At 40.2% G+C, this 576,716-nt stretch overlaps 1 protein-coding gene and 1 long non-coding RNA gene across 2 annotated transcripts; one reads left to right on the top strand and one right to left on the bottom strand.

The window, feature by feature from the left end:
* Positions 1-545,339: 545,339 nt before the first annotated feature.
* On the top strand, positions 545,340-548,941 carry LOC132636295 (uncharacterized). Its single transcript, XR_009581172.1, has 2 exons — positions 545,340-546,020; positions 548,669-548,941. It is a non-coding gene; the product is annotated as an uncharacterized LOC132636295 (long non-coding RNA).
* Positions 548,942-549,951: 1,010 nt separating this feature from the next.
* On the bottom strand, positions 549,952-551,634 carry LOC132612862 (cytosolic sulfotransferase 12-like). The gene is made up of 2 exons (XM_060326943.1): positions 551,623-551,634; positions 549,952-551,576 (listed from the first exon to the last, which is right to left on the bottom strand). The coding sequence occupies exons 1-2, from the start codon at positions 551,632-551,634 to the stop codon at positions 550,572-550,574; spliced, it is 1,017 nt and encodes a 338-aa protein (XP_060182926.1). The 3' UTR covers positions 549,952-550,571.
* Between the last annotated feature and the right edge of the window lie 25,082 nt (positions 551,635-576,716).

Genomic DNA, 576,716 nt, shown 5'->3' with positions numbered 1-576,716 from the left:
AGGCTCCATTCTGGGCAGAACATACGGCCTAACATATGGCTATGTTTTATACGGTCCGTATGTTGGACCGTATATTACCTAGCTTTCCGAAATTCGTTCTCGTCGACTCGCTTGATCTCCAATCCTTATGGAACCTTCTTAACACTTCCTTAACACCTCATTAGCAATATAAGGGATATTATAAATCTTCTCCAAGACATCATTAAGTCATCTCTAACTCGTCACTCGTAAACCATTTCCGATACATAACGTATACCTTGCCTTTCTTGGCAAACTTTCTTCTCTTGCTTCGAATGTCTTTGAAATCTCAATTAGGGTCATCAAATGCTATTTCTTACTTATTGAAACATTGTATATTTCATGCCCTTCATTAGTCTATCCACTATACACTAACGGAAAAAATTTTCGAGGTGTAACATTCTTCCCCCATTTTAGAACGTTCGCCCTCGAATGTGAGTTCTCGAGAATTCTACGAAAATTTCGCCAGAGTTTCTCCTGTAATATGGCACTACCATCCTGAAATGCCTCACAGGGCCACAACATAATAGCAATAAAGTTTGGCCACACACGACCCGAAATCATAAAAAAAAACATACATACCTCATAATCTTGACATTTCATCTTGGATCTCTTCCGGGGGCTGAAATAAGTGCGGTTACTTAGACTTTATATTCTCTTCCGCCTCCCAAGTCATTTTTTTGGTTGTTGTTTCTCCATAAGACCTTAACTGAGTCTACTTCTTTTTTTCTAAGTCTCCATACTTGCCTATCTAGTATGGCAACAGGTACTTCTTCATAAGCCAACCTTTCTGTCACTTGAACATCATCCACTGGAACAATCCTTGTAGGATCTCCAACAAACTTACGGAGCATTGAGACATGGAAAAACGGATGTACTGATTCAAGATCTGAGGGTAAGTCCAATTCAAAGACTACTTGGCCCACCTTGCGGATAATCTCATAAGGTCCTATATATCGCGGATTCAACCTTTCTTTCTTACCAAATCTCATCACTCCTTTCATTGTTGACACCTTTAAGAATACCCAATCACCAACTTGAAATTCTAAGTCTCGTCGATGGTTGTCCGCATAAGATTTCTAGCGACTTTGGGCTGTCAACAATCGATCTCATATCACCTTGACCTTTTCTACTGCTTGTTGAATCAATTCACGGCCTATTAGCTGTACTTCTCCTACTTCAAACCACCCAATTGGGGATCTACACTTCCCTCCATATAAGGCTTTATACGGAGCCATCTGAATACTGGAATGGTAGTTGTTGTTGTATGCAAACTCAATAAGGGGTAAGTGGTCATCCCAACTACCACCGAAATCTAGAACACATGCTCTTAGCACATCCTCCAAGGTCTGAATGGTACGTTCGGCTTGTCCATCAGTCAGTGGATGGAATGTCGTGCTAAGCTTTACTTGAGTACCCAAACTTTCTTGGAAGGATTTCTAGAACTTAGTTGTAAATTGTGCCCCTTTGTCTGTGATAATAGATATTGTAACACCATGAAGTCTCACAATATCCTTGAGGTATAACCATGAATAATCTTCTACTGAGTATGTAGTTCTAACTGGAAGAAAATGGGCTGATTTCGTGAGTCTGTCCACAATCACCCACATGGAGTCATATTTACTTAGGGAATGAGGTAATACCACAAGAAAATCCATGTTGATCACTTCCCATTTCCAAGTAGGGATTTCCATTGCTTGCAATAACCCTTCTGTCTTTTGATGTTCGATTTTCACTTGCTGATAGTTTGGACATTGAGCTATAAATTCTGCTATGTTTCTTCATTCCATCCCACCAATACATTAACTTGAGGTTATGATACATTTTTGCACTTGGATGAATAGAATACCTAGAATAATGAGCTTCTTCTAGAATTTGACGTCGTAATTCAGCAACACTCGAAACACATAGCCTGCTTCGGTATCTAAGAACTCCATCTATAGAAGTTTCAAATGGAGACTTCACTTTTTCATGAAATGTGTCCCTATAGTGGCTCATCTGAGGATCTTCATATTGACTCTCTTTCACCTCCATGTCCAGGGATGAAACAGTTGGATCATTGATATCAATTCCTGCACTGCCTGAATCAATTAGACAAACTCCAAGGCTAGCTAGCTAGTGGAGCTCACCAATTAATTCCTCCTTCTCCAGAAGAGCTTCACATAGGCTACCCATTGATCTGCGGCTAAGCGCATCAGCTACTATATTTGCCTTCCCAGGGTGGTATAAAATACTCACATCATAATCTTTCAGTAGCTCTAACCACCGCCTCTGTCGTAGATTTAACTCCTTCGGCTTGAAAATATATTGAAGACTCTTGTGATCTGTATAGATATCAACATGAACACCATACAAGTAGTGTCTCCACATCTTTAGTGCATGAATAACTGCAGCCAATTCAAGGTCATGAGTCAGATAGTTCTTTTCATGTTTCCGCAGCTATCTCGAAGTATAAGCAATGAATTTACCATACTGCATCAATACACATCCTAACCCAATGCCAGAAGCATCACAATATACAACATAACCATCTGGCCCTTCTAGGAGTGTCAAGACTGGGGCTGAAGTTAATTTGTCCTTCAACCCTTTGACGCTACGTTCACAAGCATCATTCCACTGAAATTTAGATAACTTCTGGGTTAGCTTCGTCAATGGGGCTGAAATAGACGAAAATCCTTCTACGAATCTTCTATAGTAACTTGCCATCCCAAGAAAACTACGGACTTCCGTGGGTGTCATAGGCCTTGGCCAAGTTTTCACAGCTTTAATTTTCTGAGTATCCACTCGAATGCCATCATCTGAAATAACATGACCCAAAAATGTCACGGAATTCAGCCAAAACTCACATTTTAAAAATTTTGCATACAATTCTCGAGTTCGAAGAATTCAAAGAACAATACGTAAATGGTCTGCATGTTTTGATTCTATCCGAGAATATACCAAAATATCATCAATGAACACGATCACGAACAGATCTAAGAGTGGCCTGAATGCATTATTCATCAAATTCATGAACACTGCCAGAGCATTAGTTAACCCGAATGACATCACTCGGAATTCATAATGGTCATATCTCATTCGGAAGGCTGTTTTTGGAATATCTTCTTCTTTAACTCTCACTTGATGATAACCTGACCTTAGATCTATTTTGGAAAATCACTTGTCACCCTGTAATTGATCAAACAAATCATCAATCCTCGAAAGAGGGTATTTATTCTTGATCGTCTCCCTATTCAACTGCCTACAATCAATGCACATCGGTAAAGAACCAACTTTCTTGGGAACAAGTAGGACTGGTGCTCCCCAAGGTGATGAACTGGGCCTAATGAATCCTTTTTCAAGCAAATCTTTCAATTGTGCCTTTAGCTCTTTCAATTCGGCAGGAGCCATTCGGTAAGGCGGAATAGAAATAGGCTCGGTCTCTAGAAACACATCAATGGCAAAATCAATCTCTTTTTTCGGAGGAAGGACTGGGAGTTCATCTGGAAAAACATCCAGAAATTCATTCACTATTGGAACGGATTAGAAAGTTGGCGACTTTGCTTCGGTGTCATGAACTTGGACTAGATAATAAATATAGCCTTTAGCTATCTTGCCTTAAGGTAGGAAATAAACCTACCCCTTGGAGATGCTGTATTACCCTTCCATTCAAGCACGGGCTCTCCCGGAAATTGAAATTGAGCTACTTTCATTCGGAAATCAACATTAGCATAACATGAGGCCAACCAATCCATACCCATAATTATATCGAAATCTGGCATTTCCAGCTCAACTAAATTAACTTTACTCTGGCGGTCACATATCACGATTACACAATTTTTGTACACTTGTCTAGCTATCACGGGATCACCAACCGGAGTAGATACCTCAAAAGGTTTAATTGTCTCGGGTGTCACCCCAATACGATCAGCAACATACAGACTAATATAAGATAAGGTACAACCCGGATCTATCAATGCATATACATCATGGGAAATACGGATAATATACCTGTAACCACATCCGGGGAGGACTCAAGATCCTGTTATCCGGCTAAAGCATAGATACGGGGCTGGATAGCACCTGAACTAGGTGCTCCCCCTCTGCCTCTACCTCGGCTTGCTGGAATCTGGGGAGTCTGCCCTACCGGGCGCACAGAAGAAGAACCAGCCGCTGATCCTGTGGGTTGAACCCCAACTCTACCACTCATCGACGGGCAATCTCGCATCATATGCCCAACCTGGCCACAGGCGTAGCAAGCATCTGAACCTCGGCAACACTGACTAGAATGTAACTTACCGCACTGACTACATTGTGGTACTGGTGGTCTCTTCTGGCAATAATCACCCCCAAAATGAGAACCTGAGGATCTCGAACTCTGACCCTGCCCTGAATGAATGGAGCGGTCAAATCTCCTACCTGTAAATCATGAAGGTGCACTAGTCGTCGACTGGCTTGAGTGTCTAGGATACGATTTCCTCGATCCCCCTCTATAGTCGCTAGCTGCACCCATAGATCTGGCCCTCTTACTTTGCCCTCTATCAATGTCACGCTCACTCTTCTGTGGATGTTTTTGCTCTTCTATGTTCTGGGCATGGGCCTGAATGTGGGAAACATCAATCCCATCTTGGAATGAAGCCGTCAAGCAGTCCTTGACAAAATGTGGCCCTAAGCCACTCACAAATCTGTGCACTCTATCTCCCATGTCGGCCACCATAGTCGGAGCATATCTAGCCAATGAATTAAACTGGAGGTTATACTCCCGAGCACTCATATTTCCTTGTTTTAGATTTAAGAACCTATCTGCTCTAGCTCGGCGGACCTCGGGTGTTAAATAGTGACGGATGAAGGCATCTACAAATTCTTGCCAAACTGGAGGAGGTGAATTCTTTTTCCTTGAAGATATCCAATTATTATACCATAAGACCGCCACATCCCGGAGTCTATAAGATGCCAACTCCACAGATTCAGTCTAGGAGGCATGAATAATCTTCAATGTCGTCAACATTTCATCAATAAAAACCTGCAGGTCTTCATCCAGCTTTGACCCGAAAAACTCCGGAGGATTCAAACTCATGAAATCACGGGCTCTAATACTAATTGCCCTGTCACTTGAACCTGTACCCTGCCGCTGTGCCTGGGCGGCAGCTAACTGCGTCAATAGCTGAATAGCCTCGGTCATTTGTTGACCCGAAGTAACTGGGGGAGGAACTTGAGACATAGGAGCTAGAGCTGAAGCCCCATCTTGTTCTTCTAAATTAGGCGGAGTAGGAGGGGTATTAGATAGAGCCTCATTATGTGATTCACCCTCTTCTACATTAATTAACGGATCCCTTTCTACCCGCTTTTCTATCGTAGTCTTGCCCTTTTGGGCGACTATAGCTTTTCTCTTTACCAACATCTCTGAAATCATAGCACACTATTAGGGAACAGAAAATCTTATAACACGGCTCTATCACACGATCTCATAAGAAGAAGAATGGTCATTTTTCCTAAATGCCTTGTAGCCTCCTATTTATTAGTGCGGCGCGCAACACACCATAAACAAGACTCTACTAGACACGGCTCGTAGACACTTCCTAGGACTGAACGGCTCTGATACAACTTTTGTCACAACCCAACTAGGGGCCATGACGGGTACCCGGAGCTAACCACCGAGCACCACTCATGCTATTACTCATCATATTCATCCTGCGTTCATTCATTACTCTCGTGCTTATAATCATAAGAAAATCACTTTCATTTTGATACATATTTACCTTTATATACATAAGCCATTCGGCTATCAAAATAATATATATACAATAAGGACATCGTAAGACCATATTACCCACACGTTCGTATCTACGAGCCTCTACTAGAGTACTAGACATATGGACGGCACAGGACCCCGCCGTGCCCAAAATATATACACAAAATATAAAGCAATGGCACCTCCAAAACAATGGAGTGCTCTCAAAGTCTGCTGATAGCTCTTATTAATCCTTGTCTACCTGTGGGCATGAACACAACGTCCAAAGAAAAGGACGTCAGTACGAATATTGTACTGAGTATGTAAGGCATAAACAATAAAAATACATCAATAAAACAGGGGGATATCAAATGAAGAACAATTTGTAACTGGCTGACAATTTTAATAGAAATAATGTATGCTGACTTACTCCATAAATATCATCATCATATCATGTATGCATATATATATGTATAAGCTGCCCGACCATATAGGTACGGTGTGATCATCATTAGCCCGCGTCCAGGCCTCTCGCGTCCGGGGTAACCATCTCATGCCGCCCACTAGTGGTGTCTGCCTAAGCCATCTAGACATGGTGTATATGTTGCCCGCCTTAGCGGTGTCTGCCTGGCCATATAGGCGCGGCATAATGTCATCATCATGTACTTATCATAAAGCATGCATAAAAACTCAAGGATAACTATACTTTACCGGGGTGACATAAGGTCGTGAACCCCCGATTCCATTATGGAGCATTCATAAGCATTCTGCCTCACCTTAAAGGAATTAGCATATAAGGTAAGTGTATACAATAAACAACATCAATCGATCATAGTTAGAATCATTAGCTTTAGGATCTTTAAAATTAACTCATCATCATCACTATCATGCTCATGACATATCTTGTTTCTCTATCTCATGTGAAGCTCTTTATAGTGATAGGCTCATGATTGCCAGAATGTAAGAAAGTCATGGAAAAATAGGAGAATTCTCACATATAATGCTTATCTCATGTTCTTAATGTCATTTATAACATGCTTATAATCACAACATATCAAGAATCATGACTCATTTCAAACTACTGCCCAAAAATGCCACTATTCTCACATTCATGACCTATTTTCTATCTCCTTCTACCATCTAAGTCTTTGAACCTCTCAATACCTTAAACAACATGGAATGACCATAAAACTTACCTTGGACAGTGGGGGGATGAGCCTTGAGTGGAAATACTTCACTCGAGCCAAAACCCAAGTTCACTTCTAATGGGATTTCTTGCCTTGGATGCACTCTAATGAGTTTCTTACACTTGATTTTCTTGGTTTGATGAAGTTGATCATAAATTTCTCTTGAGTCCTTGTGGAAGAAGGATGGAGAGCTTTCTAGAGAGTTCTTGAAGTGGAGTGAGAAAATGAAATGAAATAAATGAGGTTGAGGTCCCTTATATCAATTTTAAAATCTGTCCTGGCTCGGTTTCACGGACCAACATGCGGTCCGTATCTTTTATACGGACCGTATGTCTGGCCGTATCTTTGGTCCAGTGAGGGCTGCCATTCTGGGCAGAACATACGGCCTAACATACGGCCAGTATGTTTTATACGGTCCATATGTTGGACCGTATATTGCCCAGCTTTTCAAAATTCGTTCTCGTCGACTCGTTTGATCTCCAATCCTTATGGAACCTTCTTAACACTTGTTTAACACCTCATTAGAAATATAAGGGATGTTATAACTCTTCTCCAAGACATCATTAAGTCATCACTAACTCATCACTCATAAATCGTTTCCGATACATAACGTATACCTTGCCTTTCTTGGCAAACTTTCTTCACTTGCCTCGAATGTCTTTGAAATCTCAATTAGGGCCATCAAATGCTATTTCTTACTTATTGAAATATTGTATACTTCGTTCCCTTCGTTATTCTATCCACTGTACATTAACGGAAAATTTTCCGAGGTGTAACAAAAAAATCCTTATATTATGGCTCTATCGCACGATCTTATGAAGAAAGAAGGTCATTCATTCCAAAAATGCCCGCAGCCTCCCGTTTATAAGCGTGGCGCGTAACACATTCATAAATAAGACTCTACTGGACACGGCTCGTAGACACACCCTAGCACAGAATTGTTCTAATATCACTTTTGTCACGACCTGACCGGAGGGCCATGACAGGCACCCGGTGCTAACCCAACCGGACACCTCTTATCGTACATCCACATTTATCCCTAGGTGGGCCACACAGCTAAATCATAATTTCTATCCGTCATTCATGCAAATATTAGTGGCAACGGTACATTCATAACATCATTAACAACTATACCCCCATCAATGTACATAAGCCGACGAGGCTATCAAGACATCTAACCATATAGAACTGTCTACGAGCCTCTAAGAAGAGTACGTAGTATCATATAGGCAGGACGGTACCCTGCCGTGCCCATGCATGTACACAAAAGAATAATACCAAAGCTGTAGCTCCGAATGAAATAGAGCTCCTCTAAGCAGTCCCTGAATAAGAAAGCTATGGATCAAGCCTGTGTCCCTGGCCACCTGCGGGCATGACGCAGCCTCCACAAATAAAAGGACGTCAGTACGAAGATTGTACTGAGCATGTAAAGCATAATCAACATAATAATAGGAGCATAAGAGACAACATAGGAAACAACTTAGGATGGGAGAATCGCGATATAGTAAAGCCATCATTATCATTACTTACTTACTTACTTACTTGTCTTACATAGGGACCTTCCATTTCTAAAGCGTGCTCGTGTACATACATACATATACATTTGTGTTCGTATTCATATTCGTATACATACCATACCCGACCATGAAGGTTCGGTGTTTCGCATACCCGGCTATGACAAGGCTCGGTGATTATACATACCAGTCCCTACCAATGCTCAGTGTCATCCGCACCCAACTGCAGTGGTGTGCGCACAACAGATATCATACCCAGCCATATAAGCTCGGTGTTACATAATAGCCATACATACTTAGACACGTATACATAAGAATCCATAAGTATCACCAACATCATTACTGTCACACCCTAACCTTACTAGGGTGTGATGGGCACCCGACCATCACTTAAGGCCGAGCGAAACCTCTGACCCTTAGTACACACATAATCTTGTCGGACTTTTAAATCAAATAGAATGAAATGCATAGTAATACTTTCGGAAATATTCTTTCCGTTATTCTCAAATCAAACCAAAGTCCATAATCGTATAGAATTTATATCATAACACAGGGTGACATATCGGCTGATGGAGCCGCTTACAAAACCGACATACTATACCCACGACTCTGTCTGCAAAGTCTCTAACTTCGAACAAAACATCATAGCATAATACTCTGATCTGCCAACCCTCCAGAGGCAAATGGAGCTTGCAAACTTCGCTGGAACAACTTCTGTAATGACTTCTACTAATCTGGGTGTACCTGCGCGACATGAAACGCAGCCCCCAAAGAAAGGGGGTCAGTACGGAAAATGTACTGAGCATGTAAGGCATGAATTACAGGAAACATAATCATAATCGACACAAGCAGTACAAACATAAGTACATTATTCAGAATACCAAACTACTTATTTTTCAGAACGCAGATCGTATCTGCCGATGTCATATGTCAGAAGAAGTACAGAGAGTAAGTAAATCATCCAGAATATCCAAATACTTGTTTTCCAAACACAAATCATATATGCCGAAGTCATATGCCAGAAGAAGTACAGAAGATAAGTGGCTTATCCAGATTATTAAAATGCTTACTCGAAACACAAATCATGCATGTCAGAAACGGTGTCCGGTCCTTTGCGGGACCCGGGGAACGTGGTCGCCACCCCGTCTTTGGCGCCACACACATCATACTCCAGAAGATTTACTCCGTAATCTCACACACATAACACATCATAGCATATACACGGTACCCAGGAACCGGACATATATACACGAGAATCCGGGAACCGAACACATCATACTCCATAACATATACACGGTAACCGAGGACCGGACACATATACACGGTACCCCAAAACCGGACACATCATACTCCGGAATTGTATATATGGAACCCGACCCTCAAGCAAGGGACTCGGCGAACCATACGCACGATACATACCAGGCCGGGACTTAGCGAAAGAGGTCATGACACATGCTCGAGCAGAGTAGTGAGAAACTATATGCATATAAATCAAGACTCGATAGATAAGTATACTTACCGACGTCTGAAGGCTCAGAAACAAGTTTCGGGTCAATCCGACTTATTATAACAAAGTTATGAGCGTTTGAAGTTTTACCACAGGATTCAAGCAATTGGAAACCATTTACGAAAGTTAGGAACATTAACACTTACAGAACTCTTCCGAAAGCATATCAAAAGTGAATAAGAATCATATACAAGCTCGGAATCAAGAGCAGAGTAACCCCAAGATGTATATCATACCTTAGTCGGCTCTAGGACATGCCAAAAGAAAGAAAGGGTAAGCCTTACATACCTGCTCCACGTCCTATTCGCTACACTTAATTGTCCAAGCTTGCTAGTCTACATACAAAAGAATTCACATAATCATTAGATTCATCGTCATTCACTTGCCTTAGTCTTTCAAATGAATTCACTTATATTCTATCGAAATTTCGGCAGCATTTCCCCTGTAAATGCAACATCCCCGAGAATCTAACTCGGCCAATTTAACAACAACAAACCCGAGATTACAACTTGGCCAAATTATCAACAATAATACCAACAATCATATCTCCAACTTCAACATTTGTTTTAAAATACATTCTAACATTAACAATTCTTTCTACACAATCCGACGACATTCCATTTTTATTCAACTCAATCACATATATTCAAGCTAGCACCAATGATCCCACATTCATGTATTTATCCGAAATCATTCTAACATGACTCAAGAACACTTTGAACAATTCACACAATATTCAAACAATCCAATTAACATACTACTCCACCCGAAACCTTCCAAATGCAACAAGAACCATAACAACACACTTCCTTCTTTCAAATTCAATTACAACAACCCAACTTACAATCTTCCAAATTCATGAAGTATATCAACAACCCATACATTAACAAATTTATTCTTACAAATATAAGAAATCATACTAATATCACATTAACTTCTTCAATAATCCACAAACGATTTCCACTTCATTTCAAACCATTAAATCTTCATTTAACATAATAGAATCCACAACACAACAATCCAAAAATACTAAATAAAATTAGTTCTCCACTCCCACACAACACAACATATGCACGGCTACAACTTCCACACCATAATTTCATAAATTTCGTGAATTTGCACACACTACTACATGCACCAATTATCCATAACATATGTAAAAGAAGATTGAACCTTACCTCTTCCACTTGACTTATCAATTCTTGGCTAAGGTTGGTGTTTTGCTCAAATGAGTGCTTTGCTTGCTCCAACAACCACTCCATGTTGTTAAGGACCTTCAACTTGCTTGGAATACTAGAAGAAATAATTTTTTTGGTCAACTTCTCAAGAGATGAATTTTTGGGGGTATGGACGAATACCCCTTGCTCTTCTTTCTTCTTTTTCTTTTTTTTTTCTTTTCCAAGGTTCTAGTGTTTTTGTGTAGAATATGACTAATATGTCATATATATATATATGCTCTCCTAATTCATCCATGTGGGCCAAGCCCACCCTACATTGGACGGCCACATGGCCAAAATGGTCCATTCAAGATATTTCTTGAATTGTTGTGAAATTCCCATTTTGCCCCTAGCCTTTCCACAATATTACCATGAACCATTTTGTGAATTTTCCGTTTTACCCTTAGCCTTTTTCAATATTTCCATACTAATAATATTCATAAATAATATTTATAACAACTTGTACATTAAAAAAAAATTAAAATGGTCTTGCCCTTAACTTACCACGACTATCTCGAAATATCCGAACGTACAAAATATGGGCTATAACATCCTCCCCCCCTTTAGAACATTCTTCCTCGAATGTTCAACTGACCTCATGGGGTGTCATAATACTTCGGGAGGGTCCTTTTTATAGTTGTCCTTTTTCTTCCTGCCCATTCCTTATCTCTCACTCTATTTCCTTTATAATCGAACTTCTTAGTCTTTAGATGAGCCCTCATTTCGTGTCATGGGTTTTCCAATCCATTGCGTCAATTCATTATCCTCGCCTTGCCTAGACCATCTGTTCTCTGTTACTGTTTCATCACAATGCCTTAATAGAGGCCATGTCTTTGGTATGCAAGCTTCACTTAACGATCCAATATGGCCACAGGCTGTTCCTTGCTCTCATTTAATCTACAGCATTGCAGTCTCGCTTATCATGCTATAAATATTCACCTGCCTTTGGTGTTCTCTTTCCTTCGCCCCCTGTTTCTTTATGTCTTTGTCACTGTTCCCTTTAATCTTTCATTCCAATTATTTATCCAAAAACGTATATATGTAATGTTTATCTACCATTTATTACCCTTCGCAGTGCAGTTACACTTATGGTAACTTATGATCCGAGTTCACTTATCTTCTTAGTTCGCGGCATCTTTGAGTTCTTGCTACAACTTTTTCTTTACTTCCTTCCCTCACATTTCTCGACACAAGTATACTTGTCCTTGGTGCCTTTGTATTGGTGCTGCGTTGTTTCTTTCATTCAAAATTTCCAAACTACCAATCATGGACTCTTTCGTTATAATAGTCGTTGTCGTCCAAAATATCCTTTGAAGATTATCATTTCCTCGATCATCCCTTATGCACTCGGCTTGTAGCCATTTTCTTGCTCTTTTTATTACTCTTTACAACACGTCATTACGTACTTAGGTACGGCGCCAAATTGGCCCGATGTGAGGAATTCAAATCATGGCATAATCATATCATAATTCATGTTGGCATGAAGTATTTTCTTAAGGTATCTTTCATCCTTTCCTTTCCTGTCGGCCTTATAGTACCCTCATTGTCAACTCGTTTTTATCTCTTTCATGTATTCTCTTGGTATGCCGATATGTTTTGAATTCTAGCCCCGAGCTATTACATTTCCTCCTTGGACTTGAGGCCTAATATAATATGTTCTCCCCCCCCCCTTTTAAGGGGCTCCATATATGCCAGCAGTCCTTTTGTGAAGTCTTCGTTTATAACTTACTCCTCGTCTTTCTTTCCAACTCTGTGCACAACATATCGAAACTTCTTACCATAAGTTTTTCTTTCATTTTGCACTTATATCATCATTCTTATCAATATTCCCATATCCTTCCATCCACTATTAATCCTTTCACTCATTTAGCCCACTTAGTCGTGATTCTTCTTAACCATGCCCTTGTGTTGCAACCGCGCATCCATATTTTTCGAGCGTCCACTACCTTTGCTCTTAGGACAAAATCCTTACAGTTTACACTCTCTCTATCCTCGCTCATCGAATCCTTTGACTATACTTATGGCATTATGACCGAGCGGTCTTCCATACACATTTTGATATTTCACTCCATTTTCTCTAAGATCAAGTCCTTCAGACCTCACATGAATTTTCGCTCCACACCTTAAATTTTCAAATCAACAGTGTCGACCCATTATCCTTGTTTTTCCTTGGTGCGTAATTGGGTTCCTACCGCTACCTCGTTAAGGTATCCTTCTTACGCCTATGGTTAGTGGCTTCCAATTGCCCTGTGCCTACACTCTTTCCTCTTCCTTTGACCGACCCATTTATATATTTTTCCTACTTTCATTCTTAACCCTCTTGGGTTTCTTCCTCTTTGAACACTCTTCTTCTTTTGCCATTTGTGGCATTGGCTTTGAAGTTCGCAAAATTTTTACTTTAAGCTCGCAAATCCGTTTCATTTCTAAGTCATCCTCTCAGGATAACACTTCTATATCCGAGGTAATCACATTAATGCGACTGCACATTTATCCCTTTATATACCAAATCCCCTAACATCGTCACAAGGCTTTATCATTCTTTCTCTTACTTCACATTCCTTGTCGTGGTCACTATTCCTTCAGTCCCAGTTATTGAAATTGGTTCTCGAGCCTCACACATTCCTCTTCTGTTCCATATTAACGCACTTTACCCTTTTCACGTGCCTATCTTTGAATCTTTACCCAAATAATCCCATGTTTTGCCGGTAGTTCCTCTCGGGGTTTTTCCCCACTAAGGTTCCTTACCTTTCATCTTTTTCCGACATTTTGATCTCTTTATCTTCCATCTACAGTCTTTCCTTATTTTCCAGATATCGTTGTGTTAAGACTTTTCCATTCTTAACCTGTAGCGAAAATAACATCAGCTTATTTTATAACACTTGCACTATTTATTTTTGCTGCCACTCGAACTTCGGTACCCTTACTTGGTTAATGCCTTCTTTACCGTAGCGCCAGTTGCTGGGACTCACATGTCCACCGATACAAGAACATGTGGGATATCCTACGCATTCATATATATACATATATAATTACTATCAACTAGCCCACAAAATACCTCCAAACGCCATTCAAGCCTATCCAAATTTCAGAACTGTGTTGCACCTTCTGTCTTTCCACCGGTCTGGCCTGCCTCGTCATATGTGACCTCTTATGGTCTCCAACCACCCCGTATACTCTAGTTTCCCTTAAGTTACTCTAACTTCTCATTTGTCCCTTATGTCTGGATATATAGAATTTGTTGCATACTTCCCAGGGGGTCACCCATCCTAAAATTGCTCTCACCTTAGCACGCTTAACCTCGAAACTTTGGTGGGATCCAGTGCCTTAATGCTGATATAATCGTGTCCGCTTCCTAGCATGACCTTTATTACATGATTTGGAGCGAGTCGAGGTCTTACAGATTCCGAGGCATTTTCGTAGCACGTCCTTCTCCTTTACAATTACTATTTTACCCTTTTCAATTCCCAGTGTTCACCTTTAACTTATATGCATAACTACCCTTCGTCCTAAATTCCCAGATTCCTGATGGTGGCGAATATACCTTCATCGCCGTTACTTTTGAGCAAAACAGTTGGTTATCAATCTGTTCGGATTTCCACTCACCATCCTTACATAATAATCTAAAGCAAAACTGGTTGTTGACTTTCTCTGAACCCTCCAACAGATCTTGCTCCTGTTAAGTCTCGAATGTTATCCATTTTAATCCTTCGGACTGTCAATCGTCTTTCTCACAGTTGTTCTTCAAACCACGCCGAATCCATAACCCTTCTGAAACAACTCATCCCACTTATTATCCTTTTATGATATTTCCTTTCCACGCCCTTCCTATTAGGTATTTCAGATCAATTAACCTGATTTTGAAAAATTCTGACCGGGTCTCCTCTACAAATTCTTACCATTCAAATCTGTGTGCAGCAAATACCAACAATACCTTACAGAACATACGGCTATATGACACATCCCAACCATCCAAAGCTTCCAGTTTCGGATAACAGAACAAGTATATCAAAACTTAACTTTATGACTTTTCCATATCATCACTTACCTTTTTCCGTCGTATGTAAGGCTTACATAAGGAATCTCATTTCCTATGACTTGGCTCTATCGCACGATCTATGACAGAAAGAAGGTCAACAATCCCTAGATGCCTTGTAGCCTCCTGTTTATAAATGTGGCGCGCTTCACATCATAAATAGGACTCTACCGGACACGACTTTGCAGACAACCCCTAGGACAACCTGCTCTGTTACCACTTTGTCACACCCTAACCTTACCAGGGTGTGATGGGCACCCGACCCTTACTTAGGGCCGAGCGAACCATCTGACCCTTAGTACACACATAATCTTGTCGGACTTTTAAATCAAATAGAATGAAATGCATAGTAATACTTTCAGAAATATTGTTTCCGTTATTCTCAAATCAAACCAAAGTCCATAATCGTATAGAATTTATATCATAACACAGGGTGACATATCGACTGATGGAGTCGCTTACAAAACCGACATACAATACCCACGACTCTGTCTGCAAAGTCTCTAACTTCGAACAAAACATCATAGCATAATACTCTGACCCGACAACCCTCCAGAGGCAAATGGAGCTTGCCAACTTCGCTGGAACATCTTCTGTAATGACTTCTACTCATCTGGGTGTACCTGCGCGGCATGAAACGCAGCCCTCGAAGAAAGGGGGTCAGTACGGAAAATGTACTGAGCATGTAAGGCATGAATTACAGGAAACAGAACCTTAATCGACACAAGCAGTACAAACATAAGTACATTATTCAGAATACCAAACTACTTATTTTTCAGAACGCAGATCGTATCTGCTGATGTCATATGTCAGAAGAAGTACAGAAAGTAAGTAAATCATCCAGAATATCCAAATACTTGTTTTCCAAACACAAATCATATATGCCGAAGTCATATGCCAGAAGAAGTACAGAAGATAAGTGGCTTATCCAGAATATCAAAATGCTTACTCGAAACACAAATCATGCATGTCAGAAACGGTGTTCGGTCCCTTGCGGGACCCGGGGAACGTGGTCGCCACCCCGTCTTTGGCGCCACACACATCATACTCCAGAAGATTTACTCCGTAATCTCCGTCACACAAAACACATCATAGCATATACACGGTACCCGGGAACCGGACATATATACACGAGAACCCGGGAACCGGACACATCATACTCCATAACATATACATGGTAACCGGGGACCGGACACATATACACGGTACCCCAGAACCGGACATATAATACTCCGGAATTGTATATATGGAACCCGGCCCTCAAGCAAGGGACTCGGTGAACCATACGTACGATACATACCAGGCCGGGACTCGGCGAAAGAGGTCATGACACATGCACGAGCAGAGTAGTGAGAAACTATATGCATATAAATCAAGACGGGATAGATAAGTATACTTACCGACGTCTGAAGGCTCAGAAACAAGTTTCGGGTCAATCCGACTTAGTATAACAAAGTTATGAGCGTTTGAAGTTTTACCACAGGATTCAAGCAATTGGAAACTATTTACGAAAGTTAGGAACATTAACACTTACAGAACTCTTTCGAAAGCATATCAAAAGTGAATAAGAATCATATACAAGCTCGGAATCAAGAGCAGAGTAACCCCAAGATGTATATCATACATTAGTCGGCTTTAGGACATGCCAAAAGAAAGAAAGGGTAAGCCTTACATACCTGCTCCACGTCCGATTAGCTACACTTAATTGTCCAAGCTTGCTAGTCTACATACAAAAGAATTCACATAATCATTAGATTCATCGTCATTCACTTGCCTTAGTCTTTCAAATGAATTCACTTATATTCTACCGAAATTTCGGCAACATTTCCCCTGTAAATGCAACATCCCCGAGAATCTAACTCGGCCAATTTAACAACAATAAACCCGAGAATTCAACTCGGCCAAATTATCAACAATAATACCAACAATCATATCTCAAACTTCAACAATTGTTTCAAAATACATTCTAACATTAACAATTCTTTCCACACAATCCGACGGCATTCCATTTTTATTCAACTCAATCACATATATTCAAGCTAGCACCAATGATCCCACATTCAAGTATTTATCCGAAATCATTCTAACATGACTCAAGAACACTTTGAACAATTCACACAATATTCAAACAATCCAATTAACATACTACTCCACCCGAAACCTTCCAAATGCAACAAGAACCATAACAACACACTTCCTTCTTTCAAATTCAATTACAACAACCCAACTTACAATCTTCCAAATTCATGAAGTATATCAACAACCCATACATTAACAAATTTATTCTTACAAATATAAGAAATCATACTAATATCACATTAACTTCTTCAATAATCCACAAACGATTTCCACTTCATTTCAAACCATTAAATCTTCATTTAACATCATAGAATCCACAACACAACAATCCAAAAATACTAAATAAAATTAGTTCTCCACTCCCACACAACACAACATATGCACGGCTACAACTTCCACACCATAATTTCAGGAATTTGATGAATTTCCACACACTACTACATGCACCAATTATCCATAACATATGTAAAAGAAGATTGAACCTTACCTCTTCCACTTGACTTATCAATTCTCGGCTAAGGTTGGTGTTTTGCTCAAATGAGTGCTTTGCTTGTTCCAACAACCACTCCATGTTGTTAAGGACATTCAACTTCCTTGGAATACTAGAAGAAATAATTTTTTTGGTCAACTTCTCAAGAGATGAATTTTTGGGGGTATGGCCGAATACCCCTTGCTCTTCTTTCTTCTTCTTCTTTTTTTATTCTTTTCCAAGGTTCTAGAGTTTTTGTGTAGAATATGACTAATATGTCATATATATATATATATGCTCTCCTAATTCATCCATGTGGGCCAAGCCCACCTTACATTGAACGGCCACATGGCAAAAATGGTCCATTCAAGATCTTTCTTGAATTATTGTGAAATTCTCATTTTGCCCTAGCCTTTCCACAATATTACCATGAACCATTTTGCGAATTTCCCTTTTTACCCTTAGCCTTTTTCAATATTTCCATACTAATAATATTCATAACAACTTGTACATTAAAAAAAATTTGAAAATGGTCTTGCCCTTAACTTACCACGACTATCTCGAAATATCCGAACGTACAAAATACGGGCTATAACAATTACCATCATCGTTTTCATTACGTCTATCCTTGGAGGATCAACTATCATACACGGGATGCAATGGAATCATGGAAGTATCGAGGATCATGAGCTTTAGTAACTTTAGAGATAGAACCCTTTGGAGGACATTATGGATCTCATGAAAGGATATATATACATAGCCAAGGAACCATGCCATATTGAAAGAAGGATTAGCCTTACATACCTCTTTGTCTTCTCAACTATCTAGCGTTCACCATTGAAGCTTGAATAATCTACATTTAGAAGGATTCATGTCGTGGTTAAGCCTTAATTATACTTTAAAATTCAAACTAGAATAATTCATAGTCTAATGAAAACTGGGCAGCATTTCCCCTATTTCGTCAACTTCCACCATATCACAAAATAACTCCCAACAACCACAATAACATCCATAATACACTCATAATATCCAATTCAAGTAATCATATTACACCAAGCCTTCAATATTCACCCCCATGTTCAACTCATACTAGCAACTTCATACCAATTTTAGCACATTTTCATGTAATGCTTCTTCATCACCATTATTACCTTCCATAACATTGTTACATCCATATCATACTAAGAATCATGACTCCATATAGATTACTACACACAAACATCATAAAAGCTACATTTAGACTTCATTTTCTACCTCCTTCGTTCACCCATGTTTTGCTACAACCAAACATTCTCAGCAACATGAAATAAGCATGAAAACTAACCATTTCATCCCATGGAAACAATCTTTGGAGCAGCTATCAAATTTGTGCAAAACCCTAGCTACAATGCCCAAGTTTTCTTGTAGTCTAGAAACCCTAAGAAACCTTCTAACGTATGAACACTTTGATTCTTGCCTCTTGATCTTTGTTTTATCTAGGATTGAGGTGGAATAAGTTTAGACAAGGGTTTTGAGCTCTAAATACTTGGAGAAGATGAAAAATGAAATAAAAGAACCAAGGGCAACTATTTATACAACAACTTAAAATCTGCCCGGCGGATGCTATACGGACACTTATACGATCCGTATAAGTGGCCGTGGTTCACCACCATGAAAAACATCGTCCTGCTGGGGGTTATACGGACCGTATAAAGTTATACAGACCGTATAAGTGGTCGTATAACTCCACTTCCCTGAAATGGTTTCCGTCATTTTGTTCGATCTCCAATCCTTATGAAACCTTCTTGACACTTGTTTAACACTTCATTACCAATCTAAGGAGAGTTACAACTCTTCTTTAAGACATCATTAAGTCAATCATTAGCTCGGCACTTTATGGAGCTTTTCCAGAACACCACATATGGTTTGCCCTTCTCAAAGAACCTTCTCCTCTTACTTCCAACATCTTCGAAATCATAACTAGGATCGTTAAATAACCTTTCTTACTTATAGAAATATTATATTCATCTCACCCTGCATTATTCTATCTATCATATGACGATTTGAAATTTTTTTGAGGTGTAACAACTCCGCCCGCTCCAGAGGATCATAGAGGAGCTCCAGCTATAGCACCTCAAGTTCCTCTACCAGATGCCTCAGGTTAGGAGATGAGAGAGTCTATTCAGTTATTGACCCAGCTAGTAGCCACTCAGGCCCAGCGTTAGGGTACAGGTCTTGGTGATAGGGTTGTTAGCGCTGGGGTTCGTGATTTTATTAATTTAGACCCTCCAAAATTCTCAGGGTCAAAGCCTGATGAGGAACCGCATAACTTTATCGATGGGATGTTGAGGACGTTGCGGGTGATGCATGATTCAGATACTGAGTCTCTAGAGTTATCCTCTTATAGATTACGGGATGTGGTCGTTGATTGGTATGATACCTGGATGTCTTCTAGAAGGGTTAATGCACCTTCATCCGTATGGCAAGAGTTTGTAGATGCCTTTCTTCGACATTATTTGCCGCCAGAAATTCGACAGACCAGAGCTGATAAGTTTATGAATCTTAGACAAAGGAATATGAGTGCGCAGGAGTATAGCCTTTGTTTTTATTCTGTCACGACCCAAACCGATGGCCATGACTAGTGCTCGAGCTGGACACTCGTATGCGAACCTGCTAGACATACTCATACTGAAACTAAGAACAATAAGGGAAATTTGAAAAGACAGGTTGTAAATCTATAATGCCATATATCATAATGAACCCGTCTCCTAAGGAGTCACAGTTAAGCTAACAGAACAAATATGAAAGCCGACAAGGCTGCCAATAATATACGCGAGAATATCCAAAACGTACTACATCCATATAATTGACCAGACCATATGTATATATATAACCCACATATGTCTACAAACCTCTAAGAGTATAACAAATTCTATGTCAAATTGATCAGAACCAAAATGGCTCAAGCTCCAGAACAATGGAGCTATCCAAGCAGCTGAGCAGAAGTCCTAAGCCGAAGGATCACCAAACTGAGAATCTGTACCTGCGGGCATGAAACGCAGAATGGAGAATTTGAAATGACTATAAGCACTAGCTAATTACTGATTGGAATGAATGGAATGTGGCTTTGGATAAATTGCTACATTAATTACAATACTCGAGTACCAACCATCAGATTAGATTTTGTACTATATATCGAGAGTTCTCATCGTCTCGTGATTGTGTTAGGGTTTCATACATGGGTAATCTAAGTTATAGATGATATAAAGGAACACATGAATATGGGGCAGTATAACAAATGTATTGGAAAAGAATCATATGAATTTGAAAATTGGAAATGGGGACATAGAGTGGAATATAAATAGATAATGATGTGAGTACATCCAAAAGGGGGGAAGCGGATGAGAGAAATGCAAGTGTAAGATGAAATTGTTATAACCCGTGTTTTGAACGTTTGGAAATTCCAAAGCCGTCGTGGAAAGTTAGGGGCGAGATCATTTTCAAAATTACTTCAATATACGAGTGGTCGAAGACATTATTTATGACTATTATTAGCATGGAAGTATTTTGAGAGGTTGAGGGCGAAAAAGGAAAATTTGCAAAATGGCCCATGGAAATATTGGAAAAGGCTAGGGGCAAAATGGTCATTTCACAAGTATTGGAAATTTGAAGAAAAATCTACAAAATAAAAAGAAGAGGAAAAGAGAAGAAAATTCTAGAAATGGAAAAAAAAAGGAAAAATCTAGAGAGGGGCATGTGCCCCTCACATGCCACTATATATATATATGTATAAGTCTTGAAAAAAAAACAAGACAATTCATTATTTGTCTCTAGAGGATTCAAGAAATAAAACAAGAAAGATGAAGGAAAAAAAAAGGGGGCCATATTCGGCCCTAGCCATGGAAAATTGGCTCCATGAAATCTTGCCCCAAAAATTATTTTCTTGTGGTATTCCTACTAATTCAAGGGCCCTCTACAACGTGGTGTAATTGTTTCGGAAGATAGGCCATCCGTTTCATTGTTTTCCGCACTTTGGTTGAGTAAAGAAGCTGGGAGGAAAAGGTAAGAATTAATCCTCTTTTATATGTTATAAAGGGTTTGTGTATGTTGTGGTATGTGGAAATGGAAGAGAAGCATGAAAACATGCATGTTGGAAGCTTGGATGTGTGTGTACACGTTGTGTAGGAAAAAAATGGAATAATTTTTATATGGTAATTTGATTGTTGTTGATAAGTATCCTATGACGAAAATGAGAACTTGATGATTCAAGTTGGAGTTGAGATTAGTGTGTGTAGCCGTGTGTGTGTGTGGTGTGTAGAAATGATGGATTAAGTGTATTTAGCATGATTATGTGTTGTTGTGATGTGCAAAAAAAATGGATGAAAATTATGGAATGTGTGTGTTGAAGGGCTGGCCGAAAATGGACTGTTTTGCATGTCAAAGAATGAACTAATTTTATTTAGTATGTTTGGGTTGTTGTGTTGTGGATTATGTGATGTAAATGAGAGCTCAATGATCTAAGATGGTGTCGTAATTGTTGCGGGCTGTTTTTGGAAGCCAATTTGAATCAAATGTAGCTTCTTGTAATCATGATAATAATGTTGTTAAAGTGTGGTTTGTTGGTGTAGTTTGTAAAGTTTGAAGAAAGAAATGTGTTGTGATGGTTCCTATGGAAGTTGGAAGATTTCGGGTTCCATGGTGCATTGTTAGGTTGTTTGAAAAAAATTGTGTCAATTGTTTAAAGCATTCGTGAATATTGTTTGAATGGTCTTGGATTAGTAATCGAATGCATAAACGTTGATATTAGTTCGAATATTGTGAACGTTGTCGGATTATGTAAAAAGAGCGTTTAATGTTAGAATGTATTCTTGAATTGATTATTGATGCCATAGCTTGGTTGTTGGTTGGGTTGTTGTTGAATTGGGCCGAGCCATATTCTCGGGGTTGGTACGTTTACAGGGGAGATGCTGCCGAAATTCCGGCAGAATATAAGTGAATGTGCCTGAAAGATTAGGGCAAGTATGTGACAATGAATCTAATGAATGGATGAATCCTCTTGAATGTAGATTAACAAGTTGGAGGCACAAGCGTAACTAGTTGGTCGCGGCGCAGGTATGTAAGGCTTACCCTTTCTTTCTTGGCATGTCTTAGAGCAACATAAGGTATGATACGATATGTACCTTGGGGAAATTCTACTCTTGAATTCTGAGTTTTGTCCCTAAAAAGTTCTGTATGCGTAAATGTCCAAAGCTTTATTTGATATGTTCTAAATGGAATTTGAAAGACAATTGGTATGATTAACATGTTGATTTCCAAACGATAGTACGATTAACTATTCCATTGAGTCTTTAATATACTTTGGTATGTACATATGATCCTAAGAGTTATATTTGATTTGGTCCATATGATATTCGAAAGAGATTTGTTTCTGAAGTCCTGTTTAATATGTTTTTGAGTCTGCCTACGATTCTGAGTCACTTCTGATATAAGTATGTCTGACATGATCGAGCCTATGATATGATCGAGTAACGAGATATGTATAAAGAATTGTGGTTCTAAAAGAGTTCTGTAAGATTTAATGTCTCCGACTTTCATGGAATATGTCTCTAAAAGGATTCTGTAAGGATGATAGCACGTTTGATGATTCCAGCGAGTCTTTGATATATTTGATACGTACGTATGATTTCAAGAGTTCTCTTTGGTATGATCCATAACCATGTCTAAAAGGTAGTTAACCTGATTACAACTTTGATTTTCCAAGAAGAGCTTCCGAAACGATTGTAGAGCGTTCTGTACTTCAAACGCTCGTAACTTTTGTATACTAATTCCGATTGACCCGAAACTTGTTTCTGAACCTTCATATGTCGATAAGTATGTTTGTATATAAGTATGTTGTATCTCGGGTCCTGACTTGTGTGCATATGGTTTCGCACTACTCTGTTCGTGCAAGTTTGATATGTCTATTCACTGAGCCCGGGCCAGGACATGTTCTCGTGCGTATTCTATTGCATTATTCACCGAGTCCCTTCCACTTGCGGGCCGGGACACGTTACATGTATATGATGTTATGATGATATGGGGATGGTGGCCAGGATGGCATATGATGTTTTATTCACCGAGACCCGCAAGGGAGGGCCGGGACACGTTATATGTACCTACCGAGTCCCTCAATAGAGGGCCGGGACACGTTATGCATACATGATATATGATCTACCGAGTCCCTCATTAAAGGACCGGGACACGTTATGTATATATACGATATATGATTCTGCTATGCATGATTCTACCCACCGAGTCCCTTAGAGAAGGGCCGGGACACGTTATATGTACATATGGTACGTGATGTTGATACGTCTGACCTTATTCACCGAGTCCCTTACTAAAGGGCCGGGACACGTCGCATATATACAGGTATGTATACGTATATGAATCAAGATTTGAGAGATACTACTTCGTTACCTAAAAGAAAACGTATTGATGATTTTATACAGTTTTACTGGTTCTGTAAAGTTTTCATTTCTGACTATGTTTCCTCGTTCCATATTTTATGCCTTACATACTCGGTACAATTTCCGTACTGACCCCCTCTTCTTCGGGGGCTGCGTTTCATGCCGCGCAGGTACTCCCAGATGAGATGAAGACATTATAGAAGATGTTCCAGCGAAGATGGAAAACTCCATTTGCTCCTGGAGGACTGCCGAGTCAGAAGTATATGTGATACGGATTCTGGTTAATGTTAGAGACTTTGCAGACAGAATCGTGGGTATGGTATGTCGGTTTAGTAAGCGGCTCCATCAGCCGATGTGTCGTTTGTATTACGTTATAAAGTCCGTATGATTACAGATTTGTTTGATTTGAAAGCTACAAAATATACATATTTCTGTAAGTTTTACTACGTATTATATTCTATTTGATTAAGAGTCCGGAAAAATTATGTACGAAATGAAAGTCTGTGGGTTCGCTCGGCTTCGGATGTGGGGCCGGGTGCCCATCACACCCTAGCGGAATTAGGGTGTGACAAAGTGGTATCAGAGAAGGTCTGTCCTAGGGGTTGTCTGCAAAGTCGTGTCCGGTAGAGTCCTGTTTATGATGTGAAACGCGCCACATTTATAAACAGGAGGCTACGGGGCATTTAGGGATTGTTGACCTTCCTTCTGTCATAGATCGTGCGATAGAGCCAAGCTATAGGAAATGAAATTTCTTATGTAAGCCTTACGTACAACGGAAAAGGTGAGTGGTGACATGGAAAGTCACAGGGGTAAGTACTGGTGTATTTGATCCGTTACCTAAAATTGGCAGTCCCGGATGGCCGGAATGTGGTGTAGCTGTGTGTTCCGCAAGGTGTTATTGGTATTTGCAGTGTACAGGAGGATGGTATAAGAAAAACAAGGTCGGATGGGGGATTCAGAAAGTTGACAATTAATTTTCCCACAAGTTACTATGTAAAAGCGGTGAATAAGGAGTTCGAACGGACTGATATCGGAGCAGCCATAAAATAATTGCAACGGAGGTGTATCTATGATCACCAGGGGCCTCGGAACCTAGGATGAAAAGTAGTTATACACGGAAGCGAAAGGTGAGCACTGAGGACCGAAAAGGGTAAAATGGTAATTATGGAAGAAAAGACGTACCACGAGGGTGTCCCGGGATCTGTAAGACCTCGATTAGTCCCGAATCATGTAGTAAAGGTCATGAGAGAAAGTGGACCCGAAAATACCAACATTAAGGCATCGGATTCCACTAAAGATTCGAGGTTAAGCGTGCTCAGGTGGGAGCAATTTCAGGATGGGTGACCCCCCTGGGAAGTAATTGGGAAAATTTTGCAAAATTAAAATTTAAGGGAACAAATGGAAAACTAGAGTAACCTGAGTGAGGCTATGGTGTATGGGGTGGTTGGAGACCATAAGAAGACGCAGAGAACGAGGCAGACCAGCTCGGTGAAGAGGCAAAAAGTGTGTCACAGCTCAGGAATTAGGATAGGCTTGAATAAAGTTTGGAAATATTTTGTGGGTTAATTGATAATAACTATATGTGTAGGTGTGGATGCATACATTATTCCATATTCGATGATATCAGTGGACATGTGTGTCCCAATAACCTATGCTACTGTAACGGAGACCTCAATCGAGTAAAGGGACACCGAAACCTGAATAGTAGTGAGAAAACAAATGGTGTAAATGTTATAAGGTAAGACGCTATTTTCACTATGGGTCAAGGACAAAAAGGTCTTAACAGCTCGGTATTTGAAAAAGAAGTGAGTGAGTACATGAGGAGTAAGGAAATCAAGATATCGAAAAAAAAGGTAAGAGACAAGAAAACCTCTGAGAGCAAATTTCCGGCGTGGTACGAGATTATCAGATAAAGGTTTAAATACAGGCATGGGGCGAGAATAAAGTACGATAATATGGAACAAAGGAGGAGTGTCTGAGGTTCGAGGATTAATTTCCATAAGTAGAGATGGAAGGGAATGAAAAGGTGAGCAAAACGACGACATAGGTAGGAAGTAAAGGGGGAGAAACTTGAGCTGGGGACGTTTCGATACGTTAGGTATAGAGTTAGAAAGAGAGACGAGGGGTGAAGAATATCTAAGAGATAAGAGTACTTGAAGATGGTGATATATGAGGAACCCCCCTTAAAGGGGGGGAGGCCATATTGGGCTTACAAGGAAGGATGAGGAGCGAAATGAGCACCAACACATGAGGTCAAAGACAAGTATGCCTGTATCGAGAGATACGAGAGGAAAGATTAAGGAGGAGTTGTGGTAAAGATCTAAAGGTATGGCTTTTGTTGAGATATGGTTACAAAATAGTAATAGAAAGGAGATGATCCAACGAAGACAAGTTGGCCCAGCATTTAGGAAACCCATGAGACAGAATAAGGACCCATATGAGGACGGAAAGGCTCGATTATGTGGAATGGGCATGGAGAAACGGTCAACTATGAAAGACACCCCCTCCCGAAGTGCTACGAGTCCCCATAAGGTCAGTTGAACATTCGAGGACGAATGTTCTAAAGGGGGGGGGGGGGGGAGGATGTTATAACCCGTGTTTTGAACGTTTGGAAATTCCAAAGCCGTCGTGGAAAGTTAGGGGCGAGATCATTTTCAAAATTACTTCAATATACGAGTGGTCGAAGACATTATTTATGACTATTATTAGTATGGAAGTATTTTGAGAGGTTGAGGGCGAAAAAGGAAAATTTGCTAAATGGCCCATGGAAATATTGGAAAAGGCTAGGGGCAAAATGGTCATTTCACAAGTATTGGAAATTTGAAGAAAAATCTAGAAAATAAAAAGAAGAGGAAAAGAGAAGAAAATTCTAGAAATGGAAAAAAAAAGGAAAAATCTAGAGAGGGGCATGTGCCCCTCACATGCCACTATATATATATATGTATAAGTCTTGAAAAAAAACAAGACAATTCATTATTTGTCTCTAGAGGATTCAAGAAATAACACAAGAAAGATGAAGGAAAAAAAAAGGGGGCCATATTCGGCCCTAGCCATGGAAAATTGGCTCCATGAAATCTTGCCCCAAAAATTATTTTCTTGGGGTATTCCTACTAATTCAAGGGCCCTCTACAACGTGGTGTAATTGTTTCGGAAGATAGGCCATCCGTTTCATTGTTTTCCGCACTTTGGTTGAGTAAAGAAGCTGGGAGGAAAAGGTAAGAATTAATCCTCTTTTATATGTTATAAAGGGTTTGTGTATGTTGTGGTATGTGGAAATGGAAGAGAAGCATGAAAACATGCATGTTGGAAGCTTGGATGTGTGTGTACACGTTGTGTAGGAAAAAAATGGAATAATTTTTATATGGTAATTTGATTGTTGTTGATAAGTATCCTATGACGAAAATGAGAACTTGATGATTCAAGTTGGAGTTGAGATTAGTGTGTGTAGCCGTGTGTGTGTGTGGTGTGTAGAAATGATGGATTAAGTGTATTTAGCATGATTATGTGTTGTTGTGATGTGCAAAAAAAATGGATGAAAATTATGGAATGTGTGTGTTGAAGGGCTGGCCGAAAATGGACTGTTTTGCATGTCAAAGAATGAACTAATTTTATTTAGTATGTTTGGGTTGTTGTGTTGTGGATTATGTGATGTAAATGAGAGCTCAATGATCTAAGATGGTGTCGTAATTGTTGCGGGCTGTTTTTGGAAGCCAATTTGAATCAAATGTAGCTTCTTGTAATCATGATAATAATGTTGTTAAAGTGTGGTTTGTTGGTGTAGTTTGTAAAGTTTGAAGAAAGAAATGTGTTGTGATGGTTCCTATGGAAGTTGGAAGATTTCGGGTTCCATGGTGCATTGTTGGGTTGTTTGAAAAAAATTGTGTCAATTGTTTAAAGCATTCGTGAATATTGTTTGAATGGTCTTGGATTAGTAATCGAATGCATAAACGTTGATATTAGTTCGAATATTGTGAACGTTGTCGGATTATGTAAAAAGAGCGTTTAATGTTAGAATGTATTCTTGAATTGATTATTGATGCCATAGCTTGGTTGTTGGTTGGGTTGTTGTTGAATTGGGCCGAGCCATATTCTCGGGGTTGGTACGTTTACAGGGGAGATGCTGCCGAAATTCCGGCAGAATATAAGTGAATGTGCCTGAAAGATTAGGGCAAGTATGTGACAATGAATCTAATGAATGGATGAATCCTCTTGAATGTAGATTAACAAGTTGGAGGCACAAGCGTAACTAGTTGGTCGCGGCGCAGGTATGTAAGGCTTACCCTTTCTTTCTTGGCATGTCTTAGAGCAACATAAGGTATGATACGATATGTACCTTGGGGAAATTCTACTCTTGAATTCTGAGTTTTGTCCCTAAAAAGTTCTGTATGCGTAAATGTCCAAAGCTTTATTTGATATGTTCTAAATGGAATTTGAAAGACAATTGGTATGATTAACATGTTGATTTCCAAACGATAGTACGATTAACTATTCCATTGAGTCTTTAATATACTTTGGTATGTACATATGATCCTAAGAGTTATATTTGATTTGGTCCATATGATATTCGAAAGAGATTTGTTTCTGAAGTCCTGTTTAATATGTTTTTGAGTCTGCCTACGATTCTGAGTCACTTCTGATATAAGTATGTCTGACATGATCGAGCCTATGATATGATCGAGTAACGAGATATGTATAAAGAATTGTGGTTCTAAAAGAGTTCTGTAAGATTTAATGTCTCCGACTTTCATGGAATATGTCTCTAAAAGGATTCTGTAAGGATGATAGCACGTTTGATGATTCCAGCGAGTCTTTGATATATTTGATACGTACGTATGATTTCAAGAGTTCTCTTTGGTATGATCCATAACCATGTCTAAAAGGTAGTTAACCTGATTACAGCTTTGATTTTCCAAGAAGAGCTTCCGAAACGATTGTAGAGCGTTCTGTACTTCAAACGCTCGTAACTTTTGTATACTAATTCCGATTGACCCGAAACTTGTTTCTGAACCTTCATATGTCGATAAGTATGTTTGTATATAAGTATGTTGTATCTCGGGTCCTGACTTGTGTGCATATGGTTTCGCACTACTCTGTTCGTGCAAGTTTGATATGTCTATTCACTTAGCCCGGGCCAGGACATGTTCTCGTGCGTATTCTATTGCATTATTCACCGAGTCCCTTTCACTTGCGGGCCGGGACACGTTACATGTATATGATGTTATGATGATATGGGGATGGTGGCCAGGATGGCATATGATGTTTTATTCACCGAGACCCGCAAGGGAGGGCCGGGACACGTTATATGTACCTACCGAGTCCCTCAATAGAGGGCCGGGACACGTTATGCATACATGATATATGATCTACCGAGTCCCTCATTAAAGGACCGGGTTCCATGGTGCATTGTTGGGTTGTTTGAAAAAAATTGTGTCAATTGTTTAAAGCATTCGTGAATATTGTTTGAATGGTCTTGGATTAGTAATCGAATGCATAAACGTTGATATTAGTTCGAATATTGTGAACGTTGTCGGATTATGTAAAAAGAGCGTTTAATGTTAGAATGTATTCTTGAATTGATTATTGATGCCATAGCTTGGTTGTTGGTTGGGTTGTTGTTGAATTGGGCCGAGCCATATTCTCGGGGTTGGTACGTTTACAGGGGAGATGCTGCCGAAATTCCGGCAGAATATAAGTGAATGTGCCTGAAAGATTAGGGCAAGTATGTGACAATGAATCTAATGAATGGATGAATCCTCTTGAATGTAGATTAACAAGTTGGAGGCACAAGCGTAACTAGTTGGTCGCGGCACAGGACCCCGCCATGCCCATACGTATGTACACAAAGCAATAGATACCAAAAGTTATAGCTCCGAATGAAATGGAGCTCCGCTATGTAGTCCTTGAGTAATAAAGATATGGATCAAGCCTGTCTCTGTGGCCACCTGCGAGCATGACGCAGCGTCCACAAACAAAAGGACGTCAGTACAAAAAATGTACTGAGTATGTAAAGCATAATCACCATCAATATAGAAGCATAAGAGACAACATGAGAAATAGCATAAGGTGGGAGGTAGTAGAACTATTGTCATAAACACTTACTTGCTTTTGATAGGGACCTTCCATTTCTAATGCGTGATTGTGTACATACATCCATATATGTATCTATATTCGTATCTATATTTATTTACATTCGATATCCATATCCATATTCATTTACATATTCATATTTATAGCATACCCGACCTTGAAGGATCGGTGTTTCACATACCTGGCCGTGGCAAAGCTCGGTAATTATACATACCTGGCCCTACAAAGGATCAGGGTTATCCGTACCCAACTGCAGTGGTGCGCGCGCAATACATATCATACCCGGCCATATAAGCTAGGTGTTACATAATAGTCATATATTGACACATATATATAAATTCCCATAAGCATCTTGGCATCATTGCTATCGTCGTTTCATTATATCTATCCTTAGAGGGTTATTCATCATATAAGGAGTTTAGTAGAATCGTAACATACTGAGAAGCATGAGCTATAGTAGTTTTTAAAGATAGAATCATTTGGAGGACATCATAGGCTCATAAAAGGATAGGTATATAGCCAAAGAACCATGCCTTATTGAAAGAAGGGTTAGCCTTACATACCTCTTTGTTTAGCTATTCTACCGCTTGGACGTTCTTCTTCAATGCTCACGTTTCTACCTTCATTAGAGTTATACTAACATTAGAAAATCGATAGCTTAGCATACTTGACTAAAGCTAGAGAAAATTGGGCAGCATCTCCTTTATTTATACAACTTCCTCCATATCATATGTCTACTCCCAAAAATCAATAATAACATTCACAACATCATAACAATAGTATTTATTCACCTACATTAACCATATTTCTCAATTCGCTTCCAATCATCCATATCCATGGTCATAGCACACTATTACGTTCACTCATATAAAATGTCTATCCCATGTTCCAATGTCATTTATAACGTAATCATAATCACAACATATCAAGACTCATGACTGAATCCAAGCTACTACTCACAAATAGCACTATTCTCACATTCATGTCCCATTTCTATCTCCTTCTACAATCCAAGTCTTTCAACCTCTCAATACCTCAAAAAACATGGAAAGACCATAAAACTTACCTTATATTGTGTAGGAACGAACCTTGAGTTGAGATACTTCACTTGAACCAAAACCCTAGTTCCACTTCCACTTGGATTTCTTGTCTTGGATAAACTTTAATGACTTTCTTACACTTGATTCTAGCCTTTTGATCTTTGTTTTTCTTGGATTTGAGTGGAATGTGCTTGGAGAATGGTTTTGAGCTCTCAATACTTGTAGAAGATGAAAAATTAAATAAAAGAACCCAAGGCATCTATTTATAGAAAAACTAAAAATCAGCCTGTCGGATACTATACAGACACTTATACGGTCCGTATAAGGTGCCGTGGTTCACCACCAAGAAAAAGGTCTCCCTGCTGGGAGTTATACGGACCCCTTATATGGACCGTATAAGGTTATACGGATCGTATAAGTGGTCGTATAACTCCATTTCTCTGAAATGGTTTCCGTCGTTTCGTTCATCTTCAATCCTTATGGAACCTTTTTAACACTTGTTTAACACTTCATCACAAACCTAAGGAGAGTTACAAATCTTCTTTAAGACGTCCTTAAGTCATCATTAATTCGGTACTCGTAAATCTTATCCAACACCTAACGTATGCCTTGCCTTCTCTTGGCAAACTTTCTTCTCTTACCTCGAATGTCTTTGAAATCTCAATTAGGGTCATCAAATTCTATTTCTTACTTATTGAAATATCGTATACTTCGTGCCCTCCGTTAGCCTATTCACTGTGCATCAACGGGGAATTCTTTGAGGTTTAACAGGTCGCTAGAGGCCAGACACTCATCACGACTCATCGGTTTGGGTCGTGACAGAAGTGGTATCAGAGCAGTTTCGTCCTAGGGTTATCTACAGACCGTGTCTAGTAGAGTCTTGTTTGTGGGTGTGTTGTGCACCACACCTATAAACAGGAGGCTATATGACATTTCAGATATTTTCATTCTTTCTCTCTTACATTGTGCGATAAACCCCTTTGCTAAGCATTCGCTTTCTAATAAATTGTTCTAATTTCAGCAATGCCTAGCAAGAAAGCTACAGCCACCCAGAAGGGCAAGAGAGCGGCCGGTAAGGACACTATCCGTACTCGGTAGGCCACGAGGGCCCAGGATGAGGTTCAGAGTGAGGGGCCGTCTGAGACATCGCATACCCCGCCTCCAGCACCTGCCCTAGTTCCACAGTCGGATGCACTGAGCCAGGATGTACGGGATGCTATACGGTTGTTGACCAGATAAGTAGCCGCCCAGGCACAGCGGCAGAGAGTTAGTGTTGACCCAGTAGACAGGGCTAGTAGTTCGAGGGTTAAGACCTTCCTTGGGTTAGGTCCTCCCGAGTTTTCTGTGGTAAAGCAAAATATGGGCCTCCAGGATTTACTTGATGGTATGCAGAGGACCTTGAGAGTTATGCATGCGGATGAGGTTCAGTCGGTGGAGTTGGCTTCATATAGACTCCGGGATATTTTGATATAGTGATATCGGACATGGGAGTTATCTATGGTAGAAAATGCCCCTCCAGCTGTGTGGCGAGAGTTCTCGAATGCTTTTCTTCGCCATTATCTACCTCCAGAGGTCTGACCGGCCCAAGCAGACATGTTCCTATGTATTGAGTAGGGCAGTATGTATGTGCAAGAGTGTTGTGTATACTTCGATTCCTTTGCTAGATATGCCCCAGCCATGGTGGTTGAGATGGAGGATAGAGTTCATCGCTTTGTGGCTGGCCTAGGGCCACACTTGATAGATGAGTGTACGAGTGCTGCATTATATCCAGGCATGGATATCTCCCGTATATAGGCGTATGCACAAAATTTGGAGGATCGTAAACGCCTGCGAAGAATGGAGCGCTAGCTTGAGCGGAGCCGTGGTAAGAGGGCTAGATCTTTTGATATGGTTGGTGAGTTCAAGGGAGGACCGAGACAGCAGCATTCTAGATATTCTTATCAGTCGGCAGGGAGTGCACCTTCGCTGTTTCCAAGTCCGAGGTTTGATTGGTCTTCTTTTTCCAGAGCGGGCTAGAGTTCTAGAGCGTCATGGTCTCAGTACCGACCATAGTCAGGCCAGATGAAGCCCCTTTTGCCGCGATGTACCCAGTGTGGAAAGTTACATGCAGGTCAGTGTCGGCTGGGCTTAGATGGTTTCTATACTTATGGGCAGTCAGGCCACAGGATGAGGGAGTGCCCGATGGGGGTTGGTACAGGTATGGTTCAGCCTATAGGGTATGTGGCTGGCTCTTCTTCTGCAGTGCGCCCTTTAGGGCAAGTTTTTCAGGCGCCAGCAGGCCGAGGTAAAGGGAGGAGTGGAGCATCTAGCTCGAGTGGTCCTCAGCATCGCGTGTATGTATTTGCTGATAGACAGGACCGCGAGACGTTTCCTGATGTTATTACAGGTATATTATCCGTTTCCTCCCATGATGTTTATGCACTGATTGACCCAGGTTCCACTTTATCATATGTTATACCCTTTATTACCGGCAAGTTTGGGATAGAGCCCAAGTTGATTAAATGTTTTGAGGTGTCTACGGCAGTTGGTGATCCGGTTATAGCTAGGCGAGTATACTTAGACTGTGTTGTTATAGTTTGTGACTGTCATATCGTAGCAGATCGGATTGCGTCAGATATGATTGATTTTGATGTTATTATGGGCATGCCAGCTGGCTTCTTGTTATGCTAATGTTGATTGTAGAGCAAAAATGGTTCGATTCCAGTTTCCAGGCGAGCCAATCCTAAAGTGGAAGGGCAATGTTGCTTCGCCTAGAGGTAGGTTTATTTCCTACCTTAAGGCAGAGAAAATGATCAGAAAAGGGTATATTTTTCACCTAGTTTGAGTTCAAGATGTGCAAGCAGAGTCGCCGACTCTTCAATCTTTTCCTGTGGTTAATGAGTTCCCAGAAGTGTTTCCAGATGAGCTTCCAGGCAATCCCCCAGAAAGGGAGATTGATTTTGCTATTGTTGATTTTACTATTAACCTATTGCCAGACTCTCAGCCAATATCTATCCCTCCTTATAGGATGACACCTGCAGAGTTGAAATAATTAAAGGAGCAGTTGAAAGATTTGCTCGAGAAGGGCTTTATTAGGCCTAGCACATCACTGTGGGGAGCGCCGGTGTTATTTGTAAGAAAGAAGGATGGCTCTTTGCGAATGTGTATTGATTATAAGAAATTGAATAAAGTTACTGTAAAGAATAAGTATCCGCTCCCCAGGATCGATGATTTATTCGATCAGTTACAAGGCACTAAATATTTCTCGAAGACAGACTTGAGATCAGGATATCACCAGGTCAGGGTCAAAGAAGAGGACATTCTGAAGACAACATTTCAGACTAGATACACCCACTATGAGTTTCGTGTTATGTCGTTCGGGATAACTAATTCCCCATCCGTATTCATGGATTTGATTAATCGTGTATTCAGGCCCATTCTAGATTTTTTTCGTAATTGTGTTCATAGATAATATTCTGGTTTATTCGCCGTCAGATGCTGATCATGCAGAACATCTACGGACAGTGCTTGGGATTCTTCGAGGGAAAGAGTGGTTGCCAAGTTTTCTAAGTGTGAGTTCTGGTTGAACTCTATGGCTTTTCCGGGTCACAATATTTCAGAAGAAGGCATTAGAGTGGATGCCCAAAAGATTGAGGCTGTGAAGAATTTGCCAAGGCCCACGGCACCAACAGAGATACATAGTTTCTTGGGCTTTGCAGGTTATTATAGAAGGTTTGTAGAACGATTTTCCTCTCTTTCAGCCCCATTGACTAAGTTGACCCAGATATCAGCTATGTTCCAATGGACAGATGCTTGTGAGTAGAGTTTTTAGATGTTGAAGGATAAGTTAACTTCAGCACCAGTTTTTACTCTTCGAGAAGGAGCAGAGGTGTCACACCCTGATTCCCCTAGGGTGTGATGGGCACCCGACCCCATATCCGGAGCCGAGCGAACCCACAGACTTTCATTCGTACAAAATCTTTCCGGACTCTTAAACTTCATAAAACACGATACATAGCAAATCTTACAGAAAATACACATATATTTTTTTTTCCTTAGCTTTCAAATCAAAAGGGGTCTGTAATTCCCACAGACGTCATAGCATAACACAGAACGACACATTGGCTGCTGGAGCCTCTTACTAAACTGACATACCACACCCACGACTCTGTCTGCAAAGTCTCTAACATCATACAGAATCCATAATGTATATGCTATGTCAAACTTTGACTCGGCAGTCCTCCAGGAGCAATTGGAGTTCGCCAGCAGTGAAATAGATTTTATAATGTCTCCATCTCGTCTGGGAGTACCTGCGCGGCATGAAACGCAGCCCCCGAAGAACAGGGGGTCAGTACGGATATGTACTGAGTATGTAAGGCATAAGTACAGAAAACGAAACCATGACTGATATAGACGGAACAACATACAAAAACTTATTCAGAAATATCAAACGCTTATCATTTTTCTTTTCCAGACACGAATCATACTTACTCATCTCGTATACCAGACAGATTACAGAACGTACAAATTGCTTGGATGACATCACATAGCAGACGGAATACAGAATGTACGGAAGGTCAGAATACTTACTTTCCCACATAAGTCATGCATATCAGAATCGGTTATCTTATCACATACGCGGCAACCCCGGGGACAAATAACACGCCGGGACAAGTACCATATCATACAGACGATAACCTCGGGGACAAATAACACTCCGAGGAACAGTCACATCATATCATATGCATGGTGGCCTCGGGGACAGATAACACGCCGAGGAACTGATGGACAGTGCCAATGAATGCGCACGATAACATAGGCACGTGCCTGCCACTCCTGCCTTTGGCGCCACAACACATCTATCTTCCAGAAGTTTTTCTCCGATCTCCGTCACACATCACAACATAACCACGGTACCCGGGGGTGGACATATAACACAGCACCCCGAGCCCGGACACATCATACTTCGTAACATAACCTCGGTAACCGGGGACGGACATATAACACAGTACCCCGGAACCGGACACATCATACTTCGGAATTCATATATGGAACCCGGCCCCCAACAGAGGACCCGGCGAACCATCCGCACAATACATACCGGCCCGGGACTCGGCGAAGGAAGTCATAACATATGCACGAGCAGAGTCGTGAAGAATCAAATGCGCATAACTCAAGCTCAATAAGTTAATCAAACGCATTCTCAGAATGTCCATACAGATCACTTATTACAGATTACTTATAGATTATTCAAACATATTCTCGGAATATCCATAACAGATTTCTTATTACAGAATACTTTATGTCAAATTACTTTTAACAGAATATTTCTATCAAAGTACTTATCGCTTTTACTCAATCAGAATACATGTTCCCAATTGCTTGCATCGGATTACCCATAACCGACTACTTATGTCCGAATACATATATCAAAAGGGTTATGACGGAATGCTTATAGACATGTGGGGGTCCAGAACGAGTTTCGGGTCAATCGGAGTTAGTATACAAAAGTTACGAGCGTTCGAAGTACAGAACGCTCTATAATCATTTCGGAAGCTTTTCTTGGAAAACCAAAGTCGTAATTAGGTTAACTACCTTTTAGACATGATTATGGATCAAACCAAATAGAACTCTTGGAATCATACGTACGTCGGAACACTTAAATCAGAATAAATATATCAAAAGGGTTATGCCAGGATACTTAATTCCACATATTTATATCGGAATGTTCAGATCAGAGTACCTACTTGTATCGGAATTTCTCATATCCGAACACTTATGCCAAATACTTACGTCAGAACATTTGTGTTGGCATGATTAGCCCAGAAGGTTTACATCAAAATACTTAGATCACGATTCGCCTATCAGGCTCATTTGACACTTAAGTTAGGGAAAACATACAGATCACAGACAGACTCAGAATTACAGAATGGAGTAACCTCAAGATACATATCATATCATATCCTACATGGCTCTAGGGCATGCCAAAAGAAAGAAAGGTAAGCCTCACATACCTGAGTGACGACCAACTAGTTGCGCTTACGCATCCAACTTGTTTGCTTACATGCAAGAGAGTTTATCCATCTTGTCAATCTACGTCCAAAAGGATTCATTCATTCGTTAGACTCGTTGTCACATACTTGTCTTAACCTTTCAAACACGTTTACTTATGTTCTGCAGGAATTTCGGTAGCATCTCCCCTGTAAATCTACCAATCCCGAGAATAAGGCTCGGCCCCAAATCAACAACAACCATCCGGGAATTTAACCCGGCCAAACCAACAAAGATACTAACAACACCAATAAGAGGTTCAAAACACATTTTTAACATTAGTGACTCTTTGCTATACAATTTGGCAATATTCCGTTTTTGCTCAAATCAACCGCATACGATCGAACTAACATCAATATTCGTACACTCAAGTGCTAATCCAAAACACTTAAACAAGATTCAAAAACACTTCGGACAACCCACAAAATGTTCAAACAATTCAAACAACGCACCATAGAATCCAAAATCTTCCAACTTCCATAGGAACCATCACAACACATTTCTTTCTCCAAAATTTCACAATCTATACCAAAAAACCATACTTTTACCACATTATTATCAAAATTACAAGAACTATATTTGGCTCACATTAGTTTCCACAACAAACCATAAACTACTATAATCTCAACTTTGAATCATTAAACTTCTTTTTGCGTTATAAAATCCACAACGACACAACTAATATACTAAAATTAATTCCTCCCTTCTCCAATAGACAACACCATACGGCCACATCAACTACATACACACCCACACGGCCTCAATAACCACATGCTTATTTTCATGCAACTTTCATTTATTTTTATGCATTACAACCACAAGTAACACATTACATGGAATTAATCCAATCTTTCCATATTACAACACACACCCACGGCTAGCCACACTACACACACATGTTTCATGAATTAAATCCTTTTCCACACACTTCAACATACACAAATCACCCATAACATAAGTAAAAGAGAATTGAACCATACCTTTCCATTCATCTTCCTCCATCACTTGGCTAAGCCATATTTTTGCAAGAATAAATACCCTACTTGCTTCAACAACTCCACCATGTTAAAAAACATCTTTCATATAGCAAGAAAACTAGAAGAACATAATCCTCCATGATCAAATTGGAGGGGCTGGTTTCGGCCAGCCCCCTTAGCCGAACCCTCACCTTTTTTTTTTTTTTTGTGTTTTATTTTTCTATTCTTGGTCTTGAATTGGAAAGATGATCAAATATATATATCCACATAATTCAATCATGTGAGGGGCACATGCCCCTTTCTAGAAATTTCTTATATTTTCTTGAAACTTTTCCTTCAATTAAAAGATGAATCAAGTCTTGTCTTGCACACTTTGACCCTTATGTTCTCCAACAAATGGCCAATGTGACCCTTTGAACTTTCATGAATTTTTTTGTGAAATTCCCGTTTCGTCCCTCGACTTTTCTCAATATGACCATTTTACCCCTAACCTTCCACATTATTTCCATTGATCATTTTGCAATTTCTCTTCTTGCCCTTAGCCTCTCACAATATTTTCATACTAATAATGGTCATAAATGATATTCTTAACGACTTGCGCATTAATGTAGTTTTTGAAAATGGTTTCATCCTTAACTTCCCACGACGACTTTGAAATATCCAAACGTTCAAAATACGGGCTATAACATCCTCCCCCCCGTTTAGAACATTCGTCCTCGAATGTTCAACTGACCTTATAGGGCTTTATAATATTTCGGGAGGGTCCGTCCTATAGCGCTTTTTTTCTTCATGCCCGTTCTTTATCCCTTATCTTATCCTCCTTGACCCTTTCACGCATCCTCGTTTCACGTCGTAGGTTTCTCTTTTTTTTTTTTCCAGTCGACGACATCATTCTCGTCGGCATTCCTACATCTTTCCGTTCGCCATTGATCCTTTCGCACATTTAGTTTGCTGTCTTACTTATAAATTTTCCTTAACCGTGCTCTTGCGTCACGTTCCTTATCGTGGCCGCTATTCCTTTGGCTCTACTTATTCAGATCGGTCTTCAACCCTCACACACTTTTCCTTTGTTCATGTTGCCACACTTGTTCTTTTTACGTACTTATACTTGCAATTTCACCTCAGATAATTCCGTGTGCTTCCAGTTATTCCCCTTTTTGGAAGTCTTGCCCATTCATGTTTCTTATCTTTCGCTCCTTTCGGAGATTTAATCTCTTTATTTCCCACCTGCATACTCACTTTCTTCTTCAAACATCATAGTGCTCAGACTGTTCCGTCCTTAACCTGTAGCGAAGGTAGCAACTCATCTCATAGTACTTGCACCATTTGTTCCCTTACTACTGGTCAGGTTTCTGATGCCTTCTTTCTGCCATAGCATAGATCGTTAGGGCACACGTGTCCACTGACACCTTCACACACGAGATATTACACATGCTCATACACACATACACACATAATCAATACCACTAATCCACAATACACTTCTAGACGCTGTTCAAGCCTATCCGAATTCCCAAGCTATGAGGTACTCTCGTCCCTTCACCGGGCTAATCTGTCCCGTTCTACGCATCTTATTAAGGTTTCCAGTCATCCTACATACTATAGTTTTCACTCAGAATATTCTGGATTTCCATTTGCCTTTTATATCAAAATATGTAGAATTTCTTGAAGACTTCCCAGGGGGTCACCCATCCCAGGATTGCTCCCACCTGAGCACGCTTAACTTTGAAACTTGGCTGGAATCCAATGCCTTAATGCCGATATTTTCGCGTCGACTTCCGCGCGTGACCTTTACTACATAATTTGAGGCTAATCGAGGTCTTACAGATCCCGGGACACCCTCGTAACATGTCTTTTCCTTCACAATTACCATTTTACCCTTTTTGGGCCTCAGAGCTCACCTTTCGCTTCCGCGTATAATTACTTTTCATCTTAGGTTCCCAAATTCCTGATAGTAACAGATGCTTCTTCGTTTCCCTTACTTCATAATTGTCCGGATATCCGTCCGTTCGAATTTCTTACTCACCGCTTTTACATAATAATCTGTAGCGAAATTAGTTGTCAACTTTCTGAATCCTTCATCCGACCTTGTTTTCCTTGTACAGAACAAATATTAGTAACGACTTATAGAACATACGGCTACATCACATTCTGGCCATCCGGAACTGCCAATTCCAGATAACAAGGCAAATACGTCAATACTGCCCCCGGTGACCTTCCATATCACCACTTACCTTTTGTGTCGTATGTGAGGCCCATATAAGAGATCTCATTTCCTATAGTTTGGCTCTATCGCACGATCTGAGACAGAAAGATGGTTAACAATTCCTAAATGCCCTGTAGCCTCCTGTTTATAAATGTGGCCGGCAACACACCATAAACAGGACTCTACTAGACACGACTTTGCAGACAACTCACGGACAGACCTTGCTCTGATACCACTCTGTCACACCCTGATTCCCCTAGGGTGTGATGGGCACCCGACCCCATATCCGGAGCCGAGCGAACCCACAGACTTTCATTCGTACAAAATCTTTCCGGACTCTTAAACTTCATAAAACACGATACATAGCAAATCTTACAGAAAATACACATATATTTTTTTTTCCTTAGCTTTCAAATCAAAAGGGGTCTGTAATGACCACAGACGTCATAGCATAACACAGAACGACACATTGGCTGCTGGAGCCTCTTACTAAACTGACATACCACACCCACGACTCTGTCTGCAAAGTCTCTAACATCATACAGAATCCATAATGTATATGCTATGTCAAACTTTGACTCGGCAGTCCTCCAGGAGCAATTGGAGTTCGCCAGCAGTGAAATAGCTTTTATAATGTCTCCATCTCGTCTGGGAGTACCTGCGCGGCATGAAACGCAGCCCCCGAAGAACAGGGGGTCAGTACGGATATGTACTGAGTATGTAAGGCATAAGTACAGAAAACGAAACCATGACTGATATAGACGGAACAACATACAAAAACTTATTCAGAAATATCAAACGCTTATCATTTTTCTTTTCCAGACACGAATCATACTTACTCATCTCGTATACCAGACAGATTACAGAACGTACAAATTGCTTGGATGACATCACATAGCAGACGAAATACAGAATGTACGGAAGGTCAGAATACTTACTTTCCCACATAAGTCATGCATATCAGAATCGGATATCGTATCACATACGCGGCAACCCCGGGGACAAATAACACGCCGGGACAAGTACCATATCATACAGACGATAACCTCGGGGACAAATAACACTCCGAGGAACAGTCACATCATATCATATGCATGGTGGCCTCGGGGACAGATAACACGCCGAGGAACTGATGGACAGTGCCAATGAATGCGCACGATAACATAGGCACGTGGCTGCCACTCCTGCCTTTGGCGCCACAACACATCTATCTTCCAGAAGTTTTTCTCCGATCTCCGTCACACATCACAACATAACCACGGTACCCGGGGGTGGACATATAACACAGCACCCCGAGCCCGGACACATCATACTTCGTAACATAACCTCGGTAACCGGGGACGGACATATAACACAGTACCCCGGAACCGGACACATCATACTTCGGAATTCATATATGGAACCCGGCCCCCAACAGAGGACCCGGCGAACCATCCGCACAATACATACCGGCCCGGGACTCGGCGAAGGAAGTCATAACATATGCACGAGCAGAGTCGTGAAGAATCAAATGCGCATAACTCAAGCTCAATAAGTTAATCAAACGCATTCTCAGAATGTCCATACAGATCACTTATTACAGATTACTTATAGATTATTCAAACATATTCTCGGAATATCCATAACAGATTTCTTATTACAGAATACTTTATGTCAAATTACTTTTAACAGAATATTTCTATCAAAGTACTTATCGCTTTTACTCAATCAGAATACATGTTCCCAATTGCTTGCATCGGATTACCCATAACCGACTACTTATGTCCGAATACATATATCAAAAGGGTTATGACGGAATGCTTATAGACATGTGGGGGTCCAGAATGAGTTTCGGGTCAATCGGAGTTAGTATACAAAAGTTACGAGCGTTCGAAGTACAGAACGCTCTATAATCATTTCGGAAGCTTTTCTTGGAAAACCAAAGCCGTAATTAGGTTAACTACCTTTTAGACATGATTATGGATCAAACCAAATAGAACTCTTGGAATCATACGTACGTCGGAACACTTAAATCAGAATAAATATATCAAAAGGGTTATGCCAGGATACTTAATTCCACATATTTATATCGGAATGTTCAGATCAGAGTACCTACTTGTATCAGAATTTCTCATATCGGAACACTTATGCCAAATACTTACGTCAGAACATTTGTGTTGGCATGATTAGCCCAGAAGGTTTACATCAAAATACTTAGATCACGATTCGCCTATCAGGCTCATTTGACACTTAAGTTAGGGAAAACATACAGATCACAGACAGACTCAGAATTACAGAATGGAGTAACCTCAAGATACATATCATATCATATCCTACATGGCTCTAGGGCATGCCAAAAGAAAGAAAGGTAAGCCTCACATACCTGAGTGACGACCAACTAGTTGCGCTTACGCATCCAACTTGTTTGCTTACATGCAAGAGAGTTTATCCATCTTGTCAATCTACGTCCAAAAGGATTCATTCATTCGTTAGACTCGTTGTCACATACTTGTCTTAACCTTTCAAACACGTTTACTTATGTTCTGCCGGAATTTCGGCAGCATCTCCCCTGTAAATCTACCAATCCCGAGAATAAGGCTCGGCCCCAAATCAACAACAACCATCCGGGAATTTAACCCGGCCAAACCAACAAAGATACTAACAACACCAATAAGAGGTTCAAAACACATTTTTAACATTAGTGACTCTTTGCTATACAATTTGGCAATATTCCGTTTTTGCTCAAATCAACCGCATACGATCGAACTAACATCAATATTCGTACACTCAAGTGCTAATCCAAAACACTTAAACAAGATTCAAAAACACTTCGGACAACCCACAAAATGTTCAAACAATTCAAACAACGCACCATAGAATCCAAAATCTTCCAACTTCTATAGGAACCATCCCAACACATTTCTTTCTCCAAAATTTCACAATCTATACCAACAAACCATACTTTTACCACATTATTATCAAAATTACAAGAACTATATTTGGCTCACATTAGTTTCCACAACAAACCATAAACTACTATAATCTCAACTTTGAATCATTAAACTTCTTTTTGCGTTATAAAATCCACAACGACACAACTAATATACTAAAATTAATTCCTCCCTTCTCCAATAGACAACACCATACGGCCACATCAACTACATACACACCCACACGGCCTCAATAACCACATGCTTATTTTCATGCAACTTTCATTTATTTTTATGCATTACAACCACAAGTAACATATTACATGGAATTAATCCAATCTTTCCATATTACAACACACACCCACGGCTAGCCACACTACACACACATGTTTCATGAATTAAATCCTTTTCCACACACTTCAACATACACAAATCACCCATAACATAAGTAAAAGAGAATTGAACCATACCTTTCCATTCATCTTCCTCCATCTCTTGGCTAAGCCATATTTTTGCAAGAATAAATACCCTACTTGCTTCAACAACTCCACCATGTTAAAAAGCATCTTTCATATAGCAAGAAAACTAGAAGAACATAATCCTCCATGATCAAATTGGAGGGGCTGGTTTCGGCCAGCCCCCTTAGCCGAACCCTCACCTTTTTTTTTTTTTTTGTGTTTTATTTTTCTATTCTTGGTCTTGAATTGGAAAGATGATCACATATATATATCCACATAATTCAATCATGTGAGGGGCACATGCCCCTTTCTAGAAATTTCTTATATTTTCTTGAAACTTTTCCTTCAATTAAAAGATGAATCAAGTCTTGTCTTGCACACTTTGACCCTTATGTTCTCCAACAAATGGCCAATGTGACCCTTTGAACTTTCATGAATTTTTTTGTGAAATTCCCGTTTCGTCCCTCGACTTTTCTCAATATGACCATTTTACCCCTAACCTTCCACATTATTTCCATTGATCATTTTGCAATTTCTCTTCTTGCCATTAGCCTCTCACAATATTTTCATACTAATAATGGTCATAAATGATATTCTTAACGACTTGCGCATTAATGTAGTTTTTGAAAATGGTTTCATCCTCAACTTCCCACGACGACTTTGAAATATCCAAACGTTCAAAATACGGGCTATAACAAGATGGTTGTGTGGTATATTATGGTGCTTTTGGTGTTGGATTGGGCTGTGTGTTGATGCAGTGCGGTAAGGTTGTTGCTTATGATTCTAGACAGTTGAAGAAGCACGAGAAGAATTATCCAAGCCATGATCTTGAGTTAGGGGTAGTGATTCATGCCTTGAAGATATGGAGGCACTACTTATACGGTGTCCATGTTGATATCTATACTGATCATAGGAGTCTCTAGTACATCTTTAAGCAGAAGGACTTGAACTTGCGTCAGAGGCGATGGTTAAAGTGGTTAAAAGACTATGATGTGGATATTCTGTACCACCCCGGGAAGGCTAACGTAATCACCGATGCCCTCAGTCGTAAATATATAGGTAGCGTGTCACACGTGCCGCCAGAGAGAAGAGAAATGGTTCGTGAGGTTCATCGATTAACTATCCTCGGAGTTCGATTGATAGATTCGGGGGATGCAAGAGTTATTGTTCAAGACACAGCGGCGTCATCCTTGGTAGTAGAGATAAAGGAGCATCAGTACAAGGATCCTGTTTTAGTTCATTACTGAGATACAACACCTTAGAAAGAAAAGATACCTTTTGTGATTACAGGTGATGGAGTACTCAGGTATCGAGGCAGATTATATGTCCCTAATGTTGCAGGGCTCTGTCAGCAGGTTATTGGGGAGGCACATTACTCTTGCTATTCTATTCATCCAGGCTCAACAAAGATGTACCATGATCTCAAAGAAGTTTATTGGTGGGATGGTATGAAAAGAGATATAGCAGAATTTGTTGCTCAGTGTCCAAATTGTCAGCAGGTCAAAATAGAGCACCAGAAGCCTGGAGGTCTGTTGCAGGTTATCGAAATTCTGACATGGAAGTGGGAGGTAATTAATATGGACTTTATTATAGGGTTTCCCCGTACACAGCAAAATTATGATTCGATATAGGTCATAGTTGATAGGCTTACAAAGTCAGCTTATTTTCTTCCTGTCAGAACTACTTATGTAGCTGAGGATTATGCAAAGATTTACCTTAAGGTGATTGTACGACTTTATGGTGTTCCTTCAGCCATTATTTCAGATAGGGGAGCACAGTTCACAGCCAAATTCTGGAAGTCTTTTCAGCAAGGATTGGGGACTCAGGTGAGTCTTAGTACTGCGTTTCACCCCCAGACAGATGGACAGGCAGAGCGTACTATACAGACCCTTAAGGATATGCTTAGAGCTTGTGTACTTGACTTTCAAGGCAATTGGGATGATCATTTGTCTCTTATGGTTTTTGCATATAACAACAGTTACTATTCCAGTATTTAGATGGCTCATTATGAGGCCTTATATAGGCGGAGATGTAGATCGCCCATAGGGTGGTTCGATGTCGGGGAGAATCAGTTGGTAGGCCCAGACATAATTCAGCATGTAGTTGATAAGGTGAAAGTGATTAGAGAGAGGTTGCTAATAGCTCAGAGTCGACAGAAATCATATGCGGATAATCGGCAACGTAAGCTAGAGTTCGAGATAGGCGATTGGGTGTTCTTGAAAGTTTCGCCTATGAAGATAGTGATAAGTTTTGGAAAGAAGGGTAAGTTGAGCCATGGATATATTGGACCATGTAAGATCATTCGTATAGTGGGCACAATGGCATATGAGCTAGAATTGCCTTCTGAGTTAGAGTCGGTACATCCAGTATTTTATGTATCTATGCTTCGTAAATGTATCGCAGATCCTTCAAGAGTGGTACCAGTTGATGGTATCCAGGTGACCGAGCATTTATTATACGAGGAAGTTCCAGTGGCTATATTGGACAGACAGGTCCGTCAGCTGCAGACCAAGGAGTATTGAGGATGTGACCTGGGAAGCAGAAGAGGCAATAAAGACTGAGTACCCACATTTGTTCCCAGCAGTACAGGAGGTTCGATCTGAGGCATCATTGCCCCCAAGTATTATATCATTTCAGTTATCGTGATTGGTCGTGTGAGGCCATTGTATTGTGTGTTATAGTATGTGGCCCTGTGTGGCATTATCTTGGGTTGTTGCGTGCAGGATCGATTGGTATAAGTACAGGGAAAACTCTGCTGAAATTTTTATAACCCAGCATTATTCGAACATTCGAGGATGAATGTTCCTAAGGGGGGAGAATGTTACACCTCTCGTGTTCGTGGTGGTAGAACCCATGATTTTCTAGTCGGGTATGCCCTTGGAATAGAGATTGGAGCCCGAGTTTGGGGGTAAGAAGTGCCTTACCTCGTGTAAGAGGGTACCAACAGATATTCCTGGCAATTTATAGAAGTTGAACAAATCGAATCGACGCGATCTGAACTAAATAAAAAAAAATCTGCAGAATACCAGTCAACGTCAACGGGTCGTCGACATGGTCGAAGGATCGTTGACACGTCGACGGGCCGTCGACCCACTCGTCGAACCGGACCGCTGTAGCCTTTTTAATTTCAAGTATAAATAGATGGTTCACGACCCTATTTCATATTTTTCCTTCTTTCCAAATCAGAAAACCCTAATATATTCTCTCGCATTATTTTCCATCATATTAAAGGAGATTTGACAAGACCCGGACCCCGTAAACCTGAGCTTGTGAAGGAGAAGGTTGCTTCTAGGGTTTCTTCAAGGTTAGGAAGCTTAGGGAGTTGAAGTTGAAGTGATTCTTGGGATTTTTTACCCCTCAAGGTATGTTAATCATTTCTACCCTTGTATTTGAGTTTATTATCAAGAGTTTTAGTGAACTAAGTAAAGAGACGGTATTTGTGGGACTGGTAAGTTGATGAAGGACGAGATGGTGACTTAAGGTTATTTTAAGAGATGATTGGCAATGTATTTAATTATATTTTGATATATATATATATATATATATGTGTGTGTGTGTGTGTGTGTGTTGTTATCGTGTTGTGGGTATTGTGGTTGATGTTCGATCGAATGAGAAGTTAAAGAGTTGTTAAGCTTATAAGGAAAATGTTGCCCATAAATTGTGAAGCTCTATTCTTGTTTAAAATGATTAGTAAGTGAGGTAAATAGCCTAATTATGCCCTATGTTATCTTAATTGTAGACTTGCAAGTTCGAGAGGTAGAACTTGTACGATTGAGTATACTTCAAGGTATGTTAAGGCCATTCTTTCCTTCTTTTGGCATGATCCTATGATATGATCCAACAAGCGAAGCGAGCTTCCATATTACTCTACTCCTAGTAGCATTAGAAGTACTTTAGTTTTTGATGTTCATGTACCCCGTTCATGGGTGATCCTTCTATTCATGGGTCCAGCCTTATGTAGCCAGCTCTGTGTATACAATTTATTCATGCATTACATTCATTATATATTTATGTACATTGACCCGTGACCAGTAGGCGCTATATACGCGAATATTAGATATATGTAAAGTATGAGAAGAGATATAGGCATTATACACGCATTACCACTATGACGATGATATTGATTATGGCCGCAGAGGTGTTATGTCCCGTGTTTTCGTATAATTGGAAATCGTGAAATAATTACGACTTGTGGATTATAAGGACATATTTTGATTTTAGTGAATATGACTATGTTGGTTATGGAATTATTAATGTTAAGACCTCGGGGTAGGCCGAGGATAAATTTGGAATTTCGGAAATTAGTTTCGGGAATCACAAATCGGGACTTTTCAAGAAGTGGGCCCAAGAAATAAAAAGATTACAATTGAAGCCCAAGCAAGAGAAGGGGCCGGCCAAGCCTATTTTTAAAAGGGTCATGTGCTATGCACATGACCCCAAATGGATATATACTAGGAAGTCTTAGCAATTCAAGAACAAAAATCAAAGAACTCACAAAAAAAGGGGTTTCGGCCGAAGTCCAAAGAGAAAAGAAGAGAAAAATTCCAAGCTTGTGTGGTGACTCAAAAATCTTGGTTTCTACATAATTGTGAAGTACTCAAGACCCTCTTCAACGGGGTATAATTAGTTTGGCACAAGAACGACGTTTTCGACAAGTCGGGTTTTCAAAGAAAGGTAAGAATTTTGCCCTTGATTGATATATAATTGATATGAATATGTTAAGGAGTGGGAGTAGATGGGAATCCCATAGTTTTGATGCAAATAGGAAGTCGTGGGTGTGTGTGTGTAGTGTGTATTAGCCGTGAGTTATGGAAGAAAGAAATGGGTTGAATTGATCTTGTTTAAGTTGGCATAATGTGTTGTTGTGACCCTTAGATCGTAATTGATTGATTGTTGAATTAAATTGGCGGTGGAAAACGAATTCGGATATTATCGGAAAGTGTATATCCTTGGTATTCTTATGTATATCAATGTATATTTTGGGGTGCTATAGACTTTAGATATGAATCTATAATGATATTGATGAATTCGGAATGAAACGACGTTAGTTAGAATGTTCGTCGTGAAATTTTGATATTTTGAAGAACTATGGAAACTAATTGATTTTGGTGCAATTTCGTGTATGTCTTAGGTTGTAATTGGAATGTGTTTGACTAATGTTGTATAGGTAAATTAATACAATTATGTGGATATAGAATTGGAGTTTTGAAAGTTTGAATGGAAGTTGCCAACTTAGATAACAAAGTAGAACTCTAAAGCTAGAATGGTGTGATTGTTGTTTATATTGTTTTGGTTGATGTGTGGGCTGTTGTGGTTGGTTAATTTGAGCCGAGCTACGCCTCGGGGATGTTAGATTTATAGGGGAAATGCTTCCGAAATTTCGGTAGGCAAATATGGAGTTAAAGGCATTTTGAGCCTAGGAATCTCAATTGGTAACTTTGACCATTTGCAGATTTTTGACGAAACGGGGCGGGACTTTTGGAAGGGCTTACGACGTCTGTGAGGTATGTAAAGCTTCCCAATTCTTTATTTGGCATATCTTAGTGTGTTAGTTGAATATGAGACCTTCCGGAGCATTTCTGCTCCTCGAAACCCGATCCACAGGAAAGTTACTATTCATTCAATTCGATTGAAGCCTAAAGGCTCCCTTTTGGCTAGAATGCCATTATTCGTCCGAAACCTATCGAAATGTGGTCGGGTAACCTAGAAATGATGATGTATGACCCTTGGCATATTACTGCTCGAAAAAGAATATGTTCGCCACCTCACTTCGACTCGAGGTGGGTCCGCTACCCCAAAATGCCCGATTTGCCCTTCGGGCCATCTTTGAGAATAGAGTTGAACGTACCACTTCTGATTTTTGGAACATCCTTCCACGGGGTATGTTTGGACTATTCGATGCACTAATCCAGGTTTTGAACTATATGGACCATTTTGGAATCGTTTTGCAAAATGAAACCTTATGTCGACTAAGTATTCGACTATTTTGTAATAGGATATGATTTATGAGTTTACTTTGTTTTGAAACACTATTTTGAAATACGATTTGCATTTGTTTGCTCACGACTCCGCTCGTGCCTTATTATGACTTCGTTCACCGGTTCTCGGGCCGGTTTTGATTCGTGCGCCTTATGACAATTCGGTCGTATGCTGTGTTACGGTTCCCGAGGCTTCGCCATAGGGCCGGGTTCCATTTGGAGTTATGCTGTGATATGGCTCGTGATGCGATACGCTCACCGATGATTATGATTATGTTCGGGGATGTACGGGGATTTGAAACCTTCTGGTGTTATGCTGTGTGTGGCGCCAGCGTCGGAGTGGCGACCACGTTCTTAAGCGTTTGCATGATTTTGTTTGCATAAAATACATGTATATGATTTCGATACAGATTTTGACATACCAGTTGTACCCCACTTTGACATTTGATTTGCTTTTGGTTTTGATCCATAATTCTGTACTCCGTGCTTTACATACTCAGTACATATTTCGTACTGACCCCCTTTCCTCGGGGGCTGCGTTTTATGTCCGCAGGTGCAGATATCGGTGATCCTCCGCAGTAGGCTTCACTTCTTGCTATTCCGGAGTACTCTTATTTGATCCGGAGTCCACTTTTGGTACAGACTCTTTCGCTTTGTATATATATTCGGTATATTTGACTATCTGGGTACGGCGGGGCCCTGTCTCGCCATATGTTTTTGTTTTGAGTTCGTAGAGGCCTGTAGTCATATATGTGGGGCGAGGGTCCTATGTGTTTATTGTCTGATTTTGCTTTCGGGTCTTAAAGCGGTCTGTTTGATATGATGGCCCCAAATGGCCCTTTTGTATATATTTGTATTTTGACCGGCGATGTCTATTCCGCCGCTTTGTTTGAGTTTGATTTGATATGACCGCTTAAGACATATTCTCGATATAAATTATGTTTGATATAACTTCTTGAAAATTCTGAAATAAGTTTGGATTCGGAAATGAATATGCGATTTGGTCTGGGTACCCAGGTAGGGTGCCAGTCGCGGCCCACGGGGCTGGGTCGTGACAAAAGTGGTATCAGAGCGGTTTGTCCTCGGAATGTCTACAGGCCGTGTCTCGTAGAGTCTTGTTTATCGATGTGTTGTGCACCACATCTATAAACGGGAAGCTACAGGGCATTTAGGATGTTACTTTCTTTGTAATCTTAGATCGTGCGATAGAGCTGTGCTATTAGGAGGATTTTGATCTGACTCGCCTTCGTGTTTGCAGTGATGCCTCCGAAGAAGGCAACGGCGGCCCAGAAGGGCAAGGCGAGGATTGGAGAGACTAGCCAGGCACAGCGAGCTACCCGGGCTCGTGTCTATGATTTGCCCGAGGATGTGCCTCATTCTGAGGGGTCTGCTACACCCCCACTAGTACAGCCTGGAGCAGGACCTTCAGCAGCTCCAGAGGTCCGTGTACCCGCACCTGAGACTCCAGCTCCGCAGCCAGGGGCGGAGGATAGGACCCTGAGGGAGGCTGTACAGCTGTTGACTACACTGGTAGCAGGACAGGCTCGCAGGCGCGGGCGGAGGGACGACGATGATGATGACAGGCGGGACAGCCTGAGAGTTCGGGAGTTTTTGCTATGTGGCCCTCCAGAGTTCTTCGGGTCTAAGCCCGACGAGGACCCCCACGACTTTATTCGGGGGATGCGACGCTCACTGGACTTGGTCAGGGCTTCAGAGACCGAGTCAGTTGAGCTGGCTTCGCACCGGCTTCGAGATGTGGCTACCCACTGGTACGAGACTTGGGAGCTGTCTAGAGGAGAGGGTGCCCCTCCAGCCACTTGGGATCAGTTTGTGACAGCATTCACCCGCCACTTTTTGCCCCCAGAGTTACGGCGGGCACGGGCTGATCGATTCTTACGTCTGCAGCAGAGGGGTCGGAGTGTTCGCGAGTATAACCTTGAGTTTGATTCTCTGGCCCGATATGCACCGGCCGTGGTAGCAGATATGTCCGATCGGATGCACAGATATGTTATGGGATTGGACCGGTATTTGTTTGATAGTTGTATGGCAGTGTCATTGCAGGCAGACATGGACATTTCCCGGCTTCAGGCCTATGCGATGGGTATGGAGGACCGTCGCAGATCTGATCCTGCTGGCAGAGATCGAGACAGGAGGTCGCCTAAGAGGGCTAGATCCGTGGGTTATTCAGGGGATTCTCGAGGCGGACAGCCTCAGCAGCAGCAGCAGTCTGACAGATATTTTCCTCCTTCCGGCCGGGGCACTCAGTCAGGTAGCCGGAGATTCGATAGTACAGGACCGTCTGGGGCCGGTCAGAGCTCCAGAGTGGCAGGTTCACAGGTACCCAGGGGTCCCAGCCAGGCCAGACCACCCAGGCCCCGTTGTCCTCATTGCGGGAAGTCTCATCCCGGGGAGTGTTACCGAGCGACTGGAGCTTGCTTTTCGTGTGGTGGTGAGGGCCACTTTATGAGAGACTGCCCTTTGGCCAGCGGTTCTGGTAGTGCTGCTCAGCAGACAGGGTCAGCCGCCGGTTCTTCTTCTGCTCCATCAGTTGCACGCCCTGGAGGGCGAGGTATTTCAGCACCGGCAGGACGCGGTCGAGGCCGCGGTGGCACTTCAGGTTCTAGCGGTCCCTCGAACCGCATATATGCTTTGGCCAGCCGCCAGGATCAGGAGGCTTCGCCAAACGTCGTCACATGTACATTGCTGGTTTTCTCCAGATCTGTATATGCATTGATTGACCCTGGTTCTACTTTATCGTACATTTCCCCGCTCGTTGCTAGTAAGATTGGGATAGTGTCTGAGCCTATAGAACCGTTTGAGGTAGCTACGCCAGTTGGGGATTTTATTATAGCGAGACAGATTTATAAGGATTGTTCTGTGACCATTTATGATCGTAGCACTAAGGCTGATTTGATAGAGTTAGACATGCTTGAGTTTGACGTCATTATGGGCATGGACTGGTTGTCTTCCTGTTATGCTAATGTCGACTGCCAGAAAAAGGTAGTCCGTTTTCAGTTTCCAGGAGAACCAGTCATAGAGTGGTTCGGATCTACAACATCGCCGAGGGGTAAGTTTATTTCATACCTCAAGGCTAAGAAGATGATCCAGAAGGGTTATATCTATCATTTGGTTCGTGTGCACGATACTGCCGCGGAGGTACCTACCCTTCAGTCTGTTCCGGTCGTCAGCGAGTTTCCAGATGTTTTTCCTGACGAGCTTTCTGGCCTTCCGCCTGAGCGGGAGATTGATTTTTCTATTGAGTTGATGCCGGATACGCAGCCTATATCTATTCCTCCGTACAGAATGGCACCAGCTGAGTTGAAGGAGCAGCTGAAAGATTTGCTGGATAAGGGCTTTATTAGACCCAGCACATCACCCTGGGGAGCGCCGGTGCTGTTTGTCAGAAAGAAAGACGGGTCATTGCGGATGTGTATCGACTACCGGCAGCTGAATAGGGTGACTGTTAAGAATAAATATCCCCTCCCCCGGATTGATGACTTGTTTGACCAGCTGCAGGGTGCTAGACACTTTTCAAAGATAGATCTGCGTTCTGGTTATCATCAGGTGCGAGTACGAGAGTCAGATATCCCGAAGACTGCTTTCAGGACTCGGTACGGGCATTATGAGTTCAGAGTTATGTCTTTCGGGCTGACTAATGCTCCAGCAGTATTTATGGATCTGATGAACCGGGTATTTCGGCCTTTCCTGGATATGTTTGTTATTGTGTTTATTGATGATATCCTGATTTACTCGCGATCAGTCGAGGAGCATTCAGATCATTTGAGGACGGTACTTGGCATCCTCCGTCAGCAGAAGTTATATGCTAAATTCTCTAAGTGTGGGTTCTGGTTGACTTCTGTGGCATTCTTGGGCCATATTGTCGGCGCAGATGGTATTCGGGTTGACACGCAGAAGATTGAGGCTGTGCAGAATTGGCCCAGGCCTACTACACCGACAGAGGTGCGTAGTTTTCTTGGATTGGCTGGGTATTACCGCAGGTTCGTGGAGGATTTCTTTTCTATTTCAGCACCACTGACGAGGCTTACCCAGAAAGCAGCAAAATTCCAGTGGACAGATGCTTGCGAGCGCAGCTTTCAGATGCTGAAGGAGAGATTGATTACAGCACCAGTTTTGGCTCTTCCAGAGGGATCTGACGGGTATGTTGTCTATTGTGACGCCTCTGGTATTGGGATAGGATGTGTATTGATGCAGCACGGTCGAGTCATAGCCTATGCTTCCCGGCAGCTCAGACCGCACGAGAAAAACTATCCCACTCATGATCTTGAGTTGGCCGCGGTGATTCATGCTCTGAAGATTTGGCGGCATTATTTATATGGGGTCCATGTTGATATCTATACGGACCATAAGAGTCTCCAGTATATTTTCAGACAGAAGGAACTAAATTTGCGGCAGCGGAGATGGCTTGAGTTACTAAAGGATTACGACGTTGATATTCTGTACCATCCGGGGAAAGCCAATGTGGTAGCTGATGCGCTTAGCCGCAAGTCCGTGGGCAGTCTGGCTGATGTTCCATCTGATAAGAGAGAATTGGTTCGTGATATTCATCAGCTGGCCAGCCTCGGAGTTCGTTTGGTGGATTCTGGAGATTCTGGGATTTCTGTTCGTCCAGTTGCTGAGTCATCTATTATTCAGGAGGTAAAGCAGCGCCAGTTTGAGGATCCTCTTTTGATTCAGTACAGAGATGTGGCCCTTAGTAAATCAAAGACTCAGTTTGAGATCTCGCCTGACGGAGTATTATTATATGACGGCAGATTCTGTGTACCGGACGTTGCGGGCTTACGGCGGCAGATTATGGGCGAGGCCCATAATGCACGGTATTCTGTTCATCCTGGTTCCACTAAAATGTATCGGGACCTCAGGTGTTTGTATTGGTGGGACGGCATGAAGAAAGATATTGCTGAGTTTGTTAGTCAGTGCCCGAACTGCCAGCAAGTTAAGATCGAGCATCAGAAGCCCAGTGGATTATTACAGGAGATGGAAATTCCAGCCTGGAAATGGGAGATGATTAATATGGATTTCGTTGTTGGACTACCGCGCACCCCACGCAGGTACGACTCTATCTGGGTTGTTGTTGACAGGCTAACGAAATCAGCCCATTTCCTTCCGGTTCGGACTACTTATTCGGCTGAGGACTATGCCAGATTGTATATCAGAGAGATAGTCAGACTTCACGGAGTCCCGATATCTATTATTACTGACCGAGGTACCCAGTTTACAGCAAATTTCTGGAGGTCATTTCAGGAGGGATTAGGGACTCAGGTGAGTCTCAGTACAGCTTTTCACCCTCAGTCCGACGGGCAGGCCGAGCGCACTATTCAGACGCTCGAAGATATGTTGCGGGCCTGCGTTATTGATTTCAGGGGCAGCTGGGATGATCATTTGCCGCTTATTGAGTTTGCCTATAATAACAGTTATCACTCCAGCATCCAGATGGCTCCGTACGAGGCCCTTTATGGCAGGAGATGCAGGTCTCCTATTGGCTGGTTTGACATGGGCGAGACTAAGTTGATTGGCCCAGACGTGATCCAGGAGGCTGTAGATAAGGTAAAGCTTATTCGAGAACGATTATTGGCTGCTCAGAGTCGACAGAAAGCTTATGCAGATAGACGACGTCGACCGTTAGAGTTCCGGATTGGCGACTGGGTATTCCTGAAGGTGTCGCCCATGAAGGGTGTCATGAGATTCGGTAGAAAGGGTAAGTTGAGCCCCCGGTACATTGGGTCGTATCAGATCGTGCGAAAGATAGGCGAGGTCGCCTATGAGCTAGACTTACCATCCGACTTGGAGGCCGTACACCCGGTGTTTCATGTGTCTATGTTGCGGAAATGCATTGGTGATCCTGCCAGGATATTTCCAGTTGACGACATTCAGGTGACGGAGCAGCTATCTTATGACGAGCAGCCAATATCTATTCTGGATCGTCAGGTGAGGAGATTGCGCACTAAAGAGGTGCCTTCGGTCAAGGTTCTGTGGCGCAATAACAATCGGGAAGAGATGACTTGGGAGGCGGAGGACGAGATGAAGAAGAGATTCCCCCATTTATTCCCTACGCCTCCTGTAATCTAGATTCTCGTATTTGTTGTATTAATGAACGGATGGACCATGTGTGCTATATATAAGAATGGTTTTCCCGTTATGTTTGTGAGCCTTCATAAGATTTGTTTAACATTCGGGGACGAATGTTCTTAAGGGGGGGAGAATGTTATGTCCCGTGTTTTCGTATAATTGGAAATCGTGAAATAATTACGACTTGTGGATTATAAGGACATATTTTGATTTTAGTGAATATGACTATGTTGGTTATGGAATTATTAATGTTAAGACCTCGGGGTAGGCCGAGGATAAATTTGGAATTTCGGAAATTAGTTTCGGGAATCACAAATCGGGACTTTTCAAGAAGTGGGCCCAAGAAATAAAAAGATTACAATTGAAGCCCAAGCAAGAGAAGGGGCCGGCCAAGCCCATTTTTAAAAGGGTCATGTGCTATGCACATGACCCCAAATGGATATATACTAGGAAGTCTTAGCAATTCAAGAACAAAAATCAAAGAACTCACAAAAAAAGGGGTTTCGGCCGAAGTCCAAAGAGAAAAGAAGAGAAAAATTCCAAGCTTGTGTGGTGACTCAAAAATCTTGGTTTCTACATAATTGTGAAGTACTCAAGACCCTCTTCAACGGGGTATAATTAGTTTGGCACAAGAACGACGTTTTCGACAAGTCGGGTTTTCAAAGAAAGGTAAGAATTTTGCCCTTGATTGATATATAATTGATATGAATATGTTAAGGAGTTGGAGTAGATGGGAATCCCATAGTTTTGATGCAAATAGGAAGTCGTGGGTGTGTGTGTGTAGTGTGTATTAGCCGTGAGTTATGGAAGAAAGAAATGGGTTGAATTGATCTTGTTTAAGTTGGCATAATGTGTTGTTGTGACCCTTAGATCGTAATTGATTGATTGTTGAATTAAATTGGCGGTGGAAAACGAATTCGGATATTATCGGAAAGTGTATATCCTTGGTATTCTTATGTATATCAATGTATATTTTGGGGTGCTATAGACTTTAGATATGAATCTATAATGATATTGATGAATTCGGAATGAAACGACGTTAGTTAGAATGTTCGTCGTGAAATTTTGATATTTTGAAGAACTATGGAAACTAATTGATTTTGGTGCAATTTCGTGTATGTCTTAGGTTGTAATTGGAATGTGTTTGACTAATGTTGTATAGGTAAATTAATACAATTATGTGGATATAGAATTGGAGTTTTGAAAGTTTGAATGGAAGTTGCCAACTTAGATAACAAAGTAGAACTCTAAAGCTAGAATGGTGTGATTGTTGTTTATATTGTTTTGGTTGATGTGTGGGCTGTTGTGGTTGGTTAATTTGAGCCGAGCTACGCCTCGGGGATGTTAGATTTATAGGGGAAATGCTGCCGAAATTTCGGTAGGCAAATATGGAGTTAAAGGCATTTTGAGCCTAGGAATCTCAATTGGTAACTTTGACCATTTGCAGATTTTTGACGAAACGGGGCGGGACTTTTGGAAGGGCTTACGACGTCTGTGAGGTATGTAAAGCTTCCCAATTCTTTATTTGGCATATCTTAGTGTGTTAGTTGAATATGAGACCTTCCGGAGCATTTCTGCTCCTCGAAACCCGATCCACAGGAAAGTTACTATTCATTCAATTCGATTGAAGCCTAAAGGCTCCCTTTTGGCTAGAATGCCATTATTCGTCCGAAACCTATCGAAATGTGGTCGGGTAACCTAGAAATGATGATGTATGACCCTTGGCATATTACTGCTCGAAAAAGAATATGTTCGCCACCTCACTTCGACTCGAGGTGGGTCCGCTACCCCAAAATGCCCGATTTGCCCTTCGGGCCATCTTTGAGAATAGAGTTGAACGTACCACTTCTGATTTTTGGAACATCCTTCCACGGGGTATGTTTGGACTATTCGATGCACTAATCCAGGTTTTGAACTATATGGACCATTTTGGAATCGTTTTGCAAAATGAAACCTTATGTCGACTAAGTATTCGACTATTTTGTAATAGGATATGATTTATGAGTTTACTTTGTTTTGAAACACTATTTTGAAATACGATTTGCATTTGTTTGCTCACGACTCCGCTCGTGCCTTATTATGACTTCGTTCACCGGTTCCCGGGCCGGTTTTGATTCGTGCGCCTTATGACAATTCGGTCGTATGCTGTGTTACGGTTCCCGAGGCTTCGCCATAGGGCCGGGTTCCATTTGGAGTTATGCTGTGATATGGCTCGTGATGCGATACGCTCACCGATGATTATGATTATGTTCGGGGATGTACGGAGATTTGAAACCTTCTGGTGTTATGCTGTGTGTGGCGCCAGCGTCGGAGTGGCGACCACGTTCTTAAGCGTTTGCATGATTTTGTTTGCATAAAATACATGTATATGATTTCGATACAGATTTTGACATACCAGTTGTACCCCACTTTGACATTTGATTTGCTTTTGGTTTTGATCCATAATTCTGTACTCCGTGCTTTACATACTCAGTACATATTTCGTACTGACCCCCTTTCCTCGGGGGCTGCGTTTTATGTCCGCAGGTGCAGATATCGGTGATCCTCCGCAGTAGGCTTCACTTCTTGCTATTCCGGAGTACTCTTATTTGATCCGGAGTCCACTTTTGGTACAGACTCTTTCGCTTTGTATATATATTCGGTATATTTGACTATCTGGGTACGGCGGGGCCCTGTCTCGCCATATGTTTTTGTTTTGAGTTCGTAGAGGCCTGTAGTCATATATGTGGGGCGAGGGTCCTATGTGTTTATTGTCTGATTTTGCTTTCGGGTCTTAAAGCGGTCTGTTTGATATGATGGCCCCAAATGGCCCTTTTGTATATATTTGTATTTTGACCGGCGATGTCTATTCCGCCGCTTTGTTTGAGTTTGATTTGATATGACCGCTTAAGACATATTCTCGATATAAATTATGTTTGATATAACTTCTTGAAAATTCTGAAATAAGTTTGGATTCGGAAATGAATATGCGATTTGGTCTGGGTACCCAGGTAGGGTGCCAGTCGCGGCCCACGGGGCTGGGTCGTGACAAGAGGAGTCGATATGACATGATAAGATGCCATAGAGGCTTTACAGGCGTTATATACGCACACACATCTGGGTTATATACGCACATATATTAGGCGTTATCTACACACACATATATAGATGCACAACTATCACTGATAGGCTTGAGCATGCATATTATGTGCCCATAGAGGCATTGTCAGTTATACTGGTTTATGCAGATTTAGGCAGATACTAGTTCATATGAGTACATGCAGTCAGTCATTTCAGTTTATGAGTTCAGAACTTATCCGTGGTTCTTATATATATATATATATATATATATATATATATATATATATATATATATATGTTGTTCTTGTGCCATACATACTCGGTACATTATCCATACTGACTCTCCGTTGCTCAGGCAGCTGCGTTCATGCTCGCAGGTACAGAGAGACAGACAGGCGGTTCAGCTCAGTAGGACCTCTAGATCTAGCAGTGGTCAGTACGCTCCATTTGATTCGGAGCTACAGTCAGTTTTGGTATGCTACCCTTTTGAGATGTGTATGCATATGGGTATGCCGGGGCCCTGTCTCGTCCTTTCTACAGCTTTTATTCCAGTAAAGGTCTGTAGACAGTTGTATGTAGTAGTCAGATGACGTAGCCTTGTCGGCTTCTATTCTTTTGTGTACAGTATATGTAGCAGCCTAGCTTGCTTGCACTGTTCTTCCGCATGTTGTGTATATATATGCAGATTGTATAGAGTTCCGATGTTTCCCTCTTATGAGATCAGTTTATGCCATTTGTGGGCCTTTGATGTTCAGTATGTTTCAGATAGAAGTTTAGGGGTGTTTGGTCGCTAGAGGTCAGACACTCGTCACGACTCATCGGTTTGGGTCATGACAGGATATCTCTTCCTTGTTAGCATATATATGTTCCTGTTGATCTCATGTGTGACCTTGTTCTGAGAAACAGTCCCTCCATGCCTTCTAGTATTCCTGCTTTTCAAAATTTTCCATAAAACCAATGCAGGAATTGCTTGATATAAAGGCTTCAATCTTGTAGCAATTTGAGAGTTCCACCAGCACAAGACTTCCTGCTTAACCTATAGGAAAGGGCCCAAGACACCTGTTGTAGTTGAAAAATAATGCCATATTGTAGTTGCAAAAGGGCCTGAAATAAAAATATAGTCCATGGTTTCCTGCTGATTCTGACAACACTAACATCTTGATACTATGCTGATTCTCATTCTCATCAACACTTCATCTATAGGTAACTTCCAATACCAAACTCTTCATAGGAAAAAGGAGATTTTGTGTGGCAAGCCTTTGATCCAGAATTTGTCACAAACAGTTGATATCTGCTTTTTTTTTTCTCAACTCCTCCCATGCACTTTTAACTGTAAAATTACCAGATCTTGTGAACATCCACCATGGCTTATCTATCTCATTTGTTCTCACAAAATGCCCCAGTTCCATTCTAACAAGATCAAAGATATCTGCTGGTAACACCTCTTGTAGGTTTGCATAGTTCCACTGACTTTCACTCATCAACTCTTCAAGCTCATCTCCTAAAACTTCATTCTGATAATGAATAGGTATCAGATCATGCCAAACACCTAGTTAAGACCAATTATCAAACTAGATTGAAGAAGATCCATTCTTGGGTTCCCACAAAATACCATGTTTCATTTCATCTCTAGCTTGCAACATCATCTTCCAAGTCTGAGATCCCCATTTCCACTGAACCACAATTGGCCTAAACCTTTTACAATATTTGTTCCATATGAAATTGGAGCACAGTGTACTGCTTGTCCTTAATCTCCACCAAAGTTTAGCAAACAATGATTTAGATATATCATGTAAAGATCTGAAGCCTAATCCTCCCTCATTCTTAGGATAACATACATTTTCCAATGTTGACCAGTGCTTACATCTTCATTCTTCCTTAGTTTGCCAAAAGAATCTATTAAATAACTTGTGCAGATCCTTAATGACACATTTTGGAGGCACCATATCAGACATTAGATAAATGGGGATGCTTTGTAAAACACTTGAAATCAATATAGCTTTCCCTCCAAATGACAGTAGTTTACCTCTTCAAGCCTGCAACCTATCCTTCACTTTCTTTATCATATCTTTATAGAACAACTTCTGCCTTCTAGCATGAAAGATAGGACATCCCAAATAAGTAAATGGGAAGTAACCGTTGTTTATACAAGTTATTTATTGTACCTCCTAATTCAACACATTAGCCACATTCTTATGCATATAAGAAAAGCTCTTGTCTGCATTAATTTTTTGTCCAAATTCTCTCTCATAATTATGAAAAATGGACATAATCATCTCCAAGGATGCTTTATCTGCAGATGCAAACATGATAGTATCATCTGCATAAGACAGATGATTCAAATTTGCACTCCACTTTGGCATACCATATCCTCTAAAACTATCATTTAGAAATAGTGAATTAAGAGCCATAGACAGTACCTCAGCAGCTAGAATAAAAAGATCAGGAGATAGAGGATCTCCCTGTTTGACCTCTCTTGTAGAATGGAAAAAACCAAAAGATTGTCCATTAATGAGAATGGAATACCAGTTATTAGCAATCAATCTCCATACCATGTGTACATACACTTCTGCAAATCCCATCTTTTTGAGAACTTGAACAAGGAACCTCCAAAAAAGTTTATCATAAGCCTTTGCCATATCCAGCTTAATGATGACATTAGCAGGTTTCCATCTTTTTCTGATATCAGCCACCAATTCTTGAGTAAGTAAAACATTTTCAATAATATTTCTACCTTTCACAAATCATGATTGATTTGGAGATACTAGATATGGCAGAATCACCTATAGCTTATCATGTAATAGTCTGGAAATAATCTTGTTTAGGAAATTGCTGAGGCTGATTGGCCTCAGGTCTGAGAAAGTGTTGATTATTTTTTTCTTAGGAGAGAGGACCAGGTTTGTATGAGTTACTGACTTTGGTAAAGTTTGTCCCTCATAAAAGCTACTGATCACATTATACACATCAGCACCAACTATATTCCAACACCTTTGATAAAAAAAAAACTCCATAAAAACCATCAGCTCCACAAGCACTATCAGCTGATAATGCAAAAACAACATTTTTCACCTCTTCAAGAGTTGGTTTAGCACATAAGAAGTTATTTTGATCCTCTGAGATTCTCTAAGGAATGTGATCCAGTAAATTTGAGTCAACTCCACCACTTTCCTGAGAAAATTGATTTTGATAGAATGAAATAGCTTAAGTAGCAATATCATCCAAATTGTCCGCCCATTCATCATCTGCATTTTGTATTCTTATAAGCAACAACCTCTTTTCTTCCTTTTACAAGACTATGAAAATATCTTGTATTCCTATCTCCATTTGAATGCCATTGGATGCTTGCTTTTTGTCTCCAAAACTCTTCCTCAAAATGTAGATACCTTTTGAATTCAACCTGTGCCCTCTGCAACACCATTCTATTCTCTTCTGATAGTTCTTCCTCAAACAATTGCTCCTTGATCTTCACAGTATCTTCTCTGATTGTCAACTGTTTGAACAAGTCTCCAAATGTTTCTTTACTCCACCTACACAAAGCATCCTTTAAGCTCTTCATTTTTAGCTTAAATGTAATGAATGGATCTCCTATAAACTCAGTTCTCTAATGCTGATTTGAATGACTCATGATCCAACCAGAATTTCAAAAATCTAAAATGCTTCTGAAACTGCTGAACCTGCTCTCCTGCTGAAAGTAAGAGTGGAGCATGGTCTGAACCTGTTCTTCACATATGCTCCATGCTAAAGTTAGTAAACAAGTCCTGATACTACTAATTAACTAGAATTCTGTCCAATCTTTTGAATATGCAATCTTGCCCAGCTCTTCCATTCCACCAAGTAAAAGGACTCCCTCTAAATTCTACTTCAGCTGGTTCACAAGAATTTACACAAAATGCAAAGTCTTCATATTTTGATGGATAAACAGGTAAACCACCTATTTTTTCTTCTTCATTAAAAATAACATTGAAATCCCCACCAACCATCCATGGTAAATTCATAGATCTTGCCAAGGAATATATATTATCCCACAACTCTAATCTCGCAGCAGAATCACACTTTGCATAAACCATTGTGGAGATTAGTTGCCTACCACACTCCTGAAATAAAATCTTAATAGTCACTTGTTGTTTAGGTCCATTAATACTTCCACATTAATTCCATCAGCAACAAAATACCAAATCTTGTTATTACAATTATGTTTAGCATACTGCATACCCAGTCTCCTCTTATATCTATCAATTTGCCTTGATTGTTGAAAAGGCTCCAATAAAGCTATGAGGACAAACTTATGATGGTTGTGTAGCATTTGAAATCTATGGAAAGCCTTCTGAGTATTAACTGATCTAATATTCCAAAAGAAGGACTTCATCATTGGAAATTAGATTTGTTAGTAACATTTCTCTTTGGAAGAATCCTAGTTGGTTGCACCTCCCCATCACCTTTGGATCCTGTTTGAGTCTTCGTACTTTTGATCTTAGCAGATCCAATTTCACCACCATTCTTGGTCTTCTTGCCCTTCTTAGACTTGTTGACTTCTTTGTGAATCAAATCAGCAGCTTTAGATATTTCATTCTTATGCTGCAATATATCTTCTTCTTCCATTCTGCTGAAGTCTGTATTCTTGCCTGATTGATTTTTCAAGAAATCTTCTTCATTAATTTTATCCATACTACTCATATCACGAGAAACTAAAGCATGCAATTCTTTAGTGGGAGATACTTTTTTAGTCACATGCATCATTTGATTATTTTCCTTCATCACCAGCATTTCAGCATCCTCCTTCAAGACATTGCTTTCTGTATCAGGTGGATAACAACCTTGAGAAAAGGCTTTATCAATTTAGCTGCCTTGTGAGTTCTCTACTGCATCATATGTTTTAATAATGCTCTCATTCTCTGCATCTACTGTTTCTTCATCTCTGGCATAGTCTACAATATGATCCTCATGAGTACTATTTTCCAGTTCTATGATCTCCTTTCCTTCATTGGCAACATGAACTTGTGAACTACATTCATCCATTACCACTGGATCATTACCATTTCTTCCCTCCCTTTCTCTTGATGTATGACTATATCTAGTCCTGAAGGTTCCATAACATCATATGCTGGCACCTGATCCTCATGGCAAATCGGTAGCATGTCACATGTTACTTCTTTTGCTATTGGCAATTGACTAATACATTTCTATTTCTCTTTGTCACCTGCGTCCTTTGTGATTTCAGCCTCATCAATACTATCCTTACATCCCAATGAGAAATATCTACAACTTCTTGAAGATCCTTTCCAATCTCCACCTCACTTGCCCCTGAGAGAGGTTTAATTGCCTCCTCTTCTATCACTGCAATTACAGTAAATGGAGAGCTCTCAGTAGCCCCTCCTCTTTTCTTCTGTTCATCAGTACCAGTTGGGGATCTTTTAGAAATGCTTGCCACTTGATTAAAGTTCTTTTCCAACCAATCCTAAGTGCTTAACTTAGGAGTTTGCACTACCTGATCCTCACCACCTTTCTGAATATCATTTTCCACATTGATATTAACCACTTATGTGCATTATTCACTTTGCTGGATTCTTCCTCCTCATTAATTATTGATAAGACCTCAAACTTGTTAGTGATGATCACTATATCTTGATTCTTTGTCATGCTACCATCATCACCATCATGATTACTGTCCTCGGCCTTGTTTTCCCCTCCATTTGAATCTACATAATTCTTTGATCCAGGATAAGTCACCACCTTGCCGCTAGATAACACCTTGGGAAGATACTGTTGAATAGGATTTTTCCATCCTCTATAACCTCTTCTATTCTCCTTCTTCCTTTGTTCTTATCTAGGCTCTTCTACCCTCTCCTTATCATCACCTTGAACCTGAACCTGAGCAGCATCTTTATTCCCTTGATCAACATTCTTATCAATATCTGGATGCAGGACTCGGCAGTCATCATTACAGTGACCTTGTAACATACATTCAGTACAGTACTTAGGGAGATGATTATATTGAATCTTCACTCTAACACTACGAATCTCCTTAGTATCTTCATCTTCTATATCCATCATCACATAGGAAAATCAGCTAACAAATCCACTTGCACTTTAACTAGCACAGTTTGGTCTAGTTTTGTTAACAGTGGCAAGATCCAATTGTAATGGCTTTCTAACAGCAGAAGCTAGTGAGAATAATGATTGTTTCACAAAAAACGTTGGACGAAGATTAGGGAACGAGATCCATGCCATAGCAGTCGTGGTTTCATCATTAATCTTAAAGTTTGAATCATCTATTAAAGGTCTCATCTGCTAAGAAAATCCATCCTTTGACTTGAGCCAAAAAGCACTCTTGGATGAAATAGTAATGAAATCTTCCAATCTAGTACATCGTATTAAAATATTCCTGTTTCTGACAAATCCAACCTGACACTTTCCTTTAGCACCACATTGAGTTGGAATGATGTTCTTCAACTCTTCCAATTCTAGCCACCCGTATGAGAATTTACCAATTATTGCATATTGTAGATTCTCTATCACTTCCATTCTAGCAACTTCACTTGATGTCCATTTTACGTAAGGAATCCCATCTACGTATGTAATCTTCTTCAAGGGAATGGGATCACACACATGCATGGAAAAAAACCTGAATCTATTAAGGTATTGGCATATGAAGTTGTAGGGATAGTAGGAGGAATCGGGTGAGTAGGGTTGTTAGAGGAGAGTGTCATTGATGGTAGATGTGGGAAATTGGATGATAATGAGATATCCAAAGGCTGGCCAACTGCCGTTGACGGCTGGCCATTAGGTGGTGCCACCATGTGACTACGTTAGGGTTAGGGTTTGAATGGGAGAGGAAAGAGAAGAGAGAATCACTAACAGCCGTGAGCCCCTGTAATGAGTTTCCAATTTTATTGGTTGGGTTTTGTGAAATTAGACTTAAAGTGAAAACTATTTGACCCGAACATGAATTTTTGGTAAACGAACCTTTATCGAAAATTTGTCTATTCTGAGAGGTTTGGATGGTCATTTAGAGCATGTGTGTATATTTGGTTCCGTTCCCAATGCACTCGAGTGCATTTTGAGACCTGGGTTGGAAAGTTAGTTTTGAGGTATCGGGGATTGACTATGTCAGCAAGACCTCCGATGGGAATTTCGATGTCCCGAGTGCATTCGTAGAGAGTTTTTATGCATATCTGCCTATTTGGTTTGTGTCCGGGATGGTTCCGGATGTCGATTCTAAGTTTGGAAGACACTAGAAATTTCTTATGTCTTGTGAGCGCTAAAGCAGTGGGGTGACCGCTAAAGAGGTGAGTGGTAGGTGACCACTAAAGTGGTGAGCGCTAGAGCGGTGACTGACCACTAAAGCAGCTGACGGACCAGATTCTTATTTAAAAGCCTTATAAAAACCCTATTCTTCCCATTCCTTATATTACATTTCCTTAACATCTTGGAGGCGATTTGAGGAGGGTATGGCTAGATTCTCATGAGGGTAAGTTCCCTAATCTTAATCTCTTTGATTTACCATCTCTAAGTAAGAATTCACGGTAATAAATCCATAGAACTTGGAAGAATAAGAGAGGGTTTTGGGGTTTCTTTCTTAAATAAGTTATTAATTATAAAACCTTGATTTTTTGGTGGATTAAGCTTGGTTAAGTATGAAATTGATGAGTAGTAGCTATATAAACATGATTCCTTCATTATTAGTGACCAATTTGTGAGATTTAAAGTTAGGGTTTATACCAAAAATTAGGGGTTTCATCTAGAATTCGAATTTGAGTATTTCATGAGTTAATCTAGCTTCTAATTGATGGGAATTGATCACCTAGAGTATTAATTCCATGATGAGACTTATACATTCCTAATTTCCTCTTTTTAGTTCATAAACCACATTCCATAGGTTGGGATTTGGGTCTTGAATTAGAGTAAGGTTTGACTGATGATTCTTCTTGATTCTAATTCCCTAATTCGGATATGATTAGACTTTCATTATCACGAGGCACAAATAAAGGGAAAGACTAAGGTTGACTATTGGAGACTTCGATGTTCGGCTTTCCAGGTAGGTTACGGTTCACCTTTTGGTGAGATTTCGATTAGTGAAGCGTATGTTTAGATGATATTGTCAGATAATGCATGTAAACCTTCGGGTATGAAGTTGGGTTGGATATTTCCATAGGTTGGTCCTTGTTGAATGATTTGGGGGCTAGCCGTGCTGGTTCATTGTTGACTTATCATGTTCTATTTACTTATTGGTTCATTGCTACGTTGAGACATTGGATATCGGTGATTAGTGATGTATCAGGATTTTGATATTGTGGTACCTTCCTACTACTTATATTTTACTTTTCATTCGCAGACATGATTTGAGACTACTTATGTACTATTATCATTATTCATACTTGTAGTGTTTGGTTTAGATGCTATTTTATGATCAGACCAGATACTGGGGTGGATTTCACTCACTTTTGCACTTATTTATATTATATCTGTGAGGCTTATGTTATTTTACTTTCTTCCGCTATTTCTATCATTTATGAATGTTGGGTTAAGAGTTTGCCTACCGAGATGGGAAAGGTATATGCCCATACGACTTAGTGAAATTAGATCGTGACAAGTTGGTATCAGATCATTAGGTTACCCGATCTATAATACAAGAGCGTGTCTAGTAGAGTCTCGTAGATCGGTACGATGAGCTCCGTATCTATCTGGGAGAGGCTATAAGACATTTAGGAAACTTTCAATTCTTTCATTCTCCCGTGCGACTTCATTTAAATTAGCATCAAGTCGATTTCAATTGGTATCTGGACTTTCTTATCTTAATCACCTACGGAGGATGGAAACTCGTCTTTAAATTCTTATGTGAATGGTTGATCTATGACGTGTCGTGGTATAGTACGAGATGTGTTATTTTGATTCGGACACGTGATCAAGTTCAGTCTCTAGTTATGGTTTAAGGATTTGATTGTGTGGAGCCACGATTAGACTCGGTTGTTGTGTGGAGTCACAATTAGACTCATTTATTGTGGAAGTTCATGAGAAATGGGAAAGATAGTTCAGAGGGTTACATGGTCTCCATATTTCAGTGTTGGGTTGCTCCGAAGTGACAACATGCATTGATGTCTTAACAATAGTGGGTTGCTCGATGATATGATCGATTTGGGAAAACCTTCAGCTTCGTCAAGGCTTTATAATTGTGTGCATGACAGTGGTGTACCAATGGTGGGTTGACGATTCAGTAGCGGTAGAGTATTAGACGTCGGTATGTGAGGACAAGTGTAAGTTAGGTAATGGCCATCGAATTTGGGAAAACATATTGTGATCGCATGCAATAAAGAAAAGAAGTTGACAATAAGGACATGAAGGAAGAATTTTGTGGAAAGCGTGTAGTGAAGTGATACTTCATAGAATATCTTAGACATGAGTACTTTTCGTGAGATTGGGAGGCGAAAAATTACTATCTGACATGGTTGTGAGGATATGGTTGCGACTAGTGCTAACACTCATTCTTGTTATGGGATTGTTGGTGTTAAAGGACTACTCTGCAATGAAGAGAATCTTATGGGCACATCGATTAATCAATAAATTTTACTGAGTTGTGGGCTTCTGAGGAGCTAGTAATCGACTGATAGAAATGACTTCAATTATGGGCATATGCAATGAGTTAATGACTTGTGGAGTTACTGGTTTTTGCACTTAGATTTGAGGAGAAGTATTGATAATGTTTGTGGTTCGTTCGGCTTAGAAGGATGATTAGTTTAGAGGATTGAGTGGATTTTAGTGTTTGTTGGTAGATAGTGATAAAGGTGATTTGAAATGAAATATGAGAACTAAAGGATTATAATGAGACATCTTGCTATCGGGTTCAGGGGATTAAGGTTCGTCAGACTTGAGGTGAGGTAATATGGGCACTTGAGTCGTGTTGGATTGCAGGGACATTATATCATGACGTCGAGTAAAAGTTGTGACCGATGAGGTTGATAGGTGTCTTCGAGGTTAAGGGCAGAAAGGAAGCAAGAGTTAGTGATGTGAGAGCTTGGTAGTGATTATTAAGTGTAGAGTGGGCTTGAAAGTTTATGGATGAGTTGGTATGTTCGGTTATGCCATAGACTAATAAAGGTCAATAGTGGACTAAGGTTGCGAACCTTGTATTCATTGTGTAAAATTGGCAAGATCCCTTTACTAGTGGTATTATTACTCGACTTATGTGATTGAACAAAAAGGGATTGGCGTGGACTGGTTCTAGGTGTTCAGATTCGATAATTGAGGTAAGAGGTGATTCATTTAGGACTAGTAACGTTAAGGATTTGATTAAGGGATTAGAAAACATGGACACTTGAAATGGTAGATCAATGATGGGTTAACTAAGTTAAGTTCGGGATAACATTACAATAATTGAGTACGGTAATTCGAGAAAGGACGGTCCAGTCAGATACATGAGGATATTAGTAAGACTAGCGATGTGATACACCGGACTTGGGATCATGCGATATACGAGATTTTGAGAGTTTTCAGTGTAGAGTTGAATAAGTTAAGGGAAAACCATAATGAATAGAGTGTGTGGCCTACTATTATCTCCAGGTGTGATTCAGCTAGTGTACGAGACTTATGGTTACGTGATAGACTGCTGAGTACGTTCGAGTAATGGTCAGACGATGTCGGTGTAAGTAAACTAATCGAAATTGAGGCATTGAAAAGTCAAGAAAAGATAAAGTTGATTGCGAATCGACAAGAAAAAGGTACATCTTAGGGATTTCTTGGGTTAGTATGGATTGTGGGGTCATTTTCTTGCATATTCCTGATGGGGTGTGATTGTTGAGTAGCTTAAAGAAAGAATTCTACAGAAATGGACCAAGCGATATGATGAGGTTTTTCGTGAGGATTTGTGATCAGCGATTAGTGGGAAACAAGGGTCAGTTATCAAACATGTTAAGGCTTATGGAAGTGTCTTGTGTGGTTCACCGTTGAAAATTTTCATAACACTCTTTAGTGGATGAGTTCGTGTGGTTTAAGGGAAAGGAATTGTGGAAATCCCTATTATGGGAAGGCTAGAGTTACATTTTCAAGATGCGACCATATTCATGGTAGTGTATTATGTAACAAGTAATATTGACTGGATAGCTTAGATGAGTGCTTTGGATATTAAGGACTTGGGAGTAATTACGTGAGGTTTAGAGCGGTAGTTGAAAGATTGGATACCTTTGGAAAATTTATGGGCATATCGAGGTGATACAATGTGAGGTTTCATGGTTAAATGATTATAATATGAGGCTTCAGGTTTTGCATTGAAAAGTTCAGGGTTGTATCGGATTTGCATGTCGGGTAAAGGTTGAGAAGCATAAAGATTGCAATCATTGGGTATATTTCTTCGGTTCTAAGTTGACAGCTTGGTTAGGACTCAACTTTCGGAGTCGAGGGTGACAGACATGATTTGTTATGCGTGAGTAAAAGATTAGAATTGGCCACCACAGATGTGTGGTAGCACTGTGGTTGGTTTCAAAAATTTGGAGTCTGTTCGAGTGAATATTGGTGGTATTCAAGGGTGGTACCTTCATTCAGGTTCAAATAGTTTTAGTTAAGCTTAATGGTCTACGTTTAAATTTTCAGGAAGATATTTAAGGATTCGATGCGTTTCAGCTCAGATTTGAGGTATGACAGATTTACTGAGCTTTGTTAGGGTTTTCTAGTGGATTTGATGATATTTTCTGAGAACTGTTACTTGGATAGAATGATGGTTTACAATGAACTTAGTACAGATTCGAGGAGGAACTATTGTATGAAAGGTCTTTATAGTGATCAGTTAGGTTCCGACGGACTTTGCTCGGTGAGATATTCAGTGGTATGGTTCCGGTATGGTGATTTGAAGGTTTAAGAAGACTTAGAACTAGCGAAGTTAGCTGTCAGTAAGATCGGTTTTGATAGAATTGCATAGATATGTCAGATGAATCAAGGATTCTTTATGGCGAGAGTAAGTCATGGTTTCAGAATTATGGTGTGTGAGTTCATGTGTTTCTAAGAAATCAGGGTGCGATAAACGACTTTAGTTAGTGTGAAAGAGTTAGCGGAATTAGTATATTTCCCGGTTTAGATTGGGCTATGGTTGTGGCCATGTTTCAACGGATTACGTTGGTTTGGGAAAGTGTTTGTGGGGCCTATTGATCGCGTTCAGAGTTGCAGTATCAGAGAATTCGAGGAAAAGCAATTCGTTTGTTCGAGGATCAGTTGCGGGGGAAATTCGAATACGGAGATATGAGAATAGGAGTTTAAGCTAAGTTTAGAGAGTTGTTACTAGTAAGTGAGTGATCAGGTTTTTCTAAATGTTACACCCAACAAAGGTGTCATACGATTTGGGAAGGAAGGCAAGTGAGCTCGAGGTGTATTATCCTGTTTGAGACTTTCTGTTGTATTGATCCTATGTTTTATAAGTTAGTTTTTCACCAGACCGGTCAAGTGTTCCTCCGGTCTTTCACGATTTTATGTTAAAGAAGTACCATTCTTATGGTTCCTGTATCGTTCATTGGGCTTCAGTTTTGTACGATGAGAATCCTTCCTATAAGGAGGAGCCCGATATGTGTTTGAGATATCCCCAGTTGTTGCTGGCTTAGGTATCTTTCCACTTTCTCTTCCTTGTCGCTCGAGGACGAGCGATTGTTTAACGGGTATCTGATGTAACGACCTATTTGGTGGTTACGGCTAGTTTTACCTCGTTGACTCTTTCTCAAGCGATATCAACGTATATTTGACCCGCGGGGACGGCTGGTACAATTTTCGAGGTCATCGGATGCGACATAGGTTGGCTTTTGTGAAATTAGACTTAAAGTGAAAAATGTTTAACTTGAAGTTGACTTTAGGTTAAATTGAACTTTATCGGAAATCTGTCGATTCTGAGAGGTCCGGATGGTCATTTAGAACTTATGTGTATATTCAATTTGGTTCCCAATGCACTCGGATGTATTTTGGGACTTGGGTTGGAAAGTTAGTTTTGAGGTATCGGGGGTTGACTTGGTCAACGAGACCTCCGATGGGAATTCCGAGGTCACGACGGTGTTTGTAGCGCATTTTTATGTATGTATGCATATTTGGTTTGTGTTCGGGATGGTTCCGGGTTGGTTCCGGGTGTCGATTTAAAGTTTGGAAGACACTAAATATTTCTCATGTCAGGTGAGCGCTAAAGCGGTGAGCGCTAGAGCGGCGGGTGACTACTAAAGCGGCTGATGGACCAGATTCTTATTTAAAAGACTTACGGAAACCCTATTCCTCCCATTCCTTATATTACATTTCCTTAGCATCCTATAGGCGATTGAGAAGCGTTTCGTCAGATTCTCATGAGGGTAAGTTCCCTAATCTTAATCTCTTTCATTTACCGTCTCTAAGTAAGAATTCATGGTAGTAAATCCATAGAACTCGGAGGAATAATAGAGGGTTTTTGCATTTCTTTCTTGAATAAGTTGTTAGTTATAAAACCTTGATATGTTGATGGATTAAGCTTTATTAAGTATGGAATTTATGAGTAGTAGCTATATAAGCATGATCCTTCACTATTAGTGACCAATTTGTGAATTTAAATTTAGGGGTTAAACCTATAATTTGGGGTTTCACCTAGAATCTGAATTTGAGTATTTCATGAGTTAATCTAACTTCTAATTGGTGGGAGTTGATCACCTAGAGTATTATTTCCATGTTGGGACTTATAGATTCCTAATTTCCTCTTTTTAGTTCATAAACTGCATTCCATAGGTTGGGATTTGGGTCTTGAATTAGAGTAAGGTTTGACTGATGATTCTTCTTGATTCTAATTCCCTAATTCGGATATGATTAGACTTTCATTATCACGAGGCACAAATAAAGGGCAAGACTAAGGTTGACTATTGGAGACTTCGATGTTCGGCTTTCCAGGTAGGTTACGGTTCACCTTTTGGTGAGACATTGATTAGCAAAGCGTATTCTGAGACATGTTGTATATCGAGACATGGGATTGAATTGGTTATTTGATATTACGTTGCATCATATTCATACTCATTTCCATGATACCTTGATATTGCCTTGTTATGGTACTGAGGATGGAAAGAGAGAAGAAAATACAAATACATTGAGACACATTTGATACTAGTCACCTCTAGGCTGTGTGCGGGATGACCAGTACTATTCTGAGACATGTCGTATATCGAGTCATCTCTGGGCTGTGTGCGGAACGACTGATATGAGGCGTATTAGTTGGATATGGAGTCATCTTTAGGCTGTGTCCAGAGTGACTGGTACATGGACTTCGCGGGTCCCCCATGGATTGTGCTGCCGAGATGGTATGTTCCATCGTCGGAGTACATATGTACTGTGAATATGCATTGCATTCATCATTCATACATTATAGCATTGGATTGCACCTTTTAGTTTTCTATGATATTGTTGTGATATACTAGTTCGGATCTGTTATACTGAGACTTGGCACATTTGGGTTTAGATACGTGATATGATTGTGATTGATGGATTCGGAGTTGATATACTGAGATTTGGCACGGTTGGGTTTAAATGCTATATCATAGGATGTGAATTTGTATTGTGGATATTTGATTAGTAATGACTTGTACCTTTCTGTCACGCCCCAAAACCCACCCTAGACGTGACTGGCATCTGATGTGATGAAAACATCGGAAGAACCTTATAAATCAATAACGTCTAACCCTTTTTCGATAATCTTTCACTATTTAATTAAACAAGTGATAAATAACTAAATAAAATCTAAGATCACAATTATGAAATAAAATCAGTGGAAGTCTAATATAAATGAATCGTTATGAACGTGGAAAACACCTCAACAAGTCATAGGAGACTTCAACATCTACCCACATTATCACACCTATCTATGGAGCTTCTAAGAAAAATAAACTAACTCAGAAAAATAAATTAACTCAGGACGCAGCCCAAAACTACTAAGAAGTAATAATTGACTCAATGAAAACCCATGAACAAATGTGTGGGCTCATCAACAATCTAGAAAGCAGCAAGTACTCCTAACCCGTGAGATCTATCTATACATGATCTTCTTCGTTACCTAACATACCATCAAAAACAACAATGTTATTCCTGAGTACTGAGTACTCAGTGAGTGCCTCGGGGACAATAAGTAATATAACAAAATAATACAATAATGATTAGTGAAAACAGTTCCAATAGAATAATTTGAAATCAAAGATAAGATCAATCGTACAACTCAAAATCATCAATATATCTTTTCCGATTCAGTGCACCATTTATTACCATTTGAGTCTTTTCCATTCGAGTTCAACATTTTCAACAAACCACTCACAGGCAAATGAGTTCATTGGTTTCAACAAGCCACTCACAGGCAAACAAGTTCATTATTATCAATAAGCCACTCACAGGCAATAAGACACGAAACAAGCCACTCGCAGGCTAATAAAAGTATAACACATGCCAATACAGGCCTAAACAAGTGAAACGAAAGGATGACCACTTAAGGTTCCCCAAACTAGCAAAGAAGTACCACATCGGGGTTGTCACCCTCGAAGGCTATTCTTCCTCCCGAATAGCTAGGCAAAACCACATCGAAGTTAAGAACTCTCGATGACCACTCTTCCTCCTTAATGGCTAGGCAACTACCACACTGGGGCGTGTAACCCACGATGACCACACTTCCTCCCGAATGGCTAGGAGAACCCTACTAGGATCCATAGAGACTACCCTTCCTCCCGAGTAGCTACGCCAAACACAAACAACAGTCATATCGTGATAGTCAAATTATTCATTAAGGAGTATGTTCATTATCCCATTATAGGGGTACATCAACTCATTCAATGTTTAGAAACCGAATTCACTTCTTTAAATAAGTTTCAAGTTCAACACGATCTATTAAAGAGCATTCCCATGAGCTAGTAAAGCTTTCAAATTTTCAAGTTTAAACATCACTTATGGGGTAATTTGAATTCAAACACTAAGCTTTATATCTTTATTTTTCAATCATCATTTAGAGAGAAATACATCATGGATATATATATATATATATATAGTACAAACAAGGTTTAATGTGGCTTGTTCCTCACACACACAAGCCACATCCAAAGTCACACGAATCGTTTAAAAGGGTCTGTTCAAAAAGAGACATAGAAATCACCTTTATAGTCAAAAAGGATTTTTAAAAGAGACATAAGTCCAAAGAAGGTTTTCAAAAGCAACATACATCAAATCCCGCTAAAAGCTATCCAACAAAGAATTCCCAAGGCTTAACAATCAATCTACAATGGATTTAGATGGGAAAGATTAAGGCTTTATTCATTTCTACGAACTCTTTTTATGTTTCAGAAAATTAGGGATTTTCTAATCCTATAAACGTGTTCTTGAACCCTTCCATGGATCACTAGCGAATTCTAACCTTTAGAACTTTCTACTCTAATCCAAACTTAACAATAAACTCAGAAAACTTAGAAGTCTTACATTTTAGACGAATTCCACACGCCTCTCTTCTTCCTCTTCTTGAATTTTCAAGAACCTAGGGTTTGGAGAGATGATTTATGATCAAAAAGAGAGGAACTTTTGTGAATGATTGATGGAGATTGAGTATAGACTCACCTTAGGGTTAGAGAGACTTCTTTGGCGTTCTTTTTCTCAAAAGAATTGGTTTAAAATGAAGTGGGAATGAATATAATGAAGTTAGGGTTTTAAAACGTTGTTTTAGGTGTGTGGCCGCATAGCTGAGGTCCACTTCGCACAGCTCATCGTGTAGTGAAGGTAGTAACACTAACTCTAGTCCGCAATCGCGCACCTGAAGGGTACTTCGCGCAGAAATTCGCGCAGACTGTGTAGCGTCTAGTAAAACAGTCATAACTTCTAGCACATAGCTCCGTTTAAGCTCCATAATATATGGTTGGAAAGATATTTCAATGTCCTACAACTTCTAAGTATTGATATTTCTAAATTTCCTAACGCAAATACCCGAAAAACTTCCATAAGTACAGACTGTCTCAGACTTAGACGAAATTAGAAGGCCTTAAGAACTTCATTTTTTGGTTTGACTTCAAAACGACTATTTATCACCTGAATTTATTCTGAATGGATTCATATGGCTAAAGTATCAACTTAATATTGGTTTTCATGCATTCACAGCTAACTCAAATGTATGGGATGTTACATTATCCCTCCATTAGGATCATTCGTCCCCGAATGAAAGTCGTGGCCTAGGATTCTTTACTACACCTCAAATTTAAGAATTTCAAGAGTTTTTCTAGCAAGGTGAAACATCCTCAAAGATAACATACGACTAACCACATAACGAATGCACCATTCAAGCCTAAATACAATAGTGAGGGATTCATGCCCCAACTCTACACTTCACAGGAAAACACAACCGAAAGGTTCAACATATACCTATAGTAGGGAATAAATGAAGATAATACGACTTGAGTGTCATTAATGGAAACTAGATAGCAACTATACCTCTTCGAGTTCATCTTGCAAATCTTAAGATATGACATAGGTCTACCCTGAGGTTTTAGAAATTTTACTTTCCACTCTATAATGAGTCCATCCACAAGATTAAAGCCTAACTATTTCTGATTGACAATCTGAAGTTTCATAATATTAGGAAAGCTGGTCTATCCCAAAATCATCAAAGTTATTTCTAATTCAAACACATCAGTCATAGCCTCACGACCCTTAAATACAACTACATAATCTCTATCAACTCTAGAAGCAATAATAGGTGCAAGCAAGGGTATTCGTAGAGAAGGTTTCTAAAAACTATTCGGGTCCCATATAAAAGAATCTAGGGAAAGGTAAGGAGTCACATAAGAAATATTTGAACCTGGATCGATCAGCGAATACGCATCAAGAGAGAAATAGTGGATTACCTGTGACGACAACATCTGAGGCTTAAGTTGCCTCCCTACGAGCTAAACCACCAAACACCTACTACATAGTTCCAAGAGACTTTATACCATCCATAAAATATTATACATCATAACCAATGTGCACCTCAAAGCACCATTGTTAACTAGGTTAGAAATTGCAGCACGAGTTAAATAAATCTCAGCAAAGCTGTTACATCTCGGAAAATTTCCCCTCAGTGTACAGTGAATAGACCAACGAAGGGTATGACGTATATGGTGTTTTGTTAAGTAAGAAATATCATTTGATGACCCTAATCGAGATCTCAAAGACATTTAACGTAAGGGAAGAAAGTTGTTAAGGAAAGCAGGTTATATGTTGTGTGTCGGGCAAGAATTTTGAGTATCGGATTAATGAGAGTTTAAAGACATTTTGGAGAAGAGTTATAACGACCCTTAGATTGTTAATGAAGTGATAAACAAGTGTTAAGAAGGTTCCATAAGATCGGAGATCAAATGAAGTGACGAAAATAAGATTTAGTGAACTGATGGGTTATACGGTCGATTATACGGTCCGTATAATGTTATACGGTCCATATAATAGACCGCAGAACCATCACAGTGAAGGTCCCTCAATGGTGGTATTACACGGTCACTTATACGGACCGTATAAATTTATACAGACCGTATAATGTGCCGTATAATGGTCACAGTGAAGAGAATTTGAAGGGTCCATTTCACGGTCACTTATACGGACCGTATGAGTGTCCGTATAATTGCCCGACGGAATCAGATTTTAAGTTATTAAAAGAAGACCCAAGTTCATTTTATTTCATTTCTCTCCTACACGAGTCAAGAACTCTCTAGAATGTTCTCTACTCTTCATCCACAAGAACACAAAGGAAATTGATGATCAACTTCATCAAACCAACAAAAATCAAGAATAAAGTCATCTAAGCCAAGAAATTTTAAGAGAAGTGAACTAGGGTTTTGGTGCAAGAAAAATAGTACCACTCAAGGCTTGTTCCTACAATATCTAAGGTAAGTTTTATGAAATTTTCATGATATTTAAGATATTTAGAAGTTGAAACACTTGGATTGTAGAAGAATATAGAAAGTGGGTCATAAATGTGGGAATAGTGCTATTGTTGAGTAGTAGTTTGGAATGAATCATGAATATGGATATGTTGTGATTGTAAGTAGGTTATGAATGAAATTTAGAACATGGAATGAGTATGACATGTGAAAGAACGTAATAGTGAATTATGACCATGATTATGGGGAAATGGAAGTGAAATTGTGAAATGTGGATAATGTAGATAAATGATGATTGTTATTTATGATATTATGAATGATGTTACAGATGTTTGGGAGTTGATATGGAATATGGAGGAAGTCATATAAACAAAGGAAATGCTGCCCAATTTTCTCTAGCTTTAGTAAGCACGTTCTTATAATCGCTTAGCTAATGTTAATGTGAATTCTTTTGAAGGTAAAGACATGAACATTAAAGGAGAATGAGCAACCAATAGAGTAGTTAAACGACAAAGGTATGTGAGGCTAGTCCTTTCTTTCTAAGGCATGAATCTTATGGTATGAATTTTCTCCTTTTTCATGAATTTCCTATCTTCAAGAAAATTAAGAGTTCTTGTTCATAAATAGCCATATGAGATAGGAGATACACTACGAGTACGATAATAATGATGATAAGCTTAAGTCTAAAAATCCTAGAGTCCATGATATGGTGCTCTTATAAAGTTAATGATGCTATCTATAATCTATTAATATTGATCATTATATACACTCACCTTTTGATATTCCTTCAAGGTGTGGTGGAATGTTTATGAATGCTCCATAATAGAATCGGGGGTCCACAACCATATGTCACCCCGATAAAATATAGTTGTCCTTGAGTCTTTATGCATGTATTATCATGAGCATATTATGAAGTGTATATTATGATGAAATAACACCACGCCTATATGGCCGGGCAGTCACCGCTAAGGCGGGCAGCGTATACACCATGGCCAGATGGCATAGGCAGACACCACTAGTGGGCGGCATGAGATGGTACCCCGGACGCGGGAGGCCTGGACGCAGGCTAATGTTATTGATTATCACACCGTAACTATATGGTCGGGCAGTTTATATATATTTACGCATACATGAGATTTTGATGATTATGAAAGTAAGTCAGCATGCATTATTCTTTTATGATTCACAGTCAGTTACAGATTGCTCCTCATTTGATGCCTCTTCATTTTATTGATGTTTCATTATTGTTTATGCCTTACATACTCAGTACAATGTTTGTACTGATGTCCGTTTTCTTTGGACGTTGTGTTCATGCCCACAGGTAGACAGGGAGGCGATCCCGACTCGTACGAGCTATTAGCCGATTTGAAGAGCACTCCATTTTCCGGAGGTTCCGTTGATTATTCTTTTAGTATATATGTATATGTATGTTTGGGCACGACGAGGTTCTGTTCCGTCCATATGTCTAGTACTCTAGTAAAGGCTCGTAGATACGCAGTGTGGGTTATATGGTCTCACGAGGTTTCCCTTATGTCTGTATATATATATATATATATATATATATATATATATATATTATTTTGATAACCGAAGGGCTTATGTATATAAAAGTATTTATGTTCTCAAAGAAAAATGATTTCTTTTATGATTTGAGTATAAATTTGATAAAAGAACGTTTAATGAGTATGATGAGCAGTAGAAGTGTTATATCCCGTATTTTGCGTATTCGGATAATTCGAGGTAATTGCGGGAAGTGAAGGGCAAGGCTATATTTTTTATCTTGTTTAATACACAAGTCGTTTATGAAAATTTTAATGTGGAAATATTAAGAATGGCAAGGGGTAAAAAGGAAAATTCTCAAGATGACTCATAGAAATATGGAGGAAAGCTAAGGGCAAAGTTGGAATTTAGGAAATAAATTTTCATGAATTGCAAAACAAAAAAAAATATTGGGCTTGGATAATTTGGGCCAAGTGGCCGGCCAAAGATGGGTGGGCCAAGGCCCACATGGAGGCCTAATATATGTTCATAAAAGATGAGAAAGAGAGCTCATTTTTCATTCTCTCCACTTAGAATTTTCAAGAACCTTGAGGAAGACCACAAACACAAGGCTATTCGGCCAAGAGAGAGGAAATTGAAGTCTCCAATTTTGATCCAAAAAAATATTTTCTTCTAGTATTCCTACTAATTTGAATGTCCTCTTTAACGTGGTATAATTGTTGGAGCAAGAAAACCTCTCTTTGTTGCAAGTTCATAATCATAACCAAGTGAGAAGTTAAGGGAGAAAGGTAAGAGTTAGTCTTCTTTTATATGTTATGGATGGTTGTGTATGATGTAGTATGTAGAAATGGGTAAAATTCATGAAAATATGGATGTTATGTTGGTGGCCGTGTGTGTGTTGTGTTGTGTAGGAAGGGTGAACCAATTTTTACTTAGTATTTTGATTGTTATAGATGTGGATTCCATGATGAAAATGAAGGTTTGATGAATTGAAATGAAGTTGTAATTGTTGGAGAGTTGTTTTGGAAGTTAATGTGATTTGAATATAGCTTTCTTGTTTTTATGGAAAAATAATGTTGTTAGTATGTGAATTATTGGTATAGTTTATGGATTTGAAAGAAAGAAATGTGTTGTTATTGTTCTTATTGAATTTGGAAGATTTCGGGTGAAGTGTTATGTTGGTTGAATTTTTTGAAGTGTTCTTGAATCTTATTAGAATGATTTCGGATTAATACTTGAATGTGAAATCATTGATGTTAGCTTGACTATGTGTGGTTGAATTGAATATAAATGAAATGTCGCCGAATTGTGTAGAAAGGCTTGCTAGTGTTAGAATGCATTTGAAATAATTGTTGAAGTTGGAGATATGATTGTTGGTATTGTTGTTGATAATTTGGCCGAGTTGAATTCTCGGATTTGTCGTTGATAAATTGGCCGAGTTAGATTCTCGGGGATGGTGTATTTACAGGGGAAATGCTGCCGAAATTTCTGCAGAATATAAATGAATTCATTTGAATGACTAAGGCAAGCATATGTCGACGAGTCTAATGATTATGTCAATTCTCTTGAATGTAGACTAGCAAGTTTGGACAAATAAGTGTAGCTTTGGACGTGGGACAGGTATGTAAAGCTTACCTTTTCTTTCTTTTGGCATGTCCTAGAACTAAGTAAGTTATGATACTTATCTTGGGGTAACTCCATTCTTGATTCCGAGCTTGTTAATGATTTTTATTCACATCTTGATGTGAGTACAACCGAGCTTGTGGTATGATTGAATAACAAGAAAAGTCTAAAGAGTTCTGTAAGTAGTAATGTCCCTAACTTTCGTAGACGGTCTCGGATTGCTTGAAAATGGTTGTAGAGGTTCCTACAATGAATAACGTTCATAGCTTTCATGTGCTAACTCGAATTGTTTTGGAAATGCCCGTAGAGGTTTCTATAATGAATAACGTTCATAAATTTCATAAGCGAACTCGGATTGTTTTAGAAACGTTTATGGGGGGAGAGGGGGAGGGTTTTATAATGAATGATGTCCATAACCATATTTGAAGGGTACTTGGTATGATTGTTGCTTTAATTTTTCAAAAATAGCTTCTGAAACGTTCGTAGAACGTTCTGTACTTCAAATGCTCATAACTTTCTTATACTAAGTCGGACTGGCCGAAACTTGTTTCCGAGTCTTCAGGCGTCAGTAAGTATACTTATACATCGAGTCTTAAAAGTTGATTTATGCGCATTTAGTTTCTCACTACTCTGCTCGTGCATATGGTTGTTAACTTTCTTATACTAACTCGGATTTCCTTGAAACGTGTTTGTGGTTTACTAATGATTTCAAGAAAATTACTTCTGTACTAAAGGAAACATAAAGTTGATTTTCAAAATTACTCCGAAGGGAGTGCGAGATTTTCCTATTTAGATTTTCAAAACCACTCCGAAGGGGGTACGAGGTTGTACTATTTCATTCCATATACGACTCATGTTAATATTCCATGGCATCATTATTATTATGTCGGGACCGGCATGCCCGAAGGGGCCAGGGTAGTATTATGTCGGAACCGGCATGCCCGAAGGGGCCATCATTATTATTATGTCGGGACCGGCATGCCCGAAGGGGCCAGGGTAGTATTATGTCGGAACCGGCATGCTCGAAGGGGCCATCATTATTGTTAATGTCGCAAGCGGCATGCCCGAAAGGGCCAGGACTAATAATATTATGTCGCAAGCGGCATGCCCGACGGGGCCATCATTATTATAATGCCGGACGCGGCATGCCCGAAGGGGCCATTATCATTATTATTATGTCGGAACCGACATGCCCGAAGGGTCCAGGACTAGCATTATTATGCCGGCGACATGCCCGAAGGGGCCATCATTATTACTATGCCGGAAGCGGCCATCCGAAGGGACTATTGTGATACTAAATTTAGATTCAGTATTCTAGAATTTTTGTATGCCGTATTTATATTGCGTATGCTGGAGGTGGTGTAAGGCACTACAGGGCACGATTTAAAATGTCGTTCCGGGTTACTCCCGGGTTGCTTCTAAACTTGTTTACTGTTATGCTTCTTCTTGTTTATGATTCAGTAATGCCTTACATATTCCGTACTGACCCCCTTTCTTCGGGGGCTGCGTTTCATGCCACGCAGGTACACCCAGATGAGTAGAAGACTTTGCTAAAGGTGTTCCAGCGGGATTGGCGAGCTCCATCTAAGTTCGGAGTGTTGCCGGGTCAAAGTACTTATGTCATGGTATTTTTGTATATGTTAGAGACTTTGCAGACAGTGTCCTGTGGATAGGGCGTCGAGAAGTGCGAATCATTATAAATGTTAAAAGTTGATTTATGTTCATAAAAGATGAGAAAGAGAGCTCATTTTTCATTCTCTCCACTTAGAATTTTCAAGAACCTTGAAGAAGACCACAAATACAAGGCTATTCGGCCAAGAGAGAGGAAATTGAAGTCTCAAATTTTGATCCAAAAAAAAATTTTCTTCTAGTATTCCTACTAATTTGAATGTCCTCTTTAACATGGTATAATTGTTGGAGCAAGAAAACCTCTCTTTGTTGCAAGTTCATAATCATAACCAAGTGAGAAGTTAAGGGAGAAAGGTAAGAGTTAGTCTTCTTTTATATGTTATGGATGGTTGTGTATGATGCAGTATGTAGAAATGGGTAAAATTCATGAAAATATGGATGTTATGTTGGTGGCCGTGTGTGTGTTGTGTTGTGTAGGAAGTGTGAACCAATTTTTACTTAGTATTTTGATTGTTATAGATGTGGATTCCATGATGAAAATGAAAGTTTGATGAATTGAAATGAAGTTGTAATTGTTGGAGAGTTGTTTTGGAAGTTAATGTGATTTGAATATAGCTTTCTTGTATATATGGAAAAATAAAGTTGTTAGTATGTGAATTATTGATATAGTTTATGGATTTGAAAGAAAGAAATGTTATGTTATTGTTCTTATTGAATTTGGAAGGTTTCGGGTGAAGTGGTATGTTGGTTGAATTGTTTGAAGTGTTCTTGAATCATATTAGAATGATTTCGGATTAATACTTGAATGTGAAATCATTGATGTTAGCTTGACTATGTGTGTTTGAATTGAATATAAATGAAATGCCATCGAATTGTGTAGAAAGGCTTGCTAGTGTTAGAATGCATTTGAAATAATTGTTGAAGTTGGAGATATGATTGTTGGTATTGTTGTTGATAATTTGGCCGAGTTGAATTCTCGGATATGTTGTTGATAAATTGGCCGAGTTAGATTCTCGGGGATGGTGTGTTTACAGGGGAAGGATTAAGGCAAGCATATGTTGATGAGTCTAATGATTATGTCAATTCTCTTGAATGTAGACTAGCAAGTTTGGACAAATAAGCGTAGCTAATTGGACGTGGGACAGGTATGTAAAGCTTACCTTTTCTTTCTTTTGGTATGTCCTAGAACTAAGTAAGTTATGATACTTATCTTGGGGTAACTCCATTCTTGATTCCGAGCTTGTTAATGATTTTTATTCACTTCTTGATGTGAGTATAGCCGAGCTTGTGGTATGATTGAATAACAAGAAAAGTCTAAAGGGTTCTGTAAGTAGTAATGTCCCTAACTTTCGTAGACGGTCTCGGATTGCTTGAAAATGGTTGTAGAGGTTCCTATAATGAATAACGTTCATAGCTTTCATGTGCTAACTCGGATTGTTTTGGAAATGCTCGTAGAGGTTTCTATAATGAATAACGTTCATAAATTTCATAAGCGAACTCGGATTGTTTTAGAAACGTTCATGGGGGGAGGGGGGGAGGGTTCTATAATGAATGATGTCCATAACCATATTTGAAGGGTACTTGGTATGATTGTTGCTTTAATTTTCCAGAAATAGCTTCTGAAACGTTCGTAGAACGTTCTGTACTTCAAACGCTCATAACTTTCTTATACTAAGTCGGACTGGCCGAAACTTGTTTCCGAGTCTTCAGGCGTCGGTAAGTATACTTATACATCGAGTCTTAAAAGTTGATTTATGCGCATTTAGTTTCTCACTACTCCGCTCGTGCATATGGTTGTTAACTTTCTTATACTAACTTGGATTTTCTTGAAACGTGTTTGTGCTTTACTAATGATTTCAAGAAAATTACTTCTGTACTAAAGGAAACATAAAGTTGATTTTCAAAATTACTCCGAAGGGAGTGCGAGATTTTACTATTTAGCTTTTCAAAACCAGTCCGAAGGGGGTGCTAGGTTGTACTATTTCATTCTATATACGACTCATGTTTACATTCCATTGCATCATTATTATTATGTCGGGACCGGCATGCCCGAAGGGGCCAGGGTAGTATTATGTCGGAACCGGCATGCCCGAAGGGGCCATCATTATTATTATGTCGGGACCGGCATGCCCGAAGGGGCCAGGGTAGTATTATGTCGGAACCGGCATGCCCGAAGGGGCCATCCTTATTATTATGTCGGGACCGGCATGCCCGAAGGGGCCAGGGTAGTATTATGTTGGAACCGGCATGCTCGAAGGGCCCATCATTATTGTTAATGTCACAAGCGGCATGCCCGAAAGGGCTAGGACTGATATTATTATGTCGCAAGCGACATGACCGAAGGGGCCATCATTATTGTAATACCGGACGCGGCATGCGCGAAGGGGCCATCATCGTTATTATTATGTCGGAACCGGCATGCCCGAAGGGGCCAGGACTAGCATTATTATACCGGCGACATGCCCGAAGGGGCCATCATTATTACTATGTCGGAAGCGGCCATCCGAAGGGACTATTGTGATACTAAATTTAGATTCAGTATTCTAGAATTTTTGTATGCCGTATTTATATTGCGTATGCTGGAGGTTGTGTAAGGCACTACAGGGCACGATTTAAAATGTCGTTCTAGGTTACTCCCGGGTTGCTTCTAAACTTGTTTACTGTTATGCTTCTTCTTGTTTATGATTCAGTAATGCCTTACATATTCCGTACTGACCCCCTTTCTTCGGGGGCTGCGTTTCATGCCACGCAGGTACACCCAGATGAGTAGAAGAATTTGCTAAAGGTGTTCCAGCGGGATTGGCGAGCTCCATCTCAGTTCGGAGTGTTGCTGGGTCAAAGTACTTATGTCATGGTATTTTTGTATATGTTAGAGACTTTGCAGACAGTGTCCTGTGGATAGGGCGTCAATAAGTGCGAATCATTATAGATGTTAAAAGAGTATGTATTTTCAGATGATTTCAGTTGGTAAAAAGTACGTAATTGATTGAAAGTTTTAATAATCTGTATAAAGACAATGATTTCTATTTGGGAAGGTTTCATGTTTTAAAAGTTTTCAAAATGACAGATTTGGGTAAACCGAACGTTTAAGGGTTCGCTCGACTCTGATGAGAGTCGGGTGCCCATCATGCCCTATCAATATTAGGGTGTGACAAAGTGGTATCAGAGGAGGTCGTCCAAGGAGTTGTCTGCAAGGTCGTGTCTAGTAGAGTCTTGTTTATCGGTGTGTTGTGCACCACATCTATAAACAGGAGGCTACGAGACATTAATAGGGTGTCATCCTTTCTTTCATATCTAAGATCGTGCGATAGAGCCCAGTCGTAGGAAATGAAGTCCCTTGTACTAACCTTTGATTTCTGCCAAAGAACGACATCGATAGAAGAAAGCGACCGATGACATTAGCAGTTACAGAGTACAGCGGTAAGTAGCGGTGCGGAAGAGTCATGTTGGATAAGGTTAGAATATTGAAATATGATTGAAATGTAAAGTCGGGGGAATGGAAGTGAAGGTAAATATTAGGGATTGAAAAGGGTAAATTAGTAATTGTTAAGGAGAAAGACGTGTTACGAGAATGTCTCGGAATCTGTAAGACTTCGACCTGCTTCAGGTCGTGTAATGAAGGCCACGCGAAGAGGTGAGTGCGATTATATCGGCATTAATGCACCGGATTTCACCGAAGTTTCAAGGTTAAGCGTGCTAGGGCGAGAGAAATTTTGGGATGGGTGACCCCCTGGGAAGTGTACTAAAAGCTCTATAAATGTAGATATAAAAGACAAATAGGAAGAACATGTGGGAGTACGAAGGACAACGATAATGAGTTGGCGCAGTTGGTTAGAAAACCCATGACATGGAATGAGGATTCATGTGAAGACCGAGGAGTTCGATTATAAAGCAAATAGGGTGAAAGATAAGGAATGGACATAAAGGAAAGGACAACTATAAGAGAGACCCTCCCGAAGTATTATAACACCCCCATGAGGCCAGTTGAACATTCGAGGACGAATGTTCTAAAGGGGGGGGGGGGGAGGATGTTATATCCCATATTTTGCGTATTCGGATAATTTGAGGTAATTGCGGGAAGTTAAGGGCAAGGCTATATTTTTGATCTTGTTTAATATACAAGTCGTTTATGAAAATTTTGATGTGGAAATATTAAGAATGGCTAGGGGTAAAATGGGAAATTCGCAAGATGACTCATCGATGGAGGAAAGCTAAGGGCAAAGTTGGAATTTAGGAAATAAATTTTCATGAATTGCAAAACAAAAAAAAAAGATTTGGCTTGGATAATTTGGGCCAAGTGGCCGGCCAAAGATGGGTGGGCCAAGGCCCACATGGAGGCCTAATATATGTTCATAAAAGATGAGAAAGAGAGCTCATTTTTCATTCTCTCCACTTAGAATTTTCAAGAACCTTGAAGAAGACCACAAATACAAGGCTATTCGGCCAAGAGAGAGGAAATTGAAGTCTCAAATTTTGATCCAAAAAAAATATTTTCTTCTAGTATTCCTACTAATTTGAATGTCCTCTTTAACGTGGTATAATTATTGGAGCAAGAAAACCTCTCTTTGTTGCAAGTTCATAATCATAACCAAGTGAGAAGTTAAGGGAGAAAGGTAAGAGTTAGTCTTCTTTTATATGTTATGGATGGTTGTGTATGATGTAGTATGTAGAAATGGGTAAAATTCATGAAAATATTGATGTTATGTTGGTGGCCGTGTGTGTGTTGTGTTGTGTAGGAAGGGTGAACCAATTTTTACTTAGTATTTTGATTGTTATAGATGTGGATTCCATGATGAAAATGAAGGTTTGATGAATTGAAATGAAGTTGTAATTGTTGGAGAGTTGTTTTTGAAGTTAATGTGATTTGAATATAGCTTTCTTGTATATATGGAAAAATAATGTTGTTAGTATGTGAATTATTGGTATAGTTTATGGATTTGAAAGAAAGAAATGTGTTGTTATTGTTCTTATTGAATTTGGAAGGTTTCGGGTGAAGTGGTATGTTGGTTGAATTGTTTGAAGTGTTCTTGAATCACATTAGAATGATTTCGGATTAATACTTGAATGTGAAATTGTTATAACCCATAATTTCATACATTGGGACGTTTTAAAATAAACGCGACAAGTTAAAGACAAGACTATCTCAAGATACGAAGTAGAGACTTTAACTTCCGGTATCGTTTAAAGTCACTATTTAACTACAAATTTCGTTTGACATGGAAGTATTAATGGAAAATTGGGATTAAATTAACCATGATTAGATTATTAGTGGGATTGGGAGAAACAAAAATCAGTCCATTTAAAATGGACATTGTTGGCCGTGTAGTTTAAGTGGGATGGTCAATGGTTATTGACCCAAAATAGTGTGGGACACATGTCCAAATCATGGAGTGAATATATAAGGCAAAAATCTGATTATTCATCAACTCACTACATCATTTCAACATTACAAAGTGTAGAAAAATATAGTGTTAGAGAGAGAAGCTCTCGGCCTACAGCTAGCCGAGAGTGAGGGTTCCAAATTGCTCCAAAAATTCAGGTTTCTTAAGCAATTCAACTCCATTGAAGGTATATTAACGTGTAGCATCCATTGATATAGCAAGAACAAGTGTTAAAATTCAAGAATAGAGTTTGAGGGGCTAGCCGATTGAAGAAGTTAGTTACAAGGTAAGAATGATCATTTTTCTTGTGTTGTATGATAATTTGAAGGTACAATTCGTGCATGTTGTTGTGGTTGAAGTAGGGGGTGAGCTGTGAGCTTGGTGAAGCCATGGTTGGTTTCATTTTGCATGTATTGTTGATGAATTGAATGTGTGTCAACATACGTAAATGAACAAAGATTGTAGAAGTTGGTTTATGATGTTGCATGTTGGTATTGGACTGTTTTTCTTAAAATTTAAATGAGTCGTGTGTTGTAGGCTTTAATGGAATCATGTTTAATCTTCTTGTACATGTATTGGAAGTGGATTGAATTTGTTGTAGTATGGATAAATGGATGAAAATCATGAAGTTGTTGGAATGGTGCTGAAGCCGTGTAAGGGGATTGTTTTAGGGGGATTGTGGACTGTTTTGTGCCATGTTTTGATTGTTGTTGTTATGGACATTGTGGTATATTGTATGCATATTGAATTTGTGAATTGAGGTGTTAAAGAAACGAATCATGTTGAAGTATACAAGCAGTCCAAAACCGTGGACTGTTTTAAAGTTAGAAGTGAATTAGTATAAGTTTAATGTTGAATGTTGTTATGAACATATAGTGAAAGTGAAGTGCAATGATTCAAGTTGAAATTGAAATGAATTGTGGGCTGTTGTAAGAATAAAAATGATGCTAAAACAGTTCCAAGAATCGTGAAAGTAATGTTATTAAACGTGTTGTTGTCGTTGTAAGTTAAAACTGGAAAAATTGCTAAGTGAAAATGGTATTGTGGTATGTGCTGTTTGGCCGTGAGTTTGGGACTGATTTGAATGATGTGCCAGCTGTCCAAAGTCCCCTAAGTCATGTTAAACAAGTTTGGATTGATATATGAAAGAATGATTAGCAATGTTAGCTTGTAGCACTAGTTGGTTTGAATGCGAACGAAACATCGTTTAAATGTTAGAAAGGGATTGTGAGCGTCAAAATACGTATTAGATTCCTTTGTAGACTAATTGTAGCTCTTGATATCTTGATATAGGATAAGTGTTTTTGGGCAGCAAGTACAAGTTATAATACGACTAAACGCTAAAGGTATGTAAAGCCTATTCTTTCGTTCTTTTGGCATGTCCTAGACGTAAGTATGAAATGATATGAACCTTGGGGTAAATTCTATTCTCTAGCTCCATGCATGACTTATGATTCTATATTTCCTTAATGCTATTGTCACGAGCCTACTACATGATTGACTAATGAATGATGTATAGAAGTTCTTACTCTTAAAAGAATGGCATGAACAGAAGCATACTTGACTTTCAAAAACTACATCATGGAAATTGATACATGTACATGAAAGATGAAACGTTCCTTGCTATAACTTATAATGAGAGTTGAAAAGAATTGAATATGGTTATTATCCCAATACTTTAGAGCTGGTTAGTTGCTTATCTATTGAGTCTCAAAAGATGAATTGCATATATGTGGTTGCTTATTATTCTGCTCGTGCTTACCACTATATCCTTCACTGAGTCCCGGGCCAGGACACGTTCTCGTGCGCATATTTACTATATTAATCACCGAGTCCCTCACTAGAGGGCCGGGACACGTTATATATATATATATATACATATGATGATATGATGATGTGATGATATGATGACATGATGATATGGAGATGGTGGCCAGGAGGGCATATTCCCTATTACGGAGTCCCTCACTAGAGGGCCGGGACACGTATTTTTTTATGTTTATGATGCTATGATTTTAATTACCGAGTCCCTTACTAAAGGGCAGGGACACGTTATATATGTTATATACAGAATGATTATGCAGCTTTGATTACAACACTCTACATTGATATTGAAATGAGAATGATACAGATGAAATATGTTCAAAGGCAAATTTTATGAAATTTTGTTTGTTGCATTGGGTCCTATACACCTTGTCTCAGTATGAGTCCATTACTATATTTCATGCTTTACATACTCAGTACATATTCCGTACTGACCCCCTTTCTTCGGGGGGCTGCGTTCATGCCCGCAGGTACAGACGCTCGTTTTGGAGATCCGCCAGCTTAGGATACTTATTCAGCTACTTTGAAGTGCTCCTTTGTTCCGGATCCTAGCTTGTGGTATAACTCCCTTTTGTCGTATATGTATGTGTTTATTCGGGGTACGGCGAGGCCCTGTCCCGTCATATGATACTATCACTACTCTTAGAGATCCGTGGACATCTATGTGGGTCTATGTATAGTTGATGTTGCGTTGTATGAACATGACTTATGTTTGGGGCGTACCCATTCGTGATGGCAGCCTTGTCGGCTTGCATATGTATGTATGTTTGGAATGTTGCGTGTAATGGCAGCCTTGTCGGCTTGCGTATATATAAATATATGTTGTTGTTGAAAATGGTAACTCCTCAGGAGACAGGTGCTTATGACATACAGAATCGTGATAGCTTTAAAATAACGCCCTGCCTTTTTATACAAATAAGTTCATGACATGCTAGTTATAAATGATTACAGTTAACAGGCAATATAAGTGTCCAATTCGGGCACTAGTCACGGCCTACGTGGTTGGGTCGTGACAAAAATCATTGATGTTAGCTTGACTATGTGTGGTTGAATTGAATATAAATGAAATGTCGTCGAATTGTGTAGAAAGGCTTGCTAGTGTTAGAATGCATTTGAAATAATTGTTGAAGTTGGAGATATGATTGTTGGTATTGTTGTTGATAATTTGGCCGAGTTGAATTCTCGGATTTTTTGTTGATAAATTGGCCGAGTTAGATTCTCGGGGATGGTGTATTTACAGGGGAAATGCTGCCGAAATTTCGGCAGAATATAAATGAATTCATTTGAAGGACTAAGGCAAGCATATGTCGATGAGTCTAATGATTATGTCAATTCTCTTGAATGTAGACTAGCAAGTCTGGACAAATAAGCGTAGCTAATTGGACGTGGGACAGGTAAGTAAAGCTTACCTTTTCTTTCTTTTGGCATGTCCTAGAACTAAGTAAGTTATGATACTTATCTTGGGGTAACTCCATTCTTGATTCCGAGCTTGTTAATGATTTTTATTCACTTCTTGATGTGAGTCTAGCCGAGCTTGTGGTATGATTGAATAACAAGAAAAGTCTAAAGAGTTTTGTAAGTAGTAATGTCCCTAACTTTCGTAGACGGTCTCGGATTGCTTGAAAATGGTTGTAGAGGTTCCTATAATGAATAACGTTCATAGCTTTCATGTGCTAACTCGGATTGTTTTGGAAATGCTCGTAGAAGTTTCTATAATGAATAACGTTCATAAATTTCATAAGCGAACTCGGATTGTTTTAGAAACGTTCATGGGGGGGAGGGGGGGAGGGTTCTATAATGAATGATGTCCATAACCATATTTGAAGGGTACTTGGTATGATTGTTGGTTTAATTTTCCAAAAATAGCTTCTGAAACGTTCGTAGAACGTTCTGTTCTTCAAACGCTCATAACTTTCTTATACTAAGTCGGACTGGCCGAAACTTGTTTCCGAGTCTTCAGGCATCGGTAAGTATACTTATACATCGAGTCTTAAAAGTTGATTTATGCGCATTTAGTATCTCACTACTCTGCTCGTCCATATGGTTGTTAACTTTCTTATACTAACTCGGATTTTCTTGAAACGTGTTTGTGGTTTACTAATGATTTCAAGAAAATTACTTCTGTACTAAAGGAAACATAAAGTTGATTTTCAAAATTACTCCGAACGGAGTGCGTACTATTTAGATTTTCAAAACCACTCCGAAGGGGGTGCGAGGTTGTACTATTTCATTTCATATACGACTCATGTTTACATTCCATGGCATCATTATTATTATGTCGGGACCGGCATGCCCGAAGGGGCCAGGGTAGTATTATGTCGGAACCGACATGCCCGAAGGGGCCATCATTATTATTATGTCGGGACCGGCATGCCTGAAGGGGCCAGGGTAGTATTATGTCGGAACCGGCATGCCCGAAGGGGCCATCATTATTATTATGTCGGGACCGGCATGCCCGAAGGGGCCAGGGTAGTATTATGTCGGAACCGGCATGCTCGAAGGGGCCATCATTATTGTTAATGTCGTGAGCGGCATGCCCGAAAGGGCCTGGACTAATATTATTATGTCGCAAGCGGCAAGCCCGAAGGGGCCATCATTATTATAATGCCGGACGCGGCATGCCCGAAAGGGCCATCATCATTATTATTATGTCGGAACCGGCATGCCCGAAGGGGGCCAGGACTAGCATTATTATGCCGGCGACATGCCCGAAGGGGCCATCATTATTACTATGCCGGAAGCGGCCGTCCGAAGGGACTATTGTGATACTAAATTTAGATTGAGTATTCTAGAATTTGTGTATGCCGTATTTATATTTCGTATGCTGGAGGTGGTGTAAGGCACTACGGGGCACGATTTAAAATGTCGTTCCAGGTTACTCCCGGGTTGCTTCTAAACTTGTTTACTGTTATGCTTCTTCTTGTTTATGATTCAGTAATGCCTTACATATTCCGTACTGACCCCCTTTCTTCGGGGGATGCGTTTCATGCCACGCTGGTACACCCAGATGAGTAGAAGACTTTGCTAAAGGTGTTCCAGCGGGATTGGCGAGCTCTATCTCAGTTCGGAGTGTTGCCGGGTCAAAGTACTTATGTCATCGTATTTTTGTATATGCTAGAGACTTTGCAGACAGTGTTCTGTGGATAGGGCGTCGAGAAGTGCGAATCATTATAGATGTTAAAAGAGTATGTATTTTCAGATGATTTCAGTTGGTAAAAAGTACGTAATTGATTGAAAGTTTTAATAATCTGTATAAAGACAATGATTTCTATTTGGGAAGGTTTCATGTTTTAAAAGTTTTTAAAATGACAGATTTGGGTAAAGCGAACGTTTAAGGGTTCGCTCGACTCTGATGAGAGTCGGGTGCCCATCATGCCCTATTAAGATTAGGGTGTGACAAGAAGGGTGGTGCTCGCTGGTTAGCCCCGGGTACCCGTCACGGCCCCTAGCCGGGTCGTGACCAACGTGGTATCAGAGCAGTTCAGTCCTAGGAAGTGTCTACGAGTTGTGTCTAGTAGAGTCTGGTTTATGGTGTGTTGCGCGCCACGCTAATAAACAAGAGGCTATAGGGCATTTAGGAAAAATGACTATCTTTCTTCTTATGAGATCGTGCGATGGAGCCGTGTAAAAGATTTTATCCTCCCTAATAGTGTGTTGTGATTTCAGAAATGCCACCAAAGGGAAAGGCTAAAGCCTCCTAGAAGGGCAAGACTACGATTAAAAGGCGGGCAAAAAGAGAGCCGCCAATGAATGTAGATGAGGGTGAATCACATAATGAGGCTCCATCTAATGCTTCTTCTACTCCACCTATTACCGAAGAACAAGAAGGGGCTTCAGCTCCAGCTCCTATGCCTCCAGTTCCTCCACCGGCTACTTCGGGTCAACAAATGACCGAAGCTATTCACTTATTGATACAGTTGGTTGCCACCCAGGAACATCGGCAGAATGCGGGCCCAAGTGATAAGTCAGCTAGTACTAGAGCCCGTGATTTTATGAGTCTGAATCCTCCAAAGTTTTTCGAGTCAAAGCCGGATGTAGACCCGCAAGGTTTCATTGATGAGATGTTGAGGACATTGAAGATTATTCATGCCTCCAAGACTAAATCTGTGGAGTTGGCATCTTATGGGCTCCGAGAGTGGCGATATTGTGGTATAACAATTGGATAGCATCGAGAAAAGAGAATGCACCTCCTCCCATTTGGCAAGAATTCGTAGATGCTTTCATTCGCCATTATTTGCCACCCGAGGTCCACCGAGCTAGAGCGGATAGATTTCTAAATTTGAAGCAAGGAAATATGAGTGCCGGGGAGTATAGCCTGCAATTTAATTCTTTGACTAGATATTCCCCGACTATGGTGGCCAACATGGGAGATCGGGTACATAGATTTGTGAGTGGCTTAGGACCACATTTGTTCAAAGATTGTTTGACGGCTTCATTGCAAGATGGGATGGATATTTCCCGCATCCAAGCCCATGCCCAGAATCTAGAAGGACAACAACATCCGCAAAGGGGTGATCGTGATATTGATAGAGGGCAAAGCAAGAGGGCAAGATCTATGGGCGTAGGTAGTGACTACAGAGGAGGATCAAGTTAGCGCCGTTCTAGACACTCAGGCCAGTCGGTGACTAGTGCACCTCCCCGATTTGTAGGTAGGAGATTTAATCGCTCCTTCCGCTCAGGACAGGGGGAGATTATAGCCAGAGGAGACCTCCAGCATCGCGATGCAGTCAGTGCGGTAGATTACACTCCAGAGAGTATTGCCAGGGTTCAGATGCTTGCTATGCCTGTAGCCAGGTTGGGCACATGATGAGAGATTGCCCGTCGATGAGTGGTAGAGTTAGGATTCAGCCCACAGGATCAGTCGCCAGTTCTTCTTCAGTGTGCCCGGTAGGGCAGACTTCTCAGATTCCAGCAGGCCGAGGTAGAGGTCTAGGGGGAGCATCTACTTCAGGTGTCACTCAGCCCCACATTTATGCTTTGGCCGAATGACAGGATATTGAGTCCTCCCCAGATGTGGTTACAGGTACATTGTCCGTGTTTTCTCATGATGTGTATGCATTGATAGATCCGAGTTCTACCCTATCTTATATTACTCCATATGTTGTTGGTCGTATTGGGGTGAAACCCGAGCCAATTAAACCTTTTGAGGTTTCTACTCCGGTTGTGATCCCGTGATAGCAAGACAAGTGTACAAAGATTGTGTAATTGTGATATGTGACCACCAAACTAAAGCTGATTTAGTTGAGCTGGAAATGTTAGATTTCGATGTAATTATGGGTATGGATTGGTTGGCCTCGTGCTATACTAATGTTTATTGCCGATTGAAAGTATTTCGATTTCAATTTCCGAGAGAGCCCGTGCTTGAATGGAAAGGTAATACGGCAACTCCAAGAGGTAGGTTTATTTCCTACCTTAAGGCAAGAAAGATGATAGCTAAGGGCTATATTTATCACCAAGTCCGAGTTCATGATACCGAAGAAAAGTCGCCACCATTCCAATCCGTTCCGGTAGTGAACGAATTTCCAGATGTACTTTAAGATGAACTTCCAGGCCTTCCTCCAGAGAGAGAAATTGATTTCGCCATTGATATGTTCCCAGATACCAAGCCTATTTCTATGCCTCCTTATCGAATGGCTCCGGCAGAATTGAAGGAGTTAAAGGCACAACTGAAGGATTTGCTTGAGAAGGGGTTTGTTAGACCCAGTTCGTCACCGTGGGGAGCACCTGTCTTATTTGTAAGAAAGAAAGACGGTTCCCTATGAATGTGCATCAATTATAGGCAGTTGAATAAGGTGACGATAAAGAACAAATATCCTCTCCCAAGGATTGATGATTTGTTTGATCAATTGCAAGGTGCCAAGTGGTTCTCAAAAATAGACTTGAGGTCGGGTTACCATCAAGTGAGAGTTAGAGAAGAAGATATTCCCAAAACAGCTTTCAGATCGAGATATGATCATTATGAATTCCGGGTGATGTCATTTGGGTTAACTAATGTCCCGGCAGTGTTTATGAATTTGTTGAATATTGTATTTAGGCCTCTCTTGGATCTAGTTGTAATAGTATTCATCGATAATATTCTGGTGTACTCTCGCACAGAATCATAACATGCAGATCATTTACGTATTGTCCTTGGAATTCTTCGAACTCGGGAATTGTATGCAAAATTTTCAAAGTGCGAGTTTTGGTTGAACTCTGTGACATTTCTGGGTCATGTTATTTCAGATGATGGCATTCGAGTTGACACTCAGAAAATTGAAGCTGTGAAGAATTAGCCAAGGCCTACGACGCCTACAGAAGTTCGGAGTTTTCTGGGATTGGCAGGTTATTATAGAAGATTTGTAGAGGGCTTCTTATCTATTTCCACCCCATTGACGAAGCTAACACAGAAGTCAGCTAAATTTCAGTGGAATGATACTTGTGAGCGTAGTTTCCAGGAGTTGAAGGACAAATTAACCTTAGCTCCAGTCTTGACACTCCCAGAAGAGCCAGATGGCTATGGCGTGTATTGTGATGCTTCTGGCATTGGGTTAGGGTGTGTATTGATGCAGCATGGTAGAGTTATTTCTTATGCTTCGAGACAGCTACGAAAACATGAAAAGAACTACCCAACTCATGATCTCGAATTGGCTGCAGTTATTCATGCATTAAAAATGTGGAGACATTACCTGTATGGTGTGCATGTTGATATTTATACAGATCACAAGAGTCTCCAATACATTTTCAAACAGAAGGAGTTGAATTTGCGGCAAAGGCGGTGGTTAGAATTATTAAAAGACTATGATGTGAATATTTTATACCACCCTGGAAAGGCAAATGTAGTAGCTTATGTGCTTAGCCGCTGATCAATGGGCAGCCGATATGAAGTTCCTTTGGAGAAGAAAGAATTGATTCATGAGCTCCACCAACTAGCTAATCTTGGAGTACGTTTAGTTTATTCAGGTGATGCAGGAGTTAGTGTTAATAATCCCACAGTTTCGTCCTAGGATATGGAAGTGAAAGAGCGGAAATATGAAGATCCTCAGTTGAGCCATTATAGAGACACATATCATGAAAAAGAAAAGTCCCCATCTGAAACCTCTATAGATGGAATTCTTAGATATCGAGGCAGGCTATGTGTTTCGAATGTTGCAGAATTGCGTCGTCGAATCCTAGAGGAAGCTCATTATTCTCGATATATCTATTCATCCAAGAACGACAAAGATGTATCATGATCTCAAGATGATATATTGGTGGGATGGCATGAAAAGAGACATAGCAGAATTTGTAGCCCAATGTCCAAATTTCCAGCAAGTAAAGATCGAACACCAAAAGCCAGGAGGGTTATTGCAAGCCATGGAAATTCCTACTTGGAAATGGGAAGTAATTAACATTGACTTCATTATAGGATTACCTCGTTCCCGAGGCAAGTATGATTTTATATGGGTCATTGTGGATAGATTGACGAAAGTCGCTCATTTTCTTCTAGTCAGGACCACATACTCAGCAGAAGATTATGCAAGACTGTATATCAAGGAGATTGTGAGACTCCATGGCATTCCGATATCCCTTGTCACAGATAGAGGAGTGCAATTTACAGCTAAGTTCTGGAAATCCTTCCAAGAAGGTTTGGGTACTCAAGTAAGGCTTAGCACGACATTTCATCCACAGAGTGATAGGCAAGCCGAACATACTATCCAGACCTTGCAGGATATGTTGAGAGCATGTGTTCTAGATTTCGGTGGTAGTTGGGATGACCACTTACCCCTTATTGAGTTTGCATATAATAATAGCTACCATTCCAGTATTCAAATGGCTCCATATGAAGATTTATATGGAAGGAAGTGTAGATATCCAATTGGATGGTTTGAAATAGGAGAAGTACAGCTAATAGGCCCTGAGTTGATTCAACAGGCCGTAGAAAAAGTCAAGGTGATCCGAGATCGATTGTTGATGGGCCCAAAGTCGCGAAAAATCTTATGCAGACAACCGCAGGTGAGACTTAGAATTTCAAGTCGATGATTGGGTATTTTTGAAGGTGTCGCCAATGAAAGGTGTGATGAGATTTTGCAAGAAAGGGAAATTGAGTCCCCGCTACATTGGACCCTATAAGATTATCCGCAAGGTGGGTCAAGTAGCTTATGAATTGGACTTACCTCTAGAACTTGAATTAGTTCATCCAGATTTCCATGTCTCAATGCTCCGCAAGTGTGTTGGAGATCCTATGAAGATTGTGCCAATACATGACATTCAAGTGACAAAAAAGCTAGTCTATGAAGAAGTGCCCATTTCCATATTAGACAAGCAAGTACGGAGACTTCGAAACAAGGAAGTGGCCTCAGTTAAGGTCTTATGGCGAAATAACAACCAGGAAGAGATGACTTGGGAGGCGGAAGAGATTATGAAGTCCACATATCTGCACTTATTTCACTCCACGGAAGAGATCCATGATGAGACATCGAGATTATGAGGTATGTACGTTTCCTTTTTATGCATATGGGTCGTGTGTGGCCAATTTATATTACTATTGTGTTGTGGCCCTGTGAGGCAATGTTATTATGGGTTGTTGTGACAGGATGGTAGTGCCATATTATAGGGGAAACCATAGCAAAAATTTTATAGAATTCCCGATGACTTAACATTCGAGGACGAATGTTCCAAAAAGGGAGGAAGAATGTTACACCTCGGAAAATTTCCCCTCAGCGTACAATGAATAGGCCAACAAAGGGTATGATGTATACGATGTTCTGATAAGTAAGAAATAGCATTTTATGACCCTAATCGAGATTTAAAATACATTTAAGGTAAGGGAAGAAAGTTGTTAAGGAAAGCAGGTTATATGTTGTGTGTCGGGCAAGAATTTCGAGTATCGAATTAATGAGAGTTTAAAGATGTTTTGGAGAAGAGTTATAACGACCATTATATTGTTAATAAAATTCTAAACAAGTGTTAATAAGGTTCCATAAGGATCGGAGATCAAACGAAGTGACGAAAATAAGATTCAGTGAACTGATGGGTTATACGGTCGATTATATGGTCCGTATAATGTTATACGGTCCGTATAATAGACCGCAGAACCATCACAGTGAAGGTCCCTCACTGGTGGGATTATACGGTCACTTATACGGACCAAATAAATTTATACGGACCGTATAATGTGCCGTACAATGGTTACAGAGAAGAGAAACTGAAGGGTCCATTTCACGGTCACTTATACGGACCGTATAAGTGTCTGTATAATTACCCGACAGAATCAGATTTTAAGTTATTAAAAGAAGACCCAAGTTCATTTTATTTCATTTCTCTCCTACACAAGTCAAGAACTCTCTAGAATGTTCTCTACTCTTCATCCACAAGAACACAAAGGAAATTGATGATCAACTTCATCAAACCAACAAACATCAAGAATAAAGTCATCTAAGCCAAGAAATTTCAAGAGAAGTGAATTAGGGTTTTGGTGCAAGAAAAACAATACCACTCAAGGCTTGTTCCTACAATATCTAAGGTAAGTTTTATGATATTTTCATGATGTTTAAGATATTGAGAAGTTGAAACACTTGGATTGTAGAAGAATATAGAAAGTGGGTCATAAATGTGGGAATAGTGCTATTGTTGAGTAGTAGTTTGGAATGAATCATGAATATGGATATGTTGTGATTGTAAGTAGGTTATGAATGACATTTAGAACATGGAATGAGTATGATATGTGAAAGAACGTAATAGTGAATTATGACCATGATTATGGGGAAATTGAAGTGAAATTATGAAATGTGGATAATGTAGATAAATAATGATTGTTATTTATGATATTATGAATGATGTTACGGATGTTTGGGAGTTGATATGGAATATGGAGGAAGTCATATAAACAAAGGAAATGCTGCCCAATTTTCTCTAACTTTAGTAAGCACGTTCTTATAATCGCTTAGCTAATGTTAATGCGAATTCTTTTGAAGGTAAAGACGTGAACATTAAAGGAGAATGAGCAAGCAATAGAGTAGTTAAACGACAAAGGTATGTGAGGCTAGTCCTTTCTTTCTAAGGCATGAATCTTATGGTATGAATTTTCTCCTTCTTCAAGAATCTCCTGATTTTGGTTCTCCAATGAAGTGTTTAGCAATACTTTAAATTAGTGTTGCTGAAGCATCTTCCATTGTTTCTTCAACATCTACTTGGTTAGCTCCTTCCATTTTTAAAACAGTACCTATGGTTCCCAAAATGATTTGTTCATTTATATCTCGGGTAACCAAAAAATTATTGATAAAACAAATCCCATCATTACAGATGTGGGCTTTAGATAATTTGTAATCTATTTTAAGTTTTTCTCCAGTGGCGGAGTATAACTTAGAATTACTTTTTTCTAATTACTTAGTAGGTATTAATCCTTCCATGATGCATGTTTTATCTACTCTTGAGTCAATTAAAGCTAATTTATTAAGCGTTATGTTTCCTACTTTCAAAGTAATAGGAACATGCCACCTTTGCAATTTGACTATAGCTACAGTTTGATCTGTATTATTATTAACAGATGTTTCTACAATTTCATCAGTTTCTTGATGATCTATAGAATCGTTATTGTCGGAATGATTATCTTCACTATCTTCTCCAAGAGTTTCTTTTATTGTCTAAGATAATACTTGGTCAGTTAGATAATCCATTTCAACTTTGTTAAGTCTTGATTTAACATTTTTAATTTCCTTTTTTACTTAAATTAATTCACATTGTAAATCCTTGATAGTAGGTTTCTCATCATTGGAGGAAAACCTGTTCATAACATTTTTCATGTTAAAAGGTTCAATCGAAGATTTTTCCTTGGATTGATTAAGGATTATACTTTTTAATTCAATTAGATAGTTCTTTCTAGCCTCATCATCCGTGATATGAGTGACAAGATCAAGAAGAAATTCTTTTGATTCTTTAGTTATAACGTTAATTGAATTCTGGCTGCAGGTGCATATAGCTCCTGTACAGTCGCAATCTTCAGATTCAGAAGTGTTGGAACTGTATTCTGATTCAATTTCCATATCACTAATTTCACTAGAAGAAGATGAAGTGTTATCATTTTCTTCTAAAATAGTGTAGAGTTCATTTTTTATTTTGTCATCAACTTCAAGAAGATTTATTTTCTTCTTTTTCCTATTATTGACTCGACACTCATTAGATCTATGGCATGTTTTGCCACATGTCCAGCAAGTATCACCAGAGTTCTTCTTTGGTGTTCTTTTAAATCTTTTCTTTTTATAAGAACTATCTACATTCCTCTTCTTCCTATAAAGAGATTTTGAATTAGTAGATTTTTTTGCTATTAATTTACTCGATTTTTTGGATGGGGCAGAGATTTTCTCATAACCAAGGTCTTGACAAAAACTTCCTAAATCCTTTCGAGATTGTTGTTGATCGTTTTTGAAGAAATGTTTCAGTTTTAAATTTCTGCATAGATCTAATCTCGTAACATTAATATAACTAATTATATCACCATAGGTTAGGTTTTCATATGGGATTCTCCCATTGAACCTATCCTTGATTTTAGTTCTAACCTTTTTGGCGAATAATGAAGGTAGACCGCTAATAAATATTTCTTTCCAGAAATCATTACCACAGTCTTCTCTTATCATAACTTTTTCTAAGAACATATCTTTATACCACCTAGAGTTTTAACTTCTTTAGTACCAGTTTTCTTTGAAGTCTTTGCTTCAGTTATTTTTAATTGTTTATTAATTTTATCAAGAAAATCTTCTTCAAGATTAAACTTTTCAGTTAATTGTGGGAATTTTTCTTTAGAAATTTCTGGGAGTTTAAAAATCGGATGTTTCTCCATACCAGTACTAGTTGTATCTTTTGTTGGAGCTATTTGTTTATTAGTATCTTTTACCAATTGGTTTGATACTACATGTAAAAGCTGGTTTGTATAATTACTTTGTTGAATGAATTTGTTAATGTCCTTAGTTTTTGGATCACTATCAATATTGGTTCCTTCTCTTTTAAAAGGGGTTGCAGTAATTATTTCTTTACCTACTGGAATATAAATTTCTTCTAATGGTGGGACAGTTGATTCAACTATTCCCTTGGCTTTTGTATGCCATTTGTTGACTAACATGGACAAGGATTCCTTTTGGTTTGGAATTTGTCCTGTTAATTCGAACCATTTGAAAAATCTTATATTACTCTTACATCTTGTTATGTCACTAATCCAGTTAGCTTTAAAATCTATTCTAGCTTCAAAGCTATAGGTATCCATGTACCAGTATAATTTCTTTTTATTCCTTGGACTTTTCATTTCTTTGTCTAAGGATAAAAGATTTGGTTTGAAACCATTGGATCTAAGCATACCTAGTGAATCTCCTGGTTTAGCAATGTATGAACTTGAGACTACCAAGACATGTTAAGTGTTTCTCATATAAATTCTAGATTGTGCTATAGAGCTTGAACTTCCTTTAGGATCATTCTAACATGTTCGTTGCTCGTGCTTTTGTCACGACCCGGCTAGGGGCCATGACGGATACCCGGGGCTAACCGCCGAGCACCACCCGTTCTACTACTCATCATACTCATTAAACGTTCTTTTATCAAATTCATACTCAAATCATAAAACAAATAATTTTTCTTTAAGAACATAAATACTTTTATATACATAAGCCCTTCGGCTATCAAAATTATATATATATACATACATAATGGCAACCTCGTGAGACCATATAACCCACACTGCGTATCTACGAGCCTCTATTAGAGTACTAGACATATGGACGGGACAGGACCCCGTCGTGCCCAAACATACATATACATATATACCAAAAGAATAATCAATGGCACCTCCGAAAAATGGAGTGCTCTTCAAATCGGCTAAAAGCTCCTACGAGTCTGGATCGCCTCCCTGTCTACCTGTGGGCATGAACATAGCGTCCAAAGAAAACGGACATCAGTACGAACATTGTACTAAGTATGAAAGGCATAAACAATAATGAAACATCAATGAAATGAGGAGGCATCAAATGAGGAGCAATATGTAACTAACTGTGAATCATAAAAGAAATAATGCATGCTTGCTTACTTTCATAATCATCATCATCTCATGTATGCGTAAATATATATAAGCAGCCTGACCATATAGGTACGGTGTGATAATCAATAACATTAGCCTGCGCCTAGGCCTCCCACGTCCAGGGTACCATCTCATGCTGCCCACTAGTGGTGTCTGCCCATGCTATCTGGCCATGGTGTATACACTGCCCGTCTTAGCGGTGACTGCCCGGCCATATAGGCGCGGTGTTATATCATCATAATATGCTCATCATAATACATGCATAAAGACTCAAGGACAACTATATTTTATCGGGGTGACGTAAGGTCGTGGACCCCCGATTCCATTATGGAGCATTCATAAACATTCCGCCTCACCTTGAAGGAATTAGCATAAGGTGAGTGTATATAATGATCAACATTAATAGATTATAAATAGCATCATTAACTTTATAAGAGCATCATATCATGGACTCTAGGATTTTTAGACTTAAGCTTATCATCATTATTATCATACTCATAGTGTATATCCTATCTCATATGGCTATTTATAAACAAGAACTCTTAGTTTTCTTGAAGATAGGAAATTCTTGAAGAAGGAGAAAATTCATACCATAAGATTCATGCCTTAGAAAGAAAGTACTATCCTCACATACCTTTGTCATTTAACTACTCTATTGCTTGCTCATTCTCCTTTAATCTTCACGTCTTTACCTTCAAAAGAATTCGAATTAACATTAGCTAAGCGATTATAAGAACGTGCTTACTAAAGCTAGAGAAAATTGGGCAGCATTTCCTTTGTTTATATGACTTCCTCCATATTCCATATCAAATCCCAAACATCCGTAACATCATTCATAATATCATAAATAACAATCATCATTTAAAGGGGTCAATGTCGCAAATTTCCCAGAAGGTAACACTTGGATTGTAGAAGAATATAGAAAGTGGGTCATAAATGAGGGAATAGTGCTATTGTTGAGTAGTAGTTTGGAATGAATCATGAATATGGATATGTTGTGATTGTAAGTAGGTTATGAATGACATTTAGAATATGGAATGAGTATGATATGTGAAAGAACGTAATAGTGAATTATGACCATGATTATGGGGAAATTGAAGTGAAATTGTGAAATGTGGATAATGTAGATAAATGATGATTGTTATTTATGATATTATGAATGATGGTACGGATGTTTGGGAGTTGATATGGAATATGGAGGAAGTCATATAAACAAAGGAAATGCTGCCCAATTTTCTCTAGCTTTAGTAAGCACGTTCTTATAATCGCTTAGCTAATGTTAATGCAAATTCATTTGAAGGTAAAGACATGAACATTAAAGGAGAATGAGCAAGCAATAGAGTAGTTAAACGACAATGGTATGTGAGGCTAGTCCTTTCTTTCTAATACATGAATCTTATGGTACGAATTTTCTCCTTCTTCAAGAATTTCCTATCTTCAAGAAAACTAAGAGTTCTTGTTCATAAATAGCCATATGAGATAAGAGATACACTACGAGTACGATAATAATGATGATAAACTTAAGTCTAAAAATCCTAGAGTCCATGATATAATGCTCTTATAAAGTTAATGATGCTATCTATAATCTATTAATGTTGATCATTATATACACTCACCTTATGCTAATTCCTTCAAGGTGAGGCGGAATGTTTATGAATGCTCCATAATAGAATCGGGGGTCCACGACCATATGTCACCCCGATAAAATATAATTGTCCTTGAGTCTTTATGCATGTATTATCATGAGCATATTATGATGAGCATATTATGAATGATGTTACGGATGTTTGGGAGTTGATATGGAATATGGAGGACGTCATATAAACAAAGAAAATGCTGCCCAATTTTCTCTAGCTTATGTCACCCCGATAAAATATAGTTGTCCTTGAGTCTTTATGCTTGTATTATCATTATTGTTTATGCCTTACATACTCAGTACAATGTTCGTACTGACGTCCGTTTTCTTTGGATGCTGTGTTCATGCCCACAGGTAGACAGGGAGGTGATCGAGACTCGTAGGAGCTATTAGCCGATTTGAAGAGCACTCAATTTTCCGGAGGTGCCATTGATTATACTTTTAGTATATATGTATATGTATGTTATGGCACGACGAGGTCCTGTTCCGTCCATATGTCTAGTACTCTAGTAGAGGGTCGTAGATACGCAGTGTGGGTTATATGGTGTCACGAGATTTCCCTTATGTATGTATACACATATATATATTATTTTGATAGCCGAAGGGCTTATGTATATAAAAGTATTTATGTTCTCGAAGAAAAATGATTTCTTTTATGATTTGAGTATGAATTTGATAAAAGAACGTTTAATGATTATGATGAGTAGTAGAACGGGTGGTCCTCGGTGGTTAGCCTCGGGTACCCGTCATGGCCCCTAGCCGGGTCGTGACAAAAGCACGAGCAACGAACATGTTAGAACGATCCTACAGGAAGTTCAAGCTCTATAGCACAATCTAGAATTTAGATAAGAAACACTTAGCATGTCTTGGTAGTCTCAAGTTCATACATGTGGGCGCCTACACAAGCACGAAGAGGACTCCACTAGACACAGCTCCACAGATAATCCTAGGACACTTAAACTTTGGCTCTGATACCAAGCTTGTCATGCCCTAAAACCCACCCTAGACATGACCGGCATCCGATGTGATGAACAACATTGGAAGAACCTTATAAATCAATAACGTCGAGCCCTTTTCCAATAATCTTTTACGACTTAATTAAACAAGTGATAAATAACTAAATAAAATCTAAGATCACAATTATGAAAGAAAATCAGCAGAAGTTAATATAAATGAATAGTTATGAATGTGGAAAACGCCTAAAAAATTCATAGGAGACTTCAACATCTACCCACAGTATGACACTTGTCTATGGAGCTTCTAAGAAAAATAAACTAACTCAGAAAAATAAACTAACTTAGGACACAGCCCGAAACTACTAAGGAGAAATAACTGACTCAATGAAAAACCACGAACAAATGTGTGGGCTCACCAACAATCTGGAAAGCAGTAAGTACTCCAAATCCGCGAGATCTGTCTATACCTGCTCTTCTTCGCTACCTAACAAACCATAAAAAACAACAATGGTATGCCTGAGTACTGTGTACCCAGTGAGTGCCTCAGGGACAATAAGTAATATAACAAAATAATACAATAATGATTAGTTAAAACAGTTCCAATAGAATAATTTGAAATCAAAGATAAGATCAATCGTACAACTCAAAATCATTAATAGAAAACCATCAAGACAAGTATATATCTTTTCCAATTTACTGTACCATTTATTACCGTTCGAGTCTTTTCCATTCGAGTTCAACATTTTCAACAAGCCAATTACAGGCAAACGAGTTCATTGTTTTTAATAAGCCACTCATAGGAAAACGAGTTCATTGTTTTCAATAAGCCACTCACAGGCAAACAAGATCATTATTATCAATAAGCCACTCACAGGAAACAAGATACGAAACAAGCCACTCACAGGCAACCAAGATATGAAACAAGCCAGTCATAGGCAATAAAGATACGAAACAAGCCACTCACAGGCTAATAAAAGTATAACACATGCCAATATAGGCCCAAACAAGTGAAACAAAGGGATGACCACTTAAGGCTCCCTAAACCAGCATAGAAGCACCACATCGAGGTTGTCACCCTCGAAGGCTATCCTTCCTCCTGAATAGCTAGGAAAAACCACATCGAAGTTATGAACTCACGATGACTACTCTTCCTCTCGTATGGCTAGGCAAATACCACACTGGGGTGTGTAACCCACGATGTCCACTCTTCCTCCCGAATGACTAGGCAAACCCCACTAGGATCCATAGTGACTACCCTTCCTCCCGAGGAGCTAGGCCAAACACAAACAATAGAGAATCATAGCAAAGCAGCCAATTCATAATCACAGCATAGAAGTCGAATCTCAAATCATGGAATGGAAGCCGAATCACAAGTCATATAATGATAGTTAAGTTATTCATTAAGGATTATGTTCATTATCCCATTATAGGGGTTCATCAAGTCATTCAATTTTTAGAAACCGAATTCGCTTTTTTAAACAAGTTTCAAGTTCAACATAATCTATTATAGAGCATTCCCATGAGATAGTCAAGCTTTCCAATTATCAAGTTTAAACATCCCTTATGGGGTAATTTGAATTCAAACACCAAGCTTTATATCACAATTTTTCAATCATCCTTTAGAGAGAAATACAATCATGAATTTATAAATGTGTATGCGTGTGTATATATATATAATATCTAGTACAAATAAGGTTTAATGTGGGTTTGTCCCTCACACACACAAACCACAACCAAAGTCACGCAAATCATTAAAAAGGGTCTATTCAAAAAGAGACATACAAATCACCTTTATAGTCAAAAAGGACTTTTAAAAGAGACATAAGTCCAAAGAAGGTTTTCAAAAGAGACATACCTCAAATCCCGCTAAAAGCTAGAAAAAAAGGAATTCCAAAGGTTCAACAATCAATCTACAATGGATTTAGATGAGAAAGATTAAAGCTTTATTCGTTTCTACGAACTCTTTATAGGTTTCGAAAAACTAGGGCTTTTCTAAGCCTATAAATGTGTTCTTGAACCCTTCCATGAATCACTAGCGGATTCTAACCTTGTAGAACTTTCTACTCTAATCCAAACTTAACAATAAACTCAGGAAACTTAGAATTCTTACCTTTTAGATGAATTCCACACACCTTTCTTCTTCCTCTTCTTGAATTTTCAAGAACCTAGGGTTTGGAGAGATGATTTATGATCAAGAAGAGATAAACTTTGGTGATGATGAACTTTGGTGAATTATTGATGGAGATTGAGTATAGACTAACCTTAGGGTTAGAGAGACTTCTTTAGTGTTCTTTTCCTCAAAACAATTTGTTTAAAACGAAGTGGGAATGAATATAATGAAGTTAGGGTTTTAAAACGTCATTTCCGGTGCGTGGCCGTGCATCTGGAGGCCCACTTCGCTCAGCTGGTCGTGCAGTGAAGGCAGTAACACTGCCTCTGGTGCGCGATCGCGCACCTGAAGGGCACTTCGCGGAGACTGCGTAACATCTAGTAAAACGGGCATAACTTGTAGCACATAGCTCTGTTTGATCTCCATAACATATGCTTGGAAAGATATTTCAAGGTCCTACAACTTTAAGGTGTTGAGTTTTCTAAAATTCCTAACGTAATTATCCGATAACTGGCCATAAGTATAGACTGTCTCAAACTTAGACGAATTTAGAAAGCCTTAAGAACTTCATTTTTTGGTTTGACTTCAAAACGACTATTTATCACCTGAATTCATCCCGAATGGATTCATATGGATAAAATATCAACTTAATATTAGTTTTCATACATTCACAACTAACTCAAATTTACGGGATGTTACATTTATTGTTTACATGTTTATCTTACTTTATGGTCTTCATATACGTTAACTAATCTTAGTCGGCCTATAAATACCTACCCATACGTGTTGTTTGTACTCACCTACACTTCCTGCATTCTTAGGTACTAGGTTGGTGTCACGACCCGCCTAGGGGGCCGCGACGAGCACCCGGTGCTAGCCCACCCGGGCACCCCTTGACTCATACTTATGCTTACATCTAAGTGAGCCACATAATTAGACATACATTTTCTTTCATTCACCAAACTAGTCGCATCGGACAATCACATCTTTAAATCATCATTGGCATTTATGCCACATCAGATGTACATAAGCCGACAAGGCTACCATAAGGTGTACAAAATATAGGCCGACAAGGCCAGATATATCTAACCGTATACATGTGACTACGAGCCTCTAAGAGTATAACAAAACATATGAGCGGGACAAGACCCCGCTATGCCCATAATTATATACACAAAAGAATAAGTACCCAAAAGCTATGGCTCCGGAAGAAAAGGAGCTCTGCAATGAAATCTCTGAATAAACAGCTATGGATCAAGTATATCTCCCTGTGCACCTGCGGGCATGACGCAGCGTCCACAAACAAAAGGACGTCAGTACGAAGAATGTACTGAGTATGTAAAGCATGATCAACATCGATATATAAGCATAGTAAACAACATGTGAAGTAGCATAGGAGGGGAAGACAATAATGTCATCATCATTGCACTTACCTACCTTTCATAGGAAATTCCCATTTCTCATGCGTATTTAATAATAGTGCTCGCATTAGTATACATGCCGCTATTCGCATTCATATACATAGTCTTTTCACATTCATATTCATATTATATACATAGCCATACACTTATATACATACATACGTAGCGTAACCGACCATAAGGTTTGGTGTCTCATACATACTTGGCCAACCAAGGCTCAATGTTATATCTACCTGGCCCTACCAAGGCTTCAGGGTTATCCGTACCATCTGTAGATGTGTGCGCGCGTTACGTAATCATATACATACATATATATAAACATATACTCTACCCGGCACCATAGGCTCGGGGTTTCATTATAGCCCTTTATAGGCACACATACATCTAATAGCCCGTAGGCACCTTTAGCATCATTATTATTATCATTATCATGACTATCATCATCATTATCGTTACATCTATATCATAGGCTTACTCGTTATGTGAGGAGCGTAGTACAAACGTAGTACATATCGAGGATTGTGAGCTTATGAGCTCGGAGATCAATCATTTGGAGACAACATACTCGTATAGAGGATTTAGGAATTTGGCCAAAGAACCATGCCTTATGAAAGAAGGGTTAGCCTTACATACCTTTTTGTCGAACTATTCTACACTTGCACGTCCCCTTCCAATGTTAGCGTTTCTACCTTCATTAATATCATAACAATGGCCATTAGTCATTCACATTATCCATATTATCTAGATTTCTCAACTTGCTTCTAATTCATCCATATTCAAGGTCATAACACCCAACTTCGTCCATCCGTCTAAAGTGTCTAGTTCATGATCTTAATACCATTTATAACACATTCATATCACAACACAACAACATTCGTGATTCAATTAAAACTATTCCTCAAAATGTCACTATTCATCATTCATGACCTAGTTGACCATATTTTCTACAATCCATGCATTTCAATTCTCCAATATCTTAAACATCATATAAATATCATGAATCTTACCTTAGAAGTTGTACGAACAATCTTTAGTTGATAATACTCCACTTTGAGCAAAACCCTAGTTTTTCTCCATTTGGATTTCTTGACTTGGATGACCTTTGATGATGTTCTTACTCTTGATTCACTTTGTTTTATGTTGTTGATGACTTATGATCCTTGAAAGCTTGGATAATAAATGTAGAGAGAGGTTTTAGAGAGAAGGTGTGTAATATGGAAATGAAATAAAACAAGTGTTGGTCCCTTTATTTATTGAATTGCAAAATCTGTGCTGCGGTGAACAGTGGTCGTAAACTGAGTTTACGACCACGTATTCCATTTTACGGTTCTCCCTTGCGATCGTCTTTAACCTTTTCAAAAACCAGAAACTTTGGCTGCTTGCATGGTGATTTACGACCGTGGTTTACGGGCCGTAAATCACATTACGGTCCGTAAACCAGATCGTATTTTACCATTTCCTCAACTGGCAGAAAGTTGAAGGCTTGTCACGACCCAAACCCCGTGGGCCGCGACTGGTACCCTAACTGGGTACCCACACGTTCCTACCCGATCGAATTCGAATCATACAGATTTTTCTTTTTTTTTTTTAAAACAGAAGTTACAGAAGTAGGCCGATACAACTACGGCACGCGCGCAAACATATATATATCAGGACATACAGAAACATACAGATAAGCCGATAAGGCTAACATACAGACGAAACCCGTAACCCACACATCTATCTACAGGCCTCTACAGACATACAGAATCATATGACGGGACAGGGCCCCGCCGTACCCAGAATATCCATACATACAGAGTATACAGAAGACAGAAGATATATGTACCAAAAGTATACCCTCCGGATCAAAGGAGCTCTTCAAACAGCAGAATTAGAACCCTACGTTGGCGGCGTATCACCTGGTGCGTCGGTACCTGCGGGCATGTGGCGCAGCCCCCGAAGAACGGGGGTCAGTACGAAAAATGTACCGAGTATGTAAAGCAAAACATAACAGATATAAACATAGTCCGAACCGGAGTCACAGAAATATAACGAACAGAACCATAAATCAGACTGACGGACAGAGTCAAGATCCAGACAGACATACAGAACCATGTCCCATACAAATAAACAGAATTATGGTTCGGACATACAGACGGAATCATAATATGGACAGACGGGCTGAATCAGAATCCATACGGACATACAGAATCAGAATCCATACGGACATACAGACGTAGTCGTCTTTCAGACGGACAGACAGAAGTATGCCGGACAGAATTATGCATGCAGAGTAGTACAGAGTCATACAGAATCATACAGAGGCATGTGCTTATATAAATATAGATAGCACACGCATACATTCATACAGATCCCAGCCCTGTCTGGGGGCGCGGTAACAGAACCCGGCCCTCTTAGTACGGGACGCGGTGGACAGACAGAATCAGATCAGATCATATGCCATCCTGGCCGCCATCCCCATACACAGATCATAATATCATACAGATATACAGATCCCGGCCCGTACGCCGAGGGACGCGGTGAACAATGCAGAGAAATATGCACGATAACAGAACCTGGCCCGGGACGCAGTGAAGGAATGCATTGAGACAGACACGAACCGATAAATGAGAAACTACTTACATACAGACTCAATCAAACTGAAGGGTGCCAAACGGCGAGTCAAAATCAGAGTATCCAGGTAGTATGCATAGTACGCGCCTATATCCTACTTGGGAAGGCACGACAGATTGTTAGCAGAATCAGATTCTCAGATGTTCAGAAATCATTTTGTAAGAATTGCATAAAAATAGTTGTATCATAATCAAAATAATAGTTCAATTGTTTTCTGAGAAAATCGGACAAAAGGGAAGTATTTAAAGTATTACAGAAGATATCGGGCCTTGTGGGCCCGCCTCGGACCAACTCGAGGCAACATATGTAAATTATCGCTAATAGACCTTATGAGGTCATCCATAATCGTTTGGAAGTGTTCCGACTCCTTTTAGGGAGGTTTTGTACAAAAACTCACTTTAAAGGCATTTTGCAAGAAAATAGCTTCAAATGAATTGAAGGAATTGGAGCGGTTTTCCGTCTCGAATTCCGGGGAACGGAGTCGTACTTAAGGCTCGCGGCCGAGCCTATCACATCCAGAACATGCCTAAGAACAAAGGGAAAGGCTCCACATACCTCGATAACGCGTTACACTCGCTTGGCGTCAATCCAAATTTCGTCCAAAATCTGGATATGGTCAAGTTTACCATTTGTTAGTTTCATTCTTTCAATATTCCAACTTTACACATACTTGCCTACCGAAATTTCGGCAGCATTTCCTCTGTATATTCGACATCCCCGAGACTTAGCTCGGCTCAATTCATCAACACAACAACCCAGAAATGACATCCAAACAACAACAAACATCAAGACATACACTAAGGCATCATTAGCCATCTTTCGACACAACGAAACATTTTTCGTTTCAAACTTGCATTTCCAAACCAAACTTATTATTTTCATATCCACTATCCATCAAAATCATTACGACATACATCGGAGGCATCTATACCATTTTCACATAATACTCATAAGATACACAAACATTCAAACCTTCCATTAAGTCACTACTTTTCCAATCTTTTCCTAACTTTCAACATACAAGTTCATAAACACATTTCCATATTCCAAGTTCATTATCATTAATCATAATTTCAAGAAATCACGCTAAAGCGACATACTTTCCGACAACAACCTAACCAACAAATTCTTCGTTTTAGCTTAACCATTATCCTTCCATCTACTTCACAAAGTCATAACAACACAAATATTGCATTAAATAAATTCAACCCATCCACTTTCATATAAGGCACCACACGGCCAACATGCAATATCCCCCAACTTCCATTAATTCATCCCACTTTCATTCCTAATACAATTTCTTCCATAACTACAACAAGATTTCAACAAAACTTCAACTCATCACAAGTATACAACACACACACACACACGGTCAAAACCTCCCACACGGCCAACACATATTCACACACATAACACACAAGTTTCATACTTCTTACTCAATTCCACACTCTACAACATGCATACACCTTCCATAACATAACAAAGGCATGAAATTCTTACCTTTTCTTCAAATTCTTCACTTGGAGGATGAAATTGTTTTCTTGCCACAATATTTATGTCAACTTGTAGAGGGCCTTGCACTTAGTCATAATCTCACAAGGGATGGATTTTTGAACCAAAGAATTGGCTCCAAAAATTTTTTCTTTCTTTTTCTTTTCTCTTCTTTCTCACCCGAATTGGTCTTTTTTTTTTTTTTTGCCTTGGCTTTTGCTTTGTGTTTCTTGAATGTTCTTAATACTTATCCATGTTATATAATTTCCCATGGAATTTAATTAATCCATGGGCTTGGACATATGGTGGCCGGTTGGGCCCCTTAAGTTGGGCCTCCATTCACTTAATTTTTTTTTTAGCCCAAAATGATTTGGCTAATTATTTTGTAATTCATAAAGCAAGTTTCCAAAATTCCAATTTTGCCCTTGGCCTCCTTTCGTAATTCCACACCATTGAATTCATAACCTACACATTCATACCAAGTAAGGTCCAATTGTGGCCTTATTCATCACAAGTCAATTTATCTTGAATTTTTCGAATAAACGAAAAATGTTGGATGTAACAAGGCTTGCTTGCCAGTTTACGACCTGGCAGTTTACGGACCATATACCAGTTTACGGTCCGTATTTGCACTTTACGACCACTGGGCAGATTGCAATTCTACAACTTTCCATATTTCTTAGACTTCTCATTTTAATCACCCATATCCAGGCACATGCATTGCTCACCATACCTTGCCTTATCTTAGCCAACTTTCTCGTCTTACGTCGGATTCCTTTGAAATCTCGCCTAAGGTCATCAAACGTCGTTTCTTGCTCATGGACATCATACACCCATACTTATCACTAGTTCGTCACTTACGTACCAACGGAAAATTTTTCCGAGGTGTAACATTCTTCCCCCCTTAAGAACATTCGTCCCCGAATGTTAAGGTGCTCGGGAATTCTACAAACATTTCGCCAGAGGTTCCCCTATAACATGGCACTACCATCCTGCCACAACAACCCATAATATCGATGCCACACAGGGCCACAACATAATAACATAAAATTTTGGCCACACATGACCCAAAAGCATAAAAGGAAAACATACATACCTTATGATCTTGACGTCTCATCTTGGGCTTCTTCCAAGGGCTAAAATAAATGTGGGTATTTGGATCGCATACTTTCTTCTGCTTCCCACGTCATTTCCTCTCGATGGTTATTTCTCCACAAAACTTTAACTGAGGCCACTTCTTTATTTCTAAGCCTCCGTACTTGCCTATCTAATATGGAAATGGGTATTTCATCATAAGTCAATTTCTCTATCACTTGTACATCATTTACTGGGACGATCCTAGTAGGATCTCCAATGCATTTTCGGAGCATCGAGACGTGAAACACTGGGTGGACTGACTCTAATTCCGGAGGTAGTTCTAATTCATAGGCCACCTTGCCTATTTTGCGCACAATCTCATATGGCCCAATATACCGAGGACTAAGTTTCCCCTTTTTGCCAAATCTCATAACGCCCTTCATTAGCGACACTTTCAAGAACACCCAATCTTTCATTTCGAACTCTAAGTCCCTTCGACGATTATCCGCATAGGACTTTTGACGACTTTGGGCTGCTAACAACCGATCTTGTATGAGCTTAACTTTCTCTATAGCTTGCTGGACCAAGTCTGGCCCTATTTACTTAGTTTCTCCGGTTTCAAACCACCCGATTGGGGATCTACACTTTCGCCCATATAAAGCTTCATACGGTGCCATCTGAATACTGGAATGATAACTGTTGTTGTAAGTAAATTCAATGAGTGGCAAATGATCATCCCAATTTCCTCCAAAATCTATCATACATGCCCGTAACATATCTTCAAGACTCTGAATAGTACGTTCGGCTTACCCATCGGTCTGTGGGTGAAATGCCGTACTAAGGCTAACTCGGGTCCCTCAACCCTCTTGGAAAGACTCCCAAAATTTTTCTGTAAACTGAGTACCTCTATCAGAGATAATAGATACCGGAACGCCATGGAGTCTCACTATCTCTTTAAGGTAAAGCCTTGCATAATCTTCTGCCGCATAGGTCGTTCTGACCGGTAAGAAATGGGCTGACTTTGTGAGTCTATCCACAATCACCCATATAGAGTCATACTTACGTCGAGAACGAGGTAACCCCATAATGAAGTCCATATTAATCACTTCCCACTTCCACGTTGGGATTTCTATAGCTTGCAATAATCCGCTCGACTTTTGGCACTCGATTTTCACCTGTTGACAATTAGGACATTGAGCTACGAATCCCGCTATATCTTTCTTCATCCCATTCCACCAATATATAGTCTTAAGGTCATGATACATTTTCGTCTCTCCAGGGTGCACAGAATAACAGGAGCAATGAGCTTCTCTCAAAATCTAGTGGCGTAGGTCTCCCACATCAGGGACACATAGGCTGCCTCGGCATCGGAGAACTCCGTCTCCCGAAACGTCAAACGATGACTCCTCCTTTTGAAGGAGTGTGTCTCTGTATTGTATTAGCATGGGATCCTCATATTGTCGCTCTTTCACTTCTGCTACTAGCGACGAGACTGCTGTATTTTGGATAGTAGCTCCGCTGCTACCTGAGTCCATTACTCAGACTCCTAGGCTAGCTAACTATTGGAGCTCACGGGCCATTTCTCTCTTTTCTGGTCGTACATCACTTAGACTTCCCATTGATCTACGGCTAAGAGTATCAGCCATAACATTTGCCTTTCCGGGGTGATACAAGATATCCACATCATAGTCTTTCAGCAATTCTAACCATCGTCGTTGCCGCAAATTCAACTCTTTCTGCTTGAAGATGTATTGAAGACTCTTATGATCTGTATAAATATCCACGTGGACACCATATAAGTAATGTCTCCATATCTTTAATGCATGAACCACCGCGGCCAATTCTAGATGATGGGTAGGATAATTCTGCTCATGTTTTCGCAATTGCCTTGAAGCATACGCAATCACTTTGCCACGTTGCATCAATACACAGCCTAGCCCAATGCCTGAAGCATCACAACAAACGACATATCCTTCCACTCCCTCTGGAAGTGTCAGAACTAGGGCAGAAGTCAATCTACCCTTTAACTCTTGGAAACTACGTTCACAAACATTTGTCCATTGAAACTTTGCCGATTTCTGGGTCAACTCTGTGAGTGGTGCAGCAATAGAAGAAAAACCTTCAACAAATCTTCTGTAATAACCTGCTAAGCCCAGAAAGCTACGAACCTCCGTAGGAGTTGTGGGCCTTGGCCAAGTCTTCATGGCCTCAATCTTTTGGCTATCCACTCGAATGCCATCGGCTGCAACGATATGCCCTAAAAATGCTACCGAGTTCAACCAAAACTCGCATTTCGAAAACTTTGCAAATAACTCTCGAGTTCGAAGAACTCCAAGGACAGTACGCAAATGATCCGCATGCTCCGCCTCGGATCTAGAATACACCAAGATGTCATCGATAAATACTATCACAAATAAATCCAGGAAGGGTCTGAACACATTATTCATCAAATCCATAAATACCGCTGGCGCATTAGTTAGCCCAAATGACATTACCCGGAATTCAAAATGACCATATCTTGTTCTAAAAGCTGTCTTAGGGATATCGTTTTCCCTAACTCTCACTTGATGATACCCGGACCTCAAATCAATCTTTGAAAACCATTTGGCACCATGCAATTGATCAAACAAGTCATCAATCCTCTGGAGGGGATATTTATTCTTAATCGTCACCTTATTCAATTTCCTATAATCAATGCACATTCTCAAAGAGCCATCTTTCTTTCAGACAAACAATACGGGCGCTCCCCACGGGGATGAACTAGGCTTAATAAAGCCTTTCTCAAGCAAGTCTTTCAATTGCTCTTTAAATTCTTTCAGTTCGGCGGGTGCCATTCTATAAGGAAGAATAGATATAGGTTTAGTTTCTGGCAACACATCAATAGCAAAGTCAATCTCCCGCTCGGGAGGAAGGCCTGGAAGCTCTTCTGGGAACACATCCGGAAATTCATTCACTACGGGAACTGACTGAAGAGTCGGCGATTCAGCTTCTATATCTTGAACTCGCACTAGATGATAAATGCATCCTTTCGTGATCATCTTCCTTGACTTTATATAGGAAATAAACCTAACTTTTGGTGACGCCGTAGTCCCTTTCCATTCTAAGACTGGTTCTCCCGGGAATTGAAAATGAACAATCTTCATTCTACAATCAACATTGGCATAACAAGAAGCCAACCAATCCATGCCCATAATGACGTCAAAATCTAGCATTTCTAGCTCATGCAAATCAATCATGGTACGACGGTCACAAATCATGACTACACAATCTCTATATACTCGACTAGCTATTACTGATTCACCCACGGGTGTAGACACCTCAAAAGGTTTGATCGACTCCGGCTCGACTATAAATTGACCCGCAATATAAGGAGTAACATATGATAATGTGAAGCCCGGATCAATAAAAGCATATACATCATGAGAGAATACCGATAATATACCTGTGACCACGTCAGGAGAAGACTCAAGATGTTGGCGTCCAGCCAAAGCATAGATACGGTGCTGAGGACCGCTAGAACTAGGAGCTCTGCCTCTACCCTTACCAGGGCAAACTGGCGCATGTGAACCTGGCCCCGTAGGGCGTACAGATGCCGAAGATCCGGCTACCGACCCTGATGGCTAGGTCCTACCTCTACCATGTACTGAGGGGCAATCACGCATAATATGACCTGGTCGACCACATGAATAACAACCATCTGAACCCAATCGGCATCGACCCCAATGCGACTTCCCACACTGGGAACATCGTGGTGCAGGTGGCCTTGACTGGCCTGAATCATCTCTGAATTGAGGTCCTGAATAGCTCGGACTCGGCCCTGAACGAGCAGATCTATCAAGGACCTGGCCTGGAAACCGTGGAGGGGCACTAGTCATGGAATAGCCTGAATGCCTGGAAAGTTGCTGCCTGTGTCCGCCACTGGACTCACACATCGGGCCCGAGGATCTGGCCCTCTTGCTATGTCCCTGATCTTGCTCACGCTCACTCCTCCGCTGCTGTAGGCTTTCTTATAAGTTCTGAGCATGTGCCTGAATGCGTGCAATATCCATACCGTCTTGAAAGGACGCAGTCAAGCATTTATCCATCAAGTGTGGCCCTAGGCCCTTTACAAATCGGTGTACCCGGTCGCCCATATCCGCTACCATGGCCGAAGAATACCTAGCTAAGGAGTTAAAGCGTAGGCTATACTCTAGGGCACTCATACTACCTTGCCTTAAATTCAAGAATTTATCGACCCTGGCTCACCGAACTTCTGGGGGCATATAATGACGGAGAAAAGCATCGACAAACTTTTGCCATACCGGGAGAGGTGCATTGGCCCCCCGTGAAGCCATCCATACCATATACCACTAGATCGAGACATCTCTAAATCTATATGACGCTAGTTCCACCGACTCGGTGTCCGAAGCATGTATCAACCGAAGCGTCCTTAGCATACCATCGATGAAATCCTGAGGATCCTCCTCCGGCTTTGACCCAAAGAATTCCGGAGGGTTTAAAGTAATAAAATCACGAGCCTCTAAGAGTATAACAGAACATATGAGCGGGACAGGACCCCGCTATGCCCATAATTATATACACAAAAGAATAAGTACCCAAAAGCTATGGCTCCGGAAGAAAAGGAGCTCTGCTATGCAATCTCTGAATAAGCAGCTATGGATCAAGTCTATCTCCCTGTGCACCTGCGGGTATGACGCAGCGTCCACAAACAAAAGGACGTCAGTACGAAGAATTTACTGAGTATGTAAAGCATGATCAACATCGATATATAAGCATAGTAAACAACATGTGAAGTAGCATAGGAGGGGAAGACAATAATGTCATCATCATGGCACATACCTACCTTTCATAGGAAATTCCCATTTCTCATGCGTATTTAATAATAGTGCTCGCATTAGTATAAATGCCGTTGTTCGCATTCATATACATAGTCTTTTCACATTCATATACATATTATATACATAGCCATACACTTATATACATACATACGTAGCGTACCCGACCATAAGGTTCGGTGTCTCATACATACTTGGCCAACCAAGGCTCAATGTTATATCTACCTGGCCCTACCAAGGCTTCAGGGTTATCCGTACCATCTGTAGATGTGTGCGCGCGTTACGTAATAATATACATACATATATATAAACATATACTCTACCCGGCACCATAGGCTCGGGGTTTCATCATAGCCCTTTATAGGCACACATATATCTAATAGCCCGTAGGCACCTTTAGCATCATTATTATTATTATCATTATCATGACTATCATCATCATTATCGTTACATCTATATCATAGGCTTACTCGTTATGTGAGGAGCGTAGTACAAACGTAGTACATATCGAGGATTGTGAGCTTATGAGCTCGGAGATCAATCATTTGGAGACAACATACTCGTATAGAGGATTTAGGAATTTGGCCAAAGAACCATGCCTTATGAAAGAAGGGTTAGCCTTACATACCTTTTTGTCGGACTGTTCTACACTTGCACGTCTCCTTCCAATGTTAGCGTTTCTACCTTCATTAATATCATAACAATGGCCATTAGTCATTCACATTATCCATATTATCTAGATTTCTCAACTTGCTTCTAATTCATCCATATTCAAGGTCATAACACCCAACTTCGTCCATCCGTCTAAAGTGTCTAGTTCATGATCTTAATACCATTTATAATACATTCATATCACAACACAACAACATTCGTGATTCAATTCAAACTATTCCTCAAAATGTCACTATTCATCATTCATGACCTAGTTGACCATATTTTCTACAATCCATGCATTTCAACTCTCCAATATCTTAAACATCATATAAATATCATGAATCGTACCTTAGAAGTTGTAGGAACAAGCTTTAGTTGATAATACTCCACTTTGAGCAAAACCCTAGTTTTTCTCCATTTGGATTTCTTGACTTGGATGACCTTTGATGATGTTCTTACTCTTGATTCACTTTGTTTTATGTTGTTGATGACTTATGATCCTTGAAATCTTGGATAATAAATGTAGAGAGAGGTTTTAGAGAGAAGGTGTGTAATGTGGAAATGAAATAAAACAAGTGTTGGTCCCTATATTTAATGAATTGCAAAATCTGTACTGCGGTGAACAGTGGTCGTAAACTCAGTTTACGACCACGTATTCCATTTTACGGTTCGTCCCTTGCGGTCGTCTTTAACCTTTTCAAAAACCAGAAACTTTGGCTGCTTGCATGGTGATTTACGACCGTGGTTTACGGTCCGTAAACCAGATCGTATTTTACCATTTCCTCAACTGGCAGAAAGTTGAAGGCTTGCATGCCAGTTTACGACCTGGCAGTTTACGGACCGTATACCAGTTTACGGTCCGTATTTGCACTTTACGACCACTGGGCAGATTGCAATTCTGCAACTTTCCATATTTCTTAGACTTCTCTTTTTAATCACCCATATCCAGGCACATGCATTGCTCACCTCACCTTGCTTTATCTTAGCCAACTTTCTCGTCTTACGTCGGATTCCTTTGAAATCTCTCCTAAGGTCATCAAACGTCGTTTCTTGCTCATGGACATCATACTCCCATACTTATCACTAGTTCGTTCACTTACGTACCAACGGAAAAATTTTCCGAGGTGTAACAGTTGGATCCGCTTCTACCCCTTGTGGTTGATAGTTTGAGGTTGCTGATTCGAATCTATTCAGGGCGAGCATGAGGACGTTCGCTGCCTGAAGAATCTTCATACTTCTAATGTATTACTTTTAATTCTGAGACATGATTTGAGACTATTTATGTATTATAATCATTATTCTGACTTGTAGTGTTTAGTTTAGCTGCTCTTGTATGACCAGACCAGATACTGGGGTGGATTTCACTTTCTTCTGCACTTATTTATATTATATATGTGAGACTTACATTTTTTTACTTTCTTTTGCTATTTCTATCATTTGTGAATGTTGGGTTAAGGGTTCGCCTACCGAGGTGGGCAAGGTAGGTGCCCGCGCGACTTAGTGAAATTGGGTCGTGATAGGGTCCCACCTTAGTGAGCACTTGGGTGCGTTCCGGTGTATTTGTTTGGCTAATTAATGTAAAGTAGTGCATTGTGACGGGGCATGCATGTTGAGCCTACAGGCATTGTTTGTGGTGATAAATCCATTGCTTTTGTATGATTGTTGTTTATGTGGGCTATGATAGTCATGCTTGATTCATACTTGTGATTATTGATTCATTGTACCTCGATCACTCCATATTTCGTAAATTCAAGAAAGAGGAACCATTCTTGAAATTTGAGTTAATATTATAAAGTTTCATGGTATACGCATACCCATTTCATACTTTCATGACATTGTTAGCATATGTGTAACGACCCGGTAGGTCGGTTTTAGAACTGATACTCTATTTTATGTGTCCTCTATTCCAGAAGCTTCGAGATAATTATTTTGACTTGTTGCAAAATTTGAAGTCTAAAAGATATCATTTGGTTCATTTGGGGGAAGGTTTCACTTTGGAAATCCCAGTATTTAATTATTTGGATTAATTGCTCATTTTTGGAAAACGTGCTCTAATTGGCAATCTAAAGATTTCATCAAATTAGTAATATTATTTATGACATGTAGAAATTGTTGGAGATAATATTATAGTTCGTTTGGTTGGTTTTTGAATATTAAGTCGGTTTTGGTGTACAATATGCCTATTTAGTGTGAAAAGATGGTCATAGGAACTAATAAGACCCAGATTGAAAGGTTGTTGGTTCTGTTAGCTTCGTATGATCATTTGTGACTTGTATAAACTATCGAAATTGAATTTGGACATCATTTTATCAAGTTTAGGTGTTTGAATCATTGACATAAGTGGAGCGCCTCCGTCACTTTGATGTACCATTATACCCATTTAATGTTGGATAGATGCGTATCGAAATTTGTGAACATAGCAACTTGAAACGTCGAATTCTGACGCCGTATGAGGGAGTTAAGATTATTTTAGTGCGGACAGTTGTTACTGGATTTTGGTGAGTTCGAAAATGCGAACTTTTCATCATAAATGCTTGATCTGGTAGATATTGCGGGCGTCGCTTATGCGAAGACCTATGTGTATAAAATTTCAGACTTCGTCCATTTAGTATTTTCATCATATATTGAGTTCTAGAGCTCCGTTTGAGGTGATTTTCACGTGAAGTTTTCATTTCAATGAGGGGGTAAGTATATAACCTTTATTTTGATACTTTCCCATGATTATTTCCATTGGTGATTGCTTTTATCCATGTTTGGTTGGGAAAAATTGGGGTTTTGAATCCGAAAGTTGAAAATTGGTAAATCATGGATTCGAGGATCAAGATGATGTCTTTTTGGATGGGTTCTCTGGATTTAGACTAATTAAGTTATGGGTAAACCAATTCTGAAATGAATTTCAAATTTTGCCCTTGGAGGCTCGGGGTTACCTTTTTCGGTTCATTTTTGGGTTCCGAATCAATGTATACCAATATGGGTATCATTGGACTTATTTAAACTCAGACTACTGTTTTGACTATATTGAACCTAATTTTGCAACAAAATTCTAGTTTTGCCTCACGGGCTCGGATTTGACTATTTTGGGTTTGTTTTGGGATTCTTAATAGAAGTATAGCAATATGGGTACCGTTAGACTCGTTTAACCTTGTTGAGTACTATTCTTACTAGATTGAACTCGTTTGATGATTTTGGATGCGGTAGTGCTTAGAGAAATCTTACTGTTGGCTTGAATCGATATTTAGAGCCTTCCATGGAGATTCAGGAAGGAAAGACTCGGATTTTATAGTTTGTTGCACCTTTCAGATTTCGAGGTAGGATACGGTTTATTTCTTAGACTCCAATTAGAGGGCTTATATAGTTTTTGAATGTTGAGGAGTATTGGGCGTGAAAAAGGAGGTTCCACCTTAGTGAATGTGATGAGCACTTGGGTAGGTATCGGTGTAGTTGTGTGGGTTGTTATTGTAAATAGTGATTTGAGACAGGGAATGCATATTAGGGCCTTTGGGCATGGTTGTGGTGATAAATCCACTAGGTAGGTGTAATTGTTGTTTATGTTGGCCACGAGACCCATGTTGATGAATACATGTAATTATTTGATGTCATTTAGCTCATCACTCCATGACTTGTGAAAGAATGACCCATATTTGTGCTTGAGTAGAAATTAGCGAGAGTCCACGATATACATATGCTTATCCATTCCTACATATATGAAATATTGCACTTGATATCTTTCATAAATGCATTCATCCATACATATTTGATGGATAAATTTTGGAAGTTGTAAGATTGAGGTTTACAAATACAAATATGGGATCGGGTTGCACATCGCAACATGGGATCGGGTTGCACACCGCTGCATGGGATCGAGTTGCATGCTGCAATAAGCTATATGTACCTCCTGATGGGTCACGACTAGATGGAATGACCACTAGCGTATGTGTAGCAGGTTTGATAGGGGCCAATGCATTGAATTCACACATTCATATGTCATTTATCTCTTATTTTGCTTATGTGGTACGTGCTTACTTGTCTTAATGTCAGATATGATTTAAAGGGCTTAGTTGGTGAAGCTAAGTTGAATTGCGAAATTTGAGTGTTGAATTCAACCTTTATATTCATTACATATGTTCCCTTCATTGTCGGCCTATGATACCTACGAGTAATAGTGGTTGTACTCATACTACACTTGTTGCACTTTCTTTTGGGTGCAGGTATTGATCCTTGTACCAGCACTAGGCCTCGTGGCTAATTTCCTGGTGGTCTATTTTGATATTTTAGGGTGAACCATCATACAATCTCGTAGCCCTAGATATCCTCCTATCTTATGATTCCGTCTATTTAGATTTCTACACATTTTACTATCTTGTATTTTAGACTTACACAGTATTTAGAAGCTCTTGTATGTGTTTGACCAGTTTTTGAGGATTGTAAAGGGTAATTATCTTTTCTGCACTTATTTATACTATCAAGACTGTTAAGTAGTATTGATGTACTTAATTTCAGCATTATTATTTCTTATAAGTGATTAATAATTTAGGGATGGTTCGCCTACCGGGAAGACAGTGTAGGTGTCATCATGATCTGTGAATTGGCCCGTGACAATTTGGTATCAGAGCCGTAGGTTCACAGGTCTCATGAATATAAGAGCAATGTTTAGTAAATTCTTGCAAATCGGTACGTAGAAGTCCGTACCCATCATCGAGAGGCTATAGGACATTTATGAAACTTCCATTCTTTCATTCCTTATAGTGCGTATTTGATTCATTAAGGCATGTTACTATCGGGTTTAGAGGATTAAGGTTTGTAAGACTTGAATTTGAATCAGCGTGACTACTTGTATCATGTACGGGTTATGGTGACATTATATTATATCATTAAAATAGGCTGAAAAAGTGATAAATATGAATGAGGAAGCAAAGAAGTCTTTGGACAATTTGACTTAGTGTATGGCAAGTGTCATCCGGACTTTGCGATTGAAGATGGATGAGGAGGTAACTTGTGTAGTACAAAGATAATTTCTTAACATCCTTGAATGAACGGGCTAGAGTTGATTGATAAGAAGGAATCTCTACAAATGGAAGTTGAACACATAATTTCGAGGTAAAACTATGTCCGTGGTAGTACATTATGTCGAAGTGTTGATGGTTACATAGTATGGTTGATTATTTCAAATACGAATGACATGAGGGTATTTTTGCATGGTAAGGGACATGGATTGTAAGTTTGATACTTTTAGAGTTAGTAAAGGCATAATAAGTATTGTACTCACGGATTTTATAGTTGTGAAGGGTAAGGTATGAGGCCATAGACCTTACGTTGGAGTGTTAGAGATGTTGTACAAGTTTAGTCAAACTACAAAGAGGACTTCGATGTAATTATATTCTCTAAAGTTTATCGTATTTAGGTGACTAGTGCGAATTGACAAAAATGAAAATTTAAAGTCATAAGATATAGTTCGGCAGTACTCGGGTTATGACTTGGGCGAATTTGAGCTCTTGAGGTTAGGAACAAGATCACCAGGTTGAGGATTTAGAAACAATAGATTAGAATGGGTCACCATGGACTTATGGAAGGCTTACTGTTCACTTTATAAAGATTTGGAGATAGTTCGGGTGATTATTAGTGACATTCCGAGAATGATGCATTTAACCTGGTTAGGTTTGTTCATTTAATGCCATGTGGCTTATAGATATATTATCGAAAGATTTATGGCTATTCGAGTAACCCATATCTAAAGATTTTGATGGTTTTCGGTTCAGGATAGAGGTATGGTAGGTTTACCAAGCATTATTAGAGTTTACAAGGAGATTTGATAGCACTTTGTTGATGGCAGCTTGCGGGCTAATTCTAATGATCTACGCAGATACTTAGGATGTCTTTGGGGTAATTAGTTGGTTTTTACAGATTTGGCACGGCATGATAATCACTAGGATGATGCGCATTGTACGTTATATGAAGGATTAAGAGGATTTGAACGATGAGTATTGACTCAATAGTTTCAACTCGTCGAAACGAAACTAAGGGATTGAAATTTGTGTAATCGGCCTTGCATAAGGTCAGTTCTTTTATGGAAATGCTAAGAATTGGCTCGATGAAAGCACAAGTTCTTTTCTGGTCAGAGGGAGTAATTATTTAGACTCTTGGTGTGCGACATCATGTTTCTATGGATTATTGGTACTAAAGATAACTTTGGAAAGTGTGGATGGAAAACAATTAGAATGAGGGTACTTTGCGGGTACAGGTTTGACAATGAGTTGCGGCTTCAGCTAAAGGATAGTGGTGACTATGATGATAATTTTTGTATCAACCAATTGTGTTCAGAGTTAAGGTTATATTAAAAATCAGGTATTTCAAGTGGAGTCGGTCAAATGTTTGAGAATCACACTATTAAGCTAAGCTAAAAGAAGATTTGGCAGATTAAGTGAGAAAGCGAGTTGCAAACGACTTTGTGGTAGGATTACCATGGACTTTGGGAAAGTTGGGTACTACTTAGGTGTAACGACCCGTTTTGTCCTTATAGTGCTTTTGACCTATTTACCCCCGTTGACCCTTCCCAGAGTTTTATTGGTACAATTTTACTCGGGGGAATGCGTGGCACAATTCCCGAGGTAATTGGGCGAGATTTGTGATGTCTTATGTGAAATAGAGCCTTAAAGCAAAAAATGATTAACCTGTAGTTGACTTTTGGGTAAACGAACCTTTTTCAGAAATTTGTCGATTTCGAAAGGTCCGGATGGTCGATTATGACTTGGTGGGATGTTCAGTTCGGTTCCCGAGGCACTCGGAAGCGCTTTGGGTTATTGGTTGGAAAGTTAATCTTTGGCCATTGGGTGTTATCCCGGTCAAATAGATCTCCATTGGTAATTTCGAGACCACATGTGATTTTGTAGCGTGTTTTAATATATATTTGCTTATCTGGTTTGCATCTGGAAGCTCCTGGGGGATTGTCGGGGTTCGGGAATACGATAGTGAAAAACCAGCAACCTGCAGGTGTCTGTATACCACACTAGGGTAAGAGCTTGTGTGTCGCAGTAGACCCGCCGCAGTGAGGCATGGTCCGCTGGCGCGGTCTGAGAGGTTTTGTGGAATCCGCTAAAGCGGACAGAGCTTTGCTGGAGCGGTCAGGGTGTCGCTATAGCGGTCTGACTACCGCAGCGGCGGGAAACGCAGACAAGTATACTATTTAATTCAAAGTAAAACCCTTCATTTCCTATTCCCACATTTATTATTCCTAAGTGTCTTGAAGGCGAATTGAAGAAGTTCTAAGCAGATTCTTCTTGGGGTAAGTTCTCTAACCTTAAATTCATTCATTTACCTTCCTTAAGCATGAATCTATGGTAGAAAATGTCACGACCCAACTAGGGGCCGTGACGAGTACCCGATACTTGTACCGAGCACCCCTTACCTATCGTTTACCTCCATTACTGAGTGGGCCGTCTGAACTATACCATATTTTTTTTGTTGTTTAACGTTAATATTAATAGCGTAATTATAACCATGGGCTGATAAACTTTGCTAGCACATTATACAACGACGAGGACCATCAAAAGTACAAAACATCTAACTATACATATCTGTCTACGAGCCTCTAAACATAGCACATATATACATAGGAAGGGCCGAGTACTACCGTGCCCGATTATATACACAAAAATAGTACCAATGAACTGAGGCTCCGGAACAACTGGAGCACTTCCAATATCTCGCTGGAGAAGCTCCTAAGAGTCAAACTCGTCAACCTGTCTACCTGCGCGGCATGAAAACGCAGCGTCCGCAAGAAGGGACGTCAGTACGAGTAATGTACCGAGTATGTAAGGCATGAATAGTAACATAATATGATAAGTAGAGCAAATCATGTAAAAGTGGGTATCCTGTACATATGGAACATGTCATGTATAAAGCTGTGACTTATGCATGTGAAATGTATCATGATAAGCGGTGACCTGTACATGGGAGTGCCCCTTAAAGCGGAATCATGCATGCTCACTTTTACCTTTATCTACCTACATAACCTGTCGGAATTACATAACATCATTAGCCCGCGTCCGGGGTAATCATCTCGTGCCGCCCACTAGTGGTGGTCGTGCCCGGCCATCTAGGCTCTGTGTAAACATAGCAGCCCGCCGTAGCGATGGTCGTGCCTGGCCATTTAGGCTCTGTGTAAACATAGCATCCCGTCGTAGCGGTGGTCGTGCCTGGCCAGTTAGGCTCCGTGTAACTGTCACATCTCAAGCATGCAAGAGAGCCCAAATCAAAAGCTATAACTCTATCGGAGTGACGTAAGGTCGAAATTCTCCGATTACATTATGGAATAATCGGGGTCACTTGTCTCACCTTGAAGGAACGATAATTATAAGGCGAGACTATCAACGAAAGATAGCATTAAGAGAAGACATAGAATAAGATCATAAGCCTCTTAAAACATTACTTCATATACTTTAGAGTTTCTTAGGACATGGAATCATAACAAGGAATAGAATTGAAATCATGAACTAGCGCGTTGTCCTTATATTCATATTAGGTCATTAACTTACGACTTTTAGACATGGAACCATTCTTGTCATAGTCATCATAGACATATTCTTATCTTTGTCATCATAGAGGTACTCTCGTTAGAATAGTTACAAAACTTGTCGTTTGATAGACGGAACAATAAAGAGAAATCTGAGGACAATAGGCCCACCTCGGGTCTAATGAGGCGGCGTACACAATTTACGTATGTTACATGTCATGGCGTTACTTGTGAGGGTTTTAGGGTAGTCGGATCCTATTTATGCGAGTTCTAGAGGTTTAGAAAGTTCTTCCAACATTTTACACAATTTTTAATTCAATTCTACTGAATGAAAAAGGGGAAACTTTAGGCGCGGATTCCGGAGGGTAGAGTTATCCTCGAGGCTCACATCCAACATATTACGTCTAAGACATGCCATAGAAAGAAGGGTGAAGCCTTACATACCTCTTTCCGCCCCTTACGCTATGTCACACCCTGATCTTACTAGGGTGTGATGGGCACCCGACCCCACATACGGAGCCGAGAGAACCCTCAGACTCTGATTCCATACATAATTTTTTTTTTTGAATTTTGAAAGTCAATTACGAACAAAATACATGTTGTGCTTTCGAAATCTTTTGCTTACTATTTCCAGAATTTAACAAATCTGTAATTATACAAAATTTATTATATAGCACACCAAATAGCATATCGGCTGATGGAGCCGCTTACAGACTGACTATCACTACCCACGACGCTGTCTGCAAAGTCTCTAATACTGATCAGACATCACAACATACATACCCTGACTCGGCAGTACTCCTAGAGGAAATGGAGCCCGCCAATCCGTTGGGCCATCTTCAGCTCATCTCGTCTAACCATTTGTGGGTACCTGCGCGGCATGAAACGCAGCCCCCGAATAACAGGGGGTCAGTACGGATATGTACTGAGTATGTAAGGCATGAGTACAGAAAACGAAACCATGACTGATATAGACAGAACAACATACAAAAGGTTATTCAGAATTATCAAACACTTATCGTTTTTCTTTTCCAGACACGAATCATACTTACTCACCTCGTATACTAGACAGATTACAGAACGTACAAATTGTTTAAATGACATCATATAGCAGACGGAATACAGAATATACGAAGGTCAGAATACTTACTCTCCAACATAAGTCATACGTATCAGGATCGGATATCGTATCATATACGCGGCAACCCCGGGGACAAATAGCACGCCGGGACAAGTGCCATATCATACAGACGATAACCTCGGGGACAAATAGCACGCCGAGGGATGGTCACATTAAGCCTTCATTTTACAACATAGGATCTACAACACAACAACCCAAACATACTAAATAAAATTAATTCATTCCCTGACACACAAAACAGTCCATTTTCGGCCAGCACTATATCCACACACTACATGCACAATTCCATCATTTCCTTCACCCTACAACATATACAAATCACCCATAACACAGACAACACTCAAAATACTAGATAAAACAATTGAATCATTGTCTTATAAGCTACAAATGCACACGGCCACATACCAATACACACATATTTCATAAATTTCACTCATTTCTACATACTACAACACTTCAACAACATCCATAACACATGAAGGAGGATTGGTTCCTTACCTTCATTCTTCAACTTCTCCACTTGGTTATGACTCATGAATCATCCATATGAGTGCTTTGCTTGTTCCAACAATTCCACCATGTTAACAAGCACCTTCCACATAGCAAGAAAACTAAAAGAAAATGATCCTCCCTGATCAACTTTGAGGGGCTGGTTTCGCCAGCCCCTAGCCGACTCCTCCCTCTTTTTTTTTTTTTTTTTTTTTGTTTTCACTTTTCCTCTCTTGTCTTAATTTAGAAGGAACCCATATATATATAGACACATAATTTAAGCATGTGAGGGGCACATGCCCCTCTCTAGAATAGTCTTAAATTTTCTTGAAATTGTTCTAGCATGAAAGATGATTCAAACTCTTGTCATGCACACCTTGGCCCCTACATTTTCCATCATATGGCCAATGTGATCCTTTTGGACCTTCATGAATTTTTTTTGTGAAATTCCCGTTTCGTCCCTCGACTTTTCTCAATATGACCATTTTACCCCTAACCTTCCACATTATTTCCATTGATCATTTTGCAATTTCTCTTCTTTCCCTTAGCCTCTCACAATATTTTCATACTAATAATGGTCATAAATGATATTCTTAACGACTTGCGCATTAATGTAGTTTTTGAAAATGGTTTCGTCCTTAACTTCCCACGACGACTTTGAAATATCCAAACGTTCAAAATACGGGCTATAACATCCTCCCCCCCCCCCCCCCCCCTTTAGAACATTCGTCCTCGAATGTTCAACTGACCTTATGGAATCATACGTACGTCGGAACACTTAAGTCAGAATAAATATATCAAAAGGGTTATGCCAGGATACTTAATTCCACATATTTATATCGGAATGTTCAGATCAGAGCCGTAATTAGGTTAACTACATCAAAATACTTAGATCACGATTCGCCTATCAGGCTCATTTTACACTTAAGTTAGGGAAAACATACAGATCAGAGACAGACTCAGAATTACAGAATGGAGTAACCTCAAGATACATATCATATCATATCCTACATGGCTCTAGGGCATGCCAAGGAAAGAAAGGTAAGCCTCACATACCTGAGTGACGACCAACTAGTTGCGCTTACACATCCAACTTGTTTGCTTACATGCAAGAGAGTTTATCCATCTTATCAATCTACGTCCAAAAGGATTCATTCATTCATTAGACTCGTTGTCACATACTTGCCTTAACCTTTCAAACACGTTTACTTATGTTCTGCCGGAATTTCGGCAGCATCTCCCCTGTAAATCTACCAACCCCGAGAATAAGGCTCGGCCCCAAATCAACAACAACCATCCGGGAATTTAACCCGGCCAAAACCAACAAAGATACTAACAACACTAATAAGAGGTTCAAAACACATTTTAACATTAGTGACTCTTTGCTATACAATTTGGCAATATTCCGTTTTCACTCAAATCAACCGCATACGATCGAACCAACATCAATATTCATACACTCAAGTGCTAATCCAAAACACTTAAACAAGATTCAAAAATACTTCGGACAACCCACAAAATGTTCAAATCAGCCCATCCAATACACAAACAAATTCGAAATCTTCCAAGTCCAAGAAAACATCAACAATACATTTCTTTGCTTCCAAATTCATCAACCACACTAACAATCCATAATTTAACAACATTAGTCTTACAAATACAAGAAACCATATTAAGATCACATTAGGTACCAAAACAGCCCACATGATTTCGACTTCACTTTGAACCATTAAGCCTTCATTTTACAACATAGGATCTACAACACAACAGCCCAAACATACTAAATAAAATTAATTCATTCCTTGACACACAAAACAGTCCATTTTCGGCCAGCACTATATCCACACACTACATGCACAATTCCATCATTTCCTTCACCCTACAACATATACAAATCACCCATAACACAAACTACACTCAAAATACTAGATAAAACAATTGAATCATTGTCTTATAAGCTACATATGCACACGGCCACATACCAATACACACATATTTCATAAATTTCACTCATTTCTACATACTACAACACTTCAACAACATCCATAACACATGAAGGAGGATTGGTTCCTTACCTTCATTCTTCAACTTCTCCACTTGGTTATGACTCATGAATCATCCATATGAATGCTTTGCTTGTTCCAACAATTCCACCATGTTAACAAGCACCTTCCACATAGCAAGAAAACTAAAAGAAAATGATCCTCCATGATCAACTTTGAGGGGCTGGTTTCGGCCAGCCCCTAGCCGACTCCTCCCTCTTATTGTTTTTTGTTTTCACTTCTCCTCTCTTGTCTTAATTTAGAAGGAACCCATATATATATAGACACATAATTTAAGCATGTGAGGGGCACATGCCCCTCTCTAGAATAGTCTTAAATTTTCTTGAAATTGTTCTAGCATGAAAGATGATTCAAACTCTTGTCATGCACACTTTGGCCCCTACATTTTCCATCATATGGCCAATGTGATCCTTTTGGACCTTCATGAATTTTTTTTGTGAAATTCCCGTTTCGTCCCTCGACTTTTCTCAATATGACCATTTTACCCCTAACCTTCCACATTATTTCCATTGATCATTTTGCAATTTCTCTTCTTTCCCTTAGCCTCTCACAATATTTTCATACTAATAATGGTCATAAATGATATTCTTAACGACTTGCGCATTAATGTAGTTTTTGAAAATGGTTTCGTCCTTAACTTCCCACGACGACTTTGAAATATCCAAACGTTCAAAATACGGGCTATAACATCCTCCCCCCCCCCCCCTTTAGAACATTCGTCCTCGAATGTTCAACTGACCTTATGGGGTATTATAGTACTTCGAGAGGGTCCGTCCTATAGACGCATCTTCTCTTTATGCCCGTTCTTCATCCTTTATCTCATTCTCCTTACCCTTTTCACGCATCCTCATTTCACGTCGTAGGTTTATTTTTCTAATGCTTGAAAATATGGCGACCCCTTGTTGTCCTAAGATAATATAGTCTCTTCCCCTTTAAGGGATTCCTTATACGTCAACAGTTCATTTCTTCGTCTCGGCGCACGACATAGCGAAATTTCTTCCATAAGTCTTCCTTTTACTTCCAGTCGACGACATCATTCTCGTCAGCATTCTCATGTCTTTCCATCCACCATTGATCCTTTCGGACATTTAGTTCGCTTACTTACTTGTAGATTTTCCTTAACCGTGCTCTTGTATCACAACGGCGCATTCGTATTTTGAGCATTCCACCGCTTTTGTTTTCAGCATCGACTTAAAGTTTATAATGTATTCCTTCTAGTGTACAAATTTGTCCTATCCCTAGATCACCTTTCTAGGAGAGTTCTTCCGTACTCGAGGAGACCGTATTAGTGTAGCTACTCGTTTATTCCCTTACACACCTTTCAAAAGCCGGGATCTCCTAACATCGTCACAAGACCTAATCATTCTTCTCTCTTATCTCACGTTCCTGATCATGGTCGCTATTCTTTTGGCTATACTCATTCAGATTGGTCTTCAACCCTTGCACACTTTTCCTCTGTTCATGTTGCCACACTTTGTTCCTTTTACGCACCTGTGCTTGCAATTTCATCTCAGATAATTCCGTGTTCTTCCAGTTATTCCCCCTTTTTTGGAGGTCTTGTCCATTCATGTTTCTTATCTTTCGCTCCTTTTGGATATTTAATCTCTTTAGCTTCCACCTACTTACTTATTTTCTTCTTCAAACATCATAGTATTCAGACTTTTCTATCCCTAATCCATAACGAAAACAACGGCTCATCTCGTGGCGCTTGCACCATTTGTTTCCTTACTATTGCTCAGGTTCCGGTATCCCTCTTTCTATCGTAGCATAGATCGTTGGGGCACACATGTCCACTGGTACCTTCACACAGGAGATATCACACACGTTCATATACACATACACACATAATCAATACCACTAATCCGCAAAACACTTTCAGACGCTATTCAAGCCTATCCGAATTCCTGAGCTGTGAGGTACTCTTTGTCTCTTTACCGAGCTGAGCTGCCTCGTTCTACGCATCCTCTTAAGGTTTCCAGTCATCCTATATACTATAGTTTCACTTAGATTATTCTGGGTTTCCATTTGTCTTTTATATCAAAATATGCAGAATTTCTTGTAAACTTCCCAGGGGGTCACCCATCCCAGGATTGCTCCCACCTGAGCACGCTTAACTTCAAGACTTCACTGGGATTCGATGTCTTAATGCTGATATTTTTGCGTCAACTTCTGCGCATGATCTTTACTACATAATTTGAGGCTAGTCGAGGTCTTACAGTTCCCGGGACACCCTCATAACGCGTCTTTTCTTTCACAATTACCATTTTACCCTTTTTGGGCCTCAGAGCTCATCTTTCACTTCCGTGTATAACTACCTTTCATCCTAGATTCCCAAATTCCTGATGGTAATGGTTATGGCCTCATTGCCATTATTTTATGGATGCCCCGATATCAGTCCGTTCGAATTTCTTACTTACCGTCTTTTCATAATAACCAACAGCAGGATTAATTGTCAACTTTCTGAACCCTCCATCCGACCTTGTCTCTCTTATACCATACTCCTGTATATAGCAAATACCAGTGGCACCTTACAGAACATACAGCTATACCACGTTCTGGCCATCCGAAGCTGTTCATTCCAGATGATAGATCAAATACGTCAATGCTTATCCTTGTGACTTTCCGGGTTGCTACTTACTTTTTCCGTCGTATGTGAGGCCCATATAAGAAATCTCATTTCCTATAGTTTGGCTCTATCGCACGATATATGACAGAAAGAAGGTCAACAATTCCTGAATGCCCTATAGCCTCCTGTTTATAAATGTGGCCGGCAACACACCATAAACATGACTCTACTAGACACGACTTTGCAGACAACCCACGGACAAACCTCGCTCTGATACCACTCTGTCACACCCTGATCTTACTAGGGTGTGATGGGCACCCGACCCCACATACGGAGCCGAGCGAACCCTCAGACTCTGATTCCATACATAATTTTTTTTTTGAATTTTGAAAGTCAATTACGAACAAAATACATGTTGTGCTTTCGAAATCTTCTGCTTACTATTTCCAGAATTTAACAAATCTGTAATTATACAAAATTTATTATATAGCACACCAAATAGCATATCGGCTGATGGAGCCGCTTACAGACTGACTATCACTACCCACGACGCTGTCTGCAAAGTCTCTAATACTGATCAGACATCACAACATACATACCCTGACTCGGCAGTACTCCTGGAGGAAATGGAGCCCGCCAATCCGTTGGGCCATCTTCAGCTCATCTCGTCTAACCATTTGTGGGTACCTGCGCGGCATGAAACGCGGCCCCCGAAGAACAGGGGGTCAGTACGGATATGTACTGAGTATGTAAGGCATGAGTACAGAAAACGAAACCATGACTGATATAGACAGAACAACATACAAAAGCCTATTCAGAAATATCAAACACTTATCGTTTTTCTTTTCCAGACACGAATCATACTTACTCACCTCGTATACTAGACAGATTACAGAACGTACAAATTGTTTAAATGACATCATATAGCAGACGGAATACAGAATATACGGAAGGTCAGAATACTTACTCTCCAACGTAAGTCATACGTATCAGGATCGGATATCGTATCATATACGCGGCAACCCCGGGGACAAATAACACGCCGGGACAAGTGCCATATCATACAGACGATAACCTCGGGGACAAATAGCACGCCGAGGGACGGTCACATCATCTCATATGCATGGTGGCCTCGGGGACAGATAACACGCCGAGGTACCGATGAACAGTGCCAGTGAATGCGCACGATAGCATAGGAACGTGGCTGCCACTCCTGCCTTTGGCGCCACAGCACATCTAACTTCCAGAAGTTTTTCTCCGATCTCCATCACACATCACACATAACCACGGTACCCGGGGGCGGACAGATAACACAGCACCCCGAGCCCGGACACATCATACTTCGTAACATAACCTCGGTAACCGGGGACGGACAGATAACACGGTACCCCGGAACCGGACACATCATACTTCAGAATTCATATATGGAACCCGGCCCTCAACAGAGGACTCGGCGAACCATCCGCACGATACATACCGGCCCGGGACTAGGCGAAGGAAGTCATAACATATGCACGAGCAGAGTCGTGAAGAATCAAATGCGTATAACTCAAGCTCAATAAGTTAATCAAACGTATTCTCAGAATGTCCGTACAGATCACTTATTACAGATTACTTATAGATTATTCAAACATATTCTCGGAATATCCATAACAGATTTCTTATTACAGAATACTTTATGTCAAATTACTTTTAACAGAATATTTCTATCAAAGTACTTATCGCTTTTACTCAATCAGAATACATGTTCCAAATTGCTTGCATCGGATTACCCATAACCGACTACTTATGTCCGAATACATATATCAAAAGGGTTATGACGGAATGCTTATAGACATGTGGGGGTCCAGAACGAGTTTCGGGTCAATCGGAGTTAGTATACAAAAGTTACGAGCGTTCGAAGTATAAAACGCTCTATAATCATTTCAGAAGCTTTTCTTGGAAAACCAAAGCCGTAATTAGGTTAACTACCTTTTAGACATGATTATGGATCAAACCAAATAGAACTCTTGGAATCATACGTACGTCGGAACACTTAAGTCAGAATAAATATATCAAAAGGGTTATGCCAGGATACTTAATTCCACATATTTATATCGGAATGTTCAGATTAGAGTACCTACTTGTATCGGAATTTCTCATATCGGAACACTTATGCCAAATACTTACGTCAGAACATTTGTGTTGGCATGATTAGCCCAGAAGGTTTACATCAAAATACTTAGATCACGATTCGCCTATCAGGCTCATTTTACACTTAAGTTAGGGAAAACATACAGATCACAGACAGACTCAGAATTACAGAATGGAGTAACCTCAAGATACATATCATATCATATCCTACATGGCTCTAGGGCATGCCAAGGAAAGAAAGGTAAGCCTCACATACCTGAGTGACGACCAACTAGTTGCGCTTACACATCCAACTTGTTTGCTTACATGCAAGAGAGTTTATCCATCTTGTCAATCTACGTCCAAAAGGATTCATTCATTCATTAGACTCGTTGTCACATACTTGCCTTAACCTTTCAAACACGTTTACTTATGTTCTGCCGGAATTTCGGCAGCATCTCCCCTTTAAATCTACCAACCCCGAGAATAAGGCTCGGCCCCAAATCAACAACAATCATCCGGGAATTTAACCCGGCCAAACCAACAAAGATACTAACAACACTAATAAGAGGTTCAAAACACATTTTAACATTAGTGACTCTTTGCTATACAATTTGGCAATATTCCGTTTTCACTCAAATCAACCGCATACGATCGAACCAACATCAATATTCGTACACTCAAGTGCTAATCCAAAACACTTAAACAAGATTCAAAAACACTTCGGACAACCCACAAAATGTTCAAATCAGCCCATCCAATACACAAACAAATCCGAAATCTTCCAAGTCCAAGAAAACATCAACAATACATTTCTTTGCTTCCAAATTCATCAACCACACTAACAATCCATAATTTAACAACATTAGTCTTACAAATACAAGAAACCATATTAAGATCACATTAGGTACCAAAACAGCCCACATGATTTCGACTTCACTTTGAACCATTAAGCCTTCATTTTACAACATAGGATCTACAACACAACAGCCCAAACATACTAAATAAAATTAATTCATTCCTTGACACACAAAACAGTCCATTTTCGGCCAGCACTATATCCACACACTACATGCACAATTCCATCATTTCCTTCACCCTACAACATATACAAATCACCCATAACACAAACAACACTCAAAATACTAGATAAAACAATTGAATCATTGTCTTATAAGCTACATATGCACACGGCCACATACCAATACACACATATTTCATAAATTTCACTCATTTCTACATACTACAACACTTCAACAACATCCATAACACATGAAGGAGGATTGGTTCCTTACCTTCATTCTTCAACTTCTCCACTTGGTTATGACTCATGAATCATCCATATGAGTGCTTTGCTTGTTCCAACAATTCCACCATGTTAACAAGCACCTTCCACATAGCAAGAAAACTAAAAGAAAATGATCCTCCATGATCAACTTTGAGGGGCTGGTTTCGGCCAGCCCCTAGCCGACTCCTCCCTCTTATTTTTTTTTTGTTTTCACTGCTCCTCTCTTGTCTTAATTTAGAAGGAACCCATATATATATAGACACATAATTTAAGCATGTGAGGGGCACATGCCCCTCTCTAGAATAGTCTTAAATTTTCTTGAAATTGTTCTAGCATGAAAGATGATTCAAACTCTTGTCATGCACACTTTGGCCCCTACATTTTCCATCATATGGCCAATGTAATCCTTTTGGACCTTCATGAATTTTTTTGTGAAATTCCCGTTTCGTCCCTCGACTTTTCTCAATATGACCATTTTACCCCTAACCTTCCACATTATTTCCATTGATCATTTTGCAATTTCTCTTCTTGCCCTTAGCCTCTCACAATATTTTCATACTAATAATGGTCATAAATGATATTCTTAACGACTTGCGCATTAATGTAGTTTTTGAAAATGGTTTCGTCCTTAACTTCCCACGACGACTTTGAAATATCCAAACGTTCAAAATACGGGCTATAACACGCTATTCCAAATTTAAGTCGCAAATCCGCCAAAATCTACAAATTGGTCACAATTACCAAACTTTGATTAGAGCATTTAGAATTGGAATCTTAAGATAATACTTGGCTACAAAAATTTCGGCAGCACTTCCCCTATAAATACATGATTCCCAAAGATCAACTTAGCCAATTCTCATCAACAACAATCCGGGAATTTAACCCGGCCAAACTATCAACATAATATCACCAATCACACTAACAATTTCCATATTCAATCCAAGACACATTATAACAACTCAATCAATTTGCTACTTCTTTCAAAACCTTCCAACTCCAATAAAAACAATAACAACCTTATAATATATATTCCAACAACACCACACTAATGTCATTGTCTTCCATACATGTAAGAACAAAATTTTCAATTTACATAATCTTCCAAAACAAGCCTCCAACTACTAATACTTCACTAAGCTCATTAGGCTTTTATTTGCAACATAAAGTTCACAACACAACAACCAACATACCAAATAAAACTTGCTCACCATTCCTTCATAATTCAACACATATACACGGCTATACATACAATATACACCACACGGCCACCATTATGCATACACAACTACAACCTTTCCAAAATCATTCAACTTCCATTATCAACATAACATTCACAACAATAACAACCAAACACTAAACAAAATACTTGGCACATAATTTCCACACACACACATATATCACACGACCACCACTCCCATGTTCACATTCCTTATGAATTTCATCCATTTTTGTACACTACAACATACATATACATCCATAACATATAAAAGAGTATAAATTCTTACCTCCTTCTTTGATTCTCCAACTTGCTTGAATTTCCAACTTATGAATATGGACTTTTCTTGCTCCAAAGACCACTCCACCTTATTAGGGGCCCTTCAATTGGTAGGAAATGATTTTTGAAGAAATGTTTTTCAATTTCCTTGGCAAAATTTGCCCTTCGTCTTCCTCCATAATTCCACGAATCATACTGCGAATTTCCCTTTATGCCCTAGACCTTTCTTAATATTCCCACTTCTAAATTCTTCATAAGCAACTCATATGCAAAGCAAAACAAAAATAGGGCCTTGCTTGTAGTCTTCCCGCGATTGGCTTGAATTATCCAATTGTACAAAAATGCGGGATATAACAGCAAATCTAGAGAAGTTCAGGAAGAAGATGAGTTTTGACAATTACTTCATTATTTTATATTTAGTCTTCTAATATGAGATTTGTTGATAGATTTGACTAATCTAAGCATGGAATCTGATGAATTAGTGACTATTGGGCTTTAATCTTCCATTATAGTTGATAACTTGAGAGATTGAAAATTAGGGTTTACACCAAAATTGGGGATTTTGACTTGAATGATGTAATTGACCATATCATGAGCTAATTTATCAATTGGGGAGTAGAATTAAACTTCTAGAAATTTGGGTCACCTATTCCACCATTGAAATACTCGTTTTACCCTTGTGGACCCATTTTTTCCTTTTTTCTTAGTTATTTTTTATTCGAACGATAGTACAGCAATGTGGTATCGTTGTTTCATATTTCTAACTTAGAATTCGATAATGGATAGACTTTGAGTACTTGGAGGCTCTCCGAAAAGGCAAGGCACAGATTTGATTATTCGTGGCTCCAGTTCAGCAGCCAGGTAGGTTAGGACTTACCTTCTGGTTAGACATCAGTTAGCGAAGCATATGTAGAGTTTGTTAGTGTCGGAGAAAGCATGTTAAACCTTCGGGCACGAAGTTGGGATGGATTAGTTGGTTACTGTCGGAGAAAGCATGTTACACCTTCGGGAACAAAGTTGGGATGGATTACTTAGGTGTGGTATTGTTTATTGATTGGTGGGCTTGCTTCCTCTTTGTTGTTTATTGCCTTGTTGCCAAGTGTGTGAAATTGGCCTTGTACTTAGTTTCCATATGTGATTATGATACTATTGTCTCACACTTAACTTGGCATATTCGTGGAGAGCGGAAAGTGTCACGACCCAAACGGATGAGTCGTGACGAGCGTCTGAGCTCTAGTGACCAAACACCCCTATACTCATATCTGAATCTTACTAAACATTAAGGGCCCATAATGGCATAAACTGATCTCATAAAAGGGAAACATCAGAACTCTGTGCAATCTACATATATACACAACATGCGGAAGAACAGTGCAAGCCAGCTAGGCTGCTACATATACTGTACACAAAAGAATAGAAGCCGACAAGGCTACACCATCTGACTACTACATACAAGTGTCTACTGACCTCTACTAGAATGAAAGCTATAGAAAAGGTGGGATAGAGCCCCGTCATACCCATATGCATACACATCGTAAAAGGGTGGCATACCACAACTGATTGCAGCTCCGGATAAAACATGGAGCGCACTGACCACTGCTAGATCTAGAGGTCCTACTGAGCTGGACCACCTATCTTTCTACCTGTACCTGCGGGCATGAATGTAGCTGTCACGACCCAGCTAGGGGTCGTGACGGGTACCCGAGGCTAGCCACCGAGCACCACTCATTCTGCTACTCACCTTACCCATTTAATGCTCTTTTATCAATTCATGCTTAGGACATAAGAAGATCATATTTCATATGAGAAAATAAAAATACTTTTATATACATAAGCCTCTCGGCCATCAAAATAATACATACATATACAACATATTCATAATCATGGCACATCAACGTTTATGGTTCCATTCAACAACTATTCAATTATAACACTATTCTCCCATTTAAGACCCATTTTCCATGTCTTTCTACAATTCAATCATCTTAGCTTTCCAAAACCTTAAACAACATGCTAAAGTCATAAACCTTACCTTAGATGATGGTGGAACAAGCCTAGAGTGGAGTTCTTCCTCCTTCCTCAAAACCCTATTTTCCCTTCCTTGGAATTTCTTGGTTTGGATGAACTTCACTTGAGTTTCACACGCTTTGTTTCATGGATTTGGTGTTGTTGATCTTGATCTCCCTTTGATTCTCTTAAATTTTGAGAATGAAATGTTTGGATAAGTTCTAGAGGGTTCTTGAAGGTTGTAGATGAAATATGAATGAAAATGAATGAGAAAGTCACTTATAATAATCACAAAATCTGATTTTTAACGAACAGTTGTCGGGGTGTACAGTGGTCGTAAACCACAGTTTACGGACCGTATACTAGTTTACGGGCTGTATAACGTGGTCGTATTGAAGCATGTCAAAAACAGAAAGGTTTGCTGGAGGTCATGATGGTTTACGGCCACAGTTTACGGCCGTATTTCAGTTTACGGTCCGTAAACTGGGTCGTATTTTACCATTTAAACTTCGGACAGAAAGTTGAAATTTTTGGAACGTTGGAGGATGATGGAAGTATACGGTCCGTAAATCACTTTACGGGCCGTATTCTGTTTTATGACCACTGGCTGAAATGAAATTCTACAACTTTCTTACTTCCAAAAATTCATGAATCATCATTCCCTACTTAGTAAAACGTCGCACACTCATACCCTTCGTTGGTATATTCATTGTACATGTACGGGGACTTTTCCGAGGTGTAACAGTAGCCCCTCGAGCAACGGGGATTCAGTACGGATAATGTACCGAGTAAGTAAGGCATAAGAACAACATATATACATAAGAATCATGGAAAAGATCTGAACTCATAAACTAAAATGACTGACTGCATGTACTTGTATGAACTAGTGTCTGCCTAAATCTGCATAAATCTTATAACTGACAATGCCTCTATGGGTACATCATATGCATGCTCATGCCTATCAATGATGGTCATGCATCTATATATGTGTATGTGCGTATATAACGCCTGATACATGTGCGTATATAACGCCTGATACATGTGCGTCTATAACGCCTGATATATGTGCATATATAGCGCCTGTCTCTTTTCTCATATCATATCGGCCTTTCTACAGCCATCATCATATACATCGTTGCGGTACTTGCAGCCAGATTCTCATATCATCATCATAGTGGTAATGCGTGTATAACGCCTATATCTCTTCTCATACTTTACATATATCTAATATCCGTGTATATAACGCCTTCTGGTCACGGGTCGATGTACATAAATATATAATGAATGTAATTCATGAATAAACTGTATGCACAGAGCTGACTACATAAGACTGGACCCATGAACAGAAGGATCACTCATGAACGGGGTATATGAACATAAAAAACTAAATTACTTCTAATGCTTCTAGGAGTAGAGTAATATGGAAGCTCTCTTACTCGCTTGTGGGATCATTTCATAGGATCATGCCAAAAGAAGGAAAGAATGGCCTTAACATACCTTGAAGTATACTCAATCGCCCAACTTCTACCTCTCGAACTTGCAAGTCTACAATTTAGATAACATAGGGCTTAATTAGGCTATTTACCTCGCTTACTAAATGTTACACCCCGGAAATATTTCGCGCTACAAAATCATAGACGGCGTGGTACGAGCTCGAAAAAGAGTTAAGTCAAACAAGGATTTAGGATGAAGATTGGGTGATCTAAGTCTAAGAATATATACACATACGACATTTGGAGACAATATGGTGTGAATTGGTTCATAAGTTATTTAACGAAAAACCCTCGTTACAGTAAGTTAAGGTGGGGCCCACACGTCGGAACCTTATAAAAGACATATGAAGAGATATATGGGTGGTACATGTGAAGTTGAGCAAGTCCTAAGAAGGACCCATAAGCCAAAAATGAGTGTAAGCCCTCCAAAAGGACGATTTAAGAAAACGTTTTCGGATGACCTTACTTGGAGGGGAAACAACAGCACTATAAGTTTGGAATTTGGGAAAACTCCCAGAAATAAACGTTGTAGATAATTGAATTATCTTTCCAACGGTAGGTCGTGGGCCTATAGGTGACATCGGGATAAGGAGATATGAATGTTTTAAGGCAGGAGGGTCGAGTTGAACAGTAAATCCGGCCCAACCCGAATCCAATTCGGGTCAGGCCCATTACCCATGCTTTTTAATTAAAATTTTCGGTTTCTCTCCCTCATTTTCAGACCAAGAGAACCTAGAAAACTCTAGAGAAAAAGAGAGAGGAGAGCCTAGAGAGAAAACCAATTTTGACCAAAATCGGAGCCCCGAATCCCGAAGCCCATGAAGAGAAAAGTGTTCTACGTCGCGTTGCCTTCGATTTGAGCTAGAAATCAACTAAAGAGAAGAGGGTGGACGTGGTGGCTGTGCACTTAAGGTATGAATGAGGTTCCTTTTCATTGTTAACAAGTTTATTTAGAGTTTTAACGGATTAGAACGAAGAAAATAGCGTGATAAATTCGTTTGTTGGTATGGTTGAATTGTGGAATAGGGTTTGAAGAAAATTTTGGATGAAAAAAAATGTATTTAACTTGTAGAATGCGGAGGATGTTGTTATTGATGTTGTTAGTGTTAATTTCGACTTCTTTACGGAAATAAAATTATTAAATAGTTATATCGCGAATTGGTTGGTTGGAAAATTTGGAAAATAATGTGCGGACTGTTTTACGGCATATGTTGGTGTTGGAAATGATGTTAATATATTTGGTATTGTTGTTGATGTGTTGGTTGCTGAATTATAATTCTAGGTAGGCATATAAACAGGGGAGATGCTGCCCAAATTTTTGTAGACAAGTGTTGAGTTAAGATTGAATTCTTAAAGGCTTATAATCAATGTTTGGTATTTGTGACCAATTGTAGATTTTGGGGCATTCGGGAATGGAAATTGGAGGAGCGTAAGAAGCGGAAAAGGTATGTAAAGCCTTACCTTTCCTTCTTTTGGCATGTCCTAGACATAATAGGTTATGATACAAGCCTCGGGGGAAACTCTATTCCTAGAAATCTGAGCCTAATTTTGACCCCTAATCATTCAATGTAATTGAATTAGGTACTTTATATTTTGATAGAAAAATAGTTTAAACATACGTAACGTTCACAAACGGAACCGGATTGCCCTGAAACTTTCATGGGTGACTGCACAAGGCCTAATGTTCGTAATTTATGTACGCCACCTCGACTCGACCCGAGGTGGGCCCACAATTCCCGAGACCTTTTGTATTGCTCCATTTGACTTATTTCTGTACGATAATTAAAGGAAACTTTTGGCTATTGTCCCGACTACCAAAGGACAGTTGCTTAACTACCTCATTAAGTTCTATAATACATTTTGTTGTGCAATCACGTTCCTAATATAATTATTGCTTCGGTTTTCCCAAAAAAAAGGCTTATGAAACACGTGTAGAATGTTCTGTACTTCAAACGCTCGTAACTTCCTCATACTAAGTCGGATTGACTCAAAACTTATTTCTGAGCCTTCAGATCTCGATAAGTAAACGTGTCTATCGAGTCTTAACATTGATTTGCGTGCGTATGGTCGTTAATTTTCTTATGCTAACTCGGATTAATTTGAGACGCGTTTGTGGTTCACTAATGATTTTAAAAGAACTAGTTTTGTACAAAGAAACATAAAATTTATTTTTAAAACCACTCCGAAGGGGGTGCGAGATTTTATCACTTAGACCTTCCAAAACTACTCCGAATGAGGTGCGAGATTTTACTATTCCATTTCACTTGCGATTTATGTTTACACCCCCTAGCATTACTTCCTTGTATTGATAATTATGGATTAGGTTCAGTTGACATCATCATTATTAGAAATGTCACAAGTGGCATGCCCGAAGGGGCCATCATTATTATTATTTCGGGACCGGCATGCCCGAAGGGGCCAGGATAGACGTATGTCGGAACCGGCACGCCCGAAGGGGCCATCATCATCATTTCGGGACCAGCATGCCCGAAGGGGCCAGGATAGACGTATGTCGGAACCGGCACGCCCGAAGGGGCTATTATTGATATTGTAGCGGCACGTGTATTGTGTTGCATTATTTACTTAAAGGAGATGTGTTAGATTGCATTACTTATTTTGAAAAGGTTGGTTGGATTGCATTATTTACTCAAAAACTGTTTTGAGACTTTGTGTACACATTTATGTTCCTTCCAGCGAAGGCTGCAGGTATTGGGTTTGGTTATGACTTCTTCCTTCCATTTCAGGTTACTTACAGTTTGGTTTCTAAACTTGTTCACTGTCGTATTTTCCTAGATTATGATTTGTTACCGCTTTACATATTCGGTACATATTCCGTACTGACCCCCTTTCTTCGGGGGCTGCGTTTCATGCCCGCAGGTTCAGGGACACGACTCGGCGATCCAGCTACTTAGGGGGAGTCAGACAACTCCACTTGCTTCAGAGGCTGTTCCTGTTTTAGTATAGTTTTGCATATATTTTGCAGGTTATACTCTTTAGAAGTCTGCAAACAACGTGGGTGTCATGGGTGTTGTTTGGCCTTGTCGACCCTTATTATATCGTACAGGAGTGGTGGTCACCTCTGTGGCTTGCCTTGTTCTATGTCATGTATATATATATATATATATATATATATATATATATATATATATATATATATATTTATATATATATGTAAATATGTTTTAAAATGTTTGAGTTATGTATCGACTTTGGTATTTTATTTACAACTTTCAGACTTAGTTTAAAAAAAAAAGGAAAAAAAAATCTCTGTTGAATGCCATATTTGAGAATAAGTAACATAAGTTGGGTCACCGGGCAGGATAAGCTCGGTCACTTGTCATGGCCCTAGGTTGGGTCGTGACACTAATCATTTAAACACGAATAGAGCTTGATAATTTATGGGCAACATTTTCCTTATTAGCTTAACAACTCTTCAACTTCTCATTCGATCCAACATCACCCACAATACCCACAACACGACGACAACACCTATATATATATATATATATATATATATATATATATATATATATATATATCAAAATATACTTAAATCCATTCGTAATCATCTCTTAAAATAACCCCAAGTCACCATCTTGTCCTTCATCAACTTACCACTCGCACAAATACCTTATCTTTAATTAGTTCACTAAAACTCTTGATAATAAACTCAAATACAACGGTAGAAATCATTTACATACCTTGAGGGGTCAAAATCCTAAGAATCACTTCAACTTCAATTCCCTAAGCTTCACAATCTTGAAGAAACCCTAGAAGAAACCTTTTCCTTCACAAGCTCGGGTTTACGGGGTCCGGGTCTTGTCAAATCATCACTAATATGATGGAAAATATTGGGAGATAATATATTAGAGTTTTTATGATTTGGAATGGAGGAAAATATGTAATAAGGTCGTGAACCACCTATTTATACTTGGAAGCCAAAAAGGCTATAGCGGTCCGGTTTGACGAACGGGTCGACAGACCGTCCACAATTGCTCCGTCGACCTGCTCCTGTAGATGCAAGGTTGCGGTACGCTATCGACGCCGCACATCGACTGTCCGTCGACCATGTTGACTACACGTCGACGATGACTGGTGTTCTGCATATTTTTCTGATTCAGTTCAGATCGCGTTTATTTGATTCATTCAACTTCTAACTCTATAAATTGCCAGGAATATCTGTTGGTACCCTCGTACACGGGGTAAGGCACTTTCTCTCTCCAAAACTCTGACTCAGGTCTCTTTTCCAAGGGCATACCCGACTAGGAAACCATAGGTTCTACCACTACGAAAACAAGAGGTATAACATTCGACCTCGAGTGTTCGAACAATCCTGGGTTATATAAATTTCGACAGAGTTTTCCCTGTACTTATACCAATCCATCCTGCAAGCAGCAACCTAAAATAATGCCCCAGAAGGCTACATACTATAACACACAATACCATGGCCTCTCACAACCAATCACGATAACTGAAATGAAATAATACCTGGGGACGATGATGCCTCACATTGAACCTCATGTACTGCTGGGAACAAATGCGGGTACTCAGTCTTCATTGCCTCTTCCGCTTCCCAAGTCACTTCCTCAACATTCTTATTCCTCCATAATAATTTAATGGAGGATACATCCTTGGTCCGCAACCGACTGACCTGTCTGTCCAATATAGCCATTGGAACTTCTTCGTATGATAATTGCTCGGTCACCTTGATATCATCCACTGGTACAACTCTTGAAGGATCTTCGATACATTTATGACGCATAGATACATGATACCGGATGTACCGACTCTAACTCAGAAGGCAATTCTAGCTCATATGCCACTGTGCCTACTGTACGAATGATTTTATATAGCCCAATATATCGAGGGCTCAACTTACCCTTCTTGCCAAACCTCATCACTCCCTTCATAGGCAAAACTTTCAGGAACACCCAATCGTCTATCTCGAACTCTAGCTTACATCTCCAATTATCCGCATAGGATTTCTGTCGACTCTAAGCTATTAGCAACCTCTCTCTAATCACTTTTACCTTGTCAACTGCTTGCTGAATTAAGTCTGAGCCTACTAACTAATTCTCCCTGACATCGAACCACCCTATGGACTATCTACATCTCCGCCCATATAAGACCTCGTAAGGAGCCATCTAATTCTGGAATAGTAACTGCTATTATATGCAAATTCGATAAGAGGCAAATGATCATCCCAACTGACTTGAAATTCAAGTACACAAGCTCTAAGAATATCCTCAAGGGTCTGTACATCACCCTCTGCCTTTCCATCTGTCTGGGGGTGAAATGCAGTACTAAGACTCACCTGAGTCCCTAATTCTTGCTGGAAAGACTTCCAGAATTTGGCTGTGAACTATGCTCCCCTATATGAAATAATGGCTATAGGAACACCATGAAGTCGTACAATCTCCTTAAGATAAAGCCTTGCATAATCCTCAACTGCATATGTAGTTCTGACAGGCAGAAAGTGAGCTGACTTTGTAAGCCTATCAACTATGACCCATATCGAATCACACTTCCGCTGAGTACAAGGCAACCCTGTAATAAAGTCCATATTTATTACCTCCCACTTCCATGTCAGAATCTCCATAGCCTGCAATAGACCTCCAGGCTTTTGGTGCTCTATTTTGAACTGCTGACAATTTGGACACTGAGCGACAAATTCTGCTATATCTCTCTTCATGCCGTCCAACTAATAAACTTCTTTAAGATCATGGTATATCTTGGTTGAGCCTAGATGAATAGAATAGCGGGAGTAATGTGCCCCCCCCCCCCCATAACCTGCTGACGGAGCTGTTATATCTCGCATTTTGTACATTCGGATAACTCAAGATAATTGCGAGAAGTTAAGAGCAAGGCTATGTTCTTGATCTTGTTTAGCACACAAGTTTCCTGTGAAAATATTGATGTGGAAATATTGAGGAAGGCTAAGGGAAAATTTGGAAATTAGGAAAATAGTTTTCATGAATTACAAAATTTGTCATGAAATAAAATGGGCTTGGAAAGAAAAAAGATTTGGGCTTGAAAAATGGCCAAGTGTGGCCGGCCAAGAGCAAATGGGCCAAGGCCCATATGGGAGAAAAATAAGTAAGTCCAAAATATGACTTATTAGTCATAATACTCACCTTCCACCCCTTAGAAAGTTCAAGAAACATGGAGAGAAACCATGAGAGACCATTCGGCTATGGCCATGGAAAATTGACCATTTGAAAGATTGATCAAAAAATTATTTTCTTTTAGTATTCCTACTAATTTGAATGCCCTTATTAACATGAAGGAGTTGTTGAAGCAATTAAATCATTCATTTGTGCAAACTATGCCCCTAGCCGAGTAAAGAGATAAGAGGAAAAAGGTATGTATTCAACTTTCTCTTACATGTTTTATGGATGATTTGTGCATGTTGTAATATGAATAAATGGATGAAATTCATGAATTATGTGTGTCTTTGTTGTAGCCGAATAGAGGTGGCGTTTGGTAAGATGTGATGAGTTGATTTTATTTAGTAATTTGATTGTTGTAGTATGTGGAATTGAATAAAATTCATCAAGTATGGGTGTGTTGGTGTTGGCCGTGTACATGTAGTGTATGGCCGAATATAGAGTGTTTTGTATAGATATGATGAATTGATTTTATTTAGCATTTTGATTGATATAGTTGTGGATTCCATGATGAAAATGAGGATTTAATGGTTGGAAATGAAGTTGTAATCGTTTGTGGATTATGGAAGAAGTTAATGTGATATTAGTATGATTACAAGAATAGAGTTTTTAATGTGTATGTTGTAAATATATTTCATGAATATTGGAAATGAGACATGTGTTTGGAAGATTGTAAGTTGGGTTGTTGTAATTGAATTTGAAAGAAGGAAATGTGTCGTTATGGTTCTTGTTTCTTTTGGAAGGTTTCGGGTGAAATGGCAAGAGTTGTTAATGTTAGAATATATTTTAGATTGATTGTTAAAGTTGCTAGTATGATTGATGGTTTGTTGTGTTGAATTGGCCGAGTTAGATTCTCGGGGATGTTGTATTTACAGGGGAAATGCTGCCGAAATTTTGGTAGACTATAAGTGAATTTATGCGAGAAACTAAGGCAAGTATATGATGATGAATCTAATGATTATGTAAAATTTTCTTGAATGTAGAATAGCAAGCTTGGATAAATAAGCGTAGCTAATAAGGCATGGAGCAGGTATGTAAGGCTTACCCCTTCTTTCTTTGGAATGTCCTAGAGTCAAATAAGGTATGATAAGCATCTTGGGGTTACTCTATTATGTGATTCCGAGTTTGTCTATGATGCGTATCCCCCTTTTTGATATGTCTCTATGATTTCTGAAGCTCTATTTAATATGTATCTGAGTCTGCCTATGATTCTGATTCACTTCTGATATAAGTATGTCTGATATGATCGAGTTGTTATACGATTGAGTAATGAGATGAGTATAAAGAGTTTTGTTTCTGAAATAATTCTGTAAGTTTTAATGTCCCAAACCTTCGTAAAGGATCTCGGATTTGCTTTGAAATGTTCGTAAAAGTTCTGTGGTAAAAATGTTCGTAACATTCACGTACATATGGTTCCAAAAGTTATATTTGATTCGATTCATAACGATATCCGAAAGGTACTTGTTATGGTTGTTGCTTTGATTTTCCAAAAACGGCTTCTGGAACGTTCATAGAAGGTTCTGTACTTCAAACGATCATAACTTTCTTATACTAAATCGGATTGGTCCGAAACTTGTTTCTGAGCCTTCAGATGTCGGTAAGTGTACGTATCTATCGAATCTGGATTTGTGTGCATATGGTTTCGCACTACTTTGCTCGTGCAAGCCTCAGTATGTTATTCACTGTGCCCCGGGCCAGGTTCTGTTATCGTGCATCTTCCTCTGCATTGTTCACCGCGTCCCTCTCCCTTGCGGGCCGGGTTCTGTTATATGTGTATCTGTATATGATGATATGGGGGTGGCGGCCAGGATGGCATATGATGATTCTGTTCACCGCGTTCTGCAATAGAGGGCCAGGATCTGTTATCTGCATATATGGTATATGATTCTGACATGCATTGATGATTCTGTTCACCGCGTCCCTCACTAAAGGGTTGGGATCTGTTACATGCATATATGATACATGATTTTGGCATATGATGACTCTGTCCACCACGTCCCCTAGAGGGCCGGGTTCTGTTATATGCATACGTGATATATGATCCGATCCACCGCGTCCCCTAAGGAGCCGGGATCTGTTATATGATTCTGTTCACCGCGTCCCTCACTAAAGGGTCGGGATCTGTCTTACGCATATACGATATATGATTCTAACATGCATGACCTGTGTTTGGAAAGTAACCCTTCTGGCAATTCTGTATCTTCTGTACCCCCTTCTGACATCGGACTTCGGCATATATGATCTGTGTCTGGAAGCCAAGTATTCTGATATTCTGGATCTGCACTTTTTCTGACATGTGATCTTTGCATAAACAATTTGTGATTGGAAAATAAGTGCTTTGGTAATCTGGATACTGTACTCACTCTTGTACTGTTTATTTCGGTTACGGTTCTGTTTTCTGTATTCCATGCTTTACATACTCAGTACATATTCCGTACTGACCCCCTTTCTTCGAGGGCTGCGTTTCATGCAGCGCAGGTACACCCAGATGAGTAGAAGTCATTACAGAAGATGTTCAAGCGAAGATGGCAAGCTCCATTTGCCTTTGGAGTGTCGCTGGGTCAGAGTAATATGCTATGATGTTTTGTTTGAAGTTAGAGACTTTGCAGACAGAGTCGTGGGTGTAGGATGTCGGTTTGTAAGCGGCTCCATCAACCGATATGTCATTTTGTGTTATGATATAAATTCTATATGATTATGGATTTTGGTTTGATTTGAGAATAACGGAAAGAATATTTCTGAAAGTATTACTATGTATTTTATTCTATTTGATCTAAAAGTCCGAAAAGAGTATGTATGTGATAAGAGTCAGCGGGTTCGCTCGGCCCTAAATAAGGGTCGGGTGCCCATCACAGTCTAGCGCGGTTAGGGTGTGACAGGAGCCCTGCAATATTAGGGACACATAATTGCCTCGATACCTGAGCACTCCATCACCTGTGGTCACAAAGGGTGTCTTTTCTTTCTGTGGTTTTGTATCTTGGTAATGAACTAAAAAAGGATCCTCATACCGACCCTCCTTTATCTCTACTACTAAGGATGATACCGCTGTGTCTTGAACAGTAACTCCTGTATCACCTAAATCTATCAATCGAACTCCGAGGCTAGCCAATCGATAAACCTCACAGACCATTTCTCTTCTCTCTGGCGACACATGTGACAAGCTACCCATAGATTTACGACTGAGAGCATCGGCTACCACGTTAACCTTCCTGGGATGGTACAGAATATCCACATCATAGTCTTTTAACCACTCTAACCATCGCCTCTGACGTAAGTTCAAGTCCTTCTGCTTAAAGATGTACTGGAGACTCTTATGATCAGTATATATATCAACATGGACACCGTATAAGTAGTGCCTCCATATCTTTAAGGCATGAATCACTTCCGCTAACTCAAGATCATGGGTTGGATTGTTCTTCTCGTGCTTCTTCATCTGTCTAGAAGCATAAGAGACGACCTTACCGTGCTGCTTCAACACACAGCCCAATCAACACCTGAAGCATCACAATATACAACATAGCCATCTGCTCCTTCTAGAAGAGTCAAAACTGGTGTTGAAGTTAACATATCCTTCAACGTCTAAAAATTCTGCTCGCAAGCATCTGTCCATTTGAACTTAGCTGATTTCTGAGCCAATTTAGTCAATGGGGCTGAAAGAGAGGAAAATCCCTCTATAAACCTTCTATAATAACCTGCCAAGCCTAAGAAACTATGTATCTCTGTTGGTACTGTGGGCCTTGGCCAATTCTTCACAGCCTCAATCTTCTGGGCATCCACTCTAATGCCTCTTCTGAAATAATGTGACCCAGAAAAGCCACAGAGTTCAACCAGAACTCACACTTAGAAAATTTGGCATACTACTCTTTTGCTCGAAGAATTCCAAGCACTGTCCCTAGATGTTCTGCGTGATCAACCTCTAATGGCGAATAAACCAGAATATCTTCTATGAACACAATTACGAACAAATCTAGAAAGGGCTTGAATACACAATCCATCAAATCAATGAATACGACTGGGGCATTAGTTAGCCCGAACGACATAACACGAAATTCATAGTGGTCGTATCTAGTCCGGAATCCCGTCTTTGGAATGTCCTCTTCCTTGACCCTGACCAGGTGATATCCTGATCCCAAGTCTATCTTCGAGAAATATTTAGCGCCTTGCAACTAATTGAATAAATCATCGATCCTCGGGATCGGATACTTATTCTTTACAGTCACTTTATTCAATTGCCGATAATCAATACACATTCGCAAAGAGCCATCCTTATTTCTTACAAATAACACCGGCGCTCCCCACGGTGATGTACTAGGCCTGATAAAGCCCTTCTCGAGCAAATCTTTCAATTGCTCCTTAAATTTTTTCATCTCCGCAGGTGCCATCTTATAAGGAGGGATAGATATTGTCTAAGTGTCTGACAATAGGCCAATAGTAAAAATCAATCTCCCTCTCTGGGGGAATGCCTGGAAGCTCATCCGGAAATACCTCTGGGAACTCATTAACCACAGGAACAGACTGAAGAGTCAGCGACTCTGCTTGCACGTCTTGAACTCACACTAGGTCAAAAATATACCCTTTTCCGATCATTATTTCTGCCTTACGGTAGGAAATTAACCTACCCCTAGGCGAAGCAGCATTGTCCTTCCACTCTAGGACAGGCTCGCCTGGAAACTGGAATTGAACCATCTTTTCTCTACAATCAACATTAGCATAACAAGAAGCCAATCAGTCCATGCCTATAATAACATCAAAATAAATCATATCTAACTCAATCAGTTCTGCTATGGTATGGCGGTCACAAACTATAACAACACAGTCTCGGTATACTCGCTTAGATACAACCGGATCACCAACTGGCGTAGAAACCTCAAAAGGTTTAATCAACTCAGGCTTTATCCCAAACTTGCCGGCAATAAAGGGCGCAATATATGATAAAGTGGAACCTGGATCAATCAGTGCATAAACATCATGGGAGGAAACTGATAATATACCTGTAACAATATCAGGAGACGTCTCGCAGTCCTGTCTACCAACTAATGCATACACGCAGTGCTGAGGACCGCTCGAGCTGGATGCTCCACTCCTCCCCCTACCTCGCCCTGCTGGCATCTAAAAAACTTGCCCTGAAGAGTGCACTATAGAGGAAGAGCTAGCCACAGACCCTGTAGGCTGAACATACCTGTACCAATCCCCATCGGGCACTCCCTTATCCTGTGGCCTGACTGCCCACAAGTATAGCAACCATTTGAGCCCAGCCGATACTGACTTGCATGTAACTTGCCACACTGGGTACATCAAATAAAAGGGGGCCTCATCTGGCCTGACTCTGGTCGGTAATGAGAGCCTGACCTCTAGAACTCTAGCCCGCTCGGGAATAAGAAAACCGATCAGACCTCTAACCTAGAAACCGCAGAGGTGCACTCCCTGCCGGCTGATAAGATTATATGGAATGCTGCTACCTCTATCCTCCCCTGAACTCACCAACCATATCAAAATATCTAGTCCTCTTACCACGGCTCCGATCACGCTCGCGCTCTATTCTCCGTTGGCGTTTATGATCCTCCAAATTTTGTGCATATGCATGTATACGGGAGATATCCATGCCTGGCTGTAATGCAGCAATCGTACACTCATCTATCAACTGTGGCCCTACACCGGCCACAAAGTGACGAAATCTTTCCTCCATCGCAGCCACCATGGCTGGGGCATAAATAGCCAAAGAATCGAAGTGTACACAATATTCTTGCACATTCATACTGCCCTGCTCAATATGTAGGAACTTGTCTGCTCGGGCCCGTCGGACCTCTGGAGGTAGATATTGATGAAGAAAAGCATCCGAGAACTCTCGCCACACAGCTGGAGGGGCATTTTCTCCCCTAGATAACTCCCATACCCGATACCACTGTATCGAAATATCCCGGAATCTATATGAAGCCAACTCCACCGACTCAACCCCATCCGTGTGCAAATCCCTCAAGGTCATCTGCATACCATCAATGAAATCCTGGGGGTCCATATTTTGCTTTACCATAAAAAACTCGGGAGGACCTAACCCAAGGAAGGTCTTAACCCTCGAACTACCGACCCTGTCTACTGGGTCAACACCAACTCCCTGTCGCTGTGGCTGAGCGGCTACTAATCTGGTCAACAACCGTACAACATCCCGTACATCCTGGCCCAGTGCATCCTACTGAGGAACTAGGGCAGGTGCTAGAGGCTGGGTATGCGATGTCTCAGATGGCCCCTCACTCTGAATATCATCCTGGGCCCTCGTGGCCTACCGAGTGTAGTTAGTGGCCTCACCGGCCACTCTCTTTTCCTTCTAGGTAGCTGTAGCTTTCCTGCAGGGCATCACTGAAATTAGAACAATTTATCAGAAAGCGAACGCTGAACACAGGGCTCTATCACACAATCTAAGATAGAAAGAATAAAATCAGCCTAAATGTCCTATAGCCTCCTATTTATAAGTATGGTGCACAACATTCCCATAAACAAGACTCTACTAGACACGGTCTATAGACAATCCTAGGAAAAAACTGCTCTGATACCACTTCTGTCACAACCCAAACCGATGAGTCATGACGAGCGTCGGACCTCAAGTGACCAAACACGCCTATCTGAATCTTACTAAACATTAAGGGCCCATAATGGCATAAACTGATCTCATAAAAGGGAAACATCAAAACTCTGTACAATCTGCATATATACACAACATGCGAAAGAACAGGGCAAGCCAGCTAGGCTGTTACATGTACTGTACACAAAAGAATAGAAGCCGACAAGGCAACATCATCTGACTACTACATACAACTGTCTACAGACCTCTACTGGAATGAAAGTTGTAGAAAAGACGAGACAGGGCCCCGTCATACCCATATACACACACATCTCAAAAGGGTGGCGTACTAAAACTGACTGCAGCTCTGGATCAAAAGGAGCGCACTAGCCATTGCTAGATCTAGAGGTCCTACTGAGCTGGACCACCTATATGTCTGCCTGTACCTACTGGCATGAACACAGCCCCCCGAGCAATGGGGAGTCAGTACAGATAATGTACCGAGTACATAAGGTATAAGAACAACATATATACTTAAGAATCATGGATAAGATCTGAACTCATAAACTGAAATGACTGACTGCATGTACTTGTATGAACTAGTATCTGCCTAAATCTGCATAAATTTGTATAACTGACAATGCCTCTGTGGGCACATAATATGCATGCTCATGCCTATCAATGATGGTCACGTATCTATATATGTGTATGTGCGTATATAACGCCTGATACATGTGTGTATATAATGCCTGATACATGTGCGTATATAACGCCTGATATATGTGCGTATATAACGCCTGTCTCTTTTCTCATATCATGTTGGCCTCTCTGCGGCCATTATCATATACATCGCTGCAGTACTTGCAGCCTGATTCTCGTATCATCATCATAGTGGTAATGCGTGTATAATGCCTATATCTCTTCTCATACTTTACATATATCTAATATTTGCGCATATAACACCTACTGGTCACGGGTCAATGTTCATAAATATATAATGAATGTAATGCATTAATAAACTGTATGCACAGAGCCGGCTACATAAGACTGGACCCATGACACGAAGGATCACTCATGAACGGGGTATATGAACATCAAAGAGTGAAGTACTTCTAATGCTTCTAAGAGTAGAGTAATATGGAAGCTCGCTTGCTCGCTTGTGGGATTATGTCATAGGATCATGCCAAAAGAAGGAAAGAATGGCCTTAACATACCTTGAAGTATACTCAATCTTCCAACTTCTACCTCTCGAACTTGCAAGTCTACAATTAAGATAACATAGGGCTTAATTAGGATATTTACCTCGCTTACTAATCATTTAAACACGAATAGAGCTTGAAAATTTATGGGCAACATTTTCCTTATAAGCTTAACAACTCTTCAACTTCTCATTTGATCTAACATCAACCACAATACCCACAACACGACGACAACACACACACACACACACACACACACACATACACACACATATATATATATAAATATACTTAAATCAATTCCTAATCATCGCTAAAAATAACCCCAAGTCACCATCTTGTCCTTCATCAACTTACCACTCCCACAAATACTTTCTCTTAATTTAGTTCACTAAAACTCTTGATAATAAACTCAAATACAAGGGTAGAAATCATTTACATACCTTGAGGGGTCAAAATCACAAGAATCACCTCAACTTCAACTCCATAAGCTTCACAACCTTGACGAAACCCTAGAAGCAACCTTTTCCTTCACAAGCTCGGGTTTATGGGGTTTTGGCCTTGTCAAATCTTCACTAATATGATGGAAAATATTGGGAGAGAATATATTAGGATTTTTATAATTTCGAACGGAGGAAAATATGAAATAAGGTCGTGAACCACATATTTATACTTGGAAGCCAAAAAGGCTACAGCGGTTCGGTTCGACGAGCGGGTCGATGGCCCGTCGACCTGCGCCTACAGCTGCAAGGCTATGGGACCCTATCGACGTCGCATATCGACTGTTCGTTGACTATGTCGACGACCCGTCGATGATGACCGGTGTTCTGCAGATTTTTCTGATTCAGTTCAAATCGCGTCGATTTGATTCCTTCAACTTCTAACGCTATAAATTACCAGAAATATCTGCTGGTACCCTCGTACACGGGCTAAGGCACTTTCTATCTCCAAACTCTGACTCGGGTCTCTATTCCAAGGGCATACCCGACTAGGGAGCCATAGGTTCGACCACTACGAAAACGAGGGGTGCAACAGAAAGAAATTGACTTAATCTTGATATTGTCATATGTGTCCATGTGTGGTACAATTGGTATTGGTATTGATATGATTTCACTTGGAAATTATATTATGCATGGCACACATCCTCATTCGACATGATACGTTGATATGAGCTGAGATTTGGTGCTGATGATGATGAGAGAGATGAGTGTCCGATGCCTAAGATCTTTGCTGGGATCGTGAGAGTGGTACATGAGACTTCACGACTCCCCCATGTGTCAAGACTATTGAGGCGTGGAGGTATTTCATCTGTTGTGTATAGATATTACATTTGGCCAGTGCATTTCACTGCACATGCTTTAATTAATACATTCACATATTTATTGGAATCAAACTGTCACGACCCAGCCCCGTGGGCCACGACTGGTGCCCTATTTGGACACCCAAACAGACTTACGTACCAGATCGACATATCAAAATTCGTTCAAACTTAACATACATCGTTTTAAGCAAATACTAAAAATAATATTATCTTAAGCGGTCGCCCGTACAGAAACATCATATCCAAATCCAGTAGATTGGCGGAATACACATCGCCAGATATATATACACATATACAAACAAATGGGCCGTTTTGGCCATAATAGTAAACGGGGCCGCATTAAGACGCAAATCATAATCACAAACTAACAAACATGACCCATGACCCACATATATGACTACAGGCCTCTACAAATCATGACAGAAACATATGACGGGACAGGGCCCCGCCGTACCCCAGATAGTCATACATATATACAGAGTCATATACCATGAAAGATCTTTACCAAAAGTAAGGGCTCCGAGTCAATGGAGCCCTCCAAGTAGCAGAATGTATCCTACGCTGGCGGGTCACCAGAACCAACGTCTGTACCTGCGGGCATGAAACGCAGCCCCCGAAGAAAGGGGGTCAGTACGAAATATGTACTGAGTATGTAAAGCATGAGGTACAGTAATCCAAATCAGAACTGAAATAAAGAGTATGGAAAGCGGTTACAGAACCAGTATATCAAACCTGTTTTAAAACATAAGTAATGCAAATAGAAATCATGCATAAGGCACAGGAACGTGGTCGCCACTCCGACACTGGCGCCACAACACATCATACTCCAGAAGGTTTCAAATCTCCGTACAATCCCCGAACATATCGTATCATCATATCACATCACAATATCAGAACATATCATATGTCATATCACATCATAACGCCGTATATAAGCGGAACCCGACCCTATGGCGAGGCCTCGGGAACCGTAACACATCATACTCCCGAATATAACATAGTGCGCACGATCACAAAACCGGCCCGGGAACCGGCGAACGATGTCATAGTAGTAGGCACGAGCGGAGTAGTGCAGAAACCATATGCATATAAATAAATAAGTTATTTTCAAAACTCGATGAAAAAATATATATGTACGACATCCGAAGGCTCGGAAATCAGTTTCAGGTCAATCGGAGTTAGTATACGAAAGTTACAAACTTTTGAAGTACGGGACTTTCTAAAAGCATTTCAGAAGATCTTTTCGGAATTTCAAGTGACATTCATATTAGGGGAACTTTCAACCATTTCTATAGAGCAAATCAAATGGAGCCTTTAAGATCATATGTATGTATCAAAATATATGTATCTAAAACTTTATCCATATCAAATCTTTTTCGAACATCATTCGGAAGTATACCAACTGGAATCTTTCGAACCGAAAATATTTCATAAGTCATACTTGGAAATTTAAGTATCATTCATATTAGAGGACTTTCGAACATCATTATGGATCACATATTCATATCAGGAGACTTGCGGATAACATTATGGATCAAATCAAAGGGGGACTTTAAAACCATATTTTCATATCGAAATGTTCATCAAAGGCTTTAATCTTCTCGTTTCTCTTTCGAACAACCTTCGGGACATTACAAATAGAATCTTTGAACATCATAGAATATGTATCCCGCCATATGGAATAGCCTATGGAGGTCAAAGATGTTAGCCAACCTAGTGGCTCTAAGAATAGGATTTTTCTTTGGAGCATACATATATGTCATTCATTTATTTCATAAAGGTCATGCCAAAAAGGAAGAGCGGTAAGCTTTACATACCTCGATCGCTCACTACCAAATCTCGATCACTGGCCAAACAAATCCCGACTCAAGTCTCGGGCTCTCCAATATCTACAATAATATTATCAATTTCCAAAAATTAGCTACAAGTACTTAGAATTTTAATTCTAATTAGTATTTGTCTACCGAAATTTCGGCAGCACCTCCCCTGTAAATTCAACATCCCTGAGAATTAAACTCGGCCAAATTCATCAAAAACCATACCAACAATACCAACAACCAAACCAATAACATCAAAAACCAATCTAAAATGCATTCCAACACTAGTAACCTTCCTTTCAACATAATTCATCGACATTCAATTCAACTACGAATTTTTCAAGCCAATATCGACACTTACACGTTCATTACCAATTCAAGATCATTCAAAAGCATTTCATACCATTCTACAAAATATACAAAAATCCCACCAAGACTAGAATTCATCTGAAATCTCCAACCTTCGACACAACCTTCACAGCACATTTTTCGTCTTCCAATTTCATTAACAACAACCGAAATTTGCACTTTAACAATTCCATTCTCACAATTACATAATCTATAATAACATCACATACTTTCCGACAACAACTTAACAACAAATTTTTCATGCCAACTAGAACTAGAATTCTTCCATTTGCATTAAAAGGCCATTACAACACAATTAACATACTAAATAAAATTTGATCATTCCTCTCCATCAATACCCATTTTCGGCCACACACCCACATACCCATAACACAAAATTCTCATACTTTACATTCACTTCCATATACTACAATATATATATAAAATTCTTCCAAGATAAAAAGAGTAGAATTCTTACCTTTTTCAAGAATTTCCACTTGATAAAAAAGTACTTTCTTGCCTCCAAATTTGTATCACGTTGAAGAGGGTTTCCAACTTAATAGGAATTCAAAAGAGATGAGTTTGAAACAAAGATTTGAGCTCCACAATTTTTTTTATTTTTTTTCTTGAAGTGGCCGAATGGCCTTTGTTCTTGCTCTTTCTCTCTCTTGTTCTTGAATGTTTTATTGTGTTGAAGAAAGAATGGCCCCTTCTATTTATTTTAGTTGGTCTTTCTTGATAATGGGCTTGGGCCTTTTTCCCATAGCCATGGCCGGCCACCCCTTTTAATTTGGGCCTCTTATTTTTTTTTTCACTAGCCCAATTCATTTAGGGGCTTATTTTGTAATTCCCGAAACTAATTTTCGAAATTCCAATTTTTGCCCTTAACCTTCCTCAATATTTCCATATCAACATTTCATGGACAAAACACATATTTTAAATAGAGATCAAATTATGGCCTTATTTCTTACAAGTCGAATTCATTTTGAATTTTTCCGAACATGCAAAAATGCGGGATATAACACTAACTTAGTACTTTTATACTTGAGTTGTTTTTCTTGGACTGTGTTATACTTGATTGTGAGCATGTCTATTCTTCAGTTTCCTTCTTTACATATGTTAGCTAACTGTTGCCGGATATGTCAGCTAACTGTTGCCGGCCTATGATACCTACCAGTACATTGTGTTTGTACTTATACTACCTTGTTGCATTCTTTTTTAAGTGTAGAGTACATGACAGGCTCTACTTCCACTCCTCTTGACTGATCCCCGAGGCCCTACTTTCGAGTATCTAGGTTATCTGATGAGCTGCTGGCCAGATACCCATTTATCTTGTCTTTATATTCATCAATTCAAACAGTTATTTTTTACTTACAGACTTTTATATTTAGACATTTACTAGTTGCTCTTGTACAAGTCACATCATTTCCTTGGGGATTGTATTTTGTATTCCGAACTTATCTTTATTTATGTTTTAGACTTCTATATCTACTGTTTTATTTAATTTATTATGGATTGAGTTAATGATTGAGGGCGGGTTCGCCCACCAAGGTAGGAAAGAGTAGGTGTCGCATGACTGGTGATTTGGGTTGTGACAAGTTGGTAGTAGAGACCTCAATTACCTGATCTACAAGTACAGGAGCATGTCTAGTAAAGTCTTTTGGATCGATACGATGAGCTCCGTACTTATCTGCAAGAGGCTATGGGACATTTAGGAAACTTTGAAATCTTTCATTTTTTTTGTGCTACTTTATTCAAATTGGTATCTAGAATATTCAAATTGGTATCAAGAATATTAAAATTGGTATCTGATTCACTTCTACTCTCTCACAGATGGTGAAGACTTGAGCTATCATTGCTAGGGACGAGGCACCCGAGCTCATTTTTTAGGTCCGGTACGAGAGGTCGAGGACAGGCTAGAGGCCGCGGTTGGGCTACAGGTCTTGGTACTGCAACAGCCAGGAGCGAGGCCCCTATGGCTGGACAGAGGTGCACTAGATCAGCTTCTCCAGAGCGTCAGCAAGAGAGCCAGCCCGCGCGAGAGCATGTAGTTGAGGGAGGGATGGGGCCAGCCCAAACTCACCCCGAGGTTATGTCTGATTTAGTATTTCAGGACACTATGGCTCGTATCCTTCTACATCTCGATGGTCAGCATGCCGTGGGTGGTGCCACTACTCCTAGTAGATCACAGACCAAAGCAAAAGCACAAACTCCTGAGTAGGGACAGACACCGGGGATGCGGCCAGCTGCTGCCATGGCCCTGCGCATTGATGGGATCCCAGTCCCTGTAGATGCTCCTAGGCCTGTAGTAGGCCAGGTCTTGACACTTGGGGATCAAGAGCTTGTTGGCAACTTCTTGAAGATGTAGCTGCCCAGATTCTTTGGTACGCCTAGTGAGGTCGCGTACGAGTTCATTATGGATATGCATGAGAGTTGGTACAAGATGCGTATTTTGGAATCGCATGGTATGGATTATGTGTCTTTCCAGCTTCGCGGGGACACGAAGACTTGGTGGAGGTCATTCATTTATTGCAGGCCCGCTAGTTTGCCTCCACTATCTTGGGCACAGTTTCACCAAGCCTTCTTAGAGAAGTACGTACCCCGTACTTTGAGAGATCACCGGAGGGATGAGTGCATCCACTTGCATCAGAGGGGTATGTCAGTGGTCGAGTGTGAGGCTTGATTTCTATTATTGGCACGCTATGAGACGCAATTGATTACGACCGATTCAGAGAGGGTTAGGAACTTTGTAAGTGGACTGGTGCTTCGACTTCATGTTGAATGTCTTCAGCTTGCAACCAGGGGGTTATCCTTCTATACGGTAGTGGATCATGCCACAGGTGTTGAGTCTGCTAGGGCCCGATCTCTTGGTGGGGTTAATGAGAAGAGGCTCATCAGTATGGTGGAAATACCGAGTCCAATTCTAGAGAGTCATGCAGGACCTATCAATCACACTCTAGCCGCCCTATTCAGTCAGTGCTTCAGGCATCTTCAGGTGGCCCTTCTAGACAGTGGCTATGGGTCAGGGCAGGCTTCTGGAGGCTCATTTTGTCGACCAACCGACTGAGGTGGTCCCTCCGGTTCCTCGACCTCGATGATTCAACCTTTGACACTTAGAGCTTGCTTTTTTTGTGGTGATCCCAGATACATCGTGAAAGAGTGCACCCGATCAAGATAGGTGGGACCACTAGGGTTCCAGATTTCAGAAACCGAGGGCTCCGACATCTTCTGGTAGTCGGGGTGGTTCTTCAGGTAGAGGTACTGCTTCTATAGGCCCTGGTGGTTTTCATTCCTCTAAGGGTGGTTCTCAATCTGGCAGAAGGGGTTCTCAGGCCTCCAATGGAGGAGCTCAGTTCGGCTAGAGCTGCCGTGGTTGTGTTCATTGTTACGATTTTCTCGATTGGCCAGAGGCCGAGGCATCTGATGATGTGATCTCAGGTACCATTTGTTCATCATCAGGCAGCGTCAGGCTTAACTGCTCCAGGGTCTACTTTCTCTTGTGTGTCTGCTTATCATTCTGTTGGTTGGAATTTGACATGTGACCATCTTGATATGTCTATTCATATGTCTACTCTAGTTGGATATTCGATAGTAGTCGATCGAGTCTATCGATCTTGTTACTTTTATAGGTTATGACACGTGGGTAGACTTTGTGATTTTGGGTATGGTAGATTTTGAAATTATTTTGGGTATGAGTCGATTGTCCCCTTACCATGCAAGCTTGGACTGTCACACTAAGATAGTCACTCTAGCCATGCCAGGTATTCCTAGACTTGAGTGGAGGGGTACTCCTAGTCCCGCCCCAAAGAAGATTATTTCCTGTCTCCGCGCGAACAAATTAGTTGATAAGGGGTGCTTTGCCTACATCTGCATAGCTAATCAAACCGTATATACGCAACCAATATATGTCTACAGACCTCTAAAAGTATAACAAAACCTATGTCAAAGGATCTGTACCAAAACGACTCGAGCTCCGGAGCACTAGAGCCCTCGAAGCAGCTGAGCTGAAGTCCTAAACCGAAGGATCACCAAACTGAGTGTCCGTACCTGCGGGCAAGAAACGCAGCCCCCGAAGAAAGGGGGTCAGTACGAATAGTGTACTGAGTATGTAAGGCACGAAATCAACATGTAGATAAAATCCTAGAAAACATTTGAGACATTTCAATGAATGGGTAAAATAAATGCATCAGTACAGCTATATCAAAGGAACACGTATATACATAGAAATATCACAACAAAGGCCACAGTGTCACCACCTGTCAACTGTGCCATATATATACACACCACAATAAAGGCCACAGCGTCACCCCCTATCAACTATGCCAAACATATACATACCACAACAAAGGCCACAACGTCACCCCTTGTCAACTGTGCCATACATATACACATCACAACAAAGGCCACAGTCTCACCCCCTGTCAACTGTGCCATATATAAACACAACAAAGGTCACTGTGCCACCCCCTGTCAACTGTGCCTTATATATATACAACGAAGGTCACAACGTGACCCCCTGTCAACTGTGCCTTATATATATACAAAAAAGGTCATAGTGTCACCCCCTGTTAACTATGCCTTATATATATATATATACAACAAAGGTCACAGCGTCACCCCCTATCAACTGTGCCTTATATATACATGAAGAATGAAAATGAGTGCAGTGCATAATCAAAATGAAATAATAGAACTCTGTAATGTCACAAAATAGCTATATACATATATTATACTCATGGCATGCATAGGAGTTCAACCAAAAACTATCGCTCTATCCCACCTTGAAGGAATAATTTATAAGGTAAGATCAACAACAATGAAATTAATAGAGAAAATCATGACATGGCTTAACATTTTTACATCATCGTTGAAATCATATTTGAGACCTTTAAGCATAAAATCATCCTCAATGTAATCCTCATAAAAAATTCTCATTTTTAACATCATAAGAAGCTTTAAGAGTCACAACTTCTAGCTTTTGAAATCAAGGAGGTAATGAAAACACTTATGGACTCATACCATTGGAATAATGCCTTTGAAAGAAAGGGACGAGCCTTAACATACCTTTCGGTCGCCTTAGTCGTTAAACGTTTATCCTTCTAAGCTCGTAAATCTACATATAAACCATTCATACTATTATTAGGCTCAATGTCATACGTTCATCTTAAGCCTTCAATTTAATTCCGTTTAGAATCTGCCGAAATTCGGGCAGCACCTCCTCTGTTTATATGCCTAGCCCGAAATCACAATCCAACAACCAACAACAACAACAACAACAACAATACCAACATCACAACAATATTATCAACACCAATAGGCTCCATAAAACATCCCACACGATGTTTTCCAAATTTCTCAACTAACCTTAACAATATCCACAATACCTTAATCAAAGAATTATATTCAATTTAATCTCAAATTAATCTAAAATCTCCTTTCAAATTCATTCCGTAGTCATCATCCTCACTTTAATAATTTGAACTTCTATACTATGATTCTCTTCTTTTATAGGACTTGCTAAACCTTCAAATCAACTTAATTATGAGAAATAGAATGGAGAACATACCTTACACTAAAAGAACTTCACCCCACTCAACTTCTTCCAAGAAGAAATTCATCACAACATTAAGTTGAGACAAGAACAATCCTTCTCCATGACTTAGCTTGGGGCTTTGGAGTTTAATCCTCTTTTGTGGTGGTATACAAATGTTTTGGAATGGTGGAGAGCCTTCAAGAATATTCTTGTAGTCGAGAGAGAAGTGTGGAAAATTCCAGAGAGGTGTGGAGAGGTTAGGGGAGTTCTAGAGGATTATGGAGTTGAAGAAAAATGACTAAAATGAAGTGTAGAGGCCCTTTTATAGGTGCCAAATTAGGATTGGGCTGGGTCAAAACATAAGTGGGCTTTTAAGTGGATTTTCCGGATTCCCGCCTTGGTTCGGGTTCCTCTGACTGTCCGTTTTAAAATGCCCATAACTCCCTGCTCCGAAGTCGGATTGACGAACAGCTTGTTGCGTTGGAAACTAGAATCGATGAACTTCATTTTAGGCTTTTGAAATACCTTAAAACTACTCATATACTAGGATAAATACCACTACAAAGTTTACCCAAAATTCTTTCAAGAATTCTGCCAACTTGTTTTTCCAAATTTTCGACAAACTTATTTTCTTCGCTTTGCTTGGTCACGAAATCTTCTAAAACTCTCCATACATGATATTTATCATTAATCATACTTGATAATGGTCATTTCCTTTGTTTTCAAGGTTGTCCTTCCCGGTTATGACTTACAAGGTCGTAATTCATTGTTTACTTCATTGTTACGAACTTCCCATTGCTTATACCTTCCAAAACTTCATGGAACGTCTCTGATACTTCATTAATATGGTGAAGTACGTAGCATGCTCTTGCTCTGAGAATGCGAGATGTAACATCCTTCCCCCCTTAGGAACATTCGTCCTCGAATGTGTCCTCCTTTAGTTCCTGATCTCCATGCTCTTATACTATGGGCTCATTAGTCTTCTTTCATATCCTCCCAATTCTTTATCGAACTCATTCATTAGTTCCATATCCTCATGTTCTTATGTATGTACTCAGTGGTCAACTGATATCTAGTTACTATCCTGGGACCTGTTGCCACTAAGATGGTCTTAATTCATGATTGCTACGGCTCCCTGCCAGTCTATGAGCACTCTTAATTGTTGTACTCTTTTGCCTTTCTCCTTATTTCTCTACTAGTAGACAAATTCCCTTGTTCAGTTATGGAACTCTTCCTTGCTTGCTTCTTGGTGCTATTTTAGATTATCCCTTTTTGTACTCGTCGACCTTATATACATACCACATCATCTCCTTTTTAATTCCTTGGTCGAACTCTTTAATTCCTTACAATATTCATACCTGAACTTTTCCTACAGTTTCCTCTCCCCAGTTTTAGAATAATTGCAATATAAACTCATAAATATGTAACTAAGATAAAATCCTACTTAATCATAACTTCTTTTTGATACGATTATGCTTTCTTCTTAAGTCCTTGATTCTCTTGTACTGGTGATCATTTGAGACTTAAGTTAGCCGATGTTATTTTTTGTTCTTACACCATTTTTGTCGGCCATTGCATCAAGACGATTGTCTATATGGTTCTATAACACATACTCTCACATTTGATATGACGGGCGACTTGTGACTCCACGACTTGCGAGGTACTTTTTAATCTTAGGTAGCACTGCTGTCTTGCTATCCCTAGGCACAATATCTCCCTTCCCTTTGGAGATCATTGAACTCCCTATACTTATTCCTCTTGCTAAAACTTTCATCTCTTCTAGTGCTAAGATTTCCCTTTCTTGAGCTTCGGAGTGTTAATGATCTTTGATAGTCATCTGGCCGACCTTAGCGATCCTTCAACCCCTCTATTCTATATAATGCCGGAGTTTTTTTCATCGCATGGTTTAACTTGTTTTCCCTTTTTGCTAGTTGAGTTCTTGTAACAAATCAAAATGCTTATACATGTCGGATACAATCCAAATGCCTTCTTTATTGTCTTTTCACTTCTACATCTCATGACTAGTAGTCCCCTTGGTTAATAAATTAATGGGGACATCAGATTTCATTAAGCCCCTTATGGAGTGTCCGACAATACCACACTCTTTTAGCCCTAGTCTTTCTCCACGACTATCTTCTTAATATCCTTGAAATTCTCCTTGCTCTAGGTTCTGAATTCCTATTTATGTCTATACTATACCATTGAAAGTTTATATTCAACACCATCCATTCCCACGACTCGTCCTTTCATTATCTTAGCTTATTTGTCCCGTAATTCTCCTTAACTACTCGTTTGCATCGCGGCTATGCATCATAGTCCTTCTAGTGTTTTGTCAGCTCTTGTTCTTAATATGAAATCTCCACAAAGTACACCCTTTCCTTTCTTCTTTCGTCAGGTATTCATCTTCCTTTATGATACTACAACTTGTGCACACACATATACATATATAACTAAAAAAAATCGGTTTTCTTCATGATCGCATCTTTGCATCTTTCACATAACTATTGTCTTATAATTTCAATTTGTTTTCCCTTGGGTAAACCTACTGATTCACTAACCTTCTCCTTGTTGTCGATGGCCACATAATTCCCTTTAACCATTTCATTGACACCTTCTCCTTCCTTTAGTCGTCATAATTTCTTTTACTTGTATAATGCCTATTTCCATTAGTCATCCCTTACTCTTAAGTTAGGAAACTTTGGAGTGTTTCGTTACGAGTGCGAATCCCTTTTAACACTGAAAATCTCCTTTTTGCCCTAAGTTCTCCTTCCATTTAGGTCTATACCGTACCATACCGTCATTATTCCATGCCCTTCCATCCACTGTTAGTCCTTCCACCCTTTTAGCTTATTTAGTCGCAATTATTCTTAACTATGTGTTCGTGTTGCAGCCGTACATCAAGTTTTCCTAGTGTCATGCTACTTACTTGCTCTTAGAACGGGATTATTACAATTTACACTCTCTCCATGCTTCATTCATCTAGCCTTTATCTGTCTTTCTGACGCTACGGTCGAGTTGTCTTCCATACACGTTCCTTATATTTTATTCTACTCCCTCTATAACCGAATCTCTCAGCCTTTACCGGAATTCTTGTCCCATGCCATTAATTTTCTAATCATTTGTGTCGTCTCATCATCCTCGTTCTTATCTCGATGATTAATCGGTTTCTTACAACTAAATCGTTAAAGCATCCTGTGTACCCCCGGGGTTAAAGATTTCCAGTTACTTTACTCCTAAATGCTCTCCTCCTTTCCTCATATTATAACATTGACCCTAAAATTCATAGAATATCCTTTTAGAGTTGCAGATCCGTTTTATTTCCAAATCATCTTTTAGGAGGGCTTCCTCCCTTTCCAAGGTGATTATGTCTGCTTGGTCGTGCCTTTAGTTCCTCGATTGCTTCTCAAGAACTGGGAATCCCCTAACATTGTTACCAAACCTGCTTATTCCTCCTCACTTCCCCTTCCTCTTCATGGTTACTTCCCTTCAGTCCTACTTACCAGTATTTGTTCTCCTAATTCTGTACGTTCATTTCCTATCTGTGCTATCATACCCTGTTCCTTTCACACACCTACTCCCAAATTTTATCCAATTAGTCCCTTGCTTTGCCCGTCACTTTTCATGGAAGCTTCACTCACCCTCATTTCTCACTTCTTTCTTCGTTTATCAAGACATTCTAATCTCTTCTCTCCCTATATATACTCACTTTCTTCCTTTCCCCGATGTTATTGCATTAGGGCCTTTCAACTCTAACCTGCAGTAAGAATAAAATTAACTTACCTTGTAACATTCGTACCATTTTTGCCACTTGAACTTCGTTACCTTATTCGATTAATGCCTTCCATATACTGCAACATCGGTTGCTGGGATACACATACCCATTGGTACAACCACATATGAGATATCATACGCATACACATATATTTTCTAACGCCTTGCTCACAAGTACATCCGAATACTTTTCAAACCTATCCTAATCCTAAAACTGTTATGCGCCTTCCTTCTCTTTGCCGATCTAGTCCGCCTAATTCTTCGTGATCTTTTAGAGCTTCCAACCACTCCGCATACTCCAATTCCCCCTTTGGGTACTCTAATTGCCCATATGCCTCTTATGTCTGACTTCGTAGGATTTTTAGTACACTTCCCAGGGGGTCACCCATCCTAGTATTTCTCTCGCACCAGCACGCTAAATCTTGAAACTCTAATGAAATCCGATGCGTTAATGCTGGTTTGGTCACACGCACCCTACTGCATAACATTCATCGCATCATCCAGGGCAAGTTGAAGTCTTAACAGGTTCCAAAACATTCTCGGAATTCATCACCCTCCGGATTAGAAAAGACCTCTTATTCTTCCGACTACACAAATATTATCTTGCTCGATATTCACCTTTCATCTGTATATATGGCTACCGTTCGTCCCAAATTTCAAGATTCCCAATAGTGGCGAAAACACCTCGATCGCCGTTACTTATAAATACTTGGTTATCGGCCCCATTAGGACTTCCGCTCGCCGCTATTAGGTAATAATCTACAGCAAATGCATATACATAGGAAATTCCAATAAAGTCTCATATACCTGTAGTCGATCGGTCTCTAGTCTGATCTAGTGATCTATAAGGTGAAGTGTGCTCTTCATCATTGTCTACCCACCATCTGCTCATTTGGCCTTCATCATCTCTCTCCTCCTAGTCCGAGGGATATGGATAATTGGACAACTCCTAGTTTACCGACGGCCAGGATAGAGGGCTAGAGGAATCCGTAACGCTCACCGGGGTAGCTGGTCTGACGTAATGCTCTGCCATAGGAGCTGCTGGTACGACCTCGGGGATCTCCTCCTCTGGTGTCCCAGACGAATACTCAGACGGATCTATGTCATAACTATCCCCTGGGGGGTCCTCCTCCCTGGATGTCAAAAACTCTGGAGGAATCATCGCTGGGTCCTCCAAGGGATCAGTCTCAATGGAATAACTGAGGCTCCTCTTGCTCGGTCCCGAAGCTTGAGGTCCTGAATCTACTCTGGGGGCCTTTTTAGCACCCCCACTGTCGGAGGTTGATCTCTTCATCTTCCGACAGTCTGCACCTACCTACAAGAAAAAGAGGTCAGAACCGATCCTTCCTAGACTATGGCTCTATCGCACGATCTAAGACAGAAGGAAATGTCAATGATTCCTAAATGCCCTGCAGCCTCTTGTTTATAAGTGTGGCCAGCTTCACACCCATAAACAGGACTCTACCGGACACTGTCTGTAGACAATCCCTAGGACGAGCAGCTCTAATACCATTTTTGTCACGACCCAAACCGATTGGCCATGACTAGTACCCGAACTGGACACCCGTATACGAACCTGCTCGATATTATCAGACCGAAATTGGAAACAATATGGCAATCTGTAACAGCACGCTGTAAAATCATCATATCATACATAAAAAAGAACCTATCTCTTGAGAAGTCACAACTAACCAAATATAACAAAATATGCAAGCGGGTAAGGCTGCCATTATGCATGGGACTATCCAAAACGAACTACATCTGCACAGCTGATCAAACCGTATATACGCAACCCACATATGTCTACAGACCTCTAAGAGTATAACAAGTACTATGTCAAAGGATCTGTACCAAAACGACTCGAGCTCCGAAACACTAGAGCCCTCCAAGCAGCTGAGCTGAAGTCCTAAACCAGAGGATCACCAAATTGAGTGTCTGTGCCTGCGGCCATGAAACGCAGCCCCCGAAGAAAGGGGGTCAGTACGAATAGTGTACTGAGTATATAAGGCATGAAATCAACATGTACATAAAATCCTAGAAAACATTTGAGACATGTCAATGAATAGGCAAAATAAATGCATCAGTACAACCATATCAAAGGAACACATATATCCAAAAAAATATCACAACAAAGGCCACAGCGTCACCCCCTGTCAACTGTGCCATACATATACACACCATAACAAAGGCCACAGCGTCACCCCCTGTCAACTGTGCCATACATATACACATCAAAACAAAGGCCACAGTGTCACCCCCGGTCAACTGTGCCATATATACACACAACAAAGGTCACAGCATCACCCCCTGTCAACTGTGCCTTATATATACAACAAAGGTCACAGCGTCACCCCCTGTCAACTGTGCCTTATATATATACAATAAAGGTCACAGCGTCACCCCCTGTCAACTGTGCCTTATATATACATGAAGAATGAAAATGAGTGCAGTGCATAATCAGAATGAAACAATAGAACTCTCTAATGTCACAAAATAGCTATATACATATATTATACTCATGACATGCATAGGAGTTCAACTAAAAACGATCGCTCTCTCCCACCTTGAAGGAATAATTTATAAAGTGAGATCAACAATAATGAAATTAATCGAGAAAATCATGAAATAGCTTAACATTTTTACATCATCGTTGAAATCATATTTGCGACCTTTAAGCATAAAATCATCCTCAACGTAATCCTCATAAAAACATTCTCATTTTTAACATCATAAGAAGCTTTAAGAGTCATAACTTCTAGCTTTTGAAATCAAGGAGGTTATGGAAACACTTATGGGCTCATACCATATGGATCATGCCTTTGAAAGAAAGGGACGAGCCTTAACATACCTTTCGGTCGCCTTAGTCGTTAAACGTTTATCCTTCTAAGCTCGTAAATCTACATATAAACCATTCATACTATTATTAGGCTCAATGTCATAAGCTCATCTTAAGCCTTCAATTTAATTTCGTTAAGAATCAGCTGAAATTCCGGCAGCACCTCCCTTGTTTGTATGCCTAGCCCGAAATCACAATCCAACAACCAACAACAACAACAAAAATACCAACATCACAAGAATATTATCAACACCAATAGGCTCCATAAAACATCCCACACAATGTTTTCCAAATTTCCCATCTAACCATAACAATATCCACAATACCATGATCAAATAATTATATTCAATTTAATCTTAAATTAATCCAAACTCTCCTTTCAAATTTATTCCATAGTCATCATCTTCACTTTAATAATTTGCAACTTCTATATTATGATTCTCGTCTTTTATAGGACTTGTTAAACCGTCAAATCAACTTAATTATGACAAATATAATGGAGAACCTACCTTACAGTAAAAGAACTTCAGCCCACTCAACTTCTTCCAAGACCAAATTCATCACAACATTAAGTGGAGACAGGAACAATCCTTCTCCATGACTTAGCTTGGTACTTTGGATTTTATACTTGGAGATATACCCCTCTCCAAAGTTGACCCAAAATTCTGTCCAGAATTCTGCCAACTTTTATTTCCAAATTTTCAACGAACTTATTTTCTTCGCTTTGCATGGTCTCGTAATCTTCTAAAACTCTCCATGATGTTTATCATTAATCATACTTGATAATGGTCATGTCCTTTTGTTTCAAGGTTGTCGTTCCAGGTTACGACTTAAGAGATCGTAATTCATCCTTTACTTCATTGTTACAAACTTCCCATGGCTTGTACCTTCCAAAACTTCATGGAATGTCTCCGATACTCCATTAATATGGTGAAGTGCATGGCATGCTCATGCTCTGAGAATGCAAGGTGTAACAACACAGCCTCGATGTACTCACCTAGCTATGACTGGATCACCATCTTACGTAGACACATCAAACGGTTTGATCGATTCAGGCTCTATCCCAAACTTGCCAGCAACAAATGGTGTAACATATAATAAGGTGGAACCTGGATCAATTACCGCATATACATCATGGGAAGAAATTTATAATATGCCTGTAACCATATCATGAGACATCTCACGATCCTGTCTGTCGGCTAATGCATAAACACAGTGCTAAAGCCCACTCGAGCTAGATGCTCCACTCTTCCCTCCGCCACATCCTGATGGCGTATGAGAAACTTTTCCTGAAGGGTGCACTAAAGAAGAATAACCAGCTATGGACCCCGTAGGCTGAACGATGCCTGTACCGACCCTCATCGGACATGCCCTCATCTTGTGGCCTGATCGACCACAAGCATAGCAACCATCCAATCTCAATCAACACTACCCAGTGTGTAGCCTATCCCACTGAGCACATGCTGGTAAGAGTGGCCTCACCTGGCCTGAATCTGGTCGGTACTGAGAGCTTGATGCTCTGGAGCTCTGGCCCGCTCCGGAATAAGAAGACTGATCAAACCTAGGGCAAAACAACCGTGGAGGTGCAATCCATGTTGAATGAAATGAATACCTGGGATGCTGCTATCTCTATCCTCCCCAGAACTCACCCACCATATCTAAAGATCTAGCCTTCTTACCAAGGCCCAGTCGCGCTCATGCTCTGTCCTCCGTTGGCACTTACGATCCTCTAAATTTTATGCTAGAACCTATTTTGCTCGAGCCCGTCGGACCTCTGGTGGTAAGTAATGGTGAATAAAAGCATCTGAAAACTCTCGCTACATAGCTGGAGGGGCATTCTCTCCCCTAGAAATCTCCCATGCCTGATACCAATGCACCACAACATCACAAAGTTTATACGATGCCAAATCCATTGACTCAGCCTCATCAACGTGCATAACCCTCAGCGTCCTCTGCATACTATCAATGAAGTCCTAAGGATCCATATTTTTCTTCAACACGAAAAACACTCCAGGGTCTAACCTAAGAAAAATCTTAACCCTCACATACCTGCTCGGTCTGCCTGATCAACACCAACCCCCTGCTGCTGAGCCGGAGCGGCTACCAGTCTAGTCAATAACTGTATAACATCCAGTACATCCTGGCCCGATGCATCTGGATGAGGAGCTGGGGCAGGTGCTAGAGGAGGGTATGTGAAGTCTGAGATGGGCTCTCACTCTGAATCTCATCCCGAATCCTAGTAGCCTGCTGGGTACAGCTAGTGGCCTTACCAGACAATCCTTTGCCTTTCTGGGCAGCTGTAGCTTTCTTGCGGGGCATCGCTGAAATCAAAACAAATTATTAGAAAATGAACTCTTAACAAATGACTCTATCGCACGATCTAGGAGAGAAAGAATGACACTTTTCTAAATGTCCTGTAGCCTTTTGTTTATAAGTTTGGTGCATAACACTCCCATAAATAAGACTGTACTAGACACGGCCTGCAGACAACCCTAGGACGGAACTGCTCTAATACCACCTCTGTCACGACCCAAACCGATGAGTCATGACGAGTGTCTGACCCTTAGTGACCAAACACCGCTATACTCATACCTGAACCATACCGAACATCAAGGGCCCATAAGTGACTTAAAGTGATCTTATACTACCTCATGAAGAGGTGACATCACAACTCTGTACAATATGTATATACACATACATGCTGAAAAAATAGTGCAAGTCAGCTAGGCCGCTACATATACTGTACACAAAAGAATATTAGCCGACAAGGCTACATCATCTGACAAATACATACAACTATCTACAGACTTCTACTGGAATATCAAACTGTATAAAGACGGGACAGGGCCCCGTCATACCCATATGCATATACATCTCAAAAGGGGCATACCAAAACTGGCTGTAGCTCCGGATCAAATGGAGCGCACTGACCACTACTGGATGTAGGGGTCCTACTGAACTAGAGCACCTATCAGTTTATCTGAACCTGCGGACATGAACGCAGCCCCCCGAGTAATAGGGGAGTCAGTAGGATAATGTACTGAGTATGTAAGACATAAGAGTAACATAAGTCTAAGAATCATAAATGGAATCTAAAACTCAAAGTCAAACTGACTATCTGCACGTATTTGTACAGAGTATGTAAGACATAAGAGTAACATAAGTCTAAGAATCATAAATGGAACAATGCCTCTAGGGGCTAATAATATGCATGCTCTCAATGATAATCATGCTCATGTATATAATATAGGTCATAGTGCTGAGGAACGTTTAGCCCGATCCATATCCCAAATAATAATGTCGAGGAACATACGACCCGATCCATATATCATCATCATCATTGTGCACTAGCTGATCTGGTGGTAATGCATATATAACGCCTATCCCTCTTCCCATACCCCACATACATCTAATATTCGTGTATATAACGTCTTCTGATCACGGGTCAATATACTGTATACATAGAACTGGACCCATGAACAGAAGGAACAAACATAAACGCGACACAAGAACATCAAATACTGAAGTACTCCTAATGCTGCTAAGAGTAGAGTAATATGGAAGCTCGTTTACTAACTTGTTGGTTCATATCACAAGGCTCATGCCAAAAGAAAAAAATGGTAGCCTTAACATACCTTATCCGCTTCTTAGGCTAGCTATGCTACTATCCCGAGCTTGAAAAATCTACACACAAGAACAAGTACCAATTATTAGACTAGAGCGTACTCATATACCAACCTTAATCTAGTTTACAACTTGTGCAAATCAGGCAACATCTCCTTTATAAGCTTAATAACCTGTCACGACCCAACCCCGTAGGCCGTGACTAGAGCCCGATCTGGGCACTCAAACCCATTCTAATATACAGCAGAAGCCGACGAGGCTTTATTTCAAATTTAGCTAATTTCCAGAAAAATTTCGGCAGAGTTTCCTTTGTTTTACGGACTATCCCACATACCCTGCACGCAGAAAATACCAACAAAGGCCACACAGGGCCAACAGAGTAACATCTAAATATATGCGGACCGGCCGCCGCGGCGAATGGGATCGCCCAAACACAACACATACACATATCTGTACAGAAAGACCCCAACCCACAAACATGTCCACAGACCTCTAAACAGACCGACAGAATCATATGACGGGACAGGGCCCCGCCGTACCCATGAACGAGAATATACATATATAGAAGTGACAGACTATACCAAAAGATGGCTCTGAATAAAAGAGCTCTCCAAAAATAGCAGAATGAGATCCTAAGCGGACGGATCAGCAAACCTGTCGTCGGTACCTGCGCGGCATGAAAACGCAGCCCCCGAGGAAAGGGGGTCAGTACGAAATATGTACTGAATATGTAAAGCCTGAGTTGCAGAAACAAAATCATAACTGGTATAGAATGTACAGAAAGTAAACAGAAAATACAAGGTATCAGATATATATATTCAAAACATGCGGAGTGTGTACAGAAACATATGTCATATCAAATCCGGCCCCTGCCAAGGGACTCGGCAGACAGAACGTGGCCACCCTCCCGACGCTGGTGCCACAACACAGAAGAATCAGAATAGGGGCATAACCCCGTAACGTAATATGTCATATCAGATGGCCATAGTAAATCATATCAGAACAAACGTACATGGCACAGCGAGGATACCTGCCCCCTCACATCGACGCACGGCGAACAATGCAGGGGATTACGCTTGACAACATATCCTGGCCCGGGCTCAGTGTGGGAAACATTGGGGCATCCACGAATAGAGTAGTGAGAAACTAAATGCAGTCAAAATATCATAAATATTTTCAGAGACTCGATGAGGCATATTAATGACAAACAAATCCAATGAAGTCAGACGGAGTCATAATACATGGGGTTCGGATGTCATAAAGAATTACAGAAGCATAATCCTTCTGAAATCGTTCCGGTGCCAAAACAATTTATAAGACTTAATGGAATATTTAAAACAGTTTTTGTTTAGTAATTAAAAGAGTAGTTAGGACATTTCTTTCAAAAACTGCTCGAAAACAAGCCTTAAGTACAATAAGGGTAAAACCGGGAATAGTGGGCCCACCTCGGGACAAGCAAGGCGGTGGGCTCAAATTACGCATTTTTATGCTTATGAGGTCACCTAGAAAGACTCTAGGGCATTCCGTAGTTTTCTAGACCATTTGGGGAAAATATGCATAATTCTCCAAAAAGGACTCTTAAGGTGTTCAATTCCTTTGAATGAAAATGCGACAATTTCAATCGCGGATTCCGATGAACAGAATAATCCCCGAGGCGTAAATCCAAGCCTAGTACATCTAGGACATGCCAAGAGAAGAATCGGGATAGCTTTACATACCTTTTGAGCTTTTTATACCTTTCCAAACTCAGTTCCCGTTTCGTCAGAAATCTGCAAATGGTCACATTTACCAATTGTAAATTATGGATTCTACGAATTCACTTAAGTTCACATTTGTCTACCGAAATTTCGGCAGCACCTCCCCTATACATATAGCACCCCCGAGAATTCAACTCGGCCCAAAACAATCAACAACAACCCAATAACAATACCAACAACAACAACGCTCACAATATAACACAATATAACATAACTAGTTCTACCTTGCGACATACTACGATAACTTCCATTCCGACTTCACACTTCCAAACCAATTTCAATGTTTTCATATTTATCATTAATCAAGATCATCACCATATAGTTTAGAAGCATTTCATATCATTTATTCAAAATATTCATACGATATACATAATATACAACTTTCCGCTAAGGTCATAATTCATTCAAAACTTCTAATCTTTGGCATACATATTCATAACATGATTCCATCTTCCAAATCTACCCATGATCATCATAATTTGCAACCTAACAACTTCGTTTTTCATAATGTCATAAAATTGTACTAAGCGACATAAGTTTCTACATTCCGTTTCAATACAAACTTACGTCATTTTATCTTCATTTACGAGCAAGGATTCCTACAACTCAACTAACACACCAAATAAATTAATTCATTGCCATCTTCCCAACACCATACCACACGGCCAACTTCTATATTCCAACTCCCACCAAATTTATTCAACTTTCCTTTCCAATGTGAATTCCACCATAAACATAACTAGAATACAACATAATTTTAACTCACCATATATATACAACAATAGGCATACACGGCTAGACACTATATCCCAAAACCACTTTGAAATCTTCCATATTTCTATACTTTCAACTCATTTCTACATACTACAACACAAACAAGACTTCATAACACAATAAAAAGGAATGAATCCTTACCTTTTTCTCTAGTCTTCTTCACTTGGGTATACGATCAAATTGATGAACCAATGGCTCCTTCCTCCAAAACAACTACACCACGTTGCAAAGGGACCTTGAATTAGTAGGAATTCAACAAGAAACTAATTTTTGAAGCAAGATTTTTGATGGTAAATTTTCTATGGCCAAACCCGAAATGGGTTCCTTGTCTTGCTCTTGGTTTTTTTTCTTCTTTCTCTTGAAACTTCTAATAGATGATAACTAATATAATATGGTCCCTTTATTAACTTGTCACATGACCAAGCACATGACAATTCATCTGGATCATGGGCCAAAGCTTGGCCGGCCATGCCCCTTAATTTGGGCCTCCATTCCATTAATTTTTTTGAGCCCAATTGGTTACGGATCTTATTTTGTAATTCCCGAAAATAATTTCCGAAATTCCAACTTTTCCCTTGGGCTTCCCCGACTCTCCCACATTAATATTCTTTCATAAACAACTCATGTGTTAATTAGAATCAATTATGGCCTTACTTCTTAAAAGTCAAGATTATTTCTAATTTTCCAAATGTGCGAAAATACGGGATATAACATCCTCCCCCCCCTTTAGAACATTCGTCCTCGAATGTTAAATTAATCTTATAGGGTTTGAAATGGTTTTGGGGGAGTTTCTGTTTATAGACAACACAATTAGTACACATTCATTATCGAAATGGAATTAAGCAAAGATTCGAGATTACCTGTGGGCATAGGGAACAAATGAGGATATTTCTTCTTCATCTCCTCTTCGGCCTCCCAGGTCATTTCCTCCCTATTATTGTTTTGCCACAGCACCTTGACAGAAGCTACATCCTTGTTCCGGAGCTTCCTTACCTGGCGGTCCAAAATGGCTATGGGCTGCTCCTCGTATGATAACTGCTCCGTCACCTGAATGTCATCCGCAGGAAATATTCTGGAAGGGTCACCAATGCATTTGCGGAGCATAGACACATGGAATACCGGATGTACCGCTTCCAAATCAGATGGCAGATCTAACTCATAGGCGACATTTCCAATTTTCCGCACAATCAGATAAGGCCCAATATAACGCGGACTGAGCTTCCCCTTTCTGCTAAACCGCATCACGCCTTTCATAGGCGATACCTTCAGGAATACCCAATCACCAACCTGGAATTCCAAAGGACGACGCCGTTTGTTAGCGTATGATTTCTGTCGACTCTGGGCTGCCAATAGTCGCTCCCGAATAAGTTTCACCTTATCAACGGCCTGCTGGATCATATCTGGGCCGATTAATTCTGTCTCGCCAATATCAAACCAGCCAATAGGCGACCTGCATTTCCTGCCATACAGAGCCTCTTACGGAGCCATCTGGATGCTGGAATGGTAGCTGTTATTATAAGCAAATTCAATCAATGGCAAGTGATCCTCCCAGCTACCTCTGAAATCGATAACACAGGCCCGCAACATATCTTCAAGTGTCTGGATAGTGCGCTCGGCCTGTCCGTCACTCTGAGGATGGAAAGCTGTGCTCAGGCTCAGCTGGGTCCCTAATCGGTGTGGCTACCTCAAACGACTCTATAGGTTCAGATGTTATACCAATTTTACAAGCAACCAGAGGCGAAATATATGACAAAGTCGAACCTGGATCAATCAATGCATACAGACCGAGAGAAAACCAATAATGTACCTGTAACGACATTAGGCGATGCCTCCTGATCCTGGCGGCTGGACAGAGCATAGATGCGGTTCGAAGGACCGCTAGTACTAGAAGCTCCACCACGGCCTCTGCTGCGACCCGCTGGTGCTGAAGTACCCGGCCCCGTAGGGCGCATAGCCACTGATGAAGATGAAGACCCGGCGGCTGATCCGGCAGGCTGCGCTGCACCACCCGAACTACCCTTATACGGGCAATCTCTCACAGAATGGCCCTGACAGCCACAAGAAAAACATGCACCGGTGGCTCTGTAGCACTCCCCAGGATGGTATCTGCCACAGTAAGAACACTGAGGCCTAGGTGGCCTCGTCTGACCAGAACCCCTGTCTGTCCGCGAACCTGAAACCTTGGAGCTCTGACCTGCTCCTGAATAACCTGGGCTATCAAATCTGTGACCTGTAGGCTGTGGAGGTGCTCTCTGTGCCGGCTGGGATAGATGTCTGCTAGGCTCCTGCGGCTGCTGAGGCTGCCTGCCCCGAAAATCTCCAGAATACCCAGATGATCTGGCCCTCTTGGGCTGTCTCCGATCCTGGCTCCTATCAGGCTGACGCTCCCTATGCCGGTCCTCCATGCCCTGGGTGTGGGCCTGAATCCGGGCAATATCCATGCCGGGCTGAGCAGCCAATACCAAACAGCTGTCGACAAAATAATGGTCCAGCCCCATAATATACCTGTGCATCCTGTCAGCCATAGTAGCTGCCACAGCAGGTGCGTATCGGGTCAATGAGTCGAACTCCATACTGTACTCTCGAACACTGCGACGCCTCTGTCTCAGCAATAAGAATCTGTCAGCCTTGGCTCGCCGTAACTCCGGAGGCAGAAAATGACTAAGAAAAGCCTGAGAAAAATCATCCCAAACTGCTGGGGGAGCGCCGTCGCCTCTGGATAACTCCCATGACTCGTACCAATTTGCCGCTACATCATACAACCGGTACGAAGCCAATGTGACTGACTCTGTCGCGGAAGCATTAATAAAATGTAAGGTGCGCCGCATCTTCCTGATAAACTCCTCGGGATCCTCCTCGGGCTTTGTCCCGAAGAACTCTGGAGGGCCACAAGTCAAGAACTCACGAGCTCTCGAACTGTCGCGCCTATATGCTCGGTCACCTCCCAATCCGTGCCCCTGAACCTGTCCCGCCACAAGTCTGGTCAATAGCTGGACTGCCTCTCTCATAGTCTGATCCTCAGTCCCTGGCCGTGGAGTTGGAGGCTCAGGTACTGGAATCTCGGGAGCTGGCGGTGGAGCCGCCCCCCGACCTGCAGCTGCTGCTGCTCCAATCTCCTCTACGTGTGGCGGTGTGGAAGAGCCCTCTGCCGGGGGCAAAATGTCACGACCCAGCCCCGTGGGCCGCGACTGGCACCCTACCTGGGTACCCAGACCGAATCACACATTTCTTTTCAAATCCAAACTTATTTCATAATTTTTCGAAATCATATCGAACATAATTTATATCAAATATGTCTTAAGCGGTCGTGCCAAATCAAAATATCATATCAAATACAAACTGAGCGGCGGAATAGACATCGCCGGTCAGAAGTGCAAATATAAGCATAGGGGCCATTTGGGGCCATCATGACAAACGGACCGCTTTAAGACCAGAAAACAAAATCAGACCAACATATACAGGACCCTCACCCCACATATATGACTACAGGCCTCTATGAGTTCGAAACAAAAACATATGGCGAGACAGGGCCCCGCCGTACCCAAATAGTCAAATATACAAAACATATACAAAGCAAAAGGAGTCTGTACCAAAAGTGGACTCCGGATCAAATAGGAGTACTCCGGATAGCAAGAAGTGAAGCCTACTGCGGAGGATCACCGATATCTGCACCTGCGGGCATAAAACGCAGCCCCCGAAGAAAGGGGGTCAGTACGAAATATGTACTGAGTATGTAAAGCACGGAGTACAGAAATATGTATCAAAACTAAAAGCAAATCAGATGTCAAAGTGGAGTACAAATTGGTATGTCAAAATCTGTATCGAAATCATATACGTATACATAATGCAATTAAAATCATGCAAACGCTTAGGAACGTGGTCGCCACTCCGACGCTGGCGCCACACACAGCATAACACCAGAAGGTTTCAAATCTCCGTACATCCCCGAACACAAACATAATCATAGGTGAGCGTATTGCATCACGAGCCATATCACAGCATAACTCCAAACGGAACCCGGCCCTATGGCGAAGCCTCGGGAACCGTAACACAGCATACGGCCGAATTATTATAAGGCGCACGAATCATAACCGGCCCGGGAACCGGTGAACGAAGTCATAACAAGGCACGAGCGGAGTCGTGAGCAAACCAATGCAATTCGTACTTCAAAATAGTTTTCCAAAACGAAGTAAACCCATAAGTCATATCATAATGCAAAATAGTCGGATACTTAGCCGATATAAAGTTTCATTTATCAAACCTTTTCCAAAATAATATGTGTAGCTCAGAACGTAGCTTAACATATCGAAATTGTCGAAACATATCCCATAGACGGGAATTCCAACATCGAAAGTGCCATTCCAAACGTTATTCAAAAGGACAGCCCAATAAGACAAATAGGGCGTCTCGGGGTTAGCGGGCCCACCTCGAGTCAAAGTGAGGTGGCGAACATATTTGTTTACGAACATTTATATGCCAGGGGTCATACATAATCATTTCTAGGTTACCCGACCACATTTCGATAGGTTTCGGACGAATGGTGGCATTCTACCCAAAATAGAGCCCTTAGGCTTCAATTGAATTGAATGAATAGTAACTTTTCTGTGGATCGGGTTTCGAGGAACAAAAATGCTCGGGAAGGTCTCATATTCGACTAACATACTAGGATATGCCAAATGAAGGAGTGGGAAGCTTTACATACCTCACAGATGTCGTAAGCTCTCCCGAAAGTCCAGTCCCGTTTCGTCAAAAATCTGTAAATGGTCAAAGTTACCAATTGAGATTCTTAGGCTTAAAAATGCCTTTAACTTCAATTTTTGCCTACCGAAATTTCGGCAGCATTTCCCCTATAAATATAACATCCCCGAGGCTTAGCTCGGCTTAAAATACATCCACCACAACAGCCCACACGTCAACAAACAACACATTACACCAACCAAACAAGGTAAATTAACACCATTTTTCCTCCCTATGGCTCACGGCCAACACCCACTATACACACACACCCACGACTTTCTATTTACATCAAAATTACGGGATTCTCGTCTATTTCCAATCCTTAACATATTCATATCAATTCATAACATTAAAGGGGCAAAATTCTTACCTTTTCTTGAAACCCCGACTTGTCGCAAACGTAGTTCTTGTGCCAAACTAATTATACCCCGTTGAAGAGGGCCTTGAGTACTTCCCAATTATGTAGAAATTCAGATTTTTGGATCAACAACAAGCTTGGAAAATTTTTTCTCTCTTCTTTTCTAGCTCACGGCCGAGAGCTCTATTGGGTGATGTTCTTCAATTTTTGTTCTATTTTCTTGATAATTATCAAGTGTTGTTGATATATATCCACATAGTTGATCATGTGCATAGCACATGATCACTAAGGAAGAGGCTTGGGCCTTGCACATGGCCGGCCACTTCCATTGCTTGGGCCTCAATTTTGTGTTGCATTTTTCCTTGGCCCAATTCATAAAATGCCCCGTTTTGTAATTCCCGAAACTAATTTCCGAAATTCCAAATTTATTCTCGGCCTTCCCCGAGGTCTTAACATTAATAATTCCATAACCAACATAATCATATTCACAATAATCAAATTAAGTCCTTACAACACACAAGTCGTAATTATTTCTCGATTTCCAATTATACGAAAACACGGGACATAACACAAAATATCACGAGCAATATGAGCATGGGCCCTGGTAACCCTCTGGGCCCGACTAGTCTCTCCCACTGCTGCTGCCTTGGCCTTTTGGGCCGCTGTCGCCTTTTTTGGAGGCATAACTGCAAATGTAACATTTCGTTAAGGAGGAATCATCCTGATAACACAGCTCTATCGCACGATCTCAGACGGAAAGAAGGGTAGTATCCTAAATGCCCTGTAGCCTCCTGTCTATAGGTGTGGTGCACGACACACCGATAAACAAGACTCTACTAGACACGGTCTGTAGACATTCCGAGGACGAACCGCTCTGATACCACTTTTGTCACGACCCAACCCTGTAGGCCGTGACTAGATCCCGATCTGGGCACTCAAACCCATTCTAATATACAGCAGAAGCCGACGAGGCTTTATTTCAAATTTAGCTAATTTCCAGAAAAATTTCGGCAGAGTTTCCTTTGTTTTTCGGACTATCCCACATACCCTGCACGCAGAAAATACCAACAAAGGCCACACAGGGCCAACAGAGTAACATCTAAATATATGCGGATCGGCCGCCGCGGCGAATGGGATCGCCCAAACACAACACATACACATATCTGTACAGAAAGACCCCAACCCACAAACATGTCCACAGACCTCTAAACAGACCGACAGAATCATATGACGGGACAGGGCCCCGCCGTACCCATGAACGAGAATATACATATATAGAAGTGACAGACTATACCAAAAGATGGCTCTGAATAAAAGAGCGCTCCAAAAATAGCAGAATGAGATCCTAAGCGGACGGATCAGCAAACCTATCGTCGGTACCTGCGCGGCATGAAAACGCAGCCCCCGAGGAAAGGGGGACAGTACGAAATATGTACTGAATATGTAAAGCCTGAGTTGCAGAAACAAAATCATAACTGGTATAGAACGTATAGAAAGTAAACAGAAAATACAAGGTATCATATATATATTTTCAAAACATGTGGAGTGTGTACAGAAACATATGTCATATCAAATCCGGCCCCTGCCAAGGGACTCGGCAGACAGAACGTGGCCACCCTCCCGACGCTGGTGCCACAACACAGAAGAATCAGAATAGGGGCATAACCCCGTAACGTAATATGTCATATCAGATGGCCATAGTAAATAATATCAGAACAAACGTACATGGCACAGCATACTCCACAAACTCATGTACGCGTATACCTGCCCCCTCACATCGAGGCACGGCGAACAATGCAGGGGATTACGCTTGACAACATATCCTGGCCCGGGCTCAGTGTGGGAAACATTGGGGCATCCACGAATAGAGTAGTGAGAAACTAAATGCAGTCAAAATATCATAAATATTTTCAGAGACTCGATGAGGCATATTAATGACAAACAAATCCAATGAAGTCAGACGGAGTCATAATACATGGGGTTCGGATGTCATAAAGAATTACAGAAGCATAATCTTTCTGAAATCGTTCCGGGTGCCAAAATAATTTATAAGACTTAATGGAATATTTAAAACAGTTTTGTTTTAGTAATTAAAAGAGTAGTTAGGACATTTCTTTCAAAAACTGCTCGAAAACAAGCCTTAAGTACAATAAGGGTAAAACCGGGAATAGTGGGCCCACCTCGGGACAAGCAAGGCGGTGGGCTCAAATTACGCATTTTTATGCTTATGAGGTCACCTAGAAAGACTCTAGGGCATTCCGTAGTTTTCTAGACCATTTGGGGAAAATATGCATAATTCTCCAAAAAGGACTCTTAAGGTGTTCAATTCCATTGAATGAAAATGCGACAATTTCAATCGCGGATTCCGATGAACAGAATAATCCCCGAGGCGTAAATCCAAGCCTAGTACATCTAGGACATGCCAAGAGAAGAATCGGGATAGCTTTACATACCTTTTGAGCTTTTTATACCTTTCCAAACTCAGTTCCCGTTTCGTCAGAAATCTGCAAATGGTCACATTTACCAATTGTAAATTATGGATTCTACGAATTCACTTAAGTTCACATTTGTCTACCGAAATTTCGGCAGCACCTCCCCTATACATATAGCACCCCCGAGAATTCAACTCGGCCCAAAACAATCAACAACAACCCAATAACAATACCAACAACAACAACGCTCACAATATAACACAATATAACATAACTAGTTCTACCTTGCGACATACTACGATAACTTCCATTCCGACTTCACACTTCCAAACCAATTTCAATGTTTTCATATTTATCATTAATCAAGATCATCACCATATAGTTTAGAAGCATTTCATATCATTTATTCAAAATATTCATACGATATACATAATATACAACTTTCCGCTACGGTCATAATTCATTCAAAACTTCTAATCTTTGGCATACATATTCATAACATGATTCCATCTTCCAAATCTACCCATGATCATCATAATTCGCAACCTAACAACTTCGTTTTTCATAATGTCATAAAATTGTACTAAGCGACATAAGTTTCTACATTCCGTTTCAATACAAACTTACGTCATTTTATCTTCATTTACGAGCAAGGATTCCTACAACTCAACTAACACACCAAATAAATTAATTCATTGCCATCTTCCCAACACCATACCACACGGCCAACTTCTATATTCCAACTCCCACCAAATTTATTCAACTTTCCTTTCCAATGTGAATTCCACCATAAACATAACTAGAATACAACATAATTTTAACTCACCATATATATACAACAATAGGCATACACGGCTAGACACTATATCCCAAAACCACTTTGAAATCTTCCATATTTCTATACTTTCAACTCATTTCTACATACTACAACACAAACAAGACTTTATAACACAATAAAAAGGAATGAATCCTTACCTTTTTCTCTAGTCTTCTTCACTTGGGTATATGATCAAATTGATGAACCAATGGCTCCTTCCTCCAAAACAACTACACCACGTTTCAAAGGGACCTTGAATTAGTAGGAATTCAACAAGAAACTAATTTTTGAAGCAAGATTTTTGATGGTAAATTTTCTATGGCCAAACCCGAAATGGGTTCCTTGTCTTGCTCTTGGTTTTTTTTCTTCTTTCTCTTGAAACTTCTAATAGATGATAACTAATATAATATGGTCCCTTTATTAACTTGTCACATGACCAAGCACATGACAATTTATGTGGATCATGGGCCAAAGCTTGGCCGGCCATGCCCCTTAATTTGGGCCTCCATTCCATTAATTGTTTTGAGCCCAATTGGTTGCAGATCTTATTTTGTAATTCCCGAAAATAATTTTCGAAATTCCAACTTTTCCCTTGGGCTTCCCCGACTCTCCCACATTAATATTCTTTCATAAACAACTCATGTGTTAATTAGAATCAATTATGGCCTTACTTCTTAAAAGTCAAGATTATTTCTAATTTTCCAAATGTGCGAAAACACGGGATATAACATAACCCCCCAATTCTAATCTAACCCAAACATCAACAACAGTATCCACAATAATGATATAACTTCCTACATAACACCATATAATCAATTCTACTTCACATCATCCCTCAAAATAGCCCTCAAGTCCAACTTGACCCTTATTCACTTACAATTTCCCTTACTATATTCTCCTTACTTAAAGCTACTAAAACTCTTGATAATTAACTTAAATACAAAGGTAAGAATCATTTACATACCTTGAGGGGTCTAAAATTCCAAGTATCTACTTCAAACCCAACTTCCCAAGCTTCACAACTTTAATGAAACCCTAGGAAAAACGTTCTTCTTCACAGGCTCGGGTTTCACGGGCTTGGATCTTACTAAAACTCCTCCAACATGATAGAAAGTGTTGGGAGAAAAATATGCTAGGGATTTATCTGATTTGGAGTTGAAAAAAATGAGAAATAAAGTCGTGGGTCACATAGATATAGAGGGCTCAAGAAAGTTCTAGTGGCGCAGTTCGACGAGCGGGTCGATGACCCGTCGACTTGCTCCGTCAACCTGTGCCTGTAAAAGAGAAGCTGCAGAGACATATTGACGACATACATTGAAGGTCCGTCGACAAGTCGACGGCCCGTCGATGTTGAAAGATGTCTACAGATTTCCCGAATCAGTTCGGATTACGTCGATTCGATTCATTCAACTTCTAATCCGGTAATTACTAGGAATACCTGCTGGTACCTTTGTGCAGGGGGTAAGACACTTACTATCTCCGAAAATTGGGCACGGGTCTCTATTCTAAAGGCATACCCAACTAGGAAACCATGAGTTCTCCTACATTGAAAACGAGGGGTGTAACATCGCGAGTCCCCCATGGGTCATGACTAGATGGAAAAACCACTAGCGTATGTGTATCAGCTTTGATATTAGTCAATGCATTGCAGTTATTTGTCTCTTAATTTCCTTATGTGATATATGCTTACTTGTCTTAATGTGAGATATGATTTAAGGGCATAGTTGGTGAAGCTATGTTGAATTGTGATACTTGGGTGTTGGATTCAACCTTTATATTTTGTATATGTGTTCCCTTCATTGTCTGCCTATGATACCAATGAGTACTAGTGGTTGTACTCATACTACGATTGTTGCACTTTCTTTTGGGTGTAGATACTGATCCTTATACCAGCACTAGGCCTCATGGCTGATCCTGAGGTGGTCTATTTCGAGATTTCAGTGTGAGCCATTAGACACTCCCACAACCCTGGATCTCCTCCTATCTTATCATTTTGTCTATTTAGACTTCCAGATAGTTTTCTATCTTGTATTTAGACTTGGACTGTATTTAGAAGCTCCTGTATGAGTTAGAATAGGTTTTGGGGATTGTAAAGACTAAGTTATCTTTTCTTAACTTATTTATACTATCAAGACTTTTAAGTACTATTGATCTACTTAATTTTCTCATTATTATTTCTTATAAGTAATTGAAGATTTAGAGATTGTTCGTCTTCTAGGGGATAGTGTAGGTGCCATCATAATCTGTGAATTGGGTCATGACAGTATGATACTATGCATGATGTACTCATTCATACATACATATATACATAATGGAGTGAGTCAATGAATAAGGTACGAGGTGGTCCTATGAGACTGAAAAGTGGTAAGAATGATGTTCTAACAGCCCGATGGGAAATGTTTTCGGGTGATATGATTAGATATAATATGATTCGACATGATATGATATGGCATGGTTCTCACTCTTTGATGGGAAATGTTGGATGGAAGGGAGGGGTAGACGGACCTCATGAATCCCCCATGGGTCATGACAGACGAAATGACCGCTAGCATGTGTGTACTGGGATTTATTATTGGTCAGTGTATTTTATTGCATTCATGCATTTACATGCCTTACTTGGAACATGTACGTTTATCTGATGATACTTCACGAAATATGACTTCCCCGTTGTAAATTTTGAGATACAACTGCCTAGTCTTATAAGTGTTGTATGTTCATTCTTTATGTACTAAATGTGGGTTTCCATCATTGTCATCCTATGCTACCTACGGAGTACTAGTGGTTGTACTCATACTACACTTCTATACTTTGTGCAGATATCGATCCCTGTTACAGTCTGAGATCTCGTGGCTACTCCAGATGCACAACAGTCGAGAGATTCATGGTGAGCTACATGGCTGATCTGTGGCCCCTGGACTTGTCCTCTTTATCATCTTTTTGTTTGATTCCCATAGACAGTGTTATGTTGTCTTTTTTGGACCTGTATCAGACTTATCTAGTGCTCTTGTACGATTTAGACCAGGTTTTGGGTTTTAAAGACTAGGTTATCTTTCTACATTTACTTTTATATATATTGAGACTATTGGATAATGTTTCAAGTGTATTTACTTTCCGCTTTCATTTTCAATTGATTTGACAAGTTTGGGGGATGGTTCGCTTATCGATGGGATAGTGTAGGCGCCATCATGACCCGTGACTTGAGTCGTGACATAATCCATTTAGTTTTTTAGCTATAATGATTTTATAGCTCAACTAGAAAAACTTGAATTATTTTGTCGATACAAATTGAACATAAGTGACTTTACTAGAGAATTTGCTATAGTTGACAACCATTTAAAATATTCACTCAGACATATAACCCACAATGTGAGCCTCTGTTAACAACAAAAGAATGGTAAATGCTCGGGTGCAGCTTAGCTATGGGAAAAGCAGGATAGATGGAGGCATAGGCTAGTTATCAATCAATAATGAAAGAAGGCATGTGTATAACATCTACATAATAATATAAATCTAGGCATAGACAAGGTGATGTGGGACCTCTCTATGGCCAGCATTGGTATGTTTCTATTTTCTCTTTTTTTTTTGGCCTTTTTCCAATGTTTTCCATTTATATGCCATTTTAAAAAATATAAAAATCACTCATTGAAATCACTTTATTATGTTAAATCACTAACTAAATTACCTTTTTCATTAATACCCACGTTTCCTTGGAATCACGTAATTGTGCATCTTAAATAAGGGAGGGGAGAAGATTAAGCAACCGTTTTCTTGCTGCCACATAAATGCTAGCTCTCTGCTTCATAACTCCAATATATTTTGAAGGCTTCTCCTTTTGGCAATATTTCGGAAGGAGTTTGTTGTCTGACGATGTGTGTTCAAGCTTTAGTTGACGACTCTAGATAAATTTGTTCTCGCTTATGTTATTGATGATAAAAAATTTATCCAAAACCAGCATGCATATAACATTTATGTATTGATACTTGCATCTATGTTGGTTTGGCTGAAGTGCTAAGACTCTAGCTTTCTCTTGACATCTTACTGTCATGACCCAAATTACGGGTCGTGCGGGCACCTACCGTATTTCTACCTAGTAGGCGAACCCTTACCAACCGATCTAATATTTAAACTGTTTTGTTAGCAACAAAATACTTAATGATCACAATTTAAAAGTGAATACTCATAATGCCTCTGTTATTGAGACAAGAAATACTGCAAAATTTCCCAGGATCTAGTCTAGACAGGTACAAAAGCTCCTATTACACAAAAACAAAACCAAAATAAATGACACAGCCACTTCCTGGAATGAGATGAGCAAGCTGTAGGAAGATGTCCGGTAATCCACGAAGAGAAACTTCAAGTAACACCATGCAACACAGCTACACCCAAAAGGATGTAGCAAAGAGTAGTATCAGTATAGCACACATACTGGTCAGCATCATACGTCGACTAAGATTAGTTCACAATATAAAATCAATAAGACAAATATATAAGGCAACGTACGTCTCAATATTCCTAATATAAATAACTACTCGGGTACGAACTCACTTCTCTAACTCTTGACTATTCCGGTTCCTTATTACCACAATAACACCAGCTACACGACTAGACAAGGTGTAGTCCTATTTCGTAATTCTTTTAGGGCCAAATATTTAAGCCTTATAGTTTTCTATCCAGTTTACTCGCTAGGGTATGATGCATCCATGGAACATACTCATCACACGTCCACCGCACAGTGTGACTCTCTAAATCCATCAGATTTAACATAGAAACCCTGAAACTTAATATTTTATTCTTACGCCAACACCTTCATGCATGAACAGAACTCCTCAAACAGTTCAACACAATTGTAGGAGATGCATAGTACAATTGTAGTAGAATGACAACATGTAAATATGATTATATGAAGGTATAGAATGCAATGCAATGCAATGTGGTGCAATGACCAAATGCGCACTGTACATACATGCTAACTGGTGTCATTTCCCAGTAGTCATGGCCTACAGGGGACCTTTGGTGTCCATGTACCCTTGTTCTGGAACGAACCTTGGACCATGAGTTCACAACTAGGCCATATCCTAACCCCTAGTTAAATGTTCCTATTCATAGGTGGATATATATATTATATATATATTTTCACATCACTTCCCATGATTGACTATCAAGTAGTACTTCATATTCAACCCAACTCGGTCATAAACAGGATAACATAACTGATACATACTCAGACTTTTCGTTCCATGCAGTGTTGAATAATCACGCACAACATGTGCAACAATGCTAATGAATGAGATAAATGCCATGACATAAAACCTTGACGGGCGTAACACTATTATGCCTTTTTCTTCAACTCAGCCAATGCAACCCTCTTTATTGACGATATAATCAGCCATATGAATATTACAAGCAATTGAATAATTTAATGCGGGAATTAAATATGCCTTGGATTAATTAAGCTAACCTACAGAAGAGTCCTTTTTAACAATGACAAGTAATCACTGACTATCTGTAACACATAGACATCAACAATTGTAGAACTTAGTACCCCTTTATACATTCATTTCTACCCTAGTTACCGAATATACATAAACTTCCATTAAATTATGAACATATCAGTCCAAACTCTGTGTCCGAAGACCTAATCATGCCTTCTCCCATCAATTCTATACGTATATATGACTCACTGATCAAAGTCTAACTCAAGTAAACCGTAACCTACCTCGATGACGAGCAGCTATTCGAACTTCCATGAAGTATCCACCTTCCTAGCCTTTATCCGAAATCCCCGAGAGATGATAGTTAAAGGGAAATATGTGGAGAATGTTGGAGGAGCCTCTTTTTCTTGGTGCATAGGGTGTTTTTCTTCATGTAAAACCTAATTGCAGCCTTGGAGGGTCTTTTGTTAGAAGGGATATAAACGAAGTATGGAAAAACACGCATTCTAGTCCGTGACGTCCGTTGCGGCGGACATCAGGCTAGCTATAGCGAGACCCCTGCGGTGGACCAATTTTCTGCTGGCCGCTGCGGGCAACAGAATTTCTGCCCGGGCCCACAATTTTTAACTCTTTTCAAAATCAATTTCGCCCACTATTAGTCATTTAAATACCCCATAAGGCTAACCATTTAAGATCATAGGCCTAGTTCGGGTACGGGTTTTGGAAAGTATTAAATAACGACAAGGGGGGTCGTTACGCCAGATATAAATTAAACCACTGTTCGTCCCGGAACGGCATGGGATAGGGTAATGGTCACGTTCCTAGCCCCTACACCCTAGGGGGCAGGATTTTGAGTTGTCGCTGCGGAAAGGAGAAATTTACAGGGCAGTTGGGAAATGCATGGTGTGCTACAGCGGTTAGCGGACCGCTATAGTGGTACCGTCCAGCGGTCACTACACCGCTGCAGCGGTACGGGGGCAGTTTTAAAGGGTGGGATGATTTGGGTCACCTCTCATTCCTGTCCCCTTATACCCCATAATCGAAAACTTCCCCTCTCCCATGAATTTTTATCCCTTTATTCATCTCCCTAGACCTCTCATCTCCTTCCCCACTTCCCTTTTAAATACCTTACCCTCTCAATTTCTCATTATACTACTCACAGACTAAGGAAAAGGAAGGATTTCTCTATTACCCAAGGGTCACCTTTCAGAGCAAAAGCTTGCAGATCCGTAACTATTTCAAGGTATGTACTCCCTCTCATCTTCCTACAATTTGATTTTAGCTTTTTATTTGAAAAATTCCATTCCTAAGTTGCTTGATTAGATCAAAATTTGGCCCTTTGGAACAAGGGTTTCTGATTTCTTAGGGTAGGAAGTTCTCGAGTCATGGAAGGTTATTTCATCGTTCACACTATCCTAGTGTCACTTACTACAAAAGAACTGCTTGAAATAGGGTAGTCCATGTTGGGGTAGGGGTGCTTGGTAGAGGTACAATTTTTGATGATTTTGCTCAAACTTTTGGTGCTCATTGTAATTGAAATAGGATGTTGTAGGTTGTAAAAGTCTTGCATGCTATCATAGTATTTGATCCTTGCGAAAAATGGGGAAAATATGGTGACATTTTGGGTTTTCTGAACGATGGGTCCGAGGGTGGCTCGCTGGAGAAGATGGATCCGTTAGGGCGGACCCTCATTCTCCATAGCGCTAGCGCTATAGTGCTCGAAGTGTTCCAGGTGTGGAAGGGGGAAACCTGGGAGACGTTCGCTGTAGCAGACACCTACTCGCTGCAGTGATCCCGCTATAGTGGTGATGACATCACAATGGCGGAAATTGTCGCTGTGGCATCCCTTTTTTCCGCTATGGCGGCTTCACCGCAGCGGTTGTCTGTTACACCTCATAGTTTTGTACATTAAGATTCGTTAGGTGGTAGTTACTCAATTATAGATACTAGAGTTATTGTCTAGGATATATGAGATTATATGCGCCCATCTTATGGTTATGAGGGTTTAAGTTCATATAATAGGTTATGAAAGGATTGGAGAACAAGTGAATCAAGGAGACTAGGTTTTGGAACTTTTGAGAAAAGTTGGGCAAGGTTTGTATGACAATTTTGGTCTAACTTGAGAAAGGAATATCTCCTAGTATACCAGGATTTTTGAAGTGAAACAAAAGCCTAAATTGAAGTTCAGGAAGTCTAGTTTCCAATGCAACAAACCGCGCGTCGATCCAATATCGGAATCAAATGCTATGATCATTTTAAGATGGACTGCTAGAGCAGGGAATTATCATTGCATGAACGTGCCTGTAGGTGGTGCGAACGCGCAGAGCAATTTTTAAATCGGTGCCAACCGACTTCAACCCACTATATAAGGGATAATCAGGAGAGATGCTGGCCGAATTTTGGCAGATTCTAAAAGGATTTAATTTAGAGGTTTAAGACAAACATATGATGATAAGCCTGACAATAGTATGACTGCTCCTGAATTTAGATTTATGAGCTTGGGAGGATAAGCGTTAATTAGTAGAAGACCGAAAAGGTACGTTAAGGCTGTTCCTTCTTTTGTTTCCATGATTCCATATAAGGTAAGAGCGTAGTAACCTTGTGACCAGAAATTGTCTAAGTAGAGCTTGTCATATTGTTACATGATTTCTGAGTGTTCTGTTATTCTTTCTGAGGGACTATATTCCCTTCCTATGTCTTTGAGTTCATAGAGAGACATAAGAGATATGTTATAGTATCGGTATTCGTTTGCACATACATGATATACATATATTTTATTTAGCCTGGCCACTTGGTCAGTGAGACTTTTATTTAGCCTGGCCATTTGGTCAGTGAGACAGATTGCCTGGCCGATGGGTCAGTGAGACAGAATTTCCTAGCCGACGGGTCAGTTAGACTTTTATTTAGCGTGGCCACTTGGTCAGTGAGACATATGACATCATGGTATTTCATTTCATCTCAGACATATCAGAGGGACACTTTGAGAATTCTTTGGCCTCCAGATTGTATTATTTTCCGTTCAGTTTCAGTTACCGTTTGCCTTACATACTCGGTACATTATTTCGTGTCCATTTTGCCGGGGCGCTGCATTCATGCCTGCAGGTACAGATTGATAGACCTCCCCAGTACGCATAATCTGATATCAGTTGATTCGTGAGCTCCTTTTTTGTTCGGAGTTGCCCAGTCCTTGGAGTCTCTTCTTTTGATTACAGATTGTGTAGTACAGTCATGCATTCCCTAGAGGCTTGTAGACGAGTCATGTATATAGTGTGTCTGTGTGACAGCGTCTTCGGTTTGTATATGTCTGTTTGGATACTGTTGGCTTTGTACAACCACAGCAGCCTCGTAGGCTGGTTAAGTTATATACATATTTTAGGTGGCTGTGCCTAGTTCAGACAAAATAGTCAATATTTATATATATCCATATTGCACCCTCGCCAGCTTGTTAGTATTGTTTGTGCGAAGGTGGGCCTTACCGACTTAAGTTGGGAGTTATTCCCCAGAGTTTCATATTTAGAGTAGTTCGCTCGGGCCTAGTTTGGTGTCGGGTGCCGGTCATGCCACTTCAGATTTGGGGCGTGACATTGTCCTACTGCCGTAGCGAAGTTACCTGAGGCAGAACCTTGTAGAACAATATAATCCGGGTTTTAACTTAATCACACATATCTTAACACAGTCTAATCTTTTTACCATATTGTTTTAACTCAGTCTTCCCTTTACAGGCTAACTTTCTCACATTACTATGGAAAACCCACAACAACAACAACAACAAGAAGCACCCGCTGCCCCCGCCTATTTTAGGTTTCCTCTGCATTCATGCAAGAGACGTTACATGGAGCAGCATACCAAGGGTCTAATTCATGAGAGGGCCTTTGTTATGGATCAGGTGGAAGAGCTGGCCCCAGAATTTTGTCAACTCCTACATAATATTGGTTAGGGTCCTTTGGTCGAAGAGCCAGGAGATATTAACTGTAACTGGGTTACGGAGTTCTATGCCATGCTTCCGACTATTGATTGGACTGCTCCAGAACCTGAGATCACTATTAGGGGGTCAATATAAAAGTTGAAGCGGAGACAATCAATGTCATTCATGATTTGCCCAACCCTTCGCAGGCTAAGTTGAGGGCCAAGGACCACGAGGGGAACGAGCTATGATTGGTGAGGCCATTGGTACAGGAGTCTGAGAGGAGGAAGACTACTTAGGGTGTCAGCCAGTGTGCCATCAAGAGCCGTCGCTTTACCCTAGAGGCTCGGAGGTGGCTGAACCTTGTTACCCGAAGGGTTCGCCCTTCGAGTAACATTACCGATGTCACTTACCCCCGAGTCCTTGTGGTTGCTTGCATTTTTTATTGTGTGGCAGTGAATGTAAGGATGCAGGTGATTAAGGAGTGGCGGAGTTTCATGGCCAAGGCTGGCCCGAGCTTGATGTTTCCCTCCCTGATTACCCATTTGTGCCGAAGGGCGGGTGTGGCCGTGGAGCCTGGTGACTGATTTGTAGAGTGTGATGTCCCCTTCGACCCGTTGATAGTGAAGGGGTCACAGGGCAGGGGTAAGAGAAGGAGGACCAACTCGGATGGTAATGTGGCTAACGAGGACCAAGAGGGAGGTGGCGACGGGAGTGGTCCTTCACAGGCTCCGAGTACCTTAGAGCTCATGGAGGAGGATATGGCGGCGGTGAAGGCAGCCATGATAGGGTTTAGACGGCCTTCCATGGAGGTCGGGTCGTCTAGTGCTATTGCTGGTGTGGGTTATTTCAGCCCGAATGAGATGAAGAGTTATCTGGACACTAAGACTAAGATAGGGGATGTTGTGGATGCCTTACAGGGAGCCTTTATATCTCTGGCCCAGGACCATATAGATCTTCGGAAGGACTTGGACTGGGAGAAGAAGAAGAGTCGGGCTAGGGATAAGCTATTTGTAAGGATGTGGAATGGCGTCAAAAGCCTTCTGAAGACCCTAGCCCTAAAGGTCAAGCACCCCAAGGTGACCACTTGAGATGCCCCGCAGTTCTCCTTCCTGAGTGTATCGCCGCTTGGTTGCGAGGACTCTAGCGACTCAGATGACAAAGGTGGCGATGCGACCAAGAAAGGAGTGGCTTAGACATCCCCTTCCTCCTTTTTTATTTGCATGGTTTCCCTTGCCTTTGTAGGGCTTTGTTTTTAAGACAATTTACTACTTTGGCTTGTTTGGATTATTTCTTTTGTTTTTCGTGCAGGTGTCCCTGCTTTAGGGCACTCGTAAGACAACTACCTTAGTCGGGCAGATGTTTATATGCTGGTTCTTGCTTCGAAATTTGGCTTTTATATGAATTTGTTGATGTATGAACAAGTTGGGAAAATATAGAATAGGGGTAGGACACTGGTCTGTGGCGCCACTGCGGTAGCGCTATGGCGATGACAGTCTCGCTATAGCAGAACTGTGCAAAATCTTAGGTCCACTATAGCAGATAGCGATCCGCTTGGTGAGCCCGCTGTAGCGGTTCCCACACCGCTGCAGCGAAGCTACGGTGCTAGTGGGCGAATTTGATGCTTACCAACTCAGGGCTCGCGGGGGCTCGTTCGTTTGCTTAATGCGTACAAACGTGGATTTCACCAAATGGTTATGAATATATTCTCAAATCACTAACCCTCCTAATGTACGTACGCAATTTATACCACTTAATACGGGCAACAGGATTTCAATTTTTTCACACACTTAACACACATACACACCACAAAAGGTCTTCCTTGGATCATTATAACTATGTTCCCATTTGGAATCGACAGATACCAATTTGACAATCAGGATACCAATTGGAATCGTCCATATACCAATTGGATTCAACCAGGAGATTGCGTAATGGAGTAGCACGACAGAATGAATGAAAGGAAACTTCTAGATGTCCTATAATGTCTTGCGGATGGGTACGGACATCATCGTACCATTCCATAAGACTCTACTAGACATTCGCTCTTGTACTTGTGAGATCAGTAACCTAGGCTCTGACACCAACTAGCACGACCCAAATTACGGCCGTACGGGAATTAGATGAGTAACTTGTACGAAGATGTCCGGTAATCCACTAAGAGAAACTTCAAGTAACACCATGCAACACATCTACACCCAAAAGGATGTAGCAAAGAGTAGTATCAGTATACCACACATACTAATCAGCATCATAGGTCGACTAAGATTAGTTCACGCAACACAATATAAAATCAATAAGATAAACAGATAAGGCAACGCACGTCTCAATATTCCTAATATAAACAACTACTCGGGTACGAACTCACTTCCTTAACTCCTGACTATTCCGAATCCTTATTACCACAATAACACCAGCTACCAGACTAGACAAGGAGTAGTCCTATTTCGTAATTCTTTTAGGGCCAAATATTCAAGACTTAGAGTTTTCTATCCAGTTTACTCGCTAGGGTATGATGCATCCATGGAACATACTCATCACACGTCCACCACACAGTGTGACTCTCTAAATCCATCAGATTTAACATAGAAACCCTGAAACTTAATATTTTATTCTTACACCAACACCTTCATGCATGAATAGAACTCCTTAGACAGTTTAACACAATTATATGAGATGCATAATACAATTGTAGTAGAATGAAAGCATGTAAACATGAGTATATGAAGGTATGGAATGGAATGCAATGCAATGCGGTGAAATGACCAAATACGCACTGTACATACATGATAACTGGTGTCATTACCCAGTAGTTATGACCTGCAGGGGACCCATGGTGTCCATGTACCCTCGTTTCAGAGCGAACCTCGAACCACTAGTTCAATACTGGGCCATATCCTCACCCCCGGTCAAATGTGCCTGTTCATATGTGTGTATGCATATATATATTTCACATCAATTTCCATGATCGACTACCAAGTAGTACTTCATATTCAACCCAACTCGGCTATAAACAGGATAACATAACTGATACGTACTCAGACTTTTCGTCTTATGCAGTGTTCAAAAATCACACGCAATATGTGCAACAATGCTAATGAATTAGATAAATGCCATGAAATATGCCCTTGACGGGCGTAACACTATAATGCCTTCTCTTCAACTCACCCAATGCAACCCTGTTTATTGATAACATAATCAGCCGTATGAATATTACAAACAACTCAACAATTTAATGCGGGAATTAAATATGCCTTTGACTAATTAAGCTAACCTACATGATAGTCCTTTTTAACAATGACAAGTAATACCTTCCTATGCGTAACACATAGACATCAATAATTGTACAACTTAGTACCCATTTATACATTCGTTGTTACCCTAGTTACTTAATATACATAAATTTCCTTTAAATTATGAACATATCCATCCAAACTCCGTGTCCGATGACCCAATCATGCCTTCTCCCATCAATTCTATACGTATATATGACTCACTAATCAAAGTCTAACTCAAGTAAACTGTAACCTACCTCAATGACAAGCAGCTATTCGAACTTCCATAAAGTATCCACCTTCCTAGCCTTTATCTGAAATCCGCAAGAGATGATAGTTGAAGGGAAAGATGTGGAGAATGTTGGAGGAGCCTATTTTTCTTGGTGCCCAGGGTTTTTCTCGTCATGTAAAATCTATCGCAGCCTTGGAGGGTCTTTTCTTAGAAGGGAGGGTGAAATATAAACTAAGTATGGCAAAACGCACATTCTGGTCCGTGACGTCTGCTGCGGAGGACATCAGACTCTCTATAGTGAGACCGCTAAGGTGGTACCTGGCTGCTGTAGCGGACCAATTTTCTTCCCAGGCCCATGATTTTTAACTCTTTCCAAAATCGATTTCTCCCACTATTAGGCATTTAAACACCTCATAGGACTTACCCTTTAAGATCGTAGGCGTAGTTAAGGTACGGGTTTTGTGAAGTATTAAATAACAACTGGGTGGGTCGTTACAGTTATATTGATCTTCACATGACTCACTGGGAAAGGATCATATTCTGTCTTTATACAGAGTTGGCATTTGGGAAGTTGCAAAATTTGTGGTGAAGGTACGAGATAAAACATGCAACATGGTGCTCTTCTTCAGTCATACTGCACATAAACAAGAATGGAGGTCATTCTGGTGAAGACGTAATTACACAATTATGAGTGTTCAATTGTATCTAATTATTAGTTTAGCTTTAGTCCTTTCAATTTCTTCGACCATTAAAGTAATAAATTAAGAGTGGTCAATTTCCTTTGAAGCTATATACTAATATGGTTTTATCTCTGTTACACCTCGCACTTTCAGAGCATGAGCATGCCACGTATTTCACCACATTAATGGAGTATCAGAGACATCCCGTGAAGTTTTGAAAGGTACAAGCCATGGGAAGTACGTAACAATAAAGTAAAGGATGTTTTATGATCTCATAGTCGTAACCCGGAAGGACAACCTTGGAACCAAAGGACATGATCCTTATCATGTATAATTAATGATAAATATCATGAATAGAATGTTTTTAAAGATTCCAGGATCAAGCAAATCGAAGAAAATAAGTTGTCGAAAATTTGGAAAAAATTGACAAACTTTTGGACATAAATTTTGGGTCAACTTCAGAGACGATATCTCCTGGTATATCTGGAGTTTTGAGGTGTTTCAAGAGCCTAAAATGAAGTTCGTCGAGTGTGTTTCAAACGCAACAAATCGTTCGTCAATACGACATCGGAGTAGGGAGTTATTGGTGTTTTAAAACAGACAACAGAAGCCCGCGAACCTACGCGAAAATTCTAGAAATCATTTAAATGCCCACCAATTTCGGCTCATTAGCCCCAAACCAAATTGGACTACTATATATACCCCTTAAGTCACCTAAATCATTTAATTTTTCACCATTTCTCATCTCCACACCTCTCTAAAACTTCCCACAACATTCATCCAACATCCATGTTATATCCCGTATTTTGTACATTCGGATATTTCAAGATAGTCGTGGTAAGTTAAGGGCTAGACTATTTTCCAAAGTTATTTTAATATACAAGTTGTTTATTAATATGGAAATATTGAGAAAGGCTAAGGGTAAAAAGGGAAATTCACAAAGTGGTTCATGGTAAAATTGAAGAAGGCTAGGGGAAAAAGGGGAAACTCAAAGAAACAATTTCAAGAAAGTTCAAGAAAAAGGCCACCTTGGCCGTGTGGGCCCCACCGCTTGGCTTGGCCAATTTCCTTAAGCCACAAGTGGGGGGGGGGGGGGGCATGTGTTCACTTTGCATTTGGAGGGGCTAAATATATATATATATATATATATATATATATAGAAAGTGATGACAAAACAATACTAATTCATCATTCACCATTCAAGAAATTTCAAGAAAGAAATATAGTAGTGTTCGGCCATGGCTCAAAAAATTGAGGCCATGGAAATTGATCAAGAAAAATAATTTTCTTATAGTATTCCAACCAATTGGAACGTCCCTAACAACATAGAGTAGTGGTTGGAGAAAGCAAAGCATTCATTGGTACAATTTATCCACCCTAGCCGAGTGGGGAAGTCAAAGAATAAAGGTAAGATTTAATCTCCTTTCCTATGTGTTAGAGATGATTTGTGAGTGTTGAAGTATGTAGAAATGGATGGAATTCATGGTACATGTGTATGTGGATTGTGGCCGTGTAGGTGTGTGTTGTGTAGAAGTGATGGAATAATTTTATTTAGTATTTGATTGTTGTAGTTGTGGATTCCATGATGCAAAATGAGGATTTAATGGTTTGAAATGAAGTTGTAATCATTGTGGGATTGTTGAAGAAGTTAATATGATATTAGTATGGTTTCTTATATTTGTATGAATGAATTTGTTAATGTGTGGGTTGTTGATATGATTCATGAATTTGGAAGCGAGAGATGTATTTGGAAGATTGTAAGTTGGGTTGTTGTGATTGAATTGAATATAAGGAAAATGTCGTCGAATTATGTAAAAGGAGTTACTAATGTTAGAATGCATTTTGGATTGATTGATAAGGTTGTTAATGTGTAGATTGTTGGTGTAGTTCATGAATTTGGAAGAAAGGAAATGTGTTGTTATTGTTCTTGTTGAATTCGGAAGGTTTCGGGTGAAGTGGTATGTTGGTTGGGTTGTTTGAATATTCTGTTAATTGTTTGAAGTGTTCTTGAATCATGTTAGAATGAATTCGGATTATTGTCGATAAATTGGCCGAGTTGAATTCTCGGGTTGGTTGTTGATAATTTGGACGAGTTAAATTCTCAGGGTGTGACATTTACAGGGGAAATGCTGTCGAAATTTCGGTAGATTATAAATGAATTTGTTTGAAAGACTAAGATAAGTATGTGATGATGAGTCTAATGATTGTATAAATCCTCTTGAATGTAGACTAGCAAGCTTGGACAATTAAGCGTAGCTAATAGGACGTAGAGCAGGTATGTAAGGCTTACCCTTTCTTTCTTTTGGCATGATCCTTGTGAAACAAACAGACAAAGTATATGTATGATTTCAACGAAACTCCTATTCTTAGAGCCACTAGGATGGCTAACGTTCTTGACTTCCGAAAACTGTTTTGCTATGTCTTGATACGTGTGTATGGTTCCAAAAGTTTTATTTTGATTTGATCCACAGTGATATTCAAAAGGTACGTGATATGACTATTTCTTTGATTTTCCAAAAAAAATAGCTTCTGAAATGTTCAATGAGGTTTCTGTAGTAAAATGTCCCTAACTTTCGTATACTAACTCGGATTGCCTCGAAACGTGTTTACGATCCTTCCAGTGTCGTTTGTGTACTTATTCATCGAGTCTTGAAAATTATTTTATATGCATATAATTTCTCACTACTCTGCTCGTGCATGCCTCAATACATCTTTCACCGAGTCCCGGGCCGGGTATGTTATCGTGCGCACTCCACTGCATTGGTCACCACGTGCCTCGTTAGAGGGCCGGGATCTGTTATATGCATATACGTTTGAAGTATGATGTGGTATATGCATTCTGAAGTATGATGTGTTCTGGAGTATGATGTGTTACGGAGTATGAGGTGTTACAGAGTCATTCCCTATTCCGAAGTATGATGTGTTATGGCGCCAGTGACGGAGTGGCGACCATGTTTTGTCCTCCGAGTCCCATAATGGGCCGGATGTGACATCCCCCCCTTGGCATGCATGATTTGCGTTTAAAAGTAAGCATTTTGGTATTTTGGATAACTTACTTACTTTCTGTACTTCTTCTGACATATGACATCGGCATATACAATTTACGTTTTGAAAAATAAGTATTTTGGTATTCTGAATAATGTACTTACTTTTTTTTGTACAGCTTGTTTCGATTATGGTTCGGTTTTCTGTATTCTATGCCTTACATACTCAGTACATATTCCGTACTGACCCCCTTTCTTCGGGGGCTGCGTTTCATGCCACGCAGGTATTCCCAGATGAGTAGAAGACTTTGCTAGAAGGTGTTTCAGCGGGATTGGCGAGCTCCACTTCCTTCCAGAGTGTTGCCGAGTCAGAGTACATATGTTATGATTTCTGATTAATGTTAGAGACTTTGCTGACAGAGTCGTGGGTATAGAATGTCAGTCTTGTAAGCGGCTTCACCAGCCGATGTGCCTTTATATATTATGTTACAGATTCCATATGATTACAGATTTTGTTTGACTTGAGAACGACAAAAAAAAAAATGTTTCTGAAAGCTCTTATTATGTATTTCGTTTTATCTGAGTTAGGAGTCCAAGCGAGTATGTGTGTAATAAGAGTCAGCGGGTTCACTCGGCTCCGAATATTAGGTCGGGTGCCCATCACACCCTAGCAAGATTAGGGTGTGACAAACCAAATCACCCTAAACATATCCCAAATCCTCTAGATCATTCCTCCAACTTCCACAACATGCACATATATTCCTACAAGTTTATATGAAAATTTTGGTCATTTTTATTTCATTTTCTAACATAGCCTCAAGTCCTAGGAAGTCCTAGAAACTTCTCCAAACATATTCCAACTTATTTCCAAGCCCAAACCAAGGATCAAAGTGAAGATTAAAGTGGTTAAGGGTTTCCAAGTGAGTTCTACACTTGTATCCTCCTCTTGAAGATGTTTGGGTGAATATTTTTAAGGAGAAGTAACCATAGAATTGAAGTGTTCTTGAATTTTGAAGTAAGATTTCATATTAGTTTCATGTTTATGAGTTTGTTTTGTAATTATGTTAAGATTTGAGGAGAAGAAAAACTGGAGGAAAAGTTCAAATATGCATTTGATGATATCTTGAGTAGTGAATTAACTTGAGTTATAATTATTAGTATGTTTTGAGCATAATCTTGTTATGAGGGATAATAATGATGTTAAGAAATTATCGTATATGAGTGTGTAAGGGGTTGTCTGAAGTTGTTGTTATGGATTGATTATGAAAAGAAGTTTTGGGATTGAATTGAGTATAGTTTGAATGTAATCTTTTGATTATGGAACTGTTGATGTTTTAATGTGCTTTGGGAGTTGTTTTGAAGATTGGATGGAGTAGAAGATATAGGGGGGATGCTGCCCGAATTTTGGCAGATTCTAAAGGGGTTTAATGTGAAGGCATAAGATAAGCATATGACGATAAGCCTAACAATAATATGAATTCTCTTGAATGTAGATTTATGAGCTTAGGGGGATAAGCGTTAAGTAGTTAAGGAGACCAAAAAGGTATGTTAAGGCTGTCCCTTTTTTTCTAAAGGTATGATTCTTTTCTTATGAACCTATACATGTTTTCCATAACATCCTTATTCCCAAAAGATAGAATTTCATGATTCTTAGAGTTTCTTATGATGCTAAAGACAAATATGATCCATGGTGATAATGATGATGAGGACGATCCCATTTAAGAGATTCAAAAGCTTATGGTTTTGATGCTATTATGAGATTATAGAGTTTAATTAATGATTTTCTGGATTTTATTCATTGTTGTTGATCTCACCTTATGATAATTGTTCCTTCAAGGTGAGATATAGCGATGATGATTGCTCCATAATATAAATCGGAAGTTACCGACCTTACATCACTACAATAGAGTAGAAATGTTTAATTGGGCTCTCATGCATGCTATATGTATTTATATATGTAACTTTTATAATACCACACCTACATGGCCGAGCATGATATTATATATAACCGCACCTACATGGCCGGGCATGATACTATATATATAACCGACCCTTGGCGGCTGGGCATGATACTATATATATATATAACCTGCCCTTAGTGGGCGGGCATGATACTATATATATAACCGACCCTTAGTGGCCGGGCATGATACTATATATAACCGACCCCTAGTGATCGTGCAATACTATATATGTATGTAACTGAGCCTCAGTGGCCGGGCGGACTACTTTATATATGCATATATGAAAAAGTCTTTTTTTATAAAGCCAAGCATGCATGACATCCGCCATAAAAAGGCATTTAGAGGCATAGGTTGATCTCTTATATATTATGTTATCTTCATACTTTCATTATGTGGTTACTCATGCCTTACATACTCGGTACACTATTCTTACTGACATCCTTTCTTGTGGATGCTACGTTTATGCCCGCAGGAAAGTAGGGAGGCAGGTCTGATCCTTAGGAGTTTCATCAGCGGAGTTTCAGGAGCGCTCCATTTTCTTCGGAGCTGCAATTTATTGGTATTACTATTTTGTGTATATACTTGGGTATGGCGGAGTCCTGCCCCATCTTTATGTATTCCTGTGTTCTATATAGAGGTTGGTAGACAGATGTGTGTTGCCAGAAGTCCCATATCATTATCAGCTCATATTGTTGTATAATATTTTTGTAGCCTTGTTAACCTATGTGTATGGGCATAGTTGTGGATGATTATATAGAGATGTGCCATTATTTTATGATATATGCCTTTATAGAATATGGCGCACATGAGTTAGCTTGTGGTCCACCAAGAAAAGATTATGTGATGTACGTTCTTAGGTGCTCAGTAGGTTAGGTCCGGGTGCCCGTCATGGCTCTCTGGTTGGGTCGTGATAAAAGTGGTATCAGAGCCGTTCGTCCTAGGGTATGTCTACGAGCCGTGTCCAGTAGAGCCTTGTTTATGGGTGTAAAGCGCGCGACTTATAAACAGGAGGCTGCGAGGTATTTAGGAGTGATTGACCTTTCTTTCTCATCTTAGATCGTGCCGTAGAGCTAAAATTTTAGGATGTGATGTCCCTGATTCTAACCCTAAATGTTTTGATTGTGGATAAGCAGTTGATTATGCCGCTATGAGGTAACTGATGAGAATTGAAATTAATACTCCGAAAGGAATGAGGCAGTAAGAAGTATAGAGGAAACTCTACTAAAATTTTTACAAATTGAATTGTTTGAATGTCAATGCTATAGAGAAAGAATGAAGGGAAAATGTGACAATCGGATGTTTGGTAAGTTATGATTGAATGAACAATTATGAGACGCTTTCAAAGAGAAGTTTTAGAATGATTTTAATTTAAATTAAGGGAAGATCCCTGGAGGGGAAAAATGATTAGTAGTTAAAGGAACTGGAATGAGTTGCATTCGAAATTTCAGAGGATTGAGACTTATTGAAAACATAAAGAAAGTTGAAATTAGGAACTCAAATACGGTATTATGATTCATAGATTAGATTGGTTAGTAAAAGATAATGAAGAAATATTGATATGGAATAGGAAATTAACGAGTAGAGGAAACTTCTACTCTAGAAGTTTATATATATACATAAGATGAGGATGGGTTGATAACAGGCACACAGACTCGTTTTATTAGACTTTCCTATATGATGTGATTTTACATTGGGATTCAGAAGACACCAGTCATTCGACTTTAGGGGGATTCTGAGTATTTAATACTCGGTACTATTCTGAGAATCATTATGGGCGAGTTACTTCGGGTATTAATTACGACCTTGAACTCAAGAATGAGAAATGGTTAGGTAAGTTGGAATGCAATTATGATTGTCTTCTGGATTGTTTATATAACTTCCAAATGTGATGTTGCTTGGCTGATGAAGGAAGTAGAGATTGTATCAACCTTAGGAATATGTGGTGTATTTCTAGCTAATCCTCATAAGAAGGCTTCACCTCAATTTTTTCAGACGGGAGTTGTGAAGGTTATTTGACGATAGAGAAATTAGGTACGATGTCAGTTTATGTGTAAGGAGAGAAGAGAGTAGGTGTACAAGTGAAGATAAAATATCGCAAGGATCGATTCGGTTGCTACAGGAAAATAAAAAATGTGAGGTTGATTATCATAGACAAAGAGACAGGGTACAGTACGAGTAAAGATTTTTTAGTAAAGTTATATCGCAAAGATTTACAGTTAGGACGTAGAAAGATATCTAGGAAGACCTACAGATTTAGACATACGGAAAAAGAATATGAGAAACCAGAATAGCCCGAGGGAAATTTGGAGCATATGAGCTCTACAATTAGAATTTTGAAATGATCGCGAGGTATGAGTTTGGCTAGCTGGGCAAAAAGAGAGGGGAGATGTATTAAAGCCATAGATTCAGGACAAAATCAAATGGCAACGGGATATCTCGCAAGAAAATGTGTTGAAAAGCAATAAAAAGAAAAGTCACGAGTGGCTACATCGAGTATTATGTATACACTTATGATTGATTTTACGACATGTTAAAAGTATAGATTGTGTTGTATGTCAAAATTGAGGTATCAAGCGCTACAGAGAGAATTAGGATTGGGTTTTCTCTGGAATTAAAGTCAGATAGCGGTAACACGGCCAAATATGTAAGCATGAGCATTAGGAAAAAGAAGGTTATGATATCATGAAGGGGAGAGAAATTTGGACAGGGAAAACGTATACCCATTGAGGATCAGGTAGTATATTTGAGGAAAAGGTTAAGATGAAAGCAGACAATAGGATCAAATTTAAATAAATCAACGGGAGATAGAGTAATGTTGTACGTGACAAAGGATGAACGTGAGGACCCAGGAACCAACCTATACGTCTTCATAACCAGAACCAAGAAGGTAGTAAATAATGGACAAAGGTGCATCCTTGAGAAGAAATAAATAGGTCTTATGAGAGCGACGATGAAATGGGAAAGTGAGTAATAGGAGAAAGGTGATTTTAGAAGAACAGTAAAGAAACTATGAAGATCCTTTGGAGGAAAGATTAGGCCCATCCAGGACCAGTATGTCAACGAGAATATGTGACTCGTTACAAATATGTGCAACCGACCAGATAAATTTAGACCGCAAATAGTCATGACTAAGATTAGTTACAGATTCACTGAGAGTATGTACTTGTAAGAAAAGGATAACTAATGGGATGTTAAATATAAAATAATGGGCTAACACCTTAAAGGGGGAAGATGAGACAAACAATTATTGGATCAGAAGTAGGCCTTGTTAATAGATGGAAATATGGTAATAAATGAATTGGAAACTACCTCAAAGGATATGACACTAGCAGGCCGATAAGATGAAAGGAAGATTTGATGATAAACATAACCAGTCAGTCATGTGCATGACTAAGTAAAGATTGAAAGAGAGTACACTAAGGAGGAAATTACTCAGAAATTCAAGATAAGAGTGTAATAGGAAGTTCAGAAATGAAGAAGCAGAGAAGGATTGAGCATGATGGTATTCGAAGTAGATAGTAGACTAGGATAAAAGTTAAGTGAAATATCCACCGCGAGCTAGTTGTGTGGATACAAAGTTCTGGCATCATAGCACAGTTAGGAAAGCATTGTACAGGGAAGCCTTAAAGGCAAAAGTATTCGAGCTAGAATCTAGTAACATTTTGTCGATAGAAAGAAGTGGAGTTACGAATTGAGAAGGACTAAAATGAAATATTTAGAGGAACGCGATTATTGGATGACACAAATGTGTATGATGGAAATATGATAATTCCAAGCATTGAATGTTTAGGAAATGATCAACATGGAATTATTCGATTATGTAGTAGCTTTGGTTACCCGATTAAGATGTTCAGTTCTCTACTAGCACATGAGGATCAATATATACAGAGAAACTTAAAGTATATAGATTACTCCAGTATTCTTTCCCACCTTAAGATAAGTGGGTAAATAGAACACACTTTTTCGACGTGCAAGTATATGTCATGAGCATGTATATTAGAACCTCAAAGAAAATTAGGATGACTAGTTAGTAAGGATTGAATTTGCATATGTTACTAGTCATCATTCCAATATCCATATGGCTAATATGAAGTTCTATAAGAATGGGAGAATCTCCGATTGTTTGAAACTTGGAATCTCATCCTGAAGAAATTTACGAAAAGTGATAAGGAAGTTAAGTATGACCCTTGGATATCTTAGACTTCGCAAGATGATAGTCGAAGGACCTACTAGATTTACCCCCAAAAATCAAAATCTGCATATTCAGTCTTTTACATGTCTATATTTCGCAAGTGTATTGAGAAATTACCCTATAGTTGTACCAATTGATGATAATTAGAGTACAGAACAATTATCGTATGAGGAAATCCCTATTACCCTCTCAGATCTCCAAGTTCTAGGATTGTGGATTAAAAACCAGAGAGCTAGCCTTGGTAATACTACTATGGAAGAATGTCAAGGTAGAAGAGATGACCTGAGAAGATGAGAAAGATATAAGATCCAAGTATCCACATTTGTCTCCATTACTAAAGGAGATCTAGATTGAGACATTATAACCTTCAGATTGGTAGTACTACAGCTACAGAGGAAGCTCTACCGAAAACTTCTATAAGATCTCTGAAAGACCAACATTCAAGGACGAATGATCCTAAGGGAGGAAGGATGTTACACCTCGCACTTTTAGAGCATGAGCAAGCCACGTATTTCACTATATTAATGGAGTATCAAATACGTCCCGTGAAGTTTTGAAAGGTACAAGCCATGGGAAGTACGTAACAATGAAGTAAAGGATGAATTATGATCTCGTAAGTCGTAACCGAGAAGGACAACCTTGGAACCAAAGGACATGACCGTTATCAAGTATAATTAATGATAAATATCATGTATGGAAGGTTTTGAAAGATTTTGGGATCAAGTAAATCGAAGAAAATAGGTTGTCCAAAATTTGGAAAAAATTGGAAAAATTTTGGATAGAAATTTTGGGTCAACTTCAGAGAAGTATATCTCCTGGTATATCAGGATTTTTGAGGTCTTTCAATAGCCTAAAATGAAGTTCGTCGAGTGTAGTTTCCAACGCAACAAACCATTCATCAATAAAACATCAAAGTACGGAGTTATGGGAGTTTTAAAATGGACTACAAAAAGCCCACGAACCTACGCGGAAATTCTAGAAATCATTTAACAGCCCACCAATTTCGGCCCATTAGCCACAAACTGAATTGGACTACTATATATACTCCTTAAGTCACCTAAATCATTTAATTTTTCACTTTTTCTCATCTCCACACCTCTCAATAAATTCCTACCACATTCATCCAGCATCCAAATCCCCCTAAACATATCCCAAATCCTCTAGAACATTCCTCCAACTTCCACAACATGCACATATATTCCTACAAGTTTATATGACAATTTTGGTTATTTTATTTAATTTTGTAACATAGCCTAAAGCCCTAGGAAGTCCTAGATACTTCTCCAAACATATTCCAACATATTTCCAAGCCCAAACCAAGGATCAAAGTGAAGATTAAAGTGGTTAAGGGTTTCCAAGTGAGGTCTACACTTGTCTCCTCCTCTTGAAGATGTTTGGGTGAGTATTTTTAAGGAGAAGTAACCATAGAATTGAAGTGTTCCAGAATTTTGAGGTAAGATTTCATATTAGTTACATGTTTATGAGTCTTTTTGGTAATTATGTTATGATTAAGGAGAACAAAAATTGGAGGAAAAGTTCAAATATGCATTTGATGATATCTTGAGTTGTGAATTAATATGAGTTATAATTATTAGTATGTTTTGAGCATAATCTTGTTATGAGAGATAATAATGATGTTAAGGAATTGTCGTATACGAGTGTATAAGGGGTTGTATGAAGTTGTTATTTATTCATTACGAAAAGAAGTTTTGGGATTGAATTGAGTATAGCTTGAATGTAATATTTTGATTATGGAATTGTTGATGTTTTATTGTGCTTTGGGAATTAGTTTGAAGATTGGAAGGAGTAGAAGATATAGGGGAGAGGCTGCTCGAATTTCGATAGATTCTAAAGGGATTTAATTTGAAGGCTTAAGATAAGCATATAAAGATAAGCCTAACAATAATATGAATTCTCTTGAATGTAGATTTACGAACTTGGGAGGATAAGCGCTAAGTAGTTAAGGAGACCAAAAATGTATGTTAGGGTTGTCCCTTTCTTTCTAAAGGCATGATTCTTTTCTTATGAACCTATACATGTTTTCCATAACATCCTTATTCCCAAAAGCTAGAAGTTCATGATTCTTAGAGTTTCTTATGATGCTAAAGATAAATATGGTCCATGATGATAATGATTGTTACACCTCGAAAAATTTTCCGTTGATGCACAGTGAACAGACTAATGAAGAGCACAAGTATATGGTATTTCAATAAGTAAGGAATGACATTTGATGACCCTAGTTAAGATTTTTGTTACACCCCGAAAAATTTCCCGTTAACGTACAGTGAATAGGCTAGCAAAGGGCACGATGTATACGATGTTTCGATAAGTAAGAAATAGCATTTGAGGATCCTAATCAAGATCCAAGGACATTTGACGTAAGGGAAGAAGGTTGTCAAAGAAAGTAAAGGATATGTTACGTGTCAGGTAAGAATTATGAGTGACAAGTTAACGATAGCTTAATGAAGTTTTAGAGAAGAGTTATAATTCCCTTTAGATGGTTAATGAAGTATTAAACAAGTGTTAAGAAGGTCGTATAAGGATTGGAGATCAAACGAAACGACGAGAACAACTTCTGAAAAACTGTGAGTTACACGACCACTTATACGGCCTGTGGAATGTTATACGGACCGTATAATGGTCCGTATAACTCAACTGCAACGAAGTGTTCCATGGTGGTGAACCACGACCACTTGTACGGACCGTGCAATGTTCCACGGACCGTACAAGTGTCCGTGGAAGTCCCGACGTGCTGAGTAAGTTCAATTATATAAATGTGATTCCACTTCATTAATTTCATTTCCCACACACTTCTTCATCTCTCTCAAGACCTCTAGAAGGTTCCACATACTTCATCTTCAAGAGTACAAGGGAAATCAAAGGTTTATACCATAGATTCAAGTGAATCAAGTGCAAGGAAGCTCACTAGGGTCCATCTAAGTCAAGAATCCTTTGGAAGTTGAAGCTAGGGTTTTCTTCAAGTGAAGTATTGCCACCTAAAACCCGTTCCTACGCATCCAAAGTTGAGTTTCATGATTATTCCATGTTGTTTAAGGTAAGGAAAAGTTGAAACACTTGGATTATGGACGAAAATGGAAAATGGATTACAAAAGATGAGATTAGTGGAAATTGTGAATAGTAGATTAATATGAATCATGAATCTTGAGATGTTGATATTGCAATCACGTTATGAATGATGTTAGGAGTATGAGAGAAACATTAGATGAGAATGAATGTAACGTTGTAGTATAATTATGATTATGGATGACCTTGAGAGGAAATTGTAGGAATTGGAAAATGATGAATTTGACTAAAGTCGTTGATGATGATATTATGAATGATATTATTGACGTTTGAGAGTTGAAATATGATATGAGGAAAGTAGTAGAAACAAAGGAAACGCTGTTCAATTTTCTGTAGCTTTAGTAAGCACGTTTAAGTAATCGATTAGCTAATGTTAATGTTTACTCCCTTGAAGGTAAGGACGCGAGCATTGAAGGAGAACGGTCAAGCGGTAGAATAGCTAAAGGAAAAGGTATGTGAGGCTAGTCCCTTTTTTTTATGGCATGAATCCTATGGTATGAGGTTCCCTCCTTCTTCACGATTTTCCTACGTATCGAAGTCTATGAGTCTCCGATTATAAAGAGCTTCATACAAGATAAAGAAAAGAGATATGTTACGAGCATGACGACACCGATGATGAATATAAGTTTGGAAGTCCTAAAGCTCAGGATATGACATTCTTACGAAGCTAATGATATTATTGTCACGACCCAACTCCATGGGCCATTACTAGTGCCCGAACTGGACACTCGTATGCATACCTGTTAAATATGATCACATTGAGACTGCGACAATATGGGAATTTGCAAGAGTAAGCTATAAACTCAAAACGCCGCATATCATAAACCTGTCCCCTGAGGAGTCACAGCTAACCAATACATAATATGATATGCAAGCCGATAAGCCTGCCACTGCATGTCAATATGATACGCAAGCCGACAAGGCTGCCACAACATATCAATACCATACGCAAGCCGACAAGGCTGCCACAACATGTCAATACCATACGTAAGCCGACAAGGCAGTCACAACATATCAATATCATAGCAAACCATATAGATACAGCTCAACAAAACTTATACACAACCCACACATATGTCTACAGACCTCTAAGAGTATCGATAGTGAAATATGGCGGGACAGGGCCCCGCCGTACCCCTGGATAAGCATATATATACATCAGAAGATCTGTACCAAAAGTCTAAGCTCCGAGACAATGGAGCTCTCCAAAATAGCTGAGTGGAAACCCTAAGCTAGAGGATCGCCAAATCGAATATCTGTACCTGCGGGCATGAAACGCAGCCCCCCCGAAGAAAGGGGGGTCAGTACGATATATGTACTGAGTATATAAAGCATGAAATGCAATACGACTGAAATAGGGATCACAGGAGACAAGTATGACATTCAAAATACCAACACACTTGCCTTATGAAATGTAAATCATGCATATCAATATCATATGTCACACCCGGCCCATTATGGGACTCGGAAAATAAAGTCATTATATGCCATCCTTGGAGCCATAATCACATCATCATATCATCATGTCATCACATCATCATATCATCACATCATCGGCCCTCTAGTGAGGGACTCGGTGAACAATGCAGTGAAACTGTGCACGAAAACATACTCGGCCCGGGACTCAGTGAAAGATATATTACGGCATGCACGAGCAGAGTAGTGAGCAACCATATGCAAACTAAGTCATATCTGAGACTCAATAGAATAATCAAAATGAACTATCATTTGAAAATCAAGACAATAGTCATATCAAGTACCCTTCGAATGTCACTATGGATTATATCAAAATAGGACGTCTGAAATCATGGACACGTATCAGGATATAATAAAATAATTTCTGGGAATCAAGAACATTAGTCATCCTAGTGTCTCTAAGAATAGGAGCTTCTTTGGAGTCACATACACGTCGTCTGTTTGTTTCCTAAAGATCATGCCAAAATAAAGAAGGGATAGCTTTACATACCTTTGGCGCTTAATCCGTGACTAGATATCTATAGGTTGCCCAAAATATCTCAACCTTTATTAAGACGTCAAGACTATGGTTAAGCTACGAAAAGGCATAAAACGTACTTCAACGTTAGTAGCTTATTTCAAGACAATTGGGCAGCACTTCCCCTATATCGCTCAATTTCCTCACATTTATGCCAACTATACAACAACCAACATAGCAACAACTAAAGCACATCTAAGTTATCGCATTAAGAACTAGTCGAAGCAAGATCCGAGGATACTCCAAAACAGCCCACATACCATAAGAATGCCCGATACACCTCAAATATCTAAAATATGCACCCAACAAGCCACATATGTTTCGCATACGATATTTTATACGTTTCTTTCTTATCAAATTAGTGATTCACATTAGCAACAACACAACAACAGCCTCAACTTCCATATGCAAGAAAATTATCTTAACATTAATAAGTCCTAAAGTCGCCCATCAATTATAACAACACAATACGAGCCTTAACTACACTTAGTCCTCCAATTTCACAAGAACAACAACACATATACCTACTTATAACTATATTTCCATTCCTTTCCACACAACCAAATCATTCTTGAATACAATACAATTATAACCTCAAGCGTCAAATTCTTTCACTTTCATCACACGATCAATAACAACCATAACGACAACAACATCAAAATTAATTTATCATTTTTAAGTTAGAGAAGCCCCCTCACGGCCCAAACAACAACTTAGCATCAACACTCACAATTCTTTACATCCAATTCCACATTTACCAAATTATACAAAGTCCAAACCACCTCTAAAACATGTTAGCGAGAATTAAATCTTACCTTAACAAGCTTGGCTCCATAACGTTGCTAATCACTTGGATGTTTACAACACCTTAGGAACTTAATTGTTTTCTCCCATCAACCTCAAGCTCAGCTAAAAAAGCCATGGTCGAACCCTCTCTTTGTCTAGCTTAACTTGGTTGAAGATGAAAATGTGATAAATGACTATTCTTAGTCATCAAAATGTTATTTATATGTAGCCTATTACTCCTACACGTGCCCACCATAATGAATCATCCATTTTATTATTTTTTTTAATTAAAGAATTCGGTGGGGCCCACTTAATTGTCTAATTAACTAACTTCATTAATCTTAGTTAATCACTAATCCCTACTTAATAATCTAATCATAGTTAATTACTCCCTAATCTCCATTAATATTTGTCACGACCCAACCCCGTGGGCCGCGACTAGTGCCCGAGATGGACACTCGTACATACCTACTAACCAAATTTCACTTGCGTTTACATATTAAGGATTTCGTGCATACAAAACCATATACATATCATTTAGGTCGTCGATTATATTATAACACATAAATCGATTAGATTATCGTAGTATATGGGAAAAGTTGGACATAAACCAGATAAACATCACTGATCAAACATGACCCACGACCCACATACATGTCTACAAGACTCTAACAAAGACAACATAAACATATGACGGGACAGGGCCCCGCCGTACCCCTGAATAGTCATATACACATAAATATGTACAACGGAAAGATCTATACCAAAAGGGTGGGCTCCGAATCAAAGGAGCACTCCAAAGTAGCAGAATGGGCACCCTAGTCTGGCGGATCACCACAATAAGCGTCTGTACTTGCGGGCATGAAATGCAGCCCCCGAAGAAAGGGGGTCAGTACGGAATATGTACTGAGTATGTAAAGCATGAAATACAGAAAACAGAGCCATAACCGGAACAACGATACAAAAGTAAGTACATTATCCAGATTACCAAAGCGCTATTTTCCCGATCACAAATCATATATGCAGATGTCATATGTCAGAAAAGTGCAGACCCAGAATATCAGAATGATTGTTTTCTAAACGCAGATCGTATATGCCGAAGTCATATGTCAGAAGAAGCATGGATCCGGAATGTCAGAATATTTGTTTTCCAGACACAAACCAAACATCTCAGAATCATATATCGTATATATACATATAACAGATCCGACCCTCTAGTGAGGGACGCGGTGAACAGAATCATATAACAGATCCCGGCCCTCTGGTAAGGGACGCGGTGGACAGAATCATCAGATGCCAAAATCAGATACCATATATGGATGTAGCAGATCCCGGCCCTTTAGTGAGGGACGCGGTGGACAGAGTAATCAATGCATGTCAGAATCATGTACCGTATATGCAGATAACAGATCCCGACCCTCTATTGCGGAGCGCGGTGAACAGAATCATCATATGCCATCCTGGCCGCCATCCCCATATCATTATATACAAACATACATATAACAGAACCCGGCTCGCAAGGGAGAGGGATGCGGTGAACGATGCAGAGGAAGATGCACGATAACAGAACCTGGCCCGGGGCGTAGTGAATAACATACTGAGGCTTGCACGAACAGAGCAGTAAGAACCCATAGGCACACATATCCAGACTCAATAGATACGTACACTTACCGACATTTGAAGATCATAAACACGTCCCGAATCAATCGAAGTTAGTATGTGAGAGTTTCAGACACTTTTACCACCGAACCTTTACGGACATTCAAGCAAATCCGAGATCTCTTACGAAAGTTAGGGACATCAAAACTTACAGAACTCTTTAGATACAAAATTCTTTATGCTTATCTCGTTATTCATTCATATAATAAGCTCGATTATATCGAGCGTACCCATATCGAAAGTGGACAAGAATCGTAGACAACTCGGAACATCTCAAATAGAGCTTCAGAAGTCATAGATAAGTATCAAAACCATAGGGATATAACTGAATGAATAAATTCCAAGACTCAATGGACAAATATATTTACCGACATCTGAGGACTCAGAAACAAGTTTCGGGTCAATAGGAATTAGTATAAGAAAGTTGCGAGCTTTTGAAGTACAGAACCTTCTAAAAACATTTCATAAGCCATATTTGGAAATTCAAGTATCATTCATATTAGGAAACTTTCGAGTAACATTATGGATCAAATCAAATGAATACTTTAGGACCATATTGACGTACCAAAGTATTCATCAAAGACTTTAGTCATCTCGATTTTGTTTCGAACAACCTTCGGAAACATAACAACTAGTATCTTCGAACATCATAAATACGTATCAAGCCATATGGAATAGCTTATGGAAGTCAAAGATATTAGCCATCCTAGTGGCTCTAAGAATAGGATTTTCTTTAGAGGCATACATATACGTTATTGGTTCACTTCATAAAGGTCATGCCAAAGAAGGGAAAGGTAAGCTTTACATACCTCGATCGCTCGCTAAACATTCCCGACTCAAGTCTCGGGCTCTCCAGTATCAACAATAACGTTATCAATTACCAAACATTAGCTACAAGTACTTAGAAATTCAATTCTAACTAGTACTTGTCTACAGAAATTTCTGCAGCATCTCCCCTGTAAATTCAACATCCCTGAGAATTTAACTCGGCCAAATTCATCAACAACCATACCAACAATACCAACAACCATACTAATAATATCAAGAATCAATTTAAATTGCATTCTAACATTAGTAACCTTCTCCTCTACGTAGCTTATCACATTAAATTCAACTACGTACATTCAAGCCAATATCAACGCTCACATATTCATTACTAATCCAAGGTCATTCAAACACAATTCAAGAACATTTCAAACAATCTATACAATATTCAAACAGTCCCACCAACACCATATTCCACCCGAAATCTCCACAAATGCAACAAGACTACAATGTCACATTATCTTCTTCCAAATTCATCAACAACAACAACAATTCACACTTTAGCAACTCCACTTCCATAATTACATAAAAACCATATTAAAATCACATAAGTTCCTACAACAACCTACAACCAATTTCCATGCCAACTTGAACCATTAGTCTTTCATTTACATCATAGAGGCCACAACAACACAACTAACATGATAAATAAAATTAATTCATCTTCCTCCACCCAATAGCACCACACGGCCGCACACACACAACACACCCACACGGCTCACACACCACACACAACATTTCTATGTTTTTTATTCAATTCTACTCACTACAACATATATAAATCTTCCATAACATGTAAAAGAATAGAAATTCTTACCTTTTCTTCAATTTTTCCACTTGAATAGAATTTTTGCACTTGTCACAAAAGTAATTTTCTTGCTCTAATAATTATACCACGTTAAAGAGGGTCTTGAAATTAGTAAGAATTCAAGAAGAAATGAATTTTTGGACCAAGGATGGAAGGCTTAAATTTTTTTTTCCTCTTCTCTGTTGGCCGAATGGCCCTTTTTTTTGTGAGCTCTCAACTCTTTCCTTGAAAGTTCTTGAAGAATGAATAATTGTGGCCCATTTTTCCTTTTATTACATGGATTTAATTATCACATGGGCTTGGGCCTTTTTGCTCTATGGCCGGCCACCCTATTGGGCCCTTTTTTTTTATTTTTCCTAGCCCAATTACTTTTGGTTAATATTTTGTAATTCACGAAACTAATTTCCAAAATTCCAATTTTTCCCTTAGCCTTCCTCAATATTTCCGCATCAATATTTTTCATGAACAACATATATATTAAGATCAAATGTTGCCTTATCTCTTACTAGTCACAATTATCTCGATTTATCCAAATGTGCAAAATACGGGATATAACAATATTTCTATACTAATTGGAATTTACAAGCAAGTCGTGCCATGTTAAAAATCGGGATTAAAAGTCCTTGTCTCATATCCCAAAAATAATCCCGTCCTTAAATTTATGTCGATTAGCTTACGAATAATCCAACGTACAAAAATACGGGATATAACATCCTTCCCCCCTTTGGAACATTCGTCCTCGAATGTTAAACTAGTTCTGCACTCCCAATATTTCCTTGAATGTTCTTTTATTGGATTATGCCCTTCGCATGCCCCTTTCGTTGGTCGATTCCCTTCAATTTATCATGACGCATTCCAGATCTCTAAGTAACCATTCCCGTAATATTTCCTCTTTCTGTTGCTTCTCGAGGTAATGATTCCACGTCGTTGTCTTTATGGTTGACAGTTGTATTGCAAGCTCTCCTGCTGAAATGTTACTCTCTCTCTTGTATGCATACTGTTCAGTTGTATTCATGGTGCTCTTAGTCATAACTCGACTATTTCTTCTCCTATAGTTACTCCTTTAAGATGTATCGTTCACCTCGCTTTACCTTTCAATCTTTAAATAAGGTCTTATAACGCGCAGACTTCCCTCATTGATTTATTAGACTTTACAATTCTTGGAGTATTTCATACCTCTGGTAACTCGTAGACCCTTCACAGACTCTACGAATAAAATGACATTTCCCAAGGTGTAACATTATTTTACTCCAATAACCTTGCATTGCTCTACGTTTACATTCCGTATTCTGGAATCCTCAGCATCATGTGTTACTTCTCGACTTTCTTTTTAAAAGTTTTTAACTGTCACTTTGCCTTTAGCTCTCTTAAACTCGATCTTTAGGGTTGGCTATCGAGTAGCGTTGGAGTTCCCTCATATAATAACTTCACATAAAGCCGCTCTATAATCTTGCTTTATAATCCTGAAAGAAGTTTTGGTCTGACATATAAATTCACAGTCTTCTAGTAACCAGCTCGTTCTGATCATCTCGCTTAAATCATTTCATAATTTCCCTCAACCTAACTTGTAACACTTTAGGCATATTATCTCATGTCGTTTCCTTATTTTTAATTCAAACTCTTCTATTGCTCCTTTACTCAGATTTTGCTCTTAGTTTTTCTTTCACACATTATATTGCAATCTTTACAAGAATATACGAAGGTGCTCAAATTAGCCCGAGAAATACCTTAGCGTCGTTTCGCTAGTCTTTATGCTTTAACTTTTATTCTCCTCTTGTACCTTTCAATTGGTATCGGGGCTCAACAATGGCCATGTTCTATTCATCTTCAGTACTAATCCCATCTCGGTAATCTAGCTCAAACAATCTTACGCCTTCCCTTAATGTATCCAAACTATCACAACCACATTGTTATTACTGAATCCTTACTCTTCTTATCAAGTACTCAATTGGTCTCATCCTTAGTATACAAATATTCGTAGGTTGCATAACTATTCTTGTACACCTTATATAAAACATATCCAATCTTAGTCATAGCCTTTCCTTCTCCTGATTCATTATGCTCTACTTAATTCATCCGTACCAAAACGCGCTCGTAGCCTATCTTGTCATACATCTTTCCCCTCCTTTATTCACCCTTTGATTTTCTCGTATCCTACTATAGGAGATTCTCTACCCCTTCTCCCTACTACTTATAAGTCGCAATATCATTAGCGAACAACTCTATTGCCAACATCTTAGCCTTTAACCCAGTATAGCGTGGCTATCCTTTATAATATCTCTTAAGTTACTCATTACCATTCTCTTGTCGTACTCTTTCTTTTTACAAGCACCCACTTCTTAATGTCATATCATACAAGATCCTTTACAAATGATCCTCGGTCTTGTCTCAAATACCATCTTGACTTCTATTCGTTTATTGCTGGCCTTCAGATCTTACAAATTTGTTTCAGCAAGGGATCTCACTTGAAGTTTAAGCATCCATATCAAATATATTGCAGCGTTAATCATTTCCATCTTACACTTGGACTTCTCTCACCTGCTTCCCCCTTTAGGGCGTACTTATACCATTATCTATTTATATTCCGCTCTATGTCCTTATTTCCAATCTCAAATTCACCCGATCCTTTTTCCAATTCACTTGGTATACTATAACATACTCATGTCTTTCTTTAAAATGTATAACTTTGATTATCCATGTACGAAACCTTAACAAAATCGTGAAGTGATGAGAACCTTTCCATAAATAGTATAAAATCTTATCTAATAATTTGTACTCGAGTAACGCAATCAATGTAGCAACTCATCCAAGGCCACATTCCACTTACTCCAATCAATAATTAATTAGTACCTGTAGTCATTCCAAATTCTCAATTAGGTAGCACTTATTTTCCAATGATAAGTGTCCAAAGTTCTCTTGTAACATCATCTTTATCCCAACCTACATCATCTGTTTCCTTAAATAAATTTACAATACACCATTTGTTCCTCAGGCCTACAGTCCTTGTCCTTTAAGGATTTCACTATTTTCGAGGTAAAGTCATATACGCGCAGTACTCCTTTACGCCTTATGCTCTTCTACCCTTGTTGTGTACCCAACACTGGCTTCTAACTTACTCAAAATCATAGCAGGTTCGTCTTAATAATGGTCTTATCTTATCACCTTGTCGACGTACTACACTTTTAAGTTCGTAGCTATATATTTCCCTTCTATTTTACACTCGTATTCAATTAATTACGTCTATCTTGGGTGCTTCCTTTAGTATTCCCTTACCATTTTTTTAGTCTATGTCCATCTTTCATTCTGTGCACGAGGAATCTCATGCTACCTCTGTATCCTTCGGAAAACACTACTCCTGCATAATCCCTTTCTCATTTTCAAAACGTATTCTGTTCATCCCCATCTGTTCTTATCATCCCAGTCATTTTCTGACACTCATTCTACCTCGTTACTCATCTTTCTATAGTTGGTCTTTCACAGTTCCGTCACTTGTATTACTCGTGTTCTCGGCTATACGTGTCCTAACCTATTACTGCACTGTTATCTCGCTTTCTTCTTATTTCCTTCTTTCAATCAACTTCTTCTTCACTTATGCTCGCTATCATTTCCGTTATCGGATAATCTTTATTCTGAACTTTCCCTATAGAAGAACGTCATAAGTCTTTCTTGTTCATTCTATTGCTCGCCTTTATACCTTAATCACATAGGTCACGTAATATCTTTTAGTCACTTCCTCGCTAGGCTTTACTCATTTTCATAACAACCCTTATGATATTCACATTACATCCTGTTCGTAATCAATCCTATATCGTAATATTCCTTAACTTTTACCCTTTCTGGTCAATTTTATCCTTAATACCTCACAGGCTGTCTTATCAATACATTCATATTCGTCACAATCCTTCTTCCTCTGTACTCTTGTCTCAATCATATTATTACTTCTTCTAACTATAAACTCGTCGTAATTTATCCCTGCTTGTCAATTCAGTGATACCTCAAAATAATATCCTATTAAGATTTGCCAGCCTTTTCTAAATCATCTCTTAGTATCTCAAGCCATTCAAAATAATCCTAGCATTTTTTTTACCATATCGATATCGACTTCATGATTACTATTACCATCAATTCAACAGTTAACTTATTTCTCGAAGTCAGCCGTACTCGCAACTTAGTCAAATCCCATCATTACCATTGACATGGCCTTTCAAGAATATTACAAACTTATATCTCTTTTTTTTTTTAGGAAAATTTTGGCAGAGTTTCCTCAGTATTTCTTACTATCTCAAAATCTGCATGCAGGAAATACCAACAATGCCTCACAGGGCCAACATATATACATATATATTATATCGTATCGTAGCCGCACAGGGGTCCCCATATCAATAACAGTATGAAAGTGATGAACTTACCTCATATATCCAACTCAAACTGTACCTGTTACACTTTCCTGTTTATTTTCCCTTTCAGTCTTTAACTGCAGGTTTCAATCATACCTGCAACATTCACCCTATATCTGACATATATTCTGCTTACCGTTACTGATTCCTTCAGCTTCTTCTGTGCGCACCTCATAACTGAACTTATCAACAATATATATAAATTCTGATAATGTAACCTCAATGAAATATTAGCCTCTGTAACTTCAGTAGCATTATTTACCTTCTCTTGTCGACACCACTCTCCTGCTGAAATCAAAGGTCAGTATATAAGGGATATCATTTCCTATCTCTTGGCTCTATCGCACGATCTTAGATATGAAAGAAGGGTAACATCCTAAATGTCCTGTAGCTTCCTGTTTATAGATGTAGTGCACAACACACTGATAAACAAGACTCTACTAGACACGGTCTGTAGACACTCCGAGGATGAACTGCTCGAATACCACTTTTGTCACGACCCAACCCCGTGGGCCATGACTAGTGCCCGAACTGGACACTCGTATGCATACCTGTTAAATATGATTACATTGAGACTACGAAAATATGGGAATTTGCAAGAGTAAGCTATAGACTCAAAACGCCGCATATCATAAACCTGTCCCCTGAGGAGTCACAGCTAAACAATACATAATATGATATGCAAGCCGACCAGGCTGCCACTGCATGTCAATATGATACGTAAGCCGACAAGGCTACCACAACATATCAATACCATACGCAAGCCGACAAGGCCGCCACATCATGTCAATACCATACGTAAGCCGACAAGGCCGTCACAACATATCAATTTCACAGCAAACCATATAGATACAGCTGAACAAAACTTATACACAACCCACACATATGTCTACAGACCTCTAAGAGTATCGATAGTGAAATATGGCGGGACAGGTCCCCGCCGTACCCCTGGATAAACATATATATACATCAGAAGATCTATACCAAAAGTCTAAGCTCCGAGACAATGGAGCTCTCCAAAATAGCTGAGTGGAAACCCTAAGCTAGAGGATCGCCAAATCGAGTATCTGTACCTGCGGGCATGAAACGCAGCCCTCTCAGGGAAAGGGGGGTCAGTACGAGATATGTACTCAGTATATAAAGCATGAAATGCAATACGACTGAAATAGGGATCACAGGAGACAAGTATGACATTCAAAATACCAACACACTTGCCTTATGAAATGTAAATCATGTATATCAATATCATATGTCATAACCGGCCCATTATGGGACTCGGTGAATAAAGTCATCATATGCCATCCTTGGCGCCATAATCACATCATCATATCATCATATCATCACATCATCATATCATCACATCATCAGCCCTCTAGTGAGGGACTCGGTGAAAGATATATTATGGCATGCACGAGCAGAGTAGTGAGCAACCATATGCAAAATAAGTCATATCTGAGACTCAATAGAATAATACAAAATGAACTATCATTTGAAAATCAAGACAATAGTCATATCAAGTACCCTTCGAATGTCACTATGGATTATATCAAAATAGGACGTCCGAAATCATGGACACGTATCAAGACATAATAAAATAAGTTCTGGGAATCAAGAACATTAGCCATCCTAGTGTCTCTAAGAATAGGAGCTTCTTTGGAGTCATATACACGTCGTCTGTTTGTTTCATAAAGATCATGACAACAGAAAGAAGGGATATCTTTACATACCTTTGGCGCTTAATCCGTGACTCGATATCTATAGGTTGCCCAAAATATCTCAACCTATATTAAGACGTCAAGACTATGGTTAAGCTAAGAAAAGGCATAAAACGTACTTCAACGTTAGTAGCTTATTTCAAGACAATTGGGCAGCACTTCCCCTATATCGCTCAATTTCCTCACATTTATGCCAACTATACAACAACCAACATAGCAACAACCAAAGCACATCTAAGTTATCGCATTAAGAACTAGTCGAAGCAAGATCCGAGGTGTCACGACCCAGCCCCGTGGGCCGCGACTGGCACCCTACCTGGGTACCCAGACCAAATCGCATATTCGATACCAAATCCAAACTTATTTCAGAATTTTACAAAATCATAGCAAACATAGGTTATATCAAAATATGTCTTAAGCGGTCGCACAAATCAGAGTGTCATATCAAATACAAACTGAGCGGCGGAATGGCCATCGCCGGTCAAAGGCGCAAATATAAGCATAAGGGCCATTTAGGGCCATCATAACAAACAGACCGCTTTAAGACCAAAAAAACAAAATCGAACAAACATACATAGGACCCTCGCCCCACATATATGACTACAGGCCTCTACGAACTCAAAACAAACACAGATGGCGAGACAGGGCCCCGCCGTACCCAAATAGTCAAATGTACAGAATGCACACACAACAGGGGGTATGTACCAAAAGTTAGGCTCCAGATCAAGGGGAGCGCTTCAACACAGCAGAATGAGTAGCCTAAACCGGAGGATCTCCCAAACGAGCTTCTGTACCTGCGGGCATGAAACGCAGCCCCCCAAAGAGAGGGGGGTCAGTACGAAATATGTACTGAGTATGTAAAGCACGGAGTACAGATATATGAACCAAACTGAAAGCAAATCAAAAGACAAAGTAGAGAACAAACCGGAGTGTCAAAATCCGTATCAAATCATATACATATACATAATGCAGGCGAAAATCATGCAAAGCTCAAGAACGTGGTCGCCACTCCGACACTGGCGCCACACACAGCATAACACCAGAAGGTTTCAAATCTCCGTACATCCCCGAACACAAACATAATCATAGGTGAGCGTATCGCATCACGAGCCATATCACAGCATAACTCCAAACGGAACCCGGCCCTATGGCGAAGCCTCGGGAACCGTAACACAGCATACGGCCGAATTTGTCATAAGGCGCACGAATCAAAACCGGCCCGGGAACCGGTGAACGAAGTTATAATAAGGCACGAGCGGAGTCGTGAGCAAACAAATGCAAATCATACTTCAAAATAGTCTTCAAAACATAATAGTTTCACAAATCGTTTCATAGTACAAAATAATCGAATACTTAGTCGATATAAGGTTTCATTTCACAAAACGTTTCCAAAATAGTACGTATAGTTCAAAACATAACTTGGCGCATCGTAATGTTCAAAACATACCCCGTAGGAGGAAGTTCCAAAAATCAGAAGTAGTATATCCAACTCTATTCACAAAGATAGCCCAATGAGAGAAATAGGGCATTTCGGGGTAACGGGCCCACCTCGAGTCAAAGTGAGGTGGCGAACATATTTTTACAAACATTTATATGCCAAAGGTCATACATAATCGTTTCTAGGTTACCCGACCACATTTCGATAGGTTTCAGACGAGTGGTGGCATTCTAGCCAAAATAGAGCCCTTAGGCTTCAATTGAATTGAATGAATAGTAACTTTTCTGTGGATCGGGTTTCGAGGAGCAGAAATGCTCCGGAAGTTCCAATATTCGCCTAGGATACTAGGACATGCCAAATGAAGGAGTAGGGAACTTTACATACCTCACAGATGTCGTATGCTCTCCCAAAAGTCCAGTCCCGTTTCGCCCGAAATCTGCAAATGGCCAAAGTTACCAATTGAGATTCTTAGGCTAAAAATGCCATTAACTTCATTTTTGCTTACCGAAATTTCGGCAGCATTTCCCCTATAAATCAAACATCCCCGAGACTTAGCTCGGCTCAAAATATATCAATAACAACAGCCCACACATCAACAAACAACACAAGCAATAATCAAACCACTCTAGGTTCAAAGTTCAACTTTATTACTTAAGTTGGCAACTTTCATTCGAACTTCCAAAACTCCAATTCTATATCTACATAATTGTATTCATTTCCTCATTCAAACTTATACAATCATATCCTAACTACAATCCAAGCCAAACACGAAATTTCCCCAAAATCCATTACTTTCCATAATTCTTCAAAACATCAAAAATTCACGACGAACATTCTAACTCACGTCGTTTCATTCCGAATTCATTAACATCATTATAAATTCATATTTAAAGTCTCTAGCACCCTAAATATACAATGATATACATAATGATACCAAAGGTATACGCTTTCCGATAATATCCGAAATCATTTTCCAACGCCAATTTAATTCATCAATCAATCATTTACGACACAAGGATCAAATTCATATTCCTTCTTCCTCCTAGGGCACAGGGCCACAACACCAAGTATACATACACCCACGGTTTCGCACCCACATTAAAACTACGAAATTCTCGTCTATTCTCAATCATTAACACATTCATACCAATTCTATAACATTAGAGGGGCAAAATTCTTACCTTTTCTTGAATTTCCGACTTGTCGCAAACGAGGTTCTTGTGCCAAACTAATTATACCCCGTTGAAGAGGGCCTTGAGTACTTCACAACTATGGGAAGAACAAGAATTTTTGCTTAACAACAAAGCTTGGAAAATCTTTCTTTCTCCTTTTCTCTCCTTCGGCCGAGAGCTCTCTTTTGAGTCAAAGTGGAAATGTGATTTTTTCTTGATAAATTCTAAGTGTGAAGTGATATATATCCAATTGTATAAGTCATGTGCTCAACACATGACATTAAAAATGGGTTGGGCTTTGGCCTTTGGCCGGCCCCTTCAAGAATTCTTGGGCCTCATTTGTGTTATATTTTTTCTTGGCCCAATTCATTAAACGTCCCGTTTTGTAATTCCCGAAACTAATTTCCGAAATTCCAAATTTACCCTCGGCCTTCCCCGATGTCTTAACATTAAAGATTCCATAACCAACATAGTCATATTCACAAAAATCAAATCATATCCTTACAACACACAAGTCGTAATTATTTCTCGATTTTCAATCATACGAAAAACACGGGACATAACACGAGGATAGTCCAAAACAGCCCACATAACATAAGAATGCCTGATACACCTCAAATATCTAAAATTTGCACCCAACAAGCCACATACGTTTCGCATACGATATTTTATACGTTTCTTTATTATCAAATTAGTGATTCACATTAGCAACAACACAACAACGGCCTCAACTTCCATATGCAAGAAAATTATCTTAACATTAATAAGTCCTAAACACGCCCATCAATTATAACAACACAATACGAGCCTTAACTACACTTAGTCCTCCAATTTCACAAGAACAACAACACATATACCTACTTATAACTATATTTCCATTCCTTTCCACACAACCAAATCATTCTCGAATACAATACAATTATAACCTCAAGAGTCAAATTCTTTTACTTTCATCACACGATCAATAACAACCATAACGACAACAACATCAAAATTAATTTATCATTTTTAAGTTAGAGCAGCCCCCTCACGGCCCAAACAGCAACTTAGCATCAACACTCACAATTCTTTACATCCAATTCCACATTTACCAAATTATACAAAGTCCAAACCACCTCTAAAACATGTTAGAGAGAATTAAATCTTACCTTAACAAGATTTGCTCCTTACCGTTGCTAATCACTTGGATGTTTACAACACCTTAGGAACTTAATTCTTTTCTCCCATCAACCTTAAGGTCGGCTAAAACAGCCATGGCCGAACCCTCTGTCTCTCTAGCTTAACTTGGTTGATGATGAAAATGTGATAAACGACTATTCTTAATCATCAAAATGCTATTTATATGTAGCCTAATACTCCTACACGTGCCCACCATATTGAATCATCCATTTTATTATATTTTTTTAATTAAAGAATTCGGTGGGGCCTACTTAGTTGTCTAATTTACTAACTTAATTAATCTTAGTTAATCACTAATCCATACTTAATAATCTAATCATAGTTAATTACTCCCTAATCTCCATTAATATTTCTATACTAATTGGAATTTACAAGCAAGTCATGCCATGTTAAAAATCGGGATTAAAAGTCCTTGTCTCATATCCAAAAAATAATCCCGTCCTTAAAATTATGTCGATTAGCTTACGAATAATCCAACGTACAAAAATACGGGATATAACAATTATGTTCCCTACCTCTCCATGACTTTCCTACCTTCCGGAAAACTAAGAGTTTATGATCATAAATAGCCACGTGAGATAAAGATAAGAGGCATATTATGAGCACGATAATGAAGAGGATAAGCTAAAGTCTAAAGATTCTAGAGTTCATGGTATAATGTTTCTACAAAGCTAATAATATTAACTATGATCTATTGGTGTTGTTTGTTTTATACACTCATCTTATATACTAATTCCATTAAGGTGAGGCAGAATACTTCTGAATGCTTCATAATGAAATCGGGGGTTCTCGACCTTATGTCACCCCGATATTGTTATAGATTGTCTATAAGCTGTAATGCACGTCCTACGACTGATGTCCTGAAAAATTACGAGTTTATGCTCATAGAGGATTTCATATGAGATAGAGGTAAGAGATATTCCATAGATGCAAGGATGATAATTATGAACCTAAGTCTAGAGATTATAGAATCTATCATATGATATATATATATACGAAATTCATGCTACTAACATGATATGATTTTCATGGGTTGTCTTTAAATTCAAATGTATGCTTTATGAAAAGGTGATGATAAGCTTATGACATGTATGTTATGGCAATGATGATGATGTGATATTGTCGAGCCACTACGTGGCCAAATACGGATATTGTCGAGCCACTACGTGGCCGAATATTGATGATATTGAGCCACTCTGTGGCCGAATACGGATAATGTTTTATGTGTATGAGCAGATACGGTACTACGATGATGAATTATATGACTTAATGATGTATACGCTATGATGATTCATGTACGACAATTATGTATATATGATATATGTATGAAATGTATTCATCCTTAAAGGTCGCGCAGGTTTTGTCTTCACCTTATGACTTATGATTTCTCTGTCATGTTTATTTCTTTCATGCCTTACATACTCAGTACAATATTCATACTGACGTCCGTTTTATTTGGAAGCTGTGTTCATGCCCACAGGTAGACAGGGAGACGGCGCAGACCTTTAGGAGCTATCAGTAGATTTGTAGGAGCACTCCATTACTCTGGAGGTGCTAACTGGGTTTATACTTTTGTGTATATATATGTATATGCATTTTGGACACGACGGGGTCTTGTCCCGTCCATATGTCTAGTACTCCAGTAGAGGCTCGTAGATACGTATGTGTGGGTAGTATGGTCTCACGATGATACTATGGTGTATATATTACAATTTTGATAGCCGAAGGGCGTATTTATATAAAATTAATTATGTTTTCAAACGAAGAATGGTTGTCTTATGATTATGAGTATGTAAATGGGAAAGAAGTGTATAATGACTATGATGTGTAAGGAAATAAGCGGTGCTCGGTGGTTAGCCCCGGGTACCCGTCTCGGCCCCTAGTCGGGTCGTGACAATTTCAAAGGCGTTCGAGATAGGGGAAGAATGTTTGCCAAGAGAAGGAAAGGCATACGATAGGAATCGAAAAGGAATTACGAGTAACAAGTTAACAAGGATTTAATAAATTTTTGGATAAGAGTTATAATACCCCTTACATTGTTAATGAGGTGATGAATAAGTGCTAAGAAGGTTCCATAAGGATTGGATATCAAAGGAGTCGACGAAAACGAACTTCGGGAAACTAGGGATTATACGGCCAAACATACTGGCCGTATAAAACATACGGACCGTATGTTGGACCGTATAATTAGCCCATAATAGCACCCCTCTCTGGACCAAATCTACGGCCAGACATTCGGTCAGTATAATTTATACGGACCGTATGTTGGTTCGTAGAAACTGGTCGGGACAAATTTGGTGTATTAACAAGGGACCAAGTTTGATTTCATTTAATTTCCCTTTCACACCCCTTCTCTATAAAACATCTCTCTACACTTATCCCACAATAATTCAAGAGATATTAGTGATCAACAACATCAAACTAAGTGAATTAGGTGTAAGAAACCCATTAAAGTTCATCCAAGGCAAGGAATTCAAGTGAAGGTGAAACTAGGGTTTTGCTCAAGTGAGGTGTTTTCACCCAAGGTTCATCCCTACACCATCTAAGGTAAGATTTATGGTATTTCTATGTTGTTTAAGGTATTTGAAAGTTGAAACACTTGGATTGTAGAAGGATATAGAAAAATGGGTCATGAATGTGGGAATAGTATCATTGTGAGTAATAACTTGAATTGAGTCATGATTCTTGATGTGTTATGATATGGTTATGTTATAAATGATGTTAAGAACATGGGATAGGAAATGTATATGAATGAACGTAGTCGTGTGTTATGACCATGGATATGGATGATTGGAAGTGAATTGACAAATATAGATAATGTGGATGAATAAAGACTATTGTTATGATATTGTGAATGTATTATCGACGTTTGGGAGTTTATATACGATAAGGAGGAATGTCGTATAAATAAAGGAGATGCTGTCCAATTTTCTCTACCTTAGGTCATGTATGCTAGCTATTGGTTTTCTAATGATAGTATAACTGTAATGAAGGTAGAAACGTGAGCATTGAAGGAGGACGTGCAAGTGTAGAATAGTTGAACGGGAAGGTATGTAAGGCTAACCCTTCTTTCATAAGGCATGGTTCTTTGTCCAAATATCTATTCTTCTATGAGCCTATGATGCTCTCCAAATGATTCTATCTTCAAAAAGCTACCAAGGTTATAATTCTTGATATGTATTATGATTGTACTAAATTCCTCATAGGACGAATTATCCTATAAGAACAGATGTAATGAACGACGATAATGATGACGACGATAATGGTAATGATGATAATGATGACGACGATAATGGTAATGATGATAATGATGACGACGATAATAGCGATAACGATAACGATAACGATAACGATGATAGTAGTGATAATGCTAAAGATGCCTATGAGCTTATAGGTATGTGTGCCTATGTATGGCTATTATGAAACCCCGAGCTTATATGGCCGGGTAGAATATATAGATGTATATATATGTATATGACGATGCACACGCACCACTGCAGTTGGGTACGGATAACACTGAGCCTTGGTAGGGCCAGGTATGTGTAACACTGAGCCTTGGTTGGCCAGGTATGTATGATCACCGAGCCTAACCATGGTCGGGTACGTGAAACACCGAACCTTCATGGTCGGGTATGCTATGTAAATGATATGTATATGATATGGATATGTATAGGATATGGATATGTATATGAGTATGAATACGGACATGATACAAATACGAATAAGAATATGTATATGAATACGATTATGGATACGAATGTAAATGAATACGGATATGAATACGGATACGGATGTATGTACACAATCACGCACTAGAAATGGAAAGTCCCTATGAATGGCAAGTAAGTGCTTATGACGATGATACTACTATCTCCCATCTTATGCTATTTCTTATGTTGCTTATTATGCTTCTATATTGATATTGATCATGCTTTACATACTCAGTACATTCTTCGTACTGACGTCCTTTTGTTTGTGGACATTGCGTCATCCCCGCAGGTGGCCAAGGAGATAGGCTTGATCCATAGCTATATTTCTCAGGGACTACATAGCGGAGCTCCATCTCATTCGAAGCTATAGCTTTTGGTATTGATTCTTTTATGTACATATTTATGGGCATAGCGGGGTCCTGTCCCGCCTATATGATATGACATACTCTCCTTAGAGGCTCGTAGACATTTGTATATAGTTAGATGTGTTTGGCCTTGTCGGCCTATATTTTGGATACCATTTTGTTAGCCTCGTCAGCTTATGTATATTGATATGGGCATAGTTGCAAATGATGATATAAATGTTTTGATTGTCCAATGGGATTAGTACGATAGATGAGTAGAAAGCATGATTTATTATGTGGTTCACCTAGATGTAAATGAAAAAGTATGTTAAAAGGTGCCTGGGTGGGCTAGCATCGGGTGCCCGTCGCGGCCCTCCGGTTGGGTCGTGACAAAAGTGGTATCAGAGCAGTTCTGTCCTAGGGTGTGTCTACGAGCTGTGTCCAGTAGAGTCTTGGTTATGAGTATGTTGCGCGCCACACTTATAAACAAGAGGTTGTGGGCATTTTAGGAATGATTGACCTTCTTTCTTCGTAACAGCGTGCGATAGAGCTATGATATAAGAACTTCCTTCTCCTTAACCGTGTATTGTGTATTTCAGAGATGCCTGTAAAGAGAATGGCTACAGCAGCCCAAAAGGGCAAGACAGTGACAGAAAAGCGGGATGAAAAAGCACCGCCAACAGTTGTAGAGGAAAGTGAGTCCCAAAATGCGGCTCAATCTCAGTCCTCCCAATCAGTGCCTATTTTTTAGGAGCATGAGAGAGCCTCAGCCCCAGCTCCAGCACCTCCGGCTCCTCCACCGGATGCTTCAGGCCAAGATGTACAAAAGGCCATTCTTTTGCTTACTCAATTGGTTGCTGCCCAGAATCAGCGGCAAAGTACGGGGCAAGGTGATAGGGCTGTTAGTGCAAGGGCCCGTGATTTCATTAGCTTGAACCCTCCGGAATTCTTTGGATCAAAGCCGTATGATGACCCTCAGAATTTTATTGATGGAATGTTTCGGACGCTTCGCTTGATACATGTTTCGGACACTGAATCGGTGCAGTTAGCGTCCTATAGATTGAGGGATGTTGCGGTACATTGGTACACGGTTTGGATGGCTTCACGGGGAGCTAATGCGCCTCCCCCGGTATGGCAAGAGTTTGTTGATGCTTTCCTCCGACATTCTTTGCCTCCACAAGTTCGGCGAGCTAGAGCCGATAAGTTGTTGAATTTGAGGCAAGGAAACATGAGTGCTCTAGAGTATAGTCTCCACTTCAATTCTTTGGCCAGGTATGCTTCGGCCATGGTAGCGGATATGGGTGACCGAGTGCATCGATTTCTGAAAGGCCTAGGGCCACATTTGATAGATAGGTGCTTGATCACGTCCCTTCAGGATAACATGGATATTTCACGCATTCAGGCCCATGCTCAGAATTTAGAAGAAAGCCTACAACAGCAAAGAAGTGAGCATGACCATGATAGGGGACATAGCAAGAGGGCTAGATCTTCGGGTCCGATGAGTGAGTATAGAGGCGGGCACAGACAACAGTTTTCTAGGCACTCAGGCCATTCTATGACTAGTGCGCCTCCATGGTTTTCAGGCCAGAGATTCGATAGATCTACTCATTCCGGGCCCAGTCAGAGTTTTTCGGTATCTTAGTTCAGAGATGATTTGGGTCAGGCGAGGCCATCCATACCAAGATGTTGCCAGTGTGGGAAATTACATTGGGGTCAGTGCCAATCGGGTTCAGAGGTTTTCTATTCATGTGGTTGTCCCGGCCATATTATGCGTGATTGCCCCTCAGTTGGTGGTAGAGGTAGGACCCAGCCTTCAGGGTCGGTAGTTGGATCTTCATCATCTGTACGCCCTATGGGGCCAGGTTCACATGCGCCAGTCGACCATGGTAGAGGCAGAGGGAGAGTCCCCGGTTCTAGCGGTCCTCAGCACCGTATTTATGCTTTGGCTGGACGCCAAGATCATGAGTCTTCTCCTGATGTGGTCACAGGTATATTATCGATATTTTATTATGATGTATATGATTTGATAGATCCAGGCTCCACATTGTCATATGTTACTCCGTATATTGCGGGTCGGCTTAGAGTCGAACCGGAGTCGATCAAACCTTTTGAGGTGTCTACATCTGTTGGTGAATTGGTAATAGCTAGCCGAGTATATAGAAACTGTATATTTGTGGTTTGTGACTGTCGCACTATGATTGACTTGCATGAGTTAAAAATGGTAGACTTTGATGTTATTATGGGCATGGATTGGTTGGCTTCTTGCTATGCCAATGTCGATTATCGCATGAAAATGGTTCGTTTCCAATTTCTAGGAGAACCAGTTTTAGAATGGAAAGGGAATACTGCGTCACCAAAAGGTAGGTTTATTTCCTATCTAAAGTCAAGGAAAATGATCACAAAAGGTTGCATTTATCATCTAGTGCGGGTTCAAGATGTATAAGCTGAACCGCCGACTCTTCAGTTAGTTCCCGTAGTAAATGAATTTCCGGATGTGTTCCCGGAAGAGCTTCCAGGCCTCCCTCCTGAGCGGGAGATTGATTTTGCTATTGATGTGTTGCCAGACACTAAGCCTATATCTATTCCTCCTTATAGAATGGCTCCCGCAGAATTGAAAGAGTTGAAGGAGCAATTGAAAGACTTGCTTGAGAAAGGCTTTATTAGGCCTAGTTTATCCCCGTGAGGAGCACCCGTATTGTTTGTCCGAAAGAAAGATAGCTCCTTGAGAATGTGCATTGACTATCGGCAATTGAATAAGGTGACGATTAAGAACAAATATCCCCTTCCGAGGATTGATGACTTATTTGACCAATTACAAGGTGCCAAATAGTTTTCCAAGATAGATTTGAGGTCTGGATATCATTCAATGAGAGTTAGGGAGCAAGATATCCCTAAGACAACCTTCAGAACAAGATATCGTCATTTTGAGTTCCGGGTAATGTCATTTGGGTTAACTAATGCACCGGTAATATTTAAGGATTTGATGAACAACGTGTTCAGGCCCTTCCTAGATTTATTTATGATTGTTTCATAAACAATATCTTGGTGTATTCTAGATTCGAGGTATAACATGCGAAACATTTGTGTACTATCCTTAGAGTTCTTCAAACTCGAGAGCTATTCGCCAAATTTTTTAAGTGTGAGTTTTGGTTAAACTCAGTGACATTTTTGGGGCACATCGTTTCAGCCGATGGTATTTGGGTAGATAGCCAAAAGATTGAGGCCTTGAAGACTTGGCCCAGGCCCATAACTCCTACGGAGGTTCGTAGCTTTCTGGGTTTAGCAGGTTATTACAGAAGATTTGTTGATGGTTTTTCTTCTATTTCTACCCCACTCAAAAAGCTGACCCAGAAATCAGCAAAGTTTCAATGGACAGATGCTTGTGAACGTAGCTTCCAAGAGTTAAAAGATAGATTGACTTGTGCCCCAGTCCTGACACTTCAAGAGGGATTGGAAGGATATGTTGTTTATTGCGATGCTTCAGGAATTGGGCTAGGCGGTGTGTTGATGCAACATGGTAAGGTGATTGCGTATGCTTCAAGCCAATTACAGAAATATGAGAAAAATTACCCAACCCATGATCTAGAATTGGATGCAATGATTCATGCCTTAAAGATATGGAGACATTATTTATATGGTGTCCATGTGGATATTTATATAGATCATAAGAGCCTTCAGTATATCTTCAAGCAGAAAGAGTTTAATTTGTGGCAACGACGATGGTTGGAATTGCTAAAAGATTATGATGTTGATATCTTATATCACCCCGGAAAGGAAAATGTTGTGGTTGATGCTCTTAGCCGTAGATCTATGGGAAGTTTGTATGATGTACGACCAGAGAAGAGAGAAATGGCTCATGAGCTCCAGCAGTTAGCTAGCCTAGGAGTTCGAGTAGTGGACTCAGGTAGCAGGGGAACTACCATTCAGAATTCAGCTGTCTCGTTGCTACTAGCGCAAGTGAAAGAGCGATAATATGATGATTCCATGCTAATGCATTGCAGAAATACACTCCCTCAGAAGGAGGAGTCATCATTTGAGCTTGCAGGAGACGGAGTTCTCCGATGCCGAGGCAGATTATGTGTTCCTAAAGTGGCAGGTTTACGCCACCAAATATTGAGAGAAGCCCATTACTCCCATTATTCTGTCCACCCTGGAGGGACGAACATGTACCATGATCTTAAATCTATATATTGGTGGAATGGGATGAAGAAATATATAGCGGAATTCGTAGCTCAATGTCCCAACTGTCAACAATTGAAAATCGAGCACCAACAGCCGGGCGGATTGCTACAAGCTATAGAAATCCCAACTTGGAAGTGGGAAGTGATTAACATGGATTTCATTACAGGCTTAGCCCATTCTCGACGTAGATATGATTATATATGGGTGATCGTGGATAGACTCACAAAGTCAGCTCATTTCTTACCAGTCAGAACGACATATGTGGCGGAAGATTATGCAAAGCTTTATGTTAAAGAGATAGTGCGACTCCATGGTGTCCCAGCATCTATTATCTCTGATAGAGGGACTCAGTTTACAGCTAATTTTTGGAAGTCCTTCCAAGAGGGTTTAGGGACTCGAGTGAGCCTTAGCACGAGATTTCATCCGCAGACTGATGGACAAGCTGAACATACCATTCAGACTCTTGAGGATATGTTGCGGGCATGTATGATAGATTTTGGAGGTAATTGGGATGATCACTTACCACTCATTGAATTTGCTTATAACAATAGTTATCATTCTAGCATCCAAATGGAACCGTATGAGACTTTATATGGGCGGAAGTGTAGATCCCCAATTGGGTGGCTTGAGGTAGGAGAGACTAAATTGATAGGGCCAGCCTTGGTCCAGCAAGCCATAGAGAAAGTCAAGCACATACAAGATCGGTTATTAGCAGCTCAAAGTCGTTAAAAGTCCTATGTGGATAATAGTCGAAGGGACTTAGAGTTCCAAGTGAAAGATTGGGTATTCTTAAAAGTGTCACCAATGAAGGGTGTAATGAGATTTGGCAAAAAGAGGAAACTTAGTCCCCGATACATTGGGCCTTATGAGATTGTGCGCAAAGTAGGAAAAGTGGCCTATGAGTTAGATCTACCTCCTGATTTAGAGTCAGTTCACCCAGTTTTCCATGTCTCGTTGCTTCGTAAATGTGTTTGATATCCTACTAGGATCGTGCCAGTAAATGATGTTCAAGTGATAGAAAAGTTGACTTATGAAGAGGTACCTATTGCCATACTACATAGGCAAGTACAGAGGTTTAGAAAGAAAAAAGTAGCCTCAGTTAAGGTTTTATGGAGAAATAATAAACGAGAAGAAATGACATGGGAAGCGGAAGAAATTATGAGATCCAAGTACCCACACTTATTTCAGCCCCTAGAAGGAATCCACGATGAGACATCAAGATCATAAGGTATGTATGTTTTCTTTTTTCTTATGCATTTGGGTCGTGTGTGGCCAAATTCTATTGCTATTATGTTGTGGCCCTGTGAGGCATTGTTATTATTGGCTATTGTGACAGGATGGTAGTGCCATAATATAGGGGAATCTCTGGATTTTGTTTTATAGAATCCCCGAGAACCTAACATTCGAGGACGAATATTCTTAAGGGGGGAGAATGTTACACCTCGGAAACTTTTTTATTGATGCACAGTGAATAGACTAATGAAGAGAACAAGTATATGGTATTTCAATAAGTAAGGAATGACATTTGATGACCCTAGTTAAGATTTCAAAGGCGTTCGAGATAGGGGAAGAAAGTTTGCCAAGAGAAGGCAAGGCATACGATAGGTATCAAAAAGGAATTACGAGTAACAAGTTAACAAGGATTTAATAATGCTTTGGAGAAGAGTTATAAATCCCCTTAGATTGTTAATGAGGTGATGAATAAGTGCTAAGAATATTCCATAAGGATTGGAGATCAAACGAGTCGACGAAAATGAACTTCGGGAAACTGGGATTATACGGCCAAACATACTGGTCGTATAAAACATAAGGACCGTATGTTGGACCGCATAATCAGCCCAGAATAGCACCCCTCTCTAGATCAAATCTACGGCAAGACATACGGTCAGTATAATTTATACGGACCGTATGTTGGTCCGTAGAAACTAGTCGGGACAGATTTGGTGTATTAATAAGGGACCAAGTTTCATTTCATTTTATTTCCCTTTCACACCCCTTCTCTCTAAAAATCTCTCTAAACTTCTCCCACAAGAATTCTAAGAGATATTAGTGATCAACAACATCAAACTAAGTAAATAAAGTGTAAGAAACCCATTAAACTTCATCCAAGGCAAGGAATCCAAGTGAAGGTGAAACTAGGATTTTGCTCAAGTGAGGTGTTTTCACCCAAGGTTCATCCCTACACCATCTAAGGTAATATTTATGGTATTTCCATGTTGTTTAAGGTATTTGAAAGTTGAAAAACATGGATTGTAGAAGGATATAGAAAAATGGGTCATGAATGTGGGAATAGTATCATTGTGAGTAATAGCTTGAATTGAGTCACGATTCTTGATGTGTTGTAATATGGTTATGTTATAAATGATGTTAAGAACATGGGATAGGAATTGTATATGAATGAACGTAGTCGTGTGTTATGACTATGGATATGGATGATTGGAAGTGAATTGAGAAATATAGATAATGTGGATGAATAAAGACTATTGTTATGATATTATGAATGTATTATCGACGTATGGGAGTTGATTTACGATAAGGAGGAATGTCGTATAAATATAGGAGATGCTGTCCAATTTTCTCTAGCTTTAGTCATGTATGCTAGCTATCGGTTTTCTAATGATTGTATAACTCTAATGAAGGTAGAAACGTGAGCATTGAAGGAGGTCGTGTAAGTGTAGAATAGTTGAACGGGAAGGTATGTAAGGCTAAACCTTCTTTCATAAGGCATAGTTCTTTGGCCAAATATCTATTCTTCTATGAGCCTATGATGCTCTCCAAATGATTCTATCTTCAAAAAGCTACCAAGCTTATAATTCTTGATATGTATTACAATTGTACTAAATTCCTCATAGGACGAATAATCCTATAAGAATAGATGTAATGAACGACGACAATGATGACGACGATAATGGTAATGATGATAATGATGACGACGATAATAGCGATAACGATAACGATGACGATGATAGTAGTGATATTGCTAAAGATGCCTATGAGCTTATAGGTATGTGTGCCTATGTTTGGCTATTATGAAACCCCAAGCTTATATGGGCGGGTAGAATATATAGATGTATATATATATATATGTATATGATGATGCGCACGCACCACTACAGTTGGGTACAGATAACACTGAGCCTTGGTAGGGCCAGGTATGTGTAACACTGCAGTTGGGTACAAATAACACCGAGCCTTGATTGTCCAACGGGATTAGTATTATTGATGAGTAGAAAGCATGATTTATTATGTGGTTCAGCTAGTTGTAAATGAAAAGGTATGTTAAGAGGTGCCCCGGTGGGCTAGCACCGGGTGCCCGTCGCGGCCCACCGGTTGGGTTGTGACAATGATGATGATGATGATCCCATTCAAGATATTCCAAAGTTTATGGTTTTAATGCTATTATGAGATTATAGAGTTTTTTTCATGATTTTCTTGATTTTATTCATTCTTGTTGGTATCACCTAATGATAATTGTTCCTTCATGGTGAGATATAGCGATGATTATTTCTCCATAATATAAATCGGAGGTTGCCGACCTTACGTCACTCCGATAGAGTAGAAATATTTAATTGGGTTGTCATGCAGGTTATATGTTTTTATATATGTAACTTTTATAATACTGCGCCTACATGGCCGAGCATGATATTATATATAACCGTGACTACATGGCCAGGCATGATACTATATATATAACCGACCCTTAGTGACCGGGCATGATACTATATATACAACCGACCCTTAGTGGGCAGGCATGATACTATATATATAACCGACCCTTAGTGGCCGGGCATGACACTATATATAACTGAATGTTAGTGGTCGGACGTGTGACTATATATATATATAACTTAGCCTTAGTGGCCGGGCGGGATACTTTATATATGTATATATGAAAAAGTCATTTTTTAAAGCCAAGCATGCATGACGTCCGCCTTAAAAAGGCATTCGGAGGCACAAGTTGATCTCTTCTATATTATGTTATCATCATACTTTAATTATGTGGTTACTCATGCCTTACATACTCAGTACATTATTCGTACTGACGTCTTTTCTTATGGACGCTGCGTTCATGCCCACACGAAAGCACGGAGGTGGGTCAGATCCTTAGGAGCTTCTTCAACGGAGTTTTAAGAGCGCTCTATTTGCTTTGGAGCTGTAGTTTATTCGTATTACTCTTTTGTGTATATACTTGGGCATAGCAGAGTCCTGCCTCGTCTTTATGTATTCCTGTGTTCTATATAGAGGCTCGTAGACAGATGTGTGTTGCCAGAAGTCCTGTATCGTCATCAGCTCGTATTGTTGTATAATATTTGTGCAGCCTTGTTGACTAATGTGTATGGGCATAGTTGTGGATGCTTATATAGAGAAGTTCCATTATGTTATGATATATGCCTTTACAGAATATGACGCCCATGAGTTAGCTTGTGGTCCACCAAGAAAAGATTATGAGATGTACGTTCTTAGGTTATTAGTAGGTTAGCTACGGGTGCCCATCATGGCCCTCTAGTTGGGTCGTGACAATCTCACTTACATTCTGGTGAGTTTTCTATATCTATTTGAAAAAAAAATAGTGTGAAATCTGTAGCTTCCCTCTTGCCTTCGTTTAAAAGAAGTAGATGAATTTACAAATATTTTTGTTATTCAATAGCATACTCAGTTGAATTTTAATTTGAAAAATGAGCCTTTTTCCTAGAGTCGGATTGGCCTCCACTGTCTCTCATCTTCACAATAGTTCATCCTAATATATATTAAATCCTTGCGACACCTTTATTCTGCAAAAGCATTATTTCAGTATGAAATTTCTGTAGAACTAAAATATCTCATAAGCTTGAAGAAAGACATATTGAACTTCCTGCAGCATCAATCCTTTCTACTCTAAAAGTTTAACAATCATTTGATGCCAAACCAATTGTATGGCACAAAATTGATATATATAAGAACATATAAGCTTTTTATCAGTTTTATTTATCCTCACTTTTCTTTAGTTGAGTTATGGAGTTTTGAAAAAGAATATAACCATAACGTTAGTCATCTTAAAATATACATTATATTATTCTCAATATATAGATATATAGAAAATTCCAAAATATAAGAGGGTCTTTTATGACCGTGCCAAGCGAATAAATTCACTAGTGTAATCAATGAGTCTCCTAGACCTCCAGAAGATTCAGACAACATTTGGCCTTCAATTCGTAGTTTGACCAATTGCTCACATAGTGTCTCATTTGAGTCATTTTTTCCACAACACTAATATGCATTGATCAAAATGAAGTCAGTTGTACAAAGCAGTTTGAAGCCTCATTAACAACCCAACATGGGAAGTTCCCAGACCAAAGTACTTCATGAAATAGTGATAATGCAACGACCTTTTCGGCCGTTACGGTACTTTTGACTTTGTTAACCTTTTTTTTAGCTTCATTAGCTTACATTAGACTTGCGGGAATGACTGATATGATTTTCGAGGTCATCAGGTGAATATTAGATTGGTTTTTGAGATAATAAGCCTTAAAGTGAAAAATATTTGACCCAAGACCATTTTAAAAAATTCATCGATCCCGAGAGGTCTGGATGGTAATTTGTGACTTACAGGTATGTTTGGTTCATTTCCCAATGCATTAGAGTGCGTTTTGAAACTTGGGTTGGAAAGTTTGTTTGGGGTATTGGGGTTGACTAGGTCAACAAGACCCTTGTTGGAAAATCCGAGGTCACGGGTGAGTTCGTAGTGCATTTTTATGCGTTTTTGCATATTTTTGTTGTATATGTGGGGCCTCGGGTGATAGTCAGATTTTAGGTTGAGAATGGTAAAAAATAATACTGTTCTGGTGATTGATGTCCGCCGAAGCAGCACTAGTACCGTGGCAACAATATCGCCGTGGTGATGGCCCTGCCGCTATAGTAATGTAGAGTAATTGTGAGTGACCGCCAGAGCGGTCATGTCACCGCGGCAGTGCTTCCGCCGTAGCGGACTGCAGACTATTGTAGCGATCGAAGGGGACTTAAATGTCTTAAATCCTTTTTAAAACCCTATCCCTCCTCATTCATTACTCTCGGTTCTAGAGCTATTTTGTAAGAAAAATAAGAGGTTCTGAGGAAATTCTTCATCTAACCCTATTCTTTATTCACGATTAATAATCCACCTTAGAAACACCCTAATTCATGCTAGAGTCTTCCGATAACATAACGATGAAAGAGGGTTTTTGGGGTTTCTTTCTTGAATGAACTTTTGATTATCAAACCTTTATTTTTTGATGGAATAAGTTTATATTAGTAAGGAATTGATGGTTAATAGCAATATAATCATGAATCCTTCGTTATTAGTAACCTATTTATGAAATTGAGGGTTAGGGTGCATACCTAAAATTGGGGCTTACTTTAAATACGATTTTCGCTAAATATTGAGTTGTTTTAGAAATCGATTGGTGGGTTTGGATAACTTAGACTTGAATTGCATGTTTTACTTTCGAATTTCCCATTTTGCCCATGTGGACCCGTTTTCCCAAATTCCATAGGCTTAAGTTGACCAAATTAAAAGCCTAGATTACGTTATAAAAAGACCTTGAGTATTTGGAGGCCTTAAGGAAGGGCAAGGCATTCGCGTGATTTGTTTGGGATTCCTATTCGGCACTCTAGGTAGGTTATGACTTACCCTTTTGGTTAGACTTCGGTTAGCGACTCGTATATAGTAGTAGGGAATTGTTGGAGACATTATGTGAACCTTTGGGTATGAAGTTTGGGATAGAATTCTTAGGTTGGCACTTTTGTGTGACTTGTGTGTACGGGCTCGTGGCCTGTAGAATTTCTAGGTTTATGCTTAGCTTTCCATATATAGATTGGTGTTATCTATGTGTTACACCTCCCATTTTATTTCAAGTAGATTTTGGCATATTGGCGGTGTATACCCTCGGTTCGGTATTCCGCACCAGAGCGTTACTCACGAGATATTTTGTGTTGTATGTGTACATGAATATAAGTAGGCATCCTAGACATTACAGGGGAGTTAGAAGTGAAACGAATTGAATCGGAGCAAAGCGAAGCAGTTCAGGAAACTGCTGAAACCAGTCAGCGTCGATGGCCACGTCGACGAACCGTCGACACGTCGACGAGCCCTCGACTGGCACCGTCGATAGGGTTCAGAACTCAGACATTTCAGGTGGCGGTTCGATGGCCACGTCGACGACCGTTGACCCGTCTCGTCAACCCGCGGACCTGGATGTTTCCAGCCCTGTCTATAAATATAAGAACCCACATTTTATTTCATTATTTTCCATAAAAAGCAGATTCTATATGTCTCTAGAACCCTCCAAAAACCCTCCCTCTATTTTCACAACAATCTATACCAAAAAGCAAAGATCAAAGCCAAGAATTAAGAGATTCATATACTAGGAAGCCTACTAGGGTTTGTGTTCCACCTTGGAAAATTTCCCGTTAACGTACAGTGAATAGGCTAGCGAAGGGCACAACGTATACGTGTTGTGATAAGAAAGAAATAGCATTTGATGATCCTAATCGAGATTCAAAGACATTTGACACAAGGGAAGAAGATTGTCAAGGGAAGCAAAGGATATGTTGCGTGTCGGCTAAGAATTATGAGCGACGAGTTAATGATGGCATAATGATGACTTAGAGAAGAGTGATAATGTCCCTTAGATTGGTATTGAAGTGTTAAACAAGTGTCAAGAAGGTTCCATAAGGATTGGAGATCAAACTAGTCGACAAGAACGAGCTTCGGAGAGCTGGGCATTATACAGCCAAACATACTGGCCGTATAAAACATACGGACCGTATGTCCAGCCGTATGTCCTGCCCAGAATGAGGGTCTTCACTGGACCAGATCTACGACCAGAGATACGGTCAGTATAAATTATACGGACCGTATGTTGGTCCATAGAATCCGGTCGGGACAGGTTTTAAATGTTGATATAAGGACCCTCTCTCATTAATTCATTTCATTTTCACTCCTCCACACTTCAAGAATCCTCTAGAATTCTCTCCACTCTTCACTCACAATAAAACAAGATAAATCCATGATCAACTTCATCAAATCCACAAAATGAAGCGTAGAAAACATATCAAAGTTCATCTAAGCCAAGAAATCCCAAGGGAAGTGAGCTAGGGTTTTTTTTTGTGCAAGAAGAGAATCCCCACTCAAGGCTTATCCTTCCATTATCTAAGATGAGTTTTATGATCATTCCATGTTGTTTAGGGTGTTGAAAAGTTAAAACACTTAGGCTGTAGAAGGACATAGAAAATGGGTCATGAATGTGGAATAGTATCATTGTTGAATAGTAGTTTGGGGTGAATTATAAATATTGATATGTTGTGATAATAAGTACGCTATAAATGACATTTAGAACATGGGTTAAGTATTATATGTGTGAAAACGTGATAGTGAACTATAACCACAATTTTGGAGAAATTGAAGTGAAATTGTGAAATGTGGATAATGTAGATGAATGATGATTGTTGTCTATTATATTGTGAATGTTGTTATGGATGTTTGGGAGTTGATATATGATATGGAGAAAGTAGTAGAAACAAAGGAAATGCTGCCCAATTTTCCCTAGAAATAGTAAACATGTTTAAGTAATCGGTTAGCTAATGTTAATGCGAATTCTCTTGAAGGTAAACAACGTGGGCAGTGAAAGAGAAAAAGCAAGCTATAGATTAGTTAAACGAAAAAGGTATGTGAGGCTAGTCCTTTATTTCTATGGCATGAATCCTATGGCATTAATCCTATGGCATGATTTTTCCTTCTTCTCCATGTATCTTCTACATCCCGGAAAGCTAAGAGTCTATGTTCATGAATAGCCATATGAGATAAGAGATACATTATGAGCTCAATAATGATGATGATCAGCTTAAGTCTAAAGATTCTAGAGTTCATGATATGATGTTCCTACAAAGTGAGTGATGTTTTTTATTGTATACAATCACCTTATATATTATTTCCTTCAAGGTGAGGCAGAATGCTCATAAATTCTCCATAATGGAATCGGGGGTTCACGACCTTACGTCACCTCGATAAAGTATAGTTGTCTTTGAGTTTCTATGCAAGCATTATGATGAGTACATGTTGATGATATTACACCGCGCCTATATGGTCGGGAAGACACCGCTAAGGCGAGCAGCGTATACACCATGTCTAGGTGACATGGGCAGACACCACTAGTAGGCGGCATGAGATGGTACCCCGGACGCGGCAGGCCTGGACGCAGGCTAATGATTATCACACCATACCTATATGGTCGGGCAGCTTGTACATTTATGCATACATGATATGATGATGATTATGAAGTAAGCCAGCATGCATTATTTCTTTTATAATTGACAGTCAGATACAGTTGCTCCTTATTTGATGCTTTCTTTATCTCATTGACGTATTATTATTGTTTATGCCTCTCATACTCAGTACAATGTTCGTAGTAACGTCTGTTTTCTTTAGTCGCTGTGTTCATCCCTACAGGTAGATAGGGAGGTGATCTTGATCCAGACACGTAGGAGCTATTAGCTGACCTGGTGCTCGGTGGTTAGCCCCAGTTACCCGTCACGACCCCTAGTTGGGTTGTGACAAAACTGGTATCAGAGCAGTTCAGTCCTAGGGAGTGTCTACGAGCCGTGTCTAGTAGAGTCTTGTTTATGGTGTGTTGCGCGCCACAATAATAAACAAGAGGCTACAGGGTATTTAGGAAAAATGACCATCTTTCATCTTAAGATATTGTGCGATAGAGCTGTATTATAAGATTTTCTCCTCCCTAATAGTGTGGTATGATTTAAGAAATGCCGCCAAAGGGAAAAGCTACAATCGACCAGAAGGGCAAGACTACGATGAAAAGGCGGGTAGAAAGAGAGCCGTCAATGTATGTAGAAGAGGGCGAGTTATATAACGAGGCCCCATCTAATACTTCCTCCACCCCGCCAAATGTAGAAAGACAAGTAGGAGCTTCAACTCCAGTTCCTCCACCGGTCACTTTGGGTCAACAAGTGACCGAGGCTATTCATCTATTGACACAGTTAGTTACCGCCCAGGCAGAACGGCAGAATGTGAGTTCAAGTGATCGGGCAGCTAGTACCAGAGCCCGTGATTTTATGAGTTTGAATCCTCCGGAGTTTTTTGGGTCAAAGCCGGATAAAGACCCGCAAGGTTTTATTGATGAGATCCTGAGAACATTGAGGATTCATGCCTCCAAAACTGAATTTGTGGAGTTGGCATCTTATAGACTATGAGATGTGGCGGTATTGTGGTACAATAATTGGCTAGCATCAGGAAAAGAAAATGTGCCTCCTCCCGTGTGGCAAGAATTTATAGATGCTTTCATCCGCCACTATTTGTCACCCGAGGTCCGCCGAGCTAGAGCGGATAGGTTCTTAAATCTAAAGTAAGGAAATATGAGTGACTGGGAATATAGCCTTCAATTTAATTCATTGGCTAGATATGCCCTGACTGTGGTGGCTGATATGGGAGATAGGGTACACAGGTTTGTGAGTGTCTTTGGGCCACATTTTTTCAAGGATTGTTTGACGGCTTCATTGCAAGATGGGATGGATATGCCCATGCCCAGAATTTATAAAGACAACAACCTCCGCCGAGGGATGATCGTGATATCGATAGAAGGCAAATCAAGAGGGCCAGATTTATGGGGGCAGGAAGTGATTATAGAGGGGGATCAAGGCAGAAACATTCTAAACACTCAGGCCAGTCGGTGACTAGTGCACCTCCTCGATTAACGGGTAGGAGATTTGATTGCTCCTTTAGTTCAGGACAGGGTCAAAGTTTGAAGGCCTCAGATTCTCAGTTTGGGGGAGATTATAGCCAGAGTAGACCCCCAGTACTGCGATGCAGCCAGTGCAGTAGACTACATTCCGGACAATGTCGCCAAGGTTCATATGCTTGCTATGCCTGCGGCCAGGTTGCGCATATGATGCGAGATTGCCGGTCGATGAGTTGTAGAGTTGGGTTTTAGCCCACAGGATCAGTGGTTGGTTCATCTTCAGTGCGCCCGGTAGGGAAGACTCCCCAGATGTCAGCAGGTCGAGGTAGAGGCAGCGGAGGAGCATCTACTTCAGGTGCCACTCAGCCCCGTGTGTATGCTTTAGCCGGACAACAGGATCTTGAGTCCTCCCCGGATGTGGTTATAGGTACATTTTTATCCATATTTTCCCACGATGTATATGCATTGATAGATCTGGGTTCTACCTTGACTTATATTACTCCGTATGTTGCTGGTTGTATTGGGGTGAAACCTGAGCCAATAAAACCTTTTGAGGTATCTACTCCGGTTGGTGATCCCGTGATAGCTAGACAAGTGTATGAAAATTGCGTACTTGTGATATGCAATCGCCAGACCAAAGCTGATTTAATTGAGCTGGAAATGTTAGATTTCGATGTGATTATGGGTATGGATTGGTTGGCTTCATGTTATGCTAGTGTTGATTGCCGAATTAAAGTGGTTTGATTTCAATTTCCGGGAGAGCCCGTGCTTGAATGGAAGGGTAATACCGCATCTCTAAAAGGTAGGTTTATTTCCTACCTTAAGGCAAGAAAGATGATATCTAAGGGCTATATTTATCACTTAGTCCGAGTTCATGATACCGAAGCAAAGTCGCCAACTTTCCAATCCGTTCCGCTAGTGAATGAATTTCCGGACGTATTTCCAGATGAGCTTCCAGGCCTTCCTCCAGAGAGAGAAATTGATTTCGCTATCGATGTGTTGCCGGACACCAAGCCTATTTCCATTCCTCCTTACCGAATGGCTCCGGCAGAATTGAAAGAGCTAAAGGCACAGTTGAAAGATTTTCTTGAGAAGGGGTTTATTAGACCCAGTTCATCACCGTGGGGAGCACTAGTCTTGTTCATGAGAAATAAAGATGGTTCCCTACGAATGTGCATCGATTATAGGCAGTTGAACAAGGTGACTATAAAGAACAAATATCCTCTCCCAAGGATTGATGATTTGTTTGATCAACTACAGGGTGCCAAGTGGTTTTCTAAAATAGACTTGAGGTCGGGTTATCATCAAGTGAGAGTTAGAGAAGAATATATTCCTAAAAAAACTTTTAGAACGAGATATGGCCATTATGAATTCCGGGTGATGTCGTTTGGGTTGACTAATGCTACGGCAGTGTTCATGAATTTGATGAATAATGTATTTAGGCCACTCTTGGACTTATTTGTGATAGTATTCATTGATGATATTCTGGTATACTCTCGCACAGAATCAGAACATGCCGATTATTTACGTATTGTTCTTGGAATTCTTCGAACCCGAGAATTATATGCAAAATTTTCAAAGTGCGAGTTTTGGCTGAATTCTGTGACATTTTTGGGACATGTTATTTCAGATGATGGCATTCGAGTCGACACTCAGAAAATTGAAGCTGTGAAGACTTGGCCAAGGCCTACGACGCCTACAGAAGTCCATAGTTTTCTGGGATTGGCAGGGTACTATAGAAGATTCGTAGAGGGATTTTCATCTATTTCAGCCCCATTGACGAAGCTAACCAAGAATTCAGTTAAATTTCAGTGGAATGATGCTTGTGAACGCAGCTTCCAAGAGTTGAAGGATAGATTAACCTCAGCTCCAGTGTTAACACTTCCAGAAGAGCCAGATGGTTATGTTGTGTACTGTGATGCTTCCGGTGTTGGGTTAGGATGTGTGTTAATGCAGCACGGTAGAGTCATTGCTTATGTTTTGAGACAGCTACGGAAACATGAAAAGAACTACCCAACTCATGATCTAGAATTGGCTACAGTCATTCATGCATTAAAAATGTGGAGACATTACTTGTATGGAGTGCATGTCGATATTTATACAGATCACAAGAGTCTTCAATACATTTTGTTATACCCCGTATATTTATACGTCGAATTATTCGCAAGGAAATCGACTCAAGTTAAAGGCGGAGTTATTTTCGGACACGACATAGAAATCTTTAATTTTCAATTTTAATTAAAACATAAATTGTTTATAAATTTTATTTAGTGCAAAAATATTATTGGAGATTAGGGATTAATTAATTGTGATTAGATTACTAAGTAAGAATTAGTGATTAATTAATTTAATTATTGAGAGTGGGCCCCACCCGAAAAATAAAAAAAAATAAAAAAAATAAAACAAGTCAAGAAAATAATTTAATGAGTCACAAGGAGGGGGGGCACGTGTCTACACATGGGAAACCATATATAGGTTGTTGGCAAGTGAAGAAATCAACACTTGATTTCATTTTTGCAAAAACATTTGCTTAAGAAAAAAAGAAAAAAAAAAGAGCAGCCATGGCTGCTACTGTTCATGGCCAGCCATGGCTGTTTTAAAAAAAAAATTGCTTTGATTTAATTCCAAGGTGATTTACAAGTTCAAGGAGGTAATAGCAATATTGGAGGTAATATTAGGACTCTTAAGTGATTGAGCTATTGCCCCTCGAGTCCGCTATACGTTGGATAGTAGTTGGGATGTAAAGGTTCCTATTCCTAAAGACTCTATGATGATTAATGTCCTTGAAGTTCGCAAGCAAATCAACTCAAGTTAAAGGCGGAGTTATTTTCGGACACGAAATAGAAATCTTTAATTTTCAATTTTAATTAAAACATAAATTGTTTATAAATTTTATTTAGTGTAAAAATATTATTGGAGATTAGGGATTAATTAATTGTGATTATATTACTAAGTAAGAATTAGTGATTAATTAATTTAATTATTGAGAGTGGGCCCCACCCGAAAAATAAAAAAATAAAAATAAAATAAAACCAGTCAAGAAAATAATTTAATGAGTCACAAGGAGGGGGGGGGGGGGGGGGCACGTGTGGAAACCATATATAGGTTGTTGGAAAGTGAAGAAATCAACACTTGATTTCATTTTTGCAAAAAATTTGCTTAAGAAAAAAAAAAAAAAAAGAGCAGCCATGGCTGCTACTGTTCACGGCCAGCCATGGCTGTTTTAAAAAAAAAAAATTGCTTTGATTTAGTTCCAAGGTGATTTAAAAGTTCAAGGAGGTAATAGCAATATTGGATATTGAATCGGGGAAGAAGAAATTGCGAAATTGGAGCAATTAAGAGTAGAAATTCCTCCGAGAAAATTAAGGTAAGATTTTCTTGTTTTATGCTGAAATTGTGTTAATAGTGTTGTGATGGAGTTATTAAAATTGGATTGGACGAAATTGGAATTAAGAAAATGCATGAAATCGATGTTATAGGGAATTGTGGTTTGAAATGTATTTGGAAAGGTTGTTGGGTTGTTAGAATTGTTTTGCGCTGAATTGTGAAAATGTTATATATATATTTCTGTTGTTGGTATTTCTGTGTTAACAGGAGAATAATTGGAAATTCGCGTTAGGCGAATATAAAAGGGAAATGCTGCCCGAATTTCGTTAAATCCTTAATAATGAAAAACCCTAAACGAGAATATATAGCTTATAGAACAAGTTCTATAAAGCGATGGGATACGGATTTACGAGCTAAAAAGTATAGCTACTGACGATAACATTACTTTTATGTTAAATAGGCTAAAAGAGCGACGAGCGAATGGTTTTGCGATTAGTCGTCAACAGGTATGTAAAGTTGTCCCTTCTTTCTTTTGGCATGTCTTAGATTTAAGTGATGAATGATATGAGCTTTGGGGTAATCCTATTCATAAGTCTTGAGTGTAATTCATGATTCTTATTCACTTCTTAAACAACTGATGTATTGTAAATTTATTATAAGAAACAGACAATATCCGTTGGGATAAAGATAGTGTTATGAGAAAGCTTGAGACACTTGTCATCAGAATATAAGTGCTACCGAATGGAGAATTTGAAATGACTATAAGCACTAGCTAATTACTGATTGGAATGAATGGAATGTGGCTTTGGATAAATTGCTACATTAATTACAATACTCGAGTACCAACCATCAGATTAGATTTTGTACTATATATCGAGAGTTCTCATCGCCTCGTGATTGTGTTGGAGTTTCATACATGGGTAATCTAAGTTATAGATGATATAAAGGAAGACATGGATATGGGGCAGTATACCAAATGTATTGGAAAAGAATCATATGAATTTGAAAATTGGAAATGGGGACATAGAGTGGAATATAAATAGATAATGATGTGAGTACATCCAAAAGGGGGGAAGCGGATGAGAGAAATGCCAGTGTAAGATGAAATCAACTGATACTGCAACACGTTTGATGTGAATACTTAAACTTCAAGTGAGATCCCATGCTGAAACAAGTTAGTGAGATCTGAAAGCCAGCGACAAACGGATAGAAGCCAAGATGGTATTTGAGACAGTGCTGAGAATTATTGGTAAAGACTTTGGATAATATGACATCAGAAGGTGGATGCTTATAAACAGGAAGAATACGACAAGAGAATGGTAACAAGTAACTTAAAAGGATATTATAAGGATAGAAAGACTATACTGGATGGGAGGTTAAGATGTTGACAACGGATTTATTGGCTAATGATATTGTGACACCTAAGTAGCAAAAGAGAAAGAATAGGAAATCTCTCCTATAGTAGGATAAGAAAAAAAAACCAAATGGAAAATAGAGGAAGGGGAAGGAGTATGGCGAAATAGACAGCAAGTGAGTTTTAGTACAATAAGATATGTAGAGCAGAATAAACCAGGGTCTACATGAAGACTGGCGAGGCGACGCTAAGGTATTTTCTAGGCTGATTTGAGCACCTACACATACTCGTGTAAAGATTGCAATAGGATATGTGATAGGAGAACTAAGAGCAAATTTGAGTAAAGAGGCAACGGTAGAGTTTGAATCAAAAATAGAGAAACGACACGAGATAATATGCCTAATGCATTTCCAGTTAAGAGTAGGGAAAATTACCAAATGATGTAACCGAGACAATCAGAACAAGCGGGTTACTGGTTACTGGATGACAGTAAGTTGTAATATGAGGAAACCCTAGCGCTATTTGATAGTCAACCCTAAAGATCGAGATCAAGAAGTAAAAGCAAGAAATAGTTAAAGACCTTTAAAAGAAAGTCAAAAAGGGACACATGATGCTGAGGATTCCAGAATACGGACTGTAACAGCGGAGTAAAGCAAGGATATTGGAGTACAAAAATATTATCCTCTGGGAAATTTCGTTTTACTCGTAAATCCTGCGAAGGGTCTACAGGTTACCAGAGGCATGCGATACTCCAGGGATATTAAAGTCTAATGAACCGACGCGAGACGTCTTCACGTTTTAAAAATCACATTTAAAGAGTCGAGCCATGACTACGTGTACCATGAATACAATTCCTAATCAATCGATGACAGTACTACTGAACAGTATGTAGATAAGAGAGACAGTAACACTTCAGCAGAACGGCTCGAAATACAGCTGAAAACCAACTGTGAAACAAAGAGAAGAGTAAAGGCAATGACGCGGAATAATTACCTCGAGAAGCAATAGAAGGAGGAAATATTACAGGAATGACTGTGTAGAGGCCTGGAATGCGTTATAACGAATCGACCAGTGGAAGAGGTATGTGAAGGGCATAATTAAATAAGAGGACACTTGAGAAAGTATTAGGAATTCAGGATCAGTTTAACATTCGAGGACGAATGTTCTAAAGGGGGGAAGGATGTTATACCCCGTATATTTATTCGTCGAATTATTCGCAAGCAAATCGACTCAAGTTAAAGGCAGAGTTATTTTCGGACACGAAATAGAAATCTTTAATTTTCAATTTTAATTAAAACATAAATTGTTTATAAATTTTATTTAGTGTAAAACTATTATTGGAGATTAGGGATTAATTAATTGTGATTAGATTACTAAGTAAGAATTAGTGATTAATTAATTTAATTATTGAGAGTGGGCCCCACCTGAAAAATAAAACCAGTCAAGAAAATAATTTAATGAGTCACAAGGAGGGGGGGGGGGCACGTGTGGAAACCATATATAGGTTGTTGGCAAGTGAAGAAATCAACACTTGATTTCATTTTTGCAAAATATTTGCTTAAGAAAAAACAAAAAGAGCAGCCATGGCTGCTACTGTTCACCGCCAGCCATGGCTGTTTTAAAAAAAAAATTGCTTTGATTTAGTTCCAAGGTGATTTACAAGTTCAAGGAGGTAATAGCAACATTGGATATTGAATCGAGAAAGAAGAAATTGCGAAATTGGAGCAATTAAGAGTAGAAATTCCTCCGAGAAAATTAAGGTAAGATTTTCTTGTTTTATGGTGAAATTGTGTTAATAGTGTTGTGATGGAGTTATTAAAATTGGATTGGACGAAATTGGAATTAAGAAAATGCAAGAAATCGATGTTATAGGGAATTGTGGGTTGAAATGGATTTAGAAAGGTTGTTGGGTTGTTAGAATTGTTTTGCGCTGAATTGTAAAACTTTTATATATATATTTCTGTTGTTGGTATTTTTGTGTTAACAGGAGAATAATTGGAAATTCGGGTTAGGCGAATATAAAGGGGAAATGTTGCCCGATTTTCGTTAAATCCTTAATAATGAAAAACCCTAAACGAGAATGTATAGGTTATAGAACAAGTTCTATAAAGCGATGGGATATGGATTTACGAGGCTAAAAGTATAGCTACTGACGATAACATAACTTTTATGTTAAATAGGCTAAAAGAGCGACAAGCGAACGGTTTTGCGATTATTCGTCAACAGGTATGTAAAGTTGTCCCTTCTTTCTTTTGGCATGTCTTAGATTTAAGTGATGAATGATATGAGCTTTGGGGTAATCCTATTCATAAGTCTTGAGTGTAATTCATGATTCTTATTCACTTCTTAATATTAGGACTCTTAAGTGATTGAGCTATTGCCCCTCGAGTCCGCTATACGTTGGATAGTAGTTGGGATGTAAAAGTTCCTATTCCTAAAGACTCTATGAAGATTAATGTCCTTGAAGTTCGCAAGCAAATCGACTCAAGTTAAAGGCGGAGTTATTTTCAGACACGAAATAGAAATCTTTAATTTTCAATTTTAATTAAAATATAAATTGTTTATAAATTTTATTTAGTGTAAAAATATTATTGGAGATTAGGGATTAATTAATTGTGATTATATTACTAAGTAAGAATTAGTGATTAATTAATTTAATTATTTGAGAGTGGGCCCCACCCGAAAAATAAAAAAACTAAAAATAAAATAAAACCAGTCAAGAAAATAATTTAATGAGTCACAAGGAGGGGGGGGGGGGGGGCAACATGTGGAAACCATATATAGGTTGTTGGCAAGTGAAGAATTCAACACTTGATTTCATTTTTGCAAAACATTTGCTTAAGAAAAAAAAAAAAAAAAAGAGCAGCCATGGCTGCTACTGTTCACGGCCAGCCATGGCTGTTTAAAAAAAAAAATTGCTTTGATTTACTTCCAAGGTGATTTAAAAGTTCAAGGAGGTAATAGCAACATTAGATATTGAATCGGGGAAGAAGAAATTGCGAAATTGGAGCAATTAAGAGTAGAAATTCCTCCGAGAAAATTAAGGTAAGATTTTCTTGTTTTATGCTGAAATTGTGTTAATAGTGTTGTGATGGAGTTATTAAAATTGGATTGGACGAAACTGGTATTAAGAAAATGCATGAAATCGATGTTATAGGGAATTGTGGGTTGAAATGGATTTGGAAAGGTTGTTGGGTTGTTAGAATTGTTTTGCGCTGAATTGTGAAAATGTTATATATATATTTCTGTTGTTGGTATTTCTGTGTTAACAGGAGAATAATTGGAAATTCGGGATAGGCGAATACAAAAGGGAAATGCTGCCCGATTTTCGTTAAATCCTTAATAATGAAAAACCCTAAACGAGAATGTATAGGTTACAGAACAAGTTCTATAAAGCGATGGGATACGGATTTACGAGCTAAAAAGTATAGCTACTGACGATAACATTACTTTTATGTTAAATAGGCTAAAAGAGCGACAAGCGAACGGTTTTGCGATTAGTCGTCAACAGGTATGTAAAGTTGTCCCTTCTTTCTTTTGGCATGTCTTAGATTTAAGTGATGAATGATATGAGCTTTGGGGTAATCCTATTCATAAGTCTTGAGTGTAATTCATGATTCTTATTCACTTCTTAAACAACTGATGTATTGTAAATTTATTATAAGAAACAGACGATATCCGTTGGAATAAAGATAGTGTTATGAGAAAGCTTGAGACACTTGTCATCAGAATATAAGTGCTACCGAATGGAGAATTTGAAATGACTATAAGCACTAGCTAATTACTGGTTGGAATGAATGGAATGTGGCTTTGGATAAATTGCTACATTAATTACAATACTCGAGTACCAACCATCAGATTAGATTTTGTACTATATATCGAGAGTTCTCATCGCCTCGTGATTGTGTTGGAGTTTCATACATGGGTAATCTAAGTTATAGATGATATAAAGGAAGACATGGATATGGTGCAGTATACCAAATGTATTGGAAAAGAATCATATGAATTTGAAAATTGGAAATGGGGACATAGAGTGGAATATAAATAGATAATGATATGAGTACATCCAAAAGGGGGGAAGCGGATGAGAGAAATGCCAGTGTAAGATGAAATCAACTGATACTGCAACACGTTTGATGTGAATACTTAAACTTCAAGTGAGATCCCATGCTGAAACAAGTTAGTGAGATCTGAAAGCCAGCGACAAACGGATAGAAGCCAAGATGGTATTTGAGACAGTGCTGAGAATTATTGGTAAAGACTTTGGATAATATGACATCAGAAGGTGGATGCTTATAAAAAGGAAGAATACGACAAGAGAATGGTAACAAGTAACTTAAAAGGATATTATAAGGATAGAAAGACTATACTGGATGGGAGGTTAAGATGTTGATAACGGATTTATTGGCTAATGATATTGTGACACATAAGTAGCAAAAGAGAAAGAATAGGAAATCTCTCCTATAGTAGGATAAGAAAAAAAACCAAATGGAAAATAGAGGAAGGGGAAGGAGTATGGCGAAATAGACAGCAAGTGAGTTTTAGTACAATAAGATATGTAGAGCAGAATAAACCAGGGTCTACATGAAGACTGGCGAGGCGACGCTAAGGTATTTTCTAGGCTGATTTGAGCACCTACACATACTCGTGTAAAGATTGCAATAGGATATGTGATAGGAGAACTAAGAGCAAATTTGAGTAAAGAGGCAATGGGAGAGTTTGAATCAAAAATAGAGAAACGACACGAGATAATATGCCTAATGCATTACCAGTTAAGAGTAGGGAAAATTACCAAATGATCTAACCGAGAAAATCAGAACAAGCGGGTTACTGGTTACTGGATGACAGTAAGTTGTAATATGAGGAAACCCTAGCGCTATTTGATAGCCAACCCTAAAGATCGAGATCAAGAAGTAAAAACAAGTAATAGTTAAAGACCTTTAAAAGAAAGTCAAAAAGGGACACATGACGCTGAGGATTCCAGAATACGGATTGTAACAGCGGAGTAAAGTAAGGATATTGGAGTACAAAAATATTATCCTCTGGGAAATTTCGTTTTACTCGTAAATCCTGCGAAGGATCTACAGGTTACTAGAGGCATGCGATACTCCAGGGATATTAAAGTCTAATGAACCGACGTGGGACGTCTTCACGTTATAAAAATCACATTTAAAGAGTCGAGCCATGACTATGTGTACCAGGAATACAAGTCCTAATCAATCGATGACAGTACTACTGAACAGTATGTAGATAAGAGAGACAGTAACACTTCAGCAGAACGGCTCGAAATACAGCTGAAAACCAACTGTGAAACAAAGAGAAGAGTAAAGGCAATGACGTGGAATAATTACCTCGAGAAGCAATAGAAGGAGGAAATATTACAGGAATGACTGTGTAGAGGCCTGGAATGCGTTATAACGAATCGACCAGTGGAAGAGGTATGTGAAGGGCATAATTATATAAGAGGACACTTGAGAAAGTATTGGGAATTCAGGATCAGTTTAACATTCGAGGACGAATGTTCTAAAGGGGGGAAGGATGTTATACCCCGTATATTTATTCGTCGAATTATTCGCAAGCAAATCGACTCAAGTTGAAGGCGAAGTTATTTTCGGACACGAAATAGAAATCTTTAATTTTCAATTTTAATTAAAAAATAAATTGTTTATAAATTTTATTTAGTGTAAAACTATTATTGGAGATTAGGGATTAATTAATTGTGATTAGATTACTAAGTAAGAATTAGTGATTAATTAATTTATTTATTGAGAGTGGGCCCCACCTGAAAAATAAAAAAAATAAAACCAGTCAAGAAAATAATTTAATGAGTCACAAGGAGGGGGGGGGGGGCACGTGTGGAAACCATATATAGGTTGTTGGCAAGTGAAGAAATCAACACTTGATTTCATTTTTGCAAAAAATTTGCTTAAGAAAAAAAAAAAAAAAAAGCAGCCATGGCTGCTACTGTTCACGGCCAGCCATGGCTGTTTTAAAAAAAAAATTGCTTTGATTTAGTTCCAAGGTGATTTACAAGTTCAAGGAGGTAATAGCAACATTGGATATTGAATCGAGAAAGAAGAAATTGCGAAACTGGAGCAATTAAGAGTAGAAATTCCTCCGAGAAAATTAAGGTAAGATTTTCTTGTTTTATGGTGAAATTGTGTTAATAGTGTTGTGATGGAGTTATTAAAATTGGATTGGACGAAATTGGAATTAAGAAAAAGCATGAAATCGATGTTATAGGGAATTGTGGGTTGAAATGGATTTAGAAAGGTTGTTGCGTTGTTAGAATTGTTTTGCGCTGAATTGTGAAAATTTTATATATATATTTCTGTTGTTGGTATTTCTGTCTTAACAGGAGAATAATTGGAAATTCGGGTTAGGCGAATATAAATGGGAAATGCTGCCCGATTTTCGTTAAATCCTTAATAATGAAAAACCCTAAACGAGACTGTATAGGTTATAGAACAAGTTTTATAAAGCGATGGGATACGGATTTATGAGCCAAAAAGTATAGCTACTGATGATAACATTACTTTTATGTTAAATAGGCTAAAAGAGCGACAAGCGAACGGTTTTGCGATTAGTCGTCAACAGGTATGTAAAGTTGTCCCTTCTTTCTTTTGGCATGTCTTAGATTTAAGTGATGAATGATATGAGCTTTGAGGTAATCCTATTCATAAATCTTGAGTGTAATTCATGATTCTTATTCACTTCTTAATATTAGGACTCTTAAGTGATTGAGCTATTGCCCCTCGAGTCCGCTATACGTTGGATAGTAGTTGGGATGTAAAAGTTCCTATTCCTAAAGACTCTATGATGATTAATGTCCTTGACTTTCAATAGCTGGTTCGAATTATCTTGATACATGACATATGATTCCTGAGGCTCTATTTGATATAGTTCATATCGGCATTCAAAGAATACCTAACATGACTATTGCCTTGACATTCGAGTGTTAGTTAGTCTACTTATCCTATTGAGTCTCAGATGATCAGGTAATTGCATATGGTTGCTCATGATATTCTACTCGTGCATACTGTTATTATATCATTCACCGAGTCCCGGGCCGGGTATGTGTTCGTGCACAGTTTCACTGCATTGTTCACCGAGTCCCTCACTAGAAGGTCGGGTACGTTATATGATGATATGATGATGTGATGATACGATGACATGATTATGGCACCGAGTCCCATGATGAGTCGGGTACGGTATACGTGTACACGACTTTATTACCAAGTCCCTCACTAGAGGGCCGGGTACGGTATATGTATATGACGATATGATGATATGATGATATGATTTTATTCACTGAGTCCCATAATGGGCCGGGTACGGCATATGTATATGATGATATGATTTTATTCACCGAGTCCCATAATGGGTCGGGTACGGTATATTATAATGATATGCATGATTTTGTTTCGTAAGGCACAGGTACAGTGATTTCTTGATTATCATACATGTCCCCTGGAATCTATACTTCAGTTATGATCTTCCTTATTGTATTTCATGCTTTATATACTCAGTACATATTCCGTACTAAGCCCCCCTTCTTCGGGGGGCTGCGTTTCATGCCCGCAGGTACAGATAGTCGATTTGGTGACCCTTCAGCATAGGACTTCTACTCAGCTGTTTTGGAGAGCTCTGTTGTTCCGGAGTCTAGACCTTTGGTTCAGATCTTGTGACTTATATGTATGTTTATCCAGGGGTACGACGGGGCCCTGTCCCGTCATATTTCTCTATTCGTACTCTTAGAGGTCTGTAGACATACGTGTGGGTTGTGTATAAGTTCTGTTCAGCTGTGTCTATACGATGTGCTATGATATGATATCCGTCTGTAGTGGCAGCCTTGTCGGCTTGCATATGACATGATATTGATGTGTAGTGGCAGCCTTGTCGGCTTGCGTATCATTTTATGAGTTGATCAGTTGTGACTCCTCAGGAGACAGTCTGTCTGACTATACATATATGATGACGTTATGAACCGTTGGAGTTCTTTTGCAAGTTTCCATATTGTTCATATATTAAGTTTGATTATATTTAACAGGCACATATACGGGTGTCCAGGTCGGGCACTAGTCATGGCCCACGGGGTTGGGTCGTGACACATTTTCAAGGAGAAGGAGTTAAATCTGCAGCAGAGGCGGTGGTTAGAGTTATTGAAAGATAATGATGTGAGCATTTTGTACCACCCCGGAAAAGCAAATGTAGTAGCTGATGAGCTAGCCGCCGATCAATGGGCAGCCTATGTGATGTTCCTCCAGGAAAGAAAGAGATGATTCATGAGCTCCACCAACTAGCTAATCTTGGAATACATTTAATTGATTCAGGTGGTGCAGGAATCGATATTAATGATCCCACAGTTTCATCCCTGAATATGGAAGTGAAAGAGCGTCAGTATGAAGATCCTCTTTTGTGCCATTACAGAGACACATCTCATGAAAAAGAGAAGTCCCCATTTGAAATTTCTATGGATGGAATTCTTAGATACCGAGGCAGGCTATGTGTTCCGAATGTCATGGAATTGCGCCGTCGAATTCTAGAAGAAGCTCATTATTCTCGGTATTCTATTCACCCAGGTGAAACAAATATGTATCATGATCTCAAGTTAATATATTGGTTGGATGGCATGAAGAGAGACATAGCGGAATTTGTAGCTTAAAGTCCAAATTGCCAGCAAGTGAAAATCGAACATCAAAAGCCAGGAGGATTATTGCAAGCAATGGAAATCCCTACTTGGAAATGGGAAGTGATCAACATGTATTTTATTGTGGGGTTACCTTGTTCCCGAGGCAAGTATGATTCCGTATGGGTGATCGTGGACAGACTCACGAAAGCAGCTCTTTTTCTTCCAGTCAGAACCATATACTCGGCTGAAGATTATGTAAGGTTGTATCTCAAAGAAATTGTGCGACTCCATGGTATACCAATATCCATTATCACAGATAGAGGAGCGCAATTTACAGTCAAGTTCTGGAAATCCTTCCAAGAAGGTCTAGGTACTCAAGTGAAGCTTAGCACGACATTTCATTTGCAGACCGATTGTTATGTCCCGTGTTTTCGTATAATTGGAAATCGAGAAATAATTACGACTTGGGTGTTAGAAGGACATAATTTGATTTTAGTAAATGTGACTATGTTGGTTATGGAATCATTAATGTCAAGACCTCAAGGAAGGCCGAGGATAAATTTGGAATTTCGGAAATTAGTTTCGGGAATTACAAAACGAGACTTTAGCTAATTGGGCCAAGGAAAATTTTGACCCAAATATGAAGCCCAACAATTGAAGGGGGTCGGCCATGTCTATTGGCCCAAGCCACTTTAAAAGGGTCATGTGCTATGCACATGACCCCTAAAAGGATATATACTATGTATGCTTAGTAATTATCTAGATAAAAAAAAAACTTCAAGAACACCAAGGCATAAAAGCTCTCGGCCGTGACTAGAAAAGAAGAGAAAAAGAAATTCCCAAGTTCTATTGTTGATCCAAAAATCCAAAGTTTTCACGTATTTGTGAAGTACTCAAGGCCCTCTTCAATGGGTATAATTAGTTTGGCGCAAGAACGACGTTTACGACAAGTCGGGTTTTCAAGAAAAGGTAAGAATTTTGCCCATTTAATGTTATAGAATTGATATGAATATGTTAAGGATTGGAAATAGACGAGAATCCCGTAATTTTGATGTAAATAGAAAGCCGTGGGTGTGTGTGTATAGTGGGTGTTGGCCGTGAGCCATAGGGAGGAAAAATGATGTGAATTGATCTTGTTTAAGTTGGTATAGTGTGTTGTTGTGACCCTTATGTCGTAACCGATTGATTGATGAATGGAATTGGCGTTGAAAAATGATTTTGGATATTATCGGAAAGCGTATACCCTTGGTATCACTATGTATATCATTGTATATTTTGGGTGCTAGAGACTTTAGATGTGAAGTTATTATGATGTTAATGAATTCGGAATGAAACGACGTGAATTAGAATGTTCGTCATGAATTTTGATGTTTTAAAGAATTCTGGAAAATAATGGATTTTGGTGAAATTTCGTGTATGGCTTGGATTGTAGTTAGGATGTGATTGTATAAGTTTGAATGTAGAAATGAATACAATTATGTAGATTTAGAATTGGAGTTTTGAAAGTTTGAATGAAAGTTGCCAACTTAGATAACAAAGTAGAACCTTGAAGCTAGAATGGTTTGATTGTTGTTTGTGTTGTTTGTTGACGTGTGGGCTGTTGTGGTTGATGTATTTTGAGCCGAGCTAAGCCTCGGGGATGTTAGATTTATAGGGGAAATGCTGCCGAAATTTCGGTAGGCAAAATTGAAGTTAAAGGCATTTTTAAGCCTAAGAATCTCAATTGGTAACTTTGACCATTTGCAGATTTTTGACGAAACGGGACTGGACTTTCGGGAGAGCTTACGACATCTGTGAGGTATGTAAAGCTTCCCACTCCTTCATTTGGCATATCTTAGTGTGTTAGACGAATATGAGAACTTCCGGAGCATTTCTGCTCCTCGAAACCCGATCCACAGAAAAGTTACTATTCATTCAATTCGATTGAAGCCTAAGGGCTCTATTTTGGCTAGAATGCCACCAATCGTCCGAAACTTATCGAAATGTGATCGGGTCACCTGGTAATGATTATGTATGACCTTTTGGCCTGTTAATGTTCGTGAATTATGTTCGCCACCTCAATTTGACTCGAGGTGGGCCCGCTAACCCCGAGACGCCCTATTTGTACTATCGGGCTCTCCTTTGGAATAAGATTTGATATGAACCCTTTGATTTTGAAACGTTCTGCTATGGGATATGTTTTGAATATTATGATATGGTAAGTTACGTTTTGAGCCATACGTATTATTTTGGAAACGTTTTGTGAAATGAAACTTTGTATCGACTAAGTATTCGATTATTTTGTACTATGAAATGACTTATGAGACTACTAAGTTTTGAAAGGCTATTTTGAAATATGAATTGCATTTGTTTGCTCACGACTCCGCTCGTGCCTTATGATGACTTCGTTCACCGGTTCCCGGGCCGGTTATGATTCGTGCGCCTTATAATAATTCGGCCGTATGCTGTGTTACGGTTCCCGAGGCTTCGCCATAGGGCCGGGTCCCGTTTGGAGTTATGTTGTGATATGGCTCGTCATGCGATACGCTCACCTACGATTATGCTTGTGTTCGGGGATGTACGGAGATTTGAAACCTTCTGGTGTTATGCTGTGTGTGGCGCCAGCGTCGGAGTGGCGACCATGTTCCTAAGCGTTTGCATGATTTCATTTGCATTATGTATACGTATATGATTTCGATATAGATTTTGACCTACCCATTTGTACTCCACGTTGACATTTGATTTGCTATCGGTTTTGATCCATATTTCTGTACTCCGTGCTTTACATACTCAGTACATATTTCGTACTGACCCCCTTTCTTCGGGGGCTGCGTTTTATGCCCGCAGGTGCAGATATCGGTGATCCTCCGCAGTAGGCTTCACTTCTTGCTATCCGGAGTACTCCTATTTGATCCGGAGTCCACTTTTGGTACAGACTCCTTTTGCTTTGTATATATTTGGTATGTTTGACTATTTGGGTACGGCGGGGCCCTGTCTCGCCATATGTTTCTGTTTCGAACTCGTAGAGGCCTGTAGTCATATATGTGGGGTGAGGGTCCTGTATATGTTGGTCTGATTTTGTTTTCTGGTCTTAAAGCGGTCCGTTTGTCATGATGGCCCCAAATGGCCCCTATGCTTATATTTGCACTTTTGACCGGCGATGCCTATTCCGCCGCTCAGTTTGTATTTGATATGATATTTTGATTTGGCACGACCGCTTAAGACATGTTTGATATAAATTATGTTCGATATGATTTCGAAAAATTATGAAATAAGTTTGGATTTGAAAAGAAATGTGTGATTCGGTCTGGGTACCCAGGTAGGGTGCCAGTCGCGGCCCACGGGGCTGGGTCGTGACAAAAGTGGTATCAGAGCGGTTTGTCCTCGGAATGTCTACAGGCCGTGTCTCGTAGAGTCTTGTTTATCGATGTGTTGTGCACCACATCCAATAACGGGAAGCTACAGGGCATTTAGGATGTTACTTTCTTTGGAATCTTAGATCGTGCGACAGAGCTGTGCTATTAGGATGATTTTGATCTGACTCGCCTTTGTGTTTGCAGTGATGCCTCCGAAGAAGGCAACGGCGGCCCAGAAGGGCAAGGCGAGGATTGGAGAGACTAGTCAGGCACAGCGAGCTACCCGGGCTCGTGTTTATGATTTGCCTGAGGATGTGCCTCATTCTGAGGGGTCTGCTACACCCCCACTAGTACAGCCTGGAGCAGGACCTTCAGCAGCTCCAGAGGTCCGTGTACCCGCACCCGAGACTCCAGCTCCTCAGCCAGGGGCGGAGGATAGGACCTTGAGAGAGGCTGTACAATTGTTGACTACCTTGGTGGTAGGACAGGCTCGCAGACGCGGGCGGAGGGACGACGATGACGATGACAGGCGGGACAGCCTGAGAGTTCGGGAGTTTTTGCTATGTGGCCCTCCAGAGTTCTTCGGGTCTAAGCCCGATGAGGACCCCCATGACTTTATTCGGGGGATGCGACGCTCACTGGACTTGGTCAGGGCTACAAAGACTGAGTCAGTTGAGCTGGCTTCGCACAGGCTTCGAGATGTGGCTACCCACTGGTACGAGACTTGGGAGCTGTCTAGGGGAGAGGGTGCCCCTCCAGCCACTTGGGATCAGTTTGTGACAGCATTCACCCGCCACTTTTTTCCCCCAGAGTTACGGCGGGCGCGGGCTGATCGATTCTTACGTCTGCAGCAGAGGGGTCGGAGTGTTTGCGAGTATAACCTTGAGTTTGATTCTCTGGCCCGATATGCACCAGCCGTGGTAGCAGATATGTCTGATCGGATGCACAAATATGTTATGGGATTGGACCGGTATTTGGTTGATAGCTGTATGGCAGTGTCATTGCAGGCAGACATGGACATTGCCCGACTTCAGGCCTATGCGATGGGTATGGAGGACCGTCGCAGGTCTGATCCTGCTGGCAGAGATCGAGATAGGAGGCCGCCCAAGAGGGCTAGGTCCGCAGGTTATTCTGGAGCTTCTCGAGGCGGACAGCCTCAGCAGCAGTAGTCAGATAGGCATTTTCCTTCGTCCGGCCGGATTACTCAGTCAGGCAGCCGGAGATTCGATAGTACAGGACCGTCTGGGGCCGGTCAGAGCTCTAGAGTGGCAGGTTCACAGGTACCCAGGGGTCCTGTCACGACCCAGCCCCGTGGGCCGCGACTGGTGTCCTTCTGGGACACCCCAAACGAACTCACACCCAGACCATCGTAATCAGACTCCTCCAAACTCAATGTACGTTATTCGAACTCAACATCGCAATCAAACAACTACCGAACACTTATCCTAAGCAGTCGCCCGTACATATCAGACAAATCACAAATTAGAAGGAAGGCGGAATGTACATCGCCAAATTTCACACACACACATCAGAGGGGTGGCGGAATGTACATCGCCCCCAAATGCATACACATACATACAAACTCAGAGGCCGACTTGGCCATAGTAGCGTACGGGCCACTTAAGATCGTAAAACAGACTCACATGCAAACACACCGGACCCACGACCCACAAATCTGACTACAGGCCTCTAGACAAAACAGAACATAAGAACATAGGACGGGACAGGGCCCCGCCGTACCCACTCATCCAAATATACAGAATACAGACACAACAAAAGATATGTACCAAAGTAGGCTCCGGATCAAAGGGGAGCTCTCCAACACAGCAGAATGAGTAGCATAAACTGGAGGACCACCCAAACGAGCTTCTGTACCTGCGGGCATGAAACACAGCCCCCGAAGAAACGGGGGTCAGTACGGGAGAAGTACTAAGTATGTAAAGCAGAAGGTACAGAAATCACAAACACAGCTGGAGTCAGAAAGAACCAACACACCAACATCGCAAACAAAGCAAACCTGTGTGGGAGGCGAACGTACAAATGCAAATCAAATCATGTATAGGGTTTAGGAACGTGGTCACCCCCCGACGCTGGTGCCACAACACATCATAACTCCAGAAGGTTTCAAATCTCCGTACAATCTCCAGACACATCATATCACACACATCATATCATCAGAACGTATCAAATGCCATATCACATCATAACTCCATAAACGGTAACCGGCCCTATGGCGAGGCCTCGGAAACCGTAACACATCATAACTCCCGAATATATTATAGTGCGCACGATCACAAAGTCGGCCCGGGTACCGACGAACGAAATCATAGCAGACAGCACGAACAGAGTAGTGCAGAAATCATATGCATATCAAAAATAATTTGTCGGACTTAACATATAGTTTACGTAGAGGTATATACTGACGCCCGAAGGATCGGAGTAGGAATCACACTGATCAAAGTATGCGTATAAAAGTTACGAAGTTCCAAACTGCCAAATTCGCAAGAAAACTGTTCATAAGTCATTTTCCGAAAATATCACATCATTCAAAGTATAGAACGTACATTAATGGCATAGGAAGTTTCAAACACATCATTGGGTCCTAAACAGACGGTTGCGGATCATAACGGACACAAACGAATCAAACAAACCGAATAAGGGGAGCCTCGGGGCTCGCGGGCCCACCTCGAGTCAAATTGAGGTGGCGGACACAAATCACAGACTTTCGGCTCCATAGAGCCATCTACAAAAGTTTCGAAGAGTTTCGGACACAACAGCACAAGTTATGGAGGTACGAACATTCTTTTAACCAAATGTGACAAAGAGGGTTCAATCGCGCTGAGTGAATAGTGCTCGAACTTGAACCTCGATTTCCAAGAGTAGGATTATTCCCGAGGGGCCGATCTTAACCTAGTATGTCTAGGACATGCCAAAAGAATGATAGGTAGGCTTTACATACCTGGTTGGCGCCTTACGCTCCTCAAATCGCAATTCCCGTTTCGTCCAGAAACTGCAAATGGTCACTTTTACCAGTTACTATTCATGAGAATTAACATTTTAGTCTTTGGGTTATATTTGGCTACCGAAATTTCGGCAGCACTTCCCCTATAAATCTAACACCCCCGAGACTTAGCTCGGCTCAAAACACAACAACAACAACGGCCCAAACATCATTAAACCATACAAACCACAATCATATTACATTAACTTCAAAATTTCACTTTAATACATAAGTTGGCAAATTCTTGATTCAACTTCAAAGTTCCAAATCTATTTCCACATTAGTCCATTCATTCACTCATTCCCAATTATTCAAACACACTACATACAAGTTCCAAATCACATACAAACATCCCCAAAGTTCACTACTTTCCAATTTTCATTCAAAACACCAAAAGTTACGACGAACGTTCTAACTTGCGTCGTTTCATTCCAAATTCGTTATCATCAACCATAAATCTTATTTAAGGTCTTTAGTGTCATAAATATACTATGATATACACAAATATACCAAATGTATACGCTTTCCGATAACGTCCGAAATTATTTTCTAACACCAACTCAATTCTTTAATCAATCCTTCACAACATAAAGATCACCACAACACATTATTCAAACTAAACAAGATAAAATTCTTATGGCTTGCACCCCATGGAACTCACGGCCAAACACTCCCCTTTTACACACACACACCATGCACAAACACAATCTCATCCCACAATCTTCACACTAATTCAATCACCAACACATATACATCCATTTCATATCATTAAAACATAAAAATCTTACCATGTTCTTAAGATTCCGATTCGCCGCAAACGTCGCCCTTTCGTCAAACTAATTGTACCACCACGAAGAGCACCTCGAACTCATCAATCATTCCAAAAGAGACTAGGTGATTGGATTAGAAACAAGCCACGATTTTTTTTTCTTTCTCTTTCTTTTTTCGGCCGAGAGCACCTTCAATGGTGTTCTTGATATTTTTTTTCTTTTTGTTTGATCTTGATAAAGCTAACATATATCATATATATCCACTCCTAGGTCATGTGCATAGCACATGACCTTAATAAATGGACTTGGACTTGCTCCCTTGGGCCGGCCAATTCACTTCCTTTGGGCCTCAATTTTTGTATTCCATTTTCTTAGCCCAATTCACTAAACGTCCCGTTTTGTAATTCCCGAAACCAATTTCTAAAATTCCAAATTTACCCTCGGCCTTCCCCGAGGTCTTGACATTAATGATTCCATAACCAACATAGCCATATTCACCAAAATCAAAATATTTCCTCAACACACACAAGTCTTCTTTATTTCTCAGTTTCCCGTTATACGAAAATACGGGACATAACATTCTCCCCCCCTTAAGAACATTCGTCCTCGAATGTTGAATCGGCCTCATGGATGTCGTACTACTCCGGGAGGGTTCTCTTGATAGTTGTCCTTTATTGATTTTTCCGACATGGCTCCTTTACCAACATTAGGGGGCAAATTTTCACGTCACTGACTCAAATGCCTTCATAATACACTTTCTCATACCCCACGTGATTACCGGACCACACGCTATATTCTTGTAAGGGACGGACGCTTTCCAGACATCATCGTCAATATCATCTTCTTTTCACACTCCTGAGTTTCCTTACCACATCATCGTAATCTCACTTTACTTCATATCAGACACTTCATGCCAAACAGATTCAGAACTAAAACCGAACGGATTCATAATCGGAGGCAGACATACTCAACTATGGCGGATGGATTCGTAGTCGAAGTCAGAGGTACAAAAGTGGGTCAAACAAATCTGAGATCAGGGTCAGACATACAAAGGCGTATCAGATGAATTCGTAAGCAGAATCAAACACACGAAAGTATACCAAACAGATTCACCATCGAAATCAGACGTATGGGATCATATCGAACAGATCCGAAATCAGAAGCGAATATACAAAATTGTTTCATACCGAATCATGATCAGACAAACCGAAGGGTATCAAACACACACGCGGTCAAAATCAAACGCACAGAAGCATATCAGACGGATTTATATCCAGAGTCAGACATACAGAGGTGTGCCAGACAGAAACGGATTCAGAATCAAACGCACAAAAGGTTCATCGGACGGGAACATAGTCGAACTCAGAAATATAGAGGCGTACTAGGCAGAGCCTTATCAGACTAGGAAATGCAAAAGCGCCACAGATAGGATGTCAATTTAGGATCAAATCATTCCTATTAAGGCTTCAATAATTCATGATAATTCCCTTTATTTGCAAACTCACTCACCAAGTCGTCACACAATTTACTTTGCGTCTTACGTACCAACTCCTTCAAGGATTCCAATTACTCACACTGCTGATCTTTTATTTATCACAACATTAGTCGTCGGGCTCAGCTCTTAGCCCTCCTAGGCACCAAATGAGAATCATACACACACATACACATACATATACACCTACACACGTTTACTCATACCTTACCGGCGAACATCTCTGGCTGTTATTCAAATTCGTTCAATTTCCCAAGAGGTGTTGTATCCTTTTCTTTTCGCCCATTTAGTCCGCCTCGTTTCGCGCGACTCTCGAAAGGGCACTAATTATTCTCCACACATTCTATTCACCTTTGGTTACCCCAAATTCCCATTTACGTTAATCATACTTACACTTGTGCAAAATTTTGCGTTACTTCCCAGGGGGTCACCCATCCCAGAATTGCTCTGGCTTGAGCACGCTTAACCCTGAAACTTTCACGCATTCTGATGCGTTAGGGCTGATATAATCCCATCAATTGCCCTGCACGACCTTTGTTACGCAATTTTAGGCCAAACGAGGTCTTAGCAAATCTTTCGGAAATTTTTCGTAGCGGGTCCCACTCTCGGCTAAGCCGTACCATTACCTTGTCGCCTTTCTGAATTTCCAACATTCACTTTCATACACATATACATATGATCACAACTAACCCACGAATTTAAGCCTCCAAATAGTCGATGTGATCCGATAGAAATGCCACCGTAAGGTGTTCTCTGGCCACCGACAGAAGAAAACTAAAGCCTGATAAGTATCGCGGGGCCTTTTGTACTTAGTCTACATATTTACTTCTATATTTCTGGAAAAAAATTGGGCAGAGTTTCCTCTGTATTTCTTACTATCCGAAACCTGTACACCAGAAATACCAACCACGCCTCACAGGGCCAACACATATGTACACACATACACATCATATCACGTCGTAACGCAGCCACACAGGGCTGATGACTTCAAATAGGAATTATAACATCGTCGACACTTACCACACGTGCCCAACTCAAACGGCATCGGGGGCGTTTTCCTGTTTACCTTCATCCAGGATTTCCAAAATCACTCGGACGGTGGGGATATTTAGTCGCCCTTGCCTTGGGTCACCCGGTCTCTAATTCCTTTAAATTTCCGTCGTCTTCATAGGACAACGTTTTGCGAATATCATACACATATAGAAAATTCTAAAAATTCATACACTTATAAATAATCAATATCGGGTCTGACCTGGGGAGCTGCCGTGAGAGGTATGTCCACTATCATCCACGTCTGTCTGCTCCCTGCCTATCCGGTCTCCATTATCACCCGCATCTGAATCGGAGGGATACGGACGATCAGACAAATCCCGGCTCACTGACGACCCAGGCCAAGAACCGGAGAAATCCATAGCACTCTCCGAGGTGGCTGGGCTATCAGGGTTCTCCCTAACGATAAGAGCTGGCGCATATTTGAAAATCTCCTCCTGAGTCATCCCAGAAGAATGCTCCGATGGGCCTGCCTCATCACTATCCTCTTCCGCGGAGCTAAGAAGCTCCGGAGGGGTCATCGCCAGATCCTCCGAGATATCTGTGTCGTAGCCATCCTCCACGGGATCCTCCGCCCCAGGAATCGGGGACTCTGGAGGAGTCGTAGAGGGGTCCTCCGACGGATCCGTATCGTAGCTATCCTCCGGGGAATCCTCCGAAGGATCCGTCTCGATCGAGTAACTGGGGCCCTGCCTACTCGGCCCCGGTGACAGCCTGGGGGCCTTCTTGGCACCCCCATCCTCATCGTCGGACGCCGTCCTCTTCATTTTTCATCAACCTACAATCACCTGCACGGAGAGGGTCAGAAATAATTTCCCAAAATACTGACGCTAACACTCTTTTGGGAGCCTTGCTGTGAACACAGCAATTCGTTGGGAGGAACCATCCTAACAGTATAGCTTTATCGCACGATATAAGATCCCAAGAAAGGGTAACACAACATCCTAGATGTCCTGTAGCTCCTTGTTTATAGATGTGGTACACAACACATCGATAAACAAGACTCTACTAGACACGGCCTGTAGACATTCCGAGGACAAACCGCTCTGATACCACTTTTGTCACGACCCAGCCCCGTGGGCCGCGACTGGTGTCCTTCTGGGACACCCCAAACGAACTCACACCCAGACCATCGTAATCAGACTCGTCCAAACTCAACGTACGTTATTCGAACTCAACATCGCAATCAAACAACTACCGAACACTTATCCTAAGCAGTCGCCCGTACAGATCAGACAAATCACAAATCAGAAGGAAGGCGGAATGTACATCGCCAAATTTCACACACACATCAGAGGGGTGGCGGAATGTACATCGCCCCCAAATGCATACACATACATACAAACTCAGAGGCCGACTTGGCCATAGTAGCGTACGGGCCACTTAAGATCGTAAAACAGACTCACATGCAAACACACCGGACCCACGACCCACAAATCTGACTACAGGCCTCTAGACAAAACAGAACATAAGAACATAGGACGGGACAGGGCCCCGCCGTACCCACTAATCCAAATATACAGAATACAGACACAACAAAAGATATGTACCAAAGTAGGCTCCGGATCAAAGGGGAGCTCTCCAACACAGCAGAATGAGTAGCCTAAACTGGAGGACCACCCAAACGAGCTTCTGTACCTGCGGGCATGAAACACAGCCCCCGAAGAAACGGGGGTCAGTACGGGAGAAGTACTGAGTATGTAAAGCAGAAGGTACAGAAATCACAAACACAGCTGGAGTCAGAAAGAACCAACACACCAACATCGCAAACAAAGCAAACCTGTGCGGGAGGCGAACGTACAAATGCAAATCAAATCATGTATAGGGTTTAGGAACGTGGTCACCCCCCGACGCTGGTGCCACAACACATCATAACTCCAGAAGGTTTCAAATCTCCGTACAATCTCCAGACACATCATATCACACACACATCATATCATCAGAACGTATCAAATGCCATATCACATCATAACTCCATAAACGGTAACCGGCCCTATGGCGAGGCCTCGGAAACCGTAACACATCATAACTCCCGAATATATTATAGTGCGCACGATCACAAAGTCGGCCCGGGTACCGACGAACGAAATCATAGCAGACAGCACGAACAGAGTAGTGCAGAAATCATATGCATATCAAAAATAATTTGTCGGAATTAACATATAGTTTACGTAGAGGTATATACTGACGCCCGAAGGATCGGAGTAGGAATCAGACTGATCAAAGTATGCGTATAAAAGTTACGAAGTTCCAAACTGCCAAATTCGCAAGAAAACTGTTCATAAGTCATTTTCCGAAAATCTCACATCATTCAAAGTATAGAACGTACATTAACGGCATAGGAAGTTTCAAACACATCCTTGGGTCCTAAACAGACGGTTGCGGATCATAACGGACACAAACGAATCAAACAAACCGAATAAGGGGAGCCTCGGGGCTCGCGGGCCCACCTCGAGTCAAATTGAGGTGGCGGACACAAATCACAGACTTTCGGCTCCATAGAGCCATCTACAAAAGTTTCGAAGAGTTTCGGACACAACAGCACAAGTTATGGAGGTACGAACATTCTTTTAACCAAATGTGACAAAGAGGGTTCAATCGCGCTGAGTGAATAGTGCTCGAACTTGAACCTCGATTTCCAAGAGTAGGATTATTCCCGAGGGGCCGATCTTAACCTAGTATGTCTAGGACATGCCAAAAGAATGATAGGTAGGCTTTACATACCTGGTTGGCGCCTTACGCTCCTCAAATCGCAATTCCCGTTTCGTCCAGAAACTGCAAATGGTCACTTTTACCAGTTACTATTCATGAGAATTAACATTTTAGTCTTTGGGTTATATTTGGCTACCGAAATTTCGGCAGCACTTCCCCTATAAATCTAACACCCCCGAGACTTAGCTCGGCTCAAAACACAACAACAACAACGGCCCAAACATCATTAAACCATACAAACCACAATCATATTACATTAACTTCAAAATTTCACTTTAATACATAAGTTGGCAAATTCTTGATTCAACTTCAAAATTCCAAATCTATTTCCACATTAGTCCATTCAATCACTCATTCCCAATTATTCAAACACACTACATACAAGTTCCAAATCACATACAAACATCCCCAAAGTTCACTACTTTCCAATTTTCATTCAAAACACCAAAAGTTACGATGAACGTTCTAACTTGCGTCGTTTCATTCCAAATTCGTTATCATCAACCATAAATCTTATTTAAGGTCTTTAGTGTCATAAATATACTATGATATACACAAATATACCAAATGTATACGCTTTCCGATAACGTCCGAAATTATTTTCTAACACCAACTCAATTCTTTAATCAATCCTTCACAACATAAAGATCACCACAACACATTATTCAAACTAAACAAGATAAAATTCTTATGGCTTGCACCCCATGGAACTCACGGCCAAACACTCCCCTTTTACACACACACACCATGCACAAACACAACCTCATCCCACAATCTTCACACTAATTCAATCACCAACACATATACATCCATTTCATATCATTAAAACATAAAAATCTTACCTTGTTCTTAAGATTCCGATTCGCCGCAAACGTCGCCCTTTCGTCAAACTAATTGTACCACCACGAAGAGCACCTCGAACTCATCAATCATTCCAAAAGAGACTAGGTGATTGGATTAGAAACAAGCCACGATTTTTTTTTCTTTCTCTTTCTTTTTTCGGCCGAGAGCACCTTCAATGGTGTTCTTGATATTTTTTTTCTTTTTGTTTGATCTTGATAAAGCTAACATATATCATATATATCCACTCCTAGGTCATGTGCATAGCACATGACCTTAATAAATGGACTTGGACTTGCTCCCTTGGGCCGGCCAATTCACTTCCTTTGGGCCTCAATTTTTGTATTCCATTTTCTTAGCCCAATTCACTAAACGTCCCGTTTTGTAATTCCCGAAACCAATTTCTAAAATTCCAAATTTACCCTCGGCCTTCCCCGAGGTCTTGACATTAATGATTCCATAACCAACATAGCCATATTCACCAAAATCAAAATATTTCCTCAACACACACAAGTCTTCTTTATTTCTCAGTTTCCCGTTATACGAAAATACGGGACATAACAGGTCCCAGCCAGGCCAGACCACCCAGACCCCGTTGTCCTCATTGCGGGAAGTCTCATCCCGGGGAGTGTTACCGAGCGACTGGAGCTTGCTTTTCGTGTGGTGGTCAGGGCCACTTTATGAGAGACTCTCCTTTGACTAGCGGTTCTGCTAGTGCTGCTCAGCAGACAGGGTCAGCCGCCGGTTCTTCATCTGTTCCATCTGTTGCACGCCCTGGAGGGCGGGGTATTCCAGCACCGGCAGGACGCGGTCGAGGCCGCGGTGGCGCTTCAGGTTCTAGCGGTCCCTCGAACCGCATAAATGCTTTGGCCAGCCGCCAGGATCAGGAGGCTTCGCCAAATGTCGTCACAGGTACATTGCTGGTTTTCTCCAGATCTGTATATGCATTGATTGACCCTGGCTCTACTTTATCATATATCTCCCCGCTTGTTGCTAGTAAAATTGGGATAGTGTCTGAGCCTATAGAGCCATTTGAGGTAGCTACGCCAGTTGGGGATTTTGTTATAGCAAGACAGATCTATAGAGATTGTTCTGTGACCATTTATGATCGTAGCACTAAGGCTGATCTAATAGAGTTAGATATGCTTGAGTTTGACGTCATTATGGGCATGGACTGGTTGTCTTCCTGTTATGCTAATGTCGACTGCCAGAAAAAGGCAGTCCGTTTTCAGTTTCCAGGGGAACCAGTCATAGAGTGGTTCGGATCTACAGCATCGCCGAGGGGTAAGTTTATTTCATACCTCAAGGCTAAGAAGATGATCCAGAAGGGGTATATCTATCATTTGGTTCATGTGCACGATACTGCCGCGGAGGTACCTACACTTCAGTCTGTTCCGGTCGTCAGTGAGTTTCCAGATGTATTTCCTGACGAGCTTCCTGGCCTTCCGCCTGAGCGGGAGATTGATTTTACTATTGAGTTGATGCCGGATACGCAGCCTATATCTATTCCTCCGTACAGAATGGCACCAGCTGAGTTGAAGGAGTTGAAAGAGCAGCTGAAATATTTGCTGGATAAGGGCTTTATTAGACCCAGCACATCACCCTGGGGAACGCCGGTACTGTTTGTCAGAAAGAAAGATGGGTCATTGCGGATGTGTATCGACTACCGGCAGCTGAATAAGGTGACTATTAAGAATAAATATCCCCTCCCCCGGATTGATGATTTGTTTGACCAGCTGCAGGGTGCTAGACACTTTTCAAAGATAGATCTGCGTTCTGGTTATCATCAGGTGCGAGTACGGGAGTCAGATATCCCGAAGACTGCTTTCAGGACTCGGTACGGGCATTATGAGTTCAGAGTTATGTCTTTCGGGCTGACTAATGCTCCAGCAGTATTTATGGATCTGATGAACAGGGTATTTCGGCCTTTCCTGGATATGTTTGTTATTGTGTTTATTGATGATATTCTGATTTACTCGCGATCAGCCGAGGAGCATTCAGATCATTTGAGGACGGTACTTGGCATCCTCCGTCAGCAGAATTTATATGCTAAATTCTCTAAGTGTAAGTTCTGGTTGACTTCTGTGGCATTCTTGGGCCATATTGTCGGCGCAGACGGTATTCGGGTTGACACGCAGAAGATTGAGGCTGTGCAGAATTGGCCCAGGCCTACTACACCGACAGAGGTGCGCAGTTTTCTGGGATTGGCTGGGTATTATCGCAGGTTTGTGGAGGATTTTTCTTCTATTGCAGCACCACTGACGAGGCTTACCCAGAAAGCAGCAAAATTCCAGTGGACAGATGCCTGTGAGCGCAGCTTTCAGATGCTGAAGGAGAGATTGATTACAGCACCAGTTTTGGCTCTTCCAGAGGGATCTGATGGGTATGTTGTCTATTGTGACGCCTCTGGTATTGGGATAGGATGTGTATTGATGCAGCACGGTCGAGTTATAGCCTATGCTTCCCGGCAGCTCAGACCGCACGAGAAGAACTATCCCACTCATGATCTTGAGTTGGCCGCGGTGATTCATGCTTTGAAGATTTGGCGGCATTATTTATATGGGGTCCATGTTGATATCTATACGGACCATAAGAGTCTCCAGTATATTTTTATTCAGAAGGAACTAAATTTGCGGCAGCGGAGATGGTTAATATGGATTTCGTTGTTGGATTACCGCGCACTCCACGCAGGTACGACTCTATCTGGGTTGTTGTTGACAGGCTGACGAAATCAGCCCATTTCCTTCCGGCTCGGACTACTTATTCGGCTGAGGACTATGCCAGATTGTATATCAGAGAGATAGTCAGACTTCACGGAGTCCCTATATCTATTATTACTAACCGAGGTACCCAGTTTACAGCAAATTTTTGGAGGTCATTTCAGGAGGGATTAGGGACTCAGGTGAGTCTCAGTACAGCTTTTCACCCTCAGTCCGACGGGCAGGCCGAGCGCACTATTCAGACGCTCGAAGATATGTTGCGGGCCTGCGTTATCGATTTCAGGGGCAGCTGGGATGATCATTTGCCGCTTATTGAGTTTGCCTATAATAACAGTTATCACTCCAGCATCCAGATGGCACCGTATGAAGCCCTGTATGGCAGGAAATGCAGATCTCCTATTGGTTGGTTTGACGTGGGCGAGACTAAGCTGATTGGGCCAGATGTGATCCAGGAAGCTGTAGATAAGGTAAAGCTTATTCGAGAACGATTATTGGCTGCTCAGAGTCGACAGAAAGCTTATGCAGATAGACGACGTTGACCGTTAGAGTTCCGGATTGGCGACTGGGTATTCCTGAAGGTGTCGCCCATGAAGGGTGTCATGAGATTCGGTAGAAAGGGTAAGTTGAGCCCCCGGTACATTGGGCCGTATCAGATCGTGCGAACGATAGGCGAGGTCGCCTATGAGCTAGACTTACCATCCGACTTGGAGGCCGTACACCCGGTGTTTCATGTGTCTATGTTGCGGAAATGTATTGGTGATCCTTCCAGGATATTCCCAGTAGATGACATTCAGGTGACGGAGCAGTTATCTTATGACGAGCAGCCTGTATCTATTCTGGATCGACAGGTGCGGAGACTACGCACTAAAGAAGTGCCCTCCGTCAAAGTCCTGTGGCGCAACAATAATCGGGAGGAGATGACTTGGGAGGCGGAGGACGAGATGAAGAAGAAATATCCCCACTTGTTTCCGACGTCCACAGGTAATCTATTTTTTTTTTAAGTTTGTCGTGTTGATTGATAAAATGAATTATGTATGTCATTATTAAAAAGGGACACTCCTGCCTTGATCATAAGACCTTATAAGATTAATCTAACATTCGGGGACGAATGTTCTTAAAGGGGGGAGAATGTTATGTCCCGTGTTTTCGTATAATTGGAAATCGAGAAATAATTACGACTTGGGTGTTAGAAGGACATAATTTGATTTTAGTAAATGTGACTATGTTGGTTATGGAATCATTAATGTCAAGACCTCGGGGAAGACCGAGGATAAATTTGGAATTTCGGAAATTAGTTTCGGGAATTACAAAACGAGACTTTAGCTAATTGGGCCAAGGAAAATTTTGACCCAAATATGAAGCCCAACAATTGAAGGGGGCCGGCCATGTCTATTGGCCCAAGCCACTTTAAAAGGGTCATGTGCTATGCACATGACCTCTAAAAGGATATATACTATGTATGCTTAGTAATTATCTAGATAAAAAAAAAACTTCAAGAACACCAAGGCATAAAAGCTCTCGGCCGTGGCTAGAAAAGAAGAGAAAAAGAAATTCCCAAGTTCTATTGTTGATCCAAAAATCCAAAGTTTTCACATATTTTTGAAGTACTCAAGGCCCTCTTCAACGGGGTATAATTAGTTTGGCGCAAGAACGACGTTTACGACAAGTCGGGTTTTCAAGAAAAGGTAAGAATTTTGCCCATTTAATGTTATAGAATTGATATGAATATGTTAAGGATTGGAAATAGACGAGAATCCCGTAATTTTGATGTAAATAGAAAGCCGTGGGTGTGTGTGTATAGTGGGTGTTGGCCGTGAGCCATAGGGAGGAAAAATGATGTGAATTGATCTTGTTTAAGTTGGTATAGTGTGTTGTTGTGACCCTTATGTCGTAAACGATTGATTGATGAATGGAATTGGCGTTGAAAAATGATTTTGGATATTATCGGAAAGCGTATACCCTTGGTATCACTATGTATATCATTGTATATTTTGGGTGCTAGAGACTTTAGATGTGAAGTTATTATGATGTTAATGAATTCGGAATGAAACGACGTGAATTAGAATGTTCGTCGTAAATTTTGATGTTTTAAAGAATTCTGGAAAATAATGGATTTTGGTGAAATTTCGTGTATGGCTTGGATTGTAGTTAGGATGTGATTGTATAAGTTTGAATGTAGAAATGAATACAATTATGTAGATTTAGAATTGGAGTTTTGAAAGTTTGAATGAAAGTTGCCAACTTAGATAACAAAGTAGAACCTTGAAGCTAGAATGGTTTGATTGTTGTTTGTGTTGTTTGTTGACGTGTGGGCTGTTGTGGTTGATGTATTTTGAGCCGAGCTAAGCCTCGGGGATGTTAGATTTATAGGGGAAATGCTGCCAAAATTTCGGTAGGCAAAATTGAAGTTAAAGGCATTTTTAAGCCTAAGAATCTCAATTGGTAACTTTGACCATTTGCAGATTTTTGACGAAACGGGACTGGACTTTCGGGAGAGCTTACGACATCTGTGAGGTATGTAAAGCTTCCCACTCCTTCATTTGGCATATCTTAGTGTGTTAGACGAATATGAGAACTTCCGGAGCATTTCTGCTCCTCGAAACCCAATCCACAGAAAAGTTACTATTCATTCAATTCGATTGAAGCCTAAGGGCTCTATTTTGGCTAGAATGCCACCAATCGTCCGAAACCTATCGAAATGTGATCGGGTCACCTGGTAATGATTATGTATGACCTTTTGGCCTGTTAATGTTCGTGAATTATGTTCGCCACCTCAATTTGACTCGAGGTGGGCCCGCTAACCCCGAGACGCCCTATTTGTCCTATCGGGCTCTCCTTTAGAATAAGATTTGATATGAACCCTTTGATTTTGAAACGTTCTGCTATGGGCTATGTTTTGAATATTATGATATGCTAAGTTACGTTTTGAGCCATACGTATTATTTTGGAAACGTTTTGTGAAATGAAACTTTGTATCGACTAAGTATTCGATTATTTTGTACTATGAAATGACTTATGAGACTACTAAGTTTTGAAAGGATATTTTGAAATATGAATTGCATTTGTTTGCTCACGACTCCGCTCGTGCCTTATGATGACTTCGTTCACCGGTTCCCGGGCCGGTTATGATTCGTGCGCCTTATAATAATTCGGCTGTATGCTGTGTTACGGTTCCCGAGGCTTCGCCATAGGGCCGGGTCCCGTTTGGAGTTATGCTGTGATATGGCTCGTGATGCGATACGCTCACCTACGATTATGCTTGTGTTCGGGGATGTACGGAGATTTGAAACCTTTTGGTGTTATGCTGTGTGTGGCGCCAGCGTCGGAGTGGCGACCACGTTCCTAAGCGTTTGCATGATTTCATTTGCATTATGTATACGTATATGATTTCGATATAGATTTTGACCTACCCATTTGTACTCCACGTTGACATTTGATTTGCTATCGGTTTTGATCCATATTTCTGTACTTCGTGCTTTACATACTCAGTACATATTTCGTACTGACCCCCTTTCTTCGGGGGCTGCGTTTTATGCCCGCAGGTGCAGATATCGGTGATCCTCCGCAGTAGGCTTCACTTCTTGCTATCCGGAGTACTCCTATTTGATCCGGAGTCCACTTTTGGTACAGACTCCTTTTGCTTTGTATATATTTGGTATGCTTGACTATTTGGGTACGGCGGGGCCCTGTCTCGCCATATGTTTCTGTTTCGAACTCGTAGAGGCCTGTAGTTATATATGTGGGGTGAGGGTCCTGTATATGTTGGTCTGATTTTGTTTTCTGGTCTTAAAGCGGTCCGTTTGTCATGATGGCCCCAAATGGCCCCTATGCTTATATTTGCACTTTTGACCGGTGATGCCTATTCCGCCGCTCAGTTTGTATTTGATATGATATTTTGATTTGGCACGACCGCTTAAGACATGTTTGATATAAATTATGTTCGATATGATTTCGAAAAATTATGAAATAAGTTTGGATTTGAAAAGAAATGTGTGATTCGGTCTGGGTACCCAGGTAGGGTGCCAGTCGCGGCCCACGGGGCTGGGTCGTGACACCGATGGACAAGCCGAACGTACTAGGCAGACCTTGGAGGATATGCTAAGAGCATGTGTTCTATATTTTGGTGGTAGTTGGGATGATCACTTACCTCTAATCAAGTTTGCATACAACAATAGCTACAATTCTAGTATTCAAATGGCTCCGTATGAAGCCTTATATGGAAGGAAGTGTAGATCCCCAATTGGATGGTTTGAAATAGGAGAAGTATAACTAATAGGCCCTAAGTTGATTCAACAAGCGGTTGGAAAAGTCAAGGTGATCTGAGACCGATTACTGACAGCCCAAAGTCGCCAAAAATCTTATGCGGACAACTGCCGACGAGATTTAGAATTTCAAATTGATGACTGGGTATTTTTGAAAGTGTCGCCAATGAAAGGGGTGATGAGATTTGGCAAGAAAGGGAAGTTAAGTCCTTGATACATTGGACCCTATAAAATTATCTACAAGGTGGGTCAAGTAGCTTACGAATTGGACTTGCCTTCAGAGCTTGAATCAGTTCATCCAGTTTTTCATGTCTCAATGCTCCACAAGTGTGTTGGAGATCCTACGAGGATTGTCCCAATAGATGATGTTCAAGTGACAGAAAGGCTAACCTATGAAGAATTGCCCATTGCCATATTAGACAGGCAAGTACATAAACTTCGAAATAAGGAAGTAGCTTCAGTTAAAGTCTTGTGGCGGAATGACAACCGAGAGGAAATGACTTGGGAATCAGAAGAGAGTATGAAGTCCAGGTACCCGCACTTATTCCAACCCCCAGGAGAGATCCAAGATGAAACATTAACATTATGAGGTATGCATTCTTTCTTTTCACGCTTTTGGTCGTGTGTGGCCAATTTATAGTGCTATTGTGTTATGGCCTTGTGAGGCAATATTATAATGGGTTGTTGTGACAGGATGGTAGTCCCATATTACAGGGGAAACTCTACCGAAATTTCGTAGAATCCCCGAGTGTTTAACATTCGAGGACGAATGTTCCTAAAAGGGGGGAAGAATGTTACACCTTGGAAAATATCCCGTTAATGTACAGTGAATAGGCTAGCGAAGGGCATGACGTATACGATGTTGTGGTAAGAAAGAAATAGCATTTGATGATCCTAATCAAGATTCAAAGACATTTGACGCAAGGGAAGAAGGTTGTCAAGGGAAGCAAAGGATATGTTGCGGGTCGGGTAAGAATTATGAGCGACGAGTTAATGATGGCGTAATGATGACTTGGAGAAGAATGATAATGTCCCTTAGATTGGTATTGAGGTGTTAAACAAGTGTCAAGAAGGTTCCATAAAGATTGGAGATCAAACGAGTCGACGAGAACGAGTTTCGGAGAGCTAGGCATTATACGGCCAAACATACTGGCCGTATAAAACATACAGACCGTATGTCCAGCCGTATGTCCTGCCAAGAATGAGGGTCTTCACTGGACCAGATCTACGGCCAGACTTACGGTCAGGATAAATTACACGGACCGTATGTTGGTCCGTAGAATCCGGTCGGGACAGATATTAAATGTTGATATAAGGACCCTCTCTCATTAATTCATTTCATTTTCACTCCTCCACACTTCAAGAATCCTCTAGAATTCTCTCCACTCTTCACTCACAATAAACCAAGAGAAATCCATGATCAACTTCATCAAATCCACAAAATGAAGCGTAGAAAACATATCAAAGTTCATCTAAGGCAAGAATTCCCAAGGGAAGTGAGCTAGGGTTTTTTTTTGTGCAAGAAGAGAATCCCCACTCAAGGCTTATCTTTCCATTATCTAAGATGAGTTTTATGATCATTCCATGTTGTTTAGCGTGTTGAAAAGTTAAAATACTTGGGTTGTAGAAGGACATAGAAAATGGGTCATGAATGTGGAATAGTATCAATGTTGAATAGTAGTTTGGGGTGAATTATAAATACTGATATGTTGTGATAATAAGAACGCTATAAATGAAATTTAGAACATGGGGTAAGTATTATATGTGAGAAAACGCGATAGTGAACATTAACCACAATTTTGGAGAAATTGAAGGGAAATTGTGAAATGCGGATAATGTAGATGAATGATGATTTTTGTCTATTATATTGTGAATGTTGTTATGGATTTTTGGGAGTTTATATATGATATGGAGAAACTATTAGAAACAAAGGTAATGATGCCCAATTTTCCCTAGAAATAGTAAGCACGTTTAAGTAATCGGTAAGCTAATGTTAATGCGAATTCTCTTGAAGGTAAACAATGTGGGCATTGAAGGAGAACAACCAAGCTATAGATTAGTTAAGCGAAAAAGATATGTGAGGCTAGTCCTTTATTTCTATGGTATGAATCCTATGGCATGATGTTTCCTTCTTCTCCATGTATCTTCTACATCCCGGAAAGCTAAGAGTCTATGTTCATGAATAGCCATATGAGATAAGAGATACATTATGAGCTCAATAATGATGATGATCAGCTTATGTCTAAAGATTCTAGAGTTCATGATATGATGTTCCTACAAAGTTAGTGATGTTGTTTATTGTATACACTCACCATATATATTATTTCCTTCAAGTTGAGGCAGAATGCTTATAAATGCTCCATAATGGAATCGGGGGTTCACGACCTTACGTCACCTCGATAAAGTATAGCTGTCTTTGAGTTTCTATGCATGCATTATGATGAGTACATGTTGATGATATTCTACCACGCCTATATGGCCGGGCAGACACCGCAAGGCAGGCAGCGCATACACCATGTCTAGGTGACATGGGCAGATACCACTAGTGGGCGGCATGAGATGGTACCCCGGACGCGGGTGGCCTAGACGCAGGCTAATTATTATAGCACCGTACCTATATGGTCGGGCACCTTGTACATTTATGCATACATGATATAATGATGATGAAGTAAGCCAGCATGCATTATTACTTTTATAATTGACAGTCAGATACAGTTGCTCCTTATTTGATGCTTCCTTTATCTCGTTGACGTATTATTATTATTTATGCCTCTCATACTCAGTACAATGTTCGTACTGACGTTCGTTTTCTATGGACGTTGTGTTCATGCCCACAGGTAGACCGTGAGGTGATCTTGATCCAGACGCGTAGGAGCTATTAGCTTACCTGAGAGCACTCCATTGTTCCGGAGGTGCCTTTGATTATTCTTCTGTGTATATATGTATATTTTGGGCACGACGGGGTCCTGTCCCGTCCTTATGTCTAGCACTCCAGTAGAGGCTTGTAGATGCGCATGTGTGGGTAGTATGGTCTCACAATGTTACTATTGTATATGTCTATATTATTTTGATAGACGAAGGTCTTATGTATATATATAATGTAATTATGTTTCCAAATGAGGAATGATTTTCTTATGATTTGGAGTATGACGAGTAATAGAATGAGTGGTGCTCGGTGGTTAGCCTCGGGTACCCGTCACGTCCCCTAGTTGGGTCGTGGCAGTTTGTGGAGAGTGAGGATTCCTTTGGCATGCTAGTGGAGGATTCCATTCTAATGGAGTAGGATGACTCAAGGCTTGTCCCCAAGTGCTTAAGGTGAGTTCTACGTTTATTTCCTATTATTGACAGCATTGAGGGGTTGAAGGACTTGGATTATGGAAGAAATAGAATATAGAGCCCAAAGGTGAAAGGAATAGTAATCTCAAATAGTAGTTGACATGAATCATGGCTCTTGATGTATTATGAATAGAATCTTGCTATAAATGATATTAAGAACATGGGAGAAACATAATAGGAGGACGAATGCAATATTGTATTATAATCATGGCTATGGATGCCCTTGAAATGGGAGTAGGAGAATTGAATGATATATGGTTGATGAAGATTATGGATTTTGGGATTATGAATGTTCTTACAAATGTTGGGAGTTGTTATATGGTATGGGGAAAGTTGTAGAAACTAAGGAGATATTGCCCAATTTTCATTAGCCTTAGTTCAAATATACTTATGTTATCAATTATCTAAATTTTGTACGAATTCCCTTGAAGTTAGAATTGCAAGTTAGAGAGGCACGCGAATGAACGATACAAAGTTGAAGAGATACAAGGTATGTTAGGCTCGTCCTTTATTTTCTAAGGCATGATCCCGATGGCATGAATCTTCCTATCTCTCCATGACCTTCTTACATCCCATGAACTATGAGTCTATGTTAGACAGAGCCTCTTATAAGATAAAAGAATAAGATATATTATGAATATGATAAAGGTAAGGATGAACCAAAATCTTGTGATTCTAAAGCTTATGATACAATACTCTCATGCTGTTCATGCTATGAATACTATATGCCATTTTACGAGGCTAATGACCATTATACGATTCCTTGATGTTCATTGTTGCTAAACCCACCTTATGATATTAATTTATGACGATCATGGATACTCCATACGGAAATCGGGGGTGCTCAACCTTACGTCACCACGATATAGTTTTAGATTATCTTCTAGTTCGAATGTATGTTTTATGAGATGTGTACAATGATGACATTACACCATGCCTAGATGTCCGGATATGTCACCGCTAACGCGGGCTGCTTACGATCCCACCGTGCCTAGATGGCCGGACATGTCACCGCTAATGCGGGATCCTTACGATCCCACCATGCCTAGATGGCCGGACATGTCACCGCTAATTCGGGCATATGATGGTTACCTAGACGCGGGTTAACGATGAGGGCATATGTGGTATAATGATAAATGTGATATGACTAAAACACGCACGCAATTTTAAAAGTTAAGCAGGTTATATATTCATCTCATGTCTTATGATTATTCTATTATGCTCATTTTATTCATGCCTTACATACTCAGTACACTGTCTGTACTGACATCCCCTTTCTTTGGACGCTGTGTTCATGCTCACAGGTAGACAGGGAGGTGATCCAGAGTCGTAGGAGCTATCACCAGACTTTGAAAGCACTCCATTGTTCTGGAGGTGCCACTTATGATCATATTCTTTTGCGTATATATTTTGGGCACGACGGGGTCCTGTCCCGTCCTTATGTCTAGTACTCTAGTAGAGGCTCGTAGATACATACGTATGGGTTATTGGTGTCCCATGACAATGTCAGTGTACATTTTTGTATATCATCTTTGGTAATCGTACAGGCTTATGTTTATCTATGTGTAGTCTTGGGGTATTTATATATGTATATGTTTAAGTTGAGTATGATGACTCGTGATTTTAGCGGTGCTCGATAGTTAGCACCGGGTACCCGTCATGGCCCCTAGTCGGGTCGTGACACTATGTATTACGGGAGACTGGTTGGAAGGAACGGATTCATGTGATACTTGTACTATGATGGCTATCCATATATGAATTAAGTGGAATCCATATGTTATTTGTGATATTCTCATTGCATAACATACTTTCTCATACCCATGATATACCTGTCGTGATCTTTATATTGGGAGATGGTGATGACGGAGGTATGTATGATTCATGCGACATTACTATTTTGCATATCCATCTCTCTGTTGTGTGATGCGAAGTGGTTAGCAATGATATTGGATGGAGGAGTCATTCTGGGCTGTGTGATACGGAATGACAGTACTGACTTAGCTGTCCCCCATGGTTCATGACTGTCGAGAGGTGGACATCGTCCCTCCCGGAGCATGTGTGTGTTACACCCCGGAAAATTCCCCGTTGATGCACTGTGAATAGACTAACGAAAGGCACGAAGTATACGGTATCGCAATAAGTAAGAAATAATATTTGATGACCCTAATTAAGATTTCGAAGGCATCTGAGGTAATAGAAGAAAGTTTGCCAAGAAAGGCAAGGCATACGTTATGTATCGGAAAGGATTTATGAGTAACGAATTAATGATGACTTAATGAAGTTTTGGAGAAGAGCTATAACGTCCCTTAGATTGTTAATGAGGTGTTAAACAAGTATCAAGAAGGTTCCATAAGGATTTGAGATCAAACGAAGTGACGAGAACAAAATCGGACGGCCAATTATACGGTCCATATAATGGTCTGCAGAATCGTCACAGTGAAGGTCCCTCACTGATGGGATTATACTGTTATATCCCGTATTTTCGCATATTCGGGAAACTCGAAATAATTTTGACTTCCAAGAAATAAGGCCATAATTTGATTTTATTTAAAATATGTGTGTTGTCCATGAAATGTTGTTGTGGAAATATCGAGGAAGGCTAAGGGAAAAATTGGGAATTTCGGAAATTAGTTTCGGGAATTACAAAATAGGACCCATAACTAATTGGGCTTGGAAAAAAATGAAAAAAAAAAGAGAAGGGAGGCCCAATCCAAGGTGTTAGCCGGCCATGAGGTAGGAAAAAATGGGCCAAGCCCATATGCCCGTTAAAAATAAAAGACTATTAAATAAAAGGAGAGGGTCCATTATATGTCTTTCACTAGAACATTTAAGATCAACAAAAAAAAAAAAAAAAAAAGAGAGCAAGTAAGAGAAGGGGCCATTCGACCGAATAGAGGAAAAAAAGAATTTGTTGGAGCTCAAATCTTTGGTTCAAAGTTCATCTCTTTTGATTCCTACTAAGCCCGGAACCCTCTTCAACATGATGCAATTTTAGAGGCAAGAAAGTACTTTTTTTACCAAGTGGAAAAATTGGAAAAGGTAAGAATTCTACTCCTTTCTTATGGAAAATTTAAATTGTTATAGTGAGTAGAATTTAATGAAAAATATGGAGATGTTGTGTGTGGTGTGTGAGCCGTGTGTGTGTGTGTGTGTGTTGTGGCCGTGTGGTGTTTTTGTGAAGGAAGATGAATTGAAATTGTTTAGTATGTTAATTATGTTGTTGTGGCCTTGTGATGTGAATGGAAGATTAATGGTTCTAGTTGGCATGAAAAATTTGTTGTTAAGTTGTTGTGGGAAAGTATGTGATTTTTTTTATAATTTATGTAATTGTGGGAATGGAGTTGTAAGATGCAAATTGTTGTTGTTGTTGATGAAAATGGAAGATGGAAAATGTGTTGTGAATGTTGTGTCGAAGGTTGGAGGTTTCGGGTGAATTATGGTTTTTGGTGAGATTGTTGTATATTTTGTAAAATGATATGAAATGCTTTTGAATTATACTTGAATGATCATAAATTGGTAGTGAGTGTGTAACTGCCGATATTAGCTTGAAAATTCCTAGTTGAATTGAATGTTGATGAATTATGTTGAAAGGAAGGTTACTAATGTTAGAATGTGTTTTGAATTGATTATTGATGTTATTGGTATGGTTGCTGGTATTGTTGGTATGGTTGTTGATGAATTTGGCCGAGTTTAATTCTCGGGGATGTTGAATTTACAGGGGAGGTGCTGCCGAAATTTCTGTAGACAAGTACTCATTAGAATTAAACTTCTATGTACTTGTAGCTACTTTTTGGGTAATTGATAATATTATTGTAGATATTAGAGAGCCCGAGACTTGAGTCGGGATTTGTTGGCGAGTGATCGAGATTTGGTAGTGAGCGATCGAGGTATGTAAAGCTTACCGTTCTTTCTTTTTGGCATGACCTTTATGAAATAAACGAATGACATATATGTATGCTCTAAAGAAAAATTCTACTCCTAGAGCCACTAGGATGGCCTATGTCTTGGATTCCATAAACTATTCCATATGACTAGTCACATGCCTATGATGTTTGAAGTATTAGTCGATACGTTTCCGGATGTGGTTTGAGAAATATTTGATATGGCCTAAGTTTGGATATGTATATTTTGGATATGTGCATATGATCCTAAGTCTCCGTTTGAAGTACCCTATAATGTTATTTGAAAGTTCCTCAATATGAATGATACTAAATTTTCAGAAAATGACCTATGATGTATTTTTTGAAAGTTTTGAAATTTGGAAGTTCGTAACTTTTGTATACTAATTCCGATGGACTCGATGCTTACCTTGAGCCTTCTAATAATAGTATGCATATGTATTTATTCGTCGAGTCATGGAATTCATTTAAATATGTATATGCATATGGTTTCCGCACTACTCCGCTCGTGCCTACTACTATGATATCGTTCGCCGGATCCCGGGCCGGTTTTGTGATCGTGCGCACTATGTGATATTCGGCAGTATGATGGGTTACAGTTCTCGAGACCTCGCCATAGGGCCGAGTACAGCTTATGTACAGCGTTATGATGTGATATGGCATATGATATGTTCTGGTGTTGTGATATGTACAATGATACGATATGTTCGGGGATTGTACGAAAATTTGAAACCTTCTGGAGTATGATGTGTTGTGGCGCCAGCGTCGGAGTGGCGGCCACGTTCCTGAGCCTTATGCATGATTTTTATTTGTATGATATATATATATATATATATATATATATATATATATATATATATTTTCTGCACAGATTTTGATATACTCATTCTGCATCCATATTCGGTACTCCTCACTTCGGTTATGATTCAGATTTCTGTATTTCATGCTTTGCATACTCAGTACATATTTCGTTCTGACCCCCTTTCTTCGGGGGCTGCGTTTCATGCCCGCAGGTACGGACGCTCGTTTTGGTGATCCTCCAGTATAGGATACACATTCTGCCACTTGGATTACTCCTTTTGATCCGGAGCTTATATTTTTGGTACATACCTTCTGTTATACATATTCTGTTTATATATGACTATTTGGGTACGGCAGGGCCCTGTCCCGTCATATATTTCTGTCATGGTTTGTAGAGGCCTGTAGTCATATATATGGGTCATGGGTCATGTTTGTTCGTTGTGATTATGATCTGCGTCTTAATGCGGTCCCGTTTGCTATTATGGCCAAAACGGCCCATTTGTCTGTATATGTGTGTATATCTGGGCGATGTGTATTCCGCCAACTTATCGGATTTGATGTGATGTTTTGTACGGGCGACCGCTTAAGACGACATTTGGTTTAGCATCTGCTTAAAAATTTACGTATGTTAAGTTTGACTAAGTCTTTGATATGTCGATCCGGTACGTAAGTCTGTTTGGGTGTCCAAATAGGGCACCAGTCGCGGCCCACGGGGCTGGGTCGTGACAGAAGTGGTATCAGAGCGGTTTGTCCTCGGAATGTCTACAGGCCGTGTCTAGTAGAGTCTTGTTTATCGGTGTGTTGTGCACCACATCTATTAACAGGAGGCTACAGGACATTTAAGGTGTGACCTTTCTTTGGATCTTAGATCGTGCGATAGAGCTGTGCTATTAGGATGATCTCTTCTGACCGATTGTTATGTTTACAGTGATGCCTCCGAAGAAGACGACGGCTGCCCAGAAGGGCAAAGCAGTGGCAGGAGAGACCAGTCTGATGCAGAGGGTTACTCGGGCTCATGTTCAGACTATGCCCGATATTGCGCCGCAGTCAGCGGGCTCTGCTACGTAGCTCCAGAGGCTCCAGCGCCCGAGCCTCCAGCTTCTCAGCCAGGGGCGGGGGACAGGGCGATGAGAGAGGTTGTTCAGTTGTTGACGAATTGGTAGCAGGACAGGCTTCCAGACGCGGGCTAGGGGGTGATCATACGGACAGACGTGTCAGTCTGAGGGTTCGGGATTTCCTGACTTGTGGTCCCCCAGAGTTTTACGGGTCAAAGCCCGAAGAGGACCCCCAGGATTTCATTCGGCAGATGCAGCGCTCGTTGAGACTGGTCAGGGCTTCTGATACCGAGTCTGTTGAGTTAGCTTCACACAGATTGCGAGATGTTGCGATTAATTGGTTCGAGTCTTGGGAGTTGTCCAGGGGCGAGGATGCTCCACCGGCCGTATGGGATGAGTTTGTAGCCGCCTTTCTCAGCCACCTTTTGCCCCCAGAGTTGGGGCGGGCGAGAGTTGATAGATTTCTGCAGCTGCGGCAGAGAGGCAGGAGTGTCCGAGAGTACAGCTTGGAGTTTGATTCTCTGGCTAGATATGCACCTGCCATAGTAGCTGAGATGCCTGGTCGGACGCACCGGTATGTGATAGGGCTGGATCGCTACTTGATTGACAGTTGTATGGCGATGGCATCGCAGACTAGTATGGACATTGCCCGGTTACAGGCTTATGCGTAAGGGATGGACGACCGGCACAGAGAGGATCAGTCAGGCAGAGATCGTGATAGGAGACTGCCCAAGCGGGTTAGGTCAGCTGGGTATTCTGGAGAGTCTTGAGGCGGGCATCCTCAGCAGCAGCGGTCTAGTAGATATCCTCCTCCGTCAGGCCGGAGTACACAGTCTACAGGTAGACGATTTGGCGGGGCAGGGCAGTCTGGAGCAGGCCACAGTTCCAGAGCCTTAGGTTCTCAGACGAGCAGAGGTCCCAGTCAGTCTAGGCCACCCATGCCCCAATGTTCTTATTGTGGGAGGTTGCACCTAGGAAAGTGCTATAGAGCTACAGGTGCCTGTTTTTCTTGTGGCCGCCAGGGCCATATTATGAGAGACTGTCCGTTGGCGGGTGGTTCTGGTGGTACAGCTCAGCCGACAGGATCAGCTGTTGGTTCGTCTTCTACTCCTTCAGTTATGCGCCTTGCGGGGCGAGGTATGCCAGCATCAGCGGTCCGCGGTAGAAGCCGTGGTGGGGTTTCTGATTCTAGCGGTCCTTCGAACCGCATTTATGCATTGGCTAGCCAACAGGATCAGGAGGCGTCGCCAAATGTGGTCACAGGTACATTATTGGTCGTTTCTTGAGCCGTATATGCATTGATTGATCCAGGGTCGACTTTATCATATATTTCTCCCCTTGTTGCTAGTAAAATTGGGATAACACCTGAACCTATAGAGTCGTTCGAGGTAGCTACACCGATTGGGAATTTTATTATAGCGAGGCAAGTATATAAAGACTGTTCTGTGATTATATGTTGCCGTTGCACTAAGGCTGATTTGGTAGAATTAGATATGATGGAATTTGATGTTATTATGGGTATGGACTGGTTAGCCTCCTGTTATGCTAATGTTGACTGCCAGAAAAAGGTAGTTCGCTTCCAGTTTCCAGGGGAACCAGTTATAGAATGGGCAGGAAATACAGCATCGCCGAGGGGTAAGTTTATTTCATACCTTAAGGCTAGGAAGATGATTCAGAAAGGGTATATCTATCATTTGGTCCGAGTGCATGATACTAGAGCAGAAACACCTACTCTCCAGTCAGTTCCGGTTGTTAATGAATTTCCAGATGTATTTCCGGACGATCTTCCAGGTCTCCCACCTAAACGGGAGATCGATTTCAAGATAGATGTATTGCCAGATACCCAGCCTATATCTATCCTTCCTTACAGAATGGCACCTGCCGAATTGAAAGAGTTGAAAGAACAGCTGAAAGATCTATTAGAAAAAGGCTTCATCAAACCCAGTATGTCTCCCTGGGGAGCGCCGGTATTATTTGTGAGAAAGAAAGACGGGTCGTTGCGGATGTGTATTGATTACAAACAGCTGAATAAGGTGACTATCAAAAATAAATACCCCCTTCCCCGGATTGATGATTTATTTGATCAGTTGCAGGGTGCCAAATATTTTTCGAAGATAGATTTGCGTTCGGGCTATCATCAGGTGCGGGTACGAGAGGCAGACATTCCAAAGACTGCTTTCAGGACCCGGTACGGGCATTATGAGTTCAGAGTGATGTCTTTTGGGCTAACTAATGCTCCAGCAGTGTTTATGGATTTGATGAATCGGGTATTCAGGCCGTTCCTTGACATGTTCGTGATTGTGTTTATTGATGATATTCTGGTTTATTCGCGATCAGCAGAGGAAAATTCAGATCATCTGAGGACCGTACTTGGCACACTGCGGCAGCAGAAATTATATGCTAAATTCTCCAAATGTGAATTCTAGTTAACTTCAGTGGCATTCTTGGGGCATATCGTTGGAGCAGATGGTATTCGGGTCGATACACAGAAGATCGAGGCTGCAAAGAATTGGCCTAGGCCCACGACACCGACTGAGGTACGCAGTTTTCTCGGATTGGCCGGATATTACAGGAGATTTGTGGAGAATTTTGCTTCTATTGCAACACCATTGACAAAGTTAACTCAGAAGGTAGCAAAATTTCAGTGGACCGATGCATGTGAACGCAGCTTCCAGTTGCTGAAGGAAAAATTAATTACAGCTCCAGTTCTAGCTCTTCCAGAGGGGTCAGATGGGTATGTTATCTATTGTGATGCTTCTGGTATTGGGATAGGTTGTGTATTAATGCAGCATGGTCGAGTTATAGCCTATGCTTCCTGGCAGCTCAGACCGCACAAGAGAAATTATCCTACCCATGATCTGGAATTAGCCGCGGTGATTCATGCTTTGAAGATATGGCGGCATTACTTATATGGGGTCCATGTTGATATCTATACGGACCACAAAAGCCTTCAGTATATTTTTAAGCAAAAGGAGTTGAATTTACGGCAGAGAAGATGGCTTGAATTGTTGAAAGATTATGACGTCGATATTTTGTATCATCCTGGAAAAGCCAACGTTGTAGCAGATGCACTAAGCCGCAAGTCCATGGGCAGTTTGATCGATGTGCAGCCAGAAAGAAAGGAATTAGTTCGTGCAATTCATCAGCTAGCTACTGGAAATGTTGGGGTTACTGTCCGAGAAGTTGCTGAATCGTCTATTATGGAAGAAGTGAAACAGCGCCAATATGAGGACCCTATTTTGGTACAGTACAGAGATGCGGCCTTTGATAAGGAGAAGACCCAGTTCGAGATTTTATCTGACAGGGTATTATTATATAGTGGCAGGTTATGTGTGCCTGACGTTGCAGGGCTGCGGCGACAGATTATGGGAGAGGCACATTATGCTCGGTATTCTGTTCATCCCGGATCCACTAAAATGTACCATGATCTCAGATGTTTATATTGGTGGGATGGTATGAAAAGAGATATTGCAGAGTTCGTTGCTCAGTGCCCAAATTGCTAGCAAGTTAAGATCGATCATCAAAAGCCCAGTGGATTGTTGCAGGAAATGGAAATCCCAGCTTGGAAATGGGAAATAATTAATATGGATTTCATTACAGGTTTACCGCGCACTCCACGCAGGTATGATTCTCTTTGGGTTATTGTTGATAGACTGACGAAATCAGCCCATTTTCTTCCGGCCAGGACTACTTATTCGTCTGAGATAGTAAAGAGATAGTAAGGCTTCACGGAGTTCCTATACCTATTATAACCGACAGGGGTGCTCAGTTTACAGCAAATTTCTGGAGGTCATTTCAGGAAGGATTGGGGACTTAGGTGAGTCTTAGCACAACATTTCATCCTCAGTCCGACGGACAGGCCGAGCGTACTATTCAGATGCTGGAAGATATGCTACGGGCCTGTGTTATTGATTTCAGAGGTAGTTGGGATGATCATTTGATGCTTATTGAATTTGCTTATAATAATAGTTATCACTCCAGTATCCAGATGGCACCGTATGAAGCCTTATATGGTAGAAAGTGCAGATCGCCGATTGGTTGGTTCGATGTGGGTGAAACAAAGTTGATCGGGCCAGATATGATCCAGCAAGCAGTCGATAAGGTAAAACTTATTCGGGAACGGTTATTAACAGCTCAGAGTCGACAGAAATCATATGCAGATAAACGACGTCGACCGTTAGAATTCCAGATCGGTGACTGGGTATTTTTGAAAGTGTCGCCTATGAAAGGCGTAATGAGATTCGGCAGAAAAGGAAAGCTCAGTCCGCGATATATTGGGCCTTATCAGATTATTCGGAAGATAGGCGAGGTCACCTACGAGCTAGACTTACCATCCGATCTGAAGGCAGTACATCCGGTATTTCATGTGTAAATGCTCCGTAAATGTATTGGTGATCCTTCCAGAGTAATATATGTGGGTCATGGGTCATGTTTGTTCGTTGTGATTATGATCTGCGTCTTAATGCGGTCCCGTTTGCTATTATGGCCAAAACGGCCCATTTGTCTGTATATGTGTGTATATCTAGGCGATGTGTATTCCGCCAACTTATTGGATTTGATGTGATGTTTTGTACGGGCGACCGCTTAAGACAACATTTTTTTTAGCATCTGCTTAAAAATTTACGTATGTTAAGTTTGACTAAGTCTTTGATATGTCGATCCGGTACGTAAGTCTGTTTGGGTGTCCAAATAGGGCACCAGTCGCGGCCCACGGGGCTGGGTCGTGACATATACGGTCACTTATACGGATCGTATAAAATTATACGGACCGTATAATGTGCCGTATAATAGTCACAGAAGCAAAATATGGTTGGGATGATTTCATGGTCACTTATACAGTCCGTATAAATTTATACGGTCCGTATAAGTGTTCCTATAATAATGTCGGGACAAATTTTTATTTTATAAAAGAGCACCCCAAATTCAATTATTTCATTCTCAATTTCTCTCCACACCTAAAGAACCCTCTACAACACTCTCCGCAATTCTTCTACAAGAATCGAAGAGAAATTAAGGATCAACTTCATCAAACCAACAAAATCAAGTGTAAGGAACTCATTGAAGTTCATCTAAGCCAAGAAATTCCAATGGACGTGAACTAGGGTTTTGTTGCAAGAGAAGTATTTCCACTCAAGGCTTATTCCTACATTATCTAAGGTAAGTTTTATGATCTTTTCATGTTGTTTAAGGTAATGAGGGATTGAAAGACTTAGATTATGGAAGGAGATAGAAAATGGGCTACAAAGATAAGAATAATGAGATTTTGAATAGTAGTTGGAATGAGTCATGAATATTGATATGTTGTAAGTGTAAGTGTGCTATAAGTGACATTTAGAATATGGGATAAGTATTATATGTGAGAAAACGCAATAGTGAACTATGACCATGATTATGGAGGAATTGAAATGAAATTGTGAAATGTGGATAATGTAGATGAATGATGATTGTTGCTTATAATGTTGTGAATGTTGTTATGGATGTTTGGGAGTTGATATGTAATATGAGGGAAGTTGTATAAACAAAGGAAATGTTGCCCAATTTTCTCTAGCTTTAGTAAGCATGAACTTATAATCATTTAGCTAATGTTAATACGAACTCCTTTGAAGGTAAAGACGGAGCATTGAAGGAGAACGATCAAGCGGTAGAATAGCTAAAGGAAGAGGTATGTAAGGCTAGTCTCTTCTTTCAAAGGCATGACTCCTATGGCATGAATCCTCCTATCTTTCCATGATTTTCCTACATATCGGAAATTATGAGTATACGATTATAAAGAGCCTCATACAAGATAAAGAAAAGAGATATGTTACGAGCATGACAATACTGATGATGAATCTAAGTCTAGAAGTCCTAAAGCTCATGATATGACATTCCTACGAAGCTAATCATCCTTGTATGATTCCTACGATATTATTTTCCCTACCTCTCTATGAGTTTCTTACATTCCGGGAACTATGAGTCAACGTTGATAGAGAGCTTCTTATAAGATAAAGATGGGAAATATATCATGAATACGATAATAATGATGATAAGTTTAAGCCTAGAGATTCTAAAGCAAGATATGATGTCTATGAAGTTAATGATCCTATTTACGATCCCTTGATGTTGTTCATAGTGTACCCTCACCTTAAAATGTTAGTTCCTTCAAGGTGAGATATGATGAATATGGTCACTCCATAATGTAATCGGGGGTTCTCGACCTTATGTCACCCCGATATTGTTATAGATTGTCTATAAGCTCTAATGCGTGTCCTATGACAAATGTTCCGAAAAATTATGATTCTATGTTCATAGGGGGTTTCATATGAGATAAAGGTAACAGATATGTTACGAGCACGACGACAATAATAGTGATAATGATAACGATGACGATGTTAATAGTGATAATGATAATGATGACGACAATAATAGTGATAAAGATAATGATGACGACGATAATGGTGATGATGATAATGATAACGATGATAATAGTGATGACGCTAAAGATGTTTATGGGCTTTTATGTATATGTGCCTATGTATGGCTATTATGAAACCCCGAGCTTATATGGTCGGGTAGAATATATATATATATAATGCGCGCGCACCACTACAGTTGGGTACGTATAACACTGAGCCTTGGTAGGGCTAGGTACGGATACCACTAAGCCTTGGTAGGGCCAGGTACGGACAACACTGAGCCTTGGTAGGGCTAGGTACGCATATCACCAAGTTTTATTAGAGCTGGTTACGTAAGACACCGAATCTATATGGTCGGGTGTGATACTACTATGTATTCAAATGTATGAAAAGCTCGGAGGACATATGTGTGATACTGTCGAGCTACTACGTGGCCGAATACGGATAATGTTTAATATTTATGAGCAGATATGGTACTATGACTTATATATATATATATATATATATATATATATATATGATACGATGATGTATGCGCTATGATGATACATGTACTATGATTATATATGATATAGGCATGAAAGGTATCCACCCTTAAAAGTTATGTAGGTTATATCTTCATCTTATGTCTTATGATTTCTCTATTATGTTCGTTTCATTCATGCCTTACATACTCAGTACAATATACGTGCTGATGTCTATTTTCATTGGACGTTGTGTTAATGCCCACAGGTGGACAGGGAAGCGACCCAGATTTATAGAAGCCGATAAGCAGACTTTTGAGAGCACTCCATTATTCCGGAGGTGCCATTGATTTACTATTTTGTGTACATATAGGTTTTGGGCACGACGGGGTCTTGTCCCGTCCATATGTCTAGTACTCTAGTAGTGGCTCGTAGATACGTATGTATGGGTAGCATGGTCTCACGATATCCTTATTGTATGTATATTATTTTGATAGCCGAAGGGCTTATGTATATAAAGGTAATTATGTTCAAAGTGAAAAATGGTTTTCCAATGATTTGATTATCATATTAATGAATGAACGCTTGATGTGTACGATGGGTAATGGTATGAGCGGTGCTCGGTGGTTAGCCCCGGGTACCGTTCATGGCCCCTAGTCGGGTCGTGACAAAAGTGGTATCAGAGCAGTTCAGTCCTATGAAGTGTCTACGAGCCGTGTCTAGTAGAGTCTTGTTTATGGTGTGTTGTGCGCCACTTCTATTGTCACGACCCGACTAGGGGCCGCGATGAGCACCCGGTGCTAGCCCACCCGGGCACCCCTTAGCTTACTCTTACTCTTACATCTAGGTGAGCCACATAATTAAGCATGCATTTCTATTGATCAATCATACTAGTCCCATTGGACGACAATGCTTTCATAACATGGTTGGCATCTATACCACGTCAATGTACATGAGCCGACAAGGCTATCAAAATGATATACAAAATATAGGCCGACAAAGCCAGACATATCTAACCATATACACATGTCTACGATCCTCTAAGAAGAGTATAACATGCCACATCAGTGGGACAGGACCCCGCTTTGCCCATAATTATGTACACAAAAGAATAAGTACCCAAAAGCTATGGCTCCGAATGAAATGGAGCTCTGCTATGTAGTCTCTGAGAATGTGGCTATGGATCAAGTCTATCTCCCTGTGCATCTGCAGGCATGACGCAGCGTCCACAAACAAAAGGACGTCAGTACGAAGAGTGTACTGAGTATGTAAAGCATGATCAATATCAATATAGAAGCATAAGTAGAAACATAAGAAATAGCATAGAATGGGAGATGGAAATATCATCGTCATATGCACTTACTTGTCATTCATAGGAACTTTCCATTGCTAATACGTATTTGTGTACATATATCCATATTTGTATCCATAATCGTACCCGTATCCACTTACGTATCCTTATTCACATTCATATCATGTACATACTCTTATTCGTAATCGTATCATAATCATTTCCATATTATACACGTAATCATATCATATACATAGCATTTATATAGCATACCTGACCACGCAGGATCGGTGTTTCATACATACTTGGCCAACCAAGGCTCAAGGTTTCTCATACCTGGCCCTACCAAGGCTTCAAGGTTACATCTACCTGGCCCTACCAAGGTGTCAAGGTTATCTGTACCATCTTCAGAGGTGTGCGCGCGTTACGTAATCATATACATACTTATTTACATATCATACCCGGCCTCATAAGCTAGGGTTCCATAATAGTCGTACATAGATATATATACATCATGGCTCATAAGCCTCTTTACTATTAACATCATTATCATAACCGTCATCATTATCGTCATCATTATTACCATTATCATCGATATCATTATCACTATTATAGTCATTCACCACATCTATCTCTATAGGCTTACTCGTCATACGAGGGATTTAGTACAATCGTAGCGAATCAAGAATCGTGAGCTTACAAGCTCGGAAGATCAAATCATTTGAAAGATATCATAGTCTCATAGAAGATTTAGACGTTTGGCCAAAGAAATATGCCTTATGAAAGAAGGGTTAGCCTTATATACCTTTTTCGTTCGACTATTTACCACTTGCACGTTCTCTTTCAACGGTTGCGTTTATACCTTCATTAAAGTCATACTATCATTAGAATCGACGACTAGCACACATGGCTAAAGCTAGAGAAAATCGGATAGCATCTCCTTTATTTATACGACATTCCTCCATAGTGTATATCAACTCCCAAACGTCAATAGTGCATTCACAATACCATAACAATAATCATTATGCATCCACATTATCCACTTTTCTAGACTTACTTTCAATTACTCATATCCATGGCTATAACACACAACTATGTCCATTCACGTACATTGCTCATGTCATGTTCTCAATATCATTTATAACACATTTACATCACAATTCATCAAGACTCATAACTCAATTCAAACTATTTCTCAAAATGTCACTATTCATCATTCATGACCCATTTTCTTATACTCATCTAATGTCCAAGAATTTTAACTCTCAAATATCTTAAACAACATATAAATACCATAAATCTTACCATAGATGTTGTAGGAATGAGCCTTGGTCGAGATACCCCACTTGAGCAAAACCCTAGTTTTCCTTTAATAAGATTTTCTTGACTTGAATAATCTTAATGGGTTTCCTTAAACTTGATTCACTTGATTTGTGTTGTTTATGACTAATAATCCTTAAAATCTTGTGGAATAAACATAGAGAGATGTTTTAGAGAGAAGGGATGAAATGTGAAAATGAAATAATAAACTTGGTCCCTTATTTAATAACCCAAAATCTGATCTTAAATGAACAGCACAGTGGTCGTAAACTTGGTTTACGGTCCGTATTCCAGTTTACGGACCGTCCTTCGTGGTCGTGTTTAATCATATCAGAACCAGAAACGCAGGCTGAAACATGGTGATTTACGATCACGGTTTACGGGCCATAAACCACTTTACGGTCCGTATTTCAGGTCGTATTTAACCATTTGATCATTTAGCAGAAAGTTGAAGTTTTGGAAGCCAAAATACAACATGGCAGTTTACGGACCGTATACCACTTTACGGTCCGTATTTTACTTTACGACCAACTGGCCAGAATGCAAACCTGCAACTTTTCACATCTCCAGAACCTATATTTATCTATTATGGAGCATAACCTATCTCTTATTTGAATTGCCTTCGGAATCTTACTTAGGGTCGTCAAATGTTATTTCTTACTCATGAAAACATCGGATACTCATACTCCTCGCGGGTCCATTCACTTGGACAACAATGGAGAATTTTTCCGAGGTGTAACATCTATAAACAGGAGGCTACAGGGCATTTAGGATAGTTACTCTTCTTTCATCTTTAAGATCGTGCGATAGAGCTAAGCCATAGGAAATCTTATACTAACCCTTAATTGTAGCAGAAGAACTGTATTGAAAGAAGAAAGTGATTGATGACATTGAAAGTTACGGAGGTAAGCACCTTCGTTGAGGCTACGTTATCGGAATATGTATTTATATGATAATGGATTGGTTTTCATAGAGGTGAGTTGGTGTAAGTACAACAGAGGAATTGACTAAAGGTATCCCTTAATGATAAGTTCAGTTATAAGTTTGTGAACTAAAAAATTGAATGAATCAGAACAAAGGTAAGCGACGGTACGAAAGATGTGTGTCGAGTAAGGTAAGAATATTAAGGTATAATTGAAATGTAAAGCTGAAGGATGAAAGGGAAAGTAAATAGGAAGGGATAACAGGGCAGATCGCTAAAGGATCAAGTACATCTCGAAGGGTGATATATGAGGTAAGTTTCGACATCTTTGTGCGTTTACTGGAAAGTGGGAGCCCTGTGTGGCTGAGATATCTCGTACATATATATTGGCCCTGTGAGGCATTGTTGGTATTTGTTGCGTGCAGGTTTTGGATAGTAAGAAATATAGAGGAAATTCCGCCGAAATTTTCCTAGAATCTAAAGGAAATAAGATATATAAGCTTGTAATATGGCCTAAAGGGAAAAGATGTTGTGCAAACAGTAATGGAAGGACGAGATTAAGTTAGGAGTATCGTTAACAACTACAAAATATGAGTTAAATACTATTGAATTGATAGTAATGGCAATTATAAGATCGACATCGATAAGGTAAAGAGAAATGCTAGAGTAAATTAGGGAGACTGGTAGTGATAAAACACGGCATAAGAGAGGAATGGTAACTCTAATAGAGTGTGATACTGGAGTATTTATTGAATGGATAAGCACGAGTAAGATATGATAAGTTTATTAACAAAATAAAGTAACATCATGACTGAGGCAGGGGTATGCAATACGAAGGGGTATAACGAATGTGAATCCATTGGTAAAACAACTTATATGGTATGTGTAATAGGGCTGATTAGAAAGAGTAACAGGTTGAGTATGCTTACTTCGCAAGGTTTATTCTATTTTACGAGCAGGCTTGCGAATGAGGTAAAGAAGTGGCACTCTATAGCGTTGATTATGATCAAGATATAATGAGAGCGTGGCAAGAACTATAATAAAATGTAAGTATAGTGAGGAAACGACTAAATATGTGACATGTTCTATATGAATAAAGAATGAATGCAAGTGTGGAACCAGCAAGCGAGCCATGGGACAGTAGATAAGAAAGCTTATAAGACCTTGTTAGAAAAATCCAGCATAGAGGTTTCGTAATGACAGAAATGATGGCAAGCAAACTTGAAAAGGGAATCAGAGAAATGTGCTATGGCAAAGTAGTAGTAGTTTGTGATTTGTATAATATAGAGTATGAGTGATATCTTTAGTTGGATGTAAAAGACCAAGACTACAGAAAGATGAATAATTAAATAGGGCGATTGTTAAAAAAAGATCAACCCAATAAGGATGAGAGGGGATGATCAGAATGAACAGAATAAGTTTTGGAAGCGAAGAATGGATTGTACAAAGGTAGTATATTCTAAAGGGCAAAGCGGTACTAAGTAAGAATAGGGCTCCACGTGCGAAGAATAAATGATTGATTATAAAACGGGAGGAATTAAGAAAAATTGAGGACGAAGGAATGTAAAGGAATAAGAATGGGAATAGAAAGAGAAGGAAATGCGCCGCAAAGTACGGCACTTAAGAAGTAGTCGTTGTTAATGATATTGCGATTTATAAGTGACGATTAAGAAAGGGACCTACGGTTTTCTATAGCAGAACATAAGATATGATAATCAAGGGAAAAATAAAGTAAATAAGAGAGCATGACGAGATAAGTTACTATAGATAGACAAAAAAGTTTTGGTATGTATGACATCGAGCCTTGTCGTGGCCAGGTATGCGAAAACCACCGAACATTCAAGGTCGGGTATGCGATGGATATGAATATGGACACAAATATGTATACGGATATGGATACATGTATATGTATAGATGTGTATGTACATGAATCACGTAAGAACGATTATGTAACTTGCAAGTATTTATACGTCGCCAATGAAACCAAGTGGGCACTTAAAAAGAGGAGTAAGAGGTAAACAGGAATAGTGTGGTCATGATACTCCGGGTCAGTTGAAGGAAAATATATGGTGAATTGAGTTGAAATATTGTGTTGGGATTATCGTTAAGGATAAATAGGACAATTACTTGGAATATGATATAAGTACATGCTATATGCTTTCTACGGTAGCACCGGGTGTGACAACTTACGAATTCTATAGGATCATTGAATAAAGTGGGTTTTACTACAAAAATATTGTGCCTTGGAACTTTCATTTTTATATCATTGTGGTTATAGCGAATTTTCAAAAGCTTATCAAAGGGTTATGAAATTCTCGAAAATTATGAAGTCTTGAATGACTCGACGATGGACACCTACGACAAGACATCTCGGATTAAATTTAGGTAGACTCTACAGATGTAAATCAATACCATTATCATGGTCACATGGAAGAAAGAAAGTGGGATAGATTTGCAAACCATGTAAGACTTAATATCATTATTGAGCAAGAAAAAGGATCGACAAGACTTAGAGTTCCAAGTGACAAAAAAACAATTGGGTATTCTTAAAGGTGTCACCAATGAAGGGCGTTATGAGCTTTGGCAAATAAGGGGAAGCTTAGTCCCCGATACATTGGGCCTTATGAGATTGTGCGTAGAGTAGGCAAAGTGGCTTACGAACTAGATCTACCTCCTGATTTGGAGTCAGGTCACCTAGTTTTCCATGTCTCGATGGTTCGTAAATGTGTTAGAGATCCTACGAGGATCGTGCCAGAAAATGATATTCAAGTGACAGAAAAGTTGACTTATGAATAAGTCCCCATTGCCATTTTAGATAGGCAAGTACGAAAGCTCAGAACCAAAGAGATAGCTTCAGTTAAAGTTGAATGGAAAAATAATAATAGAGAGGAAATGACTTGGGAAGCCGAAGAGGACATGAAGTCCAGATACCCGCGTTTATTTCACCTTCAGAAGAGATTCAGGCAGAGACGTCATTAACCTTAGGTATGTAATGCTTTTCTTGATGTTTACCTGGTCGTGTGTGGCCATGGTTATTGTCGTGTTGTTATAGCCCTGTGAGGTGATGTATTTTGGGTTTTTGTGATAGGATGGTAGTGCCATCTTACAGGGGAAACTCTGGCAAAATTTTCGTAGAATTCCCGAGTGCTTAACATTCGAGGACGAATGTTCCAAAAGGGGGGGGGGGGGGGGGGGGGGAGAATGTTACACCCCAGAAAATTCCCCGTTGATGCACAGTGAATAGACCAACGAAAGGCACGAAGTATACGGTATCGCAATAAGTAATAAGTAATATTTGATGACCCTAATTAAGATTTCGATGGCATCCGAGGTAATAGAAGAAAGTTTGCCAAGAAAGCCAAGGCATACGTTATGTATCGGAAAGGATTTATGAGTAACGAATTAATGATGACTTAATGATGTTTTGGAGAAGAGCTATAACGTCCCTTATATTGTTAATGAGGTGTTAAACAAGTATCAAGAAGGTTCCATAAGGATTTGAGATCAAACGAAGTGACGAGAACAAAATCGGAGAAGAGATAGATTATACGGCCAATTATACGGTCCGTATAATATTATACGGTCCGTATAATGGTCCGCAGAATCGTCACTGTGAAGGACCCTAACTGATGGGATTATACGGTCACTTATACGAACCGTATAATTTGCCGTATAATGGTCACAAAAGCGAAGTGTGGTTGGGATGATTTCACGGTCACTTATACGGACCGTATAAATTTATACCAACTGTATAAATGTTCGTATAATAATATCGGGACAGATTTTTATTTTATAAAAGAGCACCCCAAGTTCATTTATTTCATTCTCATTTTCTCTCCACACCTCAAGAACACTCTCCACACTTCTTCTACAAGAATCAAAGAGAAATTAAGGATCAACTTCCTCAAACCAACATCAAGTGTGAGGAACTCATTGAAGTTCATCTAAGCGAAGAAATTCCAATGGAAGTGAACTAGGGTTTTGGTGCAAGAGAAGTATTTCCACTCAAGGCTTATTCCTATATTATCTAAGGTAAGTTTTATGATATTTTCATGTTGTTTAAGGTAATGAGGGATTGAAAGACTTAGATTATGGAAGGAGATAGAAAATGGGTCACAAAGATAAGAATAATGAGATTTTGAATAGTAGTTGGAATGAGTCATGAATATTGATATGTTGTGAGTTTAAGTGTGCTATAAGTGACATTTAGAATATGGGATAAGTATTATATGTGAGAAAACACAATAGTAAACTATGACCATGATTATGGAGGAATTGAAGTGAAATTAAGAAATGTGGATAATGTAGATGAATGATTATTGTTGCTTATAATGTTGTGAATGTTGTTATGTATGTTTGGGAGTTGATATGTAATATGAGGGAAGTGGTATAAACAAAGGAAATGTTTCCCAATTTTCTCTATCTTTAGTAAGCACGTACTTATAATCGTTTAGCTAATGTTAATACGAACTCCCTTGAAGGTAAAGACGTGAGCATTGAAGGAGAACGATCAAGCGGTAGAATAGCTAAAGGAAAAGGTATGTAAGGCTAGTCGCTTCTTTCTAAGGCATGACTCCTATGGCATGAATCCTCCTATCTTTCCATGATTTTACTACATATTGGAAATTATGAGTCTACGATTATAAAGGGCTTCATACAAGATAAAGAAAAGAGATACATTACGAGCATGACAACACTGATGATGAATCTAAGTCTAGAAGTCCTAAAGCTCATGATATGACATTCCTACAAAGCTAACGATCCTTGTATGATTCCTATGATATTATTTTCCCTACCTCTCCATGACTCTCTTACATTCCAGGAACTATGAGTCAACGTTGATAGAGAGCTTCTTATGAGATAAAGATGAGAAATATATCATAAATACGATAATAATGATGATAAGTTTAAGCCTAGAGATTCTAAATCAAGATATGATGTCTATGAAGTTAATAATCCTATTTGCGATCCCTTGATGTTGTTCATGGTGTACACTCACCTTAAAATGTTAGTTCCTTCAAGGTGAGATATGATGAATATTATCACTCCATAATGTAATCGGGGGTTCTCGACCTTATGTCACCCTGATATTGTTATAGATTGTCTATAAGCTCTAATGCATGTCCTATGACCAATGTTCCGAAAAATTACGAGTCTATGTTCATAGGGGGTTTCATATGAGATAAAGTTAACAAATATGTTACGAGCACGACAACAATAATAGTGATAATGATAACGATGACGATGTTAATAGTGATAATGATAATGATGACGATGATAATAGTGATAACGATAATGATGACGACGATAATGGTGATGATGATAATGATGACGATGATAATAGTGATGACGCTAAAGATGTTTATGGGCTTTTATGTATATGTGCCTATGTATGTCTATTATGAAACCCCGAGCTTATATGGCCGGGTAGAATATATATATATATATATATATATATATATATACATATATATATATATATATATATAATGTGCGCGCACCACAGCAGTTGGGTACGTATAACACTGAGCCTTGGTAGGGCCAGGTACGGATACCACTGAGCCTTGGTAAGGCCAGGTACGAACAATACTGAGCCTTGGTAGGGCTAGGTACGCATAACACCAAGTTTTATTATAGCTGGGTACGTAAGACACCGAACTTATATGGTCGAGTATGATACTACTATGTATTCAAATGTATGAAAAGCTCGGAGGACATGTATGTGATACTGTCGAGCCACTACGTGGCCGAATACGGATAATGTTTAATATGTATGAGCAGATACGGTACTATGACATATATATATATATGCGCTGTGATGATACATGTACTATGATTATATATGATATAGGCATGAAAGGTATCCACCCTTAAAAGTTACGTAGGTTATATCTTCATCTTATGTCTTATGATTTCTCTATTATGTTCGTTTCATTCATGCCTTACATACTCAGGACAATATTCGTGCTAATGTCTATTTTCTTTGGACGCTGTGTTAATACCCACAGGTGGACAGTGAGGCGACCCAGATTTATAGAAGTCGATAAGCAGACTTTTGAGAGCACTCCATTATTCCGGAGGTGTCATTGATTTACTATTTTGTGTACATATATGTTTTGGGCACGACGGGGTCCTGTCCCGTCCATATGTCTAGTACTCTAGTAGAGGCTCATAGATATGTATGTGTGGGTAGCATGGTCTCACGATGTCCTTATTGTATGTATATTATTTTGATAGGCGAAGGGCTTATGTATATAAAGGTAATTATGTTCGAAGTGAAAAATGGTTTTCCTATGATTTGGGTTTAAGATTAATGAATGTGCGCTTGATGTGTACGATGGGTAATGGTACGAGCGGTGCTCGGTGGTTAGCCCCGGGTACCCGTCATGGCCCCTAATCGGGTTGTGACAGTGTGTATCAATGCATTGCATTTCATTTGCATACACATTACATGTGCTTATTGTCAGTTTGTTTGACATTGATCTTCGGTGATATTGAGTTATTGGGTGATTATTATGGTTGTGTTTGGACTTGTGAATATTTGAGACATCGTTTAGTAGTTGACTGTACTATTTAGACTTGTTGACTTGTATCTGTCAGTGACCATGATTATCTTTCCATTTCTTTGTTTGCATATGTGATCTAACTACTGTCGGCCTATGATGCTTACTTGGTACCTTGTTGTACTCTTTTTATGAGTGTAGAGTTCGCTGTTGGAGAGACTTCCACCTCTCATGACTCATCATGAGGCCTGATTCACAAGCATCTAGGGTGAGCACATGGGAGATCTATAGCCCGAATGTCTACTCTTTCATTACTTATCTTATTTCTATCCTTGAGATAGTATTATTCCATAAGACTAGGTATTCAGACTTACTATGTATTCAGACTTCATCTATGTTGTAGCTTTTGTACGACTTAGACCAGATTCATTGGGCATGTATTCTTCCGCACTTATTATTACTTATATGTCAGACTTATTTATATTATTGTTGGGAGTTAATTTCATTTATTGTTTGGTGTTAGTTAAGGGATGGGTTCGCCTACCGAGGTAGGAAAATGGTAGGTGCCCGCACGTTTTCGAGTTGGGGCGTGACAAGTTGGTATCAAAGCCCTAGGTTACCCGGTCTATAAGAATAAGAGCACGTCTATTATAGTCTTGCGGATCGGTACGAAGAACTTCGTGCCTATCTGCGAGAGGCTATAGGAATTTAAGAAACTTCCCTTTCTTTCATTCCTTCGTGCTACTTCATTCAAATTGGTATCTCATCAATTCTAATTGGTATCTAAATTTTCTTGTCTTAATCGTCAACAAAAGGTGGGAACTCGTCCTTAATTTCTTATGTGACTGGTTTCGTTCTAACGTGGTTGTTATGGTATGAGATGTGTCATCTATATTTGGATGCGTGACCAAGTTCAGTTTCTAGTTATGGCTTGAGGATTTAGTTGAGTGTCATTGTGGTTAAAACTAGTTTATTGTTGAGTTTTCTTAGAAAAAATTGAAAAGTTGGTACAAAGGGGTCAAATAATCTGTATGACTTCAGCGTTAGGTTATTCGGAAGTGGCAAAGGGCATTTATGGCTTAACAAGAGTGATTTGTTTGATTGGTTTTGGGAAATGTTTCAACTTTGTCAAGGCATTGTAATGGAGTGTGTGGGACGGGTGTACCTATGGCTGGACAACGATTCATCAGTGGCAGGGTATTGGATGTTGATATAAGAGTACAAGTGTAAATTTGGTAAAGATAAGCGGAATTGGCAAAAGTATAGTGACCGCGTGTAACAAAGAAGAGAAGTTGTGAATTAGGACATAAAGGACGACTTTTGTGGAAAATGTGTAATGAAGTAAGATTTCTTAGGGAATTTTTGCCTGAGTACTTTTCGTGTTAATGGTATGGAGGCGTAATAAAGAGAAGTTGGATAGATTGATTGTCACGACCCGACTAGGGGCCGTGACGAGTACCCGATACTTGTACCGAGCACCCCGTATCTATCGTTGTACCCTTACTTCTCAGCGGGCCGTAGGAACTGTACTATACATTATTTTTTTTGTTGCTGAACATTAACATTAGCAGCGTCATCATAAACATAGACTAGTAAGCGTTACTATCACATTATACAGAGACGCGAACAATTCAAAATACAAGACATCTAACTGTACATATCTGTCTACGAGCCTCTAGAAATAGTACACATATACATAGAAAGGGCTGAGTACTGCTGTGCCCGAATATATATATATATATATACACAAAATAGTACCAAGGAAGTGAGGCTCCGGAACAATTGGAGCGCTGTCAAATGCTGCTGGTAGAGCTCCTAAGAATCAAACCCGCCTGTCTGCTGACCTGCGCGGCATGAAACGCAGCGTCCACAAGAAGGGACGTCAGTACGAATAATGTACCGAGTACGTAAGGCATGAATAATAGCATACGGAAAATATAAGACGGGAATAACGTCATAAAAGAGTAATAGCACCTGTCCTGAGGTAGAAACATAACCTGTATATATATATATGCCCTTGGCAGATGCTATGCATGCTTAACTTTCCTTTAAAAATCTTTCCTTGTTCATATATATATATATATATATATATATAAATAGGACATATCATATTGCCAAGGCGTCGGCAGCCGATCCATTTAACCATAAATATACACATCCCGCGTCCGGGCATCCTGCGTCCGGGACGATATCATGTCATATAATGCCAACTGATCAGGTGGATATGTGTGTATAACGCGCTGCCCTTATCTCCGTCTTCCCCGTATACGTATGCATACATCATGTACATATATCAGCGTCTATATCGCTCTGGCTCTTTTATCATATGCGTATACGTGTGTCATGTACATACATCAGCGTCTATAGCGCTCTGGTTCTTTTATCATATACATATACTTATAACATGCATACAACACGCTCGAGAGTCCAAGAAAACCATGTCCAGGTCGGAGTGACGTAAGGTCGGTAGCCTCCGATTACATTATGAAATAATCATGATCGTTATGTCTCACCTTGAAGGAATTAGTATTATGAGGCGAGACTAACAATGAAGAATAGCATTAAGAGAGATCATGGGACAAGATCGTAAAACTCATAAAACATTACTTCGTGCACCCTAGGGTCTTTGGAAAATAGAGTCATGTCGAAGGAATAGAGTTGGACTCAAGAACTAGTCCATCATTCTTGTATTCATACTGAATCCTTCACTTAAGGCTTTTAGACATGCAATTATTCTCGTCGTTCTCGTCATAGACATATTCTCTTTCTTACATCGTCATTATCATTATCGTCGTAGGATTATTCTCATTAGAATAGCTACATTACTGGTCATTAGATAAGCGGTATAAGGATCAAAGGTTTCCTTTAGGTTCTACTTCAAAATAGGTCAACCGGAACAATAAATAAATAAAATCTGGGTTCCATGGGCCCACCTCGGGTCAAATGAGGAGGCATATCAAATTCACGTTCGTTACATTTCATGACGTCTCCTGGGAGGGTTATAGGGTAGTCGGGACCTCTCTATGCGAGCTCTAGATATTTAGGAAGTCTTTCTAACATTTTGCAAAATTTAGTTCAATTCTATTGAACGAAACGTGGAAAACTTTGGGTGCGGATTCCGGAGAACGGAGTTGTCCCCGCGGCTCGTATCCGACTTATTACATCTAAGACATGCCATAGAAAGAAGAGTAAACCTTACATACCTCTTTCCGCTCCTTATGCTATTCCAAATTCAAGTTGCAAATTGTTATGTCCCGTGTTTTGTAAAAGTGGAAATCGAGAAATAATTAAGATTTGTACCTTAGGAGGAAATATTTTGATTTCGGTGAATATGGCTATGTTGGTTATGGAATCATTAATGTCAAGCCATCGGGGAAGGCCGAGGGTAAATTTGGAATTTCGGAAATTAGTTTCGGGAATTACAAAACGGGACGTTTTATGAATTGGGCCAAGAAAAATTTGAACATAAAAGTGAAGCCCAAAGTGTGAAGTGGCCGGCCCCTTTGGCAAGGCCCAAGACCATTTTAATGGTCATGTGAGTGGCATGTGCCTTAGTCAAGATATATATCAATGATCCTTAGAATTATCTAGACCAAAAATCAAACAAACTCAACTTGGAACCTAAACCACTATTCGGCCGAACCCCTTAGGGGAAGAAAGAAAAATTTTGCTAGCCCTTGTTGTGGTCCAAAATTCTTGTTGTTCTTGTATTTGTGAAGTACTCAAGACGCTCTCCGACGGGGTACAACTAGTTTGACGAAAGGGCGACGTTTGCGGCGAATCGGAATCTTAAGATCAAGGTAAGATTTCTATGTTTTTATGTTATGAAATGGATATATATGTGTTAGTGATTGGATTAGCATGAAGATTTTGGAATGGTGTTGTGTTTGTGCATGGCGGGTGTGTGTAGGAAGGGTGTGTTTGGCCGTGAGTTCATGAGGTGCAAGGCATAGGAATTTTATCTTGTTTAGTTTGAATAATGTGTTGTTCTGATCTTTATGTCGTAAAGGATTGATTAAAGAATTGAGTTGGCGTTAGAAAATGATTTCGGACGTTATCGGAAAGTGTATAACTTGGGTATATTTGTGTATATCATAGTATATTTATGATACTAAAGACTTTAAATATGATTTATGGTTGATGATAATGAATTCGGAATGAAACGACGCAAGTTAGAATGTTCGTCGTGACTTTTGGTGTTTTGAATGAAATAGGGAAAGTAATGGATTTTGAGAAACTTTGTATATGGTTTGGAACTTGTATGTTATGTGGTGGAATAATCTTGAATGAATGAATACACTAATGTGGAAATAGATTTGGAATTTTGAAGTTTGAATTTAGAATTACCAACTTATGTAATAAGGTGAAATTTTGAAGCTAGTGCGGTTTGATTGTGGTTTGTATTGTGTAATGATGTTTGGGATTGTTGTTGTTGTTGTATTTTGAGCCGAGCCAAGTCTCGGGGATGTTAGATTTATAGGGGAAATGCTGCTGAAATTTCGGTAGCCAAGTATAGCCCCAAAGATGAAAATGCTAACTCTCATGAATAGTAACTGGTAAAAGTGACCATTTGCAGTTTTCGGACGAAACGGGAATCGCGATTTGACGAGCGTGAGGCGCCAACCAGGTATGTAAAGCCTACCTATCCTTCTTTTGGCATGTCCTAGTCATACTAGGTTAATATCGGAATCTCGGGGGTAACTCTGCTCTTGGAAATTTAGGTTCAAGTTTGGGTACTATTCATCCAGCGCAATTGAACCCTTTTGTGGCATTTGGTCAAAGGAATGTTCGAATCGTCATAACTTTTGTGGTTGTGTCCGAAACCCTCCGAAACTTTCGTAGATGGCTCTAGGGAGCCTAAGGTCTGTGATTTGCGTCCGCCGCCTCAATTTGACTCGAGGTGGGCCCACGAGCCCCGAGGCTCCCCTTATTCGGTTTGTTTGGTTCGTTTGCGTCCGCTATGACCAGTGATCGTTTGTTTATGACTCAATGGTGCGTTTGAAACTTCCTATGCCGTTAGTGGACGTTTTGTACTTTGAATAATGTGAGATTTTCGGAAAATGACCTATAAACAACTTTTTCTAAAGATTTGGCAGTTTGGAACTTCGTAACTTTTATACACAAATTTTGTTCAATCTGATTCCTACTCCGAGCCTTCTGGCGTCAGTATATACCTATACGTAAACTATATGTTGAGTCCGACAAATTATTTTTGATATGCATATGGTTTCTGCACTACTCTGTTCGTGAGGTCTGCTATGACTTCGTTCGTCGGTACCCGGGCCGACTTTGTGATCGTGCGCGCTAAAATATATTCGGGAGTTATGATGTGTTACGGTTTCCGAGGCCTCGCCATAGGGCCGGTTACCGCTTATGGAGTTATGATGTGATATGGCATTTGATATGTCCTGATGATATGATGTGTGTGTGATATGATGTGTCTGGAGACTGTACGGAGATTTGAAAACTTCTGGAGTTATGATGTGTTGTGGCACCAGCGTCGGGGGGGTGACCACGTTCCTAAACCCTATACATGATTTGATTTGCATTTGTACGTTCGCCTCCCGCGCAGATTTGCTTTGTTTACGATGTTGGTGTGTTTGTTCTTTCTGACTCCAGCTGTGTTTGTGATTTCTGTACCTTCTGCTTTACATACTCAGTACTTCTCCCGTACTGACCCCCGTTTCTTCGGGGGCTGTGTTTCATGCCCGCAGGTACAGAAGCTCGTTTGGGTGGTCCTCCAGTCTAGGCTACTCATTCTGCTGTGTTGGAGAGCTCCCCTTTGATTCGGAGCCTAGCCATTGGTACATATCTTTTGTTGTGTCTGTATCCTGTATATTTGGATGAGTGGGTACGGCGGGGCCCTGTCCCGTCATATGTTCTCATGTTCTGTTTTGTCTAGAGGCCTGTAGTCAGATTTGTGGGTCGTGGGTCCGGTGTGTTTGCATGTGAGTCTGTTTTGCGATCTTAAGCGGCCCGTACGCTACTATGGCCAAGTCGGCCTCTGAGTTTGTATGTGTGTGTATGCATTTGGGGGCGATGTACATTCCGCCACCCCTCTGATGTGTGTGTGTGAAATTTGGCGATGTATATTCCGCCTCCTTTCTGATTTGTGATTTGTCTGATCTGTACGGGCGACTGCTTAGGATATGTGTTCGGTAGTTGTCTGATTACGATGTTGAGTTCGAATAACGTACGTTGAGTTTGGTCGAGTCTGATTACGATGATCTGGGTGTGAGTTCGTTTGGGGTGTCCCGGAAGGGCACCAGTCGCGGCCCACGGGGCTGGGTCGTGACAAAAGTGGTATCAGAGCGGTTTGTCCTCGGAATGTCTACAGGCCGTGTCTAGTAGAGTCTTGTTTATCGATGTGTTGTGCACCACATCTATAAACAGGAAGCTACAGGACATCTAGGATGTTTTGTTACCCTTTCTTTGGAATCTTAGATCGTGCGATAGAGCTGTGCTATTAGGGTTATTCTGATCTGACCCGTTGTTGTGTTTGCAGTAATGCCTCCGAAGAAGGCAACGGTGGCCCAGAAGGGCAAGGCGAAGGTGGGAGAGACCAGTCAGGCAGAACGAGCTACTCGGGCTCGTGTCTATGATTTGCCTGAGGTTGCACCTCATTCTGAGGGGTCTGCTACACCCCCATTAGTACAGCCTGGAGCGGGACCTTCAGCAGCTCCAGAGGTCCGTGTACCCGCTCCTGAGACTCCAGCTCCTCAGCCAGGGGCGGAGGATAGGACCCTGAGGGAGGCTGTACAGTTGTTGACCACGATTGTGGCCGGACAGGCTCGCAGGCGCGGGCGGAGGGACGATGAGGATGAAGACAGGCGGGAAAGCCTGAGGGTTCGGGAGTTCTTGTTATGCGGCCCTCCAGAGTTTTTCGGGTCTAAGCCCGATGAGGACCCCCATGACTTCATTCGGGGGATGCGGCGTGCATTAGACTTGGTCAGGGCGTCAGAGACCGAGTCGGTTGAGCTAGCTTCGCATAGACTTCGGTATGTTGCCGCGCATTGGTATGAGACTTGGGAGCTATCCCGGGGTGAAGGTGCTCCTCCAGCTATGTGGGATCAGTTTGTGACTGCTTTCACCCGCCACTTTCTGCCCCCAGAGTTACGACGGGAGCGAGCTGATCGGTTTTTGCATCTGCAGCAGAGGGGTCGGAGCGTCCGTGAATATAATTTGGAGTTTGATTCCCTGGCCCGAAATGCCCCTGCCGTGGTGGCAGATATGACAGATCAGATGCATAGATATGTTATGGGGTTGGATCGTTACCTGATTGACGGCTGTATGGCGGTGTCATTGCAGACAGATATGGATATTGCCCGTCTACAGGCCTACGCCCAGGGGATGGAGAACCGGCACCGAGCAGATCGGCCCAGCAGAGAGTATGAAGGGAGACGGCCCAAGAGGGCCAGATCAGCGGGGCATTTTGGAGATTCTCGGGGCGGGCAACCTCAGTATCAGTCCAGTGGGTACTTTCCTCCGTCAGGCCGGGACACACAGTCTGCTAGTAAGAGATTTGATGGCGCAGGACCGTCCAGGGCAGACCAGAGTTCCAGAGCCCCAGGTCCTCAGGCGAGCAGGGGTCCCAGTCAGATTAGGCCACCTATGCCCCCGTGTTCATATTGTGGAAGATCGCACCCAGGTGAGTGCTTCAGGGTCACAGGGGCCTGTTTTGCTTGTGGCCGCCAGGGCCATATCATGCGGGATTGTCCGTGGGCAGGCGGTTCCGGTAGCGCAGCACCACCGATGAGATCCGTTGCTGGTTCGTCAACTACCCCTTCGGCCACGCGCTCTACGGGGCGAGGTATGCCAGCACCAGCGGGCCGCGGTAGAGGCCGTGGTGGGGGTTCAGATTCTAGCGGTCCCTCGAACCGCATCTACGCTTTGACTGGTCGGCGGGACCCAGAGGCACCCCCAGACACAGACCCAGGTATACTACTAACCCTTTTGTTTAATGAATATGTGCAATGGTAGGTTTGTACCTCAGTATTGTGCGATATTCTTTTTGTGTGTGTCAGTAAAGGTAGGGTAAGAATCCGAATTAATGAAAATATCCGAGGCAGTTATCTGTACATGTGGGAGGAAAATATATGGGATTTGGAAGGCTAGAACGATAGACCACACAACCAGAAAAGCAAACGACCTCTTTGGGTCAGAGTGGGGCCCGCTACGAAAAATTTCCGAAAAATTTGCTAAGACCCCGTTTGGCCTAAAGTTACGTGACAAAGGTCGTACGGGGCAATTGGCGAAATTATATCAGCCCTAACGCGTCAAAATGTGTAAAAGTTTCAGGGTTAAGCGTGCTCAAGCCAGAGCAATTCTTGGATGGGTGACCCCCTGGGAAGTAATGCAAAGTTTTTCATAAGTGTAAGTATGATTAATGTAAATGGGAATTTGAGGTAACCAAAAGATAATAGAATGTGTGTGGAGTAATTAGTGCCCTTACAGGAGTCGCGCGGAGCTAGGCGGACTAAATGGGTACAACACCGCTTGGGAAATTGAACGAATTTGAATAATAGCCAGAGATGTTCGCCTGTAAGATATGAGTAAATGTGTGTATGTGTATGTGTATGTGTATGCGTGTGTGTATGATTTTCGTTTGGTGCCCATATGGATTAAGAGCCGAGCCCCGGCAACTAGTGTTGCGATAGATGAAAGGTAAGCAGTGTGAATAAATAGAATCTTTGAAAGAGTCGGTACGTGAGACGCAAGGTAATTTGTGTGACAACTTGGCGAATAAATTTACCAATAAAGAGAAATTCCCATGAAGCATTGGAGCCTTAATATGAACGATTCGATTCTAAATTGACATTCTATCTGTGGTGCTTCTGCACTTCCGATTCCGATGAGGCTCTGCCTAGTACGCCTCTATATCTCTGAGTTCGACTATGTTCCCGTTTGATGAATCTTTGTGTATTTGATCCTGAATACGTTTCTGTCTGGCATACCTCTGTATGTCTGACTCTGGGTATAAGTCCGTCTGATATGCTTCTGCGCGTTTGATTTTGACCGCGCGTGTGTTTGATACATTTCGGTTTGTCTGATCACGACTCTGTATGAGATAATTCTGTACGTTTGATTCTGATTTCGAATCTGTTCGATATGATTCCGTACGTCTGACCTCGATTATGAATTTGTCTGGTGTATCTTCGTGTGTTTGATTCTGCTTACAAATTCGTCCGATACGCCTTTGTACGTCTAACTCCGATCCCAGATTTGTTTGACACATTTCAGTCTATCTGATATACTTCTATACCTTTGATGTTGACTATGAATCCGTCCGATATGCTTATGCGCGTCCGACTTTAGTTCTGAATCTGTTTGGCATGAAGTGTCTGATATGAAGTAAAGTGAGATTACGACGATGCGGTAAGGAAACTCAGGAGTGTGACAAGAAAATGATATTGACTATGATGTCTGGAAAGCGTTCGTCCATTACAAGAATATAGCGTGTGGTGCGGTGATTACGTAGGGTATGAGAAAAGGGATCATGAAGGCATTTGAATCGGTGATGTGAAAAATTTGCCCCCTAAAGTTGGTAAAGAAGCCGTGTCGGAAAATCCACGAAAGGCAACCATGAAGAGGACCCTCCCGAAGTAGCATGGCGCCCCATAAGGTCGATTCAACATTCGAGGACGAATGTTCTTAAGGGAGGAGAATGTTATGTCCCGTGTTTTGTAAAAGTGGAAATCGAGAAATAATTAAGATTTGTGCCTTAGGAGGAAATATTTTGATTTCGGTGAATATGGCTATGTTGGTTATGGAATCATTAATGTCAAGCCATCGGGGAAGGCCGAGGGTAAATTTGGAATTTCGGAAATTAGTTTCGGGAATTACAAAACGGGACGTTTTATGAATTGGGCCAAGAAAAATTTGAACATAAAAGTGAAGCCCAAAGTGTGAAGTGGCCGGCCCCTTTGGCAAGGCCCAAGACCATTTTAATGGTCATGTGAGTGGCATGTGCCTTAGTCAAGATATATATCAATGATCCTTAGAATTATCTAGACCAAAAATCAAACAAACTCAACTTGGAACCTAAACCACTATTCGGCCGAACCCCTTAGGGGAAGAAAGAAAAATTTTGCTAGCCCTTGTTGTGGTCCAAAATTCTTGTTGTTCTTGTATTTGTGAAGTACTCAAGACGCTCTCCGACGGGGTACAACTAGTTTGACGAAAGGGCGACGTTTGCGGCGAATCGGAATCTTAAGATCAAGGTAAGATTTCTATGTTTTTATGTTATGAAATGGATATATATGTGTTAGTGATTGGATTAGCATGAAGATTTTAGAATGGTGTTGTGTTTGTGCATGGCGGGTGTGTGTAGGAAGGGTGTGTTTGGCCGTGAGTTCATGAGGTGCAAGGCATAGGAATTTTATCTTGTTTAGTTTGAATAATGTGTTGTTCTGATCTTTATGTCGTAAAGGATTGATTAAAGAATTGAGTTGGCGTTAGAAAATGATTTCGGACGTTATCGGAAAGTGTATAACTTGGGTATATTTGTGTATATCATAGTATATTTATGATACTAAAGACTTTAAATATGATTTATGGTTGATGATAATGAATTCGGAATGAAACGACGCAAGTTAGAATGTTCGTCGTGACTTTTGGTGTTTTGAATGAAATAGGGAAAGTAATGGATTTTGAGAAACTTTGTATATGGTTTGGAACTTGTATGTTATGTGGTGGAATAATCTTGAATGAATGAATACACTAATGTGGAAATAGATTTGGAATTTTGAAGTTTGAATTTAGAATTACCAACTTATGTAATAAGGTGAAATTTTGAAGCTAGTGCGGTTTGATTGTGGTTTGTATTGTGTAATGATGTTTGGGATTGTTGTTGTTGTTGTATTTTGAGCCGAGCCAAGTCTCGGGGATGTTAGATTTATAGGGGAAATGCTGCCGAAATTTCGGTAGCCAAGTATAGCCCCAAAGATGAAAATGCTAACTCTCATGAATAGTAACTGGTAAAAGTGACCATTTGCAGTTTTCGGACGAAACGGGAATCGCGATTTGACGAGCGTGAGGCGCCAACCAGGTATGTAAAGCCTACCTATCCTTCTTTTGGCATGTCCTAGTCATACTAGGTTAATATCGGAATCTCGGGGGTAACTCTGCTCTTGGAAATTTAGGTTCAAGTTTGGGTACTATTCATCCAGCGCAATTGAACCCTTTTGTGGCATTTGGTCAAAGGAATGTTCGAATCGTCATAACTTTTGTGGTTGTGTCCGAAACCCTCCGAAACTTTCGTAGATGGCTCTAGGGAGCCTAATGTCTGTGATTTGCGTCCGCCGCCTCAATTTGACTCGAGGTGGGCCCACGAGCCCCGAGGCTCCCCTTATTCGGTTTGTTTGGTTCGTTTGCGTCCGCTATGACCAGTGATCGTTTGTTTATGACTCAATGGTGCGTTTGAAACTTCCTATGCCGTTAGTGGACGTTTTGTACTTTGAATAATGTGAGCTTTTCGGAAAATGACCTATAAACAACTTTTTCTAAAGATTTGGCAGTTTGGAACTTCGTAACTTTTATACACAAATTTTGTTCAATCTGATTCCTACTCCGAGCCTTCTGGCGTCAGTATATACCTATACGTAAACTATATGTTGAGTCCGACAAATTATTTTTGATATGCATATGGTTTCTGCACTACTCTGTTCGTGCGGTCTGCTATGACTTCGTTCGTCGGTACCCGGGCCGACTTTGTGATCGTGCGCGCTAAAATATATTCGGGAGTTATGATGTGTTACGGTTTCCGAGGCCTCGCCATAGGGCCGGTTACCGCTTATGGAGTTATGATGTGATATGGCATTTGATATGTCCTGATGATATGATGTGTGTGTGATATGATGTGTCTGGAGACTGTACGGAGATTTGAAAACTTCTGGAGTTATGATGTGTTGTGGCACCAGCGTCGGGGGGGTGACCACGTTCCTAAACCCTATACATGATTTGATTTGCATTTGTACGTTCGCCTCCCGCGCAGATTTGCTTTGTTTACGATGTTGGTGTGTTTGTTCTTTCTGACTCCAGCTGTGTTTGTGATTTCTGTACCTTCTGCTTTACATACTCAGTACTTCTCCCGTACTGACCCCCGTTTCTTCGGGGGCTGTGTTTCATGCCCGCAAGTACAGAAGCTCGTTTGGGTGGTCCTCCAGTCTAGGCTACTCATTCTGCTGTGTTGGAGAGCTCCCCTTTGATTCGGAGCCTAGCCATTGGTACATATCTTTTGTTGTGTCTGTATCCTGTATATTTGGATGAGTGGGTACGGCGGGGCCCTGTCCCGTCATATGTTCTCATGTTCTGTTTTGTCTAGAGGCCTGTAGTCAGATTTGTGGGTCGTGTGTCCGGTGTGTTTGCATGTGAGTCTGTTTTGCGATCTTAAGCGGCCCGTACGCTACTATGGCCAAGTCGGCCTCTGAGTTTGTATGTGTGTGTATGCATTTGGGGGCGATGTACATTCCGCCACCCCTCTGATGTATGTGTGTGAAATTTGGCGATGTATATTCCGCCTCCTTTCTGATTTGTGATTTGTCTGATCTGTACGGGCGACTGCTTAGGATAAGTGTTCGGTAGTTGTCTGATTACGATGTTGAGTTCGAATAACGTACGTTGAGTTTGGTCGAGTCTGATTACGATGATCTGGGTGTGAGTTCGTTTGGGGTGTCCCGGAAGGGCACCAGTCGCGGCCCACGGGGCTGGGTCGTGACACAAATCCGCCAAAATCTACAAATTGGTCATATTTACCAAACTTTGGTTAGAGCATTTAGAATTGGAATCTTAAGATAATACTTGGCTACCGAAATTTCGGCAGCACTTCCCCTATAAATACACCATTCCCAAAATTCAACTTAACCAATTTTTAATCAACAACAATCCAGGATTTCAACCCGGCCAAACTATCAACATAATGTCAACAACCATACTAACAATTTCCATATTCAACCCAAGAAACATCATAACAACTCAATCAATATACTACTTTCTTCAAAACCTTCCAACTCCAATAAAACAATAACAACCTAATAATATATATATATATTCCAACGACACCATACCAATATCATTGTCTTTCATACATGCAAGAAAATCACATTCAATATACATAAACTTCTAAATAAGTCTCCAACTTCTACAACTCCACTAAGGTCATTAAGCATTCATTAACAACAAAGGATCCACAACACAACAACAACCAAAACACTAAATAAAACTTGCTCACCATTCCTCTACAATTTAGCAAATATACACGGCTAAACATTATGTATACACGGCCACATATACACACCACACACTCACGGCCACAACATGTTTTCCACACTTCAATGGATTTCATCAACCTTTACATACTACAACATACATAATCACCTATAACACATAAAGATAAGTTGATTCTTACCTTTCTTCTTGACTCCCCACTTGACTAGAATTGTAACTTGCAAGAATATGAAATCTTCTTGTTCCAATGAACACTCCACCTTGTTAAGGGCCCTCCAATTAGTAGAGAACAATTTTTGAAGGAATATTTGTAAATTTTCTTGCTGGTTTTTTGCTCTTGGCCGAAATGGCCTTCAGGTTTCTCCTCCTTTTCTCTTGTTTTTGTTTCTTGAACTTTCTAGAGAAATTAGGTGAATAAGATGACTTATAAGTCATCTTTTGGGTTATCAATTTTACCCTCATATGGGCTTGGCCCATCAAGAAAGAGGTTAGATGGCCAACCTTGGCCCAAAGTGCTCTAGCCCATTTGATTTGGCACTTCATGACAAATTTTAATTTTTCAAATTTCCAATTTTATCCTTCGTCTTCCTCCGTATATCCACGAGTCATATTGCAAATTTCCCTTTATGCCCTTGACCTTCCTCATTATTTCCACTTCTAAATTTTTCATAAGCAACTCATATGCCAAACAAAATAAAATATGGCCTTGCTTGTTGTCTTCCCGCAATTGTCTTGAATTATCCGATTGCACAAAATGCGGGATATAACATTGATCTCCGCTATTAGGAAGGGAACAATTGGTATCTGACGTACTTGTTAGAATGAGGTTAAAATTTGTACATGAGTGGATTTCATACTCAATCATGAGAGGATAAGTTGGACTTTGACGTGATAATATGCTAGTGGTTTGTAGGGTCTTTCAGGAAGGTGGTAATCAGCTTTAGATAGGAAAGCAGGGTTACTTGTGGCGGTGGTCCTGGCCCTGGTCTTTTAGTAAGGGATATGTTCACCAGTTTGTCGTGTTTAGAAGAATGATAAGAAGATCATAGGATCAAGTGCTAGCTGATTTGAGAGTTAGGTTGCAGTCATACATGGCAAAATAGACATAAGGGTTCAGTATTAAGCTGGTACGTTTGGTTATGCTGTGGGCCAGTGGGAGCTGGTGCTTGATTAATAAGAATGACTCTGGTGTCGTACAAGTGTGAGGTATTAGTATTCACGGAGCTATTGGATGTTGCTTCTAGCATAGGATTGGAGTTGAGAGCTTATACCTGCTGTGTTAGTTTCGGTTAGTTCTTGTTATTACTTATGTTGCTGCTCGGTTGAGTTGATCGAATAAAAGGGATAATCACGCGAATGGTTAGAAGTTTTCTGCTTCGACAGTTAGGACGTTCGAATTGGTAAATCGATGATGAGGTATGAATAAATTGGAGTTATAGAGAATATTTCGGATTCGGAGATTATTCGATTTTAGAGTTGAATGCGTTGAAGGAACTCTAATGTGTAGAGTGTGTGGTATGCTTCTATCTACAAGAATGACCCGGCTAGTTTGCAGGACTTGTGATTATACGGTATTCCATTGAGTGGGTTCGAGAAATGGTTACGATAACGATGATCGTGATTTGATTAAGAATTGGGAAATTGAAGAGTCAAGAAAAGGTATAGTTGATCGAGAGTTGGTAAGAATGAGATACATCTTCGGGATTACTTGGGTCAGTACGGTTTTCATTGTTGTCTTCTTGCACATTCCAGTTAAGGTGTGATAGTGAGAACGCTTAAAGAAGTGAGGCTAAGGAAAAGGACTAGGTGATATAATGGAGTAAGTGAAATGATAAGATTCTGTGAGGTTTCGTGTTCGTCGACTAGTAAGGAGCAGAATCTCAGGTAACTGACAAGTTAAGGTTTATAGGAAGTAGCTTGTGCAGTACACCGTTAGATAGTTTCGTAACACTCTACAGTGGCTGAGTTAGTGTGGTTTTAAGAAAAAGGATTTGTGAGAACTCCTATTATGTGAGGGCTAGAGTTATATTCTTGATATGGGACTATATTCGTGGTAAGTGTTTTATTTTACAAGTAATATTAACTGGATATCTTGGATGAATACCTTGGATATTAAGGACTTGGAGATAATTGTGCTCGGTTGGCGCAAGAGGTTGTGAACTTGATGCTTTCGGAAATGTTATGAGCATATCGAGGTATCATAATGTGAGGTTCAATGGTTAAAGGGTTATTACATGAGGCTATAGGTTTTTGCATAAAAATGTTTAGGGTTGTATCAGATTTGCGTATCGGGTAAATATTGAGAAACTCTAAGGTTGCATTCATAAGGTATAGTTCTTCGTACTCAGTTGACAACTAGGATATGATTTAGCTTTGCAGTCGAGAGTGACAGACATGATTTATTATGGGTGAGGAAAAGATTGGAATTGGGCGCCTTCAATGCATGGTGGGACCGTGATTGGTTTTGAAATTTTGGGGTCAGCTTGAGTGGTTATTGATAGTATTCAGGGGTTGTGAACTGATTCTGGATCGGTATTGTTTGATTAGAACTTGACAGACTATATTCATATCTCCAGAAGGACTTATGGGGTCCCAGTAAATCACCTCTACGGATTTGATGAATTTCAGCTCAGATTTGAGGTATGGCAGGTTTATCAAGCTTATCCAGCGTTTGCGAGTAGACTTGATGATATTTTACTGGGTCAAGTATTCAGACAGTTATAACGGTTTTACGTTGGGGCTTGATAGTGATTTGAGGAGGTGTTAGGGTTGTGAGAGGTCTTTAAAGTGATCAGATGGTTTCCTATGGACTTGGCTCGGTGAGGTATTCAGTGGGTATGTAAACAAGTATGGTGATTTGAAGATTTAAGAAGACTTAGAACTATCCAAGTCGATTGTGAGTAAGATCAGTTTGATGGAATTGCGTAGAGTGCTCCAATACAACAAGAAATCTTTTCTGGAAAGAGTAAGTCATGGCTTCTGGCATATGATTATGTGTTTCTAAGATGTATCGTGATTAGAGGCAGCATTATTGGAGGGTTAGGATGAAGAGAGATAGTGTAGATTTTGTGGCTAAGTGTGGGAATTGCCAGCAAGTCAAGTATGAGCATCAGACACCTGGTGGTGTACTTCAAAGGATGCCCATTCCCAAGTGGAAGTGGGAGAGGATTGTAATATACTTTGTTGTGGGTTTTACGAAGACCTTGGGCAAGTTTGATTTCATTTGGGTTATTGTTGATCGGTTAACTCAGTCTGCTCATTTCATTTCGGTTCAGGTTATTTATATTGCGGAGAAGTTGGCCAGGACCTATATTCGTGAGATTGTCCGATTGCATGGGGTTCCTATTTCTATCATCTCAGATCGAGGTCCTCAGTTCACTTCCCACTTCTGGAGGACTGTGCAGAAGTAGTTGGGTACTTAATTGGACTTGAGCACAACTTTCCATCCCCAGATTGATGGTCAATCTGAGAGGACCATCCAGGTGCTCAAAGATTTGCTGAGAGCAAGCGTCATTGATTTTGGTGGTCATTTGGACCAATTTTTTCCTTTAGCGGAGTTTGTGTACAACAATAGTTACCATTCCAGCATTGATATGGCACCTTTTGAGGCCTTTTATGGTAGGAGGTGTAGTTCTCCTGTTGGTTGGTTTGATCCCTTTGAGGTTCGCCATAGGGCACTGAATTATTAAGAGAATAGTCAGAAGATGTATGCGGACCGGAAGGTTCGAGACTTAGAGTTTATGGAGGGTGAGTACGTTCTTCTGAAGATTTCACCCATGAAGGGTGTTATGAGGTTTAGGAAGAGGGGAAAGTTGAGCCCGAGGTACCTTGGCCTATTTGATGTTCTCTGTATAGTTGGTGACGTTGCCTATGAGTTGGCCTTGCCACCAGGCCTGCCCAGTGTTGATTCGGTCTTTCATGTGTTTATATTGAAGAAGTACCATTCTGATGGTACCTACATTGTCTGTTTGGATTCAGTGTTGCTTGATGAGAATCCAACCTATAAGGAGGAGCCGATAGCGATCTTGGATAGGCAGGTTTGGAAGTTGAGATCTAAGGAGATTGCTTCTGTGAAGGTTTAATGGAAGCATCGTCGTATTGAGAAGGCTACTTGGGAGACCAAGTCTAATATGCGCGAGAAATATCCTAGTTGGTCATTGAATCAGGTATTTTTTTCCCCGTTCCACTTCCTTGTAGCTCGAAGATGAGCGATAGTTTAATTGGTATCTGATGCAACGACCCGTTCGGCCGTTACAGTACGTTTGACCTTGTTGACCTTTTTCGGAGCTTCATTAGCTTACATTAGACTTGTGGGGAAGGGTGATATGTTTTTCGAGGTCATTGGGTGAATATTAGATTGATTTTTATGATAATAAGCCTTAAAACAAAAAATGTTTGACCCAAAGTTGAGTTTGGGTAAACGGACCTTCTTTGAAAATTCGTCGATTCCGAGGGGCCTGGATGGTCGTTTGTGACTAGCGGGTATGTTTGTCTTGTTTCCCAATGCATTAGAATGCGTTTTGAGACATGGGTTGGAAAGTTTATTTTGGGGTATTGGGGGTTGACTTGGTCAACGAGACCCTCGTTCGAAAATTCGAGGCCACAGGTAAGTTTGTAGTGCGTTTTTATATGTGTTTGCATATTTGTGTTGTATATGTGGGGCCTCGGGTGATAGTAGGATTGGTATATCCCGCGTTTTTGCGCATTTGGAAAAGTTGAAATAATCTTGACTTGTAGGAAATAAGGCTATGTTTTTATTTTATTTAACATATGTGTGATATTCGGGAAAAATATTGATGCGGAAATTCGGAGGATGGCTAAGGGCAAAATTAGAATTTTGGAAATTAGTTTCGGGAATTACAAAAAAAAGATCCATGAATTATTGGGCTCAAAATAAAAGAGAAAATGAGGCCCAATTTTTATAGGGGTGGCCAACAAGCCTTGGCCCAAGCCCATGTCACATGATGATCATGTGACAAATAAATATAAGGGACCATTAGTCATTCCCCATTAGAAAGTTCAAGAAACAAAAAAAAAAAAAAAAAAAAAGAGCAAGAGCAAGAAGAGGGGTTTCGACCCCCTTCAAAAAAAAAAAAAAGACAAAAGAATTTTGAGCTCAAACCTTTAGTCCAAAATTCATCCCTTGTTGAATTAATACTAAGCTCAACGTCCTCTTCCATGTGATACCAATTTGGAAGCAAAAGAGTGTTTCTTTTTCAAAGAAGAGAATTTGAAGAAAAAGGTGAAATTCCTATTCTTTTGTGTTATGGAATAAATATATGTTATGAGGACGAGAATTGGATGAGGATTATGGAGTTGTGATGTGTGTGTGCATAGCCGTGTGTGTGGGTGAAGTAGTATATGGCCGTGAGCCATATTATGGTGAAGGGGAGGTGAAGTGAAGTTCATTTAGTTGGATAGTTGTGTCGTTGTGACATTCATGACGTGAATAAAGGTTTAACGAGTTGAGTTGGCATTGAAATTGGTTATAAGTAGTTATGGGAAATTTTGTGATTTTTTTATATTATTTTTGTATAATTATGGAAGTAAGATTCTAAGTGTGGATTATTGTTGTGGGTTATGAATTTGTAAGTATAAAATGTGTTGTGATGGTTTTGTCGCATTTGTAGAAGTTTTGGATGGAATATGGAATTGTCGGGATTGTTTGAATCCTTGAGTATTGCTTGAAATGTTATTGAATTATGATTGGACAACTCTGAATTGGTAAATGAATATGAGAACGTTTATGTTGGGTTGGAAGTGTGAAGTAAGAATGGAAGAGTTACATTATGTGGAAAGGAAGGGAAAATTATGTTAGAATGCGTTTTGTTGTGATTTTGATGATTGTTGTTGTTGTTGTGGTTGTTGTTGTTGATTATGGCCGAGCTAAGTGTCGGGGACGTTGAATTTATAGAGGGAATGCTGCCGATATTTCGGTAGACAATATGAATTTAAGACTTGAAATTCTAAAAGCGTGAACTCATATTTGGCAACTATGACCAATTGTAGATTCTGGGCGAAGCCGGGATTGAGTTTGGACGAGCGTAAGGCGCAAGTGAGGTATGTAAAGCTGTCCCTTTTCTTCTCTTGGCATGTCCTAGAAGTACTAAGTTTGAGTTTGAACCTCGGGGATCATTCTATTCATAGAAATCCGAGTTTACTTTTAGCACTATTCCATTCAGTGGGATTGAATTAGAAACTTATGCTTTGTTGAAAAGAAACGTTCAAACATTCGTAACTTTTGTAAACATGATCGAATCACCCCTAAGCTTTCATGGTTGATTCCATAAGGTTAAATGTCTGTAAAATTTGTACGCCGCCTCGACTTGGACCGAGGTGGGCCCTCTAGCCCCGAGTCTCCTTCGTTGCCCTAATTGACTTAACTTTGTTCAATATCGGAAAGAGACTTTTGCTTATAACTCTAGCTATTAAAGAATAATGTTTTGATTACTTCATGATATTCTGATTTACATTTTGAACTATGAATACGATTTCAGTAGTACTTTTGTGAGATAAACTCCGTATTGATCAGTTGTCCGGACTAGTTTGCCTAACGGGTTGTCATATGATTATATTCAGTTTCATAAATGTTTTGATATGTAAATTGCATTAGTTTCCGCACTACTCTGCTCGTGCCCATCATTATGACATCGTTCGCCGGTTCCCGGGCCGGTTTTGTGATCGTGCGCACTATGATATATTCGGCAGTATGCTGTGTTACGGTTCCAGACACCTCGCCGTAGGGCCGGGTTTCATTTATGAAGTTATGCTGTGATATGGCTTATGATATGTTGTGATGATGTGTTATGTACGGGGTTGTACGGAGATTTGAAACCTTCTGGAGTTATGCTGTGTTGTGGCACCAGCGTCGGAGTGGTGACCACGTTCCTAAGCCTTATGCATGATTTATGTTTGCATTATGTATATATGTCTTCAGTACAGGTTTTGATATATTGATCCGGTATTTTCTCTCTGTATCCCTTCACTTCAGTTATGGTTTGGATTTCTGTACTTTATGCTTTACATACTCAGTACATCTTTCGTACTGACCCCCTTTCTTCGGGGGGGCTGCGTTTCATGCCCGCAGGTACAGTGGTTCGAGATCCGCCAGTGTAGGCCACACATTATGCTATTATAGAGTGCTCCCTTTTATCTGGAGCCCATATGTTGGTACACATCTTTTGTGACATATATGCTTTTGTATATCTGACTATTTGGGGTACGGCGGGGCCCTGTCCCTTATATGATTCTGTTATGGTTTGTAGAGGTATGTAGTCATATATGTGGGTAATGGGTCATGTGTGTGTTCGTTTGTCTATGATCTACATCTCAATGCGGCCCCGTTTGCTATTATGGCCAAAACGGCCTAATTGTCTGTACGTGTGTCTATATCTGGCGATGTACATTCTGCCAATCTATCAGATTTTGATGCGGCCTAAATGGCCGGTATGTTTGTATATGTGTGTATATATTCGGCGATGTGTATTCCGCCGCCCCTTCTGTTCCGATATGATATTTTTGGTGCGCGTGACCGCTTAAGACAATAGTTATTCTCAGAACTGTTTAAAATGATGAAATTTGAAATTGGCCTATGCTATTATATGATGATTTGGTATGTTTGTCCGTTTGGGTGCCCAAGTAGGGCACCAGTCGCGGCCCGCGGGGCTGGATCGTGACAAAAGTGGTATCAGAGCGGTTTGTCCTCGGAATGTCTACAGGCCGTGTCTCGTAGAGTCTTGTTTATCGGTGTGTTGTGCACCACATCTATAAACAGGAGGCTACAGGACATTTAGGGTGTTACCTTTCTTTGGATCTTAGATCGTGCGGTGGAGCCAGCCGTAGGAAATGAATTCTTTTTCTACTAACCCCTTGATTTCAGCCGAAGGACGGTACCGACAGAAGACAGTAATTTATGGTATAGAAAGCTACACAGTACACAGGTAAGCAATGGTATGAAAGATGTATGTTGGGGAAGTCATTTGAAGTATGATTGAAATATAAAGTTGAAAATCGAAATGGAAAGTAAATAGGAAAATGCCATCGGTGCCGTTTGAGTTATGTATGCGAGGTAAGTCTCTATATATTCATACCTTTACTTGAAATTATTAGCCTTGTGTGGCTATGATACGATATGATACGTACATATATATGTTGGCCTGTGAGGCATTGTTGGTATTTCTGCGTGCAGGTGTTGGGATAGTAAGAAGTACAGAGGAACCTCTGCCCAATTTTTCCAGAATTATAAAAAGGAAAAGAGCCGACGGGCAAAGCACGAAATAATTTGCAAAAAGAAACTGGAATGTACTAGTGCAGGGCAAAAGGAAAAACCTACGGTATGGAATGGGGAATCATGTGAATATCAAATAATTCGATTATCGAGAAGGTAGTTGATAAGATAAAAGCTCACTCGGGAATGGTTATTGACTGCCCAGAGTCGACAGAAATCATATACATATAAACGACGCCGACCGTTAGAGTCCCAGATTGATGACTGGTTATTTCTGAAGGTATCTCCTTTGAAAGGTGTGATGACATTCGGTAAAAAGGGTGAACTTAATCCGCGGTATATCGGGCCGTATCAGATTATTCGGAAGATAGGCGAGGTCGCCTATGAGTTAGACTTACTATCTGATCTGGAGGCAGTGCGTCCGGTACTTTATGTATCCATGCTCCGTAAATATGTTGGTGATCCTTCCGGAATATTCCCAGCGGATAATATTAAGATGATGGAGGAATTGTCTTATGAAGAACAACCTGTAGCTATTATGGATTGTCAGGTGAGGAGATTGCGTACCAGAGACATACCCTCTGTTAAGGTCTTATGGCGAAACAATAATAGAAAAGAAACTCCCCCGAAATGCTTGTGAGAACCTATAAAGCCAATTTAACATTCGAGGACGAATGTTCTAAAGGGGGGGAGAATGTTATATCTCGCGTTTTTGCGCATTTGGAAAAGTTGGAATAATCTTGACTTGTAGGAAATAAGGCTATGTTTTTATTTTATTTAACACATGTGTGATATTCGGTAAAAATATTGATGCGGAAATTCGAAGGATGGCTAAGGGCAAAATTGAAATTTTGGAAATTAGTTTCGGAAATTACAAAAAAAAGATCCATGAATTATTGGGCTCAAAATAAAAGAGAAAATGAGGCCCAATTTTTATAGGGGTGGCCAACAAGCCTTGGCCCAAGCCCATTGTTATATCCCGTATTTCGTACGTTCGGATATCCTAAAGTAGTCGTGACGAAGTAAAGGGAATGACCATTTTCAAAAATTTATTATAATGTATAAGTTGTTGTGAATATTATTTACGAACATTGGTAGTATGGAAATATTGCGAAGGACTAAGGGCAAAATGGGAATTTCACAAAAAATAAATATCAAGAATGTTCTTGAAGGGCCCTTGGCCGTGTGGCATGCCCCTATATGTCCACATTTTTATTAATTAATAAGGGATAATGGTAAATTATAACAACATAAGGGGCAAAGCTTGCCAAAGAAGACATTAGTCTTCTTTGTTAAAATTTCAAGAAAACACTAGAAAAAAAAAAAAGATGACAAATATGTCATCATTGCCACCAAACTAAGAAGAATCTAGAGATGGATAGGTGGCCACATAATATTGGAGGAGACTATATATATATATATAAAAGGAGAGGACTAATTCATCAATTTGGAGAGTTGAAGAAACAAAGAAAAAAGAAGACACTTTGGGAGAAAAACAAAGGGCCAATTTCGGCCAAGCTTGGAGGAAACAAGAACCTTGGAAAAAATTTCTGAAAAATTACTCTCTACTAATTGGAAGGTCCCTAGCAAGGAGAAGAGGTCATTGGAACAAGTAGAACATTTATTGTTGCAAGATCAACATTCTAGCCAAGTGGGAAATTGAAGAAAAAGGGTAAGAACTTAATCTTTTTTTATATGTTATGTATGGTTGTGTATGTTGTGGTGTGTGGGAGTGAATGGAACTCATGAAGATTATGAAAATATGGATGTTGAATAGTTGTCCGTGTATATGTAGTTGTGGCCGTGTGGTCATAGTGTGATTTGGAAGAGAATGGATTAATTCTATGTAGTATGTTAGTTGTTGTTGCAATGTATGGAAAAGGATGGAAATTCATGAAAATAGGGGTGTAGTTGTTGTGGCCGAGAATGTTATTGTGTGGTAAGCTATGATGAATTGATTTCATGTAATATTCTAGTCGATGTCGTTGCGGATTCTATGATATTATATGAAGGATTAAAGGGTTGGAACGAAATGGAAATTGGTTGTAGATTGGTGGAGAAGTTAATGTAATATTAGTATGCTTCTTTATATTTGTATGAATATGATGTTAGCAATGCATGGTTTTAATGTGGGTTATGAATCTAGAATAAAAATGTGTGGTTACACTTTTGTTGATGTTTTCGGGTAGCATTAAATCATTGTGAATATTGTGAATGTTGTCGGACTATGTAGGAAGAGCGCTTAATGTTAGAATGTATTCTTGAATTGATTATTGACGTTATAGCTTGGTTGTTGGTTGGGTTGCTGTTGAATTGGGCCGAGCCATATTCTCGGGGGTGGCATATTTACAGGGGAAATGCTGCCGAAATTTCGGTAGACAAAGTGTTACTTTAAAGAATCAACTTCTAAAGGCTCTAATCAAGTTTTGGTAAACATGACCAATTTGTAGATTTTGGCGGATTTGGAACATGAATTTGGAGTCGCATAAGAAGCAGAAAAGGTATGTAAGGCTTCACCCTTCTTTCTATGGCATGTCTTAGACGGAATATGTTGGATATGAGCCTCGGGAATAACTCTACCCTCCGGAATCCGCGCCTAAAGTTTTCTCTTTTTCAATCAGTAGAATTGAACTAAAAAGTGTGCAAAATGTTGGAAGAATTTCCTAAACCTCTAGAACCCGCATAAATAGGACCCGACTACCCTAAAACCCTCACAAGTAACGCCATGACATGTAACATATGTAAATTTGGTATGCCGCCTCATTTGACCTGAGGTGGGCCCATGGTCCCCGGATTTTCCTTATTGTTCCGTTTGATTTATTTTGAAGCAGAATCCAAAGAAACCCTTGATCCGTATTCCGTTCACCGAATGACAAGTACTGTAACTATGCTAACGAAGATACTCCTATGATGACAATGATAATGATGATGTTGAGAAAGAGAATATGCCTACGATAAGTACGACAAGAATGATTCCATGACTAAGAGTCTTGAGCTAAGAATCCTATGTGAATATGAAAGTGTTATACTAGTTCTTGAACCTCAATTCTATTCCTTAGCTATGCCACTAGTTTCTAAAAGACTTCAAAGCATATTAGTTGGCGGTTATAATGTCCATGATTTCATTCTATGCTCTCTCTTAAGGCTATTTTCCGTTGGTAGTCTCGCCTTAAAATACTCGTTCCTTCAAGGTGAGACAAAGTGACCATGATTATTCCATAATGTAATCGGAGGTGTTATATCCCGTAATTTTGGACATTCGGAAAATTCGAAATGATTTTGGTTTGTAAGAAATAAGGCCATATGTTGATTCTAGCCAATATGTATATGTTGTTCATGAAAAATATTGGTGCGGAAATACGGAGGAAGGCTAAGGGCAAAAATTGGAATTTCGGAAATTAGTTCGGGAATTACAAAAAAATAGGATCCATGAAGTTTTGGGCTTCAAAAAAAAAAGAAAATAATTGAGGCCCAAACCATGTGTTGGCCGGCCATGGCTTTAAAAAAATAGCCCAAGGCCCATAAAAATCTAATTTATGAAATATATAGAGAAAGGCCTTTATTATTTGTCATAAGAGATCAAGAACCTTCAAGAAAGAAAGATTGAGAGAAAAAAAAATAGAGGCCTTCGGCCATAGTGAAGAAAGAAAAAACAAATTCCAAGTTCATCAATCTTGATCCAAAAATCTTGTTCTCCTTAAATTCTTAACAAGTTCAAGACGCTCTACAACGCGGTATAATTAGTTTAGCGAGAGGACTACGTTTGCGGCAAGAGAAAATTGGAAGAAAAAGGTAATAATTCTATTCTCTTATGTTATGGAAGAAATGTGTATGTTATAGTGATTAGTGTTGCATGGAAATTTTGGAATTGAGGTGTGGGTGCGTGGTGTGTGTGAGTGGGTGAAGTGTGTATGGCCGTGAGCCATAGTGACATGGAAATGGTGAATTATATTTTGTTTGGCTTGTTAGTTGTGTCGCTGTGGCGTTTATGATGTAAACAAAGGTTTAACGACTAGAGTTGGTATTGAAAATGGTTGTAGGTTGTTATGGGAAAATTATGTGATTTTTATGTAGTTTTTATATCATTATGAATACAAGAATCAAAAATGCGAATTTTGGTTGTTGGTAATGAATTAGGAAGAAAACAACGCGACTTTGTTGTTTCGTCGCGATTGTAGAAGTCTAGGATGGAATATGGAATTGGCGGGGTTGTTTGAATACTTGAGTATTGTCGGAATGTTCTTAAATTATGTTTGAATAACTTTGAATTAGTGAATGAATATGAGAACGATGATATTGGGTTGGAAGCGTGAAGTTTGAATGGAAATTGTCGCCTTATGTAGAAAGGAAGAACATTGGTGTTAGAACCTAATTGGTTGTGAACTTTGATGTCGTTTGGTATTGTTGGGTTGTTGTTGTTGATATTATGAGCCGAGGTAAGCCTCGGGGGTGTCATAAATATAGGGGAAGTGCTGCCGAAATTTCGGTAGACAAATATAAAATTAAATGAATTCCTAAAAGTCTTGCAATTCCTAATTGGTAACTTTGACCATTTGTAGATTTTGAGCGAAACGGGATTTGATTTTGCGCGAGAATAAGCTGCAAGAAAGGTATGTAAGGCTACCCTATTTCTTCTTTTGGCATGTCCTAGGAAGTCTAGGTCGATACTTGAGCCTCGGGGGCAATTCTATTCATAGAAATCCGAAATTGAATTTGAGTACTATTCATTCAATCTAATTGAACTATAAATCTCACGTTTTGGTCGGAAGGAAATCAAATGTCCGAAACCTTTGTAAATATGATCAAGTCGACTCGAAACTTCCTTGGATGACTCTATAGCCCTTAATGTCCATGATTCCTGTCCGTCGCCTCGACTTGATCCGAGGTGGACCCACTACTCCCGAATCTTCCCCTATTGTTCTATTTGGCTTAATTCCGTACTATAATTAAAGGAAACTCTCGGCTATCGTTCCGATTACTAAATGATAGAAGTATACCTGACATGACCCATTTCACGACATGATCGAGTAACGAAATAAGTATAAAGAATTTGTGTCGGAAAGAATGTTATGAATCATATTGTCCCCAACTTTCGTGAAGCATGTTTTAAAGAAAATTTTGTAAGAATGATAACACGAATGATGGTTTCACCGAAGCATGATATATTACGATACGTACACATGATTTCGAAAGTTTATTTGATTTCAGACATATGAAGTTGGCACGATACCTAAAGACCTATTTGATATATTCCTTAGTTGTTAATAAAGAAAACAAGTGATATAATTAATACCTTGATATGTAGTGGTGTGTGTGCGTATGAATCTAAGTTGTACTTAATTTGCTATATACGTCATCCGAAAGATAGCTGATATGACTAATACTTCGGTTTTGCGAAGATTGACTTCCGAAACATTTATGGAGCGTTCCGTACTTCGAACGCTCGTATCTTTCGTATACTAGTTCCGATCGACCCGAAACTTGTTTCTGGACCTCCAGACATCGATATTGTGTTTGCATATAAGTATGTTTGTATCTCGGGTCTTGATTGTGTGCGTGGTTTCGCACTACTCTGTTCGTGCAAGCGTTGATTTGGATTTCACTGAGCCCGGGCCAGGACATGTTCTCGTGCGTATTTCTCTGCATTATTCACCGCGTCCCTCTCACTTGCGGGCCGGGGCATGTTACGTATGATATGATGACATTATGATATGATGACGGGGTGGTGGCCAGGATGGCACATTCACCGCGTCCCGCAAAAGAGGGCCGGGGCACGTTACATGCATGCACGATACATGACATTGACATACATGAAATATGATTCACCGCGCCCCTCCCTGAGGGCCGGGGTACGTTACTTGCATATATGATACATGACATTGGTATATTTGATATATGATTCACCGCGTCCCTTACCAAGGGTCGGGGCACGATACATGAATATTTGATTTATCATGTTAATATATATGATTCCATTTACCGCGTCCCTCACAAAGGACCGGGGCATGTTATTTGATATATACACATAAGATATACGATCCTGTCATGCACACCCTGAGTTTGGTAGGTCAGTTTTTGGTACACAGGATGATTCACGTATTTATTGTATTTCTTCTGGCCTCCGACATCGGCATATAAATATATATAGATGACTTGTGTGTGGAAGGTAAGCACTCTGGTATTTTGGATAGCAAAATTTCTTTGGTACCGTTGTTCTGGTTATGTTTCTATTTTCTGCATTCCATGCTTTACATACTCAGTACATATTCCGTACTGACCCCCTTTCTTCGGGGGCTGCGCTTCATGCCACGCAGGTACAGATGCTTACTGTGGTGGTCCGCCAGCCTAGGTACACAGTCTGCTTTTGGGAGTGCTCCTTTGTTCCGGAGCCCACCTTTTTTGGTACAGATCCTTCAGTTGTACATATTGTTGTGTTTATGACTATTCTGGGGTACGGCGGGGCCCTGTCTCGCCATATGATTCTGTTGTCTGTGTTAGAGGCCTGTAGACATGTTTGTGGGTTGGGGTCTTTCTGTACGGATGTGTGTATATGTTGTGTTTGGGCTATCCCATTCGCCGCGGCGGCCGGTCCGCATATGTTTACATGTTGCCTTGTTGGCCGGTGTGGCCTTTGTTGGTATTTTCTGTGTGCAGGGTTATTTTGGATAGTCTGTAACAAAGGAAACTCTACCGAAATTTTTCTGGAAATTACCTAAATTTGGAATATAGCCTTGTCGGCTTCTGCTATATACTTGAATGCGTTTGAAAAAAATTTAGAGATAGCATTTGATAAATGTGTTTGGGTGCCCAGATCGGGCAATAGTCACGGCCTACGGGGTTGGGTCGTGACAGAAGTGGTATCAGAGCGGTTTGTCCTCGGAATGTCTACAGGCCGTGTCTAGTAGAGTCTTGTTTATCGGTGTGTTGTGCACCACATCTATAAACGGGAGGCTACAGGACATTTAGAGTGTTACCGTTCTTTGGATCTTAGATCGTGCCATAGAGCTGTGCTATTAAGGTGATTCTGTTTTGATCGGTCGTTGTGTTTTTCAGTGATGCCTCCGAAGAAAGCTACGGCTGCCCAGAAGGGTAAGGTGATGGTCGGAGAGACCAGTCAGGCGCAGCGAGTTACCCGGGCTCGTGTTCAGGATTTGCCCGAGGTTGTACCCCACTCAGAGGGTTCCGCTACACCACCGGCGGAGCCTGGAGCAGGTCCATCAGCAGCTCCAGGGGCCCGAGTACCCGCACCCGAGCCTCCAGCTCCTCAGCCAGGGGTGGAGGACAGGACACTGAGAGAGGCTGTGCAGTTATTGACCACGTTGGTAGCAGGGCAGGCTCGCAGACGCGGGCGGAGGGATGATGATGATGATGATGACAGGCGTGACAGCCTGAGGGTTCGAGAGTTTCTATTATGTGGCCCTCCAGAGTTTTTCGGGTCTAAGCCCGACGAGGACCCCCATGACTTTATTCGGGGGATGCGGCGCTCACTAGATTTGGTCAGGGCTTCAGAGACTGAGTCTGTTGAGTTGGCCTCGCATAGACTGCGGGATGTTGCTGCTCACTGGTATGAGTCCTGGGAGCTATCCAAGGGTGAGGGTGCTTCCCCAGCTACTTGGGACGAGTTCGTGGCTGCTTTTACCCGCCACTTTTTGCCACCAGAGTTACGGCGGGCGCGGGTTGATCGATTTTTGCATCTGCAGCAGGGGGGTCGGAGTGTTCGTGAGTATAATTTGGAGTTTGATTCTCTGGCCTGGTATGCACCTGCTATAGTAGTAGATATGACTGACCGGATGCACCGGTACGTGATGGGGTTAGACCGCTATTTGATTGATGGCTGCATGGCGGTGGCATTGCAGACAGACATGGATATCGCCCGGCTACAGGCCTATGCTCTAGGTATGGAGGACCGACACAAGGCTGATTATTCTAGTAGGGATCCAGACAGGAGGCCGCCCAAGAGGGCCAGGTCCACGGGATACTCTGGGGAGTTTCGAGGCGGACAACCTCAACAGTATATTAGACAGTCTTCCCAGCCAGCGCAAAGTGCGCCCCCACGGCCTACCGGAGAGAGATTTGATAGTGTCAGATATTCAGGAGCTGGCCAGAGCTCTAGGGCTCCCGATTTGCAGGTAAGTAGAGGGCTCAGCCAGACGAGGTCAGTTATGCCTCAGTGTCCCCAGTGCGGCAGGCGCCATTTGGGAGAGTGTCGTCGCGCCACCGGTGCTTGTTTTACTTGCGACCGTCAAGGCCATGTTATGAGGGAGTGCCCGTATAAGGGAGGTTCAGGTGGTTCAGCCCAGCCACTGGGTCAGTTGCTGGCTCGTCTCTCCCTTCTGTAGCTATGCGCCCCACGGGGCAGGGTGTGCCGATACCAGCAGGCCGCGGCAGAGGTCGTGGCGGAGCTCCCGGTTCCAGCGGTCCTTCAAACCGCTTGTATGCGTTGGCCAGCCGACAGGATCAGGAGGCGCCGCCAGATGCAGATACAGGTATATTATTAACTTTCTTCCGAAATAAATATGTACTGATATATATATTCCCCCCCCCCCCCCCCCCGATTGCTAGTAAAACTGGGATGAGACCCGAATCGATAAAAACCGTCTGTGGTAGTCATATGTACAGACAAAAGTGAATGTTCAAAAAAAAAAAAGAGAAGAAAAGGGGTTAACCTGGTAGTTTCATGATCATGATTAAATGATAAATGATCCTCTCCAGATCGGAGTGGGACCCGCTACGAGAACCTTCCGGAAAGTGTAAGATACCGACCTGCCTTAAAGTGCGTGACAAAGGTTGTGTGAGGTAGTCGACGCGATTATACCAGCGCTAATGCATCAAAATGCACGGAAGTTCCGGGGTTAAGCGTGCTAGGAGCGGAGCAATTTTGGGATGGGTGACCCCCTGGGAAGTACACCAAATTTTTCGTAAATGAAAATATAAAAGGCAGATGTGAAACCAGGTGTAACCTAAAGGAAATAAGAATGAACCAAATGGTTAGAAACCCTAGATAGATAGGGTAGACCAAAGCAGACTTGGTCGGTGAAGAAGAAGGAAACACAGTACAGTTTTGGAATTAGGGTCAGTTTGAGTAAATGTTTGGAAGCGTTTTGTGAGTAAATGGTAATAAATGTATAAGTATGCGTATAACGTTCCGTCTATGGCAGTACCGGTCGGTGGTGTTGCCCAGCAGCCAGTGTAAAGACATATGAAATATATTAGCCGAACGAAAGTTAAGAGACAAGTAAAGGATAGGGTATAGATATTATGAAATGAACTGATACTAATCTCACTACAGTAAGGGTAGAAGATCCCGATGCGATGATACGTGGAAAGGAAGGAAAAGTAAGTAAATGTAAGACAAGGAGATAGCAATTATAATGCTTGAAAGGTTATGAAAGGAGGAAATAAACTTCCCCGAAGTATTACACGACCCCCCCCCCCCCTAAGGTTAATTGAACATTCGAGGACGAATGTTCTAAAGGGGGGGAGGATGTTATATCCCGTAATTTTGGACATTCGGAAAATTCGAAATGATTTTGGTTTGTAAGAAATAAGGCCATATGTTTATTCTAGCCAATATGTATATGTTGTTCATGAAAAATATTGGTGCGGAAATACGGAGGAAGGCTAAGGGCAAAAATTGGAATTTAGGAAATTAGTTCGGGAATTACAAAAAAATAGGATCCATGAAGTTTTGGGCTTCAAAAAAAAAAAAGAAAATAATTGAGGCCCAAACCATGTGTTGGCCGGCCATGGCTTTAAAATAATAGCCCAAGGCCCATAAAAATCTAATTTATGAAATATATAGAGATAGACCTTTATTATTTGTCATAAGAGATCAAGAACCTTCTAGAAAGAAAGATTGAGAGAAAAAAAAATAGAGGCCTTCGGCCACAGTGAAGAAAGAAAAAAAAAATCCAAGTTCATCAATCTTGATCCAAAAATCTTGTTCTCCTTAAATTCTTAACAAGTTCAAGACGCTCTACAACGCGGTATAATTAGTTTAGCGAGAGGACTACGTTTGCGGCAAGAGAAAATTGGAAGAAAAAGGTAATAATTCTATTCTCTTATGTTATGGAAGAAATGTGTATGTTATAGTGATTAGTGTTGCATGGAAATTTTGGAATTGAGGTGTGGGTGCGTGGTGTGTGTGAGTGGGTGAAGTGTGTATGGCCGTGAGCCATAGTGACATGGAAATGGTGAATTATATTTTGTTTGGCTTGTTAGTTGTGTCGCTGTGGCGTTTATGATGTAAACAAAGGTTTAACGACTAGAGTTGGTATTGAAAATGATTGTAGGTTGTTATGGGAAAATTATGTGATTTTTATGTAGTTTTTATATAATTATGAATACAAGAATCAAAAATGCGAATTTTGGTTGTTGGTAATGAATTAGGAAGAAAACAACGCGACTTTGTTGTTTCGTCGCGATTGTAGAAGTCTAGGATGGAATATGGAATTGGCGGGGTTGTTTGAATACTTGAGTATTGTCGGAATGTTCTTAAATTATGTTTGAATAACTTTGAATTAGTGAATGAATATGAGAACGTTGATATTGGGTTGGAAGCGTGAAGTTTGAATGGAAATTGTCGCCTTATGTAGAAAGGAAGAACATTGGTGTTAGAACCTAATTGGTTGTGAACTTTGATGTCGTTTGGTATTGTTGGGTTGTTGTTGTTGATATTATGAGCCGAGCTAAGCCTCGGGGGTGTCATAAATATAGGGGAAGTGCTGCCGAAATTTCGGTAGACAAATATAAAATTAAATGAATTCCTAAAAGTCTTGCAATTCCTAATTGGTAACTTTGACCATTTGTAGATTTTGAGCGAAACGGGATTTGATTTTGCGCGAGCATAAGCTGCAAGAAAGGTATGTAAGGCTACCCTATTTCTTCTTTTGGCAAGTCCTAGGAAGTCTAGGTCGATACTTGAGCCTCGGGGGAAATTCTATTCATAGAAATCTGAAATTGAATTTGAGCACTATTCATTCAATCTAATTGAACTATAAATCTCACGTTTTGGTCGGAAGGAAATCAAATGTCCGAAACTTTTGTAAATATGATCAAGTCGACTCGAAACTTCCTTGGATGACTCTATAGCCCTTAATGTCCATGATTCCTGTCCGTCGCCTCGACCTGATCCGAGGTGGACCCACTACTCCCGAATCTTCCCCTATTGTTCTATTTGGCTTAATTTCGTACTATAATTAAAGGAAACTCTCGGCTATCGTTCCGTACTTCCAACGCTCGTATCTTTCGTATACTAGTTCCGATCGACCCGAAACTTGTTTCTGGACCTCCAGACATCGATATTGTGTTTGCATATAAGTATGTTTGTATCTCGGGTCTTGATTGTGTGTACGTGGTTTCGCACTACTCTGTTCGTGCAAGCGTTGATTTGGATTTCACTGAGCCCGGGCCAGGACTTGTTCTCGTGCGTATTTCTCTGCCTTATTCACCGCGTCCCTCTCACTTGCGGGCCGGGGCATGTTACGTATGATATGACGACATTATGATATGATGACGGGGTGGTGGCCAGGATGGCACATTCACCGCGTCCCGCAAAAGAGGGCCGGGGCACGTTACATGCATGCATGATACATGACATTGACATACATGAAATATGATTCACCGCGCCCCTCCCTGAGGGCCGGGGTACGTTACTTGCATATATGATACATGACATTAGCATATTTGATATATGATTCACCGCGTCCCTTACCAAGGGTCGGGGCACGATACATGAATATTTGATTTATGATGTTAATATATATGATTCCATTTACCGCGTCCCTCACAAAGGACCGGGGCATGTTATTTGATATATACACATAAGATATGCGATCCTGTCATGCACACCCTGAGTTTGGTAGGTAAGTTTTTGGTACACAGGATGATTCACGTATTTATTGTATTTCTTCTGGCCTCCGACATCGGCATATAAATATATATAGATGACTTGTGTTTGGAAGGTAAGCACTCTGGTATTTTGGATAGCAAAATTTCTTTGGTACCGTTGTTCTGGTTATGTTTCTATTTTCTGCATTCCATGCTTTACATACTCAGTACATATTCCGTACTGACCCCCTTTCTTCGGGGGCTGCGCTTCATGCCACGCAGGTACAGATGCTTACTGTGGTGGTCCGCCAGCCTAGGTACACAGTCTGCTTTTGGGAGTGCTCCTTTGTTCCGGAGCCCACCTTTTTTGGTACAGATCCTTCAGTTGTACATATTGTTGTGTTTATGACTATTCTGGGGTACGGCGGGGCCCTGTCTCTCCATATGATTCTGTTGTCTGTGTTAGAGGCCTGTAGACATGTTTGTGGGTTGGGGTCTTTCTGTACGGATGTGTTTATATGTTGTGTTTGCTATCCCATTCGCCGCGGCGGCCGGTCCGCATATGTTTACATGTTGCCTTGTTGGCCGGTGTGGCCTTTGTTGGTATTTTCTGTGTGCAGGGTTATTTTGGATAGTCTGTAACAAAGGAAACTCTGCCGAAATTTTTCTGGAAATTACCTAAATTTGGAATATAGCCTTGTCGGCTTCTGCTATATACTTGAATGCGTTTGAAAGAAATTTAGAGATATCATTTGATAAATGTGTTTGGGTGCCCAGATCGGGCACTAGTCACGCCCTACGGGGTTGGGTCGTGACAGGAGGTCACCGACCTTACGTCACTCCGATGGACACATGACTTTCTTTGGTCTCTCATGCATGCCAATTGTATGACATATGTATATGAATGTGAATATGTATATGTATATGTATATGAGGAAAAGGGGAAGGGCCACTGTTACATCACCACCTGATTCAGCTGGATTTCGTCCCGGACGCGGGATATGGGAGAGCCGGATACGGCGTCTGTATATGTTATATATATTTATATATGATATGTTGGGACACTGTTAGAGAGGGGGGTGGGAGAGCCGATGTACTCGGCGTCTATAAATGTGAATAAAGGATACCGTTTTCTGAAACGTTCTGTTTTCTGTACATGTAAATAAGATGTACTGTTTTCTGAAAAAAAGACGAAGCATGCATGGCATCTGCCTGAAAGGCATTCATATGTACAGGTTACTTCTGTCCCAAGATAAGCTCCATATGTCTATTCCGTTATTATTCATACTGTATATTCCTTTATTATGTCACTATTCATGCCTTACATACTCAGTACATTACTCGTACTGACCCCTCTTCATCGGGGGCTGCGTTCATGCCGCGCAGGTACACTAGCTGAGCCACAGTTATCATAGAAGATGTTCCAGCGGAGTTGGCGGGCTCCACTTGTTCTGGAGTGCTGCCGAGTCAGAGTATATGAGCTATGGTGTTTGTTCAATGTTAGAGACTTTGCAGACAGAGTCATGAGTATAGAGTGTCAGCTTGGAAGACGGCTTCAACCGTCACAATGTTATTACGTTTCATGTCGCGGGTCCCATATGATGATACACATTACTTATGAAAAAAAAATATTGGAGGGCTTACCATGTATTTATTTCTTAATTGATACAAGAGTTTATCTATGTAATAAGAGTCAGCGGGTTCGCTCGGCTCCAGATATAGGGTCGGGTGCCTATCACACCCTAGTAAAGTCGGGGTGTGACAAAGTGGTATCAGAGCAGGTCAGTCTAAGGGGTTGTCTGCAAAGTCGTGTCCGGTAGAGTCCTGTTTATGGGTGTGAAGCCGACCACATTTATAAACAGGAGGCTGCGGGGCATTTAGGAAATGTTGACCTTCTTTCTGTCTTAAATCGTGCGATAGAGCAAAGTCATAGAAAATAAGATTCCTTCTACTAACCGTCGATGTTCGCAGACGCCTAGTGGCGACGAAAGAAGACAAGTGACGAGATGGCAAGTTACAAAGGTAAGCCTGAATAATTGTTCTGTTATCTGAACTAGGAGTACTGGATGGCGGGGATGTGCCATATAGTCGTACGTTCTGTAAGGCATTTATGACATTGGCCGCATACAGATTTTGAATAGTAGGAACGGTAAAGGAGGTCCTGCCAGGACGGGTACGCCCCACAGGAGGAAGCATGGAAAGGAAATACTGTAAATAGGCAATAAGTGAAATGCGTTGGTTCAGAAAGGTTATGGATTTGGATGTGGCGACGAAGGTGGGGTCGCTATCATCGGGAATCTGGAAGTCCAGGACAGGAGGTAGCCATACACACAGGCAGAAGATGAACATCGGGAACCAAAAGGGAAAAATTGTAATTGTGAAAGAAGGACGCGTTATGAAAGTGCCTTGGAGCCTGTGAAGCCTCGACTCGCTCCAAAACATGTAATAAAGGTCATGTGAGGAAACGGACGCGAAAATATCGGCCTTAAGGCACCGGATTTCAGTGAATCTTTTGGGTTAAGCGTGCTCAGGTGGGAGCAATTTCATGATGGGTGACCCCCTGGGAAGTTGGCAAGAAATTCTATAAATTGAGACATAAGGGACAAATGAAAAACTAGGGTAGTCTAAGGAAAACTAGGATATACAGGATGGGTGGAGACCATAGGAAGTCGCGCAGGACGAGGCAGACTAGCTCGGTAAAGAGACAGAAAATGCATCATAGCTCTGGAATTAAGCTAGGCTTGAACAGCGTTTGGAAGTAAGTTGTGGGCAAGTTGATAGTAAAAATATATATATATGTATAAAGGTGTAGCGTGTCCCATATATGATTGTATCGGTGGGCATGTGAGTTCTAGCAACCGAAGCTAAGGTATAAAAGGCGTTAATAGAGTAAAGGAATCGAAGCCCGAGCGATAGCGAGAGTAAATGGTAGAAGTGCTGCGAGTGAGCTGTTATTATTTTACTATAGGTTGAGGTTGGAAATTCTAGTATAACGATACTCGGAAAAGAAAGAGAGTGAGTAAATGAAAGATAGAAAGCTTAAATATTGGAAAAGGTGAAAGTTAAGAAAACCTTAGTGGGTGAAACCCCCGCGAGAAATTGATGGTAAAAGTACGAGACCATTAGGATGAAAATTCAAGTAGGCATGTGAGAGGAGAATAGAGTGAGGTAAAAGGAAACAAGGAGAAATGTGGGGAGGTTGAGAGTCGATTTCAACAAGTAGGTCTAAGAGAATGGTGACCAGGGTAGAGGAATGTGAAGTAAGAGAAGGAATGCTCAGGAAGGTGATGGTGTTACGGTGAAAGATCTGTAAAAAAAAAAAAAAAAAAAAAAAAAAAAAAAAAAAAAAAAAAGACAAGTATGTAGCTATAGTAATATGCCTAGAGGTTGGATAGAAAAGGATAGGGAGAGTGAAAGTTGTAAGGGTTCTGTGCTGAGAGCAAAAGTAGCAGAACGCTTAAGAAATATGGACGCACAGCTACAATACGAACACGTAGTCAAGGAACAATTACGAGCAAGAGAGCTAAGCAAGTGAAAGGACTATTGGCATATAAGGAACCCCTTAAAGGGGGGGAGGCCATATCAGGCTTACAAGGAATGACGATAAATGAAACGAGCACCAACACATGAAGTCAAAGACAAGTATACCCGTATTGAGAGATACGAAAAGAGACTAAAGAATAGTTGTAGTAAGAATCTGAAGGTGTGGCTTTTGTTAAGATATGGTCACGAAATAGTAACAGAAAAGAGATGATTTGAGAAAGACAAGGATAACACGTTGGCCCAACAAAGTAGAAAACCCACGACACGGGAAGAAGATTCATGTAAAAATCGAGAAGTTCGATTATAAAAGGAATGAGGTAAAGGATAAGGAGTGAGCCTGAAGGAAAGGACGACTACAAAGGGATCCTCCCGAAATATTATGACACCCCATAAGACCAGTTGAACATTCGAGGACGAATGTTCTAAAGGGGGGGAGGATGTTATATCCCATATTTCGTACGTTAGGATATCCCAAAGTAGTCGTGACGAAGTAAAGGGAATGACCATTTTCAAAAATTTATTATAATGTATAAGTTGTTGTGAATATTATTTACGAACATCGGTAGTATGGAAATATTGCGAAGGACTAAGGGCAAAATGGGAATTTCACAAAAAATAAATATCAAGAATGTTCTTGAATGGCCCTTGGCCGTGTGGCATGCCCCTATATGTCCACATTTTTATTAATTAATAAGGGATAATGGTAAATTATAACAACATAAGGGGCAAAGCTTGCCAAAGAAGACATTAGTCTTCTTTGTTAAAATTTCAAGAAAACACTAGAAAAAAAAAAAAGATGACAAATAAGTCATCATTGCCACCAAACTAAGAAGAATCTAGAGATGGATAGGTGGCCACATAATATTGGAGGAGACTATATATATATATAAAAGGAGAGGACTAATTCATCAATTTGGAGAGTTGAAGAAACAAAGAAAAAAGAAGACACTTTGGGAGAAAAACAAAGGGCCAATTTCGGCCAAGCTTGGAGGAAACAAGAACCTTGGAAAAAATTTCTGAAAAATTACTCTCTACTAATTGGAAGGTCCCTAGCAAGGAGAAGAGGTCATTGGAACAAGTAGAACATTTATTGTTGCAAGATCAACATTCTAGCCAAGTGGGAAATTGAAGAAAAAGGGTAAGAACTTAATTTTTTTTTATATGTTATGTATGGTTGTGTATGTTGTGGTGTGTGGGAGTGAATGGAACTCATGAAGATTATGAAAATATGGATGTTGAATAGTTGTCCGTGTATATGTAGTTGTGGCCGTGTGGTCATAGTGTGATTTGGAAGAGAATGGATTAATTCTATGTAGTATGTTAGTTGTTGTTGCAATGTATGGAAAAGGATGGAAATTCATGAAAATAGGGGTGTAGTTGTTGTGGCCGAGAATGTTATTGTGTGGTAAGCTGTGACGAATTTATTTCATGTAATATTCTAGTCGATGTCGTTGCGGATTCTATGATATTATATGAAGGATTAAAGGGTTGGAACGAAATGGAAATTGGTTGTAGATTGGTGGAGAAGTTAATGTAATATTAGTATGCTTCTTTATATTTGTATGAATATGATGTTAGCAATGCATGGTTTTAATGTGGGTTATGAATCTAGAATAAAAATGTGTGGTTACACTTTTGTTGAAGTTTTCGGGTAGCATTAAATCATTGTGAATATTGTGAATGTTGTCAGACTATGTAGGAAGAGCGCTTAATGTTTGAATGTATTCTTGAATTGATTATTGACGTTATAGCTTGGTTGTTGGTTGGGTTGCTGTTGAATTGGGCCGAGCCATATTCTCGGGGGTGGCATATTTACAGGGGAAATGCTGCCGAAATTTCGGCAGACAAAGTGTTACTTTAAAGAATCAACTTCTAAAGTCTCTAATCAAGTTTTGGTAAACATGACCAATTTGTAGATTTTGGCGGATTTGGAACATGAATTTGGAGTCGCATAAGAAGCAGAAACGGTATGTAAGGCTTCACCCTTCTTTCTATGGCATGTCTTAGACGTAATATGTTGGATATGAGCCTCGGGAATAACTCTACCCTCCGGAATCCGCGCCTAAAGTTTTCTCTTTTTCAATCAGTAGAATTGAACTAAAAAGTGTGCAAAATGTTGGAAGAATTTCCTAAACCTCTAGAACCCGCATAAATAGGACCCGGCTACCCTAAAACCCTCACAAGTAACGCCATGACATGTAACATATGTAAATTTGGTATGCCGCCTCATTTGACCCGAGGTGGGCCCATAGTTCCCGGATTTTCCTTATTGTTCCGTTTCATTTATTTTGAAGCAGAATCCAAAGGAACCCTTGATCCGTATTCCGTTCACCGAATGACAAGTACTGTAACTATGCTAACGAAGATACTCCTATGATGACAATGATAATGATGATGTTGAGAAAGAGAATATGCCTACGATAAGTACGACAAGAATGATTCCATGACTAAGAGTCTTGAGCTTAGAATCCTATGTGAATATGAAAGTGTTATACTAGTTCTTGAACCTCAATTCTATTCCTTAGCTATGACACTAGTTTCTAAAAGACTTCAAAGCATATTAGTTGGCGGTTATAATGTCCATGATTTCATTCTATGCTCTCTCTTAAGGCTATTTTCCGTTGGTAGTCTCGCCTTAAAATACTCGTTCCTTCAAGGTGAGACAAAGTGACCATGATTATTCCATAATGTAATCGGAGGTGTTATATCCCGTAATTTTGGACATTCGGAAAATTCGAAATGATTTTGGTTTGTAAGAAATAAGGCCATATGTTGATTCTAGCCAATATGTATATGTTGTTCATGAAAAATATTGGTGCGGAAATACGGAGGAAGGCTAAGGGCAAAAATTGGAATTTCGGAAATTAGTTCGGGAATTACAAAAAAATAGGATCCATGAAGTTTTGGGCTTCAAAAAAAAAAAGAAAATAATTGAGGCCCAAACCATGTGTTGGCCGGCCATGGCTTTAAAAAAATAGCCCAAGGCCCATAAAAATCTAATTTATGAAATATATAGAGAAAGGCCTTTATTATTTGTCATAAGAGATCAAGAACCTTCAAGAAAGAAAGATTGAGAGAAAAAAAAATAGAGGCCTTCGGCCATAGTGAAGAAAGAAAAAAAAAATTCCAAGTTCATCAATCTTGATCCAAAAATCTTGTTCTCCTTAAATTCTTAACAAGTTCAAGACGCTCTACAACGCGGTATAATTAGTTTAGCGAGAGGACTAGGTTTGCGGCAAGAGAAAATTGGAAGAAAAAGGTAATAATTCTATTCTCTTATGTTATGGAAGAAATGTGTATGTTATAGTGATTAGTGTTGCATGGAAATTTTGGAATTGAGGTGTGGGTGCGTGGTGTGTGTGAGTGGGTGAAGTGTGTATGGCCGTGAACCATAGTGACATGGAAATGGTGAATTATATTTTGTTTGGCTTGTTAGTTGTGTCGCTGTGGCGTTTATGATGTAAACAAAGGTTTAACGACTAGAGTTGGTATTGAAAATGGTTGTAGGTTGTTATGGGAAAATTATGTGATTTTTATGTAGTTTTTATATCATTATGAATACAAGAATCAAAAATGCGAATTTTGGTTGTTGGTAATGAATTAGGAAGAAAACAACGCGACTTTGTTGTTTCGTCGCGATTGTAGATAGGAAAATGCCACCGGTGCCGTTTGAGTTATGTATGCGAGGTAAGTCTCTATATATTCATACCTTTACTTGAAATTATTAGCCTTGTGTGGCTATGATACGATATGATACGTACATATATATGTTGGCCTGTGAGGCATTGTTGGTATTTCTGCGTGCAGGTGTTGGGATAGTAAGAAGTACAGAGGAACCTCTGCCCAATTTTTCCAGAATTATAAAAAGGAAAAGAGCCGACGGGCAAAGCACGAAATAATTTGCAAAAAGAAACTGGAATGTAATAGTGCAGGGCAAAAGGAAAAACCTACGGTATGGAATGGGGAATCATGTGAATATCAAATAATTCGATTATCGAGAAGGTAGTTGATAAGATAAAAGCTCACTCGGGAATGGTTATTGACTGCCCAGAGTCGACAGAAATCATATACATATAAACGACGCCGACCGTTAGAGTCCCAGATTGATGACTGGTTATTTCTGAAGGTATCTCCTTTGAAAGGTGCAATGAGATTCGGTAAAAAGGGTGAACTTAATCCGCGGTATATCGGGCCGTATCAGATTATTCGGAAGATAGGCGAGGTCGGCTATGAGTTAGACTTACTATCTGATCTGGAGGCAGTGCGTCCGGTACTTTATGTATCCATGCTCCGTAAATATGTTGGTGATCCTTCCGGAATATTCCCAGCGGATAATATTAAGATGATGGAGGAATTGTCTTATGAAGAACAACCTGTAGCTATTATGGATTGTCAGGTGAGGAGATTGCGTACCAGAGACATACCCTCTGTTAAGGTCTTATGGCGAAACAATAATAGAAAAGAAACTCCCCTGAAATGCTTGTGAGAACCTATAAAGCCAATTTAACATTCGAGGACGAATGTTCTGAAGGGGGGGAGAATGTTATATCTCGCGTTTTTGCGCATTTGGAAAAGTTGGAATAATCTTGACTTGTAGGAAATAAGGCTATGTTTTTATTTTATTTAACACATGTGTGATATTCGGTAAAAATATTGATGCGGAAATTCGAAGGATGGCTAAGGGCAAAATTGAAATTTTGGAAATTAGTTTCGGAAATTACAAAAAAAAGATCCATGAATTATTGGGCTCAAAATAAAAGAGAAAATGAGGCCCAATGTTTATAGGGGTGGCCAACAAGCCTTGGCCCAAGCCCATTGTTATATCCCGTATTTCGTACGTTCGGATATCCTAAAGTAGTCGTGACGAAGTAAAGGGAATGACCATTTTCAAAAATTTATTATAATGTATAAGTTGTTGTGAATATTATTTACGAACATTGGTAGTATGGAAATATTGCGAAGGACTAAGGGCAAAATGGGAATTTCACAAAAAATAAATATCAAGAATGTTCTTGAAGGGCCCTTGGCCGTGTGGCATGCCCCTATATGTCCACATTTTTATTAATTAATAAGGGATAATGGTAAATTATAACAACATAAGGGGCAAAGCTTGCCAAAGAAGACATTAGTCCTCTTTGTTAAAATTTCAAGAAAACACTAGAAAAAAAAAAAATGACAAATAAGTCATCATTGCCACCAAACTAAGAAGAATCTAGAGATGGATAGGTGGCCACATAATATTGGAGGAGACTATATATATATATAAAAGGAGAGGACTAATTCATCAATTTGGAGAGTTGAAGAAACAAAGAAAAAAGAAGACACTTTGGGAGAAAAACAAAGGGCCAATTTCGGCCAAGCTTGGAGGAAACAAGAACCTTGGAAAAAATTTCTGAAAAATTACTCTCTACTAATTGGAAGGTCCCTAGCAAGGAGAAGAGGTCATTGGAACAAGTAGAACATTTATTGTTGCAAGATCAACATTCTAGCCAAGTGGGAAATTGAAGAAAAAGGGTAAGAACTTAATCTTTTTTTATATGTTATGTATGGTTGTGTATGTTGTGGTGTGTGGGAGTGAATGGAACTCATGAAGATTATGAAATTATGGATGTTGAATAGTTGTCCGTGTATATGTAGTTGTGGCCGTGTGGTCATAGTGTGATTTGGAAGAGAATGGATTAATTCTATGTAGTATGTTAGTTGTTGTTGCAATGTATGGAAAAGGATGGAAATTCATGAAAATAGGGGTGTAGTTGTTGTGGCCGAGAATGTTATTATGTGGTAAGCTATGATGAATTGATTTCATGTAATATTCTAGTCGATGTCGTTGCGGATTCTATGATATTATATGAAGGATTAAAGGGTTGGAACGAAATGGAAATTGGTTGTAGATTGGTGGAGAAGTTAATGTAATATTAGTATGCTTCTTTATATTTGTATGAATATGATGTTAGCAATGCATGGTTTTAATGTGGGTTATGAATCTAGAATAAAAATGTGTGGTTACACTTTTGTTGAAGTTTTCGGGTAGCATTAAATCATTGTGAATATTGTGAATGTTGTCGGACTATGTAGGAAGAGCGCTTAATGTTAGAATGTATTCTTGAATTGATTATTGACGTTATAGCTTGGTTGTTGGTTGGGTTGCTGTTGAATTGGGCCGAGCCATATTCTCGGGGGTGGCATATTTACAGGGAAAATGCTGCCGAAACTTCGGCAGACAAAGTGTTACTTTAAAGAATCAACTTCTAAAGGCTCTAATCAAGTTTTGGTAAACATGACCAATTTGTAGATTTTGGCGGATTTGGAACGTGAATTTGGAGTCGCATAAGAAGCAGAAAAGGTATGTAAGGCTTCACCCTTCTTTCTATGGCATGTCGTAGACGGAATATGTTGGATATGAGCCTCGGGAATAACTCTACCCTCCGGAATTCGCGCCTAAAGTTTTCTCTTTTTCAATCAGTAGAATTGAACTAAAAAGTGTGCAAAATGTTGGAAGAATTTCTTAAACCTCTAGAACCCGCATAAATAGGACCCGACTACCCTAAAACCCTCACAAGTAACGCCATGACATGTAACATATGTAAATTTGGTACGCCGCCTCATTTGACCCGAGGTGGGCCCATAGTTCCCGGATTTTCCTTATTGTTCCGTTTCATTTATTTTGAAGCAGAATCCAAAGGAACCCTTGATCCGTATTCCGTTCACCGAATTACAAGTACTGTAACTATGCTAACGAAGATACTCCTATGATGACAATGATAATGATGATGTTGAGAAAGAGAATATGCCTACGATAAGTACGACAAGAACGATTCCATGACTAAGAGTCTTGAGCTAAGAATCGTATGTGAATATGAAAGTGTTATACTAGTTCTTGAACCTCAATTCTGTTCCTTAGCTATGACACTAGTTTCTAAAAGACTTCAAAGCATATTAGTTGGCGGTTATAATGTCCATGATTTCATTCTATGCTCTCTCTTAAGGCTATTTTCCGTTGGTAGTCTCGCCTTAAAATACTCGTTCCTTCAAGGTGAGACAAAGTGACCATGATTATTCCATAATGTAATCGGAGGTCACCGACCTTACGTCACTCCGATGGACACATGACTTTCTTTGGTCTCTCATGCATGCCAATTTTATGACATATGTATATGAATGTGAATATGTATATGTATATGTATATGAGGAAAAGGGGAAGGGCCACTGTTACATCACCACCTGATTCAGCTGGATTTCGTCCCGGACGCGGGATGCCCGGACGCGGGATATGGGAGAGCCGGATACGGCGTTTGTATATGTTATATATATTTATATATGATATGTTGGGACACTGTTGGGGAGGGGGGTGGGAGAGCCGATGTACTCGGCGTCTGTAAATGTGAATAAAGGATACCGTTTTCTGAAACGTTCTGTTTTCTGTACATGTAAATAAGAAGTACTGTTTTCTGAAAAAAAAAAAGACGAAGCATGCATGGCATCTGCCTGAAAGGCATTCATATGTACAGGTTACTTCTGTCCCAAGATAAGCTCCATATGTCTATTCCGTTATTATTCATACTGTATATTCCTTTATTATGTCACTATTCATGCCTTACATACTCAGTACATTACTCGTACTGACCCCTCTTCTTCGGGGGCTGCGTTCATGCCGCGCAGGTACACCAGCTGAGCCACAGTTATCATAGAAGATGTTCCAGCGGAGTTGGCGGGCTCCACTTGTTCTGGAGTGCTGCCGAGTCAGAGTATATGAGCTATGGTGTTTGTTCAATATTAGAGACTTTGCAGACAGAGTCATGAGTATAGAGTGTGAGCTTGGAAGACGGCTTCAACCGTCACAATGTTATTACGTTTCATGTCGCGGGTCCCATATGATGATAGACATTACTTATGAAAAAACAAATATTGGAGGGCTTACCATGTATTTATTTCTTAATTGATACAAGAGTTTATCTATGTAATAAGAGTCAGCGGGTTCGCTCGGCTCCAGATATGGGGTCGGGTGCCTATCACACCCTAGTAAAGTCGGGGTGTGACACCCATGTCACATGATGATCATGTGACAAATATATATAAGGGACCATTAGTCATTCCCCATTAGAAAGTTCAAGAGACAAAAAAAAAAAAAAAAAAAAAAAAGAGCATGAGCAAGAAGAGGGGTTTCGGCCCCCTTCAAAAAAAAAAAAGAGAAAAGAATTTTGAGCTCAAATCTTTAGTCCAAAATTCATCCCTTGTTGAATTAATACTAAGCTCAAGGTCCTCTTCTATGTGATACCAATTTGGAAGCAAAAGAGTGTTTCTTTTTCAAAGAAGAGAATTTGAAGAAAAAGGTAAGATTCCTATTCTTTTGTGTTATGGAATAAATACATGTTATGAGGACGAGAATTGGATGAGGATTATGGAGTTGTGATGTGTGTGTGCATAGCCGTGTGTGTGGGTGAAGTAGTGTATGGCCGTGAGCCATAGTATGGTGAAGGGGAGGTGAAGTGAAGTTCATTTAGTTGGGTAGTTGTGTCGTTGTAACATTCATGACGTGAATAAAGGTTTAACGAGTTGAGTTGGCATTGAAATTGGTTATAAGTAGTTATGGGAAATTTTGTGATTTTTTTACATAATTTTTGTATAATTATGGAAGTAAGATTCTAAGTGTGGATTATTGTTATGGGTTATGAATTTGTAAGTAGAAAATGTGTTGTGATGGTTTTGTTGCATTTGTAGAAGTTTTGGATGGAATATGGAATTGTCGGGATTGTTTGAATCCTTGAGTATTGCTTGAAATGTTATTGAATTATGATTGGACAACTCTGAATTGGTAAATGAATATGAGAACGTTGATGTTGGGTTGGAAGTGTGAAGTAAGAATGGAATAGTTACATTATGTGGAAAGGAAGGGAAAATTATGTTAGAATGCGTTTTGTTGTGATTTTGATGATTGTTGTTGTTGTTGTGGTTGTTGTTGTTGATATTATGGCCGAGCTTAAGTCTCGGGGACGTTGAATTTATAGAGGGAATGCCGCCGAAATTTCGGTAGACAATATGAATTTAAGACTTGAAATTCTAAAAGCGTGAACTCATATTTGGCAACTATGACCAATTGTAGATTTTGGGCGAAGCGGGGATTGAGTTTGGATGAGCGTAAGGCGCAAGTGAGGTATGTAAAGCTGTCCCTTTTCTTCTCTTGGCATGTCCTAGAAGTACTAAGTTTGAGTTTGAACCTCGGGGATCATTCTATTCATAGAAATCCGAGTTTACTTTTAGAACTATTCTATTCAGTGGGATTGAATTAGAAACTTATGCTTTATTGAAAAGAAACGTTCAAACATTCGTAACTTTTGTAAACATGATCGAATCACCCCTAAGCTTTCATGGTTGATTCCATAAGGTTAAATGTCTGTAAAATTTGTACGCCGCCTCGACTTGGACCGAGGTGGGCTCTCTAGCCCCGAGTCTCCTTCGTTGCCCTAATTGACTTAACTTTGTTCCATATCAGAAAGAGACTTTTGCTTATAACTCTAGCTATTAAAGAATAATGTTTTGATTACTTCATGATATTCTGATTTACATTTTGAACTATGAATACGATTTCAGAAGTAATTTTGTGAGATAAACTCCGTATTGATCAGTTGTCCGGACTAGTTTGCCTAACGGGTTGTCATATGATTATATTCAGTTTCATAAATGTTTTGATATGTAAATTGCATTAGTTTCCGCACTACTCTGCTCGTGGCCATCATTATGACATCATTCGCCGGTTCCCGAGCCGGTTTTGTGATCGTGCGCACTATGATATATTCGACAGTATGCTGTGTTACGGTTCCCGAGACCTCGCCATAGGGCCGGGTTCCGTTTATGAAGTTATGCTGTGATATGGCTTATGATATGTTGTGATGATGTGTTATGTACGGGGTTGTACGGAGATTTGAAACCTCCTGGAGTTATGCTGTGTTGTGGCACCAGCGTCGGAGTGGTGACCACATTCCTAAGTCTTATGCATGATTTCTGTTTGCATTATGTATATATGTCTTCAGTACAGGTTTTGATATATTGATCTGGTATTTTCTCTCTGTATCCCTTCACTTCAGTTATGGTTTGGATTTCTGTACTTTATGCTTTACATACTCAGTACATCTTTCGTACTGACCCCCTTTCTTCAGGGGGGCTGCGTTTCATGCCCGCAGGTACAGTGGTTCGAGATCCGCCAGTGTAGGCCACACATTCTGCTATTATAGAGTGCTCCTTTTGATCCGGAGCCCATATGTTGGTACACATCTTTTGTGACATATATGCTTTTGTATATCTGAGTATTTGGGGTACGGCGGGGCCCTGTCCCATCATATGATTCTGTTATGGTTTGTAGAGGCCTGTAGTCATATATGTGGGTAATGGGTCATGTGTGTGTTCGTTTTTCTATGATCTACGTTTCAATGCGGTCCCGTTTGCTATTATGGCCAAAATGGCCTAATTGTCTGTACGTGTGTCTGTATCTGGCGATGTACATTCCACCAATCTATCAGATTTTGATGCGGCCTAAATGGCCGGTATGTTTGTATATGTGTGTATATATTCGGCGATGTGTATTCCGCCGCCCCTTCTGTTCCGATATGATATTTTTGGTACGCGTGACCACTTAAGACAATAGTTATTCTCAGAACTGTTTAAAATGATGAAATTTGAAATTGGCCTATGCTATTATATGACGATTTGGTATGTTTGTCCGTTTGGGTGCCCAAGTAGGGCACCAATCGCGGCCCGCGGGGCTGGGTCGTGACAAAGATTTTGATTGAGAATGGTCAAAAACAATACTGTTCTGGTGACTGATGTCCGCTGCAGCAGCACTAGTACCGCGGCAGCGGTATCGAGGTGGCGATGGCCTTGCCGCTATTGCGGTGTAGAGTAATTGTAAGTGATCACCGTAGCGGTCGAAGGGGACTTAAATGCCTTAAATCCTTTTTAAAACCCTACACTCCTCATTCATTACTCTCGTTTCTAGAGCTATTTTGTGAGCACAACAAGAGATTCTGATAAAATTATTTATTGGGGTAAGTTCATCTAACCCTATTATTCATTTATGATTCATAATCCACCTTAGAAACTTTCTAATTCATGCCAGAGTCTTCCAATAACATAACGATTAAAGAGGGTTTTTGGGGTTTCTTTCGTCAATGAACGTTTGATTATCAAACCTTGATTTTTTGATGGAGTAAGCTTATACTAATATGGAATTTATGGGTAATTGCTATATAATCATGAATCCTTCATTATTTGTAACCTGTTTATGAAATTGAGGATTAGGGGGCATACCCAAAATTGGGGGTTACTCAAATACGATTTTTGCTTAATATTGAGTTGTTTTACAAATAGATTGGTGGGTTTTGATAACTTAGACTTGAATTGCATGTTTCACTTTCGAATTTCCCGTTTTGCCCTTGTGGGCCTATTTCCCAAAATTCCATAGGCTTAAGTTGACCAAATTAAAAGCCTAACAATATGGGTATTGTTCTTCATGATTTCTAATGTAGATTACGTTATAAATAGACCTTGAGTATTTGGAGGCATTAAGGAAGGGCAAGGCGCTCGCGTGATTTATTTGGGATTCCTGTTCGGCACTCCAGGTAAGTTATGGCTTACCCTTTTGGTTAGCCTCCGATTAGCGACTCTTATGTAGTAGTAAGGAATTGCTCGAGACATCATGTGAACCTTCGGGTATGAATTTTGGGATGAAATTATTTTGTTGGTACTGTTGTGTGGCTTTTGTGTGCAGGCTACTGGCCTGTAGAATACCAAGGTTTATGCTTGGCTTTCCTTATGTGGATTGGTGGTTTCTATGTATTAAGGGAGACTGGTTGGAAGGAACGGATTCATGGGATAGTTGTACTATGATGGTTGTCCTTATATTATTTGATTGGAATCCATATGTTATTTGTGATATTCTCATTGCATGATATACTTTCTCATATCGATGATATATCTGTCTTGATCTTGATATTGGGAGATGGTGATGATGGAGGTAAGTATGATTCATGCGACATTACTATATTTGCATAGCCATCTCTATGTTGTGTGATACGGAGTAGTTAGCAATGATATTGGATGTGTCACACCCTAATCTTACCAAGGTGTGATGGGCACCCGACCCCACATTCGGAGCCGAGCGAACCCGCTGACTCTTATTACACACATAGTCTCTTTGAACTCTTAAATCAAATAAAATGAAATACATAATGAGAGCTTTCAGAAATATTCTTTTTCGTTGTTCTCAAATCAAACAAAATCTGTAATCATATGGAATTTATCACATAATACAGAATGACACATCGGCTGATGGAGCCGCTTACAAGACTAACATCTCATACCCACGACACTGTCTGCAAAGTCTCTAACTTCGAACAAGACATCATAGCATAATACTCTTACCCAGAAACACTCCAGGGCAAATGGAGCTTGCCAACTCCGCTGGATCACCTTCTAGCAAAGTCTTCTACTCATCTGGGTGTACCTGCGCGGCATGAAACGCAGCCCCCGAAGAAAGGGGGTCAGTACGGAATATATACTGAGCATGTAAAGCATAAGGACATCAAGTACAGGTGAATCATGAAAACCAGTCTCAATGATAGAATGCGTCTGCACCTAACGTCTGAAAATAACTACATAAATCTGTATGACAGAATCTGACTCTACGGCGTATATTAGGCATAGATTACAATATAACTGATAGTGCTGTGGGACGTACAGCCCGATCCATATATCAATATAATAGTGCCGAGGAACGTACAGACCGATCCATAAATATAATATTAGTGCCGAGGAACGTTCGGCCCGATCCATAAATATAATATTAGTGCCGAGGAATGTTCGGCCCGATCCATAAATATATTATATTAGTGCCGAGGAACGTTCGGCCCGATCCATAAATATAATATTAGTGCCGAGGAACCTTCGGTCCGATCCATAAATATATTATATTAGTGCCGAGGAACGTTCTGCCCGATCCATAAATATATTATATTAGTGCCGAGGAACATTCGGCCCGATCCATAAATATATTGCCGCGGAACGTGCAGCCCGATCCATATATATATTTATTGTATTGCTGCGGAACGTGCATCCCGATCCATTTATATAACATAACATGTTAGTGTCGAGTATAACATAGTGCGCACAATGACATAACCGGCCCGGGACTCGGCGAATGATATAATAGTATTACGCACGAGCAGAGTAGTGAGAAACCGTATGCATACAAATCAATTCTAAGACTCGATGGACAAGTATACTTACCGACACCTGAAGGCTCAGAAACAAGTTTCGGGTCAATCCGATTTAGTATAAGAAAGTTATGAGCGTTTGAAGTACAGAACTTTCTGCTCCACGCCCTATTAGCTACGCTTATTTATCCAAGCTTGCTAGTCTTTCTCCACACATCTCTTCACTCGGCTAGGGCTTATGAATTACACAAATAAAGGCTTTGCTTGCTCCAACAACTCATTCATGTTAATGAGGACCTTCCAATTGGTGGAAATACTAGAAGAAAATAATTTTTCTTGATCAATTTCTATGCCTTCAATTTTTGGTGCCATGGCCGAACACCCTCTTCTTCTTTTTCTTTCTTTTTTCTTCTCCAAGCTTCTTGAATTTGTGGTGAGAAATATGACTAATAAGTCATATATATATATACATACATGATTCATCCATGTGGGCCCAAGCCCACCCCACTTGGACGGCCACATGGCCCTTCAAGAACTTTCTTGAGTCCTTTGTGAAATTTTCGTTTTGCCCCTAACTTTCCACAATATTACCATGAGCCACGTTGCGAATTTCCCTTTTTACCCTTAGCCTTTCTCAATATTTCCATACTAATAAATAACTTGTATATTAAAATAATTTTGGAAAATAGTCTTGCCCTTAATTTACCACAACTTCTTTGAAATATCCGAATGTACAAAATGCGGGATATAACATCCTCCCCCCCTTTAGAACATTTGTCCTCGAATGTTCAACTGATCTTATGGGGTCTTATAATATTTCGGGGGGTCCCTCTTATAATTGTCCTTTTCTTTTCACGCCCATTCGTTATCTTTCACCCTATTTGCTTTATAATAGAACTCCTTGGTCTTTACATGAGTCCTCATTCTGTGTCATGGATTTTTCTAATCCATTGTGTCAGCTTATTATCCTTGTCCTTCCCAGGTCATCTCTTCTCTGTTATTGTTTCGTCATCACACCTTAACAGAAGCCATGTCTTTGGTACGCAATCTCCACTTGGCGATCCAATATGACCACAGGCTATTCCTTGCTCTCAATTTACCTACAGTATTGCAGTCTCGCTTACCATGCTATAAGTATCCATCGTCCTTTGGTGTTCACTTTTCTTCGCTCCCTGCTTCTTTGTGTCTTCGTCACTATCCCTTTTAATCTTTCATTCTAAATATTTATCCAAAAACGTATGTACGTAATGTTTCTTTACCATTTATTATCCTTCGCAGTCCAGTTACACTTATGATAACTTATGATCCAAGTTCACTTAACTTCTCAGTTCGCAACATCTTTGAATTCTCACCACAACTTTTTCTTTACATCCTTCCTCACATTTCTCGACACAAGTATAGTTGTCTTTGATTTCTTCGTGCTGGCACTCATTTCATCCATCGTTATTTCTTGTTGGCTCTCCGGTGTGGATTCCTTACAAATATGATCGAGCATCGCTTCACATCGATGATTCATATAATTTCATAACGTATATTCTCATGTTCCGTATAACTAATGGCCCATGAACTATTTTCTAGTATCCGATGAACTCTTTTATTTCATTCATAGGCACTGCGTCCTTTCTTTCTTTCAAAAATTTCAGACTACCGATTGTTGATACTTTCGTTTAACAGTCGTTGTCATCCGAAATATCCTTTGAATCTTATCATTCTTTCCATTATCCTTTGTGAGCTTAGCTTGTACCCTTTTCCTGCTCATTTTATTACTCTTTAAAACATATCGTTGCGTACTTAGGTACGGCGCAAATTTGCCTGATATGAGGGATTCAAATCATGGCATAAACATATCATAATTCATGTTGGCATAAAGCATTCTCTTAAGGTGTCTTCCATTCTTTCCCTTCCTATCGGCCTAACGGTACACTTCATTGTCAACTCGTTTCTATTCCTTTCATGTGTTCTCTTGATATGCCGATATGTTTCGAACTCTGGCCTCGAACTAATAAATTTTCCTCCTCTGGAGCCTTACAGCGTTGCGATTCCTTTTAAGTCCAATATAATATGTTCTCCCCCCCCCCCCCCCCCCCCTTTATAGGGGCTCCTTATACGCCAAAAATCTCCGAGTATCCTTGTCCACGATAATTACCTACCGCTCTTTACTTTTTTCTTAAAGCCGGGGTTCCTATCGCTAACTCGTTAAGGTATCCTCCTTACTTCTATGGTTAAATATTTCCAATTATTTTACTCCCAGACGTTCTCTTCTTCCTTCGACTAACCCATTAGTATACCTTTCTACTTTTATCATTAACCCTCCTTGGGTTCCTTCCTCCTCGAACACTTTTCTTCTTTTGTTATTTGTGGCATCCGCTCTGAAGTTCGCGAAATTTTACTTTGAACGCGCAATCCCGTTCTATTCTTAAATTATCCTTTTGGAAAGCTCCTCCATGTCCAAGGCAACCGTGTAAATTTTACCATACATTTATCCCTTTATATATTTCTCACCCTAACACCGTCGCAAGGCCTAAACATTTTTTCTCTTACTTCACGTTCCTTATCGTGGTCACTATTCCTTTAGCCCACTTATTGAAATTGGTTCTCGAACCTCACACATTCCTCTTTTGTTCTATATTACCACATTTTATTCTTTTCACGTGCCTATCTTTGAGTCTTTACTCGAGTAGTCTCATGTTTTGCCGGTAATTTCTCTCGAGGCTTCCCTTACCGGGATTTCTTACCTTTCACCTTTTTCCGACATTTTGATCTCCTTGCCTTCCATTTACTCACTTTCCTTCTTTTCAAAATATCGTAGTATTAGAATTTTCCAATCTTAGCCTGTAGTGAAAATGACATCAGCTTACCTTGTAATACTTGTACCATTTATTTTTGTTGTCACTTGAACTTCGGTACCCTTACTCGATTGAGGCCGTCCATACCGTAACGCCGGTTGCTGAGATACACACATCACATGCCCACCAATACATTCTCATGTGGGATATCGTACGCATTCATATATATATATACTATCAACTAGCCCACAAAATACTTCCAAACGCTATTCAAGCCTATCCTAATTCCAGAGCTGTGATGCATTCTCTGTCTTTTCACCAGTCCAGTCTGCCTTGTCCTACACGACCTCTTATGGTCTCCAACCATCCCGTATATTTTAGTTTCCCTTAGGCTACTCTAACTTTCACTTGTCTCTTATATCTGAATTTACAGAAGTTTAGTGCACTTCCCAGGGGGTCACCCATCCTAAGATTTCTCTCACCCCAGCACGTTTAACCCCGAAACTTTGATGAAATCTGGTGCCTTAATGCTGATATAATCGCGTCCACTTCCTCGCATGACCTTCATTACATGATCTGGAGAAAGTCGAGGTCTTACAGATTCCGAGACATTTTCATAACACGTCCTTCCCTTTACAATTACTATTTTACCCTTTTCAATCCTCAATATTCACCTTTCACCTTCGTGTATAACTACCTTTCGTCCTAGATTCCTAGATTCCCGATGGTAACAAATATACCTTCGTTGCCATTACTTATAAGTGCCCAGGTATCAGTCTGTTCAGATTCCCGCTCACCATTATTATATCATAATCTACTGCAAAACCGATTGTCGACTTTCCCTAAATCATCCAATAGACCTTGTTTCTGCTAAGCCTCGAATGTTATCCATTTTAATCCTTCAGACTGCTAACCGTCTTTCTCACAATTATTCTTCAGGCCCTGCCGAGTCCATAACTCCTCTGAAATAACGCATCCGACTTATCGTCTAGTTGCGATATTTCCTTTCCACGTTTCCCCCCTGTTAGACGTATCTAACTAAATGACCTGGTTGTGTACAATTCTGGCAGAATCTTCTTTTACAGTTCTTACTATTCCAAATCTGTACGCAGCAAATATCAACAATACCTCACCGAGCATACAGTCATACGGCATATTCCGGCCACCTAGAGCTTCCAGTTCCAGATGACAGAACAAATATATTGAGACTTCTATAACTTTCCATATCATCCTTTACCTTTTCCGTCGTATGTAAGGCTTATATAAGGAATCTCATTTCCTATGACTTGGCTCTATCGCACGATCTATGACAGAAAGAAGGTCAACAATCCCTAGATGCCCTACAGTCTCCTGTTTATAAATGTGGTCGGCTTCACACCCAGAAACAGGACTCTGCTGGACACGACTTTGCAGACAACCCTTAGGACAACCTGCTATGATACCACTTTGTCACACCCTAATCTTACCAGGGTGTGATGGGCACCCGACCCCACATTCGGAGCCGAGCGAACCCGCTGACTCTTATTACACACATAGTCTCTTTGAACTCTTAAATAAAATAAAATGAAATACATAATGAGAGCTTTCATAAATATTCTTTTTCGTTGTTCTCAAATCAAACAAAATCTTTAATCATATGGAATTTATCACATAACATAGAATGACACATCGGCTGATGGAGCCGCTTACAATACTGACATCCCATACCCACGACACTGTCTGCAAATTCTCTAACTTCGAACAATACATCATAGCATAATACTCTGACCCAGCAACACTCCAGGGCAAATGGAGCTTGCCAACTCCGCTGGAACACCTTCTAGCAAAGTCTTCTACTCATCTGGGTGTACCTGCGCGGCATGAAACGCAGCCCCCGAATAAAGGGGGTCAGTACGGAATATGTACTGAGCATGTAAAGCATAAGGACATCAAGTACAGGTGAATCATGAAAACCAGTCTCAATGATAGAATGCGTCTACAACTAACGTCTGAAAATAACTACATAAATCTGTATGACAGAATCTGACTCTACGGCGTATGATAGGCATAGATTACAATATAACTGATAGTGTTGTGGGACGTACAGCCCGATCCATATATCAATATTATAGTGCCGAGGAACGTACAGCCCGATCCATAAATATAATATTAGTGCCGAGGAACGTTCGGCCCGATCCATAAATATAATATTAGTGCCGAGGAACGTTCGGCCGGATCCATAAATATATTATATTAGTGCCGAGGAACGTTCGGCCTGATCCATAAATATATTATATTAGTGCCGAGGAACGTTCGGCCCGATCCATAAATATAATATTAGTGCCGAGGAACGTTCAGCCCGATCCATAAATATAATATTAGTGCCGAGGAACGTTCGGCCCGATCTATAAATATATTATATTAGTGCCGAGGAACGTTCGGCCCGATCCATAAATATATTATATTAGTGCCGAGGAACGTTCGGCCCGATCCATAAATATATTATATTAGTGTTGAGGAACGTTCGACCCGATCCATAAATATATTGCCGCGGAACGTGCAGCCCGATCCATAAATATATTGCTGCGGAACGTGCAGCCCGATTCATATATATATATATTTATTGTATTGCTGCAGAACGTGCAGCCCGATCCATTTATATAACATAACATGTTAGTGTCGAGTATAACATAGTGCGCACAATGACCCTCTTCTTCTTTTTCTTTCTTTTTTCTTCTCCAAGCTTCTTGAATTTGTGGTGAGAAATATGACTAATAAGTCATATATATATGCATTCATGATTCATCCATGTGGGCCCAAGCCCACCCCACTTGGACGGCCACATGGCCCTTCAAGAACTTTCTTGAGTCCTTTGTGAAATTCCCGTTTTGCCCCTAACCTTCCACAATATTACCATGAGCCACTTTGCGAATTTCCCTTTTTACCCTTAGCCTTTCTCTACATTTCTATACTAATAAATAACTTGTATATTAAAATAATTTTGGAAAATAGTCTTGCCCTTAATTTACCACAACTTCCTTGAAATATCCGAATGTACAAAATGCGGGATATAACAGGATGGAGGAGTTATTCTAGGTTGTGTGATACAGAATGACGACACATGAACTTAGCGGTCCCCCATGGGTCATGACTGTCGAGAGGTGGACATTGTCCCCCCCCCCCCCCCCCTTCCTCGTTGCATTGCATTTAATTTGCATACACATTACATGTGCTTATTGTCTGTTGGTTTGATATTGATCTTCGGTGATATTGTGTTATTGGGTGATTATTATGGTTATGTTTGGACTTGTGAATATTTGAGACATCGTTTGGTAGTTGATTATACTATTTGGACTTGCTAACTTGTATCTGTCTGTGAGCATGATTATCTTGCCATTTCCTTTTTTGCATGCGTGATCTAACTATTGTCGCCTATGATGCTTACTCAGTACCGTGTTTGTACTGATGCTACCTTGTTTTACTCCTTTTATGAGTGCAGAGTTTGCTGTTAGAGAGACTTCCACCCCTCGTGACTGATCCCGAGGTGTCACGCTCCAAATCCGGAGAGGTGTGACCGGCACTCGATGCCTTACTAGGCCCGCGCAAACCTGTAACATCCTGTAAATCCGAGTTAGGTGTCATTGTGAAATAATTGGGGTTTAGATGTCATTTTAACGTTTTGGATCCCTTTGGGATGGATAATGGTGTTAAATAATCTTTTCGGGGTCAAATGAGATACGAAAGTTCCTTTGAAATCTTTAAATTCGTCAAGTTTGAGGCAGTTTCCAGTTATGTCCCGTTTTCGGGTATTTGCGTTTGACATTTGGAAACACTCAAAACATATATTTTGTAGGTAATTAAAATACCTTTTCAAAAATATATTATGCATCCCAAACAGACGTGTGAGTAAACAGTTATGCCTGTTTTACAGAATACGTGTAACATAGAAATTCCTATTCTTGTAGGATTAGGTTTTAAAGCCCAAGCCTTGATGCTAACCTATAAAAACGTCCAAGGAGAGGGTTTTTACACCAGAGCCATATATCATCTCTCTAAGGTGAGTTTTTACTCAAATCCCTAAGTTAATTACCTTAACTAATCACTAAGATAACGCCGAATCATTATATGAAATCGATAGATTGTGGAAACTTCATTCAAGGTCAAATATGGGATGAAGCTTTGGGATTTCTTGAAAAAGGTAACACCCTCACACTTTTATGGATATATGGAATTATTATTATGTTTTAGACATGGAATAGTTGGTAGAATCATGAAATAGGATTGGTTTAGATGCACTTTATTAAAAACAAAACCCTAGTATTTCTGTTGTAGAATTTCCTCCGACCAGCCATATTAAATTGCCATTTCCTGCTTATCTAACTTTTGGATCGAGCCCAAATTTTAACTGATTTGTCCCAACATATATCTCTTAAATGTGAACGGTGAAGATCATATTTCGAGGTCTATAGATATGCGTTTCCAACTATGAAGAGTAGCTGCGAATTTGGTGAATATCTATAGTTTATTGGTCATACAAACCTCAATTAGATGTAGAATGATTCTTTGATGCATGGAGCTTACGTTTGGAATATTTTAACAGGATTTAAGGTATGTCTCTTTTAAAAATCATTTTTGACTATAAAGGTGAGTTGTATGTCTTTCTTTTGAAAACTTATTCTGAATGAAAATAACTTTTTGAAACTATTGTTGGAAGTATAAATTTTATTCAAGATTCTTTAATGAATGAAAGGAAAAGTAATTTTTTCATGTTTCTTGAACTCTAATTTATGTCTAAATGGTGGTTAATGTGTGTGAGGGTGTCACGACCCGGCTAGGGGCCGCGACGAGCACCCGGTGCTACCCCGCCCGGGCACCCCCTTATCGTACATAACATAATCATCTAGGTGAACCATAAGTCAATTCGTGCTTTTCTTATCGTTAATCATATTGATCCCATTAGACGACCATCATCATTTAACATATCATAGGTGTTACATCCGGCATGTTTGCATATTCAAACAAATTCGAGATAACTTGGCTTGTAATGAATGAGGCCATATTTGGACCTTACTTGGTATGAATGTGTCGGCTAAGAATACATTGGTGTGGAATTACGAAAGAAGGCCAAGGGAAAAATTGGAATTTTGGAAACTTGTTCCATGAATTATAATAGTTAGCCTACAATTTGGGCTCACAAAATAATAAGAAAATAAGGCCCAATCAAGGGAGGCCCAACCGGCCAATATGGCCTTTGGCCCAAGTCTATTAATTAGTCATGTGACTAATTATACTAAGGGGATAAGCGCCTAAGAAACTTCAAGAGAAAACAAGAACAAACAAGAGAAAAAGAAAGAGAGCAATTCGGCTAGAGAGAGAAAGGAAAGGAAAGGAAAAAAAAATTCTTGGAGCTAAATCCTTGGTTCAAAAATTCATTTCTTGTGGGATTACTACTAAGCTCAAGATTTTCTTCAAGGTGATATAATTATCTTGGCAAGGAAGCAACCTTAACCCCAAGTGGAAAGTCTTGGAAAAGGTAAGGATTTCATGCTTTTGTTATGTTATGGAAGATGTATGTGTGATGTAGTGTGTGGGAATGAATGAAAAGTATGAAAATTTTGTGTGTTAGGGGTGTGTGTATGTTGGCCATGTGTGTGTTAAGATGTGTAGATAATATGAGTTGAATTTTTATGTTATAATCTAGTTGTGGTTATGGTGGAATTTGTATTGGAAATGAAAGTTGAATGAATTTAATGGAACTTGGAGAAAGTAGGTGTTGGCCGTGTGGTATGGAGTTGAGATGAAAGTGAATTGATTTTGTTTGATATGTTAATTGTGTTGTTATGGCTTTGTGAAGTCGATGGAAGAATAATGGGTTAAGCTAACATGAAGAATTTGTTGTTAAGTTGTTGTCGGAAAGTATGTCGTTTTAGTATGATCTTATGAAATTAAGAAAATGAAGTGGTTAAGGTGAAAATTATGATTAATGTTGATGAACTTGGAAGATGGAAATGTGTTATGAACTTGTATGTTAAAGATTAGGAGAATTGGATAAATTATGGCTTTGATGGAAAGTTTGCATGTTTTGTATATCTTGTGTATATCTTGTGTATATATTGTAGAAATGTTATGATATGCTTCCGAATGGTATTGTAATGACCTTGATTAATAATGAAGGTGAAAATATTGAGATGGAGTTGGAAATGCGAAGTTCGAAATGAGAGTTATTGTACTATGTTGGAAGGAGGACTAATTAGTCTATATTGTGTTTTGTAGTTGTTGTTTGTATTGTTGTTGGGTTGGTTGTTGCTATTCTGAGCCGAGTTGTATTCTCGGGGTGTCGCATTTATAGGGGAAGTGCTGCCGAAATTTCGGTAGGCAAGCATTGGTTAAGATTGAAATTTTAAGTCTCATGAATAGTAACTGGTAAATGTGACCATTTGCAGTTTTGGACGAAACGGGAATTGAGATTGGACGAGCGTAAGGCACGACTAAGGTATGTAAAGTCTTTCCCTTCATTCTTAGGAATGTTCTAAGCATAATAGGCTCGGACGCGAGCCTTAGATTCGACCCTGCTCCTAGAAACTCGAGATTTAAACTTGTTCCATTCCATTCAATAAGATTGAATTAGTTCCTTGTAAATTGTTGTCAAAGTGGGTTATATGTATGTAACCTGCATAAATGGGGTCGGATTGTCCCAAAACTCACATGAATGACTCCATAAGGTCTATGATCCGTAATTTGACTTCACCACCTCGATTGACCCGAGGTGGGCCCACAGATTCCGAGACCTCTTATTATGGCCTTGTTGGACTTATTACTACCCGGTTCCTAAAGGAAATTTCTGATCAGTACTCTGTTTGCCGAATGATGAATGTGATTAGTATATAGTATGTTTTGATATGTGTTATGATCCTAGCAACATGAACTGATATAAACAATCGTGCCATCCCCAAAAAGAGCATGTATGTACATTATGATCGACGTCCGGTTTCCTTGAAACGATTTGTCATTTGAGTTGTTCTATTTGTTAAAGAACGATCATCCTGACTACTCCGTTGAACCTCATGATATATTGGTTATGCATGAACAAGCTCAGAAATCCTGTTTGACATAATCCGTCACAACCTACGAAAGGTACGTCCTATGACATATTGTTCGGTTTGTCTATCGAGTCTGGATTTATATGCATATGTTTCTGCACTACTCTGTCCGTGCAAGTTATAGTATGTCTTTTCACTGAGCCCGGGCCAGGACATGATCTCGTGCGCACTCCTCTGCATTACTCACCGAGTCCCTCGTACTTGCGGGCCGGGACACGTTATTTGTATATGTTTATGATATAATGATACGGGATGGCGGCCACGATGGCACATGATGATTATCCACCGAGACCCGCAGTAGAGGGCCGGGACACGTTATGTATACACAGTACATGATTCTGACATGCATGATTTCACCACCGAGTCCTTTAACAAAGGGCCGGGACACCCTATTTGCACATACGATACATGTGTTTATATGATTTGGCATGCATCATCTATGCTTTGACATTACTTTTCTGAGGTCTCGGATAAGGTATTCACCTTTTGTACTTCGGACTCTGACTATAGCTCCGTCTGTTTTATTTCTGGATCTTCGACTCCGAGTATGATTCTGCTACCTATATCTTTGTACCTTCGGCTCTGACTGTGGTTTTGACAGTTATAATTCTGTACTCCTGTTCTTGACTATGATTTATTTGTTACAATTCCGCTTTACATACTCGGTACATTTTCCGTACTGACCCCCTGTTCTTCGGGGGCTGCGCTACATGCCCGCAGGTACAGACGCTCCTTTTGATACGCCACCAGCTTAGGACACCTGTTCCGCTACTTGGGAGTGCTCCTGTTGATTCGGAGCTTATATTTTGGTATATATCTTCTGTTGTTTTCATCTTTTGTACATATGGTCATTTGGGGTACGGCGGGGCCCTGTCCCGTCATATGATTCCGCTATGTCTGTTAGAGGCCTGTAGACATGTTTGTGGGTTGTGGATTGCCACAGTTCTGGTAGGTATGTGTGAGACTGCGATATAAGTGACCCGGCTTGCTGTGATCGCCTTAACGGCCTATGTATAAGTCTGTGTATGTATGTATTTTCGCGCGATGTATTCTATATCCGTATGAATCTGTGTATGTCTTATTTGATTAGTTGATTAGTATGCTAACTCTATCAGGTAGGTACGTACGGGTGTCCAGTTAGGACACCAGTCGCGGCCCACGGGGTTGGGTCGTGACAATAGGCATCTATGCCACATCATAAGTACAAGGCCGACGAGGCCAACATAAGATATACAAAACATGGGCCAACATGGCCGAGCATCTCTACCCACATACACATGACTACGAGCCTCTAAGAGTATGACATATCGTATGAGCGGGACAGGACCCCGCTATACCCATAATTATATACACAAAAGAATGAGTACCCAAACGATATGGCTCTGAAGGAAATGGAGCTCTCTATGTAATCTCCGAATAGGCAGCTATGGATCAAATCTGTCTCCCTGTGCACCTGCGGGCATGACGCAGCGTCCACAAACAAAAGGACGTCAGTACGAAGAATGTACTGAGTATGTAAAGCGTGATTAACATCAATATAGAAGCATCATAGACAATATATGAAGTGGCACAGGAGGGAAGACAATAATGTCATCATCATGGCACTTACCTGCCTTTCATAGGAACTTGCCATTTCTCATGCGTATTTCATAATAGTACTCGTACCCTACTTGTGCTCATATTCGCATACATGTCCTTATTCGTATCCGTATACATAGTCTTTTCACATTCATATTCATATTATACATATAGCCATACACTTATATACATACATAGCGTGCCCGACCATAAGGTTCGGTGTTTCATACGTACTTAGCCAACCAAGGCTCAATGTTATTTCTACCTGGCCCTACCGAGGCTTCAGGGTTATCCGTACCATCTGCAGAGGTGTGCACGCGTTACGTAATCATATACATACTTTATACATATTCATGTACATATATCCTACCCGGCGTTATAAACTCGGGGTATCATTATAGCCCTTCATAGGCACATATAAGTATAATAGCCCGTAAAAACCTTTGGCATCATTATTATTATTATTATCGTCATCACTATCTTCGTCATTATTGCTACATCCATATCTTAGGCTTACTCGTCATATGTGGGGCGTAGTACAATCGTAGTACATGTTAAGGATCGTGAGCTTATGAGCTCGGAGTGTCAATCACTTGAATACAACATACTCATATAGAGGAATTAGAAGTTTTGCCAAGAATCATGGCTTATGAAAGAAGGGTTAGCCTTACATACCTCTTCGTCGGACTATTCTACACTTGCACGTTTTCTTCCAATGCTAGTGTCTATACCTTCATTAATATCATAACAATGGTCATTTGTCATTCACATCATCCACATTATCTAGATTTCTCAATTTGCTTCTAATTCTCCCATATTCATGGTCATAACATCCAACTTCGTCCATTCGTCTAAAGTGTCTAGTTCATGATCTTTGTACCATTTATAATGCATTCCTATCACAACACAACAACATTCATGATTCAATTCAAACTATTCCTCAAAATGTCACTATTCACCATTCATGACCTAGTTGACCACATTTTCTACAATCCAAGTATTTTAATTCTCCAATACCTTAAACATCATGTAAAAATCATGAATCTTACCTTAGAAGTTGTAGGAACAAGCTTTGGTTGATAATACTCCTCTTTGAGCAAAACCCTAGTTTTTCTCCATTTGCATTTCTTGACTTGAATGGTATTTAATGGCTTGCTTACACTTGATTCACTTGTTTATGTTGTTGTGGACTTATAATCCTTGAAAACTTATGAAATAAATGTAGAGAGATGATTCTAGAGAGAAGTGGTGTAATGTGGAAATGAAATAAAACAAGTCTTGATCCTCATATTTAATGAATTGTCAAATCTGTGCTGGGTGAACAGTGGTCGCCCATGGAGGTTTACGGTCGTATTTCAGTTTACGGACCGTCCCTCATGGTCGTCTTTAAGCTTAAGCAGAACCAGAAACTTAAGGCTGCATGCATGGTGATTTACGACCATGGTTTACGGGCCGTAAATCACTTTACGGTCCGTCCACCAGGTCGTATTTAACCATTTCCTCGGTTGGCAGAAAGTTGAAGCCTTTGCATGGCAGTTTACGACTGCCAGTTTACGGACCGTATAGCAATTTACGGTCCGTATTTTGCAATACGACCACTGGGCAGTTGCAATTCTGCAACTTCCCATATTTCTTAGACTTCTCATTTTAATCACCCTCGTCCATGCACATGCATTGCTCACCTTGTATCTTATCTTAACTTAGCCAACTTCCTCGTCTCACATCGGATACTTTCGAAATCTCGCCTAAGGTCATCAACGTCGTTTCTTGCTTATGGACATCATGCACTCATATTCATCACTAGTTCATTCTCTTGCGTACCAATGGAAAATTTTCCGAGGTGTAACATTCTCCCCCCCTAAAGAACATTCGTCCTTGAATGTTAAAGTGTTCGGGGATTCTATAAAAATTTTGCCAGAGCCTCCCCTATAATATGGCACTACCATCCTGCCCCAACAACCCATAATATCTATCTCACAGGGCCACAACGTAATAGCATAAAAATTTGGTCACACACGACCCAAAAAGCATAAAATGAATACATACATACCTTATGATCTTGACGTCTCATCTTGGACTTCTTCCAAGGGCTGAAATAAATGTGGGTATTTGGACCGCATACTTTCTTCTGCTTCCCACGTCATTTCCTCTCGTTTACTGTTTCTCCATAGATCTTTAATGGAGGCTACTTCTTTGTTCCTAAGCCTCCGTACTTGCCTATCTAGTATGGAAATGGGTATCTCTTCATAAGTCAATTTCTCTGTTACTTGCACATCATTCACTGGGACGATCCTAGTAGGATCTCCAACACATTTCCGAAGCATCAAAACATGAAATACTGGATGAACTGACTCCAAGTATGGAGGTAGATTTAACTCATAGGCCACTTTGCCTATCTTGCATACAATTTCGTATGGCCCAATATACTGGGGACTGAGCTTCCCCTTTTTGCCAAATCTCATTACGCCCTTCATCGGTGACACTTTCAAGAATACCCAATCCTTCACTTTGAACTCTAAGTCTCTTCGACGATTATCCGCATAGGACTTTTGATGACTTTGAGCCGCTAGCAACCGATCTTGTATGAGCTTAACTTTCTCTATTGCTTGCTAGACCAAGTCTGGCCCTATCAACTTAGTTTCTCCGGTTTCAAACCACCCAATTGGGGATCTACAATTTCGCCCATATAGAGCTTCATACGGTGCCATTTGAATGCTGGAATGGTAACTATTATTGTAAGAAAATTCAATGAGTGGAAAATGATCATCTCAATTTCCTCCAAAATCTAACATACATGCTCGCAACATATCTTCAAGAGTCTGAATGGTACGTTCGGCCTGCCCATCGGTCTGTGGGTGAAACGCCGTGCTAAGGCGCACTTGGGTCCCTAAACCCTCTTGGAAAGACTCCCAAAACTTAGCTGTAAACTGAGTCCCTCTATCGGAGATAATAGATACTGGAACGGCATGGAGTTTCACTATCTCTTTAAGATAAAGCTTCGCATAATCTTCTGCCACATAGGTCGTCCTGACCGGTAAGAAATGAGCTGACTTTGTGAGTCTATCCACAATCACCCATATGGAATCATACTTACATCGAGAACGGGGTAACCCTGTAATGAAATCCATATTAATCACTTCCCACTTCGAAGTTGGGATTTCTATAGCTTGCAATAATCCACCCGGCTTTTGGTGTTCAATCTTCACTTGTTGGCAATTAGGACACTGACCTACGAATTCCGCTATATCTCTCTTCATTCCATTCCACCAGTATATAGACTTAAGATCATGATATATTTTCGTCGCTCCGGGGTGAACGGAGTAACGGGAACAATGAGCTTCCCTCAATATTTGGTGACGTAGACCTACCACATCGGGAACACATAACCTGCCTAGACATCGGAGAACTCCGTCTTCCGAAATATCAAATGATGACTCCTCCTTCTGAGGGAGTGTATCTCTGTACTACATTAGCATGGGATCCTCATATTGTCGCTTTTTTACTTCTGCTACTAGCGATGAAACTGCTGAATTTTGAATAGTGGTCCCCCGGCTACCTGAGTCCATCACTCGGACTCCTAGGCTAGCTAGCTGTTGGAGCTCACGGGTCATTTCTCTCTTCTCTTGTCGCACTTCACATAGACTTCCGATGGATCTGCGGCTAAGAGCATCAGTCACAACGTTGGCCTTTCCGGGGTGATACAAGATATCAACATCGTAATCTTTTAGCAACTCCAACCATCGTCGTTGCCGCAGATTCAACTCTTTCTGCTTGAAAATATACTGGAGACTCTTATGATCTGTGTAAATATCCACATGGACACCATATAAATAATGTCTCCATATCCTTAATGCATGGACCACCGCAGCCAATTCTAAATCATGGGTTGGATAGTTCTGTTCATGTTTCCGTAATTGTCTAGAAGCATACGCAATCACCTTACCATTTTGCATCAATACACAGCCTAGCCCAACACCTGAAGCATCACAATAAACGACATACCCCTCCAATCCCTCTGGAAGTGTCAAGACTGGGGCAGAAGTCAATCGGTCTTTCAACTCTTGGAAACTATGCTCGCAAGCATCTGTCGATTGAAACTTAGCTGACTTCTGAGTCAACTTGGTGAGTGGCGCAGAAATAGAAGAAAAACCCTCAACAAATCTTCTGTAATAGCCTACTAAGCCCAAAAAGCTATGAACCTCCGTAGGAGTCGTGGGCCTTGGCCAAGTCTTCACGGCCTCGATCTTTTGGCTATTCACTCGAATACCATCAGCTGGAACAGTATGGCCCAGAAATGATACCGAGTTCAACCAAAACTCACACTTGGAGAATTTTGCAAATAATTCTCGGGTTCGAAGAACTCCAAGGACAATACGCAAATGATCCGCATGTTCTGCCTCGGATCTAGAATACACCAAGATGTCATCAATAAATACTATCACAAATAAATCCGGGAAGGGCCTGAACACCTTATTCATCAAATCCATGAATACTGCCGGCGCGTTAGTTAGCCCAAACGACATTACTCGGAACTCAAAATGACCATATCTTGTTCTGAAGGTTGTCTTAGGGATATCTTTCTCCCTAACTCTCACTTGATGATACCCAGACCTCAAATCAATCTTCGAAAACCATTTATCACCTTGCAATTGATCAAACAAGTCATCAATCCTCGGGAGAGGATATTTATTCTTAATCGTCACCTTATTCAATTGCTGATAATCAATGCACATTCTCAAAGAGCCATCCTCCTTCCGGACGAACAATACGGGTGCTCCCCACGGGGATGAACTAGGCCTAATGAAGCCTTTTTCAAGCAAGTCTTTCAATTGCTCCTTCAACTCTTTCAACTCTGCGGGTACCATCCTATAGGGAGGAATAGATATGGGTTTAGTGTCTGGCAACACATCAATCGCAAAATCGATCTCTCGCTCGGGAGGAAGGCCTGGAAGCTCTTCCGGGAACATATCTGGAAATTCGTTCACCACTGGAACTGACTGTAGAGTCGGCGACTCAGCTTCTACATCTTGAACTCGTACTAGGTGATAAATGCACCCTTTTGTGATCATTTTCTTCGCCTTTAGATAGGAAATAAACCTACCTTTTGGTGATGCCGTATTCCCTTTCCATTCTAAGACTGGTTCTCCCAGAAACTGGAAACAAACCATCTTCATTCGGCAATCAACATTGGCGTAACAAGAAGCCAACCAATCCATGCCCATAATAACGTCAAAATCTACCATTTCTAGCTCATGCAAATCAATCATGGTACGACGATCACAAATCACAATCACACAATCCCTATATACTCGGCTAGCTATTACCGAGTTACCCACGGGTGTAGACACCTCAAAAGGTTTGATAGACTCCGGCTCAATTATAAATCGACCCGCAATATATGGAGTAACATATGATAATGTGGAGCCCGGATCAATCAAAGCATATACATCATGAGAGAATACCGATAATATACCTGTGACCACATCAGGAGAAGACTCAAGATCTTGGCGTCCAGCCAAAGCATAAATACGGTGCTGAGGACTGCTAGTACTGGGAGCTCTACCTCTACCTCTACCATGGCCGACTGGCGCATGTGAACCTGGCCCCGTAGGGCGTCCAGATGCCGAAGATCCGGCTACCGACCCTGATGGCTGGGTCCTACCTCTACCATGCACTGAGGGGAAATCACGCATAATATGGCCCGGTCGACCACATGAATAGCAAACATCTGAACCCAAATGGCATTGACCCCAATGCGACTTCCCACACTGGGAACATCGTGGTATAGGTGGCCTTTACTGGCCTGAATCACCTCTAAACTGGGACCCCGAATAATTCTGACTCGGCCCGGGATGAGTAGATCTATCAAGGCTCTGGCCTGAAAACCGTGGAGGTGCACTGGTCATAGAATAGCCCGAATGTCTAGGGAAATGTTGCCTGTGTCCGCCTCTGGACTCACTCATTGGGCCCAAAGATCTGGCCCTCTTGCTATGTCCCCTATCCTGTTCACGTTCACTTCTCCGCTGCTGTAGGCTTTCCTCTAAGTTCTGAGCATGTGCCTGAATGCGTGCAATATCCATACCGTCCAAAAGGGACGCAGTCAAGCATTTGTCCATCAGATGGGGCCCCAGGCCCTTTACAAATCAGTGTACCCTGTCGCCCATATCTGCTACCATGGCCGAAGCATACCTGGCCAAGGAGTAAAAATGGAGGCTATACTTTAGGGCACTCGTACTGCCTTGCCTCAAATTTAAGAATTTATCGGCCTTAGCTCGCTGAACTTCTGGGGGCATATAATGACGGAGAAAAGCATCAACAAACTCTTACCATACCGGGGGAGGTGCATTTGCTCCCTGCGAAGCCATCCATACTGTATACCACTGGATCGAGACATCTCTCAATCTATAGGATGCTAGCTCTACCGACTCGATGTCTGAAGCGTGTATCAACCGGAGCGTCCTTAGCATAGCATCAATAAAGTCCTGGGGATCCTCATCCGGTTTTGACGCAAAGAATTCCGGAGGGTTCAAAGTAATGATATCACGGGCTCTTGCACTAACAGCCCTATCACCATACCCCGAACTGTGCCTCTGAGCCTGGGCCGCAACCAATTCAGTCAATAAAGTAATGGCCTCTTTCACATCTTGGCCCGAAGCATTTGCTGGAGGAGCTGGAGCTAGGGCTGAGGCTCCCACGTGCTCCTCGGTAATAGGCACTGTCTGGGAGGACTGAGATTGAGCCGCACTCTGGGACTCATCTTCCTCTACTACCAGTGGCGGTGCTCTTTCAGCCCGCTTTTCTACCACCGTCTTGCCCTTTTGGGCTGCTATAGCCTTTTTCTTTTTAGGCATCTCTGAAATACACACCACACGATTTAGGAAAAAGAATTTCCTACATCATAGCTCTATCGCACGATTCTTATGAAGAAAGAAGGTCATATATTCCTAAAATGTCCGAAGCTTCTTGTTTATAAGTATGGCGCACAACACACCCATAACCAAGACTCTACTAGACACGGCTCGTAGACACATCCTAGGACTGAACTGCTCTGATACCACTTTTGTCACGACCCGGCTAGGGGCCGCGACGAGCACCCGGTGCTACCCCGCCCGGGCACCCCCTTATCGTACATAACATAATCATCTAGGTGAACCATAAGTCAATTCGTGCTTTTCTTATCGTTAATCATATTGATCCCATTGGACGACCATCATCATTTAACATATCATAGGCATCTATGCCACATCATAAGTACAAGGCCGACGAGGCCAACAAAAGATATACAAAACATGGGCCGACATGGCCGAGCATCTCTACCCACATACACATGACTACGAGCCTCTAAGAGTATGACATATCGTATGAGCGGGACAGGACCCCGCTATGCCCATAATTATATACACAAAAGAATGAGTACCCAAAAGATATGGCTCCGAAGGAATTGGATCTCTCTATGTAATCTCCGAATAGGCAGCTATGGATCAAGTCTGTCTCCCTGTGCACCTGCGGGCATGACGCAGCGTCCACAAACAAAAGGACGTCAGTACGAAGAATGTACTGAGTATGTAAAACGTGATTAACATCAATATAGAAGCATCATAGACAATATATGAAGTTGCACAGGAGGGAAGACAATAATGTCATCATCATGGCACTTACCTGCCTTTCATAGGAACTTGCCATTTCTCATGCGTATTTCATAATAGTACTCGTACCCTACTTGTGCTCATATTCGCATGCATGTCCTTATTCGTGTCCGTATACATAGTGTTTTCACATTCATATTCATATTATACATATAGCCATACACTTATATACATACATAGCGTGCCCGACCATAAGGTTCGGTGTTTCATACGTACTTAGCCAACCAAGGCTCAATGTTATTTCTACCTGGCCCTACCGAGGCTTCAGGGTTATCCGTACCATCTGCAGAGGTGTGCGTGCATTACGTAATCATATACATACTTTATACATATTCATATACATATATCCTACCCGGCGTTATAAACTCGGGGTATCATTATAGCCCTTCATAGGCACATATAAGTATAATAGCCTGTAGGAACCTTTGGCATCATTACTATTATTATCGTCATCACTATCTTCGTCATTATTGCTACATCCATATCTTAGGCTTACTCGTGATATGAAGGGCGTAGTACAATCGTAGTACAAGTTAAGGATCGTGAGCTTATGAGCTCGGAGTGTCAATCACTTGAATACAACATACTCATGTAGAGGAATTAGAAGTTTGGCCAAGAATCATGCCTTATGAAAGAAGGGTTAGCCTTACATACCTCTTCGTCAGACTATTCTACACTTGCACGTTTACTTCCAATGCTAGCGTCTATACCTTCATTAATATCATAACAATGGCCATTAGTCATTCACATCATCCACATTATCTAGATTTCTCAATTTGCTTCTAATTCTCCCATATTCATGGTCATAACATCCAACTTCATCCATTCATCTAAAGTGTCTAGTTCATGATCTTTGTACCATTTATAATGCATTCCTATCACAACACAACAACATTTATGATTCAATTCAAACTATTCCTCAAAATGTCACTATTCACCATTCATGACCTAGTTGACCACATTTTCTGCAATCCAAGTATTTTAATTCTCCAATACCTTAAACATCATGTAAAAATCATGAATCTTACCTTAGAAGTTGTAGGAACAAGCTTTGGTTGATAATACTCCTCTTTGAGCAAAACCCTAGTTTTTCTCCATTTGCATTTCTTGACTTGAATGGTATTTAATGGCTTGCTTACACTTGATTCACTTGTTTATGTTGTTGGGGATTTATAATCCTTGAAAACTTATGAAATAAATGTAGAGAGATGATTCTAGAGAGAAGTGGTGTAATGTGGAAATGAAATAAAACAAGTCTTGATCCTCATATTTAATGAATTGTCAAATCTGTGCTGGGTGAACAGTGGTCGTCCATGGAGGTTTACAGTCCGTATTTCAGTTTACGGACTATCCCTCATGGTCGTCTTTAAGCTTAAGCAGAACCAGAAACTTAAGGTTGCATGCATGGTGATTTACGACCATGGTTTACGGGCCGTAAATCACTTTACGGTCCGTCCACCAGGTCGTATTTAACCATTTCCTCAGCTGGCAGAAAGTTCAAGCCTTTGCATGGCAGTTTACGACTGTCAGTTTACGGACCGTATAGCAATTTACAGTCCGTATTTTGCAATACGACCATTGGGCAGTTGCAATTCTGCAACTTCCCATATTTCTTAGACTTCTCATTTTAATCACCCCCGTCCATGCACATGCATTGCTCACCTTGTATCTCATCTTAACTTAGCCAACTTCCTCGTCTCACATCAGATACTTTCGAAATCTCGCCAAAGGTCATCAACGTCGTTTCTTGCTCATGGACATCATGCACTCATATTCATCACTAGTTCATTCTCTTGCGTACCAAGGGAAAATTTTTCGAGGTGTAACAGAGGGGACAAACCCACATTAAACCTAGATTGTAACAAACCCTATATATGTATAAGATATTATGAATGTTTTTCTCTATGAGAGATGCTTAATAATGATGGTTAAGAGTTGGTAATGACATTCTCATTGATGAATTGGGACATGGAAATCTTTTGTAAACAATTTATACGTTTTCAAAACATTTATTGGAATGACTTATTCTTTCGATATGGCATAATGAACTTTAATGTTATTGATGGTGTGACTACTTTGAGATAAATAGTGAATCGACTTCTATGCCATGGACTTTGTTGTTGTGTTTGCCTTGCTATTCCGGAGGAAGAGTAGCCACTATGGATCCTAGTGTATTAATTGCCTTGCCATTCGGGGGGAAGAGTGGCCACTTCTGGGTTCGCTACCTGGGGTGTATTAGTTGCCTTGCTATTCGGGAGGAAGAGTACCACCGTGAATCCATATTCCGGTGTATTGCGCAGTGTTGTTGATATTGAGTTGGGCCTATATGGGTGATTGTGATATCCATCTTTATTATGGAACTGGTATTTATGCCTGATTAATTTAATGCATAATTGAAACTGGGATTTTGAAATGGCTTTATAAATTGTTTAACAAATGATATTAATAATCATAAAGTGGAATGATTGTTTTTATACTATCTTTTCAGAACTGATTTCTTCATGTATTATTATATTTTATTTTTATATTACTTGTTGTCGCCGAGGCACTCACTGAGTACGAAAGTACTAAGGCATACCATTGTCGTTTTGATGGTATGTTAGGTAACGGAGAAGAGCAGGTTCGTGATACCCTCAATGCTTAGGAGAACTTGCTGCTGCTGTTGATTTGGTGAGCCCACATCCTTGTTCGTGGGACACTTCCTATTTCATTTATTATTCTAGATTTCCGGATTGTGTCCCGAAGTTAGATGATTGTTGTGTCTCTTAGAAGCTCCATAGATAGTTTTTAGAATTATGGGTAGACTGTCAAAGTCACGTACGACTTAATGGGTGTTTGCCACGTTTATGACTATTTACCTACATTAGACTTCCGCTGATTTTATTTAATAGTTGTGATCCTGATATATGCAGTTACTTATAACTTTGTTTAATTTAATAAAGATAGATTATTAAAAAGGAACTTGATGTGTAATTATTTTATAAGGTGCTTCCGGTGCTGTTTATAGCATCAGATGCCTATTACATCCAGGGTGGGTTTTGGGGCGTGACAGAACAATTCTAAATCTGTAACTCTGGAGGGGCAACCCTAACTTAAACCGACAAGGCCTACCTGCACTCAAACAATACCAACAAGTCGGCGAGGCCGCAATCTGGATATGTATAAAAATACTGACTATCTCATTTGAACTAGGAAAACACACACCCGAAATATATATGTGTATACATATGCAACTGAGCAAGCTGACGAGGCTGCTATGATTGTACATAGCCAACAGTATCCAAGCAGACATATACAAGCCGACAAGGCTATCACATAGACACACTATTTACAGGACTCGTCTACAAGGCTCTAGGGAATGTGTGACTGTACCATACAATCTCTAATAAAAAAGGAGAGATTCCAAGGACCTGGCAACTCCGAACAAAAAGGGAGCTCACTAATCAGCTGATATCAGATCCTGCCTACTGGGAGGTCTATCAATCTGTCGATCTGTACCTACAGGTATGAATGCAGTGCCCCCACCAAAAGGGACGTCAGTACAAACAATGTACCGAGTATGTAAGGCAAGATAACAACCTAAATGAAATAAAAATGTGTACTCTGGATATCTCAAGAAAGCATCTGAAGGTACTCTCCCTGAGTTGCCTCTCATCTGAGGCAAGATAACATAACTCTATAGATATAACTCCGTGACTCGAAGGTCAGGCATAGACAACATATCTCTGTAAATATAACTCCGTGACTCGAAGGTCAGGTAACAACTCCGTGGCTCATTGGCCAGGTAATAACTCCATGGCTCATAGGCCAGGTAATAACTCCATGGCTGATAGGCCAGGTACTAACTCCATGGCTGATAGGCCAGGTATTAACTCCATGGCTCATAGGCCAGTTAATAACTCCATGGCTCAGAGGCCAGGTAATAACTCCATGACCCGTAGGTCAGGTATAATAAACTCCATGACCCGTAGGTCAGGTATAGTAAACTCCATGACCCGTAGGTTAGGTATAGTAAAAATATATGTATACCATGCAATATATATGCATATGCTGAAAAATATTGATTTTGTAACATGTCTCTTCTGCCTCTCTATAAGCTCAAGGACATAGGGAGGGGATATGGCCCCTCAGAAAGAATAACATAACACTCGGAATCTATGCAACAATATGTCAAGCTCTACTTGACAAATATCTAGTCACAAGATTCGTTACGCTCTTACTATATATGGAATCAAACAAGAACAGCCTAACATACCTGGAAGCTTCTCGCCTTTCCAACTTACTTCTTGTCTTGCAATCTACTTAGAATTATTCGTAGTCTCGTAATCTACATATAAAGACATTAATGTTATTTTTAGACTTATCGCCATATGCTTGTCTTAAGCTTTTAAATTAAATCCTCTTAAAATCTGCCGAAATTTGGGCAGCACCTCCCCTGTTTATATCCCTAGCTCGAAATCACAATACCAACAAAACAACAACAATATCAATACTAATATCAACCACATCATCATCAATACCAAAATATTCCATAAAACATCTCGCACGATGTTTTTTCAACATACAATAACAATATACACTTCCTTTCTTCCCAATCAAGGAGCATAATCTCATCAACAAACCAAAAAAGTCAGATACCATACATATACATGTAAATTATCCCAACCACACGGACACAACATGCTTAAAACATCCCATAAACACAACAACTACAACACAACACTTTATGGCGTTTCCTCCATAACTATTTTCACTTTTAAGACTTGCTAAACCTTCAAATAAACTCAACATAAGAGATAGGATAAATTACACTCGAATAAATTTAGCTACACCAACTTTCTTCAAGACCAAACGCACCACGACGTCAAGTAGAAGCAGGAACAATCACCTTTCATGGACTAGTTTGGTGTAATCCTATTAAATTCTTAATTTAATAGGCTATAAATGTTTGGGGGATGTGTTAGGAGATTTCTAGAACTCATAGGAGATTAAAATTCTGAAAAATGGGATTGATGGGGTTTTTATACCCCTTGAAATTCAGTGGAACCGACTTTTCGAAGTGGGACCCACGGAAGCCATTTGGAAGTTTGAGGGGTTATCTTAAAATGGCCATAACTGCTTACTCCAATTTCCTTTTGATGGGTGGTTTGTTGTGTTGGAAACTAGACTCGACAAACTTCATTTTAGGCTTTTGAAACAGCTAAAAACTCTTAATATAGCTTGAGATATACCCCTCCAAAGTTGACCCAAAATTCTGCCAACATTTTTCTAAATTTTTGACAAACTTATTTTCTTCCATTTGCTTGCTCCCGGAATCTTTCAAAACTATCCATACATGATTTTTATCATTGATCATATTTGATAATGGTCGATTCCTTTGGTTTTAAGGTTGTCCTTCCCGGTTACCACTTACGAGATCGTAATTCATCATTTACTTCATTGTTACGCAATTCCCATGGCTTGTACCTTCCAAAACTTCATGAGACATCTCCGATACTTCATTAATATAGTTATGTACGTGGCATGCTCCTTCTCTAAAAGCGCGAGGTGTAACATCCTTCCCCACTTAGGAACATTCGTCCTCGAATGTTGTAGCTTGTGAGCTTATGACGCTTTTATTAGTTTCTTGAAATGGTTGTCCTCCTTTAGTTCCTGATCTCCATACTCTTATACAATGGGCTAATTATCCTTTTTCATATCCTCCCAATTCTCTATCGAACTCATTTATTAGTTTCATATCCTCATATTCTAATGTATGTACTCAGTGGTTCACTGATATCCAGTTACTGTCCTGGGACCTGTTGCCATTAAAATGGTCGAAACTCATGATTGCTACGGCTCCCTGCCAATCTGTGAGCACTCTTAATTGTTTTACTCTTTTGCCTTGCTCCTTATTTCTCTACTAGTAGACAAATTCTCTTGTTCAGACATGTCACCCTTCCTTGCTTGCTTCTTTGGTGCTATTTTAGATTATCCTTTTTTGTATTAGTCGACCTTATATACATACCATATCATCTCCTTTTAATTCCTTGCTTGGACCCCTCTTATTTCCTTACAATACCATTATATTCTGTTTTAACATAGTCACAAAAAAAACTCATGAACATGGAACTAAGATAAAATCCTACTTAATCATAACTTCCTTTTGATACGAGTATGCTTACTTCATAAGTCCTTGATTCTCTTGTACCGGTGATCATTTGAGACTTAAATTAGCCTATGTTCTTCTTTGATTCCCTATCGTTGTCCTTACACCATTTTTGTGGGCCATTGCATCATGACGATTATCTATATTATTCTATAACATATACTTTCACATTTGATATGACCGGCAACTTGTGACTCCACAACTTGCGAGGGACTTTCTAGTCTCAGGTAGCACTGCTGTCTTGCTATCCATAGGCATACTATCTTCCTTTCCTTTGGAGATCATTGAACTCCCTATAATTATTCCTCTTGTTAAAACTTTGATCTCTTCTAGTTCTAAGATTTCCCTTTTTGGAATCCAGATTGTCCTTTATACTTACTCCCTGGGCAGCTTACAGACCCTTCCTACTCCTTTCGTTACCTCTCGGAGTATGTTACTGCACACTTAAATGTAACCAAAGTTTCTCCGGTACGAGCGATTCAGACCATAGTCCAGAGACATAACATGTCACATGATGGAACTCATTCTCCTTCTTAGATTTGTCTCATGATATACCTGCATTTAATCCATTCTCACTTTTCTTTAGCATATTCTTGACATATCGGTTCATCTCGAAATTTGACTCCTTCAATCCAATATATTTCCCTCTCTGGACATTCGGAATATTATAGCTCATCTTAGAACTCAATTTGTTTTCCCTTGGGCAAGCCTGCTGATTCACTAACCTTCTCCTTGTTGTCGGCGGCCACATAATTCCCTTTAACCATTTCATTGACACCCCCTCCTTCCTTCAGTCCACATAGTTTCTTTTGTTTTCCTTTACTCGTAAAATGCCTGTTTCCATTAGTCATCCTTTACTCTTAGGTTAGGAAACCTTGGAGTGTTTCGTTACGAGTGAGAATCCCTTTTGACACTGAAAATCTCTTCTTGGGGCACTTTCTTCCCTGAAATAGGCGTACCAATCATGATTTCACATCCATTCTCCTGGTTAAATCTCAGGAGTTTAAAATTTCCTCATCGCTCTAATAAGACCTGTTTATTTCTTCTTAAGGATGCACCTTTGTCCATTATTTACAACCTTCTTGGTTCTGGTTATGAAGACGTGTAGGTTGGTTCCAGGGTCCTCACATTCATCCCTTGTCACGTATAACATTACTCTATCTGCCGTTGATTTATTTAAATTTGATCATATCGTCAGCTTTCCTGCTTTCATCCTAACCTTTTCCTCAAATATATATTACCTGACCCTCAATGGGTATACTTTTTCCTTATCCAAGTTTCTCTCCCCTTTATAATATCATAACCTTCTTTTTCCTAATGCTCCTTCTTATATTGTTGGTGGCGTTACCGCCATCTGCCTTTGATTACCGAGAAAACCAAATCCTAATCCTCTCTGTAGCGCTTGCTACCTCAATTTTAACATACAGCACAGTTAATACTTTTAACATGTCGTAACATCAATCATAAGGGTATACATAATGCTCGATGTAGCCACTCGTGACTTAGATTTGTATCGCTTTTCAATACCTTTTTCTTACCAGATATCCTGTTGCTATTTGATTTTGTCCTGAATCTGTGGCTTTAATACATCTCCCCTCTCTTTTTGCTCAGCTAGTTAGACTCATACCTCACGATCATTTCAAAATTATAATTGTAAAGCTCATATGCTCCTAATTTCCCTCGGGCTATTCTGGTTTCTCATATTTTTTTTCCGTGTGTCTAAATTTGTATGCCTTCCTAGCATACCTTCCTACGTCCTAATTATAACTCCTGACGATATAACTTTACTTAAAAAGCTTTACTCATATTTGTACCCTACCTCTTTGTCTAAAATAATCAACATCACATCTTATACTTTCCTGTAACAACCGAATCGATCCTTGCGAAATTTTATCTTCACTTGTACACCTACTCTCTTCTTTCCTTACACATAAGCCAACATCACACCTAATTTCTCTTTCGTTAAATAGCCTTCACAACACCCGTCTAAAAAAATTGAGGGGAATCCTTCTTATAAGGATTAGCTAGAAATACACCACATATTCTTATGGTTGTGTCACGACCCAACCGGAGGGCCATGACGGCTACCCGGTGCTAACCCACCCGGACACCTCTTATCGTACTCTCATATTCACATCTAGGTGAGCCACATGGCTTACTTATAATTTATATGCATCAATAGTGCTAATTTCGTTGGGCAACAACACATTTATATCATCATCAATAATAATGCCCTTATCCATATACACAAGCCGACGAGGCTATCAAAATGACATACAAAATATGAGCCAACAAGGCTAAGGATATCTAATCATACACAGCTGTCTACGAGCCTCTAAGGAGAGTATGTCACATCATATAGGCGGGACAAGACCCCGCCTTGCCCATGGGTATGTACACAAAATAATAATACCAAAAGTTGTAGCTCCGGAATGAAATGGTGCTTCTCTATGTAGTCCCTGAGTAAGAAGTCTATAGATCAGTCCTGTCTCCCTGTCCACCTGCGGGCATGACACAGCGTCCACAAACAAAAAGACGTCAGTACAAATAATGTACTGAGTATGTAAAGCATAATCAACATCATAATATGAGAATAAAAGAAAGCACAAGAAATAGCATAGGATAGGGGAATCGGGGAGCAGTAGAGCCATCATCATAATTACTTACTTGTCTTTCATAGGGACCTTCCATTTCTAGTGCGTGCTCGTGTACATACATATATAAATATACAAATATCCATATCTGTATCCATATTCATATGCATATTCGTATCCATATTCATATACATATTCATACCCATGGCGTACCCGACCATGAAGTTTCGGTGGTTTCACATACCCGGCCATGAAAAGGCTCGGTGTCATACATACCTGGCCCTACCAAGGCTCAGTGTTATCCAAACCCAACTGCAGTGTTGTGCGCGCAATAGATATCATACCCGGCCATATAAGCTCGGTGTTACATAATAGTCATATATACTTAGACACGTATACATAAAAGTCTATAAGTATCATCAATATCATTGCCATCATCGTTTTCGTTACATCTATCGTTATAGGATCAACTATCATATAAAGGAGGTACTAGTATCGTGAAAGTATCGAGAATCATGAGCTTTGGTACTCTTAGAGATAGAGTCATTTGGAAGGCATTATGGAACTCATGAAAGGATACATATAGCAAGGGAACCATGCCTTAATGAAAGAAGGGTTAGCCTTACATACCTCTTTGTCTCCTTAACTATTTAACGTTCCCCGTTGAAGCTTGAATAATCTACATTTGGAAGGATTCATAACATGGTTAAGCCTTAATGATACTCTTAAATTCAAACTAGAATAATTCATGACCTAATGAAAATTGGGAAGCATTTCCCCTATTTTGTCAACTTCCACCATATCACAAAACAACTCCCAACAACCACAATAATACCCACAATATCATAATCAAGTATTCACATTCGATTTAGCCTTCAAAATTCATTCTTGTGTTCAACTTATGCTAGCAACTTCATACCTATTTTATCACATTTTCATATAATGCGTCTTCATCATCATTATTACTTTCCATAGCAATATTATACCCATATTATACTAAGAATCATAACTCAAGTTAGCTTACTACTCAAAAACCTCATAAAAACTACATTTAGAACTCATCTTCAACTTTTTCCCTTCTACCCAAGTTGTTCAACAAATAAACATTCTTGATAATATGTAATATGTATGAAAACTAACCTTTTATCTCATAGGAATGAGCTTTGGAGCAAGCTATCAACTTATATGAAAACCCTAGCTTCAATATCCAAAGGATTCTTGGAGTTTATTAACCCTAGCAAGACCTTTAGCACATGGGTATCTTGATTCTTGCTTATTGATATTTAATCTCTCTTGGATTTTGGCTTGGATTAGTTTATGGAGTGGAAGAGAGGGTTTTTAGAGAGCCTTTGGATCTGGTTTGGTAAAATAATATGTCCAAATGATGTGGAACGAAATATATAAAGCGGAACTTAAACTCCCGTCGGCCAATTCTGCGCCCATTTTGACGGGCCGTATAAATTCATACGGACCATCAAAATGGTCCGTAGAACTGCCCAGTCAAATATGGGTCACTGTGACCACTTCACGCTGGGCTGTGTCAATTTGACGGACCGCAGAATTTTCTGCGGGGCGTCAAAATTCCTGCCGGCCGTCAAATGGTCCGCAGAAATTTTCTGCTCAGACAGTCTGTCGTAAAACACGCATAACTTTTTGCTCAGACGTCACATTGAAGAACAACTTGTTTTGTTGAAACTAGACTCGATGAAATTCAATTTGAAAAAAAGAAACACACCAAAACCCCTCATATTATAGGAGATATGCCCCCACAAATCTGGACCAAAATTCTGTCCAAAATTTTGCCAAGTTTTACCAAAGTTCCCACAAACTCAATTCCTTTATTTGTTTGTTCTTAAATCCTTCCATAGCTCATTTCATGGGCTTAAACCCCCATAACCATAATATGGGAACATGTAATCTCATATATCCTAAGGTAACTCATTCAAAATCCTTTAATTACTAATCATTTTCCCTTCCAGTTTTCTACCCTTAAATTAAAATCATTCTAAAACTTCTCTTTGAAAGCGTCTCATAATGGTTCATTCAATCATGACTTACCAAACATCCGATTGTCACATTTTCCCTTCATCCTTTCTCTATAGCCTAGACATTCAAACAATTAAATTTGTAAAAAAAAGCTCGACAGAGTTTCCTCTATACTTCTTACTGCCTCATTCCTGTACACAGCCCAGAAAACACATCCAATTCCTCACAGTTCTCATCAATTACCTCATAGCGGCATAATCAACTGCTTATCCATAATCAAAACATTTAGGGTTAGAATCAGAGACATCACATCCTATAAAGTAGCTCTACGGCACGATCTAAGATGAGAAAGAAAGGTCAATCATTCCTAAATGCCCTGCAGCCTCTTGTTTATAAGTGTGGCGCGCTTCACACCCATAAACAAGACTTTACTGGATACGGCTGGTAGACACTCCACAGGACGAACTGCTCTGATACCAAGTTTGTTACACCCCAAATTCGGAGAGGCGTGACCGGCATTCGATGCCATACTAGGCCCAAGCAAACCACTCTAAATCTGTAACTCTGGAGAGGCAACCCCGACTTAAACCAACAAGGCCTACCTACACTCAAACAGTACCAACAAGCTGGCGAGGCCGCAATCTGGATATGTATTAAAATACTGACTATCTCATCTGAACTAGGCAAACACACACAATATATATATATATATATATATATATATATATATATATATATATATATATATATATATATATGGCAGACATATACAAGCCGACAAGGATATCACATAGACACTATTTATTGGACTTGTCTACAAGCCTCTAGGGAATGTGTGACTGTACCATACAATCTATATTAAAAAAGGAGAGACTCTAAGGACCTGGCAACTCCGAAGAAAAAGAAAGCTGACCAACCAGCTGATATCAGATCTTGCCAACTAGAGAGGCCTATCAATCTGTTGATTTGTACCTGCAGGCATGAATGCAGTGCCCCCAGCAAAATGGACATCAGTACGAACAATGTACTGAGTTTCTAAGGCAAGATAACAACTGAAATGAATAACAAGCCGTACTCTAGATATCTCAAGAAAGCATCTAGAGGTACTCTACCTGGGTTGCCTCTCATCTGAGGCGAGATAACAAAACTCTATAGATATAACTCTGTGACACGAAGGTCAAGCATAGATAACATATCTCTATAAATATAACTCCGTGACTCGAAGGTCAGGTAACAACTCTGTGGCTCTTAGGCCAAGAAATAACTCCATGGCTCATAGGCCAGGTAATAACTCCATGGCTCATAGGCCAGTTAATAACTCCATGACCCATAGGTCAGGTATAATAAACTCCATGACCCGTAGGTCCGGTCTAGTAAACTCCATGACCCGTAGGTTAGGTATAGTAAAAATATATGTATACCATGCAATATATATGCATATGCTGAAAAATAATAATTTTGTAACATGTCTCTTCTGCCTCTCTATAAGCTCGAGGACATAGGGAGGGGATATGGCCCCTCAGAAGTAATAACATAACACTCGGAATCTATACAGTAATATGACAAGCTCTACATGACAAGTATCTAGTCACAAGATTCGTTACGCTCTTACTATATATGGAATCATGCCAAGAAAAAAAAAAGGAACAACCTTAACATACTTGGAAGCTTGCTTCTCGACTTTCCAACTTACTTCTTATCTTGCAATCTACTTAGGATCATTCGTAGTCTCGTAATATACATATAAAACTATCCATGCTATTGTTAGGCTTATTATCATATGCTTGCCTTAAGCCTATAAATTAAATTCTCTTAAAATCTGCCGAAATTCAGGCAGCATCTCTCATATTTATAACCCCAGCCCGAAATCACAATACCAACAAAACAACAACAATAGCAATACTAATACCAACCACATCATCATCAATACCAAAATATTCCATAAAACATCCCACATGATGTTTTTCAACATACAACAACAATATACACTTCTTTTCTTCCCAGTCAAGGAGCATAATCTCATCAACACACCAAAAACATTAGATACCATACATATACATGTAAATCAGCCCAACCACATGTCCACAACATGCTCAAAACATCCCAAAAACGCAACAACTAAAACACAACACTTTATGACCTTTCCTCCATAACTATTTTCAATTTTAAGACTTGCTAAACCTTCAAATCAACTCAACATAAGAGATAGGATGAAGAACATACCTTACACTTGAATAAATTTGGCCACACCAACTTTCTTCTAGACCAAACTCACCACAACATCAAGTAGAAGCAAGAACAATCACCTTTCCTGGACTAGTTTGGTGTAATCTTGTTAAATTCTTGATTTAATGGGTGCTAAAATGTTTGGGGGATGTGTTTGGAGATTTCTAGAACTCATGGGAGTATAAAATGCTGAAAAATTGGGATTGATGGGGTTTTTATACCCCTTGAAAAGTCGGTGGAACCCGTGGAAGCCATTTGCCAGTTTGAGGGGTTATCTTAAAATGCCCATAACTCCTTACTCCAATGTCATTTTGACGAGCGGTTTGTTGCGTTGGAAACTAGACTCGACGAAATTCATTTTTGGATTTTGAAACACCTAAAAACTCCTAATATACCTAGAGATATACCCCTCCAAAGTTGACCTAAAATTCTATCCAAAATTCTGCCAATGTTTTTCCAAACATTCGACAAATTTATTTTCTTCGATTTGCTTGGTCCCGAAATCTTCCAAAAATATCCATACATGATTTTTATCATTAATCATATTTGATAATGGTCATGTCCTTTGGTTTCAAGGTTGTCCTTCTCGGTCACGACTTACGAGATCGTAATTCATCCTTTGCTCATTGTTACGAATTTCCCAAAGCTTGTACCTTCCAAAACTTCATGGGACGTCTCCGATACTCCATTAATACGGTAAAGTACGTGGCATGCTCATGCTTTAAAAGTACGAGGTGTAACACGAGGCCTGATTCACTAGCATCCTGGGGAGCACTTGGGAGATCTGCAGCCTGGATGGCTACTCTTTCATTACTTGTCTTATTTCTATCCTTGAGATTGTATTATTCGATGAGACTAGGTATTCATACTTACTATGCATTCATACTTCATCTATGTAGTTGCTCTTGTACGACTTAGAACAGATTCATTGGCCATGTATTATTCAACACTTATTATCACTTATATGTCAGACTTATTTATATTATTGTTGGGAGTTGATTTCATTTATTGTTTGGGTGTTGGTTCAGGGACGGGTTCACCTACCGAGGTAGGAAAATGGTAGGTTCCTGCACATTTTCGAGTTAGGGCGTGATAGATTAAGCTAACTTAGCTAATCTATGGCTACGTGTATTAGCATGTCTACTAATATATCTAAAAGCTACATCCTTGAGATATCGACTGAGATGCCAAATAACCTCACAAGCAGTAAGTACATCACAAGAGGGGGATATTCTCCTATTAAGCATTTGAGTTATAGTTGACGAATTATATAATACTGGTATACTTTTCCATCCTTGCTCCACTGCAGTATGAATTGTTTTTCTAATTGCCAACTCTTCAACTGTCACGTCTTTTCCAACAAAATGAATCTGACTACTGTAGGCTTGAAACACATTTCCATTAGCCTTCAAGGCTACCACTGCAATACTCTCTTTTTGAGTATTTTGAACCATACATGCATCGACATAAAGCAACACATTTTCTGGAAAAATAGTTACCGAAGTGGGGTTAGTCACAACCTGTCGCTCTTGCCGCATAGTGTATGCACTGTTTACTTCATCTATAAACTAATTAAAGTCAAATAAAGCTTTTGATAAAATTTCAACATCACTCCATATCAAGGAATTAAATATATAATAATTTCTAGCTTTCCAAATCATCCATAAAATAGATATAGACATTTGCAATAAAATATTAGTATCCTGAATTTTTTCTTTATCCAAATATAATTTATCCCACCATGCCGAAAAATCTGAGATAAAGTGCAAGTCAGGACAAAGGATAGGACTTCTTTTCCACACTTCAACAGATCTTGAATATTTTAAAACATGTGTTCTAAGGTTTCAGGCTCCATTCCACAGATAGGACAAGTTGAATCTATAGTTTGAATTCTCTTTAAAATAATGTTTCTAACTGGTAAAGTATTCAGGATACATTTTCGTAAAAAAATGTTTCGGCTTATTTTTATTCTTGATTGACCAAAGTTGATTCTAGAAAGATTTAGGGAAGCATTGATAACTACTTTTAGGTCGACTAACCAAATGTCAATTATTTGAAAGAACAAGTTTTGCAAGATGATACCCAGACTTCACTTCATATTTACCAAAGTTTGTAAAATGCCAAATAAATCTATCATCACTTCCCCTTAGGAATACTGGAATGGCTAGAATTGTTTTGACATCATCTTCATTAAACAAAGTATTCAGAAGTTGGATGTTCTAGGAATTAGTAGTACGATCTATCAAGTTTGACACCTTTAAGTTCTGTGCAACACCATTTATTATACTACAAGGATAAACGAACTATCTCTTGTCAACCATGGATCCTTCCACACTCTCACTGATTCACCATTGGATATGTTCCATCTGACACCTTTGACTAAGAGATCACGTCCCCACAAAATGTTCCTCCAAACCCAAGAAGTATACCTATGGTCTTTGGCATCTAACAAAGATTCATTTGGAAAGTAATTGCTCTCCAGAACTTGGGAAACTAGCAACTCTGGTTCAGTCAAAATTTTCCAACATAGCTTGGATAAAAGAGCCATATTAAAAGCTTTTAGGTCCCAAAATCCTAATCCACTAATAAATTTCGGTACACAGAGTTTTTCCCATCTTTCGAAATGCATTTTCCACTTCTCATCATTTTGACCCCACCAACAGTTTGAAAACATAGTCGTAATTTCCTTACATAAATCATCTGGTATTTGAAAACAAGATAATGCATAAGAAGGACAGTCGCTAAAATAGATTTTAGTAAAACCTCTTTTCCAACCTGACTCAAGAACTTTCCTTTCCAACTTTTTATTTTAGACAAAATTTTCTCTTTTATAAAAGAAAACATTTCTTTTTTAGATCTTCCTAGGACAGCAGGGAATTCTAGATATGCACCCCATATAAACAAACTAATACTACCAAGTGAGGAGCAAAATCTTGATTTTTCCTCATCAATAGTATTTTTGCTAAAAACAAAAGCGGCAGACTTCTCATAGTTAATCACTTGTCCCGAGAACCTTGATATATATTCAATATAAGAGTTTATTTGTGAAATACATTCATATCAGCATTTCAAAAAATAAAAGAGTCATCCGCAATGAACAAATGTGAAATTGAAGGTCTATTTCTTCCTAACTTCAAGCCTTTTAAAGTTCATTGTCGCTCAGCATAGTGTAATAATATTGATAGCCCTTCCGCACAAATAAGAAACAAATAGGATGAAAGAGGATCCCCTTGACGTAATGCTCAAGATGGTTTAATAGGCCCTTTAATGTCTCCATTTAAATAAAGGAAAAAGACGTGGTTGTTACACAAGTCATAACCCATTCGACGAATTTAATGTGAAAAACCATTTTGAGCATTAACTTCTTAATATATGGCCATTCAACATGATCATACGCTTTAGGCATATCTAACTTTAAAGCCATAAGTTTGTCTTTTCCTTTTCTTTTATTCTTTAATACCCCCCATCAACTAATGAGCCAACCCATCATTATTAACTATTTGTCATTTTCCCGCAAAGGCAGCTTGATAGAAGAAATGATTAAAGGCATAAGAAGCTTCATCTGTTTCACTATAATTTTAGTAATCATCTTATATAAAGTAGAGCATAAAATAATAGGTCTAAAATGTTGGACAGTGGTAGGAGTCTTGATTTTAGGTACCAGGGTTATTAACGCTTGGTTCCAAACAGGCAACAGGTGACCCGTTTCAAAAAACCATCGTACCGCTTTGCAGACATCATTCGAAATTAAAGGCCAAAATTGTTAAAACAATAATTGGGTCCTGCTGTCCACACCTAGAGCCATTTCATCATTTAAAACAACACCAATCAGGTCTTGATTCATATTATCTGTAATAGTAGTTGGAACATGTTGTACTATTTGGTGTAAAGAAGAAGGATTAGTAGTAGCAAATAATTCTCTATAAAAATTCTCAATATCCTTCACTAGACCAGGTTTATCATATATCCACTGACCTATTTCATTTCTCAAACCTTTAATATGGTTCCTACGTCTTTGTTGGACAGTTTACATATGAAAGAAGGAGGTATTTTTATCTTCCTTATTTAACCATTGAACCCTAGATTTTTTCATCAAATAGAGCTCCTCCTCTTTATAAGCATCACTAAGCTCCCTTTTCAATTTGACAACAAGAGAAGAATTAGGTCCTCATGGGCGATTTTTACCATACTAAGCTGATTTTCAAAGTATTAATCTTTATCTTTGAGTTCGACTTACCTTTTTGCTCCAATCTATTAAAAATCTTCTACATTTTCTAATCTTAGAACTTATCTGATATTGGCTATTTGCATTAAAATGATCCCCCAAGATTGCTCAATAAGCCTGTGAGCTTCAGGTTTTCCTACCCATCTCTTGTCAAAATAAAATCTTTTTTCCACCTATCATGAAAACCATCAGTTAAACAGAGCATTATTACATGATCTGAGGCATTACTTTGTATATGCATTACAACAGCCTGATCATATTTTAATCTCCACTCCGGAGAGACCAGGACTCTATCCAACCTTTCTTGAATTACACCTTCATTCATTCTATAGCAAGACCATGTCCAAGGTTTTCCTTGATACCCAAGGTCCACTGCTCCTATCTTATAAGTGAAGTCTCTTAATTCCCTAAAGGTCCAAAGAGCACTACTAGATCCTCTCAATTTTTCAGTCATATCAATTATGTCGTTTAAATCTTCTGATAGAATCCAATTAGTAAACCAATTAACTGATCTAGCAATCAATTCATGCAATTGTTTTTTTTCTAATATCTCTATCTATGCTAGCATAAACAAATATGCAACAAAAATTCATATTCTTCTCAGCATCATATATCAAGAATTCTATAAAATAAGATGAAGAAGATATTGCGTACCTCAAGTTCATCGCTCCAAAATAGAGACAGTCCACCAGAGAGCCCCACTGGATCAACAATATAAAAATTCTTCATTTCAATTTTTCATTGGATCCACTGATGCTTTTGTTGTTGATTTTTAGTCTCACATAAAAGAACACATTCGGCAGAGTGGAGATACAATGCCTCCTTTAAAAAGGAAACTGTTAAGGACTCCCCCCCAAGCCCTACCACCTCTTTCTTTCGGCGCCTTCCAGTAATGTTTAGCGTGGCTATTTTCTTAATTTTTCCTTTTCCATGTCACGACTCAACCAGAGGGCCATGACGGGCACCCGGAGCAAACACAACGAGCATCTCTAAACATACATCTCATAAACATTTCTGGGTGGACCATAAAGATAGCTCCTGAATATCATGATCTGTAAGGAACTATATCACAATATAACGGCACATCTCTATATAATCTTCAACAATAATGTCTATCATCACCAGCCGACAAGGCTACTAAAATGTTATACAATGATATGGACCGGTAGGGTTATGAAATATCTAACTATACACACATGTCTACGAACCTCTACATAGAATACAAGTGACCATAAGGACCAATACCAATAGACTGCAGCTCCGAAGTAAGTGGATTGCTCCTGAGAATCCGTTAATAAAGCACCTACGGTTCAAATCCGTGTACCTATCTACCTGCTAGCATGAACGCGGCGTCCACAAAAAAGGACATCAGTACGAACAATGTACTGAGTATGTAACACATGAATAACAACATAATAAGAAATATAGAACATAACATGTACATCTGATTTCCTCTTAGGGTGAATATCATGCATGCTAACTTTAACTTTTTAAATCAACATTATAAATATATATATATATATATATATATATATATATATATAAGTAAACTGCCCGACCATATAGGTACGGTGTTATCTTGCCGTGCGGTGTTATATATATATAGTATCTTGCCCGGCCTTTAAGGTGCGGTAATATGTGATTAGTATCTTGCCCGACCGTTAAGGCGCAGTATGTAAAAGTTACATATATAACTACATATAGCATGCATGAGAGCCTAATTAAAAGCTACCACTCTATCGGTGTGACGTAAGGTCGGTAACCTCCGATTATATTATAGAATAATCATCATCGCTATATCTCACCTTGAAGGATCAATTAAGTCACGACCCAGCTAGGGGCCGCGACGGGTACCCGGGGCTAACCACCGAGCACCGCTCGCTCTATTACTCACTTTACTTGATTAATGCCCTTTTTTTATTGCTTTTAACTCAAAGCATTGAAAATTCATGGTTTATAGGGAAAAATAAATACTTTTACATATATATAGATCTTTAGTATATCAAAATAATAAGTACACATATACATGAAAAATGTGAGACCACACTACCCGCACTGCGCATCTACGAGCCTCTACTGACATGCTGTACATATAGACAGAACAAGACTCAGTCATGCCCAAAATGTATATATACCAAAGGAATAATCATAAGCACCTCCGAACAATGGAGTGCTTTCAGTCCGCTGACAGCTCCTAAGAATCTGGATCAAGCTCGCCTCCCTGTCTACCTGTGGGCATGAACACATCGTCCAAAGAAAAGGACGTCAGTACGAATATTGTACCGAGTATGAGAGGCATAAAAAATGAAGAAGGACAACAATAATATAAGGATAGCATCAATATGAACATCTGATTCTGAACGATAGTCATGAAAAAGTGATACAGGCTGTCTTACTCATACTCATCATCAAATCATGTATGCATGACATGCAAGCTGCCCGTCCTTACCGGAACGATGTGATAATCAATAATATAAGCCCGCGTCCAGGCCTCCCGAATCCGGGGTACCATCTCATGCCGCCCACTAGTGGTGTCTGCCCACGCCCGAAGGTCGTGGTGTATCCGTATAGCTGCCCGCCGTAGCGGTGACTCTCCGGCCAACTAGGCGCGGTGTGATGCAATCATGATATGCCCATTATAAAATACTTATCATAATATGTTTATCAAAATATGTTTATCTTAACATAATCCATGCATAAGGCTAAAGATCTTACATACTCTATCGGGGTGACGTAAGGTCGTGATCCCCCGATTTCATTATGGAGCAATTATTGACATTCTGCCTCACCTTGAAGGAATTAGTACATAACGTGAGTGTAAGCAATCCAGGACATCATTGTCAATATGGCATCATCATATTATATCTCTTATCTTATATAGATATATAGGAATATAGGCTTTTAGCTTCTCGGGATACATGAACTCATGAAGAGGAAAGAACTTATACCATAGGATTCATGCCATTGGAAAGAAAGGACTAGCCTCACATACCTTTGTCGTTTAGCTACGTTATCGCTCACTTGTCTTCCTTTGAAGTCACGACGTTACCTTCACGAGAGAATCGTATTAACATTAGTTAACCGACTATAAAAACGCATCGTTATCTCTAAAGAAAATTAAGCGGCATTTCCTTTGTTTCTACTACCTTTTTCCCCATTCTATTCCAACCCCTAAACATTTACAACAACACTCATAATATTGCAAGCAACAATCATCATTTATATACCTTAAGCAAAATCCACCACCTTCCTCCAAATTCTCCACATTTAATGGTTTTTCGCTTATCATCATAATTTTTCTTACTTCACACCTATTCCATGGCCTATACGTCATTTATAACGTGTTTATAACCATAACATATCAACTTTCATGATTCCATTCAACTATCATTCCATAGTGGCACTATTCACTCAGTAATGGTCCATTTTCCATGTCTTACCACAATTCAAGTGTCTTAGTCTTCTAATGCTTTAAACAACATGATAAAGTCATGAAACTTACCTTAGATGATGGTTGAACAAGCTTGAATGGGAATACTCCTCTAGCACTAAAACCCTTCTTCACCTCTTTTGGAATTTCTTGAAGAAGATGACCTCCGACTAGGTTTCATACACTTTGTTGCTTGGATTTGGTGTTGATGATCTTAGTTTTCCTTTGATTCTCTTGAATTCTTATGGACGAAGTGTTTGGAGAGTTCTAGAGCATTCTTGAGTTGTGTGGATGAATAATGAAATAAAATGAGGCTTGGGTCCCTTTTTAATAACTCAAAATCTGATTTTTAATGAACAATTTTCGGGGTGAACAGTGGTCGTAACGTATAGTGTGGTCGTATTTAAGCATGTCCAAACAGAAAGGTTGGTTAGTGATCATGGTAGTTTACGATCAAGGTTTACGGTCCGTAAACCAATTTACGGGTCGTATACCAAGTCGTATTTAATGATTTCCACACTTAACAGAAAGTTGAGATTTTGGAAGGCTGGAGGACGATGGTGATTTACGGTCCGTGAATCACTTTACGGGCCGTAAATCACTTCATGACCACTGGGCTAGATAAAATTCTACCACTTTCTTATTTCTGAAAATTCATGAATCATCACCCCTTACTTAGTAAAACACCACACACTCATACCCTTCGTTGGTCTATTCCTTGTACATGTACGGGGACTTTTCCGAGGTGTAACATTCTTCCCCCCTTGTGGAACATTCGTCCTCGAATGTTAAAATACCTAGGAATCTTAGAAAAATTTCGCCAGAGTTTCCTTTGTAATTTGACACTACCTACCTGCCACAACAACCCATAATATCTTCGCCTCACAGGGCTACATCACAATAGCAACATATCTATGGCTACACACGACCAAAACATGAAGATAAAGCATACATATCCTACAACCTGGGCGTGTCATCATGAACCTCTTCTGGAGATTGGAATAAATGGGGGTACTTGGCTTTCATCTTCTCTTCCGCTTCCCAAGTCATTTCTTCCCTGTTGTTGTTTCGCCATCGAACTTTGACTGAAGCGACTTCTTTATTCCGAAGTCTCCGCACTTGTCTGTCTAAAATAGCAATAGGTTTTTCTTCATACGTCAGCTTCTCTGTCACCTGCACATCGTCAACCGGGACTATTCTTGTAGGATCCCCAATACACTTGCGGAGCATCGAAACATGGAATACCGGGTGAACTGATTCAAGCTCCGAAGGTAAATCCAATTCATATGCTACCTGACTCACCTTACGGACAATTTTATAAGGTCCGACGTATCTAGGACTCAACTTCCCTTTCTTGCCAAATCTCATCACCCCTTTCATCGGCGATACTTTCAGAAATACCCAATCATTTACCTGAAATTCCAAATCTCGTCGACAGTTGTCCGCATAAGACTTTTGGCGACTCTGGGCTGTTAACAGTCGGTCTCGAATGACTTTGACTTTTTCGACTGCTTGTTGAATCAGGTCGGGGCCTATCAATTGTACTTCTCCGGTTTCAAATCATCCAATTGGAGATCTGCATTTCCTTCCATACAATTCTTCATACGGGGCCATTTGAATACCAGAATGATAGCTGTTGTTGTAGGCAAATTCAATGAGGGGTAAATGCTCATCCCAACTACCACCAAAATCCAACATGCACGCTTGTAGCATATCTTCCAAGGTCTGAATAGTACGCTCGGCTTGCCCGTCAGTTTGTGGGTGAAATGTCGTGCTGAACTTAACTTGGGTACCCAACCCTTCTTGGAAGGACTTCCAAAACTTAGCTGTAAACTGTGCTCCCCTGTGAGTAATAATAAACAATGGAATACCATGGAGTCGCACGATTTTTTTAAGATACAGCCTTGCATAATCCTCTGTTGCGTACGTGGTATTAACTGGGAGGAAATGAGCTGCCTTCGTGAGTCTGTCCACGATCAACCATATAGAATTGTATTTGCCTAGCGAGCGAGGTAATCCTGCAACGAAATCCATATTAATTTCTTCCCATTTCCATGTAGGAATTTCTATTGCTTGCAATAAGCCTCCTGGCTTTTGATGTTCGGCTTTCACTTGTTGGCAATTTGGGCATTATACCACGAATGCTGCTATGTCTCGTTTCATGCCATCCCACCAATACAACAATTTGAGATCACGATACATCTTGGTTGCACCTGGATGAATGGAATACCGAGAATGGTGTGCTTCCTCTAGAATCCGTCGGCATAATCCTTCCACATCCGGTACACACAGTCTGTCTCGGCATCTAAGAACTCCGTCTATGCAAACTTCAAATGGAGACTTCTCTTTTCCACAGGATACATCCCTTGATGACGCATTTGTGGATCTTCATACTGGCGTTCTTTTATCTCCGCATTCAAGGGCGAGACTGTAGGATCACTAACACTAATTCCTGCCTTATCCGAATCAAGTACACGTACCCCAAGATTTGCTAGTTGATAGAGTTCACGAACCATTTCTTTATTTTCTGAAGGGACTTCACTTAAACTACCCATTGATCGACGGCTAAGCGTGTCTGCTACCACATTCGCTCTCCCGGGGTGGTATAAAATATCCACATCATAATCCTTTAACAATTCTAACCAGCGCCTCTGCCGTAGATTCAACTCCTTCTGCTTGAATATATGTTGGAGACTCTTGTGATCTTTATAGATATCGACGTGCACACCGTACAGATAATGTCTCCATATCTTCAATGCATGAATAACCGCGGCTAATTCTAGATCATGAGTTGGATAGTTCTGTTCATGCTTCCTCAATTGTCTTAAGGCATATGCAATAACCTTCCCGTCCTGCATCAATACACATCCTAGTCCCACACCTAAAGCGTCGTAATACACAACATAGCCATCTGGCCCTTCTGGGAGTGTTAGCACTAGGGCGGAAGTCAGTCTGTCCTTTAATTCTTGGAAACTATGCGCACACGCGTCGTTCCATTGAAATTTAGCGGACTTCTAGGTTAGCTTTGTCAATGGGGCTGAGATAGAAGAAAAGCCCTGTACGAATCTTCGATAATAACCTGCCAAACCCAGAAAACTACGGACTTCTGTAGGCGTCGTAGGCCTTGGCCAAGTCTTCACAGCTTCTATTTCCTGAGTGTCGACTCGGATGCCATCATCTGAAATAACATGACCTAGGAATGCCACAGAATTTAGCCAAAACTCGCACTTTGAGAACTTTGCATATAATTCTCGGGCTCGAAGAACAATTCTTAGATGATCTGCATGTTCTGATTCTGTGCGAGAATATACCAGAATATCGTCGATAAATACTATCACGAAGAGATCCAAGAATGGCCTGAACACATTATTCATTAAATTCATGAACACCGCCGGGGCATTTGTCAACCCAAACGACATCACTCGGAACTCGTAATGACCATATCTTGTCCTGAAGTCTGTTTTGGGAATATCTGTTTCTCTAATTCTCACCTGATGTTAACCCGATCTCAGATCTATCTTGGGAAACCACTTAGCGTCGTGTAATTGATCAAACAATTCATCGATTCTGGGAAGAGGGTATTTATTCTTTATTGTCACCTTACTCAACTGCCTGTAGTCGATGCACATTCATAGAGATCCGTCTTTCTTTTTTACGAACAGGACTGGTGCTCCCCACGGTGAAGAACTAGGCCTTATAAACCCCTTCTCAAGTAAATCTTTTAGCTGTGCCTTTAACTCTTTTAATTCTGCCGGAACCATTCGATACGGAGGGATAGAAATAGGCTCGGTGTCTGGTAATACGTCAATAGAAAAATCGATTTCCCTTTCTGGAGGAAGACCCGAAAGTTCATCTGGAAATACATCTGGGAATTCATTTACTACCGGAACAGATTGAAAAACTGGTGTCCTTGCCTCCGTGTCGTGAACTCGAACTAGATGGTAAATGTATCCCTTGGCTATCATCTTCCTCGCCTTGAGATACGAAATAAACCTACCCTTTGGGGATCCTGTATTACCCTTCAATTCAAGTACGGGCTCTCCCGGAAACTGGAATCGAACCATTTTCGTTCGGCAATCAACATTTGCGTAACACGACGCTAACCAATCCATACCCATTATTACGTCAAAGTATATCATTTCCAGTTCAATCAAATCGGCCCTTGTCTGTCGGTCACATATAACGACTACACAATTCTTATATACTTGCCTCGCTATTACTGGATCACCAACTGGAGTGAACACCTCGAAAGGTTTAATTGGCTCGGGTCTCACCCCAATACAATTAGCAATATACGGAGTAATATATGAGAAGGTAGAACCCGGATCAATCAAAACATATACGTCACGGGAAAATATAGTCAAGGTACCTGTGACAACATCTGGGGAGGACTCAAGATCCTGTCGCCCTGCCAAAGCATATACGCGAGGCGGAACAACACCTGAAGTAGATGCCCCCCTCTGCCTCTGCCTCTACCTGCTGTAATCTGAGAAATCTGCGTTGTCGGGCGTACTGAAGAAGACCCAACTGCTGATCCAGTAGGATGAGTCCCAGCTCTACCTCTCGCTGAGGAGCAATCTCTCATCATATGGCCGACTTGCCCGCAGGCATAACAAGCATCGGAACCCTGTCGGCACTGCCCGGAATGCAATCTACCGCACTGGCTGCCCCGCGGTACTAAAGGTCTCCGCTGACCAAAATCTCCCCTAGACTGAAAATCTGAGGCCCTCGAACTCTGGCCCTGTCCTGACTGAAAAGAACGGTTGACTCTCCTATCCAGGAATCTGGGAGGTGCACTAGTCGCCGAATGACCTGAGTGCCTAGAATGCGTCTGTCTCGGTCCCCCTCTACATTCACTGCTCGCTCCCATAGACCTAGCTCTCTTACCTTGCCTTCTGTCATTATCACGGTCACTTCTTTGCTGCTGTTGTCGTTCCTCAAGATTCTGAGCATGTGCCTGTATTCGGGAAATATCCATCCTGTCTTGCAAAGAGGCCTTCAGAAAATCTCTTAACAAATGTGGACCTAAACCACTCACAAATCTGTGTACGCGATCGCCCATATCAGCAACCATAGTCGGGGCATACCTGGCCAGAGAATTGAATTGCATACTATACTCTCGGGCACTCATACTTCCTTGCTTTAGATTCAAGAACCTGTCCGCTCTAGCTCGGCGGACCTCGGGTGGAAAATAATGACGAATAAAAGTGTCGACAAACTCTTACCAAACAGGAGGAGGTGCATTCGCTGCTCTTGACGCTATCCAGTTGTTATACCACAATACCGCCACATCACGGAGTCTATAAGAAGCCAACTCTACCGACTCGGTCTCAGAAGCATCCATAAGTTTCAGCATCCTCAACATCTCATCAACAAATCCTTGTGGGTCTTCATCCGGCTTCGACCCGAAAAATTCCAGAGGATTTAAAGTCAGGAAGTCACGGGCTCTCGTACTGGCAGAACGATCACTCGAGCCCGCATTCTGCCGCTGTACCTGGGCGGCAACCAATTGCGTCAGTAAGTGTATGGCCTCGGTCACTTGTTGACCCGAAGCAACTGGTGGAGGAATTGGGACCGAGGCTCCTCCCCTCTCTCCTACATTAGGTGAGGCCTCATTCTGTGATTTACTTTCCTCTACATTCGCCGGAGGCTCCCTTTTTGCCCGCTTCTTCGTCGTAGCTTTGCCTTTCTGGGTAGCTGTAGCTTTTTCTTTCGACAGTATTCTGAAATGACAATGCACTTTTAGGGGAGGATAAAATCTTAGGCATGGCTCTATCGCACGATCTCATAAGAAGAAAGATGGTCATTCTTCCTAAATGCCCTGTAGCCTATTATTTATTAGCGTGGTGCGCAATACACCATAAATAAGACTCTACTAGACACGGCTCGTAGACACTTCCTAGGACGAACTGCGCTGATACCACTTTTGTCACGACCCAGCTAGGGGCCGCGACGGGTACCCGGGGCTAACCACCGAGCACCGCTCGCTCTATTACTCACTTTACTCGATTAATGCCCTTTTTTTATTTCATTTAACTCAAAGCATGGAAAAGTCATGGTTTATAGGGAAACATAAATACTTTTACATATATATATAGATCTTTAGTATATCAAAATAATAAGTACACATATACATGAAATATGTGAGACCACACTACCCGCACTGCGCATCTACGAGCCTCTACTGACATGCTGTACATATAGACGGAACAAGACTCCATCGTGCCTAAAATGTATATATACCAAAAGAAATAATCATAAGCACCTCCGAACAATGGAGTGCTTTCAGTCCGCTGACAGCTCCTAAGAATCTGGATCAAGCTCGCCTCCCTGTCTACCTGTGGGCATGAACACAGCGTCCAAAGAAAAGGACGTCAGTAAAAATATTGTACCGAGTATGAGAGGCATAAACAATGAAGAAGGACAACAATAATATAATGAGAGCATCAATATGAACATCCGATTCTGAAGGATAGTCATGAAAGAAGTGATACAGGCTGTCTTACTCATACTCATCATCAAATCATGTATGCATGACATGCAAGCTGCCCGTCCTTACCGGAACGGTGTGATAATCAATAATATAAGCCCGCGTCCAGGCCTCCCGCATCCGGGGTACCATCTCATGCCAACCCGAAGGTCGTGGTGTATCCGTATAGCTGCCCGCCGTAGCGGTGACTGCCCGGCCAACTAGGCGCGGTGTGATGCAATCATGACATGCTCATTATAAAATACTTATAATAATATTTTTATCAAAATATGCTTATCTTAACATAATACATGCATAAGCCTCAAGATCTTACATACTCTATCGGGGTGACGTAAGGTCATGATCCCCCGATTTCATTATGGAGCAATTATTGACATTCTGCCTCACCTTGAAGGAATTAGTACATAAGGTGAGTGTAAGCAATCCAGGACATCATTGTCAATATGGCATCATCATATCATATCTCTTTTCTTATATAGATATATAGGAATATATGCTTTTAGCTTCTCGGGATACATGAACTCATGAAGAGGAAAGAACTTATAGAATAGGATTCATGCCATTGGAAAGAAAGGACTAGCCTCACATACCTTTGTCGTTTAGCTACGTTATCGCTCACTTGTCTTCCTTTGAAGCTACGACGTTACCTTCACGAGAGAATCGTATTAACATTAGTTAACCGACTATAAAAACGCATCGTTATCTCTAAAGAAAATTAAGCGGCATTTCCTTTGTTTCTACTAACTTTTTCCCCGTTCTATTCCAACCCCTAAAAATTTACAACAACACTCATAATATTGCAAGCAACAATCATCATTCATATACCTTAAGCAAAATCCACCACCTTCCTCTAATTTCTCCACATTTAATGGTTTTTCGCTTATCATCGTAATTTTGCTTACTTCACACCTATTCCATGGCCTATACGTCATTTATAACGTGTTTATAATCATAACATATCAACTTTCATGATTCCATTCAACTATCATTTCATAGTGGCACTATTCACTCAGTAATGGTCCATTTTCCATGTCTTACCACAATTCAAGTGTCTTAGTCTTCTAATGCTTTAAAAAACATGATAAAGTCATGAAAATTACCTTAGATGATGGTTGAACAAGCTTGAATGGGAATACTCCTCTAGCACTAAAACCCTTCTTCACCTCGTTTGGAATTTCTTGAAGAAGATGACCTCCAACTAGGTTTCATACACTTTGTTGCTTGGATTTGGTGTTGATGATCTTAGTTTTCCTTTGATTCTCTTGAATTCTTGTGGAGGAAGTGTTTGGAGAGTTCTAGAGCATTCTTGAGTTGTGTGGATGAATAATGAAATAAAATGAGGCTTGGGTCCCCTTTTAATAACTCAAAATCTGATTTTTAATGAACAATTGTCGGGGTGAACAGTGGTCGTAAACCACAGTTTATGGACCGTAAACCAGTTTACAGACCGTATAGTGTGGTCGTATTTAAGCATGTCCAAAACAGAATGGTTGGCTAGTGATCATGGTAGTTTACGATCGAGGTTTACGGTCCGTAAACCAGTTTACGGGCCGTATACCAAGTCGTATTTAACGATTTCCACACTTAACAAAAAGTTGAGATTTTGGAAGGCTGGAGGACGATGGTGATTTACGGTCCGTGAATCACTTTACGGGCCGTAAATCACTTTACGACCACTGGGCTGGATAAAATTCTACCACTTTCTTATTTCCAAAAATTCATGAATCATCACCCCTTACTTAGTAAAACACCACACTCATACCCTTCGTTGGTCTATTCCTTGTACATGTACGGGGACTTTTCCGAGGTGTAACAAATTATCATAAGGTGAGATCAACAATAATGAATAAAATCAAGGAAGTCATGAAATAAGCTCACTAATCTCATAATAGCATTAAAATCATAAGCTTTGGAATTTCTAGAATTAAAATCATCATCATCATCATGTTCATCATAGAAATCATCTCATCTTTAGTATCATAAGAATCTTTTAAGAATCATGAACTTCTAAATTTTTGAAGTAAGAAGGCTATGGAAACATATACGGAATCATAACATAAGAATCATGCCTTTTGAAAGAAAGAGACTAGCCTCAACATACCTTTTCGATCGCCTTAACTTTAACTATTTAACGCTTATCCTCCCAAGCTCGTAAATCTACATTCAAGAGAATTTGTACCAATATTAGGCTTATCGTCATATGCTTATCTTAAGCCTTCAAATTAAACCCCTTTAGAATCTTCTGAAATTCGGGCATCATCTCCCGTGTTTATATCCCTAGCCCGAAATCACATTACCAATAAAACAATAACAATAGAAATACTAATATCAACAAACATAATCATCAATACCAAAATATTCCATAAAACATCCCACACAATGTTTTTCAACTTATAACAATAATATACACTTCCTTTCTTCCCAATCAATTAGCATAATCTCATCAACACACCAACAACATTAGATACCATACATATATAGGTAAATTATCCCAACCACACGGCCACAACATGCTCAAAACACTCCATAAACACAACAACTACACCACAACACTTTATGACCTTTCCTCCATAACTATTTTCACTTTTAAGACTTGCTAAACCTTTCAATCAACTCAGCATAAGAGGTAGGATGAAGAACAAACTTTATACTTGAAGAAATTTAGCCACACCAAATTTCTTCAAGACCAAACTCACCACAACATCAAGTAGAAGCAAGAACAATCACCTTTCATGGACTAGTTTGGTGTCATCTTGTTAAATTCTGGATTTAATGAGCTATAAATGTTGGGGGGATGTGTTTGGAGATTTCTAGAACTCATGGGAGTGTAAATGCTAAATAAAATAGGGTTGATGGCATATTTATACCCCTTGAAAGTCCGTGGAAAAGACTTTCCCAAGTGGGACCCGCGGAAGCCATTTGGCAGTTTGAGGGGTTATCTTAAAATGTCCATAACTCCTTACTCCGATGTCATTTTGATGAGCGGTTTGTTGCGTTGGAAACTAGACTTGGCTAACTTAATTTTAGGCTTGAAACACCTTAAAACTCCTAATATACCTTGAGATATACCCCTCCAAAGTTTACCCAAAATTCTGCCAATTTTTTTTTCAAATTTTCGACAAACTTATTTTCTTCGATTTGCTTGGTCCCGAAATCTTTAGAAACTCTGCATACATGGTATTTGTCATTAATCATAATTTATAATGGTCATGTCCTTTGGTTTCAACGTTGTCCTTCCCGGTTATGACTTACGAGATCGTAATTCATCCTTTACTTCATTATTACGAACTTCCCATGGCTTGTACCTTCCAAAACTTCATGGGACGTCTCTGATACTCCATTAATACGGTGAAGCATGTGGCATGCTCATGCTCTGAAAATGAGAGGTGTAACATCCTTCCCCCCTTAGTAACATTCGTCCTCGAATGTTGTAGCTTACGACGCTTTTATTAGTTTCTTGAAATAGTTTCCCTTCTTTAGTTCCTGATCTCCATGCTCTTATACTATGGGCTCATTAGTCTTATTTCGTATACTCCCAATTCTCTGTCAAACTCATTCATTAGTTCCATATCCTCATGTTCTTATGTATATACTCAGTGGTCAACTGATATCTAGTTACTGTCCTGGAACCTGTTTCCATTAAGATGGTCTTAACTCAGGATTGCTACGGCTCCCTGCCAATCTGTGAGCACTCTTAATTGTTGTACCCTTTTACCTTGCTCCTTATTTCTCTACTAGTAGACAAATTCTCTTGTTCAGATATGGCACCCTTCCTTGCTTGTTTCTTTGGTGCTATTTTAGATTATCTCTTTTTGTACTAGTTGAACTTATATGCATACCATATCATCTCCTTTTAATTCCTTGGTCAAACTCTTTAATTCTTTACAATATCATCATATTCATACTTGAACTTTTCCTACAATGTCCTCTCCATAGTTTTAGCATTATTGCAATATAAACTCATATTCGACTTCCTTTTGATACGAGTATGCTTTCTTCTTAAGTCCTTTATTCTCTTGTACCGGTGATCATTTGAGACTTAAATTAGCTTATGTCCCTATCGTTGTCCTTACATCATTTTTGTCGGCCATTGCATCATGACGATTGTCAATATGGTTCTATAACATATACTCTCACATTTGATATGACTGACGACTTGTGACTCCACGACATACAAGGTACTTTCTAGTATCAGGTAGCATGGCTGCCTTGCTATTCATAGGCATACTATCTCCCTTTCCTTTGGAGATCATTGAACTCCGTATAATTATTCCTCTTACTAAAACTTTCATCTCTTCTAGTGCTAAGATTTCCGTTTTTGGAATCCAGATTGTCCTTTATACTTACTCCTTGTTCAGATTACAGACCCCTCTTACTCCTTTTGTTACCTCTCGGAGCACGTTACTACATACTTAAGCGTAACCAAAATTTCTCCAGTACGAGCGATTCGAACCACAGTCCTAAGACATAACATGTCGCATTGACGAAACTCATTCTCCTTCCTAGATTTGTCTCATGATATACCTGCATTTAATCCATTCTCACTTTTATTTTGCACATTCTTGACATATCGATTCATCTCAAAATTTGACTCCTTCAATCCAATATATTTCCCTCTCTTGAGCTTCAGAACATTGTAGCTCATCTTAGAACTCAATTTGTTCTTCCACCTTTTTAAAGGATGTTCTCATTTACCGTAACCTTTGAGTGTTAACTGTCTTTGATATTCATCTAGCCGACCTTAGCGATCCTTCAACTCCTCAATTCCATATAATGCCAGAGTTCTTTTCATCGCATGGTTTAACTTGTTTTCCTTTTTGCTAGTTGAGTTCTTGTATCAAATCAAAATGCTTATACATATCGGATACAATTCAAATGCCTTCTTTATTGTCTTTTCACTTCTACCTCCTATGACTGGTAGTCCCCTAGGTTAATGAATTAATAGGGACATCGAAATTCATTAGGTCCTTGATGGAGTGTCCGACTATACCACGCTCTCTTAGCCCTAGTCTTTGTCTACGACTGTCTTCTTAATATCCTTGAAATTCTCCTTGCTCTGGGTTCCCAATTCCGATTTATATCTATACTATACCATTAAAAGTTGATATTCTACACCATCCATTCCCACGACTCGTCCTTTCATTAGCTTAGCTCATTTTGTCCCGTAATTCTTCTTAACTACTTGTTTGCATCACACCTATGCATCATAGTCCTTCTAGTGTTCTGTTGGTTCTTGTTCTTATTGTTAAATCTTCACAAAGTACACCCTTTCCTTTCTTCTTTCATCGAGTCTTCATCTTCCATTATGATACTACAAGTTGTGCACACGTATATAGATATATATCTCGAATTTTCTCGGTTTTCTTCATGATCTCATCTTGGCATATTTCAGACAACCATTGTCTTATAATTTCAATTTATTTTCCCTTAGGCAAGCCTACTGATTCACTAACCTGCCCTTGTTGTCGGCGGCCACATAATTCCCTTTAACCATTTCACTTGACACCTCCTCCTTCCTTCAGTCCTCATAGTTTCTTTTGTTTTCCTTTACTCATAAAACGCGTGTTTCCATTAGTCATCCTTTACTCTTAGGTTAGGAAACCTTGGAGTGTTCCGTTACGAGTGAGAATCCCTTTTGACGCTGAAAATCTCTTCTTGAGGTGCTTTCTTCCCTTAAATAGGCATACCAATCATGGGTTCACATCCATTCTCCCAGTTAAATCTCAGGAGTTTAAAATTCCCTCGTTGCTCCCATAAGATCTGCTTATTTCTTCTGAAGGATGCACCTTTATTTTTTAGTTCTAATTTTGAAGACGTATAGGTTGGTTCCAGGGTCCTCACGCTCATCCCTTGTCACGTATAACATTACTCTATCTCCCATTGATTTATTTAAATTGGATCCTATCGTCTCCTTTCCAGGTTTCATCCTAACCTTTTCATTAAATATATATATTACCTGACCCTCAATGGATATACGTTTTTGTCACACCCCGACTTTACTAGGGTGTGATGGGCACCCGACCCCATATCTGGAGCCGAGGGAACCCGCTGACTCTTATTACATAGATAAACTCTTGTATCAATTAAGAAATAAATACATAGTAAGCTCTCCAATTTTTTTTTCATAAGTAATGACTATTAGCATATGGGGCCCGCGACATGAAACGTAATAACATTTTGACTGGTGAAGTCGTCTACCAAGCTGACACTCTATACTCATGACTCTGTCTGCAAAGTCTCTAACATAGAACAGAACTTCATAGCATATACTTGGACTTGGCAATCCTCCGGGACAAGTGGAGTTCGCCATCTCCGCTGGAACATCTTCAGTAAGGTCTTGTAATCATCTGGGAGTACCTGCGCGGCATGAACGCAGCCCCCGAAGAAGAGGGGTCAGTACGAGTAATGTACTGAGTATGTAAAGCATGAATAGTACCATAATAAAGGAATATACAGTATAAACAATAACAGAATAGACATAAGGAGCTTATACTGGGACAGATGTAACCTGTGCATATGAATGCCTTTCTGCAGATGTCATGCATGCTTAGTCTCTTTTTCAGGAAAACGGTGTCTCTTATTTACATATACAGAAAACAGAACATTTCAGAAAACGGTGTCATTCATTTACATTCACAGACGCCGAGTACATCGGCTCTCCCATCCCCCTCCCCAACAGTGTCCCAACATATTATATATGAATATCACAAATACAAACGCCGTATCCGGCTCTCTCATAATCCCGCATCCGGGACGAAATCCAGCTGAATCAGGTGGTGATATAAAAGTGGCCCTTCCCCTTTTCCCCATATACATATACATATACATATTCACATTCATACACATATGTCATACAATTGGCATGCATGAGAGCCCAAAGAAAATCATGTGTCCATCGGAGTGACGTAAGGTCGAAATCCTCCGATTACATTATGGAATACTCGGGTCACTTGTCTCACCTTGAAGGAACGATAATTATAAGGCGAGACTATCAACGAAAGATAGCTTTAAGAGGAGACATAGAATAAGATCATAGGCATTATAACCGTCAATTCATAAGCATTTGAAAACTTTTAGAAACTAGTATAACACTTCCATATTCACATTGGATTCTTAGCTCAAGACTCTTAGTCGTGAGATCATTCTTGTCGTACTTATCTTAGGCATATTCTCTTTTCTGACATCATCGTTATCATTATCATCATGGAAGTATTCTCGTTGGGATAGGTACAGTACTTGTCATTTGGTAATGGAATAAGGATCGAAGGTTTCTTTTGGATTCAGCATCAAAGTAGGTCAAGTGGAGTAATAAGGTAAATCCGGGAAATAGTGGGCCCACCTCGGATCAAATGAGGCGGCGTACCCAGTTTACATATATTACATATCATGGCGTTACTTGTGAGGGTTTAGGGTCATCGGGTCCAATTTATGCGAGTTCTAGAGGTTTAGGACATTCTTCCAATATTTTGTACACTTTTTAATTCAATTCTACTGAAGGAAAACAGGAAAACTTTAGGTGCGGATTCCGGGGAATAGGGTTGTCCCCGAGGCTCGTACCCGGCTTATTACGTCTAAGACATGCCATAGAAGGAAGGATAAAGCCTTACATACCTTTTCCGCTCCTTATGCAACTCCAATTTCACGTTCCAAATCCGCCAAAATCTATAAATTGGTCATGTTTACCAAAACTTGATTAGAGCCTTTAGAAGTTAATTCTTTAAAGTAACACTTTGTCTGCCGAAATTCCGGCAGCATTTCCCTTGTAAATGTACCAACCCCGAGAATACGGCTCGGCCCCAAATCAACAACAACAATCCGGGAATTTGACCCGGCCAAACCAACAACAATACTAACAATCATAACAACAATATCGACAAGTAATTCAAAACGTCCAAACCAACACCCAACCTTACCCGAAACCTTCCAACTTAATGAATACGATAACAATGCCTTTCTTTCTTTCCAATTCATAAACTATGTCAACAATTCCATACATTACCAAATTATCTTTATAAATATGAGAAAACATATTGGAATCATATTATCTTTCAAAACAGCCCACAACACTACAACTTCGACATGAGTCATTAAACCTTCATTTTTCACCATAGCGTTCACAATATGACAACCAATTCATACCAAATAAAATCAGTCCATTTCTTTCACACAAGCAGCCACCATTCGGCCAACACATTAACACACATAACTTCATGCATTTCATCCATTTTAACACATTACGACATGTTCAAAACGCTCATAACCATATCAACCAACACTAAATAAAATTAGGCCATTACCTAACATACAAAGCAGCCCATTTTCGGCCAACACCCCAACATCCATATTGTCATGAACTTCATTCATTTCCACACTCCACAACATATACCACAATCAAATAACATTAAGTAAAATTTGTTTATCATACTTACACCAAAGAAACATACACACGGCCATAACTCCAACTTGTTTTCTATCATGAATTTCTTCCATCTTAGCATACTACAACACATATAAACCCTTTATAACACATAAAACAAGATTAAAACTCACCTTTCTTCTTCAACTTCTCAACTTGCCTCGAATGCGGGAACGACGAAACGGGTAACTTATCTTCCGAAACGATTATGCCACGTTGTAGAGGACTCTTGAATTAGTGGGAATACCACAAGAAAATAATTTTGGAACAAGATTTCTCATGGCCAAATTTTTTCCATGGTTGGCCGAAACTCTCACCTTCACTCTCTTCATCTTTTTTTTTTTTGTTTTGTTCTTCTCCTTTTGTATTGAATTAGAAGAAGACTTCATATATATATACTTATATTTCCAAACATGTGAGGGGCACATGCCCCTCTCTAGAAAATTCTCCAATTTTCTTGATTTTTCCTTTCTTTTCTTTAGTTCTCACTTGGTCAAAGAAGACCAAATGTTTTCCTTGGCACACTTTAGCCCCCAAAGCAATGTGGGCATATACTTATGCCACACAACCAACATGGGAATTTTTTTATGAATTTTCAAGACTTTGTGAAATTCCCGTTTTGCCCCTCGACTTCCACAACATTACCACAAGCCATTTTGTGAATTTTTCCTTCTTACCCTCGACCTTTCTCAATATTCCCATTCTAGTAATGTCCATAATTGATATTTATAACCAACTTGTACATTAACATAATTTTTGAAAATAGCCTTACCCTTAACTTGCCACGACTACCTTGGAATATCCGAACGTATGAAATACAGGATATAACAGTTTTCCTTGTCCAAGTTTCTCTCCCCTTCATGATATCATAACCTTCTTTTTCCTAAAGCTCCTTCTTACACTGTTGGTCGTGTTACCGCTATCCGACTTTAATTCTCGAGAAAACCCAATCCCGATTCTCTCTGTAGCGCTTGCTACCTCAATTTTGACATACAACACAATCAATATTTTTAACATGTCGTAATATCAATCATAAGGGTATACATAATACTCGGTGTAGCCATTCGTGACTTATCTTTTTTTATAGCTTTTCAACACATTTTTTCTTGCGAGATATCCCATTACCATTTGATCTTATCCTGAATCTGTGGCTTTAATACATCTGCCCTCTCTTTTTGTCCAGCTAGCCAGAGAATTCTAATTGTAAAGCTCATATGCGCCTAATTTCCCTCGGGCTGTTTTGGTTTCTCATATTCTTTTTCCATATGTCTAAATTTGTAAGCCTTCCTAGCATACCTTCCTACGTCCTAATTGTAACTCCTGACGATATAACTTTACTTAAAAATATTTACTCATACTTGTACCCTGCCTCTTTGTCTAAAATAATCAACTTCACATCCTTTACTTTCCTGTAGCAACTGAATTGATCCTTGCGATATTGTATCTTCACTTGTACACCTATTCTCTTCTTTCCTTACACAAAAGCGGACATCGCACCTAATTTCTCTATCGTCAAATAACCTTCACAACACCCATCTACAAAAATTGAGGTGAATCCTTCTTATAAGGATTAGCTAGAAACACACCACATATTCCTAAAGGTGATACAATCTCTACTCCCTTCATCGGCCACGCAAAGTCACATTTAGAAGTTATATAAGCAATCTAGAAGACAATCATAATTACATTCCAACTTACCTATCCATTTCTCATTCTTGAGTTCAAGGTCATTATTAATACCCGAAGTAACTTAGCCTATTGATTCTCAGAATAGTACCAACTATCAAATACTCATAAAGCCCTTGAAGTCGAATGACTGGTGACTTCTGAATCCCAATGTAAACTCACATCATATAGGAATGTCCGATAAAATGAGTCTGTGCCTCTGTCATCAACCCATCCTGGTCTTATGTATGTATAAACTTCTAGGGTAAAACTTTCCCCTACTCGTTAACTTCCTTTCCCATATCAATATCTTTTTGTTATCTCTTACTCACCAATTTATAAATCATAATACTGCATTTGAATTCTTAGTGTCAATATCTTTAATAAATCTCAATTCTCCGAAATCTCGAATGCACTCATTCCAGCTCCTTTATTTATTAATCATTTTTCCCCTCTAGGGTTCTTCCCTTAAATTAAAACCATTCTAAAACTTCTCTTCAAAAGCATCTCATAATGGTTCATTCAATCATGACTTACCAAACATCCGATTGTCACATTTTCCCTTCATTCTTTCTCTATATCCTAGACATTCAAACATTCAATTTAAAAAAAATCTCAGCAGAGTTTCCTCTATACTTCTGTTACACCTCGGAAATTGATCGTGAGCCAACAATGAATAGACCAACGAAGGGCATGAGTGTGCGATGTTTTATTAAGTAGGGAATGACTATTTATGAACTTTGGAATTAAGAAAGTTGTAGAATTTCATTTCAGCCAGTGGTCGTAAAATGGAATACGGCCCGTAAAGTGATTTACGGACCGTAAAGTGCCATCGTCCTTCAACATTTCAGAAATTTCAACTTTCTGTCAAATGCTTCAAATGGTTAAAAACGACTTGGAATACGGATCGTAAATTGAAATACGGCCAGTAAACTGAGTCGTAAACTTCCATGATCTTCAACCAACCTTTCTGTTTCTAATATGCTTAAATACGGTCGCAAAGGACAGACCGTAACTAGTATATGGCCCGTAAAGTGGGGTTTACGACCACTGTGCATTTCGACCACTGTTCATAAAAATCAGATTTTAGCTATTAAAAAGGAGGGACCCAAGTTCATTTTCTCATTTCATCTTCACGAAATTCCTCCCTATAAATCTCTAGAACACTCCAAACACTTCAACCACAAGAATGCCAAGGAAATCAATGATCATCAACACCAATTCTATGAAACAAAGTGTATGAAACCTAATTCGAAGTCATCTCCTTCAAGAAATTCCAAAAGAGGTGAAGAGGGGTTTTGGTGCTAAAGAAGTGATTCCACTCTAGTCTTGTTCCACCGTCATCTAAGGTATGTTTCATGACTTTATCATGTTATTTAAGGTATTGTAAAGCTAAGATGCTTGAAATGTAGAAAAACATAGAAAATGGGCCATTACTGAGTGAATAGTGTCACAATTGAATGATAGTTGAATGGAATCATGAACGTTGATATGTTGTGATGATGAGTACGTTATAAATGGCGTATAGACCATGGAATAGGTGTGAAGTTAGCAAAATTATGATGATGAACCAAAACCATTAAATGTGGAGAAATTGGAGAAAAATGGTGGATTTTGCTAAATATAGATAATTGATGAATGTTGATACGATATTGTGAGTGTTGTTGTAAATGTTTGGGAGTTGAAATAGAACATGAGAAAAGTAATAGAAACAAAGGAAACGCTGCCCAATTTTCTCTAGAAATAACGATGCGTTCTTATGGTCGATTGACTAACTATAATGTGTATTCTCTCGTAAAGGTATCGACGTGATATTGAAGGAGAACGAGTGAACGATAGCTTAACTAAGCGACAAAGGTATGTGAGGCTAATCCTTTTCTTTCTATGGCATGAATCCCATGATATGATTCTTTTCCCTTTCCATGATTCTCCTATACTGTGGAAAGCCAAGAGCCTAAGATCATGAATAGCTATATGAGTCAAGAGATATGATATGGCGTTCTTATAAAGTAAATGATGTTGTTCCTTGTATACACTCACCTTACATACTAATCCCTTCAAGGTGAGGTAGAATGCTCATATATGTTCGTAATGGAATCGAGGGTTCACGACCTTACGTCACCTCGATACAACACAGTTGTTCTAGAGTCCTTATGCATGCACGATGATAAGCACATTATGATAAGCATATTATTATAAGTATTTTATAATAAGCATGTTATCATCACATTACACCGGGCCTAGTTGGTCGGGCAGTCAGCGCGAAAGCGGGCAGCTATACGATACACCATGGCCAGTTGGCATGGGCAGACACCACTAGTGGGCAGCATGAGATGGTACCTCGGACGCGGGAGGCCTGGACGCGGGCTAATGTTACTGATTATCACACCGCACCTATATGGTCGGGCAGTTTAGATATATATACATATGATATGCATACATGAGATGATGATAAGCATAAAAGTAAGTCAGCACGCACTACTTTTCATATGATTCCCAGTCAGGTATAGTTGCTCCATACTTGATGCCTCCTTTACTTTCTTGATGCGTTGTTTTTGTTCATGCCTCTCATACTCAGTACAACATTCGTACTGACGTCCGTTTTCTTTGGACGCTGTGTTCATGCCCACAGGTAGACAGGGAGGCGAGCTCGATCCGGATTCTTAGGCGCTGTCAGTTGATTGAAAGTACTCCATTGTCCGGAGGTGCTTATGATTATCCTTTTGGTACATATGTATATTTTGGGCATGACGGACTCTTGTTCCGTCTACATGTATAGTATGTCAGTAGAGGCTCGTAAATGCGTAGTGTGGGTTAGATGGTCTCACAAGTTTATTACAGCATGCATGTATATATTATATATATTATTTTGATGGCCTAATGTGGCATTTGTATATATATAGACTAATTGTGTTTTCCACCTAAAAATGATTTTCGTACAATCATGAATGATAAAGAAGCGTAAATGACTATGACAAGTGAGGAAATAAAGGGTGCTCGGTGGTCAGCCTCGGGTACCCGTCGCGGCCCCTAGCTGGGTCGTGACAACTTCTTACTACCTCAGTCCTGCACACAGCCCAGAAAACACATCCAATGCCTCACAGGGCGATCACAATACCCGTAACATTTACCTCAGGTTCTCATATCAAAGTCTATCAATATCAATAAGATGGGAAACATACCTTCCGGAGTAACAACTTCAATTCTCATCAATTACCTCATAGCTGCATAACCAACTGCTTATCCATAATCAAAACATTTAGGAATAGAATCAGACACATCACATCCTATAATTTAGCTCTACTGCACGATCTAAGATAAGAAAGAAAGGTCAATTATTCCTAAATGCCCTGCAGCCTCTTGTTTATAAGTGCGGCACGCTTCACACCCATAAACAAGACTCTATAGGACACGGCTCGTAGACACATCCTAGGACGAACTGCTCTGATAGCACTTTTGTCACGACCCAACCAGAGGGCAATGACGGGCACACAGAGCTAACATATCTACCACCTCTAAACATACATCTCATAAACGTTTCTGGGTGGACCATAAAGATAGCTCATGGATATCATGATCTGTAAGGACATATATCACAATATAACGACACATGTCTATATAATCTTCAACAATTATGTCCATCATCACTAGCCGACAAGGCTACAAAAATGTTATACAATGATGTGGACCGGTAGGGTTATGAAATGTCTAACTATACATACATGTCTACGAGCCTCTACATAGAATACAAGTGACTATAAGGACCAATACCAATAGACTGCAGCTCTGAAGTAAGTAGAGTGCTCTTGAGAACATGCTGATAAATCACCTACGGGTCAAATCCGTGTACCTGTCTACCTGGGGGCATAAACGCAACGCCCACAAGAAAGAACGTCAGTACAAATAATGTACTGAGTATGTAAGGCATGAATAACAACATAATAAGAAATATAGAACATAACATGAGATAAAGATAACCTTTTCATCTGATTTCGTCTTAGGGCGCATATCATGCATGCTAACTTTAACTTTTCAAATCAAACAATATATATATATATATATATATATATATATATATATATATATATATATATATATATATATATGTAAGTAAACTGCCCGACCATATAGGTACGGTGTTATCTTGCCCGGCCATATAGGCACGGTGGTTATCTTGGCCGGTCCTATAGGCACGGTGTTATCTTCCCCGGCCATATAGGCACGGCATTATCTTTGTTACACCTCGGAAAAATTTTCCGTTGGTACGTAAGTGAACGAACTAGTGATAAGTATGAGTGCATGAGGCCCATGAGCAAGAAACGATGTTTGATGACCTTAGGCGAGATTTCGAAGGTATCCAATGTGAGATGAGAAAGCTGGCTAAGTTAAGATGAGATATAAGGTGAGCAATGCATGTGCATGGACGTGGGTGATTAAAATGAGAAGTCTAAGAGATATGAAAAGTTGCAGGCTTGAAATCTGCCCAGTGGTCGTAAAGTGCAAAATACGGACCGTAAATTGGTATACGGTCCGTAAACTGGCAGTCGTAAATTGCCATGCAAGGTTTCAACTTTCTGCCCAGTTGAGAAGTGGTAAAATACGACCAGGAGGACGGACCGTAAAGTGATTTACGGCCCGTAAACCATGGTCGTAAATCACCATGTTGGCAGCCTGAGTTTTCTGGTTCTGTTATGGTTAAAGACGACCACGAGGGACGGTCCGTAAAGTGGAATACGGACCGTAAACCTCCATGGACGACCACTGTTCACCCAGCTCAGATTTTTGCAAGTCATTAAATAAAGGGACCAACACTTGTTTTAATTCATTACAACATTACACCACTTCTCTCTAAAACCTCTCTCTACATTTATTATACAAGTTTTCAAGGATATTTAAGGATCAACAACAAAAAACAAGGTGAATCAAGAGTAAGAACATCATCAAAGATCATCTAGGTCAAGAAATCCAAATGGAGAAAAACTAGGGTTTTGCTCAAAGTGGAGTATTATTAACCAAAGCTTGTTCCTACAACTTCTAAGGTAAGATTCATGATTTTACATGATGTTTAAGGTATTGAAGAGTTGAAATACATGGATTGTAGAAAATATGGTCAAGTAGGTCATGAATGATGAATAGTGACATTTTGAGGAATAGTTTGAATTGAATCATGAATGTTGTTGTGTTGTGATATGAATGCAATATAAATGGTACTAAGATCACGAACTAGACACTTTAGACGAATGGACGAAGTTGGATGTTATGACCATGAATATGGATGAATTAGAGGCAAATTAAGGAATCTAAATAATGTGGATAGTGTGAATGACTAATGGCCATTGTTATGATATTAATGAAGGTATAGACGCTAGCATTGGAAGGAAGTGTGCAAGTGTAGAATAGTCCGACGAAAAGGTATGTAAGGCTAACCCTTCTTTCATAAGGCATGGCTCCTTGGCCAAACTCTTAAATCCTCTATATGAGTATGTTGTATTCAAACGATTGACACTCCGAGCTCATAAGCTCACGATCCTCGATATGTGCTACGATTGTACTACGTACCCCATATGATGAGTAAGCATAAGATATAGATGTAGCGAAAATGATGATGATAGTGATGACGATGATAATAATAATGATGCTAAACGTGCCTATGGGCTATTATACTTACATGTGCCTATGAAGGGCTATAATGACACCCCGAGCTTATAACGCCGGGTAGGATATATGTATATGAATATGTATAAAGTATGTATACAATTACGAAATGCACGCACACATTTGCAGATGGTACGGATAACCTTGAAGCCTTGGTAGGGCCAGGTATGAGTAACCTTGAGCCTTGGTTAGCCAAGTATGTATGAAACATCGATCCTAACAGGTCGGGTATGCTATGTAAATGCTATGTATATGAAATGACTATGTATATAAAATGAATATGAATGTGATAAGACTATGTATAAGAATACGAATAAGGACGTGTATACGAATATGAGCACAAGTATGGTACGAGTACTATTATGGAATACGGATGATGACGTAGGTGTACTAATACGTATGAAAAATGAAAAGTCCTACGAAAAGCAGGTAAGTACTATGACGATGATATTATTGTCTCCCCTCCTATGCTATTTCATATGTTGTTCATTATGCTTATATATCGATGTTGATCATGCTTTACATACTCAGTACATTCTTCGTACTGACGTCCTTTTGTTGTGGACGCTGCGTCATGCCCGCAGGTGCACAGGGAGACAGACTTGATCCATAGCTGCTTATTCAGAGATTGCATAGTAGAGTTCCATTTCTTTCGGAGCCGTAGCTTTTGGGTACTTATTCTTTTGTGTATATAATTATGGGCATAGCGGGGTCCTGTCCCGCTCATGTGATATGTTATACTCTTCTTAGAGGCTCGTAGTCACGTGTATATGGTTAGATATGTCCGGCCGTGTCGGCCTATGTTTTGTATGTCATTTTGTTGGCCTCGTCGGCCCATGTACATTGTTGTGGCACAGATGCCTATGATGATTTAAGATGTTGTCGTCCAATGGGACTAGTTAATGAATGAATGGAAATGTATGTCTAATTACGTGGCTCACCTAGATGTAAGCATAAGAGTAAGCTAAGAGGGTGCCCGAGTAGGCTAGCACCAGGTGCTCGTCGCGGCCACCTAGTCGGGTCGTGACAAAAGTGGTATCAGAGCAGTTCAGTCCTAGGGTGTGTCTACGAGTCGTGTATAGTAGAGTCTTGGTTATGGGTGTGTTGCACGCCACACTTATACATAAGAAGCTGCGGACATTTTAGGAATGATTGACCTTCTTTCTCCATAAGAATCGTGCGATAGAGCTATGATGTAAGAAATTCTTGTTCCTATATCGTGTGTTATGTATTTCAGAGATGCCTAAAAAGAAAAAGGCTATAGCAGCCCAAAAGGGCAAGACGGTGGCAGAAAAGCGGGCTGAAAGAGCACCGCCACCGGTAGTAGAGGAAGATGAGTCCCAGAGTGCGGCTCAATATCAATCCTCCCAGACAGTGCCCGTCTCTGAGGAGTGTGAGGGAGCCTCATCCCCAGCTCCAGCTCCTCCACCAAATGTTTCGGGCCAAGATGTAAAAGAGGTCATTACTTTATTGACTCAATTGGTTGCGGCCCAGGCTCAGAGGCAAAGTTCAGGGTATAGTGATAGGGCTGTTAGTGCAAGAGCCCGTGATTTCATTACTTTGAACCCTTCGGAATTCTTTGGGTCAAAACCGGAGGAGGATCCCCAGGACTTTATTGATGGTATGCTAAGGACGCTCCGGTTGATACACGCTTCGGACACCGAGTCAGTGGAGTTAGCGTCATATAGATTGAGAGATGTCTCGATTCAGTGGTATACGGTATGGATGGCTTCACGGGGAGCAAATGCACCTCCCCCGGTATGGCAAGAGTTTGTTGATGCTTTTCTCCGTCATTATATGCCCCCAGAAGTTCGGCGAGCTAGGGCCGATAAATTCTTAAATTTGAGGCAAGGCAGTATGAGTGCCCTAGAGTATAGCCTCCGTTTTAACTCCTTGGCCAGGTATTCTTCGGCCATGGTAGCAGATATGGGCGACAGGGTACACCGATTTGTAAAGGGCCTAGGGCCCCATCTGATGGACAAATGCTTGACTGAGTCCCTTCAGGACGGTATGGATATTGCCCGCATTCAGGCACATGCTCAGAACTTAGAGGAAACCCTACAGCAGCGGAGAAGTGAACGTGAACAGGATATGGGATATAGCAAGAGGGCCAGATCTTCGGGCCCAATAAGTGAGTCCAGAGGCGGACACAGGCAACAGTTCCCTAGACATTCGGGCTATTCTATGACCAGTGCACCTCCGCGGTTTTCAGGCCAGAGCCTTGATAGATCTACTCATCCCGGGCCGAGTCAGAGTTATTCGGGGTCCCAGTTTAGAGGTGATTTAGGCCAGTCAAGGCCACCTATACCACGATGTTCCCAGTGTGGGAAGTCGCATTGGGGTCAATGCCGATTGGGTTCAGATGGTTGCTATTCATGTGGTCGACCAGGCCATATTATGCGTGATTGCCCCTCAGTACATGGTAGAGGTAGGACCCAACCATTAGGGTCGGTAGCCGGATCTTCGGCATCTATACTCCCTACGGGGCCAGGTTCACATGCGCCAGTCGGCCATGGTAGAGGCAGAGGGAGAGTCTCCAGTACTGGCGGTCCTCAGCATTGTATTTATGCGTTGGCTGGACGCCAAGATCTAGAGTCTTCTCCGGACGTGGTCACAGGTATATTATCGGTAATCTCTCATGATGTATATGCTTTAATTGATCCGGGCTCCACGTTATCATATGTTACTCCTTATATTGTGGGACAATTTATAGTTGAGCCGGAGTCGATCAAACCTTTTGAGGTGTCCACACTCGTGGGTGAATCGGTAATAGCTAGCCGAGTATATAGGGATTGTATAGTCACGATTTGTGACCGTCGTACAATGATTGATTTGTATGAGCTAGAAATGGTAGATTTTGATGTTATTATGGGCATGGATTGGTTGGCTGCTTGTTATGCCAATGTTGATTGCCGAATGAAGATGGTTCGTTTCTAGTTTCCGGGAGAACCAGTCTTAGAATGTAAAGGGAATGCGGCATCACCAAAAGGCAGATTTATTTCCTATCTAAAGGCAAGGAAGATGATCACGAAAGGATGTATTTATCATCTAGTGCGAGTTCAAGATGTAGAAGCTGAATCGCTGACTCTTCAGTCAGTTCCCGTAGTGAACGAATTTCCGGATGTGTTCCCGGAAGAGCTTCCAGGCCTTCCTCCCGAACGGGAGATTGATTTTCCCATTGATGTATTGCCAGGCACCACACCTATATCTATTTCTCTATGTAGAATGGCACCCGCAGAATTGAAAGAATTAAAGGAGAAATTGAAGGACTTGCTTGATAAAGGCTTCATTAGGCCTAGTTCATCCCCGTGGAGAGCGCCTGTATTGTTCGTCCGAAAGAAAGATTGCTCCTTGAGAATGTGCATTGATTATAGGCAATTGAATAAAGTAACGATTAAGAATAAATATCGTCTCCCAAGGATTGATGACTTGTTTGATCAATTGCAAGGCGCCAAATGGTTTTCAAAGATTGATTTGAGGTCCGGGTATCATCAAGTGAGGGTTAGGGAGAAAGATTTCCCTAAGGCAGCCTTCAGAACGAGATATGGTCATTTTGAATTCCGGGTGATGTCATTTGGGCTAACTAATGCGCCAGCGGTATTTATGGATCTGATGAATAATGTGTTCCGGTCCTTTCTGGACTTATTTCTAATCGTATTCATTGATGATATTTTGGTGTATTCTAGATCTGAAGCAGAACATGCGGATCATTTGCGTATTGTCCTTGGAGTTCTTCGAACTCGAGAATTATTTGCAAAGTTTTCCAAATGTGAGTTCTGGTTGAACTCAGTGGCATTTTTAGGGCATATTGTGGCAGCCGATGGTATTCGAGTGGATAGTCAAAAGATTGAGGCCGTGAAAACTTGGCCAAGACCCACAACTCCTACAGAGGTTCGTAGCTTCTGGGCTTAGCAGGTTATTACAGGAGATTCGTTGAAGGTTTTTCCTCTATTTCTGCACCACTCACAAAGTTGACACAGAAATCAGCCAAGTTTTAATGGACAGATGCTTGCGAACGTAGTTTCCAAGAGTTAAAGGGTCGATTGACTTCTGCCCCAGTTCTGACACTTCCAGAGGGATTGGAAGGATACGTTGTGTATTGCGAAGCTTCAGGTGTTGGGCTAGGCTGTATGTTGATGCAACATGGCAAGGTGATTGCGTATGCTTCAAGGCAATTGCGGAAACATGAGCAGAATTATCCTACCCATGACTTAGAATTGGCCGCGGTGGTCCATGCATTAAAGATATGGAGACATTACTTATATGATGTCCACGTGGATATTTACACAGATCATAAGAGTCTTCAATACATGTTCAAGTAGAAAGAGTTGAATTTGCGGCAACGACGATGGCTAGAGTTGCTAAAAGACTATGATGTTGAGATCCTGTACCACCCCGGAAGGGCAAATGTTGTGGCTGATGCTCTTAGCCGTAGGTCGATGGGAAGCCTAAGTAATGTACGACCAGAAAAGAAAGAGATGGTCCGTGAGCTTCAACAGTTAGCTAGCCTAGGAATCCGAGTAGTGGACTCAGGTAGCAGCGGAGTTACTATTCAGAATTCAGCAGTTTCATCGCTAGTAGCGGAAGTAAAAGAGCGACAATATGAGGATCCCATGCTAATGCAGTACAGAGATACACTCCCTCAGAAATAGGAGTCATCGTTTGATATTTCAGGAGACGGAGTTCTTCGATGCCGAGGCAGATTATGTGTCCCTGACGTGGCAGGTCTACGCTACTGGATTTTGAGAGAAGCTCATAGTTCCCGTTATTCTGTTCACCCCGGAGCGACGAAGATGTATCATGATCTTAAGTCTATATATTGGTGGAATGGGATGAAGAAAGATATAGCGGAATTCGTAGCTCAGTGTCCTAATTGCCAACAAGTGAAGATTGAACACCAAAAGCCGGGTGGATTGTTGCAAGCTACAGAAATCCCAACTTGGAAGTGGGAAGTGATTGTTATATCCCGCATTTTATGCAATCGGATAATTCAAGACAATCGCGGGAAAACAACAAGCAAGGGAATATTTTATTTTGTTTGGCACATGAGTTGCTTATGAAAAGTCTAGAAGTGGAAATATGGAGAACGACGAAGGGCAAATTTGGAAGTTGGAAAAATTGTTTCCATAAATTACAAGAACTAGCTAAGAATATAAAGTGGGCTTGACATATTTTTTTTAAGGAAATGGAAGGCCCAACCGGCCATGCATAGGGTCCAAGCCCACATTGAACAAAATTTGGTCAATAAATAAGATGATTAAGTCATCCTTATCACATAACCACTAGAACTTTCAAGAAAAGAAGAACAAAACAAAGAAGGAGAAAAACCTCAAGGCTATTCGGCCATAGAGGATTTCCTAAGAAAGAATTGCAAAAATTCTCTTAAAAATCACTTTCCACCAAGTAAAGGGTGCTTAACAAGGTGGAGTTGTTGTTGGAGCAAGAAAGATTCATAATCATTCAAGTTACCAAGTTGTAGTCAAGTGAGAAGTTGAAGAAGAAAGGTGAATTCTAATCTTCTTTTATGTGTTATACATGGTTTATATGTGTTGTAGTATGGTAAAATAGATGAAATTCATGAAGGAGAGAAATATAGTATATGGCCGTGCATATATGTATATGTGTAGGCATCATATTTCAATTATTTTGTCTAGTGTTTGGTTGTTGTTGTTGTGAATACTATATTGATAACGAAAGTTGAGTGAGTTTGGAGAGATTGTAGTGGTGTATGCGTGTTGGAGCCGTGTGTGTGTGCATGGCATATGTGGCCGTGTATATGGCATATGTAACCATGTATGTGTGTTGAATTGTTGAGGAATAATGAGCAAGTTGTAATTAATATCTTAGTTGTTGTGTTGTAGATTTTATATCGCAACTAGAGACTTGATAAGTTTGATGAACTCTTGGTAATTGGGAGGTTGTGTGAATTGAAAAAAAATAATGTTCTTGCATGGATATCATGTAGTGATATTGGTATGATGTCGTTGGAATGTATACTATAAGGTTGTTATTGTGTTCATTGAAGTCGGAAGGTTTTGAAGAAAGTGGTAAATTGAGATCATGTGTATTGAATGAAATATGTGAATCGCTAGTGTAGTTGTTGAATTATGTTAATAGTTTGGCCGGGTTTGAATTCCCGGATTGTGGTTGATGAGGATTTGGCTATGTTGAATGTCGAGGATGGTGTATTTACAGAGGAAATGCTGCCAAAATTTCGGTACCCAAGTGTTTCCTTAAGATTCTAACTCTAAGTATGCTAATAAGAGTTTTGGTAAACATGACCAAATTGCAGATTTTGACGAGATTGCAACGTGAATTTGGAGTAGCAAAAGGAGCGGAAAGAGGTATGTAAGGCTTCACCCTTCTTTCTATGGAATGTCTTAGATGTAATAAGTCGGGTACGAGCCTCGGGGACAACCCTAGTCCCCAGAATCCGCACCTAAAGTTTTCCACTTTTTGTTCAATAGAATTGAACTAGAAAGTGTGCAAATGATGGAAAGACCTCTTAAACCCTTAGAACTTGCATAAGTGGGACCCGATTACCCTAGAACCCTCACAAGTAATGACATGACACGTAACATATGTAAATCATATACGCCACCCCATCGGGCCCGAGGTGGGCCCGTTACTCTCAGATGTTCCTTACAGTCTTGCTTGACTTACTTGAAGTGAATCCAAAGGGAACCTTTGATCCCGATTTCGTTACCAAATGATAAGTACTATGACTTCTCTAATGAGGGCACTTCCATGACGATAATGATACCAATGATGTTAGATAAGAGGATATGCCTATGATACGTACTACCGGAACCACTCTATGACTAAGATGACTAAGCTAAGTATCTTATGTAAACATGAAAATGATAAACTAATTTTTGAATCCTATTTATATTTCCTAGCTATGACTTTATTTTCTAAAGATTTCAAAGTCTATGAACTGTCATCTATGATGCCCACGATTTCATTCTACGTTTACTTTAATATTATTCTCCGTTGATAGTCTCACCTTAAAATACTCGTTCCTTCAAGGTTAGACAAAGCGATCACGAGTATTCTATAATGTAATCGGAGGTTACCGAATTGATGTCACTCCGATAGACGTAACTTTCTTTGGACTCCCGTGCATGCTGGTTATATGATACAGGGATATGTGTGTGGACATGTATATGTATATAGGACAAGTATTTGTATATAAGACATGTACATGTATAATAGACATGTACACGGCTTGCCATGAAGTAAAGGTAATATGATAGATAAGGGGTGCTCGGTACAAGTATCAGGTACTCGTCACGGCCCATAGTCGGGTCGTGACAGAAGTGGTATTAGAGCAGTTCGGTCCTAGGGGTTTGTCTACGAGCCGTGTCCAGTAGAGTCTTGTTTATGGGTGTGTAGCGCGCCACGCTTATAATCAGGAGGCTATAGAGCATTTAGGAAATATGACCCTCTTTGTGTCCTAAGATCGTGCGATAGAGCTATGTTATCTGGCTTCCACATTCCTTTCCTAATCCTATGCTATGGTTTCAGTAAAGCCGCCGAAGAGAAAGGCTACGACGGCCGAGAAAGCCAAGAGGGTGGCGGGCAGCAGAGTCGAGCGGGAGCTAGAAGAAGGAGAATCTCATAATGAAGCTCCCCCTCAGACTTTTCCTGCTCCCCCTTCACCAGCAGAGCAGGAAAGAGTTCCAGCTCCAGCCCCCGCACCTCCAGTCCCACCGCCAGCAGCTCCGGGCCAGCAGATGGCAGAGGCCATCCAGCTATAGACCCAGTTAGTTGCCGCAAAGGCTCAGCGGCAAGATGTAGACTTGGGAGACAGGGCGGTAAGTGCAAGAGCCCGTGACTTTATTACCCTGAAGCCGCCAGAGTTTTATGGGTCAAAACCAGAGGAACACCCGCAGAGCTTTATAGATGAGATGCTGAGGACTCTAAGGATTATACATGCTTCAGATACGGAGTCTGTAGAGTTGGCTTCATACAGGCTGCGGGCTGTGGCAGTTCTGTGGTACAGTAGCTAGATATCATCGAGGGGAGCAAATGCACCCCTTCCGGTTTGGCAGGAGTTCACTGAGGCGTTCCTGCGACATTTCCTACCGCCAGAGGTTCGACGGGCTCGAGCCGATATGTTCTTGAACCTGAGACAGGGAAATATGAGCGTTCGAGAATACAGCCTCCATTTTAACTCATTAGCCAGGTATGCCCCAGCCATGATAGCTGATAGGGGAGATCATGTGCACCGATTTGTGAGTGGGCTAGGGCCACATTTGGTTAAGGAATGTTTGACGGCTTCACTCCAGGACGGGATGACTATTACCCGCATCCAGGCCCACGCCCAAAATATGCAAGAACAGTACCAGTCACGGAGAGAGGAGCGTTATTCAGATAGGGGTCCCAGAAAAAGGGGCAGATCTTCTGGGGCTAGAAGCGAGTATAGAGGGGGGCAGGCACAAGAGCAGTCTAGGTTTTCAGGCCAATCAGTGGCCAGTGCACCACCTCGATTTGCAGATAGAGGATTTGACCGCTCCGCCTATTCGGGACCAGATCAGGGTACTAGAGCTTCAGGATCCCAGTACAGACGGGGCAGCCCCCACCACGATGTGCTCGGTGTGGTAGGCCCCACTCTGGGCAGTGCTACCTAGACACCGGTGGTTGTTTTGCCTGTGGTCGAACAGACCATTTTGTACGTGATTGCCCACTAAAGGATGAAGGAGGCCGAACTCAGCCAGCCGGATCAGCAATCGGTTTATCGTCGACCGTGCGCCCTCGTGGACAGACTTCCCAGGCTCCAGCGGGCCGCGGCCGAGGTAGAGGAGGGGCACCTAGTTCAGCCGGTCCTCCGCACCGCTTATATGCACTGACAGGACGACAGGACCCTGATCCTTCCGCCGACGCGGCCACAGGTACACTTCCGGCATCTTTTCTATAATATATGGATGTTAAATTGAACTGGATTTTACTTTATCTTGCATCTTCTCGTGTGTTGCGGAACATATAAGAAATTCAGGAAAATTTAGGATAAGGGTAGCCGTGCACACAAGAAAAAGGGTGAATAGTAGTGACCACGAAGGCTAAAATAGTCATTAAAAGAGAAATATGTGCTATGAGCGCGTTCGAACATTGTCGAGACCCCAACTTGCCCCATATAATGTGATATAGGTAGTACGGGGAACCGGAGGTAAAAATACTAACACCGAGACACTGAAATGCATTAAAGTTTCAAGGTTAAGCGTGCTCAGGTGGGAGTAATTCCATGATGGGTGACCCCCTGGGAAATATCCTGAAAATTTCGTAAATACGGAAATAAGAGACGAGTGTAAAAGTAGGTAGCCCAGAGTAAATTGGGGTGTGGAAAGTGGTTAGAAACCCTGTACGAGTCATATTGGCCGAGACGGACTAAACCAACAAAAAAGGGGAAGCCATGACAATAGAAAGCTTTAAGGATGACGGAGAAAAGTACAGGTGTCACAGGGTGAGACCGATATTGAGTCCACACTAGCTAAGGCAAGAAATCCCTGATATGACGATATACGGGAACATGTCTAGTGAGGGGAGAGGCGCAGCGGACGCCACGAAGAAGGAATTTCAACCGTAAAGATCGTAAAAAGGGCAACCTAAGCTTCTAAGATGAATATGCTAAGCGACATGAGGTATTTACAAAGGAGACCTCCCCGAAATATTATACTACGCTATTAGGAAAGATTAACATTCGAGGACGAATGTTCTAAAAGGGGAGGAGGATGTTATATCCCGCATTTTATGCAATCGGATAATTCAAGACAATCGCGGGAAAACAACAAGCAAGGAAATATTTTATTTTGTTTGGCACATGAGTTGCTTATGAAAAGTCTAGAAGTGGAAATATGGAGAACGACGAAGGGCAAATTTGGAAGTTGGAAAAATTGTTTCCATAAATTACAAGAACTAGCTAAGAATATAAAGTGGGCTTGACATATTTTTTTTAAGGAAATGGAAGGCCCAACCGGCCATGCATAGGGTCCAACCCCACATTGAACAAAATTTGGTCAATAAATAAGATGACTAAGTCATCCTTATCACATAACCTCTAGAACTTTCAAGAAAAGAAGAACAAAACAAAGAAGGAGAAAAACCTCAAGGCTATTCGGCCATAGAGGATTTCCTAAGAAAGAATTGCAAAAATTCTCTTAAAAATCACTTTCCACCAAGTAAAGGGTGCTTAACAAGGTGGAGTTGTTGTTGGAGCAAGAAAGATTCATAATCATTCAAGTTACCAAGTTGTAGTCAAGTGAGAAGTTGAAGAAGAAAGGTGAATTCTAATCTTCTTTTATGTGTTATACATGGTTTATATGTGTTGTAGTATGCTAAAATAGATGAAATTCATGAAGGAGTGAAATATAGTATATGGCCGTGCATATATGTATATGTGTAGGCATCATATTTGAATTATTTTGTCTAGTGTTTGGTTGTTGTTGTTGTTAATACTATATTGATAATGGAAGTTGAGTGAGTTTGGAGAGATTGTAGTTGTGTATGCGTGTTGGAGCCGTGTGTGTGTGCATGGCATATGTGGCCGTGTATATGGCATATGTAACCATGTATGTGTGTTGAATTGTTGCGGAATAATGAGCAAGTTGTAATTAATATCTTAGTTGTTGTGTTGTAGATTTTATATCGCAACTAGAGACTTGATAAGTTTGATGAAGTCTTGGTAATTGGGGGATTGTGTGAATTGAAAAAAAATAATGTTCTTGCATGGATAGCATGTAGTGATATTGGTATGATGTCGTTGGAATGTATACTATAAGGTTGTTATTGTGTTCATTGAAGTCGGAAGGTTTTGAAGAAAGTGGTAAATTGAGATCATGTGTATTGAATGAAATATGTGAATCGCTAGTGTAGTTGTTGAATTATGTTAATAGTTTGGCCGGGTTTGAATTCCCGGATTGTGGTTGATGAGGATTTGGCTATGTTGAATGTCGAGGATGGTGTATTTACAGAGGAAATGCTGCCAAAATTTTGGTAGCCAAGTGTTTCCTTAAGATTCTAACTCTAAGTATCCTAATAAGAGTTTTGGTAAACATGACCAAATTGCAGATTTTGACGAGATTGCAACGTGAATTTGGAGTAGCAAAAGGAGCGGAAAGAGGTATGTAAGGCTTCACCCTTCTTTCTATGGCATGTCTTAGATGTAATAAGTCGGGTACGAGCCTCGGGGACAACCCTAGTCCCCAGAATCCGCACCTAAAGTTTTCCACTTTTTGTTCAATAGAATTGAACTAGAAAGTGTGCAAATGATGGAAAGACCTCTTAAACCCTTAGAACTTGCATAAGTGGGACCCGATTACCCTAGAACCCTCACAAGTAATGACATGACACGTAACATATGTAAATCATATACGCCACCCCATCGGGTCTGAGGTGGGCCCGTTACTCTCAGATTTTCCTTACAGTCTTGCTTGACTTACTTGAAGTGAATCTAAAGGGAACCTTTGATCCCGATTTCGTTACCAAATGATAAGTACTATGAATCCTCTAACGAGGGCACTTCCATGACGATAATGATGCCAATGATGTTAGATAAGAGGATATGCCTATGATACGTACTACCAGAACCACTCTATGACTAAGATGACTAAGCTAAGTATCTTATGTAAACATGAAAATGATAAACTAATTTTTGAATCCTATTTATATTTCCTAGCTATGACTTTATTTTCTAAAGATTTCAAAGTCTATGAACTGTCATCTATGATGCCCACGATTTCATTCTACGTTTACTTTAATATTATTCTCCGTTGATAGTCTCGCCTTAAAATACTCGTTCCTTCAAGGTTAGACAAAGCGATCACGAGTATTCTATAATGTAATCGGAGGTTACCGAATTGATGTCAGTCCGATAGACGTAACTTTCTTTGGACTCCCGTGCATGCTGGTTATATGATACAGGGATATGTGTGTGGACATGTATATGTATATAGGACAAGTATTTGTATATAAGACATGTATATGTATAATAGAGAAGTAAATGTACACGTATATGTATATGGGGAAAGGGGAAGGGCCACTGTTATATCACCACCTGATTCAGCTGGATTTCATCCTGGACGCGGGATGCCCGGACGCGGGATATGGGAGAGCCGTACGCGGCGTCTGTATATATATGATGTATGATATATATGATATGATGTGTTGGGACACTGTTGGGGATGGGGGTTGGGAGAGCCGATGTATTCGGCGTCTGTAAATGTGAGTAAAAGATACCGTTTACTGAATTGTACTGTTTTCTGTATACGAGAATAAGGGACACCGTGTTCTAAAAAAGGGGCAATGCTATGACATGATACGCTATGCCAAGATATATTATGATATGAGATGCTACGACATGACGTGATACGACACGCTATGATAGAGCAGCACATAATATGATAAAATATGACACGATATAAATCCTATTTTCTGTGTCTACGAGAAAGAAATGTCTCAAAGAGAAAAGGACAAGCCTACATGATAGCCAGCCTGAAACAGAGGCCTTCCCACGTACAGGTTACTTTCCTGCCCCGTTATATGTCCTATGACTCCATGATATTGTTAATCGTACTCTATGTTACTGTTTATATTATCTTTTATGCCTTACATACTCGGTACACTATTCGTACTGACGTCCCTTCTTGTGGACGCTGCGTTTCATGCCGCGCAGGTCAGCAGACAGGTGGACGTGATCCTTAGAAGCTCTACCAGCCACACTTGACAGCGCTCTAGTTGTTTCGGAGCCTCACTCCAGCGGTACTATTTTGTGTATGTACATTCGGGCACGACAGTACTCGGCCCTTTCTATGTATAAGTGTACTATGTCTAGAGGCTCGTAGACAGATATGCACAGTCAGCTATGTACAGTTAGATGTGTTGTATTTTGAATTGTTCGCGTCCCGGTATAACGCGATAGCGGAAAGCTTACTACTTATGTTTATGGTGACGCTGCTAATGTTAATGTTCAGAAAGGAAAAAAAAATATATGGCTCTGTTTACACGGCTTGCCATGAAATAAAGGTAATATGATAGATAAGGGGTGCTCGGTACAAGTATCGGGTACTCGTCACGGCCCCTAGTCGGGTCGTGACAGAAGTGGTATCAGAGCAGTTCGGTCCTAGGGGTTTGTCTACGAGCCGTGTCCAGTAGAGTCTTGTTTATGGGTGTGTAGCGCGCCACGCTTATAAACAGGAGGCTACAGAGCATTTAGCAAATATAACCCTCTTTGTGTCCTAAGATCGTGCGATAGAGCTATGCTATCAGGCTTCCACATTCCTTTCCTAATCCTATGTTATGGTTTCAGTAATGCCGCCGAAGAGAAAGGCTACGACGGCCGAGAAAGCCAAGAGGGTGGCGGGCAGGAGAGTCGACCGGGACCTAGAAGAAGGAGAATCTCATAATGAAGCTCTACCTCAGACTTTTCCTGCTCCCCCTTCACCAACAGAGCAGGAAAGAGTTCCAGCTCCAGCCCCCGCACCTCCAGTCCCACCGCCAGCAGCTCCGGGCCAGCAGATGGCAGAGGCCATCTAGTTATTGACCCAGTTAGTTGCCGCACAGGCTCAGTGGCAAGATGTAGACTTGGGAGACAGGGCGGTAAGTGCAAGAGCCCGTGACTTTATTACCCTGAAGCCGCCAGAGTTTTATGGGTCAAAACCAGAGGAAGACCCGCAGAGCTTTGTGGATGAGATGCTGAGGACTCTGAGGATTATACATGCTTCAGATACGGAGTCCGTAGAGTTGGCTTCATACAGGCTGCGGGATGTGGCAGTTCTGTGGTACAGTAGCTGGATATCATCGAGGGGAGCAAATGCACCCCCTCCGGTTTAGCAAGAGTTCACTGAGGCGTTCCTGCGACATTTCCTACCGCCAGAGGTTCGACGGGCTCGAGCCGATATGTTCTTGAACCTGAGACAGGGAAATATGAGCGTTCGAGAATACAGCCTCCGTTTTAACTCATTAGCCAGGTATGCCCCAACCATGATAGCTGATAGGGGAGATCATGTGCACCGATTTGTGAGTGGGCTAGGGCCACATTTGGTTAAGGAATGTTTGACGGCTTCACTCCAGGACGGGATGACTATTACCCGCATCCAGGCCCACGCCCAAAATATGCAAGAACAGTACCAGTCACGGAGAGAGGAGCGTTATTCAGATAGGGGTCCCAGAAAAAGGGGCAACTCTTCTGGGGCTAGAAGCGAGCATAGAGGGGGGCAGGCACAAGAGCAGTCTAGGTATTCAGGCCAATCAGTGGCCAGTGCACCACCTCGATTTGCAGATAGAAGATTTGACCGCTCCGCCTATTCGGGACCAGATCAGGGTACTAGAGCTTCAGGATCCCAGTACAGACGGGGCATCCCCCACCACGATGTGCTCGGTGTGGCAGGCCCCACTCTGGGCAGTGCTACCTAGACACCGGTGGTTGTTTTGCCTGTGGTCGAACTGACCATTTTGTACGTGACTCCCACTAAAGGATGAAGGAGGCCGAACTCAGCCAGCCGGATCAACAATCGGTTCATCGTCGACCGTGCGCCCTCGTGGACAGACTTCCCAGGCTCCAGCGGGCCGCGACCGAGGTAGAGGAGGGGCACCTAGTTCAGCCGGTACTCCGCACCGCTTATATACACTGACAGGACGACAGGACCCTGAACCTTCCGCCGACGCGGCCACAGGTACACTTCCGGCATCTTTTCTATAATATATGGATGTTAAATTGAACTGGATTTTACTTTATCTTGCACCGTCCCGTGTGTTGCAGAACATATAAGAAATTCGGGAAAATTTAGGATAAGGGTAGCCGTGCACACAAGAAAAAGGGTGAATAGTAGTGACCACGAAGGCTAAAATAGTCATTAAAAGAGAAATATGTGCTATGAGCGCGTTCGAACATTGTCGAGACCCCAACTTGCCCCATATTATGTGATATAGGTAGTACGGGGAAGCGGAGGTAAAAATACTAACACCGAGACACTGAAATACATTAAAGTTTCAAGGTTAAGCGTGCTCGGGTGGGAGTAATTCCATGATGGGTGACCCCCTGGGAAATATCCTGAAAATTTCGTATATACGGAAATAAGAAACGAGTGTAAAAGTAGGTAGCCCAGAGTAAATTGGGGTGTGGAAAGTGGTTAGAAACCCCGTATGATTCATATAGGCCGAGACGGACTAAACCAACAAAAAAGGGGAAGCCATGACAATAGAAAGCTTTGAGGATGACGGAGAAAAGTACAGGTGTCATAGGGTGAGACCGATATTGAGTCCACACTAGCTAAGGCAAGAAATCCCTGATATGACGATATACGAGAACATGTCTAGTGAGGGGAGAGACGCAGCGGACGCCACGAAGAAGTAATTTCAACCGTAAAGATCGTAAAAAGGGCAACCTAAGCTTCTAAGATGAATATGCTAAGCGACATGAGGTATTTACAAAGGAGACCTCCCCGAAATATTATACTACGCTATGAGGCAAGTTTAACATTCGAGGACGAATGTTCTAAAAGGGGAGGAGGATGTTATATCCCGCATTTTATGCAATCGGATAATTCAAGACAATCGCGGAAAAACAACAAGCAAGGCAATATTTTATTTTGTTTGGCACATGAGTTGCTTATGAAAAGTCTAGAAGTGGAAATATGGAGAACGACGAAGGGAAAATTTGGAAGTTGGAAAAATTGTTTCCATAAATTACAAGAACTAGCTAAGAATATAAAATGGGCTTGACATATTTTTTTTAAGGAAATGGAAGGCCCAACTGGCCATGCATAGGGTCCAAGCCCACATTGAACAAAATTTGGTCAATAAATAAGATGACTAAGTCATCCTTATCACATAACCTCTAGAACTTTCAAGAAAAGAAGAACAAAACAAAGAAGGAGAAAAACCTCAAGGCTATTCGGCCATAGAGGATTTCCTAAGAAAGAATTGCAAAAATTCTCTTAAAAATCACTTTCCACCAACTAAAGGGTGCTTAACAAGGTGGAGTTGTTGTTGGAGCAAGAAAGATTCATAATCATTCAAGTTACCAAGTTGTAGTCAAGTGAGAAGTTGAAGAAGAAAGGTGAATTCTAATCTTCTTTTATGTGTTATACATGATTTATATGTGTTGTAGTATGCTAAAATAGATGAAATTCATGAAGGAGAGAAATATAGTATATGGCCGTGCATATATGTATATGTGTAGGCATCATATTTCAATTATTTTGTCTAGTGTTTGGTTGTTGTTGTTGTGAATACTATATTGATAATGGAAGTTGAGTGAGTTTGGAGAGATTGTAGTGGTGTATGCGTGTTGGAGCCGTGTGTGTGTGCATGGCATATGTGGTCGTGTATATGGCATATGTAACCATGTATGTGTGTTGAATTGTTAAGGAATAATGAGCAAGTTGTAATTAATATCTTAGTTGTTGTGTTGTAGATTTTATATTGCAACTAGAGACTTGATAAGTTTGATGAAGTCTTGGTAATTGGGAGGTTGTGTGAATTGAAAAAAAATAATGTTCTTGCATGGATAGCATGTAGTGATATTGGTATGATGTCGTTGGAATGTATACTATAAGGTTGTTATTGTGTTCATTGAAGTCGGGAGGTTTTGAAGAAAGTGGTAAGTTGAGATCATGTGTATTGAATGAAATATGTGAATCGCTAGTGTAGTTGTTGAATTATGTTAATAGTTTGGCCGGGTTTGAATTCCCGGATTGTGGTTGATGAGGATTTGGCTATGTTGAATGTCGAGGATGGTGTATTTACAGAGGAAATGCTGCCAAAATTTTGGTAGCCAAGTGTTTCCTTAAGATTCTAACTCTAAGTATCCTAATAAGAGTTTTGGTAAACATGACCAAATTGCAGATTTTGACGAGATTGCAACGTGAATTTGGAGTAGCAAAAGGAGCGGAAAGAGGTATGTAAGGCTTCACCCTTCTTTCTATGGCATGTCTTAGATGTAATAAGTCGGGTACGAGCCTCGGGGACAACCCTAGTCCCCGGAATCCGCACCTAAAGTTTTCCACTTTTTGTTTAATAGAATTGAACTAGAAAGTGTGCAAATGATGGAAAGACCTCTTAAACCCTTAGAACTTGCATAAGTGGGACCCGATTACCCTAGAACCCTCACAAGTAATGACATGACATGTAACATATGTAAATCATATACGCCATCCCATCCGGCCCGAGGTGGGCCCGTTACTCTCAGATTTTCCTTACAGTCTTGCTTGACTTACTTGAAGTGAATCCAAAGGGAACCTTTGATCCCGATTTCGTTACCAAATGATAAGTACTATGACTCCTCTAACGAGGGCTCTTCCATGACGATAATGATACCAATGATGTTAGATTAGAGGATATGTCTATGATACGTACTACCGGAACCACTCTATGACTAAGATGACTAAGCTAAGTATCTTATGTAAACATGAAAATGATAAACTAATTTTTGAATCCTATTTATATTTCCTAGCTATGACTTTATTTTCTAAAGATTTCAAAGTCTATGAACTGTCATCTATGATGCCCACGATTTCATTCTACGTTTACTTTAATATTATTCTTCGTTGATAGTCTCACCTTAAAATACTCGTTCCTTCAAGGTTAGACAAAGCGATCACGAGTATTCTATAATGTAATCGGAGGTTACCGACTTGATGTCACTAAGATAGACGTAACTTTCTTTGGACTCCCGTGCATGCTGGTTATATGATACAGGGATATGTGTGTGGACATGTATATGTATATAGGACAAGTATTTGTATATAAGACATGTATATGTATAATAGAGAAGTAAATGTACACGTATATGTATATGGGGAAAGGGGAAGGGCCACTGTTATATCACCACCTGATTCAGCTGGATTTCATCCTGGACGCGGGATGCCCGGACGCGGGATATGGGACAGCCGTACGCGGCGTCTGTATATATATGATATATGATATATATGATATGATGTGTTGGGACACCGTTGGGGATGGGGGTTGGGAGAGCCGATGTATTCGGCGTCTGTAAATGTGAGTAAAAGATACCGTTTACTGAATTGTACTATTTTCTGTATACGAGAATAAGGGACACCGTGTTCTGAAAAAGGGGCAATGCTATGACATGATACGCTATGCCAAGATATACTATGATATGAGATGCTACGACATGACGTGATACGACACGCTATGATAGAGCAGCACATAATATGATAAAATATGACACGATATAAATCCTATTTTCTATGTCTACGAGAAAGAAATGTCTCAAAGAGAAAAGGACAAGCCTACATGATAGCCGGCCTGAAACAGAGGCCTTCCCACGTACAGGTTACTTTCCTGCCCCGTTATATGTCCTATGACTCCATGATATTGGTAATCGTACTCTATGTTACTGTTTATATTATCTTTTATACCTTACATACTCGGTACACTATTCATACTGAAGTCCCTTCTTGTGGACGCTGCGTTTCATGCCGCGCAGGTCAGCAGACAGGTGGACGTGATCCTTAGAAGCTCTACCAGCCACACTTGACAGCGCTCCAGTTGTTTCGGAGCCTCACTCCAGCGGTACTATTTTGTGTATGTACATTCGGGCACGACAGTACTCGGCCCTTTCTATGTATAAGTATACTATGTCTAGAGGCTCGTAAACAGATATGCATAGTCAGCTATGTACAGTTAGATGTGTTGTATTTTGAATTGTTCGCGTCCCGGTATAACGCGATAGCGGAAAGCTTACTACTTATGTTTATGGTGACGCTGCTAATGTTAATGTTCAGAAAGGAAAAAAAAATATATGGCTCTGTTTACATGGCTTTCCATGAAGTAAAGGTAATATGATAGATAAGGGGTGCTCGGTACAAGTATCGGGTACTCGTCACGGCCCCTAGTCGGGTCGTGACAGTGATTAACATGGACTTCATTTCAGGCTTACCCCGTTCTCGACGTAAGTATGATTCCATATGGGTGATTGTGGATAGACTCACCAAGTCAGCTCATTTCTTACCGGTCAGGACGACCTATGAGGCAGAAGGTTATGCGAAGCTTTATCTTAAAGAGATAGTAAAACTACATGGCGTCCCGGTATCTATTATCTCCGACAGAGGGACTCAGTTTATAGCTATGTTTTGGAGGTCCTTCCAAGAGGGTTTAGGGACCCGAGTTAGCCTTAGCACGACATTTCATCCCCAGACCGATGGACAAGCTGAACGTACTATTCAGACCCTTGAGGATATGTTACGAGCATGTATGATAGATTTTGGAGGGAATTGGGATGATCATTTGCCACTCATTGAATTTGCTTACAATAATAGTTATCATTCCAGCATTCAAATGGCACCATATGAAGCTTTATATGGGCGAAAGGGTAGATCCCCAATTGGGTGGTTTGAAACCGGAGAAACTAAATTGATAGGGCCAGACTTGGTCCAGCAAGCTATAGAGAAAGTCAAGCTTATACAAGATCGGTTGTTAGCAGCCCAAAGTCGTCAGAAGTCCTATGCGGATAATCATCGAAGAGACTTGGAGTTCGAAGTGAAGGATTGGGAATTCTTGAAAGTGTCGCCAATGAAAGGCGTTATGAGATTCGGAAAAAAGGGGAAGCTTAGTCCCCGGTATATTAGACCATATGAGATTGTGCGCAAAATAGGCAAAGTGGCCTATGAGTTAGATCTACCTCCGGAATTGGAGTCAGTCCATCCAGTATTTCATGTCTCGATGCTTCGAAAATGTGTTGGAGATCCCCCTAGGATCGTCCCAGTAAATGATGTGCAAGTGACAGAGGAATTGACTTATGAAGAGGTACCCATTGCCATATTAGACAGGCAAGTACGGAGGCTTAGAAACAAAGAGGTGGCCTCGGTTAAGGTTCTATGGAGAAGCAGTAAACGAGAGGAGATGACATGGGAAGCAGAAGAAAGTATACGATCCAAATACCCACATTTATTTCAGCCCTTGGAAGAAGCCCAAGATGAGACGTCAAGATCATAAGGTATGTATATTTTCCTTTTATGCTTTTGGGTCATGTGTGGCCAAAATTTTATGTTGTTATGTTGTGGCCCTGTGTGGCATCGATATTATGGGTTGTTGTGGTAGGATGGTAGCGCCATATTATAAGGGAAACTCTGGCGAAATTTTTGTAGAATTCCCGAGCACTTTAACATTCGGGGACGAATGTTCTTAAAGGGGGAAGAATGTTACACCTCGGAAAAATTTTCCGTTGGTACATAAGTGAACGAACTAGTGATAAGTATGAGTGCATGAGGCCCATGAACAAGAAACGACGTTTGATGACCTTAGGCGAGATTTCGAAGGTATCCGATGTGAGATGAGAAAGTTGGCTAAGTTAAGATGAGATATAAGGTGAGCAATGCATGTGCATGGACGTGGGTGATTAAAATGAGAAGTCTAAGAGATATGAAAAGTTGCAGGCTTGAAATCTTCCCAGTGGTCGTAAAGTGCAAAATACGGATCGTAAATTGGTATATGGTCCGTAAACTGGCAGTCGTAAATTGCCATGCAAGGTTCCAACTTTCTGCCCAGTTGAGAAGTGGTAAAATACGACCAGGAGGACGGACCGTAAAGTGATTTACGGCCCGTAAACCATGGTCGTAAATCACCATGTTGGCAGCCTGAGTTTTCTGGTTCTGTTATGGTTAAAGACGACCACGAGGGACGGTCCGTAAAGTTGAATACGGACCGCAAACCTCCATGGACGACCACTGTTCACCCAGCTCAGATTTTTGCAAGTCATTAAATAAAGGGACCAACACTTGTTTTAATTCATTACAACATTACACCACTTCTCTCTAAAACCTCTCTCTACATTTATTATACAAGTTTTCAAGGATATTTAAGGATCAACAACATAAAACAAGGTGAATCAAGAGTAAGAACATCATCAAAGATCATCTAGGTCAAGAAATCCAAATGGAGAAAAACTAGGGTTTTGCTCAAAGTGGAGTATTATTAACCAAAGCTTGTTCCTACAACTTCTAAGGTAAGATTCATGATTTTTACATGATGTTTAAGGTATTGAAGAGTTGAAATACATGGATTGTAGAAAATATGGTCAAGTAGGTCATGAATGATGAATAGTGACATTTTGAGGAATAATTTGAATTGAATCATGAATGTTGTTGTGTTGTGATATGAATGCTTTATAAATGGTACTAAGATCATGAACTAGTCACTTTAGACGAATGGACGAAGTTGGATGTTATGACCATGAATATGGTGAATTAGAGGCAAATGAAGGAATCTAAATAATGTGGATAATGTGGATGACTAATGGCCATTGTTATGATATTAATGAAGGTATAGACGCTAGCATTGGAAGGAAGCGTGCAAGTGTAGAATAGTCCGACGAAAAGGTATGTAAGGCTAACCCTTCTTTCATAAGGCATGGTTCCTTGGCCAAACTCTTAAATCCTCTATATGAGTATGTTGTATTCAAACGATTGACACTCCGAGCTCATAATCTCACGATCCTCGATATGTGCTACGATTGTACTACGCACCCCATATGACGAGTAAGCATAAGATATAGATGTAGCGAAAATGATGATGATAGTGATGACGATGATAATAATAATAATGCTAAAGGTGCCTACGGGCTATTATACTTACATGTGCCTATGAAGGGCTATAATGACACCCCGAGCTTATAACGCCGGGTAGGATATATGTATATGAATATGTATAAAGTATGTATACGATTACGAAACGCGCGCACACATCTGCAGATGGTACGGATAACCCTGAAGCCTTGGTAGGGCCAGGTATGAGTAACCTTGAGCCTTGGTTGGCCAAGTATGTATGAAACACCGATCCTAAGAGGCCGGGTATGTTATGTAAATGCTATGTATATGAAATGACTATGTATATAATATGAATATGAATGTGATAAGACTATGTATAAGAATACGAATAAGGACATGTATACGAATATGAGCACAAGTATGGTACGAGTACTATTATAGAATACGGATGATGACGTAGGTGTACTAATACGTATGAAAAATGAAAAGTCCTACGAAAGGCAGGTAAGTACTATGACGATGATATTATTGTCTCCCCTCCTATGCTATTTCATATGTTTTTCATTATGCTTATATATCGATGTTGATCATGCTTTACATACTCAGTACATTCTTCGTACTGACGTCCTTTTGTTGTGGACGCTGCGTCATGCCCGCAGGTGCACAGGGAGACAGACTTGATCCATAGCTGCTTATTCAGAGATTGCATAGCAGAGCTCCATTTCTTTCGGAGCCGTAGCTTTTGGGTACTTATTCTTTTGTGTATAAAATTATGGGCATAGCGGGGTCCTGTCCCGCTCATGTGATAAGTTATACTCTTCTTAGAGGCTCGTAGTCACGTGTATATGGTTAGATATGTCCGGCCTTGTCGGCCTATATTTTGTATGTCATTTTGTTGGCCTCGTCGGCCCATGTACATTGTTGTGGCACAAATGCCTATGATGATTAAAGATGTTGTCGTCCAATGGGACTAGTTAATGAATGAATGGAAATGTATGTCTAATTACGTGGCTCACCTAGATGTAAGCATAAGAGTAAGCTAAGAGGGTGCCCGAGTGGGCTAGCACCGGGTGCTCGTCGCGGCCCCCTAGCCGGGTTGTGACAATCTTGCTGTCACGACCCAACCCCGTGGGCCGCGACCAGTGCCTGAGTTGGGCACCTATACGTACCCGATACCCCAAATTAGCATATTAACAGAATAATAATATAATAATAATATTAGTGGTCGCTACAGAACTTAGCAGAAAAGCAGACTTGGCACACATAGGCCGATAAGGCCATCACAGAACAGAATATCCCAAACATATGTACAGAACCCACACAGATGTATCCACAGACCTCTACAGAACATATCATAATCATAAGACGGGACAGGGCCCCGTCATACCCTGAACAAAGTACATATCCAGATAGCAGTGACAGACTGTACCAAAAGATGGGCTCTGTAGAAGAGAGCGCCCCAAATAGCAGAAATAGGATCCTAAACGTGTGGATCAGCGAACCTGTCGTCAGTACCTGCGCGGCATGAAAACGCAGCCCCCGAAGAAAGGGGGTCAGTACGAAATATGTACTGAATATGTAAAGCGGAATCACATAAGTCAAATCATATTGGTTACAGAAAATGAGTACAGAATCCAGAGTGTCAAATGCATATTTCCAAAACAGACAGAATGCGTACAAAAACATATGTCATATCATATCATATCCGGTCCCTGACACGGGACTCGGCAGACAGAATGTGGCCACCCTCCCGACGCTGGTGCCACTATACAGAGGAATCAGAAAAAGGGGCGTGGCCCCGTATCATATAATGTCATATCAAAATGGCCATACAGATCAGATCAGAATAGGCGGACATGGCACATCATACTCCACAGACCCATGTACGCGTATACCTGCCCCCTCACAACGGGACGCGGCGAACAATGCAGAGAATTACGCTTGACAACATATCCTGGCCCGGGCTCAGTGTGGGAAACATTGGGACATCCACGAATGGAGTAGTGAGAGACTAATGCAATTTAAAAATATCATAAGTAATTTTCAAAGACTCGATGAGGCGTAGCGAAGACAAACAAATCAAATGGAGTCGGACGGAATCAGAATTAATACAATTCGGATATCATAATAATTTACAAAAATATAACTTTACTGAAGTCATTCCGAGTGTCAAAATAATTTATAAGATTTAATAGAATATTTAGAATAATATTCGTTAAGCGATTAGTAGGGTAATTAAAACATTTCTTTCAAAAATCGCTTAAAAAGGAATCTTTAGCATATTAGGGGCAAAACCGTAAATAGCGGGCCCGCCTCGGGACAAATAAGGCGGCGGGCTCAAATTGTGCCCTCTAAGCATATCGAGTCACCTAAAAAGGTTCTACAGACATTCTATGACTTTCTGAGTAATTTGGAGCAAAATCGCATAATTTCAGAAAAAGCGTATCAAAGTAGTTCAATTCTATTGAAAGAAAAACTGAAATTTTGTCTTGCGGATTCCGAGGGCCAAGAGGTCCTTCGAGGCCCGGATCCGACCCTAACATACTAGGGGCATGCCAAGGGAAGAATTGGGTTTGCTTTACATACCTTTCACGCTCCTTAAGCCTTTCCAATCTCACTTCCCGTTTCGTCGAAAAACTGCAATTGGTCAAGTTTACCAATTGTAAGCTAATAATACCAAAGTTCCAATTTGATGCATAATTGGCTACCGAAATTTCGGCAGCACCTCTCCTATACATATAGCACCCCGAGAATTCAACTCGGCTATAATTCATCAACAACAACCCAAACAACAACATTAACATCAACAAAAAGCATTAACAACATAATTATCCTTCAACTAGTCATTGTTTCCACAACTTGCCATAACTTCCCTTCTAATCCAAACTTTCAAACTAACATCATTACTTTCACATCCATAATTACTCAAGATCATCACAACATAGATTTAGAGGCATTTCATATCATTTTCCTTAAGATATACACTTGATATACATAATATACAATTTTCCGCCAAAGTCTTAATTTATGCAAAACATCAAATCTTTGGCATATAACTTCATAACAAGTTTCCAACTTCCAAATTCATCAATGATCATCACTATTAGCAATCAAACAACTTCATTTCCTTAATGTCGGAAAATTATACTAAAACGACATAAGTTTCTATATTCCAATTCAATACAAACTTATATCATTCTAACTTCATTCACATATCAAGCATTACAATAACACTCCAATACACTAAACAAACTTAATCCATTTTATTCTCAAGCCAAATACACCACACGGCCAAGTGCTATTTTAGCAATTCAATCAAATTTATTCCACTTTCATTCTCAACATGAATTCCATCACATTCACAACTAGAATACAACATAGTTTCAACACATTTTTGGCTATACAACATATATATACACACGGCTACACCTCCAATTCCAAACCCACATTGTAAACTTCCATTTTTCCATCCAATCAACACATTTCTACATACTACAACACAAACAAAACTCAACAACACAATAAAAAGGTAGAAATTCTTACCTTTTCCTCAAGTCTCCTTCACTTGAATATATGATCACCTTGGAGATTCTAGTGCTCCCCACTCCAATCCAACTATACCAAGATGCAAAGGAACCTTGAATTAGTAGGAATTTAACAAGAAATGAATTTTTGAAGCAAGATTTTGGAGGGTCAATTTTGCCCCTCAAACCCGAAACCCTCTCCCTTTTCTTTCTTATTTTTGCTTTGTTTGGTCTTGCCTTCTAATGTATTGAATCTTCTTATACATATAATATCAAGACTTGGTCACATGACCAAGCACATGACCAAGTAAAAATGGGCTTGGATCAAGGCCATTATGTTAATTAATCTTATGGAAATTAAATACAAATTTTGGGCTTGGGCCAAGGCCATCATGGCCGGCCACCCCCTAATATTTTGGGCCTCAATTGTTTCTTATTTTACAAGCCCAACAACTTGTGAATCGTATTTTGTAATTCCCGAAACAAATTTCCAAAATTCCAAAATTACCCTTAGCCTTGTCCCACACTTTCATGACTCTATTCTTTCATGCATAACTCCTATGTTCAACAAGATATAAAATTAATCTTATATCTCAAGAATCCCATATAATTCAAGTTTCTCCAAACGTGTGAAAACACGGGATATAACATCCTCCCCTCCTTTAGAACATTCGTCCTCGAATGTAAATTAACCTCATAAGGTTGGAAAATACCTTGGGGGAGGTTCTGATTATAGACAACACATAGGATATACGATTGACATTGAAATAAATTTAAGCAGGAATTTAAGGTTACCTGTGGGCATAGGGAACAGATGAGGATATTTCTTCTTCATCTCCTCTTCGGCCTCCCACGTCATTTCCTCCCTATTATCGTTCTGCCACAGTACCTTAACGGAGGCTACATCTTTATTCCGGAGCCTCCTTACCTGACGATCCAAAATAGACACGGACTGCTCCTCGTATGATAACTGCTCCGTCACCTGAATATCATCTGCAGGGAATATTCTGGAAGGGTCACCGATGCACTTACGAAGCATAGAGACGTGAAACACCGGATGTACCGCTTCCAAATCAGATGGCAGATCTAACTCATAGGCGACATTTCCAACTTTCCGAACAATCTGATAAGGCCCAATATAACGCGGACTAAGCTTACCCTTTCTGCCGAACCGCATTACGCCTTTCATAGGCGATACCTTCAGGAATACCCAATCGCCTACTTGAAACTCCAACGGTCGACGCCGTTTATCCGCGTATGACTTCTGTCGACTCTGGGCTGTTAACAGTCGCTCTCGAATAAGCTTCACCTTGTCCACTGCCTGCTGGACCATATCTGGGCCAATCAACTCTGTCTCGCCAATATCGAACCAGCCGATCGGCGATCTGCATTTCCTGCCATATAAAGCCTCGTACGGAGCCATCTGGATGCTGGAATGGTAACTGTTATTATATGCAAACTCAATCAACGGCAAGTGATCATCCCAGCTGCCTCTGAAATCGATAATGCAGGCCCACAACATATCCCCCAGCGTCTGTATAGTGCGCTCGGCCTGCCCGTCGCTCTGAGGATGAAATGCGGTGCTCAGACTCACCTGAGTCCCTAGTCCCTCCTGAAAAGATCTCCAGAAATGCGCCGTAAACTGGGCGCCTCTGTCAGAAATAATAGATATAGGAACTCCGTGAAGCTTCACAATCTCCTTAATATAGAGCCTGGCATAATCCTCGGCGGAATAGGTAGTCCTGACGGGAAGAAAATGGGCTGATTTCGTCAGCCTATCAACGATGACCCAGATGGAATCATACTTCCGTGGAGTGCGAGGCAATCCTGTAATGAAGTCCATATTAATAACCTCCCACTTCCAAGTCGGGATTTCCATCTCCTGCAACAGTCCACCCGGCTTCTGATGCTCAATCTTGACCTGCTGACAATTAGGGCACTGGGCGACGAACTCTGCAACATCCCGTTTCATACCGTCCCACCAGTATAAGCATCGGAGATCATGGTACATCTTCGTAGACCCAGGATGGACCGAGTAGCGAGCATAATGTGCCTCGCTCATAACCTGCTGCCGAAGGCCTGCAATATCCGGTACACACAACCTGCCTTTGTATAACATAGTGCCGTCCGGTGAAAACTCGAACGGAGTCCTCTCCTTATCATAGGCTGTGTCCCTGTACCGAGCTAAGACAGGATCCTCAAACTGATGCCGCTTAATATCGTCCCTGATAGATGACTCAGAAACCCCTCGAACAGAAATCTGGGTATCTCCAGAATCGGCCAGACGAACCCCGAGACTAGCCAACTGCTGAACATCACGGGCTATCTCTCTCCTATCTGGCTGTAAATCGGCTAAACTGCCCATAGACTTCCGACTGAGCGCGTCTGCAACAACATTAGCCTTGCCCGGATGATACAGAATATCTACATCATAATCTTTCAGAAGCTCCAGCCACCTCCGCTGCCGCAAATTAAGCTCTCTCTGTCTGAAAATATACTGGAGACTCTTATGATCAGTATAGATATCCACATGAACGCCATATAAATAGTGTCTCCATATCTTCAGAGCATGAATCACCGCTGCGAGCTCCAGATCGTGGGTAGGATAATTCTTCTCATGCTTTTTGAGCTGCCGGGAAGCATACGCTATAACTCTGCCGTGCTGCATCAATACACAGCCTAACCCCATGCCAGAAGCGTCACAATAAATAACATACCCATCCGGTCCCTCTGGAAGAGTCAGAACTGGGGCTGTAGTCAGCTTCTCCTTCAGCAACTGGAAGCTCCGTTCACAAGCGTCAGACCACTGGAACTTAGCTCCCTTCTGAGTCAGCCTTGTCAAAGGCGCTGAAATCGAAGCAAACTTCTCCACAAACCTCCTGTAATAACCTGCTAACCCCAGGAAACTGTGTACCTCTGTGGGCGTCGTAGGTCTGGGCCAATTCTTCACGGCCTCAATCTTCTGTGTGTCCACCCGGACACCATCAGCTGCAATAATATGCCCCAAGAAGGCCACTGAAGACAGCCAGAATTCGCACTTAGAAAATTTCGCATATAACTTCTGATGCCGGAGTACCCCTAATACCGATCTCAGATGATCTGCGTGCTCCGCCTCAGACCGAGAATAAACCAGGATATCATCAATGAATACAATTACAAACATATCCAAGAATGGCCTGAATACCCGGTTCATCAAATCCATGAATACTGCGGGAGCATTTGTTAGCCCAAAAGACATAACCCTGAACTCGTAATGCCCATATCGGGTCCGGAAAGCTGTCTTAGGGATATCGGCCTCTCGTACTCGCACCTGGTGGTAACCGGATCGAAGATCTATCTTCGAAAAACACTTAGCGCCCTGTAGCTGATCAAACAAATCATCAATCCTGGGGAGGGGGTATTTATTCTTTATCGTTACCTTATTCAGCTGCCGATAATCAATACACATACGCAGCGACCCGTCTTTCTTACGCACAAATAATACCGGGGCTCCCCAAGGCGAAGTACTGGGTTTGATGAAGCCCTTACCCAACAAATCTTTCAGCTGCTCCTTCAACTCCTTTAACTCTGCAGGCGCCATTCTATACGGAGGAATAGAGATAGGCTGAGTGTCTGGGAGTAAGTCAATAGAGAAGTCTATCTCCCGCTCTGGAGGAAGACCTGGAAGCTCGTCGGGGAAAACATCTGGAAACTCACTAACCACGGGGACTGACTGAAGTGTCGGCGTCTCGGCGTCCAAGTCTTGCACCCGAACCAGATGATAGATATAACCCTTTCTGATCATTTTCTTTGCCTTAAGGTATGAAATAAACTTACCTTTCGGCGATGCTGTATTACCAGCCCAATTTATAACTGGCTCCCCGGGAAACTGGAAGCGAACTACCTTATTCTGGCAGTCAACATTAGCGTAACAGGAAGCTAGCCAATCCATACCCATAATAACATCAAATTCAGTCATATCTAACTCTACCAGATCTGCCTTAGTGTCACGGTCACAAACGATCACAGAACAGTCTTTATAAACCTGTTTCGCTACAACAAAATCCCCTATCGGCGTGGCTACCTCAAATGGCTCTATAGGTTCAGACATAATACCAATTTTACCGGCAACAAGGGGTGAAATATATGATAAAGTCGAACCTGGATCAATTAATGCATACACAGACCGAGAGAAGACCAATAAAGTACCTGTAACGACATTAGGAGATGCCTCCTGATCCTGGCGACTGGCCAAAGCATAAATGCGGTTCGAAGGACCGCTAATACCAGAAGCTCCACCACGGCCTCTGCCACGACCCGCTGGTGCCGAAATACCCTGCCCCGTAGGGCGCATAGCCACTGACGAAGATGAAGACCCAGCGGCTGATCCGGTAGGCTGCGCTGCACCACCCGAACTACCCTTATACGGGCAATCTCTCACAGAATGGCCCTGACGGCCACAAGAAAAGCATGCACCAGTGGCTCTGTAGCACTCTCCCGTATGGTATCTGCCGCAAAAAGAACACTGAACCCTGGGTGGCCTCATCTGACCAGAACCCCTATCTGTCCGCGAACCTGAAGCCCTGGAGCTCTGGCCTGCTCCTGAATACCCTGGGCTATCGAATCTGCGACCTGTAGGCTGGGGTGGCGCGCTCTGCGCCGGCTGAGATGAAAATCTGCTAGGCTGCTGCGGCTGTTGGGGCTGTCTGCCCCGAAAATCTCCAGATGACCTGGCCCTCTTGGGCTGTCTCCGATCCTGGCCCCTGTCAGGCTGGTGTCCTCCTCTGCCCCGATCCTCCATGCCCTGGGCATGGGCCTGGATACGGGCAATGTCCATACCGGGCTGAGCAGCCAATACTAAGCAGCTATCAACAAAATACCGATCCAGCCCCATAATATATCTGTGCATCCGGTCCGCCATAGTAGCCACCACAGTAGGTGCATATCGGGCCAAGGAATCAAACTCCAAACTATAGTCCCGGATACTGCGGCCCTTCTGCCTCAATAATAAGAATCTATCAGATCTGGCTCGTCGCAACTCTGGGGGCAGAAAATGTCCAAGAAATGCCTGAGAAAAATCGCCCCAAACTGCTGGAGGAGCGCCGTCCCCCCTGGATATCCCCCATGACTCGTACCAGTTTGCCGCCACATCATATAACCGGTACGAAGCTAACGCGACTGACTCTGTCTCGGAAGCATTAATCAAATCTAGAGTGCGTCGCATCTTCCTGATAAACTCCTCAGGATCCTCCTCGGGCTTTGTCCCGAAGAACTCTGGAGGGTTACAAGTCAAAAACTCACGGGCTCTCGAACTATCACGCCTGACTGCCCGGTCACCTCCCAGTCCATGCCCCTGAACCTGCCCTGCCACAAGTCTCGTCAGCAACTGGACTGCCTCCCTCATAGACTGATCCTCAGTGCCTGGCTGTGGAGCTGGAGGCTCAGGTACTGGAACTGCGGGAGCTGGCGGTGGAGCCGCCCCCCGATCTGCGGCTGCGGCCGCCCCAATCTCCTCCACGAGTGGCGGTGTAGACGAACCCTCTGTCTGGGGCAAAGTCCCCGGAGCAATATGTGCCTGGGCCCTGGTAATCCTCTGGACCAGGCTAGTCTCTCCCAAGGCTGCTGACTTGGCCTTTTGGGCCGCGGTTGCCTTTTTTGGAGGCATATCTGCAAATATAGCCACTCGTTAGGGAGGGGTCATCCTGATAACACAGCTCTATCGCACGATCTAAGACAGAAAGAAGGGTAGTATCCTAAATGCCCTGTAGCCTCCTGTTTATAGGCGTGGTGCACAACACACCGATAAACAAGACTCTACTAGACACGGTCTGTGGACATTCCGAGGACGAACTGCTCTGATACCACTTTTGTCACGACCCAACCCCGTGGGCCGCGACCAGTGCCCGAGCTGGGCACCTATACGTACCCGATACCCCAAATTAGCATATTAACAGAATAATAATATAATAATAATATTAGTGGTCGCTACAGAACTTAGCAGAAAAGCAGACTTGGCACACATAGGCCGATAAGGCCATCACAGAACAGAATATCCCAAACATATGTACAGAACCCACACAGATGTATCCACAGACCTCTACAGAACATATCATAATCATAAGACGGGACAGGGCCCCGTCATACCCTGAACAAAGTACATATCCAGATAGCAGTGACAGACTGTACCAAAAGATGGGCTCTGTAGAAGAGAGCGCCCCAAATAGCAGAAATAGGATCCTAAACGTGTGGATCAGCGAACCTGTCGTCAGTACCTGCGCGGCATGAAAACGCAGCCCCCGAAGAAAGGGGGTCAGTACGAAATATGTACTGAATATGTAAAGCGGAATCACATAAGTCAAATCATATTGGTTACAGAAAATGAGTACAGAATCCAGAGTGTCAAATGCATATTTCCAAAACAGACAGAATGCGTACAAAAACATATGTCATATCATATCATATCCGGTCCCTGACACGGGACTCGGCAGACAGAATGTGGCCACCCTCCCGACGCTGGTGCCACTATACAGAGGAATCAGAAAAAGGGGCGTGGCCCCGTATCATATAATGTCATATCAAAATGGCCATACAGATCAGATCAGAATAGGCGGACATGGCACATCATACTCCACAGACCCATGTACGCGTATACCTGCCCCCTCACAACGGGACGCGGCGAACAATGCAGAGAATTACGCTTGACAACATATCCTGGCCCGGGCTCAGTGTGGGAAACATTGGGACATCCACGAATGGAGTAGTGAGAGACTAATGCAATTTAAAAATATCATAAGTAATTTTCAAAGACTCGATGAGGCGTAGCGAAGACAAACAAATCAAATGGAGTCGGACGGAATCAGAATTAATACAATTCGGATATCATAATAATTTACAAAAATATAACTTTACTGAAGTCATTCCGAGTGTCAAAATAATTTATAAGATTTAATAGAATATTTAGAATAATATTCGTTAAGCGATTAGTAGGGTAATTAAAACATTTCTTTCAAAAATCGCTTAAAAAGGAATCTTTAGCATATTAGGGGCAAAACCGTAAATAGCGGGCCCGCCTCGGGACAAATAAGGCGGCGGGCTCAAATTGTGCCCTCTAAGCATATCGAGTCACCTAAAAAGGTTCTACAGACATTCTATGACTTTCTGAGTAATTTGGAGCAAAATCGCATAATTTCAGAAAAAGCGTATCAAAGTAGTTCAATTCTATTGAAAGAAAAACTGAAATTTTGTCTTGCGGATTCCGAGGGCCAAGAGGTCCTTCGAGGCCCGGATCCGACCCTAACATACTAGGGGCATGCCAAGGGAAGAATTGGGTTTGCTTTACATACCTTTCACGCTCCTTAAGCCTTTCCAATCTCACTTCCCGTTTCGTCGAAAAACTGCAATTGGTCAAGTTTACCAATTGTAAGCTAATAATACCAAAGTTCCAATTTGATGCATAATTGGCTACCGAAATTTCGGCAGCACCTCTCCTATACATATAGCACCCCGAGAATTCAACTCGGCTATAATTCATCAACAACAACCCAAACAACAACATTAACATCAACAAAAAGCATTAACAACACAATTATCCTTCAACTAGTCATTGTTTCCACAACTTGCCATAACTTCCCTTCTAATCCAAACTTTCAAACTAACATCATTACTTTCACATCCATAATTACTCAAGATCATCACAACATAGATTTAGAGGCATTTCATATCATTTTCCTTAAGATATACACTTGATATACATAATATACAATTTTCCGCCAAAGTCTTAATTTATGCAAAACATCAAATCTTTGGCATATAACTTCATAACAAGTTTCCAACTTCCAAATTCATCAATGATCATCACTATTAGCAATCAAACAACTTCATTTCCTTAATGTCGGAAAATTATACTAAAACGACATAAGTTTCTATATTCCAATTCAATACAAACTTATATCATTCTAACTTCATTCACATATCAAGCATTACAATAACACTCCAATACACTAAACAAACTTAATCCATTTTATTCTCAAGCCAAATACACCACACGGCCAAGTGCTATTTTAGCAATTCAATCAAATTTATTCCACTTTCATTCTCAACATGAATTCCATCACATTCACAACTAGAATACAACATAGTTTCAACACATTTTTGGCTATACAACATATATATACACACGGCTACACCTCCAATTCCAAACCCACATTGCAAACTTCCATTTTTCCATCCAATCAACACATTTCTACATACTACAACACAAACAAAACTCAACAACACAATACAAAGGTAGAAATTCTTACCTTTTCCTCAAGTCTCCTTCACTTGAATATATGATCACCTTGGAGATTCTAGTGCTCCCCACTCCAATCCAACTATACCAAGATGCAAAGGAACCTTGAATTAGTAGGAATTTAACAAGAAATGAATTTTTGAAGCAAGATTTTGGAGGGTCAATTTTGCCCCTCAAACCCGAAACCCTCTCCCTTTTCTTTCTTATTTTTGCTTTGTTTGGTCTTGCCTTCTAATGTCTTGAATCTTCTTATACATATAATATCAAGACTTGGTCACATGACCAAGCACATGACCAAGTAAAAATGGGCTTGGATCAAGGCCATTATGTTAATTAATCTTATGGAAATTAAATACAAATTTTGGGCTTGGGCCAAGGCCATCATGGCCGGCCACCCCCTAATATTTTGGGCCTCAATTGTTTCTTATTTTACAAGCCCAACAACTTGTGAATCGTATTTTGTAATTCCCGAAACAAATTTCCAAAATTCCAAAATTACCCTTAGCCTTGTCCCACACTTTCATGACTCTATTCTTTCATGCATAACTCCTATGTTCAACAAGATATAAAATTAATCTTATATCTCAAGAATCCCATATAATTCAAGTTTCTCCAAACGTGTGAAAACACGGGATATAACACTTGCCCGGCCATGTAGGCGCGGTGTTATCTTGCCCCCGGCCATATGAGCACGGCATTATCTTGCCCGGCTATGTAGGCGTGGTGTTATATATATATATCTATATATAGTATCTTGCCCAGCCGTTAAGGCGCGGTAATATGTGTATAGTATCTTGCCCGGCTGTTAAGGCGCGGTATGTAAAAGTTACATATATAAATACATATAGCATGCATGAGAGCCCAATTAAAAGCTACCACTCTATTGAAGTGACGTAAGGTCGGTAACCTCCGATTATATTATGGAATAATCATCATCGCTATATCTCACCTTGAAGGAACACTTATCATAAGGTGACGTCAACAAAAATGAATAAAATCAAGAAAATCATGAAATAAGCTCAATAATCTCATAATAGCATTAAAATCCTAAGATTTGGAATTTCTAGAATTAAAATCATCATCATCATGTTCATCATAGAAAACAACTGATCTTTAGTATCATAAGAAGCTTTTAAGAATCATGAACTTATAACTTTTGGAAGTAAGAAGGTTATGGAATCATAACATAGGAATCCTGCATTTTGAAAGAGAGGGACTAGCCTTAACATACCTTTTCGATCGCCTTAACTTTAACTATTTAACGCTTATCTTCCCAAGCTCGTAAATCTACGTTTAAGAGAATTCGTACCACTATTAGGATTATCGTCATATGCCTATCTTAAGCCTTAAAATTAAAACCCTTTAGAATCTGCCGAAATTTGGGCAGTATCTCCCCTGTTTATATCCCTAGACCGAAATCACAATACCAACAAAACAGCAACAATATCAATACTAATATCAACAACATCGTCATTAATATCAAAATATTCCATAAAACATCACACGCGATGTTTTTCAACATACAAAAACAATATACACTTCCTTTCTTCCCAATCAAGGAGCATAATCTCATGAACACACCAACAACATTAGATACCATACATATACATGTAAATCAGCCCAACCACACATCCACAACATGCTCAAAACAATCCATAAACACAACAACTACAACAACACTTTATGACCTTTCCTCCATAACTATTTTCACTTTTAAGACTTGCTAAACCTTCAAATCAACTCAACATAAGAGATAGGATGAAGAACACACCTTATACTTGAAGAACTTTATCCACACCAACTTTCTTCAAGACCAAACTCATCACAACATGAAGTATAAGCAAGAACATTCACCTTTCATGGACTAGTTTGGTGTAATCTTGTTAAATTCTGGATTTAATAGGCTATAAATGTTTGGGGGATGTGTTAGGAGATTTCAAGAACTCATGGGAGTGTAAAATGCTGAAAAACTGGAGTTGATGGGGGTATTTACACCCCTTGAAATTCGGTGGAACCGACTTTCCCAAGTGGGACCGGCGGAAGCCATTTAGCTGTTTGAGGGGTTATCTTAAAATGGCCATAACTCCTTACTGTCGTTTTGACGAGCAGTTTATTGCGTTGGAAACTAGACTCGACGAACTTCATTTTAGGCTTTTGAAACACCTTAAAACTCCTAATATACCTAGAGATATACCCCTCCAAATTTGACCCAAAATTCTGTCCAAAATTCTGCCAATTTATTTTCAAATTTTCGACAAACTTATTTTCTTCGAATTTCTTGGTCCCGAAATATTCAGAAACTCTCCATACATGATATTTATCATTAATAATACTTTATAATGGTCATGTCCTTTGGTTTCAAGGTTGTCCTTCCCGATTACGACTTACGAGATCGTAATTCATCATTTACTTCATTGTTACGAACTTCCATGGCTTGTACCTTCCAAAACTTCATGGGACGTCTCTGATACTCCATTAATACGGTGAAGTACGTGGCATGGTCATGCTCTGAAAATGCGAGGTATAACATTCCACCTTGAGTATTATAATCATCCATGATTGGGAAATCAATTAGCATAGTTTTACCATTTGTAGCACTTTCTTGATACTGCAACATCACCTTATTTTTCTTATTTCCTCCTCAATACCTTTGGAATCCTCAACCATTATATATTTAGCAGTTATCTTCGTGGAAAAAGTTTTTTCTTCCTCTGGAGTACCTAGAGAAGCAGAACATGAACTGGACAACATCCTTCAGTTGTGAGAGTACAAATGCTAGATTTTAGTTTTGCCTTGTTATTGATTTTTGAATTATTTCTTCGTGAATGTCACAAACCACCTGATCCTTAACTGATGGTACCCTTGGGCTTGCAACTTTCGTCTTCAAACCAACATCCAACGACTTCATCGAGTTCATTCTCGCAGCACCAATATTTTCTTACCCCAAACCTCTAATTATATTAAATGATCTGCTTTTCTTTGTTGCAAGACATTCTGTTAAATTGACCCCTGTATCAACACTCGTATGTAAGTTCGGCTGCATTTTCCCTAGTTAACATGAGCACTTCCCTACACTTTCGACCCATATCTCGTCATGTCCATAGGTTGCGCTTGATTTGATTCATCTTTTTTGTTCAGTCTCTCATCATTGTTCCCATGAAACTCCTTCCTTTCCTTCCCTTTTAATCCACTATGATCCACTGCAGAGAGATCCTTTTTTTCCTCTATCAGGCTGCGTATCATTTAAGTTAGTGCCCTTTTCCAGATATATCAAGTTTTTCTTGGTTCCTTCATCTGTTTATTTAGCCATTAGATTAGAGTTATGATTTCTCATCATAGTATTCACTTCTTTGTTACTGTTCACACCTTGGCGCATTAGATATAATGAGAGAGATAGATGATTCTCTGACCAAAGCCATGTCCCAAACTGATCACATTTAAGATTACCTGCTCAAAGATCCTTCTCTCTTTGTATACAATCCTTATCATTATGTCCTAGCATACCACAGTAGTAGCAAACATACAGTAAATTATAATAGCTTATTTCAACCCATATTGTTTCAGTTCCTAACTTGATCAATTTTCCTCTAGGCAGTGGTTTATTAATTTTCCTCATAACTTTCAGCATCATATATTGTCCCTCTTTGCTACCAGTCTGAGGAATGACAATATCGACGGTTCCCCCTAAAGCCTTGCGTATTTTTTGACCAACATCTTTTGACATCCAGTGTAAAGGAATATTTCAAACTTGAATCCACATATTGCAGACATTAAAAATCGGAGATTCACTCTGTAGTCCTAGTTCCCACGAATGGACATTTAGGAGATATCTATCATACAACCATGGATTACCAAGCCAAACTTTATCCCTACTTTCTTTATATTTAAAAATAAATTGAAAAAAATTCCATTTGAGCTCATTTACTTGTAATCCTTTAGGATTTCCCCAAGCAAGATCAGTAATAGCATTTTTAATTCCCTGAAAATTTACTTTTTTGTCAGAGATTACCTTACCCAGAAGACTTACTTCGCAAACCTCCATACTCAATTGAATATCTGGCCCTGCGATTGAATAACATCCCTTTCTTCGTCGGTGAGGATAAATTGATGAAGGCGTTCTACAATTTGTTCCTCCATATTTTCGCCTTGAGAACTTCACTCCAGTTGGAATTGAGTTAGTAATATCTATAACTGGATTGCCCAAAATTATGAGCTTCTTCTGAAATTAAACTTGATTTAGGCTTTGTAGAGAAATTGGGAATTTGCTAGAAGTAACGAGCTAAAAAGGATGAAAAGCGATTATTTGTTGGACTTAAACTTGATTTAGGGTTTAGTAAAGAAATTGGGAATTTGCTAGAAGTAACGAGCTAAAAAGGATGAAAAGCGATTAATTGTTGGATCACTTGAGAAATTGTGGTGTGGGTAGTGAAAAAGAGATGATTTGCAGCAGATTTATACGTAAAAATATGTGCTATTGTTATCCGTTACATTCCAAATTCATGAATTCATATAGAGCATGTTAATTTACAATTCATAACGGAACAACATAAACATTCAAGTGTATAACACATCCCATAAAGCACGAGCCCACATTTTTAAAAAAGTCAACAATTCAAGCATAAATCATGCAATTTGAAGAAAATGATAACTCATGGAGGGCTAGATGTCCATTCAGCTCAGCATTGGCATGGAAACAAGGTCTGATGACCCAAATGATTTAATCGGACCGATCAAGGTCCAACATAGTATCATTTTAGACTTAATTTGACCAATGCAAGTGTTGGTGTGTTATTAGGTCACCCATTCCCTAATTCTAGATTTAGGGTGAAATCTTGGAGAAAAGGCCCAAAATGATCTTTTATTTTTGGACTTAAGACTCAAAATTAATTATCCCTATATATAATCTGATATGGTGCATTAATAGTCTCCTCTTTGTTTGTAAGATTGATGCACTTTCATTTCCTATTAAATAATTTGGTACATTGTAACGGTGAAAACAACTGAACTCAACTGATGTCTTGTTCTTCCTAAAAATTCAGATCACACCCGACACTTCCATATATAAGACTGTTTATCCCGAATTTACGTAATCAATTGAATTTATAAGTGAGGTATAGGATATGTGGATAAACTTTAATCTATTTTTTTTTTTTGTGGAATATATATATGGATTCGTATGCAATGGTATGTATATATGAATATATGCGTTAATAACAAGAATAAATATGTTGCTATGGATGATTAAGTTAATGGTATTAGAAGAGTAAGCTAAAGACAATAATATTCCACTAATTCGGGCTAAGGATAGAAATGATATTTTGATATATATTTGTTGTTACAATGCTCTTAGATCTCAAAAAAGCTAACCCTTAAAAGTAGGGAAATGCCCCCTATTTATAGTTTTGTCTTATGGGCCTTGCATACAACATAAAGCCCTTTTAAAATAAAGAAAACCCTAAAAGGATAAGGTTGGGCCGTACGGTCTGACACTTGTACGGTTGTCGGTACAATGTGACAGAACGCTATTGACGCGTGGCAATTTTGTAACTGATTAACCGGACTAACGGTCACGATAAACTCGGTCATGATAAAACCGGACTAACGGCCACGATCAACTCGGTCATGCTGAAACCGGACTAACGGCCACGATCAACTCGGTGATGTTGAAACCGGACTATCGACCACTATCAGCTCGGTCATGGAGAAAACCGGACTGGCTGTGATGCGGAGTTTGGTCCGAAGATACCGGACTAAACAAATTTGTTTCACTTTTCTCACACCAGCCGCAGCTGATGCAATTCCACCAGTCCGAAGGGAGGACTCGATACTCACACCTGTTTCTTCTTATCCCCGGTCCTCAATCTCACCGGTCTTGCATACATCCAATTTTTACCGTATACAGATAGTCCCCACACTTCCCGAATAAGAAGTTTTATCAGAGTAACGGGAAGTGGATGAGTCACCAAACCTACGGTTTCATAAGCTCGTTCTTATCCTTTCATTTTAGCAGGAACAGTTATGTCACGTCCCTCTGTCATCAGCCACGTGTCTCATCCCGAATAGCCAACTTCGGTAACCGCGGTAACGCACGTCATTACAAATCATGTCTCATTAATTGTTAGACACGTGGCGTGCCCCGATTGGCCAAACTCTTCAACCGCTACAGTTACCATGCCTATAAAAGGCCATGCACCCCTTCATTTCACCATTTTACTTCACTTTTTCACTTCACTTCTGATCATCTTCATCTCATATTTTTTACTTGTTTCAATCATTTTCATCCCTTAGCTTTGTTGCTTATACTTGATTGTAAGCAAACCAACTTTGCCAACCTTTCATCTGTTGTTTTTTCGATTGAAAGTGCTGCCTCGTTTGTTCTTTCACTTTGCCATTTCGATTTTTTTTCAACTGCTTCTCCCTCTCTTATTTTTTTTAACTTGTTTCTTCCCCCTTATCCAATTCACCAAATCTCCTTTTCCACACCTTCAAAATTCTGCCAACACCAAAACCACCTTGCAGGATGTTCCCTCGGTTTCTTCTCAAGGAGCCGAGCCAACTACACAATCCAAGGGACAAACCGCCGTAAAGCCCACTGCTTTGGACATAGTACCGTCCAAACCCAACTATAACAAAGCGTTTGAAGTCGAGAAGCCTTCTCCGGTTGCGGATAGAGGGTTCGATGTAAGGCGATATCCATCGTCCATTACCGAGGATAAACTTGACCAAGTCCGGGCTGATTGTGGATGGGATAACCGTCTGGTGCAAGTGTTTGCCCCCGGGCCCGACGAATTGATCACCAATCATAGGGAGGGCTTCCTATACGTTTAAACCTATCCCTTTACACTCAAGCTCGACCCCCAATTGACCCGGTTATATTGGATATGTGCCGAACATATAATGTGGCCTTGGCCCAAATTGGCCCGATAGTCTGGAGGACCGTGGCCTGCCTCCGGCTATTGGCCAACAACGTAAAAAAACGAGTTTACGATGACTCACTTCATCCGTTTATATTCCCCGAGGTTATTCCGACATCCGGTCTTTTCGAAGATGGACGAAGATAGAGACCGAGGTTGGTCAAAGCGCTACGTCCGAGTGAGGACTGCGAAAATTATTCCGGCCGACTATATGCCCTTCCAGGAGAGGTGGAACGATAATCATAAGTTCCTCAGTTCTCTAACTATCCTTCGATGCTTTGTCAAACACTTGCTCCCTTGAATTAATACGATTTCTTCACTTTCTTTATATCAGCCGTGGCATGGATACCTCCGGCTGTTCGGAACATGAATGAATGGGTTGGAGCTCTCCTCAGCCAACACACCCATGCAGCACAGACATGGGGGAACCTGTCGCGTGGCCGATGGGTTGCCCAAAACCACGGTAATACTCTGCTTAGGGTGGAATTTATCATATTTCCTACCTTTTCTTTTCCCCTTTCTCATAACCTCTTCGGTATTTAGGTTTACCCAGGGGCTCGGTGGAGCCAAGACCGGAGCCAGCAGCCGAGCCAGCTGCGCCGGCACCCGAATTTGATTCAGCGGGTACATCCCGTATTATTGCTGCTGCCAATAAAAGGCGAAGAAATCCCTCGGACAAAGGGCAGAAACTGAAAAAGAGGGAAAGAAGCGACGTTCAGACTCTAAGAGATGGATTAGAGCCTGATTTCCTTGTTCGGAGGGTCGGTGTGACTCCCTCCGTTGATTCTATTTCGGAGGAGGATACCAACATTCCGCCATTTCCTTCAGCCGGGGAAGGACCGTCCGCTCCGGCATTACACACAGGTGGGGAAGAAGTTCTTTACCCAACTCCTCTAAGGTCAATTGAATATGTTGACATTTCAGGTGATGCTTCATCCGAGGAGACCCCCCTGCAAAGGACCAAAAGGTCCGGGCATGCACCAACTGTCGAGGCCGAACAGAGGGCTGAGCCGGTCCCAGAGACTGAGGCCCCACTGGATACCGGTACACTACCCGCTAGGGACCCAGCTATAACATCCGAGGCATCTGCTTCTACCGAGGCTGCTGGTGCTGTTCCGGCTTCCCCAACTGCAGCTTTGAGGTCGGATAACTTTGATGATATGTTCTCGGATACTCCTCCTGCTACCGGGGAAGCTGCCGATTTCGGACATCTCCCTATTCCTCGAGTCACGAGGGCAGCTGGTCGGTCCACCGAAACTGGTTCAAGTGATAGCCTGGTGCATATCTTCCCGGGCCAGAGTGTGGAACCTAGAAGGACAAGATCGGCCGTGGTTACCGTCCTCGAGGACTGTAATTTTTTGTCGCGTCCTGTGGGAGTTGCAAGCTATCTGAGGCCCCTCGTCACGAACTCGGATAAGCGGAGATGACTGAGGTCCCCTAGAAAAGTCTTATTAACGAGGGCATGCACGCGGGCAACCGAGTAAGCTTATCAGCCAATCTTTTCGTAATTCAATGTGAATTTTTCCTTCTCGTTTTATCCAAGTTTAATGTCTCGTTTCTTTCACAGAGCGTGGTGCTCGTCTATGAAGCCTTCATCCGTGCTCAGCAAGAGGTTGACGACCTTAGGGGCCTGCTGGACGCCCTGGGTCGGGAAACGAAGAAGTTCCAGCACCTTTTGCAAGTGAAGCACGATCAATTGAACCGAGCAGCTACCCTTTCCAACCTTTAACCCGAGCTCAAAGCAGCGAAGGCTGAAAATCTTCGGTTAAAGGATGAGTTGGCCGGGATGGTCTAAAAGAACCGGCTCCCGGAAGTAAAAAAGTTCGGCCTTAGCCAAGATAATGCTTGTTTTTCTTAGAGGCTTGGTGAACTCGAGGCCACTATCTCTCTACTTGGGGGGGACCTTGACTCGGTCAAGACTGATGCCGTAAACATGGCCGAGAGGCATCGGCGGCTTGAATCCGAGAATGCTGAGTACAAGGACAAGTTGAGGGTATTCGAGCAGAAAGCCGAGGATAGGGCCCTGATATGCGATGAGCTCAAAACCAAATTTGAGGTGACAGCCGAGGCCAATGACCTCCTGAAGGCAGAGCTCGAGTCAGCTACTCAAGTTCAAAGAATCCTCGATGTCGAGAGATCTGAATTGGTGGACAAACTGGCCCAGGCTAAGGCCTACTAGGCAGAACCCCTTAGGAACGTGGAGGCTGCCAAGGCCCATACTATGATTGCGGTGGAGTATGAGCGGTGGAAGTCCCGGAGGGCCACCCTCAGGCAAGCTCAACAAGGTTTTGGAGACCTCCCGACCCTGATACTCAAAGCCAAAAAAATCGAGGAAGAAGCCAAGAGAGCCCTCGACACCGATTCCTAGGATTCCAAGCGGACAGTATCCGAGCGTTCCGGTTCCAACTGCACCGGATAGATCAGGGCGGGTACTTAGCCTTTATTTTTCCTTTGCCTTTTTGGCTTGATGTTACACCCCGTATCTTCGTAGAAGCACTTATCAAATTTGAAACATAAGTACGTTGAGTTACGATTAAGTAAAACCACTTTGGAATGTAAGGAGCAAGAATTACTAAGTATATTTAATGAGTGAAGGATGTATATAAGGTGTGTCTATGGATAGCTATGGATATATGTGTTTCTTTGATATAGATATGGATAGCTATGGATAGCTATGGATAGCTATTAATGAATTACTAAGTATAGCTATGGATATATGTGTTTCTTTGATATAGCTATACTGATGCATTTGTTTTTCCCATTCATTGACACACCTCAAATGTTTTCCAGGATTTTATGTATATGTTGATTTCATGCTTTACATACTCAGTACACTATTCGTACTGACCCCCTTTCTTCGGGGGCTGCGTTTCATGCCCGCAGGTACAGACACTCAGTTTGGTGATCCTCCGACTTAGGACTTCTGCCCAATCGCTTGGAGAGCTCCATTGTTCCGGAGCTTGAGTTATTTTGGTACAGATCCTTTTGACATAGACTTTGTTATACTCTTAGAGGTCTGTAGACATATGTGGGTTGTATATATGGTTTGGTCAGCTATACGAATGTAGTTCATTTGGATATTCCCGCGTATAGTGGCAGCCTTATCGGCTTGCATATTTTGTTATGTTTGGTTAACTGTGACTCCTGAGGAGACAGGTTCATTTTGATATATGGCATTATGAGTTTACAACACGTTTTTGCAAATTTTTCGCACTACCCTAGTATCAGTCTGATTATAGCTAACAGGTTCGTGTACGAGTGTCCAGCTCGGGCACTAGTCATGGCCCATCAGTTTGGGTCGTGACACTTGTTTTATTTTGCCTTCGCCTTTTTGGCTTGTTTTTGTTTTTTAGCTTCATAGAAATTTAAGATGTAAAAAACCTTCATACATGTAATGTGCATTTTTCTTTTCGATTCTCTTTACTCTTTTATCTGAATGCTTATTATGGCTTTTGCTCCGAGCCATTTTTCCGGATTATGCCTCGTTATCGGCTTTCCACTTCGTCCGGTATAATTTGTCCGGGGATTTGATCAAGTGGTTTGCCCATGGGACTTAATTATGCTCTGTGAATTCAGACATCTCCGAATCACATTAGGCATTTTAAGGCCGATATTTTTTTACAGTTCCCTTATCGTGGATTAGGTTCGGACACCTGAATCCCAGCCTTAGCAAATTCTGATATAGCAGTCCCCATTCGAGAGTGTTCAAGATTTTGGCTTGGTTCAATGTGACCTTGTTGCCTTTGTCGAATTTCGACTATAGTCCCCGGTGTAGGGTATTTGAGTAAAATGATATCAAATTTTGGCTGTGACTGCCGGGGTAGGGTATTTAAAAAGACGTGTTCAAAATGCAATAATCAGAACTTTCAATAATTTTTATATTGCATGTATTTGTACGTACATGATATGAAGACTTCGTCAGTTTCCTTCTGTTTTTGCCGTAGCAAATACTAAGTGGATACGACTCATTCTGATCATTTGGTCCTTACATCGAAACCTAATATAGAAGGTTCGGTTTTGGACGAAGGTAAGAAATAAAATTTTTAGGACCTAACGGTGTTCTGCATTATTGAGCTGCTTCATTTTCTGTTTACCGAGGTAAGCCTCGATGTGGGTATAGTAGTCCCCTAGTGTTATGCGAGCTGCATGATCGGGTAAGCACTATCCAGTCCCACTCGCAGGGTATACCCCCGAGTTTTCGGACACTTATCTTCATTTTTATCAAGTAACATGTTGTACATGTTGCCTCATTAAAAACCTTGTCGAAAAAGAGTGCAACCCGTGTTTTTAGACCTAACATCTAACTTTATTCGGTTCCCAACTACCTGCAAAAAAGAAAGATTAATAAAACAAACACGAGGGTAGGTGTCCATACCTTAACAGTAGTATCTTTTCAAATGAGCCACATTCCAGTTATTGCGCAACTGTTGTCCGTCCATGGATTCCAGCTGATACGACCCTTTACCCGTTATTCTGGTTATCTTGTATGGCCCTTCGCAATTCGGACCCAACTTACCATCGTTGGGATTCTTGGTGTTCAAAGTAACTTTCCGAAGACTCGGTTCACCAACTTCTACGGGGATGAGGGCTTCGGACCCGTAAACCAGCGAAAAAGGTGTTTCTCCCGTGCTTGATTTTGCTGTGGTTCTGTAAGCCCACAATACCTTCGGGAGCACCTCCCTCTAGTGATGCTTCGATGTTTCAAGTCTTTTCCTTAGATTCTGAATTATTGTTTTATTTGTGGATTCTGTCTGTCCGTTCGCACTTGGGTGATACGGAGTTGATATAATTTTCTTAATCTTCAACCCTTCGAGGAAATCATTGACTTTGCTGCCAACGAACTGAGGACTGTTATCACAAGTTATCTCGGCCGGGATGCAGAAATGACAGATAATGTGGTCCCATATGAAGTTAATAACATCCTTTTCTCTAATCTTTTCGAAGGCCTGCGCTTCAACCCATTTAGAGAAATAGTCAGTCATAAACAAAATAAAACGGGCCTTACCTGGTGCCCATGGCAGTGGACAAACAATGTCCATTCCCCGCTTCATTGGGGCATGTCTTTGACACCCATCACATTTCCGGACAAAATCCTTCGAATCCTCCTCCATTCGGTTCCAGTAATAACCGACCCTGATGATTTTTCGAACTAAAGCTTTTGCACCGGAGTGATTATCGCAAGTCCCCTCGTGTATCTCTCTCATCATATAATCGGTTTCTCTGGGACCCAAACACTTGGCCAGGGACCCAAAGAAAGATCGCCGATACAATTGGTCGTCTACTAAGCAGAACCCTGATGCTTTTGTCCTTAGTGACCGTGACTCTTTTGTGTCACTCAGGAGCTTTTCATCTCGCAAGTAGTCAATGTACTTGTTGCGCCAATCCTATGTTAGAGCCATCGTGTTTATTTCAGCATGCCCAGTTTCTATCGCCGAATTCATTAACTGTACCATGGTGTCGGGGTTAATTTCTTCCCCTTCGACTGAAGAGCCCAAATTGGCCAATGCATCGGCTTCGTTGTTCTACTCCCTGGGTACATGTTGCTTGGTCCATTCTCTAAATCGATGTAGTATTACTTGGATTTTTTCCAGATACCTTTGCATCTATTCATCCTTAACCTCGAAGACGGCATTCACCTGGTTAACGACCAAGAGAGAGTCACATTTTGCTTCGATTATTTCGGCCCCCATACTCCGAGCTAATTCCAAACCTGCAATCATAGCCTCATACTCGGCTTTATTGTTAGTCAATTTAATAGTTCTAATGGATTGTCGAATGGCATCCCCGGCGGGAGTTCTAAGGACGATTCCTAGCCCGGAACCTTTGAGGTTCGAGGCGCCGTCCATGTGTAATGACCAAATACCTGAGACTTTTCCCGAGGTTAGCAGAAGTTCTTTCTCAACCTCGGGGACCATGGCCGGAGTGAAATCTGTCACAAAATCGGCCAAGACTTAGGACTTAATGGCCGTCCGAGGCTTATATTCGATATCATATCCGCTAATCTCTACGGCCCATTTAGATAGTCTACCCGACAATTCCGGTGAATGCATGATGTTCTTTAGAGGATAAGTAGTCACTACACATATCAAATAGCATTGAAAGTAAGGTTTGAGCTTTCTAGAAGCACTTACCAATGCCATAGGCAATTTTTCAAGGTGGGGATAACGGGACTCTGCATCCCCTAAAGTTCTACTCACATAATATATAGGGAATTGCATACCAGATTCTTCCCGGACCAAAACACCACTTACTGCTACCTCGGATACGGCCAGGTAGAGAAACAATTGTTCGTCCGCTTTCGGTGTGTGCAGTAGAGGTGGGCTGGACAAGTACCTTTTCAATTCTTGTAACGCTCTTTGACATTCCGGTGTCCAAACGAAGTCATTCTTCTTCCTTAACAAGGAGAAGAAACGGTGACTTTTATCCGAAGACCTCGATATAAACCGACTCAGTGCTGCTATCCTTTCGGTGAGTCTTTGCACTCCTTTGACGTTGTTTACCACCTCAATATCATCGATGGCCTTGATTTTGTCCGGGTTAAGCTCAATTCCCCGGTTAGACACCATGAAACCCAAGAACATGCCAGACCGGACACCGAAGGCACATTTCTCCGGGTTAAGCTTCATTTTGTATTTACGGAGTACATCAAAGGTTTCCTGTAAATGTTTTAAATTGTCCTCTGTTTCTAGGGACTTGACAACCATGTCATCAATATAAACTTTAATTATTTTTCCTATCTGTTCTTTGAACATCCCATTAACTAGGCATTGGTAAGTTGCGTCGGTATTTTTTAATCCGAAGGGCATGACATTGTAACAGTAAGTCCCGTATCGGGTAATAAAGGATGTTTTCTCTTGATCCCCTCCGGGTGCATCCGGATTTGGTTATACCAAGAGTAAGCGTCGAGAAAACTCAACATCTCATGCCCGGTCATCGCATCGATCATTCTATCGATGTGAGGCATCGGAAATGAATCATTCGGGCATGCTTTGTTTAAATCCTTATAATCAACGCACATTCTAAATTTATTACCTTTTTTTGGCACCACCACTACATTAGCTAGCCAATCCAGGTATTTACCTCCCGAATAGAGCCTATTTTCATAAGCTTTGTTACCTCATCCTTTACGAAGGCATGCTTTGGTTCTGCCACAGGCCTCCTCTTCTGCTTCACCGGGGAAATCTCCCGTCGAGGCTGAGCTTGTGAGTTGTTACTTCCGGTGGCACACCTGTCATATCTATATGGGACCATGAGAAACAATCGGCATTAGCCTGAAGAAACTTAATTAACTTATTCCTGAGCTTCGAGGTTAACCCCGTGCCCAGGTATACCTATCTATCCGGTAGATATTCGAACAAGATGACTTGATCCAACTCCTCCACCATAGACTTGGTTTCATCCGAGTCATCCAGCAAGACGAATGATCTAGGTACACCGAAATCATCTTCTTCATTCCCCGGGTCTGAACCCTGCTGCTCCACTGTCGAACCCGTATACTTTAGTTGCTATTTAGAGTCCTTGCCACCGATTGACTCATCCACTCTTTGATCAGGTTTCTTGGGAATGAGTGGCACTTCCTCAACCGCGAACATCTCCCTTGCAGCGGGCTGTTCTCCTCGGATGGTGTTTACCCCCTCCGGTGTTGGGAATTTCAGCAGCTGATGTAATGTCGATACGACAGCCCTCATGCTATGTATCCATGGCCTACCGAGCAAAGCATTATACTTCATGTCTCCTTCGATGACATAGAACACCGTCTGCTGAATGGTGTCATCAATATTGACCGGTAAAGAAATCTCCCCCTTCGTGGTTTCACTCGCCATATTAAACCCACTAAGCACTCGAGCTACCGGTATAATCTGATCGAGTAGTCTCAGTTGTTCGACCACTCTCCACCGAATGATGTTGGCTGAGCTACCTGGGTCAATCAAAATATGCTTGACTTGTGATTTAAAAATAATAACATAAACTACCAAAGCATCATTCTGCGGTTGAATGATGCCTTCTGTATCTTCATTGCTGAAGGAGACGATACCCTCGGGCACATAATCTCAGGTCCGCTTCTCGCGTACAATGAAGATCTTTGTTCGTTTCATCACTGGCCCTCGAGAGGCGTCTGTACCACCGATTATCATATTGATTACATGCTGAGGTTCCACTGGTTCAGTCCGTTTGTGGGATTCCTTTTCCTTGTAGTGTCTTTTAGTTCGTTCACTCAGGAACTCTCGACGGTGGCCATTTTTCAGTAACCGAGCCACCTCCTCTCTTAATTGGCGACAGTCTTCAGTTCTGTGTCCATGGGTTCCGTGGTACTCATATATCACGTTGGAGTCCCGTTGTCCGGGATCTAATCTCAATGGTCTCGGCCATCTTGCTTCTGCGATACGACTTATGGCCTAAATGAGATCGGAAGTATTAATGCTGAAGTTGTACTCCGATATCCTCGACAAGTCTTTGTCGGTAGCCGATCTCCCGGCATCACTTCTAAATGACACACCTCGGCTGTTCGATGGGCGCTCAGTCCGTTTATCACCCCGACTGGAGAACTGACTGGGACCAACCCTTAATTTCTCTGACCTGAAGCTTGGCTTTTTTGAATGGGAGTACGGCCAATACCTTTCCCTCGATGGCCTTGACTCCGGCTCGTAATTTTTCCTCGATTTCTCAGAGCTTTTGCCCATATTTACAGGTCCCGGGGGGAGCTCAAGCTGGTCATCCTCTACCCGAATCTTTGATTCATATCTGTTATGAACATCAGCCCAGGTCACAGCCTCGTATTCCAGCAAGTTTTCTTTTAGTTTGAACGAGGGCGTCGAGCTTCGAGGATTAAGCCCTTTGGTAAAAGCTTGTGCAGCCCATTCCTCCAGAACCGGAGGGAGCTCCATCCGTTCCCTTTGGAATTGGTTAACAAATTCACGTAATAACTCATCATCCTTTTGGGCTATGCGGAAAATATCCGCCTTATGGGCCCACACCTTTTTGGCACCGGCATGAGCTTTTATGAACGCATCTGCAAGAATTTTGAAAGAAGTGATTGAACGCTCGGGCAGATGGTCATACCAAGTCAATGCTCCCTTTGATAGAGTTTCCCCAAAACTTTTCAACAACACGGATTCAATTTCATCCTCTTCAACATCATTGCCTTTTATGGCATAGGTGTATGAAGTCACGTGTTCCTGCGGGTCCGTTGTGCCGTCATATTTCTGAATATCCGGCATTTTGAACCTCTTCGGGATCAATTTCAGAGCCGTACTCGGAGGAAATGGCCTTTGAATATACTTCTTCGAATCCTGTCCTTTCAAAATAGGTGGAGCCCCTGGGATCTGGTCCACCCGAGAGTTATATGTTTCCAACCTCTTCACAGTTGAGTCTACCCGTTTCGCTAATGTTTCTATCACGACCCGACTAGGGGCCATGACGGGTACCCGGGGCTAACCACCAAGCACCACTCATTCTATTACTCATCATACTCATTATACACTTCTTTAATATTCATATACACATAAACATAGGAAAACCATTTTTCATTTGGAAACATAATTACTTTTATATACATAAGCCTTTCGGCTATCAAAATAATACATATATACAATAGTGATATCGTGAGACCATACTACCCACACATGCGTATCTACGAGCCTCCAATAGAGTACTAGACATATGGACGGGACAAAACCCCGTCGTGCCCAAAATACATATATATATATATATACACCAACAAATAAACCAAATAGCACCTCCGGAATAATAGAGTGCTCCTGTAAATCTGCTGGTAGCTCCTATGGATCTGTACCGTCTCTCTGTCTACCTGTGGGCATGAACACAGCGTCCAAGAAGAAAGGACGTCAGTACGAATATTGTACTGAGTATGTAAGGCATAAACAATAATGATATATCAATGAAATACGGAGACATCAAGTGAAGAGCAATTTGTAACTGACTGTCACTTAAAACGGAAATAATGCATGTCAACTTACTTCATAATCATCATCATATCATGTATGCATATATGTATAAGCTTCCTGACCATATAGGTACGGTGTGATAATCATTAGCCTGCGTCCAGGCCTCCCGCGTTCGGGGTACCATCTCTTGTCGCCCACTAGTGGTGTCTGCCCATGCCATCTAGACATGGTGTATACGCTGCCCACTTTGATGGTGTCTGCCCGACCATGTAGGCGCCATGTAATATCATCATCATATACTTATCGTCAATCATGCATAAAACTCAAGACAGACTATACATCTATCGGAGTGACGTAAGGTCGTGAACCCCCGATTTCATTATGGAGTATTCATAAGCATTTTGCCTCACCTTGAAGGAATTAGCATATAAGGTGAGTGTATACGATGAACAACATCAATGGATCATAATAAGAATCATTAACTTGTAGAACATAATATCATGGCCCTAGACTCTTTAGACATAGTCTCATCATCATCGTTATCATACTCGTAACATATCTTTTATCTTATCTCTTGTGAAGCTCTTTACTAGGATTGACTCATAATTTTCGGGATGTAGGAAAGTCATGAAGAGATAGGGAATTTCGTGTCATAAGAATCATGCCTTAGAAAGAAGGTACTTTTCGTTTAGCTACTCTACCGCTTGAACGTTCCTCTCCAATATTCACGTTTCTACCTTCGGGAGAGTTTATACTCATATAAGATAATCAATAACATAAGCGCGTTTGAACTAAAGCTATAGAAAATTTGAGCAACGTCTCCTTTATTTAGACTACTTTCTCCATATCATATATCAACTCCCAAACGTCAATAACAACATTCATAATATCATCATCAATAACTTTTAGCAAATTCATCATTATCCAATCCCCACAATTTCCTTTCAAGGTCATCCATAATCATGATCATAGTACAATATTACATTCATTCTCATCCAATGTTTCTATCATGCTCTTGACATCATTCATAACGTAATTATACTCACAACATATCAGTATTCATGATTCACCCCAAACTACTACTCAAAAATGGTACTATTCTCACTTTCATGACCCATTTCCTATACCCTTCCACAATCCAAGTGTTTCAACCTTTCAACACCTTAAATAACATGCAAATACCACAAAAATTACCTTTGATAGTGTGGGAATGAGCCTTAACTGGAAATACTTCACTTGAGAAAAACCCTAGTTCCACTTCCCATGGAATTTCTTCACTTGGATGAACTTTGATGTGTTTCTCACACTTAGTTTTGTTGATTTGATGAAGTTGATCATCAATTTCTCATGAGTTCTTGTATATGGAGTGTGTGGAAGGTTCTAGAGAATTCTTGAGTCGTGGAGAATGAAAATGAAAAGAAAATAATGAACTTGGGGTGCTCTTTTTATAAATTAAAAATCTGTCCCGACGTCATTATACGGACACTTATACGGTCCGTATAAGTGACCGTGAAACTGCTTCAGCAACCATCCCTTTCTGTGTCAATTTTACGGCACATTATACGGTCCGTATAAATTTATACGGTCCGTATAAATTTATACGGTCCGTATAAGTGACCGTGAAATCACCCCATCAACTTCTCGCTTCTGTGTTCATTTTACGGCACATTATACGGTCCGTATAATTTTATACGGTCTGTATAAGTGACCGTATAATCCCATCAGTGAGGGACTTCACTGTGACAATTCTGCGGTCAATTATACGGACCGTATAACATTAGACGGACCGTATAATCGACCGTATAACTCATCCTTTCGCTTATCTTGTTCCCGTCACTTGGTGTGATGTCCAATCCTTATGGAACCTTCTCGACACTTGTTTAACACCTCATTAACAATATAAGGGATATTAAAACCCTTCCCCAAAACATTACTAAGCCATCATTAATTCGATACTCATATATTTTTCCCGGTACATAACATATATCTTGCTTTCCTTAACAACTTTCGTCTCTTACCTCAAATGTCTTGAAATCATATTTAAACTCATCAAACGTTATTTCTTACTTACTAAAACATCTTGTACGTCGTGCCCTTCGTTAGTCTATTCAATGTACGTTAACGGAAAATTTCTGGGGTGTAACATTCTCCCCCCTTTTGGAACATTCGTCCTCGAATGTTAAGCACTCGGGAATTCTACGAAAATTTCGCTAGAGTTTCCCCTGTAATATGACACTACCATCCTGTCACAACAACCCATAATAACGTTGCCTCACAGGGATATAACACAATAACAATATAAGTTGGCCACACACGACCCATGAGCATAAAAGAAAACATTCATACCTCATAATCGTGGTGTTTCATCGTGGATTTCTTCTGAGGGTTGGAATAAGTGCGGGTACCTGGACTTCATACTCTCTTTTGCTTCCCAAGTCATTTCCTCTCGGTTGTCATTCCGCCATAAGACTTTAACTGAGGCTACTTCCTTATTTCGAAGTCTTCGTACTTGCCTGTCTAATATGGCAATGGGCACTTCTTCATAGGCTAGCTTTTCTGTTACTTGAACATAATCTATTGGGATAATTCTCGTAAGATCTCCAACACACTTGCAGAGCATTGAGACATGGAAAACTGGATGAACCAATTCAATTTCTGGAGGCAAGTCTAATTCATAAGCTACATGACCCACTTTGCGGATAATCTTATAAGGTCCAATGTATCGAGGACTTAACTTTCCTTTCTTACCAAATCTCATCACACCTTTCATTAGTGACACCTTTAAGAATACCCAATCATCATCTTGAAATTCTAAGTCTCGGCGGCGGTTGTCCGCATAAGATTTTTTGCGATTTTGGGCTGTCAATAATCAATTTCGGATCACTTTGAATTTTTCTACCACTTGTTGAATCCACTCAGGGCCTATTAGTTGTACTTCTCCTATTTCAAACCATCCAATCGGGAATCTACACTTCCTTCCATATAGAGCTTCATACGGAGCCATTTGGATACTGGAATGGTAGCTATTGTTGTATGCAAACTCGATTAGAGGTAAGTGGTCATCCCAACTACCACCGAAATCTAGTACACATGCCGCTAGCATATCTTCCAAGGTCTAAATAGTACGTTCAGCTTGCCCATCAGTTTGCGGATGGAATGTCGTGTTGAGCTTTACTTGAGTACCTAGACCTTCTTGGAAAGATTTCCAGAACTTGGCTGTAAATTGCGCTCCTCTATCTGTGATAATGGATATCGGAATACCATGGAGTCGCACAATTTCTTTGAGATACAACCTTGCATAATCTTCTGCTGAATATGTGGTTCTGACTGGAAGAAAATGAGCCGCTTTCGTGAGTCTGTCCACAATTACCCATATGGAATCATACTTGCCTCAAGAATGGGGTAACCCCACAATAAAATCCATGTTGATCACTTCCCATTTCTAAGTAGGGATTTCCATTGCTTGCAATAATCCTCCTGGCTTTTGATGTTCGATTTTTACCTGCTGGCAATTTGGACATTGAGCTACAAATTCTGCTATGTCTCTCTTCATGCCATCCCACCAATATATCAGCTTGAGATCATGATACATCTTCGTTGCACCTGGGTGAATAGAGTACCGAGAATAATGAGTTTCTTCTAGATTTCGATGGCGCAATTCCGCAACATTCGACACACATAGCCTGCCTCGGTATCTAAGAATTCCATCCATAGATGTTTCAAACGGAGACTTCTCCTTTTCATGAAATGTGTCTCTATAATGGCTCAACTGAGGATCTTCATATTGGCGCTCTTTCACTTCCATATTCAAGGACGAAACTGTGGGATTATTAATGCCAATTCTTGCACTACCTGAATCAATTAGACGTACTCCAAGATTAGCTAGTTGGTGGAGCTCATGAATTAATTCTTTCTTTTCCGGAGGAACTTCGCATAAGCTACCCATTGATCGGCGGCTACGCGCATCAGCTACCACATTTGCGTTTCCGGGGTGGTATAAAATGCTCACATCATAATCTTTCAATAATTCTAACCACCACCTCTGCCGCAGATTCAACTCCTTCTGTTTGAAAATGTATTGAAGACTCTTGTGATCTGTATAGATATCAACATGCACACCATACAAGTAATGTCTCCACATCTTTAATGCATGAACAACTGCAGCTAATTCGAGATCATGAGTTGGGTAGTTCTTTTCATGTTTCCGCAGCTGCCTTGAAGCATAAGCAATGACCTTACCGTGCTGCATTAACACACATCCTAACCCAACACCAGAAGCATCACAATATACAACATAGCCATCTGGCCCTTCTGGGAGTGTCAAGACTGGCGCTGAGGTTAATCTGTCCTTCAACTCTTGGAAGCTGCGTTCACAAGCATCATTCAACTGAAATTTAACTGACTTTTGGGTTAACTTCGTCAATGGGGCTGAAATAGAGGAAAATCCTTCTACGAACCTTCTATCATACCCTGCCAATCCAAGAAAACTACGGACTTTTTTAGGCGTCGTAGGCCTTGGCTAAGTCTTCACAGCTTCAATTTTATGAGTATAAACTCTAATGCCATGCCCCAGAAATGTCACAGAATTCAGCTAAAACTCGCACTTTGAGAATTTTGCATATAATTCTCGAGCTCGGAGAATCCATAGAACAATAAGTAAATGGTCTACATGTTCTGATTCTTTACGAGAGTATACCAGAATGTCGTCAATGAACACTATTACGAATAAATCCAAGAGAGGCCTGAATATATTATTCATCAAATTCATGAACACTGCCGGAGCATTAGTCAACCCAAATGACATCACCCAGAATTCATAATGGCCATATCTCGTTCTGAAAGCTGTTTTGGGAATGTCTTCTTCCTTAACTATCACTTGGTGATAACCTGACCTCAAGTCTATTTTGGAAAACCAATTAGCACCCTGTAGCTGATCAAACAAATCATCAATTCTTGGAAGAGGATATTTGTTCTTTACAGTCACCTTATTCAACTGCCTATAGTCGATGCACATTCGTAGGGAGCCATCTTTCTTTCTTACAAATACGACAGGTGCTCCCCACGGTGATGAACTGGGTCTAATAAATCCCTTCTCCAGCAAATCCTTCAACTGTGCCTTTAATTGTTTCAATTCTGCCGGAGCCATTCGGTAAGAAGGAATAGAGATAGGCTTGGTGTCCGGTAACACATCAATGGAAAAATCAATCTCTCTTTCTGGAGGAAGGCCTGGAAGTTCATCTGGAAATACATCCAGAAATTCATTCACTACCGGAACGGATTGGAAAGTTGGCGATTTTGCTTCAGTATCACGAACTCGGACTAAGTGATAAATATAGCCATTAGCTATCATCTCTCTTGCCTTAAGGTAGGAAATAAACCTACCTTTTGGAGATGTTGTATTACCCTTCCATTCAAGCACGGGCTCTCCCGGAAATTGAAATCGAACCACTTTCATTCGGCAGTCAACATTAGCATAACATGAGGCCAACCAATCCATACCCATAATTACATTGAAATCTAACATTTCCAGCTCAATTAAATCAGCTTTAGTCTGGCGGTCACATATCACAATTACACAATTTTTATACACTTGTCTAGCTATCACGGGATCACCAACCGGAGTAGATACCTCAAAAGGTTTTATTGGCTCTTGTTTCACCCCAATACGACCAGCAACATACGGAGTAATATAAGATAAGGTGGAACCCGGATCTATCAATGTATACACATCATGAGAAAATACTGACAATGTACCTGTAACCACATCTGGGGAGGACTCGAGATGCTGTTGTCCGGCTAAAGCATACATACGGGGCTGAGTGGCACCTGAAGTAGACGCTCCCCCTCTGCCTCTACCTTGACCTACTGGAATCTGGGAAGTCTGTCCTACCGGGCGCACTGAAGAAGAACCAGCCGCTGATCCTGTGGGCTGAAACCCAACTCTACCACTCATCAACGGGCAATCGCGCATCATGTGCCCAACCTGGCCATAAGCATATCAAGCATTTGAACCTTGGCGACACTGTCCGAAATGTAGTCTACCGCACTAGCTGCACCGCGGTACTGGGGTCTCCTCTGACTATAATCTCCCCTAAACTGAGAAACTGAGGCCCTCGAACTCAGACCCTATCCTGAACGAAAGGAGCGATCAAATCTCCTACCTGCAAACCGTAGAGGCGCACTAGTCGTCGATTGGCCCGAATGTCTAGAATATGCCTGCATTGATCGCCCTCTATAATCACTTCCTGCCCCCATAGATCTGGCCCTATTGCTTTGCCTTCTATCAGTATCACGTTCACCCTTTTGTGGATGTTGTTGTCCTTCTAAATTCTGGGCATGGGCTTGAATTTGGGAAATATCCATCCCATCTTGCAACGAAGCCGTCAAACAATCCTTGAATAAATGTGGCCCTAAGCCACTCACAAACCTGTGCACCCTATCTCCCATGTCAGCCACCATAGTCGGAGCATATCTAGCCAATGAATTAAACTGAAGGCTATACTCCCGGGCACTCATATTTTCTTGTTTTAAATTTATAAATCTATCCGCTCTAGCTCAGCGGATCTCGGGTGGCAAATAATGGCGGATGAAAGCATCCACAAATTCTTGCCAAATGGGAGGAGGCGCATTCTCTTTCCTTGACGATATCCAATTATTATACCATAATACCGCCACATCTCAGAGTCTATAAGATGCCAACTCCACAGATTCAGTTTTGGATGCATGAATAATCTTCAACGTCCCCAACATCTCATCAATAAAACTTTGTGGGTCTTCATCCAGCTTTGACCCGAAAAACTCCGGAGGATTCAAACTCATAAAATCACGGGCTCTGGTACTAGCTGCCCGATCACTTATACCCGCATTCGGCCGCTGTGCCTGGGCGGCAACTAACTGCGTAAATAGATGAATAACCTCGGTCACTTGTTGACCCGAAGCAACCGGTGGAGGAACCGGAGGCATAGGAGCTGGAGTTGATGCCCCTTCTTGTTCTTCTATATTGGGCAGAGTGGAGGAAGTATTAGATAGGGCCTCATTATGTGACTCGCCCTCTTCTACATTCATTGCCGGCTCTCTTTCTACCCGCCTTTTCATCGTAGTCTTGCCCTTCAGGGCGGCTATAGCTTTTCCCTTTGATGGCATTTCTGAAATCATAGCACACTATTAAGAGGAGAAAATCTTATAACACAGCTCTATCGCACGATCTCTTAAGATGAAAGATGGTCATTTTTCCTAAATGCCCTGTAGCCTCCTGTTTATTAGTGTGGCGCGCAACACACCATAAACAAGACTCTACTAGACACGGCTCGTAGACACTTCCTAGGACTGAACTGCTCTGATACCACTTTTGTCACGACCCGACTAGGTGCCATGACGGGTACCCGGGGCTAATCACCGAGCACCACTCATTCTATTACTCATCATACTCATTATACACTTCATTAATATTCATATACTCATAATCATAGGAAAACCATTTTTCATTTGGAAACATAATTACTTTTATATACATAAGCCTTTCGGCTATTAAAATAATACATATATACAATAGTGACATCGTGAGACCATACTACCTAAACATGCGTATCTACGAGCCTCTAATAGAGTACTAGACATATGGACGGGACAAGACCCCGTCGTGCCCAAAATACATACATATATATATATATATATATATATATATATATATATATATATATATATATATATATATATATATATATATATATATATACACACACACACACACACACAAAAGAATAAATCAAATAGCACCTCCGGAATAATGGAGTGCTCCTGTAAATCTGCTGGTAGCTGCTATGGATCTGCACCGTCTCCCTGTCTACCTGTGGGCATGAACACATCGTCCAAGAAGAAAGGACGTCAGTACAAATATTGTACTAAGTATGTAAGGCATAAACAATAATGATATATCAATGAAATACGGAGACATCGAGTGAAGAGCGATTTGTAACTGACTGTCACTTAAAACTGAAATAATGCATGCCAACTTACTTCATAATCATCATCATATCATGTATGCATATATGTATAAGCTTCCGGACCATATAGGTACAGTGTGATAATCATTAGCCTGCGTCCAGGCCTCCCACGTCCGGCGTACCATCTCATGCCGCCCACTAGTGGTGTCTGCCCATGCCATCTAGACATGGTGTATACGTTGCCCGATTTAGCGGTGTCTGCCCGACCATTTAGGCGCGGTGTAATATCATCATCACATACTTATCATGAATCATGCATAAAAATCAAAACAGACTATACTTCTATCGGGGTGACGTAAGGTCGTGAACCCCCAATTTCATTATGGAGTATTCATAAGCTTTCTACCTCACCTTGAAGGAATTAGCATATAAGGTGAGTGTATACGATGAACAACATCAATGGATCATAATAAGAATCATTAGCTTGTAGAACATAATATCATGGCCCTAGACGCTTTAGACTTAGACTCATCATCATCATTATCATACTCGTAACATATCTTTTATCTTATCTCTTGTGAAGCTCTTTACTAGGATTGACTCATAATTTTCGGGATGTAGGTAAGTCATGAAGAGATAGGGAATTTCGTGTCATAAAAATCATGCCTTAGAAAGAAGGGACTAGCCTTACATACCTTTTCATTTAGCTACTCTACCGCTTGAACTTTCCTCTCCAATATTCACGTTTCTACCTTCAAGAGAGTTTATACTCATATTAGATAATCAATAACATAAGCGTGTTTGAACTAAAGCTATAGAAAAATTGAGCAACGTCTCCTTTATTTAGACTACTTTCTCCATATCATATATCAACTCCCAAACGTCAATAACAACATTCATAATATCATCATCAATAACTTTTAGCAAATTCATCATTATCTAATCCCCACAATTTCCTCTCAAGGTCATCCATAATCATGATCATACTACAATATTACATTCATTCTCATCTAATGTTTCTATCATGCTCTTGACATCATTCATAACATAATTATACTCACAACATATCAATATTCATGGTTCACCCCAAACTACTACTCAAAAATGTCACTATTCTCACTTTCATGACCCATTTCCTATACCCTTCCACAATCCAAGTGTTTCAACCTTTCAACACCTTAAATAACATGCAAATACCACAAAAATTACCTTTGATAGTGTGGGAATGAGCCTTAACTGGAAATACTTCACTTGAGAAAAACCCTAGTTCCACTTCCCATGGAATTTCTTCACTTGGATGAACTTTGATGTGTTTCTCACACTTAGTTTTGTTGATTTGATGAAGTTGATCATCAATTTCTCATGAGTTCTTGTATATGGAGTGTGTGGAAGGTTCTAGAGAATTCTTGAGTCGTGGAGAATGAAAATGAAAAGAAAATAATGAACTTGGGGTGCTCTTTTTATAAATTAAAAATCTGTCCCGACGTCATTATACGGACACTTATACGGTCCGTATAAGTGACCGTGAAACTGCTTCAGCAACCATCCCTTTCTGTGTCAATTTTACGGCACATTATACGGTCCGTATAAATTTATACGGTCCGTATAAGTGACCGTGAAATCACCCCATCAACTTCTCGCTTCTGTGTTCATTTTACGGCACATTATACGGTCCGTATAATTTTATACGGTCCGTATAATTTTATACGGTCTGTATAAGTGACCGTATAATCCCATCAGTGAGGGACTTCACTGTGACAATTCTGCTGTCAATTATACAGACCGTATAACATTAGACGGACCGTATAATCGACCGTATAACTCATCCTTTCGCTTATCTTGTTCCCGTCACTTGGTGTGATGTCCAATCCTTATGGAACCTTCTCGACACTTGTTTAACACCTCATTAACAATATAAGGGATATTAAAACCCTTCCCCAAAACATTACTAAGCCATCATTAATTCGATACTCATAAATTCTGCCCGGTACACAACATATATCTTTCTTTCCTAAACAACTTTCGTCTCCTACCTCAAATGTCTTTGAAATCTTATTTAAACTCATCAAACATTATTTCTTACTTACTAAAACATCTTGTACGTCGTGCCCTTCGTTAGTCTATTCATTGTACGTTAATGAAAAATTTTCGAGGTGTAACAGTTTCGAGCATTCTCAAAACTTCGGTGGATGAACCAGCTCCGGATCCATTACTCTCGACCATCCGTGTTTCGTCCCTTCTGGGTTTGGAAACACTTTTCGTCCTCTCCGGGTCCGTTTCATCATTTCTTCTTTGCAACTGGGTTATTGCGACTCCTTGTTCAGCAATAGCTGCTCTCTGTTCCTGCAACATTTCAAAAATTAAACGTAAGTTAATATCATCCGGGATATCCTGCACTTTCCGGCCTTGTGCCCGGGACAAAATAATTGAATTGTGAGTATTTAAGGGATCAGTGGCCAGCTGGGTGGCATTCTTCGGGTTCACGGTGTTCTGCCGGTTGAAGCCCTCCCTCGAATCAACGGAGTTTGGGTCGATGGATCTGCTAGTAAGCCCCGTAGCCCACTGTTCTCATTTTCAGCCACAATCTCGTTGTTGTTGACGTGACCAGATTGTCCACTGCTTGCCATTTTGTCCGTTTTCACAGAGACGAACAAAACATTATTTTTTTTAAATCTTAACGGGTAAGAGATAGAAGCCAAGATCAAAGACCACTATTATCCTAGCCCCACGGTGGGCGCCAAACTGTTTTCCCCGAATTTAGGTAATCAATTGAATTTATAAGTGAGGTATAGGATATATGGATAAAGATAATAACATTCCACTAATTCGGGCCAAGGATAGAAATGATAAAATTTTATATATATTTGTTGTTACAATGCTCTTAGATCTAAAAAAAACTAACCCTTAAAAGTAGGGAAATGCCCCCTATTTATAATTTTGCCTTATGGGCCTTGCATACAACATAAAGCTCTTTTAGAATAAAGAAAACCCTAAAAGGATAAGGTTGGGCCGTAAGGTGTGACACCGGTACGGTTGTCGGTACAATTTGACAGAACGATGTTGACGCGTGGCATTTTGTAACTGATTAACCGGACTAACGGCCACGATCAACCCGGTCATGCTGAAACCGGACTAACGACCACTATCTACTCGGTCATGCTGAAATCGGACTAACGGCCACGATCAACTCGGTCATGCTGAAACCGGACTATCGACCACTATCAGCTCGGTCATGGAGAAAATCGGACTGGCTATGATGCGGAGTTTGGTTCAGAGATACCGGACTAAACAGATTTGTTTCACTTTTCTCAGACCAGCTGCAGCTGATGTAGTTCCACCAGTCCGAAGGGAAGACTCGATACTCACACCTGTCTCTTCTTATCCCCGGTCTGACCGGTCTTGTATACATCCGGTTTTTACCGTATACAAAGACAATGGGTGTTTAGTAAAATGGTTTGCACTAAATTATCTGCAATTTAGTGTTTTAAATATTAATGGCCAAATGAGTAAATAACGTAAAATTATTATAAACCTGTCTAAATTTTATATTAAAAATGAAAAACCCAAATTTAAAAGTTGAATTACGTAGAGGTCCTTCTAATTTAACTAAATACGCTATTTAATTATAATATCCTTCTTACATATTTAAATACCACAATTATTTAAGTTTTTTTATTTTTTTCAAAAGAAAAATCTAGTAATAGCCACAATGCTTCAGGCATGTTTTGAAGAGGAACATTGTTCTGGGAAGAGTTGAGTTGCCAACGTTTTGTTTTGGTTCTCTTTAAATAACTAATCCTCCAATTGCAGTTTCTCCTCATTCTTCATCTCCTCTGTTAATCTTTAGAGTTGATTTCTTATTACTCCTTCGACAAACTGTCATCTTCTTTACTCAACCATCTTCTTTTCACAGTTCTTTTTCTTCTACTTAATTGTCAGATTTCTGGCATCATTGCTATTTCGACCATCTATTCTCCCAGTTAAATCCTTGATATCTATCTCTAATAAAATCGACTTGCAAAATTACTTCTGTTTACATAGAAGCGAGGGTGGAGCTAGCATAGTACTCGGGGGTTCGGCCAAACCCAATAACTTTGTGTTGAAAAAATAAACTTGTTCACATTATATTTAAGGCTTAATGCATATGCAGCCCACTGAACTTGTACTTTTTTTTTTTCATTTTGGCACCTTAACTAAGTGTCGTTCCTATTGAACCCTTGAACTCGTCCTCAAGTGTATCTAGCAAACACAATCTGACTTACATAATATTCTATGTTCAATGTAGTAAGATGCTAATATATATTCTAATTTAATTATGCCATTTTTTAGCTAAGCTTAGCAGCAATCGAGAGGAAAAAAAGAGTAAGCTCTTAATTAAGCTTGCAGTAGAAGAGCATAACCAGCAGAAACCGACACATCCATGACCTAAAGAATAGCTTACCACACGTCTAAAATATTACTTCACCTTCATTAACAAAATTTAATTTTTGCTTCTAATAAAAATCAGATTTAGAGGGTTTGATAAACACACTTGAGGACGAGTTCAGGGGTTCAATAGGAGCAACACTTAGTTAAGGTGCCAAAATGAAAAAAAGGGACAAGTTTAGGGGGCTGCATATGCATTAAGCCTATATTTAATTTAGTTCATGAACTAGTAGGTTAATGTATTAGGGGATACATGAATTGGTGGAAAATTCTAGATTAGTCTTGTGAGTTCTTATTCATGTATTTGGAATATGTGAAATGTGAACTTATTAATAGTGATACATGTATGCTAGGCTAGATACATGGATGAATTTACCTATAAATAGTCGTGTAATCTAGCCATTTGGATCAAGTCAAGTCGAAATAGAAAATCATCTTTCCTCCATTTCTCTTCTAGTGAGTATTGAGTGTTGTCCTGCTCTCCCAAATTTCCGACATTGGCATCAGAGCTGGTGTGTTAGAGAGACAACTAAACATAGAGAGAAAATGACTAACACCAATGGAAATCCATTCCAAGTTCCGATGCTCTCTAAAGAAAACTATGGAAGTTGGTGCATCCGAATGAAGGCTTTGCTTGGATCCTATGATGTTTGGGAAATGGTGGAGAGCAGCGTTGATGAAGAAGATGATGCTACTACCACAAAGAAGAAAGACCAAAAGGCGCTCACTCTCATCCTACAAAGTTTGGATGAAAAGATGTTCGAGAAGGTTGCAAATGTAACCAACTCCAAGAAAGCATGGGATATTCTTCAAACTTCCTTTAAAGGTCGGACAAGGTGAAAAAGGTTCGTCTCCATACCTTAAGAGGAGAGTTTGGATCACTGCAAATGAAGAAATCCGAATTAGATTTGGATTATATTTCAAGAGTACTCTTGGCGGTTGTCAATCAAATGAATAGATATGGTGAAGAGTTGAATGATGTTAGGGTCGTTGCCAAAATACTACGATCTCTAGATTCAAAGTTTAATTATATTCTTGTCGCCATTGAAGAGTCCAAGGACTTGGACATCATGACCATAGAAGAACTCACGAGTTCTTTGCAAGCACATGAAGAAAAGTTGAAGAAACCGAAACAAGAGTTGGTTGAACAAGCTTTGCAAGAAAAACTTTCTTTGAAGGAGAAAGATGGAAGGCGTGGTTTACAACAAAGAGGTCATGGGTGTGGAAGAGGTTGTGGTAGAGGAGGAAGAGGTGGTAGTCAATCTCCGACAAAGAAAATAGAAGTCAAGACTACAATCAAGGAAGAGGCCGCGGAAGAGGTAGAGGATGAAGGTCAAATCAAGGAAGGTATGACAAATCAAATATTGAATGTTATACTTGTCATAAATATGGTCATTTTTCCTGGGAACGTAAAAATAATTTGGACGAGATAAATAATTTTGTGGAGAGAAAAAATGAATATGAAGATGACACTTTACTCATGGCATGTAAAGAAGAAGAAAGTGTAGAAACAAATAAATGGTACCTTGATTCCGGTGCAAGTAACCATATTTGCGGAAAGAAGCATTTATTTGCGGAGTTTGAGGAATTTAATGATGGCAACATCACTCTTGGAGATTCTTCAAAAGTTCAAATCAAAGGCAAAGGTACGATTTTAATTCGTTTGAAAGATGGAAGTCATCAATTTATCTCCAATATCATGTATATACCGAAAATGAAAAGTAACATTCTAAGTTTGGGACGGCTCTTGGAGAAAAATTATGACATTCACTTGAAAGATAAAAAGTTGGCTATGAAAGATGAAAATAGGAGATTGCTAGCCAAAGTTCCTATGGCTAAAAATAAAATGTTTATTTTGAATCTTCAAAGTGATGTACCGAGTGCTTATTTTCATGTGTCAAAGATTCATCTTGGCTTTGGCATATGACATTTGGCCATTTTCATTTTGATAGTCTAAGGTTGATGAAAAAGGAAAAATATGGTGAAAGGGTTGTTGACAATTAACCATCCTAATCAACTTTGCGAAGAATGTCTTTTGGAAAGCAATCAATAAAAAGCTTTCCCAAAGAGTCATTGACAGGAGCACCGTGCCCTTTAGAGTTAATTCATATGGATGTGTGCGGACCTATCAAGCCAGCCTTACTTGGTAAAAGTAATTATTTCCTTCTCTTTATTGATGATTATTCTCGGAAAACTTGAGTTTATTTTTGGAAGGAAAAATCTGAGGATTTTGAAAACTTCAAGAATTTTAAGAGCATGGTGGAGAACACAAAGTGTCTACCAAATTAAGTCACTTCGTTTCGATAATGGTGGAGAATTCACTTCAAATGAATTCAAGGCTTTTGTGGAAAAACTTAAATTCTTCATTTTTTGACCGTTCCAAGATCGCCTCAACAAAATGGCGTAGTGGAGAGGAAGAATCGGACAATTCTCGCAAGAAGTATGTTGAAGAGAAAAATATGCAAAGGAGTTTTGGGCTGAAGCAGTTGCTTATGCGGTGTATTTATCTAATCAGCGTCACATCAAAAGTGTTCGTGGCAAAACACCGCAAGAGGCTTGAAGCGATTCAAACCAAAAGTTGCTCACTTGCGAGTGTTTCGAAGCATTGCTTATGCACATATACCAAATGAGAAGAGATCTAAGCTTGAAGACAAAAGTAAGAGGTATGTTTTCGTTGGTTATGATCAAAGATCTAAAGGTTATAAGTTATATAATCCAAGAAATGGCAAGGTTACCATAAGCAGAGATGTTGAAGTTTATGAAGATGGTGCTTGGGAATGGAAATCTAAAGAGCAAGATTACTCTTTTAGTTCATACCTTGATGATGAAGATGATGAAGAAGTAATGGATCAACCTACAACACCTCCATTGAAAGTTCAAGAAGTTGGGTAATCAAGTTCAAGCAGCATACCTCGAAAGACTAAAAGTCTTCGTGAGTTGTATGATACAACAGAAGAGGTAATAGAAAATTTAAGTTATTTAACTCACTTTTATTTATTGGTGGACAGTGAGCCTATAAGTTATGAAGGTTCTGCGCATAATTCAAAATGGAGAGATGTGATGGATGAAGAAATCAAGACAATCAAGAAGAATGATACATGGGAGTTGGTCACACTTCCAAAAGGCAAAAACACCATTAGAGTCACATAAGTTTACAAGCTAAAGAAAATTTTCAAAAGTGTAGTAGAGAGGTACAAATCAAGATTGGTAGCAAAAGGGTACAAGTAAAAGGACGGTATCGATTATGATGAGGTGGTTGCATCAGTTGCTCGATTGGAAACAATCCGCTTGATTATTTCTTTGGCAGCTCAGAACCAATGGAAAATCCATCAAATGGATGTGAAGTCAGGTTTTTTGAATAGGATTTTGGAGGAAGAAGTCTACATTGATCTATCTTTGGGATATATGGTTGAAGGACATGAAGATAAAGTGTTGAAATTAAGAAGACTCTCTATAGCTTGAAACAAGCTTCACGGGCTTGGAATTATAGAATTGACAAATACTTTCAAGTAAATGTTTTTTCAAAGTTTCCACATGAGCATGTACTTTATGTAAAAATTAATGAAAATGGTGACACATTATTGGTTTATTTGCATGTGAATGATTTGATCTTGACACGAAATAATCCAAAGATGTTTGATGAATTCAAGAAAGCAATGACAAAAGAATTTGAGATGATGGAAATTGGCCTAATGTCATACTATCTTGGCATTAAAGTGGAGCAAGAGAATGATGGCGTCTTTATTTCTCAAGGAGAATATGCGAAGGAGATTCTCAAGAAATTTGAGATGGAGAATTCCAAGCCTGTTAGCACCCCCGTGGATTGTGGAGTTAAATTGTCCAGGCGTGAAGTTGAAGAAAATATCAATCCCACATATTTCAAGAGTCTTGTTGGAAGCTTAAGGTATTTAACTTGTACGAGACCCAATATTCTTTTTGGTGTTGGAATTGACAGTCGCTTTAGGGAAACTCCAACAACTTCTCATTTAAAAGCAGCCAAAAGAATACTCCAGTACATCAAAGGTACACTTGATTATGGAATTTTTTATTCATCTTCCAACGACTTCAAGCTTGTTGGCTATTGTGATAGCGATTAAGCTGGTCATCTTGATGATCGAAAAAGTACTACCGGATTTGTTTTATTTTTTGGAAGCTCTGCATTTACATGGAATTCTAAAAAGCAACCAATTGTGACTTGTCAACTTGTGAAGCGGAGTATGTAGTAGCTTATTCTTGTGTTTGTCATGCAATTTGGCTAAGGAATTTGTTGGAAGAACTTCACCAACCACAAGAAGATGCAACTAAAATTTGTGTTGATAACAAATCTGCCATTGCATTGGCCAAGAACCCGGTGTTTCATGAACGGAGCAAGCATATTGATACTAAGTATCATTTTATTAGGGATTGCATATCCAAGAAGGAGGTAGAGCTTGAGTTCGTGAAATCAGAAGACCAAGTTGCGAACATTTTCACAAAGTCGTTGAAGATTGATATTTTTCAGAAGTTGCGAATGACTCTTGGAGTAGTGAATCAAGTTTAAGAGGGGATGTTGAAAAGATAATCTTGGTCACATTATATTTTTAGTTCATGAACTAGTAGATTAATGTATTAGGGGATACATGAATTGGTGGAAAATTCTATATTAGTCTTGTGAGTTCTTATTCATGTATGTGGAATAAGTGAAGTGTAAACTTATTAATAGTGATACATGTATGCTAGGCTAGATACATGGATGAATTCACCTATAAATAGTCATGTAATCTAGTCATTTGGATCAAATCAAGTTGAATAGAAAATCATCTTTCTTCCATTTCTCTTCTAGTGAGTTTTCTGTGTTATTTGTGTTGTCTTGCTCTCCCAAATTTCCAACACTTTGGTCTAAACCTTGTATTTATCTTGAAAAATTTATTGAATATGTATAAAATGTTAATTTAGAATCCAGTAATTTAAACGAATTAGAATCTGGAACCCACAAACTTCGAATTCTGGCTCCGCCTCTGAGAAGAAAACCTTCATATCTGCAGAAGCTTCTCGTATTTCTTGTTGGATTTGCTTTTCAAATGTTTTTTTTTTTCATATGGATAACTTAATTGTTTTCTAAATATACTTCTACAGTTTGTTATTGAACTGAGATATTTATGTGAAATTGTTATAATTTGGAGATTATTTGAGTTCGAATTTTTCTGGGCTCTAATTTCTCTGTTTCTCTTTTGATTTTCTGCCTCAGTAATAATTTACAAGACATAGATTTACTCTCGATTATGTTCTTTGTATAGTTCAATTCAAAATACACTACATTTTTTAATCTGAGATAGTTGAGTTTACTCTCAATGAAGCCAAAAAAAAATGATGTGCATAGCGTGCGCATCAGTCGATAATAGAAAGTTGAATTTTAGTCATTTTTTCATAAACTAAAATAACTACATTGGAGGTTTGATTGGTATTACTTAAGAGATACTTGGTTAGATTTACATAACATGTGCATTTTAGCTTATTCTTATCAGTGCTACTATTAGCATTCTCATAAGGAACGAAGCTTCTCCACCAGCAGTTCTGCATGCAAGAGATTAATAATTTGCTATATATAAATTGTGCGCCCAATTCTGTTTTCATTTTATTTTGGAGAATTTTCTTCCGACTGTTGGTACAGTTTTCTGCATAAACAAGAGTTGAACCTTTTCATAATTAAGGGAAATTGAAAATATTTTACAGTATAATTAATTAGTAGTTTATCAATTCCAATTGCTATTCATGGGATAATTAAATATGCATACATTGCTAGAAGTGAATTTGAGTCAAACTTTTATCTGCTATTTGTATGTGTCATCTTCGAGCACCACATTATACACAATTGGTTTCACTTCAATAATACTTGAAAAAGAAATTTACTTGAGTAGTTTATTTCATGGTTAGAGGCCATAATCAGTGATTGCGTCGAGGAAAAGAAGAAGAACAAATGACTGCAAATTCAGACGAACATTAGAGGATCTTGGTTGCAAAAAGAGGTTCAAAAATAATTAATTAAAGGCATAATACATAAATTAAACAGGCCCTCAAACTTGGCCTCACTGGCAAGTATGCCCTTCAACTTTGGCTGCGCAAGTAAGCACCTCAACTTGTCTCCACTTTGTTAGTTGAACGCTCTAACTTACAAAATAATCATCTAGACACCTCAAAAATTTATGTGTCACATCAGCATTTGTGTTTACGTGTTCAATTTTATGCAAATTGAAGTGCTTACTTGTGCACACCCAAAGTTGGAAGACGTACTTCTCAGCTTAGGCCAAATTTAAATGCTTATTTATGTATTATTTCTTAATTATATAGGATCATAATTCATCTAAAAATGATAATTAGATAGGACCACACTTCAGTGCATTCTAAATAACATCATTTGAATGTTATTGGGGCTAACTAATTCATTTTAAATTACTGATTCAGTTCACAATTTCATACGAAGTTTGATGTTTTAATATTTTTCATCATTTTGTTTATTTCTAAAAGAACAAAGTGTCGCACTTCACTTTGCATGACAAGAAAAATGATGGCAGATTTTTACTTTATTGACTCTTGGTTCCTTTTAGAGGCTCATTAGTGCGAGTCTTTCTTCGTGGGGCCCAAAATGAAAAATGAGTCAGTTTAGTGATAAAATTATGAATGTTTGATTACATAAACACTATTACAATTCAAGCAATTCAAATAGCATTTGTTATAATTTTATATTTTTAGATACGGGTTGAGCCCTAACTTTAGCGAGCTCCTTTCCTTTCACGATTGAAGTGAAATGTTCAAATTCCATTAGTCGAGTATAGTTCTTTTTCCTTGTTTCCTCTCTCTCACCAACTATATTTTAATCCCTTTTTAATGAAATATGTGTACACGCATCTTAGTGTTTTTTCAGTTCAATCTAAATTTTCTCTAAGTTTAGCTTTACTATTTTATGAACTTCTTATGACTCAGTTTCAAATAAACCTCTCATATTTTAAAATCAAACATTTATATCCTTGGGAAAAGTGTTCAAAACACACTCAAACTATGGCCAAAGTTGTCATAACACACCTAAACTTTGCGGGGGTCCTATGACCCCCCCAGACTTATTTTTTGTGTATTTTGTACGCTTTTATATGGTGACCTGTACAAGCGATTGAACCTACTCTCTTTGAGCGCGTAAGATTCCATATAAAAGCGTAAATAATACACAAAAAATAAGTCCAGGGGGGTCATACGACCCCCGCAAAGTTTAGGTGTGTTATGGCAACGTTGGCAAAATCAGGGAAGCAAAATACTGTTCATCTTCTTCATAGAGAACTGGACTAAAATTTGATCCTTATGCACTTCAAATCTCAACCAAACATCACCAAATTTCATATTCGAATTCCTCTCGACGTTCCGGTTCTTTTGATATATCACCCACTCGAAATGGAGCTCATTTGCGACAACCTGAAAATTCGAGTTCAAAGCTTTAAGCTTTGTTCGCGGCAGTCATGGAGTCGTTCAGTTCTTCTTCATGTTCAGACATCTTATTAGCTCGAGTTCAGCTTCAAACAATCAGCAACTAAGAATTTTATTCATCAAATCCGGAATTTGAAGACCCAGCTTCAAGCTTTGTTCATGGAGTCATGGAGTTTTTGTTTGTTGGTTCTACAATCTTAATCCACTATTGAAATCATGTTTTCAATGACGACAATGTCACAAATCCGATATAATATCGAAAAAGATCTGTTTGATTTGGTCGTTACAATGGAGTTTTTTTGGGTTTTCAAACTTGGAAGGTTCAGAAATGAAAAAGGCCCGTCTGATTTTAACATTTTAGGGGGGGCGTGCATACACTCGTTTGAGTTTGGGTGACTTTGCCCATATAAAAGCATAAATAATACACAAAAAATAAGTCCAGGAGGGGTCCGCAAAATTTAGGTGTGTTATGACAACTTTGTTCATAGTTTAAGTGTGTTCTAAACACATTTCCCTATATCCTTTATAGTATGAAATTCTACAATTGCACCCCCTGTGAGGCTTATCTGTAATTAAGTATAGCAAAATCTAATTATTAAAAAGAAAATTAAAATTATAAATTACACTTTTGTTTGTTTATTTTTATGAAATTTAATAAAGAAGATACATATTTTTTTTTTGAATATCTTTCAAAACTAATTAATAAGAAATGAATACAATTTACTTAATAAGATATACCGACTATTAGTAATAATTTCCAACACTTTAAACATAAATTTATTTGAAATTTAATTAATAGATATAGAATATTTTAAATATTTATTAACAAATATTTTATTATTCTATTAATTTTTTACAATAAACAAATGTGCAAGTAAAATTAATTATACCTTATCTCTGAAAATTTTCTTTCAAATGACACAAAATAAAAAAGTTACCTTAATATGTATTATATTTTATGCTTAAATAAATGAAACAATAATTGATCCCATAAAAAAAAAAAAAAACGTGAATCCAATGCATGGCTTCTCGTGAAATGGCCAAGATGCCCTCAAAATGCAGCCATGCCGATCCTTGTAGCTTACCCACTCTTCTATAAAAGTTAAATTTGTATGTGCATGCCGTTTCAGGAAATCTAGTATCATTATACACATTTTTTAATAGGAGTTTAAGATGGAGAACTTTCCAAATTACCACAAATGAAAAAAGTAAAACAGAAATTATCGATCATCAGCATTTGAAAAGAAGCAAAATTGATTATAACTTCTTCCGAACCTTATTTCTTTCCATATATAATGCTCTTTTAATGCTCAAGTTTTTAAACTTTATTTTCACTCTTTTGCAATAGCATATATAAGTCCATCGATGTGAACGTGATCACATTGCTGGTCTCAAGCTTGGATAAAGGAGGAGGATTGCCGTGGGTCAATCGGAAACAGTATTTCTACCCTATAAAGATAGGATAAGATTGCGTAGATCTTACCCTTCTTAGACTCCACGTATGAGATTACACTGAATTTGTTGTTGTTGTTGCAAATATCATATATAGAGAATATAATTATTTCGTTTTCTTGAACCCTATTTGTATCTTTAGTGATGTAATACGTATTCCTTTTTAAAGCATTTAACTGGAAACAAAAATTCCTTTGTTTGATTTTAAATTAAATAAGTTTAACTAGAATACACTGCCAGTGGATGACTATTTTACCCGGTCAGGAAATCTTAACCGTACATCTAATGAGTAATATTCTCAATTATTTTCATCTTTTAATATTTAAATATATAAATAAGAAAATAGTAGTATAAGGTAACTTGGACTCTAAATTTGTTCTACCAAGTTTATTTAGGAGTATGACATGACTTACCAGAATTAGGAAGGATTCCACTTCTCATCTTCATCGTCATTAGTTTTACGCACTCGTTTGTTTATTCAATACCATTGAAGCAAATAACCATTAACCGACATACCCCATCGAAGAAATTTGATGCAATCATCAGCCTAATTCTAATGGTGACTTTTTACTCGTTGGACAAGTTCAATACATTAGTGTTGGATAATGTATACGGTAAAAACCGGATGTATGTAAGACCAGTGAGACCGGGGACCGGGGATAAGAAGAGACAGGTGTGAGTATCGAGTCTTCCCTTCGGACTAGTGGAATTGCATCAGCTGCGGCTGGTCTGAGAAAAGTTAAACAAATCTATTAGTCCGGTATCTCTGGACCAAACTCAGCATCACAGCCAGTCCGGTTTTCTCCATGACCGAGCTGATAGTGGTCGATAGTCCGATTTCAGCATGACCGAGTTGATCGTGGCCGTTAGTCCGATTTCAGCATGACCGAGTTCATCGTGGCCGTTAGTCCGGTTAATCAGTTACAAAATTGCCACGTGTCAACATCGTTCCGTCACATTGTACCGACAACCGTATGGGTGTCAGACCGTACGACCCAACCTTATCCTTTTAGGGTTTTCTTTATTTCAAAAGGGCTTTATGTTATATGCAAGGCCCATAAGGCAAAATTATAAATAGGGGGTATTTCCCTACTTTTTAGGGTTAGCTTTTTTGAGATCTAAGAGCATTGTAACAACAAATATATATCAAAATATCATTTCTATCCTTAGCCCGAATTAGTGGAATATTATTGTCTTTAGCTTACTCTTCTAATACCATTAACTTAATCATCCGTAGCAACGTATTTATTCTAGTTATTAACTCATATATTCATATATACATACCATTGCACACGAATCCATATATATATATATATTCCACAAAAACCAAAAGTAGATTAAAGTTTATCCACATATCCTATACTTCACTTATAAATTCAATTGATTACCTATATTCGGGGTAAACAGTTTGGCGCCCACCGTGGGGCAAGGATAATAGTGGTCTTTGATCTTGGCTTCTATCTCTTACCCGTTAAGAGTTAAAAAAAAATCTTTTGTTCGCCTCTGTGAAAACGGACCAAATGGCAAGCAGTGGAAAATCTGGTCACGTCAACAACAACGAGATTGTGGCCGAAAATGAGAACAGTGGGCTACGGGGCTTACCACCAGATCCCATCGACCCAAACTCCGTTGATTCGAGGAAGGGCCTCAACCGGCAGAACACTGTGAACCAGGAGAATGCTGCCCAGCCGGCTACTGATCCCTTAAATACTCACAATTCAATTACTTTGTCTCGGGCACAAGGCCGGAAAGCGCCGGATACCCCGGATGATATTTGTCACGACCCGGCTAGGGGCCGCGACGGGTACCCGAATTTAACCACCGAGCACCGCTCGTACTATCATTTACCTAACCCATTGAACAATCATTCATCTATTTCCGGTTAGCTTTAAATAGAGGATTTGCTTTTCATTACAAAAATATAACGCGTTGATACAGAACATATTTCAATATACTTATACACATGCGTACTACCCACGTTGTGGAACCACACAACCCACATTGAGCATCTACGAGACTTTATTGAGTGACATACAAATATATACACAAAGGGAACAACCAATTAGCACCTCCGAAAGATGGAGTGCTCTTCAGCTCGGCTAGTGACTCCTATCTGTCTGGACCGCTTTCCCGTCTACCTGTGGGCATGAACACAACATCCAAAGAAAAGGATGTCAGTACGAGCATTGTACTGAGTATGTAAGGCATACATCAAGAATTAAAGTAAGAATAAGAAAGTAAAGTAAGTACAAGGAGATAATCGATAACTGCTTGCCTCTTAAGGCGGATCCATGCATGCATACTCATAAAGCATCATATAGTAAATTGCTGCGGAACGCGCAGCCCCATCCATATGTCATCATATGTTAGTGCCGAGGAACGTACGGCCCGATCCATAAATATAATAAGTTAGTGCCGAGGAACGTACGGCCCGATCCATAACCCATATATCCCGCGTCCGGGATGAAATCATGATATGCCAGCTGACCAGGTGGCTATGCGTCTATAGCGCCTCACCTTCCCCATTTCCCCTGAAAACATTTTCATATCATATATATATACATACATAATATACATAGCATGCTTGAGAGCCCAAGGAAAAGCTGTAAGTACGTCGGAGTGACGTAAGGTCGAAAGCCTCCGATTATGTTATGGAGTAATCATCGTCGCTTTGTCTCACCTTGAAGGAAAAATTATTATAAGGCGAGACTATCAATGAAGAATAGCATTAAAAGAAAGCATAGAATAAAATCATGAACTTCATAAGGCATCCATTCATATACTTTGGAAGATTTAGAAATAAAGTCACCATCCATGAATAAATTGAGAAATCAGTAAATAGCTCGACGTTCTCATATAGTCCTTGAAATCGTAAACTTGAAACTTTTAAACATAAGATCGTTCTCATCATAGTAATCATAATGATATTCTCACTTTTGACATCATCGTTGTCATAAAAAAAATATCCTTCGTCGTTATCATAAGAACTCACATAATCACAACCTTTGGTTTTGGAAAATAGGAGTACTTGGAAAACATTTATGGAATATCAAGAAGGAAATCATGCTTCGGAATCTTAGACTTTTTAACCTTTGATAGCAAGCAAAAGATGGGAGCATTTATGAAATCGTAAGCTAGGGATCATGCCTTTGAAAGAAAGGGAATAGCCTCACATACCTTGGTCGTTTAGCTAAGATATCGCTCACTTGTTCTCCGTCGATATCACGTCCTTACCTTTATAAGAGAATTCGTATCAACATTAGTAAACTAACTACAAGAACGCATCGCTAATTCTAGGAACAGTCGGACAACGCTTCCTTCGCTCATACCATTTTCTCATGTTTTATATCAACTCCCAACATTCATAATATTACTAGCAATATCTCATCGACAATCGTCATTTACGTACATTTGGCAAAATCCACCATTTTCCTCCAATTTTCTCTTATTTCTACTTCTAGCTCATCCTTGCGTTTTCATGCATTTAATGCTTGTTTCATGATATAAACATCATTTATAACGTACTTGTATTCATAACACTTCAATATTCATAGTTCAATTCCACTATCATTCATTTATGTCACTATTCACTCAATGATGACCCATTTCTATGTTTTTCTACATTTCAAGTGTCTAGGCTTTCCAATACTTCAAACAACATGGAAAAATCATGAAACTTACCTTGGGTGATGGTTGAACAATCCTTAAGTTGAAATACTTCAATTAGCCAAAACCCTAGTTCCACCTTCTTGGGAATTTCTTGATTTAGAAGATCCTTTGATGTGTTCTTACACTTATTTTCATGAATTTAGTGGTGATGATCTTGATATTCCCTTTGATTCTCTTGAATTCTTGTGGAGGAAATATTTGGAGAGTTCTAGAATGTCCTTGAGTTGTGTGGATGAATAATGAAATGAGTTGAAGTCCAAGTCCCTTTTAATAATCACAAAAACTGATCTTTAATGAATTCTTGTCGGGATGAACAGTGGTCGTAAACCACCATATACGGACCGTATTTTGATTTACGGTCCGTCCTCCATGGCCTTATTTAACCATTTCAAAGACAGAAAGTTTTGGCTGAGGAACATGGCAGTTTACGACTGAGGTTTACGGTCCGTAAACCAGTTTACGGGCCGTCCTCCAAGTCGTTTTTAACCATTTTCACAATTTACAGAAAGTTGAGATTTGGACAAGCTAGAGGACGATTGCACTATACGGTCCGTAAATCACTTTACGGGCCGTATAGTGCCATATACGACCACTGGACAGAAAAATTTTCCGCGACTTTCTTATTTTCCAAAACTTCATAATTAGCCATTCCCGCCTTAACAAACACCATACACTCAAACTTTTCATCATTCCACTCATCATACAAATATGGAGAAATTTCCGAGGTGTAACATTCTTCCCCCCTTTTGGAACATTCGTCCTCGAATGTTAAATCAGCGGGGATTCTACGAAAATTTGCCGGAGTTTCCTTTTTAATTTGGACACTACTTTTTCCATTACAATGACCCACAATATCTTCGCTTCACAGGTCCATATCACAATATTAACACATTTATGGCCACACACGACCAAAAACATAAAATTAAAACATACATACCATCATGGACTTTTCCTAGAGATTCAACTAGGTGCGGATACTTGGCTTCCGCATTCACTTTGGCTTCCCTAGTATTTCTTCCCGATTATTGTTTCTGCCATCAAACTCTGATTTAAGCCACCTCCTTATTTCGAAGTCCTCGCACTTACCTATCTAATGTCGCAAAGGGTACTTTCTCATACATCAACTCTCTTGTCGTTTGAGCATCATTTTATTGACATGCTCCTAGTGGGAGTTCTAACATATTTATAAGCTACCTTGCTTGTTGCATACGATCTTATAGGATCTAATGCATCAGAACCTAACTCTCCACCTTTATTCCGTGATTCTATTGCTCTCGCTGGTTGTCATATCCTCGGGCTTCAATGGTGAGTATGTAACCTGTACTTATACTATGCCCCAAGAAATTATTCCATTTGTCTCTCACAGCAATTCCAACTCGACATTTCAGTTCTGTTCACCATATACCCTCCTTCAACTTACCCCGGGCATCATGACTCTCTCACCCTTACTTTACCTCTTACTCCTCTCCTAAGTGTTCACTTGGTCTCATTGGCGACGCGTAAATATCTACGAATTATATACTCTTTTTGCGCGATTCGCATTTGTACCCATCCATCCGTATACCTGTATCCATGTCTGTCTTCGCATCCATAGTCATATTCATCTGTATGCCGTATCCATGGTCATATTCATCTAAGTGCAATATCCTTCTCAATGACCCTTTCGCTAACGCCCTTACCTCGAGAACGGGGTAACTTTACAATAAGACCCATGTTAATATCATGAATTATTCTGTGTCTCAGGCCTACATGCCTTCTTCTTGGGGCTACCGTCACCCACTATATTCACAACATTCTCCGGGGTTATATTTTCATTTGGGCTAAAAGAGTATTCAATCCCGGAAGTCATTAAATCAATATAAGGGCATAGAAACGAGAGTTTCCATTCTGCTGGAAGAGTAATAGTGACTAATCAGTACTCCCTAAACTGATTCCGACTCTCCTCCAACCATGTCACGCAATCAGAGTTTCGCAGTTTTATTCCTCGTTTTGCGCCACTTGGGACCTTATGGGACACAACGTCTCACAGATCGGTCTTATACTTCGCTACAAATTCATCCGAGATTTATAATTTAGAGGGACGATAAGGTGGTATAATCTTAGAGAATTGTGGGTCCACCTCTGCCCGTCAGCAGTGTATTACTATCTTTGCCGACTCACGACTCTTCTTCTTCCCCCTTCTTCTTGCTTTTGTGTGTCCTTATTCTACCGCTTTTAGTCAATACACTCCCGTAGGGTTCATCATTTCAACCTTCACACTGGTGTCCTCTCTATTTGCTTCCCCCCCTTTTAAGGGTTTTAGTCGTACCTTTAAATCTCGAATCCACGCACTTCTGGCTACACTACGCCTTACTTATTCCGTCCCCTACAGTCTATGGCTATAACAATTCATACGTGGAGTCGTGGAGTCTTAGCGTACTCGCCTTACAGTCTTATAACCAAGAAATGCACCCGATATAACACTCCGAGCAAAAACGCACGTTACTTAGCTCATCCAGTAGTTATGTGTCTGTATCTGAATCTGCTTCGATTAACAACTTCCTGCCCCATAGGGATGCTTACATTAATAGTGGGTCTAGTTATCCATACCACCCATCTAATGTCACTCGCCCTCTTCTTCGGCGCTCAAAATTTCTTGTAACGCCACCTTCGTTTCCCTAGGGCTTAGGTCTCTCTTACGCCGCTAATGCGCCCCATGCCTCCTTATTCTCTTACTCTTGTTTGCTCTTGGAACCGATTTCATATCCGCATTGTACCACTACTATTATTAGTTATAACTCTACTCTATCGCTTCATCGTCGTACAGTAGACCCATAACTCATGATCATCTTTTCCTCTTCAACTCTTTACCGCATTCACTTCACTCGTTCTAACTTGGTATGGGATATTTGTAGGAGATATGTTCTCCTTTAACTACCACGCCACTATTCTTTAGGCACTCGTACTTCGTACATTTCCTCTTTGATATCTTATCTCCTCCCACTTAATAATCGATCCTTGACTCTTCGCATGAGGAACCATATTCTTAACTTAGTACCGCTTTGTTCTTTAGGATACACCACTTGTGTCAATCCGTCCCTTGCTGCCTAAAACTAATTCTATCCGTCCTGATCATCCCCCATCTCGCTCCTATCGCGTTGACCTTCCTCCTACTAATTATCCTACTTTCATTATTTATCTTTACCGTAGTCTCGGCCTTATACGCCCAACTAAAGATATCATCCATGCCCTTAGGATTCTTCTCGCTATACTTTACATAACAATTCTTGTTACGGCTCATTGTACCCAGATCATAATCCACCCTATAGAGCGACACTTCTTGATCTCGTTTGCAAACCTGCTCATAACAGAGGGTAGCCTCATGAAGCAGGCATACTCAACCTGTTATCCTTTTTAGTCAGTCACATTACATTTACCATATGGCTTACTTGCACACGTATTTGCATTAATCATAAAAGGGTGCTAGCAATATACCTGGAGTAATATCAGGGGAAGACTCAGGATCCCGTCGTTCAGCTAACGCCTGGGTATGATGCTGGGGTCCGCTTGGACTAGGCGTTCTTCGGTCTCTATCACTGCTTATTAGCCCCTGTGGCCCTGACCTTGGAGGGTGTGTCGATGATGAAGAGCCCGTTACCATTCCCGTAGTCCGAACCTCACTTTTACCACGTAGCGATGGACAATTTCGCTTTAAATGGCCTGGCCTAGCACAGGCATAACAAACATCCGAGCCCCGGCGACACGGTCCCCAATGTAACCTGCGACACTGAATACATCGTGGTACTGGTGACCTCTTCTGACCGGAATCACTCTGAACCCGAGAACGAGAAACTCTGAGACTCTGGGATGACCTTGAATAAGCAGGTCCATCAAATCTGGGTCTGGGAAACTGTGGAGGTGCATCTCTAATCTCACGGTCAGACCCAAAGGAATTAACTCCCTTTCTCCAACCCCTGTCATCGTGACTCGCATTCTGCCGCTGAGTCTGAGCGGCTACCAATTGAGTCAGTAAAAGAATGACCTGTCTCATCTCTTGGCCCGCGGTATCTTGCGAAGGAACGGGGGGTACTGGAGCTAAGATCGAGGCTTCCCTCTGATCCTTAAAAGTGGGCGAGGTATGAGAAAATCGAAGTGGGGCGTTATTCTGGGGTTAGCCCTCCTCCATATCCGTAGACGGATCTCGATCAAGCCCTTCTTCAACCACCATCCGGCCCTTCTGGGCCGTCGTAGCTTTTCCCTTCATCGGTTTTGCTGAAATGACAACGCACCGTTAGGAGAGGAATAATCTTACGACACAGCTCTAGCACACGATCTATTAAGAAGAAGGATGGTCATCTTTCCTAAATGTCCGGTAGCCTCCTGTTTATAGATGTGGTGCACAACACACCGATAAACAAGACTCTACTAGACACGGCTCGTAGACACTTCCTAGGACGAACTGCTCTGATACCACTTCTGTCACGACCCGGCTAGGGGCCGCGACGGGTACCCAGGGCTAACCACCGAGCACCGCTCGTACTATCATTTACCTAACCCATTTAACAATCATTCATCTATTTCCGGTTAGCTTTAAATAGAGGATTTGCTTTTCATTACAAAAATATAACGCGTTGATACAAAACATATTTCAATATACTTATACACATGCGTACTACCCACGTTGTGGAACCACACAACCCACATTGAGCATCTACGAGCCTCTATTGAATGACATACAAATATATACACAAAGGGAACAACCAATTAGCACCTCCGGAAGATGGAGTGCTCTTCAGCTCGGCTAGTGACTCCTATCAGTCTGGACCGCTTTCCCGTCTACCTGTGGGCATGAACACAACATCCAAAGAAAAGGATGTCAGTACGAGCATTGTACTGAGTATGTAAGGCATACATCAAGAATTAAAGTAAGAATAAGAAAGTAAAGTAAGTACAAGGAGATAATCGATAACTGCTTGCCTCTTAAGGCGGATCCATGCATGCATACTCATAAAGCATCATATAGTAAATTGCTGCGGAACGCGCAGCCCCATCCATATGTCATCATATGTTAGTGCCGAGGAACGTACGGCCCGATCCATAAATATAATAAGTTAGTGCCGAGGAACGTACGGCCCGATCCATAACCCATATATCCCGCGTCCGGGCATCCCGCGTCCGGGATGAAATCATGATATGCCAGCTGACCAGGTGGCTATGCGTCTATAGCGCCTCACCTTCCCCATTTCCCCTGAAAACATTTTCATATCATATATATATACATACATAATATACATAGCATGCTTGAGAGCCCAAGGAAAAGCTGTAAGTACGTCGGAGTGACGTAAGGTCGAAAGCCTCCGATTATGTTATGGAGTAATCATCGTCGCTTTGTCTCACCTTGAAGGAAAAATTATTATAAGGCGAGACTATCAATGAAGAATAGCATTAAAAGAAAGCATAGAATAAAATCATGAACTTCATAAGGCATCCATTCATATACTTTGGAAGATTTAGAAATAAAGTCACCATCCATGAATAAATTGAGAAATCAGTAAATAGCTCGACGTTCTCATATAGTCCTTGAAATCGTAAACTTGAAACTTTTAAACATAAGATCGTTCTCATCATAGTAATCATAATGATATTCTCACTTTTGACATCATCGTTGTCATAAAAAAAATATCCTTCGTCGTTATCATAAGAACTCACATAATCACAACCTTTGGTTTTGGAAAATAGGAGTACTTGGAAAACATTTATGGAATATCAAGAAGGAAATCATGCTTCGGAATCTTAGACTTTTTAACCTTTGATAGCAAGCAAAAGATGGGAGCATTTATGAAATCGTAAGCTAGGGATCATGCCTTTGAAAGAAAGGGAATAGCCTCACATACCTTGGTCGTTTAGCTAAGATATCGCTCACTTGTTCTCCGTCGATATCACGTCATTACCTTCATAAGAGAATTCGTATCAACATTAGTAAACTAACTACAAGAACGCATCGCTAATTCTAGGAACAGTCGGACAACGCTTCCTTCGCTCATACCATTTTCTCATGTTTTATATCAACTCCCAACATTCATAATATTACTAGCAATATCATCATCGACAATCGTCATTTACGTACATTTGGCAAAATCCACCATTTTCCTCCAATTTTCTCTTATTTCTACTTCTAGCTCATCCTTGCGTTTTCATGCATTTAATGCTTGTTTCATGATATAAACATCATTTATAACGTACTTGTATTCACAACACTTCAATATTCATAGTTCAATTCCACTATCATTCATTTATGTCACTATTCACTCAATGATGACTCATTTCTATGTTTTTCTACATTTCAAGTGTCTAGGCTTTCCAATACTTCAAACAACATGGAAAAATCATGAAACTTACCTTGGGTGATGGTTGAACAATCCTTAAGTTGAAATACTTCAATTAGCCAAAACCCTAGTTCCACCTTCTTGGGAATTTCTTGATTTAGAAGATCCTTTGATGTGTTCTTACACTTATTTTCATGAATTTAGTGGTGATGATCTTGATATTCCCTTTGATTCTCTTGAATTCTTGTGGAGGAAATATTTGGAGAGTTCTAGAATGTCCTTGAGTTGTGTGGATGAATAATGAAATGAGTTGAAGTCCAAGTCCCTTTTAATAATCACAAAAACTGATCTTTAATGAATTCTTGTCGGGATGAACAGTGGTCGTAAACCACCATATACGGACCGTATTTTGATTTACGGTCCGTCCTCCATGGCCGTATTTAACCATTTCAAAGACAGAAAGTTTTGGCTGAGGAACATGGCAGTTTACGACTGAGGTTTACGGTCCGTAAACCAGTTTACGGGCCGTCCTCCAAGTCGTTTTTAACCATTTTCACAATTTACAGAAAGTTGAGATTTGGGCAAGCTGGAGGACGATTGCACTATACGGTCCGTAAATCACTTTACGGGCCGTATAGTGCCATATACGACAACTGGACAGAAAAGTTTTCCGCGACTTGCTTATTTTCCAAAACTTCATAATTAGCCATTCCCGCCTTAACAAACACCATACACTCAAACTTTTCATCATTCCACTCATCATACAAGTATGGAGAAATTTCCGAGGTGTAACAATATTAACCTATGTTTAATTTTTGAAATGTTGCAGGAACAAAGAGCAGCTATTGCCGAAAAAGGAGTTGCAAAGCAAAAATGATGAAACGGCCCCAGAGAGGACGAAAGGTGTTGCCAAACCCCAGAAGGGACGGAATACGAATGGTCGAGAGTAATAGGTCCGGAGCTGGTTCATCCACCGAATTTCTGAGAATGCTCGAAACATTGGCGAAACGGGTAGAGGCAACTGAGAAGAGGGTGGAAACATATAACTCTCGGGTGGACCAGATCCCGGGGGCTCCGCCTATTTTGAAAGGACCAGATTCGAAGAGGTATATTCAAGGCCTTTTCCTCCGAGTGCGGCTCTGAAATTGATCCCGAAGAGGTTCAAAATGCCGAATATCCAGAAATATGATGGCACAACGGACCCGCAGGAACATATGACTTCATACACCTGTTCCATAAAAGACAATGACGTCGAAGAGGATCAAATTGAATCTTTGTTGTTGAAAAGGTTTGGAGAAATTCAATCACTTCTTTCGAAATGCTTGCAGATGCGTTCATAAAAGCTCATGCCGGTGCCAAAAAGGTGCAGGCCCATAAGGCAGATATTTTCCTTGTAGCCCAAAGGGATGATGAGTTATTACGTGAATTTGTTAACTGGTTCCAAAGGGAACAGATGGAGCTCCCTCCGGTTCCGGAAGAATGGGCTGCGCAAGCTTTTACAAAAGGACTTAATCCTCGAAGCTCAACGACCTCATTCAAACTAAAAGAAAACTTGCTGGAATACGAGGCTGTGACCTGGGCTGATGTTCATAACAGATATGAATCAGAGATTCGGGTAGAGGATGACCAGCTTGAGCTCCCCCCGTGACCTGTAAATATGAGCAAAAGCTCTGAGAAATCGAGGAAAAATTACGAGCCGAAGTCAAGACCATCGAAGGAAAGGTATTGGCCATACTCCCATTCAGAAAAGCCAAGCTTCAGGTCAGAAAAATCGAGGGTTGGTCCCAGTCAGTTCTCCAGTCGGGGCGATAAACGGACCAAGCGCCCATCGAACAACCGAGGTTTATCATTTAGAAGTGATGCCGGGAGCTCGGCTACCAACAAAGACTTGCCGAGGATATCGGAGTACAACTTCAGCATCAATACTTCAGATCTTGTCTTGGCCATAGGTCGTATCGTAGAAGAAAGATGGCCGAGACCATTGAGATCAGATCCCGGACAACGGGACCCCAACGTGATATGTGAGTACCACGGAACCCATAGACACAAAACTGAAGAATGTCGCCAATTGAGAGAGGAGGTGGCTCGGTTACTGAAAAATGGCCACCTTCGAAAGTTCCTGAGTGAATGAGCTAAAAGCCACTACAAGGAAAAGGAATCCCACAAACGGGCTGAACCAGTGGAACTTCAGCATGTAATCAACATGATAATCGGTGGTACAGACGCCCCTCGAGGACCCGTGATGAAACGGACAAAGATCTCCGTTGTACGCGAGAAGCGGAGCCGAGATTATGTGCCCGAGGGTACCGTCCCCTTCAGTAATGAAGATGCAGAAGGCATCATTCAATCGCACAATGATGCTTTGGTAATTTCTGTTCTTATTTTTAAATGACAAGTCAAGCGTATTTTGATTGACCCAGGTAGCTCAGCCAACATCATCCGGTGGAGAGTGGTCTTACAACTGAGACTACTCGATCAGATTGTACCGGTGGCTCGAGTGCTCAGTGGGTTTAATATGGCGAGTCAAACCACGAAGGGGGAGATTTCTTTACCGGTCAATATTGACGGCACCATTCAGCAGACGGTGTTCTATGTCATCGAAGGAGACATGAAGTATAATGCTTTGCTCGGTAGGCCGTGGACACATAGCATGAGGGCTGTCCCGTCGACATTACATCAACTGCTAAAATTCCCAACACCGGAGGGGGTAAAAACCATCCAAGGAGAACAGCCCGCTGCAAGGGAGATGTTCGCGGTTGAGGAAGCGCCACTCATTTCCAGAAAACCTGATCAAAGAGAGGATGTGTCAATCGGTGGCAAGGACACTAAATAGCAACTAAAGTGTACGAGTTCGACAGTAGAGCAGCAGGGTTCGGACCCGGGGAATTAAGAAGATGATTTCGGTGTACCTAAATCATTCATCTTGCCGGATGACTCGAATGCAACCAAGTCTACGGTGGAGGAGCTGAAGCAAGTCATCTTGTTCGAATATCTACTGGATATAAAGGTATACCTGGGCACGGGGTTAACCTCGGAGCTCAGGAACAAGTGAATTAAGTTTCTTCAGGCTAATGCCGATTGTTTCGCATGGTCCCATATAGATATGACAGGTGTGCCACCGGAAGTAACAACTCACAAGCTCAGCCTCGATGGGAGATTTCCCCCGGTGAAGCAGAAGAGGAGTCCTATGGCAAAACCAAATCACCCCTTCGTAAAGGTTGAGGTAACAAAGCTTTTGAAAATAGGCTCTATTTCGTAGGTAAAATACCCGGATTGGCTAGCTAACTTAGTGGTGGTGCCGAAAAAAGGTAATAAATTTAGAATGTGCGTTGATTATAAGGATTTAAAATAAGCATCCCGAAGGATTCATTTCCGATGCCCCACATCGATAGAATGATCGCTGCGACGGCCGAGCACGAGATGTTGAGTTTTCTCGACGATTACTCCGGGTATTACCAAATCCGGATGCACTCGGAGATCAAGAGAAAACATCCTTTATTACCCGGTACGGGACTTACTGTTACAATGTCATGCCCTTCGGATTAAAAAATGCTGGTGCAACTTACCAATGCCTAGTTAATGGGACGTTCGAAGAACAGATAGGAAAAACAATGAAAGTTTATATTGATGACATGTTTGTCAGGTCCCTAGAAACAGAGGACCATTTAAAACATTTGCAGGAAACCTTCGATGTACTCCGTAAATACAACATGAAGCGTAACTCGGAGAAATGTACCTTCGGTGTCCGGTCGGGCAAGTTCTTGGGTTTCATGGTGTCCAACCGAGGAATTAAAATTAACCCAGACAAGATCAAAGCCATCGAGGATATTGAGGTGGTAAATAACGTCAAAGGAGTGAAGAGGCTCACCGGAAGGATAGCAGCACTGAGTCGGTTCATATAGAGATCTTTGGACAAGAGTCACCGTTTCTCTCCTTATTAACACTGGAATGCCAAAAGGCCTTACAGGAATTGAAAAGATACATGTCCAGCCCGCCTCTGTTGCACAAACCGAAGGCAGATGAGCAGCTTTTCCTCTACCTTACCGTATTCGAAGTAGCGGTAAGTGGTGTTTCGGTCCGGGAAGAGTCAGGTACGCAATTCCCTATATATTATGTGAGTAGAACTTTAGGGGATGCGGAGACCCGTTATCCCCACCTTGAAAAATTGGCTTTGGCATTGGTAAGTACTTCTAGAAAGCTCAAACCTTACTTTCAATGCCATCCGATATGTGTAGTGACTACTTATGCTCTAAAGAACATCATGCATAAACCGCAATTGTCGGGTAGACTAACTAAATGGGCCGTAGAGATTAGCGGATATGATATCGAATATAAGCCTCAGACGACCATTAAGTCCCAAATCTTAGCCGATTTTGTGGCAGATTTCACTCCGGCCATGGTCCCCGAGGTTGAGAAAGAACTTCTGCTAACCTCGGGAAAAGTCTCGGGTATTTGGTCATTACACGCGGACGGGGCCTCGAACCTCAAAGGTTCCGGGCTAGGAATCGTCCTTAGAACTCCCGCCGGGGATGCCATTCGACAATCCATTAGAACTATTAAATTGACTAACAATGAAGCCGAGTATGAGGCTATGATTGCAGGTTTGGAATTAGCTCGGAGTATAGGGGCCGAAATAATTGAAGCAAAATGCGACTCTCTCTTGGTCGTTAACCAGGTGAATGGCGTCTTCGAGGTTAAGGATGAACGGATGCAAAGGTATCTGGAAAAAATCCAAGTGATACTACATTGATTTAGAGAATGGACCATGCAGCATGTACCCAGGGAGCAAAACAGCGAAGCCGATGCATTGTCCAATTTGGGCTCTTCAGTCGAAGGGGAAGAAATTAACCCCGGCACCATGGTGCAGTTAATGAATTCGGCGATAGAAACTGGTCATGCTGAAATAAACACGATGGGTCTAACATGGGATTGGCGCAAAAGGTACATCGACTACTTGCGAGATGGAAGGCTCCCGAGTGACCCAAAAGAATCACGGTCACTAAGGACAAAAGCAGCACGGTTCTGCTTAGTAGACGGCTAGTTGTATCGGCGATCTTTCTTTGGTCCCATGGCCAAGTGTTTGCCCGGAAATGTGATGGGTGTCAAAAACATGCCCCAATGATTCACCAACCGGGGGAGTTGCTACACTCGGTGATGTCACCTTTACCCTTCATGAAGTGGGGAATGGGCATTGGTTGTCCACTGCCATGGGCACCAGGTAAGACCCGTTTTATTTTATTTATGACTAACTATTTCTCTAAATGGGTTGAAGCGCAAGCCTTCAAAAAGATTAGGGAAAAGGAAGTTATTGACTTCATATGGGACCACATTACCTGTTGTTTCGGCATCCCGACCGAGATAACTTGTGATAACGGTCCTCAGTTCATTGGCGGCAAAGTCAATGATTTTCTCGAAGGGTTGAAGATCAAGAAAATTGTATCAACTCCGTATCACCCAAGTGCAAACGAACGGGCAGAATCCACAAATAAAACAATAATTCAAAATCTAAGGAAAAATTTTGAAACATCGAAGCATCACTAGAGGGAGGTGCTCCCAGATGTATTGTGGGCTTACAGAACCACAACAAAATCAAGCACAGGGGAAACACCTTTTTCGTTAGTCTACGGGGCTGAAGCCCCCATCCCCGTAGAAGTTAGTGAACCGAGTCTCCGGTTCAGATATGCCACCGATGAATCAAACGAGGAGGCCATGGCCATAAAACTCGACCTCACGGATGAACTTCGCGAAATCGTGTTGGTCCGAATTGCAGCCCAGAAATAGAAAATGGAAAGGTACTACAACCGGAGGGCCAATTACGGACATTTCCAAGTTGGGGACTTGGTGCTTCGGAAAGTTACTTTGAACACCAAGAATCCCAACGATGGTAAGTTGGGTCCGAATCGGGATGGGCCATACAAGATAACCGGAATAACGGGTAAAGGGTCGTATCAGCTAGAATTCATGGACGGACAATGGTTGCGTAATAACTGGAATGTGGCCCATTTGAAGAGATACTACTGTTAAGGTATGGACACCTACCCTCGTGTTTGTTTTATTAATCTTTCTTTTTTGCAGGTGGTCGGGTACCGGATAAAGTTAGATGTTAGGTCTGAAAACATGGGTTGCACTCTTTTCCTTAGTTCGGTTTTGTCCCAAATTGGGTTTTCCGACAAGTTTTTTAATAAGGCAACAAGTACAACGTGTTACTGGATAAAAACGAAGATAAGTGTCCGGAAACTCGGGGGTATACCCTAAGAGTGGGACTGGATAGTGCTTACCCGATCATGTAGCTCGGATAAACACTAAGGGACTACTATACCCACATCGAGGCTTACCCCGGTAAACAGAAAACGAAGCAGCTCAACAAAGCAGAACGCCGTTAGGTCCTCGAAATTCTATTTCTGACCTTCGTCCAAAACCGGACCATTTGTATTAGGTTTCGATGTAAGGACTAAACGATTAGAATGAATCGTGTCCACTTATTATTTGCTATGGCAAAAACAGAAGGAAATGGACGAAGTCTTAATATCATGTACGTGCAAATACATGCAATATAAAAATTATTGAAAGTTCTGATTATTGCATTTTGAATACGTCTTATTAGACACCCTACCCCGGCAGTCATAGCCGAAATTCAGCATCATTTTACTCAAATACCCCCTGTACCGGGGACTATAATCGAAATTCGACAAAGGCAACAAGGTCACATTGAACCAAGCCAAAATCTTTAACACCCTCGAATGGGGACTGCTATATCAGAATTCGCTAAGGCTGGGATTCAGGTATCCGAACCTAATCCACTATAAGGGAACTATCGAAAAACATCGGCCCTAAAATGCCTAATGTGATTCGGAGACGTCTGAATTCACAGAGCATAATTAAGTCCCGTGGGCAAACCACTTGATCAAATCCTCGGACAAATTATACCGGACGAAGTGGAAAGCCGATAACCAGGCATAATCCAAAAAAATGGCTTTGAGCAAAAGCCATAATAAGCATTCAAATAAAAGAATAAAGAGAATCGACAAGAAAAATGCACATTCCATATATGAAGGTATTTTACACCTTAAATTTCTACGAAGCTAAAAAACAAAAACAAGCCAAAAAGGCGAAGGCAAAATAAAGGCTAAGTACGGGCCCTGATCTATCCGGTGCAGCTGGAACCGGAACGCTCGGATACTGTCATCTCGGAATCCTCGGAATCGGTGTCGAGGGATCTCTTGGCTTCTTCCTCGGTCTTTTTGGCTTTGAGTATTAGGGTCGGGAGGTCCCCAAAACCTTGTTGAGCTGGCTCGAGGGTGGCCCTCCGAGACTTCCACCGCTCATACTCCACCGCAATCGTGGTATGAGCCTCGACAGCTTCCACACTCTTAAGGGCTTCTGCCAAGTCGGCCTCAGCCTGGGCCAATTTGTCCACCAATTCGGATCTCTCGACATCGAGGATTCTTTGAACTTGAGTAGCCGACTCGAGCTCGACCTTCAGGAGGTCATTGGCCTCGGCTGTCTCCTCGAATTTGGTTTTGAGCTCGTCGCATATCCGGGCTCTATCCTCTGCTTTCTACACAAATACCCTCAACTTGTCCTTGTACTCAACATTCTCGGATTCAAGAAGCCGATGCCTCTCGGTCATGTTGACGGCATCATTCTTGACCGAGTCAAGCTCTCTCCGAAGTTGAGAGATAGTGGCCTCGAGTTCTCCAAGCCTCGATGAAAAAAGAGCATTATATTGGCTAAGACCGACTTTGTCCGCTTCCAGGAGCCGGATCATTTCGACCATTCCAGCCAACTCATCCTTTAACCGAAGATTCTCGGCCTTCGCTGCTGCGATATCGGGTTGGAGGTTGGAAAGGGCAGCTGCCCGGTTCAACTGATCCTCTTTCATTTGCAAAAGATGCTGGAACTTCTTCGTTTCCCGACCCTGGGCATTTAGCTGGCCCTTAAGGTCATCAACCTCTTGCTGAGCACGGATGAAGGCTTCATTGACGAGCACCACAATTTGTAAAAGAAACGAGAAGTTATGGAAGGATATGCTGATAAGCTTACTCGGCTGGCCGCGTGCATGCCCCCGTTAATGAGACTCTGCCAGGGGACTCCGATCATCTTCCGCTTATCCGTGTCAGAGACGAGGGGCCTCAAATAGCTTGCAACTCCCATAGGACGCAACAAAAAATTGCAGTCCTCAGGTACGGTAACCACGACCGATCTTGTCCTTCTAGGTTACACACTTGGAGCCGAGAAGATACGCACCAAGCTATCTCTTGAACCAGTTTCGGTGGACCGACCAGCTTCCCTCGTGACTTGAGGAATAGGGAGATGTTTGAAACCTGCAGCTTCTCCGGTAGCAGGAGGAGTATCCGAGAACATATCATCAAAGTTATCCGACCTCGAAGCTGGAGTTGGGGAAACCGGAACAACACCAGCAGCCTCAGTAGAAGCAGGTGCCTCGGATGTTGTAGTTGGGTCCTCAGCGGGTAGTGAACCGGTATCCAATGGAGCCTCGGTCTCGGGGACAAGCTCATCCCTCTGTTCAGCCTCGACAGTTGGTGCATGCCCGGAACTTCTGGTGCTTTGCAGGGGGGTCTCCTCGGATGAAGTATCACCTGAAATGTCAACATATTCAATTGACCTTAGAGGAGTCGGGTAAAGAACTTCTTCCCCACCTATGTGCAATGCCGGAGCTAACAGTCCTTCCCCGGTTGAAGGAAATGGCGGAATGGTGGTATCCTCCTACGGAATAGAATCTACGGAGGAAGTCACACCGACCTTCTGAACAAGGAAATCAGGCTCTGTTTCATCTCTTAGAGTCCGAACAACGCTTCTTGCCCTCTTTTTCGATTTCTGCCCTTTGTCCGGGGATTTCTTCACCTTTTATTGGCAGCAGCAATAATACGGGATGTACCCGCTAAATCAAATTCAGGTGTCGGCGCAGTTGGCTTGGCTGCTGGCTCCGGCCTTGGCTCCACCAAGCACCTGGGTAAAGCTGAATACCGAAGGGGTTATGAGAAAGGGGAAAGGAAAAGATAGGAAATACGATAAATTCCAACCCAAGAAGAGTATTACCGTGGTTTTTGGCGACCCATCGTCCACGCGACAGGTTCCCCCATGTCCGTGCTTCATGGGTGTGTTAGCTGAGGAGAGCTCCAACCCATTCATTCATGTTCCGGACAGCCGGAGGTATCCATGCCACGGCTGATGTAAAGAAAGTGAAGAAATCACATTAATTCAATGGAGCAAGTGTTTGACAAAGCATCGATGGATAGTTAGAGAACTGAAGAACTTACGATTATCGTTCCACCTCTCCGGGAAGGGCATATAGTCGGCTGGAATAATGTCTGCGGTCCTCACCCGGACGTAGCGTTCTAACCAACCTCGGTCTCTATCTTCGTCCATCTTCGAAAAGACCGAATGTCAGCTTCGCTTGGCAAGCTTTGTCACACCCCCTCGGAATAACCTTGAGGAATATAAATGGATGAAGTGAGTCATCATAAACTCCTTTTTTACGTTGTTGGCCAACAGCCGGAGGCAGGTGTTATAGCCCGTATTTTGTACGTTTGGATAATTCAGAGTCGTCGTGGGAAGTTAAGGGCGAAACCAATTTCAAAATTATATTAATGCACAAGTTGTTATAAATATTATTTATGACTGTTATTAGTATGGAAATATTGTGAGAGGCTAAGGACAAGAAGAGAAATTCGCAAAATGGCCTATGGAAATATTGCGGAAAGAATAGGGGCAAAATGGGAATTTTGCAAGGTCCAAGAAGTTCATGAAATGGCCATGTTGGCCGTGTGACACGCATGGTGCATGTCCAAATTGTATTAACTATAAGGGCTATTTGTGAATTAAAGAGAAGAAGGGGTCAAAACATGCTTAAGAAGACAAATGGTCTTCTTTGACCAACTTTAAAGGAAAATCCAAAAAAAAAAAATGAAAAAAAGAAAATGAAAGAAACCTCTAGAGAGGGGCATGTGCCCCTCACATGTTGGGAGCTTACATATATATATATATATGATTAAGTCTTGAAAGGAAGACAAAAAATTTCATTTTCATTCTAGACAATTCAAGAAAAAAAAAAGAAGAAAAAAAAGAAGAAGGAGGGGGCGGCAATAGGTGCTGGCCGAACCAGCCCCATGAGTTGATCATGGAAAAATTATTTTTCTTCTAGTTTTCCACTAATTGGAAGGCCCTCTACGACGTGGAATAGTTGTTGGAGCAAATCAATCGTTTGTTGTGGTCTTGAATAACTCTAGCCGTGGGAACACATGGATGGAAGAAGGTAAGGTTCAATTCTTACTTTTATATGTTATACTTGGTTTGTGTATGTTATGGTATGTGTGGAAATGAATGGAACTCATAAAATATTGGAGTTGATGTTTGGCCGTATATGTGCGTGATTAACAATGTGTATGTAGAGTTGTGTTGGGGTGATGAATTAGTTAGTATTCAACATGCTTGTGTGTTGTATTAACGTGTGGAAAATGGGTGAAAATCATGGAATTTGTGTGTTGAAGGGGCTGGCCGAAAATGGACTGTTTTGCATGTCCAAGAATGAACTAATTTTATTTAGTATGTTTGGGTTATTGTGTTGTGGATTATATGATGTAAATGAGAGTTTAATGGCCCAAGTTGGTCTCGTAATTGTTGCGGGCTGTTTTGGAAGCCAATTTGAATCAAATGTAGTTTCTTGTAATTATGATAATAATGTTGTTAAGGTGTGGTTTGTTGGTGTGGTTTGTGAATCTTAAAGAAAGAAATGTCTTGTGATGGTTTCTATGGAAGTTGGAAGATTTCGGGTTCCATGGTGCATTGTTAGGATTGTCTGAATATTTTGTGATGTTCCCGAGGTGTTCTTGAATCTTGTTTAAATGGTTTAGATTAGTACTTGAACGTATGAATATGGGTGTTGGTTCGATCGTATGCGGTTGATTTGAATGAAAACGGAATATTGTCGAATTGTGTATAAAAGAGCTACTAATGTTAGAATGTGTTTTGAACCTCTTATTGATGTTGTTGGTATTGTTGTTGGTTTGGCCGGGTTGAATTCCCGGATTGTTGTTGACAAAATTGACCGAGTTAGAATCTCGGGGGTGGTATATTTACAGGGGAGGTGCTGCCGAAATTTCGGCAGAATATAAATGAATGTATTGAAAGGGTGAGGCAAGTACTTGACGAAGGGACTAATGAATGGATGAACTCTCTTGCATGTAGGCAAACAAGTTGGATGCACAAGCGTAACTAGTTGGTCGCGGCACAGGTATGTAAGGCTTACCCTTTCATTCTCTGGCATGTCCTAGAGCCAAGTAAGGTATGATGTGATATGCTGCCTTGGGGTAACTCTGTTCTGTGATTCTGAGACTGGTTATGATTCTAAGTCACTTCTTGATCTGAGTTTATGATTCTGGCTCATCCTCGGATATAAGTAATTGGATATAAGTATTTGATATAAGTATCCTGATATTCGTATTTTGATTTAAATATTCTGACGTGAGTATTTTGATATAAATATCTTGATATAAGTGTTTTAATGTCAGTCCTTGATATAAGTATTTCGATATGAGTATGTTGATATAAGTAATCTGACGTAAGTGTTTTGATATAAGTATTCGGATAAAGTATTATGATATGAGTCTTCTGAAATAAGTATTCGACATAAGCATTCTGAAACATGATTTCTGATGTAAGTGTTCTATTATCAGTAATCTACTATGAGTATTCTGATATAAGTACTCTGATGTGAGTATCCAATATGAATGTTCTCTGTAAGCTTTAGCGTCTCTAACTTTTGTATACGACATCGTATTGTTTAGAAGTGTCCGAAGAGGTTCCGGTACCGAAAACGTTCATGGTCTTTCTGTATGTACATATGGTTCCAAAACCTCTATTTGATCTGATTCGTAAGGACATCTGAAGGTGTCTGATATGACTATGACTCTGATTCCCCGAAAAAGGCTTCTGAAACGCTTATAAAGCGTTCTGTACTTCGAACGCACGTAACTTTCTCATACTACGTCGGATTGACCTGAAATCTGTTCCGAGCCCCCAGGTATCGGTAAGTATACTGGTCTGTCGAGTCTTGATTCCTATGCATGTGGTTTCTCACGACTCTGCTCGTGCATGACTCAATGTATCTTTCACTGCGTCCCGGGCCAGGTTATGTTATTGTGCGCATTCCTCTGCATTGTTCACCGCGTCCCTCATAGACGGGCCGGGCTCTGTTATATGGTATGATGATATGATGATATGGGGTGGTGGCCAGGATGGCATATGATCTGTCTGTTCACCGCGTCCCGTACTAGAGGGTCGGGCTCTGTTACCGCACCCCCCACTGGAGGGTCGGGTTCTAATATATGCATATATGATACATGAATTTGATATATGATGATTCTGTTTACCGCGTCCCTTATCACAGGGCCGGGTTCTGTTATACGCATATGTGACATACGATTCTGAGTATTCTGTATGTTCTGACATCATCTAAGTATTCTGTATGTTCTGCATTCCGTCCGATATATGACATCATTTGTATGTTCTGTATTCCGTCCGATATATGACATTATCTGAGTAATCTGTACATTCTGTATTCCGTCCGATATATGACATCATCTGAGTAATCTGTATGTTCTGTATACCGTCCGATATATGATATCATCTGAGTATTCAGCACGTTCTGTACTCCGTCTGACGTATGACCTTATCTGTGTGTTCTGTACGTGCCACACTCCTTCTGACATCTGGTATCGGTATGTGCGATCTGTGTCTGGAAAGTAAGTATGTCGGCATTCTGTATGCTCTGTATGATTTTGTTATGCTTTGTATGATTTGTACGGCCTGTATGATCTGTATGGTCGGTATTGGTCTGTATGAACTGTGTCTGAGAAGCAAGTAATTTGGTAATCTGGATAACATGCGTACTCTTGGTACTGTTTGTTTCGATTATGGTTCTGCTTTCTGTATTCTATGCCTTACATACTCAGTACATATTCCGTACTGACCCCTGTTCCTTGGGGGCTGCGTTTCATGCCGCGCAGGTACTCCCAGACGAGATAAAGACACTATAAAAGATATTTCAGCAGTGGTGGCGAACTCCAATTGCTCCTGGAGGACTGCCGAGTCAGGGTTTGGTATGCGTGTTATGGTTTCTGTATGATGTTAGAGACTTTGCAGACAGCGTCGTGGGTATGGTGTGTCAGTCTGTAAGCGGCTCCATCAGCCGATATGTTGGTCTGTGTTGTTTATTGAATTGTGTATGACTACAGATTTGTTCGTTTGGAAGATTCGAGGAGGAATATTTCTGAAAAGAATATTTCAAAAAAAAAAAAAATTACTATGTATTTTACCTGATTTGATTTAAAAAGTTTGACGTAATTTTATGTACAACAAGCGTTAGAGGGTTCGCTCGGCCCTAAGTAAGGGTCGGGTGCCCATCACACCCTAGTAAGGTCGGGGTGTGACACCAGGGCACGGTCCTCCAGACTATCGGGCCAATTTGGGCCAAGGTCACATTATATGTCCGGCACATATCCAATATAACCGGGTCGATTGGGGGGTCGAGCTTGAATGTAAAGGGATAGGTATAAACATACAGGAAGCCCTCCCGATGATTGGTGATCGATTCATCGGGCCCGGGGGAAAACACTTGCACCAGACGGTTATCCCATCTGCAATCAGCCCGGACTTGGTCAAGTTTATCCTCGGTAATGGACGATGGATATCGCCTTACATTGAACCCTCTATCCGCAACCGGAGAAGGCTTCTCGACTTCAAACTCTTTGTTATAGTTGGGTTTGGACGGTACTATGTCCAAAGAAGTGGGCTTTACGACGGTTTTTCCCTTGGGTTGTGAAGTTGGCTCGGCTCCTTGAGAAGAAATCGAGGGAACATCCTGGGAGGTGGTTTCGGTGTTGGCAGACATTTTGAAGATGTGGAAAAGGAGATTTGGTGAATTGGATAAGGGGGAGGAAACAAGTTAAACAAATAAGAGAGGGAGAAGCAGTTGAAAAAATTCGAAATGGCAAAGCGAAAGAACAAACAAGACAACACTTTCATTCGAAAAGACAGTAGACGAAAGGTTGGCAAAGTTGGTTTGCTTACAATCCAATATAAGCAACGAAGCTAAGGGATGAAAACGATTGAAACAAGTAGAAAATATAAGATGAAGATGATCAGAAGTGAAGTGAAAAAGTGAAGTAAAATGGTGAAATGAAGGGGTGCATGGCCTTTTATAGGCATGGTAACTGTAGCGGTTGCAGAGTTTGGCCAACCGGGGCACGCCGCGTGTCTAACAATTAATGAGACGTGATTTGAAACGACGTGCGTTACGGCGGTTACCGAAGTTGGCCGTTCGGGATGAGACACGTGGCTGATGACAGAGGTACGTGACATAACTATTCCCGCCAAAATGAAAAGATAAGAACAAGCTTATGAAACCGCCGGTTTGGTGACTCATCCACTTCCCGTTGCTCCGGTAAAACTTCTTATCCGGGAAGTGTGGGGACTATTTGTATACGGTAAAAATTGGATGTATGCAAGACCGGTGAGACCGGGGACCGGGGATAAGAAGAGACAGGTGTGAGTACCGAGTCTTCCCTTCGGACTGGTGGAATTGCATCAGCTGCGGCTGGTCTGAGAAAAGTGAAACAAATCTGTTTAGTCTGGTATCTCCGGTCCAAACTCCGCATCACAGCCACTCCGCTTTTCTCCATGACCGAGCTGATAGTGGTCGATAGTCCGGTTTCAGCATGACCGAGTTGATCGTGGCCGTTAGTCCGATTTCAGCATGGCCGAGTTCATCGTGGCCGTTAGTCCGGTTAATCAGTTACAAAATTGCCGCGCGTCAACATCGTTCTATTACATTGTACCGACAACCGTACGGGTGTCAGACCGTACGGCCCAACCTTATCCTTTTAGGGTTTTCTTTATTCTAAAAGGGTTTTATGTTGTATGCAAGACCCATAAGAAAAAACTACAAATAGGGGGCATTTCCCTACTTTTTAGGATTAGCTTTTTTGAGATCTAAGAGCATTGTAACAACAAATATATATCAAAATATCATTTCTATCCTTGGCCCGAATTTGTGGAATATTATTGTCTTTAGCTTACTCTTCTAATACCATTAACTTAATCATCCATAGCAACATATTTATTCTAGTTATTAACGCATATATTCATATATACATACCATTGCACACGAATCCATATATATATATTCCACAAAAAACCAAATATAGATTAAAGTTTATCTACATAGCCTATACCTCACATATAAATTCAATTGATTACCTAAATTCGGGTTAAACAGATAATATTTTGGACCTTTAAGATAAATTAATCTTCTTAATCTAATATTCAATAATTGTATTTGCCGGACGTGGACGAACTAGAAATCTGTAATTTACCAAAGAAAAATACAATAATCTTACACTTGAAAAAATAGGCACTATGTTCTTGCGATTCGGAGTTGATATTTTAACATTGATAGAAAAAGATCTGAAGCCATAGATGAGGAGTCTAGGAGATGTTAATATTTTTTTGTATGTCTAAATTTTGTAATGACAAAATAATGTATTTACATCAACATACTTTCTCACATGGCCAATTTTATGTTACACTTTCAAAAGGGAAAATACATCATTTCGCCTCTAAACTTGGCCGCACAACTCACTTTAGCAATTAAACTTAACTTGGAATTATATACCCCCCCCCCCCCCCCTAATCTAGTATGAAGTGAAATGAATACCACCCTGAGATTATAATACCAGTCTCACAATGTGGGGTTATATTACACACGCGCCACGTCGTTGCCATGTCAGAAATATCTAATTTTTGATTTTTTAATACTTTTTTCATTTCTTTTATTGATTCCTTATTTTTCCTTTTCCTTTTTTATCCTTTCAGCCGTTCTCCTTCTTCTAAACACCCCTCCCTCCCACCCCCCACCCCACCCATCCCTCCTGTCCCTCTCCTTCTTCCCCACCGTTTCCATTAATAACAGCAATATAGGCATCAATTCTCATTGTGAGTTAAGAAAGGCCCAATTTTGATTCTCACTTAACTCACATACATTAATAGTACAAACAGCCAGATGAGAAAGACGACGAGGACACCGCCAGAGCCGGTGACAACATCGGAAAATCATCAATATGGGCATCAGATTTCGATATCCGGTGAAGGGTAGTTTCCAAATGGGTCAAACATTTTTGCGGCGAATACCATCAATAAACTCACCAACATCAATTGAGAGAATCATAACTTTTTCAGTGCCAAAATTGTTGTTTATGGCGGAGATGATAAATTGGTCTCTTTTCCGGTAACAAAAACTTTCGGGTCATCATAGCCGAAGAGGATTTGTTTTTAAGAATTGAGAAAGTTATTTCTTTAGTATATAAAACAATGAAAACCTTTAGTATATAAAAATAGGAAAGAAATGGAGGGGTGGGGATGAAGCCATTGTTAAACCAAAGATGATGAGTGTTGACACCCAATTTTGTCCCGCCTTTCTTCCAAAATATTTATTTGCGCTTCTAATATTTTTGACAACTTAAGAATAGTTATTTATACTTTACTACAATTATTAGCTTTCTATTATCCTACTACAGTCATTAGCTATTATCATTTTTATTACCTTTATTACTGTTGCTATTATTATTATTATTATTATTATTATTATTATTATTATTATTTTCATTATATTGCATCACTTTTAACATCTTACGCATCACATTTATTTTATATATTTAGACGATAGCATTTACTTACTTTTAAACTTTAAAAAATATTATCGCGCGGCTATTACGATATCGTATAATTTTGTTTGAGTACTAATAAAAATATTTTTATATTAGGTAATACTTTAGCACGCGTTAATATATAATTAACTAAAGGAGTGTCTTTCATCTTAATTTAGGAGCCCAAATACTACAAGGAAGAAAGCATATTAAGTCCAAGATAAATAGACTTCATACTAGCCCAATTCATATAAAATATGATCCTAATTTGGTCAATAATAACCCAAAATGAGTAGCCCATTCGGCCAAATAAATGGCCCATCTGAACATTTCTTAAAAAATAGGTCCAATATGCAGTCCACTATTCTTTTAAACCGACCCGACCCGTTTTCATCCGAAAATCAGCTAGGGTTGCAAACACTTTCATAAAAAACCCACCAGTTGCGCTCTCTCTCTTCATCTCCATTTTTGGCTAAAACCTTCTCCTTTCTTTAGCCACGAACAGAGGTTGTTCACCCCATTTCCGTGCAAACTTTGACTGGTTTCAACATCTATCAGAACCCTTTCTATTCCTTTGGTGATATAACGTCCACATTTCAAATATTGTATCTGGTGACAGAGATTTCTTCAGCTTTTTCTGTCATGATCTGGACTGATTTTCAAAGGACTATTTTGAAATGCAAATCGGAGACTTTTGAAATCCCGCGCCTAACAAAAACCATAGTTCATCACTATAAATACTAGCTTTGCTACTCGTTTTGGGGGAACTTTTTTGAGCAGCCATTTTCTTACTCTAATACTCACAGTTCTACCCTCCAAAAGATTTCCCTTAAGAAAATCTAGCTGCTTCTTGCTTCTGTTGGTTGCCTAACCAAAACAGAATTTTACCTTCGCTCGGGTCAATGTCGTAGACGGTGTGACCCGAGATCTATGCCCCTGTTCGCTGCACTCAAAAAAGGTCAGTAATTCTCCTTCTCCTTTCGCTTCAGTTCTGTTCTTTGTGTTTAATATTTTTTTTTTAGTTTGTTTTATGTCGATTCCAGAATGTTAGGTAAGGTTTAGTTGTCTAATTTCAATAGGAATATGAGTTAGTCGTAGCTTTGTTTCGATTTTATGTGAATGCATATATCTTTTGTGCCTTTATTGAGCTTATTTCTCTTTTCATCGAACTTGCGAAGTATGAACCATTTACATCTTTGTTACCCTTTGTCTGTTCAAAAAATGAATTAGTTTAAGAGGATTAACTCAAAGTATAGGCTAAGTTTTATTTGAATCGTATCTTCAAACCTCTTCCCTCACTTTTTAGTCCTGTTTTGAGATTGTTGTTGTTAGATATCTGCAGCACCTTTTGTGCTTCTCTCTATAGGTCGTCTTACAGTCCAAAATGTAGGAATTAACCTAAATTAGTAATCTTCTCATTATTTTTTAGCATTTTGCTTGTTACAATCCTGTATTTGCTCGCTATTAGCTTCCTCAATTCATTTGGGTGTAAAAATGTGTTTTGGATAATTGCTATCACCATCATGTCCAGTTTTAATATATACGAATGTAGTCACAATTTTAATAAGTTTTTCTCTCCTATTTCCATTTAGTTACACTAATGGAGGATTGATTTTTAAACTTCTGCTTGTCATTAAAATAGGCCTCTATCTTTTAATAATATGATTACTTTGAGTGTTAAAGATTTCTGGAAAAAAAAAGCATGAGTAAATTTAAGTTTCCCTTTTGTAGTTAGAGGCATTTTCTCGGAAGTTGTCTCATAATTTGGTTAATAGCATGTTTCCTAGTTTAAATTGTAATTTGAAACAGCTTGAAGGAAATCTTGTTGAAATAGGGGATGTGATAGTTTAATATCCCTTTTTAGTTTGATTTATTATTGAAATCCTTGAGGCCTGTTCTTCCCAAAATGTTTCAACAATGTTAAGTTTCATCAGATGCTTATAAATGTCATCAAAGTGAAAAAGGATGGATGTTTTTCTCCCATTAGTTGTTCTGTTATATCTTAATGAAGAAAGGTGACCTTTTAAGACAACTAATAATAGTTTAAAGTAAAGTAGGGGCCTGCTATTATGGGTAAACTGAGTGAATAAATCTTTCAGAGTAATAACAGTCTTGTAGATCTTCAAATTCTTCCCTGTTTCTATTGTGTTGTGGGATTAAATTCAAGATATGTATTTCTTAAAGAATTAATGTGCTTTAGCTATTGGTTGTTGTCTTAATGCGAGATTAATTTGTATTATGTTTGAATTTTGAATTTGTGCTAGGAGTTAATGAGGTAATGGCTTCAAAGGCATGTTCATATTCGTATAAATAACAAAACTGGCAATTAATACTTTAACTTGGAAATCTATTCTCTTTAATCATTTTCTCTTTTAACCAGTATGAGATTAGGATGTTTTCTTTAAAAAAATTGTCCTTTAAAACCAGAGTTTAGGTGATCTTAACTTACCATTAGATTATGTATCAAATTCATATGTTTAAAGTTTGAGCTTTAATTGTTTATGTTAGGGTTAAGGCATCAAATACATTTTAAAAGTTGTTCTCCTTTACATGTCTAGTTGATATGTCACCCAGATAAATTCAATGTCCAGCTCATACCTTTAATCCATTATGTGTTCCACTTTGAATTTCGTTAAAGTCCTTGGAAAGAACCTTGTCTTGTTTCCCATTTATGATTTTCTGAATGCAAGCATGTAATCGGGGAATTTGCTTTGTTCTCAGCAACATTTCTCCTTATGTTTGTTTGTTTAGAAGTAGTGAAGTATGAGTGAACTATGTTTCTCACATCTTTAGCATGCTATAACCAAACTGCATAATTTTCTCTCGTGCGTAAATTATTGTCATGTTCGGGATCTCTAGTATCAGATTAAACTTGTCTCTCTAAAGATCATTGGTTGTGAGTTAACTTGGTTTGCTCACATTAGCTTCAAGTTACTACATTTCTAGAGATGTTTTGGATATGCTTTGTGAAATAAAAAATGAAAGTAACTTAAAACTCCTACTCGATCCTATCTGACTGTTATGATTTATATTTTATAAAGAAATAAGCCTCTATCAAACAAGGCAGTCATTTGAAGACGAACTTCTTGTTTGTTGTGTTAGAAATCCATTATCTTTAGATTTTTGTCCAAACTTGCGGAAAATAAAATAATTTGGCTGCTCATGTTGGCCTTAGAATGTTTTATTGTTTGATGTGAGAACATATTAGAGCTTGTTCCATTATAAAATATGGCCCCAATAATTAAGAGATATAGTGCTCATGGCATCTTAATATGATAAGATAATGAAGCTATTCTGCCTCTACTATGATTTTCATGACACTACTAAAGTTTGATATCAACTTTAAAAACTACTTTAAACATCTGTTTTGTGCATTATGGAGTCCCTTTGGAATTTAGAGTCTATATGGTTTTTGATGAATAAAATCAGTGTTGAATTTGGCTTTCTTCATTGTCAATATGACCATTTGAATGTCTTCATAATGTTTTGAGGATTTCCTTCCTGATATGCCTCCTCTTGAAGCATTTTGAGTTTGTCATGTGTTGAACCTTATGCTAATCTTTATCTCCCCTTCTTTCACATGTACACTTTTGAGCAAATGGGGGTCATAAATCAGGACTCTCTCAAAACGGAGTTTAAAAATGAGACTCGGTGCTATTACCATACTCGTGCATGGAGTCAATACATCTCATATTCTTGAACCCGCAAGGAAACGAGCGAAATTGCTTGGGACCGCTTATGGCATCTTTATTCTTTTCATTTTATCTCACCTTTCCTTATGATTGCTAATTCACTCATGCTTTGGATATGTCCCTGTTTTGAATGGTGTGGGGAACTTATGATTTATAGGAAATAGTTTTATCATTTAGGACTACTGCTCTAAATATTAAGTATTTATATCATGATATAGAATGCAAAACCTGTCTTCATAATCTAAAGTAAAAGATAGTTTATTGGGATAGTTATTTACTCGGCCATTTGCTAAACTTGGAAGCAGCAATGTTTTACTTACTACGTGACGTGCACTATTTTAACTTGTATACTTTCGTAAATATTATTTTACTACAAAAAATCGTGGCTTTGCAGCAGGTGGATTAGTATCTCTATTTTTCAGTTTTTTTTTTTTTTGGTTACGTTCAAGAAGAGAAGAACTGATTGGGAAACTTTGCCATATTATAAGCCTATAGCTTCTTTTCAGTATCATTTTCATTCCATGACATTTTTAAGCAGTTAATTTTTTTTACAACAATGAAGGCTTAATCAGAAACAACAAAGGCTTAAGTCAATTCTATCTCTGTTTGGTCATCATTAAAAAAAAAAAAAAAGGGACTTGTGAAAACCTTTTTCCTCAAACATTATTTTCTTATAATAATATTAGTAACTTGTTTTCCTCAAACATTATTTTCTTGAACATTCTGACGTTAAAATAATTAATCTAAGTTTGGTCGGTAACCGTATTTAACGGATTCTAATGGATGCCTAAGACCTTCCCATTAGGATATTCAGAACCCTTACCTAGAATTCATTAGGTTAGTAAGACCTTTAAAATTAGAATTATTTTAGGTATTTATTTAGTTAAAATAGGTGTCTTAATTCACTATTAAAATAATTAGGTGGCGACTCCTTGAATTAAATATTTAGGAATCACCAATATGTTGTACTCCGCTTTGACCCAGTTAAAATGGGGTATAACAGCTTGGCGACTCCGCTGGGGAATTTAGGTTCTTAACCATAACAAACTTAGGATAATTAAATTATTGTGCTTTAGTTATTCGTCTTATGTGATTTTTTTTTAATTTTATGTGATAATTTTTGTTATTTGTTGTAACTATTTCTTTCATGTAAATTCTTGTAATTATTTGTTATGGCTTTCTTTAAAACTGTCATTCAACTCATATTTCCTCCGATTATGGAAAATCACACTATCACACGTGCACGCGAGGTGTGTTTTGCGCACCCGTAAATTTCTTTCAAAAATCCCAAAATTTAGGAGAGTTGGCATATGCGCGGGGTGTCTGAATTTCCGGTGACAGCATAGCCTTCTCACTCGAGTAGTCCGCTCGGGAAACTTGTGTCTAGTAAGTCAAATCTTAGAAAACTTAAGATAGAGCTATGCCACCAATTCTATTTAAGTCATGCATGCATAAACTTTAGGTGGGTCGGTCCTTGGTATCGACTCCACAATTAGGAAGCCTACCAAATTGTCGACGGGTTTCATAACCCAACGACTAACAAGCATATTATGTGTAACGTGATAATGATAGAAGGATCCAAGCCTAACCTTGACATGTCGAGTTTGTAAATCATTTCTTTTTCTTTTTTGTAGGATAGATTTCGTCCCTCAGATCCCCAAGATTAAGATGGCCAGTGGTGTCCCAAGCAAGCTGAGGATATGGTGGGAAGATTTGGACCTTGGTAGTAGACTGGCTGTTACGAGGAGGTTGAGGTTCCTCACTTCACTGTTCCAGATCACTCCCGACAAACATGTGATTGGAGCGTTACTTCAATTTTGGGATCCAAATCGAGTTATCTTTAAATTTAAGGATTTTGAACTGACACCCACATTGAAAGAAATAAGTTATTTCACTAATTTGAAATACCAAGGGAGAGGTCAGATTATCCCACACAGTCAATCAGGGAAGAAATTTCTCTACTACTTAGGGTATAAGAACACTAAAGAACTCCGATGCTTCGAGAATAACTGGGTCTCTTTGGATTATTTGTATGAGAGGTACGGTCCTCAAGATGGTTACAAGCTATTTAAGAAGGAATTCTCATGCACTCCCGCCCATTGGCAAGTTAGACGTCCCATTGTATTTGTTGTTGCCTTACTTGGGACTTTGGTATTCCCACGTGAATACTGGAAGATCAATACTTGCATATGTTCCGTTGCTCGAGCACTTTTTGAAGGAGTTTACGGTGCGCAACTCACCTTGGTCCCCATGATTTTGGCAAAAATACTTCGAGCTCTAGGAAAATGTAAAAGAGGTGAAACAAATTTCTTTGAGGATTGCAATCTTCTCCACCAAATGTAGGTAATGGAGCATTTTTACCAACGTCCGAATATGGCAGACATATGTTTCAGTGAATCAAACAAAATTGGTAGTTTTTATGAAAGAACGAAACTGTTTGTATCTCCTGTCGGCACTAATGATTGGTATGAGTTCTTGATTTCTCGCACTGGCGACCAAATCTAATGGAATTATCCCTTGCTATCACATACCACGGCCTACATAAGGGGTAGGAAACTTTACTATATCGAGTTTACTGGGTTGAAAGGACTCCAGCCATACGCTCCGGTATGCGTACTTCGACAGTTCGGTATAGATCAAGTAATCTCTCTCCAAGCTAATATGAGTGGTTCTAAAATCCTCTTGGGCCAGACTTCAGAGTTCCTAGAGCTGGCCAGATTCTCGATGAATGGGATAATATTAATCCAATAAGCATTGGGGTTGGACCGACAGGAGGTTGTCACGACCCAACCCCGTAAGCCGTGACTAGTGCCCGATCTGGGCACCCGAACCTATCTATCAAATATTATCTCAAATTCTATCAACTCATTCTAGTATATGGCGGAAGCCGACAAGGCTTTATTTCAAATTTAGGTAATTTCCAGAAAAATTTCGGCAGAGTTTCCTTTGTTTTACGGACTATCCAATATACCCTGCACGCAGAAAATACCAACAAAAGCCACACAGGGCTAACCAAGCAATATATAAACATATGCGGACCGGCCGCCTCGGCGTATGGGATCGCCCAAACGACATGTACATACATCCATACAGAAAGACCCTAACCCACAAACATGTCCACAGACCTCTAAACAGACCGACAGAATCATATGACGGGACAGGGCCCCGCCGTACCCATGAACGAATATATACAAATGCACTAATAAATATATATACCAAAAGTATAAGCTCCGGAAAGAGAGGAGCACTCCGAATAGCAGTAAGGGTGCCCTAAACAGGTGGATCACCAGGCTGTGCATCCGTACCTGCGGGCATGAAACGCAGCCCCCGGAGAAGGGGGTCAGTACGAAATATGTACTGAGTATGCAAAGCAGAAGGTACAGAAATAAATCTGAACAATAATCGAATCAGATATATAGAAAATAATACATATCAAAAAAAAATATCAAAATGTTTATTTCCAAAGTAAAAATTATGCATAGGGCACAGGAAAATGTGGTCGCCCGCCTGTCGATGGCGCCACAACACAGCATAACACCAGAAAGTTTCAAATCTCCGAATCCCCGTCACACATCACAACACAGCATAACGCCAAACACAGCATAACGCCAAACATAAGTGGAACCCGGCCCTCGAGCGAGGAGCACGGTGAACCATAATCACAGCATAACACCGGAATGTATCACAAAGCGCACGACAACAGAACCGGCCCGGGAACCGGTGAACGATATCACAGTAGGCACGAGCGGAGTAGTGAGGAATCATATTCATAAAATCATTATTATAAATCTGAAGGATAAGTAAAATAGTCATATTCGAAATCGGAATAATAATTATCACTTTTTGTTTCAAAGTTATCGAATTTCAAAAAGGGCGTCGCGGGACGCACGGACGAGTATAGACCCGAACTGAGCCCGCCTATGAAAAACATACTCATTTTATATCATGCAAACTCCTACGAAAATTTCAAAGCAATCCGAGCTTTTCTGAGGAAATTATGGGCGTTTGAAGTTTTGGAATCGCTAAAGCATGAACTTTAAAACAAAAATCAGCTTTCATGTAATCTTTACAAATTATGGATTCCAAGAACATAAGGATCAATGTTTTTCCATGACAAGGCAAGGATGCCAAAGAACAAATGCGATTCATAAACATGTTCGGATTGTGAGAATAGAGTTTCCTCGAGGCTTATATCATAGCCTATTTTAACTAAGGCATGCCGAAGAAGGAAGATTACTTTACATACCTCAAACGCTCTCCAATACGATCCAAACTCAAGCTAAATCCAGCCTATGATTCGGGCTGCCCACGATCTATAAACAAGCCATAAAATGCCAAACATTAGCTAAAGACTTTTTGGGCATTAAATTCCAATTTCGCCCTTAATTCTACAGAAATTTGAGCAGCATTTCCCCTGTAAATAGGCTACCCCGAGAATTTAACTCGGCCGTATCAATCAACAACAACAACAACAACCAACCTAACAACATTAATAATCAATCCGAAAGGTAATACAACAATAATAGCTCTCTTTTCCATCATTCATCAACTTTCTTAAATTCAATTCGACGACTTACCTTCAAGCCAAAATCGACGCTTATACGCTCACATACTAACCCGAACCCATACCAAAAACATTTCAAGACATTCTAAGCAATTTATATAATTTTTCCAACAATCCATAAATTTTCCCAAGCTACCCGAAACAGCCCCTAACCGAGACAGCCCCCCTAACTTTTTCTTCATTTCCAAATCATGGTTCGTATCTACAATTTACATTCTAACAATGCTATTTTCATCAATAAACAATTTACATTAAATGTACAACAACTTCCAAATCAGTCCGCAATATTTACAACATCAATTTGAGTCAATAAACTTTCATTTCCAACATAGAATTCATGGCGACGACGGCTAAACAATAAGCGATACTAATTCAATTCTTGGCACATAAGGTGACCCATTTTCGGCTAACACTACACATATACATATATGGATGATTCTCAATTGTTCTTCACCTTACAATGATCATAATCAACTAACTAGGCATTAATTCATAATTTCAATCACAACACAACAACACCCATTTACACGGCTCAAGCTCCACATACACAACTCACCTCCAACATTTCATATTTCATGATTTTCCTCCATTATAACATACTACAAGATACAAACAACCTTTATCACACAAAAGCAAGATCAACTCTTACCTATCCTCTTCAATTCCACAAAATGCTACGGTTTCCAATGGATGAAAAATAATGGGTTGATCGCTCCAACGACACTCCCACGCTACTTAGGGACCTCAAAATAGTGGGTTTGTACCAAGGAAATAATTTTGGAAGAGCAAGAAATGGGGGTGGATTTTTCCTTGGGCTGGCCGAGAGCCCCCTTATTGTGGTGCTCTTCAATTCCTTTTTTTTTTTTTTAAGAGTTGGAGTGAAGTGAAATGAAGTGGTCATCTTTTTAACAATGCAAGACTTAGTCAAGGGTGCCTTGGCCCACATAATGAGTTGTTCCACTTAGAAGATGACACAAAGTTGTGTGGGCACCACATGGAATTTGTGGATGACTTTCCACTTCAAATTTTATCACCTTTGGTCCCAAATTTTCCTAATTGTTCCATACCAATAAATTCATGCACAACTTATATCTCAAAATAAATTCGAAGGTCAAGAATCCCGACTTTGTATCCCAAAATAATTTTGTCCTTAGCTTATCATAAATAAATCCGAATTATTCCACTGTACAAAAATACGGGTTCTAACATCCTCCCCCCCTTTAGAACATTCGTCCTCGAATGTCAGATTAACCTTACCGGTTATACAAAAATTTGGGGGAGTTTCCTTACTAACTATCACAACAATACAATCATTGATCAACGATTCATTTATCAAGCAACATAGTCAAATAGAGAATTGGATTACCTGTAGGCTCTGAAAATAAATGAGGATACTTCTTCTTCATATGCTCCTCAGCTTCCCAGGTCATTTCCTCTCGGTTATTGTTCCGCCACAGCACTTTAACAGAAGCCATATCTTTGTTCCGCAACCTTTTTACCTGGCGATCCAATATGGCTATAGGCTGCTCCTCATAAGATAGCTCCTCGGTGACCTGAATATCATCTACAGGAAAGACTCTAGAAGGGTCACCAATACACTTACGAAGCATAGAAACATGAAATACCGGGTGTACCGCTCCCAAGTCAGCTGGCAAATCCAATTCGTAGGCCACCTTGCCTATTTTGCGAATAATCAGATAGGGCCCAATATATCTCGGACTGAGCTTTCCTTTCTTGCCAAATCGCATAACACCTTTCATCGGTGACACTTTCAAGAACACCCAATCGCCAATGTGAAACTCTAACGGTCGACGTCGCTTATCGGCATAAGGTTTCTGTCGGCTCTGGGCTGCCAACAATCTTTCTCGAATAAGTTTCACCTTATCCACGGCCTGCTGGACCACATCTGGGCCAATCAACTCAGTCTCCCCAACATCAAACCAACCGATCGGTGATCTACACTTCCTGCCATACAAAGCCTCATATGGTGCCATCTGAATACTGGAGTGGTAGCTGTTATTATACGCAAACTCAACAAGCGGTAAATGGTCGTCCCAGCTACCCCTGAAATCAATAACACAGGCACGCAACATATCTTCCAATGTCTGAATAGTGCGCTCGGCCTGTCCGTCGGACTGGGGATGGAAGGCTGTACTCAGGCTCACCTGGGTCCCCAATCCCTCCTGAAACGATCTCCAGAACTTAGCTGTAAACTGGGCACCTCTATCGGAAATAACAGACACAGGAACTCCATGAAATCGTACAATCTCCCTGACATAAAGCCTGGCATAATCCTCAGCTGAATAGGTGGTCCGAACCGGAAGAAAATGGGCTGATTTCGTCAGCCGATCAACAATAACCCAAATAGAATCATACCTCCGTGGAGTGCGAGGTAGACCTGTAATAAAGTCCATATTAATGATCTCCCACTTCCACTTCGGTATCTCCATCTCCTGCAATAGCCCACCGGGCTTCTGGTGCTCAATCTTAACCTGCTGGCAATTTGGACACTGAGCAACGAACTCTGCTATATCTCTTTTCATACCGTCCCACCAATATAGGCATCTGATATCATGGTACATCTTCGTCGACCCTGGGTGAACAGAATATCGGGCGTAATGTGCCTCGCCCATAACCTGTCGCCGCAACCCCGCAACGTCAGGTACACACAATCTGCCTCTGTGAAATAACACTCCATCAGGTGAAATCTCAAACGGAGTCTTCTCCTGTGCCAGTGCTGCGTCTCTGTACTGTACCAGAATAGGATCCTCATGCTGATGCCGCTTAATATCTTCTGTAATAGAGGACTCAGCAATACCTCGAACAGAAATCCCAACATCTCCAGAATCAGCCAAGCGAACTCCAAGACTAGCCAACTGATGAATATCGCGAACCATTTCTTTACTCTCTGATGGCACGTCTGCTAGGCTACCCATAGACTTGCGGCTGAGTGCATCCGCCACAACATTATCTTTCCCAGGATGGTAGAGAATGTCAACATCATAATCTTTCAGCAACTCTAACCACCTCCGCTGCCGCAAGTTCAGCTCCTTTTGCCTAAAGATGTACTGAAGGCTCTTATGATCTGTATAAATGTCAACGTGAACCCCATATAAATAATGTCTCCACATCTTCAAAGCATGAATGACCGCGGCCAGCTCCAAATCGTGAGTAGGATAATTCTTTTCTTGTTTTCTGAGCTGCCGGGAAGCATAAGCTATCACCCTGTCGTGCTGCATCAACACACATCCCAAACCAATACCAGAGGCATCACAATAAATCACATACCCATCTGGACCCTCCGGAAGAGTCAGGACTGGAGTCGTAGTCAACTTCACTTTCAGCAACTAGAAGCTACGCTCGCAAGCATCTGACCACTGAAACTTAGCTCCCTTCTGAGTCAGCCTTGTCAAAGGCGCTGAAATGGAAGAAAACTTCTCCACGAATCTCCGATAATAACCAGCCAATCCCAGAAAGCTACGCACCTCTGTCGGCGTCGTAGGTCTAGGCCAATTCTTTACGGCCTCGATCTTCTGGGTATCCACCCGGACGCCATCAGCCCCAATAATATGTCCCAGAAATGCCACTGAAGATAACCAAAATTCACACTTAGAAAATTTAGCATATAATTCCTGGTGCCGAAGTGTGCCAAGTACCGTCCTCAAATGGTCCGCATGCTCTGCCTCTGACCGAGAATAAACCAGAATATCATCGATAAATACGATCACAAACATATCCAAGAACGGTCTGAATACCCGATTCATCAGGTCCATAAATACTGCTGGGGCATTTGTCAGCCCAAAAGACATAACTCTGAACTCATAGTGCCCATATCGGGTCCTGAATGCTGTCTTGGGAATATCAGCCTCTCGTACCCGTACCTGATGGTAACCCGATCGCAGGTCTATCTTCGAGAAGTACCTGGCACCCTGCAGCTGATCAAACAAATCATCAATCCTGGGGAGGGGATATTTATTCTTGATGGTTACCTTATTCAACTACCGATAATCAATGCACATCCGCAGCGAGCCGTCTTTCTTCCTCACAAATAATACCGGAGCTCCCCAGGGTGACGCACTAGGCCGAATGAAACCCTTCTCCAATAAATCTCTCAGCTGCTCTTTCAATTCTTTCAATTCTGCAGGTGTCATTCTGTACGGAGGAATAGAGATAGGCTGAGTGTCTGGCAACAGATCAATAGCAAACTCTATCTCCCGTTCGGGAGGAAGACCTGGAAGCTCATCTGGGAATACATCTACAAATTCATTAACCACTGGGACTGACTGAAGAGTCGGTGCCTCTGCCTCTAAATCATGAACACGTACCAGATGATATATATACCCCTTTCTGATCATTTTCTCAGCCTTGAGGTATGAAATAAACTTACCCCTCGGGGATAATGTATTACCTGCCCACTCTATAACTGGCTCCCCTGGGAATTGGAATCGGACTATCTTCTTTTGACAATCAACATTAGCATAGCAAGAAGCTAGCCAATCCATACCCATAATCACGTCAAACTCGATCATATCTAACTCTACCAAATCCGCCTTAGTGCAGCGGCCACAGATAATCACGGAACAATCTCTATAAATCTGACTGGCTATAACAGAGTCCCCTACTCGTGTAGCTACCTCAAAAGGCTCTATCGGTTCGGATTCTATCCCAATTTTATCAGCAACGAGTGGAGATATAAATGATAATGTAGAACCAGGATCAATCAATGCATACACATCACGAGAGAAAACCAGTAATATACCTGTAACGACATTAGGCGAAGCCTCCTGGTCCTGTCTGCTGGCTACGGCATAAATGCGGTTCGAAGGGCCGCTAGAACCCGAAGCTCCGCCACGACCCCTGCCGCGACCTGCTGGTGCTGGAGTACCTCGCCCCGCAGGGCGCATCGCCACCGAGGCTGAAGATGAACCACCGGCTGACCCGGTAGACTGAGCTGAACTGCCTGTACCACCTCTAGCCGGACAGTCTCTCATCTGATGGCCCTGACGGCCGCAAACAAAGCATGCACCCATAGCTCGGAAACACTCTCCCGGGTGCTGTCTCCCACAGTAGGAACGCAAAGGTCTGGGTGGCCTCATCTGACTGCTGGAACCTCTGTCCAACTGTGAACCTGAAGCCCTGGAGCTCGGGCCTGCCCCTGAATATCCGGCACCCTCAGATCTCCTGCCGGTAAACTGTGGGGGTGTACCTCGTGATGACTGAGAAGGATATCTGCTCTGCTGCTACTGCTGAGGCTGTCTGCCTCGGAAATCTCTAGAATAGCCTGCGGATCTGGCCCTCTTGGGCGGCCTCCTCTCCCGATCTCTGCTGGAATAATCAGCTCTATGTCGGTCCTCCATACCCAGAGCATAAGCCTGTAGTCGGGCAATATCCATGTCTGTCTGCAATGCCACCGCCATACAGCCATCAATCAAGTAGCGGTCTAACCCCATCACGTATCTGTGCATCCGATCGGCCATATCTGCTACTATGGCAGGTGCGTACCGGGCCAGAGAATCAAACTCCATATTATACTCACGAACACTCCGACCCCTCTGCTGCAGATGTAAAAATCGGTCAACCCGCGCCCGCCGTAACTCTGGGGGCAAAAACTGGCGGGTAAAAGCAGCCACGAACTCGTCCCAAGTAGCTGGGGAAGCACCCTCACCCCTAGATAGCTCCCAGGACTCATACCAGTGAGCAGCGACATCCCGTAGTCTATGCGAAACCAACTCAACAGACTCAGTCTCTGAAGCCCTGACCAAATCTAGTGAGCGCCGCATCCCCCGAATAAAGTCATGGGGGTCCTCGTCGGGCTTAGACCCGTAAAACTCTGGAGGGCCACATAATAGAAACTCTCGAACCCTCAGGATGTCACACCTATCGTCATCATCATCATCTCTCCGCCCGCGTCTGCGAGCCTGTCCCGCTACCAGAGTGGTCAATAACTGCACAACCTCTCTCAGTGTCCTGTCCTCCGCCCCTGGCTGAGGAGCTGGAGGCGCGGGAGCTGGAGCCCCTGGAGCTAATGGTGAAGCTGCTCCAGACTCCTCTGACGATGAAGACGTAGCAGAGTCGGCTGGCCGGGACGTAATATCATGCATCATCTGAGCAAGGGTCCGAGTATCCTTCTGAGCCCGGCTGGTCTCTCCTACTACGCCCTTTTTCTTCTAGGCGGCCGTCGCCTTTTTCGGAGGCATCACTGAAAGAAAAACAACAACAGATCAGAACAGAATCATCCTAATAGCAGAGCTCTATCGCACGATCTAAGATTCAAAGAAAGGAAACATCCTAAATGTCCTGTAGCTTCCTGTTTATAGATGTGGTGCACAACACACTGATAAATAAGACTCTACTAGACACAGTCTGTAGACATTCCGAGGACAAACCGCTCTGATACCACTTCTGTCACGACCCAACCCCGTAGGCCGTGACTAGTGCCCGATCTGGGCACCTGAACCCATCTATCAAATATTATCTCAAATTCTATCAACTCATTCTAGTATATGGCGGAAGCCGACAAGGCTTTATTTCAAATTTAGGTAATTTCCAGAAAAATTTCGACAGAGTTTCCTTTGTTTTACGGACTATCCAATATACCCTGCACGCAGAAAATACCAACAAAAGCCACACAGGGCTAACCAAGCAATATATAAACATATGCGGACCGGCCGCCTCGGCGTATGGGATCGCCCAAACGACATGTACATACATCCATACAGAAAGACCCTAACCCACAAACATGTCCACAAACCTCTAAACAGACCGACAAAATCATATGACGGGACAGGGCCCCGCCGTACCCATGAACGAATATATACAAATGCACTAATAAATATATATACCAAAAGTATAAGCTCCGGAAAGAGAGGAGCACTCCGAATAGCAGTAAGGGTGTCCTAAATAGGTGGATCACCAGGCTGTGCATCCGTACCTGCGGGCATGAAACGCAGCCCCCGGAGAAGGGGGTCAGTACGAAATATGTACTGAGTATGTAAAGCAGAAGGTACAGAAATAAATCTGAACAATAATCGAATCAGATATATAGAAAATAATACATATCAAAAAAAATATCAAAATGTTTATTTCCAAAGTATAAATTATGCATAGGGCACAGGAAAATGTGGTCGCCCGCCTGTCGATGGCGCCACAACACAGCATAACACCAGAAAGTTTCAAATCTCCGAATCCCCGTCACACATCACAACACAGCATAACGCCAAACATAAGTGGAACCCGGCCCTCGAGCGAGGAGCACGGTGAACCATAATCACAACATAACACCGGAATGTATCACAAAGCGCACGACAACAGAACCGGCCTGGGAACCGGTGAACGATATCACAGTAGGCACGAGCGGAGTAGTGAGGAATCATATGCATAAAATCATTATTATAAATCTGAAGGATAAGTAAAATAGTCATATTCGAAATCGGAATAATAATTATCACTTTTTGTTTCAAAGTTATCGAATTTCAAAAAGGGCGTCGCGGGACCCACGGACGAGTATAGACCCGAACTGAGCCCGCCTATGAAAAACATACTCAATTTATATCATACAAACTCCTACGAAAATTTCAAAGCAATCCGAGCCTTTCTGAGGAAATTATGGGCGTTTGAAGTTTTGGAATCGCTAAAGAATGAACTTTAAAACAAAAATCAGCTTTCATGTAATCTTTACATATTATGGATTCCAAGAACATAAGGATCAATGTTTTGCCATGACAAGGCAAGGATGCCAAAGAACAAATGCGATTCATAAACATGCTCGGATTGTGAGAATAGAGTTTCCTCGAGGCTTATATCATAGCCTATTTTAACTAAGGCATGCCGAAGAAGGAAGATTACTTTACATACCTCAAACGCTCTCCAATACGATCCAAACTCAAGCTAAATCCAACCTATGATTCGGGCTGCCCACGATCTATAAACAAGCCATAAAATGCCAAACATTAGCTAAAGACTTTTTGGGCATTAAATTCCAATTTCGCCCTTAATTCTACTGAAATTTGAGCAGCATTTCCCCTGTAAATAGGCTACCCCGAGAATTTAACTCGGCCGTATCAATCAACAACAACAACAACCAACCTAACAACATTTATAATCAATCCGAAAGGTAATACAACAATAATAGCTCTCTTTTCCATCATTACTCAACTTTCATAAATTCAATTCGACGACTTACCTTCAAGCCAAAATCGACGCTTATACGCTCACATACTAACCCGAACCCATACCAAAAACATTTCAAGACATTCAAAGCAATTTATACAATTTTTCCAACAATCCATAAACTTTCCCAAGCTACCCGAAACAGCCCCTAACCGAGACAACCCCCCTAACTTTTTCTTCATTTCCAAATCATGGTTCGTATCTACAATTTACATTCTAACAATGCTATTTTCATCAATACACAATTTACATTAAATGTACAACAACTTCCAAATCAGTCCGCAATATTTACAACATCAATTTGAGTCAATAAACTTTCATTTCCAACATAGAATTCATGGCGACGACGGCTAAACAATAAGCGATACTAATTCAATTCTTGGCACATAAGGTGACCCATTTTCGGCAAACACTACACATATACATATATGGATGATTCTCAATTGTTCTTCACCTTACAATGATCATAATCAACAAACTAGGCATTAATTCATAATTTCAATCACAACACAACAACACCCATTTACACGGCTCAAGCTCCACATACACAACTCACCTCCAACATTTCATATTTCATGATTTTCCTCCATTATAACATACTACAAGATACAAACAACCTTTATAACACAAAAGCAAGATCAACTCTTACCTATCCTCTTCAATTCCACAAAATGCTAGGGTTTCCAATGGATGAAAAATAATGGGTTGATCTCTCCAACGACACTCCCACGCTACTTAGGGACCTCAAAATAGTGGGTTTGTACCAAGGAAATAATTTTGGAAGAGCAAGAAATGGGGGTGGATTTTTCCTTGGGCTGGCCGAGAGCCCCCTTATTGTGGTGCTCTTCAATTCCTTCTTTTTTTTTTAAGAGTTGGAGTGAAGTGAAATGAAGTGGTCATCTTTTTAACAATGCAAGACTTAGTCAAGGGTGCCTTGGCCCACATAATGAGTTGTTCCACTTAGAAGATGACACAAAGTTGTGTGGGCACCACATGGAATTTGTGGATGACTTTCCACTTCAAATTTTATCACCTTTGGTCCCAAATTTTTCTAATTGTTCCATACCAATAAATTCATGCACAACTTATATCTCAAAATAAATTCGAAGGTCAAGAATCCCGACTTTGTATCCCAAAATAATTTTGTCCTTAGCTTATCATAAATAAATCCGAATTATTCCACTGTACAAAAATACGGGTTCTAACAGAGGTATTCCAGAATATCATGCATGGCTTCAAGAAGACTATGGCAACATAGATCCTAGCCCAGCGGGCGAACCAGGCTTCGAGGATATTGGGAAGACAATTTGGATAAGACATTCTCGCTTGGGGACCATGGTTGTCACTCCCAAGATGTGGGCTCAAATGGCGAATATAATGTAATTTTTGGGAAATGCGGGAGCAGGGCCTAGCAATGACGGAGCATCATCTTCATTTCCGCTGCCAGCGTGATCAAGTGCAAAAGATTTAGGCCAAGTCTTAGGATTGTCTTTACATTATATCATCTTTTATGTATTGTCTCATCGTTATACTCGTTTTTGTTATTTCAATGAAACTTGGCCCTTTATTTCCAAACTCAAGTGTCTCAATTTAATGGCTTGGATCACTCTATCGTAATATCGAATATTTGGCGTTAGGCCTAACTCTGGCACAAAAGAAGTCCCATGCATAATAGGTCGCGCGATGATTGCTAGATTTCTCTTTTATTATGTGATTCGTTGCTATGAAATATATGTTTCTTTCAACATTATTTTTTAAATGTTAATATTGTTTTATTAAAGTAGCAATCATTCACACTATACTAACATAGAAGGTTTTCTTTTATTTTGATTATTTCCCCAAAGGTTGATTCGTGTTGACTGCAAACCGGCAGATCACCCATACTTCACAAGATCAAAAGCATGAGCATCCAACAACATGAATGATTCAGGTGCATCTGAACAGACTGGCTTGGGACTTATCACCGTTCCGAGAGACGAACCTGAGGCCTCGGAGGGAAGGAATGCTGATGAACTCATCGCCCAATTGATGTAACAAATGGTCAACATGCAAAGTGAAATTAAGCGACTTCGAAATCTCACCAACCTGTCCATTACCCTCAACACTCCTCCTCATGAATAGAGAACAAGTGCGACAATCCCACCATCCTTTTCGCCTGTTGACTTGCCTGCCCCTCAACCCTTTCCCTCGAACCCTCCACTTCACACAATCATTCCAAGCACTACTAATTCGCCCCCCCATCCCACAACAAGCTAACCTACAAAAAACCATCTCACAATAATCTAATCCACAACAAGCCATCCCACGACCAACTAACTCACAACAAGCCATCCCGCAACAAAATAACCCGCAACAAGCCAACCCACAATAAGTTAACTTTCAACAAGCCAATCTGTTACCTTTCACCACTCCATATATTCCTCAGCCTTCAGTGAACCAAACTATCCCACTCAACCAGACCACCCCACTTACCCAAAGCTGCCAAGCAACCCAACACATACCGTTGGCACACATCGCTAACCATAACACGCAGTATGTGCCACCGGTATATGTAGCGGAAAATCAACCTTTCACTACCCCATTACAAGCCGTGCAGCATCCAGAGGCTGATCCTTTTGAGGAGATGGAAAGGGAAGCTAGGGCAAAAACGGACGAGAATGTTGCAAAGGAGATTCATAGTCTGAAGGAAGCATTTAGAAGCATCAAAACCCACAAGGGATGTGAAAGGCTTGAATACGAGGATTTGTGTATTCATCTCGATATTGAGTTGCCTGCCGGATATAAGGTGCCAAAATTTGATATGTTTGATGGAAAAGGAAATCCTCGGGCTCATTTGAGATCGTACTGTGATAAGATTTTTGGAGTAGGGAAAAACCAAGCCATTAGGATGAAGCTGTTTATAAGGAGCTTGACAGGAGAAGCACTTGATTGGTACACATGCCAAGATCCGCAGAAATGGCGAGGTTAGGAAGAGATGGCGCAAGAATTCATGGATAGGTTCAGGTTTAACACTGAGACTGTCCCAGACAGATTCTATTTGATGAAGTTGGAAAGGAAGTCAGCAGAAAATTTCAGAGAATATGCTATGCATTGGAGAGCAGAAGCCGCAAAAATCCAGCCCCCAATGGCGGAAAGTAAGATGACGACGCTCTTTGTACAATCTCTAAAAGATGCAACATACTATGAAAGGCTAATAAGTGTCATCAAGCAAAAGTTTTCTAAAGTTATTAGGATGGGAGATTCCATAGAAGAAGGTATCAAGACTGGAAGAATCACAAATTTGGCAGCCTTGCAAGGAACAAATAAGGCAATTCAATCAGATTCAATTGGGGGAGCAGCTAAGAAGAAGAAGGACGGAGTGTCCGCAGTCATGACCATCCAGGAACGTAGACCAAACTATATGTTAACCTACCAATACCCTTCATCCAGCCTTCATATTACAACCAATACGCCCAAGTCCCTCAGCCTTATTATCAACCTCCACCCAATCCCTATCCTGTTTACCACACCCAGCCAACATATTACCCACCTCGAGCACCTGCCTATCAAAGCCCATCACAATACTAGCCAACCTACCCGTCTCAACCCCAATACCAACCATAAAATCGTCCGCAAAATACACCCAGACCTCGCCCAAACTTTGAAAGAAAAACAACCAAAACTTATACACCATTAGCCGAACCTTTAGCACAATTATACGAAAGGTTGAGAACCGCAGGGATACTCCAGCCGATTCAGGAAAGAGTTCCTAACCCTCTTCTAGGATGGTATGATGGGACTAAGCATTCTGCGTATCACTCAGGAGTTGCTGGACATGATACTGAAAATTGCCTTGCTCTCAAAGATAAAATCGAGGCATTAATCAAAGAAGGAGTCATCCAGATCAAAGAAGCTCCCCCAAATATAAACAACAATCCTCTACCCAATCATGGTGATGCAAATGTGAACATGATTACCATTGATGAAGATTGTAACTTGGAAGGGACTATTATATCGGTCAAAAAAAAGGAAAAGGTTGAATCGTCAGCCTTTATTGCTCCCGTAATCACAGTCCAAATGAGGGCACCAATTGAAGTGGAAGTTCTCACTCCAAGGCCTCGGATAACCGCCTTAGTTGGTCACGCACCTTCTTTCAACACCAAAGGAGTTCCTTGGAATTACTCGTCTGATGAAAGGAACAAAGGAAAGGAAATATTAGTTGTAGAAACTGTTGCTGCTGAAATAACAAGATCTGGGCGGTGTTATGCCCCCGAAGAGGTAGCACGAGGAGCACCGAGTATGGAAAACGGCCAAAAGAAGGCTGTGACCAAGGCTGAAGTCGAAGAATTCTGGAGGAAAAGGCCAACTAAGGAATATTCTGTTGTAGAACAACTAAACAAAACACCAGCCCAAATTTGTTTATTGTCATCGTTAATGAATTCCGAAACTCACAGGAGCGCTTTAGTGAAGGTACTAAATGAAGCTTATGTTCCAGCCGAGACCTCTAGCGAGAAATTTTCAGCCATGGTTGGAGAAGTCCTCGAAGCCTACAAAGTCTCTTTTCATAACGATGAGTTGCCACCTGAAGGTTTGGGGCACAACAAGGCATTGAACATTACAGTCAAATGCAGGGATAAATTCATTTCTAAAGTGTTGATTGATGGGGGTTCAGCTGTTAACATATGTCCTGTCATTACTCTCCGAGCGTTAGGAATTGATATCGGGAAAGTTCGTGACAGTCACGTGAGGGTTAAAGGTTTTGACGGAGCTCAAAGAGGTGTCGTAGGGGAAATTGACTTAGCATTGGAAATTGGACCCGTGGAGTTTACGATAGAATTCCAAGTGATGGATATATCCGCTAGTTACAACTTGCTGATAGGAAGGCCATGGATCCATATGGCTGGTGCAGTCCCTTCTACCCTGCACCAAAATTTGAAATTTGTTTGGAATCATCAGAAAATTGTGATCCATAGAGAAGGCAACAATTCGATCTATCCTGAAAACTCAATTCCTGTTATTGAAAGTGTAGAAAGGCTAGATGGATCTGTTTTCCATGTTAAGGAAACCATGTGTACGACTCAAGATGAAAGGGCAAAGTTGCCACGTGTGCTTATGATGGTGGCTTGGGAAATGTTGAAGAATGGTTTTAAGCCTGGTCGAGGTCTCACAGTGAACTTGGATGGAATAGTAGAACCAATTCAATTGCCCGGTCAGAAGGATACTTTTGGTCTTGGATATGAGCCCACTCTTGAAGAAATCTCATTGGCTAGTCTCAAAAGGAAAGGTGATATTCCCTTATCAAAGCCTGTCCCTCTCCTGAATCAGTCATTTTCCAAGGCGTCTGCCACCCAAGTATCAGAGGAAGCTGCTGAAGACAACCTCGTGGAAGGTCTCAAGAATCTATTCGTTGCCGAGGAAGCAGTTGAATGTAATGTGATTCTGGATGATTGCCCTGAAACTCCAACTGTCTGGGATGCTGAGCCTGGAGATGCTTTAAATAATTGGACTTGTACTCCGCTCCCGGTTCTCCGGGAGTCTTGGTAGATGATTTGTATTAGTATTTGATGAAACAACGGGATTCAAAATTGAGGCCTGAATCGTGTATATGCTTTTATTGTGTTTTGCCTCCACCTTTTGAAAGCTTAAATACCAAATCCAAACTATGCTTTTCTATTTCTTATTTCGTCTTTATTTAATTAATTTCTCTTTTATTTTTCAACAATCAAACTAGTAAATCTGCTGATACTGTGAATGTGACACTTAATGAAACAAGCGAGCCCATCGTAAATGCCGAACAAGACTCTGAAGAATATGAAGAGGACATGCAACCTGAAGAGTTAACTAAAGATTTTGAACATTTTGAGGATAAGCCAAAAGCAAATTTGGATGAAATAGAGGCCTTAAACTTGGGAGATTCAGAAACAGTGAGGGAAACAAGAATTAGCTTCCATTTAACTCCGTCACAAAGGGAAGAATTGATCAACCTTTTGAAATAATATATAGACGTGTTCTCTTGGTCTTATGATGATATGCCGGGTCTAAGCACAAACATTGTTTCGCATAAGTTGCCTATTGATCCATCTTGTCCTCCGGTGAAACAAAAGAACAGAAATATGAAACCGGATTTGAGTTTAAAAGTCAAGGAAGAAGTCTCCAAGCAATTTAATGCAAAGGTCATTCGAGCTACAAGGTATCCCACTTGACTAGCCAATATCGTGCCTGTACCAAAGAAGGATGGCAAAGTCAGGGTATGCGTGGATTATCGGGATCTCAACAAGCCTAGCCCGAAAGATGATATTCCCCTCCCAAATATTCACATACTTATTGATAACTGTGCGAAGCATGAGTTGCAGTCATTCGTTGATTGCTTCGCAGGATATCACCAAATTCTGATGGATGAAGACGATGCTGAGAAAACGACATTCATCACACCTTGAGGAGTACACAATTATCGAGTGATGCCTTTTGGACTCAAGAACGCAGGTGCCACCTATATGAGAGCCATGACTACCATTTTTCATGACATGATCCATAAGGAGATTGAAGTCTATGTGGACGATATCATCATCAAGTCACGAAAGAGTTCAGATCACTTGACGGATTTGAAGAAGTTCTTTGACAGGTTGAGGCGACAAAATTTGAAATTAAATCCCGCAAAGTGTGCATTTGGTGTTCCTGCTGGGAAGCTGTTAGGTTTTATTGTGAGTAGGAGGGGCATAGAATTGGATCCTTCGAAGATAAAGGCTATTCATGACTTTCCTGCCCCAAAGAGTCGAAAGGACGTGATGAGTTTCCTCGGTCGTCTCAACTACATTAGTCGGTTCATAGCGCAATCAACAGTAATATGTGAACCAATAATCAAGTTATTGAAGAAAGATGCTGCTACCAAATGGACGGGAGATTGCCAACGAGCTTTTGATAGAATCAAAGAGTATTTGTCTAATCCGCCTATTTTGGTGCCTCCACAAGCCTGAAGACCTTTGTTATTATATTTTTCTGTGTTAGCGAATGCATTTGGATGCGTGTTGGGACAACATGATGAAACGGGAAAGAAGGAACAAGCGATATAATGTTTGAGCAAGAAGTTCACGCCTTATGAGGCCCGATATACTTTGTTGGAACGCACCTGTTGTGCCTTGACTTGGGTTGCACAAAAGTTGAGACATTACCTATCTGCATATACTACTTATCTTATCTCAAGGATGGATCCACTCAAGTATATCTTTCAGAAGCCTATGCCTACTGGGAAGTTAGCCAAATGGCAAATTTTGCTAAGTGAGTTTGATATTGTATATGTTACCCAAAAGGCTGTCAAGGGGTAGGAAATAACCATTCATCTTGCTGAAAATCCCATAGATGAAGAATACATGCCCCTTAAGACTTATTTCCCGGATGAAGAGGTGTTGTTTGTCGGAGAAGATATCTCAGAGGAATATCCAGGGTGGAGAATGTTCTTTGATAGGGCTGCAAACTCCAAAGGAGTTGGCGTTGGAGCAGTCTTAGTTTTGGAGTCAGGCCAACATTATCCAATTTCAGCAAAGCTCAGGTTTCCGTGCACCAACAATATGGCAGAATATGAGGCTTGTATTTTTGGACTCAGAATGGCCGTTGATATGAACATACAACAATTATTGGTTATAGGTGATTCTGACTTATTGGTTCATCAAGTATAAGGCGAATGGGCCACTAAGAACGTGAAGATACTTCCGTACCTGCATTGCGTGAAAGATTTGTGTAAGAGATTTATCAAGGTGGAATTTAAACATGTCCCAAGGGCTCAAAATGAGTTCGCTGATGCTTTGGCAACCTTGTCCTCTATGATTCAGCACTCGAACAAGAATTACATAGATCCTATCAAGGTGAATGTGCAAGATCAACAAGCCTATTGTTTCTACGTAGATGAAGAACCTGATGGAGAACCTTGGTACTATCACATTAAGAAGTATCTCAAGGCAGGAGACTATCCAGAAGGCATAACTAGTGTTCAGAAGAGAACACTTCGAAGATTAGCAAACCAGTGTTCAGAAGAGAACACTTCGAAGATTAGCAAACCACTTTTTCCTAAATGGAGAAATCATTTATAGGAGGAATCCAGATTTCGGATTGTTAAGGTGTGTTGATGCCAAAGAAGCGGTCAAGTTGATTGAAGAAGTGCATGGCGGTACATGTGGGCCTCATATGAATGGTTTTACTCTGGCTAAGAAAATTCTACGAGCTGGCTATTTCTGGATGACTAGTGAAACAGACTGCATTCGTTTTGTGCAAAAGTGTCACCAATGTCAGATTCATGGCGATTTGATTCGAGTCCCACCAAATGAGTTAAATGTGACGAGTTCTCCTTGGCCATTCACAGCTTGGGGCATGGATGTCATTGGTCCTATCGAGACTGCCGTGTCAAATGGACATAGGTTCATTTTGGTAGCCATCGACTACTTCACAAAATGGGTAGAAGCATCTTCGTACAAGTCAGTGACGAAGAAGGTAGTGGTAAACTTTGTTCGTAATAACATCATTTGCCGATTCGGAATCCCTGAGTCAATTATAACAGATAATGGAGCTAATCTTAATAGTGGTCTGATGCGTGAGATTTGCGAAACATTTAAGATTACTCACAACAATTCCACCCCATACAGACCTCAGATGAATGGAGCAGTTGAAGCAGCCAACAAAAACATCAAGAGAATATTGCAGAAGATGATTGATAATTATAGACATTGGCATGAAAAATTGCCATTGGCCCTTCTCGATTATCGCACCACTGTTAGAACTTCGACTGGGGTAACGCCTTATCTTTTGGTATATGGAACAAAGGCTGTGTTACCTGCAGAGGTAGAGATACCATCCTTGAGAATTATCCAAGAAGCTGAGTTGAGTGATGCCAAGTGGATACAAAATCGATATGAACAATTGATTCTCATTGATGAAAAGAGGATGAATACAGTTTGTCATGGACAACTTTATTAGAAAAGAATGGCCAAAGCTTTCAACAAGAAGGTAAGACCGAGACAATTCAAACCGGGGCAATTGGTGTTGAAGTGCATATTCCCACACCAAAATGAAGCTAAGGTAAAATTTGCACCTAACTGGCAAGGGCCTTACATGGTTCACCGAGTAATGACTGGACGAGCACTAATTCTAGCAGAAATGGATGGCGAAGTGTGGCCGAAAGTTATTAATGCAGATGTTGTCAAGAGATACTACGTCTAGGAGCTTTTCATTTATTTTATATGTAATATCTTGTAATGTCTTTCTATGTAATGAAAACTACGTTCCCTCGGTGGGATACGTAAGAAACCTATATCGGGTTTGGTCTTTTTAAGATAGAAATTTCTAAAATTTTCATTTGCTTGTAATTGAACTACGCCTGACCTGATTCCCGTGGTGGGATACGTAGGCAGCCTATATAGGCTTCGGTCACATTATTAGAAAACCCCAATTTTATTTTTCCTTGTATTTCTTGAACTACGCTTGACCTGATTCCCTTGATGGGATACGTAGGCAGCCTATATCAGGCTCGGTCTCGTCATTTTAAAAGTTCAATATCCTCCTATGCCAGAAACTGGGACAATTTTAAGGGCATTATTGCAAAACAACATTGAGAGACATGAAAGAGTATATGGTCGACATAGTCATCAGACAAAGGAAAGACTTTGGAGAAAGGACGGTCGCTTTGTTTCACAACGTGTCACGGTTCCAAGTTCGGCAGAAATTATTTATCACTATATACATATTTACCATAAATTTATGCATATTTCCTTTTGAAATAATATGATTTTTAATCAAATAGTTTTATTAACTGGCCAAGACTTAGAAATAGGTGGAGGTTACAAGTCCAGACAAAGCTGGAAGCACGAAGCATGAAGAACTGGATCTTCAAAGTCAACGCGAATCAACCTTCCCCGAAGCTTACAAATGTTCTTTGAGTGCAGGTTTTCAAAATTGCGGAAACTTAAAATATGTAATGTTTCAGCCTTGCAAGGACTATGTGTCGAACGGTTTGAGTTTTCTTATAACATTTAGGAGAGGTGTCAATAATTCTCGAGATTTACGATAAATTAATGCGTAAGTCTTACAGAGATTTTCAAATGTCTCTATGCACAAATATTTTCTAACTGCTTTCAAATGCTCTGCACAAATGCTTTCAAACGCACTGCACATGAGTCGCACTACTGTTTTCGAATGCACTGCACACACATAGCACTACCGCTTTCAAATGCTCTGCATAAATGCTTTCAAATGCACTGCACATGTATTGCACTACCGCTTTCAAAGGCTCTGCATAAATTCTTTCAAATGCATTGCACATATATTGGACCACTGATTTCAAATGCACTGCACATGCATTGCATAACTGCTTTCAAATGCTTTGCGTTCTTGGTTTAAGAAACACTGCACACATACTGTACAAATGCTTTCAAACGCACATGCATCGCACAAATGCTTTAAAATTCACTGCATAAATGCTTTACACCATGAATCATGTTGGTTTGGAAAACCTCATTTTCATCAATCTTTGGGTTTTAAAGAAAACCTCATTATGTCGGCTTAGAAATCCTCATTTTCATAAATCATTCGGCTAAAATAGCCTCATCTTTATATCTGGTTTGAGGCCTCATTTTCATTAATCATCGCCAAAGGCATCATTCTCATGAATCATCGGCCCAGAACCTCATTTGCATTAGCCTTAGCTAAGGCTATCATTTTATTAAATCATTGCAGCTCACATGGCCGCATTCTCATAAGTTAACACTCGAGATGTGTCATTTTCATGTGTTTATTTTACATCGCTTTACCTTCAATATTTATTTATTAACTTTTTATCTAGCTCAAATTTCGTAGGAGCTTTAGCGCAACGTGGAACTATTTCTTCGGCAGTGAACTGGGGCAATTTGTTGGGAAGGATAATCATACTTCCTGACAAAGGTCAAGGGTATACCACGAACGCTCGTCGCTACCCCCAAATATTCTGCTTACATCCATAATTCGATCATCGAGTTCACACGTATTCATATTTCAGAATTGTCAAGTTCGATATATTTTCGCAATCATAATACCCAATGTCATTATAATTCAACATTGGGACAATATTTTTCAAAGATTCGCACCAATCGTGACTCGCTATTCGCAGGTGTCGTAGCTATCCCAGAACTGCACCCGGCCTGATTATCGTGCAACCTGGGATATGTAGGCAACTCGGAGACCGGAATTCGGCCGCAATTCTCTCAAATTTTCTTTACCCTTATAGTCTCCCAAATTCTTTTATTCGGGACAAAATAGGCTACTAAGTCAACGTCTTTGCCCGAAAATTCTTTCATCATTACCGGCCAAAGAGGGACAAGTTGTTGACACCCAATTTTGTCCCGCCTTTCTTCCAAAATATTTATTTGCGCTTCTAATATTTTTGACAACTTAGGAATAGTTATACTTTACTACAATTATTAGCTTTCTATTAATATCGTCGTTTTTCATTATCCTACTATAGTCATTAGCTATTATCATTTTTATTACCGTTAGTACTGTTGCTATTATTATTATTATTATTATTATTATTATTATTATTATTATTATTATTATTATTATTATTATTATTATTATTATGATTATTATTTTCATTATATTGCATCACTTTTAACATCTTACACATCGCATTTATTTTATATATTTAGACGATAGCATTTACTTACTTTTAAACTTTAAAAAATATTATCGCGCGGCTATTACGATATCGTATAATTTTGTTTGAGTACTAATAAATATATTTTTATATTAGGTAATACTTTAGCACGCGTTAATATATAATTAACTAAAGGAGTGTCTTTCATCTTAATTTAGGAGCCCAAATACTATAAGGAGGAAAGCATATTAAGTCCAAGATAAATAGGTTTCATACTAGCCCAATTCATATAAAATATGATCATAATTTGGTCAATAATAACCCAAAACGAGTAGCCCATTCGGCCAAATAAATGGCCCATCTGAACATTTCTTAAAAAATAGGTCCAATATGCAGCCCACTATTCTTTTAAACCGACCCGACCCGTTTTCGTCCAAAAATCAGCTAGGGTTGCAAACACTTTCATAAAAAACCCATCAGCTGCGCGCTCTCTCATCATCTCCATTTTTGGCTAAAACCTTCTACTCTCTTTAGCCACGGACAGAGGTTGTTCACCCAATTTCTGTGCAAACTTTGACTGGTTTCAACATCTATCAGAACCCTTTCTACTCCTTTGGTGATATAACGTCCACATTTCAAATATTGAATCTGGTGACAGAGATTTCTTCAGCTTTTTCTGTCATGATCTGGACTGATCTTCAAAGGACTATTTTGAAATGCAAATCGGAGACTTTTGAAATCCCGCGCCTAACAAAAACCCAAGTTCATCATTATAAATACTAGTTTTGCTACTCGTTTTGGGGGAACTTTTTTGAGCAGCCATTTTCTTACTCTAATACTCACAGTTCTACCCTCCAAAAGATTTCCCTTAAGAAAATCTAGCTGCTTCTTGCTTCTGTTGGTTGCTTAACCAAAACAGAGGAATTTTACCTTCGCTCGAGTCAATGTCGTAGACGGTGTGACCCGAGATCTATGCCCCTGTTCGCTGCACTCAAAAAAGGTCAGTAATTCTCCTTCTCCTTTCGCTTCAGTTCTGTTCTTTGTGTTTAATATTTTTTTTTAGTTTGTTTTATGTCGATTCTAGAATGTTAGTTAAGGTTTAGTTGTCTAATTTCAATAGGAATATGAGTTAGTCGTAGCTTTGTTTCGATTTTATGTGAATGCATATATCTTTTGTGCCTTTATTGAGCTTATTTCTCTTTTCATCGAACTTGCGAAGTATGAACCATTTACATCTTTGTTACCCTTTGTCTATTCAAAAAATGAATTAGTTTAAGAGGATTAACTCAAAGTATAGGCTAAGTTTTATTTGAATCATATCTTCAAACCTCTTCCCTCACTTTTTAGTCCTGTTTTCAGATTGTTGTTGTTAGATATCTGCAACTCCTTTTGTGCTTCTCTCTATAGGTCGTCTTACATTCCAAAATGGAGGAATTAACCTAAATTAGTAATCTTCTCATTATTTTTTAGCATTTTATTATTTTAGCATTTTGCTTGTTACAATCCTGTATTTGCTCGCTTTTAGCTGCCTCAATTCATTTGGGTGTAAAAATGTGTTTTGGATAATTGCTATCACCATCATGTCTAGTTTTAATATATACGAATGTAGTCACAATTTTAATAAGTTTTTCTCTCCTATTTCCATTTAGTTAAACTGATGTAGGATTGATGTTTAAACTTCTACTTGTCATTAAAATAGGCCTCTATCTATTAATAATATGATTACCTCGAGTGTTAAAGATTTCTGAAAAAAAATCATGAGTAAATTTAAGTTTCCCTTTTGTAGTTAGAGTCATTTTCTCGGAAGTTGTCTCATAATTTGGTTAATAGTATGTTTCCTAGTTTAAATTGTAATTTGAAACAGCTTGAAGGAAATCTTTTTGAAATAGAGGATGTGATAGTTTAATATCCCTTTCTAGTTTGATTCATTATTTGAAATCCTTGAGGCCTGTTCTTCCCAAAATGTTTCAAGCATGCTAAGTTTCATCAGATGCTTATAAATGTCATCAAAGTGAAAAAGGATGGATGTTTTTCTCCCATAAGTTGTTCTGTTATATCTTAATGAAGAAAGGTGACCTTTTAAGACAACTAATAATAGTTTAACGTAAAGTAGGGGCCTGCTATCATGGGTAAGCTGAGTGAATAAATCTTTCAGAGTAATAACAGTCTTATAGATCTTCAAATTCTTCCCTGTTTCTATTGTGTTGTGGGATTAAATTCAAGATATGTATTTCTTAAAGAATTGATGTGCTTTAGCTATTGGTTGCTGTCTTAATGCGAGATTAATTTGTATTATGTTTGAATTTTGAATTCGTGTTAGGAGTTAATGAGGTACTAGCTTCAAAGGCATGTTCATATTCATATAAATAACAAAACTGGCAATTAATACTTTAACTTGGAAATCTATTCTCTTTAATCAGTTTCTCTTTTAACCAGTATGAGATTAGGATGTTTTCTTTAAAACAACTGTCCTTTAAAACCAGAGTTTAGGTGATCTAAACTTACCATTAGATTATGTGTCAAATTCATATGTTTAAAGTTTGAGCTTCAATTGTTTATGTTAGGGTTAAGGCATCAAATACATTTTAGAAGTTGTTCTCCTTTACATGTCTAGTTGATATGTCACCCAGATCAATTCAGTGTCCAGCTCATACCTTTAATCCATTATGTGTTCCACTTTGAATTTCGTTAAAGTCCTTGGAAAGAACCTTGTCTTGTTTCCCATTTATGATTTTCTGAATGCAAGCATGTAATCGGGGAATTTTCTTTGTTCTCAGCAACATTTCTCCTTATGTTTGTCTGTTTAGAAGTAGTGAAGTATGAGTGAAATATGTTTCTCACATCTTTAGCATGCTATAACCAAACTGCATAATTTTCTCTCGTGCGTAAATCATTGTCATGTTCGGGATCTCTAGTATCAGATTAAACTTGTCTCTCTAAAGATCATTGGTTGTGAGTTAACTTGGTTTTCTCACATTAGCTTCAAATTACTACGTTTCTAGAGATGTTTTAGATATGATTTGCGAAAACAAATGAAAGTAACTTAAAACTCCTACTCGATCCTATCTGGCTGTTATGATTTATATTTTGTAAAGAAATAAGCCTCTATCAAACAAGGCAATCATTTGAAGACGAACTTCTTGTTTGCTCTGTTAGAAATCCGTTATCTTTAGATTTTTTTCCAAACTTGCGGAAAATAAAATAATTTGGCTGTTCATGTTGGCCTTAGAATGTTTATTGTTTGCTGTGAGAACAAATTAGAGCTTGTTCCATTATAAAATATGGCCCCAATAATTAAGAGATATAGTGCACATGGCATCTTAATATGATAAGATAATGAAGCTATTCTGCCTCTACTATGATTTTCATGACACTACTAAAATTTGATATCAACTTTAATAACTACTTTAAGCATCTATTTTGTGCATTATGGAGTCCCTTTGGAATTTAGAGTCTATATGGTTTTTGATGAATAAATTCTGTGTTGAATTTGTCTTTCTTCATTGTCAATATGACCATTTGAATGTCTTCATAATGTTTTGAGGATTTCCTTCCTGATATGCCTCCTCTTGAAGCATTTTGAGTTTGTCATGTGTTGAACCTTATGCTAATCTTTATCTCCCCTTCTTTCACATGTACACTTTGGAGAAAATAGGGGTCATAAATCGGGACTCTCTTAAAATGGAGTTTCAAAATGAGACTCGATGCTATTACCATACTCGTGCATGGAGTCAATACATCTCATATTCTTGAACCCACAAGGAAACGAGAGAAATTGCTTGGGACCGCTTATGGCATCTTTATTCTTTTCATTTTATCTCACCTTTCCTTATGATTGCTAATTCACTCGTGCTTTGGATATGTCCTTGTTTTGAATGGTGTGGGGAACTTATGATTTATAGGAAATAGTTTTATCATTTAGGACTACTGCTCGAAATATTAAGTATTTATATCATGATATAGAATGCAAAACCTGTCTTCATAATCTAAAGTAAAAGATAGTTTATTGGGATAGTTATTTACTCGGCCATTTGCTAAACTTGGAAGCAGCGGTGTTTTACTTACTACATGACGTGCACTATTTTAACTTGCATACTTTCGTAAATATTATTTTACTGCAAAAAATTCGTGGCTTTGCAGCAGGTGGATTAGAATCTCTGTTTGGTCATCATAAAAAAAAAAAAACCAGGGACTTGTGAAAACCTTTTTCCTCAGACATTATTTTCTTATAATAATATTAGTAACTTGTTTTCCTCAAACATTATTTTCTTGAACATTCTAACGTTAGCATAATTAATCTAAGTTTGGTCGGTAACCGTATTTAACGGATTCTAATGTATGCCTAAGACCTTCCCATTAGGATATTCAGAACCCTTACCTAGAATTTATTAGGTTAGTAAGACCTTTAAAATTAGAGTTTATTTTAGGTATTTATTTAGTTCAAATAGGTGTCCTAATTCACCGTTAAAATAATTAGGTGGCGAGTCCTTGAATTAAATATTTAGGAATCACCAATATGTTGTACTCCGCTTTGACCCGATTAAAATGGGGTATAACAATGAGTTTTACCCAAATAGGTTTGGTTATGGCGGACTGTATTAGAAAAAGAAAAAGAAAGAAGATGAGAACTTGAATTGCTGTGGTAAGCTTGAAACGATGAGGAAGAAGGAGAGGGAGAGGAGGGGTGAGTGGGGGCAGAGGGACGGGAGAGGGGGGGGGGGGGTGTTTAGAAGAAGGGAGAAAGGTTTGGGGTTATTTTTATTTTAATTTATTGTTTTATTGTATAATAATAATAATAATAATAATAATAATAATAATAATAATAATACATATATCAGTGGGCCCACCTTTTTATGTTACCTAAATTTCTTTTTTGACACATCAGCATTAGAGGTGGTATTTATTTCTCTTCATACTAGATTAGGGGGATATATAATTACAAGTTAAGTTTAGTTGCTAAAATGAGTTGTGCAGGCCAAGTTTAGGAGTGAAATTATGTATTTTCTCCTTTCAAAAAGATATACTATATCACTATTGACAAAAAAAGTCTTGGTCATGATAGAGCAATCGATTTCATGATTAGGAACACATGCCATATATATAAAGTATAAAGATGAGATACACACTTCTTGTGCCTCATAAAATCATAATAAGTTAAAAAAAAAAAAAGTCACGTGCATCTAATTAAACTTTGATTGTTCATCTTTGCACGATATTCAACATCTTTGTCTCGACGAACAAGTCACCGTATGACAATCCACATCGATCATTTACAAGTTTATATACTTTATTGTTTCATGTTTAATTTTTTCTAAAAAATAATATCGATATTATGTCACAAAAACGTGCACAATCCAATGTCAAATTATTCAATCATCCTGACTATATATGACTTGGTATCCACATGCAACACACCTGCCGAGAAACTAGTTTAACTTATATGCATAGACAGTATAAATAAATTTTTAGAGTAGACCACCTCTATTTGTTGTAGTAGATATGCTACAAGCTTATTTCAAGATTGCATGTTCTTCGAGAAATTAAAGAGCATCTATAACTTCAAGCCCGAACCCTTGAATTTGTCTTCTGTGATTTGATTAAGCCTATGAACCATTTCATCAGTCAAATGGTTCTTCCAATCTCCCGCTTCACCTTTTCTAAAGAAAACTCCATTATCATTGCCAAACAATGTCTTACCACTCTTGTTCACCTCCAAGTTGCTCAAATTGTCAAAGCTACACAGCTTTATAATTTCATCCACCAAGCCCCTTTCTTCTTCCTCTAAAGAAAATGGACAGTCCAAGAACTCAGCCAAACGTCTTAAATGTGAAAGAGGTTGCTCTTTCACTTCCTCATACTTCAAAAACAACACCTTCTGAGGCATTTCACAGCTTTTTTCCCAATAACTCAAAACGTGGTCCCAAAAAGGCCCTGCCATAGTAAATCCATTACTGAACATGTGGAAAGCTTCGTCGAACGGTATCATTTCTGATTCTTGACTCCTGAGCTTACTAATGTAATGCCATAGTGATACAAAAATGTCCCTTGGGTTCCTACACATATAGATTATTTTGCTCTTTGTATTCTTGACTGATTCCGGCAAAGAAACATATGGTAAATGAGTAGAATAGAGCCTTGGTGAGGTTAAAGAAGAATCTTTTTGTGGAATGGGATACTTTTCCTGTGCATATTCCAATTCCAAGAATGGAACTAAATCATGAGGATTACTAGTGAGTAGAGGGTGTTCTTGGGAAAGGACAGGGTATTGCATTCTATTGATTAAAGTGAAAACCATAGCCTTCAACCAAATGGTGCCAGATTTAGGACTTGTAACAAGGAGAATATCAGATTCTTGAGATTGAAAGTTGTGTTGAAAGAAAAGAGTGCCTTGTAAGTGCAAGGCTGTCAGCCAAAAACCCTCATAATTGTACAAATGAGGACTGAGCCAACCTTTTGCTTTTGGTAGAGAAGATAACAAATTCTTGAAAGTTTGAGAAAATCCATCTTCTTCGAAGCACTTTTGGACAAGGTTTGAATTAGGCTGAAGCCTTCGTCGCTGTGTATTTCCAGGTGTTCATGGTGGAAGAGTTTTCTTGCAAAACACTGGTAGCCATGATTGTTTACTTTTGGATATATTCAAACAAGTTGCTAAAGCATGGATGAACGACTCTTTTCAATATGAATTTTTGCTAAGGTAAGGGAGGATTCATATCAACCCATTCATTTAATTATTGAAGGCCATTCATTTAATTATTAAGAGGGGATTCAAGACAGCAGAGTTGAACAAAACAAAAATGGGGTCCAAAATCACTAGATTGTTTCCATTCATTTAATGGGTTGTTGTGTTTCCAATAATACGAGTAATCATGAGTTTGAGTAGAATAACTAATTAAATTTAACTTTTATATCCACTGACATTCAAATAAATATAACAAGTCACAACGGCATGGAATCTTGATTCTTGAGTATCAATCTCTGGGTTTTCTCTGACAAATAAAAACGTTCATTTGGGAAAAAATGTTGATAAATATTAATATTAATCGTTGATTTCTCAAAAGTGTAATATTCAATAAAATAGTACTTTCTTTGTCCCAATTTATGTGATACACTTTCTTTTCTAGTATGTCCCAAAAAGAAGGATACATTTCTATATTTAGAAATAATTTAACTTAAAATTTTTCTTTTACCCTTAATGGAAATGATTTACAGTCACACAAGTATCTTTGTCTTATTTTAGACCACACGTTTCAAAGTCTTCATTTCTTTCTTAAACTTCATACCTTGTCAAACTATATCACATAAATTGAGATGAGGGAATAGTATATATTACCATAGTAAATAGGCCAAAGTCATGGATGGACCCTGAACTTATCCTGATTTTTCATCTAGACCCCCAACTGAAATGTTGACCATCTGAACCCCCGAACATAAGATAAAATGTGCCATTTGAACCCCTCATGCCAGCTGGGCACACGCGTGAAGCTCACTTGTTGTGACATGGAAAAATAGACCAGTGACATGGAGCCATGTCATGTTACCTGTTTTTTTTTTTTTTTAAATAAGCCATGTCAACAAAAACAATTAATTTTAACAAAAACTCTATTTTAAAATCTATTTAAATAATTAAAAAAAAATGAAAAAACCCAACCCATCCTCTCCGATATCCCACCTTGCCACCGCCGCTTCCTCCTCCGCCGCCGCCGCTTTCTTTTTTTAAATTTTTAATCATTAAAAAATAAATTTAACAAAAACTCTATTTTAAAATCTATTTAAATAATTAAAAAAAAATGAAAGACCCAACCCATCCTCTCTGATAGCCCACTTCACCGCCGCCGCCGCTTCAAAATCTATTTAAATAGCGTTTTTGTTAAAATTAATTTTTAATGATTAAAAATTTTAAAAAAGAAAGCGGCGACGGCGGCGGAGGCGGCGGCGGCAGAGGAGGCAGCAGCGGCAGTGGCGGCGGTGAAGTGGGCTATCGGAGAGGATGGGTTGGGTTTTTCAATTTTTTTTAATTATTTAAATAGATTTTAAAATAGAGTTTTTGTTAAAATTAATTTTTAATGATTAAATATTCAAAAAAAGAAAAACATTGGTCTCTCACGCTCTGTTTAAAGCAGTGAACTTCACGCGTGTGCCAGCTGGCACGAGGGGGTTCAAATGACACAGTTTATCTTATGTTCGGGGGTTCAGATGGTCAACGTTTCAGTTGGGGAGTCTAGATGGAAAATCAGGACAAGTTCAGGGGTCCATCTATGACTTTGGCCTAGTAAATACATGTGAAGTATATGCTTCCTTTAAAAAATAAAGTGGTGGATTTGTTATTGTTTAGATTTTAGAGATCCACAAATGTACAATGCTAAAATAATTGGAGAATTTAGAATCTATTTTGTAAACAACAATTTTTAAAAAAATATTCAATGCATGTTACTTTTAATATACCTAACCAAACAGTCGATAAAAAATAATCTCAGCATAACTACCAGCATAACCAATACTAGCATAACTAATAGCTACATTACTGTACTCTAAAACTTGTTAAAATAAAATAGAACGTTGATGATGAAAAAAATAAGCCTTTTGGTTTCCTCTCTCTCTATGAGTGTAACACATCGTACCTTTAACTTAAGCTATGACCTTGATCCTAGACTTAGAAAATCAGATGGAGAATGTTGGAGTTGAAATTTTGGTATTGTTTAGAAAAAGGAAATTACATCCAGAAGTTACGGGTCGTAATATGAATTACGGATCGTAACTCGGTCCGTAAAAATTAATTTGGTCACTGGTTTGGAACATGGAAAATTACGGTCAGGAATTACTGTCCGTAATTTGTGACCGTAATTGAAGAGGTGCTTAGCTGGGCATTCTGTTTTGAGACATCAAAAATTACTGTCCAAGAATTACTGACCGTAATTTAGTCTGTAAAACTCAATCCGCACCATAACCTATAAATACCTAGTTTCAGTCCTAATTTGTATTTTTACTAGTCCCTAAACCCTAGAACGACATGCTCTTCTCCTCCATCACCTAGAACACTAAGGTAAGTCCGTTATAATCACCCCAAGTGAATTCTGACATATGTTAATGATTATTAAGCATGAATTCATTGTTCTTAACCTAGGGTTTTCAAGAAAACCCATCTCAAGGTTCAAAACTCAAGATTTTGGGAATTCCTCTTCAAAGATTCAAAATTTCTCACGTCTTTTGAGCAAACAAGATATGTAGGGCTTCTATCCACGTGTGGGAACATCTTTGTTCTTCCCCACGCCACGTTTCTCCATGATTATACAAAAGTTCACCAAAACTAGGGTTTTTAGACATGTTCATGATAATACTAAGTATATATACCATGATGTACCATGTTTCTATACGTAGTTCGTTAGTGTGTTCGTGATATTCCATTTTGGATATTGAGAATCTGTCCGTAATCCATGAAAAACCCATCCTTTGCACTCCATGGGTTCTTTTATGCAAGTTATTAATTACTATGTTGATTTTCATGAAACTGTCTACATGTTTACATGTTTTCAGGCAAGTATATTATGTAACTACATTCATGTATAATGCAAGTCATGTTTTATGAAATATCATGGGCTTAGGTGCCACCTATATTATGTTCATGCTTTTGGGATTTGCACAGACTACCAAGAAAGCTTTAATAGCCTGAAACTACACTAGCCGCCGTAGGATAAGGATCGCTCCGCCTATGTTTAGGACGATTCCTTCATGCTTTATTGATTGGATCCTTTAATGCTATATTTATATCTTATACCCCTGGCAAGGTATGAGAACTCTGCTGGTTGGGTCAGGTACTAGACCCCGCATACCTACATGGTGATTCATGTTGTCGGTTATATTTATGCGCTCCCCACTTGAAATGTTTTTACTCATGATTATGTGTGTGTGTGTGTGTGTGTGTGTGTATATATATATATATATATATATATATATATATATATATATGTATGTATGTATGTATATATATGTATGTATGTATATATATATATATATATGTATGTATGTATGTATATATATATATATATGTATGTATGTATGTATGTATTCATGTTCATGACCAGGTTTCAGTTTCAGTTTCAACTCTCATTATGTTATTTCATGTGCGATATTTATTTCATTCAGTTACTTTATGTTACACCCCGTAGTTTCGTATGTTGAGATTCGAGCTACCTTTCAGGAGGTATCTGAGATGATATGTGTTTATCTTATGGTTATGAGGGTTTAAGTTCATATAATGAGTCATGGGAGGATTGGAGAAAGAATATCTTTTAGTATATGTGAAGTTTTGAAAGGTACAACCAAGAGAAGTACGTATCAATGAAGTAAAGGATGAATTACAATCTCTTAAGTCGTGACCGGGAAGGCCAGCCTTGGAACCAAAGGACATGACTATTATCAAGTATGATTAATGGTAAATATCATGTATGGAGAGTTTCGGAAGATTCCGGGATCATGCAAATCGAAGAAAATAAGTTTGTCGAAAATTTAGAAATAAGTTGGCAAACATTTGGACAGCATTTTGGGTCCACTTTGGAGGGGTATATCTCTGGGTATATCAGGATATTTAAGGTGTTTCAAGAGCCTAAAATGAAGTTCGTCGAGTCTAGTTTTCAATGCAACAAACCGTTTGTCAATACGACATCGGAGTAGGGAGTTATGGGCATTTTCAAACGGATACTCAGAGGAATCCGAACCTGGGAGGAAAATCCGGAAAGTTCACTTAAAAAGGCCCAACAATTTCGGCCTAATGGAGCCTAAACCGACCCCACACCTACTAATACCCCTCTAACTCATCATTTTTCATCATCCTCTCATCCCCACACTTCCAAAGAGTTCTTGAGAGTTCTTTAGGATTCCATAACCTTCCACAATCTTCCATAATTTTCCATAATCTTCTATAACTGTCCATAATCTTCCATAACCTTCCATAATCCTCCATAACCTTCTATAACCTTTCCATATCATCAAGAGAGAAGATCAACGTCAAAACCCTAAGGATAATCCATGGAAGTTAATTGTTCTTGTTTCTCTTCAAGGTGGTGATGAACTTGATCTTGGAAAGAGTTGAATAAAGTTAAGTTCTTCTACTATAAGGTATTTTCTTCCTATTATTTACATGATTGAGGTGATTTAAAGATTTAGCAAGTCTTAAAGAGGAAAGAATCATAGGAAGAAAAAATCATAAAGTGTTGAATTGAAGTTGATGACCATGAGGTGATTTTGAAAAAGAATTTTTGAATTAATTTGAGATTAAATTGAATATAATTCTTTGATTATGGTATTGTGGGTATTGTTATGGTTTCTTGAGAAATTGGAAAAAACATCGTGTGGGATGGTTTGTGGAATATATTGGTATTGATAATATTGTTGTTGATGTTGGTATTGTTGTTGTTGTTGGTTGGTTGCTGGATTGTGATTTCGAGCTAGGCATATAAACAGGGGAGATGCTGCCCGAATTTCGGCAGATTTTAAATAGATTTTAATTAAAAGCTTGAGATAAGTGTATGATGGTGCGCCTAACAATAGTATAGATGGTCTGATATGTAGATTATGAGACTACGAACGACCATAACTAATTACAAGACAGGAGGTAGGTTGGAAAGTCGGAAAGTAAGCTTCCAGGTATGTTAAGGCTAAACCTTTCTTTCTTAAGGCATGATCCCTTTATTGTGAACCTATATATGACATCTTCAATAAACTCGTTTCTAAAGTACCAAAGCTTATAGTTCCCGATGTTCTTGTGATATCCTTGAGCTTGTTTCATGGCTATTGATGTTATTCATTGATGTTGATCTCATCTTATGACTTTGTTCCTTAAGGTGAGACGTGTTCATGATGACGGTTCAATAATAATAATCTAACGAGTTTAGGGACAGGTTCTTAAGGAATGTTTTATAGGACATGAATATAGTTCTAGTAGAGGATCCCTAATGAGGTATTTAGTGTTCGAAGAGAGGTTTATGTTGTATCTTAGGACTTGGTTAATGTTTAGTCAAGCGGGAAGAAGTACTAATGGCCTGAGCTATGCTTATAAGTCTTATGTGATTATGTAGAAGTTTAGTTATGATGTTGATTATAATTACCACTGGTCTAAGACCAGTTAGGAAGATGTATATATTTACCACTACACTGCAGCCAGTCGGGCAGTTACCACCGTACTACGGCCAGTTGGACAGTTACCGCTGATTAGTCGGGCAGTTGCGCTCTACCATCGGGCGATAATCGGACGGGCAGTTATTACCACTGGACTGTAGCCGGTCGCGCAATTACCACTGATCAGTTGGGCAGTTAGTATAGGATGAATAGTAAGATAAAGGCACAGTAATGTACATTGATATGGTTAAGCATGCGAGAGTATAGAGAGACATGTGTATATATATATATATATATATATATATATATATATATATATATATATATATATATATATATATATATATATATATGTATATCGGGTTGCACGCCGCTACATATGCTCGTATAATATTGATGATAAGTTAAATAGGGCCATGGTAGGGTATACAGACCTAGTAAAGATTACAAGAAGATGAAGAGGTATGTATACATATGCTAGATTTCTATCGGTAGTTCAGAAATGCCAGGTTGATTCTTATTCTTCTCATCTTTAATATATGGCTATTTTGTTGCAATTTCCGCCTTACATACTCGGTACAATATTCGTACTGACGTCCTTTCTTGTGGATGTTGCGTTCATGCCCGTAGGTGTAGACAGACGGGACGAAGATCTTCCGCAGAAGGCTGTTTCCAGGTACTAGTTTTGGTTGGTGAGCTCCACTTCTTCCTGGAGCACTGCTGGGTCTAGATTGTATACGTATTTTGTGTTAAGGGTATGTCGGGGGCCCCATCCCGACTTGTGTACTTCAGTCATGTTCATAGAGGCTTTGCAGACAGAGTCTTGTGTACAACTCAATTATGTTTTGTTAGTGGATATGTTGACGTCGCAGGCCCATTGTATATATATGTACACATGATATTATATTCATAGTTGGCCTTCTTGGCCTTGTTTTGTCGTTTGAGACATCGAGGATGCGAGTTATAAGTTGGTTCGCTCGGTTTCTGTAAGATGCCGGGTGTCGGTCACGCTTTACCAAGGTTAGGGTGTGACAAAGTGGTATTAGAGGAGGTATGTCCTAGGGTTGTCTGCAAGCCATGTCTAGTAGAGTCTTGTTTATGGTGTGCAGTGCACCACACTTATAAATAGGAGGCTGCAAGGCATTTAGGAAGATTTCCTTTCTTTCCTATCTTAGATCGTGTGATAGAACCATGTTATGAGGATTCTCTTTCTCCTGACCATATGTTGTGATTTTAGCGATGCCTATGAAGAGAAACCTGTTGGGCAAGGCAGTGGCCTGAAGGAGGACTAAGGTCCCTGAGAGTTTAACATTCGAGGACGAATGTTTTTAAAGGGGGGAAGGATGTTACACCCCGTAGTTTCATATGTTGAGATACGAGCTACCTTTCAGGAATTATGTGAGATGATATGTGTTTATCTTATAGTTATGAGGGTTTAAGTTTATATAATAAGCCATGGGAGGATTGGAGAAAGAATATCTTTTAGTATATATGAAGTTTTGAAAGGTACAACCATGGGAAGTACGTATCAATGAAGTAAAAGATGAATTACAATCTCTTAAGTCGTAACCAGAAGGCCAGCCTTGGAACCAAAGGATGTGACTATTATCAAGTATTATTAACGATAAATATCATGTATGGAGAGTTTCGGAAGATTCCGGGATCAAGCAAATCGAAGAAAATAAGTTTGTCGAAAATTTAGAAATAAGTTGGCAAAATTTTGGACAGAATTTTTGGTCCACTTTGGAGGGGTATATCTCCGGGTATATCATGCGATTTATGGTGTTTCAAGAGCCTAAAATGAAATTCGTCGAGTCTAGTTTCCAACGCAACGAACCGTTTGTCAATAAGACATCGGAGTAGGGAGTTATGGGCATTTTAAAACGGACAGTCAGAGGAATCCGAACCTGGGCGGAAAATCCGGAAAGTTCACTTAAAAAGGCCCAACAATTTCGGCCCAATGGAGCCTAAACCGACCCACACACCTATAAATACCCCTCTAACTCATCATTTTTCATCATGCTCTGATCCCTACACTTCCAAAGAGTTCTTAAGAGTTCTTGAGGATTCCATAACCTTCCACAATCTTCAATAATTTTCCATAATTTTCCATAATCTTCTATAACCTTCCATAATCTTCCATAACCTTCCATAATCCTCTATAACCTTCCATAATTGTCACATCCCAGTCTGATGAGCCGTGACAAGTACCCGACCACTACTAGCTGAGCACTCCCATGTTGACATTTACTGCTCACTGACTATCTTGGGCCCATACGCAATCTGTAACTGAGCTATACTGTCTCCTGAACGACCAACACAAGAGATACCACATCGAGAACTCACGACCAACACATACACATAAGCATAAATACAAAGAGTAACAGCGCAAACCGACTTGGCCGCTGTATACATATACTATACAACAACATAAGCGCTGACGAGGATATATAACATCTTGGCTACATATCTGTCACGACCCGACTAGGGGCCGTGACGAGTACCCGGGGCTAACCACCGAGCACCACTCATTTCCTTACTCGTCATAATCATTATACACTTATTTCCCATTTATATACTCATAATCATAAAACAACCATTTTTCATTTGAAAACATAATTAATTTTATATACGTAAGCCCTTCGGCTATCAAAATAATATATATACACAATCGTAGCATCGTGAGACCATACTACCCACACATACGTATCTACGAGCCTCTACTAGAGTACTAGACATATGGACAGGACAAGACCCCATCGTGCCCAAAATACATATACATATATATATATATATACACACACAAAAGAATAAACCAAGTAGCACCTCCGGAACAATAGAGTGCTCTCAAATCAGTTGACAGCTCCTATGAGTCTGGGTCAAGCTCACCTCTCTGTCTACCTGTGGGCATGAACACAGCGTCCAAAGAAAACGGACGTTAGTACGAACATTGTACTGAGTATGTAAGACAAGAATGAAATGAACATAACAGAAGAATCAGAAGCCATAGGAGGAAGATATAACCTGCATGAGTTTCATCGGTGAATACATTTCATACATATATCGTATATTAATATAATCATAGTACATATGTCATCATAGTGCATATATCATCGCATCACAATCCTCATCGTTGACCCGCTTCCGGGTAACCATCATATGCCGCCCACTAGTGGTGATCATGTCCGGCCTTCTAGGCACGGTCTATACATAGCAGCCCATCTTAACGGTGACATGCCCGCCCATTTAGGCACGGTGTAATCATAAGCAGCCCGCATTAGCGGTGACATGTCTGGCCATCTAGGCACGGTGTAATCATATCATCATATACCTATCGTAATTCAACATTTTCAAACACAACATAGGTATATCATAAACTTACATTATTGACCATTTCATAGACATATCATGACTTAGCATCCTTATACATTTATCGTTAAGACATACATTAGTACTTGAAGACAATTATGGCTATGTCGGGGTGACATAAGGTCGTGAACCCCCGATTTCATTATGGAGTACTCATAAGTATCCGACCTCACCTTGAAGTGAAGAGTGTATGAGGTGAGTGTATCCAATAAATACATCATTAATTATATAGGAACCTCATACCATGAACTCTAGGATCTTTAGATTTAAGTTCATCATTATCATTATTGGACTCGTAATGTATCTCTTATCTCATGTAGCTATTCGTGAACATAGACTCTTAGCTTTCTGGGATATAGAGGTTTCATGGAGAAAAAGGAGAAATCATGCCATCGAATTCATGCCATAGAAAGAAAGGATTAGCCTTACATAACTTTTTCGTTTAACTAATCTATCGCTTGCTTGTTCTCCTTCAATGCCCACATTTCTACCTTGAAGAGAATTCGCATTAACATTAGCTAATCGATTAGTTAAACATGCCTACGAAAGCTAAAGAAAATTGGGCAGCATTTCCTTTGTTTACACAACTTTTCCCATATTCTATATCAACTCCCAAACATTCATAACAACATTCACATTATAATAGACAGCAATCATCATTCATCTACACTATCTGCATTTCACAATTCCTCTTCAATTTCTCCATAATTGTGGTTATAGCTCACTATCGCTATTTCTCATATATAATACTTATTCTATGGTCTTAATGTCATTCACAACATACTTACAACCACAACATACCAATATTCATAATTCAATCCAAACCTTCACCCAACAATGTCACTATTCCCACATTTATGACCCACTTTCTATATCTTTCTCCAATCCATGTGTTTTTAACTTTAAACACCTTAAACAACAAGGAAATACCATAAATCTTACCTTAGATGGTGTAGGAATAAGCTTTGGGTGGAATTACGTCACTTGAGCAAAACCCTAGTTTCACATTTCATGGAATTTCTTGACTTGGATGGACTTTGATGTGTTTCTCACACTTAGTTTTGTTGATTTGATGAAGTTGATCCTCAATTTCTCATGAATTCGTGTATATTGAGTGTGTGGAAGGTTCTAGAGGATTCTTGAGTTGTGTAGAAGAAGAATGAAATGAAATTAATGTGTTGAAGTCCTTATATCAACTTTTAAAAACTGTCCTGACGAGATTCTACGGACACTTATACAGTCCGTATAAATTTATACGGTCCGTATAAGTGACCGTGAAATTGCTCCAGTAACCATCCCCCTCAGTTTCAATTTGACGGCACATTATACGGTCCGTATAAATTTATACGGTCCGTATAAGTGACCGTGAAATCACCCCCCTCAACAACTTCATTCTGTGACAATCCTACGGTCCATTATACGGACCGTATAATTCATCCTTTCACTGATCTTTTTCTTGTCACTTCATTTGATCTCCAATCCTTAGGGAACCTTCTTAGCACTTTTTTATCATTTCATTAACAATCTAAAGGACGTTATAACTATTCTCCAAAGCACCTTTTAATTATCATTAACTCGTTACTCGTAATTTCTTTCCGATACACATCGGATACCTTGCCTTTTCTCGGCAAACCTTCTTCCCTTACGTCAAATGTCTTGAATCTCGATTAGGATCCTCAAATGCTATTTCTCTTATCGAAACATCATATACGTCGTGCCTTTTGCTAGCCTATTCATTGTGCGTCAATGGGGAATTTTTCGAGGTGTAACATTCTTCCCCCCTTTTGGAACATTCGTCCTTAAATGTTAAACACTTGGGAATTCTATGAAAATTTCGCCAGAGTTTCCCCTGTAATATGGCACTACCATCCTGCCACAACAACCCATAATAATACTGCCTCACAGGGCCACAACACAATAACTATATAAATTGGTCACACACGACCAGAAGCACAAAAAGAAAGCATACATACCTTATAATGTTAGTGTTTCATCTTAAATCTCTCCTGAGGGTTGGAATAAGTGCAGATATGTGGATTTCATTTTGTCCTCCGCCTCCCAAGTCATTTCTTCTCGGTTGTTTCGCCACAAAACTTTGACTGAAGCTACTTCCTTATTTCGAAGTCTTCGTACTTGCATGTCTAAGATGGAAATGGGCACTTCTTCATATGCTAGCTTTTCTGTCACTTGCACATCATCTGTTGGGACAATTTTCATGGGATCTCCAACACACTTGCGGAGCATTGAGACATGAAAGACTGGATGGACTGATTCAAGTTCTGAAGGCTAGGCTACATGACCCACCTGGCAGATAATTTTATAGGGTCCAATGTATCGAGGACTTAACTTTCCTTTCTTGCCAAATCTCATCAACCCTTTCATTGGCGACACTTTAAAAAATACTCAATCATCAACTTGAAATTCCAAGTCTCGCCGGCGGTTGTCCGCATAAGATTTTTGGCAACTTTGGGCTGTTAACAATCGATCTCGGATCACCTTGACTTTTTCTACCGCTTGCTGAATCAATTCAGGGCCTATTTGCTGTACTTCTCCTATTTCAAACCATCCGATTGGAGACCTACACTTCCTTCCATATAATGCTTTATACGGAGCCATTTGGATACTGGAATGATAGCTGTTGTTATATGAAAACTCAATCAAAGGTAAATGATCATCCCAACTACCACCAATTCTAAAACACATGCTCTTAGCATATCCTCCAAGGTCTGAATAGTACGTTTGGCTTGTCCATCAGTCTGCGGATGAAATGCCGTGCTAAGTTTCACTTGGGTACCTAGACCTTCTTGAAAAGACTTCCAGAACTTGGCTATAAATTGTGCTCCTCTATCTGTGATAATAGATAGTGGAATACCATGGAGTCATACAATTTCCTTGAGATACAACCTTGCATAATCTTTAGCCGAGTATGTGGTTCTGACCGGAAGAAAATGAGCTGCTTTCGTGAGTCTGTCCACGATCACCCATATGGAATCATACTTGCCTCAGGAACAAGGTAACCCTACAATGAAATCCATGTTGATCACTTCCCATTTCCAAGTAGAGATTTCCATCGCCTGCAATAATCCTTCTGGCTTTTGATGCTCGATTTTTACTTGTTGGAAATTTGGACATTGGGCTACAAATTCTGCTATGTCTCTCTTCATGCCATCCCACCAATATATCAATTTGAGATCGTGATACATCTTTGTTGCACCTGGATGAATAGAATACCGAGAATAATGGGCTTCCTCTAGGATTCGACGGCGCAATTCTACGACATTCGGCACACATAGCCTGCCTCGGTATCTAAGAATTCCATCTGTGGAGATTTTGAATGGAGAATTCACTTTTTCATGAAATACATATCTAATGGCTCAACTGAGGATCTTCATATTGTCGCTCTTTCACTTCCATATTCAGGGACGAAACCGTGGGATCATTAATACTAATCCCTGCACTACCCGAATCAATCGCATGTACTACAAGATTAGCTAGTTGGTGGAGCTCATGAATCAATTATTTCATTTCCGGGGGAACTTCACATAAGCTGCCCATTGATCAGCGGCTAAGCGCATCAGCTACTACATTTGTTTTTCCAGGGTGGTATAACATACTCACATCATAGTCTTTCAACAATTCTAACCACCGCCTTTGCCGCAGATTTAACTCCTTCTACTTGAAAATGTACTGAAGACTCTTGTGATCTGTATAGATATCAACATGCACACCATACAAGTAATGTCTCCACATTTTTAATGCATGAATGACTGCAGCCATTTCGAGATCATGGGTTTGGTAGTTCTTTTCATGGTTCCGCAGCTGTCTCGAAGCATAAGCAATGACTCTACCGTGCTGCATTATCACACATCCTAACCCAACACCGGAAGCATCACAGTACACAACATAACCATCTGGCCCTTCTGGAAGTTCTAAGACTGGAGCTGAGGTTAATCTGTCCTTCAACTCTTGAAAGCTGCGTTCAGAAGCATCATTCCACTGAAATTTAACTGACTTCTGGGTTAGCTTCGTCAATGGGGCCGAAATAGACGAAAACCCTTCTACGAACCTTTTATAGTAACCTGCCAATCCCAGAAAACTACAGACTTCTGTAGGCGTCGTAGGCCTTGGCGAAGTCTTCACAGCTTCGATTTTCTGGGTATCAACTCGAATACCATCATCTAAAATAACGTGACCCAGAAATGTCATAGAATTCAGCCAAAACTAGCACTTTGAGAATTTTGCATACAATTCTCGGGTTCGAAGAATTCCAAGAACGATACGTAAATGATTGGCATGCTCTGATTCTGTGCGGGAGTATACCAGAATATCATCAATGAATACTATCACGAATAAATCCAAGAGTGGCCTGAATACATTATTCATCAAATTCATGAACACTGCCGGAGCAGTAGTCAACCCAAACGACATTACTCGGAACTCATAGTGGCTATATCTCGTTCTGAAAGCTGTTTTGGGAATATTCGCTTCGCGAACTCTCACTTGATGATAACCCGATCTCAAATCTATTTTATAAAACCACTTGGTACCCTGTAGTTGATTAAACAAATGGTTAATTGTTGTAGCGTAGCAAGAATCCCCAAATCCTTGATTTGGCCAGGAAAGACTGCACATCTTTTCTCGAATCTCCTTTAACGGAAGAAATAGAAGCTCGAGAAGGAACTTACCCATATCTTACCATTTCTTCGGACCCGAACAAGGATCTATTTTCTTTTGAAGCACCTGGAACTGATGAAATTCGGGGAAAACGCTTCGCCCCAGCAAGTAATTTCGTTTTAGTAAAAAAAAAGGCAATCAATCAGAGAAAATACGTGTTTACCAGTGGTTGCGCTTAGCCAGATCCAACAGGGGAGAGGAAGTACAGTTTGGGGTGAGGCGGGCGTCGACCCTACCTTATGAAAGACAACATGAAAAACACCTATATTGTAATACGTAAGGTTCTTTATCGTCACCTTGTTCAACTGCCTATAATCGATGTACATTCGTAGGGAACCATCTTTTTTTCTTACGAACAAGACTGGTGGTCCCCACGGTGATGAACTGGGTCTAATAAACCCTTTCTCAAGCAAATCTTTCAACTATGCCTTTAGCTCTTTCAATTCTGCCGGAGCCATTCGATACGGAGGAATAGAAATAGGCTTGGTGTCCGGTAACACATCGATGGCAAAATCAATCTCTCTTTCTGGGGGAAAACCTGGAACTTCATCTGGAAATACATCCGGAAATTCATTCACTGCCGGAACGGATTGGAAAGTTGGTGACTTTGCTTCGGTGTTATGTACTCGGACTAAGTGATAAATATAGCCCTCAGCTATCATCTTTCTTGCCTTAAGGTAGGAAATAAACATACCTTTTTTGAGAGGCTGTATTACCCTTACATTCAAGCACGGGCTCTCCCGGAAATTGAAATAGAACAACTTTCATTCGGCAATCAACATTAGAATAAAATGAAGCCAACCAATCCATACCCATAATCACATCGAAATCTACCATTTCTAGCTCGATTAAATCAGCTTTGGTCTGGCGATTGCATATCACAAGTACACAATTTCTATACACCTGTCTAGCTATTACGGGATCACCAAGCAGAGTAGATACCTCAAAAGGTCTTATTGGCTCAGGTTTCGCCCCAATACGACCAGCAACATACAGAGTAATATAAGATAGAGTAGAACCCGAATTTATCAATACATATACATCATGGGAAAATATAGATGATGTACCTGTAACCGCATCCGGGGAGGACTCAAGATCCTGTCTTCCGGCTAACGCATACACACGGGGCTGAGTGGCACCTGAAGTAGATGCTCCCCCTCTGCCTCTACCTCGACCTGCTGACATCTGGGGGGTCTGCCCTACCGGGCGCACTGAAGAGGAACCAACTGTTGATCCTGTGGGCTGAACCCCACCTTTACCATTCCTCTAGGGACAATCTCGCATCAAATGCCCAGTCTATCCACAAACATAGCAAGCATCTGTGCCCTGGCGACATGGCCCCGAGTGTAATTTTCTACACTGGCTACATCGTGAAACTGGTGGTCTCCTCTGACTATAATCACCCCCAAACTGAGAACCCGAAGCTCTCGAACTCTGACCCTTTCCTAAAGGAAAAGAGCGATCAAATCCCCTATCTGCAAATCATGGAGGCGTACTAGTCACTGACTGGCCTGAATGTCGGGAATAAGTCTGCCTCGATCCCCCTCTATATTCTCTACCTGCCCCCATAGATCTGGCCCTCTTGCTTTTCCTTCTATCAATGTCGCGATCACCCCTTTACGGATGTCGTTGTCCTTCTAAATTCTGGGCGTAGGTTTGTATTCGGGAAATATCCATCCCTTCTTGTAACGAAGCCGTCAAGCAATCCTTGAACAAATGTGGCCCCAAGCCACTCACAAAGCGATGCACTCTATCTCCCATGTCGGCCACCATAGTCGGAGCATATCTAGCCAAGGAATTAAATTGAAGGCTATATTCCCGGGCACTCATGTTTCCTTGTTTCAAATTTAAGAATCTATCCGCTCTAGCTCGGCGGACCTCGGGTGGAAACTAATGGTGGATGAAGGCATCCACAAATTCTTGCCATATGGGAGGAGGTGCATTTTATTTTCTTGATGCTAGCCAATTATTATACCATAATACCGCCACATCTCGGAGTCTATATAATGCCAACTCCACAGATTCAGTTTCAGAGGCATGAATAATCCTCAATGTTCTCAGCATCTCATCAATAAAGCCTTGCGGGTCTTCATCCGGCTTTGACCCGAAAAACCCCGGAGGATTTAAACTCATAAAATCACGGGCTCTGGTACTAGCTGCCCGATCACTTGAACTCATATTCTGTCGTTGTGCCTGGGCGGCAACCAACTGTGTCAATAGATGAATGGCCTCGGTCACTTGTTGACCCAAAGCAACCGGTGGAGGAACTGGAGCTGAAGCTCCTCCTCGTTCTTTTACATTGGGCGGGGTAGAGGAAGTGATAGATAGGGCCTCATTATGTGACTCGCCCTCTTCTACATTCATTAGCGGCTCTCTTTCTACCCGCCTTTTTGTAATAGTCTTGCCCTTTTGGGTGGCTGTAGCTTCTCCCTTTGGCGGCATTTCTGAAATCATAACACACTATTAAGAGGGGAAAATCTTATAACACGGCTCTATCGCACGATCTCTTAAGATGAAAGATGGTCATTTTTCCTCAGTGCCCTGTAGCCTCTTGTTTATTAGTGTGGCGCGCAACACACCATAAACAAGACTCTACTAGACACGGCTCGTACACACTTCCTAGGACTGAACTGCTCTGATACCACCATTGTCACGACCCGACTAGGGGCCGTGACGGGTACCAGGGGCTAACCACCGAGCACCACTCATTTCCTTACTCGTCATAATCATTATACACTTATTTCCCATTTATATACTCATAATCATTAAACAACCATTTTTCATTTGAAAACATAATTAATTTTATATACGTAAGCCCTTCGGCTATCAAAATAATATATATACACAATCATAGCACCGTGAGACCATACTACCCACACATACGTATCTACGAGCCTCTACTAGAGTACTAGACATATGGACGAGACAAGACCCCGTCGTGCCCAAAATACATATACATACACACACACACACACACAGATATATATATATATATATACACACACACACACACACACACACACATAAAAGAATAAACCAAGTAGTACCTCCGGAACAATGAAGTGCTCTTAAATCAGCTCTTCTACGAGTCTGGATCAAGCTCACCTCCCTGTCTACCTGTGGGCATGAACACAGTGTCCAAAGAAAGCAGACGTCAGTACGAACATTGTACAGATTATGTAAGACAAGAATAAAATGAACATAATAGAAGAATCATAAGCCATAGGAGGAAGATATAACCTGCATGAGTTTCATCGGTGAATACATTTCATACATATATCGTATATTTATATAATCATAGTACATGTGTCATCATAGCTCATATATCATCGCATCACAATCCTCATTGTTAACCCGCGTCCGGGTAACCATCATATGCCGCCCACTAGTGGCGATCATGTCCGGCCTTCTAGGCACGGTGTATACATAGCAGCCCGTCTTAACAGTGACATGCCCGACCATTTAGGCACGGTGTAATCATAAGCAGCTCGCATTAGCGGTGACATGTCCGGCCATCTAGGCACGGTGTAATCATATCATCACATACCCATCGTAATTCAACATTTTCATACATAACAAAGGTATATCATAAACATACATTATTGACCATTTCATAGACATGTTATGACTTAACATCCTTATACATTTATCGTTAAGACATACATTAGAACTTGACGACAACTATGGCTATGTCGGGGTGACATAAGGTCGTGAACCCCCGATTCCATTATGGAGTATTCATAAGTATCCGGCCTCACTTTGAAGGGAATAGTGTATGAGGTGAGTGTATCTAATAAATACATCATTAATTATATAGGAACCTCATACCATGAACTCTAGGATCTTTAGACTTAAGTTCATCGTTATCATTATTGGACTCGTAATGTATCTCTTATCTCATGTAGCTATTCGTGAACATAGACTCTTAGCTTTTCGGGATATAGAGGATTCATGGAGAAAAAGGATAAATCATGCGATCGGATTCATGCCTTAGAAAGAAAGGATTAGCCTTACTGTCACGACCCAACCCCGTAGGCCGTGACTAGTGCCCGATCTGGGCACCCGAACCCCTCTATTAAATATTATCTCAAATTCTATCAACTCATTCTAGTATATGGCGAAAGCCGACAAGGCTTTATTTCAAATTTAGGTAATTTCCAGAAAAATTTCGGCAGAGTTTCCTTTGTTTTACGGACTATCCAATATACCCTGCACGCAGAAAATACCAACGAAAGCCACACAGGGCTAACCAAGCAATATATAAACATATGCGGACCGGCCGCCTCGGCGTATAGGGTCGCCCAAACAACATATGCGGACCGGCCGCCTCGGCGTATGTGATCGCCCAAACGACATGTACATACATTCATACAGAAAGACCCTAACCCACAAACATGTCCACAGACCTCTAAACAGACCGACAGAATCATATGACGGGACAGGGCCCCGCCGTACCCATGAACGAATATATACAAATGCACTAATAAATATATATACCAAAAGTATAAGCTCCGGAAAGAGAGGAGCACTCCGAATAGTAGAAAGGGTGTCCTAAACAGGTGGATCACCAGGCTGTGCGTCTGTACCTGCGGGCATGAAACGCAGCCCCCGGAGAAGGGGGTCAGTACGAAATATGTACTGAGTATGCAAAGCAGAAGGTACAAAAATAAATCTGAATAATAATCGAATCAGATATATAGAAAATAATACATATCAAAATGTTTATTTCCAAAGTATAAATTATGCATAGGGCACTGGAAAATGTGGTCGCCCGCCTGTCGATGGCGCCACAACACAGCATAACACCAGAAAGTTTCAAATCTCCGAATCCCCGTCACACATCACAACACAGCATAACGCCAAACACAGCATAACGCCAAACATAAGTGGAACCCGGCCCTCGAGCGAGGAGCACGGTGAACCATAAACACAGCATAACACCGGAATGTATCAAAAAGCGCACGACAACAGAACCGGCCCGGGAACCGGCGAACGATATCATAGTAGGCACGAGCGGAGTAGTGAGGAATCATATGCATAAAATCATTATTATAAATCCGAAGGATAAGTAAAATAGTCATATTCGAAATCGGAATGATAATTATCACTTTTTGATTCAAAGTTGTCGAATTTACATAAAGGGCGTCACGGGACCCACGGACGAGTATAGACCCGAACTGAGCCCGTCTATGAAAAACATACTCATTTTATATCATACAAACTCCTACGAAAATTTCAAAGCAATCCGAGCTTTTCTGAGAAAATTATGGGCGTTTGAAGTTTTGAAATCGCTAAAGAATGAACTTTAAAACAAAAATCAGCTTTCATGTAATCTTTACAAATTATGGATTCCAAGAACATAAGGATCAATGTTTTGCCATGACAAGGCAAGGATGCCAAAGAACAAATGCGATTCATAAACATGCTCGGATTGTGAGAATAGAGTTTCCTCGAGGCTTATATCATAGCCTATTTTAACTAAGGCATGCCGAAGAAGGAGGATTACTTTACATACCTCGTACGCACTCCAAGCGAATCAATCTAAAGCTAATCCAAATCTACGCCTCGGGCTCCCCAAAGTCTACAAATACGCCAACGAATACCAAACATTAGCTAAGGGCACTTAAGCCATTCATTCCAACTATTCATTAAATTTTACAGAAAATTCGGCAGCATTTCCCCTATAAATAGGCCATCCCGAGAATTTAACTCGCTCAAAATCAACAACAACAACAACAACAACAACAACAACAACCAACCTAGCAACATCGATAATCAATTCGAAAGGCAAAATAACAATAGTAACTTTCTTTTACATCATTCAACAACTTTCCAACTATTCGTTTCAACGGCTTACATTCAAGCCACAATATAGCTCATACATTCAATTGTCAACCCGAATTCTTACCAACAACATTCAAGAACTTTCTAAACAGTTTACATAATTTTTCCAACAATCCAATAATTTAATCCAATGTGGCCGAAAACAGCCCCAAACCGAGAGCAGCCCCCTATGCCACACTTCTCAACTTCTATTCATGATTTGTGTCAACAATCCACAATGTAACGATATAATTCTCATAAATATACAAATTACGTCAAACGCACAATAAGCCTCAAATCAGTCCGCAACAATTCACCATATCATTTTGGGACATTAAACTCTCATTTCCAACATAAAAGTCATCACAACAACCATTAAAACGCTAAGCGACATTAGTGTTCTTTGGCATATAGCATGACCCATATTCATCTATCACTACACATATACATATATTGATGATTCTTAGCCATCCTACACACTACAACAATTTAACTCGCTGCAAGGAATTTATTCAACACCCAATCAAAATACCCATTTACACGGCTAACTTCAAACCCACCATATCTCACAAATTTCACCCATATTAACATACTGCAACAAGCATATAACACTCACAACTCATAAAACAAGAGAAATTCTTACCTTTCTTCTTCAATCCCACAAATAGTTAGGGTTTGTGATCTTGCCAAACGGATGATTTGATCGCCCCAACAACACTTCCACACTACTTAGGGACCTCAAAATAGTGGGTTTACACCAAAGAAATAATTTTGGGATGGCTTGAATTGGATTTGTTTTTTTTTTGTTCTTGGCCGTGTGGTTGAAGTTGTTCTTCAACTTCTTGCTCTTTTTTTTTTTTTGATGGAATGGTAGAAAAGATGACTACTTGGTCATATTTTGTGCTTATATGAATATTGTCCAAGTGTCCATGGCCCACACATGGGGTGGACCAATTAAAATTGGCCACACAATGTGTGGGACCAATTCCCATTTACATGGCCACCAAGGAATTTTTTTTTTTTTGCACAACATTTTAATTCCAATTTTATGAATTGTAGTCCCAATTTTCCCTAAGTGTTCAATGCCATCAATTTCATACATGACTTATATCTCAAATTAAAATCAAATGGTCAAAAGTCCCGACTTCAAATCCCGGAATAATCTTGGCCTTAAATTATCATAGTTAATCCGGGTTGTTCCAATGTATAAAAATACGGGACGTAACATCCTCCCCCCCTTAAGAACATTCGTCCTCGAATGTTGGATTAATGCTACGGATCTTACTCAAATTTGAGGGAGTTTCTTTTATAGCCATCATATATGAATGATTCACAAATCAATATAGTCAAACATAGAAATTGGATTACCTGAAGGTACTGGAAATAGGTGAGGATACTTTTTCTTCATCTGCTCCTCAGCTTCCCAGGTCATTTCCTCTCGGTTATTATTCCGCCACAGCACTTTAACAGAAGCCATATCTTTGTTCCGCAACCTTTTTACCTGGCGATCCAATATGGCTATAGGCTGCTCCTCATAAGATAGCTCCTCGGTGACCTGAATATCATCTACAGGAAAGACTCTGGAAGGGTCACCAATACACTTACGAAGCATAGAAACATGAAATACCGGGTGTACCGCTCCCAAGTCAGCTGGCAAATCCAATTCGTAGGCCACCTTGCCTATTTTGCGAATAATCAGATAGGGCCCAATATATCTCGGACTGAGCTTTCCTTTCTTGCCAAATCGCATAACACCTTTCATCGGTGACACTTTCAGGAACACCCAATCGCCAATCTGAAACTCTAACGGTCGACGTCGCTTATCGGCATAAGATTTCTGTCGGCTCTGGGCTGCCAACAATCTTTCTCGAATAAGTTTCACCTTATCCACGGCCTGCTGGACCACATCTGGGCCAATCAACTCAGTCTCCCCAACATCAAACCAACCGATCGGTGATCTACACTTCCTGCCATACAAAGCCTCATATGGTGCCATCTGAATACTGGAGTGGTAGCTGTTATTATACGCAAACTCAACAAGCGGTAAATGGTCATCCCAGCTACCCCTGAAATCAATAACACAGGCACGCAACATATCTTCCAATGTCTGAATAGTGCGCTCGGCCTGTCCGTCGGACTGGGGATGGAAGGCTGTACTCAGGCTCACCTGGGTCCCCAATCCCTCCTGAAATGATCTCCAGAACTTAGCTGTAAACTGGGCACCTCTATCGGAAATAACAGACACAGGAACTCCATGAAGTCGTACAATCTCCCTGACATAAAGCCTGGCATAATCCTCAGCTGAATAGGTGGTCCGAACCGGAAGAAAATGGGCTGATTTCGTCAGCCGATCAACAATAACCCAAATAGAATCATACCTGCGTGGAGTGCGAGGTAGACCTGTAATAAAGTTCATATTAATGATCTCCCACTTCCACGTCGGTATCTCCATCTCCTGCAATAGCCCACCGGGCTTCTGGTGCTCAATCTTAACCTGTTGGCAATTTGGACACTGAGCAACGAACTTTGTTATATCTCTTTTCATACCGTCCCACCAATATAGGCATCTGATATCATGGTACATCTTCGTCGACCCTGGGTGAACAGAATATCGGGCGTAATGTGCCTCGCCCATAACCTGTCGCCGCAACCCTGCAACGTCAGGTACACACAATCTGCCTCTGTGAAATAACACTCCATTAGGTGAAATCTCAAACAGAGTCTTCTTCTGTGCCAGCGTTGCGTCTCTGTACTTTGCCAGAATAGGATCCTCATACTGATGCCGCTTAATATCTTCTGTAATAGAGGACTCAGCAATACCTCGAACAGAAACCCCAACATCTCCAGAATCAGCCAAGCGAACTCCAAGACTAGCCAACTGATGAATATCGCGAACCATTTCTTTACTCTCTGATGGCACGTCTGCTAGGCTGCCCATAGACTTACGGCTGAGTGCATCCGCCACAACATTAGCTTTCCCAGGATGGTAGATAATGTCAACATCATAATCTTTGAGCAACTCTAACCACCTCCGCTGCCGCAAGTTCAGCTCCTTTTGCCTAAAGATGTACTGAAGGCTCTTATGATCTGTATAAATGTCAACGTGAACCCCATATAAATAATGTCTCCACATCTTCAAAGCATGAATGACCGCGGCCAGCTCCAAATCGTGAGTAGGATAATTCCTTTCATGTTTTCTGAGCTGCCGGGAAGCATAAGCTATCACCCTGCCGTGCTGCATCAACACACATCCCAAACCAATACCAGAGGCATCACAATAAATCACATACCCATCTGGACCCTCCGGAAGAGTCAGGACTGGAGCCGTAGTCAACTTCTCTTTCAGCAACTGGAAGCTACGCTCGCAAGCATCTGACCACTGAAACTTAGCTCCCTTCTGAGTCAGCCTTGTCAAAGGCGCTGAAATGGAAGCAAACTTCTCCACGAATCTCCGATAATAACCAGCCAATCCCAGAAAGCTACGCACCTCTGTCGGCGTCGTAGGTCTAGGCCAATTCGTTACGGCCTCGATCTTCTGGGTATCCACTCGGACGCCATCAACCCCAATAATATGTCCCAGAAATGCCACTGAAGATAACCAGAATTCACACTTAGAAAATTTAGCATATAATTCCTGGTGCCGAAGTGTGCCAAGTACCGTCCTCAAATGGTCTGCATGCTCTGCCTCTGACCGAGAATAAACCAGAATATCATCGATAAATACGATCACAAACATATCCAAGAACGGTCTGAATACCCGATTCATCAGGTCCATAAATACTGCTGGGGCATTTGTCAGCCCAAAAGACATAACTCTGAACTCATAGTGCCCATATCGGGTCCTGAATGCTGTCTTGGGAATATCAGCCTCTCGTACCCGTACCTGATGGTAACCCGATCGCAGGTCTATCTTCGAGAAGTACCTCGCACCCTGCAGCTGATCAAACAAATCATCAATCCTGGGGAGGGGATATTTATTCTTGATGGTTACCTTATTCAACTGCCGATAATCAATGCACATCCGCAGCGAGCCGTCTTTCTTCCTCACAAATAATACCGGAGCTCCCCAGGGTGACGCACTAGGCCGAATGAAACCCTTCTCCAATAAATCTCTCAGCTGCTCTTTCAATTCTTTCAGTTCTGCAGGTGCCATTCTGTACGGAGGAATAGAGATAGGCTGAGTGTCTGGCAACAGATCAATAGCAAACTCTATCTCCCGTTCGGGAGGAAGACCCGGAAGCTCATCTGGGAATACATCTACAAATTCATTAACCACTGGGACTGACTGAAGAGTCGGTGCCTCTGCCTCTAAATCATGAACACGGACCAGATGATAAATATACCCCTTTCGGATCATTTTCTCAGCCTTGAGGTATGAAATAAACTTACCCCTCGGCGATACTGTATTACCTGCCCACTCTATAACTGGCTCCCCTGGGAATTGGAATCGGACTATCTTCTTTTGACAATCAACATTAGCATAGCAAGAAGCTAGCCAATCCATACCCATAATCACGTCAAACTCGATCATATCTAACTCTACCAAATCCGCCTTAGTGCAGCGGCCACAGATAATCACGGAACAATCTCTATAAATCTGACTGGCTATAACAGAATCCCCTACTGGTGTAGCTACCTCAAAAGGCTCTATCGATTCGGATTCTATCCCAATTTTATCAGCAACGAGTGGAGATATAAATGATAATGTAGAACCAGGATCAATCAATGCATACACATCACGAGAGAAAACCAGTAATATACCTGTGACGACATTAGGCGAAGCCTCCTGGTCCTGTCTGCTGGCTAAGGCATAAATGCGGTTCGAAGGACCGCTAGAACCCGAAGCTCCGCCACGACCCCTGCCGCGGCCTGCTGGTGCTGGAGTACCTCGCCCCGCAGGGCGCATCGCCACCGAGGCTGAAGATGAACCACCGGCTGACCCGGTAGACTGAGCTGAACTGCCTGTACCACCTCTAGCCGGACAGTCTCTCATCTGATGGCCCTGACGGCCGCACACAAAGCATGCACCCGTAGCTCGGAAACACTCTCCCGGGTGCTGTCTCCCACAGTAGGAACACAAAGGTCTGGGTGGCCTCATCTGACTGCTGGAACCTCTGTCCAACTGTGAACCTGAAGCCCTGGAGCTCGGGCCTGCCCCTGAATATCTGGCACCCTCAGATCTCCTGCCGGTAAACTGTGGGGGTGTACCCCGGCCTGACGGACGAGGATGTCTGCCTGACTGCTGCTGCTGAGGCTGTCCGCCTCGAGAATCTCCAGAATAACCTGCGAATCTGGCCCTCTTGGGCGGCCTCCTGTCCCGATCTCTGCTAGAATAATCAACTCTATGTCGGTCCTCCATACCCAGGGCATAAGCCTGTAGTCGGGCAATATCCATGTCTGCCTGCAATGCCACCGCCATACAGCCATCAATCAAATAGCGGTCTAACCCCATCACGTATCTGTGCATCCGATCGGCCATATCTGCTACTATGGCAGGTGCATACCGGGCCAAAGAATCAAACTCCATGTTATACTCACGGACGCTCCGACCCCTCTGCTGCAGATGCAAAAATCGGTCAACCCGCGCCCGCCGTAACTCTGGGGGCAAAAAGTGGTGAGTGAAAGCAGTCACGAACTCGTCCCAAGTAGCTGGGGTAGCACCCTCACCCCTGGATAGCTCCCAGGACTCATACCAGTGAGCAGCAACATCCCGTAGTCT

The sequence above is a fragment of the Lycium barbarum genome, chromosome 1 (assembly GCF_019175385.1).
Source record: "Lycium barbarum isolate Lr01 chromosome 1, ASM1917538v2, whole genome shotgun sequence".
NCBI classification, from domain to species: Eukaryota; Viridiplantae; Streptophyta; class Magnoliopsida; order Solanales; family Solanaceae; genus Lycium; species Lycium barbarum.
This window is presented reverse-complemented; position numbering and strand designations above follow the sequence as displayed.